The sequence below is a fragment of the Drosophila sechellia genome, chromosome 3R (assembly GCF_004382195.2).
Source record: "Drosophila sechellia strain sech25 chromosome 3R, ASM438219v1, whole genome shotgun sequence".
NCBI lineage: Eukaryota > Metazoa > Arthropoda > Insecta > Diptera > Drosophilidae > Drosophila > Drosophila sechellia.
Genome location: NC_045952.1, coordinates 19,941,676 through 20,481,021, shown reverse-complemented (window position 1 = coordinate 20,481,021; position 539,346 = coordinate 19,941,676). Strand labels below are relative to the sequence as shown.

At 44.0% G+C, this 539,346-nt stretch overlaps 91 protein-coding genes, 1 long non-coding RNA gene and 5 other non-coding genes across 143 annotated transcripts; 50 read left to right on the top strand and 47 right to left on the bottom strand.

The window, feature by feature from the left end:
• Positions 1–12,551: 12,551 nt before the first annotated feature.
• On the bottom strand, positions 12,552–16,662 carry LOC6607355 (RCC1 domain-containing protein 1). 2 transcript variants are annotated; one of them, XM_002032092.2, is made up of 5 exons: positions 16,407–16,662; positions 15,497–16,016; positions 15,333–15,408; positions 14,846–15,274; positions 12,552–13,528 (listed from the first exon to the last, which is right to left on the bottom strand). In XM_002032092.2, the coding sequence occupies exons 1-5, from the start codon at positions 16,489–16,491 to the stop codon at positions 13,439–13,441; spliced, it is 1,200 nt and encodes a 399-aa protein (XP_002032128.2). In that variant the 5' UTR covers positions 16,492–16,662; the 3' UTR covers positions 12,552–13,438. The 2 variants fall into 2 exon arrangements, with proteins under 2 accessions (XP_002032128.2, XP_032577677.1); XM_032721786.1 differs by lacking the exons at positions 12,552–13,528; positions 14,846–15,274 and having other exon boundaries at positions 15,330–15,408; positions 15,493–16,016.
• On the bottom strand, positions 13,535–14,834 carry LOC6607356. The gene is made up of 2 exons (XM_032721788.1): positions 14,525–14,834; positions 13,535–14,463 (listed from the first exon to the last, which is right to left on the bottom strand). Exons 1-2 carry the CDS (start codon positions 14,548–14,550, stop codon positions 14,214–14,216), a joined length of 276 nt encoding a protein of 91 aa, XP_032577679.1. The 5' UTR covers positions 14,551–14,834; the 3' UTR covers positions 13,535–14,213.
• LOC6607354 (ADP-ribosylation factor-like protein 3) lies at positions 16,649–18,336 on the top strand. The gene is made up of 4 exons (XM_002032091.2): positions 16,649–16,861; positions 17,598–17,726; positions 17,790–17,921; positions 17,980–18,336. The coding sequence occupies exons 1-4, from the start codon at positions 16,859–16,861 to the stop codon at positions 18,253–18,255; spliced, it is 540 nt and encodes a 179-aa protein (XP_002032127.1). The 5' UTR covers positions 16,649–16,858; the 3' UTR covers positions 18,256–18,336.
• Positions 18,337–18,437: 101 nt separating this feature from the next.
• LOC6607353 (ADP-ribosylation factor-like protein 3) lies at positions 18,438–19,303 on the top strand. Its single transcript, XM_002032090.2, has 4 exons — positions 18,438–18,632; positions 18,695–18,829; positions 18,885–19,121; positions 19,179–19,303. Exons 1-4 carry the CDS (start codon positions 18,492–18,494, stop codon positions 19,224–19,226), a joined length of 561 nt encoding a protein of 186 aa, XP_002032126.1. The 5' UTR covers positions 18,438–18,491; the 3' UTR covers positions 19,227–19,303.
• Positions 19,304–19,586: 283 nt separating this feature from the next.
• On the top strand, positions 19,587–20,102 carry LOC6607352. The gene has a single exon (XM_002032089.2). It carries the CDS (start codon positions 19,593–19,595, stop codon positions 19,956–19,958), a length of 366 nt encoding a protein of 121 aa, XP_002032125.2. The 5' UTR covers positions 19,587–19,592; the 3' UTR covers positions 19,959–20,102.
• Positions 20,083–23,286, bottom strand: LOC6607351. Of its 2 annotated transcripts, XM_002032088.2 has the most exons (3): positions 21,131–23,283; positions 20,845–21,072; positions 20,083–20,791 (listed from the first exon to the last, which is right to left on the bottom strand). In XM_002032088.2, exons 1-3 carry the CDS (start codon positions 23,178–23,180, stop codon positions 20,121–20,123), a joined length of 2,949 nt encoding a protein of 982 aa, XP_002032124.1. In that variant the 5' UTR covers positions 23,181–23,283; the 3' UTR covers positions 20,083–20,120. The 2 variants fall into 2 exon arrangements, with proteins under 2 accessions (XP_002032124.1, XP_032576466.1); XM_032720575.1 differs by lacking the exon at positions 20,083–20,791 and having other exon boundaries at positions 20,953–21,068; positions 21,131–23,286.
• A 37-nt stretch (positions 23,287–23,323) lies between these two features.
• On the bottom strand, positions 23,324–25,594 carry LOC6607350 (delta-1-pyrroline-5-carboxylate dehydrogenase, mitochondrial). 2 transcript variants are annotated; one of them, XM_002032087.2, is made up of 3 exons: positions 25,436–25,594; positions 24,641–25,224; positions 23,324–24,582 (listed from the first exon to the last, which is right to left on the bottom strand). In XM_002032087.2, exons 1-3 carry the CDS (start codon positions 25,513–25,515, stop codon positions 23,405–23,407), a joined length of 1,842 nt encoding a protein of 613 aa, XP_002032123.1. In that variant the 5' UTR covers positions 25,516–25,594; the 3' UTR covers positions 23,324–23,404. The 2 variants fall into 2 exon arrangements, with proteins under 2 accessions (XP_002032123.1, XP_032576467.1); XM_032720576.1 differs by having other exon boundaries at positions 24,641–25,209.
• A 5-nt stretch (positions 25,595–25,599) lies between these two features.
• On the top strand, positions 25,600–26,213 carry LOC6607349 (uncharacterized protein C15orf61 homolog). The gene is made up of 2 exons (XM_002032086.2): positions 25,600–25,780; positions 25,936–26,213. The coding sequence occupies exons 1-2, from the start codon at positions 25,624–25,626 to the stop codon at positions 26,064–26,066; spliced, it is 288 nt and encodes a 95-aa protein (XP_002032122.1). The 5' UTR covers positions 25,600–25,623; the 3' UTR covers positions 26,067–26,213.
• LOC6607348 (venom acid phosphatase Acph-1) lies at positions 26,167–28,477 on the bottom strand. The gene is made up of 7 exons (XM_002032085.2): positions 28,337–28,477; positions 28,153–28,248; positions 27,512–27,640; positions 27,302–27,415; positions 27,092–27,229; positions 26,593–26,997; positions 26,167–26,530 (listed from the first exon to the last, which is right to left on the bottom strand). Exons 1-7 carry the CDS (start codon positions 28,475–28,477, stop codon positions 26,366–26,368), a joined length of 1,188 nt encoding a protein of 395 aa, XP_002032121.1. The 3' UTR covers positions 26,167–26,365.
• A 568-nt stretch (positions 28,478–29,045) lies between these two features.
• Positions 29,046–29,841, bottom strand: LOC6607347. Its single transcript, XM_002032084.2, has one exon. It carries the CDS (start codon positions 29,824–29,826, stop codon positions 29,173–29,175), a length of 654 nt encoding a protein of 217 aa, XP_002032120.1. The 5' UTR covers positions 29,827–29,841; the 3' UTR covers positions 29,046–29,172.
• A 226-nt stretch (positions 29,842–30,067) lies between these two features.
• LOC6607346 (fibroblast growth factor receptor 4) lies at positions 30,068–33,257 on the bottom strand. Of its 3 annotated transcripts, XM_032720580.1 has the most exons (6): positions 32,954–33,257; positions 31,834–31,992; positions 31,447–31,562; positions 31,172–31,385; positions 30,483–31,104; positions 30,068–30,158 (listed from the first exon to the last, which is right to left on the bottom strand). In XM_032720580.1, the coding sequence occupies exons 2-6, from the start codon at positions 31,937–31,939 to the stop codon at positions 30,101–30,103; spliced, it is 1,116 nt and encodes a 371-aa protein (XP_032576471.1). In that variant the 5' UTR covers positions 31,940–31,992; positions 32,954–33,257; the 3' UTR covers positions 30,068–30,100. The 3 variants fall into 3 exon arrangements, with proteins under 3 accessions (XP_032576471.1, XP_032576472.1, XP_002032119.1); XM_032720581.1 differs by lacking the exon at positions 32,954–33,257 and having other exon boundaries at positions 31,834–32,404; XM_002032083.2 differs by lacking the exon at positions 30,068–30,158 and having other exon boundaries at positions 30,335–31,104; positions 32,954–33,256.
• Positions 33,258–34,348: 1,091 nt separating this feature from the next.
• Positions 34,349–35,333, top strand: LOC6607345. The gene is made up of 3 exons (XM_002032082.2): positions 34,349–34,777; positions 34,839–34,961; positions 35,018–35,333. Exons 1-3 carry the CDS (start codon positions 34,482–34,484, stop codon positions 35,208–35,210), a joined length of 612 nt encoding a protein of 203 aa, XP_002032118.1. The 5' UTR covers positions 34,349–34,481; the 3' UTR covers positions 35,211–35,333.
• On the bottom strand, positions 35,314–37,351 carry LOC6607344 (protein chibby homolog 1). Of its 2 annotated transcripts, none has more exons than XM_032720583.1 (2): positions 37,270–37,351; positions 35,314–35,686 (listed from the first exon to the last, which is right to left on the bottom strand). In XM_032720583.1, exons 1-2 carry the CDS (start codon positions 37,300–37,302, stop codon positions 35,351–35,353), a joined length of 369 nt encoding a protein of 122 aa, XP_032576474.1. In that variant the 5' UTR covers positions 37,303–37,351; the 3' UTR covers positions 35,314–35,350. The 2 variants fall into 2 exon arrangements, with proteins under 2 accessions (XP_032576474.1, XP_002032117.1); XM_002032081.2 differs by lacking the exon at positions 37,270–37,351 and adding an exon at positions 35,839–35,923.
• On the top strand, positions 36,097–37,812 carry LOC6607343 (paramyosin). Of its 4 annotated transcripts, none has more exons than XM_002032080.2 (5): positions 36,097–36,189; positions 36,254–36,593; positions 36,724–37,221; positions 37,279–37,478; positions 37,532–37,812. In XM_002032080.2, the coding sequence occupies exons 1-5, from the start codon at positions 36,155–36,157 to the stop codon at positions 37,737–37,739; spliced, it is 1,281 nt and encodes a 426-aa protein (XP_002032116.1). In that variant the 5' UTR covers positions 36,097–36,154; the 3' UTR covers positions 37,740–37,812. The 4 variants fall into 4 exon arrangements, with proteins under 4 accessions (XP_002032116.1, XP_032576468.1, XP_032576470.1 ...); XM_032720577.1 differs by having other exon boundaries at positions 37,548–37,640; XM_032720578.1 differs by lacking the exon at positions 36,097–36,189 and having other exon boundaries at positions 36,553–36,642.
• Positions 37,740–38,781, bottom strand: LOC6607342 (vacuolar-sorting protein SNF8). Its single transcript, XM_002032079.2, has 3 exons — positions 38,235–38,781; positions 38,021–38,167; positions 37,740–37,957 (listed from the first exon to the last, which is right to left on the bottom strand). The coding sequence occupies exons 1-3, from the start codon at positions 38,702–38,704 to the stop codon at positions 37,810–37,812; spliced, it is 765 nt and encodes a 254-aa protein (XP_002032115.1). The 5' UTR covers positions 38,705–38,781; the 3' UTR covers positions 37,740–37,809.
• Positions 38,782–47,420: 8,639 nt separating this feature from the next.
• Positions 47,421–52,871, top strand: LOC6607341 (gliolectin). Its single transcript, XM_002032078.2, has 2 exons — positions 47,421–48,289; positions 52,123–52,871. The coding sequence occupies exons 1-2, from the start codon at positions 47,770–47,772 to the stop codon at positions 52,272–52,274; spliced, it is 672 nt and encodes a 223-aa protein (XP_002032114.1). The 5' UTR covers positions 47,421–47,769; the 3' UTR covers positions 52,275–52,871.
• A 4,691-nt stretch (positions 52,872–57,562) lies between these two features.
• Positions 57,563–58,889, top strand: LOC6607340 (putative gustatory receptor 93c). Its single transcript, XM_002032077.2, has 2 exons — positions 57,563–58,627; positions 58,686–58,889. The coding sequence occupies exons 1-2, from the start codon at positions 57,593–57,595 to the stop codon at positions 58,842–58,844; spliced, it is 1,194 nt and encodes a 397-aa protein (XP_002032113.1). The 5' UTR covers positions 57,563–57,592; the 3' UTR covers positions 58,845–58,889.
• A 162-nt stretch (positions 58,890–59,051) lies between these two features.
• Positions 59,052–60,322, top strand: LOC6607339 (putative gustatory receptor 93b). The gene is made up of 2 exons (XM_002032076.2): positions 59,052–60,106; positions 60,164–60,322. Exons 1-2 carry the CDS (start codon positions 59,072–59,074, stop codon positions 60,320–60,322), a joined length of 1,194 nt encoding a protein of 397 aa, XP_002032112.1. The 5' UTR covers positions 59,052–59,071.
• An 8,454-nt stretch (positions 60,323–68,776) lies between these two features.
• On the bottom strand, positions 68,777–70,290 carry LOC6607338 (gustatory receptor for bitter taste 93a). The gene is made up of 2 exons (XM_002032075.2): positions 69,027–70,290; positions 68,777–68,965 (listed from the first exon to the last, which is right to left on the bottom strand). Exons 1-2 carry the CDS (start codon positions 70,095–70,097, stop codon positions 68,777–68,779), a joined length of 1,260 nt encoding a protein of 419 aa, XP_002032111.1. The 5' UTR covers positions 70,098–70,290.
• A 10,030-nt stretch (positions 70,291–80,320) lies between these two features.
• Positions 80,321–119,604, top strand: LOC6607335 (peripheral plasma membrane protein CASK). Of its 4 annotated transcripts, XM_032722663.1 has the most exons (19): positions 80,321–80,509; positions 81,999–82,382; positions 83,405–83,517; positions 84,043–84,148; positions 84,217–84,294; positions 84,656–85,013; positions 85,090–85,357; positions 85,678–86,027; positions 110,856–111,041; positions 111,109–111,273; positions 111,403–111,471; positions 112,257–112,286; positions 113,231–113,329; positions 113,404–113,542; positions 114,872–114,991; positions 115,066–115,188; positions 115,726–115,833; positions 115,901–116,076; positions 116,144–119,604. In XM_032722663.1, the coding sequence occupies exons 2-19, from the start codon at positions 82,324–82,326 to the stop codon at positions 116,321–116,323; spliced, it is 2,727 nt and encodes a 908-aa protein (XP_032578554.1). In that variant the 5' UTR covers positions 80,321–80,509; positions 81,999–82,323; the 3' UTR covers positions 116,324–119,604. The 4 variants fall into 4 exon arrangements, with proteins under 4 accessions (XP_032578554.1, XP_032578555.1, XP_032578556.1 ...); XM_032722664.1 differs by lacking the exon at positions 112,257–112,286; XM_002032072.2 differs by lacking the exons at positions 80,321–80,509; positions 81,999–82,382; positions 83,405–83,517; ... (3 more) ...; positions 85,090–85,357; positions 85,678–86,027 and adding exons at positions 94,380–94,400; positions 95,282–95,422; positions 97,894–99,374.
• Positions 119,605–120,444: 840 nt separating this feature from the next.
• On the top strand, positions 120,445–124,929 carry LOC6607334 (torso-like protein). The gene is made up of 3 exons (XM_002032071.2): positions 120,445–120,540; positions 123,244–123,475; positions 123,815–124,929. The coding sequence occupies exons 2-3, from the start codon at positions 123,266–123,268 to the stop codon at positions 124,664–124,666; spliced, it is 1,062 nt and encodes a 353-aa protein (XP_002032107.1). The 5' UTR covers positions 120,445–120,540; positions 123,244–123,265; the 3' UTR covers positions 124,667–124,929.
• A 236-nt stretch (positions 124,930–125,165) lies between these two features.
• Positions 125,166–125,812, top strand: LOC6607333 (DNA-directed RNA polymerase I subunit RPA12). Its single transcript, XM_002032070.2, has 3 exons — positions 125,166–125,356; positions 125,408–125,627; positions 125,692–125,812. The coding sequence occupies exons 1-3, from the start codon at positions 125,239–125,241 to the stop codon at positions 125,714–125,716; spliced, it is 363 nt and encodes a 120-aa protein (XP_002032106.1). The 5' UTR covers positions 125,166–125,238; the 3' UTR covers positions 125,717–125,812.
• Positions 125,684–126,869, bottom strand: LOC6607332 (cyclin-dependent kinase 20). Of its 2 annotated transcripts, XM_002032069.2 has the most exons (5): positions 126,669–126,846; positions 126,231–126,615; positions 126,018–126,168; positions 125,841–125,964; positions 125,684–125,776 (listed from the first exon to the last, which is right to left on the bottom strand). In XM_002032069.2, the coding sequence occupies exons 1-5, from the start codon at positions 126,837–126,839 to the stop codon at positions 125,750–125,752; spliced, it is 858 nt and encodes a 285-aa protein (XP_002032105.2). In that variant the 5' UTR covers positions 126,840–126,846; the 3' UTR covers positions 125,684–125,749. The 2 variants fall into 2 exon arrangements, with proteins under 2 accessions (XP_002032105.2, XP_032578557.1); XM_032722666.1 differs by lacking the exon at positions 125,684–125,776 and having other exon boundaries at positions 125,793–125,964; positions 126,669–126,869.
• Positions 126,870–127,141: 272 nt separating this feature from the next.
• Positions 127,142–132,692, top strand: LOC6607331 (gamma-aminobutyric acid type B receptor subunit 2). Of its 4 annotated transcripts, none has more exons than XM_032722659.1 (13): positions 127,142–127,266; positions 127,659–127,921; positions 128,102–128,583; positions 128,645–128,825; positions 128,881–129,099; positions 129,156–129,451; positions 129,511–129,874; positions 129,936–130,046; positions 130,109–130,345; positions 130,759–131,104; positions 131,167–131,272; positions 131,329–131,798; positions 131,871–132,692. In XM_032722659.1, exons 2-13 carry the CDS (start codon positions 127,673–127,675, stop codon positions 132,488–132,490), a joined length of 3,681 nt encoding a protein of 1,226 aa, XP_032578550.1. In that variant the 5' UTR covers positions 127,142–127,266; positions 127,659–127,672; the 3' UTR covers positions 132,491–132,692. The 4 variants fall into 4 exon arrangements, with proteins under 4 accessions (XP_032578550.1, XP_002032104.2, XP_032578551.1 ...); XM_002032068.2 differs by having other exon boundaries at positions 127,143–127,266; positions 130,109–130,333; XM_032722660.1 differs by having other exon boundaries at positions 127,143–127,266; positions 131,170–131,272.
• Positions 132,693–132,729: 37 nt separating this feature from the next.
• On the bottom strand, positions 132,730–133,555 carry LOC6607330 (bursicon). The gene is made up of 3 exons (XM_002032067.2): positions 133,338–133,555; positions 133,155–133,279; positions 132,730–133,094 (listed from the first exon to the last, which is right to left on the bottom strand). The coding sequence occupies exons 1-3, from the start codon at positions 133,465–133,467 to the stop codon at positions 132,828–132,830; spliced, it is 522 nt and encodes a 173-aa protein (XP_002032103.1). The 5' UTR covers positions 133,468–133,555; the 3' UTR covers positions 132,730–132,827.
• A 99-nt stretch (positions 133,556–133,654) lies between these two features.
• Positions 133,655–136,887, bottom strand: LOC6607329 (aminopeptidase Ey). 2 transcript variants are annotated; one of them, XM_002032066.2, is made up of 6 exons: positions 136,253–136,887; positions 135,889–136,185; positions 135,610–135,796; positions 135,318–135,565; positions 134,076–135,194; positions 133,655–134,017 (listed from the first exon to the last, which is right to left on the bottom strand). In XM_002032066.2, exons 1-6 carry the CDS (start codon positions 136,873–136,875, stop codon positions 133,717–133,719), a joined length of 2,775 nt encoding a protein of 924 aa, XP_002032102.1. In that variant the 5' UTR covers positions 136,876–136,887; the 3' UTR covers positions 133,655–133,716. The 2 variants fall into 2 exon arrangements, with proteins under 2 accessions (XP_002032102.1, XP_032578553.1); XM_032722662.1 differs by lacking the exons at positions 135,889–136,185; positions 136,253–136,887 and having other exon boundaries at positions 135,318–135,555; positions 135,610–135,698.
• A 943-nt stretch (positions 136,888–137,830) lies between these two features.
• On the bottom strand, positions 137,831–141,294 carry LOC6607328 (membrane alanyl aminopeptidase). Its single transcript, XM_002032065.2, has 5 exons — positions 141,195–141,294; positions 140,350–141,046; positions 139,477–140,193; positions 138,302–139,417; positions 137,831–138,243 (listed from the first exon to the last, which is right to left on the bottom strand). The coding sequence occupies exons 2-5, from the start codon at positions 141,036–141,038 to the stop codon at positions 137,943–137,945; spliced, it is 2,823 nt and encodes a 940-aa protein (XP_002032101.1). The 5' UTR covers positions 141,039–141,046; positions 141,195–141,294; the 3' UTR covers positions 137,831–137,942.
• Positions 141,295–142,406: 1,112 nt separating this feature from the next.
• Positions 142,407–145,708, bottom strand: LOC6607327 (aminopeptidase N). Its single transcript, XM_002032064.2, has 4 exons — positions 144,993–145,708; positions 144,276–144,753; positions 143,979–144,217; positions 142,407–143,918 (listed from the first exon to the last, which is right to left on the bottom strand). The coding sequence occupies exons 1-4, from the start codon at positions 145,685–145,687 to the stop codon at positions 142,472–142,474; spliced, it is 2,859 nt and encodes a 952-aa protein (XP_002032100.1). The 5' UTR covers positions 145,688–145,708; the 3' UTR covers positions 142,407–142,471.
• A 1,076-nt stretch (positions 145,709–146,784) lies between these two features.
• LOC6607326 (aminopeptidase N) lies at positions 146,785–150,436 on the bottom strand. Its single transcript, XM_002032063.2, has 5 exons — positions 149,856–150,436; positions 149,400–149,555; positions 148,547–149,260; positions 147,150–148,377; positions 146,785–147,083 (listed from the first exon to the last, which is right to left on the bottom strand). The coding sequence occupies exons 1-5, from the start codon at positions 150,419–150,421 to the stop codon at positions 146,847–146,849; spliced, it is 2,901 nt and encodes a 966-aa protein (XP_002032099.2). The 5' UTR covers positions 150,422–150,436; the 3' UTR covers positions 146,785–146,846.
• A 1,135-nt stretch (positions 150,437–151,571) lies between these two features.
• LOC116801556 (aminopeptidase N-like) lies at positions 151,572–155,224 on the bottom strand. The gene is made up of 5 exons (XM_032721927.1): positions 154,643–155,224; positions 154,187–154,342; positions 153,334–154,047; positions 151,937–153,164; positions 151,572–151,870 (listed from the first exon to the last, which is right to left on the bottom strand). Exons 1-5 carry the CDS (start codon positions 155,191–155,193, stop codon positions 151,634–151,636), a joined length of 2,886 nt encoding a protein of 961 aa, XP_032577818.1. The 5' UTR covers positions 155,194–155,224; the 3' UTR covers positions 151,572–151,633.
• Positions 155,225–156,061: 837 nt separating this feature from the next.
• On the bottom strand, positions 156,062–160,375 carry LOC6607325 (endoplasmic reticulum aminopeptidase 1). Its single transcript, XM_002032062.2, has 6 exons — positions 159,840–160,375; positions 158,670–158,828; positions 158,136–158,610; positions 157,831–158,069; positions 156,510–157,755; positions 156,062–156,451 (listed from the first exon to the last, which is right to left on the bottom strand). Exons 1-6 carry the CDS (start codon positions 160,316–160,318, stop codon positions 156,140–156,142), a joined length of 2,910 nt encoding a protein of 969 aa, XP_002032098.1. The 5' UTR covers positions 160,319–160,375; the 3' UTR covers positions 156,062–156,139.
• Positions 160,376–161,362: 987 nt separating this feature from the next.
• LOC6607324 lies at positions 161,363–162,133 on the top strand. Its single transcript, XM_032721427.1, has 3 exons — positions 161,363–161,505; positions 161,568–161,810; positions 161,882–162,133. The coding sequence occupies exons 1-3, from the start codon at positions 161,407–161,409 to the stop codon at positions 161,945–161,947; spliced, it is 408 nt and encodes a 135-aa protein (XP_032577318.1). The 5' UTR covers positions 161,363–161,406; the 3' UTR covers positions 161,948–162,133.
• Positions 162,134–163,316: 1,183 nt separating this feature from the next.
• Positions 163,317–163,717, top strand: LOC116801753. Its single transcript, XM_032723045.1, has 2 exons — positions 163,317–163,487; positions 163,552–163,717. The coding sequence occupies exons 1-2, from the start codon at positions 163,317–163,319 to the stop codon at positions 163,663–163,665; spliced, it is 285 nt and encodes a 94-aa protein (XP_032578936.1). The 3' UTR covers positions 163,666–163,717.
• Positions 163,718–163,833: 116 nt separating this feature from the next.
• Positions 163,834–164,246, top strand: LOC116801733. Its single transcript, XM_032722944.1, has 2 exons — positions 163,834–163,989; positions 164,044–164,246. The coding sequence occupies exons 1-2, from the start codon at positions 163,852–163,854 to the stop codon at positions 164,104–164,106; spliced, it is 201 nt and encodes a 66-aa protein (XP_032578835.1). The 5' UTR covers positions 163,834–163,851; the 3' UTR covers positions 164,107–164,246.
• A 96-nt stretch (positions 164,247–164,342) lies between these two features.
• Positions 164,343–164,781, top strand: LOC116801637. The gene is made up of 2 exons (XM_032722470.1): positions 164,343–164,468; positions 164,528–164,781. The coding sequence occupies exons 1-2, from the start codon at positions 164,391–164,393 to the stop codon at positions 164,609–164,611; spliced, it is 162 nt and encodes a 53-aa protein (XP_032578361.1). The 5' UTR covers positions 164,343–164,390; the 3' UTR covers positions 164,612–164,781.
• A 9,143-nt stretch (positions 164,782–173,924) lies between these two features.
• On the top strand, positions 173,925–201,784 carry LOC6607321 (5-hydroxytryptamine receptor). Of its 2 annotated transcripts, XM_032722028.1 has the most exons (5): positions 173,925–174,150; positions 196,921–197,226; positions 197,425–197,867; positions 197,933–198,856; positions 199,661–201,784. In XM_032722028.1, exons 2-5 carry the CDS (start codon positions 197,123–197,125, stop codon positions 200,455–200,457), a joined length of 2,268 nt encoding a protein of 755 aa, XP_032577919.1. In that variant the 5' UTR covers positions 173,925–174,150; positions 196,921–197,122; the 3' UTR covers positions 200,458–201,784. The 2 variants fall into 2 exon arrangements, with proteins under 2 accessions (XP_032577919.1, XP_002032095.2); XM_002032059.2 differs by having other exon boundaries at positions 197,933–201,784.
• Positions 201,785–202,072: 288 nt separating this feature from the next.
• Positions 202,073–204,291, top strand: LOC6607320 (fatty-acid amide hydrolase 2). Its single transcript, XM_002032058.2, has 6 exons — positions 202,073–202,443; positions 202,517–202,742; positions 202,809–203,320; positions 203,375–203,500; positions 203,552–203,824; positions 203,880–204,291. Exons 1-6 carry the CDS (start codon positions 202,273–202,275, stop codon positions 204,162–204,164), a joined length of 1,593 nt encoding a protein of 530 aa, XP_002032094.1. The 5' UTR covers positions 202,073–202,272; the 3' UTR covers positions 204,165–204,291.
• A 179-nt stretch (positions 204,292–204,470) lies between these two features.
• Positions 204,471–205,037, top strand: LOC116801690. Its single transcript, XM_032722766.1, has 3 exons — positions 204,471–204,584; positions 204,642–204,677; positions 204,732–205,037. The coding sequence occupies exons 1-3, from the start codon at positions 204,549–204,551 to the stop codon at positions 204,960–204,962; spliced, it is 303 nt and encodes a 100-aa protein (XP_032578657.1). The 5' UTR covers positions 204,471–204,548; the 3' UTR covers positions 204,963–205,037.
• A 365-nt stretch (positions 205,038–205,402) lies between these two features.
• On the top strand, positions 205,403–207,974 carry LOC6607319 (fatty-acid amide hydrolase 2-A). The gene is made up of 4 exons (XM_002032057.2): positions 205,403–205,582; positions 205,992–206,435; positions 206,494–207,189; positions 207,571–207,974. Exons 1-4 carry the CDS (start codon positions 205,403–205,405, stop codon positions 207,859–207,861), a joined length of 1,611 nt encoding a protein of 536 aa, XP_002032093.1. The 3' UTR covers positions 207,862–207,974.
• Positions 207,975–208,874: 900 nt separating this feature from the next.
• On the top strand, positions 208,875–225,023 carry LOC6607318 (tyrosine-protein phosphatase vhp-1). The gene is made up of 4 exons (XM_002032056.2): positions 208,875–209,109; positions 211,163–211,309; positions 213,948–214,172; positions 223,236–225,023. Exons 1-4 carry the CDS (start codon positions 208,875–208,877, stop codon positions 224,063–224,065), a joined length of 1,437 nt encoding a protein of 478 aa, XP_002032092.1. The 3' UTR covers positions 224,066–225,023.
• Positions 225,024–225,236: 213 nt separating this feature from the next.
• LOC6607317 (probable ATP-dependent RNA helicase DDX43) lies at positions 225,237–227,953 on the top strand. The gene is made up of 4 exons (XM_002032055.2): positions 225,237–226,194; positions 226,254–226,762; positions 226,823–227,458; positions 227,516–227,953. Exons 1-4 carry the CDS (start codon positions 225,571–225,573, stop codon positions 227,844–227,846), a joined length of 2,100 nt encoding a protein of 699 aa, XP_002032091.1. The 5' UTR covers positions 225,237–225,570; the 3' UTR covers positions 227,847–227,953.
• A 25-nt stretch (positions 227,954–227,978) lies between these two features.
• On the bottom strand, positions 227,979–229,104 carry LOC6607316 (pre-mRNA-splicing factor ISY1 homolog). The gene is made up of 4 exons (XM_002032054.2): positions 229,018–229,104; positions 228,935–228,957; positions 228,711–228,871; positions 227,979–228,649 (listed from the first exon to the last, which is right to left on the bottom strand). Exons 1-4 carry the CDS (start codon positions 229,018–229,020, stop codon positions 228,018–228,020), a joined length of 819 nt encoding a protein of 272 aa, XP_002032090.1. The 5' UTR covers positions 229,021–229,104; the 3' UTR covers positions 227,979–228,017.
• Positions 229,105–229,326: 222 nt separating this feature from the next.
• On the top strand, positions 229,327–231,903 carry LOC6607308 (ADP-ribosylation factor-like protein 8). Its single transcript, XM_032722765.1, has 4 exons — positions 229,327–229,580; positions 230,788–230,942; positions 231,009–231,170; positions 231,238–231,903. The coding sequence occupies exons 1-4, from the start codon at positions 229,458–229,460 to the stop codon at positions 231,356–231,358; spliced, it is 561 nt and encodes a 186-aa protein (XP_032578656.1). The 5' UTR covers positions 229,327–229,457; the 3' UTR covers positions 231,359–231,903.
• A 10,798-nt stretch (positions 231,904–242,701) lies between these two features.
• On the bottom strand, positions 242,702–242,775 carry Trnan-guu. The gene has a single exon. It is a non-coding gene; the product is annotated as a tRNA-Asn (tRNA).
• A 359-nt stretch (positions 242,776–243,134) lies between these two features.
• On the bottom strand, positions 243,135–243,207 carry Trnar-acg. Its single transcript has one exon. It is a non-coding gene; the product is annotated as a tRNA-Arg (tRNA).
• Positions 243,208–243,398: 191 nt separating this feature from the next.
• On the bottom strand, positions 243,399–243,471 carry Trnar-acg. The gene has a single exon. It is a non-coding gene; the product is annotated as a tRNA-Arg (tRNA).
• A 223-nt stretch (positions 243,472–243,694) lies between these two features.
• Positions 243,695–243,767, bottom strand: Trnar-acg. The gene has a single exon. It is a non-coding gene; the product is annotated as a tRNA-Arg (tRNA).
• Positions 243,768–243,919: 152 nt separating this feature from the next.
• Positions 243,920–243,992, bottom strand: Trnar-acg. The gene has a single exon. It is a non-coding gene; the product is annotated as a tRNA-Arg (tRNA).
• A 6,496-nt stretch (positions 243,993–250,488) lies between these two features.
• LOC6607310 (GATA-binding factor C) lies at positions 250,489–283,959 on the bottom strand. Of its 3 annotated transcripts, none has more exons than XM_002032053.2 (9): positions 283,723–283,959; positions 281,894–282,386; positions 270,601–270,887; positions 269,460–270,270; positions 263,767–263,912; positions 256,108–256,251; positions 252,532–252,718; positions 252,256–252,443; positions 250,489–251,924 (listed from the first exon to the last, which is right to left on the bottom strand). In XM_002032053.2, exons 2-9 carry the CDS (start codon positions 282,213–282,215, stop codon positions 251,898–251,900), a joined length of 2,112 nt encoding a protein of 703 aa, XP_002032089.1. In that variant the 5' UTR covers positions 282,216–282,386; positions 283,723–283,959; the 3' UTR covers positions 250,489–251,897. The 3 variants fall into 3 exon arrangements, with proteins under 3 accessions (XP_002032089.1, XP_032577807.1, XP_032577806.1); XM_032721916.1 differs by having other exon boundaries at positions 270,111–270,270; XM_032721915.1 differs by lacking the exon at positions 283,723–283,959 and adding an exon at positions 282,769–282,931.
• A 22,674-nt stretch (positions 283,960–306,633) lies between these two features.
• On the bottom strand, positions 306,634–307,289 carry LOC6607309. The gene is made up of 2 exons (XM_002032052.2): positions 307,227–307,289; positions 306,634–307,172 (listed from the first exon to the last, which is right to left on the bottom strand). The coding sequence occupies exons 1-2, from the start codon at positions 307,275–307,277 to the stop codon at positions 306,681–306,683; spliced, it is 543 nt and encodes a 180-aa protein (XP_002032088.1). The 5' UTR covers positions 307,278–307,289; the 3' UTR covers positions 306,634–306,680.
• Positions 307,290–319,560: 12,271 nt separating this feature from the next.
• Positions 319,561–320,690, top strand: LOC116801665. Its single transcript, XM_032722581.1, is given in 3 exon segments — positions 319,561–319,715; positions 319,717–319,839; positions 319,841–320,690. Coding segments are annotated over 3 exon segments (954 nt in total). The 5' UTR covers positions 319,561–319,650; the 3' UTR covers positions 320,607–320,690.
• Positions 320,691–321,158: 468 nt separating this feature from the next.
• LOC6607307 (insulin-like growth factor-binding protein complex acid labile subunit) lies at positions 321,159–323,151 on the top strand. Its single transcript, XM_002032050.2, has one exon. It carries the CDS (start codon positions 321,194–321,196, stop codon positions 322,859–322,861), a length of 1,668 nt encoding a protein of 555 aa, XP_002032086.1. The 5' UTR covers positions 321,159–321,193; the 3' UTR covers positions 322,862–323,151.
• A 7,157-nt stretch (positions 323,152–330,308) lies between these two features.
• On the bottom strand, positions 330,309–333,416 carry LOC116801585. Its single transcript, XR_004362110.1, has 2 exons — positions 331,529–333,416; positions 330,309–331,378 (listed from the first exon to the last, which is right to left on the bottom strand). It is a non-coding gene; the product is annotated as an uncharacterized LOC116801585 (long non-coding RNA).
• Positions 333,417–336,043: 2,627 nt separating this feature from the next.
• On the top strand, positions 336,044–338,969 carry LOC6607306 (DNA polymerase iota). Of its 3 annotated transcripts, none has more exons than XM_032720429.1 (3): positions 336,044–336,078; positions 336,616–337,587; positions 337,652–338,969. In XM_032720429.1, the coding sequence occupies exons 2-3, from the start codon at positions 336,631–336,633 to the stop codon at positions 338,900–338,902; spliced, it is 2,208 nt and encodes a 735-aa protein (XP_032576320.1). In that variant the 5' UTR covers positions 336,044–336,078; positions 336,616–336,630; the 3' UTR covers positions 338,903–338,969. The 3 variants fall into 3 exon arrangements, with proteins under 3 accessions (XP_032576320.1, XP_032576319.1, XP_002032085.1); XM_032720428.1 differs by lacking the exon at positions 336,044–336,078 and adding an exon at positions 336,084–336,161; XM_002032049.2 differs by lacking the exon at positions 336,044–336,078 and adding an exon at positions 336,084–336,558.
• Positions 338,970–339,464: 495 nt separating this feature from the next.
• Positions 339,465–342,893, bottom strand: LOC6607305 (transcriptional adapter 2B). 3 transcript variants are annotated; one of them, XM_032720431.1, is made up of 4 exons: positions 342,684–342,893; positions 341,054–341,935; positions 340,460–340,539; positions 339,465–340,393 (listed from the first exon to the last, which is right to left on the bottom strand). In XM_032720431.1, the coding sequence occupies exons 1-4, from the start codon at positions 342,795–342,797 to the stop codon at positions 339,796–339,798; spliced, it is 1,674 nt and encodes a 557-aa protein (XP_032576322.1). In that variant the 5' UTR covers positions 342,798–342,893; the 3' UTR covers positions 339,465–339,795. The 3 variants fall into 3 exon arrangements, with proteins under 3 accessions (XP_032576322.1, XP_002032084.1, XP_032576323.1); XM_002032048.2 differs by having other exon boundaries at positions 341,060–341,935; positions 342,684–342,892; XM_032720432.1 differs by having other exon boundaries at positions 340,183–340,393; positions 340,460–340,609; positions 341,060–341,935.
• Positions 342,894–343,133: 240 nt separating this feature from the next.
• On the bottom strand, positions 343,134–346,227 carry LOC6607304 (CUE domain-containing protein 2). The gene is made up of 4 exons (XM_032720433.1): positions 345,659–346,227; positions 345,349–345,595; positions 345,112–345,278; positions 343,134–344,981 (listed from the first exon to the last, which is right to left on the bottom strand). Exons 1-4 carry the CDS (start codon positions 345,970–345,972, stop codon positions 344,795–344,797), a joined length of 915 nt encoding a protein of 304 aa, XP_032576324.1. The 5' UTR covers positions 345,973–346,227; the 3' UTR covers positions 343,134–344,794.
• A 265-nt stretch (positions 346,228–346,492) lies between these two features.
• On the top strand, positions 346,493–348,163 carry LOC6607303 (tether containing UBX domain for GLUT4). Of its 2 annotated transcripts, none has more exons than XM_002032046.2 (2): positions 346,493–346,599; positions 346,660–348,163. In XM_002032046.2, exon 2 carries the CDS (start codon positions 346,671–346,673, stop codon positions 348,105–348,107), a length of 1,437 nt encoding a protein of 478 aa, XP_002032082.1. In that variant the 5' UTR covers positions 346,493–346,599; positions 346,660–346,670; the 3' UTR covers positions 348,108–348,163. The 2 variants fall into 2 exon arrangements, with proteins under 2 accessions (XP_002032082.1, XP_032579536.1); XM_032723645.1 differs by having other exon boundaries at positions 346,495–346,599; positions 346,656–348,163.
• A 99-nt stretch (positions 348,164–348,262) lies between these two features.
• On the top strand, positions 348,263–350,720 carry LOC6607302 (prolyl 4-hydroxylase subunit alpha-1). 5 transcript variants are annotated; one of them, XR_004362250.1, is made up of 8 exons: positions 348,263–348,632; positions 348,690–348,847; positions 348,902–349,055; positions 349,110–349,764; positions 349,822–349,866; positions 349,922–350,087; positions 350,145–350,333; positions 350,389–350,720. XR_004362250.1 is itself a non-coding variant. In XM_002032045.2 (7 exons), the coding sequence occupies exons 1-7, from the start codon at positions 348,388–348,390 to the stop codon at positions 350,231–350,233; spliced, it is 1,512 nt and encodes a 503-aa protein (XP_002032081.2). In that variant the 5' UTR covers positions 348,263–348,387; the 3' UTR covers positions 350,234–350,720. The 5 variants fall into 5 exon arrangements, 4 of the variants coding, with proteins under 4 accessions (XP_002032081.2, XP_032579531.1, XP_032579532.1 ...); XM_002032045.2 differs by having other exon boundaries at positions 350,145–350,720; XM_032723640.1 differs by lacking the exons at positions 350,145–350,333; positions 350,389–350,720 and having other exon boundaries at positions 349,110–349,717; positions 349,797–349,866; positions 349,922–350,013.
• Positions 350,721–350,811: 91 nt separating this feature from the next.
• LOC6607301 (prolyl 4-hydroxylase subunit alpha-2) lies at positions 350,812–352,883 on the top strand. Of its 2 annotated transcripts, XM_032723644.1 has the most exons (8): positions 350,812–351,109; positions 351,167–351,324; positions 351,379–351,532; positions 351,587–352,241; positions 352,302–352,346; positions 352,402–352,567; positions 352,625–352,717; positions 352,792–352,883. In XM_032723644.1, the coding sequence occupies exons 1-7, from the start codon at positions 350,904–350,906 to the stop codon at positions 352,711–352,713; spliced, it is 1,473 nt and encodes a 490-aa protein (XP_032579535.1). In that variant the 5' UTR covers positions 350,812–350,903; the 3' UTR covers positions 352,714–352,717; positions 352,792–352,883. The 2 variants fall into 2 exon arrangements, with proteins under 2 accessions (XP_032579535.1, XP_002032080.1); XM_002032044.2 differs by lacking the exon at positions 352,792–352,883 and having other exon boundaries at positions 352,625–352,772.
• A 1,661-nt stretch (positions 352,884–354,544) lies between these two features.
• On the top strand, positions 354,545–363,036 carry LOC6607300 (mediator of RNA polymerase II transcription subunit 15). Of its 2 annotated transcripts, XM_032723638.1 has the most exons (7): positions 354,545–354,627; positions 360,019–360,141; positions 361,012–361,145; positions 361,207–361,596; positions 361,668–362,078; positions 362,189–362,344; positions 362,418–363,036. In XM_032723638.1, exons 1-7 carry the CDS (start codon positions 354,585–354,587, stop codon positions 362,829–362,831), a joined length of 1,671 nt encoding a protein of 556 aa, XP_032579529.1. In that variant the 5' UTR covers positions 354,545–354,584; the 3' UTR covers positions 362,832–363,036. The 2 variants fall into 2 exon arrangements, with proteins under 2 accessions (XP_032579529.1, XP_032579530.1); XM_032723639.1 differs by lacking the exon at positions 360,019–360,141.
• A 330-nt stretch (positions 363,037–363,366) lies between these two features.
• LOC6607299 (replication protein A 70 kDa DNA-binding subunit) lies at positions 363,367–364,441 on the bottom strand. The gene is made up of 2 exons (XM_002032042.2): positions 364,311–364,441; positions 363,367–364,198 (listed from the first exon to the last, which is right to left on the bottom strand). Exons 1-2 carry the CDS (start codon positions 364,329–364,331, stop codon positions 363,512–363,514), a joined length of 708 nt encoding a protein of 235 aa, XP_002032078.2. The 5' UTR covers positions 364,332–364,441; the 3' UTR covers positions 363,367–363,511.
• Positions 364,442–364,708: 267 nt separating this feature from the next.
• Positions 364,709–366,954, bottom strand: LOC6607298 (replication protein A 70 kDa DNA-binding subunit). The gene is made up of 4 exons (XM_002032041.2): positions 366,836–366,954; positions 366,529–366,773; positions 365,253–366,471; positions 364,709–365,174 (listed from the first exon to the last, which is right to left on the bottom strand). Exons 1-4 carry the CDS (start codon positions 366,869–366,871, stop codon positions 364,863–364,865), a joined length of 1,812 nt encoding a protein of 603 aa, XP_002032077.1. The 5' UTR covers positions 366,872–366,954; the 3' UTR covers positions 364,709–364,862.
• A 532-nt stretch (positions 366,955–367,486) lies between these two features.
• Positions 367,487–370,429, top strand: LOC6607297 (DNA replication licensing factor Mcm2). The gene is made up of 2 exons (XM_002032040.2): positions 367,487–369,734; positions 369,792–370,429. Exons 1-2 carry the CDS (start codon positions 367,596–367,598, stop codon positions 370,314–370,316), a joined length of 2,664 nt encoding a protein of 887 aa, XP_002032076.1. The 5' UTR covers positions 367,487–367,595; the 3' UTR covers positions 370,317–370,429.
• A 6-nt stretch (positions 370,430–370,435) lies between these two features.
• On the bottom strand, positions 370,436–372,397 carry LOC6607296 (probable ATP-dependent RNA helicase DDX55 homolog). The gene has a single exon (XM_002032039.2). It carries the CDS (start codon positions 372,339–372,341, stop codon positions 370,500–370,502), a length of 1,842 nt encoding a protein of 613 aa, XP_002032075.1. The 5' UTR covers positions 372,342–372,397; the 3' UTR covers positions 370,436–370,499.
• An 8,132-nt stretch (positions 372,398–380,529) lies between these two features.
• Positions 380,530–381,710, top strand: LOC6607294 (protein atonal). The gene has a single exon (XM_002032037.2). It carries the CDS (start codon positions 380,579–380,581, stop codon positions 381,515–381,517), a length of 939 nt encoding a protein of 312 aa, XP_002032073.1. The 5' UTR covers positions 380,530–380,578; the 3' UTR covers positions 381,518–381,710.
• A 7,635-nt stretch (positions 381,711–389,345) lies between these two features.
• LOC116801588 lies at positions 389,346–389,964 on the top strand. The gene is made up of 3 exons (XM_032722131.1): positions 389,346–389,516; positions 389,585–389,635; positions 389,691–389,964. The coding sequence occupies exons 1-3, from the start codon at positions 389,399–389,401 to the stop codon at positions 389,903–389,905; spliced, it is 384 nt and encodes a 127-aa protein (XP_032578022.1). The 5' UTR covers positions 389,346–389,398; the 3' UTR covers positions 389,906–389,964.
• Positions 389,965–390,106: 142 nt separating this feature from the next.
• On the top strand, positions 390,107–390,807 carry LOC6607293 (protein C19orf12 homolog). The gene is made up of 2 exons (XM_002032036.2): positions 390,107–390,424; positions 390,483–390,807. The coding sequence occupies exons 1-2, from the start codon at positions 390,223–390,225 to the stop codon at positions 390,701–390,703; spliced, it is 423 nt and encodes a 140-aa protein (XP_002032072.1). The 5' UTR covers positions 390,107–390,222; the 3' UTR covers positions 390,704–390,807.
• A 773-nt stretch (positions 390,808–391,580) lies between these two features.
• On the bottom strand, positions 391,581–392,880 carry LOC6607292. 2 transcript variants are annotated; one of them, XM_032722130.1, is made up of 3 exons: positions 392,681–392,880; positions 391,937–392,618; positions 391,581–391,783 (listed from the first exon to the last, which is right to left on the bottom strand). In XM_032722130.1, the coding sequence occupies exons 1-2, from the start codon at positions 392,729–392,731 to the stop codon at positions 391,953–391,955; spliced, it is 717 nt and encodes a 238-aa protein (XP_032578021.1). In that variant the 5' UTR covers positions 392,732–392,880; the 3' UTR covers positions 391,581–391,783; positions 391,937–391,952. The 2 variants fall into 2 exon arrangements, with proteins under 2 accessions (XP_032578021.1, XP_002032071.1); XM_002032035.2 differs by having other exon boundaries at positions 391,581–392,618; positions 392,681–392,879.
• A 526-nt stretch (positions 392,881–393,406) lies between these two features.
• LOC6607291 lies at positions 393,407–394,234 on the top strand. Its single transcript, XM_032721281.1, has 2 exons — positions 393,407–393,496; positions 393,551–394,234. The coding sequence occupies exons 1-2, from the start codon at positions 393,449–393,451 to the stop codon at positions 394,199–394,201; spliced, it is 699 nt and encodes a 232-aa protein (XP_032577172.1). The 5' UTR covers positions 393,407–393,448; the 3' UTR covers positions 394,202–394,234.
• A 295-nt stretch (positions 394,235–394,529) lies between these two features.
• LOC6607290 lies at positions 394,530–395,861 on the top strand. Its single transcript, XM_002032033.2, has one exon. It carries the CDS (start codon positions 394,563–394,565, stop codon positions 395,712–395,714), a length of 1,152 nt encoding a protein of 383 aa, XP_002032069.1. The 5' UTR covers positions 394,530–394,562; the 3' UTR covers positions 395,715–395,861.
• Positions 395,862–395,968: 107 nt separating this feature from the next.
• Positions 395,969–403,110, bottom strand: LOC6607289. 4 transcript variants are annotated; one of them, XM_032721280.1, is made up of 14 exons: positions 402,959–403,109; positions 401,401–402,061; positions 401,085–401,342; positions 400,859–401,022; positions 400,391–400,804; positions 400,262–400,312; positions 400,136–400,192; positions 399,701–400,066; positions 399,493–399,640; positions 399,205–399,434; positions 398,836–399,151; positions 398,515–398,776; positions 398,328–398,448; positions 395,969–398,273 (listed from the first exon to the last, which is right to left on the bottom strand). In XM_032721280.1, exons 2-14 carry the CDS (start codon positions 402,009–402,011, stop codon positions 396,346–396,348), a joined length of 4,926 nt encoding a protein of 1,641 aa, XP_032577171.1. In that variant the 5' UTR covers positions 402,012–402,061; positions 402,959–403,109; the 3' UTR covers positions 395,969–396,345. The 4 variants fall into 4 exon arrangements, with proteins under 4 accessions (XP_032577171.1, XP_002032068.1, XP_032577170.1 ...); XM_002032032.2 differs by having other exon boundaries at positions 400,136–400,312; positions 402,959–403,110; XM_032721279.1 differs by having other exon boundaries at positions 400,136–400,312; positions 402,974–403,110.
• Positions 403,111–403,524: 414 nt separating this feature from the next.
• Positions 403,525–404,863, top strand: LOC6607288 (50S ribosomal protein L1). The gene is made up of 3 exons (XM_002032031.2): positions 403,525–403,796; positions 403,851–404,160; positions 404,218–404,863. The coding sequence occupies exons 1-3, from the start codon at positions 403,606–403,608 to the stop codon at positions 404,779–404,781; spliced, it is 1,065 nt and encodes a 354-aa protein (XP_002032067.1). The 5' UTR covers positions 403,525–403,605; the 3' UTR covers positions 404,782–404,863.
• On the bottom strand, positions 404,778–406,114 carry LOC6607287 (GDP-fucose transporter 1). Its single transcript, XM_002032030.2, has 3 exons — positions 405,934–406,114; positions 405,150–405,873; positions 404,778–405,096 (listed from the first exon to the last, which is right to left on the bottom strand). The coding sequence occupies exons 1-3, from the start codon at positions 406,008–406,010 to the stop codon at positions 404,884–404,886; spliced, it is 1,014 nt and encodes a 337-aa protein (XP_002032066.2). The 5' UTR covers positions 406,011–406,114; the 3' UTR covers positions 404,778–404,883.
• A 359-nt stretch (positions 406,115–406,473) lies between these two features.
• On the bottom strand, positions 406,474–407,398 carry LOC6607286 (protein SGT1 homolog). The gene has a single exon (XM_002032029.2). The coding sequence runs from the start codon at positions 407,248–407,250 to the stop codon at positions 406,714–406,716; it is 537 nt and encodes a 178-aa protein (XP_002032065.1). The 5' UTR covers positions 407,251–407,398; the 3' UTR covers positions 406,474–406,713.
• Positions 407,399–409,391: 1,993 nt separating this feature from the next.
• LOC6607285 (THO complex subunit 3) lies at positions 409,392–410,569 on the bottom strand. The gene is made up of 3 exons (XM_002032028.2): positions 410,414–410,569; positions 409,826–410,360; positions 409,392–409,762 (listed from the first exon to the last, which is right to left on the bottom strand). Exons 1-3 carry the CDS (start codon positions 410,501–410,503, stop codon positions 409,425–409,427), a joined length of 963 nt encoding a protein of 320 aa, XP_002032064.1. The 5' UTR covers positions 410,504–410,569; the 3' UTR covers positions 409,392–409,424.
• A 252-nt stretch (positions 410,570–410,821) lies between these two features.
• On the bottom strand, positions 410,822–412,653 carry LOC6607284 (colicin-E1). Its single transcript, XM_002032027.2, has 3 exons — positions 412,465–412,653; positions 411,878–412,015; positions 410,822–411,813 (listed from the first exon to the last, which is right to left on the bottom strand). Exons 2-3 carry the CDS (start codon positions 411,918–411,920, stop codon positions 410,882–410,884), a joined length of 975 nt encoding a protein of 324 aa, XP_002032063.1. The 5' UTR covers positions 411,921–412,015; positions 412,465–412,653; the 3' UTR covers positions 410,822–410,881.
• A 482-nt stretch (positions 412,654–413,135) lies between these two features.
• LOC6607283 lies at positions 413,136–414,036 on the bottom strand. The gene has a single exon (XM_002032026.2). The coding sequence runs from the start codon at positions 413,974–413,976 to the stop codon at positions 413,191–413,193; it is 786 nt and encodes a 261-aa protein (XP_002032062.1). The 5' UTR covers positions 413,977–414,036; the 3' UTR covers positions 413,136–413,190.
• A 15-nt stretch (positions 414,037–414,051) lies between these two features.
• LOC6607282 lies at positions 414,052–414,963 on the top strand. Its single transcript, XM_002032025.2, has one exon. The coding sequence runs from the start codon at positions 414,122–414,124 to the stop codon at positions 414,908–414,910; it is 789 nt and encodes a 262-aa protein (XP_002032061.1). The 5' UTR covers positions 414,052–414,121; the 3' UTR covers positions 414,911–414,963.
• Positions 414,964–415,116: 153 nt separating this feature from the next.
• LOC6607281 (eukaryotic initiation factor 4A-III) lies at positions 415,117–416,732 on the top strand. The gene is made up of 4 exons (XM_002032024.2): positions 415,117–415,381; positions 415,442–415,808; positions 415,864–416,055; positions 416,120–416,732. The coding sequence occupies exons 1-4, from the start codon at positions 415,249–415,251 to the stop codon at positions 416,625–416,627; spliced, it is 1,200 nt and encodes a 399-aa protein (XP_002032060.1). The 5' UTR covers positions 415,117–415,248; the 3' UTR covers positions 416,628–416,732.
• A 6-nt stretch (positions 416,733–416,738) lies between these two features.
• Positions 416,739–418,494, bottom strand: LOC6607280 (4-hydroxybenzoate polyprenyltransferase, mitochondrial). The gene is made up of 3 exons (XM_002032023.2): positions 418,387–418,494; positions 417,336–418,327; positions 416,739–417,273 (listed from the first exon to the last, which is right to left on the bottom strand). The coding sequence occupies exons 2-3, from the start codon at positions 418,302–418,304 to the stop codon at positions 417,064–417,066; spliced, it is 1,179 nt and encodes a 392-aa protein (XP_002032059.2). The 5' UTR covers positions 418,305–418,327; positions 418,387–418,494; the 3' UTR covers positions 416,739–417,063.
• A 739-nt stretch (positions 418,495–419,233) lies between these two features.
• On the top strand, positions 419,234–420,863 carry LOC6607279 (high affinity copper uptake protein 1). The gene is made up of 2 exons (XM_002032022.2): positions 419,234–419,673; positions 420,200–420,863. Exons 1-2 carry the CDS (start codon positions 419,602–419,604, stop codon positions 420,662–420,664), a joined length of 537 nt encoding a protein of 178 aa, XP_002032058.1. The 5' UTR covers positions 419,234–419,601; the 3' UTR covers positions 420,665–420,863.
• LOC6607278 (paired box pox-meso protein) lies at positions 420,777–435,691 on the bottom strand. Its single transcript, XM_032720459.1, has 2 exons — positions 435,029–435,691; positions 420,777–422,672 (listed from the first exon to the last, which is right to left on the bottom strand). Exons 1-2 carry the CDS (start codon positions 435,036–435,038, stop codon positions 421,570–421,572), a joined length of 1,113 nt encoding a protein of 370 aa, XP_032576350.1. The 5' UTR covers positions 435,039–435,691; the 3' UTR covers positions 420,777–421,569.
• LOC6607277 (odorant receptor 85a) lies at positions 423,584–425,047 on the top strand. Its single transcript, XM_002032020.2, has 3 exons — positions 423,584–424,401; positions 424,462–424,819; positions 424,874–425,047. The coding sequence occupies exons 1-3, from the start codon at positions 423,641–423,643 to the stop codon at positions 424,946–424,948; spliced, it is 1,194 nt and encodes a 397-aa protein (XP_002032056.1). The 5' UTR covers positions 423,584–423,640; the 3' UTR covers positions 424,949–425,047.
• On the top strand, positions 426,192–426,921 carry LOC6607276 (4-O-methyl-glucuronoyl methylesterase 1). Its single transcript, XM_002032019.2, has 3 exons — positions 426,192–426,329; positions 426,383–426,470; positions 426,524–426,921. Exons 1-3 carry the CDS (start codon positions 426,228–426,230, stop codon positions 426,787–426,789), a joined length of 456 nt encoding a protein of 151 aa, XP_002032055.1. The 5' UTR covers positions 426,192–426,227; the 3' UTR covers positions 426,790–426,921.
• Positions 435,692–441,884: 6,193 nt separating the features above from the next.
• On the bottom strand, positions 441,885–442,863 carry LOC6607275 (cytochrome c oxidase subunit 7A, mitochondrial). The gene is made up of 3 exons (XM_002032018.2): positions 442,752–442,863; positions 442,258–442,601; positions 441,885–442,037 (listed from the first exon to the last, which is right to left on the bottom strand). Exons 1-2 carry the CDS (start codon positions 442,767–442,769, stop codon positions 442,350–442,352), a joined length of 270 nt encoding a protein of 89 aa, XP_002032054.1. The 5' UTR covers positions 442,770–442,863; the 3' UTR covers positions 441,885–442,037; positions 442,258–442,349.
• Positions 442,864–442,916: 53 nt separating this feature from the next.
• Positions 442,917–443,711, top strand: LOC6607274 (ADP-ribosylation factor-like protein 2). Its single transcript, XM_002032017.2, has 3 exons — positions 442,917–443,082; positions 443,142–443,496; positions 443,554–443,711. The coding sequence occupies exons 1-3, from the start codon at positions 443,018–443,020 to the stop codon at positions 443,686–443,688; spliced, it is 555 nt and encodes a 184-aa protein (XP_002032053.1). The 5' UTR covers positions 442,917–443,017; the 3' UTR covers positions 443,689–443,711.
• Positions 443,508–445,369, bottom strand: LOC6607273 (uncharacterized protein F21D5.5). The gene has a single exon (XM_002032016.2). It carries the CDS (start codon positions 445,278–445,280, stop codon positions 443,709–443,711), a length of 1,572 nt encoding a protein of 523 aa, XP_002032052.1. The 5' UTR covers positions 445,281–445,369; the 3' UTR covers positions 443,508–443,708.
• A 136-nt stretch (positions 445,370–445,505) lies between these two features.
• On the top strand, positions 445,506–446,154 carry LOC6607272 (cytochrome c oxidase subunit 7A1, mitochondrial). Its single transcript, XM_002032015.2, has 2 exons — positions 445,506–445,643; positions 445,699–446,154. The coding sequence occupies exons 1-2, from the start codon at positions 445,617–445,619 to the stop codon at positions 445,990–445,992; spliced, it is 321 nt and encodes a 106-aa protein (XP_002032051.2). The 5' UTR covers positions 445,506–445,616; the 3' UTR covers positions 445,993–446,154.
• Positions 446,155–446,250: 96 nt separating this feature from the next.
• On the top strand, positions 446,251–449,294 carry LOC6607271 (dipeptidyl peptidase 3). Of its 2 annotated transcripts, XM_002032014.2 has the most exons (4): positions 446,269–446,330; positions 446,659–446,870; positions 446,940–447,246; positions 447,306–449,294. In XM_002032014.2, exons 2-4 carry the CDS (start codon positions 446,713–446,715, stop codon positions 449,199–449,201), a joined length of 2,361 nt encoding a protein of 786 aa, XP_002032050.1. In that variant the 5' UTR covers positions 446,269–446,330; positions 446,659–446,712; the 3' UTR covers positions 449,202–449,294. The 2 variants fall into 2 exon arrangements, with proteins under 2 accessions (XP_032577416.1, XP_002032050.1); XM_032721525.1 differs by lacking the exon at positions 446,659–446,870 and having other exon boundaries at positions 446,251–446,330.
• A 112-nt stretch (positions 449,295–449,406) lies between these two features.
• On the top strand, positions 449,407–451,161 carry LOC6607270 (trichohyalin). 2 transcript variants are annotated; one of them, XM_032722543.1, is made up of 3 exons: positions 449,407–449,509; positions 449,653–450,487; positions 450,542–451,161. In XM_032722543.1, the coding sequence occupies exons 2-3, from the start codon at positions 449,717–449,719 to the stop codon at positions 451,079–451,081; spliced, it is 1,311 nt and encodes a 436-aa protein (XP_032578434.1). In that variant the 5' UTR covers positions 449,407–449,509; positions 449,653–449,716; the 3' UTR covers positions 451,082–451,161. The 2 variants fall into 2 exon arrangements, with proteins under 2 accessions (XP_032578434.1, XP_002032049.1); XM_002032013.2 differs by lacking the exon at positions 449,407–449,509 and having other exon boundaries at positions 449,584–450,487.
• Positions 451,162–451,686: 525 nt separating this feature from the next.
• On the top strand, positions 451,687–454,693 carry LOC6607269 (autophagy-related protein 13 homolog). The gene has a single exon (XM_002032012.2). It carries the CDS (start codon positions 452,010–452,012, stop codon positions 453,579–453,581), a length of 1,572 nt encoding a protein of 523 aa, XP_002032048.1. The 5' UTR covers positions 451,687–452,009; the 3' UTR covers positions 453,582–454,693.
• Positions 454,694–458,946: 4,253 nt separating this feature from the next.
• LOC6607268 (LIM and senescent cell antigen-like-containing domain protein 1) lies at positions 458,947–461,954 on the top strand. 3 transcript variants are annotated; one of them, XM_032721520.1, is made up of 7 exons: positions 458,953–459,047; positions 459,289–459,407; positions 460,410–460,529; positions 460,588–460,893; positions 460,948–461,089; positions 461,150–461,408; positions 461,477–461,949. In XM_032721520.1, the coding sequence occupies exons 2-7, from the start codon at positions 459,394–459,396 to the stop codon at positions 461,671–461,673; spliced, it is 1,038 nt and encodes a 345-aa protein (XP_032577411.1). In that variant the 5' UTR covers positions 458,953–459,047; positions 459,289–459,393; the 3' UTR covers positions 461,674–461,949. The 3 variants fall into 3 exon arrangements, with proteins under 3 accessions (XP_032577412.1, XP_032577411.1, XP_002032047.1); XM_032721521.1 differs by lacking the exon at positions 459,289–459,407 and having other exon boundaries at positions 458,947–459,047; XM_002032011.2 differs by lacking the exons at positions 458,953–459,047; positions 459,289–459,407 and adding an exon at positions 460,199–460,343 and having other exon boundaries at positions 461,477–461,954.
• On the bottom strand, positions 461,903–464,351 carry LOC6607267. Its single transcript, XM_002032010.2, has 6 exons — positions 464,254–464,351; positions 463,741–464,196; positions 462,751–463,608; positions 462,515–462,693; positions 462,247–462,452; positions 461,903–462,192 (listed from the first exon to the last, which is right to left on the bottom strand). Exons 1-6 carry the CDS (start codon positions 464,287–464,289, stop codon positions 462,041–462,043), a joined length of 1,887 nt encoding a protein of 628 aa, XP_002032046.1. The 5' UTR covers positions 464,290–464,351; the 3' UTR covers positions 461,903–462,040.
• Positions 464,352–464,531: 180 nt separating this feature from the next.
• On the top strand, positions 464,532–466,116 carry LOC6607266 (gastrula zinc finger protein XlCGF7.1). 2 transcript variants are annotated; one of them, XM_002032009.2, is made up of 2 exons: positions 464,532–464,826; positions 464,896–466,116. In XM_002032009.2, the coding sequence occupies exons 1-2, from the start codon at positions 464,692–464,694 to the stop codon at positions 465,823–465,825; spliced, it is 1,065 nt and encodes a 354-aa protein (XP_002032045.1). In that variant the 5' UTR covers positions 464,532–464,691; the 3' UTR covers positions 465,826–466,116. The 2 variants fall into 2 exon arrangements, with proteins under 2 accessions (XP_002032045.1, XP_032577410.1); XM_032721519.1 differs by having other exon boundaries at positions 464,741–464,826; positions 464,900–466,116.
• Positions 466,117–466,126: 10 nt separating this feature from the next.
• LOC6607264 (kin of IRRE-like protein 1) lies at positions 466,127–536,429 on the bottom strand. Of its 7 annotated transcripts, none has more exons than XM_032721513.1 (16): positions 535,466–536,429; positions 504,281–504,408; positions 500,846–501,086; positions 500,582–500,725; positions 500,094–500,288; positions 499,493–499,641; positions 499,182–499,293; positions 498,984–499,104; positions 496,516–496,679; positions 494,979–495,137; positions 493,650–493,823; positions 492,922–493,035; positions 491,619–491,652; positions 490,201–490,429; positions 467,921–468,233; positions 466,127–466,781 (listed from the first exon to the last, which is right to left on the bottom strand). In XM_032721513.1, exons 1-16 carry the CDS (start codon positions 535,599–535,601, stop codon positions 466,765–466,767), a joined length of 2,430 nt encoding a protein of 809 aa, XP_032577404.1. In that variant the 5' UTR covers positions 535,602–536,429; the 3' UTR covers positions 466,127–466,764. The 7 variants fall into 7 exon arrangements, with proteins under 7 accessions (XP_032577404.1, XP_032577405.1, XP_032577403.1 ...); XM_032721514.1 differs by having other exon boundaries at positions 493,662–493,823; XM_032721512.1 differs by having other exon boundaries at positions 466,127–468,233.
• On the bottom strand, positions 469,401–470,174 carry LOC6607265 (putative cyclin-dependent serine/threonine-protein kinase DDB_G0272797/DDB_G0274007). The gene has a single exon (XM_032721522.1). The coding sequence runs from the start codon at positions 470,147–470,149 to the stop codon at positions 469,427–469,429; it is 723 nt and encodes a 240-aa protein (XP_032577413.1). The 5' UTR covers positions 470,150–470,174; the 3' UTR covers positions 469,401–469,426.
• LOC6607262 lies at positions 510,635–512,879 on the bottom strand. The gene is made up of 3 exons (XM_032722444.1): positions 512,847–512,879; positions 512,541–512,669; positions 510,635–512,483 (listed from the first exon to the last, which is right to left on the bottom strand). Exons 1-3 carry the CDS (start codon positions 512,877–512,879, stop codon positions 512,103–512,105), a joined length of 543 nt encoding a protein of 180 aa, XP_032578335.1. The 3' UTR covers positions 510,635–512,102.
• Positions 536,430–539,346: the final 2,917 nt, after the last annotated feature.

The following is a 539,346-nucleotide window of genomic DNA, read 5'->3' as shown; positions in this document are numbered from 1 at the left end:
TACCTTAAGCGGCCGATCATAAAAGCCAATCAAATTCCCTGACATTTCCTGAGTGTCAATCACTGGAGGTATCCACTCGATACAGAGCTGAGAATACGTCTATGTTCGCCCGTAAGGAATATTTCCTCGCCAAGTTCGAAAAACGACAAATCTCGAATGTACCAAGTGTAATCACTCTGCCTCCTGATGATGATGATGATGTTGCTGTTGTTGATTGGGACAGGGATGATGAAAAGCAGCTTTTTTCGCGGCTTTGGGCCCAACAACTCGTTCCGATCGATTCACTGACCATGGTCAAGAAAGAAGGAGCTGCCAGGAGAGTTGGCAAGTTTGCCAGTGGGCAATCAAAAAATGTGTGGCAAAATCAGCGCTGAAATACTTTTTTAATGAACCTCTTCCTTTGCAGCAAGCCACTCAACAATTTGGCGACACGAAATCAAAGTCATTGCATCAGCCAACTGCGATCGGATGGGCTGGGATGCGATGTGCTTAGCTGGGTTGGGCCACGAAATGGGTTGGAACCGATCCTCCAGGAAGGCCAGCAATGAAATGCGCTTTATAATTGCACACGCACTTTTTGTACTTTCGTAAAAATTAGAAGCAACTGCAGTGCCACAAGCCCAATTGGCAATGCACTGTAAGAAATATTTTCAAAGAATTCAATAAGAAATTAAGGTATATACTAAGCGATCTAGTTAGCGATCATTTATTAGGAAGATTTAAATACTTACAAAATGTTGCTATTAACTAAACTCTTAACTTAAATTGTTTGTACCTGTCTCTTAATAATTTATTATATTTTAGATTTTTTCAAATGATTAAATCAATATCTGTTATAATGATACTCGTAAGCAGTATAATTTATTTGCAGTGCAGCTAGTACCTAGAACTGAATGAACATTAATGCTCAAATCGCGCATCATGTTGCCATGTCATCGAACGGAGGCAGGCGACCAAGTTAATGACATTGCTGCAACTGGCCAGCGGAATAACAAAAAAAGAGCCTGGCGACAACTTTGGCCACAGACAAAGAAGTCAGAAAGCCAGAAAGGCAGCATTAACAACGGCAACAAGAACAACAGGCAGCGGCGTTGATGAGCAAAAAGTGGACATTTTGATTTTAGAAAAATATATAGAGAACCACTTTTTTTGTGTGTTGCGGTTTTGGTTTTATTTCATTTGCTGTCGCACACACACACACACACACTACCCTTCTCGTCGATTGCCTGCACCTAAGTTGGCCAATAGGAGCAGCAAGTGCAGCAGCAGCTGTTGCCCGTTGGCCAATACATATATAAATTGGAAAAACATTGGCTAAATAAATCCAATTCGACTAGCCAAAAGAACTCCACCAGCCTGTCAGTTTTTTATGCATTTTTGTGCAACAAGCACCAAAATCCAGGATACATATATTTGGTTGTGAGTTATGAATGCACTTGAAAGGATAATCTTAAGAATGTTTATTGAAATTCTTAATTTAAAGCTTTTGATATCGCTTGCTTAACTCGCATTGCCTGGCGAGTTTTTCTAGCCCATTTAGCATTTAACCTAATTACAAATTTAAGCCCAGATGCATACACAAAATTCGTGGATACCACCATGTTGTTTTAAACGCTTTGCGTGACAACGGACAACTGGCGAGGCGATGTCATGAAAAAGGCTGGCCATTAACAAATCGGCCGATGTCCATATATCTGTCCGGTGGCACATATGAATATTCGAAAAAGCCAAATGCAATTGACGGTAATCAGCATAAAGCGATGAGCGAAGGACTGAGACAAGCGCCTAATTAAAAATGCAATTGAATGTTTCCTTTTGGCGCTGCTGCCGCTGACGGTTTGTTTTTTTTTTTTAAAGGATGAAAAGAAGTTGAGCCACGTTTTGTATTCGAAATGCAGCCTTAATTAAATATAATTTACAATTCGCCGGCGGTTATAACTTTCCCACAAAAGGCCGTGACAGCAAAAGGCAGTTTTTGTTGGGCGGAAGGGGGCGATGGGCGGCAGGCGGAGCAGGATGAGAACAAGGAGGGGGCGTGGCGCCTACGGGCCATGAAAATGTTTTGACCAAAACAACAAAAGAGCATGTTTCGAGGCAATAATGGACGATGTACTAATGTCATTCTATGGTCTCGGCCAACGACGGCAACATCAGCGGAATTTTTTCGTTCGAAATTATCATAAATTTGTCGTTGGCCGTTTCGATGTTGTGGCTGCATAGAAAAGGTTAACATTGTTTTTCGCCTTTTTTGTTGATTTTTTTTTTTTTTTTTGTTGCATTTAGCCGCGGTTTAGATTAGCCTGGTTTAGCTCTTGTCAAATATGCACGGGTCCCAAAAGACGGGCCAACACGAAAAGCGCTGAAATTTACGGCACTAGCAAGCCGAAACAAATAATTCCAGAATTCGTCACACGCTAAAATTTCAAACAGCAAGCCGCCTTTTGGGTAAAAAATAAACAAAAAAAAGGATAAAAGGAAGAGCACATGAATAAATGGATTTCGGTTCTACTTATAATGAGATTCTTTTCAGGGAACTAACATAAAATGTTGATGTTTCTTCAATTTTTGTGGATATATTTTTTTTGCCAAGCGTTTGTACATACACATATTAAATGCTCTTTTCGTCCTACAGGCAGCATTAATCTCCAACCTTTGATAGTCATTTTGGTTAAATGACTTAACTTAATAGATTTGCTGTTCCCTTGACTAAATTATCTACCACTGAAAATCTTGATTGCCTCAGGCATCTGAAAGCTATTCAATGCTGCTGCCGTCCCTTATTTTTTTTGCTTAATTATAAATGCAAAGTTCTCTGTCTTTTTTCCAGATTTTTTTTCCGTTTTGCATTTTTCGGTTTGTTTTGGGCCAGAAACATTTTTCGTTTGGCCCTGAGTGACAGAGCTTTGTGCCGCGTTGGGGAAATGAATTTTACTTTTCGGCCGGCAGGAAGTGCCCCAAGGCGAGTGGCTCATAGAAAAAAAAGAGTAAGGAAGAAGGACTTCTTGGGAGTGGGAATGGAAATGGGAATCTTTTAAATGCAATTTAAGGCTGAGCAGCACGGTGCAGCAGTGCGGCAGAATGAGTCGCTAGAGTTATAAGCATTGTGCGGCAATGGGAATGGAAAATATGATTATAATTATAAATATTGCATAAGCAGCACAAACTCACGAACTCAGAAGGGGAAGAAGAAGAAGAAGCCAAACAGGAGCAGCGGGAGGACCTTCCTCACGCAGGACGTGTGACGCATGCGAGCACAAAAACAAAAACGCACAACGAAAAGTGCGTAAGTTGTGCCGTAGAATTGCATATAATGGCCGAAGTATATATACAAAACTCAAACCCCCCGCAACACACATTCGTACAAATGTATATACCACATTATATAAACCATGCATTCGTGAATCGAAGGGGGAAAAATTATACAGAAATGCGAACGCAATTTTCGAGGCCTGCAGCACTCTCGCTGTCTTAGCCAACTCCTTCTCACTGCGAAAAAAAAGTTTTGCGGCTGATGGTATGCCCCAACCAAAAACCCCCCAGCCCCACCCTCCAGAAAAAAACCCCAGGCTGATGCATAGCGGTCGCTTTGTTGGCTGGGGGCAGATCAATATCCTTTTATGCGTTTACACATGCATTATGCATGCAGACTGCAACCAACCCAAACTCAATCCCAATCCCAGCCCAAGCTGTCCCCCTTAACCCTCTGCTGCTTAGAAAAATTACAAAAACAGCAGCAGCAACAGCAGCAGGGCTAAAAAGAAATGGCCAAACAGAACATCATGCGTAAGTGCCGGGCGAACCGGGGGCGTATACGCAATATTTGCTTTCAATTGCAGCTGGTTGGCCAATGGTGAAAAAAGAGGCTCAAAAAAAGGAAAAAATACGTGGAAAACCTCATTGCAAATGGGCATCAAATTAGCCATCATCAATCGATGTTGCAAGGGGTGGTGGGGCACCGCATCGCACAGATATTTATTTTAGAATATATATTCATCGACATATCGAGTACTACGTCGAGTGCCTTCCGCCTGACTTTCAGCTGGAGTCCTATTTGATTTAGTTTTCCATTCGGCCGGATTGATGCGTTAGTTGCGAAACTTATTCGTGCGTTCATTTTGTGCGCAAAAGGCCTTTGAAGGACCTCAATCGCTTTTGAATCTGACGGTGGTCAGGGGTTATTATCCACTTACCAACTGCAGGCTTATGGAATTTGAAGGATGTATATTGAATTATTTTAATAGCAACGGATTTTATTGAGCTTTTTAAGCATCATTAAGCTGATCAACAGACAAACGATTGCATAATTTTACTAAGTGGAGCCAACAAAAGATGGATTATTGAATTTGTATCTTAGAATTCATTCTAAATTCCATAAGATAAAAATTCAAAAATATTAAATAAGATGCTGTAACTTAGCTGGCAGATGCTTGTGTTGAAAACGCAAAAACACTTCTCGCCACATATCCTGCATAATTAGCACCCTTTGCGACGCTCGAAAAAAAAAAACAATTCAAGCTCTAATTGTGCAAGCCATTTACACGCCGAAAGTTAATTTCGCATAAGCTGAAATGGCTCACCATCCCATGTCCCCTACGCTGGCCCTCACATTTGGCTCACATTTTGCGACCTACAACAACAGAAAGCTTGTTAACAATGAAAACAACTTGGCCAGCACACACTCCAGCAGGGCGAAATACTGTATGGCTTCCTGTGGCAGGCTGTCAGGCATTGAGGCAGGCTGAGGCAAGCAGTCCACAGTGCGCGGCAGCAGCAACATCGGCAACAACAAAAGCAACCGCCGCACTCTGTGAGAAAATATAATAATAAATAATATAAAGGTTAAATTATTTAATTAAACAGAATTAATGCTAATTTATTTTTCGAGCATTAGAAGTTTACCTCCTTTTAAATAAATATAAATTACTAAGTATAGTAAATTAAAAATATTTTTGTATGCCTATTACTCCAATATATATGCAAGGAAAAGTAATAAATAGTTTGGTTAATGGGGCTAAACCTATCTAAAAGCAAATTTACTACAGATCCACTACGATTTTCTCGCTGTGCAGCTACAGCCATACCTTTGACGCAATGTCAAACACCTGCTGCCAATGTTAACGCCAAACACGAAAAAAACACTCACTCATACAGACGCACACAAGGAAACTAAAAAGCCAAAGAGGAGCGCAACAACAACAATAAATGCAACAAAAACAATAACAGTACCAGCGGCGACAACAACAACAATACAAATTGTCCGCCTGTGCGTTTGTTCTTCGGCTGGTTAGGCAACAAATTCTGCGCAAAAAGTGCAATGAACTTTGGCCAAAGCGCTGAATTGGGGGAATCCCGGGGGAGAAAGGGTTTAGGGCGGGGGGGTGGCGGAAAAGTCACAGGCTTAGCCAATGTGTAAATAAATGCCTATATGCGATAGTGTGTGTGTGTCGTAAAAGAGAGTGAGTGACAGCGAGAGTGCCGATTGAAGAATGCATTTAATGAGTCCAGCCACAAAAGATATCAAATGCCCAAAATGGCGGAAAAAGGGATGACGAGAAAAGCAATGGTCAAAACAGGAACATGGCTATTAAAAAACGTTTGGCCAAAACATTTATTAGATCTATTGATCTTACAATTTAAACAACATATATCTAAACTAATGTAAAAAGTGCTTATATTATAAACCAATGCACTAGCAAGCAATTTTCAACTTTCTTCTTTTTTTCTGAACTTCTTATACCAAGTTAAATGGACTGAAAACTCTGGAAGGTAGTGAACCTACTTTACTTAGATCTTTACTGCAGTTTTTTTTAACATGCTCTAAAACAATGTCAAAGGGGATTAATTCCCAATTCATCAAGTTTCGGAGCCAAAGGAACTTACATCAAAAAAAATTACTAAAAAGAAATGCAAATAAAGAGAGTGCAAAGTAAAAACGCAAACCAAGGGGCCCAGCGGAACCGAAATGGCCAAAAGACGGACACCGGCCGAGTAGACGCTGAAAACAAAGTCAACTTGAAATGCGCCGCCAGTTGACGTTGTTGGTGTCTCCTACCCTTGGAAGCGCCTACTCCAAAACCTAAGCCTAAGCCACTCCACACTCTACCATGCCACATCAGTCCATGGCACACCATGGCACACCATGCCACACCATGCCATACCATACCATACCGTGCCACTTGGATCTGCTCGAGTCGACTCCATGGTCGCTGTCAGTTTTCGTCGGCGGAGCCAAGTAACCAGCCGAAAGCAGATGATGAAGCCCTCAAAGTCAGTTACAATAGCAGCAACAACCAACGACCAACTACCAACAACCAGCAACAAGGCGACATCGGTTTAGGCCTTTGAAAGCACTACACCATGGACATGGCAGCCGAGATATGTGACTACACTCAGCATCGACTAATGTGGACTTGTAAATCGAGCATAATTTTATTGTTTTTATTATTTATACCTTAAACTATTAGTCATAACACTCATCTCTTAATGGATGCCCTCTTGCACCTAGTGGCAATGTGACCTATCGAGGTCCCACTGTCGATATCCAGGCCAGGCCAAAGCAGGCGACACATGTGCACATATTTTTCTTGCTGGATCTCTTATTTTTTTACCGGCTGCACTCTTTCCTTTATTTTTGTTTTTCCCATGCAGTTAAAGCGCAAATGTTCTCAAATTACCCATATGCAAAATGAGTGCGGATGAAGGGACGGGGGGAGTAGGGAAGTCGGGAGCAGAGGCAGAAGATTGGTCTACTGGTTCCGACCCGGCTTCGTTTGCCATTTCGGTTGCGCCTCATATTTCGTCTATGAAAGCTTTGGGCCTCCGCCACTCCGGTCTTCTGACTTCGCCTCAAGACGCCACCAATCCGAGCCAGGCCTCCTGCTGCTGCCCCTTTCCCATTCCCAGCAGATTTTGTGGTAAGTTGGCGTTGACTTGTGCATCTTCGTCGGTGACAATTGAAAGGCAGCGGAATCAAAGCAGAGCAGAAGCCATCAAGGCGTACGATTTCATACAACGGAAAAGGGCTTATTTGGCTACAAGAACTAGCTGAAAAAACGCATTTTTTGGCAAAAGGACTAGCAGTCTATCTGAAAACCCCTTTGGGAAAGTACTTACATGGATATATGTTGTATAAGCCATACTGATGAATAAGTATCTAGATTTACTCAATGTTTTCCTAGCTGAGTAACATGAAAGTGCCTCACTATTGATATGGGTTCGAGATTTGATATGTCTATAAAGTACTTAAGAACGGATGGGTTCATTGCCCGTTTATCGATATCTAAGGGAATTGCAGCGCTGAGCCTCTGTTTGTTGTTTTACGTTTACGACGATTGCTGTTTATTTTGTGCCCTACGCGGGTCGTCCGGCCCCCCAAAATCCCCTTAACCCCCTCCAGCGCTTAGCCCACACTTGCCAAACATGCGACACATGGTAAAGGCTGCCCAAACGTCGCGTCGTTTCCTCAGTGCCATAAAGTGCTCACTTATTGCTTTTTATGCGCTTTTGATATGTGCATCTGTGTGTGTGAGTGCGAATGCATTTGCCATTGCACTTTTCGTCACAGTTTTCGTCAGTCAGTGAAGTCAGCTTGTCAACCAGCCGTACACATTCAGAGTTCGTCTTTTGTGCGTTCTCATAAATGTCATACAACACACGTGCGAGGGAGACAGCAACAGGCGGTGAAGAAAGAGGCGGACACATGGGCGCAGAAAGAGAGGGAGTGAGGGTGCTTAACTCGCCGCAACTTCATTTCGTGAATGCACAATGGGCGACTGACTGCCTAACTAACCTACGACAACCGAATATTCGCCATTCCATTTGGCCAAGTTCAATGAACCGAACCTTTGGTTGAATAAACTTCCCACACACACACACACATACAAACACACTGACACGCACACACACACGCATCGCGAATCGGTGACGCGTCGAAGCGCACAAAAAGAATAAACAGCATAAAAAACAAAACAGAAACAAAAGCCAAAAACAACCAAAACAGCGGAGATGGAATGTCTTTTAGTAGGGATGGTCAGCGCATACTTATCAACTAATTATCAAGATCTGGAAAATAAACATTTCTATAAAATCTTGGAAATTGAAATCATGTGTTCCGGAAGTATAACAACATAGAAAACGTTTATTTCGTTGCATAGTTCTCAACACCTCTATAAGTGTTTTTTTTTTGCTTACCCTAGTTAAAACAGGGTTACTCTTAAAAGTAGACTATGGTTAAGAGATTGACAAATATTTTATTTAATAATAAGTTTTTATTTATTACCGCGAAGATATGGTTTCTTCTCATTTTCATGAGTATTACTCGTAGTATAAGGAACAATCAATGAGTAGCAAATAACGTGCATCATAAACCCACATTTATGTTGATAATAAATAGCACATTTGGGCAAATGGAATACCCCTAGTGCCTTCACATTTGGGGGCACGATGTTTGCTACTTAAATGATATGCCATCGCAGTATTGGTGTGTGCAAATTGATTGTGCAGCTGTATGGGTCTGGCTCGCCAACTTCTTCACACTCAACGCAGACACACACACACGCACACTGACTCAGACACATTCTGGTGTTTATGGAATGGCTGATTTCCCCTCTCACATTATTTTTATATTTTTTTGCCATTTTGACTCTTCCAATTTGTCTAATTTTCAATGACGTCGCCGTCGTCATCGACGCTCCGTCGATGCAATGAAGTAAAAACAAATTAGTTGAACTCCGCACGCTGATGGGAATATGTGCATGGGTCACAGATACAGATACAGATACGAAACGCTGCGGAAGATACTCGAATCCGGAATACATATGCTGCAAGTGATATGGTGGCAGCCAGCGCGCAAATCGAATTTACCAGCTGCTGGCGAAATAATTCAATAATTCGCGCTGGCTAAGCCCCGGATCCCGGATCCCGATCCAGATCCAGAACCCCAACCGAAAAACCCCATCCATAGCCAGATGCAAAACCCAGAACCGCAATGCTCTTTTACCATCCTCTTCCGCATATATGTACTCCTCACTAAGCTGTGAAGACACAAATGAAATTTAATTTCAGCTTGCAGTTTGATGGGGCAAATGGAGCAAGAACCCAACTAACCCGTAGCCAACCAACGAAAATAACTGCAAGATATATTAATAAAGCAAAAATTCATATATGAAATTTTAATATGCAAACGAGCAAAAAGCAGAGGGTTAAGCTTACGGAAAAAAAAATAAAAATGTAGGGAAGACCAGCAGAAAAATACCCATAGAGATGAAGTTGCCAGAGTTGGAGAAGGAAACGGAGAATCGCAAAGTATCGAAGCATGTAAATCGAATGGTTGGCTAGGGTTCGAGGAAGTAAGCCGAAAGACAGACGGAAAATCGAAAAAAAAAATGAAAATAGACAAGACAGCCATGTGGACGTCGGTTTTTGGCCAGACATTGGAAAAAATTGTGCATATTATCGTAAGGAGGAGAGTGAGATTAAAAATGGGAATAGATTCGCATACGAGACCGAAGACAGCGTCGAGTGCCAAAGTTGTGGAGTGGCAAAGTTGAAATGCACAAGTCGCTAGTTCTAAGTATATTCAGTCTCGTTCCTAAACTTTTCAACTCGACTTGAAGGATGCAACTTAAACATAATGCCGTAATCTCCATTCATGCTGTTTCAATGGAATCATTTGATTTGAGCTCACGCGAAAATAGAGCACTGGCATTACGTATACGCAGTGTGCATTCGAATGGCATGCATTCGGCGGCATGCAACAAGCCTAAAATACAACCGTTGCGAAGTGTGCCTGCCTGATGCCACACTTTCGCCAACAATGTCAATGCCACCACCAGCATCGCCACCAGCATCACCACCACGACCACCGCCGCCACTCCATCGCCACCGCCGGAGGATGCAGTGCCACACAATCCGAGTCCAACTCCATTGCCCGGCATCGCCCCAATGCCACAGATATAAGTGCACAAGAAGAAATGATTCAAATGGCATATTTCAATAAAAGAAGTGTATATTTTAATCAATGGTGAATTTGAACTCGAATTTGTCCCTAGATCAAACAAATTATCCATTTCTACTTAATAAAATGTTGCTAAGAAGTACATTGCCCACTTATTTTTCCCAGTGTATCGCCAAATAGGCAACAGGCAGCTGGTGGCACGCGGCCAGACCAAGGAAATGCAGTCTGGCAGGCGGCACGTTTCGTTTCGTATCGTTACCATGCTGATGCTGCTGCTGCTGATGCCAAAAATAACGACGGAGAGAGAAGAGGCAGATGCCGCGCCAGACGCAGTGGGGCAGGCCAAGACAGCTTGGTCATGGCCATGGCCACGAATGGACGCCGTTTTGGGCGTTCTGTTTGGCCCAAAAAGTGCAGGGAAAATGGTGGAGTGCGGGCAGCCGGCAGTGAAGGTCGCCAACTGGCAACACAGAATTTCATTAGACCGGCAGACGCAGTGCAATGCAAATGGCCAGCAGCCAGCGGACGGAGGACAGAGAGCAGAAGATGCGCTAGGCCAGAAAACAAGCATCGAAAGCGAAAGCCCCATGGATTTCGGGCGGAACTCTGCGGGTCCCTTTGAAGCGCCACTTGCTGCACCATCCAGCGTAATCATGTAATCGGGTCTATCATTGCTGGTTATGTAAGTGGCTCTAACTGCAATTAGGGAGTGCCTGCCATGAACGGGACAATCAACTTGTCAGCGCAAATTACGGCGACAAATTAGACAGCTGTCATGGTATTTTCAGGAGGAGTGAGTGCCAAAACATGGAGTTTTCACTCCTGGCCGGCGGGTCAAGGGTTGATAGTTAAATGCCATTAATTGCAGTGACTATCTGGGAAGTTTCGTTGCCATGCTGGTTGGCTTCTACATATTTACTGTTGTGCGTAATGGAATTAAACCCATAATCGTGAACAAATTTTCGAGATTAGACTTTTGCGTTATTGCGGTTTAAGGGAAAACTCATAAAACAGCATGTTTTTCTTCCAAGAAAAAGCTTAATTCTACTCCCAGAGAAATATATTTCCAAATAACAAGATTGATTCAGGACATTTATGAGAATTGACTCAGTAATATTATGTGGTAAGAGTTTCTGTTAATATGAATGAAATCGATGTTCTATCTGTCAATAGCTCTGCCTTACCATTTACTCTATCCAAAAGAAATTTTTCCTACTTCCTGCCGTCTCAAGAACAATTCTGCTTCTTATTTCCAAAAGTGCAAACGTCAACTTTCGGATCTGTCAACTGCAGCTACTTATTCGTCCGAGTCGGAGGCTACTTAACCCTACGAGCACAACTGTACCCCAAAAAGAACAAAGCCAGCTAAATGAAGGGCATAGAAAAATGAAGCACAGTACACACAAAAAAATGGCAAAAATGGAGAAAAATGTGAGAAAAAAAAATATAATGGTGAAAAACGAAACATACACATTCATACGCTAAAAAGTTTGCCCACTCGACGACAGACGTCAGTGGCGAAAGAGACGGGGATAGCGGGTGTGAAAGAGAGCGAGAATGCAACTTGGGCACACGTAGTAGACATTTGTGGAAAGGTTTCGGAGGAGCTTCCATGGTGGTACACAAAAAACATGGGGAGACCCGGGGATCCGATGCAATGCGAAGTGATGTGATGTACATGGGAGCATAGAGCATGTAGACAACTGGCAACAATAACGGCATTTTCGATGCACAGAGGCGACGTTGACGAAAAGGACGCCCAGGAAAAGTGGGCGGTTGGAGGGGGTATGGTTTTTCCACTTTTTTTTTTTTTGGTTGGAAAGGTTGGGAAGTTTTGCTCGTCGACGACGAGTTGCCAACAGCCACTTGACACTTCCGTCGTCACATGAATGGAGCCGTAAAAATGCGACGCTTCTGCATTCGTTTCATTTTCGTACTCCCTTTTTTTTAGATTTTTACTTTTTTTCGGGGGGTGCGGCACTTTTATATTTGGTTAGAAAGTACAAAAAAAAAAAAAAACAAGTGCAGAAATGAAGCAAATACATTCATGCATAATTTTTATGGCACTTTGAGTGATAGGGGAGGAGCCGGAGCGCCCGACATCCATTTGGGATGCCAAAACGTTTTGGGAACACGCTCTCCAACACGACTTCCTTTTCCCTGTGTGGCATGCCTCTCAACATTTTGTGTTTTTTGGCGCATTCACTTAAATGGGTAGCTCCAAAGGGAGTTGGCGCTGGCAAATCCAAGGCGAGTCATTAACGCAGGAACAAAGTGATGATTAGTTGGGGGTGGCGCCGCGTTCTGGCCCCATTGCGGTTCAATGTACGCCCAAAAGCAAATAAGCGGTGGGCACACACAGATAGTCATCACGAACATGTGTTGGCCTGGCCAAAACAGCCTAGCGAAGATACGTAGGTCAGGAAATGGGAGTGGGAATGGGAATTGGCCAGCGATGAGGTATTCGCGCACTGCTCACAAAAATGGCCTATGCGAGTACAGTGGATACACATTAAAGCGATTAAAATGTAATACAATCACGGTGCTTCACAGTTAAATTATAAAATTATAATTTTATCAGCTCTAAGAAGCTTAATTCTCTAATCCATTTTGTCTTTATTATAATTTTAGTTTTTAGCAGATATATTAGTCTAATTAATTTCGAAAATAGAATAATTTATTTAACACTAAGCCGCTTTCGTGCGTTCCCTGCGGTTTTATCGAGTCGGGAGTTGATGGTTCGGCTTCTGGACTTGGACATGGATCTGACTGCGAATCGGCTACTGGTGGCCACTACTTGCTCAGCGTTGCATGCGGAGTGGCACGCACTTGGAGGAGGGATCTCCCCCTGGACAGAGGGCAAACATAAACACTCCCCAAACCGAAGGTGCAGACAACTTTCAGGCCAAAGAGGAGTGTTCTTGGGCACTTTTTGTTCCTGTTGTTTTTTTATTCGTTTTTGGTTATGATTGACTGAGTTCTGTTGAAACTTTGGCGTCTGCTGGCACGCATGAATTACAATTTTCGAGTAACGAAAAGAGAGCCCCTTTGAAAATGGGGGGCTTACAATTAGCACTTTTTCGTACTTGCTGCTTGGAGTGGTTCCAGTTGCCCTGATAAGCTGCAGACAGCAATTGCCTTGAGCAAGGCGCTTGAACTCCCCGGGCGATCCAGCCATCTCTTTCTGGACTCATCTGACCCTCTCTCTCTATCTCTCTTAGTCACCGTGCGGTGGCAATTTCTAGCAGCAAATAGTTTTGCGACCTAAAAGTGACAAGCCTCCCCACTTTATTGCTTATTTTGTACCGCGTGTTTTCTTTTTTCGATGATAACAATATTTGCCAAGTTAAAAAAGGAAAAATAAGCAATGAAGTGTAAGCCCCAAAAGCAAAGCCTGTTTACGCACCACATGTGTGCGTGTCGCCAGAACTGCACTGAACTGCCACCCAGTGCATTATAAGATAAACATTTGTTTTTACTTTTTCATTTGGCAAATAACATAAAAGCGTTGAACTCGATCGCGGACCATAGAGCGGAAAATTCGCCTATAGGATCGGGAACGGTAGATATTGACTATAACAAAAAAGAGAAAAAATTTTAAAAAAACATACTTCAATTTAGTATAAATATAACATATACGGCTGTGTAATCAGCTAAAAAACCAATCTCAGAAGCGAACAATTTTCATAAAAGTTCCTCTTTAAGAAGTCATGAGCAATCGAAATGAACATTTCCCAGTCGAATCGATTGAACTGTTATCGTAACGAATATAGCCTGTATTGAACTGTTATCGTAACGAATATAGCCTGTATACGACGCATGAAATTCCTATCAAACCTTCGCAAGTAACGCACTTCCACGAAATCGAAATAATCGCGCCGAGCTAAAGTTAAAACAAAGAAAAAAATTCCAACGTCAGTCGTTCCTGCGTTCGGCGAATCAGTCGGTCAGTCCGTCAGTCAGTCAGTCAGTCAATCAGTCATTTAGTCAGGCGAACGGCTCAAGTGCTGAAAAGTTTATTGCACTGCGAGCGTCGTACATTTTGCTATGGCAAATATTGTTTAATACCATTTTTAAAAATAAAATTTACTGATTAAATGTGCAGCGACGACAACGACAAAGTCGACGAACGTTGGCACAATGGCGGTCCTACACCAAGACGAAATTATTTGAGCACTCTTGTTTTGATGGGGCAATAAACGTACTGGAGCTATATAGCTTCTATAGTAATAAACGGGAACAGAGTTCAGATCCGAGACTATATTTCGGCGCCTATGTCTATCGGAAACGGAATATTGAACGTCAGCATCAGCTCTATCATTAGTACGAGCAGGAGTGAGGTTTGAATGGTGTCCCTTAATAGCATCATCTGATTTTCCCGGTGATCGCCCTTGTTCCATACCAGATACTCATTATCCAATGCGTCCTGCAGCGAACAGCCCATGTATCCGTATGGATACATTATTTGCAGGGTGATGCGCCATATCATAACAAAGAATATACTGGGACTGGGAATGAGGAAGTTTCTTACAGAACAACGGCTCTGATCCTGCATACTTCTTAACTTACGCCATGCTTAAGGGCAATCCGCTCATCCAGCCTGTCTTATTTTAATTGTATTCAAATAATGGATGAAACGCTAATTCCAATGCCTACTTATCTACATAAGTTCGTAATATATGCAATAGAATATATACTATATATGTATACTAGATTGGCGTCAAGTAAAATGTGTGAAAATACATTTTACATGACCTTCGCGACAAAAAGAAGGCAACCAAATTGGTTTGACATGTAAATTGGTTTGTGTCCAAGATGTGTTCAATATAGTAGATTTAACAATAGTCAGTCTCTTTAAAATGTATAAATGTGTCTTCAATCCAACGATACCTTCAATTGGAGCAGCGTTGACCATGGCCCACAGAGAACATCATCCGCAGTAGGGTTCATCTTTATACCTTCCAGGGCCTGAAAGGCATCCACATAGGACAGGTTTTGGAGTTGCCTGCCAAGTTGACCGTGCTTGCACCAACCACTGACCCATAGCCGCCCGCATCGGCGGATCAGCAGAGTGTGACGAGATCCAGCGAACACCCTCAGCGGCTCACAATCATTGTTGCTCTCCCCGCCTTGGGAGCAGTCACATTCGGGCAGATCTTGCAACTGAGGCAGCGGATATACAGTGGGCTCTTTGAGGACGCCGCCGGGTTTCATCACACGCATTCCCAGCTGACCGCTGCAGTTGAGGCCCCAGGTGTAGAGGTCTCCAAAGGCGGATATGGCCGCACTGTGCCAACCACCGGCAGCAATTCGCGTTATCTGCAAGACACTTGAATGTGTGACAGACAAGATAAGTGGACAAGTCAAATATATATACCTTGATCCCCGCCAGCGCCTCCAGCAATTGAGGCGTCTCTTCCACTCTCAGCACCGCCAGTCCCAACTGTCCGCGGCTGTTAATTATGACATAGAAATGCAGAAATTGTCGGGTATTAGGATAAGAAACTAACAACCAACGCATTTATCATAACCCTTACTTACAGTCCATTTCCCCAGGTGAACACGTCACCATTGGCATTGAGGAGCACGGCATGTTCATGGCCACATTGGAGCTGCTTCACCCGAAACTGGCGCTCGGAAAACTGATGCAGGCAGCTGGGAATGCTGTAGACACAATTTTCCGAGCTGATCGCTACGTTTATGTGCGATCCACATGCGATATGCTCTATGATCGGCGACGAAGGCGCCTTGGCAGCCCCAAAGATCGAGCGCTTTGTACCCGAATTGGATCTGGGAGCAGCTTCTAGCCTAACAGTCACCAGTTCCGCCTGCAGTTTGGGTTGCACCCTGTAAAGCTGACCGCTTTGGAGTAGCACAAGGCAGTGGGAATCGGCGGCAGCAATGGCCCTTATGTCCCCCGTTGCCTCCAGGGTCACGCACTCATTTGGGCCATCATCCAAGAGCCCACGCAGGCACAACTTCCGGCCAAAAGCGAGGGCCGCATACCGCCAGCCGATCGAAATCGTGCACTGGTTCTGGTTCGAGACTGGCGCATTTATTTCTGTAATAAAGGCAGGACTGAATTAGTACACATACATACATACGGTGGAAGCCCCCTAAAAAGATTTGGTCTAAGTTACTAGTTTATAAATTTCATTGCTCTGTAAATATATAAATAGGCAATCAAAAAATGAAATTGGCTCCAATTATCGATGTGTAATCAGAAACTTTATCATTATTAACTAAAATCCAATCTATATCCAATGCATGAAATCTTAAAAATTCATCTAGTTTAAATCGGATTCAGTTTTATAAGTTAGCGTAATATATTCAAAAATCAGGTGGTTAAAATTATAAAAACGATAAAAGCTGCATGCAGGCCAGTGAGTTCTATAGCGAGTGTCTACTGTAGCAACTAAGTGATCGGCGGCTTTTGTTGCCGGTTACAAACCGCTGAAGCCGGCTGCGCAGTCGACGTCGCCGCTTACACATTCATGCTGGCCAAATGCGTTGAAGCCCGTAAATAGCAGCGGCATCTTCTTCCCGTTCCCGTTCCAATTCGAATACCGCTCGACCCGCACCCCCACCACTTCCCCCCTCTATCAATCCTTTGCAGCGGTTGCTCGGCGACCGTTGGCGCTTTTGTTGTTGTTGCCGTTGGAATTTGTTGGAGCGTTGAGCGAATTTGTTTTCAGTAGTTGTGCAGCGACGAGCCAGTGATGTTGTGTTTGGTGGTTGAAGTTGATCCAATTCTCGAGTTTTCCGACTTTTCCTGAGTTGACCACCAGAAGACACCGTCCTTGAGCGGCCAGAGCGGATTGGCCAATCGGGGGGATACAGATACGGATATAGTGGTCGGAGATCGCACCGCCTCCTGGCTGTTATTCCCGCGTTAATTATACGATGGTAGGTTATCTCCCGGTTCCGTAACACCTAATTAAGTGCCTTGTTGTTCCGTAATTGCTCGATTTGTTTTCATTTTGCGATCGTCGCCATGGAAACCCGCCTCAAAAACTATACAACACTTTTTTGTTAGAGCAGAACTTTTTTCAGCACTGCTACGAAAGTTTTCGGCGCGCAATTATCGGTATTCAAAAAAACAAATTTGGTGGTTCGGAAAACAAAGAAACAGAAATCAGCTTTTTGTAGCCTCGTTAAATTAAAGACATCGATTCACAACAATAAGAAAAAGTGTTCATGACAAATTTTTACATATAATACCCAATACAACCAATAAACGTTTTATTTTCATTCAACCTTATTTTTGTTTCTTTTGGCGAGCCCTTATCTCAATTCAAACAATATGTTTGTATAGTTCACCAGTTGCTAAGCTTTTTGCATTCTATCACTAAGGGCACGTTTAATTGCAAGTGTTTTTTTTACAACTTTACATGGTCTATATTGATAACATGTGTGTTTACAAGCATATGTTGTATTTATAAAAACACATATGTATATTTATTAACAATTTTAATAAAATACCAAATGTAGATTGTTATTCCAAATTTCAAAGATATAACAGAGGATACTACCGAGTCTAGACTTATACTGGTAATCAGGTGCTGGAATAACACAGCTTCGAAAAACGAATTAGAATTTATTCCTTGCAAAAAAAAAACACTTAATAGCTTTCATATTTTAGGGTCTGCTATCGCTGTTGCGTAAACTGAGACCCAATCCGGAAAAGGAGGCTCGCATCCTGCTCCTGGGATTGGATAATGCGGGCAAGACTACGATACTGAAGCAGCTGGCATCGGAGGACATAACCACGGTGCGTATAAAGGCGGCGAACTTCTTCCGTTTTCCCCATAAAATACGGAGTGAAATCCCGCAGGTAACGCCCACGGCAGGATTTAACATCAAGTCCGTGGCAGCCGATGGTTTCAAACTGAATGTATGGGATATTGGTGGTCAATGGAAGATACGTCCATATTGGAAGAACTACTTTGCGAATACTGATGTGCTGGTAGGATTGTTATAGATCTAAACTCTATTCAGTTAGCTAATGGCTTTGATTATTTCAGATCTATGTAATTGACTGTACGGATCGGACTCGCCTGCCCGAGGCGGGTAGTGAACTATTCGAAATGCTCATGGACAATCGGTTGAAGCAAGTTCCCGTACTGATTTTCGCTAACAAACAGGATATGCCGGATGCCATGAGTGCCGCCGAGGTGGCCGAGAAGATGAGTTTGGTGCAACTGCAGGGACGAACCTGGGAGATCAAGGCCTGCACCGCTGTGGATGGCACTGGACTCAAGGAGGGAATGGACTGGGTCTGCAAGAACATGAAGAAGTAATCTAAATTATTGTAATCGTCGCCTGTTAAGTTGTCTCTAAGAACTAAATATACGTACCTACATTTCAACTCATTAAAAGTATCACAAGCTCTTATTCTTGGATGAATCCTTATTTTTTATATGTATCTTGAACCAGCTGAATATAAACTGAATATTAAGTTGAGAAGGCTGTGCTAGTTAAATCATTATTTTTACCTGAAATCTAAACTAAAGAGTCACATCAAATTTCGATCCCCATGTGTTTTTACGGACCTGTTTCGTTCATAAAAAAGATCCTGCCCACAGGCTCTCAGAAATCCTGTCTGCTCATTTTAGGATTAGACAATGCGGGAAAATCCACGTTGACAGACCGCTTGGCGGAAATTTTCAATGGAGATGTAAGGCCATATATGTGATGGTTCTATATCCATTTGATAATGTTACCATAAACTATTTGTAGTCCAAGGAATCTAACAATCAAGTCAGTGAATGGAGCTTCACCTTAAATAATTCCAGAGTGCAGTTGTGGGATATTAACGGAGAACTAAAGAATCGCCAGATCTGGCCAAAGTATTATAAGAAAGTGAAGGTTTTGGTGAGAGGAGTCTCATCTATAACTTATAGACTCGACTACAATCCCTGAACCGTAGATTTTTGTACTGGATAGCACGGATGCAGTGCGGCTAAGCGAGGCGCGATGTGTTTTATGCGATGTTCTGATGCACCAGGAACTGGATAATGTTCCTTTGCTGATCGTGTCCAACAAGAAGGACGCCTCGGGATCCCTGTCCATGTCCACAGTTATCGATTTGATGGGCCTGTATCGCCTAACTGGTCGAGATTGGACTTTTGAGGAATGTTCCATGCGGACAGGGTCTGGTGTTCAGGTATATGTTGAGCTATATATTCGGAATCTATTAATTTAACTTCTATTATCTGGGTAGGAGATCGTAAATTGGATTAACGAAAAGATCAAGAATAATAGAAGTTGATTTATCACATTTTTATATTTGCAAAAATCTGGCAATCTATCAACTAATATATAAAATATATATTTAATGTAATTTAGCAACAATAGTTTGTTACACTTGTATTATAGGAATTATTTACCTCAAATAATGATTCATTTAGTTTGCTGATCGGCAAACCCTCTTTTAATTAATACATTAATACAGCCATTTGCTAATCAGTGATTTTTGACATTGACCTCTGTCAATAATTGAAAAACTCGTGGCTGAGTAGCAACATTGTGAGGACAAAGCCCTTCTGCATTATCAGTTATTAGTTGTTGCTGCTTTTGGGCCTATAAAAGGGTTAGTTATAGAATTGATTGGCACAGTTTAACAGCGGTCGTTGCAATGAACTCAACTCTGGTGATTCTACTTCTTTCGACCCTGGCTTTGGTGCAGGCGAGGAATATTCGTTGGTCTGAGGAGGACAACTCGTCCCAAGATCCAAGTGTAAGCCATTCTCATCCGCACTCCGTCAACTGGCCCTGTGATGTGGGTCACTTCCCAGAGGCCTTCGTTCTAATGCACAAGGTGGATAAGCGACTAGAACGAATTGACAACGAGAGTACCAAGAAGCGGATCGAGAACTACGCCGTCAATCAGTTGAGGCAGTGCATCTTGGATGGCCAGATGGACGTGCACTGCGTGCGGCGTTCGATTGGATTCACCATGTCATTCATTCATCACCAAATGAGCCAGGCCTATGCAATGTAAGCTCACGACTTGGTGATCAGTTGATCAGTTGATATAATTTAAGGACATTCCTTTTTTGCAAAATCAGTTTTATTAATCAAATTCTCTCAAACCAACTAATTGCTTACAAATTATCAAAATAAATTAAGCTTAAATAATAATTAATTTAAATTCAACTTTGACTTATGGGCTTGGATTCCCATTCGTTTCGCGTGAAGCTTGAGGAGCAAGTTTGTGGCACTTTTCCTGCTCGGCCATCTGGCGCTCCTTTTCCATTTTGGCGAACTTGCTGCCCATATAGAGCTGCTCCTTGAATCGATTCTTTCGCCGCTCATCCATACTGTATCGTCGTAGCATATCCCGTCTGTCCACTATCGACATACAGATGTCCTGGCAATCCCGTGATGGCTGGCAGAAGCTCCATGAGCCAAAAATGGTGTCCACACAGCCGCAGGTGCGACAATAACCAACAAAGTGGCCGATCAGATTGGAATTCGCCTTGCGGAAGGATAGAGAAAGTGGCCCGCCCAGGATCATCATAGTTTGTCCCGAGAAATACCAATCGGTGAGATTATCCAGGAGATCGTGGGCCCTCGGCGGCACTGTCTCCTGCACACTAATGTTTAGTTTAATGCCATGGAAATTGGGAGTTTTCAATTCGGTCGCATCCTTTAACTGCGTCTTGTTCATCTTGACGCACTGTCGTCTCGTCCTGCGATAGGCACGACCTTTGTGTTGGCTACAGGTGGGCTTGTCCGCTTCTTCGCCAACTGAATGTGTTGGCGGGCTCTTGATGTTTATGCGAATGCCAAGGACCTGAGATTCCCAGGATCCGTTTAGATCGCAGGGGGCACCTGAAGTTTTAAACTTTATATACATGAATCTTAGCTCTACCACCTATTCTTACCATCGGCTGGATCCACGAAGCAGCAGGGCAGCTTCCTCTCCTCCTCCTCTTCCGACGATTGATTGGACTTGCTTGCCTGAATGCTCTCTAATCGTTCCAGGATCTTGTCTAGAACCGGGGAAATTCCCAGCTGGTCCTCTGGCTGTTGATGCGGCGACTGCGATGGTGGACTTGGGACTTGGCACATGATCTCGGATCCCTTTCGGGAGCTACTTCCGATCTGACTTGCTTTTACGCGATATTCATAATTTCAAATAGATTTACAGCGATATGCTCACTGACTTACCTGATGGTATGCGACTGGGTGCATACCTCAATCCACCATCGCCTGTATTTTGACCGGTACCCACAATCCTTTGAGCCACCTCCAAAGGTGATAGGTTCATTTGAGTGGCCATGGTATCAATGACATTACTGCCGCCCAGCTGTGATGGCTGATTGACTAGCACCTCGGGAAACGGTGCTTGCAAAAGGTGGCCAGCAGCTGGATTAGTCATGAGTATGTTCCTCTTCATGGGTGTCCTGGCTGGGTTTTGTCCCTTCTCCAAAACCTCCTTCCACCAACTTTGCTTTGTTTTCAACGCCTGATTGAGGTTTTCAATTTGCTTCTGATACTCATCCACCAAGTTAAAGAATGAAGATTGCTTGATGGCCTTCAGGCCACCTATTATCTGTTGAGGATCCAGTCCTGAGAAAACCGATTGTATTTTTGGCACAGACTCCATCACTTTAGTTTCGATTTTGGAACTAGGATTAGAGCTAGTTACTTTATCGGGCTTCTTTTCGGACACTATAATCTCTTGAACGGGCTTGCTAGATGGCTTACAATGCGGCTTACTCTCTGAAGTGTCCTTAGGTGATTCGTTGAGACCAGGCTTAATCAATGGAATGTCATTCCAAACCAGCTGACGATTTTTTGAGTTTGGCAGATAATAGGGCTTAAGGCCGCCGTTCTGATTACTTTCCTTGTTCATTTTGATAAATGTTTGCAGCGCCTTTAGATAGTTATTGCCTTGGCTCGGATTTTCAATCGAAGAACAGCTCTTAGTTGTGGGTTTACTCTGTGGTTCCTTACATTTTGGAGTTGTCGCTTTTGGTTTATCACACTGATTGCTCGGAGTTGGTTTTTCAATAGGAACACACATCTTGGTTGTGGCCTTACTTTCTGGTTCGTCACACGCAACAGTAGTCGTTTTTTGTTTATCACAGTGACTTGGAAGGTTGTCCTCACTGTTCATCCGGCGACTCGACTCGCTATCCGTAGGATAATCCGTTTCACTAATGATATGGGATTCTCTGGGAAATTTGTGATCACTGAATAACTGACAGAAGCCCTTCTTATACTCATCGTAAAGTCCACCAGCCTTAATGCTTGATCTCCTGAAGTTTATGTCATCTAACAATCTTTTGAAGGCATTGGCAGCACTTCCGGGCTCCATATTTTCAAAGATCCCGGATATATTGTTTTTCTTTATAGCTCTCAATGAGGCTCTACTATCTGTTACTAGTAGAGCATCCTGCTTGATTTGATTCTGCAAATTGGGTTCCATTTCTTCGTTTATCTTATCGGCCAATTCCTTGACCAAATCGCTTTTCTGAAGACGCTCAATCACATCCATTAAATCTGTTAATGCACTTATTTTCACAGACCCCGAGGAGCTTAGAGGCTTCGGCGGAACAGACTTGGAGGTCAGACTTGGTGTTGGCTTTTGCCAGACTTTCAATACCTCCTGGTATATGCGATTGAGCTCGGAAATTCGACGTTCTCCAGGATCCTTGATCTTTTCTGGTTTTTTTACTCGTAGCATATTTTCGGGGACATCCAGTTTTAGCAAAATCATACTTCCCACCAATTGGCTTTTATCTTCTACTCGTTCTTTAGTTTCGTCTATAGCCTTAACAGTTTCATTTTCTCTATTCCGATGTGGAAGACGAGCTAAACAGTTCCCCGATTCCAAGGGACGATCATCGGTGGCATCGAATTTGATATTGGAAAATTCTGTAGAATCTTTCTCTTTAGCCATTAGCTTTTCTTTCTGTTTTGTCTTTTTGGGTAACGAAGTGAGATCCCTTTGCGGTGGTACTGGATCTTTTGATTCCATCTTTGCCTCGACCTCGACCTTGGCATCTTCGGGTCCCTCCCCTTTTATTCGCTCCCGATAGGCATCATATAGTCTATTGTAATGCTTTGGGTCCAAGTCGTCCTGCTTTCTCAGCCAAGACGAGGCTTCCTTATGCGACACACTAAGTTTCTGATCCTTTGCCTCAGTGCAACTGATTGGAATCAGATTGGGTATTGCCAGTATGCAAAAAATATGAAGTAGATGTCTGGACATCTCATGTTTCGTTTGCAAATCTGTAATATATCATAAAAGCTGTTTTTTTTTTTTACTTGGTATGATTGTACAAAATTGGTGACGTTATTCCAAAAAGTGTATAGATGACTTTTCGCCATCTGTGCTCAGTAATCAAGGTCTTATTACACTATTCACTATTTTCATATTTATTGGCACAGAAATTTTGATCATAATACAAAGGTCTTCGATTTTCCTATATCACCTTATTGCCGTCCGTCACTGTTGAAGTGCCCAAAGGAGGATTCATCCAGGGAGACTATATCACTTTGTGCGAATTCCTGCTCCTGATCATTCATTTGCATATAGGGATAAAAGATGTTCCTGTGGGTCTTGTAAGACTCTTTAATCACCTGGGGCGATGTCCATCGCAGCAGGGAGTGAGGAGTGCCCAACTTATCACTGGTGCCGGTCATGTGGCCCGCTCCAAAAGGCTGCTGACCCACCATCAATCCGGTGGACTTGTCATTCACATTTAAGTTGCCCACATTGACTCTGAAGGCATCGTATGCTTCCTCGATGAAGCTCTGATCCTGGGCAAACACCGAACCTGTCAATCCATGATTTATCTGGGCCACCTTATACATAGTCTCCTTGAGCTTATGATCTGGATAGACATAGACACCGAGGATGGGAGCCAGCAGCTCTTCCCGACATATGATATTGTCCAGATCCTTGACCAGTACGACCGTTGGATCTACATAATAGCCACGTTGCTTGTCGCAGCTTCCTCCAACGAGGACCTGACAACTGGGACTCTGGTCGATGTACCTTAGCCACATATAGATGCGATCGTAGGCCCGTCGGTTGATCACCGCCGAGCAGAAGCTATCGCAGTATGTGGCATCTTGTCGCACGACCAGAGATGCAGTGATCCCTAGAAGAGGTTCTCGTATGTGATTCTGCCACAGGGATTCCGGAACGTACAACATCGAGCAGGAGGAGCACTTCTGACCGGCGTACTCAAAGGCAGCTCTTATCGTACAGGCCACCGCCGTTTCCGGTTCCGCCGAGGAGTGCACGAAGTGGAAGTTCTTGCCGCCTCCCTCGCCCACCAAACGGGGATAGTTCTGGTAGAAATTGATATTCTGGGCCACCAGTTGCCAGAGCACCTTGAGAACCGTTGAGGTACCAGTGAAGTTAATCCCCGCCAATTTCGGATGTTGCGTTACTACGGATGCAAACGTTGTCTCCTCGGCGGGCACAAAGTTCACCACACCATCGGGCACTCCAGCTTCCCGCAGGGCCTTGAAAACAAAATAATTGGACAGGATGGCCGAGTCGGAAGGCTTCCAGAGCACCGAGTTGCCCATCAAGGCGGGCGTATAGGCCAGATTGACGGCGATACCCGTAAAGTTAAACGGACTGATGGCAGCCACAAATCCTGCAAAAAAAAAAGTTATAAGTGGATAAAAAGTCATATTGATTGTATAGAGACCCACCTGAAAGTCCTCTTAACCGCATGGAATTCCTGCATTTTTGTTGGGTGTCTCCTCTAATGGGTTCATAGTTGGCCAGCTCACGCAGGAAGACTGGATTAATGCGCATAAAGTCCACCAGCTCGGCCACATCCATCTCTGCCTGTCGCAGCGTTTTCCCCTGGCCCAACATCGTGGCCGCAATGATGTTATAGCGGTATCTTCCGGCAATCAGCATCGCTGCCCGCTCCCAAATATCAATCCGATCACTAAGCCTGACCTTGTCCCACTTCACCTGCGCCTCCACGCTCTTATCGATGGCCATTTGGATGAGCACGCGGTGGGCATGACCGTAATGAGCAATGGGCTGTTGGATATCGTAGGGCAGAACCTGTTGGAAGTCCTCCTTGGCCTGGAACTCCTGTCCGTTAATAACGATGGGAACGTGCTCTACCCTATTGAGGACGCCCAGCAGGGCGGTTTCCAGTTCGGTGCGTTCCTTTGAGCCCTCGTCATACTGAAGCAGCTTCTCGTTGGCCACCATCTCATCCAGCGTAAAGTGCTCGGATAGCTCGGGTCTCTTGCTGGTACTTCTAACAGACACGAGGCTTAAAAGTTAGAGAATATGTTTTCAAAAAAGAATTTCAAATTACGCGCAATTATCGAGCTATCGCTACTGCTATCGATGTGATAACAATCGATTGCAGAACAGCTGTTGATTCGATAAGAGGGCAAAAATAATAACAAAACCCATGAAAACCAATTGTTATTATTTTGTGATGCAATAGTAGCAATATTTGGATACAAAATGCAGCTTACCCGCCTTTTACTGAAGCCCCGAGCCTCGGAAGTATTGACCGCATATTTGAAACAATGCCATGAGCCACCTTGGACATCATATTTCGTGAAGGTAGGACTCCCCTATTTCCGCACGAGTATTTTTACCAGATCTAATGAGGAATATGCTCCAAGTCTAGTTCCACGATGTGGCCAACGATCAGAGGGGAATGTCTCACTTTAATTGGACCCTGGAAAACGGAACCAACTATCACATTCTGCGCACCGCCTGCTATCCCTATATGAAGTACCACTGTAGCAAGAGGGAGGTGCAGGATCTTTGGTTGGAGGACAAGTTCTTTCGCTTCCTTAAGGTGATCAATTTGGGTAAGTGCAGTAAACGGATTATGCTACATAGGTCTGTGGTAGCTCGAAAAAGGTGTTTGCCCTGTCATGAATCGAAAAATTCATATGGGTAAGTCCTTTTACGAGTTTAAGCAAACTCCGTAAAGGCCGCATTTATATCTTTAAAATCTACACAGGCTTACCAATGCTCTTCTATGGACTGGCTGCCATCCGTCTAATTAGTCACACCGAGATCGTTCATGTCAGCGAGACGGTAAAAGTTCCCATATACTTTCTATATCCTGAGGACAAGGGCTCAAGCTTTTGATTTGATTTCCTAAACAGCAAAATGTGAAATGTGGATAAGAGCCTTCTTATCTAAATATATGCATATTCAGTTAAAGTAAATAGAAGAGAACACTGGAACATCTCATCCATATATGTATTTGTCTTTTTGAGATAACTACACCTTGCATTACTTAGTGTTTCTAATTGACTTAGTGTTATTTTAAAGCTATTAATTGAAACCAATTATTTAAAGTTATCCAAAATCACATCTGACTATTTCTTGGCAATGGGCAGACACTTAAACAACAACCCAGAACAACACACACTTTCAACAACATCTTATGTTTTGCAATCGGTCGGATGATTTTCACAAGTCTCATCATAGTTATCCAGGAGTAGGGCCTTCACAGAGGCCTCAAACTGGGTCAGTGAGCACGGTGCATCGCAATTGGGAATGGTCAGCTCCTTGGGGAATTTGTCTTCGCTGTTGTAGTAGTAAACCAACTGCAACCAAACACCCAAACTGGTAAGAATCCCATAGTTAATAGTAACAGCCTATTACCAACCTTCACTTCAAAGTCTCCATCACTGAAAGACTTGCTGTGATGAAGCTCGAAGGCCAGTGCCGATGCATATTCCGGAAGCTTGGTAGTCTGGTCCAGTATGCCCAAGGAATTCATCACGTTAACCAAAGTCACATCATGACCGGAGTACAGGAATATTTTGCGATCGGGGTTGAGGTTCCTCTTGCGCTTATTCTGCATTTTGTTGAGTATATCCGTAAGGAAGGCTCCACCCTTAATTCGCTTCATTAGATTTGTTTCGGTAAATAGCATATAGCTACGTTCAGCTAGTGGCCTAATCTCCTCGGGGTATATATTCTCAGTCCAATCGGGCAGCACCAGATTTGCCTCCTCTTCGGTTTTGAGTGTGCCATAAAGTAACTCCACATCCAGTACATTTGAAATGTTCTAAAGGATAATATGCAGTCAGAAGTGAAAAAGATAAATATATCGTATGGTAATAAAGGAATTAACAACACATATGGGTGCAACTCTCTCCCACCTTGCCAGTGTTCTTGGTTAGCAATTTGTACAGCTCCAGGTTGTCCTCGTTCAGTTTCTGGAGTTCAGGAGGCGGAGACTTGTAAAGCTTCTGCAGAATGTGGTCGTACTTCAAACACGGTTTCTTTTGGGCCAATAGCTAATAAAGATAGATAGCACTATGATGATGATGACTTGCACTTGCCTAATGGATATATACGATTGCACTCACGATATCTTCATTGCGAGATAGCGTATTGACGGCCACCGGCTGCCAGGGAATGGGCAGCACATTCTTGTTCTCCAGCGGCGGCATCATGCCGGCCAAGACGCTCTGGGCGCTCATCTAAAAGATAACACACGGCCAACTGATTAGGGCACCCCCATCTCGGACAGATAGCAAATGGTTATAGAGGGTTTCTTATCGGAACGATTGACGCACCACACAGCGCTCCGCCGCCGAGCTGAGCACATTCACCTGCTGCTGGGTGTACAGGCTGTTCGGAGGCAGCAGACGGTAGTAGCGCATGCGCAGATTCCTTCCCAGGTTGTACGCCTGCAGGCTGCCTTTCTGTCGAGGGGGATTAATAAATTTGTATAATATCAACAACTATTTTAAAATATTTAAAATAGTAATGTACATATTAAGTGCTTAGCATTATAGTTTTAGATATCACCAACTTGCACCTATAATTCACATTCATTGATACAAAATGATCATAATATTAAAAACAAATTGGAGTTCTATATGAAATGAAACCTACTGATTTACATTATTGACATTAATTATTTACTCGACCACCGTTGTATAAATACTTTTTAAAGTGTAAAAATTCGTACGATAAAATGTGTTAATTGGAAAATAAATAAACATTAACGGAAACGCTATAGTCTAGTTTCTCGACTATCAGATACCCGTTTCTCAGCTAGTGCAAGCGAGATATTGGCAAATAAAACCAAATTATAATTTGTTTGCTTTATTTCAATTTGTTTGTTGTGGGCGTGACAGTTTATATTAGCCCGATTGCAATTTGATGTTTTATCACTTATACGTTTTGAGTTAAGTGAAACAGGTATACTAACCGGCGTGAGGGCTCCCATCCCGCCCTGCCAGTCGTGGGCTGCGTGCGGATCCAGCGGATAGAAGCCACTCGGATTCTTGGCCCCATGTCGGAACAGCTGGTGGGGATTGGATTGGATTGATAAACACAGTGCTCACTCAGATCGCGTTGTTTACAACTTTATGCCAGAGGCGGCGGCAGCTTACTATGGATATCATGCGTAGATTCCGCAAACCCTGCTCGTCGTTGCTGTCGCCGAACACAAAGTATGCCATCATGACGAAACAGAGGGCACTTCCCAGGGCGATCACCGATATTTTGGTGCCGCGTCGCGATTTGCAGTCCATTTTTAGGGATGTGGTGGGGTGGCGGCTCTATGCTCCTGCTGCAGTTGATTGAGAAAATATATTTCAGATTTGCAGCCTAAAAATAGTTTTTTGTTTATTTTATAGCGAGTGTTTTCGATTTCGGTGCCCCGTCGACGAAACAAATAATAAATAAATACAAGTCACGTCTGATGGCAACAAAAGCCGTATAACAACTGAGCGGCTGTCGATGGAAGGTTGCCTCACAGCCAGAAAGAGAGGGGGCGCTAAGAAGCGAGAGAGAAGGCTATAGAAAACAGAAAGAGGCAGCTAGAGACAATCGGAGAGCCTGGGAGACAAGTTTTCCATGTGATTTTGGCATTGCGCGAGAGTGAAGTCTTTGAACATGTGCAAATAATTAAATTAGTCGCTCATTGGCAGTACCAATTGGGTCTCGACTAGGTGCTACTGTGTACTATATATTGGTCTATAAATTTGCACTTATGTGAAAAACATTATTGTTCAAGTTATTTGTCTTTCAACTTGTAACATGCCTTTATATCTTACCCCGCGACAGTGCAACCCAATTATCGATAATCATACACACATGTAAGTTCACCAAATAAATATTTATAAAATATATATATTTTGATCACTACAAATTCCAACGAAAAATCAAATAAGGTAACGTTTCTGGAAATCTGTCTATAGTCAAACGTAAATGCTGAACTGTATATCTATTTTCTGGATTTTGGTGGCAGTTCCTCGGCATCCTCCTCAGATGGTTCGCTGGTGGGTTCCTCAACCAGGTAACCCTGCTCGGCGGTATACTTGCGCTTCTGCGAGACTTTTCTTCGCCTCCTTGGAACCGATTCTAATTTAACGTATTCCCCCGATCTTGACTGCTCGCTGATCTCCACCGATGAATAACTCTTTGACGAACGCTGGGAATCACCAGATTCCTCAGCTGCGCCCGACTCTGAATTTGAACGGCTTAAGCAGAGAACAATCTCTGGAATCTCATAGACGTATCCCTCGTCGTCATCGGTGTGCTCATTCTCCATTTGAACATATTCTCGATGTGGCTCATGGAAACACGAGTTGGAATCAATGGTTGGACAAATAAGACCAGTTTCCAGATTTTGCCTAGTTGGCAGAGCCAAGTGCGTTTGCATATCCGATAGGTAGTTGATCACACCCATTGGTCCAGCTACATAGGAGGCATTTCCATTTGGAATTGACCAAGTTGATGAAGCACTGGTCAGTATGGGGTCAATACTATAGGAACGGATTTCACTGGCATCACATTGGATCACCGGATAGTCATAAATTCCGGGCATTATGTACTCGTAGTATTCCATAGCGGTACGGCGTCGCCTCGATCCAGACATTTGGTCCAGTTTGCTCCTGAACAAATGGACGTCTAGTTAACCCTGATCCTAGATGGAATTTGCTTGATATTATGAATAATTCTAGTAGGAGAAGTCCCCAATTGGCTCCAGTTGATTTACAATGGCCACTCTCATTCGCAAAAAATATATGCGGACATTCGACTTCCACATCAAGTGAAACTCCAGGCAAAGTTCGATGATCATCAGTTTGGGGAAAGTACCAGTTCTCTAGGGGATTAGGCAGGCTGCTTTAGCGTGTATGGGTTTGCTGCAATCAGATGCGGTGATGACGATGGCGGCGGTGTCCAAATGAGGACTTGGTCTGCCGAAAACTGAAGACGAAACAAATTTGGAATTTCATTCGACGAAAATTTTGAACTTAGCTTAGCTTGCCTTAGTTACATGGGAACACTACCTTCACAGACAACCAAGTGGCACAAAAGTATAGGTTTTCTAGATTTTAAAAAATGTCCTTATTGATGTAGGCATTATAGTTGACTCGATTAGCTCTAAAGTTTATATAAAACCTTATATTTATTTTTAGATTGTAAGTCTACTTTTCTTAACTCTATAGACAGTCTTTATCCATAATCTTAATAAGCGTAGTGAAGCTTCAAAAGTGTTTGGTTTAGTGCTTGTTTCCCCCGAGAACACACCTTTCCGTGTCCAGATCCTCGTCCGAATCTATTCGCTGGCAATCGCCGTGTCCCACAGAGTAGCGTTTGTACAACAGATAACTGAACCACACGGTCAATGGAAGAAGAGCCAATCCCAGAGGCATAAGGAAGAGCAGCAGGAACTCCCGTCGATCGCTAGTCGGAACTCCCTCATCTTCATTACCGTAGTCCGACCAGTACTCATTCTCCTGATCCGTATCCTCCACGTCGGCCAGCACATCCAGGAAGGCCTCCCGTATCTTATGGCCTCGATAGCTGATGGCCACGCAGGCGTAGTGTCCGGCATCTCTTAGCCTCACTCCGTCCAGAATCAATTTGCTGAGATATATCTGGGGTGCCATCATCTTTTCTGGATCGGTGGACAGTAGTTCATATGTTCGACCATTGTACCGGACTATATGGTTGCTAAAATTGGAGGTTGTGGGTGCCGAGGAGGTTTCTCCAGCTGACTGAGTTCCCACGTAGGTCTGCCGGCGAAACCACTTGATTGTGGGATGCTCCTCGCTGTGAACACGGCACTGGAACACCACCCTACTGCCCACCAACGTGGTCTTGTTGTTGGGATACGAGTCCACAAACTCAGGGGCTGCCAATGAGGTGTCTACAAATAGATTTAATACGTAATCTTCGATATGGTATAGATATTCCGTGATGAAAATTGTACATACTCTTAACATCCAGCTGATAGGTGCGAACCAGTTGAACATCCACAGCCTGGGCTTTATCCCAAATGTGTGGATTAATGCTGCACTTGTACAGTCCCGAATACCGCTCCGTCACATTCCGGAGCCAGAGTTCCGGACGACACAGACTCGGCTCACATGGCAGAGCAGTCCACTCATCCACAGATCCCAACTGATGGCAATTGTTTTCGCTGCATTGCTGAAATGGTTTAATACTTATCAATGGGTACCAACAATAATAGAAAAAAAAAAGTGCATACCTTAAAGTACCAATGTATCTTGATGTCATTCAGCATACTCTCATCGACCAGACCTTTGAGATTGCACTGCAGCTTGACATCGAATCCGGCTCTCTGTTGAATTAACTCCGTGTTCTCTGCACCGGCAAAAAAGATATAACAAAAATTCCGAACCATTCAATCAAGGCAATGGCAATGTTTACTTTTTTCTGTGTCAATGATAGCCAAATTGACAGTATCTTATCAAGCGTTGTGCTCCCCGAAATTGCGATTAACCTTCTGAATATTTTGACGAATGAAAGCGGAAACGTGTAGTTACAAAAAGAGCTTCTAAATGAAAATATCCATGTTCCTGTATCTATATACCCTCAAATTTAAAATGACCCTTATAGTAAAAACTAAACTCACCTGTATAGTCAACAAAAAAACCGCGGGACTGCTGAAAGCCCCAGAGGCAAATGAGAATCAATAGCCAGATGCGGCCAGACCACAGATCACAAATCATCGGATCCATTTCCACTTAGCATATCCGCGACATTGTCTTCCACTTGCTATCGCCGAAGGAACCTGTCGAACACTTTGATTAGTTACTTTGGGGCACACACAATGGTGTGGCATTTATTTATTTGAATTCCGCTGGCTGACTGGCCGGCCATTCGTTTATTTCCCAAATGATCGATTTTCATTTAATTTCTTAGCAAACAAACGAGGCTCTCCGAGTTTCTATTTATTTATTTGGTCTACGCGGTTGCATTTCCACTGGTTCTAGCACATTTTTCACACATTTTATTGTGCGCTGTCGGCAATGAGTGTAAAAATCCACTTTTGTTTATTTACTTGGCCATTCGAAGCGAACGGGTGCTCTACATTGGCTTACAGACACAAACACTGGGCCACAAATCCTTGGTGCGCTCATATATATAAATTATCAGAATTTCGCTTCCCATTTATTAATAAATAGTGAGTGCCATTTATGCAACAATAAATCATTGCCGCAGCGATAATGCCCGTTTATCAATTGATTGGCGGCTACCACAGAACTTTCGGGGGCACTCGATAGATTGAGAAGCGCGTAGAAGGGTTCTAACTGTACGAATCGTTTTTTGGTGCTATGAGATGCGAAAAGCTATGAATTAGTGGGAAACAAATATGATCTCCTAATACATAAACATTAGTTATTGACTTTTGCTTAATTGAGAGAAATTTAGAAAGATATTATTATTTAAAAGAATCAAACGATTATATTGTTTCAATATGTCACGAACAAATCATTTCTCGACCACAAAACACGAAGCTCATAAAAAACTTTTAATACCCAGGGACCTTTGTTTATGCATTTCGTTTTCCAAGATCTGCGATCTCTTCCCATTGTGATGGAGATTTATCTGTGTTGCCCCACTTGATTGGCATCGACTCAATTGATTTATACGATATCATTTATTAGGTGAAAAGTTGATTGTTTAATAGACAATTTGTTTACCGACCGGGCCCCGACCAGTGGAATCAAAATAGGAGCAAACACACTCACTGTGGCTAAGACCAGATGGACAACTGACACGAAGGCTTCATAATCGCCTGGCTTCCGCTGATACGGCGTATTATTTTTTCCACTAGTTGGAACTCCGGGTCTGCTTCTCCGGTTACTTAATGCCACACACAATTTGTCGATGCTCACTGAATTTTCGCGAATTTCGCAAAATTCTCGATTTTCCGCGTCTGGAGATCCAATTGCTGCTGCTATCCACCCGACAATTGGCTATTGAGGTCCGTAAATATTGTAGCCACATCGATCTTGCGATCGTTTTCTTCCGTATGCGTTCCGTTCGCGCGGCTGGCTATCAACAAACTACTGTAATACACGATTCGAACAAGTGTTACCCCTCGGAGGCGACGGCATCGGCCACCGTGGGCAGTGCACTGAGAGAAAATTCACGAAAACTGAAACAAACTTTGTATCCCAAAGATAAAATTACTAGGGGTATAAAATATGTATATCAGTTTATGGAAATTTAATTCTCAGGGTTAGTACTTATAGTATTTATAGTATACACATACACATCTACCTCCTATTTCTTCAAGTGTACCTTTGCTCTAAGTAGCTGGCATTGCTGGGGAACAACAAAATAAATGTGTTTTATAAGCAGTTTTGCTTATCGCATATCAATATCGGTGCGTAAATATACAGTAGTCGATGGAGTGGACCGATAGAGGCCTAGCCAGACACCTATGTACATATCCAGTGAAGGCACCCGCACGGCTATTGCCACTTCCACATCGACGCGAAGATTAGAGAGGCAATGCGGCTAACTGGGGCTGCTTAGCTTTATCGGGCAATCCGAACGCTATTCTAAACCATGGATGGCCAGATATCATGTAAATTCGAAGTGTTATTTATACAGCTCTTGTGCGAGTCACACAGTGGGTCTGGTTTTGGTGATAAGCCATGGGCTTCAAGCGAACCCATCGATAGCCGGGGCTTATCGGGTGGTTGTGGCTTATCAAGCGGCCCATAAATGGAGCAGGAGCCACCGGCTGCTCGACGCCGGAACTCCGCGATACCAATAAATGGCGTCTATAGATTGCTGCCAATGGCGACAACAATGCGACCAATTTGACCAGCAGCTCCAATGCTCGCCATGCTCGAAATGCGCAACAAATCCAAATTAATTCCCAATGGGCCGGTCAACAAAAGCCCCCCAGCCAGACCTCTTGAGAACTCCCCCGATGGGCATGTGAAACTGATTAATGTGGCATTATAAATAGGACTCAAGTATGTGGTTGGGTCTTAATCGAAATTAGCTAACTTTGGGTAAAAGTATATTTATGATATTTACGATAAATAAACAAGTGCGCTTATTTCTCGAACTGATTTACTTTGTGGTCTTATGATGACAGCTCTATAAACTTTATGCACATTGTAAACGAGAAATAAATGGAAACAAGTTCCCTTTGCATTTATTTTACTATCATCATTTAAGTCAGTATAAATTTATCGAGTTATTGGTTTTAAGGCCAAGGATATAAAGTTCTAGGTTTTGGTTCAGAATCAGGGCGATATGGACGACTTGCACGATGTTATCGCAAGTTTGAGCATTAAATCCAAGAACTTTATAGATGAGGCTGCTAAATCATTAACCCCAACAATGGTGGGATTCAGAAGTGAACCTCAGCGAAATCAAAACTGTACCTACTTTATGCAGAATACCTGCCAGATTTATCCAAAAATTTCTAAATCCAATACCAAGATCGAAAACATTGGTAAGTTCGATGAAGATTTTTGGATGCATAAGGAACCTGAAATCAAGGTGGAATGCTCTGTTAATGATCCCAATAAGGAAGTTCAAGTTTTGCTGTATGATTCTAAATTATTTACGTATTTATTATATTTTACATGAACATTTTTTCTTGCACAGAAAAAAGGATCTCTTGAAGCGGAAATACATGGAAGCTCTGAAGCTGGATGAAAACCTTGAAGCTAGAGTGAAACAATCTGCCATTGAATCCAATCCCGATATGGAGGAACAACAAGCTGAACTGTGAGACCATAACTTTATTTATAATAACATTTATTTAACTTTATTGGCATTTATAGAAGAAAACTTCACAAGGATCAAGTGGAAATGTACAAAGGTGTGCAGGAAGAAATTATGGTTTGCTTCAAGAGAGACATGGATGATCTAATCCAACAGTATGAAGCTGAGTACACGCGACTTAGTAAGGTCCACTCTAAGTGGCTAAATTCTGAGAATGTTCCCACCAATAACTCAAACACTCATAAGCCATAGTAATCGCTTAGGAATTTTTAAGATTTTAGCATTTTATAAGTGAAATTAAAACGTATTTATGTAGTTTGTTGGGTTTGAACATTTGAAAATAAAAAATATTCAGTGTTTTAAGTATTCCGTTTATTTTAAACAGCTTTTTATCACTTTTCCTTCGGCTTCAGCTCACTTAGTTCCGTCGCATGCTCCGCCAGCAGATCCAGCATCACCTCGATCTTGAGATTATTCATATTGTTCTCCTCCTCGAGGGCACGAAACTTCTTGTTCAGCCGGAGCATGTCATCCACGTCGCCCTTTCGGGTCGAATGCATCCAGATGCCGTCCGCAAACCGCAGCTCCTTGTTGCCTAGCGTCAGGGAAATCTGGCGGAAGTCATCCAAATCCTCGGTGGCCACCGGATGTCCTATATTGCAACGTCCCTGACGCACTGGAATCGGCTTCGACTCGAACTTCTTGTTGAAGAGCGGCATGGCAAACAACTGAAACGGAAAGTTGACCACATTTCGATTACATCCACATTTGTTTTCACGGCCCCGTTGCCCAGGACAACGGACACTTGTCGAGGGGTCAGCGTTCGCTGCAGGACTCGTGTCAGGTTTTTAATGGCTAGTAAGACCGTATCCATATGTACCTGCTTGAAGGGTGGCAGACCGTCAGAGATTGACGACGGGCAGCAAGAGTGTGCCAGTTGCATAAAATCGGTGAAATACAGAGAATTCTTTGCTGCACGCGGGGATACAAATGGATTTCTAATTTTTTCTTTGACCAGGATTTTAAATTCCTAATAATTTGAAAAAGATCAAAGACAAAGCTTGCTTCATTGCAGAAACTCGTCATGTCAAACATAAACATTTTGTTTAGTTCATTGATAAAAGTATACAAACACACATTAAACCGATACACAACTCTGCTGTGAAAAATAATATGATTCCAAACACACAACAAATATGACACAACACGAAAATCAGCAAGCCATTCTCAGGTAGGAGAGCAAAGGAAAATTTGTCAACTAAAGTTAGTCAACGCCAAGCCTATTCACCATTTAGCAACTTTGTGCGGGAAATGTCTGAAGGAGTGGATCGACTGATACGGGATCAGGCCGAACTGAAGGTCCACCTCAACGAAGTTCTAGATGAAAACCGCCGGCTGGACAGCGAGTTGGCCAAATGCAGGAGCATCCTGGCTGGCAGCGATTACCAGGAGCTCAAGCATCGCCTTCAACTGAGCAACAAGGCTTTGGACGCGTCCAAGAAGCAGGTGGATGAGCTTATCAAGGAACGGAACAGCCTGCAAACCATGCATAATCTCTCCAAACAGACCATCGAAACCATGGAGATGGATCTTAAGAATTATCGCGTCCAATTGAAAATGTCTGGAGATGACCAGGTACTATTGCCTTTCATCATTCCAATCACGTATTGATTGTCATATTATAGTAAGCTTTGACAAAATCGTATGTTTTAGGGACCAGAAAAATCCTAAAGTAAACTTCAACGTTTTCGGAATTCACTTTTAGGTCATACAGCGGTACTCGAAGATCGTCAAAGTGCTGGAGGCAAAAGTGGAGGACCAGCAGAAGGAGATACGCACGCAGGCGGAGACCATAAAGGCCCTGCACGATCACAAGCAGCACAGCGGGTTGCAACTGCAGCAGCTGCATGCTCAACTGAAGGATAGCCAGCAGAGTCAATCCAAGGTGTCCGTCCTGCAGAAGCAACTTAAGGAGTACGAAATGTCGCTGAGCCACACCCACAATTTGCTCATGGAGAGCACAAGACGGGAAACCGCCGCCATGCGCAAGGTCGAGGAGGCTATCATACTCAGCGAAGAGGCAAACAAGGAGAAAATAGACGCCACTAAGCTGGCCGAGACCTACAAGGAGGAGATGACCCATCTAGCCTCCAATATCGGTACCATAATGGATGAGGCCTCCACACGCGTGGACGTTGAAGTGGGCCATCTGAAGAATATGCTCAAGCAAAAGGACATTATAATTACCACGACTAAGGAGAAGGTAAATGTCTATAATCGTATAATGATTATCACTTATAGTTACACTTACAAATTTTAGCTGAAAAAACTGGCTGTCGATCATAAGTCGGTGGTCCACATGCTGGAGACCCGGAGCAATCGCCTGGAGCAAAAGTACAAGGAGGTGTTGAAGCAGAACGATAAGCTGGAGGCCGAGTTGGAGGCAACTTGCCGGCGACTTGGCGAGCTGGAGCGATCCGTTACTGAAGTTTACGGTGGAGATGCCGAAGATGCCAGGATGTGAGTATACAATATAGACTTAATGACATGATTATAAATCATAACGCTTTCAGAAAAATGTTCTATAAGTCTCAAATGGATCGCTGCATAATGGATCATAAGAAGATGAAGGAGAAATATCGCGAGGGCATGGAGGACATCACGCAGCGCTTCGAATCGGAAATTTACAAGTTAAGGGAGGAGAACTCCGTGCTGCTGGCGGAAAACGAACTGCTTAAGAGCGGGGCCGCAGGCGATAGCTCCAAGCAGAGTGGTCACTGATTTTACGGTTGTACAAAGATATATTTTATGATCACTCTCGTACATAATAAATTAGTTATACGAGATCACACTAGGTGGCGGCCGTTGTCTGAGCGTTTCGACCGGGAAACAAACTGGGAAACCAATAGGCTGGCTCATCGCCCGCCTGCTTGTCAATCCAACAGAGACCTTCGCCGAGCACCTTGTCCAGTGACTGTTGAGCACGGTAGTCGGTCCAGCTGAGTACGGATGACACAGAAATCAATGTTCTATTCAGTTGAAAGTACAAGTGAAATTCTTACCCCAAATCTTTGATCATCTGACTCTGCGTAACACAGCCTTGTTCGGTATTGGATGCGGCATTCAGTATGTTGGTCTCCTCCATGCTCAGCTCGCCGGGAATGGACTGAACTATGTACTTGCCCTTGCCCAGCTTGTGAACCACAAAGCTGAACGTACGTTATGGAAAACGAGAAACTTGTGAAATTTAATGCAAGCAGAGTTGATGACCCTTACCCGTTGCCAAAAATGCTGAGCTTTTTAGCGGCCATTAGGATGTCCTCCTTGGTGATCTCCTGGTGCACTGAACTCTGACCTCTGGCGGCGATAAGCCGTCGCCGCAGATCGTCCAGCTCCATGAGTCCACCTGTTTTGTGATTGGCAGCCAGACAAACCTCCACTACCTGGACACCCAGTTCGTAGTAGAAATCGCCCATTCCCAGCACGCTCCAGAATCCTTTCCCGGTGGCCAGCGGATCCACACCGATGGCAGCGCACATTTCCTGAAACTGTTTGCGGAACTTCGAGTTCTTGCGAATGTCCTCCTTGTGTTTCATCGCAAATTCTTCCAGTTTCACCCGGAAAACCTCCATTTGCTTGGTCATTTGTTCGAGTTGGTTTTCCTGCAGGTCGGTGCCCTTGTCCTTGTACTTCTCCGCGGCCAGCTTCTGCTGCTGAATGGCTCCCAGGCCCACACGTCGTCGCATATCTGTTCCTTCAGTTTATATTTGTTAGTAAACAACTAAATTTACTCAACAAAAATTAATCATAACAAATGTGAACAGCTGTTTTCCTTACGTTAGTGCGGAACGTTGCGATTAGTTACGTGACGTAAGGAAATTGTGCTGTTGAGCTGGTCGGGTGCTGTTATGCGCGATGTTAACTATTTGAATTTCATGGGGGGATGAAATTTATGTAAAAAATATTTATGAAAAACAAATTAAATATATACTTTTGCTTATCACAGTTAAAATAATCTCCAATATGATTAAATTAAATTAATTAAATTAAATTAAATTCTTTAAATTGCTGCTAAATATGCATACCTCTTCTTTAAGTTAATAACTTTGTAAGAAAAAGGATTAACGAAAAATAAACGAATATAAATTGTTTAAATTTTAAGATTTCTATATTCGAAGCAAACAACAAACATCTGCTATGCGATTAGCACTCATATAAAGTGCATTTGTCACAAGGTCCGCTCAATTAATGTTTAATGGACCTAACGCCCACATAGTTCAACGAACAATCCCATCGAATTCGGGGGTAAGTAAAAAGAAGAAACCGCTCGCAATATGACGAAAAACCATGACACGAGGGTTTCATCGATGAGCCCGCATAATTATGATTGAAAAACGTCATCGGATCGACTGCTAATATATATCCCATGAAAGTCACTCAATGTTTATAATGCCAGCGGATATCGAACCCGCTGATTTTATTTCAGATCACCACACACATCCCATCCGTGAATCATTCAACTTGCAAAATCAGCCGATTTCGTCAGAGCCACATATCTGTGCTGATTAATTATCCGAAAGGGAGCGAAATGGAATCCCAGCCCCGATCATTAATAAGCCACCGATTTGCCTCGGACTCCGTTTTCGTTGGCACTTAGCACCACTTAACGGTAGGAGAATCGCCCGATTAGCGAGGAACCCACTCGGAATGGGAGCCCAGATCCACAAAACAGATCCCCAGAGGCACTCGACACCATTACGCCCAGTAGTCTCGGCAGCACACGTTCCATCGGGGACCATCCAGCGAGATTTTACACCGCAGATTAAAGTTTAGCCTCAGCGATCGTAAGATATAGATAAATAGATACATATACTTACATGCAATTTTTGTGGTTTTCTATGACCTGAATTGGATCATTTGGCTATGAGCTTCATAATATTTATGAAATATAGCCTTTGCACCATTTTTTATTCTCAGTGCTTTGCGTTTATTGCCACACAAATTGATATTCACAAATATTCATATGCGTGGCCATATGTCCAGTAACTAGGGCAAACATCGAACTCGCGGATACAGATACAACTCAATGGATTGCATAATGGCTTTGTTAATTGAAAAATCTTGGCGTGTCTATTAATAAATTGCGGTCAATCTATAAGCAAGGGAATGTAACACGATATTACAAAGGGGCCTACATTATATAAATATTTTGCAATATAAATTAATGTAGAAGTATAATCAAATCTATTGTTACTAAACAAACTAGTCATAAACAATTGTCAAGTTGCAGATTGAAATCTAGAGGATATAGCCATGACTTCCTTGAGTGATATGTCGAGTTTAATTTAAATTTAACAAATAGCAGCTATAAATGTAATATTTTTACAAGTAAAAACTACTTTATTTCTGGATTTCATCGCCCTACGTGCATTTCCTTTCCCATCTGTTTGGCTGGCATTTGCTGGATGCGCAATTATTTGGACAGGAAGCCAGCCGTGATCGCTGGCACAGATGAAAATGCACGGATACAGATACAGATACGAGCACGGGTACGGATACGGGTGTGGTAAATATTTATTTGTGCTGCTCTTCACCGTAGCTGCGCCCTGACTTGCAAATGCAAGCCGAGCCAAGCCAAATAAAACACAAAAATTAATGGAAATGCAGGAGGAAAAGCGAACTGAAATAGCACCAGATAAAAATAAACAAAATGCCGCCGACAGACAAAGGGCCAAGATACAAGATACAAGGCACGAGCGAACGAGGGAGTCTAACTGCGATGACACACAAAGAAATTACTAACAACTATGGCACACGGAATTGTCGAATTATATTAAATTTCACAAATGAATAATAATATCTATGCCTAAAAGAGAAAGGTATGCATTACAATGATTCGGTTTCATTGTAAAAAAACCTCAATTCTCGCGGGGCAGTTGCTGATGCAATGCGGGATGTTTGACAGTCGAGGGCGAAATATTTGGGCAGCTGACAAGCACGCAGTCCGCTGCGATGGACCATCGCATGTAATCAGCCGCATTAAACGCGAAGTGCAATATGCCAGAAATAGTTTCGACCAGATGCCGTCAGCTTGGCATGCATATACATATGAGGGGATCCAGAGATACGGTTGCAGATACAGATACAGATACTGAGATACATCAACATCAGGCGTTACGACAGGCGGAGCAAAACGGCTGCCATTCGGACTGACCAACTCATTTGATTTTCCATGCGCCGCAGATCGCATTACACATTAATAGAGTCCATTCACATTTCAGTGGCCTGCCCCATCGAAATGCATATGAAATGAAGCCACAGAGGCACCACCAAGCAACCACCAAGAAGAGCCGAACAAGAAAAAGCCGGTCGGGGTCACCACTCCACGGGCTCATAATTCATCCAAAATGAAAACTTTCGTCTGGAAGCAGAAAACTCTTTTGTTCGCGGCGAGTGGAAAGTAATAATAAAAAAAAATTCAAAACGAAATGAGAGGAAATCTTAGACAATGCCCGCCCGACGAGGGCAATAAAAACTGGATAAAAATGTTGGGAAATTAGGGAAAATCAACGATAGTGCTTTGCGTTCGGATCAAAACCAGTTGGAAAGTTGCTCGCCGCAGCGATCAATTATTATGCTCGCTATTGTTTGAGCATTTTCCAAGTGACTGCACAGGGAAATAAAGTTTTTCCAGTTTAATATAAAAATTTTACAACAGGGTAACTTTATATTTCATATTCTTGATGATAACTTTGATACTCAGCAATCATAGTAACAACAGCCAAATTATATGGTACTGAAACTTTTCGTGCTGTTTCCTTAATTTTCCTCAGTGCAACACCCGCTGTTGCATTGGTGGCAGCGACAATTGTCGCTAGTTTTCGCATCGCCAACCAGTGTGGGTGTGAAAAGTAACGGATCGAGCTGGCTAACACACACCCAGGCAAATAAGAATACTCAAGTGGGTCAGCTGGCAACTTACAAATCGCGACTTACAACATACGACGCTGGCTGGCTGGCTGGCGTGTTGCATGCAACAAATGGCCGATAAAGCAGCGAGGCATAGCCAAGTGACCGACCCACTGATTTGATTTATGCCCACGACCCACTCTCCGTAAGACATTTACACATGCGATTTGTCTTGGGTTTCCTTTCCCCATGAATTATGATCTCGGTCAGTGGGGTGTGGTGGTCAAGACATTAGCTTTCCCGTTACCCAAGTCACACGATCGCCGACAGCTGGGCGAAAGCGATGGACAACCCAAGCCACCTCTCCAAGAACCCGAGATCTGTGTAGCCTCTATAACGCCTGCGGAATTATCTATTATGTCCAGCGCTTACAACTGGACACTCCTCTGAAATCTGAAATCGGACTCTCGTGAGATTTATGGGGCAACAAAATAAGTGCACAACTTAGCGACAGCGAACCAGATTGAGAATCAAAACTTGAACTCGAACCATCCCGTCCATCGCCGTCTGCTGGATGCAATTAGCCGCCCCAGAGTCACGTAGAGTAATTGCAGTGCATTTTGGGACCGGGACGCCGGGTGGAGGAAGGGCAAGTTCTCCGTCCGCAACCAGGAGAGATAAATGAGGCAAATTAGCACTCGGCGACCCGGTCAGGAAAAAAGAACACCGGATTGTGGGTAAGGGCAAATGGCAAGCTATTCATTCACAGGGGAAAACGGTCAGGTTATGGACTATCATCACTTCTCAATGTATTTGAAAAATGCAATGCAAAGCTAATCAAAATATATATAGAAAGTGATTCTAAAGATTGCACAAAATCTTATGTATATAGAAAGTAAAATGAAGCAAACCTCTGTGTATCTCAACAGTTAACCTCATGCGCATGCGACAGTTCCATTGATCGGTTGCGTTGGGTTCGGATTCATTCATTTCATTATCATTCACTGGCTTCTGACCTTTTGAGCCGGGGTTACATGGTACGTGGGCCACAAACTAATTTCTGCCAGCCAGTCGGGGAAAAACAGCTTGAGTTTTCCGCAGACAAGCTGCGTGCGGCGGAAGTGACGGCGGAAAAGTAGCCCACCAGTAGACCCAGACACGTACCCAGAAAACATCTGAAAGATAAAAATATACACGCCGATATGCATTCAAATAATGCCCAGTGAAAAATCAGCGCAGCTACGAGATATCAAAATATAAGCAAAGCTGAAACGCATTTTACGTGGAAATGGCGCAGCAAATGTGTGCAAATGGGGTGGTAGATTTCAGGGAAAATCAAACAGAGGGGTTCGAAATCTCTTTTTTGCTGCTTTCACACTGTTGCAGTTGTCTATATATTATAATCGAGCACTAATTTGGTGTGCATTCTATGTAAGTATATAGTGGTTCTTAAAATCTTAATCCTAAAATATACTGTACATATAACATAAATTTCAAAATATCTCCTTATCTATCTTTGCTTGCAACTCGTCTGTTGATCCGCACAAAGGGAAAATAAAAACAAACGCCATCTTTCCGAAAACTTTCTTTTTTATTTCTTCTGAAACCGCGCTGAATTCGGGAAATTACAATCGCGAACAATGGGAGCAATCAAGAGCTGGCCTTAATTACAAACCTCGGCGAAATGGGAACGTGTAATTCTATCTCTCGAGTGTCCAATTGATACGCGTTTATCGCCCCTGTGGAAGTTCCTGATTTGATCCCGATTCCCCTGCATAAAACCGCAAGCCTCAACCCTTTTCCCCGCTCCATTTAATGTTTTGTTTTGGGCAAGGCCCAATAATAAAAGCCAAGAAACAAAAATAAAAAAGTAAAATAAAACTTGAAAATAAAAAGAATGAAACCCTAAGCGGACAACGACAATTCCTGAGCTGTCTATGCTTTTTGGGGAGCAGATGTTACTTTTGGCGGCTCAAAACGAGAATTCTTTGAGCCAACCTCGTCTCGCCTTCTCCGATTCCCCAATTCTCCGATTCTCCGGCTGCTGCTCAAAAAACCAAACCAAAAAAACGAAAATATATCGAAAAAAGCAAAGCACTTGTTCCAGCTTGAGCAGCTCAACGAGATATTCGTACACTGCGAGAAACGGGCAGCTGAAATGTTAAAAAATATATACATACTACAACATAGCTTCCATCGGAATAACACGGTTTAGAAATTCATGTACTTAAGTTTTTGTAACATTCAGCCTTAGGAATTGATTAATTATTCATTGTTCTGTAGTTAGTTCCTTATATATCCACAGTTTCTCTCAGTGCAAATGGGGATGTATTTCAAGTGCGGAAACGGGAAGAGAGAATACGATATATGGAGCAGTCGGTGCGGAGGAAGGAGAGAGGTAGATTGCACCGGGTGTGTCAGATTCAGGTTTTGGTTTTGGCGCAAAAAATGTGTGCTCAAAATTACCAGCAGCAGGTATTCGCACTCGTATGGGTATTCGCATCCGTGTGGCTCCGATGATGAGGGCAGCCGCATCCACATAGCCACATATCCACATCCACAGCAGCAGCCGCAGAAATTGGCGCAAAATTTACAGATGCCTCAAAAAATACAAAAAAAAAACAGAAAAAAAAGAATGGAAAATGGAAAGCAACTGCAGCGACACAGGTCCCCATTTGTATGAGTGCGGCGCCGAGTTTGTGAGGCATTTCAAAGACGAGGGAAATCGCATGCCCCAAACTTCCTTCATGCAACCCTATCTTATATATATATATATATATATCTCAGCCCCCCTAAATCACTTTCACGCACTATAAATAGCGGGCTTGCTCGACGATAAACGGAAAGAAATACATACATATACATAAATACTTACATATATCAATACTGCAAATAAATTTCTAATCACTAATTATGATTGCTATCAACCTAGCATAAGTCGACTAATTCTTAAACCCCATCTTCACTTCTTTATGTCTCACTAAACCCAACGCACTGATTTCAACATATGTAAATTTCAAGTTTGGTGGTAAATTGAATTCTTTAAATGCTGAAGTTCAAATACTGTAAACAATTATATCTCTGCCAATATTCCATTTAATAGTAGTTTTCAGGCGCCATACTATGTGCGCAATTTGTGGCAGTGCTAAGTATCTCCTAGATTCATTTCAAGCGACCGGATCTGCAGTTATTGTTGCTGCCACGTGCGCCCATATTGCACATTGCACACAGCAAGAACAAATTAAATGGAAAAGAAAACAGCTGGCGGGGGGAGAAGAAAGCAGAAATGAGGGAGCACAGCCCGGGCTTCTTAATGAGTTCATTTATTAATTAGACGAACGTGACGTCAGCGCGAACGGAAAACGAAGAAAACCTCTGTGTATCTCAAACTCCCTGCGTTACGTTCGGCACTAAAACAGCAGTTAACCTCATGCGCAGCGCGTGCGACAGTTCCATTGATTGGTTGCTTTGACTTTGGGTTCATTCATTTCATTATCATTCACTGGCTTCTGACCTTTTGAGCCGGGGTTACATGGTACGTGGGCCATAAACTAATTTCTGCCAGCCAGTCGGGGAAAAACAGCTTGAGTTTTCCGCAGACAAGCTGCTTGCGGCGGAAGTGACGGCGGAAAAGTAGCCCATCAGTAGACCCAGACACGTACCCAGAAAACATCTGAAAGATACAAATACTTGGCGACAAACGTTCAAATAATGCCCAGTGAAAATCAGCGCAGCTACGAGATATTAAAAGAAACCCAAAGCTGAATCGCAGTTGTTGAAATGTTGGAATCGAAATCTCTTTTGCAACTTTCACACATTTCCAACGGCATTGTTCCCCTCTCGAGTGCCACGTCATTATGTGGATTTTTTGGCGCGAGGGTTGGTTTTTGCACGACCTGTGCCACCGATCCACCCGATCCGATCCGATCCTATCCCATCCCATCTGATCCTCAACCCCTCGTTCACCTCGCACGCAGGTAGTTGCCAATCCGAATTGGACATCGCGCCAAAAAATATGAGGAAGTGAATCTTCTATACAGTGAACCCCGGAGAAGCGAAACTTTTAGTTAGAGTTGCTGAGATTTATTTGGTTTGTTAAATGAAAGTAAACGTTTCAGTATCTTCTTCAGTACTATATCTATGAATATATTCTATTTTTTGTTAAGCAGATACTACATATGAAGATGATGAGAAAGAAAAACATGTATTCATTCTGTCAGAAATTCTTATAAAAGCTTATAAAGCCAATGTATCCCTTTGCGAGGGCCCACTGTACGCCTGAAAACAATAACAAATCGCAATCCTTTGGGCGCGTCCCTTGTCTGGGGCACTCTTTAAAATGACTAATCGGTCAAAGAGCCAGACGAAATGGGCCTGAAGACTCCGATTCGTGGTAGCACCAGCTGCTCCTTCTAACCAGCCACCAGTGGAGTGGGGGCCAGTTTCTCGGCTCGGCTGACTCAGCATTATTGAAATTGAAATGACTTGTGGCCCACATTATTGACTACTACCACTACTACTACCTCTATTCCTATGCGGTTTTCACTTTCGTTTGTTCGAGATACGCTTGAATTGCCACCGCAGGCGCGAAAGTTGTTTAGTTTTTTTGTGATTGTAGCCAGAATTGTTAGTATTCCTGTCGCTGGCAATTTGTTCTAGCCACGTCTGGTCGCCAATTAGGCCGTTTAATGCCGCATGAAGCCCGGCTCGACCTTGAGTTAGGGCCCAAAACGCGCTAACATATCAGTTAGTTAGCGTTTAGCTCGGTATTTGTGCGAGGTAAATAGCAACGAGCCCGCAGTCTCTAGCATAACTAATTGTATTTACACGGCCTATAATTGGCACACAAAAAACAGATTCACTTTCCGTAATTGTTACATGTAAATATCGTAAGTATGGATGGGAAAACTACATTATTCTGAGCTAGGAATCTCTTTGTATGGGATACATTTGGTAGTAAAGGTACTACTTGTTGGCATCTCAAATTGGGCGTTATGATGTCATCGATATAATTTATAAACTACTTTGAATTCATCATATGTTTGCTTGCGATGCAATTCGGTTTGATGAGTTTCTGATTATAAAACTCAGTTTTTTTTCTATATTTTTGGAAATTAAAAATTTTAAATTAAGAAAATAATATTATGATCAATTCATTTAAACATCACGGAAGTAAATGTAATTTATGACTTCAGCTGATGTTCCCTACTTGCGCCACCTTTCAAAACTGCTGCAGTTAACAGTGCAAGAGAGCGGTGCTAGGAAACAATTTTTTATGTAAATAAACATATATCATAAGCATATTGAACGCTTATAACTTCGATGTATAATTTTTGAAATATTTTCTAGTTCACTTAAAGTAGAGTATGTTATCTCTGCATTTCACCCTAATGTTAATGTTACCCAAACGTAAGAGAGCGCAAAAGTGCTGAAGAGAGTCACGAAAGAGCGCAGAGTGACCGTTTCGGCGGGCTAAAAGCGAAAGTAAAGCATTATCGATGGGGGCGCAACTGGTCACACTGCACCGTGCGTATATAAGCTGATGAAGACTAGTCACCGCGCGATTCGGTCTCTGACTCTCCACCAATTCGGTCGCGTGCGTTTGCTCCAGCTGCGCTCTTTTCGCTCTCTTTGGCTCGCGTGAAAGTCGTAAAGTTCAGCTAGCTCTCCACGATACAGAAAAAGAAACGCATACAAAAAATTCGCCAGCGATAGAAAACCGATTCAAATTGCAATTGCAATGCCTAAAATGCGTATGTGAGTTTCGCGCAGTGATTGCTGTGAAAGTTCAAGTGAAAGCGGAAAGAAGAAACAAAGCGAGAATACTTGCAAAGCAATAAACCAAAAAGTGCAAAATACGTAAAGTTTAAACAAAGCAAACAAGTTATACAAAACCATAGCCATGTTGTGTCCGCCAATGGCCCTGGGCCCTTTACTCGCTGCCCCCGTGCCACGCCCACCGCCCAGCGCATCGGAGAAGAAGAGAATCTGTCGCAACCTATTCAATAACGCTCCCGGGGACTCGAATATCGATCAGCTGTTGGCCCAGGAGCAGCACAAGCAGAGATTATACGTTAAGGAACGCTACCGATTCGACATCCAGCTGGAATCTAATCGGGATGCGGATGCGAATACGGATGAGGATGCTGATACGGATGCCCATCATCAGGATCTGCGCGGAATGCGGTATCGGACCACAAGGACGATACCCAGCACCGATGCCGATGAGTGCAATCCAAAGGCAGTCAGCAAAGCGCCGAGGGGCATGGCCCTGACTCCCGCCCAGATCTCCGCCAGCGCACAGCTGATCCTACAGAAATGCCCGGAAAGCGATCGCAACAAAAGCAACGGCAGCGCGGATTTGGCCAACAGCACGAGACATGGCCAAAAGCCATATGCGAGGCAGCCACAAGGCCTCAAAGGTATGTTTTTTTTCCCATGATTTGCATGTTTTTAGTTTCACCTGAAACGCCGGGTGCTTGCTGAAAGACGAATAATGATTACTCTTTGGTTCCAAGTTATTTAGTTTAATATACTTTCAAGTTATTGTAAAAGAATCAGCAATATGCACACATAGAGCAAGAATATAATGAAACCTCTTAAATTAAAAAAACCTTCGAATTATCTCGGTTTTTGTATGTGTGCCATATGTGTGTGGACGAAAGGCTCTATGTACTAAAATTCCATGTACTTATATACATAGATGATCCAATAAGCAGACACCTGATTTTAGTTGCCTTTTCCGTTGTTCCTTCCTCTTGCAGTCCCTGTTTTGTGCTCGTCCTTCGCCACAGTCTTCACCCTTATAAAATTCCCTCCCTTAGTCGAAAAAAACCACCCTTGTTTTCTGATTTTCCTAATTTCGTTTTTCCCCTTCTGCGTTGATTCTTATTGTCACTTCTTTCCTACCCGTTTTTCCTCTCTTTCTTTTGGCTAGTTTTCCCGATTCTTTGTGCGTTTATTCACATGCGTAGGGATTTATCTCCTTGGTTACTCGAAAGTGAATCGGGATACATTTATCTGATGAATAACAGAAAACTCAGAAAACTACATAAATACGTATGTAAAATCGAATGAATTTGGATTTCTTTTTTTTTTTATTAATTGGAAACTATAAATAATAGTTGGAAAAGTATTAGCTTTTTACAATATTTACCCCAACCCACCACACACACACACAAAATCGCTGGGGAGTTTATTCGCACACTTCGCTTTCATTGCGCCTTATCAATTCCGATATCAAGGCCCCGATTTGTGGATTGACTTAAAAAAAAAAACACGAAAAGTATTATTGTTTGGTACAATTGCTACAGTTCTACTTGTTTAAGTCGAACTCGAATGAATGTCTCTAATTTCAAATAATGTGAAGTAAAAAATGCATTCGAAATCTTTGAATTATGAAATTTTAAAAATTCAGTACAAGTTTCTACCATTATTGCCATAAATTGAAGCAAAAAGACAAGAAAATATTAAAGCGTCCCATTGCTATCTAATAATACATATAAGATCAACTTACCAGTTTGTTAAGCATCACTTATGGACGTTCGACTGTACCTTTAATTTTTGGCTTATTATCATTGCTTTATTTTGCGCTGATATTTCGCCGATAGCGTGGCATTTAGTGAGAGAGGGAGAGCAGGGGAGAAAGAGAGAGTTGGTCTCCAGTTTGTCTTTGGTTTGGCAGTGTGTCAAAGCAAAAAAGCTAAACATCAAAATAAAAACTGTTGAATAACAATCGCGCGCCAAAAATCTTTCCATCTTTTGCGAAAAGAGATTGCAGCGGAAAAGTGAACAGGAGATGAGTAAAATGCAAAGGCAATTAATTGAGAGGCCTCAATTAAATTTAAATCAACGCCTTCTGGTTTTCGCGATTGTTGTTTTTGTTCCTGCTGCAGTTTCGACAAAGAAAAAAAAAAACAAAAAATCAGTTACACAGACCTGCGACTGTACATGAGTTCACTGTAGTTGTGTTAGTTAGTTGAAAAGGCCGCACCCACAACGACAAACGCAATCTCAACCAGAGGAAAACCACAGCTCGCTCTTATACGACGACGTCAGCCCACTTCCACACAAACGCACGCACACTTATGCATTATCAAAGAAATCGAGAGAGTCAGAGTCGTCGCGCTCTCTCTCCCTCTCCCTCTCTCTGTTTGTCTGGTGATTTTTGGCGCGAACTTATTATTTTCGTGTTTATTTTTAGTCGTCTTCGCTGATAAGCTTTCTGCGTGTGCGAGTGTGTGTGTGCGTTATTATGCGTAGTAGTACTACGCACGCACGTTGATGATGTTTTTCAAAAACTTGTCGTGAAGGTCACGCACACCAACGAACGCAATTCGCGTAAGTACAGCAGCGCCAAATGTTGTGTTTTGTTGTACTGTGTACTTTTGCGGCAGGTCCGAAAAACGGAAAAAGCGAAGCGAACAAAAACAAATCAATTAGACAAAAGTTCTGTTATCTCGGCCTTTCTTCCTATCTTGTTTTTCTTTTTTTTTTTTTGCCATGTTTTGATCACCACTGTACTTTTACCACCCAGTTGGCGCGCAATAGGAAATACATATGTACATAAGTATGTACATATTCCTATGATATGATGATTCATATTTGGGTATTTTGCATATTTTACTAACAACTTACAGCATCTTTATTATCTTTTACATGTGAGGATTTTTTAACACGTAAATAAGTTTTCTAAGCGGTCTATTTGGCTTTCGTGATTATGTTTTGCTTGGCCTTCTTTGCCACGCCCCAAAAAGCATGATTATGTGTGTGATATTCCCCTAAATTTATGTTTTCTAATTATGCATTCAGAAACTCTCTTGTGGGCTCCCACATAAATATTTATAATGTGAATTCTTTGTTTTCATCGCCGCCTCTCTCTCTTCACACACATTTCGTAAACAAAACGCGTTTTTTTGTTGTGCAAGATGGAGCGAGACAGAGCTAGTTGGAGCTGCGTGCTCATAATGATAACGGTAAACGCACTACCGTCCCACCCTTCCCCTTTCTCTTTACAATGGACTTGATCGCTTCGCCGTTTTTCCTTCCTTACTGCTTCTTCTCCTCTGTTTCGCTTGACGTTCTTTGTCGCTGGCTTATAATTTTCTATAACTGTACATTTGATTATATCGCCAAAAGCAGCGCAACTCTTTGGCTGCCAGCGATTTCCATTCTCTTTCTCGGGGGCTTCGAGTTTTAGCAACACGTTTGTATCGTCCAGAAAGTAGGCTTATTTCACTTGTTGCACTTTTCGTTCCACTTTAGTGGATACATTTGGCATAGAATCTTAACTGTATGTATGTATCTATTTATCTTGACTTTGAAATGATAAGTTTGCTTCAAATAATAGCAAGATACTTTCGTTGGAATTCATAGTTCTATAATTCTAAAAGAAGCACCTATATGATTTTTTAATTATAATAGTCCAATTAACTGGCGAGTGTGCTTAGGTATTCGGTTTTCTAAGCTAGACTTGGGGCCTTCATGTTTTTGCTGTTGTTCAGCTTTCCAGCTTTTAGGTCACTGCGCAGTGTCTGCGGTTTGGTGAGCGTCTTTGCGCGATCGTGTAAGCTCTAGCGGTTTACGTGATGAGGCAACCGCAGCTGCCAGCGATAGAGGTTTGATAGAAGTACAGTCGCAGCTCTCTAACTGAAACTGACATTTAGCTTTCAAAGAGCCAGTTCTGACATTTGAAATGACGTTCTTTGTGACATTTTTTTTACATACTCGAGTATATTTTTATGTTCTTAATGGAGGATTTGTTTATTTTAAGAAACTTAAAAGACCCGCATTTTACTTTGACATAATGAAGCAAGCATAAGGCTCTACTTTAAAATGCAAGTCGATGACGATCGACTGTACTTGCAGCAAAACCAACAATTATGATGATGAGTGTAAATACATGTGTACCTCATCAAAGATTACGTATGTACACCCCAGACAATTGCATTCGGCCGTTAGCACTTATCGCTGTGGCCATGACATTTAGTATATCGGCCAGCCGATGATCAGGTATAGGTTTACTTTACTGTATTCCCATGGGGCTTGCACAAGTGTGCATAATTCCAGGGCGATAAGAAAGCTGTCCATGAAAAAGCGAAACACCCACTGACACGTATGCAGTAATAATGACGCTTGCACTTTTATTTTTATTTTCCCATTTCCCTTTTGCTGCCTGATTAGTCACAGTATTTTATTTAGCTAATTTACAATGCCAAATACTAAACAGCTTACCCCTTTTTTCTTATCTCTGCAGGCATGTACAATGTTCGCAAGGCCGTGAATGGTATTTCGAAAGCCAACGTCAAGAATGGTTACAACAACACCAATAACAACAACAGCAGCAGCAACAACAACAGCAGCGTGAATAATAATAATACTAGCGAATTGGCAGATCAGAAGCAGTAACTTTGGATCACGATGACGATGACGAATAGCCCCTGGCGGAGCAATAATTGCAATATATGATATTAATTGTAAATGTAATTTTAAATTCTAAAATAATTTGTTTATTTTTTTGTACCCCAGCCATACACAGAGAGTATTGTGTATGGATTGTACGTTTGTTTTAAACCAAGACTTAACGGTCCCAAAATGTTGTTGCATAACAAATGATTAAGTGAATGGAAAAAAAGCCAACCAGAAACAACAACAAAAGCAACCCCAGAAAAGATCGGCGCGCGTGCACGGCCAAAAACAGGCAAAAAAAAATATGATTAATAATTAATAATAGTAATATATCCGGATGCATGGCGATATCGGTCTTATAATGGAAATTATTAAGTTATGTTTACGTGCTAATGTTAGACAAGCGATCGACGGTGCCATGCATCCACTATATATAGACTAAACCCCAACCCAAACCAATTCAAGCGTTCTCAGCGTGTTTTCGGGTCTAGATGCACGCGTGTGCCAAAAGTATTTACAATTTACTTTGTGTCATGATCTCAATTATTAAAAACAATTTTATTATTTTGTTTATCTAAATATAATTATAATTGAAATTATTTAAAAATTCTTCTTAGCCCACAAACAAACACACACACACACCTTCTCCCCTCTCATTCACACCCCACCCACACACACTTTTACACACACACACCCACACACACTGTACTCATATTTATTGTATATACATTATCGATGTGACATTTTAAATTGTATGTACTGTCTATGTATAAAAACTTCGTATCTATGGCAAAATTATTTCCCCCTTAAGAGACCCCCATTTTCGAAATTCTATTTTGAACCAAACTGTGTATATTGTACGGAGTATTAACAAACTCCAAGCAGCTAAATGAGAAAAACCACAACAACAAATACTGTGCATATTTCCTTAAAAACTTTGTACGAAAGCAAGATGAAAAAAAACTATTCTACTGTAACTCTCAAGCGGAGAGTAGCAGAAAAAAAAACCAAAACAAAAAAACTCTTAAAAATACAAATGTAAAACAAAAAAACATTTAAAAGCTTTTTATTTGCCTACATTGGCTGGGTTTCGTTTGTTGTGGAGAGGGGGGAGGGGTGCCTTTTGGGCCGAGATGGCGTGATAATTCTCAAGGGTAAAGAAAAGCGGAGAAAGATGGAAAGATGCATAAATGGATGGAATGAGTCAGCATTTGAGCCTCGAGCTGCGGATGCAACAGTTTCTCCATTAGACAAGGGCCGCTCTATTGTTTCCCGCACAGTGAACCCTCGATAATAGGGGAATTTTCGTAGAAGTGGCGCCAATGTGCCTTAGATGGCATGATGACTCAGCATTTATAAAATGGAAAAATAAAGTCATAATTTTGAAGTGCAGCTATATGATGGCTATTTATCTAAGCTACGAGTATGTATGATAACGTTTTTTGGCCGAGTCCGCACTTTTCTAATTACATTCGATGCAGAGGTTTCATATGCTTTCAGAAAGTGAAGTGGATAGGAAAGTAAGTGGAAGACCCTTTCCAATTAGTGTGCATTCCCATGTTCGCTCTCATCGCTAATCATCCGCAGCAATTTGAGAGGCTTCACTGTGGGCACTCGTCGGTCTCTCAATGGGCACACATGTGCATATCGCCCGCGGCGGACATTTCGGAACATGCTTTCTAGTCGTAATTTGTGTGCTATTCGCCGTACTAGTGATTGTTGTATCTACAATGTGCAGCTGTTGGAGTGGAGTGGGCACTTAACATTAGATTGGCTGCGACTTCCGGCGAGCGAAACGATCGTTGGGCGTTTGATGATGATTGATGCTGGCCACCGTTCGCATTTACCCCACATTCATGCTCCTAATCAAACGGATGTGGATTTACAGAAACAATTTGTTGATGTCTTAGAGCCTAAAACAACTATTTCATCTTAAGCAAGATCATAGCAAATGCAGTAGATGTTACTATTTAAGTTAGTTGGTTAGCTTAGCACTAGTTACAAGCCCGATAGATTGGTTTTAGATATTAGCCAGTTGTTGCAATCATTGCCATTTCAAGCATTTGGTACTGCTCTCTTGAGCGAATCAAGAATACAATATTCTATAATAATGGCACTGCTGGCAGAATGGAAAATTACATGCCCTGCATTTAGTAACAAGCATGTACAACATATTTGCCCACTTAACTAGCGGTCTGGTACGGTTATTAGCATGCAATTTCAAGATTTTAATGGCTCTGCACTCGCATTGCAATCACACACACACACACGCACTCGCATTCACGTAACGCAACAGAGCTCAGGCGTACAATCCAGGATACAGTAATAGCACACAATTAAATTTAGATTTATAAATTTTTTTTTTTTGAAATTTGCAAGAGAAGTACAGCTTTAAAGTTTTTTTGTTTATATCTATAGTCATAAATCTCCGCAATCAACATAAATTGAAAGCACCAATTAAAGCACACGATTATAATAATTGGAGGTCCTCCTAAGCGCTCGTATTAAAAGTGAAAAGATTCTGTAGAGTACCAGGACTTTTTCGGTCATTAGCTTTTAAATTGGTTGCTTTAGTTCTTAAGCCCTATTAATTTGCCCGCCATTGTGTACTACGAGTATGTGTGCGGGAAAGAGAGAGTTAAAGGTGTTTGTACTCTCGCGCTTTGGCCGCAATTCCCGTATTTTTTTTCATTCGCTACGCAATAAATTATGACGTCGATTTGAGCTTGCCATCTCTTTCTGTCATAACGGCATAGTTGAACCAGTAGTCCCATTAAAAAAAAAAACCGAATACAGGGTTTTCGTATATTGTCGTAAGAATTGCATCTCTATTTTTTCTTTGAATTCACTTTTTATTTGGCTTTGTACACTGCGAAATCACAATAATTTATGGCACGACCAAACGGCGGAATTTAATTGCATTCCGTTTTCGCATTAATCACCATTAATGTCAGCGGCTGCATTCGAGTGGGGTGCAATGTCTGGAAAAGCGTGAAAAGCGAGCCAAGGCCATCCTGACAGCCTGTAAGTACATGCATATGTATGATAGATAGATAGGTACATAGATACGTGTACGCATGTGTATGAAATTGAAATCAATCAGCCCTGAAGTGAGTGCCCCTACTCCCTATTGCCATCTCGCTCCCACCTCGCCAATACCGCATGACGTGAGGTCAGCAAAGGCGAAAAAAAGAGGAGTACAGTGGAGCTGACTCCATCGGGCAATGCTCTAATCTCCTGACCAACTTGTGGCTTCGCATCTTCTCCTTGGCCCCACTCGACTCGGATCATTGGCTATACACTTCCATTTAAATGGATTATCGGTTATCTGATGTCTGTTGATTTGTAGATCGTCTATATAAAATAAAGTTTTCTAAAGACTATCTGGATATCTCAATTACATAACGATTTAACAATTCAATGAAAAAGTCATTTTACAACACAGCATATGATCGTTATATGATCCTATGTAAGTGTTACAGCGTTGAATGCTTACATACATATATTAAATAATCGTAACATTTATTTCGAAATTAGGAGATTGGTCTCAGTTATTTAAGGTATTCCCGTCTTCGACCTGATAAGATAGCCCTGTTTTGCGACTGCTGTTGATGCTGCTGTTGCCATAGCAATTTCAGATGGCCAAGTTCGAGCAATTTGCTGGGCAAATCAACGACATGCAAAGCACTTTTGTTTATTTCGTTGATTGTTCCCACAATTTTCGTACAATGCCGGAAAATGTACGTGCCCAATCGTTGTTACTGTAATTGCCCTCAAAAACAAAAAAAAAAAAAAAAGAGAAAAAAGAAAAAAAAAGAGACCAAAGCGAACAGAAAATAAAGAAGATGAGGGAAAATATAAATCATACAACGTGAAAATTCTTTTCAAATGCCAAACAAAGGCGAAGTCCCAGAGGGGAAGCGTGGGTGGGGGCCACTCGAGGGGGATTCCCCCTGCTTGACAGACTCGAAAGATCTCTCAGATGCGCGCTGTAATCGTTCCCAGTTTTCGGATAGGACAGCGAAGATGTTGCTCAGAAGATACGGTAGGGGAAGATCACGTACAGCATGAAATGGGGGCGTCATTTACATTGGCTTGTGGAGGAGCGAGCTTAGAGCCAGGATCTCTTCCCATCGCCACGGATCGTGAGCGTGTGAATCAAAAGCAAAAGTGTGAGATGAGCTGGCCAACTTGGTCGTGGGATGGGGCAGCCTAATACATAAGTACTCGTAGATCTCTGAAACGTGATCTTAAAATGGAAACGTGTTGCCTTGTTATTGAGATGTCGAGACCCTTGCTTGAATGAGAGGCTTAATAACCGTTTCAAGGAACCAAATGAAACTTTTCAACACCATTGCGAGTTCATAGGTAAATTGAACAGGATTGCAAGACCCCAAGGGAACAACTCTAGCTTCATCCTTCTGACAGCTCAGTAGTGAGAAATTTCACTCTCACTTGTCATTGTCAAAGCAAAGATTGTTTCAAAAGTTAAGTTGCCAGCAAGTGTGCGTGTTTCATGTCCATTCGAATCGAGGCTTTAAGTCAACCAGTCAAGTTCTGTGTAGGAAAAATGAATATTGGCCATATAAACGCCAATATTCTGAGCATTTGGTTTGTCTTAGCCAGATATATGGGCTTGGTTTTCGTACGATTCAAAAGCTCGAAGGATAATACTATAGCCTTTGAGGATAGCAGCTCGAATCGACAGTGTTGGAAGTGGTTTGCAGTGATCCTGCGACTTGCGCCGCCTTGTTTTTGCGTCTATCGGTTCAACCAGTGTATTAGAAATGAAGTGATGCTGCTCCAGGTGGTTCATTTCTTACACGTTTTCGTTTTGATAACGACCTGCTTATCCATGAGTCACCTGCATATTTACCATGGCCACGAACTGATTAAGTTGCTTAACCGTTACCTTTACCTCTACCGTCAAGTAAAATCAGGCAGTAGAAGTGCCTCATTGGGATTTGGAAGTGGTCGGGAGCTACTGATGATTGCCATCTTTTTCAGTTGCCAATGTGATGAAACTTGTTAGGCCTGTTTAATGTTTCCAACGAACTATTTCTAGTAATTGTATCTGAAATGTTTTGCTTTCTGGTTTTTGTAACACAATGTGTAAATTTATTTGATAATTTAGGATTTATTTTAACGTATAATAACCAATTTCAAGCTTACTAAGCGCCCTAATCCAATTATAATTATTGATATAAGGCAAATCATAACATTTATAGAGTTGCTCAAGTAAATAAACAAATCAAACTTATAAGGAAAATAAAGTATATTGGGAAATCACTGACTTGTCCGAAGGGACAACTTTAGTCATGATTGAACGTCTGAAGAAGGTGAGCCTTCCAGCTCTCTCGGCATTTATCCTTTTTTGCAGTTACCACTATGGCAGGATCCTGGGAGTGATTTGCTTTGACATAGGCCAAAGGACCTCGGACAATTGCCTGGTGGTCCGCAATAGGCATCAATTTAAGTGGTTGTGTCTGAGTTGCCGGATCGTCAGTGTCACAGCCGTTTGCTGTTTCTGTGCACCCTATGTGGCGGAAATCGAGGATCCCTACGAGTGGTTGCTCCAATGTTTCCGTCTTTCGGCCAGTCTCATATGCGGCACCTGCATAATAGTGGTCCAGATCTGCTATGAAAAGGAGCTGCTCCGCATGATCAACAGTTTCCTGCGGCTGTTTCGACGAGTCAGACGATTGTCGTCCTTGAAACGGATTGGATTTGGAGGTAAACGGGAGTTTTTCTTGCTCCTTTTTAAATTCATCTGCCTGGTCTACGAACTGTACTGCGAAGTATGCCAGCTATGGAATCTACCCGATTTGCTATCCTGGTTTAGTACGCTATGTGAAATATTCCTGGAAATTGGCTCTCTTATGATCATACATATTGGATTCTTTGGGTACCTCAGTGTAGCCGCTCTTTATTCCGAGGTGAATAGATTCGCCCGTACCGAGCTACGTCGGCAATTGAGATCCTTGGAACGTCCTGCCGGATGTCCTGTGGGTCGCAGGCAACTGAGGATAGTGGAATATCGTGTGGATGAATGTATATCGGTATACGACGAAATCGAACGCGTAGGCCGCACATTTCATCGCCTCTTGGAACTGCCCGTTCTTGTTATATTACTCGGAAAGATATTTGCCACCACAATTCTATCGTACGAGGTAATAATCCGGGCGGAGTTGTACCCCAGTAAAATTGGAATGTGGGGTCTGGTGGTGAAGAGCTTTGCAGATGTGATACTCCTCACCTTGGCGGTCCACGAAGCGGTCAGTAGTTCACGAATGATGCGCCGCCTGAGTCTGGAGAACTTTCCGATCACTGATCACAAGGAGTGGCATGTGAAGGTTAGTTACCTCGTGGTATCCGTAACCAATAAAATTGATGTTCTTCTCTCGTTTGCAGTGGGAAATGTTCTTGAGCCGCCTGAACTTCTTCGAGTTTCGCGTTAGACCCTTGGGATTATTCGAAGTGTCCAACGAGGTCATCTTGCTGTTTCTGTCAAGTATGATCACCTACTTTACCTATGTGGTTCAGTACGGCATTCAAACCAATCGATTGTAAGATTAGACAGATGTAATTGAAATATTCACTTAATGTCAGTGTTGGTCCGGCACTTTAATATATCTAAAAGTGAAATAAATACAGTAACCATTTCGTAACAATTAATATACGATGTCATTAGCCAAATTGAAAACCAAATCCAGATAGGGGAAGAAGTGCTCGACTAACTGACTGGCTGCTCAAACAATCGGCAAACTAATTACTTAATGGGTAAATAAAGTGTATGGATGGCTTTAGGATGGTCGGGTTTGTTAGTCATGCCGCGAATACTGCGCTGCTTGAACGTTTCCAGGATATCTGCGATGCTCCTTCGCAGTTGTTTCCTGTACGGAACGGTCTTTGGAGTGATCACCTTTCGAATTGAGAGAAAGAACTCGCAGTTGGTGGCCATCAATCGAAGGGGTTACCTGTGGATCTGCCTGGTTATTAGACTTTTGGCAAGCTGTTCCTATGGCTACAGTTACTATGCCTGGTCTGGCCAATACAATGATTTGTACCTTCGGTCTTTCTTCGGTTTCCGATTGATCGGCTTTCTGATCTGCAGCGTCATTATCCTGGTGATGCAGTTTTGGTTCGGCGAGGAGCTCCTTAACCTGGTCAACCGTTTCCTTCAGCTCTTTCGGCGAATGCAAAGTTTGACAAATTTTCAGAAAAATAGATTTGGTGACAGGTCTGAATTTCTCTTGTTGTTCTCCAAAGTATTCTCCTTACTTTTCGTATTCATGGCCTTTCGATTAATGCTCTCACCCTGGTTCCTGCTAACTTTACTGTGCGATTTATACACGTCTGTCGGGACGGGAATGATAACACATTTGTGTTTCGTTGGCTATCTCAGCATTGGTGTCCTTTACAGGGACCTGAACAACTATGTTGATTGCCAACTGAGGGCCCAGTTAAGATCACTGAATGGGCAGAATAGTTCGCTGAATCCGCAACCAACACGACAGGCCATCGCGAATTTGGACAAGTGTTTGTTTCTCTATGACGAGATACACCAGGTGTCACGCAGTTTCCAGCGACTCTTCGATCTACCACTTTTTCTCAGCCTCGCACAAAGTCTGTTGGCCATGTCCATGGTTTCCTACCACGCCATTCTGCGAAGACAATACAGTTTCAACCTATGGGGCTTGGTCATCAAACTACTCATCGATGTGGTGCTGCTGACCATGTCCGTGCATTCAGCTGTTAATGGTTCTCGATTGATAAGGCGTCTGAGCTTTGAGAATTTCTATGTGACTGACAGCCAGAGTTACCACCAAATGGTGAGTCCAGGTGCTATAATCTTAAGGATTAAATATAATACTTTTCCAATCTTGTAGCTGGAGCTTTTCCTGGGCCGCCTTCACCACCAGGAGCTGCGCGTGTTTTTTTTGGGCCTCTATGAGGTCTCCAACGAACTGACCCTATTCTTCCTGTCGGCAATGCTGACCTATCTGGTCTTTCTAGTACAGTACGGTATGCAGTCGCAGCAAATTTGATTCAACGTCACGCATTGCTTGCGGCATTGCACCCTCCCAAAAACCTCGCGATACGATACACCTGCCAGGCCCACTTGCCCACCTGTCCTGCGGTTGCACGCAAATAAAACAATGAATAAAGAACGGAATTTCACAAGACAAAACTAGAAAAAAACAAAAAACAAAAACAACAAGCTCAAATCGGCAGTTGCAGGACCCAATTCCCAATTTCCGGTTAACCGTTTGTTCCGCTGCAATTTTTCCCATGAAACTTGGTCGCGGCATTAATTAAACATTCATGCTAACGTCAAGCGGAAAATTTATGCGGCACTCGGATGGTGGAGGGAGCGAGGGGGGCGCATTATCAGCGCACAGTTCACGCTAAAAGGCGCATAAAAACAAGGCCGAGGCCGTCGCTCTAATTAGCATAGGTTAGGGTACAAAGCCGGTCCTCAGAAAGACACAAAAGCCATAAAGGTGCACTTGCCACTGCACTTGTTCTTTGGCTGGCAGGTTCAGGCTCAGAAAAAAAAAAAAATAAAAAACAGAAAAAAAATAAACTGGGGACAAAGGGCCGACCAACGGCGGCGATAATAAAAAATCAAATTGCAGAGACCCAAGATGAGATGAGCACTATTATCTCGGTAGTGGAACTGGGCTCAGAATAATGACCCAATCGGTTCTGCTCCTGCTCCTGCTGAGATTTGCCTCTTTAAAGTGGAATGCTGGGGTGCCCTAAGTACCCTGTAATTCGTAGGGCTTGATGGGTTTGTAAGTCGCTTAAGATCTAAAGGATTTTAGCGAACTATTAAGTTATTTAAATTATTTGTTCTTGGCTAGAAGAGAATTTTTTTAAGTCGTGCACATGACCTTAACAAAGTTATTTTTTGGGTATCTCCCAGTCGTAGAAGAGAAGGGTGACTTAATTTTTTTGTGCGTGTTGTGTAAACGGCAAGATAATCATAAAACATGGCATTGCTCAAATAATTGTACTTCATAAGAGACATAACCGAGAATCGTAGAAAGGGCAGGGGGCGGGGGTGGAGAACGGGTGGCGGTGGTATGGGAGCGAGCCAAGTTTTCAGTCAGTTTTCCCATGATTGTTCTGCTGCCTGGGTAATTATGGGTCACTTTTTTTCATTGGATCTTTCTCTCTCCTTTCATTCGGCAATTATCATACTTACCTGCAACTATGTGCCAGGCAAAACTAAAGCTAAAGGCATAAAGCCGGAATCAAGGGAGACGAAAAAAGGAAAAAACCAAATTAATGATGCTTTCAACATTTCACTAGACAAAAGAACCAGCCGGAGCTGAAACTTGGGAGCTTGAGTGCCTGAGTGCAGGTAGTAGCGGTGCTTACTTTTGGCCAACAACCCATACAGTCCATAGCCATTCTGGGTAAAAAGTACAGCTACAGCAAGAGCGGATGGAAATCTCATCATCATTACGATGTGATTATGCCGATGAAAGCCTCGATTTCAATCAAGAGTCCAAGATTCAGAGCGGCAACCGGTAGCAACTTGCCAATCAGCAGGGAACGAAGACCCATTAGCCCTAAAAGCTTTCGGGGAGCCCGGAAACCCATCGGGAATTGCTAAAATGTAACTGGTGGTCAGTTGATTGCTATAATTCCGCCCAAATTGAGTGGCGAAATGAGAAAACACCCGCGAATGCTAAACAAAAAACCCTTCTTTTTCACCGATCGACAATGGGCGTTAAAAAGTTCTAATTTATTTATGGCTCAATTAGGCAAAGGGCTTCGAGTTGGCAGCTCGATGATGATATAAGCCTTTTTCGGCTTGATGATATAACAGCTTAAGGTAGCCGCCGGCCTGTTATCTAATCTCATCTACATGGGGCAACATCTGGTCATGAATGTTTCAACGGAAAAAAGTCAAATTTGTGGGTATCTCAATTTGAAGAATTGCCCGTGCGATGTTCAGTAATACAATTGAATTTATAAGGAAGCGAAAATATATAAATATATATATATGTATATTATTATTTTATAGAATCTTAGATCAATCCCCTGACTTACCGTCTTTGTAGCTCAATTTGATTGAATTTTGAAAATTGAACAACCAACTTTAAAGACAATAATGAGTTGTAAAAGTTTATCGTACCTTATCAACGTATCGCTTTGGTAAATTTATCACACCAATTTGTAGTTGCTCCTCAAAATTACCCCCACTAGACGCTGGGCAACCAACCAATCAAGTCAATCAATTTAGGTCATATTCAATCAAGGTATTCCAAAAAAGGTTCCGTCACGAAATGCAATGGAATTTTCTATCTTCGGAATGCACTGCTAAAATGGACTTGATTGCGTTCCGAACTGAAAAATCACGTAGATCGCTGCTGATTCCTCGATTTTATTCATGGAGCTAGTTAAAAAAAAAATGGCACATAACGGCAATTGCAGCCCAACCGATTTTAGACTACTTGCCATCTAAGTACACACACACACGTACAACTCTAGTTTTCTGCATTAAGGTGGTTCGTTTTGAGTAAATGTATAAAATGTAAATTTTTATATGAATAATAATGTATAATTTTTTTTAAGTTGTTTAAGTAATTAATTTTAATTTTAATTATTAAAGATCCAATTTTACTGGCTCTGATATATAATATGTGTTAGGTACTTTTATGAAAATACTTTGTATATCTCAAATGTACTTTGAGTAAATGGCTTACTAAGATTACAACCAAAGTCAATCGTTTAGCTTTAAAATAAGCTTCCATTTACTAGACAAATTTAGCATAGGATATAATCACATTGACCCACCCTACTGTAGCTATATACCTTGTTTATTTGTATGTGAATATTCGTATTTATATGCAGAAACCAAGTAAAGACAAAACGACTGTAAAAGTTGGAGGCAAAGAAATTGGCACGAGCGGAGCACACGTCCCGATTTTGGAGCTGGAGTTGAAGTTGGGAATGGAGCTGGAGTTGGGATGGGGATGGGAATGGGAATGGGATCTTGGGACGGAGTTTGGGGTTGGGGGCATGGCCTGAGATCTGGTTGAGTTGGCGTACAGTTTCTGGCTCAGCATTTTACGAGCGCACATATGGCGAATCCGAATACGAATCCGAATTCGAATCGCAAGTCGGGAATTGCGAGGGGGAACCCGTTTTGGGGGCGCGTAGGCGCTCGACACACGCCCAGTTGGAGGTTGAAAGTTGGATGCTGCAGGCAGAGCGCGTGTGCAACGTGCCATCTGGAGACGGAGACGGAGCCAGTTTGCAGGCAGCCGACGCAGATCAAGAACCTGGGCAAAATCTATAGCTCAAGCACTGCACAGTAGCCACGGGCCAGGCTGGATCTCTGGGATCCAACCAGGTTGGGTACCCGGGCGCAAGATAATCGATGTATACTAATTATTTGCTTTGCCTGCAACTGTTTGTCATGCTCCGCTCGGTGGCTGTACAGCTGGTCATCAGTGCCGTGGCGGTACAGCAAAAACAAAAAGCTCCAACCGATCCGACGGTAGCCAACACCCCAAAGAAAACAGAGAGAATCTGTGGCGGTGCACTGCAAAAAATATAACTACTATTGCTATTTGTTTACTCTCTAATTGGATTGCAAAAATGGAACCATGCCAGCTTAATTTATTTGATTTGCATTCCCCATTTCGCAGTTAACTCAACTGACAAATGATTTCCATTTAAGTGACAATTAGCCTTGTTCTCGATTCTTAATCTCATAAAATACATGTGTCTTTGAGACTTAGTTAGTGCACGAGGCAAATGTTTCGTTTGATGCGGATTTGAGATGGGATTCCGAGGTCGATGAATGCATACTAGTCATCATCAGATATCTGTGATTAAATATTGCCAACTTTTAAGGTTCGAATGCCACACATTTGGCTATATCGCATCATATCATACTTGTGCGAGATTTCTTCGAGTGTAGCGACTTGGACAGACGCACTTGGACAGATGCCACTGCGCCTGTGCGAGTTGATATGCTGAGCAAATATATCGCCGTCAGCTAAAATAATGGTCATCGACAGCAGCACACAGCAACAAGAGGAGCCAGCGGAGTTGTTGTCTTGGGCAAGGTTGCGGATGATTTGGAGTTTTGGAATGGGCTGGATATATGTATGTAGGTATAGACGCAGGTGTGGGGCACAGGGGACAGGGAGCAGACCACTCCACACGGTAGTCAAGTTTAGACACCTTAAGTACACAGGAAAGCGTCATTTATGCGCTCGTTCTCCAAAACGACAAGCACTGGGCGTGGCAAAAGGGGCAGCTTGCCGCAGGCAAAGAGGGTGGGGGGTGTGTGGTTGTGCTAGCCGATTAATTACACGGCCAGGAGATCAGTTTAAAGCACAGCCAAATTATGGATATCCGCAGCTGCAACAGATTGCTGCCGTTGCACTGCAGCAAGGTCAAATCGGAGCTAGTTGGCTGGACCAAACGGCTAATGCTGCATGTTGCACGCTGCACATGGCATGTTGCATGTTGCCCTGCAACACAGATCGATTTCAATCAACACTGCCCCCTGCGCATCAGCAACTTAGTTTCAAGCCTGGCAAACACAAACAACAAAAAGTACAGTCCACAAAGATCAACAACAACAGCAGCAGCAGCAGCAACATCTACAGCAAACACAGCAGCAACGTCATGGGGGCAGAGAGAGAGGGGGCGATGTTTCGTTTGGCTTTGGCCAGCTTTTTGATTTGGCCGAGACGTGTGGCAAACCCAGCGCTCAAGCTCAAAACTGGTTTGTGATTTCAGATTTGGGAGCTGCAAAATGAAAAAGCAAAAAGTTCAACAACTGCGAGCCGAGCGGCGCTGCTGCAGATGTTGTTGATCTCGTGCTGCCGCTGCTGCTGTGTTGTTGTTGTTGCTGCTGCTGAGTTGTTGTTGCTGCTGCTGTGTTGTTGTTGCTCTCGAGTCAATGCAAAGACAAGTAGCCGAGAGACACGACAAACGAGCGAATGTTGCGTAAATTACACGAAAGAATAAGAGAAACACGAAGCTTGAAAAAGCACTAAACAACGACAACAAATGGGAAAGCACACTGAGAAAATAAATTCACCAAATAAATTATAATTCTTTTGTGAATTTGCAATATGCGCTGCTAAGTATATTTCATACAATTTTTAAATAAAAAATCAGTAAATTAAAATATTTCCTGTCTTAAACATTAAATACATATATTTAATTTGAGAAGTTAAGGGCGTTTCTTCTGTGCAGGCGCAAAAAAAGAGATACAGCTGCTAAAAATAAAAATAAAATACATTAACTTCCGAAGCCCACAAATCAATATTCTTTTACGATCGACTGTAGACGACCTCAATTATTAAATGGCCAAGTTTGCCAACAGATCGCTCAGCCATTTCAAATATAACCGTCTCTTTCTAAATGGCATCTCCCTCTCTTTCTGCCGTCTATGGTCTTTCTAACACTATTGTGTGGATTCCATTTGCCATTAAGTGCGTAAATTGTGGGAAAGTGGGTCAGACACACACCGAATTTCGATTTTCGAATTTCGGTTCATCGAAAACACAAATAACGTGATGTCAGAATGTGTGCGTGTTGGAATCAGAAATCAGAAATGACGCAGTGTACCGCGTATACCGATTCGAATACGCCACCGATCGTGTGTAGGGTATTATTTTGGGAACTCCTTGTGGTCGGGGTCGCGGGGAATTTATTTGATCTGTGTGTCGCAACGTTTGCAACTGCGGTTAATGCAGGCGATAGATAAGATAGCGAAACATCGATTCCGTTGGCGGGTTCTTGACCTCATTCAATGTGCCCACTTTTGAAATATTCAAATTGTTTTCAGAACAATTTGAAAGATAAATACTTGAGTGTGGCTCGATAGTGCAATCGGTCTTTAAGTTACCAGATTACATTTAAGTACTTTTGTAAATAAAAAACGGACACCGTAATTATGGATAATAATATATGGATTGTAAAGTTCAAATATTTTTTACCATTTTTTTTAATTCTTGTAAGTCAGCAATAAAACTTTTTGTAATGAGCCAAGAATAAACAAGACCAGTTTTAGTTTATGTGACAGTTTATATAACCATCTGCGTAGGGCATTCACGAATTCGGAGAAGTTTATGCTCTGCGGTTGAGCAACTTGTTGTTTGTTGGCTTTGTAGGTTTTTAGGCCAAAAACGGGTATTTGGAATTTGCTTTTTTTTGGTGCCAGTCGGGGTCACTCCCCCGCAACTCTGCCCCGATATATCTCTATCTTCGAGATACAAACACAACCTACAGATGTATTTTCTTCTTCGCGTATCTGTCGCCCACTTAATTTACTATGCATTCTGATCGCATGTACGTAGTTGAGCATAGTGAAAACATTCCGACAATCGTTCTGTGTTGAAAAGTCGCAATGTCTAGACCCCATTGGTTGCTCCACAAACGAAGTTCAAACAACGCATTGGGGAACGCTTGTTTGCCGATCTCCCCATTTAACACACTAGCCCCCTGCTTTTTTTTGGGGCCCCCCTCCTCCTCACAAATGAAGTTGTTATTTTGTGTTTATGTCACGTTTATGGACACACGATCTCTTTCTATTGCCCCCCCTCCACGCGATCACGTTTCGTTTGTTGATTGCGATTGTGGTTTCTATTTTGTTTCTGTCGATTCGTAAGTGAAAGTGTGTGGAACACGACGTAGCTGTCGTTCGGCTTCTGTGGATTCTACAAAGGTCAAAGTGTTTGCCGCCGCCGTGTTTGCTCACCAGCCCACTTGATAAGACCCCCAGGCAGCCCAACGTCTGTCAGTGAGAAGAATGCTAGAAGTTATACCCTAATGGCATACCCATTACTTGATTTACTAGGATATCAACGATCATACAATCTTTTGAAAGGAACACAATCAAATACGTATTAGTTAAGATTATTAGTATATTAACCTTAGTTTTTGATTGCTATAGATTTTGAGTATACAAAGCATAGTCAATGAACATAAAGCATAATCATGTTAGTTTGATGGGTATCGGTTAGTGCTTACTTGCTCTCTGTGTTGACTGCGTTGCTAGTTACATGTGTACAAATGCTCAAAGACAACAAAATGGGTGGCAGAAATGGGGGTAAATTGGGTGGTACATGCAACCGCGACTCATTGGCGGCGGCATCTTTCAACTGTCGGCGGCATCCCGACAATGCCGCAGCTCTGGCTCCCAGCTCCCAGCTCCCATCACCCAGCTGGGTCTCCAAGGTGCCAGTCGGTGCACCATTCCAATAGACATTCTCGACTGAATCGCTGTGGCGGTGCTGGAGCTTCCGAACTAATTACATTGCAAAATACCTGAAATGTTGCGAACGGCAGGAAATCAGCGAAACGGGAACGCTGCTCCTCACTTTTCTGGAATAAATGGGTGTGTGGTGGGATCCGGTGATCAGATCAGCGCTCCGCTGGCCGGAAATATGCATGGCTTGGCCGGAGCTTTTGGCCAGGTTCGGTTGCGCGCGAAAAAAAGCGAAAAATTTGAATGTGCTCTCGTCAGTGTCAGGGATTGAAAGATCCCCTCCTCCAAGCCGGCACATACATATTGTATCTCTTCTCGGACCCTTCCCTCCGCCCCCCCAAAAAAACAAAAACCCAGGGCGTGTGCAGCGGAGCGGAGAGCTCGGAAATTAATTCAGTTGCAGGCGAAGGCGCGTACTTCTGCCGTTGTGTTTGCTTTGTTTCCATTTCGCCACCGTCGAACCACGGGTCAGTTGGGATCGAAATCCCGGGTTCAGATGCCTCATCCTATAACCCCTCCGCGCACACAAACATATACACATATATTCATATATATGTTCCGAGCATATATAATAGGCGTGACAAGCGCGTTACGCTCCGTTGAGGCCAAAAATAATCAAAGACTTGAGTCGAGACGATTGCGATGACGATCAAGTGATGGGCTGATGATCGGGGGTGGCAGGGGGTGTACACTGATGGGAATGTGATTCATATAGAAATATATATATATTTTATATATTCATACATGATAAATCCATATACATTTAAAGTTGCTAAGAAAATTTAATTCCAAATTAAAATTTTCTTTATTAAAGATTTTTGATATGCTTTTCGGTTGTGGTTTCGGTTTTTTTCCAGTGTAGTGGGAGTAATAGACGTAAGACTTAAGTAGCGGGAGTACGGGAGTTGGGGAAGTTATGATAATTACACCGTGTCAGACGTGAAATTTCAATTTTTTGCTGCTCATTCCCATTTCTTTAATTTTTTGTTGGCCGTTTAACGAGCTCATCTCGGAGGCACTCTGAAAATTGTATCAGAATGTCTTGTGGCATGGGACATAATGAACGATAATGAACTCAGGGCGGTTCAGGTGAACTTCTCTGCTGGAGGTTGAGGTTAAGATACAGATACAGATACAGATACAGATACCGAGTCCATACAGCGAGGTTGTCGCGAAAACTTAGAAAAATACTTAACATATCTATTGATAATTCACATTCAAAGTTAAACAGAAGTGTAAGTACAATAGCTTAATCAAAACGAGTTTTAATGTCCTCGGACGCCTCAAAGCCACCTGTAAAGCCGAACTGAATAAGGATAAAGAGGTACGATATTATGGCAGACAGAATGAGAAGAATGAACTCATTATTGAGATGGAAAAATCCCAATACTTTGATCTCCAGTCGTTGTGTTTGCAGCTGACCGAGAAAGGTTTCAACCTGGCCAAGTTAATATGATTAAAATATGTAATTAGTGAATAGCAATCAATAGCAAACTCACACTCTTATCCCATCGCTCATCCAAATCGCTGCAAACGATATCCAAAGGCAATTTCTTTGGCACTTCTGACTGCCTCACCGTATAATCCGCACACATATTGAGCATTACTAGATTAGCAAATTTAACAAATGCCATGACAATGGACACCAAGAGCACCTCGTCGTCGTTCAGAAAATGCAGAATATATTGGTACAGCATTAGGCAGATATTTATGAAGTTTAGGTAGATATAGAAGAGGATCTGCCATTGCAGACTCCGACGAAAGGAGTTGGTGACTTGGTACAGTTCACTGTAGATAGCGGCACACTCGTCCAACTCATCGGCAAAATCGCACAGGAGTCGCATCCTGCGATACTTAGTCATACGATATCTTTCGTCCTGCGACTCTATGGGCTCCATTCGCTTCAGAATGGCAATGATATTGGTGGCCATATGTTCGTACAGTATTCCGGACACCAAAAATCCCAGGAAGCAGGCATCGAGGACACAGAGCGTTCCAAGCCACATGTAGATGCCAAAACCAGTGGCCACCTTTTGACTGATATCATCGAAGTGCTGGGTTTCAAACAGAGGTATTACTTCGTGGAAACAACCGCACAAGGTGAAGAACAACTTTAGCAAGAAGAAAACCACAAATTTCGTTGGGAACAGGTGCCGCAGCCGCGTAGTCAAGCATATCCTTTGGTAGAGCGCCAAATATCTATTTAACACCTCTCGGAATTGGTTCTCGGACCTTGCCTGGATCACAAAGGATATGACTGCCAAAATGGACACCGACATAGACTGGGCCAGAGCAAAGACATCCGCATAGCTCTCCAATCGTTTGCCTATTACGGCTGAGGTCAACATTGGCCATACTCCCGCGTATATCATAACCACAATGCAGCGCCACAGGATGTGCAGGAAGCGATTTCTGCTGCCCTGTTTGGGCGCCTTCAGCTGCAGCTTATCCCGGTCCAAGCTGGAGGAGAGCACCAGAAGACCACGGGCACAACGATATAGCCACAAGAGCAGCAAACGCGACCAGCTTTCCGCTCGTTTCCCGGCCATAGCCGAGCTGGAACTGAACATGCAGCCTGGCTAATGACATGTCCATGTCCTGGCGTCCAGGGGATTGCGATAAGGAGCTGAAGCTATCGGCCCTGCTGTTGATTTTATTAATTGAATGTGTGGATATCGGCAATTGCCATTCACGCTCCGCTGAGTGCCTCGCTGACTGATTGGCCCCAAGAACTGGACTCGACTCGACTCTCTGGTCTCGGAACTCGGCAATCGATGATGATGGACAGGCCAGCCCCTGGACTCATACCCATGTCCATGCCCAGGCCCAGATCCACTTGGGAACTTGGGCCCTGTTCTCGCTTGCCCTTCAGGCACACTGGCACCCAGCAGATGGTGCTCGAGAAATAAAACCATCATCGGCACAACAAAAAATGGGCGTAAATTGATATTTATGCCCGTGTCAATAAAGTTGTTTTGGGTTGATGGACATCTGAAATCGGCCGACATTCTCATTGGACTTTTGTAACGAGGTGAATGGTCGAATGAGTGGGAAAACCTATTCCTAGGAAACTACTCACACAGTTTCTGGAAAGAAACTTCCATCGAAGTAGTTTAAATAATTCCAATGAAAACTAAAACTATTTCATTTAATAAATATTCTTAAATTCTGTCGATTTATTGAACGTTGTTATTATAATTGCTCGAATTTATTTTACTCTGTACATTTATTCAATATTGTTATATTGTACTAATTGCTCGTATTTATCAACCAAAAAACGAGTGGACAATCGATCAGTTTTAGGCTTTATCTAAGTTATTTGTTATTTGTTATTTAGAGCAATTAGTTAATTTTACGCATTATCTTCGAGTGTTAACACCTAGTTACCTGAGTACACAACCTAAATGTTGATTAGCCAACAAAGTTATATTTATTCTACAATTAATTTGCAAACATATTTAATAATCTAAACAGAGCAGCATTATATTACCGAGTAAATATTTAAAAGTCTTTTTATGAGTTTGTGTATGTAAACAAGTATCGCCATATCGACATATGTCAAATATTCTTATCATTGGAATCCAGTTTACTGCTTATCAATGTGTTCAATGTTCATTTGATTTTCCCGGAACGCTTCAATGCAAACTTCATTTCAATTTCAATTCACTCGTGGGCAATTAGTAAGGCGATGACTTCTCGGCGCAAGTCCCTTTCATTTAATGTGTTTTGCTGCTTAAATGGAAATGGGATGAGTGGGAGTAGTAGTGGATGGAGCAGTGCTCCCACTTCCATTCCCATTCCCACTGCTATTTTCCATTTTCGCGCCCCTCCACACACCCAATTGTATTGCAAGTTGCCAAACACGTTTGCCGGGCATTAGAATAGCTCCACTCGAAGTCAACGAACTCGCAGCTGTACGAGTTGTTTTCCAATATCCCAGCCAGTCAGCCAGCCAGCCAGCCAGCTAGCTAGCCAGAAGAACCCAAGAAGGAAGTCGTGAGCCTCGGGAGCCTCTGTGCTGGCAACTGGCAATAGAAAAACAACGGAGTCAACAGCCTTCGGCAAATCCAGTTGCAAGTTGCGAGTGGGGCTAGATGTTGCATACAGCAAAGCACCGGCAACATCGGCGATCAGCAACTAGCAACTGGCAACGGGCAACGGGCAACTGGCGACGGGCAACAGGTCTAGTCCTGGTCGGATCGACAGCCACCATAGCAGGCAGGCACATTAACTTTAACAACCGGCGAGGAGCTGCCGCAGCAACTCTCGGCTCGAAATGGGCGTGCAACAAGCCTGGGCCCCCAATAACTGGTTTTCCTAGATAGATATAGACAGATAACACCGGCTAGAAAGTCGCTGCACAAGCCGCGGCTCCAAGTCCCCAGGTCGCCAAGCTGCAGAAGCAACATCAGCGGGAGCAGCATCCTTCAACCAGTTTACGTACAGTTCGCGTCCGTGTTATTACAGTCCCCAAGTACATGGAGTAATTGCATGGACCATGGAGCAGGCCTGACCCCAGCTTAAGTCTCCAGCCTAGTCAGTCTTCAGTCTTCGGTCTTCGGTCGACAGTACCCAGTTCCCGTGATGACCGAGCTGGTGATGTGGATCGCTTTTGGGATGGGGCTGCACCGGAACAAATCCAAATTGATTTACTGGCTGTAAAACTGTAAAACTAAAAGCTAAATGAATTAGCCACAGCACGTAATAAAAGATCTTGTTAGGTGTTTAGGATCCCGAATTTTCGAAAATAATGCATTCGAGGTGTATTACAGGAAATTGAAGTTGTAATTTACTGTATATAGAGAGAAAAGATTGGATATATATAGTTGAGGAATATATTATTAAAATATTATTATATAATATAAGATATACATCAAAGTACCTTCACCTAAGGAGAATACATAGTGGCGAAATGTAGCTGGAGCACAGTTAAATCAAAGCTAGATTGCTTTGCTTTTCTTATATTTATGTCCAATTTAATTCGATTTTTTTTCAGTGTGATTTTATAGCATGATGCTAGAGCTGCTGCATCTGTGCATCGGGCAATGAACCGATGGAAAGACAATAGGAGCAGGTCCAGAGCCAAGCCCAGATCTCGGACAGAGGCCAATCTATAGCTTTGGATGCCTATGCTCCAGCTTCAGCTTCAGCTCCAAGCTGCTCCTCTTGTGTTGTTTTGCTAAATTGGAAATAATTGCCTCGAGGCAGGCAGCGGCAGAATTGCACGTGTGCACTTTCCAGGGGCGATGGCAGTTTTAAGGGATTTTGTTTTAAACAATCCATTTATTATATATAAAGAAATTGCAAGTTTGTTATCATCTTTATTTTTGGTAAATTCTCAAACCTTAGGATCACGGTAATAAGTAGGCTTTAATATTTGAGGAGAGTCCTTACCCCCAAAACATTCTCTGTCCCCTTTTAACCACTGCCGTCCTTGTCAGTTGTTATAGCATTCGCTGCTGTTATCATTGTCATCGGTAGTTGTTGCTGTTGTTGTCGTATGCTATGACATAAAGTAATCGAAAAGAGCGCAAAAAAAAGGAAGGCAAGCGAGCGAGTCTGCAAAAGCAAACACAGTAAGCGATGTGTAGAAAATAAAGCGGAGAGGAGAGTCGCGAAAAATAATAATAACAATAAAGTCGAGTACGGCAAAATAAAAAAGTACAGGGGAAAGGTTCAACGACATTGCGAGATTAGAGAGCATTCACATGCGACTACGCAACAGCAGCAACAACTCCAGCGACAACAACAACCACAGGGCGGAGAGAGTGGATACCATATGCACATTTAAATATTTAAGTGACGGAGAGAGCAGAAGAGAGGAGAACGAATAAATAACGAAACAACGACAACGCATAGAGCACGAAAACAACAAAAAAAAAGAGCATCACATGGATTTTTATGTTGATGTTCGATGGGCGGCGGCTGGCGGCTTAAGCTTGGGCAAGGGGTGCGGCGGGGGAGCAAGGACAGGGGGCGGGCGGGCAGAAAGGGACGGGGCGAGTCAGGGACAGGGACATCAACAACAACAAGGGACTCCAAAACAGAGACAGCGACAGGAAAATGTTTTCCATTGTCTATGCCCGTTGGAGAAAAACTAAATGCAGCCAGATGGAGCCTAAGTTGGATCGTGCAATGCACTGGAAAAAACTGTGCGAGAATCTAGGTATTTCAATGCTTAAAACCAATCTGAAAGTAGAAAAGGTTATTACTTTTCTGTCGTTTAAAGTTAAACAAGCGGTAGGGCAATAAATTTCCGTAAAGATAGCTTAAAGATGTAAATACATTTAGCATGCATAATTCAATTTAATTATAGCTTAATAAATTTATTGATTTATTTGCTTTCTTATTTTTTAATTACATTTCTTAGCGCTTCCCAATATTTGTTCAATTGGAATGATGTAAGGCCCCTTAAAATGTCTTGAAAATGATTTTATTTATATGAAGATCGTTGAACTGCGTTTGTTAATTGGAAATAAAATACCTGGATGATGAGTTGCAGTGCAGGAGTTGGAGTCACTGCAGTTGCGGGAGACATGCCCCATGCGTTCGCATAAGCAGCAGCAACAAATACAGAAATAGGAAAGCGCTGTGAGTGGGGGAGTGGCTGAAGTGCGGGGGGGTGGGGAGTCGGAAGGGGTGCATAAAGGCCCATGCAAATGCAGTTCCTGTACCCCTCCCCCACCATCACAGAACGCTACCCCCTTTAACAACCAAACATTTTGGCGTGTGTTGCACAAAATGCCTCACTTGGATGCGTTGCTATTTCAAGCCACAAACAGACACAGCTCCACATAAAGATCCCGATCTCGATCCCGATCCAGATGCAACCCCTGCATAGTTGACAGAAGGAAGGGCTAGAAGTCGGCGGCATTTGCTTACACTCAATTTGGATATTTAATTACGAGTGCGGATGGGGAATCTTTGGGGCCCATCACCCGCCTGGTGGTCGTCAATAAAAAATGTTGGAAGTCAGATGGGGCACACTCGTAGAACCGACTAATGCATACCTTATATACAGCGAGCATTGATGGAACTAGTTAATTCTAATACCTATTTGCATATCCGCTCTATCTTTAAAACCCAATTGACCAAGCAGTAGGATTTTATTACCTTACAAGCATATTACTACTAGCACAAATCCGCCCAACTATAGCATACCTCTTGCCCATAACCAAGATACCCTCTCAATCGAAACGAGAAAGGGGTTAGAGAACCCAACGGGGGACAGAGAGGATGTTCGATTTGATTAGGTTTTCAAAATTCGATTCTCCAACGGCAACGGAATTTATTTGTTTTGCCGCCTGTGTGAGAAAATAAACATGAAGCATCCCCGGTATCAGACGAGTCTTGGCCATAAACTCCGGAAAAATAGTGGTGGTAAGGGGGTGGGCAAAGGGTTCGAAGTGGGGAACCTGATCCCTGGGACTTTCTTTCTTTCCAACCATCCATGCGTTTGTCTCGCCTTTGTTTGTTATCACTTGAAGTTTGAGCAGTTTTTAGGAATTGATTAAGGCGGCATTTGTTTACGAGCAACAGGTAAACAGTGAGAGAAATGGGGAAGACAAAGAGAGAATCGGCTAAGGAAAGGGAAGGAGAAAAGAAGGGGTTCCGGAGTTGACCAGACAGGGGAGGGAAGTCGACAAACTTTCCGTTTAAATGCTTTTACAGTTGAATTGCAAGCATGTTCTGAACGGCAGTTTTCGTACCTGGTACTTGCACATTTCAAGGGGTATATTGTATTTCAGCAGACTGACATCTGGTTTGCTTTTTTCTATATGTAATGTACTTGTATGGTATATGTAGATGCGTTCTACCTTGATTAATTATCTTAAAGGTTGGATATAATTATATATAAATTATGAGCTGTTACCAACTTTTCAGACAGAAACTATCCACTATCTGCAATGAGTATCTTATAGTCTTATAATGGTACAGTTTGGATCTTTCGGATTGTTTTGTGAAATGTTCTGTATGTTACATGACGACTTCGGAATCGTCTACTTCTCCGCTCCAGCTGGATTCAGATCGTTTGGGTTCTGTGCTGATCAACCAAACCATGACGGATAACTGACGCGGCCAGCACACCTGACAATTTCTTAATGAGAGCAACATCAACAGGGCTCAAAGGCGGCAGGAAGCCAAGCGATAAAACCAAACCAAACCAAGTCAAAAAAGAAGCGAGAACGATCCCAAAAACAAGCAGGAAAGCAAAGCAAGCGCAACGGATGACGGATGTCCTGCAGCGGAGTAATGGCCAAAACGAGTCAGAACAAAACGGAGCGCAGCACATAACTAACTGCAGTAAAAATGTAAATAATGCAAAACATTTTCTCACCGCGTTTCGCTGCGCCGCACTTTTCAGGCTTCCCCACAATTCCCTATATCTTTTTTCATTCGATTTTTATAACTTGACAAACCCCTCGTTTTCCACCGGAAGGGAACTTGTTCCATGGGAAATTAAATGCAAGTGCTAGGCGGGCAGAACAGCAAAAATCTCAAATCACGTGAGAGAGACCAGCAGAGCTTTCTAATTGCGATGACAGTCAGAACGAGCAGCAGCAGCAGCTGTGAGATACAAGATACGCGACGATACCAGATACAAAATGCATAGACGGATGGATGGATGGATGGATAGCTGTCCAGGTCGCAACATATGGACGCAGAAACTGAGATGACCTTTTTTCCAATAATAAATGGATATGCATATATATATCCCTATAGCGTCTGCTGGTGTGTGCACTTCCCCCCGCCCAACCCATTTGTAAGGAAATTTAATCAAGCGTTTAATGCCGCGGTGGAACGTCCAGGGAACATAATACACAGGCCATGAGCAGTGATCGTAGGGGAGGGGTGGATACACTCAGAGAAAGGGTCCTTTTCGATAATGGGGATTTGAATTTCATGCTTGTGAGCCCATCAAAATGTCTCAATTAATATATGCACTCTATTATAAGCTGATAAAAGTATACACTGCTTTATGGTTGTAACATTTCATAACTAGTTTATTTTAATATTGAATTTTTGTCGTTTGATACCATCTATTAACTATCATTGTAAATATTTAGCCAGCCAATTACGAAGCTGACGTGACTAATATTTGTTTGCTAATAAAGTGTTAACAACTTGGTAAAACATATCGGAATTGAAGAGTGATGATCTTGTCATTGTATTTCAAATAAACATCTGCATTTACTAACGGATTTTAATATATCCATTAGGATAGCACTATGGTACATAGTACTGGCACTACTTTTTGCAGTGCATTTAGGGTGGATGAGGGGCTTGGCCCGAGCGAGGGCGTTTTTAGTGATGCTGAACAGGGTTCTACTGGGTTGGGTTGGGTTGGGTTTGGGTTCGGGTTCGGTTCGGTTCGGGTCGGGTTCGGGTTCGGGTTTTCTGAGTGCTTGATGTGCCTGTCATATGTCAGTTCGTCTCCTCTTCTTCTTCTTTTTGTCCTCTCACCTACGACGCTGGTTAATGACATTTTGCAGTTAATTGCTGCCGCTGTTGCTGCTTTTGCTGCCATATGGGCCATGGTCATGGCTTGGGCCCTGCTCGGGATCGAATCCAAGAGATCGGGAGCCCGGCGTTTAGGTCTGGTAAACGAATATGCGTCTGTGCGATGCATTTCCAGGCAATGTAATTTGACTACATTAACTGAATATGCCATAACATGATCAGGCGAAAAGAGAAAGGCCCAAAGGGGCTGCGGACTACTCCCTCGCAGGGAGTGAGGGAGGGTCTCGACCTCTAATGATGCTGTGTCAGTGCCCAATCCATCCATCAGACCCAGTGCCAAGTACAGTTTCAGTCGGGCAAACGCATGAATGATAGTTTAGATACAAATGTCTTAAAAATTGGTTAAAACCTACCTATTTCAATCAATATTACAAACAAATCTTATAGAAGAGAATAATGCAAATACGTGCTTGTTATCGGTTATTTATTTATCATTTACAATAATGTGTACATTTATTAAAGGACATAGCAATAAATTCCTTCTAAGAAGTAAATATACCATAGCTTCTCCATAAAGTGTGGCTATCTTTTGATTGTCCCACAATATATCCACACTGTCAATATTTAATCACAATTCCATGTTTACTTCTTTACAAGTCAAATAAAAGATATGCATTTAATTGCGCCCATTTCTTATTTTATATTTCAATCGCCGTTGATGAAATTAGTCACAATTGAATGCAATATAATCGTTGGGAATTTAACATGCTCAAATCTGACAGTTTCGATGGGTTCGCCCACATATCAACTGTCATTATCGGATCATTTGGATGTCAGGCTACCATTGTTGAGGATCCCCTTCCCCCGCCTTTCTCATCTTTTTGGCGCGCACCTTTCCCCGTCGGCCAGCAGGTATGTAATATCCTAGAGAGACAACAGCGAACAGGAATCAGATCCAAGTAGGCAGGTACAACGAGCCTTAGCCGAGCTGGCTTGGGGAGTGGGGGGAAGTCCACGGCGAGGGACGTAGGCGTAGGACGCGGAACGTAGGAGGTAGCGTAACCGGCAATATATATATTGGCAGCAAACCCGTTTTTATAATGTCAATTCGAATCCTACACGTTCATGTCCATCCACACGCATTAAGCGCGACAGTCGCAAGTCCAAATGATGACGATCACCGGCGACAGAGAACGAGAGAGAACGAGAATCGGCGACGGGAAAGAGACGGGGCTATCGCCACAGAAAGAGACGGCGAATGGAGCGGGGCAAGGAACAAGGAACTGGCAACTGGGAAAGGTACCAGGGAATGGGGATGAGTCGCTCGTTGGCGTTGAATTTGATTTTGATTTCACCTGAGTGGCTGAGCCTGCCCCTGCCCTTTTGTTGTTCTCCTTTTATCGAGTCGAGTATTTTTGTTTTCTGATTTTCTCCTTCTGCTCTGCTTACCGTGTTCCTTTTAGTGTTTTTGTTTTTGATTGTCAACCAACGCAGCAAACAAATGCAAAGCAACGACCTACGACTTCTCACCGTGAGTTGTGTATTGTTCCTGCGCTTTGTCCTTTTTTTATTAGGGTACAGTGGTAATTGGATAATATTTTCATGCATGCTTTAAGATTTGGTTTTAAGATGGCAAACAAAAAATGTGTTTTCTTTTCTTTATATTTTAGTTGGCTGATACAAGTAGGTAAAATCACTTAAGGTTGAGAAAGGTTTGTAGTTCATACTGTAGTTTTTTACTTGTCTCACAAATTATGAAAAAAGTTGTAAAAATTAAAAAAAAAATTGATTACAATCTATAAATTTTGATATTTCTAATTATTTCATAGTGCATATATTTTAATGGGCTGCTATTCCACAATCGAGAGGTGGACATTTTCGGGTGACCACTGTTGTTATTGCTGATCATTAACACTTGTTGTTTTTGCTGCTCATCTCGAAATTGTTGTTGGTGCTTATCCTTTTCGCGTTGGCTGTAGTAATATGGCCATATTGAGTTCATTTTCATCAGCTCTTTCTTCATCTGGCTGATGGTTCTGTGTTTGTTGCTCCCTTATTGGCTTGTTGTTTCTGTTGCACCTTATCTGTGTGTTGTTGTCGTTGGGCGTTTGGCGGTGATTGTTGTTGTTGTTGCTGTTCGAGGTTTTGTAATTGATGATGTTTATGTTTGAGTATTGGCCCCCGTCACCAGCCCCTTCCAACTGATTTAAAGATTACGCACCTACGGGTTTCTTTATTTTCGAGGAGTGCGTGTGGGTTTTCCTCGTCTTCGCTTGAGGGACTCCTGTGTGTGCCTGGCATATTAATGCCAAGATCTTAATTTATTCTAATGGGCTTATCAAATGCTGTGGGGTAATAATAATAATAATAGATAAAGTTGAATGGCGCGCAAAGAGAAGTAATGTAAATAATATGGTAATGTTCAATGGGCTGTGAACGAGCCTGGCGATAAAGAAAGTTGATAAAGGTTCTGTAGTGGAAATCCCTGTATTAACAGACTGGTGGCTTAGCCCAGATAAGTAAATCGTGAATCATTTTCGAAGGGATAATGTTTACTTTCAAGTTGATGAATGGTAATTGGCATCGTATTGCCGATAAAACTGGAAAGTGTTCGAAATTCGCTTGTGCAATATCATACAATAGCTTTATGCAATTGCTTGTGTTCCTCGTAAATATTTACCTTCATTTGACTTCACTCAAGCGGAAACAATTCAGTGTGCAATGAATTATCTTACTTTCGAGTAAATTTATTAAGCATGCAGTGGATATTTATCAAAGGAAAACAAACTGCTCATTGCAGATAAGTCAGGCAAATAAAAGCATATGCAAAATGCTACCGAAGAGAAAGGTGCAGTTAAATATAAGTGATTTTTTATTTAACAAAACTATGAAACATTAGCCTAAAATGTTAATATTATTTATTTCCAATCTCGATAAGAGATACTATACTTTTAGTCAGACTATATTCATAACAATATTCCAACATGATACTTTCTCTACCTCAAAACTTTTTTCAAAAACTCCCGCGCAAGTTTGCGGACCAAATAAAGTTAATTAGAAAATGACAGCGAAGCTTAGATACCAATGGGCTTCTGGTATTTTTCCAGTATAACCAGTTGCTTGATTCAAACTAACTTTCTTGAATAAAAATTGGGATTAAAACAGTAAGCTGCTGCGTGGTAATGCTTAAATTAAACTTTCAAACAATCTCTTTAATGAACACAGGTTGAATAATCAATTTTTAATTGGAGCGCCGCGAACCGACTCCAAGTTCCGAACCAATCCAGCAGTGCACCTGCAGCCCTGGAGTTCTAGTTCCCGGCGAACCGGTTCAGTTGCAACCAGTTCTTCGCCAATCAATTCCTCACGGGCCGTGTTTGTTTTAAGTTAAAATTAGTAAATTACCCAATGCAATCAGCTTGCCAGGCGATTCCGTGGTGCGCACCTAGACAATCGAGTGCTAATGCGATTCGTTGAAATGCCAAAAACCAGCGGCCGTTGAAAAATCGCTGCCAAATCGGTGGGTTTTCGTACATAAAACTATATGCGAATTGTTCGTGCCAGTGTGTGTGCGTGTGTGTGTGTGGTGTGAGTGTGGCGCCCTCTATGTGTGACTGATGAAGGGGGCGGTGTCGTTGATAAGGGGGCGTGGAACATGAGCAATGCAAATCCTTTAGACAAAGAATCAATTTGCCAATTGTGCGACACTCGAGAGTCTCAAAAGTCCTAAAAGCAGGGCCAAATGCACACACATAGTCAGTGAGTGAGTGTATGTGGGTGTGGGTGGGTGTGTTAGTGCGGGGTGCGGTGTTGGTGGGCGGTAAGGTCGTGTGGAAAGTGTCAAGGCATTTTACAACAGCGGCACACGAGCAAGGTAAAACCCTCGAGCCCGAATACTAAAACCGAGCCAAAAACACCGCGCCCCATGCGCAGCTCTGCATTAAACATGACTCCCAGAAAGTCCTTCGCGGGGATTCCCCGCAAATGCTCCGTCCCGCTCTCGCAGCCGCAACTCAGGTCTCCACTTTTCGTGTGTGCATCGTAAATTGTTGCACATTTAAATATTCATGCAGCCCGGGCAGAAAGCATAGCTTATATTTTTTACGATTACAATTTTGGTGCTTTACACGAATTTCGCACGGCGCCGGCGCACTTTACATCCATGCTCGCCATCTCTCTTGCACTCCTTCGCTCTCTTTCGCACTCTCTCGCTCTCTGGCTTTCTCCTTTCGGATTTTTGGAGTGCCATCAAAGTTTTGAAAAGTGTGTTCAAGTGCTGGACCAAAAGGCATAATAATAGTATGGCCAAGACAAAGGTAGTGCCTCTCCCCCCTCCCCTACCCCCACCGTCGCACTTTCCCCGCGAACATCCTTGGAATGAGACCCTCGAAAAGGACACATTCTGCAGGTCCTGCTGGCTTGTTTACCTTTTCAGCTGGCCATCATTTCCGTTGCAAAATTCACAACGCCCACTGTGCGGGATACTTCCTTCCTACCATTGGCACTTTCGACAGCATTTTGTGCATTTGTGGTGTGCGCTGCCTGTAATTGATTGGGGTTTACACCTGATACGAGTGTGATTGACATATCAAACAAGTTTCGGCTGGCCAATCTCATTTCCGTTGCGACACCGCAAACAGTGGACCCTCGAAAAGTGTTCCCATCACACAAGTGTCAACACACCCGCCCAACTTCACATTTTCATATTGATTGATTCAGATAGCATTATAAACTTAATTATGCTTTTAGTTTGTGAGTAAGATTCAAATGGATCAGTTACAAAATATTTAGGAATTTATTAGTTATTTGTTGCTTATTTTATTATAGTTCTATACAAATCGAAACAAATTTTTTGTATATATCTATAGAGCAGGTGCGTCATCTGCTTGACAGAATTCTCTGAAAGCTTCTTGACAGTTTCTTAATTAGACGCCAAATAAATCTGATTAGCGCCCTTCAACTAATGGAAAAACTCACCTCCACCATTTCCACTTGTTATATATTTCCAGCGCAAAATGCATTTTTAACATCAGCAGCTACGAAAACAGCAACAGCATTAGCGGCAACAACGAATCAACGATTACAGCAACAATACCATTAACAACAAATCATCAGAAGAAACCGAAGGAAAACGCTCAAAGTCTTGGAGTTGCTCACTGGCCGCTTAGTTTTTTGTTTATTTTTTATGTTCGTTTTTGGAGGGCAGTAGGCGACGGGCAAAAGGAGAAGGGAGAAGGGGGAAAAGGAAAAGCGCCGGACACGAAAAACAGGACACAACTCATCTATATTCGAAAAAGCAATTGAGTCGAGGCATCAATTCATCAATTATTCAAAATGACCGAAGACGAAATTCTCTTTGACGACGTCTACGAGCTGTGCGAGGTCATTGGCAAGTAAGTTTCGCCCCACCGGCTATATCTTTAGCCGATTCTGCTGCTGACAGCTGGCATCCATGGCCATTATCTCATTATGTATTATGTATCCGCCCCGTATGCCCATCCCAGCCACCCACAAGCCGTAAATCATGCAACTATTGGCCTGGGACGAAGCCAGCTCCCATCCATAAAAAACTTTCCCAAACGCCAAACTTTTGCATTATTCAAAAATGTTTGACCAAACATTTTCTGTGCTAGTTACTTTTGCTGTGATCATCATAGTTTAGCCAGAAGTTCATTCACAAAGCTGTCAATGTTATTAAGTTGAACTTTGTTTAACTTAGTTTCGTTGGAAAAATATTTTTCACTGATGTTGAAAATGTCCCATTAACATAGTTCAGAGGAGATCAAAATTGATTTACTATTCGGTATGGTTATCATGGTACTTCTCCAGGAACGGATGGGGTCTAAAGGCCGTCAGCTCCATGTCGCATACAGTGACAGTCGACAACTGTATGTTCTTTAACGACATTATTATTTGAATATAGCTTAGAAATAGTAGTACTGGTTCTAAAATAGTTCAAAAGTATATTCAATGAAGTGCGAGTCACTAAAGATGAAATTTTTTAATTTTTTCAATTTCTAATCTATAAACTATAAGCAAAATGACAACCTTGAATCGACATTGTTTTCCAAAATAATCTTGGTGACATAGTTCAATAAAAAATAATCACGCTCATAAAACAAGAAATCGTAGCTTTAAATTGACTAGGAATTTGTAAGAAAATTAAAATTTATTTGTAAAGTAATCATCAGTAATATTATGGCAAGCTTTTTTATTAAACCCCACGTTTGCAACTACAAAGAGAATAGTTTATTGAATTTCCTCTTTCTTAAGAATCTTGTTTGCTTTTAGACGCTCGGAAAATATAAATATTTTGCTTTTGTCGAAGCAAGATAAAATTTTATTCGCTCCCATTTAGACACAATCAACTTTCAATTGAAGTTTAATCCGAATTTATTTTCCCCCCTTCTTACAGAGGACCTTTCTCCATCGTAAGGCGATGCATACACAGGGAGTCCAATCAGCAGTTCGCCGTCAAAATCGTTGATGTGGCCAAGTTCACAGCGAGTCCTGGACTGAGCACAGCGGGTGAGCATTATATACACAATACACCTATATAGATGTATACACTCCACTTTTATTTTTGACGGCACAATGAGACGACCTTGTTCGATTTGGTCCCGGGCTACCGATTCCTGACTCCTCAAGAGCGCTCTGTGAATAAATTATAATTAAGCTGCTCAATTATTCAAAATTATGCCGCTACCACACGTGTAGCACGCCCCCAGGGCTGCCCGTTAGCCATCCCAAGACGCCAATTAAAAAGAAATGGCTCAAGTGCAAGGGCGCCAGGACCTGAGCCTGAATCAGGACATGGACACGAAATTGGACGTGGATGTGAATGTGGACGAGGAGCAGCCATCCGGCCATTGACTAAATGATACATGGCAGGCACATAAGTCAGCGCTAAGTCCATTAGTGCCACTGCCAGGTGGTGTAGAGGGTGGTGCTCCCCACGTGCCCCATTCCAATGTCAACTAATTGCCGCTATTTGCCCCAACCTCTCTCAATCTGAACTCACGCCCCCATTCTCTGCATATTTTTTTCTTGCAGATCTGAAGCGCGAGGCCACAATATGTCACATGTTAAAGCATCCGCACATTGTGGAGCTGCTGGAGACGTACAGTTCCGAGGGAATGCTTTACATGGTCTTCGAGTTGTAAGTTGTCAGATTCGGTGGTGTCCTTGTGCCCATCGCTAATGTCCTTTCGCTTTGCACTCTTGCAGCATGGAGGGCTCCGACTTGTGCTTCGAGGTTGTGCGGCGTGCTGTTGCCGGTTTTGTCTACAGCGAGGCGGTTGCTTGGTGAGAATAGAGCGGCATTGCCACAATGCCACAATCTGCGTTTGTTTTGGGCCAAAAGGGAGTAAATTATTAATTATAATTAATTAAAGGACGTGCCCGGCAGTAATTTGATTTGAACAAACCCAATTTAGTTGTCTATTCGAGAGATTAACATCCAAGATAATTTATAAGAGTAATTAAACGTGTGCTATTTAAACACAAGTAACAAGTAATGGAATAAATCAAATTAAGCGAGGCTACTTCTATTTTATACTTATATATGGCTTCTGTATATAAGTATTCCCAATTAAGTAGATGCCCAAAACAAGCGCAAATGAAATCAAATGAGGAACACTAAATATTAACCCATCCTCTCTTCTAGTCACTATATGCGGCAAATCCTGGAGGCACTGCGCTATTGTCACGAGAACGACATACTGCACAGGGATGTGCGTCCCGCCTGCGCTCTCCTCGCCACCGTCGACAACTCGGCGCCGGTGAAACTTGGCGGCTTCGGATCGGCCATTCAGTTGCCCGGCACCCGGGAAACCATAGAAACACACGGACGGGTAGGATGTCCGCATTATATGGCGCCAGAGGTGGTGACCAGGCGGCTTTACGGCAAAGGCTGCGATGTTTGGGGTGCCGGAGTGATGCTGCACGTCCTGCTTTCGGGCAGATTGCCCTTCCTGGGATCCGGAGTGAGGTTGCAACAGTCAATAGCTCGCGGTCGGTTATCGGTAGGTGGAGTCTCGAATGCTAGACTATTCTCAGCTTTTAAAGATAACATTTAATTGATAAACAATTTCTTTTTAGTTTGAAGCACCGGAGTGGAAATCAATCTCGGCGAACGCCAAGGACTTAGTCATGAAAATGCTGGCCGCCAATCCACATCACAGACTCTCCATCACCGAGGTGCTGGATCATCCATGGATACGGGACCGTGACAAACTACAGCGCACTCACCTGGCGGACACGGTGGAGGAATTGAAGCGCTACAATGCTCGGCGCAAGCTAAAGGGTGCTGTGCAGGCCATTGCAGGAGGCACCAACATGGATCCGCTATACGCCACCGATGCGGACAGTTAGTATTTATTTGCAAAGTCCGATATTTCTTTCAAACCAATCGGAAAGTACTCATTTTACTTCGGTTACTGAATCGTACAGTAGTACATATAGAAATTCTATAATACATTAAATTCCTTAACGCATTGGTTTCTCCTTTGCTCTTGTGAAATTATTCGAAGTTTAACTGAACAACATAATCACATCAATTTATTTAATGTCTGAAGCTGAAAATTTAATTTGGTTATAACACTGCAGACGTCATCATGCAATAAGCCTATAGATTATACACATTCAATTATGTCGGAATCTGTTCATATGTTATTCCTTTCATTGCAGTGCCCATAACCGGCGCCACGGACGAGTGGGCCGACGAGGAGGCGGGCATTGAGGCAGTGCAGCGCATCTTGGACTGTCTGGACGACATATACTCGCTGCAGGACGCACACGTTGACGCCGATGTGCTGCGGGACATGCTGCGCGACAACAGGCTGCACCAGTTTCTCCAGCTATTCGACAGGATCGCAGCGACAGTGGTGACCAGCAACGGCAGAGCACCGGCTGCCGAGGCCGTAGGCCGATGTCGCGATGTCCTGGAGCTGCTCTCATCGACGTCCGGTGGCAACTCACTGGGCGGCAAGTATGCCAAGGACGAGCTGTTGCAGCTACTGGCCGCCCCCCACATGCAGGTGAGTGGCAAGCTGGGATGACAAGGAGCGCCCTGCCTTTCTTGTTTACTCTTACTCTGTTGGGCATTTTGTGGCAAGCTGTATTTTGCAATTTTCTGGCAATCACCGGGCTTTCTGGTTCTCTTTGTTCGCCTCTGTGGTCATATCAATCTGTGGTCCACTCGAGCCGCCCAATTCGCTTTGGCTTAAGCTTAAACAAATTTGAAATGTATTTAGTGCGGGCAAACACGGCGGCGATGAAGTAAGAGCCTGGATCTCAGCCATCACTCGCAGGACTCGCTCGCAGACAGAGTCACTAATCCTTTGCTTAAACAGAGACTCATGCCAACGGCGTTCAGTGCTGTACATGCACATAAATACACTTCGGCAAATAATTGTATATAAGTAAGAGGAAATAATGAATGTATTCAACAGATCATTTATCAGGCACAGCAAGGTTGATAAAACTACGAGTTTAAAGCCTTCAATTCCAAGCTGCTGTAGAGAATGTTTTATTATGAACTTGTGTCTGCACAAGGAATTGTCTGATTGTTATTTTGAAATATATATTTTTTAAGTGTAAGCACATATAGCAGCTAATGCAACCAAATACAAACAGTTTAATCAGAATAAACCGAAATGAATTTCGGACGTAGTCAGGCCACAACAACAGCTAAAGCAACATCAGCAGCAGAAGCAGAATCAGCATCAGAAACGCCAGCAGCATCAAAAGGAGCAAGGGAAACAGGAGCTGGGGCAACAACATCCGCACCCTGCTGGCTCCCGGGCTCAGTTACCATTTTCCCGCCCGAGGGCTTTCTGCGCTGAAAAGTATGCTACGAGTACACGGCTCAAGTGCCATCGTTGTTCCGACTACGTCGGCATATGGCCATCCGCCTTCACTCCTTCAATCCCTCACTGATCCACTCTCCCACTTCACTCGGCAGCTGCGAAAAGGGCACAAAAACATTTAACGATAGCGAAACAAAAAATAAATAAGCAAAAAACGGACAGGGGCTTACTTTTTGTTTCGACGAAACCTTAAATATCCTTACGTCCCGATATAGGACCATAAAAGATTATTAAAATTTCTGTGGGGACCTTGGCTGGAATTCAATTGCTGCGTTATTGGATACTAGTAATATTGCTAATGGATGCTATAATGCCTGAAAAACTGGTTGCATAAGCAGAGCTTGGGGAATACTTTGCAACTAAAGATGTGTTTAAACGAAACAAAAAAATATGGAACACGAGATTCCTGAATTGACTGGGTAACCCGAAGGGTTTCATTAGAATTTACGATCATTGAGAAAGTCCTGTAAGGAAATAAGCTGCTTTTAACCATTTAAGAATGCCCATTTTAGTTCAGTTCCAGTACAAACAAGCAGATACAATCTCTGAAAGCAGTGAAATAACAATGATTAGTCAGACAAACATAACTATGTATTTCCCATTCAAATGCAGGTATTTCCTGGATGAAACCCTCTGTACCAACTTAGTCCGCAGATGAACTGCACCCATCAAAGTGAGCTTTAATGTGGCCCAGTCAAAGAACTTGAAAAGGACAACTCTGAGGAGTGTTTATGTGCGCAAGGATTCATCCTGCCGAGTATCCAATTATTTGCCAGACTCGGCCTAAGCTCCTCATTGGTTTACCCCCGTCATGTTAGCCGTGTCTTCCTGTTCCAGGGCATAAGGACTACCTCCCATCCAGGAATCGTTGGACGGGTTGGATGGTTAGCTGGTCTGGTTCGTTGGGCGTCTGGGTTTCTGTGGGCGAGCGGCACTGCTTGTGTGTGATACGGACGCAATGCTATAACATAACTCTGTGCCATCCACTGTCGTTAATTGCTCCTTGAAGCAGACTACACTTTTTGCGCCGACTGCTGTGTGCTGCTCCTACTGATTTTCCTCCTTTTATTTATTTTGCGCCTCTCGTGCCTCGGACTCGGCTATATCCGTCCGTCCGTCTGTCTGTCTGTCCTTCCGCCTGTTTGTCTGTCTTTTTTGTGTGTGACGCAAGCCCAGTCTCATTTTCATAAATCCGAGCAATCTGCAAAAAAAAAGGAAAAAACGAGCCCAAAGAATGAAAGAATAGTGGGCATTAAAAAAATATGAACAACTGCAGGAAAACGCAGGCCAACGATGAAAGCAATGAACGAATGTGTTAATGCTATATACACAGCTCAGCGGGCGGCGTCGAAGGGGGTGGTTAGTTGTAGGGTGGAGGGGGAGGGGTGATGCCCCAAGGGGATGGGGGTAGCTGGGATGCTGTCCAGGGCTGCAGTGCCACCAACAATGCCAATGTCCAAGTGAAAGCTGCAAAAGCTGAGGCTCTCTCTTTCATCTCTCCGTCTCTCTCACCATCTGCAAATTGCAGCAAACTGCAGTTCTGGCCTCTCTCTTTCTTCGAATCTCGCCATCTCTTTCGTCTTGACCCAGTGGATGGTGGCAGTAATGGCAAAGGTACATTCGTTACTTTGACATTTGTAACCATATATCGTCGGGATCAAAGTGGTTCGAAAGGCTTCACTTTGACCTTTTATAGTTGCATATTTGTAATATATACACTATTTTAAATGAAGAAGTATGTGCAATCAAAACAAAAATTTATTTAATATAAACTAAATTGCTTTCTAGCTGAAAATATAACCAATTAAATGAGATATGAGGTTGATAGATGCTTTATGATTAGTACCTATACCTGGTACTATATGGATAGGTGTTAGGTTCTATACTGCGGTACTGGAAAATGCAGGCCCAGTACCTAACCGCAGTGGCAGTTGAAAAATTCCACGGCCATATGCCAACACTGTTGGCCAAGTTGCAACAACGGAGCACTCGTGATTGACTTAAACAAAAAGCGCGCACCCGAGATTTTAGTTTAGTTTGCGGCGCAGTCGCCGCTGGGGAACGTCGGCGGATTTATTCGACTCGGATTTATTTGCCACTTGCCCGCTGATGTGTGAAAATGGCGCCTAACGAGGCGCCACACCCCACACCCACTCTCCGGAGAATTGTGGCCGAAAACCTTCGTCAAGTTGTGCCGCTCAGTTGAGAGTTGGAGTTGTGGCGTTTCGCGGCGATTGAGTTTGAGTTCTAGTTCAAGCCGTGAGTCTATTTCTCAAGAGGATGCACCCCCCGTCATCCCGCTTGACCCAATTAACAGGACGCTTACCCGGACCCGGCTGAAAGCCCCGGAGTGTGTGTTTGTCTGTGTGTGTGTGTGTGAGCGTTCGTGAGTGTGCCAATTACGCGCGCGAGTTTCCGCCGTAACCTCCGTCACGAAAAAAGCCAAATAAACAAAAAAAAAAAACCAAGAAAATAATAGAAGGAAAGGAGGCAGAAGCAGCAGGCGACAGCCCACGTGTTTGCCGGCAAAATCCACATGGGAGCAATTGACAAAATGGCAACCGCCAGCCGGATGCGGATGCGGATACGGATAGGGATACGGATCCGGGATCCCAGGGACTGGGCTGCTCCCTGGCGCTGGGGACGCGCTCATAAATTGGCAGCACAAGAAAATACTGCAGCCCCGCCTGTCAGCCGCCCATAACTCAATTTAAATTCAAATGTATTGTGCCAGCCAGCAGCAACCAAAAATAAAAAAAAATAGAGAAGAAGAAACTTCAATGTCTTGTCAAGGCACACAAATAATCAAATTATAAATTGATAAAAGCCACCAAGTTTTCGGTGGCGGTCGGTGCCTTCATCATCCGAATGGAGCCGGGCGAGGATGTGTGCTGCTGTTGCCGCTGCTGCGAAAATCTGTCCGCGGCAACGGACACCACCTGCCTGGAGCACCAGTATCCGCTGCAGCCCAACCAGGAGCACCTCGAGATTTTCCAGTGGATCGGACTGGAGACCGCCGAACTGCTGCCCGCATATATAACGCGCTACTACAACAATCTGCATCATCAGGTAAATCGGCTTGTTAAGCGAAAGGCAATGGCGATATCATCGCAGGGGATTATGAATATATATATATATACATATATGTATGTAGAGTAATGGTTATGGTTATGCATGTGGCAGGAGTGGGTGGTGGGCAATGCACAGTGGAGTTGGCCTTTCATTTAAGTTGCGGCCAAAGTTTGATTAAATTTTGTTTACTGTTTTTGTGCGGTCTGCAAGTGAAAATGCCCGCTGAAGTGGGTGGGGGGAAAACTAGGAGAGCTCCACCCGCATGATGCGTTGGAAAACTGACGATTATGTGGGAGATGGGCTGCTAGACCACTTAATTACTTTTCAATTTAAATCAAATTAATGTAATGTGGCAATTTGGGCGTATATGTGTAGTTAGAGTGTGGATATGTTTGGTAACTATTACGCCATCGTTTGACCAATCATCAACAATTAACTAGAAAAGTCTGCTAATTAATTTGAAATTAAAAGAAAGCAGGCTAGGATTAATCACAATACATGCCGATGGAAAGATGTTTGTTAAACTATAAATTATCGTGGCACCCTTGAATATTTCGATTTAAATTTATTGACAATGCTTGGATAACTAAACACCAAACTAATTAAATCCAAGTGCATTAATTAACGTCAATGATTTATGCCGGATGTTATAATTACATATTTCAAATTACCTTTGGCGTGTATACGTGTAAACAAATAAATTTAATAACGACAATGACTAATTCCAGCAAAACGTTATTTCCGAATAAAAAAACGGATTCAATAAAAAATTGATTAGAGCTGATTATGAATTCAAATCGAAAATGTTGTTTTCACTTTTTTTTTGTACGTTTCAATAAACTTACGCGTTTCACTTAAGCGATGAAAGCAACAATGTGAGTGCTAATCCCATTGGGTGCAAAGTTTCTAGTCTAGCAACAGCATTAAACTTGCCACATTGCGATCTAGCAACTCTCATCCTTAAGTAAGACTTCATGGAACATAAAACGCTTCGTTTCGCCAGCCTTTGTTTATTGTCCTTTCCCCAGTGGACACTCATTTAATATTGGCCAATTGCAGTGGCAAAATCAATTTGCCAAATGGCAAGCGAATTTGCATTTTTGTGTGCCACACACACATCCTATCCCATTTTGGCTCGATTTCTGGTATGCCATCAGCATTATTACAACGGTCGTTTTACCTTTGACTTGATTCTGATTTGCACGGAATGCGGATACGGATATACACAGAAGGCACTACTACGGATGTCTGTCTGTATGTGTGCGGTGTTTGTGCACGTGTTCATCTTTCCCCCAGTGTGTTAGTGTCCTAGTACGTGTGCGATGGTGTGTGTGTGTGTGTGGGTTAGTTGACAACTAAACGTGTCAACGAGGCTAAGCAAGCAAACTGTCAGGAGCAGTAGTTACAGGACCAGATGCAGGGAGGATGTCCTGCCCTCCACTTTACCTGGCCCACTGACACATTAGGGTTACTCTTTTGGCTGCACAACACACATAAATGTCGCCAGCCACGCCCCCAAGCCCCCCGATGGTAGCCCCCAAAATTGCAGCTCTGTAACTGCCATCATCCTTGTTATTGTTATTGCCATTGTTGCTGCTGTGTTGCAGCCAAATTTGTTGCCACTTCGATGAGATGACAAATTCGTGCCAAATTGCTTTCACTCTTTTCATCCACTGAAACAAAAAGTCAGCAAATTTTAGATCGATTTTTTAAAAATATATACTTAATACTTATTATTTTTCAACTTTCATTCAAAGTGCATTCGATTCTTAAGCAGTATTTCAAATGCTGAATCAGAAATGTGTTTTGTGTGTGCTAAATGCTGCTAGTAGGAGTGTCCAGTGCACCTGGTACCCTTTTGGACGCTTTCAGCCCCCGGCGCTTCCATTTTCCATTGGCGTGTTGCTGGCAGCGCAACACAAAACGTTGGCGACAGCAGCAAGTTAATAGTTTATGGCCAGGATGCGATTACACGGGCTCCATTTTTCGAATGGGCCTTGACCTACACTGCCTGTGGTGGAACCTTGGGCCCAAATGAATTCGGACCGAAAATCACTCGACATAACATAACGCTGGGCGATGGGTGGGTGGTGGCTTTTCCGAGGTGCAATCTGTCGGATAGTCAGAGATAGTGGGTTGGTGCTTTATTTTGCATTAATTAAAAGCCCGTTATGCAGCGCGTTAAGCTCGCATGATGGCTGCTGTGCGTTCTTGTCCTTGCGAATCAATCGATTGTCTGAATTGCATTCTTTGCACTGCGAGGCTGAAAAGATGCCGCTGCAGCACTCGAATGCCCTGCAAAAAGAAACGTATTCTGATTTTCATCGTTGGTTTGTAGTGCAGGCAAAAGCTGACATAATTAATTTTTAAGAACATCGTGTTGCCCTTTTAAGTTCGCTTCCAATGATCCCAGCGGCGTTTAGTTAAGTGGACAAATATTTCAAGACTATCAAATGTCTTATTAAAACTGAAATGACTTTCGGGAAACTTATGGTAGGAGCTGGCAGTACAGTCAATGTATTTAGCTGCCATGGAAACAATTGTCCTGGCAGGGTATTCCCATTTTCAATCTGCAAGCACAGGTCTCCGTCTCCGTTCTTGTCCTTTCCCCCACATTCTGCCCCCCCTTCTTCGACCCCGCACAGTCGGTTGGCCTGCTATTCACAACAAGCGCTCCATAAATATTTGCTGTGCCTCAGCACAGATTCATAACTCATAAAGGGGCTGTCTCTCCGACTGTCTGTCCATTTGTCCCCCGCTGCTGCCCCACTCGTCCTGCCATTCTGCGTCCTTTCTCTGTGTTTGCCTGGCCCCAATGGATAGCTGGGGCCTTACCACATGTAATTAGGTTGCGGTTTTCCACCTTCTGCCGCTTCTGCCACTGCTGCGTCTTCCTCTTTTGGCAATGGATCCTTTTGCCACACGCCCGCATCCTCTTTGGCAAGTGTCTGAGTGTCTTGGTGATTGTGTGCCAGGATTCTAGGGTGAGCCGCTATCGGAGGTAATTAGGAACACTGTACACATTGCTCTTCCTATGCGCCACCGAAATATAGTCGAATATTACCCACCATTTTCGTACGCATCACGTTTTAATACACGGTAAAATCAGAATTCACCATGTCATGTCTAAAAACTTTAATTAAAGAAAGCTCGGCAAGTTTTCAAACCAGCAAAATTTCATTAAAACTTTATATTTTAAAATTACTAGAGACTTTCAGAAGAATTTCCGCCATTTTTATTTCCGTCACAAAACCGCAAAAAAAGAAAAATTTCGGCATTCTTATATTCATTAAAATCAATTTGAACCTGAAAAAATATTACGCATACGACACGTAAGTCAGGTTTTTACATACAAAAAAGGACAACACTGCGTATGAGTGATAAACTTTGAAAGCAAGTGCTGTTATGAGTTTTTTATGACTTACTTACACCAAAAGTGCTGTTTTTATAACCTTAAATTACACACGAAAGCCCGGGTCCACCCTGCTGTTCACAATACACCTATTTTGGCCAAGTTTTTTGGCCACCGCTCACCAATCTGCAGCTGCAGCGTGCTGATGAAACGCTGATGTTGCTCTTGCTGCTGATGATGATGATCATCATCATGATGCAGAAACGGATGAAGTTGATGCTGATGATGACGCCAGCGTTGACGTTGGCAATGATTGGGTTAACGACTACGTGGCGCAGACATTGTGCCATAAATTACGAATATTTGCACGCTCGCCACGTTGTGCGTTAGCCGAAAAGGCGGTGGCAGAGCACACTGGCCTAGCTGGCCAATTAGTGTGCTCTAAAACGATGGATACCATTTTAGATAGGCTTTTAATTAAGATTTGAAGCATGTTATGACCATTCGATGAACCACGTTGCTTATTAATAATATTTTCAATGCATCGGAAATGTTTTTAAACATGTAGAAGTGAACAATAAACTATAACTGAAATATTTATACTTAGAGAAATTACCTCTGAAGTAGTTTCCAATTTAAATTTAAATCAAAACGATACATAAATGGCTTTAGACCACTGTGCAGCAGCAAATTCGTCTGCGATTGCCAATGAGTGAGGAATGTGGCTGCCAGACAGAGACGACTACTGCGCATGTCTGCAGCTGCAGTTGGCGTCGCGGTCGGCTTCGCTGCCAGCATCCTGCATCCCACAACAGATTCAGCAAGAAGCACAGAAGTCAGGCCACCAAGTCAGCGAACACTAGTTGTCGCGCTCGCACACAGGAAATTGATTGGGGGCAGCGGACTGCATTCAGCTGAAAGCCAAAAAGAGAGAGCGAGAGCAAGGCCAGGCCAGGAGAGCAAGGACAAGCAGTGCGGAGCAAAAGAGAGCGAGAGCAAGGACAGGACAGAGAGCTTCAACTGGATGCTGACAGGACTCGAGGATTCAGTCTATAATTGTGCACCTTGCTGACTGGTTCTGTGCCAGTTTAACGCGAGCCCTTGCCTGGACAGCACGGGTATACAGTAGCAGCAGCATCCGCAGCAGCAGTAGCCGCAGCAGCAGCATCAGCAAGCAGCGCCCGCAGCAGCACACACACGCACAACGGCTGCACACGAAAAAAACGCACACACGCACACACTCCAGTGAGTTGCCATACGGCGCAGCGAAATGCAAAAACTAGGAAAATAGCAAAAGAAAAAGTCGAGAAAAACGTAAGACAGCGAGCAAACTAAAGTTTTGGATAGCCGAAAAAAAGCGATAGAAACTTTTTAATTGCAAGCAGTGCACACTTTCGTTACCCAACAAAGTTGCGCGCAAAAAAATGTAGGCAACATAAAAAGTGTAAAGGCAAAAGCATTGATTTTCACAAGGAAAATTCTCACACAGATTTTCACCAGAGTGGAAAAAAAAATAAGTGTGCGTGGTCGTTTTGGCGACTTTTTTTCGCAGCCTCTCTGGTTTCCTGCGAATTTTTTTCATACTGTCCGATCCGGTCAGCTTCTGGCCTTCTTTGGCCCCCGCTCCCTCTCTCCGCTCTTGGTGTGTATGTGTGGGAGTTTCTGATTTCTCTCTTTCGAGAGAGGCTGGTCCCGCTGACGCTCTCTTGGAGAAGCAACAACCGCAACAAGGATAAGGCAGCGACGCCAGCAGAGAAACCATTTCGACCGCATTGCCAAATCGATTTGCTAGAAACGATTATCAATGATTTCACGAACGCGCCACCAAAATTCACTCCTCAATTGAATTAAATGAATCGCATTTCGCCTACGTTTATCTGTGTGCGTGATTTCGCCTGTCTATGTGTGTGTGTGTGCTGATGTATGCGTTGTAAATCAAATCAAATCGGTGCAGAACAAAAACTAATTTAAATTAATTTATCCCGAAAAAAAACTACAGCCAGTGCAAGCAAAAAGCTAAATAAATTAAAACAATAAAAAACCAAAAATATGTACTCCTTAATTCATTAAAGCAGAAGAACCCCTGAAAACACAGACTACACAACGAGTTAGATACGCACAACAACAACATTTCGTTGCAGTAAGTACTAACATAAAAAAGAGCGTAGAACACCTGAACGAAAATCCACCCGCCACCCACCCACCTGCAAACTTGGAATTCCTCAACAAACTGAAGTTCGCTTCACTTCACTTTGCCACTCAGCACAGCCCCGCCCCCGTTTCATCATCCCCTCGCCATCCTATGCCATTTCCGTTTGCCTTATCAAAAATGTGTATATATACACAAAGACTGGGAAAAGCGGGGAAAAAGGGGAGAAGCCAAAGAGAAGCTGCAAGAGAATTCAAACTACAGTGGTCGCGTGGAAATTAGAATTTTCATTTACTCCAGTTCAGTACTTCTGCTCGAGTCGAAGATCCTAGATTTGAATATTTACCTGCGAAGGCAGGTTGGTTTATTTTGATTGAAAACAGAGTTTAAGATGGGCCAATATTGTCATACAAAACATATGCTATGAGCTTAATGCTGTTGAGAGGATGAAGCGAAATCGCTGCTTGTTTGCTCTTGAATACTGAAATGACTTCATCCGGCTAAACATTGATTTTAGCCATAAATAAGCCAAGAAATACTTGATTTGCGGTCTTAATTGAATTGATTGGTAAATCAAAATATTCAAGGAGCACTCGAATCACTGCCAATTAAAGCTAAACGTATGAAGCGACCACTGTGCTTGAAAATTCGTGCGATTTTTATTTGCCCTGTTTTTCCTATTCATTTTTCCCTGTTTCCACTTGGAAATTCATCAGCACCGCATCTCTTTGCCAGCGAGTAGCAAGTGCAGCTCAGTGGTTTAGACGAAGTCCTCCATTTCCCCACAGGTCCTTGGTCCTCAGGATCCAGATAGACTGGCAAAACTCACTTTACCTCAACTTAGTTTTTATTTTGTCTTGTTTTTTTGTTTTTCTGGGCTGGCTGCGGTTCCTCGTTTTGCTTTCTTTCATACTTTGCTGCTTTCTCTGTCAGTGTTTCTGCCATACTTTCTTTGTTGGTTTTTGAATCTTTTATGAATTGAATTTGGTTGTTTTGAACGCGTATGTTCCGCTGCAAAGTTCCAGCTTCCACGGCAACGCGGCTTCCACGTCCTTGGCTGACTTCCTGCCCCGCAGGATAAAGAGAAAAACAAAGCCAAAGCCAAAAGCCAGAAGAAAAGCAGGACCAGAAGCCAGGACGAGACTGGCACGTTCCCATTCAATTATGGGCGGCATGTGGCACATTAGCATTCAGCGGAAGCTGCGCCAAAAGCAAACATTTCAACGCCTCCCGGTTTCTTGGGGTCCTTCTTTTATTATGCGAATATTATTTAAGCATTCACAATTCCGTTTTAATTTAATTCGATGCCAGCGATGGCAGACTTTCGGCAGTCAGTGTGTTTGGAATTTGTTGAAAACTATTTAGCATAAATAGTCTCCGCCTGCGGTCCCGATAGTCGCCTGGGAATTGCCTGGCAATGGAGTCCTTGGGAGTCCTCTTTATCTCCTCAGCCCTCCTCTCCCGTCTTTATTAGCGCATATAATTTCCCGAGTTCCATGTTTTCTTCACTCTCCACTCCTCTCGATTTTTTTTTTGTATTTTAGCTTTTTTGTTTCACAGTCTTGTTTTCCTCCCCTGCCGCCGTTTTTATTTTTATTTTTAAGACTTTTTCCCCAAACGATTGCCTTTTGGAACCGTTTAGATAAAAAGCCCTGCTCCGCCTTCGCCTGCCAGCCCACCAAGTTCTGTTTCGCTCTTCCCCTGGGACTACACAGGTTTTTATATTGTAAATTTTTATTTTTATCTCTGAGGCATATAAAATACACATTTTCAGTTGCCTAGACAGTGAGTTTAATTAAAACGAGGCGCGGAATAGAAAACTGTCTACACAGAAACAATGCATAGTTATAGGGCCAAAAAACACAAAGGGTACAATTGATTAAATCTTGAAAATAGGCCATACCTTCGATATAATCAGTGCTATCTGAAGATAGTAACAGATTTAGCAAGTAAAAATGTAAAATGTAAATGGTAGTAGTAGACTTTCCAGAAGTATCTGTACCTTGGCTATTGCGAAACGATTTTCCAGGCCTTTTCATTTCCAAATCGATTTTCCCCCAGTGCATATTACGCTCCATTTGGTTCCCATCTGTTTCGTTGATTGCTTTCGGGGTTGGAGAGATTTCGAGGGAAGTTGGATGCGAGGTTGCCTATCGTTTCACTAATTTCAATTGTACAGGTGTGTGTCTAAGGGATTAAATATTTAATTTATTTGTATTAAATGCGAAAACAAGCGTTTCTGGAAAGGCTCTCAGCGGCGTGCAACATTAAATTAAAATTCCTTAAGCCCGAAATTCCTTTTCCGGCTGTGCTGAGCTTGTATATAGTCGACACCCCTTGAATCCCACACACACACACAACCACCCACACACCCACTTTCCCACCCACGCACACACGCCCACACTTCGCAAGTCGAATAAATTTCGTTAAATTTTGAGCTTTTCAACGATTTTCCTTTGCAGAAATCGCATGCTAGAAAATTTGAAAATATAAAAGCTAAACCAAAAAAAAAACAAAACAAAATCAATTCAAAATTAAATTCAAAAAGTTGCATCAAATTAAAACACACACATCTATATAGAGAACTCAATAATAAAGCAAGATTAAAAACAAGTTAAACCCCAAATACAACAAATTAATTACAATTGTGATGAACAAGTTAATTGCATCAATTGCAGCACATAAAAACTCAAGCATTTAAAATAGCTTAAACCGAACAAAAGTATATATTTGCTGCCCAGGCAGGCTCAATTAAAAAGGATACAATAATTTATTGCCACATCAACTCAGCGTCGTGGGATGCAGATGCGGATGCAGATGCAGATTGGATATTGGACGAATCGGACACATTATATTACCAGTGATAGCAACAGAATTTACATAACCATTAATGAATAATAGACGACAGTAATAAGCAAACCCCAACAAAACCCCGACAAACCAAATTGTTGTAGACTTTAAAGCATCGCCCAGTTTCTTGTTGTTGATTAATCATAATTAAATAGAAGTTGTTGTTGGAAAAGCTGTGATCGCAGAAGGGAGTCCACGCGGATGCCACACATGACAAAGCAAAAACCATTGTTAACAAAACTGAAACAATAGAGAGAGATAAAACCATAAACCTGTAAGCAATGCTTGTTGGCCCAAACGCTGCACAGAGTGAGAACAGCATTAGCCACATCAGCACACTGGCACTGGCACTGGCAGCTCCTGGCCTAAACCACATATCAAGAGGCTAGAAGGTGCTGCGTAGCGCAGGGGGGAGCAATCCAAGAAATCCCCGAAAGGACACAACATTTACCCGCGCCACTCGTCGTCACCGCCCCCGCATCGCCTGCAATGCTCTGGTAGCCAAGACAGTTTTACGGTGGATCACTACTGCGCCGGCGGCGACCCACAAGCAGCGTCGGCATCTGGACGTGGAGCGGATGGATCTGGAGCGGGCGGCGGGCCATCGCAGCAGGCGGGTCAATGGTCCAATGCGGCGATCGGCGGCGGCGTGACCTCTTGCGGCGGCGGCGTCGGTGACGGAATAGTGCCCCAACCCCACCATCCCATTGGCATGTGCCAGCATCATGGGCTGACATCACAGTCGTTGATGTCCGGTGGCTCGCACATGTCCCTGCTGGGCAGCAGCGGCAGCAGCGGTATGAGCGGCAGCGGTGTCGGCAGCAGCGGTCAGAGTGTGCCCCAATGTCCCGCCGCTGTGGCAGCCGCGGATGCCGCCATGCTTGGCACCAATGCCGGCGGCCATTGCCGCAGCCTGAGCGGCCTGAGCTCGATCAGCATACCGCCGCCGCCGCCGGCGCTCTTCAATCCGTGCAGCTCGGCGCTGTCGCTGCAGCAGGCGGCGGTAACCAGATGGGGACCGCGCACCTCCTGCCCGGTCCACAGTCCGTTTCGTGTGCGCGTGCCGAACGGCTCCATCTGCTCCGGACACCAGGTGAGATGAGGCGTCTCTGATCGTGATGTAAATGTACATGTATTTTATGCGAGGGCTGGTCATATGCCGGCCATATTAAACCCCCAATCAGTCGCTAAAATCCGTTGACTAATTCAGCTTGCCACAATATGTTTATTGCGCTTTTCAGTTTGCCATCTAGAAATTGTACATATTAATTGTATGTGATAAGTAGCTTTAGTTGCCCAACTAATCGCATCTTGACTTATGTCTCTTTGTTTCTTCTCTTTTCTCTTCCCAAAATGGCTTGCTCACTCACTTTTCTCGGCCCGTCAGGTAAGCAACTCTAAGCGGAAACCCAGCATTTTGGCAGTACTGCGAAATGTGTCAACGACATGTAAGATTATTTTCATTTGGCCAAAAAAAACCAAAAAACAAAAAAAAAAAAAAACGCTCACAAAGATCAGGAAAATACGCATACCGCATATGCACACTTACACGAAACAGACCGCACAGGACAACGAGGGGGGTTTCATGGGTTGTTTAAATGGAAAACACATTAAGGTCATTGAGAGCTATCATCATTGAGATGATGAATCCTATTTTTGTGAATTAATTTAGGCTTTTTTCTCACTAAATCAACTTACTTCTTCATAAATAGGTGCCCTGAATCCTCTTAAAATTATATATCCCGTACACTGCAAGGATACTTTGCACAAATCCTATTAAGTGCATTAGTAGATCGCTTTACTGAAGTAAATACAAATAAATGGATTTCCTTGAATCCTAGACGACTGACACATATTTAAATAAATTGAAATTTAAGTCAAAGTGATGTCAAAGCTATTAGATAAGTTATCAGTAAGCATGCATGCCCAAGATATTTTTAGGAGAAAAACAAGTTGTTTGGAAAGCAATATGTATTTTATACAAGGAGCTTTAAGTTGAATGGCGCAGTAAGCCCATAGAAGCTGGCCACTTAAAAGCTTCGTACAGTATCATAAAATAGGCACCTCGCTTTATGTTACAATTCCTGGTAAGAGATAATCCGAACACAAAAGGAACATCCATAGCAACTCTCGCTGGGCCCTCGGCTCCCATAGTTTCGCAAATTATAAAGAGCTCGATTCACATGATTGCCCAAGCGGTGACCCGGTTACCTTTTTTTCTGCGCCTGGGTTAGGGTCCTGCCAGGTCCTTTTGCGCTGGGCTTGGGGTTTTTGGGCCTTGGTTTTGGCTTTGGCTTTGGGTCGCTTTTCCTAAATCAGCGACAGGCGCAGGTTTTTGCTTGACTGCGCCGGGCATAAAACAGGGCCAGGAATAAACTATGATGTGGCAACAGGAACTAGAACAGCGACAGGGGATCGACTATCACAAATCCCGGCCTTTTGTGACAATTGCCATTTAACGTTGTTTTCCTTTGGTTCGCTTTTCTTTTTGGCCCTTTCGCTGCCCGCTTTTCTCCTACGCTTTACTTTTCCCGCCCCCCGGTATCAAATTGAATGTCACTAATGCAATTAGTTCACACAAAATAATTCTCTTCCACTCGATTATAGAGCATAATATGCTCGTTGTCATTTATTATGAGAAGCCAAGCGAAACACGCACAAGGAGCAAAGTTACGGAGCGAATCATATGCAAAGTGGGTTGGTTGCCTGAATGAATGTCGAGGGGCGGGCTTTTCCAAAGGTTCCACTGGCTCCTGGCTCCGCAGGTTCCGAAGGTCGCTGCGACACAGGACCATTACGCCTTTCAATTTTTGCGCTAGGGCGAAATTTACATAAATATTACACAAGAACAGGCCACTGAATGTGAGTTGGCTGGCTGGTTGGCTGCCGGAGAAGGGCGGTTTCACAAAAGGGCATGAGGCATAGCAAATAGGCTCGTTACGCTGCCGGCAGGCTGACGGTTCTGAAAGATCATCCCGCCAAGGGCGACCAGCAAAAGGTGTGGTCACCAACGCCTCAAATTGAGTTTTAACTTTTTTTTTTAAAAAGGAATTTTACAGCGCACTAACTATAAAGGGAACGAACTCGGCACTGCATAAAGCTTAGGCTGAGTCTTAAACTCTGGCAATGGAGTTGGCCAAAAGTTGTGCACTCTGAAAAAAACAAAGCCTTAAGACCTTCAAAAAGTTTTCCTGCGTGGGTGAACCGAACAAGAATCTTTGATAATTTTGCTCATTTAATTTGGGTAGTTCACTTCACATTGTCCTGACAACCTATCAAAGGTAAATGGCGCTCAAAAATACTCAAAGTTTCGAACTTTTTAAAAGATTTCGGCAAAAGTTGTGATTAATCAAGTTGATTACGAATTTAAGTTTGTGGTCTTTAAAAATGTTATATTCTCTTTTTCCACTTTCCAAAACCTTAACAACACAACTAAAATTTCACGACCTATATCTATGGAAATATATCTTTCTCATTAGCCGCCAGAAGGCCCTTAAGTCAGAGCCATTTCATTTGATTAACTCCCTTGAGGTGTGCCCGTAAACATATTGCTGCTGTTTTATCTAAAGTATCCGACAAATGATTCCAAAAATTTCTCTCATCGCGAACATTAGCCGCGTAAGTACCTCAAATTTGATGCCACAATGCATGAGAGAATTTGTAATTTTCATGGCAAGCGAGAGAGAGAGGAAGAGGGGGCTGATTGTGGAGATTCGAGACTAACTAACTTACACCTGCCTGATGGTGGCCGTCACAGCGTGTGGCACATGCCACATGCCGCACATACCACCCACCCACCACACGCACACATTCACGAAAGTGTTGTCGTACATTTAGCATTCCCTCTGGCAAGCATACAAAAACTTTTATCTTGATAGAAGGACTTGAGCAACGCTTTTTTCGGGCTACCGGCCCCAAAAAAGCTGCCAAAGAAGAATAGAATGCGAAGACAGGGCAAGGAAATGGAAAGGAAAATGGAAGGACGAAAACTGCCTAACTGACAAAGTGACTGGTGGACTGGTGGACCGAAGGACCAGCCAGCCCACTGACTGACTGAAGCCTTGACACTCTTCATTTGTGAATGCGTTAATTGCGCCCGAGGATGTTCGTATGCGAGCATTAGAGTGGATCTTAAGTGCGTGTCCAATTTTCGGCACACTTTTCGGCCTTCTATAAGTTGGGTAAAAAAGTTTTGAACCGAACCGGGTAGGTCTCCAAATTCTAAAATTTTTTTTATCGACAGGCTAACGAGAAGTTTAAATTTCTTGCACGCTAAAACCATAATATATGTACATAAATTTTAAAATGTTATTCAATTCCAAAAGCCTCATTACAAGACGATCCAAGTTTTTAAATGGATTACGTGTCGTATAAGTAATTTTTTGAAAATTCGTTTTTCAAAGTCCCGAAATTTGAAATTAAATTTGGTTAGAAAATGTTAATTGCCAGTGGAAAGCGCAAGTCCTTGTAGGTAATGCGAGTTAAATTGTCAAGCTCTGCCATATGTTGGTCCACCCTACAAAGGACGTGTGTGTTGTTTGCCCATGATGAGCATGCTGATGATGGTGACGATGATGATGAACAAGCACAATGGCCTGAAACAAGCAGTTAGAGCCTGTAAGAACAACAACAACGGCGATTACAAGCAGCAAGTGTGTACATTATTTTGCAATTTAACAATCCCCACCCCGCGCAGGACTACCCTCCCCCTGTTTTCAAGGCAAGCATAAAACAACAACTTGAGAAAAAGAAAACAAAGAAAAAGTTATAGGGAAAGGTGGAGGGGGAGGGGGGAGAAAGGAAAAAAAGGAGAGGGGATAAAGAAAGTATGAAAAAAAGTGAAGAAATAATTAGTTTACTTGTTACGAAAGTGAGTTATCGCCCTTTGTGCCGCTGCAGCCGTTGCGGCGTTGTTTGCCTAGTTGAAATTGAATAAACAAATTTTACATTCCGCACACACACACGCGCACGCATAAGCGCATGATGTACAAACACGCACACATAGACAATCTGTCGAGTGTGCAAAAATAATAATGTGTGTTCGCACACACTCACACTTACGCCCTTAAAACAGCTCAGCAAAGAAAGAGGAGACAAGGCGGCTATAAAATTACATTTCCATATGCAGATCTGCATGTGAGTGTCCTGTTGCGTGGGTGTGCCTGTGTGTGTGTGTGGGCGTGCTAAGAAGAAAGTGTTGCCTACCTAACGGCGTCATTAGTCACACGAACACAATGTAAGCGAGTGAGAAATGACACACTTACAAAAACGTATTTCCTCAATGGCATAGGTAAATGGAGATGTCTTAAATCGGCATAATTTCATGCTCACAACAAAATGCATTGTCTGATTTACATAGCATATACATATATTTCGCAAAAGCACGCACAAAATGTTTTTGAGTCCAAGGACATTTTCCATTTCGTTCATATCGCCTGTAGTTAAGCTTCTTACTTTTGATTGCAAGGCATTATCATTTTTAAAATGTACAAGAGTAAGAGTATCTTTAATTCCTTTTCACAAAAACCAGAAACAAATGGAAATCGAATGCAACCCGTAGCGTACGCAGTACCATATTTTTAAAAGTGATTAAAAGCGTTTGAATTCGCTTGGTATTCCAATTTTTCAATTCAATACCATTACATACAGATTTATTAAGGTGGAAAAACCTTTCTGCAAAATTAAAACAGATGGGGGGAAAAATCGAAAGCTGACCCGCTGAAAACATACGGCACTCAGACAGGAAAAAGCCCATATTTAATATGCAGAAGCCATATTTTTTTTTGGAGTGTGCGGCAGAAATGATGGAGAAAGACAGATGGGAGGGAAAATTGGGAGGTGGCAAGGTGAAAGCGATGACAATATGTTTCGCCCACGGGAAGGAGCCCCGTTTTCCTTTCGCACCGCTGATAGATGTCGACGATAAATGCATAATATGCACGCACACACACCGGAAATTTGTGGTTGTTTGCCGCTGCCTCAGTTGCTGGCAGTTGGCAAAAACCAAAACACGACACCAAAAACCGACAACGAAAAACCTTTTGTTGCGAAAATATCAATAAATATATATATATATATATATATATATGTTTTTATATGGATTTTTCGGCGTGGCGGTAAATTGAATGATGAGTGGGAGGATGTCGCAGCCATTGTTTGGTTGATAAGGAAGCCTGGCGCACTATTACCTGGCTCTCTGAAACGAGAGCCCACCTGTCAATCAATACCACCCCGCCGAAGCGACATCATCGCCTTTGCCATCGTCATCGACGCCATCATCCTCATTATTATCGTCATAGTCATCGTCAAACATCACCGTCTGCTCGGGTAAAGGACATTGTCTGTCAATAATAATGCCAGCTAATAGGCAGGAAGTGTTAGCCGCCGCCGCCGCCGCCGCCACTGTAGTCGATGAACGGAGAAGAAAGGATGCCGCTCAATTACCCCGACATAGTCATACGGTGAATGTTGTGTATTGGAGACCAATGTTAACTGTAAGACTGTGTCTCGGTGGTTGCCAGCCCAGCCACACAGCCCAGTATCAACTATACGGATCGCTTCCCTTCGCATCGCATCGCTTTGAATCCTATCGCATCGCAGCCAAAAACCGGATGTATATGGTATGTGGAAGTGAAGACGGCCGGACCGCAACAATAAGTTCGGCCAGGTGATAAGTTACCGATAGCACCACTCGGCTGGCAAGTTTCATGGACTAACTCCACGGAAAGCTGGGAAGCTGCTGCTTATCGTTGAATGCGCGACACGCAACAGACAGGCCAGCCCGCAAATGTGCTGGGTCCTTTGAGATGGAAGTTCCGTAGCTCGGGGAATCCTGGGAGTTCTGGGAGCTCACTTGAGCCCCGGGATGTGAGATGTGAGCCAGACCTGACAGCTTGACAGCCGACTGGTGCACGCACACACACACACAGCCATCAGCTCCAACTTTAAACAGCTTTTATTCCGAGCTCTCACACATACCGAGTACTCTTCAAGTTCAAGGGTGTATAGGTTTTTGAGTGGAGAACATAATAGGCCCACTTCACGGCATTTCGCCTAAAATCATTGATCAAATAGTTGCATCATTTGCAAATAGTTGTTTTATTTTCCCTTATTTATTAGCAAACAGCACTTATCTTGCTGATTGGATAGCTTTATTTTCCAAATTCACTGTGACAGCAGGTCGTTTTAATTTTTGAAAAACAAACACGAACACACAATGTCGCCTGTTTTTTTGTATATTCACATTATTTGTTTGGTCACATAGCAATTTTTTTAGATATTCACTTTTTATTGCAGTATTTTATTTTAGTACCAAAAAGCAAATTTCGGGTGTTGCGTTTTATATTATTTCTGGGCAATTAGCTTGATACAAAATTTAATTTATTTTTGTTGAGTATATATTTGTTTTTCGTCTTTATTTGTTGAGCACTCAAAAAATGCATTTCCAAAGTGTTTTTTAAAAGGTATCGTTAATTCGAGAAGTGAACGCGCACCTGGTTTAAAATGGAGAGGTGGCAATGAGCTGGGATTAATTAAGCCGGAGAAGATTCATTTGGCGGTCGGCTCACATATGGGGTGCACTTAATCTTTGCCACGACCTCGGGCGTTGTTGTCGCTGCTCCAAACCCGATAAGGTGCCAAATGTGGGGAACTATCCTAGCGGGCCTCGCCACAAAATGGGATTAACAACTGAAGCTTGTACGGAAACCTGGTAGCTGGGGGCTAGGAGCTGGGGTTTCAATGCTCGGTAGGTTGGGTATCTGCCACTGGCGAGTGCCCATGGTACTAATTAAAATTCGGCATTAATCCAGATGATTCAGTTGTCAACGGCTGCTGCCCACCTCTGGCTGCTCCGCGTGCTCCGTGCTGTCTGTTTTTTCTGCCCACCTCCAAAATCCCGAAATGGATGCGGAAGCCATTCGCAGTCGCGCGTACTTGTGTAATTGACGTGTGGCCTGGAATATTAAAGAGAGAAGAATCCGAGAGTACCGCCTCCCCTCGTTCGGATGGAAAAAAAATGTTATATATACCCGGCTTTCTCGCATTCCCCAAACCATACTTCCTCTGGCCATGCTGTGTAATTATTAAAACCAACAAATAACGTTCGTGTGGTCGGTCTTTGGCTCACCCACAGTTGTTGGATGGGTGGTTTTCGGTCGGTGGTTGTGGATCGGTGGTTGCTGGTCCGTTGGTTAGTGGCTTAGCATAAAGCTGGAAAAATGACCAGCTCCCTGGATGGACTGACCCCCCAACAATGGACCTGACTCAGCTGCAGCTGATGGATAATTGGCGGAAAAATAGCTAAAAGTGTAAAACAAAACTGAGAAATATGATTACTCAAAGCTTTAAGTATTTTTTATATCATACCTTTTCACTTGTTACCTTTAGTTGTCTTTTGCAAAGTTTGTTTTGAACAGTCACTTGAATGTCTGGTTAATTTTCCTTTAAAATATTAAATAGAAAAGGATATGCCAGAATTAGTGTTTGCTTCATTATAAATCCTAAGTGTCATGAACTACAATTAGTACGCTGAAGTTGCGAGTCAATTACACTTTTTCGCTTAAAATAGCTTCTGTATTTACAACTCGAACCTTTGAGATTACTTATTCAGAGCTCAAGATTTCGTTTGCCAAAGTTAGTTTTATGTCAAAGACTTGTTCAAAATTTATGGACAACTTTGCCGTTTGAATTATTGAAAAGCCAGTGCTCCGCACTCAGGTTCTTAGTCGAAAATAGCGCGAAGTGAGAGTGAAACCTAGTTGTTTGCGACTAATAAAAGTTGTCGTTGCTTTTGGCTATGGCTGGAGATTTTTTTATATCCCAGCTGCCGTCCAGTTTCCGGTGGAGTTCACCTCTGATGTGGCTGCTGCCTCAGCAGCAAACAAATAAAGCTCTGGGCTTTTCCCAGCACGGGATGGGGTTATACTGATTGTTTAGGGCAGGACCTCGGCAAACAACAGGCATCTGCATACTCATGATCGGCGAAGAGGGCAAGTGGGGAAATGGGGAAACTCGGGACCTCGGCAAAACTTTAACAAGCACTTAAGTATTAATCATGGAAATCAGAGGCAGCTGTGGGCCACTCCCCATGCCACCTCCCACTGCCTTGTGGGTGGTGTGGTTAGTGTGTGTGGGCCAAAAGTTTGCCACGTTGGCTATCAATGTCACAGAAACGGAGCGCCTAATGAGGCATTAAACTTAACTGCTCAACTTTGCGCCTGTCAAGCGCTTATTAAATTTACCGTTTTATTGGTCCACCAACTTGGTGTTAAATATGGACCAACCAACCCAGCCCCCACACGCCTCCATTTTCAGTGGTCAGTGGGCGTGGCCATGGTCGATGTAGTGGAGGGAGGGGGGAGGAGGCTATGCTGGGCCTTAAGTGAAATCAGATTACGTTGTTTATCGTTCAGCGCCGACTTGGTTTTTAGCTAACCTTCTCGGGATTTCCTCCATTTCCCAAGGAAACATGCCTCGTCCTTCTGCCAGCTGCCAACTGCCGCATTTAAATAGTTGCCAAGTTCAGCAAATTTTATTCGATGTAGTTAATTTTTCTGCTTGGCAAAAGGAAATTGTATTACCCATTCATTTAGTCAAATTCCGTTGCGGCTGCTGATGGTTTGGTAGGCGTTGCTGTCTTTCAGGGTGTTTCTAATTCCCATTAATGGGTAGTTGGAAGTTCTGGCGTAATTGGATTGCAAACTTCTGCCAAAACGAGCAAATACAATAAATTGCAGACAGACAAGTACGGAATGAGATTTGATTCTGCTTGGAAAATAACATCTAAGCGAATCTTAAAGGGCTCGTTCCATTGAACATGGGGAATTTTATGGTATTCTGCTCGAAGACTTTATGAAAGCAACGATTGTATTTGCATTTTCAAAGATTTTATCTGATTGTGGGTATAAATAAAGTGTTCAAAAAATTATTTAAAGGATTCTAAAAATGGAAATTCAACTCTTATTCTCGTAATTTGTTTTGGCATTCGGTAAACATCTTTTATTTTCCCATTCAAAGCTTTGTACAATCCTGTAACTCAAAAGCATTCATTCCAACCCCATCGAATAGGGTTACTTATACCCATTCGAAACAGTTCGAAATTGAATGAAATCGGTTGGCATGTTTACGGCGGGATCAAAAGACCATCTGAAGGATGCTCGATGGAGGTATTTCCATTTCCCAATCGCAAATCAAGGCGCACTAAATTTGATATCCTACCCCCCGGAAAATGATTCGTTCGAATCCAACACGTCGAAATTATTGAATTGATGTTTCCCGATAAGCCCAAACTCGATTACCACCTGTCAATCCCCGAACCATCAGCCCCCACACTTACCCCAAAAGAGTAACCCCCACCCCGATGAATCCCCCCAATCATCCTTGTATCCTTGTTTACACAGCTAACTGAGTTTTTGGGGATTCCCCTGCTGCGCGATGGGTTCCCAAGTATTATGAAATATTTATGCACACGCCATTGCGGATATTCACTCAAAAGTGCTGAGTGCCAAGTCCTCAGTGTAGACTCCTCCAATAGTGCACTACGCTGGAAAAGCGGAAAAGCAACCGAAATAGAGAGAGATGGATATATGTGTGTATTTTCCATGCAGCATTCGCAACAAGAGCACGATATCCTTCGCAAGAGAGGAGCTGCTCAGTTAAGTTTTGCGGTCGATGTCGGGAGCGATGTCTGTGGCGGAAATGAAACGTGCTTTCTGTCTAAGTATGTGTATTTGTGTGGGTCTGGGGGCTTAGATGTGTGGGTGAACTGCTGTAGGTGTATTTGAATGCGTGTGTATATATGTGTGTTTGTGTGCGTGGGTCTGCTACGTGCCCGTGTTTGTGGCATTGAGTAATCATCAGCGTTGAAAATTGCGTTTTTTATGGGGCCAGTGCCAGTTCCAGTGGATTGGGGATGAATGGTTCTAGGGGATGAACCTGATGGGGTAGTTAAAGGGGGGCTAAGATACGATGGGCAGGTGGTTGGGGGGTGGCAAGGTGTCGGGGCAGCGGGAAAAAGTGCTGGCGGTGCGTTAAATGTACTTAGCATATATATGTAAATGTACACTCGCATAAAGATGGCAAACATTAACTTAGGCTTTTCTCAAGCTTACCGTTCAGACATAAATATTCCTCAAACAACAAGAGTTAATCCCTTTAAGGATTTGATTTAAATTAGGCTAATCGTACCTAATACAAGTCGTAAGACCCTGATTAAATAATTCCCTTTTTTAGCTACTTAAGCTTTACACATGGAAGCACTTAAGATACATAAATGGTAATATTGATTAATACATCGTGTAACCAATTTAAGCGATATCAACTTATAAAACAATAAACCAATCTGAAATTGAGATCTGGTTACAAACGTTTACTGCTCGCATAATATTCAAATATTCCCTTCGCTGCTAGATGCTGTTTTGATCAGTGTAAATTTGAGTACCGAGCACATCGTCCTTTTCGCTGTGCGTGCGTCCCTGCTGTGCGTCTGTGTGCGTGTGAGTGGCACAAGTGTCACGGCATGGCATCGCAGTCAAATCCTTTTTTATGGCCTAGCCCAATGCCTCAGATTCTGATTCAGCTTCAGCACCAGCCTCAGCTTCAGGACCTGGTCTGCTCCTCTTTCTGACATTCCTCCGCCAGGATATGGAGCAGGATAGAGGGCAAGGGCAGGAAAAATTAATTTCGCAACATATTCAAAGCGTTATTAAACATAATTTATTAAAACCGAAATTGTATCAAGTCGGACCGAGTCGAGCTATGCGACGGTTGCGGCGGAGTAGCTTGCCATAAATTGTTGAGATTTTTGTCGTTGCCCGGTTATCCCTGGTTATCCATGGGGTCACGAGGTTATGTGCGTGCCCTCGTTTGTGGCTGTCGCCGCTTTTAACGGCTTTTCGGAAATGGGCGTTTCATCCTCTAGATGCCATGTGTTTTTTATCCAGCTCGTTTGTGTTGTTTACCACGCTCCTTCCCCCCAAACTGTGCGGCTGAGCAACAATTGTCGCACAGTTAATGTTGTAAACAAGTTGTGCCGTGCGGTCGGAAGTCCCCCATTTGGGCGTTATGATGTATGGTGAGGCAGGCGTGGCAAATCGGAAATTTAATTTCCCAGCCAAACGAGCCCTTCTACATGGCCAGGACGAAGCTCATAACGGCCAGCTTAATTGCCAGCCATAATTTAGGCTAACCCTAAACCGAAGCTTGCTCCACGAGGAGCGGGTTTCAAATGCCTAGCATGTGTTTAAATCAAAATTATTTCCCTTTCAACCCATTCACTTCCGGGCCCAAAAAGGACAAAGCAGGCCATAATGCAATATCCATGCAAAAACGTTTGAATTTTCTTATCCCTAATAGTTTTATTATCCAATAAATAATGGCAATAAGAAACCACATTATCTAAACATTCCATTCCTTTAAATGGAAAAACGTGTCGCCATTAAAGCTCATTAAAAAGCATTTTAATCCCGGCTTTATTAAGTGGAAAAGAGAATAATTTTCCGTTTAGTTGTGCAACTGCACTACCCCAAACTACCAAGTGCCATATAACCTGGTTACCTGTGTTTGCTTTTTGCAGGCTCTGCTCCATAGCCACGATGTGGTGGCCCGGGATGTCTACGGGGAGGAGGCGCTGCGCGTCACCCCGCCCCCGATGGTGCCCTACCTCAATGGCGACGAGCTGGACAACGTCGAGGGTGGCGAACTGCAGCATGTGACCCGGGTGCGACTGGTGCAGTTCCAAAAGAACACGGACGAGCCCATGGTAAGCTGGATGTGCCTACGGGGAGTTGCGCTGGCCATGGGACTGACCGAATCTAATCCCTTTGCAGGGCATCACACTGAAGATGACCGAGGATGGGCGGTGCATTGTGGCCAGGATTATGCACGGCGGGATGATTCATCGCCAGGCCACGCTGCACGTGGGCGACGAGATACGAGAGATCAACGGCCAGCCGGTGCAGCACCAGTCGGTTGGCCAATTGCAACGAATGCTGGTGAGCCCGCCAATCAATCGTCCACTTTCCACTTTCACTAGCTCTCCCTCATCCCATTACGCCCAAATCCTGTCCTGGCTTTGTCCACGCCCTAATTGAATGTGTCCCATTTTAATCCGTCTATTGCAGCGCGAGGCACGCGGTTCTGTTACCTTCAAGATAGTTCCTTCGTACCGCAGCGCTCCGCCCCCCTGCGAGGTAAGTCAACGAGTTGGAGTACAGCCCACACTTAGTATATATATGAAGTGTGGTTTAAGGCTGAATAATCATCGTACAAATCATACAAAAAACTATAAACAAGTCATGGCAATACCTTCTCATTGCGTTTGAGTTACTTGTTTCATTTGCCATTTGTACTTTGTTACTACTATATTTAGACTACAGAAAATATCTAAAAACAATAACGAGTTATTTAAATGTTATGCAAAGATAGGTATAAGTAGCGATTTAGCCGCTTAATTTGATTCGCATTGTATGAAAGTCTCACAATTTCCCCATCGAATAAGAGAGACTATATGGTTGCGTATTAACTTCGCATAATTTAATAATTATCCTTTATGAAAAGCTCCTTCGGCTTGGGCATTAAGTTCTTAGATGCGATGAAGCGGAATGCACATATTGTTTGCCAATTTGGAGAAGTCAAAATATCAAAAGGGATTAATTAGAGAATTGCAATGGGCGCCCCGCTTCTCTTCCCAAAAACAAAGCAACGCGGCCCCGAAAACACAACCAAGTCAGTCGAGTGCATTATGCACATTATAATGTATAGAGGTAGTAATGTAAATCGTATACAATACAGTATGTTTGAGGTAGCCTGAGTAAACGAACCGTTCGCGGTGCGTTTGTAATTGTAGCTATAATCCATTATGCAATTATTTCGCAGTGCATTAACACAACTCCACACTTCTCTATCTCTCAATCTGCTCCTTTCCACCGACCTTTCTCCCACCCCATTCTCTGTTCCCACTCATGCCACCATGCAGCTTTTCAGGATCAGACCCGCTCCGGTGCTTGTAAGTATCACGCTCCCCACAATAGACACGAAATCACGCACACACCACACACACCCCACACACCACCTACAAAACATAAAGCACAGCCCACGCACAGGGCACCACCCACCCACTCGAGATTACTTTTACTTGAAAACACCCATTGATCCCCCCTTCCCGTCACCGAGGCAACCCGGTAGATGTGCATATTCATTAACCCACAGACAAGTCAAAAGGCACAACTCACACAAGAGCCGTAAATTTGTCTAATTTATGTTCATCACTTAGTCAACAACAACGATACGGCAAGCGGGTTTTGGATGCCCTGTTCGGGGATATGTATGTGCTGGGATTATGATGAACCGAAGATTTGTTCTAAACAGTTGCCACTTGACGGCATTTTAGTTTGCAAGAAGTTACATGTTGGCACTTGATTTCAATTCAAATATTTTCGCAGACCATTATTTCATAAACTGTTTCGTACAATCAAGTAGTTTAAAATTTGTGTGTAACCATTTAAATTGCAACATTCTAAATGAACGTAACTTAGCCAACTAAAAAGCCAGTTTATATGCCATCAACATAATCTGCCCGAGCCTTCTTGTATGTATAGAGTTTCCCATTATAATTTCCAATCCGTAAGGGCATCTAACATTGTGAGCCATCTGCTTGCCAGTTTGTTGTTTGTGTCTTTGTTGCTACCGATTTTGTTGCTGTGGCTGTTTTGCTGCTTTTGACATGCAAATGAGTTTTGCATGTAATTCGCAAACCGAAAGCCAAAGCCATTTCGCTGAGGCAGCCGCAACTCAGTTGCATTTGCTGAGTAAAAGTAGCTGAAATGTCAGAAAACAGTGAGCAGAAATGGTAATGGAAAACCGAATCATCGACCTGCAAGCAACTATTTGCAAATTTGAACTCGCCTCGTGCTCATCTGGTACATTTTCTATCTCCTTTTGCACTCGCAGATATTCGTGCGCGCCCAATTCGATTATAATCCGCTGGATGATGAGCTTATACCCTGCGCCCAGGCGGGCATATCGTTCCAAGTGGGCGACATACTGCAGGTAGGAAGGCTGGCACTCACTACTTCAAAGTACTTTCCGATAATAATCGCGTAATTACTGCGATCTTGTTGCAGATCATTAGCAAGGACGATCATCACTGGTGGCAGGCGCGATTGGACACGGTGGGCGGATCGGCCGGACTGATACCGTCGCCAGAACTGCAGGAGTGGCGGATCGCCTGCCAGACGGTCGACAAGACCAAGCAGGAGCAGGGTGAGTGACCGCGAAGATCCTGGCTAGCGGCAGGCGTCTCAAAACCAAACTATCCGTGTTCTCTATGTGTAATTGGATGCTCGATATAATCAAACAATCGAATGCTATATGAATAATTGTACCTATATTGGAAGTGTATGACGAACTCGTAGTTAACCGAAAGGGAAAGCGCTCTCTCTTTATGTATCTCTCTATCACACACATGTACCCACCCAGAAACACACACGCGCCACCCACAGAACACAGCCGCATCTGTACACTAACACCTACAGAGAGTTGCATGCCCCAAAAAGTAGTCGAAGGAAAACCTTTTCAAATTAACCAATCAAAATGGGGAAAGCCCCCCGCTGCCAAATTTCCAGCTGAAAACTCAGACCAAATATCCAAAGACCCAAAGACACCGATATATGCACACCTGTACAAAACTCTAATACCTAGTTTGCTAACCATGAATCTCGCATCTCGAACCAAGCCAAAGAATTTCTATAAACTATGTATGTATGATAATATAATGCAGGAGAACCGGGTGCTGGATGTTCCGCTCACGCAGATGGGTGTGATGGATCAGCAGGTAGTTACCATATAACCAAAAACCACCAACCACCACACACCACCACACCACAAAAATCAAACGAATCTCCGAATGGAGAGCTGCCAAGACTCGTTTTGTTATGCCACAAAAACCAGATAACACAAACCAACTACTACTCGTTCTATACAACAACAGAATTTCTATCGGTAGCCATTTTGTATAAAGAATTAACCCACACCCACACCCCGTTACCAGTCACCCACCCAACCACCCGACTGCCCGAAAGTTGTAGCTTATGTAGACGGCACCACCGAACCACCCAGTTCCAGATCCAAGGAATCGCGTAGAAGCGCCCCTCATGCTCACGACAGCCATCTGAAACAGTAGATGCACCTCAGTCATCGTTGTTTATGAACCCCACAGTATTGAACTCCCCGCTTATAATCCCCAAAAGTAATGCCCCACCAAACAACTTTAATGATCCGAAAATACATCAACACATGTTCACAACACTGCACGTTAGGCTGGCTGAAAGAACACCGCATATCTAATTTGAAGAAGTTCTAGGTCAGGAAGGGTGAAAAGTACCAAGGGATGAAATTAATATAAACTTAGTATATCATCCAAAAGGATATCATGATCTCATATATCATAACTAAGCAAAATCGTGCTTGCTTCATGCTCGAACTGCATGTTTTGTGCCTGCTCTATAAGCATGCTGCTCTCAACTTACCCAGCTCTATTGTCCATCTAATGAAACAATTCAATAACATTTGATTCTCCATTATAACCAACAGTTAACTGCTCCATCTTCGGGCGCAAGAAGAAGCAATGCCGGGACAAATATCTGGCCAAGCACAATGCCATCTTCGACACGCTCGATGTGGTCACGTACGAGGAGGTTGTCAAGGTGCCAGGTGGGTTTGATTGAGCTTCCTGCTCCCGGCCACAGGTGTACTTTTGTTTATCAACGCCCTTCCTGTGCTTTTAGTTGGCGACCCGAACTTTCAGCGCAAAACGTTGGTGCTCTTGGGTGCTCATGGGGTGGGCAGGCGACACATCAAGAACACCTTGATATCGAAGTACCCCGACAAGTACGCCTATCCCATACCACGTAAGTTTCTACATCATATTAGTATCTAAGTTTTTATTTTAGGTGGAAATAAATTCACATTCAACAGGCTCTCTTAAACACAAAGTTGGTTTACGCATTTACTAATATTATTATGATTTATCAAGCCATTTTCCACGCATAAATGATACGGCTCCATTGGTCGACTTAATGGAGCAGAAATCGATGTATTCATCTCCATTCTATGCCATAAAATAGAATCACCATAAATTTCTAGCTTTGGATCGAACCTTACTGGTTTTTCCAACAAAAATTGAAATTTGAATAGGTGCTATTATTTCCTGCTCACTCCGATTTTAAAACATAAAGATGTTTATGCAATTGTAATTTAGTTAATGGGTTGATAATAATACAAATTTATTTCCACATCACTAGCAATTTGTAGTTTATGCCGAATTAGCTTTTAAATTATTAAAAATGTAGCTTGCCAAATGCAAAAGCTAATAGTTTCTCGCAGTCACAAAGTGGGAGATGCGTTCAGTGCGAGTATTATAACTATAACTCTACTATTTCTTTCAGATACAACGAGACCTGCCAAACCCGAGGAGGAGAACGGACGCAGCTATTACTTTGTCTCGCACGATGAAATGATGGCGGACATCGGTGCGAATGAGTACTTGGAATACGGTAACGAACTCAGTCACATGCCACATCGCCATGAAATTCACATAAACATCCGCTTAACTTCTTGCAGGCACCCACGAGGATGCCATGTATGGTACCAAGTTGGACACCATCCGACGGATTCACACCGAGGGCAAGATGGCCATATTGGATGTGGAGCCGCAGGCACTGAAGATACTCCGCACCGCCGAGTTCACGCCCTATGTCGTGTTTATAGCGGCGCCCTCACTGCAGAACATAGCAGATGTGAGTAGAACCTTATAGATAGACCAAAGTCGAAGCCATCTAATTGCTTTCCTTTGACCCGCGGCAGTACGACGGCAGCCTGGAGCGACTGGCCAAGGAGTCGGAGATGCTGCGCCAGCTATACGGTCACTTCTTCGATCTGACGATTGTGAACAACGACATTAGCGAGACGATTGCCACGCTGGAGACGGCCATCGACCGGGTGCACACCACCCCGCAGTGGGTGCCCGTATCCTGGCTGTACTGACAAGACAGCGAACTGGAATGCCCCGACTGCCTCGAGGGCTGTGAATGCGAGTGGGAAGCCTACACACAGGCCTCCAACGTAGCCCTATACTGAGGCACAGATGCAGATGCGCACGACGATGCAGATACACGCCACATCACCACACCACCACACCATTAAAGTATTACCAAGGCACAAGCAACAGCAACTGAAGAAGCAACACAGCAACCACTACGAGAGATGACAGTCAGGACTGGAGGATAGAAGGCGCCTGGCGCCGAGCTATATAATTTAAGAATAAATGGGTATTATGGGAACTGCGGTCGCAACGCAATGACAAAAGTGTATGTTAAACGACAAACAACCATTTGTATTTGCCTCCTATTTGTTTTCTGTTTTAACAGTATGTTTAATTTGTATTAATTTTAATCGATTGTATTTGCCATTCCATGCTCAATGTGTTACATTTTACGATTATTGTTTTGTTGTATTTGTTTTATTCAGCATTTAGTCAAAACAGCATTAAACGCTTATGTAAATCTTGCACTTGTTAGTGTCTAAGTTAACTGGAGTTAGACAAATCGAAACCGAAGCACTCCAAATTGTTTTTACCTAATGATTATTTCCGGTAAGAGTCTTGTGTGCAGGTAGGGCGTCGAACGAGTTAGTAAATTATAGAAAAACTACGTAATTAAATATAATTAAACATAGACACAAGGAGACACAACAGCAAAAAGAACACGAAGAACAGAAAAAAATAAACAAATTACGATGTGAGCAATTTCAAGTGTTTCAAGCCAAGTAAGAACTAATTAATAACATATGGAACATCAACTGAAGACAGTGGTGAAGCAAAGTGCACGTTTTAAATGCAATAAAAAGAAAGGTAACAGAAAAACAAAAAATATAATTAATTCAGATCACAACACTTACACACGGAGGAAAAAGGAAAAAAAAAACATATAAAACCAAAATACCAAATTGTTGACGTTTAATTGAATTCCATGAGAAACGAGTAAACCACAAAAAAAATGCAATCAAACATAATAAAACAAAAAATGCATAATAATAATTGCAGCCGCGTTTAATTCAAGCAAAAGCAAAGTAAACAAATGGAAAAAACATAGAGTGAGCACAAAACACACATACTAATTGCAATTACGAATTAAAATAATTAGCGAAAGGATGAGGAGATTGCAGTTCAACGCAAAACAGGCAGATAAACGTATAAATATATATGACAAAAACAAGATGAACGTAGGAAATTGAGAAAATATGTATACAAAACACATATATATATTTTTCGAACAACTCAAACTCAGGTTGGATACATTGAAAATCAGTCAAGTTCAATAAGAATAATATAGCGGAGCGCTTCCTTTTAACCCACAGCCAAAAACGAGAACTCAACAAGGAGACCCAAAATCGAATCGAATCGAATAAGATCCTAAGTCGCTTTGCATTGAATTGAATTGAATTGAATTAATCGTGAACCCACTGGCCCAGTAACCACCCAAGCAAGCAGCAGCTTCAAATTTTCGAGATACTTTACAATGACACCGACAAACTGTCTTAGCAATGAAGAAACCTGGCATTTTTTTTAGTGCAGCTTCATGATCAGCAACCAGCGCTCAGTATTTCCGCTTTTTCCCTCACCGTAGTCCTCACATGGGAGAGATTCAGTTCCGAATGAATATTTGTAATTTTGAATTAGCTTCCCTAATAACATAGAGCTTCTGAGATGGACGAAACAGAAACAGAATTTAGACTACGACTACGGAGTGCACAAGCAATCACATACTACATGTAGTTGATGAGCCCCAAGAACACGTAGTTACTTTGGGTTAGGATCGAATCGAAGATATGTCACACACACTGGAGATCGAACTTAGTAGTTAACCAACACACATTTGTATACACGTGCCACACAATTCTCTAGCTGTCCCTCAAAACAATTTAAGCCTGAGCTTATATTCGAGCCCAACCACACGACCCACTTGAATTTCCCAACCGCACACCACACAAGTTGAAGAACATACTTATATCCAGAACAATTCTATGGTTTCAAAATGGTTGAACAATTTTGCATAGAGTATTATCGTTAGACGCTGGGCTATAACTTTTCGGTTCTGAGCGTGGATGAAGATGAGATGAAGATAGCAGCGATGAAGTTAAGGAGAGGCAATGCAAATCATAGAAGTATCCCAAGAAAAGAAGAACAACCGAACCTACCCGAAAAACTGAAGAACTAACTACCTACCCACAACCACAAATGCAGCCAAGTGGCCAAATTAACTAAGTATTATACCTTAAAGCGAACGATAGATTGAACGAACGGACGAGACGAGGTGAGATGAGATAGGAGGAGGAACCTTATAGAAGACACGGCTTGAGATGGATGTATGTACATTTTGAAGCTCCCCCAACCAGGCTAAGGTGCCAGAAAACACCAAAATCAAATCGATGAAATGATTAGGAAAAGAATGCTCAAATCAAAATCTTATAGTTTACGGTATTACAATGATTAGGAACGATTGAAATGAATTGGAAATGGGGGGTAAAAAAAAAACGATACCGACAGAGTGTATCCCGAGATTGAGCTAGGATTTCGAAGGATTCGTTTCGTACTTTTACTTGATCCTTTTTTCTTAGCCGATGCGAGCAGATTGTAGCTGTACTCTAAGAATAATTTCACACTAAGATTAAGTAAAAATTTATTGTTGATATTACATAAAAAAAAGGAAAAGGAAGACGCAGAAGTGAGATGAACACGGTCGCGTAAACCACGTGAATTAGAATTTTTCTCTAATTTCATAAGTCAATGATCATTATGATGATGATATGATACCGAGGGTAACGATGGTGAAGATGAGTTGAAAATGCTTATGATCTCCAATGTCAATATGTGTAGATTGACGCGATTTGAGCTAATTGAGTGAATTGTTATTATAATAATAAATGAAGTGAAATGAATGGATCGGCAGATCGATCGATCGTTTGGGGCGCAGAAGGACGCGGTGTTAGTAAATATCATTTAAAATAAATGATAAAAATGTCATTATATATACATAGTTTAAACATGGGATTAATAATAATAAATTAAAATGAGAAAGAACCGACGAAACTGGAATGAGAATTAAATAAAAACGAGTAAACACTGAAATGCCGAATTTTAAATACATAAGTTTTGAATCATGCATGCTGCAAAGACAAAGCAAAACCCACACAGAAACCGAAACAAAAGTAATAAAATGAACTTCTATATATGAAAAGAGAAAAATATACGAGAGATACAATTTCAACCAGCTTTTGCAATACTTTTCGGAAGCCCTTCCCCAACGCCTCTTCCAAAAAACAAAAAGACCCCCCATATCCGCAGCAAAAAAAAGACTCCAAATCAGAATCTTTTCATTTCTTAGAAGCCAGCAGCGAATTTTGCAGAATTACCCAATGGCCAGTGGAAGTCAAGGCAAATGCGACAAAGCGGATGCCCTGCAGCCATGGCTCTTTGAGCAGCAGATACAGATACAGATACATTTGTATCTTGAGCTTCTAATTGAAACATTACACTCGAACTTCAAACGTTGTCGCCCAACACTTTGAGTTGACCCAAATTTGTTAGCATGTTTTCAAGGTAATGCGAATTTGATACTTTCGTTTTCGTTTTTATTTTTCGGCTTACTTTTGGTCTCATTATTAGTTTTTTGTGTTTTTCTTTTTTTGCACAAGCAGTACCAAAAGTTTTTGATTACTGGCCGCCCAGTTCTATGGGAATCTTGCGCAAGTCTGGCCCGGGTAAACTGCAATCATTTCAATCTGCCTCGGTTCGGCAGCCCTCCGACTCCTCCCGCCATTGTAGAAAACTGGAAGTTGAACGACGTGCTCGGAAATATTAATAAGCGGAAAAGCTGTCCCCCCAAACGGCAGATGTCAACAATAGATATTTGTGCCAGGCCATTAGCATTAGCCATAGCCACTACCGTTGGAGGAGTAGAACTTCTGCTGGCCGCCAGTCATTGAACTGCAACTGCTGCCAGTTGCTCGGTTGGATCAGACGACACGACGCACAGCAGCAACATGTTGCTGTCGTAGCGCAACATATATTGCTATTGCTGTTGCTGTTGCTGCTGCTGCTTGAACGGATCGGTTTGTTCTCTCCGGCGATCGAGTTTTTGGTAGCCAGTTTCAGTTTGGTTTTGAGTCTTCGCGCTGGAAGGTGTGCTGCTCGCGTTTTGAGTGTAAGTGCAGCCGCAAATTCCGGCTTATAATTGCAATTGAAGGCACGTCGTCGCTCGTTTTAGTGTGTTTTAAGTCTGTTTTAGTGCTTGCCGTTCAGGGTACTTGACTGCCTATGTGTGTGTGTATGTTGTTGGTTGTTGAAATCCGCGCAAACGCATGTAATTCGAACCACAGCGATCTATTCATAGATCCGTCTTATCACTTGAGGGCGCCAACCAAGCCACCGACCTCTGACCCACAAAGCGTAAAAAATCGGAGTCTTAACGATGCTAATGCCAGCCAGCCAGCCTTGTGCAATGGCCCCCGGTATCAGAGCGATAAGGCTAACCAGTGGCGAGCCACAACTCGAGACCTGCGGATTAGTCTCGACTGGCATATAGAATTAGCCGGAGCTTCAAGCTTCTGCCGAAAATAAAACAAGCCGCTTCTGGCCGATGGTTACGTCAATTTCGATTCGCGTTCGAGTTCTCGTGCAGGTAGATAATACTACTACAAAAGTGGCAAAAGCAGCAGCACCAGCAGCACCTCACCAGCATTCAAGACAACTTTTGTTTAACACCGCTCAAGGAAACAACGCACACGGACCAAGCATAAAATTAAGCGCTATATAAACTGCAGACCCTATGCCCCACGTCTGTGCCCTTCATCCGGCGTTTACTCCAGACCACCACCACCTCAAAAGAGCTCATGAAATGCGCATAAAGAATCTCCAATTGACTGGGCCGCGGACTACCACGGTGGGGAGCACTGGGAGAAATGTGTGGAGGTTTTTAAGGATGTTCAAGAAAAATACACATTATAAAATCTTATTAGATAAATATAGAATTTTTAAAGAGCTTGGACCAAATTAAAAATTTAATAACGATTTCAATCTGATAAAAGCATAAACAATAAACAATTTAGATTCTAGATAGCTCGAAAAAGGAGTTAAGAGCTGACTGATTCTTCTCTCATTCAGTTCTAGTACTAGAAAGCCACAAGTTTTTCTCCCAGTGCACAGGGAGTCACAGTTGAACGAGTTGATTTTTAGTTGCCTTTGCTTTGGAGTCCGAGTGCGCGCATTGAATTTTTGATTTAATTCGTCTTCTTCATCTCGAACTCCGGTTCGCGGCTTCTTTTTTTTTGGGTCTTTTGCACAAGGTTATGCGTCCGCTATTGTCAATACCCACACCGCCAAAACTAACAATCATTAAGTCACATAACACATGCCTTTCAAGCGGGACGCGGATTTTGAACCTCAAGTTTGGCAATTGTGCGACAGTTTGATTTTCTGGGTCTCGCGATGGAGAACTAAGCTCATTAGGGCATTAGATGTTTGCCAGAATTTGAAAGCCTTCGAAATCGGATTCTACGCCGAGTCGGATTGTTTCAATCCGTAGAGCGATTGCAATCTGTGAGGTTCATCTGTAAGGTCAAGACAGCTGATTGCAGCATTTATCAAATATTCATGTGCTTATGAAATGTGCAAACAAATATTTCCTGGAATCGCCCATGGGCAGTAATATATGTACTATAGGCACATAACAAGATGCAGTAGTCAGACAAATGTATATTTTTCTTTGTTCCATTCAGGGCTAGTTTCATTACGGCCAATTTTCATTTAGTCACTCTTCCTGCTGTTTTTTGTTTGGTTGCTGCTGGACAAGCTTAGCGTCGCCTACATTTTATGGTTCACGTAAATTGTTAACAATTTGAGTCTCATCATGGCTGCGTTTGTGTTTCTTTTTTTTGTCTGGTGCTGCGCTTCAGTGCGTCGGGTCGACAGGTGTGACTCACGAACGTGGCTAACACCCGGCTAACCTCTGTGTTTTTGGCCCATCAAACACGTCGCTCGTTCTGTGATAACGGCTCGAATTAAATGCTGCCTCGCCAAACTGTTAGAATGTGTGTGTATGTCTGGCTTGGGCCAATTTGTTTGGCTTCCTCGCCGGCCAAAATGGTTGGACAGAGAAAAAAAACAAAAACGGCATAACCGGTCCTCCGAAGTGTAGTGGGCCAACTATAGGAAAACGGTTACGAGGCATGCAAAATGTTTTTAGGAAATAATTTGCAAGTCAAAGCGACAGCCGAACCAATTTTGATGGCTATACTTTGTAGCTGTTTTTACGGCCACAGAGCCTGCGGCTAATTGCATCCACTTAAGGTTATCGGAGTGGAGCTTTGCAGAGCTCCAGCTCATCATCACCACCAGCTGGTGGCCTCTACGGAACTCGACTCAACTCAACTTGGTCGGTTCAAGTTCAGCGCCACTGAAGGTTCATGGCCAATTAGAGCGCACTTATATTATCGCCAGTTTATAGAGTGGAAAACAAACACGGCGGCCCTGCAATTATTGCTGTTTAGTTAACCCCTCTGTATCGCAACTACTGCACTGGCTATAAAATATAAACAAACCACTGAAGTAACATGCTGAAAAACTTTCCGGTTTTAGTCTATGTGACTAATGAGTTCGGATGGTATAGTGCAGTATAGGCAAAATTGTTTGTACTTGCTTATCATCAATATGCACATTGCAATCAAGAGTTATCTAGTCACTTGAATAAATTATCTGCCTTATTACCAAGACGTATATATTGGATTCCATTTATAGATAAATTGCGAATTTTATAAGAGGTCGGAATAGGTTGTGTTAGTTTCAATCAAAAAATGTAATCGATTTAAAGTTTCAATATATATTATATTTCTATTATAATCCTCCATAGATCTAACCTTGAATGCTGAGCGATGAGGTCGTGGCCTGGCCTTTTCTGGCTGCTGACCCTGGCGCTCCTGGCGGATGGAGGTCGTCGCGAGTCCCAGCTCCGGATCGGCAAGGCCATCAATATATTCCTGCGCTACGGCTACCTGGGCATCTCCATGCGAGTGATACCGCTCAATGACAACTCGGAGCCGGATCGCTGGGTGTTTAAGGAGCCCACTAAAAACATCTATAGGGTAAGGGACTTAAGGCAGCGTTAAGCTTAAATTTAATCGTTTAAATGGGGTTGACGAACTTTGAATGGTTTGTATTAACCTTTAACCACAATCACCATAATTATTTTGAGTATAATCAAAATTTTAAAGTAGGGTTCAAAGTGGTTATCACTCAAAACTATGTAATTATATTGTTCACTTCCGCCACGTTTGTCATTAGAATGGACGCTTATTATATTTATTTGATCAGATTTAGGAAAACGATCATTACAAACGATTATTCAAGTATGTCACTTGATATTTATTACCTGATAATTGAGCGGACCAGACAACCAGATAATTTAAGATTTTTTCTTTCAGAACCTAAGTGGCCTGGCGGAGAGTCATGAAGACACCACACCAGGGATATTTCATGGAGACTTTCACATGGAGTTCTGCGAAAACCGGAGGCAGCTGTTTCAGGCCTACTTCCGTGACTTTTCCATCGAGCGAATGGACAAACCGTGGGAGGCGTTTACGGGCGGATGGTTTCCGGATAATGCAGCAAAAAAGCTGGGCATCAATACATCTTTCATCCAAGGCGATTACTCGTATGTTTTGGTGAGGGTGGTGCGCTTCAGGGAAACGGGTCGTCTTAACGCTGAGATTCCGGTGCACCAACCATTGGAGCCGGATGTGCGATCGAGAATGGATAAACTGCAAATCGGAAATATAACTTCCGCAGTGCGATTTATGGAGGATGTTGGCACCCACTACGTAAACTCATACACCACCGGCAATTCGCTGTACCAGGTGTTTGTGTACAGCAGGAAGAACTACAGCATGATCAAGGAGCGAATCAAGAGTAAGGGTCTGAACGGACTGTCCAAGTTGGATCTTTACAACTACTTTGCGCCCTGGTTTGCCGAACATCTGGGCCAGATTCGATCGGCTAGTGCCAATGCCACAGTAGAAAGATGGGCGAGAAGGAAGCTGCAGTACGAGTACTATGTGGTCAAGTACGTGACCCTGCTAAAGCTGCACGGTAATAGTACTCTGCTGCGATCCCTGGACTCGCTACTGGGCAACGATGCCATACTGCAGTTGGAACTCAAGTCGCTGAAGCCCATCTTCCGGGAGGAGCCGGACAAGGAGAGCTGGTACCACGAGGTTCTCGACAACAATGTGAAGCTCTGGGAGCTCAACATGCCGCAGAGTCATCCCACCCGATAGCTGCATTTTCAATATATATACTGTGCGATATGTGGCAGCCAAGGATCAATAGTTCCTAGATGCTTAGTTGTAGTTAGGAACCTCTAGTGCGTAGTTAATGTTCTGCCTGTGATAGTTTTAGGTAGTATAATTGAAACACAGTACACATCTGACTTGCATTTCAGCTAACTAGCCCATAAGATCGCCTTATTGATGTAATAGTTTTTTAAACATTTATACAAAATGAAGATAAAAGTAAAAATCTTACTGTTTTCATAAATTAATATTGGCTATTAAAATCTAACTGTTTTCATTACGTTATATTGGCTATTAATATCAAATACTATTTTGAAAATGATTTTTTATAAAAACCGGTTATCGAAACGGGTAAATGGCTGCCACCCGTTTCATTAATGTTTTCAACCAGTCCTATCCTAGTTTTCCACCCTTATGAATTTGGTATATGAATCTAGTATATTTTTCGTACCCTGTGGTATAGTTCAAACGGTTCAGTTACGTTCATACTGAAATCCGAAATAGCACGTGCGGTTTTTTGTATTTTGATTTTGATTTAAGCTTGTATATTTGGTGGCATGGATATATTTTCCAACTGTCCCGGCTTTTGTCCCTCCTGCGGCTCCATTCTGCCCGAGCTGCAAGTCAAGGGCAATGTGATTTGCTGCAACTGCAAGCAGGAGTTTCAGCCAGATGGTAAATCCAGAAGTTACACCTTTGTTTAATTTATTTAACACTTAAAAATAGTTTACAGCGGCGAGAAGTCCGAGTTTACCATACACTTTAACACCTACGACCCCAGTAAGGTGTTTAACAGGACGAAAAGGGAGTCGGAATCGGACGCGGATGGGCCCGTCGTGGAGAGGAAGTGTCCCAAGTGCAACCACGACAAGATGTCCTATGCGACCCTGCAGCTTCGATCGGCGGACGAGGGCCAGACGGTGTTCTTCACATGCCTCAAGTGCAAGTAGGTGTCCTGATGATCATAATCCTTCACTACCTCAATTAATCACACTCATTCTCCCTTGTAGATTCAAAGAATCGGAAAACTCTTAGTTGCTAGCAATGTCCGTGTAAATAGTCTTATAATTAGTGAAAATAGTCATGCTCGACGGCCTGAGAAATATAGAATTTACCAATTATAGTACCTAACCGGTCTCAATCTTGAAGCAGAACCCACCTCGCTGGCCTTGAGTCGGTTTCTAGGATTGTAGACCACCAGATTCGAGACCAGATTGATTTCCACCGCATGTGTGCAGCTGGGAAACAAGTTGTCCCAGTGAATGCCCACGGAGTTGGGAAATCTACTTGAAGCTATAGAATATTACTGATAATCATAGACGGGAAGAGTACCTACCGTATTTTGCTGTAATCCGGCAGGGAAGTCAGCTCCGGCCACTGATTCAGACGTGGGCTGCCCAAAGTGCGAATGATGATGGCCAATTGCTCGATGTCGGTGGTTCCCGCAAACAGAGGCACACCGCGTAGCATCTCCGCTACTACACAGCCTGAATAACAATAATATTAGCCATAAGGATATATGTAAGTCCATCAAAGTGTCAGCGCTCACCTGCCGCCCACATATCCACTCCGGTTCCATACTTCTGGCTGCCAAAGAGAATCTCTGGAGCCCGATACCATCGGGTTGAGACCTGAGGCGAATAAAGGCGCGACTCCTCTTCAGGGAAGTACAGACGTGCCAGTCCGAAATCGGCAATCTTGAGCATATCTGTATCGCTGATCAGCAGGTTGGCGGGCTTAATATCCCGGTGCATCAGACCCGCGTCATGCAGATAGGCAATCCCCTTGAACATTTGGTGTGCAAACTTGCGCACCTGCTGGCGGCTCAGGGGATTCACCTCGCTCTTAAGGCGGTTGTACAGAGTGTCCGGCTGGTACTCTAGCACCAAGGAGAGACCAGTTAGGTCGGGATATATGTCAATGATGTCCAGAATCTGCAATTAGTTACATAATCAACAAATGGCAAATATATGTATAATATACTCACATATTCAGACTTGCAGAGCTGCAGGGTCTTGATTTCCCTCAACGTATTTAGGGCTATGTTTCCGAACTTGTTCTTAAGGGCCACCTTCTTGATGGCCACCTCCTTGTTGCGCTGCAGATCGATGGCCTTAAACACGCAGCCATGGACGCCCTCGCCGATTTTCTCGAGCATTTTATAGCGGCTGGGCGCATAGTCCTCCATTATGGTTACTCACAATTTTCAATTTGGTAATTTTCCGAGCAGTTATCTGCTTCGTTTTTCGCCCCCAGTAGTCCATGGCAACGGGCACAACAATTGCCGGAGGACCAGCTGACGGGACCACCTGTTGCAGGATGTTTACAAACGCAGTGGGTTTGTGGTAATTACGGGGGTTGGAAAGCCTAGGCCAAGGCGGAGCAGTGACAGCTTTCGGTTTAAGGACATGCGCACTTCCTGCCTCGAATTCCTCCTGTCAGCCAAGTGTCAAGTCAGGGGGATACATAATTTTTCGGACCCTCGCACTGCAAAAGTTCTTCGTTGGCTGAGATTCTATGTAAAATAAGTGTTTCAAATGGCATCGGTAGTGAAATAAAAGCCATTTCTTGGACTAAACAAGCTGGTAGGTTCCTAAAAACATGTACATCTAAAATTTAAGAGGATGCAACACCTGGGAGATACTTCTTTGAGTTAACGAGCATACTAAATAATGCATGACTCCTTTAGATCATTAAATTGCTTTATAATTACAAAACGTGCCAGCATTGCTTCAGCAATTTGAAGCAATTTTGTTGGCCTGGACTGGCCTTAGCCTTGCCCCACCTGTCCTGCAAAATTGCATGCGAGTGGCAACAAACACAGGTAGAATGTAGAAAATACACACCCCACTGGGCGCAGCCTTGCCTCGGCAGCCTTGGCTCACCCGAAACCACCCACTGCCATTCACCACCCACCAACTTGGCTCCAAGTTCACGTCCTCGATATGCGCTATTCACATTTAGAATCGTTTTGCAGCCCACGCGGTCAACATGTTCCGGCCAAGTTGGTACCCATTCGCCAGCCTGCTGTTCCTACTCCTTTGGAGCACCGCCTGGGGCAGGACAGCCAAGAGATCGGACGTCTACATAGCGGGATTCTTCCCGTACGGGGATGGCGTGGAGAACTCATACACCGGACGGGGCGTTATGCCCAGCGTAAAGCTCGCCTTGGGCCACGTTAATGAGCATGGAAAGATACTGGCCAACTACAGGCTGCACATGTGGTGGAACGACACTCAGGTGAGTTGGTGTTTAGCTTGAGTGAAAATCGAAACAATCGAATCTCTGATGGACCAGTGGATTTTAAAGTTTAATTACGTATTTTATTTAATGCTCATTGGTTATCGTATTGTAATATCACAACCTTTACTTTGGAATTTTTCCTTATAATCTGCAATGTAATTTTGATTTCCTTTCCAGTGCAATGCTGCTGTGGGCGTAAAGTCCTTCTTCGATATGATGCACTCGGGTCCCAATAAAGTAATGCTCTTCGGCGCTGCGTGCACCCATGTGACCGATCCCATTGCCAAGGCCAGCAAGCACTGGCACCTCACCCAGCTCAGCTACGCGGACACGCATCCCATGTTTACCAAGGATGCGTTTCCCAATTTCTTTCGGGTGGTACCCTCGGAGAATGCCTTTAATGCGCCGCGACTGGCCCTGCTGAAGGAGTTCAATTGGACCAGAGTAGGCACTGTCTACCAAAATGAGCCACGCTATTCGCTGCCCCACAATCACATGGTCGCTGACCTGGATGCCATGGAGGTCGAGGTGGTGGAGACGCAGAGCTTCGTCAATGATGTGGCTGAATCCTTGAAGAAATTGCGCGAGAAGGATGTGAGGATCATTCTGGGCAACTTCAACGAGCACTTTGCACGCAAGGCATTCTGTGAGGCTTATAAGTAAGTGGAATGTACTAACTTAAGTCACAATTTAAAATAATTGAAATAAACTTCCTTCCAGATTGGACATGTATGGCAGAGCCTATCAATGGCTGATTATGGCCACCTATTCCACGGATTGGTGGAATGTCACGCAGGACAGCGAGTGCAGTGTGGAGGAGATCGCCATAGCCTTAGAAGGTGCCATTCTAGTGGATCTTCTGCCCTTGTCCACCAGTGGCGACATCACAGTAGCTGGCATTGTAAGTACCAGTGAAGTCAATTAAAATTCTTGTAATAAATTTCATATTTTACTAGACTGCTGATGAGTATCTTGTGGAGTACGACCGACTGCGAGGCACTGAATATTCCCGCTTTCATGGCTATACCTATGATGGTATATGGGCAGCTGCCTTGGCCATTCAGTATGTGGCCGAAAAGCGAGAGGATCTGCTAACACATTTTGATTATCGCGTGAAGGACTGGGAGAGTGTCTTCCTCGAGGCTCTACGAAATACATCCTTCGAGGGTGTGACGGTAGATAGATAAACAAATCTGTTTTGCATTATTTAAACCTATGTTACATTCTCAAGGGACCCGTACGTTTCTACAACAACGAACGCAAGGCCAACATCCTGATCAATCAGTTTCAGCTGGGACAAATGGAAAAGATCGGGGAATACCACTCACAGAAGTCACACTTGGACTTAAGCTTGGGAAAACCAGTCAGATGGGTGGGGAAAACTCCTCCCAAGGATCGCACCTTGATCTACATCGAGCACAGTCAGGTCAATCCAACCATATACATCGTATCGGCTAGTGCTTCGGTCATTGGAGTGATTATTGCCACAGTTTTTCTGGCCTTTAACATTAAGTATCGCAATCAAAGGTGAGTGTTCAACGATATATTTAACTATTTCATTAAATAAAATATTCAAATTTTTATAGATACATCAAGATGTCCAGTCCCCATTTGAACAATTTGATCATTGTGGGCTGTATGATGACCTATCTGAGCATCATTTTCCTGGGTCTGGATACCACATTAAGTAGTGTGGCAGCATTTCCCTATATCTGCACAGCTCGAGCCTGGATTTTGATGGCTGGATTCAGTCTCAGTTTTGGAGCCATGTTCTCGAAAACGTGGCGGGTGCATTCGATATTCACCGATCTGAAGCTCAATAAGAAGGTGATCAAGGACTATCAGTTGTTTATGGTTGTAGGCGTGCTTTTGGCCATTGATATAGCCATTATAACCACCTGGCAGATTGCTGATCCCTTTTACCGCGAAACAAAACAGTTGGAACCCTTGGTGAGTGCATTTATAGAACATATTAGAAGTGAAAATCGAAAATGATTATAATTAATCACAGCATCACGAGAATATTGATGATGTCTTGGTAGTCCCCGAAAACGAGTACTGCCAGTCTGAGCACATGACCATATTCGTTAGCATTATTTATGCCTACAAGGGACTGTTGTTGGTAAGTATACAATAAACTTAAGCTTATTAGATATCATTATAAAGTAATTATTTTTTCAATAGGTTTTTGGCGCCTTTTTGGCCTGGGAAACTCGACATGTTTCCATACCGGCCCTGAACGATTCCAAGCATATTGGTTTCTCCGTTTATAACGTGTTCATCACTTGTCTGGCCGGAGCGGCTATATCCCTGGTGCTATCGGATCGAAAGGATTTAGTTTTTGTCTTACTCTCGTTTTTTATCATTTTTTGTACGACAGCCACTTTGTGTTTGGTGTTCGTACCGAAAGTAAGACTGGTAGTAAGGAAGTTTTGTAGTTTTTGTAGCTGTTATATGTTACATAATAATAATCGCGTAATATGAATGTTGTTTGTCGGCGGTAATAGGCCGATCAGTTGTGGTTAGAGCTTTCCATCTGATCGTACGTTACCGCCAGCTGAGCTGATCTTTCGTCTAGCGTTGATACACCTTGATACAGAAACAACATGTACTCGAAAACAGATCCTAAAATGCTATATAACACTACAGACTAACTATAAACTTGAACTATATGGAACCCACTAAGAGCAGCAGCAAGGTTGTAGGCAAATCCCACTTCCTTGCTGTTGGAATATCTTTAACTATCATATTTCGCTGTCCGTAGAGTTGGTCCTTCCTAGATGTTGACCACGTAGTATATTCTTTGGTTAATATTCATGCGAATCGTTTTGCAGTTGGTGGAGCTGAAGCGGAATCCTCAGGGCGTAGTGGACAAACGCGTTAGGGCCACGTTGAGACCCATGTCCAAGAACGGACGCCGGGATTCCTCGGTGTGCGAACTGGAGCAACGATTGCGGGATGTGAAGAACACAAACTGCCGGTTCCGAAAGGCGCTGATGGAGAAGGAGAACGAGCTGCAGGCCTTAATCCGCAAGCTGGGACCCGAGGCACGCAAATGGATCGATGGGGTGACCTGCACAGGTGGCTCCAACGTCGGTAGCGAACTGGAGCCCATACTGAGCGATGACATTGTTAGGCTCTCAGCTCCACCGGTGCGCCGAGAGATGCCCAGCACCACAGGTGAGTGGTTGAGGTGGGGGATTTCGTAGATATGTTCATGCATTGCAACCCGTTTGTCATAGAAGTTACCGAGATGACGTCCGTGGATAGTGTGACCTCGACTCATGTGGAGATGGATAACTCCTTTGTATCGGTGCAGTCCACAGTGATGGCGCCATCGCTTCCTCCGTAAGTTTTTCGATTTTGCTCTTAATCTAATCTAATCTTCGAAATTTATTCAACAGCAAAAAGAAAAAGCAATCCATTTTAGAGCACCACTCGCATGCCCCTGCTCCAACTATGATGCAGCCAATCCAGCAGCAACTGCAGCAGCACTTGCAGCAACATCAGCAGATGCAGCAGCAGCACCTGCAGCAGCAGCAACACCAGCAGATGCAACAGCAACAGCAGCAGCAGCAGCAGCATCATCATAGCCATCTGGAGAAGAGAAACTCGGTGTCCGCTCAGACCGATGACAATATAGGCAGTATCACCAGTACGGCGGGCAAGCGGAGCGGAGGAGACTGCTCCAGCATGCGGGAGAGGCGTCAATCGACCGCCTCCAGGCACTATGACAGTGGCAGCCAGACGCCCACTTGCCGGCCAAAGTACAGCAGCTCGCACCGGAACTCCTCCACCAACATCTCCACATCGCAATCGGAGTTGAGCAACATGTGTCCACACTCGAAGCCCAGTACTCCGGCTGTGATTAAGAGTAAGTTTCTTCGCGTCTCTTATAAAACTATATAAATTATAAAAATTAAATCGGTTTTCTAATTGAAAATAGCTCCCACTGCCTCCGACCATCGCCGCACCAGCATGGGCTCCGCCCTGAAGTCCAACTTCGTGGTTTCGCAGAGTGACCTATGGGACACGCACACGCTGTCGCACGCCAAGCAGCGCCAGTCGCCGCGGAACTACGCCAGTCCGCAGCGCTGTGCTGAGCATCATGGCGGCCACGGGATGTCCTATGACCCGAACGCCACCTCGCCCATCCAGCGGTCCGTCTCCGAGAAGAACCGCAATAAGCATCGGCCAAAACCGCAGAAGGGCACCGTTTGCCAGAGCGAGACGGACAGCGAACGGGAACGGGATCCGCCGCCCAATAGTCAGCCGTGCGTCCAGCCGCGCAAGGTCAGCCGGAACTCTAACATCCAGCACGCCGCCCACCACCACAGTTCGCCCAATGTGGCGCCCGATAAGCAGCGGAGCAGACAGCGCGGCAAGCAGGATAGCAGCATCTACGGCGCCAGCAGCGAGACGGAACTGCTCGAGGGCGAGACGGCCATTTTGCCCATCTTCCGGAAACTCCTCACCGAGAAGAGTCCCAACTATCGGGGCCGCAGTGCTGTGGGCCAGAGCTGTCCGAATATATCCATCAAATGCGATATCGTCGAGTACTTGTAGGCGGCGCGAGTCATATACTACGGCATAATGTAGTTATACTCCTATTGTTAGATCCAGTTGCAGTGTAAAGATTACCTTTGTTTTCTTTGGAGTTACGCATCTACATACATACCCTGTGAGGCAGGACACACACCATTTAGTGAACTAGTAGCAATGACATGAGATAGTTGGGAAATAAATTACAATTTAAAATAATCATATATCTGCTAATATTTTCCTTTCACTGGCAGGAGCTTTCAGAGGCACATTTTTCACTGTGTACAAGCAGAAACGGCAATTCTAATTTATTTGAATGAGCAAATGGGCATGGGTATGAGTGCTAAACTGATGGGGGGATCTATTGCAGAGCGATGCGCCGGAAGTGATTGTTGAGTGGACCCTCGTCCGAATAGCCGGCAATTTCCTGTGGTATGATGCCAGACTCCTCGATGGAAGTGCATGGCCGACACATACACTCCAATGGGGCCTTGGTCAGGACCTTCTTGAACTTCCGCTCCCCGGGCTTCACTTTGGGACAGAATAGCGAGACGGCTGCCTCCCGCTCACCAGACTCCTGGCAGCACATGCAGGAACGCTCCATTTGCCAGATCTTACTGCCCGAAACCTAAAGTTATCAAATTATTACCCAAAATTTAATTTATATTTGGAGTATATCAAACCCCACCTGGATATAACTGGCACAGCGACCCACACAGGCGAACGAGGGAATCGGCTTGGGCACACATCCAGGATACTGGAGGACATGGATGACGGGCGTCACCTGACAATCGTCGCCAAGATGCGTAATATCTGGATAGTAAATGGAATCCCTTAGAGCGAATAATATGATATTATCAAATGCCCGTACCATTATCGGTGGCGGCCACAGAGCTATCCGGCTGTGCCGTGCAGAGTTTCAGGATGCTGACCAGGACGCAGTAGAGCAGGATCAGGACGAAGACCTTGTTGTTCTCGTGGCGGAGCAGGTGGCGCAGCATCTCGTCGGCCCGACTGCAAGTGTCCTTTCGCGTGGAATGGAAAGCGCCACTTGCAGCCGGCGGGCTTTTATAGACCAACTTGGCCAGCGGATGCCGCTCTAATGGCCGCTCGACAGCGTAAATTATGGCCTAATAAAGCAAGGGCCGTCCAGACCTTTTTGCCTAGTAATTGCGTACACGAAAAGGGCATTTATCCCGCGGCGCATGACCACGGCAATCTCTTTATTTCCCTCACAACTTATTGGCTAATCAGGGCCAGGCCAACATGCTACCCACTGCTAACATCAGAACCACCACCAAGGAAGTGGCTCCCAGGCAGGAGCTACCATTTCTGTCCGCCAGATATTTTACCAAGCCTTCCAAATGGGTTTGCGCCCAGTTAAGGTTATTTTCCACAGTGACCAGGGACTTGGAGAGCAGCGCTTCCGATTCACCGAAGAACTGGTGATTGCTGTCGTAGAACACCTTGAGCAACTGCTGCTGCTCCCGGGTGGTGAAGTACTCCGCCATGTCATTGATCACCTCGGCCGTAGCTGACCAACTCTGGAAGCTGAAAAACGAGAAGGTTACCACACTCTCAGATGATCAAATGATGTAAAAGAACTCACTTATTTGCTAATTCCGTAATGTTTTCGGTAATCATTTCGAAAATTGCCTGAACCAAGTCAGGATTTTCCTCGTACATACGGGCGATACCAATTTTCTTTTGTTCAACACTTTCCGTACCAGAGATGATCATCTTGTGGTAATGGGTTTCGTAGTCTCTCGTGCAGCTGATTGCAGCCCAGAGCACATTCTTTTCGCTAGTCCGATTTTCCAAATAATACTGACCCCACACCATTGTGTATGAGTTGTAATCGGCACCGCTGGCGGCACAGTAGAAGGTTTCCCGGTAATCCGGCGATGGTACTTCATGACCTGTTACGAACTGTACGTTAACCTTAGGCCTGCAATTGCTGGCCTGGTATCTGCACAGCCATTTGATCAGTTTGTTGCGATTGGCCACATCCAGCGGAGTATCCTGGGCGCTCCAGGCAACTCCTAGTTTTTCAAAAACAGCTGTTGTGATGCTGGAAAGATATATCCGGAAGTCGGGCAGCTGTTCAGGTGTCAGTCGCTTTGCCACCGTGTTCAAGTTCTCATAGACGGCATACCAGGGCACATACTCCACCTCCTTCGCCAGGTACTCCAGGAACCTGAATACATCAGCATAATCCACATATTGAACTTGCGCGAAATTGAAGAGGTCATCAATAATTTGAGCCCGGTTCTCAACCGGTATTCCACTGTGATTCGTTGCCGTGATGGCCAACAGAAGACCTTCCCTTAAAGTGTCGTCATAGAACACTCGTTGGTAGTTCGACTGCCTCAGGTTAAATAAAATCCAATCAATTGGACTGGTAAAATCCAGCCACAGAACGTTAACTGTTTTGTGTAGGTATTTATATGGCGTAAGGTTGTAGAAATCGCGTTCCAGATTAGTGGTGAAAGTTATTGGCACTGTGTATTTCAGTGTAGCATTACTGCCATCGTCTTTGTTAAGCAGGAATCGCGACTGCTCCACAGTGACGACCTTGTTACCCTGTAAAGCCTTCACAATTAGCATGGGATAGCCAACCTGCTCTGTGTAATCGGTGAGAAAGTCAACCAGATCCACATCCTGATTCTTTGGCCAATGCTCGAAGAGATGGTAAAATAAGTTATATGGTACTGTATAGGTCAAGTGACTGGAAATAGAATGATAGTTGTATAATTCCCTTATCAAAATTAAAAACTTCTTCACTAAATATTGGTTATGACACGTTCAAGATAAAGGTTTTCGCCTCTAATCGAAAATAGACCTAACTTACTATTGCTGCAGGTAACTCCTGATGGCCGTGTCAAAGTTCTGGGCTCCCATTAGATTTCGCCACATCCTTACAATGCAAGCTCCTTTGGCATAGGCGATCCCGCTGAACTTGTAGGCAATCTGGGAGGGTGTTTGGATCTCCGATTCCGGACTTGTCATGGGCTGAGTGCCGTTCCGGGCATCCGTGCCAAAGATCAGCTGCATTTGGCGCACCACAAACTGCTCGTCCAAATGATACTCTGGATAGAGCTGAATCGATTATGTTAAAATATATATTCGAATCCGCATCCCACCTGATGAGCCATGAAGTACTCGTAGTAGCGGGCAAAGGCCTCATTGAGCCAAAAGTAGCTCCACCAGGAGAAGGTCACGCTATCCCCGAACCACATGTGTGAGGTCTCATGGGCGATGATGCGTATGGCGAACTCCTTATCCGACCAATCATCCGAGTATCCAGGTTCCTGAATCAGGACATCATCGCTTTAAAGTAACAACAAAATGCAACGAAATTATATTCTATATTTTACTTTCGTTTATACGTATATTTGGCAATACTTTTTGTAGCGACTCACCTGTAGATGATGAGGCCCCAGTTTTCCATGCCGTTGTGCGGAAACCTGGGCGAACTGGCATACTGCAGCACATCGTTGCCCAGTTCAGCATATGGACTCTGGAACAAATCCCCATAGGCTGAAACCACCTGCTGACCCACATGGTAGCTGAACTCTGTGTTATCATAAAACTCAGGACGAGTGAGCACTGCGAACTCACTCACATTTCCACGTGCCGAATAATTGGCCACCATGAAGGCCAGCAGATATGTGGACATGACAGGGGTCTCCTCGAAGTGATCGACAAAACGACCTTGCCTAAAATCAAGGAAAAACGGTGATTAGTTCAACTTATTTATTTTATATTATATAAAGTGTAATCTACCTTATAGCTGTCGTTTCTTTTAGCTTGGTGTTGGCAATCGACTGATACCCGTTGGGCCGGACAATCTGCAGTTGGAACTGGGCCTTCACGGCGGGCTCATCGAAGCAGGGCAGGACCAAGCGGGCGTTGATGCGCTGCATCTGGGTGAGGGCCAGCCATTTGGTCACATTGGTATTCCTCTCCACATAGTTGGCGGAGAAGAAGCCGGCCATATCCGTTCGTATGTGCCCGGTGTACTTGAACCCGAGCGTATAATTTCTGCCTGGCTGCGCGGCCTGCGTCAGCGGAACTCTCACCTGTTGGGTGGCGGCCTCATAAATCAACCGGCTGATATCGATGGCCTCCACCTGCGCACCTGCCGCATCCAAAAGCCAACATTCCGTAATGTCGAGCGTATCAGCATGTAGAATGATTTGTTGCACCTCCAAAGTTCCGACCACCCGCAAGGTAATGCTCACTTCGCCATCGAAAATAGTGGGCTCGGCTGAGTTCCGCAAAACACCGATGGTCAGGTTGTAGTGCGATGGTACGACGCTACCTTCCAGCCGATAATCACCGGCATTCGTGACGCAGATCAGCAGTAAACAAAGTAGCCAAAAGGCCCGAAATATCGAACTGCTCATGGCGACCGAAGCTCGAATACTGGGCGTTGGATTCGGACACACTCTTGTAGATCGCCGAAATCAGAAAATCAAATAAAAGTTCCCCCCCGCAAAACAGGTGTTGTCGCAGATGATTAGATAGCGGCATATTCAACAATAATTCGAGATGTCGTCACACTTCTCTCACTGAAATATTCTTATCAGCGTGCCATTGGGCACTTATTAAATGCTAAATGGAATGCCAATTATCATTTAAATTACCAACGACAGCTGCTTAATGAGTTTCAGTCAGGAAAGCTATTGGTGTTTTGAAAATTGTTTTTAAAAGATAAATTCTCTTTAAAATATCATACCATTATTAGTATTTTGTATAGATTAAACGCTAAAAAAGTCCCTCTACTATCCATTCACCATTATGGTGGAAAGTCCAATGTGGCACTGAATACTACAATTGATAAGATGCGATAAGGATTATGTTTTCAATTGGGTTCCACGAAAAGTGAATCAACTTAGTTAGCCAGAATAGGTGTTAAGATCGATATCTGCAAGACAACATTGTAAAAGAGCTAGCAATAAAGATAGTAATTTATTACTTATGTCGGTCAGTTTAAATTTCAGCGATTTTCTGTCTTTTTTTTAATTGCATTAAAATAAAAGATTATTGATTTATTAGGCGCCAGACTTCAATTGATGGCTAATAGAATGCAATAAAAAATAAAAAAAAAAACACTTTTTCGCCAGAAATTTCGATAAAACTTTAAAAAAGAAAAATAGTTTATTGCCCTTCAATAAATTTATGGCCAAATAGTGATCGATTGAACACTAGTTTAATAAAATTCCCTCAAGATCCCGAACTGAATCACCCGGCAATATTGGCGCTAATCAGATTGTAAATTAATTGTCGCCGTGGGTGTCATTTAAGCCTATTTCATGATCGATTTTGCTAGCACGAGTAATAATAAAATAAAACAGCGGCTTATCTACAAAATGGTGTTACTTTATTGGGTGCTCTTGCGTACAAATACTTTATGGCCTAAGGAGTACTTGTGACCCGATCGCACCTGCCTCCGGTAGGAGCTAATCCCTGCTTAGTTACGCAGCATGGTGACCAGGGCCACCATCAGAAGACTGAGGGCACTGAAAGCGTTGACCATGGCGCTTCCACTGCGATAGTTGGCCAGATAGCTGCGGAAAACGCCCAGCTTGGCCGTAGCCCACTGCAAGTTCTCCTTAACGGTTGCCTCGGCGGCGGTCAAAGTGGCCTGCGAGCTGCCGAACTTTGTGCCATTAGCCTTGTTGAAGTTCTCCAGATCGGTCAACTGCTGATTGGTGGTGAAACGGGCGGCGATGTTGGAAATCACAGTGGCCACAGCGGAATAGCCGCCCATGCTGCAGAAAGAAGTGAATTATAAAATGCAAGCCAAACCAAATAATAGGATATACTTACGCCTCAGCCAACGCCTCGTATTTCTGAGTGACCAGGGCAAACACCGGACTGACGTTCTCGTTGTTCTCCGTGTAGAGAGTGGACAGCACGGAGGACTTGTCCTGTCGGCGAATCTCATCGCTGATGATCAAATCGAACACCTTCTCGATCAGAGACTGGGTCTTGACGCAACCGAATGAGTTCTGCAGCAGGGTCTCCTCGGTGGCCACGGTCTCGTTTTTGAACTTGTTGTACAGAGCCTGGAACTCGGCCTCACCACCTTCACGCAGACCCACGCAGTAGACAGTGGAGCGGATGTTCTTGGGCACGGTGGCCAGCGATTGGAAGTAGCCCTTAGCCTGGCTGATGCAATCGGAGCTGCCATAGCGACAGGCCCAGGAGAGGATCTTGGTGCGCAGGTAAATGTCCAAGGCTGTATCGTTCGATGCCTCACTAAAGCCCAGCTGATTGTAGGCCTTGTTGGTCAGGGTCTGGATATAGTAATTGAAATCGGACGTGTCGTTTCCGAGGCGGATGGTCAAGTAGTTGAAGCCGTTGAAGGCGGATGTCCAGGGTATGTAGTTGATCTCCGTCTCCAAATACTCGATCACATCCAGGGTAAGGTTGTACGTAACATATCCAGCCCTGGCCAGATTGAACAGATCATCCACGATCTGGGCGCGATTGTTCTCGTGAATTCCTCCCCAGTTGGCTGTGATCAGAGCCTGGTGGATGGCATGCCAATTGGCGTCGGAGTAGGTGGCACGGTAATATCCGGTCCCTTGAACATTGACCACAATCCATTTTGGTGTTTCGTTGAATAGAACCGTCGTGGTTACGTCGGGTTTCAGGATAAACTTTGGCGTGGTGTTCAAAAAGTTATTTACCTCACTGGTAGTGTAGGAAATGGGCACAAAGTATTTCAAAGATGAGTCGGATCCATCGTTCTCCTTCAGCAGGAAACGCTTCTGCGTGAAGTTGACCTGACCGTTGCCAACAGTTACATTGATTAGTGGGTAGCCCACCTGCTCGGTGAAGCTTTTGAATATGTCCTCGGAGCTGGCATTGTAGCTGGAGTTGGGCCAATTTGCTTGCCAGGCTCCCAAAAGATATTCAGGCAAAGACGACTGATACTCGCTGTAAGCATTAGAAGCCCTTGGAATACGTGTCACACATAAAGTTTCCCCACTACTCACTATTTCTTCAGGTATTCCTGCAGGGCCTTCTGGAATTGTTGCTCGCCCATGGTGTGCTTGATCATACGGATGAAGGTGGCTCCCTTGTTGTAGGAGATGCTGTTAAACATGCGGCTCAGATGGGCGGGCGTGTAGGTGTTCTCATCGCTCAGCGGATTGGTGGCATTGGTCGAGTCCATGGCCATGACCGACTGCACCTGGTCAACCACAAACTGCTTCTCCAGCTCCCATTTGTCCTCGACCATGGCGGTGCCGAAGTATTGGAAGTAGCGAGCGAATCCCTCGTTCAGCCAGGTGTAGCTCCACCACTTGCAGGTGACCAGATCGCCAAACCACATGTGCGCCTGTTCGTGAGCCACCACGGCGGCAATGGACTGGCGGGAGGCCAAGGTAGTCGCAGACTCGTCCACCAGCAGGGAACGCTCCCTGTAGGTCAACAGACCCCAGTTCTCCATTGCTCCGGCCGAGAAATCCGGAATGGCGGCCATATCCATCTTCTCGTTGCCCATAGAGTAGTAGTCCTTGTCCAGGTACTTGCCCATCTCCTCCAAAATCTGGATACCCACATTGTAGGGGTACTGGGTCTGAGTATAGTACTCGGGACGTGCGTAAACTCCGAAATCGTCATCCTTACGCGGCACAAACTCGGAAATGATGAAAGCCAGCAGATAGGTGGACATTTTGGGCGTCGTCTTGTACACGTCCGTGAAAATTCCTCTAAAAATTGGGTAAAATAAAACGTAGTAATCAGATCAAGAATAACAAACTACTTCCTCGTTAACCGATTAATTGCTCACTAGATAGTTGAATTTCTTTACCAGATTAATTTCGGATTTCTTTTTAGATTAACAGTAATGTGGTGGAAGTTCTTACTCTTCAGTGCTGGGAATCGATGAAATCAGACGTGTGTTACTGGCCGAGTTGAAGGTCCTGTGTCGCTTCAGCGTGACATCGAAGGTGGCCTTGAACTGGGGCTCATCGAAGCTGGGGAAGGCGCGACGAGCGTGATGGGTCTGGAACTGGGTGGATCCCAGCCACTTGGTAACATTGTTATCGTCCACATAGGAACTGCGATAGAAACCGTGCATATCGTCCTCCATCAGACCGGTGTATACGAAATGCAGAATATATGCCGTATTAGCGGTCAAAGCAGTTGACGCCGTCAGCTTCACAATATCCGTATCATAGTTCGTTGTATTGGTGGCACCAAATTGGATGGCCGTAGGATTGGCCACTCCGGTGGTTGGCTTTTGCCAGTACTCCCTGACCGAATATGTAAGGTTTTTCGAGTGCAGATAGATGTCGTTGGTAGCCTGGTTGGAAATCACCTCGATAAAGACCTCGCCATCGAAGGTGAACCTCTTGTTTCGATCGGTCTCCAGCAAATAGGGACGCAGCGTAATGTTGTAGTTAACCGGTGTGATGTGCTCGGCCAGGCGGTATTCCTGTAGCTCGGTGGCGAGCGTCGCCGGCGGCTGGACATCCACAGACAGTTGCCGAGTTCCTGCCGAGGCCAAGGACACACAGGCCAGCAGGAGAACAGCCACTCGCGGGGCAAACATTCTTCGTACTAATCAAAATGAATTCAAATTAAAATCGCATCTCTTAAAATTTATATATAGTAAGGTTTTATCCCTAGTACGTGTCCAGTAATTTATAAGAATTGTTCCTATTTTACTAGAACAATCCCCACTTATATAAGCACTTATTAAACTCACTTTTCAAGGGTTCGATCGCGAACCTTGGACTAGAATTAGTATTTCGCACGCCACTCGGCCAGCGATTCGATTCGAAAACTAAGTGACTTTTGGCTTTGGGCCCGGTATATATGGTGAATGTAAAGCATTTGCCGACTTTGCCATTATCAGCGGCTTATCTGCAAACTTTAACGTTTTATTTCGGCCCAGATAAAGTTCGCCTAGTCTATAGATTAAGCTGCGATAGCGATAAGCAGTCGTAGCGGTGATTTACACACTCCGCCATTGGCTACCAATCCAAGCTGACATTATTTTTTGAAGATTGCCAGGCGATGGCATAACATTTGCTGTCCGTTGCACTGCTTCTTTGATACTTTATGGTGCATTGCACCCAATCTTATCGAGCGTGATTTGCAGTCTTTCAAGGGAAAAGCTTTTAACTGCCAAGTTGTTGCTAATGTGGGTTGAATACAAGATACTTCATAAATAATGAAGCAAAAATGAATAGGTTTGTCTGAATTTTTTAATGAGCACCTCAAGAACTGTCGGTGCGTACATTTTACCTTGTATTTGTCTGGATTAACTAACGCTATCGCAAAATGGCTTATCAACATATGAACCACATTATGTTAAGTATATTGTACTCTTTTAGCAACCTCTTCCTGCTATTAAGCATTTAATGATTATTATTGATTGATGAGTGTCCAAATGAAATCAAAAATTGACGGCATACTAGAGTATTAAAGCGAAGGCTATTAAGCTATTGAAAAAACACATTTGTCAATCATAAGAATGATAAACAACAAAATATATCTGCACACCGGCCCAAGTAGCGTGCTAAATTGGCAAATACCGCCGATTATAAAAGTGTATCCACCGAGTTATTAAAGTCATAAAAACTCCTCAAGGAATTTCAGTCTTTGTTTAAATCCTTTGCAACTGCAGTTAAAAACGCCATCTTTTCATTCAGCTAAATAATAAATTATATTCGACCATTTGTGAAACTAAAGTCTAAGATTTCGTGCACACTTATAGATTTAGTTGCCAAGGCTGATTACGCATGTATTTATGGCTCCATTGTGATCGTAAGAACAGAGTTTTTTTTACGTTTCAAAAGAGCAAATTTACCATGATATGAGAGCCTCACGCTTATCTGACCATTTCGATCTGGCAATTCACGACCATAAACCTATGAAGGGAATTGTAAATTCCCAGCAAAAGCAAACAATAGTATTAATTAATTAATGGAATTTATTGGGCGCACGATGTAAATCTATAACTAACTTAAGATCTACGTTTTAGAACAGCTTGGCGGCCAGAAGGCAGGCAAGGATTGCCAAAATGGAGGCGTTCAGGGCGGAGCTGCCGCTGCGGAATCCGGCGACCCAGGTCATCAGGGGATCCCTGTTGGAAGCCAGCCACGCGTAGTTTGCATTCACGTTGCTATCCACGCTAGCCTGCAGGGTGCTGGGCACATACTCTGAATTCTTGACAGTGTCCACCAACTCTTGCAGGGCTTCCTTCTGCTTGTCGTTGACCGTATAGACGGAAATACCCACAATGTCGATGTACAGAGGGTTAACGCCACCAAAGCCGGAATTCAGCTGACCATACTTCTCCCAGTTCTTCTGCAGGAACTCAATGGCGACCAGCAGACCCACCTCGCCGCGGGAGTAGACCGGACTCAGGACCGTGATCCTTTCCTGATCTCTCAAACCCTCTGGCTCAATGCTGCTGGACACGAACTTCTCCAGCTGGGCAGTGTTCTGGGAGCAGCCCAGGGCGGAGATCAGAAGACGACGCTCGGCCTGATCGGTGGAGTTCAGCAGCTTGTTGAACACAAAGTCAAAAGTTTTGTCATCGGCCTGCTTCAGGCCGTTGCAGTACACTTGCGACTGCAGATTCGGCTCGATCTTAGTTCCGTTCTCCACCAGAGCCGTCAACTTGGCCGTGGTCTCAGTCAGACAGTTCTCCAGACCCGCCAGACAAGCGAGGTTAATCAGCACATTGCGGGTAAATGGCACCAAATGGTGGTCACCTTTGTTATCATTCACTCCGAACTTGTCGAACTGCAGGCTCACCAGTTCACGGACGTAGAACTGGAAGTTGTCATAATCCGCATCTCCGCTCAGGTAGCGGTTGAGCAGGGTGATCACTGTGTTGGTAGCGGACCAGGGAGAGTACTGATTCTCCTGGGGCAAGTAGGTCAACAGCTCCAGCAAAGTGGCATAGGGCACACGGCCACTAGTGGCAAAGCGGTACAAATCGTTAATCAACTGGGCTCGGTTCCTGGGATCGATCTTGTGGGGACGGGTGGTCAATGCGCTGGTGATCAGTTGATAGTTTTGGGTATCATAGAGCACGCGGTAGTAACCAGTGGATTTCTTGTTCAGAATCAACCAGCTGGTCTGGTCCAAACCAGAATTGATGGTAATCTCGGATTGGTTCAGCAGATAGTGAGTAGCCTCGGTGTCGCGGAAGTCGGGATTATGCGATTCGGCGTAGTTAATGGGCACATACCACAACTTGTCATTCGTATAATCCTTATCGTTGGTGTACACCGACTGCTTAACTGTGAAGCTTCCGTTCTCGTAGTTACGAGTCACGGTCAGTAAGGGAACTCCTCCCTGGTTTGTCCAGCTACCCATCATATCGGCCACGGTTGCTTTCACTTCATAGTTCTCCTCCACGGCAGCTTTGGCAATGCCCTCGAAAAGCTTGCTGGGATTGGCAGCAGTGAATTGACTGCGTAGAATAAGAATTAGATATTAGATATTGTTGTAGACTCTAAAACTTGAAACCTACTTGTCGACCAGATAGTTGTGTAGGCCGCGCTGGAAAACGGTGTTAGTCAGGGCATGCCGCCACATGTCCAGAACGGATCCGGCCTTAGCATACGAAACGGAATCGTAGAGCAGGGCAATCTCCGAGGGCTTCTGGACGAAGTGGCTCATGGGACGGGCATTGGCGCTGGCATCATTCACCAGAGCGCTCTGGTACGATACAGCGTGGAAGGTCTGGAAAATGTCCCACTCGGGATAGGCCTGTAATCGAAAATACAAAGTAGATAAATAACCGACAGTTTTTTGAAAATAAACCTACCAAGTCCACAGCCAAGTTCTCGAAAAGGGTGGCGAAACCTTCCTTTAGCCAAAGGAAGCTCCACCACTCGATGGCCACCAGATCACCAAACCACATGTGGGCATCCTCGTGCGCCTCAATGGTAGCTATGTTGGTCTGCGTGCTGGTGGTTGAGTTTTCCGTGTTGTACAACAAGTACTCCTCACGGTACGTGGCCAGACCCCAGTTCTCCATGGCACCGGCGGCAAAGTCCGGGATACCAGCCTGATCTAGCTTGGGCAGGGCGAAGGGAACATCAAAGTAGCCGGAAAGACGCTTCTCCACCAGCATTCCGGTGGTCAGAGCCCACTCCTGCTCATGCTCAGTTCCCTTGCGGGAAAAGACGCGCTGTGGCAGGCCATTTAGCTCACCCTCCGAGAAGACAAACTCGGACACAATAAAGGCCACCAGGTAGGATGGCATATTCACAGTCTTTTGGAAGACGGTGACTCCAGAGGTGCTATGAAAAATAACAATTCATTTATGCATCCACTAAAGACCTTGTGATTGTAAAGCACTGATAACACCGTATCTTTGTCATACAATTATGACGACAAAGACACAGTGGCATACTTTTATAATTATAAAGATTTTAACTCTGTCATATTTCCCAATGAAATTTAACCAAATTGAGTAGCCAAAATGAATTAAAAATAATGCACTTGAATTGAACTATGTTATGGTAACGAAATCACCAACCTGCTCGTATCCACTGGCATGTTGCTGATGGCATTGTAGCTTGGATCGTGCTTAATGGTGATGGTGAACTCCGCCCTCTTCGAGGGTTCATCGTAGCAGGGGAAGGCGTGCCGTGCGTCAGTGGACTCGAACTGGGTGGTGGCCAGGTACTTGGTGTTGCCCTCCTCATCCGTGTATGTGGACAAGTAGAATCCTCCGTTGTCTGTTCGCAGATGTCCCTGGTAGTTGATTGTCAGAATCCATGTGGTGTCTTCGGGGAAAGTTAGTCCCGTCTTGCTGAAGGTAAGAAACTCGCGCTCTGCTTCATATTCGTGTGTCAATTCCTGGGCCACGGCTTCAGTGACTCCCTGCTGAATAATGGAGGCTGTAAAGTTCTCCAGCTGGCGGGCGTGGACCACAATTTTTGTGGTGGTGCTCAAAACGCTTAAGGTGATGGCCACGGTACCATTGAACACGGTGTCTCCCGTGTGCACATTTGTGCTCAAGGACACGGCATAATGACTCGGGATCGTATCGTTGGGCAGGCGGTAGTTATCCTCACCGGCGAAGGGAACCACCGATCGCTGCATGGGGTTCTCCAGATGTTGCAGGCTATCAAGGATCGGATATTGGCGAACCACAGCCGCCTGGGTGGCGGAAATGGCCAGCAAAAGGACCAAGAATACGGACATGCCGCCGTTCTGCACGCGACTCATGGCGAAAACGCGGAAAGACTAAACTGCCAAAGTCCGGGGAGCCACTTTTAAGCGAGGCAGTGCATCTTATCTGGGAGCAGGCATAAAGATTACCCCAATCTTGTTACCTAGAATGGTCGTTACCAGCAAAGAACTGTGGTATAAACTACATTGGGTAGTAAATCAAGTATGGTACTAGCCTTTGATGAATTTGTATTTTCTGCAGGGTTAGTAGCAATCACGTCTAAGATAATGTCGAATAAGTGTGGGCTTTTCAAGATAGTCTAAAAAGTCTCAAGTGCACTGACCTTGATCTGATATTGTTAGCTGATTATAAAAGAATGTTTTCTCTCATTTCTATATAATAATATATATTAATATATATTAATAATAATAATAATAATATAGTAATAGTGTTAAATAATTTTTAGAAGTGAGAGAAAACATTCTTTTATAATTATATTATTATTATTATATATATATTAATGAGAGGAATGGCAGCATATTATCTAATAATGAAAACAGCAATCATTTCTATACGAAACAAGATCTCGAACAATAATAATTGAAACTGAAGTTCTCGTGTACTTGTCATATGTGCTGATATGAAAGTGAAATATACACGCCTAGTTAAGTATTATGGTATAATAGACTGTTCAAGTTCGCTCTTGAGATAAGGAAAGGCCCTTTAATCCAAAGGGAATTACTAAGCAATATGTGCGATACTATGCAACAGGCAGACATCTTCTAATAAATGGTAAAACCATTGAAATTGATTAAGAAATTGAAAACCACAAAATGGCTTACTGTTCTTGAAAGTTGCCAATCACAATGTGATATGAGCACGTGATCTCCATAAACCATTCAGGCCATTGTAAATATCCACTTGATAATCGAATTTCGTACTAAGCTCAACTATCAGTGCTTTATCGATGCCAATGCCATTCCCAGAATCGCGATTAGATTGACCAATGCGAAGTGTGTCAACCAAGCCATAAACCGATCAATTCAGTTTCCCAACCGCCGAACTTTGAACTTCTCCCACCAGGGGACTCCATTCAGCCCGAAAATTCCCAGTATAATCAGTTCTATTTTCGATCTATGATGAACACACAATCTCTTATTTTGATTTACGTCACTTTACTGAATTTATGTTTAATACTTGACCACGTGAGTTATCTTAATATAGCCTGAACAGTAGCAGAGCCATCGCACTGACCAGGATTGTAGTGATGGATGAGGTCAGAGAGGGACTGCCGTTCTCCCTAAAGGAATCCTCGATCCAGTTGAGCACTGGATCACGATTAACTTCCAACCAAGCGAAGTTGAATGTGATTCTGGAGTCAATGGTGGTGCTCAGATCATCATTGATATAACTCGGTCCTTCAGCCTTCACAACATCCACCAAAGCGTTAAGCTGTCAAATAATTAATAAATTGTAAATTAAAAGTTTGCTTTGAATTATATATTTAAAAAAACATACCCTCGTCTTTTGCTTCTCACTGACCACATAGGTGGCAATGCCACGCAGGGCAGCATCCAGGGGCTTTGCAGAGTCCGAAAGCTTGGCATATGCCTCCCAGTTGGTCTCCAGGAAATCCAAGGTAGCGGTAAGACCGATTTCACTGCGGGAATAGGCCGAGTTCAGCAGGGAAGTGCGCTCCGAGTAGCTCAAACTATTGGCGGTGTCCAGGGAAAGTCTCAAGAAATCTAGCAGCTGGCTCGTACTTCCAGAGCAGCCCAACGAGGAGATGAACAGGCTGCGATCTGTGGAGTCTGAGGAACTAAGCAAATCTGACTGCACTCTGCTATAGATGTCATTGGTAGTCGATCGTAGACCCGCACAGTAGGCTTGAGTCTTTAGAGTGGCCTCAATGGCAGTGCCATTGTATAGGTACTCGGATAATTTCTTGGCCGACTGGTTATAGCAATCGTTGGATCCCACCTGGCAGGCCAAGCTGACCAGCACGATGCGCAGATAGTTGTTCAGATAGTGCTCGCCGGGAATCTCGTTTACACCGATTTGTTCGAAGATGGGATCGATCAGGAGCCTCACGAAATTTTGGAAGTGGTAGTACAAATCATCGCCACGCAAGTAACGATCGTAGACGGTCAGAATAGTGTTGGCAGTGGACCAAGGAGCATACTGCTGCTCATTCGTCAGGTAACCCAGCAGCTCCAGCAGGATGCTGTGGCTCAGGCGATCGGTGCTGACAAAAATGTACGTATCGTACAGCAGTTGTGCCCTGTTACGAGGATGGAACCTCCAGGGCTGGGACTTCAGAGCTGCCGTAATTAGACCATAGTTCTGCGTATCGTACAGGGTGCGATAGTAGCCGGAATTCTGGATATTCACAAGTATCCAGTCATCGCTGGAAGCCTCGACATCCGAGATCACGGTCTCCGTCACATTAAGCAAGTAATGTGTGGCACTCGTGTCACGGTAATCGTACTTGTTGGCAGTGGCAAAGTTCAGTGGCACATACCAGGTTGCGGTATTTGTATCAGTTTTGTTCGCCACGTAACGCTTCTGGGTGATCGTTATAGTGCCGGCATTGTAATTACGGGTCACTGTGAGAAGGGGATAACCAGCCTGGTGGGACCAGCTGCTGAAGATGTCGTCCACACTGGCGGGCAGCTTAAAGCCCAATTCGTCGGCCGACTCCTGGAAGGATGCAAATAGATCCCATTCGTCGCAGGAAGTATATTTGCTGAGTGAAAAAAGATAATAACAATGTGTTCAAATTAAAATGAGGGCTTCTAAGCCCAGTATGTACGAGTATATCATAATTCTTAAAATATTTCAGAACTTTTGATTACTCAAAATTCTATATTCATACATTTATACAAAAGGTCATTTAAGTAATGCTGGGTACTCACTTCTTAGTCAGGTATTTGTTCAATCCAGTGCGGAATACCTTGTCCGTCCAGGCGTTCTTGAACATGTACAGAACACTGGCGGGCTTGGCGTACGAGAAGGTGTTGTATCGGTTGGAGATCTCCGTTGGGGTCTGGACGTAGTGCGTCATGGGAACGGCCGAGGCCAGGGCGTCGTTAATCAGAGCGCTGTTGTAGTCGCTTACGTGGAAGATCTGATAGGTGTCCCACAGTGGGAAAGCGATATCGTTCGATTCGTACGAGAAGAGGGTAGCAAAGCCCTCCTTGAGCCACAGATAGGTCCACCATTTGACGGATACCAGATCGCCGAACCACATGTGCGCGTACTCGTGTCCAATGATATTGGCAATGTTCGTCTTCAGGTTGATCGTGGAGTTCTGCTTGTTCCACCACATGTACCGCTCACGGTAGGTGGCCAGACCCCAGTTCTCCATGGCTCCGGCAGAGAAGTCCGGTATGCCAGCTTGATCCAGCTTGGGCAGTGCGAAGGGAACACCAAAGTAGCTAGCCAGACTGGACTCCACAACCAATCCGGACCAAAGGGCCCATTCCTGCTGATCCTGCTTTCCCTTGCGCGAGAAAACCCGCTGGCGGATGCCATTCAGTTCCCCGGTGGTGGACTCAAAATCGGAGACGATGAAGGCCACCAGGTAGGTGGACATCTTAGGCGTCGTCTGGAAAGCAGTGACACCCGAGCTGGAAGGCGAAACCGTGAGTAAGTTAACATGTGTATCGACTTATATGAAATGTATCGATTGCAAATGTATCTAGCATTGTCAACACTGCGAATGAGTAATGTTTCCTCTATGCTTGTAGATATTTTCATATATCATACCTGCTGGCAGCGGTGTTTACCGGCATATTGCTGATGGCAGTGTAGGAAGGATCATGGTGGATGGTAATCGTAAAGTTGGCTCTACGGGCAGGCTCATCGTAACAGGGAAACGCGTGACGGGCGTTTGTGCTCTCGAATTGCGTGGTGGCCAGGAAGCTGAAAGAAATTGTAATATGCATTGCGTCTCAGTTAAACCGATAATTAATCTTTATTTGACAAGCGCGTATTATCGTACTAATAACAGATTATAAAGATAAGCTAAATTGTGTCCCTTGATAAGAAATGAAACTAGCCGCAAGTACTCAATCAGGTACATTTGTTATTAATAGCACGATAAGATTTTGTACTTTTGAAATTTATTCCCTAATCCATTAAAAGTCTAACCAAATATAATATTCTATTTGGGATAAAGCTTTGCTTGTAAATAATTATAATTTTCTTAAAAGCTCCACTTACTGCTGCTTGCCATCATCGTCTGTATAGCTGGAGATGTAGAAACCGCCCATATCAGATCGGTGGATGCCAGTGTAGTTGATCGTGATGGTCCAGTTGGTGTTGGCTCCAAATGCCTCACCAGCGGTGGTCCGCGTAAGGACGAGGAATTCGCGCTGCAACTCTGGGGTAACAGTGAGTGGAATTGCAGTGGGCGTGGCACCATCCCGGCTGATAATTGTGGCTTCAAAATTCGACGTCTGGCGGTAGTGAAGCGTAATATTCGATGTCTCGCTCAACACCCGGATATCGATATTGACGGTGCCAGTGAATTGGGTATCGCCATTATGGACATTGGTCCAAAGTTCCACATTGTAGGACTCCGGTTCCGTTGTATTCGGCAGTCGGTAATTGCCGGCACTATTATCATCCACGCGGGGAGCGGCAAAGAGGTCTGCTCCCTTGGTCTCCATCGTCCCTTGGTCCCTTGGTCCATCGTCCGGGGATAAGGGAAGGATCAGGCGCGCCTGCAGGCTGCCCACTGCTAGGAGCAGGATCAGCGAAAACGAGTTAAGCAGCCACCGTGCCATGTTGGCTGCCCGGTGAAAGACACTTTGTTATTGAGCGGCCGCCGCTTGGCCACGGCTTTTTTAGGAACTTGGTCATATCTAATCCTCAACATCGATCGCCATAAAGATTGTTGCGCAATTCTCGATAAAACCGGCAGTGCATCTTATGTGGGAGCAGGCATAAAGATTACCCCAATCTTGTTACCTAGAATGGCCGTTACCAGTAAAGAACTGTGGTATAAACTAGATTGGGTAGTAAATCAAGTATGGTACTAGCCTTTGATGAATTTGTATTTTCTGCAGGGTTAGTAGCAATCACGTCTAAGATAATGTCGAATAAGTGTGGGCTTTTCAAGATAGACACCCTGATAAAAGTCTCAAGTGCACTGACCTTGATCTGATATTGTTAGCTGATTATAAAAGAATGTTTTCTCTCACTTCTAAAAATTATTTAACACTATTACTATATTATTATTATTATTATTAATATATATTAATATATATTATTATATATATTATTATTATTATATATATATTAATGAGAGGAATGGCAGCATATTATCTAATAATGAAAACAGCAATCATTTCTATACGAAACAAGATCTCGAACAATAATAATTGAAACTGAAGTTCTCGTGTACTTGTCATATGTGCTGATATGAAAGTGAAATATACACGCCTAGTTAAGTATTATGGTATAATAGACTGTTCAAGTTCGCTCTTGAGATAAGGAAAGGCCCTTTAATCCAAAGGGAATTACTAAGCAATATGTGCGATACTATGCAACAGGCAGACATCTTCTAATAAATGGTAAAACCATTGAAATTGATTAAGAAATTGAAAACCACAAAATGGCTTACTGTTCTTGAAAGTTGCCAATCACAATGTGATATGAGCACGTGATCTCCATAAACCATTCAGGCCATTGTAAATATCCACTTGATAATCGAATTTCGTACTAAGCTCAACTATCAGTGCTTTATCGATGCCAATGCCATTCCCAGAATCGCGATTAGATTGACCAATGCGAAGTGTGTCAACCAAGCCATAAACCGATCAATTCAGTTTCCCAACCGCCGAACTTTGAACTTCTCCCACCAGGGGACTCCATTCAGCCCGAAAATTCCCAGTATAATCAGTTCTATTTTCGATCTATGATGAACACACAATCTCTTATTTTGATTTACGTCACTTTACTGAATTTATGTTTAATACTTGACCACGTGAGTTATCTTAATATAGCCTGAACAGTAGCAGAGCCATCGCACTGACCAGGATTGTAGTGATGGATGAGGTCAGAGAGGGACTGCCGTTCTCCCTAAAGGAATCCTCGATCCAGTTGAGCACTGGATCACGATTAACTTCCAACCAAGCGAAGTTGAATGTGATTCTGGAGTCAATGGTGGTGCTCAGATCATCATTGATATAACTCGGTCCTTCAGCCTTCACAACATCCACCAAAGCGTTAAGCTGTCAAATAATTAATAAATTGTAAATTAAAAGTTTGCTTTGAATTATATATTTAAAAAAACATACCCTCGTCTTTTGCTTCTCACTGACCACATAGGTGGCAATGCCACGCAGGGCAGCATCCAGGGGCTTTGCAGAGTCCGAAAGCTTGGCATATGCCTCCCAGTTGGTCTCCAGGAAATCCAAGGTAGCGGTAAGACCGATTTCACTGCGGGAATAGGCCGAGTTCAGCAGGGAAGTGCGCTCCGAGTAGCTCAAACTATTGGCGGTGTCCAGGGAAAGTCTCAAGAAATCTAGCAGCTGGCTCGTACTTCCAGAGCAGCCCAACGAGGAGATGAACAGGCTGCGATCTGTGGAGTCTGAGGAACTAAGCAAATCTGACTGCACTCTGCTATAGATGTCATTGGTAGTCGATCGTAGACCCGCACAGTAGGCTTGAGTCTTTAGAGTGGCCTCAATGGCAGTGCCATTGTATAGGTACTCGGATAATTTCTTGGCCGACTGGTTATAGCAATCGTTGGATCCCACCTGGCAGGCCAAGCTGACCAGCACGATGCGCAGATAGTTGTTCAGATAGTGCTCGCCGGGAATCTCGTTTACACCGATTTGTTCGAAGATGGGATCGATCAGGAGCCTCACGAAATTTTGGAAGTGGTAGTACAAATCATCGCCACGCAAGTAACGATCGTAGACGGTCAGAATAGTGTTGGCAGTGGACCAAGGAGCATACTGCTGCTCATTCGTCAGGTAACCCAGCAGCTCCAGCAGGATGCTGTGGCTCAGGCGATCGGTGCTGACAAAAATGTACGTATCGTACAGCAGTTGTGCCCTGTTACGAGGATGGAACCTCCAGGGCTGGGACTTCAGAGCTGCCGTAATTAGACCATAGTTCTGCGTATCGTACAGGGTGCGATAGTAGCCGGAATTCTGGATATTCACAAGTATCCAGTCATCGCTGGAAGCCTCGACATCCGAGATCACGGTCTCCGTCACATTAAGCAAGTAATGTGTGGCACTCGTGTCACGGTAATCGTACTTGTTGGCAGTGGCAAAGTTCAGTGGCACATACCAGGTTGCGGTATTTGTATCAGTTTTGTTCGCCACGTAACGCTTCTGGGTGATCGTTATAGTGCCGGCATTGTAATTACGGGTCACTGTGAGAAGGGGATAACCAGCCTGGTGGGACCAGCTGCTGAAGATGTCGTCCACACTGGCGGGCAGCTTAAAGCCCAATTCGTCGGCCGACTCCTGGAAGGATGCAAATAGATCCCATTCGTCGCAGGAAGTATATTTGCTGAGTGAAAAAAGATAATAACAATGTGTTCAAATTAAAATGAGGGCTTCTAAGCCCAGTATGTACGAGTATATCATAATTCTTAAAATATTTCAGAACTTTTGATTACTCAAAATTCTATATTCATACATTTATACAAAAGGTCATTTAAGTAATGCTGGGTACTCACTTCTTAGTCAGGTATTTGTTCAATCCAGTGCGGAATACCTTGTCCGTCCAGGCGTTCTTGAACATGTACAGAACACTGGCGGGCTTGGCGTACGAGAAGGTGTTGTATCGGTTGGAGATCTCCGTTGGGGTCTGGACGTAGTGCGTCATGGGAACGGCCGAGGCCAGGGCGTCGTTAATCAGAGCGCTGTTGTAGTCGCTTACGTGGAAGATCTGATAGGTGTCCCACAGTGGGAAAGCGATATCGTTCGATTCGTACGAGAAGAGGGTAGCAAAGCCCTCCTTGAGCCACAGATAGGTCCACCATTTGACGGATACCAGATCGCCGAACCACATGTGCGCGTACTCGTGTCCAATGATATTGGCAATGTTCGTCTTCAGGTTGATCGTGGAGTTCTGCTTGTTCCACCACATGTACCGCTCACGGTAGGTGGCCAGACCCCAGTTCTCCATGGCTCCGGCAGAGAAGTCCGGTATGCCAGCTTGATCCAGCTTGGGCAGTGCGAAGGGAACACCAAAGTAGCTAGCCAGACTGGACTCCACAACCAATCCGGACCAAAGGGCCCATTCCTGCTGATCCTGCTTTCCCTTGCGCGAGAAAACCCGCTGGCGGATGCCATTCAGTTCCCCGGTGGTGGACTCAAAATCGGAGACGATGAAGGCCACCAGGTAGGTGGACATCTTAGGCGTCGTCTGGAAAGCAGTGACACCCGAGCTGGAAGGCGAAACCGTGAGTAAGTTAACATGTGTATCGACTTATATGAAATGTATCGATTGCAAATGTATCTAGCATTGTCAACACTGCGAATGAGTAATGTTTCCTCTATGCTTGTAGATATTTTCATATATCATACCTGCTGGCAGCGGTGTTTACCGGCATATTGCTGATGGCAGTGTAGGAAGGATCATGGTGGATGGTAATCGTAAAGTTGGCTCTACGGGCAGGCTCATCGTAACAGGGAAACGCGTGACGGGCGTTTGTGCTCTCGAATTGCGTGGTGGCCAGGAAGCTGAAAGAAATTGTAATATGCATTGCGTCTCAGTTAAACCGATAATTAATCTTTATTTGACAAGCGCGTATTATCGTACTAATAACAGATTATAAAGATAAGCTAAATTGTGTCCCTTGATAAGAAATGAAACTAGCCGCAAGTACTCAATCAGGTACATTTGTTATTAATAGCACGATAAGATTTTGTACTTTTGAAATTTATTCCCTAATCCATTAAAAGTCTAACCAAATATAATATTCTATTTGGGATAAAGCTTTGCTTGTAAATAATTATAATTTTCTTAAAAGCTCCACTTACTGCTGCTTGCCATCATCGTCTGTATAGCTGGAGATGTAGAAACCGCCCATATCAGATCGGTGGATGCCAGTGTAGTTGATCGTGATGGTCCAGTTGGTGTTGGCTCCAAATGCCTCACCAGCGGTGGTCCGCGTAAGGACGAGGAATTCGCGCTGCAACTCTGGGGTAACAGTGAGTGGAATTGCAGTGGGCGTGGCACCATCCCGGCTGATAATTGTGGCTTCAAAATTCGACGTCTGGCGGTAGTGAAGCGTAATATTCGATGTCTCGCTCAAAACCCGGATATCGATATTGACGGTGCCAGTGAATTGGGTATCGCCATTATGGACATTGGTCCAGAGTTCCACGTTGTAGGACTCCGGTTCCGTTGTATTCGGCAGTCGGTAATTGCCGGCACTATTATCATCCACGCGGGGAGCGGCAAAGAGAGCTGCTCCCTTGGTCTCCAGCTGTCCATCGTCCGGGGATAAGGGAAGGATCAGGCGCGCCTGCAGGCTGCCCACTGCCAGGAGCAGGATCAGCGAAAACGAGTTAAGCAGCCACCGTGCCATGTTGGCTGCTCGGTAAAAAACACTTTGTTATTGAGCGGCCGCCGCTTGGCCACGGCTTTTTTATTGACTTGGTCATATCTAATCCTCAACATCGATCGCCATAAAGATTGTTGCGCAATTCTCGATAAAACCGGCAAAGCCACGGTTATTGGCCCAGAGTGCACTGGGACAAGTCAAATGTGAAGTATGATTGGGCTGTAAAACAATTAGTCTGCGAGAGTTTTGAAGATGGTACTCAATAGTGCAAAAAGTCCCCTCGCTAACATTTAAGTGATTCAGTAGCGTTACGATTGTCATAATAAAGCAGGATAACAATACTTTTTTGTTAATCAAATTCGTATTTTTAATTTCATCATTAGGAGCAGTAAATTTTTGAATTATGGCTTCGTCTGGGACGAGTAAGAATCTAAAAGTACGAAAAAGTGCAAGTTGTTATAGCTCTACAATCAAAACAGTCATAAATACTCGTGAAAAACGGTAATAAGTATCAATTAATTTTACGAGGTGCTAAATGTTAAATATTTCAATTTGTATGCTCAAATATTCAGTAATTATTGTACATAAGGCAGCAAACATAAGTAATTGCTCTATTCAGATTTTTATATTTTTATACGATTTATTGCCTATTCTTGAAAGTCCAAAATTGTTAATCATTTTTCAAATTGCTTTTAAAGTTCCAGAAATACCCATTACTAGTCTTTGCGTAAAAAAGTTATAGTCATTTGACGGGTTTTTTATTATCGATGACTTTTGTGTTTTATACTTGCTTATCAATTCCCCACGGAGGCGTTTTAGACAAATCGATTACGACCGTAGGTTCATTTAGTTCATGTTGAAAAGCTCTTGGCTGTTGAATGAATTGACTCGATTGCTTTGTTTTGGAAGAATTAATTTATTCGTAATTAAGCTTGTACTTAAGTGGTACCTAGTTAGACCAAAAGTCTGGTCACCTATACATATCTACTATTCGTAACGCACTGCGCAACACCCTAGTCGCCTCCTTTAGGACTCCTTGAGGACGACTTGACCCATTGGCCGCGCTGAGGGAGGCGGACAAAAGGGCATCACTCCTGCTGGACGCCTGAGGTAGCTCATTGAGCAGCCATTTGTGGATCTGCTGCTCGAACTTGTCCTGGAAATTTTCGGTGATCTTCATCTTTTTGCCCACTAGCGGAGAATTGACCTCGATCAGCGTTTGGTTCGAAATAAGACCCTCCTGCATCATGTGGCTCGCAATCGTCTGGCGTAGCCTCTCAAACTGAAAATAAATATATTTTAACAAAACGATTAGGATATAAAATAGACATTCTATTTACATGTGATCTCTGATGTCTGGGCACAAATCCAGCGAGCTGTTTAAAGTGCTCCATAAAGTTAGGTGCTCGACAGAGCACCTTGTAGTTGCGCTCGATATACTGCCAGATGATGGGACGAGAGGCCAGATTCGATTTGTATATGTAGAGGAGATACATCAAATCTTCGAATTCGGAAAGTACCATATGGGTGGAGTTTTCACCCATCAGACCTTCCAGATAGTATAACAGATGCCGATGACTCTGCGTGCATCGGAGGGCATATATAATGTCATCATAGTACACCGAACCGCGATCTATTTCCTGCATCATATCAATTATCCTTTGGAAGTCCTGATCGCTTAGATACCGCACTCCCATGCATAGCACGGAATCGATTATGGCATGGTAGTCCGATCCATCTTTAAAATAAATTTTATCGATTATATGCTCCTTAGCCAGGCGACGTGTGTATTCCAGGCACTCCGGGAGATCCGCAGAGCAGGCGATTTCTAGAATCCCATGGGACATCCCATCTTCAGCTAAATTTACACCGTGTTCCACGTAAACTCGCCGAAATGTCGGGCCAACCAGGCGGCGCACAAACTCATTGAAGAGGCTCTGGGAGGAGGTGCCATGCAAGTTTCGTGTTAGGCAATCTATCGTATCTTGCAACTGGTTCCAAGTCAGCACATCTTCCTCAAACTCAAGGTACTTTAGCAACTCGAACACCACTTCCACCTGCTCGATTTCATTATGCTCGATCAGGGGACCCAGATCTCGAAAGAGACCAAGTCGATTTATTGGATGGATGACCGAGTGATTCGTCTGCAGCTGTCTGGCAATGGCCATTAGATTATCTGTGTCGTAGCGGACGAGATAGAAGCCGGTGTGCTGCTTATTCACCATTATCCAATCCCTGCCGCTGACTTGGATCTTCAGATCCTCCAGTGATACTGTGTACTGTGGCTCGGGTGGCATAAACATATCCACTTGGGTGTCCTCGAAGTTGGGCGACTGTGTGGTGGCAAAATTGATTGGTATCCACCATAACTCATCCTTCATGTGAACTGATCGCTGGCTAAACGTGATGGTGTTGTTCTCGTAGTTCCGAGAGACCACCAAAATGGGCAACCATTCGCTATGCGTCCACGAGAGCATAATCTCAGTTATTCGGGACGCCCACGGCTGCTGCGAAAAGTACTCATCATCCTGGAGCTCCGATTGCAGGGCATCGAAGAGGTTCAGCTCATTGACCACGCTATAACGACTGGGCGAAAGAGCAGAGCACCTTGACCCATGAATTCCAATTGACCAGTTCGAGAGGTCATTTTGAAAAACTTACTATTTCTCCAGAAAGTGACTGATACCACGCACGAAGAGCTTCTGACGAAAGGCGTGATGAAACATCTTGATCACGCATGCAGCTCGCTTATAGGATATGATGTCGAAAACACCCATGATGTCCTTTTCACCCTCCACGTAATGGGACATTGGATGGACATCAAAGAAGCTGTTGTAGCTGTAGGCACTATCTGCCTCGTGGGTCATAAACATGTCCATCATTTTTTCATTGGGGTAGATCTGAAGGGAAGGGATATTTGTATGAAAAAGGAACGTAACCTATAATAATCATTATTCGTTACTCACCAAATCAGTTATCACATAGCTAAAATAAGTGGCGAATCCCTCATTCATCCAAGTGTATGTCCACCATTCCGGGGACACCAAGTTGCCGAACCACTGGTGTGCGATCTCGTGGTTCTGGGTGATCATGTCCAACTTTCGTTTATATCCATCCGACGAAATGTTTTTAAGCAAATTAAATTCCTTATAGGTAATTAAACCCCAGTTCTCCATGGCTGCTCCGTAGTTTTTCTTGAGCGCCACGTGATCCAATTTTGGCAAAGGATAGGAAACCCCGAAATAATCCTCAAGTGCAGCCACTGTTCGCACAGCATTTTTCAATGCAACTTGACCTTTTTCCTTGGAAGTTGGCGAGGTATATATGCTTTGAGTGATCCCACGATATGTCTCAGATATGCTCCCGAAATCGGAGATGACAAAAGCCACAAGGTATGTTGAAATCGGTGGGGTTGTGTGAAATGAGGTGGTTTTCAAGTCACTTCATATAATTACAAGAGGTTAATATTGAATAAAAAATATAAAAATATATAAACTTACCCGTGAGCTAGTACTTCCTTAACTGGCATATTGGATATGGCGGAATGACTGCTCCCGTGTGTTATCTTAATGCTAAAGTTTGACTTAAAGCCCGGCTCATCGTAGCAGGGAAAGATTAGACGACCATATGTTGGCTCGCATTGCGTGGCGGCTACGTATCTGTAAGATTAATATTGAATTAGGTCAATAGGTCTGCGAGTAAAATGAAATCAAAACATGAATAGAAATTATAGCATACGTCCAAGTACTATTGTACTTGTTGCCAAGAGCAATTAACGTCTGCTGTCTGCATAGAAATGATAATTAAAACCAAATCGCTTCAGTCCAAAATTCCCAATCCCATTTTCGGATCATTGAACGCTTAATAAAAAACCAGTCACAGCCTGCGGCTGCCGGAATGATCAATCACATGGAGAACCTGCTCTCACTTCCACGGAACAATCGCGTCTCGTTATTTTCAACCGAAAGTCATGGGTCATGCGAATATGTTGCCCAATCTGAATCAAAACAAATCGGGGACTTAGGCGCTCTAAAACAAATACTGGCGTATCAAATACTGTTCGTTTATGTTGTCGTTTTATTATCAACCGCGCACTGATAAGATGCGACTCCTTATTGCTGGCACAGTCATTCCCCTTTATAAAGAATCCCCCCATTGACAAACCCATTGCGTACATCGTCACCCAGGTGACGCGTCCGGATCAACCGACTTTGCCATATGTGCGATGAGCATCTACCATATAAATACATATATGTACGTCTGATAGCGATAAAGTCCCAGAGCGTTGTCTACGCCAGCAAAGTAATTAAAAAGCAATACCAAACAAATGAAAATAATAACAAATTAAAAGTGAGAGCGTAAGCAAATCGAAGTCCCCGGCACAAAATGCACGCCGGATCTATCTGCTGGTTATGTAAGATTGGCTCACTTATAATCGGAATAAGCGCGTGCTTACTACTGGGTCTTTCTTTCATTAGAATATATATAGTATTTAAAAAATTTAGAAGCGGATAAGATATCCTAAAGGTTATCGCACTTTATGATAAGCAGTAGCTAGTAGTTCTAAAAAAAGGCGGTAGCGACACAAAAGAAAAGATATTTTCTAAATTTAACAAAGTCAACTTGAGGATTTAGCTTTCTTTTGTTGCTACGAAAGATAAAAGACTTACACGGTGTGATTGTTCTCCTCATCCCGATAATCCATGTAGTAAAGTCCGGCGGGACGCGATGTCATAATAGCCGTGTAGAGAATCTCCAGACGATATTGTTTCCCCTCCTCGAAGGTCTGGTGATTTACAGTCGGGTGAATGATGAGCAAGGCAGCAGTGGGATGCAGTGTATGTGTTAGATCGTCCACGATCACGGATCCTTCGGCCGCCAACCGGTGAACAGTAATCTGAATATCGGTTAAGTTTTTGGCGTGCAGCACTATCTCGTTCGTCGACTGCCGGATGGCTACGTCAATGGTGGCATTTCCGCTGAAGAGCAGTTGTCCCTTGTGAATATCACTGGATATGTGCAGTTGGTAGAATAGCGGATAGGTGGCGTTGGGCAGTCGCAAGGATCGCTCTCTTTCACCCATGGATCCGCTGGCCAGAAGGGCCAGGGTCACCAACACTCCCGCCACTCCCGACGGCGGCGTAATCATGGTGATACGAAAATCGTGGATCGGATCGAAAACTGTATCTGTTCGCGCCCTGGCAACCGCAACTCAACTGAGCGACGGCGACGAGCATACCGGCGGTTATAGCTAAAGCCTCACCATACCCGATTAGATAAGCGGGAAGACTGATCGATCGAAGGGAACCTTGTATAAGAGAATACTCACATATACTCATACTCGTAAGTGGGCAAACAACTCGATTCGCTTGGAGTGAGTCGCGAACACTCGAGGGAGCGGCATTGAGCAGGTCACGGTGCGGTCCTTGGCACACAAACAGCACACACCCCGAATGCGGGCTTTCCACCAAAACGCACTCTTTCGCTACAGCAGGTGGTAGAGGTATATATACCCCAGGGGTATACTAGTACCATCCTTGGAGGACACCCCCAAATCAACCCCTAAGTGTGTTTAGTGCACGATCACCAGTTTTCGGCAGATCTGCAGTATTTTAATAAACTACTTTTGTTTTCAACAAAGCCATTATTATATTGAAATAAAAATGGTTTAGAAATCTTAATTAGTTTTTTATTTTTAGAGAGCGGTTTTAAATATATTGATGATTAAAACCGACATATTTCTGCAACCCCCTAGGGTGTTTAGATAACGATCACCAGTTTCTTGCAGTGCAAAAGTGTTTCATTACATTACTTTCATTTTCAATGCAGCTATTTTTAATAATTGTTAGAAAAATGCACAGAAAAATGTTTAATTTTTTCTGAGAATTGTTCTGTGTGCTACTGATTTAGACCGACCTATTACTCATATCCCAAATGATTTACCCACTATCAAGAGTACCCCTAATATAAACGGAAGACTAAGCACCTTTTATAGTAAATATTGATTTATATTTTCACCTCCGTGCTTACGCATATTTCGAACTGTCATTAGTATTGGACTCATAAAAAATAAACTGGAATGCATATTAGACGGTATCTGGTAGTCACAATACCTCTGTACTATTACTCACTGTTTTCATTGTCTCTTCGTTTCGTTCTCGTAAAATCGAGATCCCTTATATGTGGCGGTCTAAAAGCAGATTGAGTCAGTTGAGGCTTCACTTTGCCAGCGAGAAGATGTCGTCGATTTCTACGATCATTGGATTGTGTCTTTTGTTCTTTATCCTGAGCAATGTGGATGTTAATGGCCAAAAATGTAGTCCAGTCGACGGAGTTGTAAGTTTTGTTTATAGATCCTAGATCCTAGATACCAATTAATGGTATTTTCTAAATTCCAGTGCTATATGCATTCAGATTGCTGCAGCAGAAGATGTTTAACCTACGGCTCACGTTGTGGCTATCCGGCGCACCGTCTTAAAAAAACTTATTTGAGTGCCGATGAATTTCAAAGTATCAAAAGACAATCAGCAAGTTCGTTCAATGATGAGGTGAAAGTTATTGGTCTACCTAGTGAGTCAGAACCATCTAATGTTGTTTTTAAGATTGATTCGCCCGCAAAATGCCACAATGTTGGTGAACCCGTAAGTTTACCTCCTTATCAATTTGAGAAACTTTCACCGCCAATATTGATTCGTATGTACTTGTTTTTCAGTGCTCCCGAGGTGAAGATTGCTGTAATTTACGATGTCACTCATATATGCACAGATGTGTCACCTGAAGTAATTCATAGCAATGAGCCAACGTGACAGACAGCTAATTACCAAAATAATTCAGATTCACTCTCAAATAAATGGGTCACAACAGCTGTTCATTCCGTTCAGTAATTAAAAGAAAAAAGGATTTAACCATGCTGAAAACTTGTATATAGTTTGGTCACAATTTCAAAATAAATAAATAAACCACACTTACTCATTGTTTTGCTTAATCTTAAACTGTCAGTAAGCGGCTTACAATTGATAGCTACATTGCAAAAATTCCCAGTACTGAACTGATAAATGGGTTTATTTCCATAATCCCTAAGGCTATGTTGTGGATCAATTTGATGTCAAGGCTGTTCATATCTTGGGGAATCTGGGTTTTTATAATAAAAAGATGCACTATATATTCTATAGTTAAGGAAGAATAATTATGCTTATGCTTTTTATAGTCAGTTTTTTATCTGCTTATCTATTCAAAGTAATAAATATTTCTTTAACAATAAGAACAGAAGGAGAACATATATGGCAAACACTTTAAATAACCTTAACCTACTTAAGTCCAGAACAAATAATTCAGAGGGCACACCTCAACGGTATTTAAACGCTGATTGCAACATAGGTCATGTTATTCTACCCATATCTCGTTCTATGGTATATCTGCTATGTGTATCGTTTCTGATGCGTTGACATTAAATATTGACATCGGCAATTCCCAATTATCTCGAACGTCTTGACCCAAATGTAACCCGACTTCTTGACTTGGGCAAACAGAGGAGCATGTCCAACAATTCCAATTGATAATTGCGTCTGGGTCGAAGGGGCAATAATTGTGGAGTTTAAAAGCCATGCTCCTGCCAACTTTGATACTTAGTTCACTTTCAGTTAGAAGTCGATTTGAAGTGATGATGTTAGCCATATTGTTGGTCCTCTTAGTGTTTGCTGTAAGTGCATTTCAAGTTAAGAAATACCTTTTTCCATTCCTTTATTTATTTAGTCCCAAATAGAGGCTTTGCCCGCTGGCAAGGACTCATCTGGAAAGGATGCTAAGTTGCCACTGATATCCAAGCCACCGCTGCAGCAGCAGCATAATCCTCTCAACCAGGACGAGGTTACCATGTTCACCAACATGTTTCTCAGCCTGTTCCGCGGAGTAGCCGACTATCGAAACATGGTGGCTGCCGAATCCGTGCAGAGTGTGTGGCTGAGTCCGCCAGTTGTTGACTTTAGCCACCGACTCTTTGCCAGCTAGAAACTTTGTTATTCAATCCGAAACTGTTTTGGCCAAACAAACTGTAATTACATTGCCGATAACGACGTTCTGTTTTTTAATTATTGACGGTGGAATGGTATAAAAGAGTTCTGCAACACCAAGAGAATTAGAAATAGAAAATGAAGCTTAGTGCTGCATTCAATATTGTTATTCCGATGCTTTTGGGCATGGCCATCGCTTTTCCCACTCATCAGATCGTGCAACACATACCCTATGGCATGGATGACTTTTACCCGTTTCTCTCCAGAAATTCCACCGATGTGCTGCCGTTGTCTACAAATCTAACGCAAGTAATAAACAGAACTTTAATAAAATTTACCTATTCCTTGTATAATTAAGTATCTATGCCACTAGATTCAACGACTTGGCTGGGCCGATAAATGCGTGCAGTTTAGAAATAAGTGCACGTTAGCAGAGCATTGTTGCAGCCTAAGATGCCTAAAACGTATTTATCGATGCATTACCTAAGTTGTATTCCAATGATTGTCCCCTAAAAGTATTTTATAATAAAAATATGTTATTTACATTTAAAATCTTTTACTTGATGAGCACTGCTGACTTGGCTAATCAAAATTAAACCGTAGCACGTTCCATATTAATAGCTAAACTGCCAGTTAAAAACGACACTTAACTTTAAACTTTGCCAGCACGAAGATGTTGATTGTCCGACTGGCGTTTTTAATCTCTATTCTGGGCTTTGTGGTTGGGCTCCAGAAACCGGACTCCACTTCCAGTTCCACGACTATCAGGACTATGAGGTCTGGCCGTTATTGTCAGCGAAGTGGAGGATATGTAAGTCCACCAATATTTAATAAGTCATTTAAATTAAATATATTTTATCCATAGTGTCGGATGCATGGGGATTGCTGCTCGCGAATGTGCATTCAAGTGTCAGCAGAGTGTCGTTAGAATAAATTGGCTACCTTATGCTTTGATTTTGATATATTGAAAACGATTTAATAGAGTGGTAATATTAATTTTTGAGTATTCATAAAAATGTAAAGTGTGTATACCTAAATAAAAAGTGTTAGAGCTCTGCCAAGATTTAATGAGCACTTCGTCTGCTTATTCATAACGTCGCCTAGCAATAGTACCCATTTTTCTATTGCCTGCCCTTTGCTGACACCGTTCATACATATGCTAAATACAAATGGCAAAAGCATCAGTTTAATTTTAACTTTGGAAACGTAAAGATGTTGATTGCCCGACTTGGAGTCTTGTTGTGCTCATTGGGCCTTGCAACTGCCATATGTCATCCGAATGGGGAAAGTGTAAGCTCCCAAAATACTAGATACCTATGCCATTTCTTTAATGATGTTTTAACTACCAGTGTAAGTCGCATGCGGATTGCTGCTCGACGATGTGCCTGGCCCAACTGGGTCAGTGTTCACCCAAAAGGGGAGATCAGTGGTAATTACTTGCCGTTTGTCTTGGGCCACTAATCAGAAACTTTTGTTGCATTACCTCATATTGCCAGCTCACACCCTTTCATCTGTTTACACATTCATTCGACTGGCAATAATAATAAAGCAGTGCCGCATCAACCGACAGAGTGAAGTGAAGTGTTTGGCTGCTCACAATCGACTTATGTACGGCTGCTTGTGTTTGCCAGCGTTTACGTTTGCCAGCAAACAATATTTCCGCCCACAAACACAGCGAGACATCTGAGCATTGAGCATTGAGCATAGAGCAGACAATGCGATAAAGCGGCATCAATGCGATTTTTTCTGCTCATAGACATTTGCATTGACACACGATGGCGATGGGTTGTTATAGTATAGGTCCGTATGGTGTGGGATTGATGGTGAATGGTGGAAGCGAGTGTCTCCGAGTGATCCTTTTTCCCCTTTCAGTGCACACAAAGCGCACACAATGAGTTTAGACAGCGATTGTTTGGCTTTCTTGGCGCGTGTTTAGCCGCTTCCTTTGTTGTTGTCACGCCCCGACTTTCCATACACATAAATATATACATATGTACGAGTACTGCAGTTGGATCAACAATGGCCGAAAAGACCCATTAAAATATGGCCAACTGAAGCAGGCGTATATTTTTTATGGCCGTCCCCCCAAGAGTATGCCACATAAAACTGCAGTATAGGTGACCCTTTTCACGCGATCTTAAACGACCATTAACCGCAATCTGCCGATTTTATGTGTTGTTTTGTCCCCGTCAAAAATTGATTATTTTTTCGCAAATTTATTGTATAGTTTGTTTGGCGCACGTGCCAAAGCAGCCAGGATCTACATGGAAATCGCATTCATAGTTGAGTGTTTCTGGCTGCATCGAATATTTATACAAGGAATTTCTTCGGCTTTTTCCAATTTTGCATTTGAAATTCCTTGTTTCCCAAGATGAGGTTATTATTTGGCACTTACTGGCGCTGCCGTTTGCTGTTTTTCTTACCCATCCAAAAAGGAAGACATCAAGAACTGCGGAACCGGAAGATATTCGGGGCATGCAGCCCCCCAAAGTGGGGTCGATTCCACCAGCACCCCTTCTCCAGCGATAAGAGATGCCAGCTTGATGAAGTTTTTGGCGGCAATTCCTGGCAGGAAATCACTTTCGGTCCCGCAAAAAGAACCGATGTAAGATGAAAATCGATTGCTTTTGGCCATCAGCGAATTCCATATGCAGATTCATTGGCCTAAAAGTATGCAGCTCCCAAGAAAAGCAGCCAATTCATCACACACTTTTCATTTCCAGCGTCGAGCGTCTTTAAGGCCAACTTTCCTTTAACTGCTTATTCCATTGGATTGTGTAATGTATGCAGCTGTGTTAAACTTTTACATTGCACGTGTCGGCAGACACTTAAATGTCGAATGAATAATTCTGCCTGCCACCATCAGTCGGCAAAGTTTTATTGCTCTTGGCACACGAGCGACTGGCAGGCACTGAGTGCTAAGAAAAACACAGAGCAGGTGCCGCAGGATTGCCAAATAACTTAAAGCAATTCGCATTCTGCCAGCTGCTTAATTGGAGTTCACAGCAAACTAAATGATGCCCAAATCCGTCTTACCGGAAGTTTCTTGCGTGGAGTGCATTGCACTGATTCGCCATGAAGACCGATACGTGGCGTATACGTGATGCGGACAATGGCCAACTGACTGACTAAGCAGAAAGACCGACTTATCAGTAACGACCTTTCTGCGGGCTTTCAAACATAAATACCTACTCGCTGGGAGTGGAGGGTTTATCAAAACGAAATATAAAATATTCAAAAAGTTTGGATTTCAAGTACGTGGCTAAATACCCTTAATGTACATAAATATATTAGACCACGACCTGTAAGATTTATATATGCTTTATAAAATCAGTACAATGAACATTTTCTTATTATTAGAAAGTACACAAAATAGTAATTAATAAGAAATGAACTTATGGTGTCAACGTCTCATTTCCAAACGACAGCATCCAGTGGCTTGACTTCTCCCCATTAGGGAAGTATTTACAGCTTGAAAAGGATTTCTTTTTTGTAGGCATCACATATGTTTATATTTGCATTTGTGGCTGAGGCACAAAAAACAGGGATTTCCAACGCGATGGTGTGTGTTTTGCGAGTCTGACCGGGGCCATGAAATTGATTTTAAATGCGGAGCTGACTGAAGAGCGAGAGACAGGATGGGCACGGTATACAGTGTGTCAAAGGACAGGGCAAACAGTCGGCAGCGATGATGATGATGATACCCCCGCCGTTCAGCCACCAATGTCGTTGTCCTCGGATGAAACCGCACGTATGACAAGTCGTTAGTGCCGACTTAACTGGCAAAAGGAAAAGCCACATGAGCAGCAGAAGCCGCAGTAGCAGCAGCAAATCAAAGCGAGTGTCCATCAACATTATGAGACTCTCGCCAGAATCCGCAGACTGGGCGGGAAAATGGAAAAGTGGAAAAGCGGAGAAGTGTCAACGCTTGTCAGGACGGCCATGACCAAACGGAGTCTGTTTGTGAGCAGCGGGCAAAACTCATTATATTTCTGCATGCCGTTCTCCTTTGCTCGTTCATTTTGTATATCATATTTTTTATTTTTTCCAATTGAAAGCGCCGGCCCTTTAATGTTTGTTTCAGTTTCAGTTGCTGCTACTCTTTTAATCGCAAACACGCATACTTATATAATGCAAAAAGAACTGTATGAGCAGAGTGTGCCACTGTCAGGCGAACGCTTTGATGTGTCAAGCGTTCGATATGAAGGCGGAGAGCGAAACCCGTAAACTCGGCACGAAATTAATAACACAGGATGCGAAATTTGCATTCAAAGGCGGTCCACTGACAATGTTATCGGAGTATCGTGGACCTGACCCCCCCGGTTTTAAGGCGACCTTTGGACGACTTTGGAGACGGAGTGCGAGCACCCGCACCCCCCCACCGGCAAAATTTGCATTTATCGACAGGAGGTGAGCGGCGGTAAAGTCTCATTAAAATGTAATTGCCCATTAAAAGAGCGACCAGGCTGCTTGACTCCCTGATTTGTCCACTTTGCTGTTTTCGAGTATCGGATTTTTGTTTCAGTATCCGGCCCATCATTGCTGCGAGTTGTTGCCACGTTAATTGAATCGGCGAAATGACAAGCAAAACGATTCCTTTTGTATACCCACGGGCAGCTGGCGTTGTCCACTTGGGCACTCGTTACGCATACGCTCCGTGTGCCACACAAAACATGCCCCGTGGCAGTGACCGCACATCGAAACAAAGCAGCCACTCAACGGGCACATGGAGAAAAATATCCCCGGAAATGGACATTAATGCATATTTATTTCGGAAACAAATAAAATCTCCTACAAAGATGTTGAATATAATGTTAATAGGAAATCAAGTCCAATTGGTAAATCGATTGTTTTACATAGACTAATTTAATGCACTACAACACAAACTAATTAAACACATTTTGAAAGTACAATTAGTTCTCGGTGCACTTTCACACTTGATGCTGTTTGACATGCCCACTTTCTGTCCATTCAAATTGTTATCGTCAGCAGTTTCATTATCATCGAGAAGTTTGCTCTTCGATGTCAACGTTCCTTTTTTTTTTTTTTGGTTTTTATTTTAGTTTTGTGTTTTTGCCTTCTGGGAGTCGGTAAGGCGTGACCCCACAAGCAAAACAAAAAATGCCAAACACAAGTTTCCTTTTTAGTAGTAGTAGTTTCATTCTCTCGTTTCCATTTCACTTCGATGGTCTGATTCGATGTCTACCGGCTTGACAGTTTGTTTGGCCCACTTTCGGTTGCTAATTGTCCGGAGAATGACAACTGAAAGTGGCAAAAAAAAGTTTTATGGAAGAATTGATATCCCAAACTAGTAAGAACTACAAGTACTCAACCAAAAGTTTCTTTAAGGTGCAGTTAAGCACAGTTTCAACAATTAGCTCGAAAACTTACCTCTCTTCAGATGCTAACTCTTGACACTGACTGTATTGACACTGGAAATATAAATATTTAAACCTAATTACATACGCAGAGCGCCTAAATCATTTTTCTATGTTGTTCGAGGAGATGCCACAAACGGCGGCAACAGCGGAACTCAATATGGTGTAAAAGGATTTCCTTGTACAAAACATAAGCCTAGCCATTCGCATTCACAAAGTGCCACAAAGGCCAAGTTAAGTCCGTTAGAGAACCATTGCGCATACGCAATGTGGGCATTCGGAGTGCGGGCTGCTGACTTTTTAATGAAATTATCTGTTACACATTGGCCCAGAAAACCCATTCTGTTTTTACTTATTAATTCAATTTTTCCCAGCAGCAACTCAATTTTGGGTACCACTTTTGCGGCTTCAGTTTCCGTAGACAAAGTTAGCTAAAAAAGTTATCCGTTTCCCGAAAAGCTCTTACATCCTATCTATGCGATTTAGCCGTGCTGCTATGTCGGCGATTTGTTCGCAATCCGCTGCCAGCACTTATCGCAGATGCAGTTGCAACTCCGGGTTGCCACGCAACGGCAGCCAATAAACTACAAATCCCGGACAGAAAAGCAACTCAGCCGAGGTTCTGACCGCGTGTGTGCTTTTGGCTGGCTGCCAGTTCTAATTACCCTTCCGAGTTGTCTGATTTCCAAGTGATTTTTTAATTAACTAAGCTGCAACCGCTGCCAAAGGTGTGCAAACACACGGAGCGAGGACACAGCTCGATTTCACCCGCAAATTGAGAGTGACATTTGCCTAAACCTAATCCCAGTCAGGCAGGGCTTTCGACATGGTTAAGAAATGGATGTTGCAAGTCCCTTAAGGGGTCACACTTTCCATTACTCTGAATTACGGAGCTCTTTTTAAACAATCATACGAATACTAGCATATGTATGCAACTATTAAGATAGCAACCAATCAAAATAACCAACAATTTCTAATATACCATTTTGACCATATTTCTGACGGATATTTTTTGGGCCCCAACTAGAGTTCACTAAACATCCCACTATCATTTGAATGCAACCACAACCGCACTGAACGCTATGAAAATGCAAATTGCTTGCACTCACGTGCGGAATTCGAAATGATGCGAAACATTTGAGGGGAAATGATTTTAGGCCCGTTGCTGCTCTGCGGTTGGCCATTTTCGAAGTGATTATCATAATCAACCATAAATGATCAAGTAATTCAATTCATGTGGGTATTGGTATTGGGTCAGTGCCAGCCCCATTGCAAATTTAATTCTATTTCATTTTTCCGCTTTCCAAAGCGACATCATTAATCACGCTGCGAACAGACGTTCATTCATTGTTGGCCAGAGATAACTGTCAAAAACTTTAATTATATTTTCAGCATGACAAGGACAAGGACGACGACGAGTAGGATGTGCCTGCCTTAGGCAGACATGTTGGCCAACAGCAAATTACGAGTACGTGCCGCAGGCGCCAATGAGAAGGAATAAAAAACTGGGCATCCCAGAGGCGAAAACTGGAAATCCAATACATGTACATATTTGCTCTGATTTGGCTTGGCTTTTCTTCGGCTGCCTGGTCAGCTGAAATATTATACTCGGATCCTGCATTGACAGGCCCAACCAGTTGCTGCACTTCAATAAAATCAAATTGCCATTCAATTTGGACTGTCAGTGGCGACCACCTATGCTCATGGGCGAGTGCCCATTGTTATTTTTATTTCAGCAAATTGAAAGCACTCCGCTTAATCCCGACACCTCGAAAGGCAGCTGGAAAACCAATCACCACTGAACATCAATTAAAAAAAATAATAAAAAGAATTGGTTGTGAAAATAAAAAGCGTACCGAGAGCTTACAATCTACCGGGACTTACTTCAGGCAATCGCTTTCCTCTCGAAGGGAAAACGTTCCTGTAGCTCCTAACTGCCTTAAAGTGATCCAATTTGCAGGAATTTATGTTTGCACGGTGAAGTATTGTGTAGAGAACTTCTCCTTACTCAGAAGAGTACATACCCCGTCCGTATCCTGAAAAAAAAGATAAGTGTGATTAAAGTGGCTAGTGATACTGGTCGAAAATACCTATACAAAGATTCTCCTTAATCATTTCACCATTTTGTTATTGATCTTTTACTCCGCGGTGCATTATAACATATATGTATATATACCGTAGTGCTAAGTGAGTACCACTTCTGGGAACATATCAATAAAAATCAATTTAATCGAGATTAAGTCTGCACGAGGGAGCCAAGCTGGCATTGATTGCATTTTAAGTTGCCGGGCGTGTTTATCGCGGAAATCGCGTTCGGCTAACGAGCCTAACGAAGTTTTCAATGTAATTCAATTGCAGAGGGAAACAATGGCGATGCCATCATCGCCATAATTGGCCCGTCAATCTCGTGAGCTTCATTAGCCGTTACGGCTTAATGCGCACCAACCGGGCGTATGCGTAATTTTTGACACTGCCGCTGGAAGAGGCGGCAAACAGGGCAATTCAATTAGCAGAGTGAACTACAAACGATGGCCAAAATTCGAGCAGGCAGACAGGCAAGACATGTCCCTATGGTCGATGCTCCAATGTCCGATTCTCGATGCTCAATGGTCAGGTTCATGGTCAAAGAAATCAGGTGAGATGAGATGAGGTGTGTTAGGCAGAAGCAGCTGGCACGTTGATTGAATTGCCAAGTTTGTTCGATGCGCGACAAATTCAATTCGTTGGCACTAACACACACACACACTGCCATTGGCAGGATCTAGCAACAGGCTGCAGGCATTTGGGAGGTCCTTCCATTCGGCTTTCACGGGGGCATAGGATGTTGCATCAGGCAGGTGCGAGTGTGCCGGTTAATTGCTTTGGAAATTGCATGTGACGAAACATATGGTTTATGTAAGAAGGATGTGGCCGTGACACGACGCTATCTGCCTGGCTAATTGGATTATGGATAAGCCAATTTGAGCATGGGCTCGACCCTGCCACAGCATCGAATCCAAAAGTACATCATACAAATTTAGAATTTTCAGCAGAGCCATAGGTATTTCTAGGACATTTTCGAAAATTGTATAACTAAAGTAGTTGTAGAACAGATACTTAATAACAAATATATTGAAAAAAGCTTGCTGCAAATTATTTGATATTTAATTATTTCGTTATCTGCAATTATAATTAAATTTTTAAATCAAATAAACGCACATTTGCAATAACCCAATTAGTAGCTAATATCAAATGTCTGGGCATGCGAATCAGAGAAACATTTATTGAATTAATTACGATCCTAACGTATAATTATAAATGCATCTCAATTTCATGAAATTCTCAGAAGCAGCCGGCTACATTCAAACAAATATTATTTATCCAATATTGATTCTGAGCAAAGAACCTTTGGCATTTTATAAACAATAGTCGTTTGAACTCCCAAATACTTGCCTTTGGGTATGCAACCCAAAATAATTGATTGGACATTTAATTTAAATCGAATTCATAAATCTGTGAAAGAAAAATATAACCTAATTCCTCGACATATATTGTAAGATTTTAATCCAGCTTCCGGGAGATTCAAGTAAAAATGTCTATTCCTGGCCAGACCATATATCATCTGGCCAACTTTCATTCATTCAGTGTTCAGCAGTGGACCAACGGCAATAGCCCTATGTTTGTTTATGCCTCGTTAAACTTTTCAGCCACACGCATAAAACATAAAGCGCTTTGCTAGGGCAGATCAATGCCTTATGTGCATAGCCGGGGAGGTTGATGGTGTTAGGGGTGGGTATGGGTGGTTGTGGGTGGTCATAGGTGGTTATGGTGGATGGGCTTACTCTGAAATTGAATTATGGAACACACACAGCACAGCATGTACGTATAGAGGCGACATATCGAGCGAGACGCCATGAAATACAATATCTGACTCTGAAGTCAGAAGAACTGCATGGCGCGATTTCGATGGCTTCGTCGTTTTAGACTGCTAACGGTGGCATTGCTATCGGTTCTCTCGAGCTACCAGCTCCCTCCCTCCCCCCGTGGAATCAAGCTCACCACCCCTCATCATCCCCTTCTATATTCATCCATCGAATGCAAAACGGCAGCCTCACAAGCCGGGACCAGCCACATTGTTCGACTCTTTCATTTTCAGCTTCACATTTCTCTATCTGCCTACCCAACCTACCACACCGCCCACCGGTGCTGCCACGCCCCCTCGAGCCACCTTCGCCCCTATCTGGGTTTGTTGTTATTGTAAATTATGGCCGCAGCCGCAGAAAAATAACAGCAAATAAAAAAGAAGCGGAGACTAGGGAAATACGAAGGGATGTGCCTAAACAGAGAAAAATATCAAGAGTGGAGCTTCTCTATAAACTACTTTATGGTTATACTTAATAGTTAATTAGTTATTCGCTTGTAAAAATATGTAAGTCTTAACATGAGATTGAAAACCTTTTAGAAAATTGTGACAACAATAACTTGATTTTGGTTGGCTTCAACATTAAAATTTAAAACTATCTTTGCAAACTTTATATTGACCTTTAAACAGGTTTAGCATTCTAGATCTTCATTATAGTGGTAGCTTCAGCGTGTTTCTAATCCCATCTTAATATTTTCTCAGTGTATAATAGAGATGAAAATGGCGGTCGAACGCGAGGGGAAATGGGACCAACAACCTGTGTAGGAATCCTGGGCCTGGCATCCATCGGTTTATTGTTTCTGTTTCATTCCATTTTATTGTCGTATGTCATACAATGGCGTAACATTTACATTTCCCATTAAACTTTCCGCTATCAGTTGCCGCTGATGCTATTTTTGTTGCCACGCTGGTAATGCTGAATGTTGTGCAATAAATTTAAACAAAAATATAAATGTCTGCCCCAAGAAATTGCGAAAGTTCCTGCTGCATATTTCCGCTCACCAAGCCGGTGAAAAGTAAGCAATTCGCTAAAAAAAAAGCGAGAAACATAAGGTCTAAGCACTCGAAACAATATTTTTGTCGCTTGACAAAGGGCCTGAGAAATGGAATATTGATTCAAATGCCAGAAGCACAGGTGAGAATGAAAGGGGGGTTGGGTAGTGGTATTTCTGAGATGCAACAATTTGTCATTGAAATGCAAGCGCAGCGAAAAACTAACCGAAAAATAGTTAAACAGCTGCCGACGACACAGGAAGAAAAATAAGGACGAAGGACGAAGTACGAAGTGCGATGGCTAAAAACCCGAAGCTGGCAAGCCGAAGTGCGAATATCGTATGCGGGATTCGCACGACCAACAGTTGCTCCGCCTTGGCCGCGTGTCTGTGGGGTTCCTGGCCATGTTGCTCCTGCTTTTGGCCTCCATAATAGACACCGTCAGCCGCCGCAGTGTCACAGTCCATGCTCGTCCTTTGGGCTGCCAAGTCGCGTTCTCAGTCGCTCGCTGGCCGCTAGCAAATCGGTGACAAAACGCTGTTTCGAGTGCAGTACCACAAAAAAAACAATAAATAAAAATCAAACTTATTGCAGAAAGTATTTTCGAGAAATTACCAAGTTAAAGTTCAAGCTTAATGCAGGTGCTCAGGGTCAACTGTTGCTGTTGCAGCTAGCTGAAAGTTGGGGAAATTCAGTGCATGTAAGTCGATTGCAATTGAGATTTATTGTCCATTGAGCAAGCACACCACACACACACGCACTCAGAAAAACTCAGGTGACAGCAGACACTCCGGCGCACACCTGCCGAGATTGCGCCATCAATCTTGGCTATCAATTAGATCAATCATACGCCTCGTGCGCCCTGCAGCCATGTGAAGTGCCGTGTATCGATTGGGAGTATGTGGAATATTGATTGGCGAAAATAAACACTCACCTGCCTACCCAGACAGTTGGTCCGCGTGGAGGCAAATACACACAATGGGCTAAAAATAATTGCCAACCACCGACCAGCTGACTGACTGGCAGAGAACCACAATGAACAGCGATGAACCCCTTCTAATCGAGCTTAAGGTCCCGGGGATTAGGGCCTGTAAACGAGCTGGAAAATCATCCTAACCTGGCGGAAACTAAATCCACTTACAGATCAAGGACATTCGAGAAAGAAACTTCCAATGAATTTTGGTTACCTGACTGGCCAATCATTATTTAATCCCCCATATATACGGTGCAATTCCAGGAATTACTGGCCTATTTGCGGGAGTTCCTTCACCTTTTTCAAGGAAGCAAAAGGCTTCCGGTTCAATTATTCAAACGGCAATCACTATGCCTGCTTGGAAAAAGAACACAATGGAGAAAAGTTTCAAAGTCTCCATTATGCAATCAAGAAATTATTTGAAAATTTCTAAATTTGATTGCAACGTTATGAGCGGGCAGCATTTTCTTTTGTGGTAATACGCTCATCCTCAAAATGTTCGATTTTCTAACGTTCTTATGTATCCTTCTAAAACTTCATGTTGTGGCAAAGAATTTAAGGTAATACTGATGTTCTGAATTTTTTATCATTTTAAAACTCCGAAAGGACTTTGCTTATCTTTCTGGTAGACTTAACAAATTTTCTAAGCCAGAGTTTCTTTTTCTCAATTCCGTATTAAAAATATAAAATATTTATAGTTCGTTTTAAGTAAGTGGACAAGAATGGCTCTCGTTTTATTTTTCCAACCTCTACAACAAAATACTTTTGGCAAAATGGTTTCATAAATTATTAAACCATTTGAAGGAAACCAAACCTAAGACACACATGCAGCTGACGAAAAAAAAACCAATAAATGTATGCAATGTGGTGCGGAAAATGTTGGTCCAAAGCTGAACTGAAAACTTTTCACCAACTATCGGAGTGGCCAGGAAACCGGAGGACCCTCTCCCACCTGTGAACCATCCTGCAGCAGCCAATGATTTCCGCTCCCCCCAGACTTCCACTTCCGATTTGGCCACTCGATGTCCAGCTGCGTCCACGCTTAAGCCAAATCAGGACGGACCGGCTGTGTGGCGGACATGTGCCTGACACTCGTCAATGTCAGCCGGGATATGGGATGGCATTCAACGGAGGAGGAGGAGGAGGAGTAGGAGGCGGAGGCGGCTTTGGCCATATAACGAACGCCCCCTTTTTGCCAACTAATCCCGATGAAATCAAAAGCGAAAATCAAGACGCAACTGAAACTGGTTGCTGTGCATAGCTGGAATTTGCTTTAAAGGCATGTCGAGCGGCCAAATGGAGAGAGAGGAAAATCAATGTACCCTCCGGCGGCATTTGAAGGCGGCCTTTAATGGGCGGTGGGCGTGTTAGTGGCCCCACCCCCACACACACACTTAAATTACAACTTCACACACTTGTAACGAATAATAAAAGCGCAGAAAAAAAAGGGAGAGTGCAAAAGGAAAAATCAAATAGCGACGAGGGCAAGTCCCCCTAACATTTTCCTTTTGGCGGTCGGACCTCGTCATCGCCATCGTCATCATTTAAGGAGCAACATTTGCACACAGCAAAAAATTTCATAGATATTGGCAAACAAAATATAATAAGTGTAGCTAAAATATATCTCACATCATATAGCTCGCGTATCACTTGCGAAATCTAGAGTGTTAGTTTCACAAGTAAATATTTTTGTTATAGTTTTTGAAAATGTTATACAAGTTATTCTCTGTGTTTTCCGTTCCTGTTAATTTTTTTCGTTATTTTTTGTGAGCTGTTTCTGGGTAGCGCCTACATTTCTGTGCAAGCAGCGGGCGGCGGCGCTTTACAGTCCCCAGCGGCCTGATTAAATTCCCATCCCCCCACCGGACCGCCGACCGACCACTGAGCTTGGGAAATACTCCTGCCCATACAGGACACCCAACGCAGGACGAGAAGCGGCAGGATAAGGCGCTGCATGCATTTGGTGAGACGCGCAAATGATGAAATAAATGAAACTAATCCAAGAGAAAGCCCAAATGGCAAAATATTTACATTGCCAACCGCACTTGCCACAGCACAGTGCGTCAGGACATACTCAAAAATGTGTAAGCAATGCAGAACTCTTTGTGAGATGTTAACAAGAAAAACGTAATGATAATTTACTATTATAAAAGAACTACCAGTACTCTACTCTATATCACAATATTAAAATGCAGAGTATCCCGTTTTATTTCCGAAACTGCCATTTAACCCATTAGCCCAATGTGCAGAGTTTGGGCTAAAGTCCTTACTGGACTTACCCACATTTTTGTATCCAGCCACCCGACGGTGTGATAAACATCTTTGCCAAGTAAGCAACAATTTTTATGCCCCAAATTGGGTTCCTTTGGCCCGCTTTTGCTTTCCCGATGCCCAGGAGCTAGATGGCTAGCGGTCGTGGTGCCGATTTTGGTCCTGGTGCTGTCGGCGGTGGTGGTGGTGGTGCTGCCATGTCGATGGTTGATTGGATGACGAGGCGGCTCAGCGCGTGCACGTAAATATTTTTAATGATTTTCTCTTGGGCTGGCAAAGGCTTCACTTCGCTCCGGTTCAGTTCGATTCGATCTGGGGGCGTTCCGTTCTGTTATGTGTCTGAGTTTCGTTTTACGCCCCAGTTAGTGCAAAACTAATTATACTTAGGACGCAGGACGACGGTGAAAGATGGCTTACTTACCAAGGTCAGTCATTTTTAGCTCGCTTGAATACAATCTTGAAGATGTTTTCATATTTTTAGAAGACACGCGGAACCATCTTATTAACGGACTGTGTTTAAATATAATTATTGGATAAATTTATCCTTAGGCGACTGTAATTGTGTCATTCTGTTAAAGTGTAAAACACGCACTGACAACTAACCATTTTCATCAATAAATTATTAAGTGTATCCTTACAATTGCAAATGAATATTTGATGATGGAATTCGACATTACCAAAAATGTTGCAACTAATTCCCTAATTTACCATTTCTCTCAATTTCCAAGTCTTATTGGATGAGTGAGTTGCGAACGTTGTTGAACATATTTAATACCTCTATGCGCGTGTTTTCACCTGTGAATTCTTATCACGTGCACTCACATGTGACTGAACTCCATTCTGTTATCTGTCAATGTTTGTAGCTCCGGCGGCTGTTTCAGTTGATGTTTCTGTTACCTCTCGTTGTCCCTTTGCTTTTTCGGTAGCAGCTAATGCAAAATTATGGGCTTCAGCTCAAACACGCTCCTGCGTTTCCGTTTCCGGCGGAGCTATTGCTGATTCACATGAATGTTTTGGCGTTGGTCCTTGACTAAAACTGGGCGTTACCCTTTTGAAACGGCCACATTTCAGCTCAGACTGATGGATGGATGGATGGATGGGTTTTTCGAGCACGCATAGTGTTGCTTTCGGATTTTAGTTGGTTTGGTGTTGCAGATAAGGCTGTTGTGCCACGCCCCCTTCACACTAATGGAGTCTGCTTGAAGGCGAAGCTAATCACAAAGCACGCTTCTTAAGAAGCATGAATCTCAAATGCTTAAAGACGCCTGAAATGAATTACCTAAGCAATTCTAATTTCCTTGAATAAATTTTTTTATATTTTATTTAATTTGTTTTACCCTCTACATGCTCTGATGCCCATTCCCTAGGCATAAAGAAACTACTAAATAAAATGAACTCTAGAACTTGTTGCCCAGTAAGTGGAAACCGCATTCAGAAAGCTTGGGGTTCGAGCTCCAAAATAACCAACACTTGGCCAGCCAATTAGGCCAACTCAAGTGGTCAGTTCATGTGGACTCTGGGCCCGTGCTCGTACTTTTCTCCACAATCCTCTTAAGCCGGAGCAACAGCTGCGGCCTACTACGAGTATATGCCCCCACCTCTTGAAAACCCCTTTCGCAGGCAATTAAGAAACAGTTTTCCCTTATTTTTGCCCCTTCATATTCTGTTGCTTAGCAGTGAGTGGGGGGAAAAGCATAACTTATTAATTAAGAACATTGAAGGAATTCCAATGCAAATGCAGGCATAATTAAATTTTTGAACGCAAAATGATTAGACGGACATATTAAATTCCCAGCTAATTCTTAATGAAAATCCAATAAAGTGCTGGAGTCCAAGAGTTGCGAGTCTGGGCAATGCAGCCTTTTAATTAGCTTATTAAATCCACCGACACACGCACCACATTTTACTGCTGACAGTTTCAATTCACAAATTACAACCTCAAAGAGCAATTACCAACACGCGTCCAAACATCCATAAATGTATATGTATATATGCACACATGTATATCTACAAATGCGGAGGAAACCCAACTGGGAGACAACAACGAAATCCAATTTGAGGTCTGGCCCCAGCTCCAGGTCCTCATATCCCCAGCTCCCAGCCGCAGAAACCCAAAGCGCGCCTCAAAACCTGCTACGATGCCGCAACTCAGGCGCAGGCGGAGGATCCGAGGCGCAGGATGCCGACGTGGATGTAGACGAGGACGTTGCTAGTACTGAGGTTGCAAAGGGGGCAGCAACCACAAAACTGCCCATGACTATGTCCAAGGTCCTGGATCCCATATCCCTTAGCCTGTGCCGCATCCTGTGGCTGGCCGGCGGACAAGGGCAAGCCGATTATCTTTTCATGCAACATTTGTAAATCTAAAAAGTTAAATGACACTAATCTAAATTCCACAACAACGAAACCAACGACTTATGCACCGAAAAATGTTTCGACGAGTCATGTACGTATGTATATGTATATGTATATGGGTCCAGGACGAGCCCTCTAAAATATTGCAGCCTAAGCGCAAATATCCGTGTGTGTGTGCGTGTGTATTTGGGAGCTGCAAACATTAATATGGTATCTTATGATGTTGTCCTTTTGGGCCCGGCATTCAACAGAGTTCGTCGACTTTGGTAGTCAATTGGATGAAATTTGCATAAAACGATTCAAATCAATTTGCATTTGTTGCGAAAAGAATTGATCGCTTTTGCGGATACAAAGAGATGATTGCGATTTAAAAATTCTACAAATATTCACGAACACTTAGGACTTGAAACGTAGAAAAATAACAACAAACATGCTACTTTATTTCACTTGTTGAGATCTCTTGAACACGTGACGTATGAGTAATTTTTAAAATTTTAAATTTTTTGTATTGTAAGGTATATAAAAAGTCTCTTTTCACCTCAGATAAAATGCTAAGAGCATTTCCAAATCGTTTTGATCTCTACAGGACCTGCGCCTTGTTTAGCATTTTGCGTGTTTCCCGTTTTTAAAAACATTTTCCCATTGTGGCTGCTGCTCCTGTTGTTGCTCCTGCCTTGGATGGCAGGCACACACACACCCAAATACACGTATATATATATTTGAAGCCGAGTTTATCTCAAGAATGTAGATTGCCTGTAAAATATTTAATTACACTCTACGGCACGGCCACACACAGCTAGCACGTATACGCCATGTGTGACACTAAATGAGTGAGCAAGTGTGCGTGTGTGTAGCCCTTTTGGCCGCCTGCTGTGGTTGTGCGTGTGTGGAAACATGGCAATTTCCAAGTGCTGACGTTGAGTGCGCTACACACGAGTGACACTTGTATACATCTCTGCAAGTGTTGATGTGTCTATGCCATACCTTTTACATGTGTATATAGTGGACTGTAAGTGTGTGTTTGTGGTTGTTTGTGGCCTTTGCTCAGTTTACTCTGTTATTTATTTGCCCCACAGATGGCGCCATGCCTGTCAAATAGTTGAGCTCTACCCGAATTTTTAATCAACTTCTTTGCCACTTTTTGCATATGAAATAGGTACAATCTGGGCTGCTTCCCCAACTGCCTTGTTTTCCTCTCACTTGCCTTGTTATTTTCTTGTCGGCCGTTTCCCTTTTGGCCTAGTCATTCATTAGTGACTGTGCCACGTAAAGTGGCAAAATGCTAATTATGTTTATTGAGCAACGCGCGAAGGCAAATAATTCTAAAGAGGCCTCAAAAAACACCGAAAAATTATATAAATATTTACACAGGGAAAAATATCCGAGCAATGCCGGAAATGCATATTAATTATATTGAAAATGATGCCAAATAATTACAATATATAGGCTGTACTACAATTGTACAAATTCTTTTAACTCTTATTTTTTGGCAATAAATGCCCGATTTTTGTGCTTCTTTTTTTTCCTTGCGTAGATATTTGTGTGTTTGTTTTGAATATATTTTTGTTTGTGTTGGTTTCGTCGCAATTCCCCTTACAAAGGACCTAGGACCGAACACTCCTTGGGGAGACAGGACAACAACAAAAGCAAATCGGCTTTGACCTTTAATGAGCAGGCAGGCGAATGCGGACGCGTGTCGCTGGCCGCATAAAAGTTTTGCATTTGATTTGCGCCAAGGTCGTTTTATAAATAAGCTCCCGACCGCAGCCCTCGAACACTTCCCATAACCACAACCCATCGCACCACCACGACACACCGGCAGACATCCTGTCGATCAGAGCATGTCATCTAGCTCAACGCGGTTCGGCTCTACTCGGCTTGGTCAGCGGTTGGCTAGCCATTTGGCCATAACCTTGAGCACACCCAGCAGTTGGACCTGCACTGCCCCAACCGCGCTCCGCTTTTCCAACCCACAGCCCAACTCCAACCACGGATATCCTTGGGTGTGCCCAGTGGCGTGCCTTGAGGTGCTAAATGTAAGCCCAACACACTGAGCACAAAATTGTACGAAAAATGTATCTAAATCTCACAAAATAGAATTTTTACGAAGAAGATTGGAAACTAAAATACTGGACTGAATACTTGAAGTGTGTGAAACAGATAGGCCACCAATATATGCATTCCTTTCCAAGCAGGCTCCAAAATGGTAAATTCAGAACTCTTTTTCTCAGTGCACTTCCGACAAATCCTAAGAAAGCCCATAATTAAAAGCAACATTTGTTTTTGTCTTTTGCGGCATTAGAAAGCTGTTGCGATTACCAAACTTAAATGGGTCGCATTGTGTATTCACGCACCTATAAAAAAGCAACCTTAGGCCGCATTCGATGTGTTTAATTAATGATTAGCCGCGACTTAATTAGAATGCCAGCGATTCTGACTGACAACTGAGCGATGCTGGTGGCGCCGCCTGATGAGTTGGCAAGTCGAGCTTGAAATTGCCTGCGGCTGGCTGAGTTAAGATGAGGGCGAGATTAATTTAACAAGTACAGGCAATTTCACTTCGCAAATTGCATTTTATTTCCAGAGCGGTGCCACGTGGCGGATGAGTTATATGGCCAGCTAATTGCAGGCCCCACTCAAGCAGTCAGTGAGTGACGGCCTGTGTAATTACACAGCATTTGCTCAGGTGTTTTCAACTGCAACTGGCCAGCCATCCACTCGAAACTGTGGAAGTCCGGTTAAGGGCTTTTGTTATCTGCCTCTCACTATCTCACGGGCTGCACCTGCTCGCAATGACCTCAGCCAAATATTAACTGCCCTTTCGAAGGGTATATTTAGATTTCGGGACAAAGAAGGTGCCATTAGGTAGCTTAAGTTTGGGACATTTCAAGCAAAATTAGATTATTCATTATATTTGTTTGGGTTACAGGACAAAGAAAGCCTTCTTAAATCGCATGAGATGCATTTTTGTATTCGGAACGAAGTTATAGTTTCGTTTTTCTCCCGGGGATTGATCAGATCTCGCTTCGATTCTATTACCAAATACTAGTGAAATGGCCAAATAAATACTCAAATTGTTGCTAGCTTTAAATTGGAATCACATAAACTCCCACAGTTTCAACATGGTTAAACATTCACGAGGAGACTTAAAAAAAACATATCAGATATGGAATACATCAGGGTATTCGAAACTGCGTTTTTTCTATATTTTGTTATTCTATTCCCTTGCTTGCGTGCTACAAACAATTTTCATGTTGGCCAGACAAACAATAGCGCCTGGAATTGATTATATACTCTCCATAATTTATGCTTATTAAAGCCCTTTATGCCAATCAACGCCACTCCTCTTTCTAGCCGGCTGATGTTGTTTCCGATTGATAATTTTAATTAAGTTTTATGTGTGATTCATTTTCCTCTGCAACGAAAAGAAAAAAAAACTAATAGGAAAATATAGGAAAAAGAGTGAGTGTGATAAAAAAAAGAGGAAAAGTCAAAGGCAAATGAACTGAGTGTAAAACTGTGGCCAAAGCTGCGGCCTGGCTTTCGGTCTTTCATTCTACTAATTAAGTGGTAGAGCATCCGACAGTGTCCTTCAACCACAACGTCAACAGCTTACCAATAATTTATTAATTCAATTCTCCATTTGGGCACTCGATGTGCCGGCTCTGCATTTGGCAGGCTATGCTCAAACAGCTGTAAATCGAGAAATTGAAATGCAATTAAACGCACATTCGGATGCGGTCATACGCACTGTTGCCCCGCAGAGGAAGCCCGGCTTGATGTAACATTTAAATGGAAATGAATCCAAATGCCTGCCGCATTAAGTCAGCCCAGTCGTGCATGATTTCATTCAGCCAGTCGAGCAGTCGAACAGTCTAGCATCCATTTGCACAGCCAGATTCCCATTGACATCTGTCCGAGTGTGGCTAAGTAAATGGCTTAAAGCCTTCAGGCTGGATGCAAAACTACGGCTAACACCGAGAGTGTTGCCGTGGCTAAAGCAGAACGTGTCAATGAGTAAGCCCGCATCTCGCATCTCGTTGTCTCGGTCTTAGCCCTTTTGTTATTATTACTTTGGCAACAACTCGACTCGACATGTTGCAGGCTCATCAGCATCGCAGGCAAACAGTCGGGCAAACAGACAAAGGATTTTAGCCAGGATAAGAGCCGTGTGGCTCGCAAGGAAAACACAAGCATACACACAAGCATTCAAACATCCAAACGGCAAAACAGCAAAACCGAGCACGGAGCACACAGAACGGATTATTTGTTTTCGGCAGCTTTTGTTTGTCTCATGTAACATCTCTTTCGACTGCTTTCATTTCACTCACTGCCGTGCACACAGATGGGGAGAAAGTAATATGGGTTATTCGAGCTGTAAAATTCATACATATCTGGAAGAAGTTAACTTTAAAAAGGTAGAACAATTTTAAAGTTCTAAATTAATCTGTGAATATCTATTGGAAATTCAAGCCTTTTTCAGAGGTTCTAGGGTCTACTGTTTATACAAGAAGTACTAATTTTTCGACAGCAGCTGTATGCCGTCATGTATCTTTTTTTTGTGTATCTGCAGTCAGGTTGTGGCACTTCATTCGACTGCCTGGCTGTGAATTCATTCAGTGGTATCCTTTGTCCGCTGCCTCAAGAGCCAAAATGGCCAGCCAGAAGTCAAGCGATATTAACTCATTTCATGCGCACAGGCAAAGGCCGTAATAAATATCTGCCTTCGCACAGCTGGCCTAGTTCGAGAGGCAATAAATCCTGCAACTGGCCATGTAAATTAACCGCCATCGAAACTTATGAAATGTGCGGCATTCGGCATAAGCCATCACCATTACCATCATCATTGTAATCATCATCGCCATCATTATCATAGCTGGCAAATGTCAGGCTGAAATTAGTTGGCTTGTGTTGTACGGCTCATAAACCAAAAAAAAAAGGATCGACCCAATGATGAGGCGTTGGAGTGGCCGGGCCAACAAAACATAGCCAATATGAGCATGTTGGCCGGCCGAAAAGAGCAGCAACAGCAGGCGTTAAGCCAACATCGCCGGTGCTATTGGCAACTGGCAACCGGAACCTGCAACAAAAACACAACCCGAACAAACAAAAAACGTCCAACACTTTCGGGAGCGTATGTGTTAGCCTGACCCTTGATGGTCAGAGGCAGGATAAGTGGGGGTTACGCCAGCTGCGGGGCAGTGGAGGTCGAGTGATAATCACAGCCAGGGTCGGTAGCTGCGCACATGTTGACGCCATTTCTGTGTCACCCTGACAATGTTATTAAAAATCCATTCAAAGTCCCTACACGTCAGTGTGAAAAATGTCAAAAGAAAAAAAAAACAAAAAAAAAGGAGGAAAAATCTTCTGGGACCCGAGTGAAATGATTTGCCATTTGGTTTTGCTACCATTCTTCCCATCCCAGTGCATCCCAATAATTAGGGGTCTACGAAAAATATCAATCATTTTCCATCTATTCAGGGTTTTTCATTTTGAGAACCATGGGGCAAATGACAAAAAGGCAGGTTTTAATAACCAACATCCATTCATCAACTTACTTAAATGAATGAAAATTATGAATCCCGAAATTTTTGTACTTTCTAGCCAATCCATACCAATTAATCAAATTTGTTAATCATACAAAACTCGATATCCTGCTGATATCTTAGCCAAGCCAATTTGCAAATAATAAAGCCATACCCAAAAGTAGAACATCATTCGTTTTGTTTGCAGCTCATCAAATAAGCCAGTCGGCAATCTACGATTATATAGAAATTTTGATGGTGATTGGGAAATGTGTTCTGTTCATTTCGATAATGGGCAATAATTAGACAGGCATTAGCATAATATCGATTCCGGGACCGATGATGAAGTGACTGTGGCGAGAGGAAATGAAAACATTGCCAGATGGCTTTTAATTTCCTGCCGGCAGAATGCGGCTAATAAAACCAAAAACTAAAGCCAACTCATTTTGTGTCAATAGGCGGCAGCATGTAAGCCCGCAGAGGAAAAACCGAAGGAAAGAACGGAAAAAATAAATAAACTTGAAGCCCCAAAGGGTGTTGAAATAAACACAAGACAGAAATCCTTTTGGTGAGCGGGATTTGCTGCGGCCAGGAGGCGATGAACTGATTAAATTGTTGACGAAATCGTTCCCAGGGATTCCCCGCAGGAAACTAAATCCGCCGGCCAACTGAGCAAGTTGCCCCTGAAGCTGCCATTGAACTTTATCGATAAGCATCGGGGTGCAGGGAGAAGCCGAAGGAAAAGCGGGAAAATCGAGGAAATACCAACTGCTGGGGGAGATCCTTGGCTGGGCTAAAGGGAAATACATTTTTATGGACAATTTGGTTTTTATGTCAATTTACTGCTGTTTCCCCACTGAAAACGCAAGGAAATTCATGGAGTTACCAGACCAGACCAGACCCAATATCACTTCCATACCCACGGTACACCGATATATATTCCTTTATATATATATGCGTTTTCCCCCCAGGAGAAGTCGTGTGCACATTAAAATGGGCGTTGAGGGGCGCATCCCGCTGTTGTTCGTCTGATTGGTTGTATTTGCAGCATTTGACTTCATCTTCGGACTGGGTGTTATTATGGCCGCCACTGCGACACGATGTGATAATTGCCAGCAGCAACAGCAGTATCCAAACACCCGATACCACCAGCCTCTTGTAAAGAAGAATCCATGGGGGAACCGGCATCTGCCTTTAAGATTTCATCGGGATTTAAGTTTTGCGCCGCCAGCTGACGACTTTGTTCGGGATTAGCCATTGAGCTGCTCATAAAGCAGCGACTAAACTGCGAAAAGCCCTTGTCTAGATACAACTTAAATTGAAAATGTTTATTGGAGTATTTGTAACAGAAGTTCAGATAAGGATAGGTTAATAAAAGTTGCTGGGTGTGCTATAAACTAAAACCATCACTGTACATAGCAGGTACTGAATTATATAACGCTGTGTAATTTACACTATTGTGTACAAACTCTTAAGGAAAAATGTTATATAACGAAAAAAAATGGAAAAGTGTAGGTCCAAAAATACCCCGTATCACAAATCACTTTTAGCATGAATATAGTACTTCAAAAACAGTCAAATATTTTGAAAAAAAACAAATAGCTTTATTCTTACATCCACATTTGTAATGTATCCTTGACGAAGACCCATCCAATCTACTGAGGAATCACTGGGTACTGTGAACTTTTGCTTCTTTATTTAATGCAATTTCAGTGGACAAGGCTTTCCAGCACTTCCGCTACCCCTTGTTCCAGATCCCATCCGCTTTTCTTTTCTGCTTTGCACTCTGCTTGTTCAGCATCTGTTTTTGATGCTGCACATAAAGCGGCGGAAGAACATTCAACATTTTTACTGTTTACATCAGTGGAGAGTTGCGGCTGCTTCTTCACTCTGCCACTTCCTCGGACCTCTCTTTCGCTCCGTTGGGGCTTTCGCCACTTAGCCGCTGTCTTCTTCACTCGTTATGGAGCTAATGTTTGCTGGGCGCGCTTTGTGCTTTAGCTTTTTATTAGGGCAGCATTTATAATTCATTTTGCGCTAATTTCGACTATATTGTTGATGGCAATTGTTGTTCGCCTCTCTCTCACCCATTCATTGGGCCCTCTTGCTCGCTCCTGGTAGCTCTTAGGCGTCATGTGTGTCGGCCATTTCTCATTTTTATGTGTGGCCATGTTGTAAAACCGAATTAATGCGATGTAGTCTCTTCCACAGCAACGCAGCACAAACAACAACTGACAACAGTGTTGCATGTGGCTCTATCTCACGCTTCATCACCCGTCCCTATCTCTCTATCGCCCCCTCCCTTTCACTCTGCTTGGCCATTCGTGTATCTCGTTTGTCTAAGCTGAAATATGACTTCCTGGCAACACGTTTTTACATTTCCGTTTCCGCTGATTTAATGCCACAACTGAAATTATTACCATAAAAGTATGCTATGCTGACCGTGCAAAGGGAAAGAGACGGTGACATGGAGATAGAAAGAGAGAAGCAGCCACTACATATATGGACAATTACACGCTACGGTTTACAGTGCCCGCTGGAAATTCTAAATAAATCTTTAACGATGCACTGGGACTAAAGTCAAGGGAAAGAGACTCACGTGTCAGCCCTGGGAAAGATTCTCGAGTTACAGTTACCCAGTTTACCAAGTACACTGGGCAAAGAAGTGGGTAACAAAAAATATAATAATTGTATACTTTTAAGACGCATTTAAAACACTGAAAGTAAATGATTTCTCATGCCTTAAAATTCATTAATGACTCTAGTTAATAGTGAGTTAACTAGTTTCCTTGAAAATGTATTCCTTTTTCTTCAGTGTATCTATTCCGCCCCCGTCTCATCCAAGCTTGTTGGTTGTCACGGCGGGGTCCGCGTTTCTGTTGTCTCTCTGTGGCATTTTCCCCATCTATTTGTACGTCTGCTGTTTACTGAAGCGTTTTTGTCACATAATTCGCTGCGGCGAAGGACGCCAGCACCGCGACAGCCATAAAATGTTGCCACAACACGTAATTTGGCGAATACCGAGCACATTTTTCATAATTTGATACATCCATAATTACGTAATGCGTTGACAGCTTTTTGTCAAAGCACAAACAAGTTCTTGGATGCTGGGAAAACAATTTATGGCCAATGCTCTTTAAGAAATTCGCTGGGCAATTGTTTGCGAGGGCATTCATTGTTCGTATTGAGCCAGTTTTTTGGCCTGTTTTGACAGCTGTTGGTGGCTAAAAGTTTTTTTAATTAAAAACCATTCTCAGTGTTTCCGAATATTTTTTGCTTCTTTTCTTTGCTTAAGTTATGCATTTGTGTGCCACAAAAACAGTATGCATTGAAATGCAAAATCATAAGAATGCGCGGACATGATTGCATATTTTAACGCTTTTACCATAAACAAATAAAAGCTAGTTTTCATAGAAAAAATACTTATAGTTAAATTTTTGAAATACATTGAAAATTCAATTAAAGCAATATAAATTCCTTAATCATATCAATGCCAGAAAAATCCACTATCGATGCACATTCCTCAGAAAAAAGGTGTATCCCATAGCGAAAGGCAACCATATGTTTTCCGCTAGGAGCTGGAAACATATCCCATGAAAATCGCAGATAGCTTGGCCTGGCTGAAACTAAAAAGTCAAACAAAAAACAATCCGTGGAGTTGAAAAACCGAATAAAAATTGCAGCAATGTAGCGCACAGCAGAAACATGAAAAACAACTTACCCGGAAAATAGCGAAAGCGCAAGGAAGCGATCCAAATATCCTCCAGCTATAAATTGCGCATTAAATATTTAAAAGCGGATTTAGCATTTGCTATTTGCCATGGGAAATCTTTTAGCAGATTTGCATTAATCCGAGGGCAATTACAGCCACTCGACAGCTGTTAATTGTAAATAATTCAGTTGAAAGCATTACAATTGTAATTAAACCAATTGCATTGCCAATTATCAGCCAATAAACAAATATGGGCCGTGTCAAAGCAAACAATGGAGGTATTATTAACACAACGGCGAAGTTTTCTAGGATCTGCAGGGATTGGAAAAACGTGGAAAACTGCACAGGAGGCGGTGGCAACACATTTGTCATGACTGTGCCATTTAGGAGGAGGCAACAGCTGCTGCAAACAATTAAGATTCAGCCGAATGAATGAGTTATGTCTGCCACAGAGGCAGCAGATTGGGCTGCACTTAATTAACAAAGGCACAACTTTCCAACCCAAGATGACCCACGGACTCCAGGACACTAGGACTCTGGCAATGGAGGTGGACAGACAACAGTTAGTTGGCTAATGAAGTTGACAATTAGAAGGAAACTTTCCGTCATCCAGAAACCGAGCTTGCCAGTGCTGGAGATTTTTATATTCATGAGCCAAGAAACGATTATTCTTCTACACTCCAAAAATTCAGACATAAATATGTTAATATATATAATTATTTTTACAAGTAAGAATACAATTCTACATACTTTTATAGATCACTGGCTTACTTATCAATTAAAATAGTTTTTTTTAATAATAATATATACAATATACAGGGTAACTAGCTAGCGAAGAATATAGCAAAATGTTCTATGCAATTTTAATCCCTTGGCTTCCCAACTTTATAACATTCTTGAGTGTATCTTATTATCTCGCGAATTCCCGCCAGCCAAGGAACCAGTGTTCCATGGTCTGGGAAAGCCCTCAGCTGCCTAATTCAGCCACGTAGCTGGGCATTCATAAATCTGTTGCATAAACTTTGGCGCACAGGCCACGTTGGGAGGTAAAATCATAGCCAGGCAGCCCTGGAGCTGGGTCTGGACCAGCACATTAACATGACCCCATGAAAGATGCATGAGCCGCACAAAAATGGAGCAGCCAGTCAGGAGGGTCGGGGTGTTGAAGGCTCGGGAAAGTCCCCATGCTCGTTTCCAGCGCCCCGGCACGTCACAATATTTTATGCGATTATAATAAACTAAACTCTATAAAGTTGTCATATTCAATTCCCGACCCATGCAACGGCATAAATTAGGCTTACTGAATGGAAAATGTTGGGGGTATAGCTTAGGCCAACTAAAGCTGCAGTTGCGTGCCATGCAAACACATTCACATCGATTGATCGATCGCTGCCACATGAAAATGTCAGCACAATTAAGCTCACTGAATCAATTTACGCCCCAGCTGTTTGCCACTGAAGAGTGTGCTTTTGTGGCTGGGAAAACAGGGGGCGTGGTGGTTGGTCGGAAAATTCGAGGGGGCGTAGAAGCGGACTGCCAGCTACACGCAAAATTTGGTTTTCCGCGTAAGCCTTTAAGACCTGTTAATTGAGTGCTTATCGATTAACAAAGACCCAGTGTTAATTCGTAAAAGCCACAAAAGAAATATAGACCCACAGCTAAGGGCTATATTAAGCCCACACTTAAAGTGTATAATTAAATGTGAGTGAAATTATAGTCATTTTGTTGGGGATATTTCTATGTTCCGTTACGTACAAACATTTGTTACCGATGACAAATAAAATTAAATAGAGTGTTAGTTTCCATTTATGAGATTTTACAATAAACAAGTTGATAAAAAACACCTACTCTAAGTTTGTAAATCCAAGCTTACTCTGTTGATGATGATTGCAACATAAAATAGACAAATTATGTGTCGTTGTGATTAAAAGGATGCTTTCTGGAACCTACTCCCTTTCCTTATATGAGATGAAAAAGGTTGCCCAACTTCATTTGAACGCTCTAGCTTTTAATTGTCCTTCCGCACAATACACCCTTCAGGTCCAAGTGGCTGGGGCACCGACACAAATACTGCTTATAAAGGCATAAAATATGAGCACGTCTCGGCCAGGATGCTGTCCCAGCAGGACATCGGCAGCCTCAGCATAATTAAAGCCGCCGACATGCCATGAAAGACTGTGTTCGGGACAAAGAGGTTACCTCTACGCTCTACATTCTGGGCAGCATGATAAATGGCATTAATAAATTCGACACCGTAATTGTGTATTCCGAAAACGACTCATAAAAGTCAAATTTCAACTGGCTAGGCTGCACATTGCGCATACGCAGCGATGGCCAAGAGGTAAAACATTCAATTAGTGCGACAGGCAGCCACCAGCAGCAGCAGCAGCAGCAGGATCCAACAGCATCATCAAAAACGCATCAAGCTCATTAGGGGAATGAAAAAGGGCGATGGGAGGAAGCACGTAAGAGGGTATGCACTGGAAAAAATATTCAAAATCTTAACAGAATATCAAATCAGTTCCTGAAATCGCAATCTTTGCAATATGATGTATTATAATGGAGAATTTTCATATTAGGTCCAGCGTATAACAAATATCGAATTTCTAAATTTTCAAGAGTGTAGAAGGAGGCAGTTGCTCTGTCATTTTATGGTTGCTGCGACACGGAAGTGGCTGCGTCCTTTTGCCGCCCTGCTGCCACAGTTGCCACTGCCTTTTGTTTACATTCCGTTTCGTTTTTCGCCTGAAATGAGCTCTAAATGACAAGGCGGGCAGGCGGCAATAGCAGCCAGGACGGACTGGCAGGAGTAAAAACAGCAGCAGCAGCAGGCACAAGGACGAAAAATGCGACAAACTGTGCCAAGCAATTTTCAGCTTGAATCGCTTGTGCTCATAGTTCTTGTGTGTGCGTGGGGCAATTTGCTGCAAGTGTCATCGCCCAAACGCATTTTGCAGTTGTTGCATTAAGCCAGAAGGCGGCAACAGCGATTACGGTATTATCATTGTCATAATCATAAAAACATATTGCAATGACAGAAGCATGAGGACGTTTAGTCGGAAGGAAGCGCAAATTGAGAGGGGTATTGTGTAGGGATTTCAGGCTCGTATGGAAACCTCAGTGTTAGTTTCATTCCTTAAGTGCTTATCTCTTGCTTATCAAAGGTATCTTCAAGGTAATTGTATTTTATAAGTGAAGAAATATTAGGGTAAATCATTACAAGAGTCTTAAGAGCGATTGCAAACGTCGTCACCTCTGCTGTGAGCCCTTCTCTGCGCTTCTTACTTCAAGCACATAAGCGAACAATTCGATTTGTTTACCCTGCTTAATCGATCAGCGGCCTGCATCTTGAAAATCCAACCGGTCTAAGCCGCAGATTTTACGCTGCGACATCTCCTGGCTGCCTGCAGCATCATTTAAGCACTTCAGCGAGCTTGTAGCAAGTGTCGCTTACCATTTTGTTATGGTGCCCCGGGGGTTTATTTATGCCTTCGCTATCTGGCTGCCGGATATAAAAGCAACAACAGATTGCATAGCAGTAAACGAGGATGTCGACATGTATGAATATATGCCAGCGCATGTGTATGTATGTTCCATGCCACAAAAGACAACGCTAAGTGGCCTGGGGCGCAATTTTAGCCATTGGCGCTCGTTAAATTTGCATGTGCATGCCCTTACGTGTATGCGATGGTATGTATGCGTGTGTGTGTGTGAGTGTGGCATGTAGATGAGGACGTGTAACAGTGTCCCTCTGTGCAAGTGTGTGTGCTAGCGAGCAAAGTAAACGCGCAACAGTCTCCGAAAACGATTTGCGGTCTTTGGCTGTCTTCGAAAGCGTTCTTTTTTGCCACTTGCGGCAAGGAAGCGAGCCAACCTTCATTTGGCATGCAGCAAACGTGTCAAGGACAAGTCGGATGCAGCCACCGACTCGACACACAAACACCAACCCACTCGCTCAACCACCACCCTGTGAATTTTTTAACAGCACAGGTGGAAAAATATAAACAAAAAGTGCCGCACATTTCAGTTTCAATCGATTTCCAGTTATGTCAATATTTAGTAACTATTTACTGATTACAATTTTCATAGTCAGGTGGATTTAGCTGGATTTTGAATGGTTAAAATTCCTAATGATATTATTAAGATTCAATGAATAAGAGCAAGTTATTTAGATATTGAAATAAAACCAAAAATACGTTGACATATTGACAAGTTTTTCTTACCGTGCACACCGCAATTCTCCGGCTGACGTAGCTGAAATTGAAATTGCCCATGCGAGGCAGACAATTGACAGGGCGGCAGCGCGAAATTATTCATCACGTTGTGCGTCTCTAATATTTATTTAAAATTTTACTTTGATTAAAATGCGCGTGCCAAGTAGTTCCCAGGGAGTCAACAAAAGGCGAGCGGAAGGATAAAAAAAGTGAAGAATGTTAATTTAGAAGCTAGATGAATTAAACAGCAGCGGGAAAAGTGCTTGAAATGAAAGTGGCAGTGGAAGTAAGTTGAGTAAAGGCCCAGAACGTTTTGTAATTAAAACTTGCCGGGCGCAGTTGCACAAGTTGATTATGCGGCACAAAGAGCGTTATCCCCACTCCCACGTTTCCCATTACCACCCACTTTTTTCCATTCCGGCAAGAGAATGCTGTCAAAATCATAATCTGCGGCCAGGGTTTTTGGGGGCACAAAAGAACGGCACGACCGTTGACAGTTTTTGACGCTCCAGAATGCCAAACCAGCATCATCATACCTTTGGCTGGCCGGGATTATGGATGCAGCTTTCAAAGCTCTTGGTGATGCGGATATTAGCGCATGATTGGAAGCCGCTAACCGACATTGCAGGGGCTTTGTGCAGGCAATTAACACAAGCCCACAATGAGTCCCGATTGGAGGCCCACATGCCTGGTAAAATCCGAGGGGGGGAGGGGGATGCGAAACCAAGAGCCGGTTCAAGTGCCAATCAAATTTGGGACTTCCATTATCTTTCCTGATGAATTTCGTAGCCCTTTTGTTGCCTTGATTAAATTACTTTTCGTTATTTGCCAAATAAGAGGCGAAAAGGGATGAGGAACGGCAATGGCAGGGACAACGGCTGGCTTACACATTTAATAAGTTTATTAAAAGGCAAAAAAAAATATATAAAAATCAAGCACAGAATGGCAAAAGGCAAAAGCGGGTTATTATGGCAACAAGAGTGAGCAAAATCTTATCTAACAAGGAGTATCCTGCGACTCAGATCTCAATCCCTTTTTTATTGCTCTCCCTTTTGCACCTGCCGCCTGGCCAAAGTTGCGCGACATAATTGCTGATTTAAGGTGCTGCCTTACCGGTTGCTTTTCCCTGATTTCACTCCGCCCTCCCCCGCATCCTTTTGGGTCCTGTCAGGCATTCAGGCAAACACATTGCTTACATATTTCATTTTCTGAGCGCACGCCAAGAATGCCAACAACTTTGAGTTGTGCAAACAAAGCCAACGGCTTGGCCATAGTCACCGCTGAAAGCCCCGCTGAAAACCCACTACTTTCCACGAACTACCACCCCGTTTCCAGACCGTGTGTCATTCGTGCGGTAACCTCGATTCTGTTTAAAGCCCAAGCTACTTCCGTTGCAGGGAGATGCGAGATATGAAAGGCCAGAATGCAACAGAATCCCCACGACTGCCTCGCTCCAATGCACTGGCAAAATATTGTATATAGATCCGTAATTTCAGCAAAAAATATACATGTTTGTATTTTCATTTTATTTTATCATAATAATAATATAATAACTTAAAATAACAAATTGGAATTACAGTTTGTATCGTAGCTCGTAAGGAATGCACATCGTTTTTCTTCCGAGTGCATTTAGCTTTAAGTTTCCATGGAAGCCGGAAACTGTGACCGCGACACCCCCTCCAGATCAACGCTTTGATCTTACAGCTTCTGCTGCCTTCTGTGTTTGTTGTGCGGTCAACTTGGAGCCCCGGGGCTTCCAGGAAAAGGAGCAGGAGCAGGAAAAGCGCCGTTCAACTCGGTGGTCAACTAGACAAAGGCTTAAGGTCCTTAAGCGGGATTATTACTTCACGTGTTGTGTGGCGAGAATGCTTCTGTCCTGCTGGGAGTTAGTAAAAGGTTATTACGACATAGTTAGGAAAAACCACGGAGGTAGGGAAGTGCACTTGAAGCTTTGTTTGCCAACAGGGACTAGGGGACATAACAGAACACTTATCGAATATACGTCAATAAAGCACTTCTTGGTAATGGAATGCCAATATAGTCAAGAAAAAAGAGATCTGGATAAAAACAAGCAAAATCAGGTTAATACAAGCTATACGACAATTTCTAGTGGCAATCACTATAAGACGCAATAAACCACTCTCGACAGCTAATAATAACTACTAGTAATATTTTAATCCACTTAAATCCCCACCATTATCAACCTGCTAATTGTAATACCTTTTCGTAACCTTTGTGTGGGGCCCAACCCATTTCAAGATTTAAGCACTTCTCGTGAAAATTTCACGCAATCAAAGCGCTTAGCCCGCACACTCTTCTTCAAAATAGCCCTCAATTAGCATAGAAATTGGGACTGCTCCTTGATTTGGGTTTGGCCAAGGTCCTTTACCGGTTTTCGATGGCAAAAAACGGGGTGACAGCTGTCGACCGGGATTGTCGCATGTGTTGACGGATTAAGGAAGCAGCCTGTCTTCCAGCTAATTTGGTTAGGCGGATATCTTAGCTGTGGCAATGTTTTGGGAATTAAGTGAAAACAAATTGTGCCAACTAATTCAATTTCCACTCAATCAAAGTGCCGGCGGACGTGCCGAGCTGCAAGGATGCAACACTTGCAAGGATGCAACAGCGGATAACTCAATTGTCCCTTGTGGAATTTGCCTGCCAAAGAGGCCGCTCCACAAGTTTGTCCTATCGATTTGTTTAAAATTATATTTGAAAAGTTGAAAACTCAATTTCGCCCTGCCGCTTTATGCTTCCACCGTGTTCCTGTAAGCAGTCTCGCACTCGAAAAATAACAAACAACGAGGACAACTTTGGCGGATTCCTTGGGCCAAATGCAACAGCCAAGAAGTTGAGAAGTCCCTGGCCTCCGAGTGACCTCAGTGAAAGAAACTTTGCCCTGCCAGTGAATGTGAGCATTTAGTTTAAATAACATCAAGTTAACTTTGAGCATCGGGTGCAAGACGGTTGCATACTCTGGGAAATTTTGTGTTAATTTAAAAATATATAAATTCAATATCTAGGCCAAGATAAGTTATGTGTATGCCTGTTATTAATAATATTACAATGGGTTCCACATTCCAACCCAAAAGACTATCTCCAAAATGATTTCGAATAATGTATCAAGCAAGTTTCAGCTTACCAAATGTCAGTCAAATTAAAATACCCGCAGTCGAGGTAGAAAAAGGTCAAGAAAATCACTGAATAGGGAGTACAAAAAGCCAAGAGATGGAAATATAGAAAAGGCGACGGCGAGCGAAGGCCGCTCGAAGTTCAAGTGGCAGAGCCATAAGCAAATCATGCCGTAACATAATGAGGCAACATAACAGAGTGGAACAGGACAAAGGAAGGACATCGGACACCGGCAGGAGCATCGGGCAGGAAGCAACTGCCACAAGCAAATTGCATCGCCAGTCGCCGGTTGCCAGTTAACGGTTGCAAAATTAGTTTAAACTTGGCGGAAGCGAAGACGTCCACGAAGACTACACGGAAAGAAAGTGTCTTTATTTAGTAAATACTTTATTTTCATTACTAATTTTGTACATATAGTAAATATAATTTTCATTATTCCCACAGTTTTCCAACAACTACATTACCAAAAATGATCGCACAACTAAAACAATAACTGTTTTGAATAGCTAATTAGCAATGCTAACGAATCCTATAATTTTTTGAGGGTTTAGGAAAAATTATTTTTTTTGTCAATTTTCGAATTTTTAGAAAGGGGTAACATCGTCAAATTTTGCAAAAAATCGCAAAAAAATAAATTCGTCCAAGTCAAACACACATCTATTTGAAATTTAATTACGAACTCAGCGAGGTATAACATTCCATATTCGAATTATTATTACCAATGATACGGTTAAAAAATGAACTACTTTTGGACGAAAATCGGAAAACTGGTTTCGGCCAAAACTTTGATATTCAAATAGCGTATTTTCTTCATTACATGGCTAAAAATGATCGCGCAACTAAAACAATAACTGTTTTGAATAGCTAACTAGCAATGCTAACTAATCCTATCATTTTTTGTGGGTTTAGGAAAAATTATTTTTTTGTCAATTTTCGAATTTTCAGAAAGGGGTAACATCGTCAAATTTTGCAAAAAATCGCAAAAAAATGAATTCGTCCAAGTCAAACACACATCTATTTGAAATTTAATTACGAACTCAGCGAGGTATGACATTCCATATTCGGATTATTATTACCAATGATTCGGTCAAAAAACAATTAATTATTGGATGGAAAATCGGAAAACGACATTTGTCAGAATTCTAAAATTTAGGAGTCTTTTTATCATATTATAAAAAATTTTTTAAAAAGTTTAGTTATTATTGAAAGTAGTTTAGCGTACTTTAATAACCTCTTTATTTTTGCAAGTGCTAACCAAGACTGTGGCTGCTTTTGTTGCCTCTTGCAGATGCTGCACCTGACCGGAGACAAGTCCTGGCATTCCGTGGAGGCAATGTAAGCACTCCGGGGCAAACGCCGTCGACAGCACATTAAGGAGGAACAACTTGAAATTACCATAAAAACCGCAGAGGTTGTGGAGCGCAGAGGCGGAGTGAAGGGAGCAGGGAGCGGGACGAGGCCAGAGCGGGAAGAGGGCGGAGCGGTTAAGCATGCGGTCGCTTAACAAGTCGGCGGGCGAGGAGGAGCTGACTGGCCTGAATGGCAACTCCAGCGACTCCATCTATACCATCAAGAACAAGTGGATCACCGACTGGTGAGTTGTCTTAATAGAATAAAGGCGCCTTTAAGAATAGTAATTTCAGTGGCAAAGCTTTTAGAAAATTGAGATCTTAAAAAGATTCATTGTTAGAATTGCTAGTAAAATATACAATTTTTTTTAAAGGAGTTTGAAAGGATAGAGATAGTTTTATGTCAACCCTAATTAAGCATTTATTAACTTTTGCACTTCCAGGAGCCTTAGAAGGGAGCGGGATAAGCTGTGCAGCTTCATTTTCAAGCGAGTCCTGACCCACACGGAGTGCAAACGCCTGTTGGAGGCGGCCAAGATCTATGGCGAGAGCAGTGACTTCAATTCCTGGCCGGTTAATGAACAGCTGCAATGGTACAGGAACTTCGATGTGAACAATACGAACCTTCTGTTGGCTGTTAGAAATCAATCCTCTGATGGCGGTTCCACCATGTCGGGATCCAGTTCCGACTCGGAGATTCTTGGTCCTGTTCTGCCACCATTTGCCCTGTGGCAGACGATCCTGATAGCCATATGCCTGGCCATTTGCATCATTCTGACGGTGGGCGGTAATATCCTGGTGCTACTGGCCTTCATCGTGGACAGGAATATTCGGCAGCCCAGCAACTACTTTATTGCCTCCCTAGCAGCCACGGATATGCTGATAGGTAGTAACTAATTTACCTTAAATTCACAAAATAATTATTAATTATACTATAAACCCATATTTCAGGAACCGTTTCGATGCCCTTCTACACGATATACGTGCTCAAGGGTTACTGGGACCTGGGTCCGATGCTCTGCGATCTGTGGCTTTCCGTGGACTATACGGTCTGTCTGGTGTCCCAATACACAGTGCTATTGATTACGATAGATCGCTACTGCTCCGTGAAAATTGCCGCCAAGTACCGGAGTTGGAGGACAAGAACCAGAGTGATATATATGGTCACAATAACCTGGATCATTCCCGCTCTGCTCTTCTTCATTTCGATTTTTGGATGGGAGCACTTCACCGGCAAGCGGGATCTACTTCCTGGCCAGTGCGCCGTTCAGTTTCTCAAGGATCCGATCTTTAATACGGCCCTGATCATTGGGTACTATTGGACCACTCTAATTGTGCTTTTTGTCTTATATGCCGGGATCTACAAAACAGCTTATGATATGCAAAAGCGCAGTGAGGCGAAGCAACGCAAAATGCAATCCATGGTGGCCCTGAGTGCTGGAGCGATGTCCGGAATGGCAGGGCATGCAGCTGGCATTGGTGTGATTGAGGAGAAAATCCTGAAGACCAAAGTGGAACTGGCGGGAGATCAAACCGATTTGGATAGTGCCTGCACCACAGTGATCAAGAGATTAAGTGGTTCGGGTCAGGCAAATCCACTGGCCGTAGCCACGGAGGAAGTGGAGAAGATGACACCGGAACAGAGGAGAGCGTCGGCAGCCAAAATACAGGAGGAGGCGAAAAAACGGGAGGCAGCCGTGGATGCGGAAAAGAGCGAGAGATCCAGCAGTCCTGCCTTCGATTCCGATGAGGAATCCTCCGTCAACCAGGCCCAGCAGTTGATCACACAGCAGAAATTAAACAACATGAGGAAGCGGTCATCGATTGGTCTGGTCTTTGGGGCACAGGCCGCCCTACTGGCCACTCGTGGCAAAGGTAACTTGCAGAAGAGCACCACCAACTCCAAGTCCATCGAGGCCATGCACCAGTACCACCATCACCAACAGCACCACCACAACCAGAGTCCGTTGCAGCGGGCGCAGAGCAAGGAAGAGGTGCGCTCCCTGCACCACCACCAGAACCAGCAGCAACCGCACCACCAGCACCACCAAAACCAGCCGAACCCACCGCTGGACAGGCCCAAGCGCACATCCTGCTCCACCCTGTCCCAGATAGCCGAGCATGATCGTTTGGTCGACCTGTCCGCTCCTCCAACACTACTCAACACCAGTGATCCCCTGTCCCCCGTGTACTTGGCACCCATCGAGGTGCCTAGTGATCAAGTGCATCAGGGTCTGGTGCAGACCATATTGCCACCTCCCGACGCATTTCAGTGCCCCACCCCGCTCTCCGATGACTATTCGGATCGCCCCTTTGGTAATAGTTCGGGTAACAGCGAGCTGGCCCTGACCTATGACCTAATGACGAACTCGGAGCTGCGTTACATGGACGAGAGCTCCGCCATGCTGGCCAGTGTGACGGCCAACTCCACGACCTCTCCGAATGACAGCGTCCAGGGAAAACCTCCAGTCCTGCCTCCACCACCGCCCGCACGCCGAAATCCACCAAAATCGAACCTGAACCAGAGCCTCAGTCAAACTCCCAGCCAAAACCAGAGTCCCAGCCAAAGCCTGAGCCTCAACCTGAATCCGAATCACAACCAGAGTCAGAGTCAAAGCCAGAGTCAGAGTATCGAGGAGGCGGTGGCCATTGAAAAACGTCTTCTCGTCTCGTACACAGGAATCGAGGACTTTGCCAAGGTGAGGCGGGAGAGCTGCATCGAGGCCATCTGCCTGTTGGATGTGCCCGGAAAGCTAACTGCGGACTGCCCCCATCGCCGGGCCTCCAGTCCTATGGAGACCAGCAGCAAGGATGCCATACTCTATTCCCCGATGCCACCAATGCCACTCTCACCAAAGGTCAAGACTTCAACGCCACAAACGGGAACGCCCCAGTCGGCGGCGGTAGCACCACCTGCGGTGCCACTGGAACGGATTGAGGAGCGAGAAACATCAGACAGTAATACCAACAAGATGCCCTCCACCTCGGGCACCACCAGCAGTACGGGCGGTGTAGGCGGAGGCGGGGAACAAGATGGTGGCGGTGCCACCAAAAAGAACGCGGAGGATGACGATGCCAACAGGGAGGAGAAGGGTTTGGCGGCCAGCCGAAACTCCAGCAAAAGGGCATTCATCCATTCGATTGGAAAGCACTTCAAGAGCAAGAAGGCTATACCCCTGATCCTTGGAGTGGGTGGTCGACAGAAGTCCAAGTCGGAGAATCGTGCTCGCAAAGCGTTTCGCACGATCTCGTTCATTTTGGGCTGCTTTGTGGCCTGCTGGACGCCCTATCATGTGTTGGCCCTGGTCGAGGGATTCTGCCGGCATCCGCCCTGCATCAATGAGCACCTCTACATGTTCTCGTACTTCCTCTGCTACGCCAACAGCCCGATGAATCCTTTTTGCTACGCTCTGGCCAATCAGCAGTTCAAGAAGACCTTTACGCGGATCCTCAAGGGGGATCTGCACATGACCTAAGCTGGTTTGGGGATCTGAAGTGGTTCAGTTGCTGGTGGTTGAGCTGAATCCCTTACAGATTTCTATTTGGCACTGCACTTGCGCAAAGGACCAGACACTTCTGAGCCCCGAGAGTCTGGCGCCTTGCAAACTTTTCCATTCCCAAACCCTTTAAACCTCCTTAGGCCCATAAGTTTTCTATACTTAACGTACAAAAGTGCTCCGCTTAATGGAATATCTGCGGGATTTTGACCATCAGCAAAGTATTAGAATCAAACACTTATTAAATTCAAAATTTAATCGGTGGACAGGGAAGAGTTATCTGTAAGTAGCCAAAGGTGTGTGCTATAGTTAGAATCGTTGGGGGGGAAAACAAGCTATCCGATTTGGGATACACATAGGTCTAGAGTGGCACTAAGCGGGGCGAAATGTTTTAGACAATAAATATTTTAATGTTAATAACCAATCTATGATAACCATGCAAAGTATATGATATGATAGCTAATAAAATAAATTAAGCATAAGATATACACATTTACCAAGACTAGAAAAGCATACAAACCAAAACTCTAAAGCATATCCCAATATAGAATAATACTTCTTTTGTTGTTCCGCAAATGTATCAATACAAATCAAACATATGAATGGGGTAGGCCATAAGAAAACCAAAGAAAAGCATGTTAACTAACCCTTTGAAGGATATGCCAGTCGAAGCCCTTTTGACGGTGACTCTTTGTCTAAAACTAAACAAAAACAGACCTAATTTCGATTTCGAACGTTCATAGAAACTTTCTTTTACAGTTATTTTGGTAGGTTATAGAACTTAGAATATTGCAAAAATATAAACTGTGTTCAAACTTTTTCGACGAATGGTTGCCGTCGTGGGGTTAAACAGTTCGATGTCAATCCTGCAGCAGATATACGATTTTAAAAACACAAAACCCAGCATACACACCGGCGTAATTGTCTATGGATATATGCCAGACAAGTTCAAGAGTTTTGTTTGAATATTCATGAGTGTAGAGCATACGAAGATACATACATATAGCTACATAGATGTCAATTTTTGCGCAAGCCAGCAACTATACTTATACGGATATATAGACGTCTCCTTAGCGCCTTTGCCAAGTTGCCTAACTGAGTTCACTCTCACTCTGATAATCTCTGTCCTCGGTTGAAGTACTTTGTTATTTGTTAACCGTTTCGTTAGCCGATTCGTTAACCGATTCGATTCGTTTTCCAGTGAGTAATGTGCTAAACAAGTTTTTGCCTTTGTTGAACGTTTCCTTTTAGCACGTAAGTGATAAGTGTAACAATAACTAAAATTATTACTAAATAAATAAATGAATGAATAATTGCATTTTTTATGATACGTAGGATGAAGCTATATTTAGGTAAGTTATGATTTTATTTTTAGATAGCGCCTTACTTTCAATTGGGTTTAAAATATTGCCCATTAAATTCTTTGAATTAATTTGAGTTAAAAGCCAGAGCTCTTTTACTTTAAAAAGACTTTTTCAAAATAATTTTCGAAAACGAGAACATCCAAAGTTTTATATAGTGTTGGTTAATGCCAACCCGAGCTAACTTTGAAATTAAATTCAAATTGAAATGGAAAACAAGGGACGATAAGTGCGAGTGTCAATCGCCACGCGTAGTCCATGATCCGCAGTCGAAGTGTTCGGTGGTGTTCCAGGTGCAGCAGCAGTTCCCGATCCCCATACCACCTCCGAGGAAAACCTACGTCAGCTGTAGTTAACCCACTTACGCTGAGGTCCGATCAAAGTCCAGTGATTTAAATACCCCAACCTTTTGTGACCCGAACGCCTGCTCGATATGGAGATCATTCTACGACTGCTGGCCTTCATTCTGAATGCCTTTGGCATGCTGGTGAACAAGATTCTAGATATTGTATTGCCCCGTCAGAAACCAAAATTTTCGGGCATTCGTAATCCCCTGCTCAAGAAGTCCGTCGTTGAACTGGTCACCCAATTGCGACGCGGCGAGGTGAGTCTCCAAGTCCAATCGCGTCATTCGTGTGGGACATTTGCAAGTCATATATGTTGGGGTTCGATTCCAGATCACCTCGGTGGAGTTGGTTAGCGCCTATATAGCACGTGTGCAGGAAGTGAATCCTTCTCTGAATGCCGTTGTCGAGGATCGATTCGAGGCTGCCCTCCAGGATGCCAAATTGGCAGATCAGTTCATCGAGAAGGCGAGCTCTGAGTTCGATCGTGTGGCGCTGTACACCAAGTATCCCATACTGGGTGTACCCTTTACTGTCAAGGAGTCGTGTGGTCTTAAAGGTAACTTTCATATACTCAAAATCACTGAAAATTTAGCAGAAACTTATATTTTCCACTGCTTAACAGGATTATCCTTTGCCGTGGGCAGTCTTGCTCGCAGAAATATGAAAGCCCCCCAAGATGGCGATGTGGTTGAACTGGTCCGTGCTGCTGGTGGCATACCCCTCTTGGTGTCTGCCAATCCAGAGTTTTGCATGAGTTTCGAAACCAGCAATAATATCCAAGGACGTTGCTTGAATCCGTACGATCTGCAACGAACTTCCGCCGGATCTTCGGGCGGCGAGGCATCGTTGAATGGCTGTGGGGCCACCACTTTTGGTGTGGGCTCCGATATCAGCGGTTCCATACGCCTGCCGGCCCTGTTCTGCGGTGTTTTTGGCCACAAGCCCACTGGCGGACTCACGTCGGTCAAGGGTCACTTCCCCTACTCGCTGACGGACAAGAAGTTCCCCGAGATGCTGCAGATCGGTCCCATCACAAGATTCGCTAGGGATTTGCCCTTGCTGTTGGAAATAATGGCGGGCGATAAAAAACACAAGCTGAAAATGTCTGAACCAGTTGCTCTGAAGGACATGAAGGTGGGATTTCTCTAACTAAGAAAATTATAATAGTCAAATCTTACTTTCGCTTAGGTATACTATGCCTTTGGATACTCCGGCTTTAATTGCCTCACCCATCCCGTGGTGGACTTTGACATAAAACTAGCCATCACCAAAGCTGTCACGTGCTTGGAAAGAGGAGGTGTGCAGTCCAAGAAGGTAGGTACACCTTTCTAAAGTTTCTCGGCCTAATGTTACTTTGCCAATCAGCTGGATCTTAAATTCCTGAGCAACTCTCTCGAGATTGCCCTGGTTTCCCTGGTGGACTTGAAGGGTCTGCCCAGTATCGTAACACAGCGGGCGGATCGGGATCCTTCGATGCGTTTGCTGATGGTGGAACTCTTCAACAGCATCATAGGTCACTCAATTTTCACCAAAGAGGCCATGGTTCTGGAGGTGATGAAGCGATTCAACGGCCTTATGGCCACTGGAAACATGGAGGAATACCGAGTTGAGGCCCAGAAAATCAAGAGCCATCTGAATGTAAGCGAATTAAATAATTCTTGAAGCTATACTGACCATTTGAAATGCATCCCAGCAACTGCTTGGCACCCAAGGAGTCCTCATTCTGCCCACCTTCCACACGAGCGCCCTATGTTTCCACACCTCGCTGTTGAACGTGACGGGGATCGACAATCTGTTGCTCTTCAACATGCTTGGTCTGCCCGCCACCCATGTGCCCATGGGCACAAATCAGCGGGGGATGCCCATAGGGTTGCAGGTGGTGGCCGCCCAATACCAGGACAAACTCTGCCTGAAGGTCGCCGCCGAACTGGAGGCCGTTTTTCACGGCTGGGTGCCACCGGTGCCACATGACACATGAAACTCCAAGCGAGGATCGGGGATACCTGGTCAGTTTTCCATTTAAGGTTCAAGGTTAAATTTTGTTTAAAGTGCTAATATAGTTGTGAAGATTAAAGTGAACTACGTTTAATACGTGACCACCAATATTTGTTTATATTGGAGTGTTTTTTTTATTTACATAAAATTTCTCGATAGATCTACATAGCTTTTTATTTTTGTGTACAGTCTCACAAAAATTGACCTGCAACAACGATTTATTGATGTTATCTTGACTCAAAATCGATATCTAAGGCAAATGGGCACTCTGCGAATCGATAGAATCTCCTACGTCTATCGGCATTTTAGCTGAAAGCGTCTGAAATCTTCACATTTTTTCAAACTTCATTGCAATTAAACCATAGAAATGGGTAATATTTTTGGGCTTCGAAGACAAGATAGCGTGAGTACAAAAAGAATACATTAGTGCTGCGCTTTGTCAATTACATTTTCATCGTAGACTGACAATCCTATGGAGAACCATAATGAAATTTACGTAAGTGCTTAAAATGTTGATTTGTCCTTGCTTTAATGTATGGTTGCCCTCAAGTACGAGTTAGAAAACTACAGCTTAAGAAGGACAATACCCGATGAAAATGGGAACATTTTTGTGCGTCATGAGATAATCCATGCTGCTTGGAGAAACCGAGCCCCAATTCGAAATGAGAGCCATCACAGGTCAACTAGACCTGGTTTTGGTGGCCATTATTCATCGGTGCAACCAGTATATGAGGATTGGGACCCAGATGAGGGTGTCGAGGACTTCAACTCTGTATCTTAAAGGGAGAACTTCGAAGAAGCCGAGTAAAGCTAAAAATATGGAATATTAAATCAAAATACAAATATAAATATATATATTCGTACAATTATACATTTATTTTCTTCAATATTAAACGCCATCGCCGAAAGATCTAAGGTCCACCGGAGTGAAATCCCGAATAACTAGTGTTTGGGTACCGCGAGTGCGGAGAATTAGTTATACCCCCTCTTAGTCAATCATTCATTCCACTCTCACTGCGAAATTGATTACGTTTCGTAAAAACTCTCCACCTTTCCCTTCCACCTTATCAACACCACCTTCTCTACCGTGTATACATACTTACATACGTAGGTAAATTTAACTCTCTGCTCTCCAATTCACAGACTTGATCAGGTGGTCAGTTCGTTCTCAGTTTATTTCATTCTCGCCACGGACGCCCGCTCATTCGGTTCTTGTGCGCAATGGAAATATTTCTGAGGCTCATCGTGATCTTCGTAAAAGTGGTCGCTTTGATCATATCTCCGCTTCTGGAGGCATTTGTGTATCCTTCCAAACCAAGGAGGACGCTCATACCACCAATTAGAAGTCGCCTGCTCACCCTCAGCGTTCAGGAACTGCGCAGACGCCTTCAATCCCGCCAGGTAAAAATAAAGTAACCACAATAAAGTTGTAAAGTTTCTGAAGTCTGAAGTTTTAAAGTCCAGCGTATCAAACTAATATTATTCTGCCAGTTCTCCAGAATACTATCTAATTTCACAGGTTTACACATTTCATATAAGAAATAAATATGAATCACGCATTTAAAAAGATATTACCATAATATGAAAAATTCCTGCAGACTGCAAAAAAGTACGCAAGATTATAATGCTTAAAGGTTAATTGTATACTGAAAGTTTTAATTTATTCAATCGGCGTTATCAGGAAAAACGAAAAGCAAAGTTCGTGGCGATAAGTCAAGTCCGGCGTCTGAATACGATAACAAATAATATCTCCAGCTAATATTCGGTTATATATGGGAAACTATTGACATTTTATGCTTTCCGATTTCAGCTGACATCGGTGGAGTTGGTGCGCACATATATCGAACGTATCGAAGCAGTTAATAAGCATTTGAATGCTCTGGTCGAATCTCGGTTTACGTCTGCTCTGGAAGAGGCCACTGAAACTGATGACCTCATAGCCAGTTGCCAAACTGCAGCAGATGTGGAGAAGCTCTTTGAAGAACGACCTTTGCTGGGACTTCCCGTGACCATTAAAGAGTCATGTGCCCTCGAGGGCATGACCTTTGCTGTGGGCAGTCTGTCCAGAAAGAATACCAAAGCCCAAGCCGATGGCGAAGCAGTGAAGCGCTTGAAATCAGCTGGAGCTATTCCTCTCCTGGTTTCGGCCACTCCGGAATATTGCTTCAGCATCGAGACGGACACCTTATTGAATGGAAGATGCCTGAATCCCTACGATTCTGAACGGACCCCCGGCGGAAGTTCTGGTGGAGAGGTTAGAAGGCTGTTTTTAAGGTTTCTAAATATGAATAAGTAATTTGAAATATTTCCAGGGTTCTTTGAATGGAGCAGGCGCCTCCCTATTCGGCATTGGCTCAGATATTGGAGGTTCTATTCGCATTCCCAGCCTGAACTGCGGCATCTTTGGGCACAAACCAAGTGGAGGCGTGGTCTCTGTCAAAGGACACTTTCCCAACTCATTAGATCCCAATATCGGACACTATCTTGTGGAGGGACCTATAACCCGATTCGCTGAGGATCTGTCCGAGTTACTTCAAGTAATGGCGGGCAAGGAAAATTCATCCAAACTGCGATTGACTGAACCCGTCCAACTGAATCAGATTAAAGTGCAATATGCTCTTGGTTTCGAAGGTATCAATGGATGGATGCATTCGGCGGTGGATAAGGATATCAGAGGTGCTATTTGCAAAGCCACAACTCATTTGAAGACCCTCGGCTTGGACGTGAAGAAAGCGAGACTGCCCAATCTGGAGAATTCAATGGAAATGGCTTTATCTGGGATCGCCGGACAGGATTTAATGGATTATCTATTGACGGATGAAACTCCAGAGGGTTCAGGCAAAGTGCGAGAGACTGTCTGGGAGATTGTTAAAAGTGTACGAGGTCACTCGAAATACACAACCAACGCCCTGATCTTTGAACTAATGCGACGCACAGGGGCCTTTATGTCGCAATCGAAGATTAATCAATATATGAACGAAACACGCGAATTGATCGGAGAGTTCGAGGTAAGTGGTCCACTACTTAACACGCAAACTTAGCTGTTCTTATATAAAACAAGTATTTTTTCATTGCAAAAATCAGTGTTTCACTTTTAACTACAATAATAGCTTTAATTACATCGATAATAATCTTCATAATCATTTGCATATTCACATTGACCTTTGTAGCCATCCGCTACAAAGTAATATATAGTCGTTAGACAATTATAAATTATAAACCCATTTCTTTGTTAACACACCCTTGCTAATTGCTTACTATATATAAACAAATATATAATATATATATATAAATATATAAACAAATCCCCCCCATCAAGTCATTTATAATTATGTTATTATTATTGATAAATATTTAATTTTTAATTTAATTGTGATTTCTCTGTTTAGAATTTACTTAGCGATGACGGCGTGCTTCTGTTTCCCACTTTGAATTTACCTGCTCCGAGACACAAGTGGTCCCTCCTATCACTCTGGGGCGTGGACTATACCCTGATGTTTAATGTTCTTGGACTGCCCGTGACCCATGTGCCAATGGGTCTAAATGAACGGGGACTTCCCATCGGGCTTTCTGTGATCGGTGCGCCAAATCAGGATCGGTTGTGCATCCGAGTGGCCGTGGAGTTGGAAAGAGCCTTCGGGGGCTGGAAGCCACCAGTGCCGCACGACCTGGATGACTAGCTGTAGTGACAAATTAAATGTCTTGACATCGAAGTACCTAAGGAAGTTTTTAAGGAACATTGCATATTATTAAAAAGAATAATGAAGAAAACTAACAAAAGGTTTGAGCCCGAGATATAAGAGAATTTGTTTATATACACCATGTCAAAAGCAATTTGACACAGTGAAGTGTCAACATGTTTCGAAAATAATTACCCATAGCGGGTCATAAATAAAAATTTTTATTATGATCATAGCTCAAGGTGTCTAATAGCTTATTTAAAATTAATTAGTCAGCAATGGTGGCTTTGTATATACCTCAATTTCAAAATCAACCGCGGAGTTTTCAGTGTTGATAAATTACTTGCTGAGCGTAGAGTCAAGTTTCAGCAGGTCAGCCGTTTTTAAGTGTGGTACCCTTTGGTCACACTAATCGCGTCTTTATCAAATTCGGTTATCAAATTTGTTTTGCGCCCGTTCATTCGCCGTGCGCTCATTCATTCGTTCATTCATTCGCCTTTTGAATACCGCTTCGAACGGTTGTGTCTACACCTTTGCACAACGAGTTCGAAAAAAAAAACTAAGCTCCGCGCGAAAACAGTAGGAAATTAAAACTAGAATATTTCTGGTAAAAACATTTATCATTGGATACAATAATAATAATTTCAACACGAATCGTGAGAAGAGGAAGCAAACAATTTATACAAAAATAAAGTAGAGCATAAACGAAAAAACGAGATCTACAAACCCGCGCGTTTTCCGATTAATGAATTAAAAATAAGTGTGCGTGCTACAAGTGGAAATAAAACTCGATTTCTGGGCCCCCGACTTTTGGTTGCAACACACTTTATAACGGGAAGTGGCTCAACAAGTGGCTCGGGGATTATCTAATAAAGCCCTCCTACCGAAAATCATACTTAAATAATATAGATTATTATAGGGGCAGCAAGCAACAAATAAAATATACATATATCAATTTTAAAACAACCAAAGGCCCCCATGTGTATGTATGTGTGTAGTGTGAGCGCGTGCATATGTGTGTGAATCGAGAAACGCAGAGCAGCAGCAACAATAATAGCAACAACGCTACAACGGCAACGTCAACAGCACGCAACAACAACAGCCACAACGGGCGCTGTGAGTGCGACGGAGACGGCGACAACGTGAGTCATATACAAAGTGAAATGAAAATGCGGATAAAGCGAGAAGCGCCGTGTCTTCTGTTATTTATGCCAATCCAAAATACCAACAACAACAATCGCATTGGTGGTAAGTACAAAAAGCTAAAAAAAAGAATCAAATCAACAGAAATAAGCAATAAGAAAAATCGTACAATTTAAGATTACACTTAAACCAATCAAAAGAACGGGACAGGGAGAACGTATTAATCCCTCTCTCTTGCTCTCTTGATTTTTACCGCTTGGCGTGCTGTTTACTTTTGCAGGGGCGCGAAAGAGAGGGGGAGCACACGTAAGCGTCTCCATTTCATTTCTACAAAAGCAAAAACAAGCAAAAAGAAACGAACTCGAGAGAGATCAGAGACTCAGAGTCAGTTACTTTTTTTCGCTCCATACGTGACTCACAATTCGCGTGTCTTTCAAAAATAAAAGCAAAAGAAGCGTTTCGATTCGTTTCTGTTGGCTGGTTAAATGAAAAAAAATCAGTCAGTACAAATAAAAAAAATAAAACAACAGAAAAAATGTAAAGCAAAGCAGGTTTCTCAAGCGGCCTGGCAACGCTGAAAAACCCGCTTTGAAACGACCTTTCGAGTACGAATTCATCGGCACAACAACAACAGAAGAAGGGAGAAGCGTGCGAAGGAGGAGGCCAAAAGGGGAGCAGAAGGAGAAAAAGCAACAGCCGCGGCAACAACTCGAAACTGAAGTTGGGAGTCGGTGAGAAAGAGCGGTAGAGCAGGAAGGGTAGTTGCAGGGGGCCAGGGGCGAAACGAAAAAGGGGTACCCTCGTTGAGTGGCCTAAGTTAAAGTTCCAAATAGTCACAATCTCTTTATGAATCTCCTAAAATTATATCATCTTAAAGTGACAGTAAGCACACATTTACTGCCTTGTTGCAAAGTTTTCTAGACAATAAACAGCGAATTACTAATAACAGTAAACATAATGGGGTGATTCGCCAACCCAAAAGTTGATCAAAATAGTTAACAGAAACCTGATGCATAGCTAATTTCCAAAAGTAAACAAGCCACTGTATACTAATTAGCACTTTCCTATTTTCTACTCTACTTCACACCACTCCACCCTTTCCCACACCATAGGCCCCCTTTGAAACCCACACACTTCAGACGCAGACGCCCCTGGAGGTTTGCAATGCACTATTGGCATGCGATTTTACTTGTTTTACTAGCCGCAAACAACAACAACGAAAAAAAAAACAGAACCAACGTTTCCTGCCGCGGTGAAAAGTTGGTTGTATTTTTTTTTGAGACTTGCTTTTTTCTGTTGTTTTTTTGGCTTTTGAGGTCGCTTGGCTGATAACAGCAATTTTGTACCCCAGTAGTTTACTCGAAGTTGTTTTGTTTTTCAGCATAAAAGAGATTATACTTTCTGGCAAGGCTGATAAAGTCGACTTGATCTAGTCAGCACAGTCCGAACTCCTAAGACCACTTTGAAAACATAATACAAACTGTAGCATTATCTTATCAAGTTCTTTTCTTTTGACGGAAGGCTGAAATGATACCCTTCAATCAAAAAATCTGGCTTAAAATAAAAGTTTAGTGTAGGAGAAAAATCGTACTTGAAGTTTTTAAAAGCGAATATTTACTGCAAGATTAATTTTAATAATATTCGAAGAGATCAGAACATAAATATCCCAGCATTAAAAACCCAAGATTTCCGTATTAAAAAAGTTTTCAACCATTTGTTATTGACAGCTTTTGTTCACAAGACTTATAAATGAATGATTTTGCTCGTGTTTTACTATACTGTACTATCAAATTGGTATCGGACAAGCGTTCTCTAATTATGCCTGCTCACTGTGATAAGCGACTTGAGAGCTGCGAGCGAATGTGGAAAACTTTGGCTTTGCATTCGCTCGTAATCAGGCAAAAAAGAAAAAAAACTCTAGAGCCGAAATAAATGTCTTACGTCAGTTTTGGCAGGCGGCAATCGAAACGAAATATTTTTGCGGTTTATTTGAACGGGGAACCTGGCGCGACAAGTTTTTCGCACTGTGGTCCATACACGGGCCGTGCTGACATCATGGGTTATAAAATTAAGCAAATCGCTAACCGCCAATTAAAATCAGTTTTTAAATCACCGCATTAATGCGTATTTTCTGGTCTTCGTCTCCTTCCCTCTGCAGCCAATCAGAAGGACTATCCCAACAAGCGGTCCAGGGAGAATCTGGCATGTGACGAAGTGACATCGACGACGTCATCATCCACGGCAATGAACGGCGGCGGACGGACGCCGGCGCTAACCCGCAGCTGCTCCAGTCCGGCGGTCTACGGTAAGTGAAAGTCGGCGAAATGGGGAACCCAGCGCAAAGGTATGCGACCCGAAGACGGGTTTCAAGCCACACTCTCTGTGAGTCAGTTAGAAATTTTTCGCAAATCTTGGCTGTGAATCGTCATGAATTTTGGTATGCAATAAGTTACAAACCTAATATTGCCACATGCTAACTTGGAGCATTGCATATTGAAAACTAGCAGAGATATGATAAGACAATCAATGATTCACTCATAGTAGATGGCATAGATTGCACACCAAAGCAGCTGATCGCAATAACTGTGCTAGTAAGGAAGTTACAAAGCATTGCGATCAAGAACGGAACTCAAGGGGCACCATATCGCAACCCGATCGAGCAATCTCTCGATTGTTCTGCTGTTGCATATTTGCATGTTTGTATAGTGCTGCTTGTGCTTATCATTGCATTTCATTTCCTACTTGGCCCAAGTTCCGCACCCCCCCTCCAAACTGACCGTTCTGATAAGTACAACATGGCGATAAATTGTCTCAGATTGTCATACAATCTTTCCGTCATTTCGCCCCATCTCTTTCTCGCACTGGTGAGCTCTGCTTTAACATTAAAAACAAACTGTTTTGTTTTTGCTTTGGCACGTGCTGTGAGATAAATCGCTCGCTCTGTGGCGCCCTCTCGCTCGCACCTTTAACTCGTATTTTTGCACGTTACGAAATGTGGTGTACGTATATGTACATACATGTGTATGAAAAGTATGCGAAAGCAGCAAAACACATGCAAAACAATAATAACAAAGCTAGCAACAACAACGGCTGTCATGCAGAGAAATTTTCAATGTCAAACTTTTGCATATTACTCAGTTACTCACGTTGGGCATCGTACTAAATCTCGGCTTTGAGTGGGGTAACCCTCAACTTATACATGCATATGAATGTACATATGTACATATATACCGTTTTTCCACCTGACAAAGGTGTGATCGCATCGTGATGCTTCCTTGGGCTTCAGTACTTCCATATACTATAGGATTAGTAATGCATTATTATACTATAGATGAAAAAGTAAAAATACTTTTTAGTTCAATCATAATCTCAGGCCTATACTAAAGTTAAAAATCATTTGATTTCAATATACATTATCGGTCAATATATTTCCAATGCAACATTTGGAGATAAGTGTTTCTAAAGCTCTGAGCTCTAGAAGCAGTTATTCCAAATTATTTCACATATTTGTATAAAATAAATGAATAAGCAATGACTCACAATAGGTCACAGTTATAATCAGTCGTAGTTCACCACCAAAACAAAGGAAACTCCCAAAATGTAATCATATTTTTTTTATGAAATTGGCAATTCCCTGGGCTTACAAATTACCGATTGATTGCTGTTTTGGGGATCTATAGACCACCTCCATCACAATGTTTGTTAGTAAAACACTAGCGATTCCTGTTTATCGAATCGACAGCTGAGTCACTGTGGAATTATTTATGAAATCTGTTAATTGCATTCTTTATACATTACTGTGTACTTTGTGTATATGTATGTATATGTAGTACTATCAGAAGGGGCTTGCTGGCGTAAATGCCGCAATGACAATCATCTTTACGTGTAAAGTAAAGTTCCAACGTGCTGCCGATGACTAATGCAAGTGATTTCCGTGTGACCCACAAAGTGCAGCCAGCCCAAATAAATAAATATAAATGAAAAACACGAAGTTGCGTTGCCATGGCTCTCAGTGCTATCAATTAACACGCAAGCCAATGACAAATAATCGATGGAAGGAGTCGATGGGTGGACGGGGAGGGGTGTCTATGGCCAAAACCGCAGGGCATATGCTGGTCCCTGGGACAGCACTTTTATCTAAACATTACACTGCCAAAAAAAGAGTGTAATTTCAATTCAAAAATATATCTTTCAAACAAGAAGTTTCATTTTTGAGTAGGGGAGTTGTACGAAAAAGCCCTAGGCCATCGAAAGAAGTTCCAGGGTAGTTTTTCTTTCAAAGGTGAACTTTGGTTTTTCGGAGTGTAGTTAGACGGTGCACAATTATAGATACACATAGAGAGGGAAGGAAAAACAATTGCGCGGCTCATTGAGAGTGCTACGAACTCGGGGACGGCCATGAGGCAATGTGAAGCCACCCCTCGGCCCGCTGACCGCCCCTGCCGCCTTCCCCTTGCCCTCCCCCACCTTCGGCTTCGCCCACTGCCAATAAAACTGAACCCAACTGAACTGAGACTATGCCTCTGTGTGTGGCATGACTCATGCAACAGCAACAGAGGCCCCAGCAGACGAATCCAATCGAAACGAAAACGCTCCGCGGTGGTGGAGTAGGTGAAGGAGGAGGGGAGGGGTAGAGGTAGGGGTTGGGGTTGGGGTGAACAAAAAATAAACAATTTGTTGTAGCAAAATTTAGACGTTGTGTACAACAATAGATACAGAAAACAGGGCATGCCCATCCCCATCCCCATCGCAATGATCATTGGCCCAGACTCTTTTGTTGCATGACATCGCGAATTGGCAAACTTCCATCGCTTTATAGAGAGCGAAAGAGATAGAGATCCCCGACAAAGGCCACTTTTTGTACGGCGTTTGGGGGCAAGAACTTTTCCATTATTTACTCATAAAAACTAATGATCCGATCCGATCCGCATGTATCTTTGCAGATATAGAAACACACCCCGCCTCGCCCGTTTTCCCGCATCTATTGCTGGGCAATGGCCGCGACGCCGACGATCCCAGCAGCGTGGGCGCCAACTGTGTGCTGAACGTTACCTGCCAAAGTCCCAATGAGAGCCATCTGCAGGGCCTCAAGTACATGCAAATACCTGCCAGCGATACGCCACATCAGAACATCAAGCAGTACTTCCAGGAGGCCTACGACTTTATCGGTGAGTTTCCATTACCATGTCATACCACCAGCATAAGAACTATTTATATATTTAAGATGCGTATTCAAAAGATACAAGAAATATGAACGCTGAAAGCTACGTTTTGAAGAATTACTTAAGGCTGTAAGCCTAGAAACAGTATTTTCCATAGAAAAGTTCTAGGAAGATGACAAATACTTTCAACTCATTAAAAGAAACAAAAAAAAATCCTGCATGGTCGTGAAAGATTTCAAATATTTGACAGAGATTAGGCGGCTTGTCAGTCTAATCTTGGAAAAATAATGTAAAATTCTGAGGAAGCTAGAGCTCCCCGAATTCAGTCTGAGAATCCGTGTTACGCTTAGTCATCATCTTGGCGATTTGCGATTGGCAATTGCCAAACGTGACTTGTTATTGGATGCCTGGCGGGCTTTTTCCGCGGTCAGCGGGCTCATTTGTGGATTTTGCATAACGGTTTTCGTCTGGCTTCCAGTCGCCTTTCTTCTTTGGGTCTGCTTGGAAAATTCGTTATTGACTTTTTTGTTTGCCCCCCTTTTTTTGGCTTATTGTATTGTGTGCTTTTGGCATTTCGTGCTGCCCTCAGCGCTTTTCCCACACAACCAAGCGCACTATACAAATTGTTAATTTTAAATGAAAATAATAATATGTAGCCTGCTCCACTGAGACGCAAAAAAGGGGTGGTGGGGCACGAGGTGGGAACGAGGAGAGAACTTTAGCCGTGGAATATAATGCTGACGTCAATCGCATTTTTCCATTTCCATTTTCTATGTCCAAAGCTGTTCATCAAGTATTTTTGTTTTGCTTTTTTTATACACATATATAATTTTTTTTTTTCATCCAAGCTAATGTCTTGGCACGTGTGCACGAGCTTTGTCGTTCTTATTGCTGCTTTTGTTTCTCGGTATTATTAATGTTTTTTGTAGCGTCTGTGGTTTAAGTAGTGCAAATATTTCATTTAAAACAAGCGCGAGAAAAAAAGTGTGGGCGGGTACGAGCGACCGACGACCTCCAAACTAGGTGTCTCTGAAAAGTGATAAGATTGTTCTACACATCAACGGATTGTATCGTACTCGGTTTTCAAAGCATATGCTTAATTTTAAATGCCTTTGACCCTATTTTAAGTAAGTATGGGTATTTGTTGGATTATATTTCAGTACCCTGAATAAACAGGCCAAATTCGTAAAAGAAATCATATGAAATCGATCCTAGACCTTATTCATATTTTAAATTGAATTATAGGAATTAGCAGTAGTAATTACTACTCTTCATATTATTAACATATAAAAAGTTAAAAGGCTCAATGTGCAATTTTAATATTTGCTCTAATCTTCCATTTATAGCTAATTAAGAGTCAATCGTAAAAGATTTCAAAGCTCGAATCAAAGTAATTTTCAACATGGAATGCATGTATCTATCCAACTCCCTCGCTCCCACGAAGACAATTGGGGTGTGTTGATAAGGAGCAATGCTCCTTCCACCTCAAAAAGTTTTTGTTGTGACTGCTCCTACGCTTATCCATTCGCCTCTCTTCGTCGCCTCCTTCGCTCCTTCCGTCCTCTTTTCTCCTTCTCTCTCCTCCTTTGGCCGTCGCATTGTTGTTGCTGTTGCGTGTTGGCGTTGGCAGACAGCATGGCGGCAGCGGCGTCGTCGTCGCATTGTTGTTGCTGCCGTAACTGTGTTGCGACTTTGGCCACACTGAAAAACATAACTGATAGAAAAGGATTAAAAAAAAATTGATCTTTTAGTTCACTTTTTGTAAGTGTTACCAAGTGAGTTTTAAAACTACACCCGAGATTTGGTGCTTCAATATTTTTTAAACTGAAGATGGTTTAATATTCAGTCTAACCTTAACGAAATGCCAGATAGAAGTTACTTGAAAGTTATGGCCTTGCGAAGGTCGATCTTTGTAGATAAAGGTTTATCATAGAGTAAACTCGGTAGAATTTGATAATAGGAGCCACAAGTATAGCCGTTTTTTGTCGGTGCAGACCAGTTTGCACGGGCAATGGAAACTTTATGCAGATTGCAGCAGCAACAACAAGGCTAGCTAACCCAACCAGCCAACCGCAAACGTCCTTTCTGATAAGGGTTGTGTCCTCGACGCGCTTCCTGCGCTGCCCGAGTGTTAATGTATTTTTGGCCACCACTGTGCCCTGGCACGATGATGACTCATCGCCATTACGTTTCGTTGTTCGTTCACAATGCAATGTGGAACACAGAGAGCGAGATGGCGAGAGAGTGGGTGGGCGATAGGTTGTGGTGGGTGGTGGTGGGTGGGTGAACGGTACAGCCGCATCGATTTTTCTGTTGGCTTCTTATTGTTGCTATTTATCGCGCCGCCAACGGCACTTCTCACCCCTCTCTTTTCCTCCGGCGCTGTTTCGTTTTGGCATATGTTCTATTTTTGTAAACATTTCGGTTCCTGTTCATGAGTCATGGATTCGGTTTTTCTTCTTTTAGTGGGTTATCCTTGTGCGTGCGGCCTCGACTGTTGGACTGTGGATTTCAGGTGCGGTGCGCAGCAACAGCTGGTTAATATCGCTTCCTCTCTCTTGCTCGCCTGCGCTCTTTATTTCATTTGCATCTGTCGGTTCGGATCAGAATCCTTGATTCAGACTTCTTTTGAACGCTACACAGAAAGAAATATAAATACTAAATGATTTATGTTTAAAATATGATTAAAGCTTTAAAATATAAAAATGAAAATGTGCTCCTATTAATTGTTTCTCCTTAACTTCGCCGCTTTTATAAATGCTTAAGTATTATTTTTATAAATGCTCTACCTCTCTCGCTCACTCACACCCGCGCAGCAACACATTAGTACTCAGGCACGAAGTATCGGTGGATGGGGAGACGGACAAGAGAAAGAGGAAGCAAAAGGAGGTGGCAGCGGCGGCGGTAAGAAGAAGAAGCAGGGAAAAGTATACGTACAATTTTGTACTGAGTGCATGAGTCATGATTTCGCTTCTCTGTTTGTGTTTGTGAGTTTGTGTGTGTTTGCCCCGGCCTTTTGCGCATTCGTTTTTGGTTTGCCGTCGTCACCTTATGCCTATTATTATTGTTTTATTTCGCCTGAATATATGCTGATCCCCTTCTTCGTGTGCTTCCTCTTCTACCGTACAACTTATGATTTCTCATTGTTGCGCTGCTTTTCGTTTTCCATTCATTATAACAGCACTTTGTGTGCGCGGGGGTGGCGGGGTGTTGGGGTATGTAGGAAAAGAGGAAGCACCGCTATTTTGAAGCAGAGCTTGAAATGAGCTCAACGCCGGCAGAGGCAGCGGCAGTGGCAGTGGCAGCGGCAGAGGCTCATTAGGCGACGGCAGAGTTCGAGGCCCCAATTGTTGTTGTAGTTGTAGTCGGATAATGCTAATGTCATTATGCTGTGTCATTAACATGAACGATAAACCAAACCGAGCCACTTGGCCTAGAAAGCAATCAAAGCCTCAATTGTCAGGAAATTGAACGGTATTGCAATCGGTAGTATTCGCTCTATTGCACTTGTAATGTACTTGTAATGGAGATTTGGACATTACAAGGACTTTTCAGATGACCCAAAAAGTTAGGAACTAAAAACATATGACATTTGCATCTATTTATGTATGTATGCAAGGTTTTGTTTCATAACCCAAGAAAAGATCTTTAAACATTAAGAAGTAAAATCTTACTTCCCTCAAGGTATCTGACATTTTCAAACACAAGGCCATAATTATAAAAAAACGTTCCGCCTAAATAGGCCAAGAATACCAGATGCTGAGGTATATAAACGGAATAGCAAGGTTTAAATTCGAAATAGAGATCTCTCACAGCAATGCTCGATCTATCTATGTATCTATTATCTTGGTGCTTTCTAGCCGATTCCTTCCTCACGATCACCATCCAATTTGTCAAGTTATCGCCGCAATGTCTGTACTGACTGTACCCATATTATTTGTGCGCCAAGCTATCAAGTTATCAAGCCGTCAACTTTTATCTGCCAACGACGGAGAGGCCTCTTTGGCGAACTAACCTAATCTACAACGGAGCATGCAAACATACATACATATATAGATTTTTATATATACGGTTACGGGTTACGTTTACGGGACATTCGAGGTACAATTACGGGTTGTTGTGGACACACGGTCGTAGAAGCAGCTAAGTAAACTGAAAGCGGAGGCCCCTCGAGAACATTTGGTGATAGCCACATTCTATACACATACATACATAGAATTGGACAGCTGATTAGATAAAACTATGAATTCATATGTTCACATATATACCGACAGTTTAGAAAATAGATGGTTGTAATATAAAAACCCAATATTGTTGTCCCAAGTAACTCAGCTACAAAGTACTGAGTATGAAATGAGAGAACCCAAAAAAATCAAAATCCTTCGACTAATGAGTAATCGAGAATCCGTCTGCCAACAACAAACAAAAAAGAATTAACCGAAACAACAACCAAAAACCCGAGGTGACATTTTTGTTGGCCCCCGTGCGCATAATTTCAATATTCGTCAGCAGGCTATTTTTAAAATGCAAAAATCGACGAAGCGAAACTGAAAATCTTCGCACAGGAATTTCGAATTTGAAATTTTCGTTGCGGCTTCGTTCTTTTTATTGTTGTATCGAAATTGTAAGGCTCTTAATCATTTTACAGGGAACCCAAGGCCCACACTTCCTCGTTTTTCTCTACACGGAAAAAAAATATGATTAATATACACATGAATTATTTAGAATATCACTTTTAAGATCGTAAGATGGGATCGTTGTTACTTCAACGAAAAAGGAGGGACAACAAAAACAACTCATTGTGTACTTATTCATCAATACCTCCCTTTTGAGACTTTTGCGCCCGCGCACTCTGTATTTCCCAAGTGTTTGATTTGCGCGCAATTTGTTTATGAAACATTCCGTTTGTTGTTATTGCCGTCGCGCATGCTCTTCGTGAATCACCCGAGGAGAGCCCTGATCCATCTACCTCCCTTACTCACTCACCCACTCACTCACTCACTCACTACCCACTATTCACCCCGACCCGACCCGCTTGAGTTGAAGGCGACTTCAAAGTGCAGGCTGTCTTGTTAGGGGGCTTTGTTGTTTCCGTATGACTCGACACGTCAAAGTCGAGATTCGCCAAGTTGAAGGTCAAGTCGAGATCCCCACTCTCTTTGTTTTGGATGATTCAGCGGCGTCTTATCGCCATTTAAGTGTCCTGGCACCTGCCGCACTCAGACTCGCACTACGTCTGTCTCTTTCGGTCGACATGCGGCCGTCTCTTTCTGGCTGAATCAGAAACCTGTATGAGTAAGCGGGTATTCTTAATGATAAACGGTCGACGAAAGTAATTAAATATTTTGAACATAAACAAAACTACTTGTTGCTTGACAACGTGCTCTGGTTAAAACAGTCAGCAGCATAAAAATAACATCGACATATAGAAGTTAATAAAAATAACGAAGGCTTGAAAAATGGTTACTTCATTAAGTAAGAAATGTTAAATGCAATTCATTCCTAAAAATACTCCTATTACTTTAATTGATTTATTATGATCCTGAACATCCTTTGCTCTTGTGCTATTTCCCTGAACATTGCTGTAAAACATAAAACAACTCATTCATATATCATGTTCCCCCTGCTCAAAGGTTGTTTCTGTTTTCGATTCTGATTCCGATTCTGTTGCCGTTTCTGTTTCTGTTTCTGGCCATGACTCAGAGGGAGTTGCGAGAGTTTCGCGCCCTCGGACACATTTGGTTGACCCTTGGGTCCGAGATCCGGGACTTAATCATCACAAGAAAAAGTGAAATGATGCATTGGGCAAGCGGACATTGAGACCAAGAACCGAAAACGACGCGACAAGTCGTCATCGTCGTTGGCTGTCGAGACGGCGATTCCATCCACTATATAGCCCCATTTGATCCCATACCATCGGCCAGGCATCCCAGCTGTCAGACAGTCGTCTGCCACTTGGCCCACTTCTGAGCCGAAATCACCAGATGACGCACCCGGGGGCCGGACACTAAAAAAAAAGAGAAGAAACATCGCTACTGTTGCACTTAATCATACATTCATTGGTGTAAGAATTCGGTGACGACGACTACCCAAATTACGCATCGCCCCCCAAATGGAGTCACGACTCTCAGCCCTTTGGAATGGTGGCAACGTGTACTGCCCCATTATAGGCACGACACGCCGGGATCCATCAGTCATTCACAGTCATCGGCGGAATATGTGCTCCGGTGAACTAAGTCGGTTTAGTCATACGCATGCAAGGCTCTATTGGCGATTAGTAATTCCCCACAGCATATATGGTCGCATGTTTGTCACAATAAACAATTACCAAAGCCCGGCTTCCCAATAATCGATCAAAGCGTCCGCTTCGAGTTCCGTTCTCAGGGATCGAAACTTACACGGAAAAATGCAAAATGACTTAAAAGATAAACAAACAGATAATTGTTATCTTTCTTGAAACATGATGAATAGTTTCAAGAAAACAGTTATAGGATGCTATAAATAATACAGCATTGAAATCGTTTTACAAAACTGTAAACTAGTTTTTCCCAAAAATGAACTTCATTTGATTTCTCAACACTGCTAGTTCTCAGTTCTTAAATTGAACCCCAGTCCAATTAGGCAGAACAACTTCATAGTGACTAAAACTAGACTTTTGCGAAATTCATTCATCATCAACAGCTACGTGTGGCTAGTTTTTGCGAAACTCCTTAGAATTAGCCCCTTTCCCCCTGTCATTCTGCATTATAATAGCTTGGACCGTTCTAGCCCACATATGATGTGAGTCATGTGGCAGGCGCGTTTACGGCGCGTTTTATGCGCGATTTTAACTGTCTGAGCGACGGGGTCATTAACTAAGAGGATTTATGAGCGCCGTGCGAATGGAACTCAACTGAGAACCATGGAACAGAACGGAACTGGACGGAACGGAACGGGGACGGTGACCAATTGTCTGCCATTGTACGCTTAATGGCCATCTCTCTTTATCTATGCGTCTGTCTTTTGGCCTCCTCCTCCACCCCTTGATTCGATCCGATCGGTGGGTCTATTTTTGGCCAGCCTATAGGTTGGTCATCTCTTTATTTGCCAATTTTGATTCTGCCACTGTATACTCACAGAATGATGGTCAATGATTCAAATATCATCATATCATCATTTAACAAACTATCTAGCTTAAGAAAATCTTTTATGGATTTCAGTATGATAGTATTTATTGTAAACCCCCTTTCTAAGTCGAAACCATGACAAATTGCTCATTTTTGTTGCTTCATCTCTATTTACTGTAGTTTCTGAGGCAAGAATACATTTTGGGGACTCTGACGTCCGTACTTTGGGTACTTGAGCACCCAGAACCTCCATTTTCCAGGGTTATCTTTGAATGGTATTTGATTATTTATTTATGATGGATTTTCCCCGGGCACGGTTATTGTTGCTATATCATCACAATCGTCCCGATAACACGGTTAACTCGATTTAATGTCACTTGACTGGTTGGTTGGTGTGTAAACTGCAATTCATAGTTGTAGTCGAAATTTGTGAAATCGAAGTTGTGCAGTAGGGAAGGTCTCCTTATCGGAGTCCACTTTGTGCCCCCACTGTTCATTGATAAATCAAAAACACACTGCTATCTCACCACTTCAGCTAGAATAGGGAAAAAGGGGTGGGTCTCGGGTGGTTATTGTATATTAAATAAATGGTGAGGGCTGACAATATGGCTGCAATTTCTAGTGAGTTACACGCGCCTTTCAGATTTATCGCTGATATCACCTCCTGGCTGCATGACAAGCAGAGGGGTTTATTTTATAATGGTGGTGTGCAGAGTGCACTGCGCTAATAGGGGGTGCGGTTGGGGGAGGTAGGCGCCTGCCTGGTGACTAACAAGGCTTCTGCCCGACTGGCTGGTTATCAGCTGTTTGGAAATCAGACAAGTGTGTTGCCTTGTTTGCATTATGAGTAAGCATCGATTAGGAAAGGCTGTCCCATTCCCCCCCTGAAAACCCCTCTCGGAAGCCACCCATTTTTTGTGCTCATCACCAAACCCAAAATCACACCACAACCAATTCCTGTGCGATAAGATATAAAGCTTATTTTTCGATGGTGACTTTATATGGTTACAGTCATACTTCTGTAATAAAAAACCAATGTTTCCACCCAAGCTGATAAGTTGTATAGTTTATTTCATTTATTTAAGTTTATTTATATAATAAGAAGCGTATTCAAGTTATATTCTGTGGTATTACAACACATCCACTTTAGTGAGTCGATACTGTACGTTAAGTATGGTGAGCCTTGGAAAAAAGTGCGCCGTATGCTGCGGATTCTTCTGAGCTCTCTTCCTCTTCCTTCTGCCGCTTATCTTTGGCCAAAAATAACAACGTAAATTATGAGTTAATGTGCCCACGTGTGTGTGTGTGTGTGTGCTTGCGTCTGTGCAAGTGTGCGAGTGTGCGCGCGTGAGGGTATAAAAATGTTCTGTCAATAAGCCTCGCCGCTTTGTTGTTGTTGCTATTGCTGTTGCCTCTGGCGATGATGATGACTCATATCAGCAAAATTCTCACAGTTGAGTTGCCGAGCGGGAGAGTGGGAGAGCGAACTCGAAGAGCGAGAGGCGAGCAGCCCACAACACAGACACAAATACACTGAAAGTATCGACAGGGAGATATCAACACAGCGGCAACATCATCGAAGCTTCCACGTCCGACAGTCAAAATTCGAAAAGTTTCTCCGTCGCCACAGATGCAATACAAGGGCTAAAAAGAGCTAAAAGAAGAAGCTAAAAAAAGTCAATTCTAAAGCTAAAGAACTGATCTTAACCATCGAGTTGACTCAAACGTGATAAGGAGAAATTATAATACTTGTCTTTTATTATTAAATTTCATATATCACAATATCTAGCTCAAATCTAAAACCCATAGAAAAAATTCATCAGTCAAGGGTGTTCTATGATAAGATAGTAGCTCATAATCATTAAGAGCCCCCAATTGTATTGTAGCATATTTTTTGATCAATAAACTTTTTACCGTCTTATCAGCCTACTAAAACGCACCTTTTCTACTTGATATTTTGCAGAAGATGCACGGAAAACGGGTTCCCGAGTGCTGCTGCACTGCCACGCGGGGATTTCGCGGAGCGCCACCATCGCCATCGCCTACGTCATGCGGTACAAGTCGCTCTCCCTGCTGGAGGCCTACAAGCTGGTGAAAGTGGCCCGGCCGATCATCTCGCCCAATCTGAACTTCATGGGCCAGCTGCTGGAGCTGGAGCAGAATTTGCGCAAGAGCGGAGTCTTGGCGCCCGCAACCCCGCACCTGAATAGTCCTAGCAATCCTTCGGCATCTTCTGTGGGATTAAGCACCCAATCTAGTCAACTGGTGGAGCAGCCGGAGGAGGAGGAGATAGAGGAGAAGCGGGAACAACGGGAACGGGGCAAATCCAAGTCGGATAGCGAGGCTATGGACGAGGATGGGTTCGATTACGATGATGTGGACAGCGGCGCCGGCAGCCTGGCGGGCAGTAACTGCTCATCCAGGTTGACCTCGCCGCCGATTACCCCAGATGACGATGCGCCCAGCACTTCGGCGGCAGCGTCAACGGTTTCGGAACTAGATTCACCCAGCTCCACAAGCAGCAGCAGTGGCATCTGCTCACTGCTGCAGTCCACCAGCTCATCCGTATCACCCTGCGCAATCAGCAAGCCGAATCTGCTGTCGCCCACGCGGCAGTTGGCTCTGTTCAAGCGGAATTCGCCCGCCAAACTGCGATTGGATCTGGAGTCCAGCTATACGCCTGCGTCACCCATGCCAAACACCATGCCCTGGCTTTCGGTGCCATCGCCCGTCTGCGAGGAGGCACCGGATAGCCGGATTAACCATTTGGCCAGCAACTTGACGAGGGACTGAGATAAGGTGCCCGCGAAAAGCCGCCGTCAACGAGCAGCAGTGAAAAGAAAGAAAATGTGCACCCAATTGCCGCATTCTTTATGATCAAAACTATAATTGATAAAGCTGTACGTTTTTCGAGGACAAGTAGAAAATAACCAAGTTTTGATGTATTTTATAACTACTCATTTACTGAAACTAAGGAATTTTTTACCTGGCTGAAAAAATATAGATTTTATTAAGTCAGAAACGGCGAGAGGGCTGCTACTTCCTATTAAACAAGGTGATGCTAAATGGTTTCTCAAGCCACCTCTGCAACGTGTAAATAAAAACGTTCAATATCTGTACATACAAACGTACCTAAAACAAAACACAAGGGAAAGAAATACCAATTGCAGCTTAAACTATGTACTTGCAATACCTTTTAAGAGCTTTTGTAATGTATTTCCTCTTCGCCCCTGAAGCAACCACAAAGCGAAACCCACTAATATAATCCAAAACAAGCAACTGGAGAAATTGTTTAAGAGAAATAAAACCTCGTAAATGTTAATTTAGTTTAAATTTAGTTGTAAGCGATTCTTAACTATACCTACCTACATATACATACACACGTAAACTATATTAAACTTCATATAGAACAATGAAATCCAAAATGCACTGCAACTATTTCTGCTGACTTGCCACACAAATCGAACCCAACCCAATTCCCCCAAAAATATTATAAACCCCGCCATATACACGCAAATATCTTATCAAAACTGTTCTAAGTTTTATCAATCCGCTATAGCCACTCTAATAGTTTAGTTACTTCTTGAAAGTGAAAAAAGTTTGTGTTTTCTAGTTTTAATTATTTATATGAAGCGAGTGTGTGAGAGGATTATGATTCATTTCGTATTAGATCGTAAGTCTATTAAGCTAAGCTACACCTGAGCAGTGTAACGCGAGTGCTAAGTAAAAGGAAATTATAATAGTAACCAAACCAACTGCTGTTTTCTTTTGCATTTTTTAAACAGGACCGCCAAAATGTTGAAAAGTGTTATACATTTCGAAGTTATGGAACCTAAAAGCACTGCTTTGTAGCCCTGAAGCGCGCCAGCCCTGCCGGTGAAACTTGGAAATATCGATAACAAAGTAACTGGGTATATCGAAATGTGATTAGTAATTGATTTTTTTGGAAAATCCACAGCTTTTATTTGCTTATCATGAATTTTATAATATCATCTAATGCTAAAGGCTACATTGGAACTAATAAACTTTTATTCTATTTATGATAAGCTACCCTTGATAAGAAGCAAATATGGCAGGCACAGGTTTAAATTTAAGTTTGTTTTTATGATTTCTAGGACGATTAACTAAATGCTCAAAATTAATCGATAATCTTCCCTGTCTTCTAAAAGCGTGGGCAGAAGCGTTAGCTCATAGAACACACACAAATGCACGCGGTGTTTACCGTTTAAAAGTGCACAAGCGAATTGCAAAGTCAGCAATTTTTTCCAACGAATCTCATCGAAATAAAGGGTTCCAATATGTCGGAGCTCGATTGGGACGATCCAAACTATGTTGAGAAACCGGCGGTGCCTCAGGAGTACTCCAAGCTAAATGATAAGTACGAAAGGAGTATCCGGCGAGATGGTAACTCACGTGGATACAAAGGCGAGCGAAATGACTGCGGTGGACGTCGCGACTATCGTGATAATTACGGAGCGGGCTGTCGTGATAGTCGCGACAGCGGTAGTGGAGGAGGAGGAGGAGAAGGCTTTAGCGAATCCTTGAGCATCGCTTCCGAGATGGTCGGAAAAGTTATTGGAAGAGGCGGCTCCAATGTATCCCGGATCCAGAACGACTTCAATGTTCGCGTCAAAGTGGACAAGTACAACTTAATTGTCAAGATAACTGGTAGCATCCAGAGCAACGTCCTCGATGCTATAGATCACGTTCGCAAGCAGTTCACTAATTCGGGTGATAGGGGACGGGATCGCGATAGTAGGGACCACATGTCCAATGAAAGACATGATGGAGGCGGTGGCGGTGGCGGATACGACAAATCCAAGGGGAGTAGCTACGAGTTCAATCCCCCTTCTTCTGAGTCCAATAACGACAATGGGGATCTTACGGGCACCATCGATTGGGCAGCCCTGAATAAAGCTTCGGTGAGTATAAAAATAACATTTTTTAGATTCCAAAAGATGTGACCCATTGATCCTTACAGATAGCAGCTACTGCGGCACGGTGGTCCAAGTGTCCACCGCTAACAAAGAACTTTTACAAGGAGGCTCCTGAAGTGGCCAATCTGACAAAATCGGAGATCGAACGTATTCGCGAGGAGAACAACAAGATAACAGTTTCTTATGTTTTCGAGCCCAAGGAGGGGGAAACGGCGCCGCCTATCCCAAATCCAGTTTGGACCTTCGAGCAATGCTTTGCCGAATATCCAGATATGCTTGGGGAGATTACCAAAATGGGCTTCCCCAAACCCTCGCCCATACAATCGCAGGCGTGGCCCATTCTCCTCCAAGGTCATGACATGATCGGTATCGCCCAAACAGGCACTGGCAAAACACTAGCCTTTCTTCTGCCCGGAATGATTCACACTGAGTACCAGAGTACGCCCCGGGGCACGAGGGGCGGAGCTAACGTTCTGGTGCTGGCACCCACTCGGGAGTTGGCTCTGCAAATCGAAATGGAGGTCAACAAGTACTCCTTCCGCGGCATGAAAGCGTAAGTATTCTAATCGAGCTTTAAGTGAGTTCCGTTTCACCAAAACAACACAATTTGCAGAGTTTGTGTGTACGGCGGTGGCGATCGCAACATGCAGATATCCGACTTGGAGCGCGGTGCGGAGATCATTATCTGCACCCCGGGTCGCCTGAACGATCTGATAATGGCCAATGTCATTGATGTGAGCACCATCACTTATCTGGTGCTTGACGAGGCAGATCGCATGCTGGACATGGGGTTCGAGCCGCAGATCCGGAAGGTGATTCTAGACATCCGTCCGGACCGTCAGACCATAATGACGTCGGCCACTTGGCCACCAGGAGTACGTCGTTTAGCGCAGAGCTACATGAAGAATCCCATCCAGGTGTGTGTCGGATCGCTCGATCTGGCGGCCACGCACTCGGTGAAACAAGTGATTAAATTGATGGAGGATGACATGGCCAAATTCAACACCATTACATCTTTCGTTAAGAATATGAGCAGTACGGACAAGATCATCATATTTTGTGGACGCAAGGTTCGTGCTGATGACCTATCCAGTGAACTTACGCTGGATGGTTTCATGACCCAGTGCATTCATGGTAACCGCGATCAGATGGATCGTGAGCAGGCTATAGCCGATATTAAGTCCGGCGTCGTGCGCATTCTGGTTGCTACCGATGTGGCATCACGTGGCCTGGATATTGAGGATATCACGTAAGCAAATTTTTCGACTCGAGGTACCCATTAGTTATTATTTTTCCATCCACAAAGGCATGTCATCAACTATGATTTTCCGCGCAACATCGAGGAGTATGTGCACCGTGTTGGTCGCACCGGACGTGCTGGCCGACAGGGCACCTCAATAAGCTTTTTTACCCGCGAGGATTGGGGTATGGCCAAGGAACTAATTGACATTCTGCAGGAGGCGGAGCAGGAAGTGCCCGACGAACTGCACAACATGGCTAGACGATTTAAAGCCATGAAGGACAAGCGCGCTGCTGAAGGCGGCGGTTTTGGAGGAAGAGGTGGTCGCTTTGGTGGCGGGCGTGGCGGCGGTGTACGTGGCGGCGGACGCCGAAATTTCGATCAATTTCAATACTGATTCATTCTACATTTTCTAGTTATTAGAGACCAAAGCGCATTGAAGTGCCTTGCCAAAAATTGTTTAACTATTTATCTATTTCAATTATAGATGATCTTAACCAAAAACATGCCGTGTTAAAAGAACATGCGATTTGAATGTATCCAACTATGTGTAGAATGTTTATTGAGCTTAGTTAGCGCCACCGGTGTATTTCTCCAGCAGTTCCTTTTTACGCTGGCGGAGCAGAGCTTCCTGTACATCCTGTTGCGTCGGCACGGGAACGTGGGCGGTGAACTTGGGTGCCAAAAGGCCGTGAGGATCCTCCACGGCGGCTCGAGCCTTGGCATCCTCGATGGCTTCGCGTGCTGGTCCCGAAAGAGGATATATTTCGTCCTCCTCTTCGTCATCGATTATGCGACCATCTCTGGCCATTTTCTCGCGCCATTCCTGCACGGCCTTCTGAATGGCCGCTCGTTCGATGCGTTCCTCCAGAGGGATTAGGACACCATCTTCGTCGTCCCGATAGCCGTAGTATTCGGCATCTATGTCCTTCATTAGTTCAGCGCGGGATTTTCTGGGTGGCGGCGGAGGATCCTGCTCAAAGAGCTCGCGAACGCCCGGCAAATCCTTGGCGGCTCCAAAGTATTTGTAGCCTCGATTGCCGGGAACTTCGCGACCCTCCGCATCGAACATCTTGGGACCATAGCGTCTATAGTGGGGGCCACCCAATGCGGATATCTGATTTTCCCAATGCCGTTTCTCACGTAGCAACTTGTTGATTTCATCGTTCAGATCGCGAATGCGGAATTCTCCCAAGCCAGCTATAAGTGGTCAGTATTAGTGGATATCTTAAGAGCGAAATAAATAAACCCAAATAGGTACCATTCTGTATCTGGGCCACCTTCTTCGATACGTCGCGTATAATCTCCAGGCGGAACTTCTCGCATCTGGGCAAATCGTGGCACTCGGAGGCCAAATAGGGCCGGCGTTCCTTTTCACCAGATTCCACTTCTTTTGCGGCCCGCCAACGTGCCAAAGTTGTCCTGCCGAAAATACGCGGGTGAGTGTTGGAAATCATATGTTAAACGTATTTTCGGGTTACTTACATTGCCTTCTCTGCATTGCGCGCCTGAAAATATACATTTATTACTCATTTAAATAAAATTTATAAAATTATCGCTTAGCTTACCATTTTGTTTACTATCTTCTTCTGCCTTGACTGCCAGTCACAGCGAACTTCACCGATTTCGATTGCACGTTATCGATGGCAAGTACAGTAAATATTGTACAGTAGCGATGTAACATGTATCTTTAATTAAATATATTATTAATATTTACGCTGAAACCCAAAGACATTATATTATTTTTTTTTTACTTGAATCCATGTTTTCTATATACCATATATATTTTATTTTCTTTTAAGTGGATACTTGCTGGAATAAACGATTACCATTCACTACGAATACTACGCAGTGTTGGTCAAAGTGTTGGCCATTCTTCACAACCGCGCACTTGGCCACACTGACCTGCCCAGTTGTTTTTTCACGCCAAGATTTACGCTTTTTGGAAAAGGAAACCTTTTTTCGCGAATTTCAAGCAGATCCCGACCAGAAACACACCTGCCCCAGGATGTTGGCCCTCATCAACAGGATCCTCGAGTGGTTCAAGAGCATCTTCTGGAAAGAGGAGATGGAACTCACGCTGGTGGGGCTGCAGTTCTCCGGGAAGACGACGTTCGTCAATGTTATTGCAGTGAGTATTTTCGCAGTGGGTGTGTGCGAATTCGTGTGGGTGTATGGGTGAGAGGGTGGTTTTTTTTTTGTGTGCGGTCGTCTGTTGAGGAGCGGGGAGGGGGTTCGGGGAAAGCCGGGAGATCAGCTACTACTTAAAGAGCATTACAAACCCCCAGTGACAAAGGAATTGGCATTAGCTCAAGTCCGCCACTCTAACATTGTTTATTCCTTATCTTTTCGTACTCCCAGTTTCTTTCACTGCATCCGTAATTAACGCTGTGCTGTGGTAAAGTTTACCGTTCCTGCCGCCGTAATCAATAAACCTACATATACCCCATATATACGCATGTTTCTCCGCACAATGACGCCATTATCAGCACTTCGACCCCTGACCCCGCATTCCCGTACCGCCTGCCTGATTTTTGTCACACATTTCTGCACGTTGATAATGCGACGATCTGAAGTTACCAGTTACTGGAAATCGTAGATAGTTGCACTTGCCAGGCGTTCCGGGAGGTGGAGTAACTACTGCCTTTGTGACCGCCTGACTTGTTATGAGTCATGTGAATTCGATTCAAATGTCTGCCCGCATCTACGGAAAATTTATTTGTTCAAGTGCTCCCGAAATGGAAATATTCCTCTGCTTATCACTGCTATTAGACTCCAATTACAGAATTCAGATTCCTGCATTAGTGGTATGTTCAGGTTCGGAATGCAAGCAAACTTGTGGGTGGCGGCAATTAGTCACTTTCCCTATTTCACTAGCAATTACTAACAAAACGTTCTACGAGATAAGCTTTTTATATACCTTTAGTACACGTTTTTAATTTAAACTAAGGCACAGAATTAACATGTTGTCATTTTAGGAGTTTTCGATTATCTTATTCAGTGTATAGAATATACAGTGTAGAAAGTATATGGTTAGAGTCATTCAACAATTTAACTGTTGTAGCTTGAATTATTTGTAGTACTAAAAGACATTGTTTAATCAATACTAAAAGTTTTTACACTAGTTATTTATTTAAGCGCATTTTTAAAAAGAATACTAAATTTGTAAAGATTTGGATGCTGTCGTGTGTAAGAATACAATTTTTTACATGAGTCTTACATTATGTTTGATTGCATACTTTTAGGCTTTGTTCTTTGCAGACTAAGTTCTAAGCTGATATAAAAGTTGTAGTTTATTTAAAATATGATTACTTACTAATTATTTTTGTTTCCTTTAGTCCGGCCAATTCGCTGAGGACATGATACCCACAGTTGGATTCAACATGCGCAAGATCACCAGAGGCAATGTGACCATCAAGGTGTGGGACATCGGAGGCCAGCCTCGATTCCGATCCATGTGGGAGCGCTATTGTCGCGGCGTTAATGCGATTGTGTAAGCAATATTGCTACTTAAGCAACAATGGGTAGTCAGTTAACACTGTAATGTATTAATCAACAGCTACATGGTGGACGCAGCCGATCTGGACAAATTGGAGGCCTCTAGGAACGAGCTGCACTCACTGTTGGACAAACCGCAGCTCGCCGGCATTCCAGTGCTCGTGCTGGGCAACAAACGAGATCTTCCAGGCGCCCTCGATGAAACCGGACTCATCGAACGCATGTGAGTGCCTTAAAATTATTAAAACTATTTTAAAAATTGTAAACTAACCATTAAAAATATATTGCAGGAATCTATCGAGCATACAGGACCGTGAAATCTGCTGTTATAGTATTTCCTGCAAGGAGAAGGACAACATTGACATAACGCTGCAGTGGTTAATTCAACATTCGAAAAGCCAAAGTCGTTAGATAACGAACACCGACATACACACAACTCCCTACCCTCTACACTCACACACTTAGGCACTATATCTCACACAGAACAACTATCTATACATATATACACTAATAATAATTTGCAGAGTTATGAACAATGAGCAAAGCCAGCAGTAAGCCAACTATTTGGGGTACAAGATTGATAAACAAAACTAAAACACAGCGAGTAATAACTATGCCTTGAAAAATCTGTTTTTACGTATGGTAATAATGTCTGCATGTATGTTGTATGTGATTTCGCAGTGCAGGGTTCGGGGGCTCGACATTCTCGAATTTGTAGACTCACAAAGGGAAGATGCTTAAACAAATTCTGTGTACTTTGTAAGTTTTGTTAGTTAATCTATGCCGAAGCACACTCAAGAGTATACAACCAGTTAGTATTCCGTTCTAACTTGATCGACCCTATATATATATATAGATATGTGTGTCGCCTCTACAAATTTCGTTGGTCGTCTCCACGTTTAGTTAGGCTTATGTTTAGTGTTTATTGGTGTGATTATATACATATTATTTTTATTGTTTTTGTATTCAATATATATTTTACATTTCGCTTATATGCTTCGATGCGGATTATTTTAAACTGGAATTTTTGCTTAGCGAAAACTGGAATGCGAAAGCAGCGAAAAAGCATAAATTTAAAGACGTTTTAAACTATAAATATATATTAAAACAATATGAATGTAAATTCAATTAAGCAAGTGAAAGCCATAGTTAAAGAAATTCCATGATTGATTGTAAAATACGCAAAAAAAATTGTTGAGATTTTCTAGCTGCAGCCCAAAAACCGAATTGCGATCCTTAAGCCTTGTCACGCTTTTCCTATACTCATTAACATTCAACTAGTTAATTATAATAATTTATATGAAACAGCAATGCATATTATAAACTACAATAACCAAATTTTGAAAACTGAAAACGAGCAAGGCATACAAACAACAGCGAGAAAACGAAACAAATGAAAAACCAATAAAGACAAATTATAAAAACATTACAAAACCCCAAGTGAGTCTCATAAATTACAAATAACTGAGATTGCGGCGATTGCGAGCATCAAATATTCCAAACACTTGTTCGAATGTAATTTATAGAGTCAAGACGACCAGCATTAGTCGGCCACCCAAATGCATACGTTGCAGGCTAACAATTGATAGATGCAGACAGCCCTATGAACGCATAAATATCGGGAAACGAGGAGCTGCGAGTGCCATGGCCCTTGGCTAATTAGAAATTCTGTGTGCAGAATCAAGGCACTGCTACCGGAGGATCGGCACGGAGGAGGGGAGCTGGTGGACAAGGGCTCCGACTTCCAGGAATACGCGTCAAGCACGAGCCGTGCGGTTGAGTGAGTCATGCTCAAATACTTGCATGCCCCATGTCTCTGTAGCTTCCTGCTTCCTTTGGAAGTACGAATAATACGCAGCAATCTTCCTGCCGCACACGTTGCGCGTTCGTTTCCTAAGTCTTTCGTTTTGTCGCTCGCCTCATTTTTGAAATTGCGTTAATTACACTTTTAAATGCGGGGTATTAACAGGGCCAGCGATAAGCATCTCGCTGCGCAGCCATTTGCCACAAGCCAAACATTCGGCCATAACTCGATGCGAATCTCCGACGAAAAAAAAATATACCGCTAACGATGTGCTCGTAAATTTTCATACCAAAACTATAAACGAGCATCAACAAGCCGAAAACATTTGCGAACATTACGCATATGCCCTGTGCTTAGATGTCGTATAAAATCGTAAAGACAAGTGAACAGTGCGGTTCATAGCTTTAAAACAACTAATTGATATACTAGACATAGAAGTGATGAAAAAGATTGTTGGTTGTTTGTCATTGAATCGACGTATTCATTAACTGATTAGTTGACTGGTCTTTAATTGCAATTGGTTTTATCTGATCTAAAGTTGTCAGCGATAGCAAATTGAATGGACTTTTTTATGTTGATTAATTATTGCAGAATCAATTGGTTAGACAAGTGGAAATCTTTCGAATAAAAGGCTTGTTGACTTTAACTTTATGAACCCCACTGTATTCGACGTGTAAAATAAAAATGATATTCTTGCTGCTGCCACAAAGGCAGACGGTGCTAAGTTCTTTCTGCTTAATTTTCAGCGATTTGTGCGACTTGTGCTGATTATATAATGACAAATAAAACATGCCCAAACAACATTTAAATTTGTTGTAGCTGTTTTTTATATTTTCGCAGACCCCATCGAGCCAGATCCATTCATTTGTATGCGCCACAGTTGCCATCATCGTGACTCCTTTGATGAAAAGCCGTCAAGTCAACAAATGCAAAAAAAAAAAAATAATAATGATGAAAATGAAATCAAAAAAAATGATGAAAAGAATGAGCAAATCACATTAACAAAAAATAAACTAGGCGGGGTGTTGACCATAAATTTACGCAGAAATACCTAATTTATATATTCAAGATAATTTATTAATATGTGGATTACAATCTCTTGGGGTTCCTGAGAGTCGGTGGAGATTTATGGATTTCTGAGATGATAGCTTTTCACTAGAAAAAGGTAGCTCAATATGTATTACCTCATACACAAAATATTTTAGCTGAGTGTCATTAAAGTAAGTCAACCTTCGATCGATCGCCATTTTCTAACCAAATTGTTCTTAAATATATTTTAATTGAAGACCCCCACAATGGTTGCTGCACGAGGCCACCAAAAGTGTGTCTGGCCCGAACATGCTGTGCCACCTGAAAAGTTCCTGGAACTGTGGCATTGGACCCCTGCCCAGAAACAATAACCCGAAGCTGGCATAAAGTTCAGGCCTTAACAAGATGGAACAAAAGGCTGTCTGGCTGGATTGGATTGGATTGGGAGCTGATGCTGATGGTGATGGTGAGGCTCTACCGCGTACTCGCCAGACTCGTGGGCAACAGTTTTCATGTTTGGCTCTTATTTTGCTTTATTTTCTTGCAGACTGTCAGTAGCCGAGTCGGGAGATGGTAAGTTTCCGCGGAGGTGGCCAGGGTAAGAAGGCCAAAACGCGACGACAACTTGGCTGACAAGCGGGCGAATGCAAATAAGTCTCGTAGCCGGCTCATTTCTGCTGAATTCACTAAACTCCGGACTGCTGATTTCCACCTTTTGGCTTGATTTATCTGGCATTTTATTGGCCAGCGCCATTTACCTTCGCCTCGACGGCCTAGACCATAATTTACGCATCCTCCTGCCCATGTATGCGTTTGCTGTTTTTCTTGCCATTCTTTTTAGGCCCGGCCTAATAAAGTTCTCTCAGGTGTGAAAAGGCCTCCACTTGCATACGAGGCAGCTTAATTGATGACAACATCTTGGAATTTTCGTTGGTATTCCAATCCGAAGTTGTCGCCAGTCCGCCAGTTCTTCTTCGATTGCCTTTTGCTCTTGGGCCCAGCTGTTAGCGCTGACTTGGCTCTTTGGCTGCTTGGCCGCTGGGCTGCTTGGCTGCTTGGCTGGCCAACTGAAATCAGTTAAATAATGAAACATTTGCACGATACTGGCGAATCGGAATCGAAATCGTATCGCGCGCCAGCTCGAGCCAGGCTTTTTGGCCAAGGATAGGGAACTGAAAACTGGCTAAAACGGCCAGCTCAACGGCAGCGAGCAGCAACAATCAGCACAATCCGCAGTTGTATGGTGCTACATATCGTACAAGATTTCCGGGAATTGAAAACTGCTAAAAATCGTGTTTGATTTTATACGTTGCTGTTGTTGTCCCGCTCCTTATGCATGCAATTTGGGGGGGATTTCGTTCGGTGGAGAAAGAAGGGACCTGCAGCATCTACGATACGCGTCGTGGTTCAACATGCAATCGCAACAAACGAAAGCAGCTTGTTAACTAATTAAAACCAAAATATATGCAAATCAAAGGCCCCAAAAAGAACCCAAAAGGAGTCCTCATCGTCCTCTGCCTTTTTACCATCCTTATTTTTTTCTCTCTCTGGATCTGAGCTCAGCTACTGTTTTGCGTTGGAGTGGAAGTTCTGCCTGTTTTCCTCGCCTTTTTGTCTGCGATCTGTTTCTTTTTTTTCGGGGGCAATTAAGCGGAGACAACGAAGAGTCGCTGCCATAATGCTGCAAAATCGAGAACTAAATAGCACAAAGAGCATTGTGCAAAAATTAATTGCAACATTTTGAGCAGGGACCACCGCCACCGCGCCCCCTTTTTTCTCTCTCGTGGATCCTGCTCCAAATGCAATCAATTCAGTATGGATTTCTGGCGAAGCAATCGATGCGGATTTACGATTCGCCTGCATTTTGCCTTTTCCAGCCAGCTATTTGGCCCATTGTCGAGTGTCCCCCAGAGGGCTCCAAGATGAACCTGCACGGGGAGAAAAAACTACTGCAGTTGGGCATCAATTTCGAAAGTAAGCTCACTTTTTATTATGATACAAAGCAACTTGTGGTTTTTTTTTGTAAATAGTACTTTCTATAATCGAAACATTTTGCTATCAGTGTAATGATATGGTGGTGGGTGAGCAGCTCCATCCGCCGTCGTGGTCTTGTGTCTCTGGCTTAGGTGCGGACATATGTAAAACAAGCCATGAAACAACCGGCTGGGAGCAGGACACTCCGCGTTCGCATTCTCATTCGGATTGAGATTCAGTTTCGGAAGTGAAATTTATTTTGCATACGAGCCTTCGCCCCACAGAGGAGCCATTGTCTTTTGTTTGGCCACAACGATGCGGACGGTGGAGCGAGCACGCTGTGGGGTCACCGGCAAGTGCTCCTGGGAAACTTTTCGCTCGGCGCATATATCAGGAATGGGTTGCAGGAGCCAGGAGCAGCCGTTCGATTGTCACTGGGAAATTATCCAATTTTGTGGTTTGCATTCAAATTGAGCACCACCGGCTGTCAATTTACCAAAGGTCCAGCAACCAAGGAGCATACCTTCGTTCTGCACAAGGGGCATTGGAAAGGAAGAGGACTCCGTCGCGGTCGCGGATTCGGACGAGTAGCTGTCATGTTGATGAATGCAATTGGCAATTGCCCCCGGAGCGCTGGTGGTCCCAATTCGCTTCGGTTTAGTTGGGTTTTTAGCTGCGCTCGGGGTTCAGCCCAAAATCATAATCGCGATCTGGCCGCGATCCCGATTTCGAACCCTTTATTGCCTGCTTCCGGATATCCAAGACCATAAAATGCATGGCCAACGCCGTTTATTAATTGCATCAAGATCAACTCGCAAACGCCGTAAGCATTAAGCCCAAAAGAAAAGCATAAACAAAAACCTAAAACGAAACAACATTTTGATAAGAAATTGCACTAATGAGTATTTACCTTTTGGGAAAGGGCTGCGGCTTTGGCCACGGCTTATTTGGGGTTGGGTTATAACTTATAAGCGCACGTTAACGTTAACGGGGCGTATGCTTAATGCTAGATTAGTATCGCGAATTTCATGTGCGCTGAACTTAACGGCTGATCGCTCATAAAATTAATCAAGCTGCTTTAGGCTACTTTAATGTTTTCAGCATTTTACATTCTCCGCACTCTAACAATTTTCGGGGTATTGGCAATTTATTGTGTGGCTTTGATGGGAAATTGATGGTAACGAAATAAATGTAGAACTTTCGAAACGAAATGTAAATGCATCATAAATTACTCAATTGTATTTCAAACGATGTTGGAGATAATAAATTAAGTTGATCGTCATGTTTATCATGAGTATAATGCATATAAGAATAAAATCTACTAAATTTTAATCTCTGAATGTACATTCCCTTCACCAAAGACAGAGTAACCAGTTCTCGTTGACTGTCCACTATCTTCGACTTGTTTCAAAACGTTGTTAATATTTTCACATACTTTGGTGGGATTTCCTTTCCCTTTGCTGGCTGGCGGTTAACAAATTGCTTTCGTTATCGCCGATTTCGATGCAGAGCAAGTTGAATGCACTTTGGGCTTTCGAACTCCACTCCGGCTATTCGATTCGATTGCAGTTGGATGGATACTCCTTGGCCGGGACTCACGTACGAGTGCGAGGACCGATCGGGTGGTCGAACCATTTGTTACATTATAATATATATAATAAATTTCAGCTAGCTGGCGAGCGGAGGAGCAGCTAGATAAATAATGCATTTGCCCATAAATATCCTGCTGCTGCCGCCGCCTGATTGACGCCTGACGTTTGTCATGGGCCGGCAATTTGCATTGGGTTCATTGGAAAATGTCAACTTTAATTGAATTTGCACTGACGAAAGGCTCCGATTTATGTCTCCCCGTCGTTTCGTAATAAACATGTCAGCCGCAGTATTCGATCTTTGCCCGCGTCTCGGCCAAAAGATTCAGATTCAGCATTTGGCTTTGGGCCAACTAATTTGAACGCCAGCTGGGAACAGTTTTTCCCTCCCAAACAGGATGGAACGACAAAACCTGCTTGGACTGGAGGCTGCGAAGGCTGCGGCTCTGGTGCAACTGGATTCCGGAATCGCCTGCCCCTTGCACCAATCCCAGACGCTAGCTTAATGCCATAATTTATGCGCACAACTCGCTTTCGATGCCGCGGCACTGGCTCCGCCTTTTGGCCAATCAGCGGGCGCGTTTCTGGCCATGTCTAGGGCTGGCTCAAAACATCCGCTCGCCTGCGGAGCATCCGCCATCTACACGTGTCTGAGGAATTGTGCCACAGGGTTCCTGAAAATAACGAGATTTATTTTTTAAAAATATGAATAAGATATGTATAATAATGATTATAATAAATACACTCACAACTTCGCTTAATGATTCAATGTTGAGCACAGAACTAAGCTAATGAGAACATCAAATGTTTGAAATATATAAAAATGTCTTTGAATTATTAAAAAGATCAATGTAAAAGTAATATCTTGTTGATATTAATAGAAGATTTCGAACCTTTCCACTACCTTATTGTTAACCCTGTCATCGTATGAAGTAAATATAAAAGAAGGGAATTCCTTGTTGAATTACTATATTCGAGTCCTTTTTTGGGGCTGTTTTCTAAATTTATACCCAACATAAACACACAATTAAAATCCTCATCGAATGTATCCTGGTGCTCCCCTTTGTCCTCAGCGGAAACATGAATTACACATTTCTTAGGTGCTCAAAATTCGACTCGCAGGGAATTGCACCTGCCTGGATAACCTGTGGCCAGGATGAAGCAGTAAAAATGCAGCGCGTGCCGAGTATTCCTAAAAAAAAAAGAAAAAAAAAACAACACAGTAGAAACACACAAAAACCGCCAAAAAGCAGAAGAACCAGGAAACATTAAACCCAGAAACCGAAAGTGCAAGGTGCAAGGCTCAAATGTGGCAATAGCCATGGGAATGGGAAAGCGATCGGCGCGGGATAATTGAATTAAACCCAGACATTGAACTACAATGGATCTAAGCCGAAAGGCAAGCCCTAAATGAAAAACCCTCGGCAAACTCAGAAAAACAAATAGTATCTGAAAACTCCACAATCCTAGGCGGATTAATGAATTTCTCGTTATGCGCTTGAATGGCGAAAACCGCAACACATTTGAAATTTGTACAGAGATTTAATGGCCCAGTGGACATGTACACACACTTTTCACTCGAATGCAACCCGAAGTGGGATGAATTGATCTAATCGGATCTCGACTCAGCGATCGCTTTGTCAATTGCCAATTGATCTTTTGGGCAATTGATCCGCTTTCGATTTCGTTTCCCTGGGTGGTTTCTATCATTTTTTTTTTTGGGTTCGTGCTATGGAACGGGAATGCCAGTAAAAAGTATATAACCAATAATAACAAACAATTGTGTGCTCATCAATAAATTTTGCAAATATTGCACAATTATTCACGGCGATTGTCATCTAAATGTGGTTTTAATTGCCGGCATTAATTAGTGAACGGGCGATTCGGAATAGAGATGAGTGTTTGCCATGCGATAACCACTTGACTTACATTACCCACATGCACACTTAATTGTGGCTTAAATCCGGTTTGGTCATAAACAACGCTCGCCTCGTCCAAAATTGATTCTTGGCGTTGTCAAACTTTATGGACGGGCATAAAAAATAGAATCAAATCAGCTCAAATATAAGGGGTTAAGCCGCAGGAATGCTCGCAGCCAGGGCACGTGTAAATAAATTGCTTTCCATTGGCTTCTCGCTGCAAGTCGAACCCTTCCACTTGACCTGACCGCTGGCCTTTATCAGTGACCAGGCCAGTAGCGAAAGGGTTGCGTCTAATCCCTGGCAATAAAATACAATTTTGTCCAGGCGCAGAATGCATAGCAAATACAGTAGAGCATCTCTAGCACGGATCATTAGATGGGAAACACTCATTTTAAAGCAAAATTCAAATTATCTTATCTCAAATTTAGTTACTAAGCTTCGCTAATGATTAGAACTAAGTGATTAAGATGCTCTGCGGGGTTTTAAAATTAAAAATGTAAGTATAATTATTTTTCAATTCCAGTTGAAGTCTTGAAACAGATTTAATATAACGACGTGTTCTTGAATATAAATAAAAATTCCAAACTAATTATATCTCAATTTTGAGAGCGGGTGTACATTATGGAAGCTTCACTGTATATCTCAGCGGGATATATCTTTTCTTGTGCTATTGCTTCTCCTCTAGTTGTTGTTGTGCAAATAGGAATTGAACTGTGAAGAAGCGATGCGAATGACGCTTACTTTTTATGTTTGTTTATCGCTGAAACCGAAAGCTGGACACTCGCCTCGAGATTCCATCCTGACCACCCACACCACCCACCAACACACACACATCAATTTCAGGGATTTTGTTGTATTTTTTCGGATTTATGCTGCCGGACTTTTGGCAATTGGATTTTTTTCTCAGCCCATTCAGCTGTGTAATTGACTTGGCCAGGAGATCAGAATACGGCCGGGAAACTATAAACTTGAAAAGTTATAAACCTAGAAGTACGGGCCACGTATAATGACGGCCATCGCGTGATGATCTGAGGAGGAGGTGTTTTTATGAGGCAAGAAGAGGGAGGGGGAGCGGGGGTGCTTTTATGGCTTATTACCGGCCTAATTGAGGCCATTGTCATTGTGGGCTCTTTGCAGATCTGGCTGCAACTCGCATGTCGCCTTTGGGTTCGGGTTCACTCGCCCACTTAATTGACATGTGCGGAGTTTGTGTGTTTGGCGAATGACAGCTTTTTGGGTGCTGAAACCCTGAAATGCTTTAATATTATTATAAAAAAAAACTGAAATGCCCGAGTTGCACGTGAGGCGACAATTATGCAGTCCCATTTGCCTGCAACATGTTGCCAAGTGCTTCGGATGTGGGAGAGATGCCTCTTCCGGGCATTACACATATTTTAGATGGTAGCTATGATTAAGTAACACGCTAATACTTGTTATTAATACCAGAAGGGGTTGGAATGCGAAATTTGTTTGCATCTGCAACATGTCTTCAATAACTAAATAGCATTAGTTATATTAAGATTAATATTATGCCATTTACTTATCATAAACAATCATGCAACGTTCAAATTTATTCCCGCTCATAATTAAATACTTTTTCCACGAAGCATTCTATTGGAATGCAGTAGCAAGCTGCTAAACAAATTTCTATGTGGTCAAGGTCTTTTGGGTCGGCTTAAGGACCTCCCTATTAGTTTTTACCCAATTTCCCCGCGTTAGATGTGCATATTGTAAATGGTTCGCCTCGTAACTCGACGCAAAGTGGCATAATTACATGTTTCGATGACAAATGTCCGGCCTCCAGCCACTGGACGGATCGAATGAAAACTCAGGGAACCTTCTTCATTAGGGATGGATTTTTGGTAAGAGGGGAAGTCCCGAACCAAAGGAATGCTGCACGAATGCGCGCGATTAACTAGCCATAGGAATGACCAAAAAACTAAAAAACAAAAAGAACGCAGAAGGAAACGTGGCAGTCCCGGTTTCCTACCACAATTGCATTTTTGGTTACATTTCGCTCACGTTTCAGCTGCAATTAAAAACGAACGAAAGGGAACCAAAAAGAAAAAAACACCAAGAGGGGGCGGAAAGGTGAGGGGGAGGGTTGTGCCGCGCTTAGCCAACTATGAAGATTTAGATAAGCGTCTCATTTTCCTAGCAGCTTGCCCAGGGTCCAGTTCTCTGGTCAGTTCTCGTTTTTGGCCTCTCCGCGTTTTCCATTTCATTTTCAGTTTCGTGTGGCACAGGGGCGTGTTTTTCCACACACACACACACACCAAAAATTGTCGCCTAAAGTGGTGGACTATGGGAAATGAGGGGGAGGGGTGGTAGAGAGGGTTAGTGGGTGTTTAAGAGACCTTGAATGTCCTAGGCTTGCATTTAAATGACATGTACAGGCCAACTTTTAGATTGGGTTGAATTATAACTTTAAAATCGCCAACTGTTTATGTGCGAACCAAATTTAAGTTTCAAGTGCTTGCCAGTGCCCTTGGTCTTGCAGAGTCTGCTAATTAAAGACTAAGTTTGATTAGAGTGGGGCAAATAAATAGGGACAGTAAGTAGGGTGCCCTTAACAAATTGCTCGAACTGTGCACCGACCAATCAAAACTGATCCGCTTTCTTGGTCGTGGTCGTTCGTAATGATTGCAAACACAATCGGACCATGTTGATCTCGCCAGCCTGCGGTTCGCTCCCTTGGCAAAGAAAAGAAAGAAAATGCTTTTCCACAGAATTTCCCTCAGTTGCCCTCAGATCATGACTCCGGGGGCCTGCGGACGGCGGACTGCGAAAAAAGTGCATAGAATTTCAACCATAATCGCGGCGAGCGACTAACAAACCAGCAAACAAGGCGAAAACAACACAAGTAACAACAAACGGCACAAGCAAACAAAGAGCGGCAAAAGGTATCATCATAATCATAATGCGCATAAGCCGCCATCCCAAATGGGCGGGGGGCAAAGGGAATTCATTCCAGTGAATTCGCAATTCTGCGAAATCAAATTGCACAAATATTTCGCTTATGCAATGCACCAAGGGGATACAGCTGGCTGGAGGTGGCGGGAGCGGCAGAATAGCTAGCCAGAGATCCCCCACCTGGATCACTAACTAAGTAACTAAGCCCCAGACTCGGAGTTGGCTTAGGCGCGCTGCAGTGTGGCCATTGTTAGACGCAGACGCAGATGCAGACGCAGATGCAGACGCAGACTCGCAGACACCAAAGTCGCAGATCTTGAGCATCAGCAACTTGGGGGTTTACACGTCGAAGAAGTTGAAGAAACCATGTAAAAATGAAACCAGGTAAAAATAGTTTAAAAATGCTTATTTACTTCGTTGTTATTACTAAATACGGTTTTAAAAATATGTGTTCCACTTTCATAAATACTTTTGTTTTTTAATTAACCAAGAAAAATATTGTATTCAAAATAAGTATTTAAGTCGCCCCCGGGTGGACTCGAACCACCAACCTTTCGGTTAACAGCCGAACGCGCTAACCAATTGCGCCACGGAGGCATTGATCGACAAGAGACAAAATAGCTATTTGAACTTACGGCGAAACGGTGACAGACTCCGATATTTAAGAAAGCTATAAATAAACAATAAAGAGCAGTGTCGTTGAGATTATGGAATTTTAACGTATTTAACATATTTGGTATTATGTTTGTTTAAGACAAACTAAAAAGATAAATGTAAATGTACAATTGTTTTTGTTAGCTTGAAAAGTAGGTACAATAATGTAAGAGCGAGGAATTATATATCATTTCATGAATTATATATCATTTATTATATTTCATTTTTCCAAAATAAATATTCAGTTTTTGTATTTTTCTAAATAGTCTGTTGATTTTAATAAAAGAAAAAAAATCTATCTCCGATCCTGCCAGGAGTCGAACCTGGAATCTTCTGATCCGTAGTCAGACGCGTTATCCATTGCGCCACAGGACCGATAGAAGTTTGCGTGCCAAACACCTGTTGTTAATTAGGTATTATGAATGGTATCATAAAAATAAAATTAGTCTAATGCTATTAAAATATATGCAAATATCTATATAAAATACAAGTGCTAAGTTAAAAAGTTATAAGTTATACGATAACGTGTTGTGTGACTTAAAACCGCAAAAAAGACAAAAAAGACTCGATCCTGCCAGGAGTCGAACCTGGAATCTTCTGATCCGTAGTCAGACGCGTTATCCATTGCGCCACAGGACCGTTGAATTCTAACGGAAAAAACTACTTTTTATTAATTAAAGTAGATAACAAAAGATCTATATGAAAGAAAAACGAAATCAAATCTGGAATAAATAAAATGGATAACTAACGATTAGCTGCAGCTAAAGGAAACGATATATAAAAAATCAAGGCATAAAGCAATAAATTCCTAAATATGAATTTCAAAAATTCAAAATTATAAAACAAAAATAAACAATTAACCCGATCCTGCCAGGAGTCGAACCTGGAATCTTCTGATCCGTAGTCAGACGCGTTATCCATTGCGCCACAGGACCGCTGAAATCTAACGGAAATTACTTTTTTGCATTAATTAACAGAAGATTATTTATGGATTAAAATAGGAGGAAATATATTACGAGCCAAAGTTTATAAAAAATAAAATCCTTAATATCTATTACTATCTTATTCACAAAAAGATAACTTATCCCGATCCTGCCAGGAGTCGAACCTGGAATCTTCTGATCCGTAGTCAGACGCGTTATCCATTGCGCCACAGGACCGATGAAATTACAAAAGCTTTCATACATCATGTAGCCGGAAAACTAGTTTCTATAAATAGATCCAAAATATTCATTGATCTTGCTATCGTCTGTTTTGGGCACTCTGAATCTCATTATGTAAATTACCATACTTAATTTCTTGATGGACGGCTCAAAGATTGAATTTCGGTAATCGTAAAAAACTATTATTGAAATGAGCTTGCGGATTCATCGGGTGAACGTCAAAGTTTTTAATAAGGTGTTTTCGTTTTGAGACGGAGATATAAGATGATCGGGTTATTGAATGAAATCGTTTTAGTGTTTGATATCGGATTACAAAAAAGTAAATTATAACTTTTCAGTGTTAAATGGTTGTTTTGTTGCCAATAAATCTTCTCATAATAAAAACATAATTTTATTTGACGAGAAAAGAAAAGCTACTCAAGAAGTCAAATTTTTCAAATCCCCTCTTAATTTTTTTGCAATCTATACTTTGCAGTTTTTCGTGGATATCCCAACTTCCAGGTTCGTGTAAACCTGTGGAGCGTCTTCCAGTCTCCCGTGAACGTGATAAGCCCAAATCAGCCGCATCATCATCATCTTCGCCGTCGTCGTGGTGGCTGGTGTTGGCGTTGTTGGAGCTGTTGCCATCGTAGATGCTGGAGCTGCAGTTGCCCCCAGCCCAGAAACGAGTAAGCCAGGCCAATCGGCATCGCAGACCATGGAATTACAGCATCTCTAATCTCTCGACAATTGTGGGCGCGCACACCGAGAAATCATGCGAAAAGGAAATGGAATCGCGAAATGCAACTGCATTGGAGGAGGAGGAATACTCGTCTAAGGTGGAGGAGGAGGCGTCGGGTTAGGTGGTGGCAGACCCCAAGCAGTCTGCTAAGGTCTGTTAATGCTCGGTTGTATCTTTTTGTTTTTGGCCATGACCGTGGTCCCCGATTCCCGATTCTTGATTCCTGATCCCTGCCCCTGATCGTGTCTCGTACTTCTAACTCGAGAGAATTCCTTTAAATGGTTCTCGTAACAATTTTTCCCTGCCATCCTCCTTTGGATCTGTGTTTCCCTGCACTGGCTTCTTATTATTTCTCTTCGTTTTTCTTTTTTGTTGAGAATTTTTCTGTGGCCAGCAAATGAATCATCCCAGCTGGAGCATGGAGCTCCTCCCTGCTGTGGCGTCGAGTGCCGGGCACTGTGACCAGTCCTTTGATAAACTGCGAGAAATATAAAAACCCCTGTTTCAATATATTTTTCATTACTTATGGAGTGTATATGAACAATCGTGTGATTTCAGGAGTCTCAAATGTTCTGAGTTTCTAGAATGCTTAACTCTATACTTTAATGCTAGACGTTGCAAATTAAAGTTGAGTAAAGTTAAACATTTTTGCTGAGTGCAGAGAGGGGTATCCAGATAGACGGGGTACGGGGGAGGTGGACCTGCACAAGATGTGTGAATTTTTTCGGCTTTCGGTTTTTGTACTAAGACTGGAACTCGGACTGCGAATAAACTCAAGTTGGAGCTGTGGCGAAAAGAGTGAAAATTTATTGAGCTGTGGGCGCGCATTATTCATGCACTGCATTCAGCTAAGTCGGGCCATCGTCCAAACGTCCGGCGATCCGGGACCTGGTCCCAAAAGTAGGCGACACCAGGCCGAGCTCAGGATCCCGGGACTTCGCTTGGGGACTTGGCCCGTCGCCGTCAGTTTGGGTTAACAGGTTAATGTTGTCCACGGTCCGAATAAACCAAAAAAAAAGTAACAAAAAAACAAAAATGAAGCAAGGAGAGAACTATGCATTGTTTTGGCCGGTCCTCCAGGGTTGGAGTTGCGATCGGTATTGGAGACCGTGACCAGATCGAACCACTTATCGCCTGTCAGAGCCACACGATGATGTTGTTTGGCCCCTAATGATGACGAAAGTTAAGCCACAAAAATCGAAGTCAGCCAACTTTACCCGCAATTGGCTATGAAGTGTTGCCAGGTTATCACCTTGCCCGGAGTAATTACACAAGATATTATGTCGGGAACAATAATTCGTTGTGGCATAATTCTCGGGAAATGGAAATTTATGCCTCCGTGTTCGCTGGACAGCTTCTTGGCCATGCTCAAAGCGCATTTATCGTGCAGCATCAATAAATTCTCCCGAGGCAGAAGCCTGGCCAGAAGAACAGAAGACCAGCAATCGCAGGTATCAACATTTCATAATATTTACAATAAACATGCAACTGTGTGGAGCTGCAGCCAGAAGGGGCAAAGGGATTGCCAAGGAGTTGCTAACAGAGGAGCCAGTTTCAGGCCACATTTAGCGCATCATGTTGCGTGAAATTTGACACTTTTGGCCGGGATGACGACACAAATTTTCACCGCATCTTGGCCAGACAGACGGGCAACATGTTGCATGTTTTTCCCTCGGTTTTCGTGTTCATCTTATTTATAGAATCCCTGCCACTCGCAGAGCTTCCGAATTTATGTGCCTTTGTCATATTTGCCAGGCTCTTCTTAGCATCGCGTCGCATTGCCTCGTTTGGCTTTTTGTGCGTTTCGTGGGCTTTTGTGTTTTGTGCGTTTGCTTAACAATAATACACAAATATGGCCACTGGCTGGTTGTCAACAACTAACCCAAAGGCCAGTTAACCTCTCCACAGCCTCCATCGTCATCTCCTACTCCATCTGGCGGACCAACTGCAAGCACTGGCCAAGACTTTGGATTTTAGCCGGGCTAAAAAGGCAAGGCTCATTGCATGTGCCATGCAAAACGCACACAATCAAGCGACAAATTGATCGCACTCCCAGATAGCGCCGGTTCTGGACAGTGGTGCAAAAGGTTCTCAAACCAAAGGATCTATACAACCTATTCCTTCCTAATGAGTTCGGATTAATCATCAACGGCACCTACTTTCCGTTCTACCATTCTTTGATCCTGTTTCTTGCTTTTCTAATATTTATAATATTCTATATAGTTATAGAATGAAATTCATAAGGATTTACAAGGTTTACAGGTTAACAACTAAAAATGTAAATATTAAATGTTCATCTCGACTTGCATCCACTGTGGCAACCGCTGAGTCTGTAGCCTGTATTGCGATTCCGTGGCACTCATAGGCCTACCTACACAGTCTAGCAATATCCTGCCTGCCCTGATCCTCCCATTGAAGGCAACGAGGTAACTAATATCTGTTGCAATTGCCAATGCCAATTTTCCTATTTAATATGCCACGAATTGACATGGGCCGTTGCCATTAAGCATTTGATATGACCAGGCTCAGAGCCACAGCACCATTGGACCATTGGCCATGTTTGGAGTTGGGTTCTGGACATGTGATGACATTGCATGGGCCAAAACGAGATGCAGTTACGGTTGCAGTTGCAGTTTCTGTTCCAGTGGCATCCGTGCCTAATTTAATCAAATTAGCTGAGAAATGCAGTGGAATGAAATTGTTCGTTCGGCCAGCGAGAGGCAGAAACTCATTACGTTAATCAGTTGATTGTGCGAATGTAAAACAAATTATGACAGAGCTGCATATGGCCGGGCATATGGCAATTTATATAATTAATTCCCACCCCGCACCGCACCGCTCCGCGCTCGAGCAAATGCAATTTGTGCAATTTAATTTCATTAGAATAATTCTAATTAGGGCAATGAGTTGTAGGTGCTATCACAGCCGAACAATCGTTTGACTAAGCGCCAGCTCTGCCAATGGGATGCAACTGTTTGTGAGCGTGTGATAACGGAAATTTAATTGAAACTGTGGCAGCTTTTGTAAAATTATTGGAATGGCCAGAAAGCCAGAAGGCCAGAAGCCCAGAATGCCAGGAGCAGCCAACCAGCGCGAGAACCAATTACATTTAACAGCCGACTTGACCGAGCACCCAATTCCCAAAACCCAAAACCCAAAGCCCAACCCAAACCAAAACCGAATCCCCATTGATGCGCTGGTGTCCAATGATAAATACGGCTAATGGAAGTCGCCCTCACAGATTATAATGTTTGTTACCATCTAAATTGAATTGCAATCGAGGCTCGCTCCTCTTGGATCGGTATTAAAATTCATTTAAATCGAATCGAATGGTTGAAGCCATAACCTGGCTATCGCAGCTAATCATCTAAAGAAGTGTTTTGTGTGTGTTTTGTGTGTCGCCATTGTTGGGTGCACATTTCCAATCAGATAAACAGGCAGCCGAAACGCACGAACTGAAACTGAAACACAAACGGAATTACGAAATCCACAGAAGGGAGGAGGAGGACCACCGACTGCCAGGACAATGAGGAAGTGGTCGAGGACGTGGTCGGAGGAGCATTGTTCCCTGGCTCCTCTGCCTCGTTGTCACTAATTAGTTAATGCATGACCAAATATTTGCTGCTGTCTTGAGTGTGAGGAGTCCGCTGGCAGCCAGCAGCACTCAGGCAAATTCGATTTCCATTCAATTACTGATTTGCTGGAATTAATGCAGTCTAATTGATAGTTCAGAGGAGACTAAACAAGTAGAGAGGTTAAGCTAAAATTTAAAAGCTTTTGATTATGCATGGAATGAAATAGCCACCATTTTACAATAGGACAAGAGCGAATGGATCATCTTCCCAGTTTTTTAGACATACCCTCCTCTTCAAAACTAAAGTAAGCTATCCCAGCATTTAATCATAAATTCAAATTGCTGTTGTTTGACTTTTACTAATTAGTTAATGCAGGGGTCCCCAGAAATATTTAATGGGACCAGCAGAGAGAAGAGCTTACCCTAATAGACCTACCCCATCCACATTCAAAGCCCCAACAGCAACCCAACAACCCAATCCCTATATCAGTCCGCAGCCCAAACCCATAGACAGACCCATTGATTTACGTTCATATTTAGTGCGGTTTATTTATGTCGTTTGTTGCATGTTCCACAACTGGTTTCAGGTGGCGTGCCCCATTATCATCCCGTGGCGAGTGTGTATCGGTGTGTGAATTGGTTTCCCATTGGCTGAACATATGCCCACTGCCACGCTTATCAGCGATGCTGATTAACTGATTTATATGGCTGGTCATTGCTTATGCATTGATCACCGTATTTTTTCGTCTGATGGACTCGCTCGAAATTGGTATTGGAATTAGACTAACAGTTTCGGTTACCATTACAATTGACCCGTGACATGTGCGACACTTTTGCATGTGTCTGTTGTCCATTTGGGTTGGGGTAATTTCCAAGGCACCGGCTCGAATGACTTATTTTGTTTCAATTATTTTGTAATTATATAGCAATTAGGTTTACCTTTTTTTATTTTACTTTGTTTTCGGTTAACTTTGTTATAATGACAGAGGACAGGGCCTAGCACGTTAAGCTCATGTGATGCTGACGAATCAGGTCCATATAAGTACAGTGCGTTTCGATTTTGTAAGGCAGCAAGGCGTTATTAAACTTCATTTTTATTGGGTTGCTTCTTTGATGATCTAGATTAAAACACAATCGTTAAAATCGCATATTACACTATCTGACATAGTTCTAAATTATTTACAGATTATGTTTAAGTAGCTAAAGGTAGTTGAAATGGAAGTCTCCATATATGTTTTATTTTCAAATGTAAGGCGTATTCCAAGTGCTAAACACGCTCTACCATTACTTACACTCCATTCACGGACTGTCCCGCCATGGATATATATTTCAATAACTGAACGGATCGGACCTGCTTGACTGCGTGGCCGTGCCGTGCACCTAATTGCTGTCCCAATTATTGTAATGTCCATATATATACTCAGTCGATAGCTTCGCATTTATTTTATTGTTTGCAATCGGGAAAACTGATAACGAAATAAGTCGAAACAAAAACCTTGGCAAGGTGCAGCGGAAGCGGATGCCGAGCGACAAAGACCCAAATGGGGTCATCATTGCATTTTGCTCGAATGGATTCCGGATTAATGGCTGGCTAACACGCGTCGGCTTGTGAGTTTTCCTGGCCCATCATTCTGGCCTGGTCATCGGTGTAAAACAAAAGACTTAGGCAACGAACTGGGTTCTTATGGCTCATAACCAAAACAGCAACAACTGCGCTACGAACATGCCATTTCACGCCTCAAAACAACTCATAATTCATGCGTTCAATGGCCAGCAACAAATGCTGCATAACAAATGACCAACATAGGCCAAGAGTATCAAAAATTGAGGAATCCAAGGCACGTTTCTTGTGTAGCAAAGGCGCATCGAAATTTAAAGAGCAATTCATAAGCATAAATGGCCATTATAGAGACATCATTGCGGGCCGGGTCTCGATGGCTGCTTATTGGATTTATTACCAAACCAATTTCGATTTTCTGTCCACTCATCTGAAAGCAATTAATCATCGGCGGAGCCTTCAGTTACCGTTCCTCAATTAGAATCGTTTTTGTGTTTTTTTCTGTATTTTTATATATATTTTTTTCTTCATAAATTATTTTTATTTATTTTTGTGATTTTTTTTTGTGGGTTTTTCTGGTGATTGCCATTAAATTTAATACAATTTTCCATTTTTTGTTTCGATTTTAAATAAACATTAGTTTTGCTTTGATTTATATATATTCAACTATCAATATGGCCAAATTACAATACATTTATCGTTTACACTTAGCACATAATACATCATATTTATATATATAGTTTTACATATCGTATTCTGTTTATAAACATACATAAATTAGGTTAGGACTAATCTGGCTTTATACACACAACTTAGTGGATTACGTTTATATTTAGTTGTATCTTCTTTTTTTTTGAGCTTTTTTTCTTCTCTGCTTTTTACTATAATTATAGAAAAATTGCTAACAACTGTATTTTACAAATTGCCTTTAACATTTAATTTAATTAAATTTATTACATTACGCTTAGGTCTATGTACGGCTTTCAAATGTTTATGTGTGTATAGTTTTAAGACTTAGGCATTAACATTGAACATTTAAGTGTGTGTTTTTAGTTTAAAAAGTTGACGGCGGCCTTTGCTTTCAATTAAAAAGATCTTTCTTCTTCTTAACTGTTTTATTTTTGTTAAATTTATTTTACAATTGCTAATGGCGCGCTCTAGTGAAATTTGTTATGTTAATGTTTATATATAGATTTTACTTTTTGTTTATCACGTCTGGTTTGTTTAGAGTCTAAGAATTTAACTAGTTTACAGTAGGCATACGCTCTAAAGTATTTGTGCAATTTTCAATTGCATTTTGCGAATTAGGACAAGCAACTTAACTTACTTCCACGATCTCTTCTTTTTTCTTTTAATTTATACAAAAATGTTTACTTTTGGACGTGCATTGTAACTGTTTTTGTTTATTGTATATAATAATTTTAGTTCTCTGTGTGCTTGATTCTCGTTTTCTGTTATATGTACACAATAAATATTTATGAAAATTCCCCTCATAGTCCCTCATTCTGTTTTTATGGCAGTTCATAAAGCACAATTAAATACGCTGAATTTGCGGCGAGAAATTAAATTAATTAAGCGAAATATGAAACATAAGGAAACACTATACAAACACTCACAGAAAAGCCATAAAGGAAAAATAAAATAAAAGTAATGTGCAGCCCTTTAATTAATTTTAATGGGGCTTTTGTTATTGCTGCCGGCTCTCGCCTTTTGGCTCTTGCCTCGCCAGCAACAACAGCGACAAAGCTTAAATAATTAAAAATTGCACGCAATGTTTACAATTAGGAATAGCCAGCGTTCGTCCAGTTGGCACACCACCCACACTCCATCGGATTATTATTTATTTTCGCTGGGATGTCAAGGGCTCGGTGCCACTGTCAATTGCTGGCCAAGGAGTCCTCAGTTTGGCATTGTGTTTTGTCAGTTTACTTCTTGTTGTCTTGCTTAGTTTTGTCCCGATCTATTTGCCACTCGAAAAAGTCGATTCAAGCGTGGGGCAAGTTTGCGGCTCTAACTGAACAGATTGTTGTTCAGGTTGTTCCCGCTCCATCACGTGTAGTCAGTGCGCCAGGTGCCCTGAGGGAGAAAGGAGGAGAAAGGTCCAGGTGGAACGTTAGTAAAACTCAGCAGTTAGAATTCACACAAAAATTTGCACAGAGAAAAAGTCTTTTTAATTATGAAAAAGCTAGTCTGAATGGCATCTAGTGTCTAAGTATTCATTATAGAATATAAGCTAGTTTGAATTTGAATAATAACTACTTTGAATTTGAATGTCACAATATACTTATTATAAGCATTTTGAATAGTTCACTTGTTGCATAGCCCTTTATTAGTTCCTTCATTTTTCTCTGTGCGAAAAGCTTTCCCCACAAAGCTGCCACTCATATAAGAATTCTCTTCTACTCACCATCGAACTGAGACCCAAGTGGTAGGGCTGCGAGTGGGGCACCACCGCTCCGCTGAGAGAGCCGGCGGTGGAGAAGCCGCCCTGCAGTCCGCTCGAGGCTCCCAAAGCGCCCATGCCGCCGGTGTACCAGCTGCCGTGCATGTGCGCATGTGCCGGATGCAGTCCGCTCGAGAGGTGTCCATGTTGTGCTAAAATGAGCGAAGAAAATGGGGGAAAAACCAAAGTTAGTTACTCCAACTCCAAGGGCACTGAGTGCGGCTCTTTAAAGATGCTTACCCATGGAGGCCGAGAAACCACCGCCGAATCCCTTCGAGGGATCCAGCGGCTTGAAGTCGCCCATGCCCAGGTGGCCACCGATTGGCAGGCAGCCACCACCGAGACCCTTCTTCTTTTTGGACTTGGAGCTCAGCTTGCGATTACGAGTCTGAATGCCCTCCTTTTTCATGGTGAGTGGACGATTGACCTGGAAAAATTACGGAAAATTTTTAATTTAGATTGGGTTGCAATTATATAAAGAATAAGACTCCTCAGCACTTTAATGGTTTGATTTTTAAATTACAATCGTTATGATTAAGTTTTCTTAGCCTTTTAATTTTTCTGCGTGCTGGTGGAAAATCAATAAAGTAAAAACGAGCCGAAAAGAGGGCGAAAATAGTCAGCGGCTGACCACTAAAATGGGTCAAATTTATGCAAATTCATGGACCGGAAATGCCGCTAGCTGCACACGCTGTCTGTGTGAGACAGGGGTGGTTGTATGTGTGTGTGTGTGTCTCCCCTATGCTTTTGTGTGAGTGAGTGCAACCGGGAAGTGAAAATGAAGTATTACAAGCATTTCTACACGATCAGATAAGCGACATTTGCGAATGCGATTAGTTGGCGCTGATAGCGCTCCCAACGGCACCCGGGTAATGTTTTTTCCCTTTTTTTTTCTCTGCTTAGTATATTTTTACTTGAAGCGTTTGTTGCTGCTGCTGTGCTGCTGCAGCACAGCGATTCCCTTGGCCATTGTTGGGCTCTCTTCATATGCAACTCCTTATCACTTGCGAACATCTAAGCGGCAGCATGCGCTTCATTGCGCTACAATTACAATATTGGGTTACCCATTCCCAGCAGTGGCAGCAGCAACATTAGCAACAAAAGCCGAAGGGGAAGCCACCATCCAAAAAAAGAAAAAAAAATATAGTAACATTACAAAGGACCAAGGGCTACCTGGGCGTGAATTACGACATTGTTGGTGCCTCTTTTTTGATTGTGCCCTCGAAAAAGTAAATACTGAAATTGTTAAATTGCCGAGCGAGCACTTTGAAGAGCCGAGATTCGGCGGAGGGTTGATTCGACGACAAAAACATATCACTTACAGTACAATATGTACCATATATACAAAACTAAAGAAACCCCGTGGTATTTAGAGGAGATGGGAGGATCTCAGGGCAGCCCACGTAATTGATAGTCTCTCTAGCGTTTAGCGCAAATTGCGGCAATTAGCAACTCGACGGCAGCTGCGAATCTCTTGAGCTTTAATTGATATGCAGCAACAAAGCATAAAGTTGTTAATGCCCAGGCCTAGCTCATTAAGGAATTCAGAGGAAAGCCCCCAAAGGGGAGCACATCACATCGCAGCAGCAGCATCATCAGCATCAGCTCAGCAGATTAACTTTTTTATGCATAAAATCTAAATCGAGCGTGGAACGAACACGCGCCGCTGCAGCTGACTGGCAACTTGACAGCCGCCGGGAGGAAGGAGCCAGTGCATCAGCCCACCCACAGACCACACCCATGTGGGGGAGATGCACCCGAGATCCGATCCGGAGGATAACAAGAGAGAGCTAGAAATCCGGAGACAGGCGACAGCAGAGCGGCGCCAGTCACCGTTAGGTCACCTTTATGATTTCAAACATATTTTCTTCATTGTCACTTCGCCGCAGGACATTGCCCAGCAGGTCACAAAGGACTTGGACTATTTGACCTGCCCAACAATTGCCTCATTTGCCGTTAATTAACATGCTGATTCCCAAAGATATACCACTTCGATTTCAAGGAAATCCCAAGCAGACACGCGCAGATGGAAGATAACAAATCAAGATCCGTGCATATCCAGAAATGAGGAAAATGCTGATACAGATACGAGTGCTTTCTAGATTACAGTGGTTGTGGATTTTAAAGAGCAGCATTTACCTTCTATAATTTATAATAACTAGTGGAAACTAGTGTATTTAGTTAACCAGGTCAATAAAATGGTAGATGTACTTTTAATCCAATGGATGATGACATGAGTCGGGGGCTTAATTTTGCTCTGGCTATTTTCTAATCCCCTTAGTCAAGCCCCACTGTACTAGTGCTATGCCAAGTGCCTGCAACATTTCCATAAAATGTGCCAATCACTTTGGTTAGAGGCCCACACAGGCGGCACAGCTCGAAATGACAAACGAATTGAATTGAAATGAACTGAAAGCCAGAAAAGCAACCAAAGCCACTAGCATAAAAAACCAGTGAAAGAGACAGCGAATGAGGTGGGGAAAGAGAGAGAGAGCTATACGCTGGGGCAGACAGAGATGGCAGAATGGCAATGGCAAAAATGCGAGCTGATTGGCATCTTATCGAGATGGGCCACTGTCCAATTGAAGGAAAATTTTTGCAAAAATAAATTTCGCTTTTTCAGCCACCCAAAGTGCATTTTCTCGTATGTCGGAAAAGTTTTTACTTTGTGTAAATCAGATTACGGAAAATAGAGCAAATGTGCGAGTGTGTGCCATGCTCGCTCTTTGATATTTGCCTTTTATGGACGGGCTCAATTAAAAATATTTCGCCTTTGCCGATTGCCATCGAAATGCAGCCGCTTTGCTTGCAAGTGGCCACAAGTTGCGGCCGCAACTTAATTAATTTGCCACACAGCCACTGTGCGACATACAGTGGGCCAGACAGGTGGCCCATCACTTAAGGGCCACTGACATGTAAATGTGCCAAAAGTTCAACCGCAAAACTCATTAAAACTTGACTGCAGGCCACGAAACAAAAAAAGAAGGAAAATAAAAAACAAACCCCAAAAAACGACACCAACGAAAAAAAAAGGAAGGAAAACCTTGAGGTGGGGGAAAACTTGAGCTTATCCCCTGAAAAGCGTGGCTAATGAATATTTAATAAGAGATTCTGAGGGGGGATGGCTGGTCTAAACATGATTCAATTGAATGCAGTTAGCCGGGTAGTCGATTACATAAATTAACTCGCTAAGGGGAGATCTTCTAGCATCCTGCCACACGTTGCCCATAACTGGGAAATCGGGTGAAAGCTTATCGCATTTTCACAGCCAAACACCAGACGCTTATCGCGCGATACCAAGATGCTGGGCGGTGTGTGGGTGGTGGCTAACTGGCATCTTTAAATAATCATCGGGCATTCATCATCATGAGGGTAACAATACAGCAACCTGCTGCGGCAACAAATGTGGAAGCTAAACGGCAGTCAACCCCCCGGGGTGGCCGGAAAACGGAAAAGGGGGCGGCCCTTTTTCCAGACACTTCATTTTAGTCACATTTAATCCCCGGGTGCGTGCGCTTCCTGTCCACCAAACACTCGCGGAGAGAGATTGTCCGACTTCGATGTTAAATGTGGCGTTAAATCGCACAGATCGAAAATCAATATATAGTGGGGTGCGAGTTGAGATGCTTTCGCAGGCTAATAGAACTGATATACACTGATAAATCTGCTATATATCAAATCAAATCTTTATGTTAGAAACAAAATAGTAAATTTATTGCTTTGATTTTATCTGTACACTAACGGAAATCTCTAATTTCTTTTCCCTAACCATGCTTTGTATGTTATATACATATATGTATAATTTTTCATACTTACATTGTGAAGCTTATAGTACAATCCGCAGGCGTTGCACACGGGTTCGCCGCTGGCATTGCGTCGCCAAAGGGTTGTGGTTGTGGTCTTGCAGTTGGCGCAGGATGTGCCCGCCCTTTTGGCCGCACTCTGCAGCGATTGCAGGGTCTGTAAATAGAGAAAGAATTATACAAGGAAGGGTTAGATAGTGGCCGAACTATGGTTATTTTTATGTATTTTTCATATCCTTAAGAAGTATTATGCTAATGCTGCGGCAACAACGACGGCTAATTGAACAGCGCCAAAACTAACGCACAAAAGTCAGCCACACGAACAAGAATCTGTGGCCCCTCCCCATGATTCTACCTCCTTCCAAAACAAAGTTGCTTAACACACTGGCCAACAACATTTTTTAGATGGCATACCAAAAACAAAACAACAACAAAAAATAAATAAAAAAAAGGAAAGAGTCTTGAGCCCAAAGAAGTCTGAAACTCCGGAGACACTGAATTGTGGCTGCCTTGCGTTCGACTTGGGTTAACAGCAGCATCAATTCATTAAAATGACAATTTTTACAAAACTGCCCAAAAACAACAGCAGCAACAACAGCAACAACAAGCTGGGATCATGTCTGTGCCACGCTTAAATTTCCACGAATTGGCTACAAGAACCGAGAATCGAGCAACGAGCCCAGAGAATCAAGAATCGAGAATCGAGCACCAAGAGCCAAGAATCGAGAGCCCCCAAACCCCAGCCTCTGTTCCTGATCCCTCCCCCCATTTCTGTAGTACAGACTTTGTCTGCGTTTTGGTCTTCGTTATGGCATGGCCCCCTCTATAAATGCACTGGAAAGTTTCTTAAGTATAAGGAATTATTTAAAAAGTCATATAAACTATATTTAAAATAAAGTTAAATATATATATCGCTTGGGTAAAAATTTGATTGAAATTCTACATATATTTTATAGATTTTCTGAAGAACCCTGGCTATTTCGCCCGGTGCAGCCTTCCAGTTTGGCTGGATGCTGCTGGTACAACACATGGCTACGAGGCCTTAAACTGGCGTTGATCATGTTTGACTTTGATTTTTAATTGTTGCCTCTGCCACAAGGGAATCGCCTTCGTCTCCGCAGAGTTTGAATTCGACTTCGATCTGCAGCTTGATCTCGATTTCGATCAGTTTTGTTTGGCTGTGCTCTGCTCTGCTCCGCTCTGATCTGTGTGTCTCACCTGTTCCCGATTTGGCGATTAACATAAATCAGAGGTCATATGGCAAGGGAGCCGAGCTGAGCCGACTTGAGCAGTGCTGTGGTGTGCTGAACTGGTGGTGTCTGCATTTTTTTTGGTGGCACTGTCTTGTGTTAACGAGCTTGTAACAATTTCTGCAGACAGCGCACGCGGTCCGAAATGCCGGGCCAAAATGCGAAAAGTGAGAGATTCAAAATTAATTTCAACGCCTACGAGGGGAGCGATGGGCGAAGATAAACTGGAAGTTTTGTGGTAATTATGCGGCAGTCTCTCTCGCAGCCGGGACGACAACTTGGACGAAATGCTTAAGCGTATATAAATTAAGTTGTTAACATGACAATGCAACAAAACAGTTCGAGGAGCAGCAAAAACAGGATCACACCTTCGCATTCCATTCCCATTCGGTTTAAACGTTTAAACTTTACCAACTTCTGTTGGCCAACAGTGTCACTTTGATTCTGTGCACTGACGTAATGCAATGCAACGTAACACAACATAAGGTACAGTAAGTACAACAATCACGGACCCAACAATCGACCGGCAAATCGCATAAATCAATGTCACTTCGCCTGCATGCAAAGTGCGAGCGAGACGGGCATAATTGACTTCTCGGGGGCGGGGGTTTTGATGGGAAAATTGACAAACTGTCAGACATTGACAGGCGTTTGGGGTTTAATTGAAATGCAAAAAGCGCAAGCGCCAAAACAACAACAGCAACAGCGACAGCAAACACCCAAAACAAGATGGCGCTTCCGATTAATAAACAAAAGCAAGAGGCACACAAGGAATGTTTTATGTGCCGCAACATAAAAATATTGAAATAATGCACAAGAAAAATGATCCAAATAATACCTAATAAACGAGAAAAGGATATATCGATAAAGTAAATGAATATGATACCATACGTTTTCTAGCTTGAAATTGTCCTTATTTCAGAATAATTAAAAAAGCTCATACAAACATGTTTAAATGTATAAAACGCATTTTCAATTTAATAAATTACAATAGTATTAAAAAACATTAAAATGCTACAACTGTGACCTCTGTTGTTTTTCCGTTGGCATTGTGGTTTTCAGTGTTGTGGCCATAAATTGTGATTTATCAATGCATGACAAAATGCGTTTGCATTGTTATACTCCCCGGCATTCGCTGTCTCTTTCTTAGCTTTAATATTGCTCCCTGTCGCTCTTCTGGCGTCCGCACATTTGACACCTTTTGCTGCGCTTTGTGTGATTTATATTTTTTGAAAATAAAGCTCACAAAATGGTCGACTCGTCTTCTTATCGCTGAGATTTTTCTTTGCTTTTGTGATGTTATGCAAATTTCGTTTTCGTTTCACACAAAAAAAAAAGACCCACACAAGCACAGGCATTTAAATATTTAATTGTAAGTGAAACACAGGGCTAAAGATTTCAGAGGATTTCAGGGGGAACACGGGTGGCTAAGGCTAAGTAAATATGTACCGAGTAAATAGATTCTCCCCCTCTACACTGCTATTTATTGCGCAGCTTTTGTGCGCTCTCTTTTTGAGTCGCCGTTCAGTGGCAATGCCCTTTGCCATCTGAGATACGAAACGGGACACAGTCAAGATGCTGGTGAAAAAGTGGGGAAACGTGGGGGCTTTGGGGTGTTAAGGCGGAGGAAGGACGAGCTTCTGCCCAGTGGATGTTATATCCGTATCTCAGTGTAACATCTTTAACTTGGGGCATCTCTGCAGCTCGCTTTTCAGTATCTTCTGCCCCACCACTTGGATGTATCTGTATCTGTGTTATCTAACAAAACATTCATTAAATTTTTCCCAGTCGCTTTTCAGTCTACCCTTAACTTGGCTCACAGCGCATGGCTGCCCCCTCAATCTGGGGGTTGTTTTGGAGCCACCCACTCACATTTACACATATATACGTATGTATAGTATATATCAAGGGAAGATAACTAAAGATAGCGGGGCAGAAAATTTCTATATCTGATGCTGTACATCGGGTGGGGCGGCAGAAAAAAATGGGGAGGACAAAATGGGGTTTGTTGAGTTTGCGTCTGGCACATGGCAGTTACATTCAGAACGGTGAGCGCATATCTCTGACTGTGAAATTTAATTTAAAAATTCAAATTTTATGGTCTCCTTTTTCCTTTTCAGCTACATTTCTACGTATTTATACTACGACTATATGGTTCCTGTGTGAGGGGCGGCAAGTGGGCGTGACTCAGTTCGGTTTGTGGCTTTCCCTGCAGCTAATTTGACTAATTAAAACATCAGCTTAACTCATTTCCATGCTCAAGCTGCGACCTGGCACGAAACTGTTGCTAAAAATCACACCTGCCCCTGCAGAGAGGAGTTGGTTATAAAAAATCAATAAAATGTTATATGGCCAGCAAACAGAACAGGCCATTAATGTCGCTCATTAATGCTGCTCAATGAATTTTACGATCCAGACTGAGGCTTTTACTGGGGAGGTTTACAAACAAACGGACGAACATTCGGTTTTTGTCCCATGCAAATGCTAAAATGTCAACGGGCCTTTGTTGTGAATTTTAAGCAGCAACAGTGGCTACCAGAGTTTGACCCTAAACACGTAGAAATTGGCGGGTATTTCTAGTAAAAAGTAGGAGGCTTTAAACTAACTGGTAACTAAAATATGTTACACAGAATATATGATATGATAGATACTTAAATGCTTAGAAAAAGCTTGTAAAGGAACTTGTTTTATTTGTTAACAATACAATGAATTTTCTTTAGTGCAGTGACTTGCATTCAAAGCGAACTAAAGTTGCAATAGACAACCCCCTATCTCGCCTTCAGTAACCTTAACTCCCATTGGAAGGCATGAAAATCGTCATTAATATTTGTCACTGGCCATTGAATGGGGGCAGCGCGAACTAAAATAAATTATGGAGCCGGCCAAGAGGCAAGGTGGAGCCTCGTGGTCAGTGGCTGACCAAAATGAATGTGCGCTAGACACGCGCACCACCCTCTCGCCCTGTTGCCCCTTTACCGCTCAACCCACCTAACTGCGTGTTCATTGTCTGTAAATAAAAGAGAAAAGGGTTAGAAAATGCACAAGCAACCCTTTTCTGGTGGGGGTGCTGTTGGGTTGTGCTGTAACCTGTGCAGAATTATGCATTTGCATATTAAACAGTCACCATAAATTTTCTCGATGGAAAGAGAGGGCGAGCAAAAGCGAAAGCAGTTCAAAAGCTGCTGAATTCCCGCTTAACAAGCTTAATAAAATATAAAAAAAAGCATAATATATAAAAAGAGCTGATACAAAATGAGAGGTAAAAAGACAAGACAAAGGACTGGCTTGGCCTTAATCATCGGAGGGCAACCCTTTGGCTGGGCTGCAGCAACATTTGAGCCCTGGTTTGAGCCTCTTTCATTATTATTATTGGCACGCCCCGTTTTTGCGTTGCGCTGCGCTTCGTATCGTTAATTTTTAATTGATCTGCGCGCCTGCATTCCCTTTTTTTTCGCCGATCAGGTTCGTCAGCTCGCTTTTGTGGCCCCAAGTGCATTTTAATAACATTAGTCCCCCACTTAACAAGATCTCCTAGCGCCCCAAATAAGAATAACCACAAAAAAAAAAACAAAAATCGCCGAGCAAAACAAGCTTAATACCCGCGATTGCGTATACGCCCCGTTGGCTGCGTTCGATGATCATCATGATGAAGAGGCCAAAAGGAGTAACGTACATTGAACTTTTTTTAGCCAGCTTGCCTCCTTTTTCGTGATTTTATTTTGTGCCCTTCGATCTGCTTTAGTTTTGATTTGTCTGACGTTCGATTATCGATCGTCTGCCCTTGTGCATTTAATTTTTGAGCGTCACAGCCTACAATCGATTCGATTTTCCCACGGGGAACCCGAGATGCCACAGCTGGCCCCAAAATGTGTTAATTAGTTTTCCCCCTCTCTCTATACGTCTCTTTCGTTTTCACTGTGGCTCTCTCTTTCTCAGTTTCTCAGTGGGTTGGCCACCAAATCCGTTGGCCCGCTGCGATCGTTTAAGCCTGGTTTATGGCTTTAACCGCTGGCTGTTGAGCTGTTAGCGTTGATATACGCCCGCGGATTAATAATTAATTAAGCTCTATTCTCCAAATGCATTCATAAACGATTGTGTCAAGTGTTGATGGGTTTATTGTTGCTAACTATTTCCAAATGGCAATCGACAGCGCTTTTCTTGGTAACGCTCAAAGCAGCGACATGCAAATGTGACATAAGCCAATGTAATAAGCGTAAGAATAAATAATTTTTAACTTTGTTGTTACTTTGGTTTTGTTTCCATTTTTTTTGCCATGACGTGGCCGTCGTTTTGTTCAATTTACTGTGTGAAAATTCGCATAAATTAAGCTGGCAGCAACTGAGGCATAAATATTATGCAAAATGCAAGCGCCGAGTCTCGCCCCTTTTCGGCCCCCCTCGGAGCCCACATGATTATATAAGTCACGATCGGCGAGATGAGCAGCTGCCTGACTGCGATTGACCCCAGCTAAAGTTTAGTGTTCTTTGCGGATTTGCGGCTCTTAAACATGGATTGGAAATTAGCTATAGACACTGAGTGTTTTTGAGGTGTAGTAATCGGAAACGATGGTAGGAAACTAAGGTAGGTGATCATATTTATGTTCGACCGACATCTGTTGATATTTGTAAAATAATATATATTTTTCCTACCATTTCGATCTGCAATATCTGACAAATGTGACAAATGCCACTCAAGGCTGCAAATGTAAAGGCTTGGCTACTATTGAATGGCAGCAGAGTAAGGGCAGGGGCAGCCTGGCGGCTAAAAGCGAAAACAAAACGAAACTTTAACGCTTATAAAAGTTTTCGGGCCTTATAATTAAATGCAATTATTGCGACGCCAGCGGGCTGCTTAGCCAGAGTTCAGAAACAACAAAGGAGCAGCAGAACAACGGCGGAACAACTGGAAAAACATATGTAAGCGAACGGGGCCGGCAACTGAAAGCAGAAAACTGAAACCGAAACTGAAACTGAGTTGCGGGCTAAAATACATAAATTAAAAATTTGCATTGTTCTGTTTCCAAGCGCTCGGGGTTCGAAGAGCTACATATATAAAACCAAACACAATTCAACACAGCACAGAAAAAGAGAATTTTGCAGTGTTTTGCGCTCGAAGAGTAACGACTTGTTGACTGTTTTCATACAATTCGGAAATTTAATTAAAGGCGGCCCCAAAGCAGACAATGAGGACCGGTTCCCCGCCCCCTTTTAGCTGCAGGTGCAGCAGCGCATCAGCGCATCGTATGCAAAAATCGCCAGCAAAAGCAAAAGCCAAGCGAAATCCCAGCACAACTTGACCCTCGCCTCTCGTCCGAAGATCAATACAATTGCCACCCAAAGAGTTTCGGGGCCAATTCACTGTGATTTCAATGGTCAGCCCTCGGCGAAGGCCGGCAAACACAATTGAATTGCATTTCAAGCAGCTAAGGACATTTGAAGTTGATGGGCCGCATCCTGTGCGACCGGAGTGAAAGGAGTGAGTGGAGCGATATTCGGTCCATAAGTCAGCTGAGTGCCACATAAATTTTAATTTGTTGCATATTTTGTCAACGAAAAAGTCCAATGGCCAAACACTCGTCGATCTGCGAGTGGAGCTGGTCGGATGGCTGCGATTCAGATGGGATCCAGCTGTGAATTTCTTGGGAATTCCCTACGTCAGCGGGGATCAGCGGGGATAATAATGGTTTATTTATGTTAATGTTATGCAATCAAAACGCATACGATTTAAATGCCAATAAAAAATCAACGCCGAGCCACGCGAAGGCAGTGTTTAACAGTTTGTTTGTTTGTGGCCGTGTTGTTATGGTTGTTGCCTGCCTTTTTACGCATCTTTAATAGAACAATTTTTCGTGTGGTTAGCCTGTTCGCGTTCGTTGCCTAAGTCTTTCGTTTCGTTGCGTACTGGCGCCAACGAAATAAAATGACAAGAAAACGAAGAACGAACCTGACCGCGCGACAAGGTTACATATATTTTCATAGTTTCTTGATGATCCAGCTCGATAAAAAACCGTAGCCCCTAACCCACACACAAACTCCGGCTGCTGTCTGATTATGTTTTTAGTGCGCTAAGTGATAATGATGATGCACCTCGATCGTTATCAGCCAGCATCCAAATCGAAAGCATTTTTCCCATACCCATGCCCCTGCAACCGCTCCAAAACAGCTCCAATCAGGGAAACGTAAAGAGTTTCTGGTTCCCGGAATCGTATTATGACATTTGAGAACTTTCACGCTGCTTTTTATGGCCTTTGGCGACAGAAACGTGGCCAGAGATTGATGCTCATGTGCAGCGATTTCCCAGGAACTGCGCCCCATTCCCCAATACAGTTGCTGAATTTATTAGTTAATTTGATCGAATGTGTGGATGCTTGGCCCAGCGGGTCGCATATATCCGTTTATCTACTATTTAACTATTTAACTTACCAGTCTTCGCTTTGGCTTGATCAGGGGTCGGTTCTGGCCGTTCATTTTGTAGTACAGGCCACAGGCGTTGCACAGATAGTGTCCCGTTCCATCGCGTCGCCACAGTGGCGTCGATGTGGCGCCACAATTCACACACTCGCGTCCCTCTGCAAAAAGTACACAGAATATCCAATTAGTTAATGGCGTTCGCCAGACTAAATTTGCTCTTATGTTATTAATGATTTGTTACAATAAATACAGTCTAAATGGAGAATTACACATATTACTTTGCAGCAAATATTAGTTGCGTACATTAATGGTGTGTACAATGTGACCTGAAAATATGGCTTTAATGGGATATTATTTTTCTCCGTGTCGCATTCTTGGGCGATTGTGTTGGCGAACTTTCTTGGGGGACTGTCCTCCACACATTTGTATGGGTTAATGTTAACCCAAAGCGCGCGACAACGACATGATGCACAGCAGCGGCAGCAACAACAACAACAGTATTAGTAGTGGTAGTAGAGGGCAACATTTTTCAGCTGTTTCTCAGTCATTTTGATGTCTTTTGTTTTTTGTGTGTATGTTGCTTGGTTGTGCTGTATTTTTCCTTAGTTTTTTCTTGGTTTTACCCATTCCTTCTTTTTTTTTGGGTAGCTGGGCAAACGCATGGAAGCGGAAATGATGGATTCGCTGGGGTCGGCTGTGTAGCCCCGTCTCTTTCGCGGGGCCTGCTTCCGTCTCTTTCCCGCATTGCCTCTGCTGACTTTACACATTTTAATTAAGCAGCGACAGCGGCTCCGTTCTAGTGACTGCAGTTCGGTGCGACTCCCTCTCTTTCTAACCGGCTCTAGCCCTCTCGTTTGCGCCCTAGGGCTAACTGTAAGTCAGCCTCATTTGAATAAGTTTAGTCATAATTTGTAAGCAGAGTTGATTTGACCCGAGGGAGCGAGATGAAGTTGCAAATGTAACGCGTTATTAACGTTCCATATTACAGTTGTCTTCTTTGGGGCCAGAGTTTTCTCTTTGGAACACCCCCAACTTTTCCCCTATTCACTCATTTAATGACGCCACTAAATGGGCTTCATTATTTCGGTTTGTTTTTGCGTTTAATGCTTCGTGTCTTTGTTGTTTATGCGCTTGTTTTGAAATTGAAATTTAGTCATAAAGTCACTCCCCCGAAAACCCCCCATTAGCAATGCCAAAAAGAAAACTGAAAGATTTAACGCTACTTTTTGGTAGCTCTGGCGTAATTAATTAAGCCAACCTTTTTACATGGCCACATGAGCATAACTTTTTATTGAATATTAGCCACTGGCCAAAGGCGCGCCCAAAACCAACAAGAAAAAAACCAGAAAACTCAAAAGGTTAGGATCTCATTAAGTGCGTTTGTCAACCGGTCGCCTGCTGAAATGCCATTAGGGGAATTCCAGTTGCGTTTTGATGACAGAGCCGGGCTTTAATTTCATTTTTCGGGCGGTTTGCCCCACGTGATTTAGTTCACGCAGCTATTGTCACACGTGTCCTGCGGAGTCCTGTGGCGTCCTGTCTCTTTGGCATGCCAGGCATTTTGTTTCCGAGCTTTCAAAGAAATTAAATAAAGCGCTCTGCGTGTTTTCCCCCAACTCCACGACAGCATGTGGTAAAGTAATCTCTTTGGTCTGTTTTTTTTTTTCGTGAACTGCTCCCGGCGCGTTAAATAAACAGTTCATTTGTTTTCATTTAATCGCAAGTTTGTGCTGCCTTGGTTTATTTTTCGTGGATTTTTGTTTGGTTTTTATGGCACTTTTTAATTGCCGCAGGGCGTGTTTTCCTTTTTCGTTTTTTTTTCTTTAACGGCACAAAAGTGCCGCCAATCAGTGGAGCAACACCCACTGAATTAAAATTGCATAAATTATGGCAGGGAGAAGAAAAGTTCAGGCGTTTGTCTTTCGAGAAGCGAGAAATTGCGAATTTCTGTGCGTTTCCTATGCATTTTTTTATCATTCACTAGCCATAAATTTTCACCTGCCCCAGTCATGCATATTTATGCCAACATCTGTCTTCGGTTTGCGCCTCGAACAGGAGCAGTTGAAAATTGAAAACTTTATGCATTTATTAGTTTGTCATAAAGCAGAACAACGGAAGGTTAGCGCATTTAGCATAAAAGGAGAACTCCCCCATGCAAGTTGCATATTAAGCCATAAAGTGTGGCTGGCTAGCCATTGTTGGAGGTTTTCTATGGGGTTTCGAGCTTCCCGGAAAGTTGCGGGGCTCCGCAGCCAATCGGAATAACCACTCGGCAGTTAATAAATCAAACGTGTTAATGATGTTTTTACCCTATGTGCCCACTTTTGACAACACAAAAAGGCAGCAGCAGCAGCAGAAGTAGCCAAGTTGGCCGAAATTGAAAGGGAATAATGTCCCGAAACGAAGTTGGCTGCTGTGCACGCGCACTGGGAATTCTTGGTTTTAACTACATTTTGATTCGATTCCTATTTATAGCGATTCTGGGTCCTCAACTGTGCTGTGTGTGACTGTGTTTTATGGCCAACAGGCATTTGTTTTGGATTTTCCCTCGCCTTTGTTTTGGTTTCAATTTGCCTCCACTCTTGTGGCTTGTCCCTCCTTGGTTTTTTTATTTATATACTTTTTTTTATTCATTTTCATTTTCCAGTGAGACACGTAGCAGGTTGGCCTATGATTTAGTAGCCTGCTTATAACTGTTTTCCACCTATACTCGTAATATACCCCCACCACTTACATCATCTTCTGTGGTCCATGGGCCCAGTCATCTGACTGTAATTTCCTGGAAATTTGTGCACACTTTGGTATTTCTTCGTCTGCGTTTGTTTTTTACGGTGTGACATTGTCTGGGTCCCAAAAATAAGAGGAAAAAAAGTGACTCGAACCCAATCCCAGTCCCGAATCCGAACCCAAACTGAAACTGAAACCGAAACTGAACCTGTTTTTAGGGCCTGATTTGGCAGCCTTCTTCTCTTGGCCGTCGTAGTCCGAGGTCTAAAGGTCCAACTAACTGTTGCTGCTTGATTTGACATTTGGCGTCAGTGGGCCATAATTGTCTAGAATTTATGTGTTGTACCTTTTTCTCGTTAATTTGTTGGACTTTTCATGCATGTGGGCAGCAGAACAGAGCACAGATAGAGAGAGATCCTGAGAATCTCCCTTTTAATTAGTTGTTTGGATTAATATACAGGTTTATGGGCTGGTTAGGATAGTTAAGATAGAGACAATTACTGGTGAGCAAGACAAAAGACACATGGATGTGTGAGTAAATAGTTGTTGTTGCTGCTGTTGTTTATTTTGAAAATTTTCAAAAATTTCAAAATGAAAATGCATAAAATACTCGAAAAGAAGAACGAATTAATGAAATTAATTAAATTTAACAAAAGTGGCAGGGCAAAATGAAAAGTATGCGCCTAGTATGAATAATTGGCACGCTGCCCGAATCGAAAAGGGGGGTTATAAATTGCGTTGGCTTAGTGGTTAGGGGGGTTAGGGGCTTATAGGGTTTGCAGGGGGTTGGGGGTGCATGCCGCAAATAAATGGCAAGCGCCTCATTTTGAGGCCACAGCTGTCAAAGCGCGGACAAAGGAACAATGCTCGCTGTGCGGGGCTTAAAGCCCCCTGATTGAGTGAAGTGAGGTATGCAAGAGGATCTGGGGATCTGCGGATCGGGGGATTCCATATCCCATAACCCACAATCGAAAGATGAAGGTCCCAGGTTGCGAGCAGTGAGCAGCGAGCAGCGAGCAGCGAGCTGCGAGTGTCCAGTGTCCGTACCCATATCAATTACTTAAAGCTCATTCACAACATTTTTTATTTTCACCTGACAAAAGCCCAAATGGCATCCAATCAATTCCCTGGCCAAGTTGCAGTGGCAACGAGCCACAAAAGCCACAACACATGTTCTTGCGCCCGAAAAACTTATCGCCAGCGATGCGATAAACGATAAATAAATACAGGCAACAAGATGCTGCCGGGACTAACGAAGGCAGACAATGTTTTTTCTCATTTTTTTTTTTAGCCCGTTTCATCTCTCTTGGTTAGTTAAGGCCAGGCTAAAGGGAAAATACAAAAAAAAACATACTGTCGCCGAGCCAAGAGAATGAAATAAAATAAAATCTGCAAGCGTTTTGTCAGGCGTCTTCTGCCTGTTCAGGTATTTCTGTTTTTTGTTTTTGTACCTTCGGCTTCCTCATTTGCGGCTGTTATACAGTCATGATTATATGGCTCATATGGCTACGGATCTATTTGCATTTGGTGGGTGCAGCTGGAAAGCAAGGAGTGCTCTTTGTGTTGTAACAAACGAACAATTGGTGCGAAAAGTGTGCGGCAAGTGCCTAACAATTTGCCCTTAACAGAGGTTAGACGGCGTCAACAGTTGGTGTTGCTGCTGCACGATTGCTATGTTGCACTTGTGGCAAAGGCTGTCGTTTGCTATTTAGCTGGTTTCATAATTCTTTGCCCACTGCATCATCAGATAATTGTCATTTGCTGTTGCAAGCCAATTAACATGCTTTCTCCATATCAACGTTAATTTTCAGTCCAAAAGTGGCTACTCGCATACTTCTTACTAAACAGAAGTTGGTAACAGAGTTGTTGCTGCGGCTTATATTGCTAGTATGGCTAAGATCGCTGCTGTGACTAATGTTGCTGCTGTGTGTGCCTTTGCCAGCTGGTTTTCCTTAGCTGGTTTTACTGCTTGTTTTTGGGGGTTGGCTGTGGCAGCAGCGGACCGACCCTCACGCACGGCCCAAGTGCCAGCTATAAAGATGTCGTTGTTGTTGCCGCTGTCGGGCCATGCAAAAACGCAACGCTAAAGCAGGTGCAGCAGCCTGCAACTTCCGCAGCGAATGCGAATGAATGTGTGTGCTTGTTTGTGTGGTGGGTCTTTTCAAACAGCAGCAGCAGCAGAGGCAGCAGAGGCAACAGAGGCAGCAGCAACATGAAGTAATTAACAACCACAACAGCAGCAGCAACATCATGAGCCAGTGGAGCCGAGCAAAGCGTTGACAATAGCATTGAAGTTGTTGCCGCAGTTGCAGCTATTGTTGTTGTCGTTGTTGTCATTGTAATGTGCTGATTTCATGGCAAGCGAATACACCGCGTATACGCAACGGCTGAGGAGGAAGGGCCCTTGCCCTGGGATCTTTCTGCATATTTTTACGCGGCCAGCGAAGGCAGGAAACATGCTCAAGTGGCGGGAATGTGGCCAGCATGCTGCTCCCGAGCACATGTCAAGTGGGGAATGGGTTGGCAAATGGGGGGTACGGGGAATGGGTTGGGGGCTTCCCCCTCTGTTTTTAGAGCAGGAGTTAAGTGGTGAAGAGTTCGGACGCGGATTCACATTCGGGCTTCCCACGTGAGCGTGTGAAAGAGCAATGGCAATCAAAGTAAGCGGAGGTGGTGGTGGTGGCAGGAATGGAGGGGTTATTCAAAATGATAACTAAAACTAAAGTGAAAACTAAACAATAAGTGGTTCACTTTGAGACTGCATACAAAGGGCTTATCTTATGCTTAATCAATGCATTTTGTTTCACAAACTGAATAGATTGTAATTTTAATAAATATGATGCATATTTGTAGGCAGCCTCAGTGCACACAACACTGACGTAATAATAATTGAATGGTTAAACAATCGATGGCGAGTAACAATGATTATTCACCCACACCGAGATCGCATAATGTCTATAAGCTTTTGTCTTGCTTACCAGCACTGGTCCGCGGTTTGGTCCGCACGGGCTTGACGTCAAGGCAATTGCTGCCCGCATTGCTCCCGGCGCCACTGTGCCCGCTCAGCGATCCCGCTCCGCCACTATTGCCGCTCATGCTGCCCATGCCGGCGGTACCGCCCACCGAGCCACCCAGTCCGTGCAATCCGGACGAGCTGCCACTGTGATGGTGTCCACTGTGATGGTGATGATGGTGGTGGTGCGCCTGCGCTGCGGCCATACTGTGACGCACTGCAGCCGCGGCCACCGAGGAACTTTGGAACATGTTCGCCGCCGCCACCGCGGCCGCTTGATGATGCGCCGCCGCATGGTGATAGGAGGCATAGCTGCTGGTGTCGTAGCCACCGCTGCCGCTGCCACCGCCGCCTCCGCCGCCACTTCCCCCGCTGCTGTACGCCTGCGCCGTTCCGTCGAACAGTCCGTTCGAGGATGTGGCTGCGGAGGCGGCTACGGCGGCGGACAGGGAAGCTGCTGCGGCGGAGGACGAGGCGGATGTGTTGCTGCTGGCGGTGGTGTTGCTGCTACTTTGCTGCTGCTGTTGCTGCTGCTGCTGCTGTTGCTGCTGTTGTTGCTGCTGCTGCTGCTGACTGCTGCTAGAGTTGGAGCTGGAATTAGTGGTGCTGGCTGTACCTTCGCGCTGCTTAGGCGTCGACGTGTGGGTGGTGCCGCTGCCGGAGGATCCGCTCGCACTGCCGTTCTGGATCGACGGCTTGATGTCCAACGCACAGCTGGCGTCCGTTAGTGAGGTAGAGCCCGTGGCCTGCTGGTGCATAAACGCGTTCATCACGGCCTGCAAGAGATCGGAATTGCTTTTAAGTATACAAAGTTGAGGTTTCATTAAACCTAAGTGATCGTTAAGCTCAAATCTTTGATGCACTCTTATCAACAGCAAAATATTTCATGCCTCTGTTGATGTTCAAAAATAATTTAATGTTAATATATATTCAAATTTAATGATGACGATAAAAGATGTTAATATTGCAATATTTAAACGTTAAGTTCATCAATATAATTCGTCCATATCTGCTGTATTCCCATTAAGGAGCTTTTGTAATCGAAATAACCGCCGATCGCTCGATTGTGCCGCTAGGCGTATCGATAAAACGTCGGTTCCACTCACCTGGTACTCGGATGGACCGGTTTGCACGGAGTCGGGCGTGGAGTCCTTTGGCGGCGTCGGCGGGAAGGGGAACGAGTGCTGGCCGGCGGCCGTCGTCTGGTGGCTCTGGCCCATCTGCCCAAGCTTGTGCTCCACCTGCGGCTCCTGCGGGCAGGCAAACTGACCCATGCTCCAGGCGCTGGCGGGGGCGAAGGACTTGTGCTCGCTGGTCAGCCAGGGACTCAGCGGGGTGTGGAAGTGCGGCCGGCACACTTGGGGCGAGGCATGGGTGGAGGGCATGCGGGATGCTGAAAAGAAAAGGAAAAGGGGTTAAGAATTTAATAAACTCTCGCTGCGAGTCGCATCAAGTTAAATGCAGCATTAAATCAATTATGGCCCAAATTTATAACGAAGATTAACCGACTAAGCCGCGACCAGAAGCGATCAAAATTCGTAATAAATGACGTTGTTTTTGAGGTGTTTTTCTTTTTTATTTTCTCCTTTTTTCATCCTCTGTGGCTGCCGCGCAAATTTGCGGAAAAGCTGCGTTATAATTTATGAAACACCAGCCAGCGAAGAGAGCGAAGGAGCCGCCTCAGAACCTCTGACCACCACTGCAACGCTCAGCCAAGGAACCACCATTCATTGCTCGCGGCCTTCGGGCCAACTTTGCATATGGCCAAGACCAAAGAGCTGGCCAAAATGGTGGGGCAAAGGGTGCTGCGGGGCTGCGACTGCAACTGCGACTGGGACTTCTGCATTGTCATAAATTGTTTAATTTGTATCATAAACAATCGCGTTAAACTTTTGTCCCAGAGCTAAAAAGATCGATCAACGGCTCGGGCCGGCTCACCTCGGCTTTTGTCCGGGCTAAAAGTGTAGCCTAAATGTCTGGCAGTGTATAATTTAGCAGACACCAAGTGAGATTTATGTGCGCCAATGCTGCCGGTTACTCCATCGATCCGATCCGATCCTATCCCAGTCGTCCAACCGATCGCTTGGGATCGACGGATCCGACAGATCCCCATATCCTCGCAGCGGGTGTTTTTTGTAGTTTGCAGTGGTGGAGGGGGGGAGGCATGGGGCACTACCCAAAGGGGGCAGACACGTTGCAATTGTTTGGGGCGCACTTATTCTTATTATTATCATTAATATTGGCTGCAGCTCCCCAAAGAGTCGCAAGTCGCTGGACCTCGGGGCTTGTTTGTATGTGAAATTATTTTTGATTATGCAGCAGCCGCAGCAGCGGCAGCAACATCTACGGCAGCAACATCACCGGTCCAGGCTGGTTGGCCAACAGTAGGTCAGTTCATTGCACGCCAAGATGGATTAGACCAAATCAAGACGAGAGTCGAAAGGAACAGCGTGAGGGAAACTTTAAATAACGATGGGTCGGAAGAATAGGCAATGCTCTGAAATCAAAAAAATCATAACTAAGTGATTTGATCATTGCATTTTCCGTATTGCAATCAAAGATCAAGATCAGCATAATTAGTTGCTTAGACCCAGTTATTATGCAACTCTATGTCTGGAATTATCCCGCAAAGTGGTAGCTGCCACCTCAAGGGAGGGTATTTAGTGATCGGTGAATGGCGAACATAACCAAACCCGATCGATGGATCGCTGCTTTGGCCGGATCGCTGGCTGCGATAATATCCATTTGATTATCCTAATAACAGTGCTTTAGTGGCGATATTATATGTACGTGTGTCTGATTATAGAAATTAGCAGGAGCAGCAGCATCAGAAGCAGACGCATCACCAGCGGAACGACCGCAACATGTTTGGCATCTTGGCCAGACTTTTCCCAGTGCAATGCCTCAATCAAATGTGGTTATTGCTTTTCCCGATCTGCTGTGCCCAGTTCACACTTTTGCACCAACGACACAAAGATCCCCCATATATGAAGTCGTCATCGGATCGATTCGGTTCGAATCGCTTGTATGTAATTTGCCAAGATCGAGGGAAATAATACCATTGGTCATGCCAAATTATATAGTCGGAGGATGGTTGCATCTTTCAGCCCGTTGCCAAATCAATGTCCGATGCGCACTTTAATTGGCATGACGAAACTTTCAATTTGCCAGCCGATGGTGTTGGCGATATCAGTATGCTGTTAATGTTAATCCCAAGTTATATATACGAGTATATATGACTCACAGATTACTCGTTTCTTACTCTTCTTTTTTGTGTTTACTGTTGCTGTTGGTCGTATAAAACAATTCGCTAATAAATCAAGCTGAGTACACAGCAATTAAAGTTGCAAACTTGAAACAAAAAGAACGACATTTTTTTGCTGCCAATGTTATTGTTGTTGTTGCCCTGACGGTATGCAAAGCTCGTGCTGGTGGAAAACGCTGCCCTTGGTCGTCTCCAGGCAAAAAAAAAAAAAAAAACAAAAAACAGGCTGACACGTTCTACACAGCAACAAAAACAGCAAGAGCCACGAAAGCGGTTAAAAAACAACATTTTGAAGCTTTTGGCCTGCGCTTGATTTCTTCAAACTGACAGATCAAAGCCTTAAAAGCCGCCGCTCTCTTTTGGCCCGTTCTCCTCTCTCACTCCCTCTCTCTTGGACATTTCTATGGCGTTTTAAAAGCGTTTGACAGCGCTCAACGCTCTCAGCGCCTGTCCATCTAAGCCAGATCCGAAAACCGTATTCCGAAACCGAAATACCCGGCTTAAAGCGCCTTTTAATTGCAATCGAAGCTGACGCTTGACGACGACGTGAATGACATAATTAATGTATCTGAGTGTACATATATACGGATATATATATAATACGTAGGCTGGTTCGTGTGCACTTAGCCGGACGTGTTGGACATTTGAAGATGACAGCCAAACAGGTGAAGCCTGCAGACGAGAAACCCGAAGAGAAAACCAGAGAGATGAAATGGCTTCAATTAGTAAAATGCATCAGCTGCTGGCCAAGTTATCATTTCGGCCATCGCATCATTTAAATTTCAATGTGAAAGGACAACAAAGCAGAGCAGGGTGGTGGTGCTGGCGGCCCATCTAGATAAGGCCAAAAAAGGATTTTCCATTCTCTGTCTCTTTGGTAAATTAAATTCACACCAATGCCGGCAGAAAAGGATTGGTTGGGATCCTGGGCGTTCTTATCAATCGATGGAAATCAAATCCGCAAATGAGTGAAACGAGACTCTTTAACCGTTTGCCGAGCAACTTGTGTGACTTGTCAGTGGATTTCACTCGATTACTCTTACGATTCTGACGATTCAGCTGATTCAGCTGCTTCCTGCCAGCAAGGACCAGGAACAATCAATCATGCGAACGGTCAGGACGAGGCAATCCTGCCGCTCAGAAGGAGCCCTCCTGCGTGACCCCTCGATGGCACAATGTCTGCAGGCGGTGGCTTAATTTATAGCCAGAGCTACCCTCGAGAAACAAGGACTTTTCTTTTCACCTGCTCAACGGGCGATTTGATGTTGCTGTTGTAGGCGCGTGGCTCCAAAATGCGGTCAAGTGTCTCTCGGCGGCGCTGTTACACCTGCTCCAAAATTGGAAATTGTTTAAGCATGCAGCGTTGGCAGCAACAACTAAGCAGCAACCAACAACGGGCCATAAACTATAACGGATTCCAGTTTCAGCCACCACCGCCAGCGAGATCGAGAGCTCGGCAGGTAGGTCAGTTTTGGCTGCTCGAAGACACCTTGATAGTTATAGATGTGCACAGGAAAAAGAAATGGTATCTGCGGACCATGCTACTTAAAGAAAAATGATCTCACCAAGTATTCATTATTTAAAGTGTGAAAATACGTTTTATGAGCGAGTTTAGGACCAACGAAGCTGTTTGAAATTTTCTTGCCAGTAAGGTAACCATTCTGTTTTTCCAGTGCACCTCCAACAGTAGCCGAAGTTGAAGCTCGAAATTGAAGCTGAAACTTGGGTCTCTCGACTGCTTAGCATTTTGCGCGCTTGTTTGTTTTAATTATTTCTTTGCTTTCTGCAGTTGCGTGACTCCGACTGACTGACTGCGAGATTGCCCGCAGGACTGGCTGACTGCCTGATAGACTGACGGACTGACGGACTGACTGACGGAATGGCCCAGTGAGTGAGTGAGTGACTGACAGAGGCAGGCTGCATTATTAAGCGCAAACTGCACCGCCGCTGCCATCTATATTATTAACACTTTATTTGCAGCCCCCGGATCAGCGTTGCATGCCAGCTTATCATTAGTCATAAGTTGTCAATTGTATTTATGATAATGCGTTTAATAACTCAAGTAGCTGGAGCAGCAGCAGCGACTTGTAAGTTATGCCGTTGCACAACGAACCGCCCTGGAAAATATATGTTTTTTTATTACACATCTTTTTTGTTTTTGAGGAATTCTCTGCCTTATTAATTGCTTTATAATTGACGTATTACCAGGCTCGAGCTGCTGCGATGGGACGGGAATTTCTCTCCAAAATAAAAAAAAAGGACTACCAAAGAGGAAAAACAATGAGAGCTAACCAGTTAACCAGCTCGTTTGGGCCAACGTGTGAATTACGTGGCCTGGCCCAGCTTTTGCATACGTGCCACAATGTGGTTGCCACAAAAAAAAAGTACAACAAAATAAAGGCATGGAAATGGGAAAACACGTTGACAACAACAAGCGCGGCAATGGGAGTTGCAAGTTGGGATGGGTCTGAAGTGCGCCATTTTTGTGGCCATTTGCAGTTGCTGGTGGTGGGTGAGCGACAAAAATAATAAAAAAAATATACAAAAATGCTAATAATGCGGCTGCAGCGGCACAAAAAGGCGCGTGCATTGAACTGGAATCCTGGCCACGCAATGCCAACTTTAACTTTAATTTCAACTTCAACTCCAACTGCAACTGCAACTTATGCAAATGCAACGGCAGCCTGTCAGCCAGTCAGTCAAACCGCTTGACAGTTTGGCTTTTTCGACGACGTTGGGCTAATGAGCGAACACCCCATTTACACATAGCCAGCCAAAAAGGATGCGCGAATCCTGTCCAGAAATGCCTGCGAGCGCACTTATGACAGTTCGAAGCGTCAGCGAAATCATTAAAATTGACAAGTTTTTATATGACAAACCCAAATTTGGTCACTCAAAGGCAGCGTTTGGAGTGATTGCGCGAAGTGTTTTGCAGTTCTTCGCTGACAAGTTGCTTTTGCTGTTTGCCGTTGGCTCCAACTTTTTTCCGGTGAGTTTTGCTGCTTCTGCTGCTGGGATTGGACCACCGGCGGGCGCTGCTTCACATGTCATAAATAAGAACGCGTTGACATTTATCACAACAAAGGGCCAGTGAGCCAAAGCCAGCGAGCCACACAAAGACAATGGGTCAGAAAAGTGAAAAAAGCGCAACTGAAGCGGGCAAAACGTTGCATAAATTCATAAGTCTCGCAAGCTCGAGAAATTCAATTGATGCGACCTCGAGTCTGGGACTCTTGTATCCAAGTTGCTGCTGCTGTTGTGTCCACTACTGCAGGCATATTCGCATATTAATAAAATATTTTATTAAACACACGCGCCGCCAACAAAAGATGATCGCCATCGCCAATGAGAGGATGCCCCGGCTAAAAATTATGCTAAACAGTTTTTGGGCCCCCCAAAAAAGGCTGCAAACGAATCGAGAATCGTGATGTTGCTCCTTCGGATCTTGAATGCTGCACGCGCATTGCCAACAAATTTTTGGCGGCGTCTCTTGCGACACATATTTCTGTGATCCGGCCAAGGGAATCAGTTGTTTTCTTTTTTTTCACATTATTGCTCTTATGGTTTATTTTTCGATTCTCTGAAACTGGTTTGCCGCACCAATTTCGACTGCTCTGCGAACAGGGCAAACATTGACAAATGTTAATTAGAGCGACGTCATTTGTTAGAGCCCATTACAGGTGGTCCGATATCGGAGTTCTCGGTAAGATTGTTCTATTTCGATAGGTAAACCTTGCCTTTCTAGGAAGCAATTTGCCGGGGAGTACAATGACTCTGTCTGATTAATACGACCAGAATGCCAGTTCGAGTTTGATTTGCTTATCCCGGCGAGATCAGCGCTAAAGATCGGCACAGGCAACTGTCGCAAAGTCATTTGTAAACTTGACACTGCAATGGGACCACCACAAGCCAAACACGGCTGCACAAATGTATTAGCCACAATTTATCAGCAGCAGCACACAAATGTTGCCGCCGTTGCTCCTACTGCTGCTGCTGCATTGACAGCGGGGGCAGCAACAATGCGCTAATATTCAATATTGTAATTGCATTCACAAATCGTGCCGAGGGTGCTCGAAAAGCCCCAAACAGGCAACATGTTGCTGCCGTTGCTGATGCTGTTGCATCTGCGACTCCTGTTGCTGCTGGTGCTGCAAAATTAATGAATGCCGCTGTCCGGGACTCTTTGTATGGCCAACTGACCGCTCGCTGTGTTAGACAAATCACAACAACAGCAGCAACAGCAACATGTTGCTGCCGTGCGTAAGCTTTTGTCTCGCCTCCTGATATAAATCGCAGTGGAGCTTTTTTTGATTTAACAAATTAATAACGAGGCCCGGTAGCCGTCTTATTGATGATGCCACATCAGAAGGCATACAAAACCATATTCGTATTCATCGTTATATTTATATGTGTCTATATATGTATATGTGTCGCGTTCCTGGAAATCGCGGCTGACAAATGACAGGCCCTGGATTCTCGGCAGGCAAGACTTCCGGCCCAGTTCGCCAGAAGCAGGCGGCGAGCTTTAAAGGAGCACAACTGGCAGTCGCCATCTTGGCCAGATTGATGCAGCAGCAACACGGCAACGGCAACATTGCAACATCAGGCGACATTGATAGTGATTGAAGGACAGCTGTTCACACTAGGCAAACTAGCCGCAGTCCGGCGAACGTCAAATTAGAATGCGAAACGTGTTGCCAATGGGAATGCTGTTGCTGCTGCTGCAGCGGACAATGCACATTGTGGCGGCACCTTTGGCTCTGCGGCATGCAGCCAAGAGCAACATCCACAGCAACAGCAAGAACTGTTGTTGCAGTGCAAATTAATTGAAGCATCGCAAGGCAATGTCAACGACAGCAACATCACGTGTTGCATGTGGCATTTTGGCGTAGGCTGGGCTCCGCCGTTCTCCCCCCCCGGCACATTCTTATAATTATGTCATTTAATTAAGCAAAGACAGTTCGCTGTGCCACGACTAATTAAAACATCGCACCAGCAGCAGTAGTAGCAGCAGAATCAGCATCAGCAGCAGCAACATGTGCGGTGGAATGAATGACCGGCCACTGTCAATGCAACGAGCAATATGTATAACACAAAACAGCAATTCAACTTTGCCGCTCAATGGATCGTACGATGTACCACTTGTAGTGGCTGCACTGGACAAGGAGGAATGCTTCCAGGAATTTGGGTCATAATTAATGTGGCATGATTTGGCAAGACACTTTAATCAAGGCGAATTAAATGTCGAGAAGAAGGGCTGCCCCAGTGAGCCACCCAAAAAGTGCACATCAATCATACGCAGCGGTGGCCCAGCTGTTCAATTGCAATACCATAACACACTTTTATAGGCCATCCACTCGCACACAATTCGCTGAAAACCTGCGCACCGGGATTAAGATTTGCCGCCGAGATTCTGTCCAGGCACGCTATATCGCCATATCGCTATATGCCTAGCTATATTCGCTATATAACCCATAAGCCGTGTGCTTGCAGTCGGTAAATTACAACAACTATTACGGCCCAGCCCCACCAAAAGCCCATGCCAAAGCCATGGCAATTTCTTGGAAAACTCTGTTTTGTGCGCTTTCGGGCCTGGCCACATGAAAATTTATGAGTGGACAGCGCTTCAAGTGCAACACCTGGTAGCCAGCCTAGCCAGGCTAGTTTCGAGCTGAGCTGCGTCGAGTGGGGCTATTCAGCTGAACTGCAGGCAAGGAAAGGAAAGGAACGAAAAGGAACGGAACAAAAGTCGGGCTCAATGGGCCCGCATCGCATTTGATATCCTTTGTAACGGCAGCCCACTGTGCGTGACATTTGCGTTAAGTGGCTGTGGGAACTTTCGAGCTGACGTTGAACCTGAATACTGAATCTGAATCCGTAGCCAAAGCTAAAGCTAAAAATTATGAACAGAAGCCCCAACAAACGGGCGGCCAGCAAAAACTTTTCATTTGCCCGATTTTGCCCGGCCGATAAGCCAAAAAAGTTGCCAACAACAAATGAAAATGCACGACACACACAAATATTGTCAAAAACTTGGACCGCAGATATCGCTATCTCTATCGGGGCTTCTATATACCTATATCCCTCACTCACTCAGTGCGAGTGCAATGGCTATATATTCGGGCAGTTCGAATTGCAGGCAAAAATATTCAAACGCTCGACTGGGGTAATTAAAAATAAATTTTATGCTCGAGCTTTAACAGCCGTCGGATTTACGAGACATATAAGAGATAGCGAAAATGACACAACGAACTGTGGATGCTCTAATTTCGGTTAGTTATTTTAATGGCTTAATTGAAACCTCATAAATTCGGTGAAATGTCTTCAAAATTAAAGTCTTCACGTTTAGAATTAGAAAAATAGCTCATAATGTATACAAAATAACAATGTATTTCACGGCTGGTGTTTAAGTTCTAATCGAAAGCTGATTATCTTAATGGCTGCTCACAGTATTTAATATTTAAATTATATAGCAAATTCCTTCTTTATTTGCATCACACAAATACCGCTTTGTCCCCAGTGTATAATCATGGCTAAGACAAATAGTGAAATACCAAAACGAAAAAGAGCTACCAAAACAAGAGTTTGTGTGAGTGTGTATATATTTATCATCGCAAATGTTTGTGAAAAAAGCGAGTCAAGATGAAAAAATGTAGAAAAATAAAACAAAAGCGCAGATAAACACAAAACCACATACACACACTGGAGTCACAAGACAAAAGTTATTGCCAAAATTTTCGGCATGTTTGCTTTTGAAATTTAAATTTCACATTTGTTGTCGTTGGTTTTTATGGCCTGGGCTATCATAAAAATTTCCAACTCACGAGCATGTGAGCTCCTAAGTATGTGTTTTGTTTTGGGCCATTAAAACTGCATTGGCCTCATCGTTTAAGCCAAAAAACTAATGCGCCGCCCTAGTTGCTTAATTTGCCACTAATGACAGCCAGTAAAGTTCCAGCCCCTCATAATTGACAACTAAATTGGCCGACTGACAAGGGGGCTTTTGGTGCGGCTTCAACCCCTTGGCTCCCCCATCTTCAGCCGCCCCTGAGATGTGACATATGCAGACTAATGAATTTTAAAATCAACGCTCGCCACAGGTGCCCGTTCGTTATGGATGCGAACATGCCACTCCACTCCCCACACAAACTGTCTGTCAAGCGATTTGAATCCCCAATCCGAAATCCGCAATCCCAGAATCCCACAATCCCACAGACGCGGAGTGCATGAATGAATTACAGCGGCAACTGGGGGATCGCTGGATGGATCAAATCAAGCATCAATAAAGTCGGCATATGAATAACATGAATTAAACATAAATGCAAAAGGATCGCATCGCATCGCATCGGATCGGGTCGGTTCGAGGATCGAATCATCGTTCAGCTCCTTCAACCGATCTGATTGATCACTTTGCAGTTGCACAGCCTCACTTAGCCAGACATTCCAGGGGCACTACTACCGACTGCACACGGGATTTTAAATTAAAATTTTGCACACTCCAAGAGCAGGAAATAAATTCAGCGACCATGCCGCATTGATGCATGTCACGTTTGGGTGTTCGCTGCGTTTACGTGGAACTGTCAAAATGCAAAGCGCAATAAAACCGAAATAAAAAAAAACCACAAAAAAAAAATCCAAAATATATATAAAACCAAAGCCCGAAAGCTGCAACAACAATGGGCTTGGGCCAGGCTAAGTGCCAAGTGAAAATGGTTTGGGGCATCAACTGTCAAAAGTGACAGCACAGTCACAGTCGTCGCCGCAGCCCAGAAAACTGAAAACTGAGCGCCGAACACTGAAAACAGAAAGCAGAGCCAACGGTGGCTCAAATTGAAAATTAACTTAGCGGAACTGGAATTTTTTTTGAAGGCGTGTGAACTTCACACACACACAGACAGACACCTGAGCTTTGGTAAAAAAAGAAAAATAATAATAATAATGTCGTCTTCTTAGTTTTTCGGGGGCCTAATGAGCGCAGATCATTTCTTCTTTTGGGCCGAGGAACAAATTTCAGGCAATTAGGAGAAAATGTATAGCTTATATTCTCAGTTGCCGCGCAGAAACTTTAAAATGGAACACTAATAGAGTTATAAAGAATGCCGGGGAAAAGATGACCAATTTTTAAAACTTTCGTTTTGTTATGTTAAATTTTAAGAATTGCGGGGAGGCACATAAATTGTAAATACTTTTTAATATCAGTCTGTGATCTATGTGTCATTTTTCTAGTTCCATTGTTTTGTTTGCCTCCCACCAATTTTTTGAGTCCTTATCTGGACGCCTAATTTCATGTTCCAGGGATACAATCTAGCTGCAGGACAACGGCGATTTCCATCGAGCCATTTCGATGGCGGCCCACAGGAAACGCTCACTCGACAACACAAAAAAGGCGCGAAGCAATCGATTTGTGGGCGGTGGGCCACTCGTGGTGGGTGGTAATGCACGCCCACGCACTCCGTAAAATACCAACCAGAGCGGGAACTATCAGAGGGGCACACCCCCGCCAAAATACATTCATTAAAAACGCATTAGAAATGACATTAGAACAAATGTTCAAGGGGTAACGAAACCAAAAAAAATGGAAGAAATTACTTAAACACGAAATGGTGGTTAAGGTCTGCGGCATTTCCCCCAACTATTGTTAAAATATATATTTGGAAAACTTTCATTGATTTCTTAACAGTTCAGTTGGTTTCTGCTTAAACAATCATTTTTATGTGTGAGTCAGGAAAAAATAAATAGATTTTACATATGACATTGATATTAATTGCGAAGTATTATAAGAACCGGATTGGTTAAAGGAAAATAATATCCAATATCTGAATATTGAATATTCTTATAGAGAGTATTTACAGCTTGAACTTAATTCATGACACCAACAACGTCTCATTTTCGTAGTTTGGAGTGGTAGCGGATGTGTAGTATAAATTTTACTGTGTAATCAGCTCATTTAAATTGGGATTCCAGCTTCGATATTCGAAATGCTCTATTTCCTTCGTATGAGATCACCATTACTTTTAAGAGTTTCGTTTCAATGGAATTCCATTTGTTAACAGATCCCAACTGAACCGTCCAGCTGCCCCAATGAAATTCCCATCCCAAGCCTGTCAACTACTTTTTTGGAGTTTTACACTTACTGTGCTGATGATAGCTGGGATAGTAGCGCCGGTGGTGTCCGTTGCTCTCCAGCGCGTAGAAGGCGCTCATATCGCTGGTGTCCAATCCGGATCCACCGCCGCCGCCGAGGGCAGAGCCCACGGCCACGCTGCTGCCCGCCGAGCTGGCGCCGCTGGAGAGGCTGTGGTGGCTGTGGGCCAGGCTGCTACCGGCGCTGCCAAGGCCGTTCGTTTGGGGCGAGACGCCGCCCCCATTGCCGCCGCCCGAGGAGCCGCCGCCGCCTAAACGCGGACTATCGTACCAGCTGCGAGCGGCAGCCTCCGCTGTTGAGGTCATATCCATTTCGAGTATAATCTTGAATGTTTTTCTGTTCTACCGGGGGGCAGGAATCGGGCGGTTCTGTATCCCTCTGCGGTCGGGTGGTCTTCGCTTTTTATTTAGCTCTTCGTTTAGTGATAGCTATGCATTTTTCATATACAAAGAACACTCAACTCAATAACTCTCTTTCTCTATCTGTGAAAGTCAAGAAAATGTTGAACAACTTTAGCAACTGAAGTTGGGTGTCTGCTGTTGATAAGATTTTAACGGTAGCCGGCGTTATCACTCACTCTCCCTTATCGCGAGCTTTACATTTTTTGTTCAATTGTTTTTATGGCTTTATGGTTGCGGTACAGTTATACAGGATAACCACGAGTTGATTTACGATTGGACTTTTGAATTCCACGTTCTGTGTAGTGCAGTGTGGGAAATAAGGTGGCTAAAACTACGAAAAGGCAACCGTATAGTATAGTATAGTATTTTCGCATTCATCGGATTGATTGATGACCAAGATCCCGCCCAGGGGACCTAATAAACATGTAGTCCCAACAATTGCATTGTCACAATGTTTACACACCGAAGAACAATAGATCCTGGGGATTTCGGATCTGCTGGCTGTCAAAAGAGGGCGCCGGAAAAGCAGGTGTCTTTGTATTCCCAGATCTTTTCCAGACTTCTGTGTGTGGGCCCAATTAGACGCGATTTAGAGGTTTATCGAAGAGCTTCAATTGCTAACTGGCATCTGTCGGGGGTTTCTTGCAGACAGGCGAAAGAGTCATATCGCAGAGACAACGACAACACTTCTATATTGATTTAGACAGGTAGCCGAATTTTTGGGGAATTTTGGGCTTATCAGCAATAGATAGCATATATGTTTGTATAGCGAGCTGTGTGCATTGCACTCGTTGATTTCTTTTCCAAACGATTATTATCAACGGGAGTTCTGTATTTTTTGTTTTCTATTTGCCTTCATTGTTTGCTTTTGGCTTCGAGAAATTATTAATAATACAAGCCAAGTTGGACCCGAGTTTTTTCGGTTGACTGTATCTTTAAGGGGCCCAGATGCCTATCGTTCAATTGACAATTGCGCTACGAAAAGAACGGCGATAAGGCAACATAATTTGTTACCTCCCGAAGGTGGAAGAAAAGCAAATAACCAGGGCCTTTTGACTTGAAAACTCAATCAATTTATCTATCTATCGGCAGCAGAAGCAGCGATAATGAAGTGAAAAAATACGACAAAAAAATGAAAAAAATGAGAAGCAGAACTTTTCATTAAATGTCTTCTTGTATTTTTGTTTTCCTCTACCGCGCGCTTTAGTTGATAGCAATAAATTGATAAGCGCAAGTGCCAGATTTTTGTTATGCGTGTGTCAGCAATTTTTTATTATATTTATACGATAGGTTGCAAAGGCTGATCGCTCGATAAGGATAATGAATTTTGCGCGCGGCTAGCGTTAAAAACTTTTGATTATCATAGATCTCAATTTGTTTTTGAATGATCACTGATATCACAAATTTTTGATCTTACATTTTAAGCACACTGTTTCAATCACTCTGCTTGTTTTTACTGGGTTTTTTTTTAAATAATTTGATTTGTTGTTAATTTTTGGTACACTTTGATTGCTTTCTGTGTATTTTTGCCGACGCGTTTTTCGAGCTTTCTTTGTTGTTGTCGCGGCGAGACGAGAATCGATAGCAAAATACGAACGAAACGAGCGGACGCACGCCGATAACACGCTTGCAAACACGTCAACAGTTGAAATCGAACTGAACGTACACGAGCGTAAAACAGGAAAGACTGGCGCTGCTTGCTCTCGCACTACCAATACATGCGCAGCGCACCGCAGAAACCCGTTTGCGTGAGGCCCAGCCTACGTGTGTGCGTGTGTGTGTGAGTTGCGTGCGCTAGTGTGCTGGCACATACAAGATGGTCGCGCTGTCAAGCAGTGCTCGCTGCGGGTGAGAGGGAGGCAGCTATACACCGTTGCTTGGCCTAGCAATATGCCTGTCACACTTTCTCTCACCGAACGCGAGAGGGGCGTGTTTTTTTGTGTGTGCAGGGCAGGTAACCGGTTGTTGTTGTTGTGGCGGACTGCAGTCCGCTATTTTTGTTGTTCCTGTTTTTGTTTGCTCCGCTCGAGTGCATCGTTCAATAATCTCTCTGTGGCACGCCTCTCTGCACTTGACGCACACACATAGCCAGACAATTCAGCGTTTTGCTTGTCTGTTCGCTGCGCTCTCAGCTCCCTCCCATACCCATCCCCCTCTCACTCTGGCTGCCACTCGTCCTCCCTATCCCCGTCCCTTTCCCACGCCCGCTGTCAAACAGTGACAACAATCATCGATCGTTCCGTTTGCGATTATGTGCTTTATTTATGGGCCTTAACATGTGTGCAGATTTGTCTGGCGATTTTTGAGTTATATACGCCTGCTGCCAGCCGTCTTGTGCGTGTGCGAGTGGGATGGCACTAGGACTAGAGCCAAATTTGCATAAATTAGCAGCTGGAAATTAAGAGAAGTACACGAACTATGCGAACTGCGAAAGATAGTTTGCTCGTATCTAGATGCAAATTATTAATATGGAGCTCATATATTTTCGCGGCAAGTTGGCTCCTTCGGGGCCGCCCTTGTATTGTACATCTGCTGCGCATAAACAGCTCGCACAAATGCAGACAACTCACACAAACTAGCGAACAAGAAGGAAGTCTCAAATACGTGAGCCCGTTTTTGCCACAGTCATACTTTCATAACTCGTACTTTAAAGTGTTGAATTTGTGCAACTTGAATCATTTTAGATTTTTTAATGTTGTTCTGCCTACAAGCTTTGGATATTTACCTTACATAAATAAATATATAAAATTAGTATATCTTTTTGGTTTGAAATATCAATAAATAAGGAATACAATGTTTTAAAATATTATTAATGAGATCATAAATATCAATATCCATCCATGTTGACTGACATACTGACTTCAACTGCTTCGTCTTTTTGTGGTCAAAACGAATTCAGTTAAGGACTTAATACTGTTTACTGCCCCGCATTGATTTTCGCATTAAAATGAATCGTTTTTGGCGCAAAGGGTTAAAAGTGGGGCTGCACCTGTGAACTAGCAAAAAGGATGCTGATTCGTGGGTTTCCAGCGGGGAAGTGTTTAAAAAGTGTTCGAGAAAGACAGCTGGTAACTTGAAAGTTTCCCAGGCCGACTTAATTCCACATGAATATTTTTGAATATATTTTTTTGTGATCGCTGGGCGAGAGGCATTTCATAAATTCATATTGCCGCGATATGAATCTAAACAGATCTGGCCGAGCTTATGGCTAAAATAAACCGTTTGTCAAAGCCCCTGGGCTGACTACCTAAGCAGCAGTATATGTATGTAAATACCTGTGGTCATAAGATAGCGCTGTTGATAGTTACAGATACATAATTTGAGATAAAGATACAAATCCAACCCGAGACCCAGAAGACAACGAGCGGCTGCCAAAATAAGAAACCTGTAACCAAAATCAGATCAACCAACGGTGCGAACACCAAACACGAGCGACGAACCACAGAACAACCAAAACAAAAAAAAAAACAACAAAACCAAAACACAGAAAAGGAAAACAAACAAGAAACATTGGTGCTGGTGTCACCGACTGAACAACACAAACAATCTGCCAAGCAATCTATGGTGCAAAGGATACGGATACCAACAACCATGGATAGGAAAATAAGTCGTCGCTTTCGTGAGATCTTCGATTAGATGGAATTGGCACTGCATCTGGATCTGTATCTTCAGATTAAACAAACGCACTTGATCCATCACATTTCGAGAGAAGGGTAATTTCTTTCCAAAAGTGAGTGTCAACATTTTGGTTCATTATCAAATTAAACAGATTTCTTTTTTAGATGGACAGATGTTAGAAATTCAGCACTAATGTTAATCAACAAATGCATACTGATCTATATTCACAAGCGCATACATAAGCCATCTTAGGCCATAGGAGTATAAGAGTATAAGTTCACTTTTGGGCTAATTAAAACTACGATTTATATTTAAACTGATATAAATCACCTGAGATCCCTCAGCAATTGGAGCACTTTGGGGACAGCGTGGAATGCTAGGGAAATCTCAATGGGTTTTTGGGCTTCACGATAAGATTCCCTCAGTCATGTCTACTTATGGGCCTTAAAAATGGATGGATTGTCACGTCTGCCTGTCAAGTACTGTGAACTCAACTGTTAATCGCCAGATGATAAGGAGGAAGTTATAGCAGATACAGGTGGCACCTTTCTATAAGGATTTAAGTATTTTCGAATAGATGATATACCGCTGAAGAGCGCAGTTAAGTGATATATGATTGTGAAATAAATATACTTATAATTTATCAAACAGGGCAATAAATTATATAGCTCTTGCAAAAGTAGTTGCTTCTGTTTTTTAAATGCGATCTTACAGTTGTGTATTTAAAGTGAAAATATTCAGACATTATACCTTTGCCGCTTAATCGCTTTTTTATGGGTGGAAGATTTGGACTTACCTATACCAGGTAGCCCCGCAACACCTTGGTACATATAAACCGCGTATTATTGTGCGTTGCGTTTTAGAATTTTCCCTGGGATGCAGACTTTTCCAGCACGTGCGCAGCTTTTCCGGCACTGAAGCCTCCAGTGGAACGCCGTCAATCAGACAAAAGGGGTATTATGTACATGAATCGGGAGGTATATATTCATATATATGCATACATATATACAGATGGAGAGGCAGACGAGCAGACATGGCCAACGTCATGCCCGAACTATAGACCATGTCTGCCCCCCTCCCACGTAGACCCCTTTTTAAAGGCTGACGCACGTTGCGTGTAATTCCGATTTTAATCGCATAAAAATGTTTTGTTTATATGTATAATTTAGTTTTAACAATTTACGTTAACCTTTTGTTACCATTTTTAATTTAGCCGGCGCTCAGGTTGTTAAGCTTGTACGTCTATTGCTGTGGTTTCGGCTATTTGCTGTTCGGGTTAGTTCATAAGCAGCAACAATTAAATGCTCCATAAAATTGGTTTAAATACGCGCACAGTCTCTATCTGTGTAGATATATGCATATGTATGCGTTTATATGAATGCCTCGGTTTCGTATAGACAGTTATTATTACTGAGCTCGGTTGTTGTTATAATTATTGTCATGCGATAGAAATCAGCGACATTTTTACAGCATTTAAACAAAGCATAAATTCTGATTTAGTTCCAAAACTGTCGCTGGATTCTGTCAAAATCTGTACTAGTACTAGTACGAGTGTACGCGACTGACTGCATGTTGCATAAACAGACTGAAATAGAGCAGCCGCATCATCAGTATAGTCCGAACCAGAATCAGTATCAGTGGCAGACACACTTTTAGATACAATAAAAATTCTATTTAAATCGCCAGTTGTAATTATATGGCCCTCGTTAACGCGCTGTGCGAATTATTCCGCATATTGTGCAAATTATTGGGGGCAAATATATATGTAGTTTTAAGCACGAGTCGGCACAATTAACTAGAAAACGATAGCCATGTTTGCTCGGACCACTTGAAAGGCTATAATTCAAGTTTTTAATATCTACTATGGCCAGAAGAATTTGATTAAAGTGTGTATTTATAGCTGCAAGACATATCATGTCATTTTAAGAGTTATTTAATGTTTAAAGGGGCTTTGGTACAATTGATACACCGCCAATTTAAAAATTTTATTATTTGTATGACTTCTTTATCCGCAACAAAACCATGTGTTTGTTGTCAATTTCCGCAATTTGTGTACGTTCATCTCCCTTGGCAATAATCGCCAAACATTTTCGCCACTGCACATAGCCCCCTCCCCGCCCTTGTGTTTCCCCCTCTAAGTCTTGCAATGCTGTTGATTTTGTTATAGGCTGAGTATATAATTTAATAACTATAACAACAAAGCGACAACATAACAGCAACAATGTCGGAACTGAGTTCATATGTCATGTGCCAGTTTTTGACTGCAATGCAGCCACAGCCTGTTTGGGCCCTATAGCCCCCACTCATTTGCCAACTACAACACCCCGCCCCCCATGGAAAGACCCTCCTAGGACGCCGCTCACTCCACCCCTTTTGGCCAATCCCGACCGTGCGTTCTAATTTCATAATAAACTTGGCTGCCAGCAACGAAACACGACGGCTAAAATTGGCTGGATGCAAAACCGCAACGGGTGTAAATTTCACGAGCCCCCTTGGGTTACTCCGCCCCTGGATCTGCCAACCCCCCCTAGCCCCCTTCGGCCAACAACTGTTACCAACTGCAGTACACACCGCCAATGGCGGCACATCCTGTGCAGCTCGTAAGCACCTCATGCGCCAGACTATAAATGTAAATTGCCTAAATGGGCAAAAGCTCGAGCATACGTTGGCCAGGACATGGACATGGATACGTAGCTGGAGGTGTAGAGAGAGGGGTGGAAGGATCAAGGGGCAAGGATACAGCTTGGGCACTTGCATCGTAAATGAAATCAGTTGGTGCGCGAATCCTGCATGGGTCAATTATGCAAATGTCCTGCACTCGACTTTGCTGGTACATATATCTTCTGCCCGCTGGCCACTCGTGTGCATTTTGTATCCTGGCCAGGACATTCGGCCATGGCAGCTGCGGAACGAAAGTGATTTGTGGCCTGGCAGTGTAAATCTGTTTTCCCATTAAGTGTTTTAGCGGAAAATTTAGCTGGGGGGGCACGAGACATAATTGCATTTCAATTCATGCGAACTGTTATGGAAAAGTAACTTATAAACTATTTTCCCCGGCGAAATGCAATGACGAGATTTTCAACTTTCACTCGGAGCAGAGCTTTCCATTTCGGCTAGGGCAACCCTCAAAAAGCAGCCCAACAAATGCCCGGGCACGTATGCAAAAAGTGGTGGTGGGGTGATCGGGGAAAGGGGGGGAGCGGCAGGACGCAGTGCCACAAACAATGGATCTGTCTAGGCCTGGCCTAAGGTCCCTGCAACTGCCCAAGTGTGCTGTCTCATACGATTCAAGCACGTTCGAAAAGGGAGCGGAATGGAAGCAGTTCCTTTTTGGGCCAAAAACAGCTACTGAGCAAGAAATCCTGGATTTAAACATATTTATTAAACTTTTATATAATGTGTTAAGCATTATAGAAAATATTCAAGGACTTCATTTAAATCCTCCAGAATTATAGAACTATTTCGGAACATCTCTCACTCTTTTTTCTTGGCCCGGCCCATTTCTGTTGACCATGAGTTCGCTCCTGAAGCGCCTCCATTGTTTGTCCATCGTCTGGGCAGGGGGCTTTCGTCCTTTCGTTCATTTTTTGCCAATTCATGGAGCTTTGTCTGCCTCCGTCCTGCGTCCATCGACCATCGTCCTTCGTCCATTTGGCTGGCTTTGTCCTGGCCAATACGCTTGGCAAATAGCTGGGCAGGGCCGACGCTCGTCGACTCCTCAGATTCATACATATGCATGCGAGTTTTCCGCTTTTCCACGGCGGGCACGAGCACGATGTCTGGCCGTCAGGATGTCGGCTTCCGCCGCACGTTCGCCCATGTGTTTGTGTGTCCTGTTGGAGCTAGGGCTCCTGCTCCTGCTAACGAAAGCTTGGCTAAGCACCTGTGCAAACTTATTGTTAGCCTGCGCATTGTGTTCGATCCAAGCGGAGCGTCAAGGTTAACATGACCGATTCCCTGGTCGAAATTACGACGTGTCTGCCAGGATAATTTTACGATTTCCCAGCCAGCCAGGCAGGGAGCAGGATATATGGGGTATGGGTATCCTCTATCCTCAATCCTCAATCCTCTATCCTCTATCCTCTGGGCCATTAAGCAATCAGCCTGTTCGTAGCAGCTATCTTTTCAACACCTACAAACGAACCGAAAGCCGAAAGCCGTTGAGTTCAGATGAGACACCATCTTTATGATGAACACTGCGATGTCGCAGATAGAGATACGTATCCGAGATCCCCGCTTGCAAATTACTTAAAAAAATACGTGCACCAGGGGCGGGGAGGAGTGCTGAAAAAATCTCAACTGATGGCCGTCCACTCGAGCTGATGAGACGATGGCGATAAGGACGATAAGCGCTTACGCATTTCGCCATCCAGATCCCAGGCCAAGAGGCTGGACGAGCAGCGGGACGGGTAGAGGAAAGGAAAGGGGCACAGACCACGTAGGGCCGGAACAACAATAGCATAGTGTACACTCAGCGAATAGAAGAGATCGAAAGGAATGTTTATAGTACCTGGGTCTAACATGGAAATGGAAAAATCATCACACTGAAATGCTGGGAAATGCATTAAACTATTTTTCTGGCTGTGCACCAGAACAAGAGAGCTTACGTTTGTCTCGCTCTGCCTTCCGTTTTTGCGATTGCTGCGATCAGATAGGCGATCGTGTGCGACGGGGCGTGCGGGAAACGAACGGTAAAGGGGATGGTCATGCGAAGGGTGGGGAGGAATGTTCTGAGGGGTAGGGGTACGGGGTTCGGATCTGCAAGCGGCAAGTAATTTGATGTCATATTGTGTCACACACACACTCTGCTTGAAAGAGCCAGAGATAGATGCTCGCTGATAAAATCGGGCCAAGTGGAAAGGGACGGCACTTCGCATATATGTATAACCCTGATTGCAGGACCGATTATCTGATCTTGCCCCGACTCCTTGGCTTTGTCGGGGATATCTGTAGATTCGAGATGATCAGAAGACGAGTCCTTGTTGGCCGCCATCTGTTGGTTTTGCTCCTGTTGTTGTTTATATCATAATTGTGGGCGTTTATATGGTCTGCGTTTTCGGTAGATCTGAGCATCCTTTGGAAAACACTCGGCTGATACACTCGTTGGAAATCCGAAATTCGAGACGGCTAATGAGTGGGATAACAACGGAAACACACAAATCTTCAGCGACTTATGTCAGTCTTTTGATGGACCGAAACATTCCGACAGTTGCGAGTTTTTGCTGCAGATATAAATAAGTTGAATATTTGAAAGATTTTGCAATTTAAACTGAACAACATATGCATTTTAAATAACATTTATAATCTTGTAGATGGAATTCAAGTTTAAAACGTGCTTAAATTTCATTTAACGATTTTTATATTCCTGTTTCCATTTAATTAGGAAGCCGGATGAATGTTAACTAACTCATAAATCGCAATTCAGTTTGAAGAAGGAGCATAAAATACTTTGACTGCTTATTTTAATGTGCATTTAATTAAAAATGTATATATTTAAAATGTAATAAATATATAGAAGGACTACGACCATTATTTCAAATTGACTAATTCGTGTATTCATTAAGTACTGAGCACTTATTCGCTCCAATTATTCGTTTAATTCAACCGATTTGGCCATCTTCCTCGTAATTCCTACTTTGAGTTGGAATTACGGGATTACTTTTACGGATTTGTTTTTTTATAGATTTTTTTCCATCGCACGCGTTCATTTTCATGGCCTTTGTTACTGTGTTGTTTTTTGGGCACTTTTCGGAGCGTCTGCGGCGCTTCTTTAATGCTTAATGGTCAGTCTCGATGTCTTGGGGTTCGGTCTTCCAGTCCAGTCTCCTGCTCTCAACGTTTACGAGGCCGTCACTTTACGATTATTTGCTGGTTGTCCCAGGTTTTTTTTCCTCACTTTTCGTATGAGTGTTTTGGTCTTGCGTGGCGCATACAAATGATTTGATTTGGCTGAGATTTTCGGTGAACGAAATGCGAGTATCGCATGAGCCACACTCCGCTCTGCTTTCGAGCATGATTTTGGAGTTACTTCATTTGTCACTCTGGATTGTTTATTTTTTTTAATTTTATGGCTTTTCCCGAGAATTTGCCACAGCAGCCAGGCAGCCAGCCAGCCAAAGAGTTGACGCGTCGTCGGCTATTGACTTTGATTTTAATGGCCCTCGCTTGACTTTGCCTAATTTCACTTGGCCAGCGGCGGCCACTGACCAACAGTTAACAGCTAACAGCCGCCCCCTCTTTTTTTTGCCCCCGATTAGCACACTGAAAGAAATTAATTAAGGGTTTATTATACAATAAATTGGGTTTAATATTCCATTTAATAATTTGAAAATCATAATATCACTTTAACATCTTAATCTAATTTTGTTAATAAACTTCTTTAAGTTTTTTAATAGATGGTAAAATATTATTCTCAGTGCCCTAAAGACTTTCTTTTATTTGCCGCTATCTGACGAATTGTTGTACTTGCTAATGAGTTCATTTTAAGTAGTTCGCCGCATTCCAATTGCGGTTCGATTTGTATCTGAAAGTGCCTCTTAGACTGTGATTAGTTTTAATGGCTGGTTTTAGTTTTTACTGCCTGCACTAAATCGAATCGAATCAACACTCCATCGACAAAATTAAATTGCTATTTTAATGAGCCCCAAACCGTCGATAAATGCTTAGATTTCATCGAGGCATGGTCACAAAAATAAATGGAAAACTATTGACACCTAATAAGAGGCGAATAGTTTTCTCAACTTTTTCGCAAATGAAGCAATTAACACGGTTACCGAAAAGGGAAAACCAAAAAAACATAACCAAAGGCTGTGAAAAATGAATTGATACAAATATTTTTCAAAAGGCCATCAAAATGTAAACACAGCAATTCTGTCCGTGTGTGTGTGTCAGTATGAGTGTGTGTTTTAGTCCCAAAAAGTCCACAGCCCGCATAAAAACCCGCACAAAAATTTATCAGAGATGAAAATATGTTGCGGGCTTCAGGTTTAAAGAGAAGGGTTCAAATTTGTGGCAATAACCTCAAGACAAAATGTAAAGACAAAAATGAGAATATTTATATTATAAAGAATATAATTTCCAAAAAGGTTAATAATTTTTGCTTTGAGATTGCAGCTTTTTGAAGTTATTTTTTAAAATTTTTAATTTGAATGATATGAATTTAATTGAACATAAATGCATAAAAAAAATTTGACAAGAAATTAAGTAACAAAATTTCTCAAAAACCTTATTTAATGATTCAAAACAGCACCAAAAACTTATGCTTAAATCATTTTCTTATTTCAAGTATTTCCATAAAGTTAATCTTTAACTTTCTCAAGCTCAAGAAAATGTAAGAAAAATCTTTGTCCAAAAAAGGTGTCACACATACACGGCTTAAGATGTGTGTGCCTGTGTTGGTGCAATGCAAATATTTTTGACGTTCACTGAACTTTTGCAAAAGAGAAAATTATGCAAGCTTCCCGCAGTCTGTGCGCATATGTGTGCGTGTGCGCTTGTGAGTTTGCGTGTGACAGCTGTGTGACAAAAAATTATGGCAAACAACAAAAGCCAGGCCAAGTTTTCTCGCAAAATGCGAAAATCAAAAGGATAGACAGCGGAGCGGGGTGAATAACTATTTTCGCGACAACAACGAACATCTGCAACAAGAGAGAGAGAAAGAGAGAGAGAGAACTGCGCATGGCCAATGAGAGAGTCAATGATGTGTCAAACGAAACGCCGCCCAAATCAAAAATGGCGAGCCGTAGAGAGTGATGGCATGCTAGCCAGCACTGTGTTGGTCTCGCTCTAGCGACAGCCAGAGCAGCTAGCAAGCAGTGCAAGCAGTGCTGGTCATTCAGAGAAATTATCCTGCAGGAGATGTTGCTGCTGTTTTGCTGTTGTTGTTTCTGCTATTGCTGCTGCTGCTGGCAGTGCAATCCTTTCTTTGGCTTATTTGATTTCAATTTCAATTGCGGCGCATCCTTTTGACGTCCTTTATCAGCTGGCTAGGTGAACCTGTCGCCTTTGTTTGCCATGATAATTGCATTTGTGCGATATGTCCTCCCATCCCTGCCCCCCGAACCCCCTCGCTTGTACTCACCAATCAACACACTCCTTTGTCATTTATCAAACTTTTTTCTTCAATTTCTTTTTGGCTCAACTTTGGCCGACAAAGCGTGCAGCGCATGCAGATTAACATTTCACCTGTTCAATCTGCACAGGTGGGTGGTGAAATGGCGGTAAAGAGGTGGCTTTATAGGGGGTTAAGTAATGGGGGGAGCTGCTAGCAATCAGCCAGAGTTGTCATTGAGTTTGCTGCTGATTGAAATGCCGTTTGTTTCATAAGCTCGCCTTTTTCATTATTATTGCTCGCTCATTCACACAAGCCACAAAAAGCGAAACAATGCGAAAATTTTAATGAAAATTGTCGCTTGACTTCATTTTAACTGCTTCTGTGTTGGTTTCATTGATAACAAAATGGGGAGAACCAGGCAACATCAACAATATGCTGATGTCCCAACAGCAATCAGTCCATTTTGTGTCAAAATGTGCAATTTGAATAAACTTAAATCAATTGATTCAGCGAATTGTAACAGTGAATAATTTTGTATTGTATAAAATAAACTTACAGTTAAGCAACTAAACATTTTATTGAATCTGAAAACATAAATATATCAATTCAACAAATACCAATTTTACCGAATGCCATAAATATTAAAAATGTATTTATTGAAGCTACCTAAAAATAATAAATAGTTCTTTAAAATCGATTAAAATCCAAATAAAAGCTATCAATAACATTTATAAATTATAAGGCAATAACAGCTAAAATATGCCGATAACCACACATAATTTTGCGACAAAAAGCACAATCAAATCAAATGATTTGCCAGATTTAAAGAGCACAGAGAAAATCACATCTGCATTTCCCCTATTTAGCGTTAATTCCGGCAACAAAAAGAGCAAATAATAATTTAATAATTGTGTTAAAATATTAAACTGACAACAATTGGCAGGCAGCGAACGCAAAAGCCGCAAAAAGTGGCCGTCGAGATTTTATTCCACCGATAAACACGGAAATCTCAGAGAAATCCGAGTCCGAAAACCGAAAATCCCACCAACAACCCTCGCCTGCAGCAGCAACCCCCCAGCAAAAAGGATATTTTACTATGTATCTGGAAAAGGGGGAGGATGACTGGTATTAAGGCCTGACAAATCCTGCGAAGGCTCGGGCTCGGGCTCGTTCTGAATCCTATTTTTCCTTCCCCGCCCCACAAAAAATTCCCCCGGCAATCTGGGATTCTCATTCTCGTATCGGCGATTGCATCGTTCTATTAAATTACCAAAAGGCAAACGACAAACGGCAAACGTGTGCTGGGCTTCCAAGCTTCCTATGCTTCCAGCTTCCAAAAGTGGGTGGTGGCTTAAGCGGTGGCGCTGGGGGAATCGCCTGGTCCACAATTGAGATAAGATTGCCAGCGCCGAGATACAAGATATGTCATGTATCTCGCACACAAGAGAGAGACGGCCAACGAATCAAAACCAAATTACATCAAATTCTCATCCTCGGCTGGCTGGCAAATAATTATAAAAGTCACAGCAGACAGGCAGCCGATCGAAGATAGAACATGCATTGAATGACGGTTTCCAAGGGGCCACAGAGGATGCGATTTACACGTGCACTACAATGAAAATACGTTTCTTTTAAGTCCGATATTATACGAAATCCCAATGAAAATATAGTTCTAAATTTAAGTTTCCACACATGTGATATCTTACTGACTAACGTATCTTATACATTTATAATGGGATGAAATTGTTAAGAAACACTTCGTATTTCCATATTTTGTGCAGTGTAAAATCCATAAATGGATGTAGGTTCCACACACAAAATGCGGAGGCCACGTGTGACTAATAGAAATTTGCATGCGCAATTATTTGAACAAACCGCAGCAATTTCACGGCAGCAACGCGCAGCAGCAGCAGTAGCAGCAGCAACACCAATCGACGGACAAGCTAATTAGAAAAGAAGTACCCGCGGCTGGAAGGGGAAGTCGGGAATCGGAAGAGGATATATTGTAGTAGCTACCGCAACGAATCGATTTGGGCCTTTTATTGTCCATAAAGGACGCAGGTCCTGCGAGCAATTTGTGCATCGTTAAGGGTTACTGCAGCACCACACTATATCCTGTGGCATACGTACACCCCCAAACTGCGTTTGTTGTGATTTGTTGTGACACTTTGGGCTCGGAATGTTGTTATGCAAAAATTAGGCGCATAATTTTATTGCAATTTTTATGATCGAGCAGCGGTCGAAAGACTGTGAGAAAGTTTTCCTCCAACGTGATGCGATTTTAATTGTGAGAAACTTGGCTGGCCAAAATTTAAATTATGAGCCATTACTTTAGTGTCTTCCTGGGAGCGCGCATTTCCATGAAAATTATGATAATCCTGTTTATTGGGAAAATCCTTTCTGTGCCTTATTTATGCGACCGCAACCGAACAATGGCGCAAAATGTCTGCACCTGACAAAGGGGGAAAATCGTGAAAAGTGCCTTTCATGTTTGACAAAATGCAGCGACAACAAAAAGCATTTCTTGCACTGATTTCGGGCACTTAAACATCCACGACATCCATGAACAACAAACAAAAAAAAAAAACAATTTCGCTTCGAGCTCTACATATTTTCTTTATTTTCCATTTGTGAGGTGAGGTGAATTGATGAAAAACTGTCACATCATCGGGTCTCCTTGTGGTGCAGTTGCGCGGCTTTGATGTTGCGTATCCCTTTGTCCTTGGGGATCCTGTCAAAGGGATTCCCCTCCGGAGCATTGAGTTTCACGGTCCTGCAGTCCCCTAACATTTTGACATACCTGTTTTGATGTCTTCTTGTTATTGTTGATTGTTGGTTCAAAACACTCGACACAGTTTTCAAAAATAAACGATGTGAAATATTTGTATTTCACAAAAGATTGCTTTTTATTACCCGCATTTAAGCTAAGCTATACATTTCAAATCTAAATATCATAACTTACATAACCTACCAAATGCATAAGATTTACTTAATATTCAAGATCAATCTTTCTTGTTTTAATATGAACGAATGGTGTAAAAGGTTTTGTATTTTATTTCCTGATAAACATCTTAAATCTCAATAATCTTTTTTATTCTTTTTGACTTTATAGTTAATGTGGAGCTCCCAATCTATATGATAGTCAACACCTGAAACATGAGAATTGTTGGTCTTAAAGTATAGTACTTTGTGGCACAGAAAATCTTTCGATATGCCACCATTTCTTAGCCGTATTCCCTTGCCACACATACATAGATACATCTCTGAAAGCCATAAATTCTTCAAACATTAGAGCGGAGCAGTAGATCCTAAGCCACCCACTTCGCATTCGAGGCAATACAACAAAAACAATAAAACGTGGCAGGCGCATCCTGCCACCCATTTTTGGCCCCCACTTCCATTTTATCCTTGCAACCCCAACGAGCAAAAAAAAATAATGTTGCCTTTAACCTGGCCCACAAGTCACGGCCCAAAAGGTTTGTTGGTGTTTTTGTTGTTTTCAGCTGCGGCGTTTTCTTTCGGATTTTTCCTTTTGCCAGGACGAAAAGGCAGAGGGGGGATGGGGAGGAGGAGAATGGAACAGAAGCAGAAGCACACTGTACGCGCCATTTTCCGTGCGATTGCCAATGTTAAACGCAGCTCCCAAGAGCCAGCCAGAAACCACCCGCAACCACCAACTACCCACCCACTGTCCGTTGCCCACCGCCCCCTTCTTCCTTTGTCGTGGGTGTCCTCGCTGTTGTTTTTGTTGCTATTGGTGTTGTTGTTGCCGCTGCTGCTCCCTCTGGACCAGAAAAAGAAATGTTTCGCATAAAATGTTATCGCAAAGATTTACGACCCGACTTTTGCGCATCACACGCCACCCCCTTCTTCCCACAAACCAACAATCGCCCACCCCTGTCTTCTCATCCCCCTCCCTCGGCGAACCCTCACCCCGCCCATGGCATCCAGCAACTTGTTTTATGATAATATACGAGCTTTCTCCGCTGAAATATAAATGTTGTGTGTATGAGCAGCGCCTCTGTTCTTCTGCTTTTCGGACCCCCCTTTTCATGGACGGCTGCTGGAGGGACTTTATCCCCACCAAGAAAGTACAAAATTAGCATGAATAACATTTTTAGAATTATTTGTGAGAAGCAAAAGACAATTGTTACTTCTTTTACATTTATATTTAAACGTACTTTTTATTTCATTTTATTTTTATTTTATTTCCAATTTTACCATATATTGCACTAGATTCTACCAAGTTACACATGTTTTACTTTTATTGAGCAACTTAAGCGAAAAGTCAAGCTTTGGATTTCTTATCTGGCATATCTTAATTATCTAACCCCACCCCTAGAAGCATTTTTACTACGCCCATGGCCCAGTTGCCTGGAGTTTCTCCTTTTGCGCCATTTTGGCTGTCATCCTTTGCAGGAGTCACATCACTTGGCGGGCGTATCTATTTATCTAAGCATTTGTACATATTTATTTTAATGTTGAGGCAACCCCAGCGACTACAATTGTGCCCACCTCAGAGGCCGTGGCCGAGGCTGAAGGCAGCTCCATCTTCATTCTGGCCCACTCCCCCGAAGTGAATCCACAATAAAAATGGCTGCTGTATCCATAAGATACATGCCACTGATTTCTATGCCAACGTTTTATCTAGGCAGGCGTAGGAAAGCTTTGGCTTTCTTCCTTGATATGTGTGTTTGGCTTTCTGCTTCCTTCTCCGCCTCCGTCTCCACCTCCATCTCCTTCTCCACCTTCTCCTCGTGCGCCAAAAATCGTAAAATGAAGATTTTTCATGAGGATTGTAGTGGTTCCTTTTTGGCAAGGAGAAGGGGCTGTGGCATCCTTGGGCGCATCCTTGCCGCTGCGGAAGTAATTTATGACTTTTCGTTTTGCAAATGTTTAAATCTAAACATAAATATTCTGCCCTCTTCGCCGGTTGAAACATATGAGCAGCGTTTGTATTTATTTCATTTGCCTTTATTTCGCCCCTGATAAATTGTGCAATTTATGGCTTCGGTCATAAACATAACAACGCGCCGAAATTGGCTTAAACCGGCGGCCGCAGGCTTAAATACGCCAATCGAAATCAATGACAAAATAATTACACTCATACGCGTACATGGATTTTATTAATCGAATTATAAGATATGGCGTCAAAACAAACACATTGAGCTCCATAAGCCGACCCACAAACTGGAACAAGTCGCATGAGTCAGAGAAAAATTAATGGTGATGTTAATGATATTAAAGGCAAATGTGGAACGATTGTACAGTGAGCACTTGACGGTACTAACGCCGAGTTACTGCACCGACCAGTTTCACTTTTAGCCAATTTCCACTGTGTGAGCCACACGCGTTGCCTTGGAAATTAATGAATTGCCAGCGATTATCCTGACCGCCTCATCATCGACATCATCAGTGCCAGCATAAATAAGCACAAATTCAATTACTTATGCCAAATAAGTAGAAATGATTCAATAACGAAACCGAGATACTCGTACAAAACGAAACTAGGGCCATAACACACACAGGCATCTCAGATAAGGAGATGGAGATGGAGGCTGGCAATCGAAGGAGTCCAAGGAACCGAACTCCGCTACCATTTACCATTACCAGAGTGCCCCGATAAGCGCGGACACATACAGATACTGCGGACCATGGCGAGCAAACTGATCAAATATGCTTAATTATAATTTGATTTGATTTATGATGCCTTCTGATTTCATGTGACATTTGTAATTATTCTTGTCGCGCCCCGAACTGCAGTCGCGATCAACGAAATCATGGCAGAGGCAATAGCAGGCATATATGCACTGCAAGAAATGCAAGTGCCAGTTGCAATTAAATGAGTGCAGAATAAGTAAAGCAAGTGAATAATAAGGCTTCTTGGCATTTTTTATGTATGCTAAAATCTGGCTAGCTTTTTAAAGTGTCACACCTATTTGTTTCAGTGCAAGAACCGACTGTTCGAAGGAACAACATCATCATCATCATCAGCATTGACAATTGGTGCCGCTGTTCCTGTTGGTGATTTTACCTTTGTTGTTCCTGTGGTCTTCACCTCTTCCCTGGCCCATTGGCAATGATCAACGATGTCGACAGTGACAGCGACGAGGAGCAAGCGACAATCCTGAGCTGCATACGAAACTAGCTGCGCCTGATGAATACGTGTTGAAGAGGGTGTTGGAATAATGTAATGCCCAGGATGCCATAATATTTACTTATCAAGGCGCTACACTGTCGAAATAAGTCATTCAGAGTGAGTTATGGCGAGTTCAAGGAGGAATTTTCAATTGCTTCTCGAAGTTAGCTAAACACAGTGAGAAGCGCAGAGAAAGAAAGTTCTCTAATGAAAATAGTAAATTGGTCTTTAAATAAACTAAGCATTCTATGGTTTAATGTTTACCTCTTTCTCTAGAATGGTAGTTAACAAACATATATTTCTTAGTAATTCTTGGAAGTGAAACCCAAACTTTCCAGCATTCAATACATCCATAAGGGCATTTATCATTCGCTTTTAAGTCATTCCACTTTATAATCGTCATCCTGGTGTGGTTTATTATTTGTTCTACGCCAAAGAGCCATCATATGCTAGGAGCATATACATAAGACACACTATATACACCCATATAAGTATGTAGTTCGTCAGCTCAGTTACCGCGTCTATGTCTGTGGGGAATAAATCAACACGCTGTGTGGCTTCGTCAACGATCCATCTTGGCCCGGCAACTCGGCTCTTGACTCTCGATTCTCGACTTTCGACTTACCTGTGCGAGTCGCCTGGTTAAGGGGTCTAAGTTTGGCTTGCTGCCGTCGATCAAAATCAGGGGCCGCACCGCCGCCTGTTGATCGGGCCGCACCGCCGCCTGTTGATCGGAAACTCTCGCCTACGATCGAGTGACAATCGACGGTGCGCCGGGCAAACAAAAACAAAGCCAGATCAAATTTAAAGGTAGGTTGGCCAGCCCCTCAATGGAGATCAATAAGCTCGAGCTGGAGCTGGAGCTGGAGCTCTGCCGCTCTCCCCCGCTTAGATTATCGCGCAGCGATCACCGAAATCGATCAGTTAAGCATAAGGCGCGCGCCTTCTCCTTGGATAATAAGCTGAATAGGCCTATGACAATAAGCTATGTAATTATATGGCATATCATATCGGTCCGGTCGGCAATGAGAGAGCGCAACTGGAGCGGATTACCGAGAAGTGCGTGGGCTAGGGCTCCCCTAGAGATGGCCTCAAAGAAGGGAAATACGAGTCACAATTCCCCACTGGGTGAACGGGCTGGAGATGGGAGATCCAAATGATACCAGTCACGACAGCTTGAGCTTACTTTCATAAAAAAGTATTCAAAAAAGATTGTTATAAAGAATCTTTGTTGTTATAAATAATATATTATTAATACATTTATATCGAAGTATATCTACAAAATAAATTGCATAATTGGTACGGCACTACTTATGACACTGAAAAACCATCTTTGGTTTACTATTTATTTGCGAAAGTGTATAGATGACTTTCTTTCGCTGACCTTTGTAACTCACGATGTCATCGCGCAACTGCACTATAATTGCGGTTGACAAATTGCAGTCAGTGTGAGACGGATTAGGCTGGAAGTATCTCCGTTTACCTGTGCCCAATATCAAAACCCTTTTCCAGAAGCGGCTGTTCTGCTGCTGTCTTTTAATTAGCATGTCATGTGCACTTGAGCTGTCTCCTGCCACGCCCCCCTTTTCTTGGACGAAGGGCAGGGGTGGGGGAAGTGCATTTCGCTGGATGACTGGCACTAAATTCAATTTACTTTTTAAATATATATACGTTTCGTGGTTTTACGGTCGCTCGACTGCCACTCAGAGCCGCTCCTGCGATGATTGGCGTTTTTTTTTGGATTGGTGGTTACGCGGAATCGGGCTAATATCGATGACTTGGCCATTGAGTGGCTGCCTGGATGCTGGCATATGTATCTTACCCACCGACCAACCGACCGACTGACTGACTGTCTGACTGACAGGGGATATTTATTAGCCCACTACTCAAAGAGCGCCACTTGAGTTGGTCTCCTTTGCTCGTGTTTTTATTTGCTCTTGCCTGTTTTAATAAGCGGTTACCTTCTGGTTTTCATCTCCTGGCGCAGTTTTCAATTAGCCCATGGCTTCGCCAAGGGTTTTTTTTTGTTTTTGGCAGGGACCACGGGCCCTGCACTTTAATTAATCGCCGTGTCTAACAAAATATGACAAGCGCCATAAATTAAAGAGCTGCTCCCCCCGTAACCAGCCATTTCTCGCTGATCCGGGGACACAGTCTCCCCACCTCGGAAGCAGCTTCCCAGTTTGGCTGAAACCGCAGGTGTGCGCCTGGAAAATTTGCGTGTGCGGACAGCTAAACTGCTACCGCGCTTAGTTAAAGCCCGTTTCATGGGGCATATAAATGAGAGATGTTTAACTAAGAGACACACACAGGCTCCGCATAAAATGAACACAAATTATGGGAAAACACTAAAAAAAAAAAACGAGAGAGTGGCTGGCATGCAATGGCGGCAATGGGAGCGTGGGCCCAGATGAATCGCTGATTTGGACCCAGTTAGTTAGGTGTTGGGCCAACAAATGTAGGAGGTCGGGCAAACTGGCAGAGAATATGATTAATTCAAGTGGAGCACATCAAGTACGTTAAAAAATTTTAGTTTTAGTGTTAAAATATATAAGCTTTAATTACCTTTCAAAATCTAAAGGCGCATAAGATAAACACTCTCACATTCCGAATTACGAAATCCGAAATCTTAACTACCAAAGGGAGGATCTTACATAAAACAATAATGTAATATAGCCATAAATTCGTTCGCATTCATATATAAATTAAATCCGTGCAAAACAAAAGGGTTACGCTCCAGTCTTTTGTGGGCCAAAAAGAAGTGGCAGTGGCAATGGCCCATGGCACAAAGGATGGGAAATGGATTCGGGAATGGGATTTGGCTGAGGGCGCCACATAAGCCACAGTCGAGCTGCATAACTCAAGGCGTCTGTGACATTTTTATGGCATCAAATATATATTTTATTCGCCGCTTGCCCAGCAAGCATGGGCGTAGTGCGAAGGGGCTAGTTAAACAGAAATATGAAATATAATTATAATACAGTATGTACATAAATGTGATGAGAAATAATTATCAAGCATTATTCGATACTTTTAATCAATATAATCCCCCTATGTAATTCCCCACGCCTCTGCTAGTAATATATACATTTATTTTCCGTCGCTTTTAGGCATTTTACATTTCGTTTGGGCCCACTCCCCTGCCTTGGCCAAATCCCCTGCTCCCCTTAACCTCAAATGCAATTAAAACAAAGAGAGAAAAGGGGCCCATTAATCCTTTTTACACAATATCCTGTACGTATGACCGCCAATTGGATGGCGGGGGTGTTTGACTTTCAGAGGAGTGGGGGTGGAGGAAAATGGGGGCTTCACGGGGCGGCCATTTTCTTTTGCCAGCTGCCATTTTTATGCTCGTTTTGTGAGCCTTTTTTATTGTCTGCTCTTCTGGTTTCCTTTTTTTTTGTTTGTTTGCTACTCTTTGGCATTAAAAATGTTTTATGTTGTGTGCGATTTGAGCAACCTACTTTGCACATGCTTAGCGGCGTGGGAGGGTTAAGGGGGAGTAACCAGAGATCTCATCGGTGGCGCTTTATTTTGTTACATATTCTATATATATATATATATGCACGCTCGACAAGGATAAGGCGCCTCGTTTGTTTGCGTAGAAAGGCTTAATTTGTACAGGAGTCGGCACACACACACATGTCCGCTTTTAACGACTCCCAAATCGCATTTGTGTGTGCGACTTTTGTCTTGGCTTTAACTGTTTTTATGGCGCATTGCGACTTTTTATGGCCTTGTCTTCCGCTGCACTGCCAAAAGTTGAGTACTTCGGTTATCATATTAGCAATGTACTTTAAAACAGACTCAGGAAAGAAAACATTGTAATTTGATACAAATATTCAATAGAAATTTGTATAGAAAAGTAATGGGTAAATGTTTTGAAACACCATTTGGACAAAACTTTTCAATTTATTTTTAAATGGCTAACAAGGACTTGATTGATTAGAGAAAAAGGACAGTGCATTAAAATGTCCATGTAACGATATTATTTAAGCTGTCTTGTTTTGGCTTTGCCTATTCTAATGTGTGTTGCCCCCAGCTCAGGCCACGCCCCCAAAGGGGGAACGCCCAGACCTCCAAAGGACGAAAAAAAAGCACACGAAAAGCATAAAGGATAATAATAAAACGGAGCCTTATCGCTGATGCCGATGCTGCTTTGCTTTGCTCCCGATGATGGCGATGTTGAATGCCGCTCGCTGTTATAATAAAACAAATGGCAGCCCCATTTAATTGCTGGCCATAAATGTGCTTGGTCCTGCGTACAGGAGGGCATGGTGTATCCTTTTCGAGGATGCCACCGCCACCAAGGAAGGCGGCTATATGTGTGTATGTGTGAGTGTGGTGCGTGTATTACTTTTTATTATTATTAGTATTTAAATTTATTTGTTACTTTATGGCGTGCACGCTGATAAATCGGAGCAAGCTCGTTGGCCCTTTTAATGGCCGGCCATAAAAGGTAAGCCCAGAAGAGCGGGCCAAATTATACAATCAAAGCAAGTTAAAAGTCCATTTAGTATCGCCGATATGACATAATTGAGTGGACGCTATCTCTAACCACCAAAAAAAAAACCCAAAACCCAGAGCCCTCAGAGAAAAACCCCTACAAATCCCAGCATATGTACCAGCCATTTGAGGCGATGTCCTGTGGCTTTTGTTTTCATTCGACAATGCAATTAATGCAATTGCACAATTGTTTTCGGGCGCACTTACAAGCGAAGTTCTCGCCAAGGGAAAAGTTTGTGCACTCACAATTGGCACATTTGGTTTTATTACCCAATTGAGCAGCTAATTTGTGGGGAGTTGAGTTCAACCCGGCCAAACAAGTCAATTTGCGGTGTATCTCGACGAAAGTCAACCCCTCCATTGCAGATACACTCGCATATCTAATGGGCAGGACTATCCTGGCTCATTAATGCCTGTCTTCAGCATTTGTTATGATATTTTTATTATTTTCCATGTGCTGCCGTGATTTCAATTTGATTCGAGCGATGATTAATTCATGCTGGGCATAGGCCACACCTACCATCCTGGCGTGGTAGTTCCCATTCGGATGCCCCTTCCCCTTCCCCTTCCCCAATCTGTGCGATGATAAATGAACCTTATTTTCCCCTCCCCTTCCCCACATCTTCGGTGTGTTTGTATTGATGCTTATCCGCGACATTCCTGCCGCCCAAAGTGTCACTGTTGTCGATCATTTTTATGTTGTGTGCCTTCGCAGTTTGATTGACAAGCCGGAGTTCGGAGTCCCGAGTTCATTTTACATGCAGCGATCATCTCGGGACTCGCTGCTGCTTTTTACTTGTCTGCCTTTTATGATCGCTCGTCTTGCGGGGATCGCCGGGGCCAGGGAGTTTACCATAAAATGCCCATTAATCATTTGATAGAGCCGCGTAATGAACTCGAACTTCAGCCGGGCAGTTTGCCAAATACAAACTTTTCCGTGCTTCTCCTCCTTTCTATTTTTTTTTTTTTGTTGCACTTTGTCTGGCTTTGGCACCTAATCCTGGCGCACAACTATGCCGTTTGCATTGTTCCACGCACAAAGAACACAAAGGACATGTTTGCACTGATTATCAGATTAGGCCATTGTACGTACAAATTGATATTGTCATGTTTCAAGTGCCAGTTTGCCTGGCCGGCCATCCTCTCCTTTTCAGCCGGAGGCAGTGCAAAACTCATTGAATGCTGTCGCCAGTGCCGATTAAGAGATTTTTATTTTCGCACTCGCCACTCTGCCAACCACTCTACGATGAAAACCAGGCCAAAACAATGGCCCAGTCGCCCCGGCCAGATTTGCAATATTTAGGCTCGGCTTCCTCTTGTTTTCTGGTTTCGTTTTGACGAAACAATCGCCGGACAATGAGCCATGAGTGGTTTTAGCGCTGCGGTCCTTCTCATTTTGGTCTAGTTTCTGGCCCAGAACCGATCATTAGCATAAAGCCACAGCGGCGACGGCAATTCTCGATTCCGATTCCCATGTCTGTGCTGGGCGTTGGCCGAGGCAAAACGAAGCGAAAACGGGCAAGGATTAGACCAAAATGTGCACATCATCCTCGCCGGAGATCCTTTGAGGTTGATCTCCGTATCGGAGACAAGTAATCGCAATCGCAATCTTGGCCCGAAAAATCGCTCCAGCTCGTATCAGATTTCGCTGGAAATCACTGGGCAGGATTTCCCTATCAATGCAGCTGAATCGATCGATGGATTTAAGAGGTGTTGGCGGCTATTTTTGCTATGATCTTCACATTTCAATTCGAGCCAAATTGTCTACGAGCGCAGATGGATGCTATGAGATATGCTAATCTTTTGGCACTCTCAAAAGGGGGTTTCCAGAATCGTGGACCCATTGTGATAAGTGTTTTTGGCACTTGGCCATCTTGATAAAAGAAAATCCATCGGAAATATGTTTCATTTTCTTGGTTTTCCAAAGTATTGATATTAATCTTAAACTTTATATACGAAACATATACATACTAATTCAATGGAATTCCTCCCAATAATATAATAGCAATAGGTAGTAGTAGGTAGGTTCTATTATTACACTTTATCGTTTATTTCTTGGCTAAGACAAGTCGCTAATTTGTATAACAATTTCTAGACCGCCGCCATATTGGTCATTTTTGAAAAAAGTGCCAACGGCCTTCAGATATCCTCGCGGCATTATAACTGGCCAATTGTCGTTTTTGAGGACTACATCCTTTACGTAGTATATTCCCTTTGGTATGGGACATGGGTGCGTATGACCCGGAAAGTCCGTGTTAACTCCGTACTTTAAACTCGACTCAAAGTACGACCAATAGGCCTTCAATGCCGTGCAGATGGATTGTTTGGGAGCGGCAAACGGAAGCTGCTTGTACTCGCCATCGCCCACAGAATCGATGAAAGTTTCACCGACAAATGAAAGTGATTCATTATCCAGATCCTCCTTCAGTTCGAAAGTGCCATTTGCCATACGTTCTCGGCCTAAGAACCTAATTTGGCTCAAATCGAACAAGTTGGTGCCATTTGAGGTAATAGAAATGAAACGCGCTTCATAGGTTTTCGGAATCAATGCCTGAAAATCAAGTGTCAAATAGTATTGAAAGTGATTTTGGCTTTAATCTCTTACGCAAGTTTTGCCGATCAGCATTATTAGTATACAAAATAGAAACTGCTTCATTGTTTTACTCGGTTATTGTGGAATTCAAAACTGTATATGCGCGGAATTATTTCGGATATTTATAGGGCCCAGCTATCTTTAAATAGTACGTTGTGAATCTCTGCACAATGTTGTTCAAATAGTATAGTGTCATGCAATGTAATTCCGCCTACGTAAATTGTATCTTGCTTATGATATTTGATAATAAACTGTGCTAACAACCTATTTAAAATAACTCTTTCATTACAGTCAGTCTATAGACATATACTTTGTTTTTTCTGTATTTAAAAAATGGGTTAAAAAATATGGCTTTTAATGTGACCGACCTATGGCGAGAGTAAACCGCATCAAAATTGAACTGCTTGCGCCACTTGAAATGGAAGATTTTTAAGGAACGATCGCTACATGATATCATATGTACCAACCCATTCCATTTAGTACCATCCCGGGCGGCAAGTGCCTTTCACAGCCCATTGTTCGGGGGATGAGCTCCTAGGCGCCGGGTCATAACTCTTAGCGGCTGTAGCAGCTATTTGTTCGCCTCGAACATCGATACTATGTACATATATTTGGTACATGGGCAATAAAAATATTGGCCTGCCTTCGCCGGCATGACAAAGGAATTGCACCATAAAATGCATGCACAATTTCCACACAGCAGCCGAGGAGCTGAATCGGGAAACGGATGAGAAAACAAAGCCCTCCAGATCCCCGGTTCCCTTTGCCTCTCAGGTGAAATCCCTTCGAAACTAGTGCAACACTTTTGGCTTATAGACAAAGCCAAAAGCAGACTGCAAACCTCGATGGAGAGGGGGAAGTAGTTGGCCAGGACGCAGAAGGCCGGGTCCATTGTCTTCGCAGAAGTCGTTAGTGTGACAGGTTGGATTTGTTTTGTGTACGGTGCCTAAGTCTGTCATCATCATCAGCATAAGACTTGTCTGGCGCCAGCATTAGGGACAATATTTTCGACTAAATATTTCGTCACAGGCTCAGGTAAATTTCGGGATCTAAGGTAGAACATATACCGAGTTGGTCGGTGGAAGGGAGGGAAACGAGGGCGTAGGCCAGGAAAAATCGGACATCTCTGCGGGCGCCTATTTTGGTCGATTTCTATTTGGCCTGCTGCAGTTGCATTGATGATTTATGCGTCGGTATTACAGGTGCACGGATCTCCAGGTAGGCTAACCCAAAAATATGTTATTAAATCAAATAAATTCCAATAGGTACCACTTACCTTCCCTATTTGCATTGACAGTTTAGCATTTGATTAGTTATCATGCGTACATTTCAATCATAGACATCTAGTAGTAGTTATTAACAGCCAATGTACTTTTTCTACAACAAATAAAGTAATGAAAAATATTCAAAGGTGCACATGCGATGCGTGTGGTGGCATGTGCCCCTAATCGAAGCTGCAACATATTGGCACTCTTGAAGTTACTCTCCGTGCCCGGGCACGTGCTCCGTGGCCCACTTGAACCGGAGAACCTCGAGGACTGCATCCCGCTCCTTTGGTCCTGATTCAGTTACTGTTCCTGAATGAACTCCTACCGGCTGGCAAAGTTCGCTGACAACAATCGGGGGTTTTTTAATGCCGGCGAAGTCGCACGCTCTCTATTGGAATTTTCACAATGAGCACACTTGAGATACTTTTCTTTCTCCCCCTTTTTCCACCTCCCTTTTTTTCCTCTGGTCGAGACATGCAGAATAGGGGTAGCGGGCGGTGGTGGGTTGTGAACTTTTCGGTTGGCGAACAATGGTTCAAGTGCTGCTTGCAAAACAAAAAGCGTTTTAAGTTTTAATTACGCCAGACACAAAAGGCCGCAGGAATGAACAGGAGTTGCCACGACACATGGTGGTCCTTTTTGGTCGGAGGTGTGAGTCGGAAGTGTATGGCTTAAGGATATTGCACTGTCTTGGGGGCGAACAGAGGCGATATCGCAGTAACAATCCATCGGTAACTTTCCTACCTCGCACCTTGCATAAGCCGTATCGGCTGCCAAATCTCCAAATATTTCTCAACTCGGTCCGAATCAATTTGGATCCCCTCCCCCCTCACTATCCATCCCCTCAAGTGTGTGCCATCAGCAACTATCTATCGAATACAGGCAGCCATAGCTTGTCAGAGATTAGATTTCCAAACGCGCTCTTAACAATGCCACCAGAAGCAACAAAGAAAATTATAAGAAGCCCTTCGGCATGGATGGTGTTTTGAATGACTAGATGCTACCCTGGAATTGGGGAATGTCCTTAAGATATATTTTCAGATATAAAGCTTAAAGGTATATAGGACGTTGATGGTTGGTAAGTTTTAAACTATCAACATTTAAGAGTCTACTTAATTCTCCAAGCTAATATATAAATAAACAATCAAATATATAATAAACAATCTGTAGAGTTATTCCCATAAGTAGCATGGGCATTCGAAGTCGATGTCTTGGATCACCAATAATACCAGAACTACAGAACTACTCATACGTGTAACCCCCATTTAATCCGCTAAGTAAGGGGTATATAAAATTGCTCAATTGCTCAACTGATTAGACTTTGTTTTCAATTTGTCTTTCAGCCGTTCATTCACAGTCAGCGAAGAAGGTTCCCCACCAAAACCCAAAGAAAAAAACCAAGTTGAGACGACATGACAGGCGCGAAGACAGAGACAGCCACACGTTTTTAATCAAAATTTTACAGGAAATCAAAAATCAGTTTTTCAAAAAATAAAAATCACAGTTTCTTATCGCGATGTTGATTTGTGGCTGCCGTTTGTTGTTCTTCTCGTCTCAACTTATTTTGTTATTGTTTTTTTTTACCCCAATTGCTTGGCCCATCGGAAATTTTGGGTTGGCAGGGCCGTTGTGGCATGTAATTTGAGGAAAGCAGCGCCGAAAGCAAACGCAGTAGCTATGAAATCAATTATGCGATAAAGATTTGACAGCACAACGCACTGAGCTGCGCTGCTGCTGGCACTCGATAATTAATTTTAACGCTTTATCGCAATTGGAGGTGCGCCTTATGGAAGGGGCCTTAACTTTAAGGTGGGGATCGGGATCCGAAAGATAGTAGCTGCCGATAGCCGTCCGATTTGATTGAAGTCTGTCCAGCAGGGGCTGCGTCTCTAATCTGTGACACAATTGGTAAGAAGTTATGAGTGTGCCTATGAATTTATTAGAGGCCTTTCCTTAACATCATATCCCCTGTACATTGGGTAAATACATGGATTTTGGTGCGTTTGCTGGGGACGGTGAGCGATGCTTTCCCAAGATATGCAAACGAACTCAATTATTTATTTTATCACAAATGATTTTGCTTATCAAATCTAGCAATCGCGTCATCTTTGTCTCAGCCAGAAAACCACAATGACGAAGGGCAGCAGAAGACCTTTCTCAGGCCCAAAGAATCCACTCCACTCCACTCCACTCGTCTGCCCTTCTTGAGTTTTTCTTACAATTGCTTGGGTTCGGTCCTGATTGAGGCCGCCATTATTCAAGGAGCCCAGCCAAGCTCCTTGTCCCGCTCTCTCCATCTCTCTCGCTCTCTCTCCCTCTGTTTCGGTGGCATCTTTTTGGCGCTATCTTTGCATTGAAATCTCCACAGTTCATGTCAAATTTCTTGTGTTTTTATATATCATTCGACTGGCTGTGGCTTCCTTGTAAGTATGTAAATGCAGCCACGGCCGCTGGCTGCAGCTGCATTTTGCATGCCCCTCCACATCGAAATCCTCGGATCCTAACCCATGCCCCCCTCCATAGCCCCGTTTCAGCTTTGAGTGATTGTCAGGGGTTTATCTTTTGATGGGGCCTGGCTTCTGTTGCCAGAGATACAGTACATGTATCTGTATCTGCGGCGGAGGCTTGTTAATTAAGTTTCAAGCAGGTTTCGTCTGGGCGTTGCTCGAAAGTCAATTTTTAGCACCTATTGACATGCAAAGGACCCGCATGCCACACACCCAAACCGTTCCACAAATTCCGAGGGCTTCAGACACAAGCAGAGATAGTGATGGGAAAAGTACTGATTCTAAGTAGTAGGTAATACAAAATAATCATTTCATAAAATTTATGTTTTCATTATTTATCGAAATATGTGAATTCAAATATAATTACCACACTGAAGTGATAGGAAAACTAAAAAAAAAACTAGCAACTGTATTTCAAGGAACTACCGCACCAATACTTCTCATCACTAGATACAGATACAAATGAAAACTGCAGTTTGGATTTGGGCCCCAGGAAAGCAAATCAATCAATTCAACACGCAAAGTTGTTGCCGATAATTTCTCTATTTTGACTCGACCGAAGACGAGAAGAAGAGGGGCAATAAATAATAACTCAATACAAATCCCAATTACAGGACGATTGCCACCCGCCTTGCCGGAATCGAGGAGCCAGGACCAAGGACCAAGGACGAGGGTAACACAGACCAACCCTCTGAGCATGGGCCAAAGCAGAGCAAAGCAAGGCAAAGCGAATCCTGACCGCCTTCGATTGTCCTTTTTGCCACCCGTACATATATCTGTGTGTGTTCCCTTCATTTGATTCGATCAGCGGGGTTTCGCCTCCATCAACCACAAAAACAACCAAGGCCAAGGACTGACGGCATAGCCAGAAGGTTTCCCATTCCATACCCTCCAGTCGAGTCGATTTCGGGCTTATCCTGCAACCGGCACATAAATCGTCGGGCTGCTCCTGCTTCTCCTTTATTTAAATTTTCATTTAATTTGTTATTTGTTTACATGAAACACACCGATGTGCGACGACAGCGACGGAGGCGACATATGACAACATTCTCAGCCGGTCACAATTGCCATTGTCTGAGTGTAGGACTCGATCGAAGGGAGTGGGGTGAGCGTTTGGGTCAGGACCCCGGCGTGGTGTAGTGGTCAACGTCATCTATTGTGACCACACACCTGGCCGGTGAGCGGAGGAGGATGGGTCAGTCGTGGGCCACTGTTTGGCAACAGTTCCTAATTGCTGCATTCAAATGGTGACTCCATTGTGGAGGAGGGACGTAAATTCCTGGGCGGGAACAGAAGCTTGGCAAATTAATTCCTCGGAGACCGAAAACACATAGGTGGGTTCATCCAGAAACTAGTTTTATTTTTCCAAGAAAATATCTTGGATTTCCATCGTGCTGTATATTATTGATTACTATGAAAATGTACTTCATAAATTATTAACATTCTGATTGACTAGGTTTAAAAACATCAAGCTCATAAACTTCAAGCTCCACTTTCTGAAGAAAACAATGATTTTAACCATAACCAGCATTCTCGCAGCTCCACAGGGCAACAAACTATTTATGCAAATCAGCAGAGAAACCCCATTTTGTGGGCCCCACCCCGGAGCATTTAACGCAGTTTAAGCTCGCCCGAGCAAAGTAGTTCAGTTCAACGGAGGGCAGGCAAACGTGCCACATACCCATAGATGTATTCAAAAATCTTCCCAGCGATAAGCCGGAGACCATAAATACGACATCCGAGCGACGATCTTCGGCGAATTAGCGGCGCGGAGATCGGGCCTGGGGGTATCTGGACAGCATCTCTAACAAATTAAGTGGACAACCATAAATCAAATGGCTGACGACGAATTTCGAATGAAAAATCAATAAGCAGAAAACTCTATTCGCTGCGAGGGAGTGGGGCACCTAAATCAGAAACCGAATTCCGTATTGGAGTTCCAAATCGAATACGGATTCGGAATGGGAATGGGGCTCTGAGATCTGTGGCCAAGCAGCGAGCTGCGTGTTTAACAACAAACAATTAAGATGGCGTCCAATCGATAAGGGCCCTAAAACCAGAGACACAGAAAACGCAGCCAGGAAAGGGTACCAAATCGTCAGCAAACAGTTAACAGAAGTCGTGGCCAATGGGCGCTGATGAAACAAATGGGCCATAATGAAATAATTATGACTGCGCTTGGGCATCGAACATGGCCTATGATAGACCTGCCTTCGTTTCCATCCAAAAACGCATTCAAAACCAGCTCTCTGATTGAGGCTCCAAAACAATGCCAAGCACTTTATCCGCCAACCGATCGAATCGTGGCGACTCGCTCGCTGCCAAAGGATATGCTTGTGTTTTTGCTTATCGACGGCTTGGCATCTGCCAACGCGATGCCAGTTGATGGACTTTGATTGCCGCTTTTGGCCATGCGTGATATTTATTTGTTAGTTGACACAAAACGCTGATTGCTGGACCGGAGCACAGTGGTCGAGATATGGCAGAAATCGAATAAAAAAATTCCGATTATTTGTCTTTTGTTGGGACAACATTAATAGTTTCGTGCAACACCTTTAGCTGAATTCCCATTCAGGCTGCAGTTCCAGTAAATAAGTCTTCCTTTCACCAAGGTGCCCAGTTCATCCTTTTGGCATGTGGCCCGTGCACAATTGAGTGGCCAAGATGAAAAATGAGTCCCGAACCGGGCCAGCGAGTGGAAACATTTTTAATTTCGCCTGCCATTGTGAGCTGAAAAAAGAGAAATACAAAAAATGAGCAGCAAAATTGTAAACATTTTTGCGCGCTAGCATCAAGATAAAACCAATCGGCCAACCGACAACTGGAGGAGCTGAAACCAAGGCAAAAACCAGGCGAGCCACAATGGATTCTCTCCTGAGGACTATTTGGACAGCGAGAAATTAGACACGTGATGGGCGGATGGTCCTCGGAAGCGAGATGGTGGCGACAAAAACCCGGTTGATAACCCAGACAAAAAGAGACTCCACTTTTTGTTTCCTCTCCTCTATTTTTTTGTATGTGTGTGTTTTTGGTCGACAAGATACCCAGAGATTATAGTCAATCAGCTGCTCCTGTGGCTGATTTTTCTGCCGATTCGACCAGATCATTTGAATAGGTGAGAAGCAGAAGCGATCGCAGCGATAAGATTCAGAAGCAGGAAGTTGAGGCCACGAATTATGACTATATATATGGGCAGGCTATAGGGGTCGCACTTCCAGCAATTCTGCGGCATCCAATTAAATTGAATTTCGAAACGATGCTACTGCGATAAATTGAGCAAACATTTTTCGGTGTGTTTGGTTTCCTTTTTACTTTATGGGCATTATGGTTTTGTGCCATAGTCCAGCAAACACCCAACGAATCGAAGACAAACAAGCAGGCCGAGGCGTTCAGGGCAAACACAAGAATCGGAGTCGATTATCTAAATTTGATAAGGCATACGTATGTATGCACTGGAAGCAATAAAGAGCCATAGATCTTATAAAAAAAAAACACTACAAAAATTTTAGCATAACTCCTTAAAATCTGCCTATGATGCACACTTACATTTTTAGCTTAAGGTCATATATGCAACATGTAGACTGTTTCTTTCAGTGCATTCAACAGGACAACCTCTGCGGTTTCGCTTCACTTACTCTACTCCCCCCATCCAAATGAATTTCTAACGTGCTCTACAAGTCTATTTGTGCGTAAACAAATATTTATTGGAACGGTAACACTTGCGAGGGGTTACAACTAGGTGTTAGGTGTTTTCATGTTTTGGTGTTCAGTTTTCGATTCCGAGGGGTTCGGCTGACGACGGACTGAGCCAACTCCGAACTGTCGCCCAATTGACCAATAAAATGTTTGATGATGTGTGGCGCACTGCCAGTCGATTTAAGCGGGCTTACCTGCCACTACCTGGGGCATGCAGCAATTATTTCTGGCTGGTTGGGTGCGAACGTAATTGATTGGCGGTAAGGGGCATTAGTGTACAAGCTATAAGGAGAGATTGGCTTCAGAACTCTCGCTTTTATATATAATAATGTTATAAAGTTTCTTAAGCCCGTATAGATAATCTATTCAAACATAAGTTTCTTTCCAGGCTGCACTCTTCAATTTCGTGGCAAACACAATACCACCAACTTTTTTCCAAATCGTTGGCAGCTTGCGATGACTGGCAGTTTGGTTGCCATTTTGGCCTAACAACTTTGTAATTTTTTGTTTACACGCTTAAATTGTAACGTAATTGCTTTGGGAAGTGACAATTGTCCGGCATCCCTTCTCGGTGTGTAAATATGAGTGGTGTTTGTCAATTGCCCGGCGCTGTGAAAGTGGCCACATGCTCGACCCGAGTTCTTGGCTTAGTCGGCGTGGCCCAGTCCACTCCACAGTCCACACTCCAGCTGGCCCGGCTGCCATGGACATCGCCTTGGGGACCGGGACGTGAACCCACAATAGAGCCCATCGGCAGCGAAACGCACTTGGCCCTGTCAACGCCAGGCAACTGAGGCAGCTAGATGAAAGGCAGATGCTGACGGTCAGATAAACACGGCGACTGCGTCGTAATTCGTGTAATTATATTCTCAATTACCAAAACCCAACTGCCCAGCAGCTTGGAGATGCGGTCGCTGTGATTAGAACAAACGAAAGCGTTTTCTGATTTTCTTTTCAAAAATTATTGAAAGTTTCCTATGAAGTTGTTAGTCCTGCTAGCAGTCAAATATGTAACCTGACTTGAGTATTTCTTTGTTGGGCTTGTTGACGTTTCGACCAGGTTCTGTTTGAAAAACTTGGACAGGAAAGCACCTCAGGATGGTCAGATTAGCGCCTTCCAGCTGAGAAGTCAAAAGCAGGCCAGCAGCACGGGCAAATAAAGCAATGAAAGGCAGATAGCTTCTAAATGCTGCTCATTCCTGCTGCCGAGCAAACAAGCCACAGGGGGCGTGGCAAGGGGCCAAAAGACATATGCAAATGGCCAGAATCATGCTCATCCTCATCCTCGTTCACGTCCTGGGCCAACTTAAGTGGTTCCAGCTCGGCAGCGATGTGATGCCTACTACGATATGATATGATTATGTTAAATGCCCGTTTTGTTTGCTCACTCACTCGCACAGGACGAGTGCGGGGAGTTGGTTGGATAGCTGGATGGTTGCTTGGTTGGTTGGTTGGTTGGTCATTGGGCAGCTGCTACCCGTCGTCGTAGTTGTAGTTGTCGTCGTCGTCATGCTCCCTTAACTGATTCCCCGGCTTTCATGGACAAAAAGGAGCAGCCTCCGTGGGCTTTCGGTTGCATTCAGTTCGGTTTCAAGTTGACGATTTCATAATTCAATTTACAAGATAAGGGCCCACAACCCGGCGACTGAATAACCAGAACCAGATCCCAGATTTCGAATCGGCATCGGAATCAGCCAACCAACAAGCGGCCACCGTTTTTGGGGCGTGTTGTCAAAAGAAGGCAGCGAGTAAAAAGTAAACAAAACATTCACGGCGGAAAAAAATCACATTGAAAAGCCTTTTAATTAATTATGCATCAGCGATTGTGTTTAAATAAAGCGAAACTCAGTCAAATCGGATTCAGAGGTTTTTGTTCGTGTTCGTGTTTGCGGGGGAAAAACGAAGGGCAGATCATCATCATCATCAGCTGCCAGAGACAAACACGCATTACGCATACGCCAGGATGAACCCGTGTAGATGACGCCGATTAGATAATGCAGATAGCACTCCTCTGTCCTCCCCAACTTTACTATTAACTCTACTATTTCGTACTTTGCTTGGGATAATCTCTTTTCATTAACATTCTGAATAATAATAATGATTAAATCAATGCTTAATCCATGCCAACCCAAAATATTTTAAACTAATTTAATAAATATGTGTCAGGTTAATGAAAATACTTTTCTGGTTGTCCACCAGAATGTACTGATCTTTTCGAAATAAGACAAATACTATCAGTTTCAAACTAATAATTTTACTTATAATTGACGGTGAAGGAAATGTGTGTACACTGTTCAAAACTGCATAAATAGATGTATTTTCGCATTTGTGTGTTTAAACTCTTTTGTTCCACTTAAGATTTAATCTATGATCCACCCTGGCAGACCAGAGCATTCCTTCGAATTCACCCTTTACCATTTGCTAAACTTCTTGGTGAGCCATTGGCAATTGTTCATCGGCTGAAAGATCGAGTCCTCAATCAGTGCATTTGTCAATGGGTCGTCAGCCATGTCAGCAGCATGACTTCTGACACGATCGGAGGAGCAGGGCGGGTAGGGTAACCCATATGCCCACATTCGATTTGACGGATGGTCGGTCGGGGGATGGGGCGCAAGCTAGAAGCCATCATAATTTAAACATGAGTGTTGGCTGCCACTGCGCACTGGGCTAACAATGATGCGGCTGTGGCTTATGGTGGGTTTCGTGGCTGGGCTCAGCCACGGTTCTGAAGAGGATTCAGGCTGCGAGGAGCTGCGGTCTGGTCTGGAGGGTCGTCCATTTGGCGGCCTTATCAGCGACAGCGATGGCAGATTAATCGGCCGCGATAAGAATACGAACCCTGGGATGTGGACACGATGACGGGCACGATGACGAGTGCGTATGATCGACCAGAAGAATGGAGTGCTGGCGATGATGATGACGGTAGCATGGCTCCTCACCACTCTGCCCTTCGCAACGGAGTGCCTCTTCCTATGGATGTACAATACCACTATACCACTCGTCTGTATGTTCTTTGTTGTTCGATTCGATTTCTGTTTTATATTCTCATTTTTCGGGGCTATCCCCTACTCCTCTGCGTGGCATTTTTGGCTGGACTCGGGACTTGGGTGAAAAGGTGTGCCTGGGTTATGAGAAATATGCGTGGCGTTGTCGATCGGATCGGCTCGAGGGATCGGGATCGGGATCTGCACTGCCATGGCCCAAAGTGGCTTAGATTAAAGGGTTTAGTTCTCTGTGCCTTGTGTTATTTCATTTTGGGGCGTTATTTGCTCAGCGAGACGTGCGACTGCTTTTGACTCTGGCTTCGGGCTTTATACTCTGCAGGAAGATCGATCTGGACGATCGGTCGGTGCACCTCATTGACCTCTCTTCATCTTCCAGTTCCCTGGCCCCTTAGTCCCTTCTGCATCCCAATCCCCGTCACCTCGGCATTTCTGTTGTTGTGCCCGTTGAACATCTGTCGATCTTGTTTGGCGATAATTTGAATTGAGTTTTCTCTCCAAGTTGGCCAGCCTTCTCACATGTGTAAAAAGTCCAGAGCATTGTGCCAGTTTGGCGAGGAGGCTTCCAAGGGGTAATGCCGGTAGGCGTGTTAATAACAGAGCCCTCATCGTCGTCAAACGAAGGCACACATGTGAAATGACACCAGATCTAGGCGAAGTGCAAAGCTTTCCCACAGCACTCAGAAAAAAATCCAAAACAAGACAGTAGTTCATTCGGGAATCGCCGAATGAAATATCATCAAGTTAATAAGTTTTAGTATTATTTTTAAATAGTTTACCATGATTTAGGCTTAAGCTTGAGTTGCAAGAAACTCTTTTCTGGGTGTACCTGTCCCAGTATTACTTCCCCAGAACGTGTCACCTGAAATGGGGAAGGGAAAAGAGGAGTAAGTGGAGTGGAGTGGAGAGAAGTGATGGTGGAAGCCAAAAGGAGGTTGGGGGAGGAACAGAGTCCCCAGAGCCTTGGCCAATCCGCCGAGCACGTTCAAGTCGTTTTCTCGCAATTAACGCGAAATTCTACGAATTGTTTAATTAGAACTCCAGTTTCAGTTCTCGGTTCTCGGTGTTCAGGTTGCATCCAAAGGTCTGCAAATCCCGCGTTGCCTGCAACCTCTGCACGTTTGTATCTTGTGGTTCTTGCTGCTTTTCCCTCGCTTGTTTGGGGCTGCATAATCTTTTCTGTAAACATGAAACTCGCGCCATTATATCGAGCCAACGTTGAGAATGGAATGGAATGGTATGGTTGAGGTATGGCTATGGGTATGGGTATGGGGCTCAGATCTTGGCCAGAACCTGGCTGCTTTTTACATGTTCGCCTGCTTTGCGCCGTGTGGCAGCGATTTGAAATTTAAAATCTGCGAATTTGAAGCAGTTTATCGAGACTCCTCGTCCTTTCCTTAGGTGTTGTCCCCGATTCGCTTGGCCGATTAAATCATTAAATATTCCGATTGTGTAGCGTTATAATGAAATGTTTTTAGCGCTTGTCTGACTTGGAATTATGCAGGGAATTAAAGGATCTACCACCTCCCCGCCTGGCTGTCTCTTATTTGCCAAGCGAAAACTTCTTTTTATGGGGAACATTTTGGACGGTTGTCCCCGATAAGCAAAGATGTTCCTGGCATTTGGCGTATTCACTGGCTATTGAAAGATAATACTGTAGACATTGAGGCTCCATATTTTCATCAAATAATTGTCCCTTAAATAATAAACTTTAAGGGACAATTATTAGAAGTCTAAAAAGTCTAATCTAATTTCAAATTCAACAGCCCGGCGATCAATCGATAATCTATCTCTTCGCTATTCTAATGCGTCTTCTGCGTAATCGATATGAATACATGTGGCGTGGCGAACAGCTGACTTGTTTCATCTCTAGCAAGAACAGGTACAACTTATATATCAACAGATTGTAAACGCGGCTAGTTTTCAAAAGTGATAGTAGTTGTAGCTGTTATGAAAAGCAGTTATGTACCTAATAATCATCGCCCTGCTTGCAAGTGTGTCCGCTTTTCTTTTTCCAAACTTGGAGGAACAAACTAACCGAGTTCCATATGGACTCCTGCGCAAAGAAGGTACTCCAACTTATGCCCAATCTGCGCACCCTGGAGCTGGAGAACTGCAACAGTCCGGACTTCACCATGAACGACCTGAATCAATTTACTGACCGCAACTGATATTCCCAAACTTCTAATGGGCATGTGGCGACTGCAACGACTGGATCTATCCAAGAATCTCATAGGGAAGTACGCAGCCGCCGGAAGCGACAATACGAGCGAGCTCTTTATACTCCCCAATCTTATGCATATGAACCTATCGGGAAATCGCCTGCCGTTCGATTCGCCAATTCCATGGGAAAGGCTTACTCATTTGGACGCTTCGTAGAATAGAATATATGCTCCCCCAAGGATCGGCATTAACGAAGCTTTCAATCTTGAAAATTTGCACCTGGAGGGAAATTATATTAATTATTTTCAATTCACAACCTGGAAACCTCATCCAAGTCTGAAAGAGGTTGCTCTATACGATAACAAATTCAAGCCTGAGGGCTATAAAAATATTACAAAGTTCTTCAATAAAATTGGAGTAAACGTCTTAGAGAAAACGCACTCCAACAACGCGAGTCCAACTTGTATGCCTTGTATACCAGATGCCAGAGATTTTCCTATTAGTATAAGATCCGACACAAACCAAGAAATCGACATAGATACCAAAGTTAATCCTTTAAGCAACGACACTTATCGAAAATGGAACGTTTGGCATGTACTGATGCTAGTTTCCCTGATTGTTTCCTTGTTCCTCAACTCTTTTCTAATCGTGCAACTCATTCGTTTGAGAGGAAGAAACCAGTTTACGCAATCATCATCGGAACCTGCCGTAATTAATATGCCTTCAAACTATTCTGATGATGTAATTATGCTGTAATATAGTAATTGTACTTAACATGTATATATGAAAACTGTTCCTCAAATAATAATAATGAATCTCTGGGATTTTTACTACAATGCGCATTTAAATAACCCGCTCCTCATTTGGATGTTCCTACAAGCTGAATGATATAAAGCTACTACTACTAACGGTGGGTGGGCGATATCAGTTATAACGAATAATTGAAATACAACAAATTTAAATATTAAGTGTACCGTTGAAGATATGATTTCATTTGAGTATCCGTAAGTATATAGTTGCGCAAGTCGGTTTTACATTTTATTCTCCAGGGCTACAGACATTTTCAACACAAACTTTTCCCAATGGTTTGTAAACGTAGGTCGAAATATGACAGAATGGTGATTCTGAATTGCCTTATAAACTAGCCGAACGGGGCGAGAGCTTTACTTTGTAAAGCAAAGCTCCCATGGGTATTTAAATTGCCCATTATCAGCAGTGAGCAAAGCTCCAACCGCTGGTCCACAAATCCAGATGATAAGAACATGATGCTGTTGCTGCTTCGATCGGGGTGCAGTGCATTATTTGCAGTCGAACAAAGCGCGAGCAAAGTGTTACGGAATAAAATGCATTTGTATATATATATTTTGCTCGGTACTTGCGGCTTAACGGTGAGCGATGCACTTGCCGTGTACGATGCCACCGGACGCTTGAATCTCAGTGCCAGTTGCCCGGATTCCTTCTGCAGCTTAAGTGATCGGCCGGTGGCATACTCCGCGACTCCGGCTCTTGAGCTCCGGGAATTGCACTTGACGAACTGCAGCCGGCAATCGATCACATGGCTGGTTCTGCAACTTACGCCCGGTCTCCGCACCTTGGTCATCCGCAACTGTGCCACATACCACATTAGCAAGGAGAGTCTGAGGCCAGTGGAAAATCTCACCTCGCTGCAGATGCAGGGCACGAGTCTTGGCGTCCTCCGGGATCAGATCTTCAACGCAGTGCCTCGTTTGGAGATCCTGCAGCTAAGTCAGAACTTCATCCACACGGTGCACGTAGCCGCATTCCAGGGCTTATCCAGACTGAGATTACTGGGTCTGGAAGGGAATGCGATAGCTGAAATCCTGGCTAGCACACTTGATCCTCTCGTGGAGCTAGTCCATCTGGACTTGAGCAGGAATGAGTTGACAACTTTGCCACAAGACATCTTTGCTAAAAATAAGAAGCTACAAACCCTTTTACTCAACGGCAACCCATTGAGAACTTTGATGCCAGATGTACTAGGCTCTTTACCCAATCTTCGGCTGCTCGATTTGGGACATGCTGCTGAATTGGAGGTGATGACGCTAGACATTCCCAATGTGGAGAATTTAGTTCTGGAGGGGAGTAGTCTTAGCAGTTTAGTCATCAACGGAGGCTTTATCAAGCTGCAGGCGGGGAACAATGAGCTGAATCATCTGCATGTGGGAAACAAGAGCGCTGTGATTGAGATGGATTTGCATGGTAATTTGCTAAATGGAAATGATACGGCCGCCTTTCTCAGGGGAATGTGGAATCTGCAAAGGCTGGATCTGTCCAAAAACATGATCGAAGCATTGCCACAGCATGGAAGCGGATTGGATGCTTCCGGCTCCCAGGAGCTCTTGCTTTTGCCCAGTTTGAAGTACCTGAATTTGGCCAACAATCGGTTGGTTCACTTGCCTCCGGAGTCGCCAATCCTCTCATCGCGTCTCAGCTATTTGGATTTGTCCCACAATCTGATGCTAACCCTCGATGTCGCGATACTGAGAGGTCTGCCGGTTCTGAAGAGCCTGTACGTGGAGGGCAACCGCCTGAATACCATTAACTACCAGAAGCTCCATGAAGAGCACCAAGATCTCTCAGAGCTGGGGCTTCATGACAACCCCTGGTCACCCGGCTTATACCGCAAGATGTTTCTCTACTTCACCGATCGAGGAGTTCATCTGCAGGAGAGGCCCCAAAACCGTGTCCTGAACAAGAGTAGCCGAGTGGATATTGACTGGCCACCGAATGAAGACCAAGCGGAGGCTCAAAAGCTGGACCCGCTGGGAGTGACTGGCATACACCCCTACTGGACTCTAAGAGATATCCTTGCATTTGTTACGCTCCTGGTGGTGATGCTTATTCTGCTGATGAATCTCTACCACATCCTTGAGGAAGAGGGCTGTCTGCGAAGGTTTCGCCATTGGAGGAGATCTCGTACCCTTGGGCAAAACACTTCAACGTCCAGGCACAGTGGTCGTCGCCTCGACGAGCAGGACTTCGAAGTATGAGCCTGGTCGACACTTTGGCTTACTCCGTTTTTCAAAACAGCAAAGCTCCAGTGAATAGACGTGCGATGCAGCCAAGCTGTTCCGTAAGCCAAATAAGCGCCAATTTGATGTCAATTTAGCGCTAGTCTTTGCTGTTGCTTACCCACTTGTTTGCAGCTATCATCTGCTACCCTGTACTTATCACTTGATGGGTGCGTGCCGAACTTAGATATAATTCGCGAATACAAAAAAAGTGATAGCAATATATTAAAATGTAAATCAATAAATCGCGCTTTTGGTTTCTACACCTACTTGATCGAAAAAGGCTAATCACTAATTATATTTACGTATATGATTTAGTTTACATATACTCTCTTTCCCCAGCGCTGATTAAAATACTGTATTTTTCACTATATTCAAGGGTATGGTCATTGTCGTATCATTTATAAATGTGCTATATATTTTGCATTTGACTTTTTAGCAGCGAAAGGATAGCAACAATTTACAGACCAGAGCTCCGAAAAGGTAGAGATGCGAAGTAATGCACTCAAAGAAAAAATTGACATTGCTTTAAAAATAGTGGGACACACAAATCGCAAACTGGGAGCGTGCTCGTATTATTTAAGTAAGTATTTCTCTCAGTGCAGAGTAGAGCTCACCGGACAAAGCGAACAAGATGCACTTACAAGATTCGGACAAAATACGAATTTAATTCAAAATAATTGCACGGCATGCACAGGAGGACATGTGGAGTGCTCTCTGGCTGTGGGGCTGCTGTTGGCCCAAGACTAGTTAGTACTCCGCCTGGAAGTTGGCCAAGAAGGTAGCGCGGAAGGGGAAGGGGGATGGTAGGAGGGAGTAGAGAGTGGCTAGACCTGGTTGAACATCGAATTTTCCGCCTTCCTTTGCTGGCACTTCTTGCATGTTTGCTTCGAGGCCTTGGATTTGTGGCGTTTGCATTTGCGTAGACCTTGCCACAAGCCTACATACTTACTTTGATTATATGCAGGCACTATAGCCCCGACTTGCCCCGCCCCCCACCAGAAGGATCGGTGCTATCTACATACATATGTACGTATCAACATGTTTCGGGTGGAAATTTTGCCCGTGTTTATGTTTGGGGGTCCTCTCCGCGCTGGCTTTTGATAGGGCATCGCAATTTCTGAGAAATTGTATTTTGATTTATTTATAATGTTGCAGCGACATGCACATGCATCACACAATGGCACCACGTTGTTGTTGCTCTTGTTGTTGTTCCCGCTGTTATTGTTGCATTTTGGGTATTTGTTATTGTTGTTCTTGTTATTACTGGGCATGCGAATCAAATCAGTTTGATTAAATTAGAAATATGCAAATTATGTGCAGCTCATTAATTATGCGCCAGCAGAAGATTTGGTCAAGGCGATAAGGCAGGCAAAGAGGCGGAGAGAGACAGGCAGATGCTGCGCGAGAGAGACAGCGAGATGGGGCAAGAAAGAGAGGGGGCGACAGAGCATCATCGATGAATGCGAGCGAAAACGCGTCACAAATCGCCCGCAAAACGCGCGCAAATCGTTTGGCAATTAAATAACTTCACACCGCGCGCTAAGTGGGCGTGGCAGCAAACGCCCACACACGCCCAAAAATTTCGCATTTGAAATGTAAAGCGCACGCGGCTTTTCTGTGAAAAATATTTCAACGATTTGTAAAAAATCGAAAGGCAATAAATGCATTTTTATCCCTCAATTCTCTCGTTTTCGAAAGGGTGTGAGCCAGGGTATGCTGGAGTCAACCGAATACAATCAACAAATACTCGCAGATGTGTAAAATTATTTATATTGTTACGAATTACAATGGACATAGCTGCTAATAGCTATAAGTCAGTTGACTTTTATTAAAAAACATGTGTCAATTTCATTTTAATGGTCTAAAATTGGATATTTTTGTAAACTGCCTTGCTTTGCTACCCCCTACGGTAGCAACTATTCGATACCTTCCCGAGCCTAGGAACCTACTGATTGCAATTGCCACAAACCATAACGTGGAGGACCCCTGAGAAGGCAATGCGAACCGATTCCCGATTCCGAATCGAGCCAGGCCAATCCTGACCACAACAATTTACCAATCGTTCATGCGTCCCATGGGCCGCCAGATTCTCCCTGCCATTGCGTGTATATCTCCGACCCTCCCCCTCCTCTCTGCACGCCACCGCCCCCTCGACGAGCATGCACCACCCCGCCACCCCCTATCAATGTGCATTCGGAATTCTCCCCCTTTTTTTTCGGGGTGGGCGTTGCCGCGGAGGCTGTGCAAAGTGTAAATTTATGATCATGCGATTTTTATCGAATGTGAATGTGAAAAAGAGTACAACGTTTTTTGCACTTTATAAACAACGGAGGCAGCAGCAGCAACTAAAGGATATAAAAAAATAAAAAGAGAAGGCCAAAAGCGGACTGGGCCGTCGGCCGAACGCATTATTATTAATACTCGCACGCCGTCTGTCATGTTTTGTATTTAGTCAATTTTTATGTGTGGTTTTATTGAGCGTTTTTTAGCACTTTATGCTGCCAAACCGCGGCCACACCCCCACCCTCGTCCGCCCCGTTCTGATTTCGGCTTAGAGCCAGGTTATGGGTTACGGGCTGTGGTCTGTGAATTGGATTGGATTGGATTGGGTCGGATTCGGGCTGGTTCTTCCTCCACACCGATGCCGATGCCGATCCATAAATCATGCGCCTTTTGGGGGTCGGCGTTTATCAAATTTTCGCACACTTGGCTCTCGACCCGACTGCGCCTGGCTGGAAAATGAGATTTTCCAAAAATGGCAAAACGCCTTTTGGCGGCGACACGTCCAAAGACAAAAGTGCAAGGAAAATCTCCAGATGCCACCCGCCGGCGTTTCCCAACCTTTTGAGCCACAGCACGACAATGACACTACGACCTGGCAGTCAGTCTGTCATCCAGCCAACCAGTCAGCCAGTCCACCAGTCATCCGGCCATTCAGTCATCCAGTCATCCAGTCAGTCACTCAGTTAGTCATTCAGCCGGTTAGCCAGCTCACACGTGGCTAACTAGGGGGTGTGGGGCTGGATCGGCGTTAATGCGATTATTTTGTGCACTTTTGGCAGAGTTAATAAAAATTACTTCCAAGCCAGTGAATGGCATACGTCGTGGAGCACTAAAGACACTTTAATGGCGATAGACAATGACGAACCCATACCCCGAATTCAGTCGAAAATGAAACCAAAGCAATAATTTTTCATTTTCCAGCCAACATTAGTGGAATGCTGCACTCAAAAAAAAACACTCATAAATTAGAAAATTTCAGGGATATTTCTTTCGAAACAAGTGAATAAAGACAAACTCATTAACTCGAAATTTGATTATGTGGTTTTTTTGCTAAGATATGAATACGATGCTTCTTGTTTGACTAATTATCAAGAACAACTTAGACACTTAACAGTCATATCGTTTCTCGCAGTGTACGTTTTCATATTTCACACCATGCTTAGGCGCGAATTTGTAGCACTAATCCGGGAAACTGTCGCTGGAGCGCAGTTCCTTCGGTGGCTCATTAACAAGGAGCTGGCCCAACCCACCCCCGGCGCCAAAAACAACGAAATCAGGATCAAGAGCTGGCTGCGTGATGCCGTTAATCGCATTATTTACAGCAAACAGGATCAGCGGCCTGACTCCGCTCAGAAGTCAAACGGCGCAAAACCCTCCCACGGGGATATCCGTGACATATGTAAAGTGTAAGCTCGTCCAAGGACCTGGGAGCAAGGACTGGCGGCAAGGACAAGAGGGTGCTAAAGCGTCCAAAGCGGTAACGCGTGCCGGCGTGCGGTTCGTGTAATGAATATCCGCTTAGCCCTCAGTTAGCCTCGGCCGCAGCTCCTTGGATGCTGCAATTGTAACTGGATTTGGGTGGTGGCAACTGCAGCCCGAAGGACACCACTGGGTGGTGGTGGTGGGTGTGGCCGTTGTGACGGGCGTGTGCGTATGGGAAATTGCCTAACTGACTGCCACAATATGCCCATCCGAGCAGTTTTCCTGCATTTCCCTTGACAGCCCATCGCTGGAAGGGGAGACGCCTTATAAATGAGCAATCAATTCATAGATGGATGGATGGGACAGTGTAAAAAATCAGGGCAGAAAAACGAGGCTTGGAAAAGATGCCAAATATTATAGGTTTTTAATAAGAAATTTGAATCTATCGTATTCAATTAACTATTAGTATTTCTATTTGTTTCTTTTTAGAAAAAAAAACAGTAGACCTTATTGAACCTTAGGGATTTGTGCAACAACTATGTACTCACCGCAAGCATTAAAAGATCATAAATCTCTATCAGATTTCAACTGGCATCATAATTCCCCCTCCTCGCCGGATAAACTTTCATGATTTCCACCCCTAATCCTTGGATGTATTCCCAAGCCTTTGGCAAGGACATGGGCACCGTGAATCACCTACTGTGAGAATGGAGATCATTAAAAAAAAGGTCAAAGGTTACACAGTCATTTCGATCGAGTGCGGAGAACTTTTCACGCGGCTTTTACCGGGAAATGCCATAAAAATAAAGTGTAAGCAGTGAGAAATCTCCGCGGCAGGTAATTAACGCGGGCATAAAACCGATAGAGATGCGGAGAAATGTGGCGGAGAAAGGCCAATCCAGGGGAGTAATTAGCTCCTGCTCCACAGATAAACCGTCTCCATCTCGTCCAGCGATAAGTGGACGCAGTTCTTATGGCCGTTTAAAGCCTTTCCCGTTGATTTTTATTCGATGCTCTCCGGCTGCTCGTTTCGTTGGCCATTAAGTGGACTCCGACTCCAATCGGATCAGGACAAATAATTTTTATGTCTGCTCAATAAAAACGCAAAGAAGCCTCCGATAGCTGCGTTGGAAAAATACTCCGAAAATGCTGAGATTTTCCTCTCAATTTTTTAATGATACCCTCTGCTAATGAACAGGCTAGCAGATAACAATGCAGTGGCTTGCGATCCAGGAGCAGGAGATCCAAGGTTAGGACATGGGGTGGGGACACCACCACTCGCCTTGGCACAGATTAACATATTAAACGAAATCGATAGCGCTGCCGATAAGGATAACGCTGGCAGCTCGGAGGACATTTGCGGCCCCGAAGACGCACGTGATGCGCTAATTTTTAGCCTGATACTTGCCCGCAGGATCTGGAGAGGATGGGGTCTCCACTTAGCCAGAGTATATATGGTACAGGGTTGGCAACGGCGCGTGTGGTCCGCCGGATATGTCAAAAGTGTCGTCGTCGATGGCACGTGACTGGCTTTAAAAAAATATCCAAAGCCCAGGCAGCAGAAACAAAGCACTGCCGGGTGGTCCATTGTCCTGGCCGAAGGAATCCCCGTTTCCCAACGTAACCTGATCTCTGATCCCTGGCGCACAATGAGCCGTAATTTGTTTCTCCAATGAGTAAGTTAGTTAGCCCATAAAGGGGATCAAACGGGGAATTCAGCTGATCCCGCAAACGAAAGCCAATCAGCAATCAAGTGTAATGTGAGCCGACGATTGACAAGACGCGATAAATACCTGCTGAACTAACACTCAAGATCCATCTACAATATTAAGTCCAGCTGCTGACATATCTCAGTTGTAGCATCAGCAATAGTTTACACAACACTTGACCCATTAAGATTGTAAGTAAAGCTTATCAGGTGTCATACTAATTCTGAATAAATTAAAGGAGCTAGTTGTTCATTCGAATATATCAAACAATGTGTTAAAAACACATTGTTCATATTTAATTCTTAATGATATTTTAATCGAATACTATTAGTGCTTAAACTTTCTAATAGGTTATGGGTTGAAAAATTTAGTTGTTTCTTATCGCGTGCAATCCCTAAAGTCCCTTAAGTAGCTTTGAAAATGAGAAATTTGTTTCGCTTATAATAAATATATAATTTGAGTGCAATGCTATAGTGATTAACGATTAATGGCAGCTGCAGGGGCGTATTTGTTTCTTCCTCTCTGGTTGGAGCTTATTTTTTTTTTGTTTTTTTTTCGCCCAGTCTCCAACCAAATGCAAAATATGCAGGGGAAAAAAACAGCGAACCAAAACCATAACAACTGCAATAACAACTGGCAGCTCATAGTGGCCACAAGTGGAGGTTGTTTCTTACTTATTTTTGTTGCCTTCGGTTTTTGCTCTCCAGCAACTGAAGCAAAAAGGCGCAACCTGATTGGATCTCTTCACTTGCAGCGGCCACGGAAGGAGTCGGTTTAAGCCAGCGAAGGAGCCCCAACCGCGTGGCATGCCCCATTGGGCCGAAACTCCGCCAAAAGCGAAGAGAGAGATGCAACGTGATGCTTGTTGGTAATAAAATTGGTGCTTAAACGAATCCACTCACAGCCATTTAGCAATATCAGACATGGCTGTAAAATTAACAGAGCAACACAGCGATCCGCCATGGAGCAACTGGCAAACAGCAACTGGCAACCAGCAACTTGCATCCAGCAACTTGCAACTTGCAACCAGGGAACGGCCTCGAGTTCCGTCCATGCAATTATTTCCCCACCACGCCCCGCCCCGTTGCAGTTGCAGTTGTTAATGATGCCGCGCTGTAAAATGGCAGACTGGTTCTCCAGCCATTGCGTCTGCTGCATCCACCATCCAGCATCCAGTATCCAGCATCCAACATTCAGGCCCCCAAAAAACACTTAGCAACACCCACTTTTTGGATCACGACCACAGAATCCGAGGGTGCAGTGTGCAACGCCAGTTTGGAGCATCAAACTCAAGGCACAGGAACATTTGCCAGCACAGTGGTATGCTATTTCTGAAAAACACTTTTTAAACTCTAAGAATAAGAAATCAGAAAATGATATCACTAAACTATATACGCTTAAAATATGTCCGGGTTGTATGTTTTTTGGAGCTCTATTAAAACATTTAATATTTTCACATTTTGTTCAAAATGATTACATTATTAGTCTATTAAATTTCTATATATTTTAAGGCTTTTTGAAACACTGTTGGCTTAAGAAAAGAGCTCAAAAATTTGTGATTACCGACGAATGAGCTGTTGTATTGAGATTTTGGAAATTCTGACAAGCCAAGTGGAGATCGAAGAATGGACAGGCAGGCGGCGGGGGAAATGTGAACTGGCAACTGGCCACATGATCGACTGTTGCACGATCGCATTAATTTATTAATTTAATGGCAAAAACGTTATGGCCAGAAATCGAGGAGGATCATGGAGAAGGAGGCAATTTACCCAGGGGCGCACACACACGGGGCGTTTCTAACAATTTTATGCCAGATGAGCGCCTAAGTGATCGCGATCGCAGACTTGCCCCACGGGGCCCCCTTCGTCGATTGGGGAAAGGACCTGCTTCCCATGGCCATCGCAGTACAGATTCAATACACTTGGAAAAATGTATAAAACCTAACTTTTAAGTGGTTTTTCTACTAGAATACTAAGCTTTAACTTCATGAAATATTTCCATAAATTGCATTATTTTATATTTTTATATTTTTATTTCTTTTTAAATCACGAATCGGCAATTTTTCTTAGTGTCCATCAACTGTGCCTGTCTTGCCATCCATCTGTGTAGTGCCCAGCTATCCAGCGGCTGAGCAACGTGCGTCCACTTAAGCCGGAGACAATCTTCATTATGGCCAAACTTTGGGGCGCACACAGCTGCAAAAGCTGGTGCTCCGCTCGCGATTGGGGAGATATGTATATAGCCCCCATACCGAGCCGTCGGATGCAGCTCGAGCAGCTCCAAGCCCACTCCCACTCTGCCGAGTTGCTCGCCAGGTGAGGTGTTTATTAAGGTGTAATGCAATTTTTCATATTTCATTCGGTTTGGTTTGGTTTCTTGCCTTTCCTTGAAACTGCGGCGTGGGCGGAACAACTGGAAAATTGCAATAATATGGCTTGTGTATCTTTCTTTCTCTTGGCCGAAACGGCAAATAAAATGGATGCACAATGCAGGCCAAAAAGGATCCTGAAGCGGCGGTGGAGGCAGGGGGCAAAAAGTGTGGCAACATGTTTGAGGTTTTCGCTTTTTCGACATAAATAATGGCCATAAATTGAGCATGGCCGGAGCTAAAAATTCAGTATTTATAGCCAAATGATAAAAATAAGATTTATTAACATTTTGCTGCCCCCTCGCCTTCTCGCTCACACACACACACACACACACATACATACACACACCCATCCTGGCAGGAAAAAGCGAGATTCACAATGACCTGGCTGGGTGGGTGTGGGAAAGCGGATGAACTGGGTGGGTGGGAAATCAGGACCGGAGCCAACGCTGCACGAGAACATCCGTTTCGCTTCGCCGTGTGGATGATCCTGGGGAAGACTCTTGGCTCTTTCCAGAAGGAAACCCCACCACGCGACCATTCATCTGAAGAGCCTCCTGTGTGCAGTCCAGGGGAAAAATTCAGCGCTCCAACGAAACTGCAGGAAAAGGACGATGGATTTCTCTGCGGCGAGCGGGCACGACTCCTGGCATCTAATTAGCTGTTAGCCTCATTTGAAATGCACAAGATTGCCAGTGAAAAAAACTGGCACTGCACAAAGACAAAAAAGAATATAAAATTATACTATTAAACTACTTTATAACAAAAAGAAGTACAACTTTTCTTCGCTCGTTTTGGACTCCATGCACTTCATTTACAATTTTAATGATTTTTAAAATTAATGTTAAATATTGAACTTACTTCTAGCCTGCTGTTTTTCTCAATGAGAATGTGCAGGAAAAGCGGCCCAATTGTCGCCCAGGCATCTGCAGCTCATTAGCAGCCACAGCAGCGCATAAAGAAATGCATTTTCCTGCCCCCAGAATGCCCCATCTTCCCAGCCCACTAATGATGGTTATGCATTGGAAGCCAAATTCAGCATGAGCTATTTTAAAGCGTCCATATATCCAGGGTGACTGGCGACTTTCCCAGGCCAAATTTGGCGATTCGCAATTAGTGGAACCACCGCAGCACCGCCTGCAGCCAGGTGGGGCAACAAAAGAGATGGTCATGAGTCGGTCTTAGTACTGCTACATGTGGCTGGGAGTGCTCCAATAACGACACAAGTCCGAGGCGGACGAAGCAACTGGAGGAGCTCGAGGAGCGGCCAAGTGGAGACGCACACGCTGGCTGATTTTAATCAAATTCACAGCATTGTTTGCCTGTCAGGCAGCCAGCGGGGCGATTATCACAGGCGCAGGACGAGGCAGGGATCTGCCAGGAGGCAGGAGATGGAAGGAGTTAGGAGGAGTGGACAACAAGCTCTGTCCGATATACATACGTATATATTTTCCTTATTTTTTGTTCACTTCTGCTGCTGGCGAATTCCGAGCGCATTTCATACGACACCACAGGCAATACTCGTACCATAAAGCCGAGCTGGCCCACATTCTTGGCGGGCATGAAAGCGCGTGACCACAACGCCAAGTCCACGCCCCAAGTCCCCCTTCTCCAGCTGGAGACCCACCCACCTGGGGTGGTGCTTTTATTTTATTATATTATTTTCCCTTTTTTTTTTTTTTTGTTACGCGCCTTTATCTTGCTGAAGACTACGCCAATATAAAACTCATGAATATCATTAAAAATCACGGCTGGGCACTCGTTAAATTATCGTAATGACCACAACTGCGCTGACATGCGATGTTGAGATTTCAAAGTTGCTAATTGCTCTTATTATGCCACCATTAAATGATTAAAACTTTCACATGTTGAACCCGAAATTAAAAGGGAATCCTTATTCTTTGATACACTTTTAACAATCTTTTCAGATTGTCTAAACTCCAACTTTATTCTTAAGACTTAAACTTCACTCTAAGGCCAATATTCGCAATTTCTGTTTCCCATTTCGAAATTATTTCGTCACAACTGGTTTAATCATTTTATTAGGCAGAATGTTTAAGACAATGCATATTAATCAAAACAGGTTAACAAACGTTGTTGTCGGTGCTAATTGGCATTTAGTAAATTCAACTTGTCTTCTAAGACTACACTTATTATTTCATTAAAAACAAGTTATAGTTTAAACAGCCAGTTCACTGGACAACTTTTATCGTCTTCGGGGTTAAAGGCTTGGGATTCGCCATTACGGCGACCACTGCCAGGAGTAAGAAGGAGCAGACCGCAAAGAACCTCATTTCGACTGTTTTTTTACTGAATGTGAATAATGCACTGCCTTTTATACCAAAAACGCACTTGGTAAACCGGACTGTTTTAAATATGTATAATAGATGACTTTTTACGTTCTCGATTAATACAAGTTGACCGGCAGGTAGTAATTAAAATTTTAGCTTCGAATCTTGCCCAGCATTTAGCTCAATAAAAATAGAAATTCACCTGGTAATTAGATATAAACACTTTTTTAATATGCCTGTGCTGATTATTTTATTTTCATTGTATAAAAAGACATTGATCGAAAAATCTCTAGTCGCTTGTGTCTCCAGTGAAGGTTTATTATTTTCCTTGGGCACTTTTGATTACTCTGGGTGAAATTGGCTTGGGCTCACCCTGGACGGATGCCAAGGCGAGGATCAAAAGAGCGCAGATAGCGAAGAACTTCATCGTAGTAGATTGTATTGCACTCTGCTATGGGATCCACCTTTTTATACCCCTAAAATAGAAACCGACTGGTTCCGAAGCATGTACTATGTACATTCCTGTTTCATATTCAAATCAATTTTAAGCTGTCATGATTTTTTTTGGTGCCATCGAGCGATGATTACGAATGCTTTAGAATGTTAATAATCAAACCAGCACTGTACTCGTGCTCCAAATTTGCTTAATTTGTGTTTTAATTAGCACACTTATCTAATAAACAAGATATTCCAGATATATTTGCGCAGACGCAAAATTGTTCATTGTTTAAAAATAACTTGTTTGTGTCGCATAAATCTGATCTTTCGAAACGTAAATAAGTAATTTTTTCAACATGTGTACCTTATTTTAAAACAATACTCTTGAAATGTTTAAAGTGATGTAATTTGAAGAATTTCTCATGGTCGAATTTGTTGCGAATTCTTCCAAATTATTGTGACATAGAATTTTAGACTTAAAAATGTTAGTTTGCGTTTTTTTCCCGTTTTTTTAGAACTGATTTCTTTTATGAAATCAAAAGTGTAAAAATATAATATTTAATAATTATAGTTCCCGATTCTGATCCACACTTTATATACTTTATATGGTCGGAAACAAATCCTTGGACCTGTGACATACCGCCCTTTTTTACAATATACTTCTTGTCATATATATATCTGAAACGTTCGGGTTTTCAATCAAAAAACACAATTTTAAATGCATCATCTTATTATTTTATTTATATTGTTTTTATGTTCAGAAGAGCGAAGTCCATTTTAACTGTATTTATATTCTGTAGAGCATTGTCCCAATAATTATACTTCTATTTTCCTTTAGCAGCCTTGAGGCCACCGGGAGAAAGTGGCTTGGGATCACCCTGGACGGATGCTAGGGCGAGGATCAAAAAAGCGCAGATAGCAAAGATCTTCATCGTAGTAGCTTGTGGTGCACTCTGGGATATGATCCGCCTTTATATACCCCACAAACCAACTGGTTGTTATCATTCGAAGAACCACTATACAGTACGAGTACTTCAAATTTGGTTAGTTTGTGATTAAATTAAAATCTAATTATCCAATAAACCAGATATTTTAGATATATTTTCGTAGATACACAAATGTTGTTTGTTTACTAAAAACTGCTTCAGTTTTGTTGCGGTTTAAAGATGATTTTCGTCGAGTGTTCTACCATGAACACTTTTTATACATAACTTTCAAAATAAATTTAAAAAATTTCTGGCGCGCAATTTTACCTTAATTATCAAAGTTTTTACACACTTTAATTTTGAATAATCAAAAATGCTGGTTGACACGTTTTTCTCATAACGTCTATAGATCTTTATTTCCAAATAAATTGTGTTAGAATAAACATTTGATGAACTTCTTAAGATCATCTTATCTTGTTTTGGCTCTCGATATTAACATTGATAAATGTCGCATTTTTATCAAAACAATATTAAAAAATAAATTAAAATAAAAGACTATCACATATCCGTAACTCAGCTAGGATATTTAGGGTATATTGATTGACGGCAAAATATTAAAGTCAAACCAAAACTGAATAATTTTTAAACGTGCGGACGTGAAAGTTTTGAAAGTTCTGTCTTGTGGGCGCTAGAATGGGCGTGGCAATAAGTTTCCACAGCGTTGGCGTCAGATCTACGACTTAATCTTGAACTTAAATCTTTATATTTCCCTAGATCTCGACTGGGAGAATAAATACACGGAAACGCTTCCTTCGATCTTTGACTTTTTATTAAATATGGCATTCCCACATACTCTACGAGAACTGGGTTTTAAAAGACATTAATCTAAAAGTATTTACTGCATCTCAAAAATAAATATAAATTATAAAAGTTGAGTTTTCTTTAAAACATACAAGTCAGAAAAAAAAACATTTTTGTATGCATGTGCTAATTTTTTTATTCCAATTAAATTTATTTCAGAAGAACATAGTTCCTTTCATTATAACTGTATTTTTATTATGAGGAAGCATTGTCCAAAAAATTAAACTTCTTTTGAAAGGGCGTGGTAACTTACATCCAGTGAATGTTTTTTATTTTCCTTTAGTACTCGCGATGGCTCCGCGAGAAATTGGCTTGCCAACTGGTTTTCTAAACTCATACATATCTGGTATTTATTCAAATACCAATTAGTAGCTCAGGCGATTTTATTTGATCTTTCGTTCGAAGATTGCGCATGTTTAGCAATGTTAATGATCAAACCAGTAAACAGTAGTAGTACTATAAGTGCAACTTATATGTATTTTGATTAGCACACTTAGCATTCATTAAGATATTCCAGATATATGCTCCCATATGGTCCCACAAATCTGAGCAATACGTGAAATGTGTGCTCTATATTTCAATGCAATAATCTATATTCATAAATGTTTTCATTCCATTAAAAGAATATTACAAGAAAATAAACGTTTTTCAAACATATTGTCTAAATCTATTTATTTCCTAGATCGTGATTTGAAAATAACGTACTTTCGTGGAAATGTCTGTTGTTAAGTTGCTTTCCAGATTTCTGCACAGCTTGGGAGTTGCCATTCTAATTTTTATACAAGTCCAGGGCTGCCATATTCTTTAACATCTTGAGAGTTGCCATCTTGATTTCAGCCAATTGCTTATCGATTCCAACCTTGCCATCGCTGTATTCCCATCTCTATATTTCAAGGTAAATATAAACCCAAATTAAAAGTAATATTTTACTACAGTCCCGTGCACTTGATCCTTAAATCGTCTTATTAAAATACACCGGTAAGTTAAGGGGAGCGATAAACCAGAAAAGGGTTAAGCTCACCGTGGCGTACGAAATTCGTTTTATTTTTTGACCACAAACTAATGCGTCATCGCCAAACAGACAACTATGTGCAATATTTTGTTGTGGTTCGTTGTAATTGTTTAGCCGGCACTCATTCCTGGGTTGTGTGTGTGCGCGTTGGCGTTTAGCTCGAATGTTTTTCGCAATGTTTGATTAGAAAGTCGGCGGCGCCAGTGGAAGAAGAAGAAACGACGAGCAACAGTGGCAGCAGCAAAGTAACAGATTTCACATCCAGATGCTCTCTCTCCCTCTCTCTCTCTCTTTTGTTTCGCCGCCAGCCATCCAACTTGCATCAGAATACCCTGTAAATGAGGGTTTGCTGGACTTATCCTAGTATTTGTCTTCTATTTAACCCTTACATTCCTATTTCATGGACTTTCGCATTTTCAGGCGATCAGAACCGTCATGGACTTCGCTAGCGTACTCGGTAAAAGCGAGGCGCATCAGCGCACCATTATCCACCTGGACATGGACTACTTCTACGCTCAGGTGGAGGAGATTCGGGATCCAACGCTGCGGTCGAAGGCCCTAGGCATTCAGCAGAAGAACATCGTGGTCACCTGCAACTATGTGGCGCGGGCCAAAGGAGTGACGAAATTGATGCTGATTGCAGAGGCACAGCGCATCTGTCCCGATTTGGTGCTTGTCAATGGAGAAGACCTCGCCCCTTATCGGCAGATGTCGCAAAGGATCTTTGACCTCCTGCTTAACTACACTCCCCTAGTGGAGAAGCTTGGCTTCGATGAGAACTTTATGGATGTGACTGCTCTGGTAGAACTGCGACAGGCTCATGTAGCTGAGGCCCTGTTGAGACCACCGGTGGGTCATACGTATCCGGCGGATGGTACTCCCTTGTCAACTTGCGATTGTGGCTGTGCCCAGCGGCTGGCCATCGGCACTCGGATCGCCCAGGAAATCAGGGAGGAACTCAAGCTCCGGCTGGGAATTACCTGCTGCGCTGGAATCGCCTATAACAAGCTGCTGGCCAAGCTGGTCGGCAGTAGTCATAAGCCTAATCAGCAGACCGTTCTTGTTTCCACCTATGCAGAGCAGTTTATGCGGGAACTGGGCGACCTAAAACGAATCACTGGGATTGGGCAGAAGACGCAGTGCCTTCTCCTGGAGGCGGGTATGTCATCCGTCGAGCAGCTGCAGCAGTGCGACATGGACGTAATGCGGAAGAAATTTGGATTTGAAACTGCCACCCGACTGCGAGATTTGGCCTTTGGCCGTGACACGAGCTCAGTCCGTCCCAGCGGAAAACCAAAGACCATTGGAATGGAAGATGCCTGTAAGCCAATATCGGTGCGTACCGATGTGGAGGAAAGGTTTCGCATGCTGCTCAAGCGGCTGGTGGAGCAAGTAAGTTGACAGTCATCTATAAGTTCGGTAACAGCCAACTTACGAACACATTTTGATATTCCAGGTTGCAGAGGATGGTCGCGTTCCCATCGCCATCAAGGTCGTGCTCCGCAAGTTCGACTCGCAAAAGAAGAGCAGCCATCGTGAAACCAAACAGGCTAACATTCTACCCTCCCTTTTTAAGACCTCCATGTGTCCAGGAGAAACTGGAGTGAGCAAGGTACAACTGGCAGATGGCGCCCAGGATAAACTCCTTAAGATTGTGATGCGACTTTTTGAGCGAATTGTTGATATGAGCAAGCCCTTCAACATCACTCTACTGGGCCTCGCATTCTCCAAGTTCCAGGAGCGCAAGGTTGGCTCCTCATCAATTGCTAATTTCCTGATCAAAAAGGCGGATCTGGAGGTGCAGTCTATCACCTCACTGACAAATACGAGTCTCACAAGTCCCACAGCGGAGAGTCCGACATCAGACGAATGCGCCTTCCGCTCCTCACCAACAACATTTAAACCCAGTGATCAGTTCTATAGGAGAAGAGCCACTACTGCATCACCTGTGCCCATGCTACTTGATAATGGTTCCGAATCAGCGGCAACCAATTCGGATTTCAGCGACTTCTCTGAGACTGAGGTGGAACCCTCGCCAAAAAAGAGTCGCATTGGCCGATTACTAGTTTCTAAGCGCAGCCGCTTGGCGGCGGATGTGGGAGATTCCGCCGCCGAAATAGCTTCGCCCAGCAAACTGCGCGTCTGTGATCTGCGTCTCAACTCGCGGGATAGCGAGAAAGACTTTCCCATGAGCACCACGCCGTCTACGTCCGCGCCTGCGCCTCGCTTCCGCACCGTCCAGCCACCAAACACGTTGCTGCAACGGATCGACGGAAGTCTACGCTTTGTTACGACGCGCACTGCCAGTCGCTTGAGCTCAAATGCTAGTTCTACGGCCTCCTCGCCGCTTCCTTCTCCCATGGACGACTCCATGGCAATGAGCGCACCCAGCACAACAACCTTGTCATTTCCCTCACCCACCACGACAGCGGAGGTCACCAGCAGCAGTAGTACGGTCACGTGTGATGCCCTAACGAATATAGCATGTCCAGCGGGTGTGGATGCCGAGGTGTTCAAAGAGCTACCCGTGGAGCTGCAAACCGAGTTGATCGCATCGTGGCGCAGCTCCCTGGTGGCGGCTGTCGAGCAAACGAATGGGACCGGTGCCACTACAAGCGCAGCGATCGCCAGTGGAGCCCCAGCAACTGCCACACCCGCCAGCGGTCAGAAGAACACTTTGTATCGCTACTTTCTTCGGAATAAGTGATGCAGTGTATCCGAGCATCACATCGTTTTAGTTATAAGGGCAAAGAGAATAAATTTGTTTAAATATATGATATATTTTTGTAGGTATACGGTTACAGAGTGCAAGCTTTAGGGTGCCGCCTTGGACGAACATAAGCTAGGATAAATAACTAGTAGGTTTTCTGAACTGAATGAGTGAATTGGTTAAGTTAATAATACCGAAGAAAGTCATTAGAAACCCGCATTTTCGTTTAACATGTTTTAATCTTCGCTAATTTATAAAACATTCCAAAAGTTTTAGCATATTAGTTATTATATATTTTTTCCAGCATTGTTTTCCATTCCTCAGCTTAGTACATTGAATATCATTCTCATGGCCTTTAATGAATTATTACGTTCAAATGCATTGTTCAGCGTCTTGCCTAGAAAACTAGCTAAGATAAGAAATAATATACAAATATAAATACTCAACGCGGTGGTATCGCTATCAGAGGCTTACTCAATACTTTACTTCTTACATATACTAGCGCCGTTCAGTCCGAAGCGGTCTCCCAGCTGTGAGATCCGAGAAACAAGTCGCGTCCTTGTTGTACATTCACTATTACATTTATTACTTCATTTACAATTCATATCATACATATTCAATTGGTTGGGTCACCTACTTAAGCTTAGTTAATACACAATATCTGGATCCCGACATCTCACAAAAAGGAACAACACTTAATGTAATTGAGCTTGACTTGATACAAGTAAATTGATTTTCAGTTTTGTAGTTTTTACCTTGATGAAAATGGCAACGACAGTTGAACAGTATAAAAATGTCTTTAACCTATTCTACATATTGCAAAAATAAAGTGAAGTCCTTGGAAATGCATGTGGCTCTTAATCGAAGGGGCGCGGAAAGTTGGAAGGTGTTCAGTGGCTCAGCCAGCCGCACTTTATAAAGAACTTGCGCAACGAAGTCTCCATTGGACTACCCAACGATGGTGCTCCGCTCAAGCAGACAGTCTTAACCGAGAGGTAGGTGGTGGGCGTAATATTATGCTTCTTGCACAGATCCAGCTCGTTGTGACTGAGCAGTTCACTGCCCGGCGGCTGGGGCAGATGTTTCAGTTCCTCCAGCTGGGTGCGCAATTTTAGGCTCATGCTGGGCAACTGATCACTGCCTCCGCCGGCGGCCTCGTTTTGCATTTTGTGCTGGTTGCCGCTTTGCAGGAGCTGAGGATGCTGCTGCAGCGGCTGTAGATGTTGTTGGCTTCCCTTCGCAGAGTTCGTTGGCAGATTCGCCATCGTCGTAGCCGTGGAAGTCACTCCCGTCGTCGCTCCCGATTCCACTGTTACCCCCATTACCATTCCCGTCGTCTGCAGCATCGTAGCTGCCGACGATCCCCGACAGCTATCCAAGTAGTTTTTGCTGGGCAATAATGCGCCGGAGCAGGTCGGGTCGGCGATGTGGAGCGTGTTTCTTGGTGCGATTGAATTTGAACTTGCCTCGGCGCCGCTTGACATTTCGCTAAACAAAGTAAGCCCGTATTATTTAAGTTCTAAGGTAATTGAAACTTTTTGCCAAACTACTTACACCTTTCTGAGATTCGGTTGTGGGGAGTGCAAGGAAGAGCTTGGCGGCCGATGACTTCCATTGGAGGGTTGCGTGTGGTCCTGTGGTTAAACATTGTCTTATAGAACCATTCGAACGCTCGTTGTTTGGCGCGTTTATTATGCAGTGGAGCTGAATATCGTGAGACAAGACGGAAAAGCGATTGTAAGAGTTTGGTCAGTTCAGGTGAGGACGGTTAAAGCACGGCAGAACACACGATATTCAACTCGTCATGCATTCTCAGTGGGAAAAAGCTTACTTTAAGGGGAATGAAATCGAAACTAGCCAATTTGACCACCTAATATTTTGTATTGAGTATACCAAATCCATTTATCCAAACTTTTATCCATACATAAAACTTAAATCATTTGGTTTCTTTCAATTTAAGTTAATCTGCTCATTGTGATAAAATGTCTGTCTTTTAACTTTTGTGAAACAATCGATAGGAAAAATGTAATATGTTTTGGAGTTTAATTTTAAAAAAAGTGTTAGCGATCCAAAAAGATCGGTTTTTCAAGTCCAAATTAAATATTTAATGGTTAGTTCGATTTCGGCACCCCTGTTGCGGAGCCTTACACTTACGGTCTTGCCGTGGCCATATGGTCCTGTAGAGCGGTGCGTCGCTGTTGCGGCATGCTGCTCGAAGTGTGTGCATTCCGCGATTTTGGTCAGGCCATTATACCGGTATCGGTACAGTTCTGACTGTCGAATGCGCAGTTCCTTTTCGCGCTCCAGTGACCCCAATAGCCGCTCATACTCGTTACACGTGTAAAACTGGGCGTAGACTCGAAATCTGTCCCGAAACTCGCGCTGCTCCTTGGTGAGTCCTTGTTGCTGAGCGTAATTTCTGTTGCGGAAGAAATTTGACACTAACTGATAGTCCCTGACCATTCGTTTCCTGCGAGCACGCTCTCTGAGTCGGCGGGTGTAGATGTCAACGTGGGCTAGCTTAAGCATCACATCCACCTCCGTATCCTCGGAGCTTAACGAGATGTTGGAGATCAGTTGCTCTGCCGTGGGATCGTACTCCCGCTCAAAGCTGTCCCTGTTGGGCATGTAGCCCAGCTGCATCGCCTCATCGGAGTTGATTTCCAATGGAGGCAAGGTAGAGAGAGCATTAGTGCCCAGAGGACCAGCGTCGTCGTCTCCAGTGTGATCGATAAGGCGGGGTCTCTGGCTCTGAGCCGGCGTCCAAGTGGCCCTTCCAATCGTGCCATTTACAAACTTATTCACGTACTCCTCCTTGGCATCCTCCGCTGACTTCGTCTCAATGTGCTTGCTAATGTCCTCCCAGTTCCCGAAGCCGTATTGCTCAATTGCATCCAACAGGCGGATCTCCTCTCGTGCCGTCCACGCCCCCTTTCCACGAAATACACTTAATATGGAGGTGCCGGTGTCCATGAACTGGTAGGGGTGGTTGTTTTGATGGGCGCCGATCTCAGCACCTGCGGCAAAACACTGCGCAAAAAATAAACAATAATACAACATAAATACAGAGTCAGCTGTTTTTTAATCAATATGGTGAAATTGCCGGTTGTGTGTATGTATTTGTATGTCTAGATGAGTCAGTTTTTTGGTTCCAAATTTGCGACGCATCTCTAGATTGTGCGAGTGTTGGTGTAACAGGGTGGATCGATTATGTTGACGAAGAAAAGGTGTGAATAATTCCTCGAAAAATAATTTGATAAGGAAATTAAAACAGAAACACATTTAATATTGGTTTTTTGTAGTGACAGAACGTATTTTAGTACAAGATTCAAACACTTATTTTCACTTTTTTCAATTTATGGCATTTAACTAAATAATAATGACACTCCTTATGTTGAAGGAAGTAATTTTTCTAAAATCAACAATAGAGTTATCCATATGTTTATATTACTTTATTTAACTACGATAGTCTACCTATTTACTAAAATTAACAATAAAAAATTTCCTTTAAATAAACAAAAAGTTACAAGGATATATAATTTTCTTGTCAAGATATGGGTGAGGTTAATTTTGAGGAATGAGGCCGAGAGGAGAATTCAGATTTTAGATTGACCATTCAAGAATTTGGTAAGGAAGTGGTTATATCATATTATAATCACTGATTTTTATTATTTATAAATCCATGTACAAGTTTCAAGAACCTTAAAAAGAGCGACCCACCCTACTGCACACATATATACGTGCGTCACTCGACGGCGTGTATGTGTGAGTTACTTACTTGTAAACACAAATCGAAGTTTTCGCACTCCGCGCAGTGCACTCGAATGCCCTGAATATCATCCTGGCAATTTGTACAATTATACTTTGTGAATAAATCCGCGATTGTGGTCATTTTGGGCCAAAACCTGGATTTTCACGACAATTATGAGTTGTGCGAAAAAAACCTATGCCAGTAATGTGACCAGACGCGAAGTCAACGCCATATTGCTCGACTGAGAATTCGTATATATACGGCCAACGAACCGAACCAGTTCATCGGAACAGTGCCGCTTATACACCTAGTCTTAAAGCTATTTCTAGCTAATTTTCATAATTGTTCAGAGAAGGATAACATCAAACCTGTTTAATTATATTTCATTTCTAAATTATAATACTTACCAAAAGTACCGTCACATTAGAATATAGAATACAAATTCACAATATTAGGTACACACTTAAGACTCCAATGTTTATGCGTTAAATATTGATAGTAGTTTATTTAATAATTTCAAAAGTTTAATTCGAGTGTTTTGCCTTTTTTAAGTTAATTTTTACGCGAATATCACAAAAATAATATTTAAAATTAAATTAAACTAAAATAAAAGAAGTGAATATCAAACCAAAACCATGTAAACATAAACACGAATATGTGATGGTTAAAACATTTTTAGCGTGGTGCTGAATAAAAATATAAAAAACCATGTGCTTAAAATGCAGTTCGATACGTAAATATAAAGCGGTGGTCAGGATTAAAAACTTAAGCTAAATTCTGAGATTTACAAGTAATGATAAAATGGGTTAATATCTTTTGTCTCAAACAAAAAGTGTAAAACTAATAACTGCCGAAAAATATTTCGGTTGCTTACATCTAACATGAATAGGGCGTGGGACAGTCGTGATATTGTAGGTTACAATCATTACAATCATTGGGAAGGATCATTGGGGTAGGCTACGCTGTATAAATAGTTGATTATTCGATTAGTTTATATGCTGAATACGTTTAGATTATTGTTAGTATTGCTGTCTTACACCGAGCAGTAGCCGAATTGTTATGGGTTCCAGATATCTCAGTGGGCGGTGAGGACTAGTTTGTGTTGCATGTGGCTTTGGTGGCATTGTTGCTAGTTTACTCTTGCTAGTTAGCTTGGACCAGAGAAAAACAAAACGAGTTACACGATACAAACTGGGTTAACAGATCTTAAACAGATATGGCAAGTTACTTGTGCAGCTGCGTTTCCAAAACACGCACACGGCCAACAAAATTTTTCAATTCGAGTACCTAAAAACGTCTAAATAAGTCTATTTGAGCGCCAAATTCGGTTTTGGTGTCGCACCTGCGTCTGATCCTAGGGACTGAAGTAGGTTTAACAATACTATTCGAGGACATGCAAGAGTTTGAGATACACGATTTTCACAGATACGGTTCGATTTGAATTCGCTTGCGTAAGGAACTAAGGAAAAGTCACAGCGCAGGCGCGACCCCAGTCGTCATAATTGACGACTGGCAACGGAAACAGATCCATGTCCAAATCCGTCTGACCCGCCTGCTCCCAGCAACAAGACTCATAAGCAGGCGGCCGCGATAGATGGGCTCTTAAAATTTGCATAAGCGAGTAGTCCTAAAGCATAACTATCAACTAATTTGGTATGTAAAGTCTTTGTGTCTTTGTCATGGGCATTAGCGCGATGAGGGCTCGAGGTCCAGTGGCAATGGCCAACTAGCAAAAGTATGACCAACATGCCGGCCGATGCCACAAACTCTGCACCATACTCACTCGGATATGGGAACCGATTCGCTGTGCTCGGTGGCTCGTCTTTATCTCTAAACTCTCGCTGCTCATCGTCATCGTCTTGGGAAGCATCTAAACATTGGCTAAGCTTGGCGGGGATCACTGGTATGGTGAAGCTGGAATAGGTGCTGACATGGCTTTTGGCGGCGCTCAGCCCAACAATATGCATATGATTGCACACACTGTGTTCGTTTTCGGGATGGCTGCTGTTGTTGATGCCGTCGGATCTGCAGCTACTGCTACTGGCGAAGATCGGTCTCGTGGGTGCGGATAAGTTACTGGGGTGTGGATTAATTTGCTTCTTGATAAAATACTTGAAGAGGGTTTTGTTCCTCTTTAGTTACGGTTGAATCTGCTTCTTGGGTTTTTTTAACTCAGCATCTTCGTCACGCTTAATCTCGGTGTACCGCTCGCCCTTAAGCGATACGATCTTATTGTCCCGATAGCGAACCAGCTTGCGAGGCTCCATCTTCGGTACCACCGGCTTGTACTCACGCTGGGTGGCGTTCTTGTCAACATAGGAGTACCTAGACGGGGTAAAAAAATAATATTTTATATTTGTAAGCTAAAGACTTACACATTCTGAAACTGCCTATTTCCAGTTGATATCTACTTTAATATACTGCTGTTTATTAGCTTTTTAAGGAGTACACTTACCTAGCGATAATACGATTCTTGAGTTCATTATCGTCGACGACTACATTCTTTTTAATGTAAGTGGTATGCGACTTGTCAGTAATACACTGGTTCGTCTCTTGACGATGCAAGAGGATCTGAGTGGCGCTATCGATGTCCCCCTTTGAAATTGCGATGCAGTGTTTGATCTATAAATGGATTTAAATTTATTCAACCGTATTACAAATTCTTTACATTTGACCACAAACTAATACTCACCTCGGCAATTGCCGAATCCGGAAACATTTCCTGGAGCACCTCAGTCTCGTCGAGGAAGTAGTCGCAAGTGGAGCTGGAGCTATCGGTTGAGCCTCCATCGCTAGTCTCCGAAAGATGTTGAGAACGCTTGTTGCCGCCACAGCCGCCGCTGCTGCTGCTGTTCGAAGAGAGCTCGTCTTTTTCGGAAGTTGACGAGTTGCGAGCACGCAGCTTGGACTCCGGAATAATGCTGGAGAGGCTCAGGGAACTGTAAATGTAATTTATATTAAATTTAAGAACTTCTGGCAAAAGAATGAGAATGAAAACATACTTCAGCGATAAGTTGACGGCGTCTGGGTTTTCCTGGGTTTTCTCCATATCGGTAAGCTCATTGGCCAGCTTGTAGATCCAGTCACAGATGATGCCCTGGTCAATGGTTGAAAACTCCTCGAAGTAGGCTCCCATCATCTCCACAAAGCCATCAACATCGAAGCACGGATCCTGGGATGCCTCCTCCAAAATCGAAATAATGTACGAAAGCACGATTTCGTCTACAACACTAAAGTCGGCCCCCGGAATGTGGCCGCTGATAAACTGCACCAGGCTACGCTTCACCATCTCGTGCTGCTTCTCCAGATTGGTCATAATGGCTATATAGTTTAGTTGGACTTCTAGAAGTGTCTTTTGCTGGATCGGCGGTATTCAAAAAGCTCTCCCACGCAGGTCGTCACTCAAGATGCTGAAACTCACTAGATGGGGACTTCCCCGTAACTTAGAGCATGTTCTCTGGCAGTCGTATTACTGAATTTTAATTTAGTTTTATAGCAAATTCCGTTTTAAATAGTTTTAATTCAGCTAGCTGCGCCTTTCTTTTGCTTCTTCCTGCTGCAATCAATAATACTCCGATACACAGGCTGCTCCTATCGATTGGGATAGAAGGAACAGAAGTCTATCGATAAGTGGCTTCGAATTTAATGAGTCTTATTGACGATCGGTAATTTATATATATATTTAATTTATTTACATAATATATTTCAAAATATTATACTGGGCGGTTATAAACTTAAATATTTAAATATTTAGAAATTCATAATTGGTAGAACTCCTGCTAACCGATATAAATCACGGGGCACATCTCTAATGAAAATGGGAAAAGCGAAAGTCACGCAACGCAGTAAACAAATTTAAGGTATATCGATAGACGTACACCCACAACCCCGATTCCAGCCGGCAAATTCCGGAACGTAGTCTCTTCTTTAAAAGTCTATATAGGTGAGTCTTTTTTGCCTCTACCTCGTAGCTGCCATACCGATCCGTATTCTTGTAAGGAAGTTGCCAACCCGATGGACAAGCGCGTCACAGTCCTGCTGCCCAATGGTCGGCGGCAGAATGTGAACGTGACGGCGAACATGACGTTGTTGGAGATTCTGGAGACGGCCTGCTCCAAGCACGGCTACGATGCGGAGGAGCACTGCCTCAAGTTTCACAACAAGGTGGTCGGATTGACGCAACAGTTCCGTTTTAGTGGCCTGCCTAACAACTGTGTCCTTGAGATGGAGCAAACAGAAAAGCGGCGCACACTGAGTAACGTTCTTGTTTGCGTCCAACTGAACGACGGATCCCGCCAGCAAGCGGACTTCTCGCCCAACGACACTATATGGCTGGTGGTCGAGAAACTCTGCGAGTCACATGTCAAGGCTTATGAAAGCCCCGTCATCATCTACATGCGCAGCGAGGTCATAGGACAGGAGCAGATGCGACAGACCACTCTTAAGTCCCTAGGGATCCTCGAGGGTCGTGCTATGATGCGTCTTATCGACAAAAAGCCCGAGGACCTTAAGACCCAGGCAAATGTGTACAAAGCTCCCGCTGTCAAGCCTCGTGTGGACAATGACGACCAGCCCAGTACCTCCCGCTCTGCAATGGCAGCTGGTGGCAGCGGAGGAGGCGGTGGATTTGCTCTTACCAGCAATATGATCAAGAATTTAAAACGCACGGCTCCTGAAGAAAAGGCCAGCGGTAGCGAAGCAGCCAAGCCCTTAGGGGAATCCAATCAAGAGCAGCAGCCTCAACCAGAAGCACCTAAATATGACTGGGGCAATGGTTCCGGATACTTAATGCACCACCCTCCTGAGCGAAAGCAGGCAGAAAACGAAGTCGAAGAGAATCCAGACAAGCCTCCACCAGTGGTGAAAATAATTGGGCCACGCCAGGCTGTACTATTTTCCTTGGACGAATCCAAGAAAAATGCGAATGACCTGCCGGACTCATTTTTCGACTTGACCGTCAACGATTTGAAGATGGTACTCCGTGATTTAAAGCGTACTTCGAGCGGAGATGACGACGCTCCCTTGCTGACAGCAAAGCTGAGGGAATTGGAGCGCCAAAAGGCTATGCTGGCTAAGCTTAACCAGTACAAGGACTGTGTGCTGCGCATTCAGTTTCCCGATCGCTTCGTGCTCCAGGGCATGTTTAAGCCGCACGAGCCCCTTTCCAAGGTGGAGGATTTTGTTCGGGAGTTTTTGGTTCAGTCAGGTGAGCAATTCCATCTCTTCACCATTCCACCGAAGAAGGTGTTGCCCTCCGGTGAAACGCTCCTGGAGCTGAATTTTGTTCCGAATGCCATCGTGCATTTTGGCTTTATCAAGGACTCGCTCAATGCGGCGAGCAATCGATTCGTGAAGGAGCAGTACGTGGATCAGTTGACCTCCGAGGAGGGAGCGCACTACGCGGTGCAAAAGTACCGCCTTACCCGTGCAACGGCCTCAGGATCTAGTTAATAGATACATACATACAGTCTGTGTGATATTAAATGAATCCGCATTATTTCTATATATTTTTTTATTTGACACATTTTATTTAAAATAAGGATTGTCGTTTTATTCTGGAAAACTTGCAGGGATGCGTTGAGTCTGGCTTAAGCATGGTCTTTTCTTCTACATATGTGTCAGACAGAACTCCACTATCGCATAACAATCATGAGCTGGCAGTGATAAAGCATTGCTAATTTTATTAGACCGCGACAAATTTCTTATTGTCAATGTTATCATTACCATTACCATGTTACCATCTCATTTGCCAATACATCTTAAAAGTGAAATGTACATCTTAAAAAATTTACCGTTTATTGGCTTTCTGAGTGCTTGTTTTACCAGCTGCCAAGGGTTTGTTAAATCGAATCCAGAGAAATCCTATGCTGCCTCAACAATGGAACTGATGAAGCTGCTAGAGGTGGAGGATGAACTGGTAGACAATTTAAATGGCTATGTGAAAACACTGAAAATGAAATTCAATTTAATGGAAAGGTAGGACTAAGATGCAATTCCTCCTTGAATAATTTCATAACTAAGAGTTTCTTCAAGATCCCTAATAGATATGAGTATAGAGCACAGGGAAATGAAAAGTGAGTATGAATCGTACTTAGGAAATCCATTGAACAGCTTTCGACTAATACATCGCCTACACACGAGTTGGAGAAAATGGTATCAATATGCCATTAGGATCGAGAATAATGCTTTAGGTAGTGCCAATATCTCGTTAAGTTTAAGAGTTAGCTTTAAATTATAGTTCGTAGTGCACATTGAGAATGCCCGACTGATGAGAAAGATGCTACCCACCTCGTCGGATTTGCAGCAGGCGTGTCGTGGAATCCATGACTTGATGTCCTTTTACGATCTGAAGCCAGAAGAACTGGCAGCTGGTAATTTAGCAGGGCACTCGCAGCCAGAGTAAGTTACTATTCTAAAGTATAACATGAGTATATCATGATTGCTGACTTCCAGAACAGGACTGACAGCTTACGATTGCTTAGCCCTTGGCGAGTTTGGCGTCCAAAATAGAAAGGATGATCTTGCCGAGGCTTGGTATAACCTCTCTTTGACTCGTTTTGAAGATATATTCGACAAATACCAAGTGCACAAGGCATGGGCACTTCTCCTGGCGAAGAATAAGCAACTTACCGAAGCCTTTCACCACTTCGAGAACAAGCCAGAGGAAATAGTCGCCAGCAATGAAGTCATACACTTTGAGGGTGTGTTGGCGACTAAGCAGAACTGCACTGCTGTGATCCAAAAACCAAGTCGACTCCACTGTCGGTACAACACCTCCACGACGCCCTTCACGCGGATTGCCCCTCTTAAGATGGAGGAGCTGAGCTTAGATCCGTACATGGTGGTCTTTCACGATGTGGTTTACGACACCGAAATTGATGGAATGCTAAACTCAAGTAATTTTGGAATTTCCGAGTCCGTTTCTGGTCTGAAGTCGGAGGTGAGAACGTCCAAGGACTCACATATAGTAGATTCTAAAACACTCAATGAGCGCGTAACCGATATGACCGGACTCAGTATGGAAATGAGCGATCCATTTTCGCTGATTAATTACGGCTTAGGTGGGCACTTCATATTGCACCATGACTTTCATGAATATACGAATACGGTATTATTTTTGGACTAAACTATTACTTTTAGAAGTATTATTGCCATTCATTTTCAGACCAGGCTTAAGCGAGGGGATCGTATAGCTACTGTTTTGTTCTACGTAAGTCAGTCCAGTTTGTCGCACACTCCTTGGTATTAGCTTAAAGCCTTTCCAGCTGGGAGAAGTTGACTCGGGTGGCGCCACAATCTTCCCGATGCTTAATATTACCGTTACGCCCAAGAAGGGATCAGCGGTCTTCTGGTACAATCTTCACAACTCCGGAGCTGTAAATTCGAAAACTTTGCACTCAGCGTGTCCAGTGATAAGCGGTTCCAAATACGGTGAGCTTTAGGGTGTAATGGTTTTGTAAAAAGTACCACCTGGATCTTTTTTTATAGTGCTAACGAAGTGGATAAACGAACTGCCGCAAATGTTTGTCACACCATGCATGAAAGACTCGAACCTACACCTATCCCAAATTGAATAATTCTGTAGTCCGAACTCAAATCCCTAAAATTAAATTTGTTTTCCCTTTTCCGGATGATACCCGTGTTCTATGGACAATGAACTGAAAAAACTTGTCTTTAGTGAGTTGTGCCATGGAGGCGTTGAAATCATTAATCTATTCTCCTATTTCTTAAGCTGAACTCGATGCGATGGAGAATAACAATCCTGAGCTGACAGTTCTGCTCTGGAAGTCTCTTCTTTCACTGATGCTATATTTCTTCATTAACTTACATTGGATTAAAGTATCCTTCCAAGATACCATATTAACCATATACCATATATCAGGCTATTAATTTTACGATAAGCGGCCAATGAGTTAAAGTTATCGGTTATGGTGTAACATAATTAGTCAAGCTTAATATAGCGCATACAACGGAAGTAGAAAAAAAACCCATTTACTATGAGCATCTTGTCAGATTAGCGCGTTCTAATAAAGTTTAAAATAAAGTTACCATTTTATTATATTATATTATATTATTATATTATATATTATTAGGGTGGTCCTTTAATAATTTAGCAGATTTATAGATTTTCTGAATGCGCAGAGAGATAAAGCATTGCTAATTTAATTATTCCGCGACAAATTTCTTATTGTCAATGTTATCTTTACCATGTTGTAAATTTATTTGCCAATACGTCCCACAAGTGAAATGTTCATCTTAAAACACTTAAAGTTTATTGGCTTTCTGAGTGCTTGTTTTATTTGCTGCCAAGGGTTTGTCAAATCGTATCCAAAGAAATCCTATGCTGCCTCAACAATGGAACTGATGAAGCTCCTAGAGGTGGAGGATGAACTGGTGGACAATTTAAATGGCTATGTGAAAACACTGAAAATTAAATTCAATTTAATGGAAAGGTAGGACTAAGATGCAATTCCTCCTTGAATAATTTCATAACTAAGAGTTTCTTCAAGATCCCTAATAGATATGAGTATAGAGCACAACGAAATGAAAAGTGAGTATGAATCCTACTTGGGAAATCCATTGAACAGCTTTCGACTAATACATCGCCTACACACGAGTTGGAGAAAATGGTATCAATATGCCATTAGGATCGAGAATAATGCTTTAGGTAGTGCCAATATCTCGTTAAGTTTAAGAGTTAGCTTTAAATTATAGTTCGTAGTGCACATTGAGAATGCCCGACTGATGAGAAAGATGCTACCCACCTCGTCGGATTTGCAGCAGGCGTGTCGTGGAATCCATGACTTGATGTCCTTTTACGATCTGAAGCCAGAAGAACTGGCAGCTGGTAATTTAGCAGGGCACTCGCAGCCAGAGTAAGTTACTATTCTAAAGTATAACATGAGTATATCATGATTGCTGACTTCCAGAACAGGACTGACAGCTTACGATTGCTTAGCGCTCGGGGAGTTTAGCGTTCAAAAACGAAAGGACGATCTTGCCGAGGCTTGGTATAACCTTTCTTTGAATCGTTTTGAAAATAAATTCGACAAATACCGAGTGCACAAGGCGTGGGCCATTCTTTTGGCGAAGAATAAGCAATTTACTGAAGCCTTTCACCACTTCGAGAACAAGCCAGAGGAAATAGTCGCCAGCAATGAAGTCATACACTTCGAGGAGGAGTTGGCGACTAAGCAGAACTGCACTGCTGTGGTCCAAAAACCAAGTCGACTCCACTGTCGGTACAACACCTCCACGACGCCCTTCACGCGGATTGCCCCTCTTAAGATGGAGGAGCTGAGCTTAGATCCGTACATGGTGGTCTTTCACGATGTGGTTTACGACACCGAAATTGATGGAATGCTAAACTCAAGTAATTTCGTATTATCACTTACTGATTCGGGCCAGAAGTCGGAGGTGAGAACGTCCAAGGACTCATATATAGTGGATGCTAAATCTCTAAATGAGCGCGTAACCGATATGACCGGATTCAGTATGGAGATGAGCGATCCATTTTCGCTGATTAATTACGGCTTAGGTGGGCACTACATGTTGCACTACGACTTTCATGAATATACGAATACGGTATGAGTTTTGGATAATTTAAAACTATGTTGTCGATGTAATATTGTCATTTGTTTTTAGACCAGGCCAAAGCAAGGGGATCGCATTGCTACTGTTTTGTTCTACGTAAGTCAGTCCAGTTTGTCGCACACTCCTTGGTATTAGCTTGAAGCCTTTCCAGCTGGGAGAAGTTGACTCGGGTGGCGCCACAATCTTCCCGAAGATTAATATTGCCGTTACGCCCAAGAAGGGCTCAGCGGTCTTCTGGTACAATCTGCACAATTCCGGAGCTATGAATTTGAAATCCCTGCACTCAGCGTGTCCTGTGATAAGCGGTTCCAAATACGGTGAGCTTTAGGGTGTAATGGTTTTGTAAAAAGTACCACCTGGATCTTTTTTTATAGTGCTAACGAAGTGGATAAACGAACTGCCGCAAATGTTTGTCACACCATGCATGAAAGACTCGAACCTACACCTACCCCAAAAAGAATAATCCTGTAATCTGAATTGAAATCCTTGTGATTAAATTAGTTTTCATTTTTCACAATGTTACCCGCCATATCTTTTACAGTTATCCGCCCATCCAGTGCTGCCAAGTAACTGAGTAACCGGAGAGAGCGAAAGAGAGGGCCAAAAGTTTGTTTGGCGTATCTTCGGCTTACCGCTATTGCAACTTCGAATCGGATTCGGATTGCGCTTATGTTTCGGTTTCTGATTCGGCTTTCAGTCGTTGGCCGCGCGCCAGAGCAACAAGTTAAGTTTCGCACCTGGCCAGGTGATCGCGATACTCGCAGGTTGTAAGTCGCTAACTTCGCTAGTTTTGCTTTGGCAACACAGTCCAAATATTTTGTGTAGCCAAGGCAATATTATCAGACCCGTCTCCATCTATTGGGCTGTGGTAAAAATTACAAAATTAAATCAGGAGGCTAATTCGCGTTAACATTGATTTGGCCAGCGCTAAGTGACTGTGATTGTGTGTGCGTGTAAATCGGTTTTGCGCTAATTTCGGGCGAAAAATTAACGCGACCAAAAGAGCTAACGAAATTAAAACGTATCGAAAACAACTTTTACCTATGCTGCCAGTTTCAAAACGAGGCAGAACTGTTGTTGTTTTAGTCGTTGCCGCCGAACGTGCGGTCGCAGTGTTGTTGTTATCGCGGTGTGTTTGCTTATGGGGGCGTGGCTGGTAGTTGGCATGTGCGCAGCCGCCTTAAGTTGGCAGTGACAAAAGACCAAAAAGACAGACACAGCCGAGGAAATTATGGAGCGCTGACCAACAAACCAAAACCAAAGCGCTGGCAATTGGAAAGTTGTTGTTATGCTCAAGAGAGCAGGGAAGGAGCCAAGTGCCGGACTGGAATATCGCTTCATGTGATGTAGTGAAATCTTGGCTTGATATTGAATAATATTAATAATGTTTCACTCAGATCGATAAAATATTTTATACCTTTGTATTATCTTACATAAAAATGTGTCTTCACTTAAATTCTTGCTGATCAATTTGGTATTAAATTGAAATATTACAGAAATAATTGCTTTTTACGGATATTGTTATAGCTGGAAATGTATGTGATTTTGCTATAATTTATAAAATTGCTTTAAATTCTGTATAATGCCTTTAATTAAAGTAATTTATCGAACTATATAGATCGGCTCCACATTGATCGTTAGATGAAAAAGAAAAACAAATGAAAAAAAAAAAGAAACCACATGTCATATATTTCACGTAAATAATAGTTGAAATAGGAATTAATGTTTGAAATAGCTGTTCACAGGTAGGGTAGGTTTTACTGCTAGTCGTGAAAATGAAATATTCCAGCCAGTCGCTGGCTCTGTCGCTGCCTCTGCCGCCGCTTCAGCCACCGTTACCGCCTCTGCCGGCGCCTACGCACGCGTAGCGCGATTATCGGCGCATCTCAGTCGCGTCACCGCCTCCGTCCGCCCATCTTCACTTTTACCGCCGAAAGAGAGAGTGAGAGTGTTTGCCCCGCTCATTTGCGTTTCTTGTGTCTACCGGTTTTATTTTGGTTTTTATACATTTTCTGTATTTTCGTTCAATTTACGCGCATTTCATTGCTTTCCTCCAGTCGCAATGCTGGAATAATTGATAAAAATAATAAGTTTATTAAATTTAATTAAATCAACTATCCGCTTCCGATCTGCAGCACGAGTCGCGAGCGCAACGATAATAAAAGTTTATTGTGTTTTCCTCATTTTGCGTTTGCCCCTCTCACAGTGAGTGTATGAGTGTACGTGGAAAATAGCAAAGAAAAATTACTTGCATCCGACGAAAATAACTAATCATCGTAATTTCCGAAGAAAGAAATTTTCAAGCAAAATTCGACAGAGAAAAAAGTGGCAAAAATGAACTTTTTTGTGATTGGCTTTCTGATCATGCAGGCGGCAAGTGAGTAAAATGCAGTTTTCATTTTTCCCGTTTCCATTTTACCAAATAATTGCTGTTTCTGTTGTTGCTGTGGCCGGGGCTTAATTGCTTTTCACGGGTGTCGGATAACAATTATTTAATTCGGGTTGGCAGCAGGCTAAAATTTAAATAACTTAGGCGACGAACTTTTTTCGCAGCCGAGTTTGTGTCCTTAAGTCATTAGACTCAAGACAGCAGTTATATTTTATGGGGAGTCTTATGACACATGGATATGCTGTAATACTAGACTGCAGACACAAAACTGGTTGTGGAGATTCTCTTGTTGCCCAATTTTAGTGGCCGATAATTAGCCAATTGGTCGAACAAATCCAACGAGAAACGCAAACAGAACCATAGTCTTTATTGATAAACATTTTACAGTAAGGCAGACAATTTGGCGTCAAAATTTGGACATCCACTTAAAGTCCAATCAACATAAGTCAAAGCAAAAAGTGCGCCATAATAGGCAAATAGCCATCGTAACAATCTTATCTGTACATTTGTTTATGCATATTTAGCCACCGATCCGCTGCTGAAGTTTATTGGCATCGCTTTTTTATGTGGATTCAGCTTGTGTTCATTGTCTGCGCTTCAATCGGCTCGCTTGATGCAAAAACCTTGCCGAGGAAACCGGATTGGTTTTAGGTTAGTCATGGTACCATGGAGCATTCTTGACCTGAAGTAATGCGCAGCTCATTAAGAACACATACACATGAATATATTTGGGTTGAAGGTGCCAGCATTTAGGGCAGCTTTGTACCCATTTATTGACCATTCGCCAATTAATCAATTTGCAAATTGCAAACATAAACTAACCTCGTGTAACCTTCGCACCACAATTCAACCTGTTTTATTTGATTGAGTGTAACGATGTTCCAATCTCACCTCAATATGGCTAGGACCGTCTTGGGCAAGAATATCGGTCAAGATCAAAGCAATAGTGGTCTAAAAACACGCATTGCTGGCTTTTGGTTCAGACAATTTTCGCTGTTCAATTTGCATAAAGTTTATGGTGTGTTTTCTGACCTTTGCTAGGCCAAAAAGAAACTATCCATGGGCAGGAGGAACTAATGCTTACACACATCGCTTAAATATGTACCGACATTGCCCTGCCCAAATCTTTTGATGTTCCCATTGATGGCTTTATAAAATTCAGTGAGCAGCGTCCAGCAATCGTGGACCATGAATCATCAATATAACGTTGATTTGTACCCGAACTTATTGAGATGCGTTGGCCGCAGATGTTTCTCTTTATTGTTTTCTTTTCTTTTCTTTCTCTCGTGTTTGGCTCAAACTCAATATTTGTTTTGTGGTCAATGACGCAGCGCTTTGGAGGCATCTTCAGTTGTTTCTGATGCTGTTGCTTTTTCTGTGTTTTTATATAACCCACATTCGGACCGATGTCTGAGAGCTTTATGCAATACTTCTGGGCCGAAACACTTGGCTTCGGTGTGAAGACCCTTCCTGGTCAAAACTGACAGCTAATAGCCAATACGTTAGTGAGTATACGCCCCGTGGGACAGGTAAACATAAAATATTATAAATGTTTTCTGGCAAAATGTACACACTTTCAACAGCAATTAGCCGTTGCAGTTAAATGTTTTTCTTAGCCAAACCTTTGGGCCTCTCTAAGATGCATTGTTGCAAATGCCACAGGGGCAAAAAGTACTAAAAAATAATAAGAAAAAGAAATTGCATTGTCATACCATTGGTCAATAAGTAAAAGGCTCTCCGGAGCTGGTACTTTGCAAAGTGAAAGGGGAACTGGCATCTGTGCACTTGCAAAAACATGCCCCATAAATTCTAAAGCACATTTTTTATATTAACTTTTTAGTGATAAATCATATCAATTTCAAGCGCTTTCTAGTTTTTTACATGTCGCGTAATTTTAGCTTCAAATAGCTAGGCAGTACCAAACACTTGGCTCGCAAACACTGTTGACTATATATGAGTTGAAAAATGTAATAATTTTAAGTGCAAGTCAAATATTACCAAGTATACCACGTGGGAATCATGTTGTGTTACCAAATCTTTTAAAATACCCATGATTTGAGCTTATTTAATAGTATTTGAATATTTTCTGACATATTTTCATAATGCATAAATGAGAACGAAAATATTTTTCAGACTTTTTCTTGGGCAGTGCACAACGAGACTTCCGTTTGGACATATTCCCACAAAAGGGACGCGTCCTTTCCCTTTTTCCACTTGCCCTCTGCAGACTTTTGTACGTTTTGTTCGCAATTAGGAATAAATTAAGGCATGATTATCGCTTCTATTGTCTGGGCCCATCTTCACATAACATAAACACTGTGTTTCTCGGCCCGTCAAGTGTGTTGGGGCCTTATTTCGGAGCACGCAACCCGCTCACGTAAGACCTTCCTCGGAGATGCTGCACCGATCTCTGGGCATCCAAAGTCTTGCATTCCATTCCACACCTTTGTGACTAGTTGATTGTTTGGCCCACACGCACACACGCTCAAATTGCAATTTAATTCGATGGCTTAAAGTGTCTTTGTCATCAGTTTTGACTGTCGGGGCTCTTTTTTCGTCGGCCTATCGCTCACTGTCAAGACCATCGTTCAATTAACATAATTAACCGGCAAAGGGGATTAGCAAGCCGTGTTTTGGGTCTGACACTTTGTCGAAGACCATTTGGACAATCCAAGCCAATCCGAAACAATCTCCCCCGAAGCGCGATAATGGTTTCATTCGTACGACTTATTCGAGTCACAGGGGCAAGGTCAGGGGCAGATCGTAAAGTTCCCGAAATCACATTTTGATTTTCCCTCCATGGCATAGAACAAGGTGTGAGAGCCAATCTATGATGCTAGACAATTCAAGACATTCTCCGCCATTTAAATTGGCTACTTCTAGCACCTCGGCAAGGTCATTGATAGCACTTAAACTAGCGATTTCCTGTCACTGACAATGAGAACAAAAGGTATGAAGCCAGTAAACTAAGTAAATTAAGGAGAAATGGAAAGTTGTGCCCAGTATGTCAGCGAAAAAAAAGCGAAAGGTGGTCGCCCAAAAGAGCCTTCGCGAAAAAATCATTGACGATGAGATAAAAAGATTGACCGTAAAACGTTTTGCCAACAATGGAATGTTAAAGCCTTTAAATATGAGTGCAGAATATTAAAAGGGAAACCACTTAGAGAGGCGTTGTCTGAAACCTCAAAGGTTTGGGTTAAGGTTCGGCCATAATGAATGGACAACCTAGGCGCAGATGTTTGATAATTTATACAAGATATTTGCATTTGCGTCTGCCAAGGGAGATCATCAAATTGAATTAACACTGAGCGCGGCCAGCCGGTTTATGGTTTTGTTTCAGTTTCAGTTTCGGTTTCTGTCTTGGCATCCGAGTGAGCAATTAATATCAATGTTTTTGAGACCAGATGACCCACTTTCGCGGTCCGAGGTGCTAACTAGATGGGCCTTACTGATCAGGGAGATGTGGAATGCGGGATGTGGACTTCGAGGAAAGTAACTAAACATTTGCTGCCGATGGTCAATGGCTGGTCTATGCCAACACTGCCCCACGTGCATATTCATGCCTCATTATTTGTTTAGTTTGGATTTCTATTTGGCCACTTGATGCCGGGCAGCCACGACAAGTCGTAAAGCAGCCGCAACTCGCATTTCATACCCGAGATGAGAGAAAGCGCTTGTCGATCGCCTGTGACTAACTGCAAATGTCGCTGGATGTCCCCCACTGACAATTCGAAATAAATTTCATATTTCATATTGCTCTCCGGTATGCCGGGCTATTTGCCTAGTTTTCCCTAGCTAATTGATGGTTTCCCTTCTCAAATTTGTCGTCGTGCAGGCCATTTGCAGGCGCAATTAAAATAACTGCTCGCCCACACGGCGAATACGTAATGCAAATTTGCGTGCAAAAAGTCTTTCCAGTTCCATTACGAACAACATTCGGGGGACAATCGATTGTGGCTTTGGAGTGGTAGAGTTGTATATCTGATGATGATGATAATGATGATAACGCTGACGGAGACGAGGAAGTGAGCACATCGAGTGCGCACTGTGATCCCGCGGAGATGGCCAAACATTGCCTTGCCATGCTGACACTCCATTAGGCGGGCGGTTATAAAACCAGCTCCATTTTCCTTGAACCCACAAGCCAAAGTGTTGGACCGGACTCTGATCCGACCCGTAGCGGCTCTACACTGAGAAAAAATGCTCAAATTGATGCTATCATACATTATAAACAGTCTGGTTGAATGTACTTTATAGCATTATACTCCAAATTCATTTTAATTTATGGATACGAGTTAACTCACACAAATTTTATATATTATATATATTATTACTCAAAATTAAATTAACTATAAGATATTTTTAGCCATAATTTCTGCCTGTGTATCATCTAAAACGATTACCACAATTGGCAACATGTGCCACTCGCACATAATGGCTTGCCATTAGCCGCCTTAGAATCGGTTTCAAATGCTGCTCCATGAATATGGATGGTCGACATGCCGAGTGGCGAGGGAATTTTGAAAGAATTCATTCGAAACACGTATTTCATGTCCCACTTGACATGCTAACAATTTAATTTGAACCCAAGACGCGCAATTTGGCTCACCAGCTCGGATTGAAGTCTCCAACTTGGTTCAGGTCATTGGGGGTGATCTCTTTATAACTTGGGTAACCCCAGCTAATGCGTAACCTATGGCACTTATGGGGCTCAATTGTATTGTGGACCCCAATCATAAGGAAGTGCCATTTGTCGGTCCATAATGGGTCTGCTTAGTTAATCGATTATGGCCACATTGAGATCGCTGTGAGAATGCTGGCGGCCTGGTTTTATTACTAGTATGTCTGCGGTTCGATTGGGCCATCTTCTCTGCTTCAATCTGGGTCATTCTGCGGTCACACCTTATGTTGGCAGATGGGAGACAATAAAAAACACACATACCTCAGATTCCACGCGCCGAATCGGATGTCTATGTGAGATATAATCAGTCAATCCGCACATCAATCAATGCGATTCGATACGGGATAACTTTAAAACTTTGCGCCGATTTTTATTTGAAGACTTCATGCTGGAAAGTGATAAAACTTTTATTAATTTATGGCGAATTTAATGCCACACCCTTTCTAACACAGCAATACTATTTTTAGTTATTAATCCAAAATATGTTTAGTTTTTGGTTGTGGTTTAATGTTGCATAGAGAAAACAACACAGAAGCTTTTCCGCCCTCTCCCGTATCCCCCCAATCACCAGATTACCTTACCCAAAACGATCTCAACATAATATTAATCCCTTGATGTACTAATTTGTAACATTACTATTGTATTATACCAAAGAACTATCCTATTCTGTGTTTGCTTTTTCTATTCTTTATTTATAGGATTGGCTTGCGGGACGTGTGTTTTATCGTCCGATTTCGGTTTCATTCTCGATTGTAACTTCAAAAAGTCTGGACTGTTTCGTGTACGAAATTTGGGTGGCCTTAAGGCCCATTTCGGTTTAGGTAAATCTCTCAACTGTTCTGTCAACCCATTCGCACCATCCCCATCATCGTCCACCCTCATTTTCTCAGTGTATATACGGCCCCGAAATAGTTGAAGGTGTAGACGTAGAGTACGTAGTGATTCCAAGGCTTTCAATCCTCCAATTTTCAAGTGCAGCTAATTGGTCAAGTAATCGAACTCGATCTGAACTCAAACGCACCGCGAATAGCGATTAAGTAAGTCATTATGCATTAATGCCAATGTCAGTGGCATGAACTCAATTCTGATAAAGTAGAGCGTTTGAGCGGAGTAGCCCAACAAGAAAACGGCTTGAAGATTGACCTGTAGTTCAATTGGCAGGGGAGTGGAAAGGGGGGTTGCTAGGATTCAAGTTTGATCGGACTTTAATGATTCCAAAGAGCACAAAAAGCATCGCACATAAATATGCACTTTTTGTAGTTTGTTGCAACTTTAAACGAAAAATGATTTATTTTATATCTTGTATTGAAACCAATTAAGTTCGGATGTTAATTATAGTTTAACGAGCAGCTGCGGCCTTCCACTTAATTATAGTTAATATATGAAATTATTAATTCAAATGATAGTTTGGCCATTTAGCAATGAGAGCATGTGAACAAGAAGTGTTTGATACGCTACTTTGGTCAGATGTTTATCATTCGCTGACCCCCCTTATAGATGAATCCTACTAGGCTCTGTGTACATAAAAGCCACATAGATGTAAGACTTTGATAAGACCCTTACACACAGCCACGTGAAGGGTAAAACAAAAGCCATTAATTAACACATCATTGCCCAACCCTCGGCCTCGATTGAAGTGATTGATGGGGCCGTCGTAGGCCCGACCTAACCCAAACCTTTGCTACTTACAGGTTTCAGTCTGGGGGACGAGCTGGGCTTTCCGGAATCGCTGGGCAACACGGAGAGTGACCGCCGACGGGCCATTAGCTACAAAAACGGAGCACCTCCCGACTTGGTGGGCGTACTTCCATCCAACCAGCAACAGGTCAGTTCAGACGGTCTGCTTGCATTTTAAAATATCTCATTACCTAACATCTCTACCGAAGGTCAATCCACCCGTGCAACATCCATTGCCAGAGAAACGGATAAGTTCACGGTCCACCGGAGCAGCGCCGTACAACCTGCAGCAAGTGCAACAGCAGCAGCAACTTCAACTCCAGCAGCAGAAACTGCAGCAACAGCAGTTGCAGCAGCAGTTAAAGCTGAAGCAGCTGCTGCTTTTGCAACAACAACAGCAACAGCAGCAACAGCTAATGACCGAGGCTCGTCCATTGCCATTGGGTGTTCCTGCCTTCCGACCCATTCCCCAGAAGCAACTGGCCGCCACACAGCCCTCTGCTCCGAGTTCGACGCCTGCGGAGAGACGGGTAGCAGTGGACACCCCGGAGCCCCGGGTCAGTGTCAACAACAAGCTAGTAAGCTCCATAGATCAGCCGGTAAGTTACTATCTATAAACCTAACCAATAAGAATTAAATATTTAATATTAATTCACCCCCATCTGGATAGCACTCGAATCGCACATTTCACGTGGCCAACCCGGTGGTGTCCCAACCAGTGGCCGTGCCGGTGTTCCAAGCGATGCCCCAATCCATCGCCAGGATCGCCAATGTTGGTAAGGAGCACCGAACGGTGTCCAGTCACCCGAATTACCTTCAGTTCGAGGAGCCCAAGTTCGACCTGAAGGATGTTACCGTTGAGGAACTGGCCGCCGCTGCTAACGTAACAGTGGACACCATCAAGCACGCCATTTACGTCCGGGAGCAGCAGCTAAAGGCCGAACACCGGGCCCAGTTGGCGGCCAAGCTGAGGGAAGAATTTATGCGCACCTCCACTGTAAGGACTACGACTACGACGACCACAACGACAACCACTACACCGCGCCCACAAAAGTCGCTGGCGGAGCACAAGGTGTCCAAGGTGCGTATTTCGTTGAGAGCAAGTGCCAAAGCGGCGTATACGTAATAATTTTCAAAACGTTTTGCAACTACTATTCAATATAAAAAATTTTTTTTTCTAATTTATATTAGGTAATGAATGCCCCCAAGGAGTACTATCCCGTGGGCTACGATAAGAACTTTGACGACAACTTCAAATCCAAGGTGGACCTGCCACCTACGAGCTTCTCCTGCGCTAAACAAAAACACTTTCCAGGTCTCTATGCTGACACCGATCTTGGCTGCATGGTAAGCTACACGCATTTGATGTGCTTGGATATGCTGTGAATCACGCCCACTTGATAAACACAATCCATGACAGGTATTCCACGTATGCGCCCTAACCGATGACGGCATGGTCCGGAAGTCGTTCCTTTGCCCGGAGAACACACTCTTCGACCAGACGATCCTAAAGTGCAACTGGTGGTTCTACGTGGACTGCAGCTCTAGCACCAGCGTCTACGACTCCAACATTCCCATCTCAAAGAGCTATCAGCTGATGAAGTCGCTCACCTATTTCTCCAAGTACGCTGGCGGCCAGAGGCACGAGCAGGATGGAGACAAGGACGAGAATGCGCTGGACATCGATTCGCTGCGGGAGTCGATGGAGGGCGTGGCACGGCGCCAGGAGCAGGCCAAGAAGGCGGAGCTGAGGGAGGAGGAGCAGCGCAGCCTGCCCAAGGAGGACCATGAGCACGTGGTGCCCGCGGAGGCAGAGCAGCAGCTATCCAACTAGGCTTCACTAGGCCCATCCCAACGCTATCTGAGATCTAGGTTAAGAGTTCACGATCGAGCGTCTCTGGTCGACTAGCCGTACGTAGTCAAGTCCTTTGCTGAAGTCAACGGTTTTCACACTCATCACTGAGAAAAACTATTCCCGTAACTGATTAACAATTCGGATCATATGTATACCGATTCAAGGACGCCTACTTGGGCGCTTCAACATATTGTATCACAGAGTCAAAATAGTTTTCTCCATATCTATTAGAGAAAATGGATAATAGATATGACTAAGATTATTTTGATCACAAAATAGAGGACACTAGGGAACTGATATTATTATGATTTTTTCTCTGTTAAGTATCATCACTTCCTGTGGGCAGCTCCTGTACTGCAGAGCGCCCCTTACACTTAGTCTCTTCCTAGCCATTAGGTGGTTAATCTCTAGTTAAGTCCCATCAGTAAGTACATTTTGATTTGGGAATTTATTTTTAGTACGTTTTACTATTTATTTATTGTACAAGTATTTCCCGAAAATTAAACGTCGTTTGTTTAAAAATGTTCAAAAACTTTGTTTTATATGGAAACATTTCATATATGGATAACGATACATTTCATAATGTAATAAAAGTTTTTTGATTCTTCTTAACATTTAAGAATATCAATTTATCGTAGGTCCCAGTAATATTGCAGAGTTCATTTTTGGTTATTGTACCATGCCAACAGGGCAGTGGCGTCAGGAATATCTGGATTGATCTGCACATTCGTGTACCAGCTGGCGTTGAGCTTCATTTTATTATTGTGAGGCTGGGCACGCGCCCCTTTGACTACGATAACGTCATTAGGTTGACCCACAAAGTTCACAGCTTCCTTTTGCCACAGATTTAACATGACAGGATGGTAAAAAGGATCCACAAGTAAGATTTCCCGAATAAAAAAACCTCTTCTTTCTTCCAGCCTTCCAACCGCCGTGCAGATTCCAATTGCGTCGACGGGGTCTTTGTCTGCTTTAGAAGAAACCTTTACCAACGGCAGGAAATTATACTTTTCTCGGGGAATCCGGCCACAAGCACTGAGTTCTAGGACAATATTGTGACGAAAAAATAATTGATAAGGGTTGTCTGAAACTTTATAGTCACTAATCGCCTCTTCCACATCAAACCCAGAGATAAGGTATACCAGGCCTGGTTGAATCTGGCCGTAAAATCCATTGTCATAGTCAGCAAACACAATTCCTGTTATTTCACCAGACTCATCCAATAAATGCATAATATAAACTATTCCACATTTTTGGCCTTTTCTCCATTGCGTTATCTCTGATTTCCATATCACACGGGCTTTTATGGATGAAATATAAAATCCGGTGGTCAAGCTGCAGATGGGCTGAATGAATAACGCAAAAAAAATGTGCCTCTCAAAATATTGCAAATAAAAATGTATCGATGTATTGTATAAATGTATTAATTTAATATAAATCCACGTAACGAATACTTACTATAATTGCGTTAGTGTTCATTTTAAGACGTTTATAATTTGAAGAATTTGTAATTTTGTTATTTTCAATCTTTATGGCCAGTACTCTGCACCTTGTTGTGAATGACTAACCACATTTCGTTCACTAATGCAACTAATTCTAGCATTCTCTATTATTTTGAAGCTCCAAACAGCAAAAAGCTTTATAAGTACATACATACATACTGCATGGGATATAATGTATGGAATACAAAATGGGATGATAGCATATGCATGATACAAAAGAAAAGAAACAATATTATCAAGACCAGGCGTTTATTTTATATTATTTACATGCACTCAGCTAATATTACATGTTTCAGAATCGATATGTTCGGTATCATTGAAACATTTAGAAGTAATAATACAAATTAACGACCATTTCCTCCAATGCTTTTAAGTTTATTTTAATTAAGGGAAGTGTAGCTAACAACCCATTCACAATATTTGGAAATAACGTATTTAATGTAATGAATAAATGTATAGCCTATTCCTAGTTTATGGGAAATGTGTTTGGGCGCACAGCGCATGGAACTCAGTTTGATGAGCCAATGCCGGTTAGCTCCTGCAGCTCCTTGAGCAAGTGCTTATTGTACTCCTTGTGATTGATAGGGGCTACAGACTGCACAGTGAGCTTGTTGCGAGTCATGTCCCCGTAAACCTCGTTCTTGCAGCGCAGCTTAAAGATGTGTGAAGTGAAGTTGAGCGCTGAGAAAATCTGCTCGGCTTTGGCAGGGTCGTTCTCAAGGGCCTCACCCACTTCCTGCGAAGTGTGCCCGAGAAGCTGTTCACCGACCTCGTTAAAGCTGCTGACCCAACGGTTGGAAGTCCAGTCCCCGATGCTCATCTAAAAAAAGGTATTGATGTCAGTTATTGAAATTGCATTTAAAGTAAGAAAGCTAAATGTTTCACAGCAAATACATACGTTGATCAGCAGTCGGTACTTGAAGTTGGGAAACAGTGCGTTACATTTCTCGCAGCGGAACTGGTCGTTGCCCTCATCGACAACCTTCTTGTTGCAGTCGCTCTGAGGGCAGGCTCGGTAGAAAGCATTTTCCTGTTTGACAATGTGCACCACTGCCTTGCACTGGAAGTAATCAGGCTTGTCGCCGCTGCCGAGATTGCGAGCCCGCGCATCCTTAAGCGTCATCCATTCAGTAGAGAAGCTTCCTCCGCCCGTTCGCGCCGAAACCATATTGGCGACACTGTCACCACCTCCATTGTCGAACCAGCCGCGCAGCTTATGTGCCTCGGGTATATCGGGGTTAATCTTCATGATTGAGCCACCGCCGAGGCTCAAGGACTTTCCGCCATTGAACTCGTTAATGCGCGTTCCCTTGACCAGGATCACAGGCTGCACATGACCGTCAAAGTTAACGGCATCATCCCCCCAAAGGGTCAAGCTGATGGCCGAGTTACTCATGTCCACTAGGGTTATGTCCCGTTTCTTGAATTCCTTGTTTGTGGTGCGAGCTACGAATGATTGCAGCTCGCCCACCTCCTTGCAAATTCCAATTGTGTCCACCGCTGCTTTGTTTTCCATACCCGACACATCGGAAATAGGAACAAGGTTGTACTTAATTTCCGGTATGGGATCATCGTCGGTATCCTCACAAAGCTGGACAACTGTTTCGCCGGAAAAAGTCATCTCATAGGCGTTGTTCAGCGAAGAGTACTGCTTGTTTGCCGGTTTCAATTGACACTTTGATATATAGTACACGCTGTCCACTTGAATGAGGTCGTAGAACTTATCGCACTGTTCCTTGAAGGCAGTGGCCCGAATTTCGCCCGATTCGTCCATTAAATCCATGCTGAACAACTTGCCCTCGCCGCGGGCATTGCTCCAGGTGCGAATACCGGATTTTGAGGTTACCCGAGCCTTAATCACCCACTTATTTTGGTAGGGACTCAGGCTGGAAATGGGATGTGTCATTCCACTATTAATAGACGAATTCATTACAACGTTATTATTGTTGTTGTGGATTGGTTCCTTTTTGGCAACTGGCTTGGAATTAGATGTTGCTGCTGGCTTAGGCGCCAGATCCTGCTTGGCTGCATTTTCATAAGTGACGGGTTCGCCAATTTTAGACTTAACCTCGGCGCCAGGATTCACCACTGTCAGTTCGGAAATGATAAGAACGCGTCTGAAAGTAAAGTTTATGGTACTATACTGTCGGAAGCCTGTTTTACCGCATACTTACTTGCCGGCTCCGTCCTTGCCCACCAGTGAGGTCACATATTTATCCAGCTGGACAATGGTGAACTCCTCTAGTTCTCCATTGTGCTGCATCACGTTCAGCTGACTGGCCAGCATCGCATAGCTGTTAAAGTACTTGCCGTCGGAGATCAGGATGCGATAGCGCTCTGAGTCCGCGGCGCTGTTAATCTTCTTGATTGCCAGGATCTGGAGAACCGGTGCATCCACAACCTCGCCATGCATAATGCGCTGTAGCCGGTAGTTCGATGTGTTACTACAGCCATCCATTAATTTTAAGTTGTCATACTTACAGCAATCACACCAGTGGACAAAGATGCCAAGACCATTTTGATTATTAACAATAAGTTGGGCAATTTCACAAACAAATATAATTCATGCGTCGAGGGCTGGGTACAAAGTGAAGCTAGAAGAGGCGGGAAGGGCTCCTCTGTATTTTTGAATCAGTTGTTGCGGAACTAGTTCAATTTGCTTTCCAGGCAGAGCTGCATTTCAGGGCAGTAAAATTGTGGTTGCTTAAGAGAGAACACAATTTATTTTAGTTGATTATTTCTATTTCCTACAGCAATTTATTGAGCATAAAAGTCTATAATTTTGACACATAGCTTTTAGCTTGAGATAGACTTTTTGTGTTAATGTCTAATTTATTGTATAGATTTCTATTCCAATGGTATACCAAATATTTTATTAGCTTTGTATTAAAGCTGTGTTAAGTTTCTTGTAAACTTTTTATTTAATAGTGTAATATATATATATTAAAATTTTTTTGTAAGTTCTTTTAATATTTTATTGGGACACGGAAACTTGTTACAGTATACTTAATTAAAAGACAAATATTTTCAATACTGTTCCTATATACATGTATGCAGAAGCGGGTTTTCACTGTATGGCCCAGCCGTTTACAGCACTGCTTATCGGAACTAGACTGCAGCCCTGAGTTGGCTAGATTTGCAAACATTTTCCCGCGCATTTTCGCACGCGTCGTCACAACAAGATCGGCGGTACAAAACAAAACATATTGCAGATAAACGCTAAGCACAACAGACGCACATTATGGACACTCCCAGTTCACCACCGCCAAATACGCCGAGCGATGCCGCGGAACGCCGCGAACTGCGGGCAGCGATGACGTCGCCGGTTGGCGACTTTGAGCCGTTCGAGAACGAGGACGAGATCCTGGGAGATCAGACCGTTCGCGATGAGGCCGAGGAGGAGGATGGCGAGGAGCTGTTCGGGGACAACATGGAGAACGATTACCGGCCCATGCCTGAGCTGGATCACTACGATCCGGCGCTGCTGGACGACGAGGATGACTTCTCTGAGATGTCCCAGGGGGATCGCTTTGCCGCCGAGTCGGAGATGCGTCGACGCGACCGGGCCGCCGGAATCCACCGCGACGATCGTGATCTGGGTTTCGATCAGTCCGATGATGAGGACGACGTGGGACCCCGGGCCAAGAGACGAGCTGGCGAGAAGGCAGCTGTTGGCGAGGTAGAGGACACCGAGATGGTGGAGTCTATCGAAAACCTGGAGGATACCAAGGGACACTCAACCAAAGAGTGGGTCAGTATGCTAGGACCACGCACGGAAATCGCCAATCGCTTTCAATCCTTTTTGAGAACTTTTGTGGATGAAAGGGGCGCTTACACCTATCGTGATCGCATACGTCGGATGTGCGAACAGAACATGTCTTCGTTCGTCGTCTCCTACACTGATCTGGCCAACAAGGAACACGTATTGGCCTACTTCCTGCCCGAGGCTCCCTTTCAAATGTTCGAGATTTTCGATAAAGTGGCCAAGGACATGGTGCTCTCCATTTTCCCCACCTACGAACGTGTCACCACCGAGATTCACGTCCGCATCTCGGAGCTGCCGCTGATCGAGGAGCTGCGCACATTCAGAAAACTGCATCTTAACCAGTTGGTTCGTACTTTGGGCGTGGTAACTGCCACCACAGGAGTTCTTCCCCAGCTATCCGTGATCAAGTACGACTGCGTTAAGTGCGGCTATGTGCTGGGTCCCTTCGTTCAGTCGCAAAATACGGAAATAAAGCCCGGTTCCTGTCCAGAGTGCCAGAGCACTGGACCCTTCTCAATCAACATGGAGCAGACGTTGTATCGAAATTATCAAAAGATCACGTTGCAGGAGTCGCCAGGTAGGATTCCAGCCGGACGCATTCCTCGCAGCAAGGATGTTATTTTGCTCGCTGATTTGTGTGATCAATGCAAACCTGGAGATGAACTTGAGGTCACAGGTATATATACCAATAACTACGATGGCTCCTTGAACACCGACCAAGGATTTCCCGTGTTTGCCACCGTGATTATTGCCAATCATGTGGTTGTAAAGGACTCCAAACAGGTAGTGCAGTCGCTTACCGACGAGGACATTGCCACCATTCAGAAGTTGAGCAAGGATCCGCGTATCGTAGAGCGTGTAGTAGCATCCATGGCGCCTTCTATATACGGACATGATTATATCAAGAGGGCGCTGGCCTTAGCTCTCTTCGGGGGTGAGTCAAAGAATCCCGGAGAGAAACACAAGGTCAGAGGTGATATAAACCTACTCATCTGCGGAGATCCCGGAACGGCAAAGTCGCAGTTCCTCAAGTACACCGAAAAGGTTGCGCCACGTGCGGTTTTCACGACTGGGCAGGGAGCCAGTGCCGTCGGTCTCACGGCTTATGTGCGCCGCAATCCAGTATCCCGGGAGTGGACATTGGAAGCGGGTGCTCTGGTTCTGGCTGATCAGGGAGTCTGTCTTATCGACGAGTTTGACAAAATGAACGACCAGGATCGTACCTCTATTCACGAGGCCATGGAGCAGCAGTCCATTTCGATTTCGAAGGCTGGTATTGTCACCTCTCTTCAAGCTCGTTGCACCGTGATTGCTGCTGCCAATCCCATTGGCGGTCGCTATGATCCGTCGATGACCTTCTCGGAGAACGTGAATCTCTCAGAGCCCATCTTGTCCCGTTTCGATGTGCTGTGCGTGGTGAAGGACGAATTTGACCCCATGCAGGATCAGCAGCTCGCCAAATTCGTGGTACACTCGCATATGAAGCATCACCCGAGTGAGGAGGAGCAGCCGGAGCTGGAGGAACCACAGCTGAAGACCGTTGATGAGATCCCGCAGGACTTGTTGCGACAATACATTGTATACGCTAAGGAGAACATTCGGCCCAAGTTAACAGTAAGCAAACTCATTGAAATCACAGAACAATTATAATAACATTTGCGTTTCATACAGAACATCGACGAGGACAAGATCGCCAAGATGTACGCCCAGCTGCGCCAGGAGTCATTTGCCACGGGCTCACTGCCCATTACGGTGCGTCACATTGAGAGCGTCATCCGAATGTCCGAAGCGCACGCACGCATGCATCTGCGCGAAAACGTGATGGAGGCAGATGTCAGCATGGCTATTCGCATGATGTTGGAGAGCTTTATCGAGGCGCAGAAGTTCAGCGTTATGAAGAAGATGCGCAGCACATTCCAGAAGTACCTGTCCTTCCAGAAGGACCATTCCGAGCTGCTGTTCTTTATTCTGCGACAGCTGACGCTCGACCAGCTCGCCTACATTCGCTGCAAGGACGGGCCTGGCGCCACGCACGTGGAGATTATGGAGCGGGATTTGATCGAACGGGCTAAGCAGCTGGACATTGTTAACCTGAAGCCGTTCTACGAATCAGATCTGTTCCGCACAAATGGCTTCTCTTACGATCCCAAGCGACGCATCATCCTTCAAATTGTGGTCGACGGCAACGCAGCTTAAGTTTCAGCCGTTTACTTCATCTCATTTAGTTATAGTATTCATGTCTATGTTTTGTTACCCCCATTTTCGGTCTAATAAAGTTTGATATACTTATGTATGTATTTATACTAAAATAGATATTTAATTTGAAATTATTGTATTTTTATTGTGCATACAAATCATACAAATCAGCCCAAGAGCATGTCAATCATTGTCCCCTTCGATGCCCATGGCCTTGTCGAAATCTTCCTCGCTGATCTTGTTCTTTTTCAGCCGCTTGAAGAGCCGAATATCGCTGGCCAGTTCATCGAGGTCCTCCTGGCTGAACTGCTGCCTCTTTTTTCCCTTCCCGGACCCGCCCGCCTCCGCCTCTGCCGCTTTCTTTCGCAGCTTCTTCGCCTTGCGCAGCTCCTTCTTAGACTTGGCATCCAGTTTTGCCTTCTTGGTCTGATCCCAGGACTCAACACGCTTTTTGTGCTGCTTTTGGCCCGGCCAGCTTCCCGTTTGCTCGTAAGTTTCCATTTTCTTTTGTCGGACTTGCTCTTTCTGGGCGTTTTTGTAGGTAAGCTTGGTCAGGTCCACTTCAAAAGTAGGCGCCACATAACCGCCTCCCTGGTAGTTCTTTAGCTCCGGCATGCGTGGCAGTTGCAGGAGACCGTAAGCAGTAGCCATCTTGCCCAGGTCCAGATCCTTTAGTCGCAGAATAGCGCTGCATTCGTGTTTGGTGTATGCTCTAACATGGGAAACAAAAGCGCGCATGCCTTTGTCATAGACGCCCTTGTCGGCCGCCTGCAGCCGATGGAGTTGATCTACGACGGCTGGTAGCTTCTTCTTTTCACGATCTGCATCCTCAGCCTCCTCGCTTAGCAGTTCAGTTAGCTCCACTTTCTGGTTGATCTTCAGGAAGTGCACATAGGCATCCTCGCTGGGCAGGAGAAACACAAGGGCGTTGCCTTCGTTCCCCTGCCGAGCAGTGCGTCCGACACGGTGTACAAAGCTGGAGGCAGTTGATGGTGGATCCCACTGCACTACCCACTCGATCTCAGGTACATCCAAACCGCGTGCGAGGACATCTGTGCAGAGGAGTACGGCCTGTGGAGTGTTCCGGAACTTCTCCACCACATTGGCTCTCTTGTTTTTCATCTTTCCGTGGATTCCTAGCACTGTGCGTTTGGGCAAAAGAGGCGGCAGGACCTCAGCCCAATACTCCACACAGGCGCAGGTGGGGAAAAAGACCATTACCTTTCCAATATCGGTGGTGGGTGAACTGAGGAATTCCAGCAGGGCCACAAACTTTAGTTCTGGCTCGACAATCCTGTAGAAGTTCTGCAGGCGGGCTGGAGTGTTTACGGATGCCTTCTCTTTGACTGATACGAGCACAGGATTTCTCAAGCCCGCACGGATTAAGTCCGTAACCTCGGTCGTCTGTGTGGCGGAAAAGAGCCCAGTTCGACGTTGACGGGGCAGATAGCCCAGTATGTTATTCACACTAGTTTTGAAGCCCAAGTCCAGCAGGCGGTCAGCTTCGTCTAGGACGAGAAACTCCAAACTTTTCACTCGAGCCGCCAGATTTAGATCATCTCCTTTGCGCTGAAATAGATCCTCCAGCCGACCGGGTGTGCACACCAGTATACAGGGCGTTTCCTTACGCAGCGTGGCAATGTCCTCTTCTATGCTGTTGCCACCTACAATCAACTGTTGATTCAGGTGCTCCAAGTCTTCGTGTTCCAGAAACTGGGCTAGGACCTCGGAAATTTGGCGCGCCAGTTCCCGGGTTGGTGAGATGATAAGCGCCCCTATTTCCTTGGGGCCCCACGGGGTCTCCTTGTGCCGTCTTTGCAGGATTTCTAGCATGGGCACAAGGAAGGCTAGTGTTTTACCACTACCAGTAACAGCCTCCGCCGAGACATCTTTCCGGGCCAGGAGCAGCGGAATGGCCGCCGTCTGGACGGGCGTCATCTGCTGGAAGCCGAAGCTCTGCACCACTTGCAGCACTGCATCCGAGAGGGGTGGTTTGTCCAGCGAAGACCACTTCTTTCGAGACATTTTGCGGTTTGGTTTGTCAACAAAAACATGTGCGCGATAGTGTGACCATTTCGTACTAACTACTAAAGGCTGACGGTAAGAATGGCAACGCCGGCAGCTAACTTTGAAATGCGCGCCGGATTGAAAGCATTGCCAGCACAAATGTTTACCAGAGCAGCCACTTATCGAAGCATACTCGATTTTTCCTGGCGCGAAATGGCAGAATTTCGAAATCCAAAACATAAAAAATTCTTGCCACAGCCTTGACACTTGCGTCTGCATCTCCAACACCAGCTGCCACGGCTTTCACTCGCAATTCTATTGCACCCACCCACGAGCGCATCCAAAAAAAGGAGCCACACACGCTGTTTGTTGTTCTGCTGCTTGTATGGATTCCAAATCGTCCGAAAAAAGCGTGTGCCATCTGTCGCCTGGCGCTGCATTTCCAAAATATCGATGCCTGCGAATAAAAGAAAAAATCGGAAGTAAAAAGCGTTCGTCGTTTTCGTTTCGTCTCGTCAACAAACTGGGATAGCGACAGCGAGGGGAATCGTGGGGAGGATTGCTGGACGAGGTGTTTAGACCGGACCAACAGGCTAAACGACCGACCGCCCGCCTTGGCTGAAAGAGGAGAGCACAACGTTTTTGGACGCGTGTGGCCAAAGTTAATGAAGCGTTTAAAAATTAACTTGTGGCCAAACGGAGGAAAAAAAGGCCCGAACAGTTAGGGCGAGAATGAGACTCAAGAAAAGGGATTATGGCTGCTTATTGGCGTCAAAAAATTTTGTATAAAAAAAGGATGGTCAGTGGTCAAGTGTTTCATAAAACAAAATGCCAGCACGTTCTAGAACTTTAAGTGTGGCGTATAAATAAAGTAAAGTTGCATACTCAAATACAAATGTATTTTATCCTTTAGTTATCCGACCTTATGGCAACCAAGACCATACGATTACTTAAAAAACCATTCTAACCATAACTCTGAACACGAAAGTGAAGGAGTCACTTAGAAGACGGAGATCGCATTGGCATTGATCTATTTTCCTCATAAATATGTATTAAATTAGAGGATTCCTTTCATATTTAATTTCTTTTGTACCCAAAGGAATAATCAATTCAAGCCCGCCTTCAAAACCTAGCTCATAAGCATGTCCTTGCTGGGCTCATTGTGTGTTTTTGTGTTTTTTTGTTTGTCCAACCCTTGAAGAGATTGATTATTGTTTATATTTGTGCCCCTGCATCGATGTGTACATATATCTGTATCAAATGTATGGGCATGTGAATGCAGTGCAAACAGGCGAAGGATTGTGGTCAACGCCAACGCATCCCCTTTTGAATTGGGGCAATTAAAGTTGTTCGCTCGACTCACTCCGCTGAATGGCTATGTATGCGGACACGTGATAGAACAGGGCCAGTGATATTATCCTGCTTTCCCCTGGAGACGAATCCAAGGCAATTAACCCCTTCTGGCCCTCATCTTCCACTCCTGCGAGGGCGTTAAGTCAGACACGAGTTTCGAGTCGATTTATCAAATAATTCCACGAATTCCTGGAATTCGAAATAGAGCGATCTTCGCGCTGAGATTTAGATATTAGGGAAATCGAAAGACGTCTGGGAATTTGTCCTGGCGTCGGCTCGATCGCTTGTAATTATGCTAATTATGAGTTTGATTTGTGATTTCGACTCACTTGGAGTCCATCTTGTTGGGCTTTTTGTTCTTTCCGAAAAAACATTGAGCTAATTGCGCTGCTCCTGGATTTTCACACATTTTGCTCTAGTTCCAATTAACCGAAACTCCTCTTCCTGCTGCAAATGGCAAATGCCGAAGGAATTTCTGCCAGGATCATTGATCATTCTGCTAATTTGCTGGGAATTTTCCCATTCTTAGGCAATGTCTCAGCTACCTGACCAGATTCTTCGTTTCAGCCTCTGTGTGGTCACTTCAGCTAACTATAAGTGACATTTGCGGTTGTAAATATCAATTTCCATAAAATGCAATTGTCACCTTAGCGCCGAGACCTCCCCCAATGATCAAGAAACTGTCAGCGCGCCAACTCGATCTCAGAATTAGATTTTCGAATTAGAAAACACTGACCAAATTACCTGTGCAGATCCCGGCAGACAGTAGTCACTTATCTGATGGTCAATTTTTCAATTTCACTGGCTGATGTTGAGAAATTACACCCCCGTCCAACGATATCAGTTACGATTTACATTTCACTCTTAACACTACCCGAAAACAAGGTAAGACATATCAATTACCCACGATCGGTGTTCGTTGACAGTCGCACTACTGCAATGGGATAGAAATTGAAATTGGGATTGGGTTTGGGCTCGTATTGCTGCTGGAGGATCCTTCTTAGAAAGTCATTTCTCACACTGACCGTTCTGGGATTTGTTTGTGTTTAATTTCGATTTTCTTTGTCCGGGCTACTTGACTGCGGCCCAAGTGGCTTCGCTTTTACACCAGACAGGCGACGGTCCCAGCGGTGAGGTGGAGGTGCCAAATGTGCCAATGGCACCTATGGGAAATGGGAATTATCATAAACTGACCTCCGCAGGAATGGCCTGCAACAAAACAAAAAAATAAAAAATAAAGAGAAGCAGACAAGAACGAAGACCGAAATCCTTGAAACCGTTTGAAAGTTTCGCTTTTTTTGGACTCGCAGCCCCATCGCTCGGTTGTTACCCTAATTTCGGCTCATCTTCATCCAGTCATCCAGACTCCGGGCCCTGATCATCGGCAGCTTATCTCATCTCTCTAGCCGGCGCACGCGTGTCATCCCGGGCAGCAATCAAAGTGATATGAAAATTGCATTTGGGTTCAACAGGTTCGCAGTTTTCGATTGCTGATCGCTGTGGCCAATGCACCTTAAAAAATATTGAATACCTGGCTAAAATAAATATCAAAATAAGGTCGATGGGATTACTCATAAGTAGTTCATAAAATACTTATATTTGAGGATACAATTATATTTATTAGTGTACGGTTTCTTTTATAGCCATTTTGAATTCCTGCACTCCACACCAGTGTTTTCGCTCAGTGCACCCTTGCTGTTCTTTGCTGTTCTGTTAATTTTGTTTGCCTAAAGGTTAAACGTGCGAATTTCACCCAAAGGCAGTCGCCAGTTTCGAGGGCTCCAGGGACTCGGATTTCGGTGGTAATCGGTCTGACTTCTGACTGACCATCCACTCCTGCTCCTGATCCCACTCCATTTATATCTGCGATTCGCGTACGGTACGCGAATTTCGCTGTTTCGCCTAATTAAATGTAATTTGGTACTTCCTTTTCAGCCGAAATAATGCATATAAATAGTATCTTTAGTTTACATTTTATATTCCCCCACCCGCCACCGGCTCTCATTATTATAAATTTTCGTTTTCTTTCAGCGATCGGCGAGTGGCCTCCGATCGGCCCAGGTCCTGATCCAGATCCAGATCCTCATTCCTCCTCCTGCTCCTACTCCTACTCCTCCTCCTCCCGGAGGTCAGTAGCGTCCCTTTCCGGGGGTTGAATTCAAAGGAATTCTCCGGGTCCTCCGGCACTCTCACCTTTTCCGCGGCCAACAAATCTTGAGTGCAACAATATGGCAATTGTTGTGTATTGCTACGAGAACTTGTTAATTGTTTCGCGCTCGAGTGGCCAAGAGCTCTGAATGGGCTGCGGCAGTCTCCATTCCACGGTGGTTCTAGGTGCTCCTTGGGTTTTTTCAGGAAAACACTTTCCAGACGGCCCATTGTGGCCAACTCCATTCATTCATGGAGTGCAACTAGAGCGGGATCGTGACCCGATTGCCGAGGGGCAATCCTGCAATTGCTGCTTTGCCGCCTGCCGCCGCAAATTAGATGCTCAATTACGCTACGAATTCCTGGGTAATTCGTGAACCATTCCGAGTTTCCAACGCGAATCACACTAGCAGAAAACATAGTTCCTTAAAGAACCTCCGGAATGGTAGTCATCCGAAAAATATTATAAACATGAAATTTATGCAAATCAAATTTGTAAGAGCTTGAAGAATTTGAAGAAGTGATCTAACAATCATTTTCAGTTCCAAGAAGTGATCTCATACCCATTTTCGAAAGTGTATGCATTAATTCCCTATGCAATCATGACAGTGAGTCACTCGCACACTTGAAAGTGAATCTTGACCACGTGGTGTTCCTGGTCTAGTCGTCTCTAGCCCTTTGCCAATCATTTTTCATCCCGGCCACTTCCTTCCGCAAAATGTTCTCACACTTGACCCGCTGATGGGAGACGCCCAAAGGATCGGGATACGGGTCGAGATCGGAAGTGGTTGAGCAACAGGAGGGGACAGCATCTCTCCTAGGCATCGCCAATGTTGTTTCAAATTTTTTTTTGAAAATCTTATTAAAAACTGTTGTTATTTCTGCCGCGACCTTTTCTTCGTCTTTTGTGTGTGAGTTTCGTTTTCGTTTCTTTTTTATTGCTTTAATCATTTTTATTTTGTGCGGCTTCCGTGCCACCTGTTATGGTTACTACCATGGATCCAAGGAGTCCAGAGGAGCGAGGAGCGAGGAGCGCAGCCGAGCTCCTTCAGAGCCTTTTTGATTTTTCTCAAGTGATTACGTAGTTTTCATCTGTTTTCTTTGTTCCAGCGAGCAGTGTTTCAAATTTGAATTGATCACTTGGCAGGGATCTGGGATAGGGTTTCGTGGGACCAGGATCCTCGCTCATAACAATACCAATCACAATTTGTCGATCGGTTATGATGCACTTCCGATTCGGAAACGAGGGTAGAGCCACCAAATAGGATCCAATATGCACCATGAAATTAATGTTTGATAGCCACATTAATATGCCAACGAAGACTTGGGCTCCCTTTCTATGCGCTTTAAAATCGAATCTTGTTTCAGGGCTGAGAAATCTGCTTTCAAAACATGACCCATATGTTTCTGATTAGAGTTCAATTTGTCAGTGCTTCATTTGTTGAATCGATTTGGTTCTTAGAAATTTGTTTTCAAAATAGATGCATTTGTTTTCAAGATAGCATGCATGGAATGGTAATCGGCCTGCATATGAACTACGTACTATAAAATTTGTGTAGCGAATTTGTCTTGTTTCGATGAAGGATAAAAGGATCACTGCTGGCGCCAGTCAGTTGCGAAGATCACCTCAGATACTGATCGGCAGCATTGTTGGCAAAACAACACCACCGAGCTCGAATTGCCGCATCAAAGTCGGCGACAAAAATCGCTCTGACATGCTCCGATCCAATCGGGGCAGATACGCTCATAAGGAGCACGGAGTGGATGTGCCATCCCTCAGCCGGATGATAACCATCAGTAGGCAATCTATGACAAAGCGCCGGCACAACAGGAGGTGAGGGCGTGCCCAAACAATGACACAGTGGGCGCTGCAAGGACTCGACTCCGAGGAGTACTCTGTGGACGTGTGTATAATCTAGTTTTAATTTTCATGGGAATTAACCCATGCCCGGCCCAATTTTCCGGCCATTCCGTACAATGTGCAATTTATGCGATATTTGTTTAAGCAATTTTGAACTGCTCCCAGCGATGATGGCCAGTTCCAACTGAATCCCGTCCAGTGTTTGCCTCCGCGCGAAGCCGTCGTATTTGCTTTGATTTCCACTTGACTTTTTATCCCCGTCGAGGAGCATATGTACATATGATATTTTCCATTTTTTCCACCGCCCCAATCGGTGGTCAATATTTGCAGAGCCAAGTCAAACAACGGCCTCACATAACGAGGGGAGCGCCTTCCTCCTCCTCGACTTGGGCCTTCTGCATTTGCATATTTAATTTGCCTTTAATGAATTTTCAATTTGACAATTGCCAAAATGCCACACAAGAGGCCAGGATTCGATTTGGGGCCAGGCCACCCACGTGGATGGATCTGGGGGAATGGGATCTACCCCAGTTGCGGAGATGGCATGCCACGCCGATTGCATGTCCATGTCCATTTCCGTGTCCAGACTCCTGCTCCTTTCGCTTTTCGCTCTCGTCTGCAAAATGGGACAGAGTGTTAAATGCTAATAAAATAAGTAACATACAAATTTTTCAATTTCAGCCATAAAAAATTAACTGGGCCGAAGACGTTTAAGTCGAGCAGGAGCTGGTGGACTGGGATTGGGTCTGGATCTGTATCTGTATCTGAATATGGATCTGGACAACACTTTCACGGCCCAGAGCGACTTGCTAATGGGAGTCGTTGACGTGCGCCTACTTTCCTCTTGTTGGCATCTTTTGCGCCTACACGTTCCTCATGTCGAAGAGAGTCCTTTGGAAAGGGTATACTGAATTAGTAGGCCCAACTAGTTAGCAACTTGGTTACTTAACAAAATAAATAACAAAATGAATTTTGTTACTGCGGTAATAGTTTCAAATTACCTTAATGGCCTTAAAAAGTAACGAATAAGTGATTTAAGATTTTAGTAAATAACCCAATATACACACTCCAAAATATACAGGATAATATAATAATATGACATGGATATGACTGCAAGAGTGTTTCATGTTTCACCCAAACAGATTCATACCCATTCAATTGGCATTGTCATGCGCTTTCTGGAAGCTGCTCCACATCAGTTGCATTCCCATCGACGGCCAAGTTGCATTTATGCATATTGACATGAAAGAAGTGGCCCGTTACCAGCGTAATGATGCCAATGAGCTGGAGCTGAGGTATTGGAGGTACTGGTTCAGGAGGTATGTGGGTCCGATGTGAGGGATCAGCCACTCGATAACTGACAGGCACGCAAGGCGCCCGATGCCGACCATTGGCTAAAAAAAGAACTCGACTTGACTTGGAATGACCCTTTTTGCCCCCTCGACTGGCAGCACGTGCATATTGCGATGCGGCAATGAAAATGTAAATTTCCCAATCGATATGCAGCGGATGCCTTGACATCGGCTAATGCCGATAAGCGTAAACTTTACAGCGGAGATGCAATCCGAGGGATACGATCTGCACAGGTACACATTGCAGGTGTAACAACTGTCGGTTGCGGCAAGTGGCTCGTAAATTGCACAGGAGGACATTCACGAGGGACGTTCAGGACATTCGAGGACTCTCAGGGGTGGACAAAAGGTCAAACATGCCTGTGTGCGTCCAATAAATTGGTGGTGCCGCTATTGGTGCGGTTTGTTGTGTGACATTTTTATCTAATTGACAGCGTTTTTATTGCCCGGCAAAAAGATCAGATCCTTTGGGGCGTGCTACTAGTTGTGCGAGTGGGTGGCCGCGCAACTTCAAAGATGCTAGGACACTCCCCCGCAAGTGGTTGATGTGGAATTCGTTGCATTATGATTTCCAGCGAATCATTAAGGATCGAGGGGCGTAGCGAAGGGATCTAAGGACCACCGTGGACGCTTCGTTTTGCTGTGTCATCCTGGGATCTACAACTAAATTCCCTGCTCACGATCAACCCACGGCCGTATTAATTGCAAGGCGCTAAAATGTTAGCCCAGCTCTTAGTTACTGCCTGCCACGCTTATTAGGCACGACGAGGGCTAAGGTGAAGGTCAGTCCTGGCACTCGGTCAAGCGTGTCCTTGGAGGGTCGGCGCTATCATCTACCCTCTTCATGGTACCGGCAACAAGCGTATCAATTGGAGAATTTGCCAAGTTGTAATAAACAAGATTCTTCATTGCGATATTCCGCCCCCGACTTTGGGTCAGCATGTCGAATGACCCGGCGGCGGTGGATTTGTAAGGATTTCCCTAGCCGGGATCAGGTAGATCGAACCCACTTGCAACCGATTCAGATTAGATAAACTCATAGGACCCGCTCTGCCATTTGGTGCTGACAAATCGCCGAGGGATTTTTGCAAATTTCGCCTCACTTTGCGGTCGACTTTAATCCCGTTTAGGGATTCAAATCGATTGTTTGTCCAAGTTCTGTTTGCATTTCCGCCCATATTCCTGTTCCGGTTGTGCCGGCCACCCTATAATCATCTTGTTAGCGGCTTTAGATGCCCAGATAGTCGGTTTTCTAGCGCCATTTTAAGCTCGCAACGAACTGAGGTAGAGCCGGGCTCTCTGGGACCGCTGCAACTCACCACCAACTGCCATTGGTCGTGCCACTCGGGCGGCACGTGCTGCCTTCTGTGGCAACTCGTTTACCTGTCCCCCTACCTGCCTTTCAGGCCCTTCTGGCCGTCGTGGTGGATTTGTGGGTATAAATAGGGCAGAAAGGACGAGAGACCAGTCAGAAACCCGCCAGCACTCGCAGCGTTCGTATCGTTTCATCCAGCCACATAGCACCACCATACAGCAGCATCATGTCGTCCAGTGAGATCTATCGCTACTACTACAAGACATCCGAGGACTTGCAGGGCTTCAAGACAGCCGCCACCGAGCCGTACTTCAATCCCATGGCCGCCTACAATCCCGGCGTGACCCACTACCAGTTCAATGGCAACACCCTGGCCAGCAGCAGCAACTACTTGTCGGCCAATGGCTTCATCAGCTTCGAGCAGGCCAGTTCCGATGGCTGGATCTCCTCCTCGCCGGCTAGCCACCGATCCGAGAGTCCCGAGTATGTGGATCTCAATACCATGTACAATGGAGGCTGCAACAACATGGCCCAGAACCAGCAATACGGAATGATTATGGAGCAGTCTGTCGTTTCCACAGTGCCTGCAATTCCAGTGGCCTCTCCTCCCGCAGTGGAGGTCATGGGCTCCTCCAACGTGGGTACTTGCAAAACGATTCCATCTCCAGCAGCCCCGAAACCGAAGCGCAGCTATACCAAGAAGAGCCAGTCCAGCATCACTGCCACCTCCACACCGACAGCAGCGGCGGAGTCATCTGCCTCAGTGAATCTCTACACGGAGGAGTTCCAGAACTTTGACTTTGACAACTCCGCCTTGTTCGATGACAGCGTCGAGGATGACGAGGACCTCATGCTCTTCAGTGGCGGTGAGGATTTCGATGGCAATGATGGATCCTTTGACTTGGCCGATGGTGAGAACCAAAATGACGCTGCCGGAGGCTCTGGAAAGAAGAGGCGCGGCAAGCAGATCACGCCCGTGGTGAAAAGGAAGCGTCGCCTGGCCGCCAATGCCCGTGAGCGTCGTCGGATGCAGAACCTCAACCAGGCCTTCGATCGTCTCCGCCAGTACCTTCCCTGCCTGGGAAACGATCGCCAGCTGTCCAAGCACGAGACGCTCCAAATGGCCCAGACCTACATATCCGCTCTCGGGGATCTGCTGCGCTGAATTCCCGAATCCCGGTCCCAGTCCCAAGTACTATTCTCAGTTATTGTTGGAGCTTGCCAAATGTTGTAGCTACTTTGTATATATTGCCTGGAGCCCAGTAGTGAATTACCGCTTAAGTATTATGCTGTTTATTGTTTAGTTAATTAGCCTAAATGGAAGACAATGATTAAGACTAAGGAAGACAAAATAAAAGCACTATAATTTAAAACATATGTTGGTTTTTTGTAACAGTTTTAGTAGCTATGCAACAATTCCTAGATGCAAAATGATAAATACAAAAATTGGAGAAACCAAGAATCCAAGAAGGGACAGCCCGTTAAATAAGCCATCCAAATCCTTTCATCTCTGAACAGTTCTCCTTCCCCAATCCTCGATATCCACACTTATCGGCGGGGCATCAATTCTCACACAGTTTTCGAGGGCTTTGCGACTCGCGCCCAGTGAATTGGACTTTATTATATGGGGGAAGGTGATCGATTTGGCGCTTCGCGATCAATTTGTAGACAGTTCGACAAAATTAGGGCTCCTCTTAATCGGGCTGGCCAAAACAAATACGCAGCGGACGATAATTACACGGCACTGCGAGCCGGAGTGTAGCTGCCAAATTAAGTTAAGTGTTGGGCTGATCTGCTTTCAGCAGTCGCAGGTCGCATGCAATGTCCGTATGTCCGTATGTCCGCTTGTCCGTCGCTGTCTCTGGAACCTCTGCAACTTCATATCCCAGTGGAAGTCCCAGTCGAGTCCCGAAAATCAAGCGCCACTCACAAATCGTTTAATGCGAAGTTCGATCCCCGATCGTTGTTGGCGGATAACCTCAGCGGCTTAAGACTTTAAGCCGAAACTGTACACTCAGCAAAACAAGGAGGTTTCAAAGAAGTTTGTTCAATAATTTAATGTAATACAATAATAATATTTATTTAAGGTAATAATATAAAATGTATATAGTACAAGATAGGATCAAAGCAAACATAAAGACCTTTAGTGTTCTACACACAATTCATTCACTTTAAAATATAATTAAATATATTTTGTGCTATTAGATGGATGATATTTTTGGATCTCATGTGAATCTTATGGCGATTTCTGGCAGTGCAGCATTTCATTCAGCTTAAAGCGGAGCAGAGATCCCTGGCCCAGTCAGTCATTCAGTCAGTCAGTCAATCATTCGTAAGATTCGAAGCCAATTTGTTGATAGCGACAGCAACTCCCGAGTGCCGGCGATTCGATCGACTCCCGCATGGGAATTGGAGCGCTCGAAGGCGGCCGGCGAGGGTGGGGGCGTGGCAGCGACCGGATTTCGTGGGCTGTTACTGTTTGTTTTGCAAAATCATTTTCGGGCGTCGCCGCAAAAGCTGCACGGATTTCGGGGCACATAATCAAAAGGAAATTCACATAATTAGTTAAGCGGCAGCGCGGCATCGACAGGGCTTCGTTAAATTGTTAATGACTTAATTTAGTGATCGCGAGGTGCGGGCGTCTCCCCCTTTCCAGCGGCCGAGGCAATTATATTTGTATGGGTGCGAATGCGAGGCATAAAGGCGATATCCTGCCGATATCCCTGGAGTGTCGCTCTTGTTAGCGACAATTTACGGCTTTGAACGCTTCCGCACAAAGCGCTGCCGTCAATTTGTCAATTACACAAATTGTTCGGCTCCGTTCGGTTCCCCCAACTCAAAAGCCACGCACAACAAAAGGGTGCGATCCGTCGTCCTGCGGGAAGAGAGGCCTTCCTGCCAATGCTACTCCAGCTACTCCAGCTACCACCTGCATGCAGCTGCACAGCACAGCAGAGATTCGGAGCCTCGAATTCAGATCCAGCTTCCAAAATGCAACTGCCTGCCAATACAATTAGTTAGAATTCATGAATGGCAACTGGACCCCAGTCGAGTTCTGGCATTCGGCTTTCAGCTTTCGGCCTTTGGCTTTTGGCAGTGCCGCCGACACAGCAGCAACATCACGCCGGAAAACAGGAGGAGCAGTAGTGGCAGAAGTGGCAGAAGCGGCAGCCACTTGCATGTCTTTGTCAATTTATAGACAGCTTGCCTGAGCATTATTAACACGTATTATTACGGGTATGCTGCATTCGATGTCCGTTGTGGGGCTGCATATTTTGTGGGTTTTTCTGGACGTTCGAACGGGGGGAAACGAATGCCCCGAAATTTGTCATGTCGATAATTGGCGAGCTTTATTTTGAGGTTTTTGAGGTTGCTTACTTTTTTGTGCCCCCGACGCTTTGGTAGTTAGTGCATCTGTATCTGTGAATGTATCTACATCTGCGTTAAGTAACTTAATGAGCTTTAACACCATCAATTTGTCACTTCTTGTTAGTGTCGCCATGGGGCAGTATCTGAATGGGTTATTGTACCGATCGACTTGCATCTTGTTAAGTGGTAAGGTGTTAAGATTCTTTATGTGCAGACTGTATTGGTCTTAGCTGAAGTTCAAGGACTTGTGCAGTTTGCTGAACAAATTGAAAGTATTTTACAGTGGAGCAAGTTTTTATAGTTTAAAACTATCTTCAAATAAAGCAACAGGTAGTTCTGGCAATACATTTGTGCCATGCAAGATTCAATTACCCCAATGCACATTTTTTAATTGCGGTTTTGGTATGTTTTGAAACAATTTTTAATGCTATTTCAATGAATGTATTTTGTTATCTCGCTCAATAGAAATTCTCATGCCTTTTTGGGCACTATTTCCCTCATTTTCGAAAGGTCTAACCACAAGCATTACTTTGTATCTTTTTTTTTTGTATCTCAAGTGCAGTTTCCGTTTCCGCCGATTTGTTTTGGCATTGTTGTGTGAACATTTTGCGCTGATCCTTTAATTGTTGCGCAACCTTCGCCGGCGAAATTGCAGGAACCCAGGTCGGAAGCCTACGGTCCCAAGGATTCGGTGATTAATGCCGGACCTTTCTCCCAAGTCGCGTGTGCAGCGAAATTAGTGGTATTTCGTATTGTGTGTGTGGGCATCGGCATCCGATCGGTTTAAGCCGAACTCAAAGTCCGGTCTAAATGAATGCAATTATTAAGTCATAAAACGGACAGCGTAAAATGCCAAAGTCTGTAATTAGCGACACCAAATCACGGCAGCCGCGCCCCCTTTTCTTAATACATCCTTTCTCAGCCCATTATCGGACATTGTGTGCGGTCCGCGGGGAAAGCAGAGAGATTACCTGGCATATGATGAAGCAGAGTCCTCTGGAGGTCACCGTTTGTTTTGGGAAGTCCTGGCCCACAAGGGCAGCGGCAATTAGTCAAACGATTCGCAACGCATCTACCATCAATCAACGTAGGGCCATGAGCTCCGGTTACCGATCCTGATCATCATTATCCTCGTCCTCCTCATCGGGAGCAGTAACAAACTTAACCGTTACCCATTTGACAAATAATTCGCACGGCCAACGGCCCAAAAATCTCTGGGTAACTCAATTAGCCACACAGACGATCGGCACGGCACACTTGACTGACTTTCGGTTTCCAGACCCAAGAGTCCAGATTCAGGACCCACCAAGTTGGTGGGCATCCCAGTTAGGTTGGCTGGCATCCCAAAGAACCAATGTTCTCAGTATCTCACGCTGCAGCCAACGGTGATCGAAGATCGACAGTGAAAGTGCATCAGAAATCAAAGTCGCTCTGGATTTTTTGACAACTTTTTGGCGAGGCATCAAATTAACACAAGAGGCAAAAACCTTAAGATGCTACCAAGACAAGGCACAGAGCAAACAAAAGGCAGCTGATTATTATTATATACTCTACTATTTGAAATTAAGAAATGCAATTAAGTCACAAGATAATCCTTGTTAATTGATATACTCATAGTCGTACTAAAATGGGATTCAATTTTGTATCTAGATTTGATTTTTGATTTTTAGCGGTAGAGTATTCCCAATTTGGCAACACAAAAATCTGTTGGCCAGCATTTTTAACTGAAATTGCCACACGCAAGCCATCGCCATCGCTTTGTCACGTTAAGAGGAGAGTCTGAAGATTTGGCCAGGTCTGCGTCTTCTGGCCGAACGGAGATTACTGGTGCGGGGCCTGTAATTTTGTATTGACATTGGGTCATTTGATACAGTTTTCCAGCTCATTTGCTTGTAATTGGGCACCAAAGTCTCGCCCAGACTCCGCATGGAATCTTCGGAGACTCCCCTCGCACATTCCCCGCACCAAAAGCCTGTGCTCGGGTTGACGACTTTTCAAATTATCAGTAATATTGTGGAACTTATATATTTATTAATCAGGATTTCGTGTGAAAAATGCGTCCAGAGTGCGTTCAAAGTGGCTGCTTGAGCTCGGCTCAGCAGACAGCAACAAGAACAACATTTTCGGCAGGACCCTTCAATTTAATGTCAACGACGTCGGTGGCGTTGGCATCACTTCATCTCTGGGCCAACTTGGTTGGCCTTTTTTTCTGGTTGGCAGTAGCTTTGGTTGAGAATGGGGATGAGGTTGCTTGCCACCTGCATTGACTGGCCTCCGACTCTGCGCTGTGCTTTTTTTTCGGTCGACTGTCGCGTCCCGAAGTGAGTGAGAACTTAATCCCTTGGCCCCAATTATTCAAGTAATTAAGTATTAATGTGCGAAATTTTATCACCTGCGGCTAGGGGTGAGCCCGATTTGTGCTGGTCAAGCCGTGATTTTCCAGCCGATTTGTGTTTAAACGGTCGTGAAAGTGGGGCTTCTTGAACCCGATATCGTGGATAAGTTGAGCAATGGGAATAATGGAATATCTCTAAGGAGATCTATATGAAGTTCTCCAGAAATTGATTGAACCAGCTTTTAATTACTTCAATTTAAATTAAATTCACATTCAACAAATAACAACCTAACAATTAATAGAAACTAGGCTTAGCCGCGCTAGGATCTTCTCGGAATAACCATAACTTTGATTGATTGCCTATAAAATATTTCGAACTGAACAAGGTGCGCCGCCTCTGGTCGCCCAAGATCTAAAGGATCGTTTCTCGTTCGAACGCAATTAGCAGATATAATCCGTGTGATTCCACCCAACTAAAATGTCAATAACAATAAATTCCTGGCAGCTAAGCGCCGACAAAACTGGCGATCAAGATAGCAATGTGATCAGCTCATAACTGTCAAGAGGAAATCAATTGATTTGCCCAAAGGACCGGCCCAGCGAAAAGGGATAGGGAAGCCAGAACCGGCAAGGATACTCCGCGGACCCCACAGGACTCTCTTCGCATAATATTTTAGGGGCGTGTTCCGCCTGTCAACATTTTATGTTGGTGGTCAGAGAGTCAAATTGTGGTCGCAACTGACACAGCAGCCCAAGAGAGGCAAACTCCTTGGATGCTGGGAACCGTGCGGGTGTTCCCAGGACAGGTCCTTGAGCGGACAATGGAACAATGGCGAGTCCTTTGTGAAACAAAGGCCCCTACTTACAACACATTATGACACGAAATCGACAACGAAAACGAAAACTACTCGGAATGCCAACGGGCATTCAATGGTCCTTCAACGAACTGATTCATTGCTATTGCTCTATTTCTGGGGCTCCTGGCGAGCAGCGGCATGTCCTTGCGACTCCTTTTGATGCTTTCAATTTGCGTGAACCACAACTAATTTTATTGCTTAATCTTTTTTGTGAGCCAGTGGCTTTGCGGCGATTTGTCTAATTGAATTGCGCGATCTGTAAAATTATACATTTGTCTCCTTGGCAAAGTTCATTATTTATTTCTGTATCTTCGATATTAGGGTTTAATGTAAATGAACTTTTTGTTATTTTTTGTTGCCCTTGATTTGCTTTTGTTTATGGTCGTTTTGTAAACGATTTGAGAATTTTCTACGCTCGACTTGGTGGATAATTTGCCCATCGAAGCGATTTATTATTCAAGATTTATTTGGACAATTTGTTTTTATTTTCGATCATTAAAAAATTTTAACGAGAGTATAAAATTTGTAATGATTCGAACTACTTATATTGTATTCTAAAACACTTATTCGAGAAGTGTAATCAATATTTTTTGTTTCCCGCTATAATGATTGTACTGAGATAGTTTGTGATCATCTCTCAACCCTTAAGATCATAAGATTTTTCTAGCATTTTCATAGACAAGCCAATTACCGTGGCGGGCAACTTTCGGAGTTGGCCAGCTGACGCATCGATATTTTAAAGTGATCCTGCGGCACACGTGTTCATTTGGCTGGCATACGCGCGATTTCGGGGCTCAATTCGGATTCGGTAAGTCGAGCCCCGAATGTCTGTGCATCCTTGTCGTCCTCACACCTTCCCCCCAACCCAATGCCCAATACGGATTGCCCGTTACTCTCTACCCATTCCCCCTTTCCAGTTCCTTTACTTTTTTTCTTGGGGGATCCGCTTGCCCGCTTGCCGAGTTTTTAAAGCCGCTTATCCTGCTGTCGCTGTTCGGGTTTCGGACTCGGCTCCCTGCCCGTTCTTCCTGCACTCGTGCTCCGATCGGAAGTCAGTAGTAACTGTTGGGCGAGTGCTCCTGCTTCCTTGAAATTGTCTGCCAGGTCAGAGGCAAGAAAGACCCAACCGTAAACGGAACAGCTACAAAAAGTATAATTTCAACTGAGCGGGGAAACGGACCACGCACTCGAAGAAACTAGATTGTTCTTAGAATTTATACGAAAATGAGATTGCAATTGATGTATTATAATATATTTAGATTATTATATTGGAACCCTCTTGAAATAACTGTCAAAATTCTGTAGACATGAGCAAATGTTTTGAAATTCGGCAAACTCGTTGAACTTGCTGAAAACTCAAAAGTCATTAGTTGTAGTTACAATATAGCAATCTGTTTATCAGAGATCTGGAATTATTTCAACGTTCTGTACTACAAAATGCCATTAATTGGTCGATATAAGAAATTTTGGAATCTCAAACTGCATGGAATATTTTTTTTGAGTGTTGGGGCGAAGGAGCGTGGGCAACCCAATTTCCAAAGTCAAAAGTGGCACCAGATGACGGCGTGCGCCGTCCGTTTGTTCGGTTACAAGGAGCGGGCTAGAAAGGGACGGGACGAGAGGTCCTGCTGGAGGAGGAGGAGGAAAAGATCGGCCAAAGATGGCATATGTTGCGCCTTGGCTCTATCTCGCTTTGGCCAATGCCCGCAGTGGGTCCTTTTCGCTGGCTTTCACTCGCACGCCACGCGGCTCGTCCTGCAGACAGCCAGCAACAATAACGATTATTCGGCATTGTGTGTGCAATACGCGCCAGTTGGTCGCAGGCGGAAACCTCGATCCTTCAACTTCAAGCATCCCATATATGAATGCACATAGTAGGCAACTGCCAGCTAGCTAGCTCCCGGCAGCTAGGAGCAATCCGCTCTTGGTTCAGTTACAGTTATACAAAAGTTCGGCAGTTGCACTTGGAAGCCCACGCAATTAAAGGTGCATCAATCAAAATTAAAGACAATCCGGCAGCGATTTTTAAACGCCATCTAGGCACGTCAGCCGAATTCTGAAAGACGACGGCCCTTTGATATGCGAATCTTCCGACATGTGTGCATGACAATATCACTTGTGCCAATATGTCTCAAGGTAAACTCCATTAAATTCGAATTAATGCTTAATTCCTGACAAATATAAACGAACCCCTCTGATTTGTGCTAAAACTCAAACAAAGTGGAATGTGTTCACATTATTATTTTGGTCTTAGAAATATACCTAACAATAATAATAGAAAAAAATTTATTTAAAATATTTTAAAAAAATAGATATCTTTAAAAATATAGTTTTAAGTTTATTAGTACAGTATTAGTATTATTAGTATATATGGTATTTTTAAAGTTCTGCCAAATGGATTTTTCCATTGATATATATGCGTTATCATATGATAACTCTGGTACGCGTTAGAACCCACAGTTCGCCAGACAGAAAACCTGTTAAAATGGTGAGACTTAACATAGAAATGACTTTGGAGACTCTACTGAAGGCGGCGAGAAGAAGGAGAAGGAATGAGGAAAGGGAATACCTTCAGGATTTTTCTGATACCAGCGGTAGAGAAGGCAAGTTCCGTTAAAAGTATATAAACATAAATGACTCAAAGTATCAATTTCTGGTTCATTTTCCACAGTTGTGGAAGTTCCCGCACAGGCTGAGCATTCTTACGGTCAACTTACAGAAGGCGAGTATAAAACACTAAACGATTAACTATTATATCAATTGTATTTAAAATGTAGGAGTTATCTACTGGGTGTATGAGAAGATTGCGGATTTGACCTTGAGAGTCTTGGAAGAATTGTTTGACTTTGTGGAGGCAGCTATTTTAAAAATAGTTGGTGTCGCTAAAAATGCTGTGGAGTGTTTTATGCGAGACTTTAAAGTGCAATGTGCCGCATTGGATGCATTTGTGGAATTTTTAACGACTCGTTTGGGATTTCAACTGGAAATGTAATTATTTCTGCGGCTCAATAAATTCCATTCCATGCTAAATCATGCTAAAAACTGCTTTAAGTTTATGGTTTTCTTTATACTTGGGAACTGATATCGGGTAATTCTAAAAAAGCTTTCAATCTATATATGCGAATCTTGATTGCAATGATAGATTAAAGTTGATTTCGATGATTTGGTTTCTATCGAGTAACTCCCCTCCACAGTGGCGGATGTACAAATATCGCACTACTGATAACGAAACAACAACGTGATTGTAATCAGTTGCTACAAAGATCCTCACCGGGAAAGAAGTAAAACTTTGTAATATAAATTGAAAATATGGATTCAGCCATTTCAGAGATACTCAATGCACTGGCTATTCTGGCCGACGATAAAAATATCCAGTTGACCATCAAGGAGGCCGGCAAGGGAGCTGCAATTTGTGCTGGCGCTGCGCTGATCGGAGGACTACTGCTGGGCCCCCGGGGACTGGCACTGGGCGGAGCCATCGGTGGTCTCACCGCCTACGGACTTACGGAGGGCAAGAGTCTCCAGCTTTGCGTGGTGACCACCATGTCTTATCAGTCTTTTAATTCCAGGAAAATTCAAGTCTCTGAGTGAAGTCATTTTGAACGATTTGACGGAGAGACAGCGTCGAGAACTGGAGCAGCACGTGATCAGGGCCATATCCGAAGTTAGAAATGTCCGCGTTCGAGATGTCGCAAGACTAATACTAAATAACCGGCATGTGCAAGAGGTTGCACTCGAAGCAGTCAAGTCCTATATCACAGATCGTATGGGAATGACCATCGTTGATTAAGCATCACTAGAAATATTTGTTCAAACTATATTTCTCGATGATTGTTGCTATAACAGAGTATTCTGGCTGCAAAATAAATATAGAGGAGATTAATTGTTAGCGCACTGGATGATTTTATTTTAAAATCTATAGTAAAAAGCATTTCAGCTTTTAATTTAATGGGCAGTGACTAGCCATGTCGCTGCGCTAGATGTAAAAAGATTGTTTCGCTCAGAGCTCGGCTTCCAATAGACAAGAGTCGCGCGCTCTACGTCATCAAAATCCGTCAGATGTCTGGAGGAGCTGAACAGATGTTGGAGTAGGCGGAATTTGTGCAGCTACACTACCAAGGCGATCATCAACGGGGCAACAACTGTTACAAGCAGTAAAAATAAGATAAAATTCAGAGACTCTTAGTGAAATTGCGGCAAGAGCCGAAATAAAGAGTCGTAGACATTTCGTTGCTGCACTGTGAACGACGAGAGAGATGTGTGATGAGATGCTTTGGTGTATCTCACGGATGCACAGATACTCGCTTCGGATATTCGCTCAGTGTGCGGAAGGCAGGTCAAAATAATTTGGCTTACTGCGGAAGCGAGAGGAAGAGGAAAATAACTGGCCGATCTCGAGCTCGATCTCCGTCTCTATCTCTTTCTAGGGCCAGCTGTCGCCCATTTGGATCGGATCCGTATGCTACTATATCTTATATAGTGTGGCTGCCACGTGTCGTGGGCAAGTCCATTGGGCAATTGGTCAGTTCAGCCGCACAACGGCCAATTAGTATGCATGCGACTTTGAAAAGTGAACTTGCGATTAGCCACAAAGTTGCCCAATATACATACATACAAATATGCAATTACAGGGCAACCTCTCTAAGTCGAATCAAGCTGAAGTGAGATCTCGATACTATGTAGTAATTTATTTCACTATTTATTGATCATTTTAAGATGTGTAAATTACTTGGTTTAACAAACGCCTCTTAGAGTTTTTTAAGAACATTGTGTTTTGAAATTGATTTTATTTTAATTCCAAGCCAGACTTTATAAAGGCTTCACTGTGCCTGCAAATATGCTGATAGCTGCACCAGATCGGCTGCAGCAGCTGTAAAATCAATCAAAAACTTGTCAAATAAATGTCATGCATAAGCAATAAGTGAACAGGATGTGGCGAGTCCTCGGCCCCTGTCATCCTGCGGGTGCATAAATTTGCCATTGGCTGTATTTGCCTGGCTTCTCTCTTAGGACTATTGCTTACGCGAAGGGTCGGTCCACTATGATTGCCGGCACTGATCCTGCTCCTCGCGCAGATAGTCGCCGATCTGCTGCACCACCATGGCACTGCACAGCTGAGCCTGCTCCACTTGATCCTCGGCGGTTTGGTGGGTCTGCACCAGGATTAGGGATGCATTGTGCATGGATTGGGCCATCCCCAGATTGATTTCCGCCATGGCGTTAATGAAACAGACACTTCCGCCAGCTGAAGCCAGAGGATTAAGCGGGGAAGCCCCCAGCATCTGGCACTTGGCCGGCAAGTGGGCAATCTGCTGGACGAATTCCTGTACTCTGACCAAAGCCAGTTGACTCTCCAGACGAAAGTCTTCCAAAAGGCTTCCCAAGTCTTCCGTACACCCACCCAGCTGACGGGTCACATTTTCGTTGAGCTCATCCAGGCTCCAGGCTGGGTTGCAATCGGGATTGGACACCACTAGCTGGTTGGTCTCATAGATCACATCACTCAGTTCGGCCATAGCATTGGCGGTCAGGACCTCAATGTTACCGACAATATTTTGCCGAGTGCGATTTATTTTCTCCTCCAACTGAATGGTGGTGTCGTCGCTGACACTTACGGCAATCTCCGCTAGATTGTCCACAACCATGGTAACAGGTCCATAGTTTGTAGTCTCTGTCTTGGTTTCATAGCGGACTTCTTGGCAGTCCTGAAATAAAGGAGCATATGCATTTGAAAAGCACTATAAATGGAAAGGTACTATTAACTCACTGCATAAGTCAGCAAAAGCAGTGCAAGTACTCCCAGGGTTTGACTCATCATCTTTCTGTTATATTTCCTAGTGCGACTGGCCCGCCACTTGACTTCTTATATATAGTCAAGAGATACAGTGTCACGATAAGAGTGTGTCTCATAGGAATCACCACGGAACACAATTTGAGCATTAACTTGATGAACTGAGATGATGTTTCAGTAGACGAACTTGGTGTACTATTCAAAGTATTCCATTTGGTCATCGTATTTTGATCATTTTGTATACTTCTCACCTTCGTTGAAGAAGGGGATCAATAATACTTTTATTTGTATAGGGGAGATATTAAATGTCCAAGTTTGCAGAAGTAACCTGAGGGTGATGACTAACTTGAAGCATTTATAACGACTATATGCTATATATGTATGTATGCACAGTCACCGTGCGATAACAATCTTTCTTGTAAACATTATAAGGCACAAATGGGCCATTTGTCTAATTCAGAACTTATTTTTAGCTTGGTTCGAATCTTGAATACCCTAAAGTTTCATATTGATCATATGGGTTAAATAAATAAATATTTAAATAAATATAAATATAAATATATAAATATTTTTATATAAACAATACCAATTATTTTTTATGTTATTTTATTTATGTTAAATCTCTTTTCCAAAAACGAATTTATTTCTTAGTCATTATAGTTAACTAAGGCAACCTTTGACGATCTATAAATAAACGGTACGGTATCTTGAATTTTTCGGGAATCAATTCGATTTAGTTTCAAGATGACAATAGTACGGGTGTCACTGCTTTTACTTCAGTCGCTTTTTTGTGTATGCAATATCATTATTTGTGTAAAGTATAATATTACAGCAAATACCTTACAGGTGCATGGCCGCTTCCAAAGAATTTGGGGACAAAATGGACCACTCTATGAATCCACAAAGCAGCTTATAGCCAGCCAAAGCTCCAGTGCAGCCAGGATCTGGAACATCACCCAACAGGCCCTCGATCACAAGTTGGAGTACCTTCAAGAAGCCAAGGACACACTGGATGGCCATCAGCAAGTGGTTAGTGGACGCTTGGAGATGTTTTTTGGAAGCCAGTACAGCGATGAGTGGCGGGCATGCTCAAAGAAATACGAACTCCAGGTGGCACACTTCAATCAAGAGCTGCTGGACAAGTACAGTATCTGCCGGAATTCTCTGGACCACATCATGGATCATTTTCAGGAGGAAATCGTGATGGAGGCTAATTTGCTGAGTAAGGCTTCGCCGGAGATCACTGAGTTGTCAAACACCTGCAGAATCTGGCAGCTTAAGCAGTCTGGTTTCAATCACGCCGGAGTTTTACTGTGCACTGTCGCTGGAATCGGGAGGATCAATCAGCGGATGGTCAGCAGTCTGGAGCTTTGCGATGCAATTCTGCTGGAGATGACCATGGAAGACTTGGACACACCAAGTTGCCTCTTCTACCATCATCTGAAGATGGATTTCGATGAGCTCTTTACGCAGATTGAGTCGTGTGCGATGAACTAGAAAGAATTTAATAAAGTCAAATGCATTATTAACTGTGGTCTGCTGACGACTTTAAAATATTAATTACTTACATCAACTTTTACCTAATAGGAGCACTGTTATCTTTAATCGTTATCAGTTCGACCATTCATAAAAAGCTATATCAAAATTTAAATTTTCTCTTGAAAAACATGGCCCCGTGGAGGTTTATATATAGCGTAATATATGCGATAAGCCGGATTATCGCACCCTAATCAACCTGCGCCACTTAAGAAAAACCAAGTGTGGTATCATGGATAGTGTTTTACGAGCCATACTTCTTCCGATAATGAAGCTGGTCAAAATCCCTCCTCAGTAGTACTGAAACAGTTGGCCGGGCAAAATGATTGGAAAAGCATTGCTTCTGCTGGGCTGTGTGCTGCTCTTCGCTTTTGGTGAAGCCCACCAGGAACTGGAGACTCTGCTGCAGAAGCAACAGGTGGACTTGCAGTTGTCTGGCGAGGAAGTGGCTGCTCTGCGTCCACTGTACCTAGAGTTCCAGGCGCAGTACAACTATCTGTACAGCTTGAGGCTCCAGAGCGGCGATGGAAGTGATCAGAATCCCACGGAGGAGCCTGAACTGGATACCACCTACGTACGGGCATTTGAAGACTTTCGCAACAAGTTCTCCATTTACTTGGATGAGAAGCCTCGAGTGGTGTATGACACAAAATTGCCCACTGTCGACGAGATCATGGGAAAGCCCAGTCCCGACTTCACTCCGGATCAGAGGGCTGAATTCGAGGATCTCAGGGAGATTATTCAGGATGTTATTGACAAGGCACAATTCGGCATTGACGACTTGGTGGAGAGGGCCATCCAACTGGAGGCGAATCTGCTGAAGCTGAACAAGCCAAAGATCGTGACCGCAGCCATTGCCGGATTGGGATACATGTGGAACTACTGGGGCCGCGGAAGTCAGGCCGCCTACTGCAGTTACTCGCTGGTCCCAGAGTTCCAGATAGGTCTGCAGGCCATTAACGATGGCGTTGATTGCTACTCTCGCACCATGGCCTTGGTAATGCGCATTCAGAATGAAACAGTGGCCGCTGTGAAGGAGGTTAAGAGCAATGTTAGTAGTCTTGTGAAGATTTACAAGAAGATTGCCGCCAAGCAGACCACCGTGGGCAAAATCCTGTCGGGTACAGTAAACGCTCTCAGTGCGATCCGCCGGGTGCACGACATCATCGCTGTCGGAATCGATGTCTACGGCAAAATCAACAACCAGTTGCCGGCGGAGGCCACCCACTCTGCGGAGTGTGGAGTGGTGTTCGTCAACAGCATTCCCCAAATGTTGGAAAATGCCCAGAATCTGACCACTTGCATTACCTACGTGAATACGGATAAGCGCGACTTCGAATTCACGCATACCGAAGAGGATCGCTACTGGAACACTGGCGCGGATCCTCCGGAAATACCCCATGAAAACGTGGTGGACGATGATGACGATGATACGGACTATCCGGAGTTGGACGACTATGAGGATCACAGATAAGCTTTGGAATTTTACACATTGATAAGGCACAGTTTGATAATCGGCACAATAATGTCCAAATAAGAATAAATTGATCGTTGTGATTAGAATACAATTATTGAAAGATTGTTAATAAAAATGATCTATTTCATAAACAAACAATATCAATTTAAAGGTGAGTTTTACCTAACTGTTTTCGTACCGAAGTTCTTATCTTAAAGTCGGTAATCAAAAATTTATATTAATTTGTTGCACCGAAGGAACAGCGTTTAATATATTTTTAAAATGTACATATATTTAAAATATATTTGGTTAGATATAAAAATAGGTAATTGAAAGTTTTGTAAACAAAAAATGTGGATTTAGTGACTACTAGATTTTGATTTTTGATTTTACGCAGATCAATCTGCTTCTGTTTCGCAAATAGCTCGTTGAGTATCTTAACTTCACTGCACACGGTTGCTGTTTATTAAAGTATAAAAAAGAAATATTGATGCGTTCTGAGAACCTGAAACATGTAAAGCGTTGACTTTTTGTGCCAACATCTAAATAATTAATTCGGGTTGACCCCAAAATGCACGCGGTTATCTCGTACAACGATTTAATAGATTGCTCCTATGACTAGATTCTGGACTGGAGACTGGGAATCTGACTAGACGTCGCTCTCCTTGAGCTGGCGGACATATTGTTCGCTCAGCGACTTGGGAATCCCTTCGAAATTGATGGTCGAAGGCCCAGCAGCTTGCGGCGTGCTCTGCGACTTTGAAACATTTCTTCCTGTGGGACTTGGTGGAGGCTTCTCCGTTCCGATAGTCTGTGGTATGGCTATGACATCGGCCATTAGGGTTTGCCGACACAGGGCGGACAAGGCGCTACCAGGACTAGGAGGTGGATTCTTGGGCTTCTTGTTGCCCCTTCGTAACTTTGAGGTTAGAGTGGCGAATCCCAGTTTACTGGAAATCTTGGCACTCCGGCTCACTGCTCTGGGCAAACTATCGTAGGCACTGGAGTGGCCCACACTCTCCTGATCCGTGGATGTGTCATGATAATGCTGTTGCTGTGCACCCTCATGGACAGCAGCTCCACCCCCTGCTCCACCCCTCATGCTGCCCGCACTGATGCTCTTTTGAAGCACCACAGATTCCGTTGCCTTAGTTGGAGTTTGGGGATCCTGGCGGGGGGTAACTGGAGCACTTTGAAGAAACTGCGCCTTGGCCAACTGGAGGCGTATGGCTCTCTCCGAAAGAGGAGTGACTGGACGTTCCGGCGCAAGAATCTGAGGTGGCGGAAACTCGAACTGCTTGGCCTTGGTTGGCGTATTGGGATGTTTACGCTGTATTCGTGGCAGGGTGTTATCCTGTTTATTGGGTAGAGTTAGCGGAACAGGCGACGGTGGCGGAGGATGCACCCGGGAGAAACTGGGTCCCGAGCTAGTCTTGGCTATTTTGTGCTCAATCTTGTTGCTCGCATTTGCACTGTGTGACTTGTACAGGGAGTTTTTCTTGTAAAGATGGGCTTTCCGAGGTGGAACTGGAGGATTGCTTAACTCCTGATGTTTCTTGGACAATCTCTCGATGCTATCACTAGCCAGTGGCGGTCGCACAAAGAGGATTTCCCGCCGGAAGTGTTCGCTACTTTGACATTTCCGGAGTTCTTCTTTGCAGGGCGCATGGGTTATACGGTCCAAACTAATGGACTTGTACAGATTAAGGGGCTTGAGACATCTTGACTTCTCAGGTTTGTCCAACTTTTCCGATTTCTCCTCCGTGGGACTGTCCAGCTCCTTTTCTATCACAGCTAGGCCTTCCGCGGCACTTGGTTGTGGGATGGTAGTGAAGAGTTTTCGTTTGGTCTTCACGAAGACATTGGCATTAGTGTTGTATGTCCGATTGTGTTCTGGCAGAGGAGGAGGAATAAAGGCTCCCAGCTTTGTGGGTGCGGTAACTATTGAGGAAGGAGTGGATGAAGTGAGAGGAGTGGTGGATGCGGAGGAAGATATGGATGGATCATGTAAAACGAGGTGCACTGGAGCAGGTGCCACGCACTGACTCTGCTCAATGAGTTCGCCCGGCTTAACCTTCAGTGACCCGTAGACTATGTCTTCTCTGGCAGTAGCCACATCATGTTCATTTGTCGTCGAGCTCAACCGGAAGTCATCATCCAAGGAGCGCTGCTTCAGCCGGAAATTCTTGCGGCGCAATCGGCGCGGTGTCTCCAAAACCGAGTGGGTATCCGCATCGCTGCTGTCGCTCTCTGTCTTGCTGTTCTGCCGGGAACCCATTTTTCGCAGTCGCAGCAGTTTTTTCTTAGCAGAGGCACTTGCACTGGTTACACCATTATTGGCAATCGGATTGGCATTCACGGTGGGCAAACTGGAGCGGCACAAAGTTCCCGTTGTGGTGCTGGTCTCCGTTTCATGCTCCATCGGGGAAGCTGCACTAGCACTGTTGTCATCCTGAGCCAATCGATCCCGGCTGTCGCAGGTGGCATAGGCCGAACTGGAGTCCAACTGCTGCCCATCCTCGCTGGTGATGTTTATATCTGGCACTATGTCTCGGGGATACCGGTTGCTTCCACCCTCTACAAGGTCATTAAGATTAGAATAAGGTACGCTTAAGTGGAAGAAATGCTTACGTATGCTTAACTTAAGGCACTGCAGGCATTCATACAGTCCTTGGAGTTCCTCCAGATACTCCAGCGTTCGCTCTTGCATGGTTTCCTGGCAGCAGGCTTCGTCCAAAGGCGATTTTTGGCTCTACAATGACAAGTATTTAGCAAACAAATTAGTAAACATATATTTTTAATTGCCAGTGCATCTCACCAGCTCGGTCAGTCGTCCCAGTTCGCTCTGGACATCGGATATGGCGTTGAGCACGCCCGCCTTCATCAGGTTGTTGGAGTAGTACGGATAAATGCTACGAATGCTCAGCAATGCGGCCTGACAGTCCCGCATGGACGGGTGTTCCAGCAGATCGGGCGAGGCATTCTTCAATTGGCCAAACAGCTCATCGGCACGTTTCAGTGCTCCCAGCAAGGGAGCCAGATTTGTGTGCGACTCGAAGCTCTGGACGCGACGCGAATTGCTGGAGGGAACGAGAAGCCATCAGTTTACGGAGGATCGGGTATTCCAAATGGCACCTACACATAGTCATTACACTGCACCTCCTCGTACTTATATATAGGCGTCTGCTGCTCCACCAGAGTGTGAGCGGTGACCAGTGGAGAGGCGGTGTCGTGAATGTGCTCCTCCACCTCCACCATCACAGCCTCCGGCTCGTCGTACTTTTTGAACTCGTGATCGGTGAGGGCGTCGGTGTCCTCGACTTCCTTCAGATCGTTGACGTCGTTTAGAGAGAGGGATGAAGCCTGCTGGGAGATGGCCTGGGCCAGGTTGCAGTTGGGTGACACGCTGTCCAGGGACAGTGAACGGCTGAGCGTCGGCGAGTGATCCGCTGCCACTATAGAAAAGATAAGAATTAACTTCACATCGATCAGATAGTTCCATACCCACCTTTATTGCACTCCTTGTTGATGCGCCTCACATCTATGGGACAGTAACCAGGATGCAGCAGAGCAAAGGTGGATGCTTCCGGCCCAATTCCCCTAGCTTTCTCCCACTCGTAAAGCTTCCTAGTGAACTTCCTCGAGATGCCCTCAAACTTCATCACCTCTCCATCCGAAGTCTTGACCTCAATATTCTTGGTATGATCCGGTACCACAATGGCCTTTAGGCGGGACAATCTATCCAAATATTCAAGGATTAGTCTTCTAAAGGGAAGGATTTTCGGCTGCTACAAACTTCTCTTTCTCGTGCGGCCTATGCTTGTACCATCGATCGTCATCGGATCCCCTTCTTGTGGACTGACTGTGCTTGGATCCTCGCTTCAGGGAGTCATTGTCCGAGGTAGTGCCACCACCAGGAGCGCACTTCAACCGATTCCACTGCTCTGTGGGCAAGGCATATTATTAAATATGACTATGAAGGGAAAACCTTGCCAAATACCAACCCAACTTCTTCTGAAACTTCTCGGGCAGATCCTTCTGATCAGGCAAAGCGCACAATCCTTGGCCCTCTAACTTCACTTGACCCATACTCCACAGGTTCCAGTCGATCTTGGGCTTAACATCCCCACTTTGGCTCTTGGCCGTGGGACTTGCTGCGGGTTCTGATGAGGTGATCGATCCTGCAGAGCAATTTTGCTGCTTGGCTCGCCACTTGGTTAGCTTCTTTTTGAACTGTGGGGTAAGATTCTGCTCCAGCTGGGCTGTGGACATGAGTTCGTTGTGCAACAGTTGGGTGGGCGAGTGCTCCTCGCTGCTGCGCTTTCCACTACCAGCTCCTCCTCCGGCTGCACCACTTCCCAGTTTGACACCTAAAATGGTGGGTTAGCATCGATGAGAGGTTTATTGGATATGTTTTCAATGTTTTTGAGGATCCATACTGCGGTTGCTGGCGCTGGAACGCTCTAACTCGAGTTGCTTGTCCTTAAACTCTGAATCTAGTTTGAGTACGAGAAGTTGATAATGTTGAAATATCTCGTCATCTGCGTTCTGTGGGAAATTCTTACAGTTTGGCGTAGTGGGTTCCGAGAAATCACCACTGGACAGATCCTCGCTCTCTGCAAAATACCATAAGGTTAAAGAAGTTTCGTAATGACAAAGGGATTGTGGGCTGAAACCATCCCCCTTGGACCCACCAAATTCACCAAAGAAATCAGATTGCCTGGAAGGACTGCTGGGCACGGAGGAGGTGCCCGGTGAATGGACTCGGCGCATGCGCGAATCCTTGGGACTCTTGAGCGGAGAGTGCAGCTGCGGCAGATCACTATACATCTGGTTCACCTGGTTGAGATTCAGTGGACTCGGTGGCATCTTTTGTCGACGACTGCTGGTGGCCTTAATCTCCGCCACATGATCCTCTGGCAGGACCTCAAAGTCGGAAAAGGCTTTCGACCTTCGCAACGACTTGCTGGATGATGATTTGGTTGGTAGTGCCGGAGCTGAGGATTTAATATTGTCCAGGCGTTCGTCAGTAGCGGATTTTCGTAACTCCACCTCATAGTTGGAGTCGCGGGATTCGCAGCGGGTATCACTTTTAGAGGAATCACGACCTGGAAAGGGTTGACATTAACGAGCTGTAAATTAATTATTATAAAGAGCATTACGGTAATTCTGGCGGGTGGTGGCCTCAAGATCATCCATGGAGCTGGCCGAACTGATTGTACCAGGTGTTCCACCCGTATCACTCATAATATGACCAGAGGAGGAGCTGATGATGCTGTCCGCGGAACTGCTGCCGGCAGCCGCGCTAATGGGCACCTTGAGGTATCTGAACAATAAATGAGCATTATATAGCTGGCGCCAATGGGAGTAATAATCCGCAATACAAACCTCTCCACCTCATGGTTGAGTGGCATCAAGACGTGGTTTTCCGGAGCACCTGGTCCCGAAGGCGGCACATTGGCCCGCTCCCACTTGAAGGCGGCCTTGACCTTGGTCCACTTGGACACCTTGGCCTTGTTGTCGCTGTAGGTGCTCTGACGCCTCAGGATATATGGTCGCGAGTAGCTCAGCTTTAGACTGGGACGATCGCCCTTCATGAACACGTTTATGTCCTCCTCCATCATGGACTTGCTACGCTCGCGAATACTGTATGAAAAAGTGTAATTTTGTTTTTGAATTACATTCGTACGCAGATAATCATTACCGTTTAAACTTTCCCTGCTTGAAGGGCGGCACCACCTCAGTACCCATCAGAGATTCTAGCCAGGTAAGGGAGTGCTCCAGATCGAACTGATGGTCAGTATTGTTGGAGCGAGGCGGCTTGGTGGGTGGATGCTGATTGGCGGATTGACTAGTGGAAGGAACATCATCATCATCAACAGCTGCCAGCTCAGCTTCCCGTTCACCCGCCTCGTTGTCGGCGATGGTGGCTAGTCGGTGCTCCAGAAATCCCTCCAGCAAAGCGTACGTGCGGGTCAGCTCGTCCATGGCTTCGATTGCGGAGTTGAGGCGAGTTTTCAGCGGTTCGATGGTGCCCCGATCCGCCCGATAAGGCTGGCACTTGGAGCAGGAGTGCTTGCCCAGTTCGCAGACGGGCAGATCCTTGGCCTCTTTCCTCTCGAATTTCGGGGAGGCGGAGAGATTGCGGGCACGGGAGGCCACCGCCGGAAACTGGAAGATGTTCTCCTCCGTGCGACCGCACATCGCCGGCGGAGCGGTGGGCAAGGACTCGTAGTGCAGGACATTCTGCCGGGATCGAGTTCGTCGGGGCTTCGGCGGTGGTTGCGGCGGCGGAGGTGGCTTGTCCCACTCCATCTCGATATCGCTCAATAGGAACTTGTTTGTTTACTCTGCCCGATTCGCCACTAAAAACGCACACAAGACAAGAATATCCGAGAATTATCAAAATCGAGAAATTGTTTATAGAAGAGGAAGACCAATGTGGAACGTCCGCCGCCAAGCACACACACAAACACACAGACACACACACGATCGAGTCCTAAAGTGTAACGATTAAATCCGCAAAATGTAAACAATATTTTCGAAAATCCCATTTCAGCACGTTTCCCCACATGTGCGAAAGTTTTGAATATTTCCCAAAAATATGCACGCGTGTGGTCACTTAACCGAAACGGAGAACCGATCCGGAATGCACTGTGTTATTGTGTTTTGGGTCTTGATTACGGTTTTGGCTCAACAACTGGATGCCATCGTGCGTCGGGAGGCCCGCCGAAGAACAAATAAAATCACGCCGCAAACCAAACTATTTATAAAACGCTGACACTCTTTTGTTTGCCTCCCCATGGCGATCGCACTACGCCACCACACGCCCAGTGTGCCGCTGGCCCTCTTCTCGATCGCCCCTCGCAAAGTGCGCAACACTTCCTTTATTCCACTTTTAGGTTACACGCAATTAATATTTCCAATTTATGCGAAAGTGCACGCACTCGCGGAGAAATGTGCTGGATGGATGGATGGATGGACGGACGTGGACCGGTGGATCAGTGGGTGGGTGGTTGAATGGGTGGATGGCTGGTGCTGCGAGCAGATCATGTGTATCTGAAGTCGGCGGCCCCCATTACTTTCGCCACTTTCCGAACGTTATATCGAAACTGTTGCCACACATTGAATACACACATTTTTCTTTTCTCCGCTCGACTTTTCTTCCTGGCTGCGCTTCTTTTGTTTAATGCGTTTATGCGCAAGGTTGTCGGTCTATTTTTGGTGTTTTGTTGAAAGGAAAAACAATAACAAATTATTACTTGCACTTTTCCTACTTGCACACTCGGTCGTCCGCCCCGCCGCGGAATTTTCATCGGTCACTCGCTCGCTCTCTCTGTCTCTCTCCCTCACGGATACTCGCGATTTTCCGCGGCTTGGAAATTCCGTATACGTCCGTTCCGCTCGTCGGTCGAAGCTATTCTGAGCGGTACGGCGCTTTTGAACACATCGGAAAAGTTGAAAATTTTGAGATTTATTTATAGAGAGTACGGGCAGTGTTTTGATCTCTTTGCTGATTTCCAAAGCTCTCTTAGAATATAGTTAATTAGTGGGTTAATCAGCCCTATAGTGGTTTTCTTAAAATAAAGAATATTTAAAATGCTGTAGAATATGTGGTTAAATGTTATTTTACAATTTATGAGTTAGAAATTGAGTATGAACCTGTGCATTATTCGAATAAACGCAATTCCCAATAGTTTTGGAAAAAGCCCGTTGAAAACAATGATTTCAAATACGTGCTCTAGCCGTATTATTAGCCAAGCTCACAACCATGGTTCGTGATCATGCTTTTTATCAGCTACAGTGTGGTAAACTTATGTTTTCCGACGAAGAGTTGGCAGTTCCGGCCGGCGAGGTTATGCAAAGCGAGAGGTTTGCATTCCGGTAAATAGTAATATTTCTGAAAGAAATGCAGTCCATTCTGTCCTCAATGAGGGCACTGGCCCTGCGCCAGAGCACGGTGGAGCCCCTCCGCCTGCTGCACCTTTCCGCCGTGAGCGAGGCGGCCCGTAAAGGAACTCGGGAGAAGGCCCGTAAGAAGAAAGTCAAGGTGGAAGTGAAGAAGGTTGGATTCATCCCGCACAACCAGCGCAACAAGAAGTAGGTTGACAGCTCGATGCCCATAAGACATTATTAACTATCGTTCTTCTCTAGAATCAATGTGAAACGGGCGGACAAACATGTGGATGACTCCTGGAAACAGGTGCCCAAAGATGACTGCTACGTGGGGCGCTACTACCGCTGGCCAGTGTACTCGGTGCAGGAAGCCATCCAGTGCCATCGGGAGACGCATCATCCCAGCATGTACAACGTGCCCAATGCTCCCCTCAATTTGAATATTGAACTCAACATGCAGGCGGAGAAGATCACACGTTTTGTGGATAACTTCCAGCGCATGGCCATGATTCCGCACAAGTTTGACCACGGCGAGGAGCGGAAGATCATAGTTTTCACAAAGGGAAATGTGAGTGCAGCTCCTTAGTACAAAAGCTTAAAATAACATCTTTAAATTCATTTCCAGAATGAAGTCCTGGAGGCCAGGGAAGCCGGCGCCTCGCTAGTCGGCGGCGTGGAGCTCATTAAGGACATTACCAGCGGCGAACTGCTGCTCTCCGACTACCAGTACGTCATTGCCCATCCGAATATACTGGCCGAGCTGGTGGCCCTGCGAGGCCTGATGAAACGCAAGTTCCCAAATCCCAAGAGCGAGACACTGGGCACCAACCTGGCCGAGATGATCGTCAAGTTCTCCAGCGGAATTAGCTACAGTGCAGTCAAGGATGAGTACCAGCAAAATTTTGGCCTGATCACCGCCAGTGTGGGCACTTTGGATATGGATGTCCAGAAGCTTGAGGAGAACATCAGGTTCCTACTGCAGGATGTGAACACTATGAGGCCCAAGCGCGAGGGACGTTTCATCACACGCGTCCTGCTAAAGAGCCCGCCCAGCAGTGAGCAGCTGAAAATCGATCCCTTTCTCTACGTTCCAGAGATGTGGGACAAGAGCACGGCGAAGGTGAAAAGGGATGGGGCCAAAAAGCAGACAGAGCCGGCGGAACCCCAAGAAGCAGTTGCCTCCAATTAGTTAATACAGAAGCCTATGTATTTTTGTTGATGGATTGTTTGTGCATACTTTAAACTTACATCTCCTAGAGTCCTAAACAGTCTACTTCGCTTTTAATTGCATTCAGGCCTTCTGGGTGGCGGTGCTGCGTTGTTGGTGCTGGCGCATCATCTCCAGCTGCTTGACGCGGGTGTAGGCGGCGCTGGCCACCAGGACCACCACATTGGAGGTCCACCAGAGAGCCGATCGAACGTCATGGTAGTACTGGGTGGCGATCACCGTTTGAGCGCAGGCCTTGGCCGTTCCCGAGATATTGTGCGTCAGGGCGGATGTGACCTGAAATATCGATCGGGCTAGATAAGCGATTAACACATGAATTGCTTGATTACCTTGATTTCCAGCGCTGTGACAAATCCAATGGCGAAGCCACAAAGACCACTAAGCGTCATTGCGGCCCAGAACCAAGAAGCCCACAGGTGCGGATACGTGATAATGCTCTCCAGCTCGCCATTGATGATGATCAGGGGCAGGAAGAGCAACGTGGAGTAGAGATTATTGTAGTAGCTAAGCAGCCACACCTCCTGGTTGACATAACCCAACGATTTCTTTGTCTGAATAGAGAACATGGCCAAGGCAAGCGAACTTAGCACTCCAAAGATGGTTCCCCGCCAGGAGAAGACCTCCGTCAGGCTTTCTTGGTCCACTCCCAGCCAGAATCCAACGACAATGGCGCCACAACACAGCAGGCACTTGAAGCTGGTTCGTTGGCGGAGAATCACGTAGGTGAGGACCACACTAAACACGGTGGTCAGGGAGCGACCGATGTAGTAGAAGGCCACTGTGACGTAGGACAGCGACAGGTTGTTGGCCCCAATCATCAGGGTATAGAGCACAGATAGAGGCAGGATCTTGCGGAAGGTGTCGATGTCCAGGGGATTTCCCTCGGGAAACGTAAATACCGAGGGGTACTTCCTGCTCAGCCGACTTGCCGCGAAACATATCACTGTGGAAACCACGCATTGGAACCAGGACATGAAGAGCGGAGCTCCCAGGTTCACTGTATCGCTGCTCAGCAGGTGCTTATTCACGAATACCGTCAATATCGAGGTACACCTGTGGAAGACATCGACCTGCAGGCGGCGCACAGATGAGTGGTTCTCATGCATTACTCACCAATAGAGCGACACGACGAAGAATATCTTCAGGTATTTGTTAACCAGCCGGTTGTGCTCCTCCAGATTCTTGTACATTTCGGAGTTTTTGGGAATTGCAGAACGATTTGAGCGAGCCAAATGTAATTGTGTGTTTATTTTTACACGTATCTGCTACCCGGTCTGCCGATCAGCTGTTTTCGCTGAGAACGTTTCGGTTGAGTGCGGGGGTGGATTCAGGAGTTCTTCGTTGTGAGATAAAAATGAATAATGAAATAAAAACCATCAAAACAAGCTCTTCGTTGTGAGATACAAATGAATAATAAAATAAAAACCATCAACGACAGTTTCTTGTGACATAAAAATGAATAATTAAATAAAAACCATCAACGACAGTTTCTTTCCAAACTTTACTGCGCTTTTTTATAATGCTCTTATTAAAAAAAGGCTGATGAAAACTGTTAATTCAAATTTATTCGTTACAGTTCGTTAAGTACACACTATAATTATCAGAAATAAAGTGCTATGACAACAGAATATTAATTTAAATACATTTATGTTATGAGGTGCTCGTAAGAGTGATTTTTAATTTACATTACATCCTAGTTCTTTTCTAGGAAATATAAACATGTTCGTGTTTCTGAAGTTCTTTTTATGCGTTTATTGCCACTGTTTTCCTCATGACTCTCTTCTGTACTTGGTAATTCAAGTCGACAATCCCCAAAATGTACACATTATAGTAATTATTCTCTGTTAATCTCTCTCGCTGACTCTATAATTACAAGGAGTAGGGCTATTTCGCCTACTTATCCCACTCGCGGAACTCGGTTCCATTTGGAGGCTTCACGGTGACTTTCTCTTTGCCCACCTCATTCCAGTTGGTGCTGAGCACGGTGCCTCCCGACTCCGAGAAGGACTTGTTCATGGCCTTTTGGACCTCGGGCGAGGATGAGCTGTAGATTTTCTTGAACAGGTTGGTGAGTGCCGCCTCGCCCTTGGCCTCCTTCTCGTCGATCTTCTCCTCCTCGCTGACCAGCTGGTCCCAGTTCTTGGGCTTCGGTTTCACCGGCGCAGCCACGATGGCCTCCTCCAGATTCTCCCACCGAATTCCCGTCTCCTTGGCCAGTGTGATTTCCACTTTGGTGGAGAAGGCCTTGTAGGAGGACCGCTCCACAACAATGGGATGAAGCAGCTTCAGGTCCAACTCGTAGCCATCCGCCGTCATGTGGACTCGGTTCTGGGTAATCTCCACAGCGTAGTTCTTCTCGACGGCGTTCTTCAGGAGCACGGTGATGACCACCTTGGTCTCCGACTGGTACCAGTCGTGGCGGACGGACATCTTGCTGCTTCACCGGTAGAGGAAATTGGGAATTATTGAGGATTCCCCTATAATTTCTTAAGCCCACTAAAAGGCGTTTTTTTGTACGGAATTATCTAGAATTCAATACAAATGAATGTGTTTTAAGGCAGTGCTACCAGATATAAAATGATTATCGACTATCGATTTCTTGTAACTTAAGTGGCAGCGCCTATTAAGTTTCAACTTTCAAACGTTGTCATCGATAAGTATCGACGAACCGGTTCAGAACATGGAATAAGGTGTAGCAACGACTCGAACCCTTATGGAACTGTTGGTGCGGCAAGTAATTTGCAGCACTGCAAGAATTTAAATTAAGGCGCCAATTTTCCTTTAGCAAATCTGAATATTATGTTTAAACTTTTCATCGCAACTGAAATAATTTCAACAGACTAGTTATAAGTTAGTTATAAGTTCTTTTTTGCAAGGATACAAATACAAGGATACAATACAAACCACAGGAAATTATTTGACATCAGCCCACACCAACTGCTCACTTCAACTGCAGCCAACTAAAAACAAAGTTCTGGCCAATTTACGGGCACTTGAATTTCGGTACTTCGCTCTGGGGAAAACAGCAGTCGAAAGCGCATAAGTCCCGACGACAGTCAACATAAATTCTAGTCGTCCGGCTCCACGCCCCCCAAAGAAATCCGCATCGTCAAAGTTTGTCCAAAGTGACAGCAGAATTGAAAAGTGTGCGAGGGGCAGGGCAAGTGGCCCAGAAAGTATTTGCTGCCCTAAGTTTTATGACTTTTTTTGTATGTTTGATAAATAAAACTAAAATATGAAATATAATGTTTTTTACATTACATGCGTGTTTTACTTGCAATTCCTGCACAGATTTGATAAAATGTCGAAAATAACATTTTATTGCATTCATTACATTCCAGTAACATTTGCATCAGAAGGGGAAATTTTAACAGAAGCGTTCTATTCCATTCTATATAGATAGAAATGTCGCATTTATCGCATGCGAGAAACCGAGCTATGTAAACTAACAGTCTGCAATCTGACTTTACAGCTGTGCTGAATAGAAAGGGGTAAGCTGGCTGTTAAAGTTTTACACGTTTGTACATGGTGTACATATAACGACGTAGAAATAATGTAGAAATGCTGTTTCGCTCTGATAAGAAAACCCATTGGAAATATCTAAGCCAAATTGGAACTTAATATAATAATATAAAATATAGTTAGCAAATGAAGATTGCATTATATGTGTATGGTAAATATAGGCAATGCAAGCAAGTGAAAACGATGGCTATTTAAAGTATTCATCACTTGGCCAAAAATGCTCTTTCAATCCACTGACAACAATTAACTGTAAATTATATTTACCAACGAATGCAATCCGCTCCCCTCCCCTCCCCCGACCCTCAAACGGCAGCTGGGAGCTCGAAACCGAAATTTATCGAAAACTTTTAGTAAAGCAAATATTGACGTGGCTTCGAGTGGATGGATGGCTGCGCGGGCGGAGGGGATTGGAGGGCGCTTCACTTGGCGGGTAATGCACTTGGACGGCATACAAATGGCGATGCTGCGATGCGAGTGATGATACACACGCCGTGTTAGTTAGCTCGCTTGTTTGTTTGCCACTTGCGCCGCGTGCAGAAAGTAAGAGCCACAACAATTGACACCACCCACCCACTCGGGACTTGGACAGCGCCTCAAAACTTGACCTCGTGCCTCTCCAGTTTGGCTGGCTAATGGTCGCCACTCATACAGCCAATTTCTTTCCGGGATTAAGCCCTCCAAAAGCTGACACTGATTAATAGCTTAAGGAGCAGGAAGCCATTGCCGTAAAACTAAATACATTGGGTCAGCACCCGCATCCGACAGCGTCGTTATTTGCATGATAAAAGCAAAGTGCTTGCAATCTTGTGCAGCTCCTGGACAGCAGGCCACATCAGCTGGGTCCGGCGAAGCCATAAAAGTGAGCCAAAGATGATAAAACCGAAATGGCTGCCACGAACACGTCCGCCGACGAAGCCCGGCAATTGATAATCCAGAATGTTAGCTCGGCCAGCAACGTGACCCAGTTAACTCCAAAGTGCATCATCGGCGGCCAGGTACATCGATAAAGTCACACTCGAAAAGGTAATTGGAAAGCAAACAGGGTGGTCTTTACCATCAGATGCGCCTTAAACTAGGTTGCTTTATTCCGAAAAGCCATATATCTTTACGTTGCCAGCGTCGCGTCGCCGATCGTTGTCCTTCTCATCGCAGGCGTAGGCCAGCAGGTACTGCTTCGGATGCCAGGCCACCGTGAACGTGGAGGCGTCCACGTGGATGTCGGTGACCCGCTCGCCCGTCTCCGTGAAGGCAATGTCGATGATGAGGTCCTCGCTGGCCAAGGCAATCATTCGCTCGTCGTGGCTAAACGATATGGTGCGGACGGGCCACTCCAGGCGGCTGATCATGCGCAGGCAGGCCAGCTCGTTGGCATCCCACAAGGAGACTTGCGCGTCCGCCGAGCCAGTGGCAAAGTATTTACCTGGCGACGAGAGAGGGAGAGATCATATTATATATATTTGATGGGATTGCCATGGCTGCCCACCCGTGGGTCCGAACTCGATGCAGATGCAGTTGGCGGGATGGGCCTTCAGGGTCATCTGGTGCTCCAGACTGGGGTAGCTGAGGATGTGCATGCAGCCGAGTCCGTTGGTTAGGAAGAACAGGTCGTTGGTGTTGTTCCACGAGATCTCGTTGACCTCGAAGCTGAACGGCTCCTCCACGCGAATCTTGTTCGTGCGTGTGTCGATGAAGGTGATCAGGTCCTCCTTGTTGCCCACGGCGATCGTTTTGCCATCGGGCGACCAGGCAATGTTGATATTCTCCCCCTTGGTGTTCGTCACCGATACGCATTTTCCGACCCGTATGTCCCAGATGCGCACGGTCTTGTCTCCGCTGGCGGTGGCAAACTGGTCGGGATTGGTGCGATGCCAACACAGCTGGTCCACGGACGCAGTGTGTCCCCGGTATGTGTTGCCCTTCAAGAAGCGGTCCCGCTCCAGCGAGTAGACCACCACCGTCTTGTCGAAGCTTCCGGAGGCCAGGTAGCGACCATCGGCGTTCCAGCAGACCGAGTGAACCTGTGGGCAGGAGGATTCATGGGTTGCCCAATAAATGTGGCCATCGTGCTCACCTTGGACATGTGCGACCGCTGCTCGCGGATTTTGCTGTGACTCCGCAAGTACGACTTCAGGTCTTCGAGTGTCTGCTCCGTGCGACTCATTGTTAAATGTTTATTTATATTTCAACCGGCTTTTTCTTAAAAGATCTAAACAACAATGTGACTGTAGTCCACTAACCAAATTATACTACCTGCTTGACTTGCATTAGCAAGGACTCGCACCAATATATCGATTGCTGGTTTGGCGGCTAATTCAAATATATTGTTACAATTTCTGAAGTTAATTTTTCAAACGAGTTTTTGCCAACATTCAAGCTCATAGCTTGTGTTGTTAATTACGTTAATTTGCACTCCAAACATTTAACAAAGCAGAGAGAGAGCTTAATGTCAACAAAACTTTATTGTATCGCTGCAGCAAAACAAACATTAAATGAGGAAAACAAATAAATAAGAATTACGAGCCTAGATTGTGGCAGTGCACTATTGAAGTCTGTGGTTTCGCGGCGGATCGCGAACATTCCGATCGCTCTTGTCGTGGATATGCACATTCTCCGCGAGCTCCACGTTGGCATGCAAGGCGGCGTCATTGGCATTCAAGTGCGCCTCCTGGGCGGACAAGGTGGCCTTCTCTGCCGCATCGCGCGTTTCCTCGTAGTCCAATCGAGCTGCATAAGCCTGCGATTCGGCGTGCTCCAGCTTGGTCTTGGCCTGCGCCACCATATCAATTTGGGAGGCCAGCTCGGCCGCCGCCTCGGATGCTGCCTTTTGTGCCAACTCCGAGGCGGATTGGGCATTGTTAAGTGCGGCAGTCAGGACACTGACATGGTTGATGGCCTGCTGGGCGGCATATTGGGCTGCCTTGGCGGATCGCTTGGCCTGCTGCAGCTGGGTCAGCTCGTTCTCCATGGCCTTGTGGGCCTCCACGCTCTGATCCTCCAGCCGATGGAGCAGCACCTCCTTGCCCTTGAGCACGGCCACAGCTGTGCCGGCTGCCTGAGCTGCCGCCTGAGCCAGAGTACTTTTGGCCACATAGGATGCTTGTTTGCCCGCCGCATTTTGGCTGGCCACTGCGGAGAGGGCCTGATCCGCTGAACCCTTCGCTATGCTGCGCAGTCCATTGTCGGCCAGGTAGCCACCGCCTCCACCGCCTCCACCGCCTCCGCTGTGGGAATGCACTATGTAATCGGAGGAGCCTTCGAAGTGGGAGAGTTTCACCTTGGCCGGCTCGAATTCGTCGTGGTTAATCGCCTCGTAGGTGTACGGCGGCACCTCGTGCTCGATCACCGCCGTTTGCTGGGGCACTGGACCCGGTCCATGGGAAGATGGCGGCGGTGGTGGCGGCGGCACATTGACGTGATGGTGATAGTGTGGCTCCTTCCGTTTGATCTTGCGACCCTGCGTCGGCATGGCCACTAAATCAAAGTACCAATTTAGCCACATTTGCATGAGGAAGTCATTTGAAGTCATGCGACTCACCCAAAAACAGCGCCAGGAGCAGCAGGTGCAGCAGCGATGGCATCTCTGGCGATTATGCAATGGAGCAGCTGGCGAAACCGGAAGACTCGTAATCACCGCAGGCGCAAGCTTTTGGGTTCCTCTGTCGCACACCGAGTGCTGAAAGAAAATAAATTTCCTTTTTTTTAATTGGGGAAAAGTTTCTGTTGTTAAGACAATGAATATCTCTTCATTGGTTTTCACGTATATGCTTTTTAGTTTAGTCAGCTAGTTAGTTGATGATTGCATCTCAGTTAACTGCAAGTATTTGGAATAAACTTGTTACGAAATGTATCACTATACATTCTGCTTTAAAAATATCTTCACATCTGAAGGACACCTTTTGCGAGTGCATAATCACTGGACAACCGGTTGCATAGCCGCTTTGCCTATTAGCTAATAATTTATGGTGCGCCACTTTCTTTGCTCTAGGATGGCCGGCAAGTCGTTAGTGGGTCACGGAATGATATGTTCCACGGGAGAACCTGTTTAGCCTGAAGGCCAGCCAAACTGGACACTGCAGACAAGGCACTCAACAAACCAATCACTCAGTTTTGACACCAACGCACCTCTCGATCTCGATTTCGACTTGGACTTGGACTTGACCGACACGAACGTCCTGTGCGGACCAGAGATGAAATGCTTATGACTGGAGTGGAGGATCGTCCGCCAAGCGGAGTCAATGTGGATGGACGAGTTCGGTGAAAAACGCTTTTACTTTCGCACTAGGAGAAGCACTAGGAGCGCGAAGCAGGGCGAGCTGGTGGCTGGTGGCTGGTGGCTGGGGGAGCGGCAAGTGGGCTCAGTAAATCCGGTGGAGACTCGACGACGATTGCCAGTTGGCCACCAGGGGCGCCATGTATTTATAAACGAACTGGTCGGGTCGCCGAAAGAAAGTGCAAACCCGTTGGTTGCTGTTGGTTTTCCTCGCGAGCTGGCCATGGCCACCATCAGCCAACAACGATGGTGCTGGGTCAATGCTACCAGGCTGCTCGATTGGATAATTTGTAGCCGCAATTATGGCAGAGCGTCTAATTGCCATGAGACGCTTTAAATGCCCGCTCCGGGTGAGATTGCATATGACGAAAGACCGATGGAGTCCGATGATTGTTCGCTTCCTCGCAGATCCGCGTGTGAACACGGAGGAGTGTTCGGAAGCTTAGCGAGGTGTGTTGAGTGCATGCCCCGTAATCCCTAATTGCATCATCATACACTTCTTGATTTCATAATTGTGATCTCACTTATGACCTTTTAAATACAATAAAATAAAATATAAGATATACAAGTTACTGGGTTCAGTGGGTGCGTCCCCTCTTCAGCCAGAGTAAGTGCCTTAGTTCCGCCCTCCTGCGCTCCCTGGTGGCCCTTTGCCTGGCCTCCTGGGCAGCACAGGCTGCCTTCTCGGCGGCGTTTTTGGTATTCTTGAAATCCACACGGGCCACCTCCAGCTGGCGGAGCAACAGCTCCACCCGCTTCTTGGCCGCCTCCACGAGCTGTTGCTTCTCGCCCAGCTCCTGCTGCGCGCCACTGGCCACGTGCTCCGAGTTGATCACATTATCCTGCGCATTCTTCACCGCCAGCGTGATGGTGTTCAGCTGATCTGCCGCCTGTTTGGCCGCTTGCCCGGCCGCAGCATAAGTGGTCTGGGTGGTCTGCAACAAGGTGCTCTCCTCCTGGACCACCAGCTCCCCCTCGCGCACCTCGGACTCCAGCTGCTCGACAATCTGTTGCTTGCCGGCCAGCGCAGCTTCTGCCGCCTTGGCGGCGGCCAGCGCCTTGTCGGCCAGTTGCTGCTTCACCTGGCGGGCAGCTGCCTCGCCAGCTTCTATCTGGGCATCGGAGGCCTCCTTGGCTTCCTTGGCCGCCTTCTGGGCAATGTTGGAGGCCTTTCCCCTACTCTTTCCACTCACCTTGAATTCGCACGGTGTACCGCCGGAGGATGACGACAGACTGTTGTCGCCATCACCATGATGATCCGAAATCAGGGCAGCTATCTCATTGGAGGACTGCGGCAACTTGTGGCCCGCAGAATGATATGAGAACAGGAAGAAAAGTAGAAATGCGATTCGTACTATCTCCATGCTTAACTTGAAATAGTTGGATTAAATAGATCAGACAGACAGGTAACTTGTTCAAATATTTCAAATATTAGTGCTTTGAACGGTGGAGCTGCTACATTCCCATAAATATCTCCACATTTCGATTTCCTGATGGGCCTTGAGATTTATGTACGATGCAAGATTCCCAATGCGTTGCGAGTCCCTGGTTACGATGTTGCTGCTTGGGAACATCCTGCTGTCGACAGCCGCGCATTCTGCCCAGCGAAACGATCCGCGCTTCAAGCCCGGCTCCATTTCCTGCAAGGCGAGCATGAAAGCCAGTCAGGTGGCCTCGAAGGCGGCCAAGGATGCGAAGGACGCCAAGGATGCGCAGCCGTGTGCCGCCGAGATGGCGGGCCACAGGGCACGGGCCTTGCTGGCGGACAAGGCGTTGCAGGCGGCCAAGGCTGCGGAGGCGGCTCTCAACGGGAAGAAGCAGCTCCTGGATGAATACAGAAAAAGTCTGGCAGAAACGAACAGGGTCATCGACGAAATCCAACGAGCCATTGCTACCAGCTCGTGCTCGGCGACGACGGCAAAGGGGATCCGCGACAAGCTCTGCACATCAGTGAACATTATGAAGAGTATGGTAAATGAAGTGGACGAAAATCTCGAAAACATTCGGAAGATGGCCCAAAGTGCCCAGAAAGAGGCCCTGGAAAAGCACAGCCTCCTGAAAGCGGCCAAGATGCGGGTGGAAGAGCTCCATAACTGCATGGGCGAGGCTCAGAAGGATCTGGAGCGAAATCGGCAGAGTGCTGCGAAGGCCAACGAAGCCGCCAAGGAGGCGCAGCAACGGATCGAAACTTTGCAGAAACTGGTGAGCAGGATTAAGATGCTGAAGCGAAAGGATCTTCAGTCGCTCGAGAACTTCCTGCGCAAAAGAAGAAGTAGCACTCCGGTTAAAACAAGTTGAGTTGATTGTTTGTTATGGCAATAAGCTGGTTTATATTTTGTAATAAAACACCGTAAAATACAATAAAAAAAAGAACATATATTTACTTTAAATAGTTGCCGCCCGATAACAGCGTTGCCATTTGTTGCAAAATAAGTCAAAATGTATCTATATCAAATTAAATCGACGACGATTCCATAATCGATTGTTGCTGAGCAATAGATAACTAGTCTTCTGCGATAGGCCACCTCTAGCAAGCGAACCGCATTTTTTTCTGTGAAAGTCGGAAAAATTAGCCGAAAAAGACTGTAAATATTTATTAAAATCAGCACGAAACCGCACGCGAACAAGCAGTGAACATGGCGCGCAAGAATGCACAGGCGGAGGACCTCTCGAACGTGGAGTTCGAGACGAGCGAGGATGTGGAGGTGATACCCACATTCAACGCCATGAATCTTAAGGAGGAGCTGCTACGCGGCATCTACGCGTACGGTGAGTGGTGTGTATACCTATGGCCGGTCTAGGGCTAATCCAGTTCTCTGCACTCCCAAGGCTTCGAGAAACCCTCGGCCATTCAGCAAAGGAGCATTACCCCTATCGTCAAGGGACGGGATGTGATTGCCCAGGCACAATCAGGCACGGGCAAAACCGCCACCTTCTCCATCTCCATTCTGCAGAGCCTGGACACCACGCTGCGGGAGACGCAGATTCTGTGCCTGTCGCCCACTCGCGAGTTGGCTGTGCAAATCCAGAAAGTCATTCTCGCCCTCGGCGACATGATGAATGTCCAGTGCCATGTGTGCATCGGTGGCACCAACCTGGGCGAGGATATCCGCAAACTGGACTACGGTCAGCACATTGTGAGCGGCACTCCCGGACGAGTGTTCGACATGATCAAGCGACGGGTGCTGCGAACAAGGTATGTTTAAATGTGACCGATCAAACAAAATTGTAATTATATGTGCATTTTATAGAGCCATCAAGATGCTTGTGCTGGACGAAGCTGACGAGATGCTTAATAAGGGGTTCAAGGAACAGATATACGATGTGTATCGCTACTTGCCACCAGCCACCCAGGTGGTGCTCATCTCGGCCACCTTGCCCCACGAGATACTCGAGATGACCTCCAAATTCATGACAGATCCCATTCGCATCTTGGTCAAGCGGTAAGCAACATGCTGTTCCCGCCCACACAGTGTGATTCATAAACTCCATTTCATTCCCTCACAGTGACGAATTGACGCTGGAAGGCATCAAGCAGTTCTTCGTCGCCGTGGAGCGCGAGGAATGGAAATTCGATACCCTGTGCGATCTGTACGATACTCTGACCATCACCCAGGCCGTCATCTTCTGCAACACGAAACGCAAGGTGGACTGGCTGACGGAGAAGATGCGCGAGGCTAACTTTACAGTCAGCTCGATGCACGGCGATATGCCGCAAAAGGAGCGTGACGAGATCATGAAGGAGTTCCGAGCCGGCCAGTCGCGAGTGCTCATCACCACCGATGTGTGGGCTCGTGGTATCGATGTGCAGCAGGTGTCGCTGGTCATCAACTACGATTTGCCCAACAACCGTGAGCTGTACATCCATCGTATCGGTCGTTCTGGTCGTTTCGGACGCAAGGGTGTTGCTATTAACTTTGTCAAATCGGACGATATCCGCATCCTGCGCGACATTGAGCAGTACTACTCCACACAAATCGACGAGATGCCCATGAACGTGGCTGACTTGATCTAAATATTCTATCATTACTTTTATGTAACGCACTTTTCCTAGCCGTAACAACAAACGAATGAAGTAAATACATTTGAAGAGTATTTGAATTTCAATAGACAACCAAAATCTGTATAATAATAATAAATAACACGTAAGAATTTAATACAGAAACCAGTTTGCTTCTCAAATGGGTTATGGGGGCTCAGGGGATGGGTGATTTACGTAAGTTCTTACGTCAAGGCGGGCACTTACAATTAAGAATTAATTGATGTTTAAGTGAGGTGTGCACTTAGCAATATTCTTTAAGACTTAACCTATTGCAAATGAGCTAAAAATTGTCATAAGCCTATTTACAAGATTCTATCTAATCAGATACCTAGAGGCTTTGGTTTTGGCGAATCAAAAAGCGCGCTATAAACATAAATTAACACTACAATCTCCGCTCGTCTGGCTCATCTCAGCTTATGACTTCTGGCTTTTGCGGCAGCGCTGGAACGTACGAACTGGCCGTCGATTTTGTTAGTGAGGATTGTCGCTGTTTCTTGCTTTCGTCTGATTTCAGAAGGGTGCCCAGAACAATGCCGAGAAAGAGAATGAGTCCTACTTGATGGTTCGATATGAACTTTTTGGCGCAGTCGCTGGGGTTGTCAATGTTGAGGGAATAGATCTGGAATGCCAAACGGACGAATAAGTAAATGACTTTCTGCATCGTAATATAACAAGAAATACCTGCTGCACCAGATGGGCACCCACAACTCCAACAGCCGCGTAGTACGGCAAAGTTTGATCGCAAGCCCAGCCGGCGGCGGAAAGACCCATCAGCATGGCTGCCGTGAATCCCGACAGCCAGACCTTGGTGTTCTCGCCAAACCTGAGTGCCGTGGACTTCACACCGATCTGCAGGTCATCCAGCTTGTCCTGGTGGGCGTATATCGTGTCGTAGACAATGGTCCAGCAGACGCCGGAGAGGTAGAGTGGCAGGCAGGCGGCCAGGTTGACACTGCCCTGGGTGGCACACCAGCCCAGTAGGGCGCCCCAGTTGAAGGCCATGCCCAGAACCAGCTGGGGCCAGTAGGTGACTCTTTTCATCAGCGGATACGTGATCACGAGGCCCAGCGAACTGGCGCCCAACAATATGGATTGCCAGTTGAGCTGGACTAGCACCAAAAGACCCAGACTGAGCTGCGCCGAGAGGAATACTATGGCATCGAACTGACTGATCTGCCCCGAGGCCAAGGGCCGCAATCTCGTGCGCTCCACCTTGGCATCGATGTCCTTGTCCCAGAGATCGTTGATGGTGCACCCGGCGCCGCGCATTATCAGTGCCCCGGTGCCGAACAGGCCCAGCATGGTGAGGTCCGGCCAGCAGCCCGCATCGGCGCTGAGCGCTATGCTCCAGGCGCAGGGCCAGAAGAGGAGGTAGGTGCCAATAGGCCGGTCGATTCGCATTAGTTGGGCATAGGGTTTGGCGGCCGACACGAGTTCCTGCAGAGGTGTTTGCGGCTTCACAGGCTCAGTGGCGGTACTCAAACTCCTGGAGTATACATCCTGCAGCCGGGACTTATCCCAAGTGCTCCAATCCCCAATCAGAACACGCGCTGGTTGCCGGGGCAGCATGTGTTTTGTTGTTGCCGCCGCTGCATAAGAGCTGCGGAAGTGCCTAGTGCTCTGAAGTCGCAGGTGTCGTAGCGCATACATTGCGATTTGCCTTGCACTAGCACCTTCAACGATTAAAGCATTAAGTCACACGATGTTAAGTTGTATTTGTTCGTAAACTCACAGTCAAAAAATGGCAAGATGTTTAATGGAACTTTGGTTGGGAATGTCAAAGGGTTGCCATCCGGGTAAACGCAGGCAAAGAGTTGCCGGACACATGAAAAAACAATCTGATCTGGTGGCATTTCTGCATTTGGCGCTAAACATTTGAATATAAGTTTCAAAGACTAATATTTAAGTGATAAGCAATTTAGGTAAATGTTTAACTTTTGAGTTGCCTTTTAAAAAAGTCATATTTAAATATCTAAGCACAGAAGTGCATATGTGTAATGAAATCCTTCGTTTTACCAATACCAATAACTAAAGCGTACCAACCTCTTTACCACCTAAGCAGTTTAGCAAAAGCTTTCGCTCTAAACTAATAACCCAACCACTTACCCCTCTGCAATATCGTTAATGTTTTGCGCACGTCGCCCATTTTTCGAAATTGGCACACGGCGCAGGAATGTCCGTAGAATTTTTGCACACGGCCGCAGAAGGTTTGCGCACGGCCATCAATTTCGGCGACATTCGATCCCAGTTAGAAATAGCACAGTAAGAAATAACACTCTTGGAAAGCCAAGTGGACTAAGGCAGACCTCCGGCGATCCGGCGACCGACGGTTGCTATCGCTTCCGTGCCGGAATATGGGCATATGAATGTACTCGACTAGAGCCATAAAACCGTGATCGAACCGAAGAAATAATGGAATAATGGAATAATTTCAACATCATGTATTAGCCCATGATTGATAATCTAAATTGCAATAAATTCTGCACGCGAATCGAATGTCGAACCTTTGCCATGAGTTCATAAATTAAACTGCAATCCGGAGAGAAGCCCACGACGGATCAATAATGGGTTTGATCTCTTGAGATAAAGATCTGCAGAAGATAATTTTTGATCTGACCTGAGATCTGCATGCATTTATGTTTATTTACATGACTGTATCTGGGCTGGCATTCTTAGTCAGGGGCGACTATCGTTGGAATCGCCGCTACTAGGTGATAACGCTCTTTCCCATTGCCCATAGATAAGCGCACTTGCCTATCGCCGCGTCGGGGGATTAGGGGCGATTTTCTTTAAAAAACCACTCGCGAGCACCGGGTTTCAAGCAGTCAACGCTCTGCTCTCAGCACCTCAGCAGGTCTAGCTCTTATCACTTATTGCTGTGCCAGTCGGATTTTCCACGCCTTCTGACCGTTCGACTATATCTGTTTTAAGACTATACCAGTCCAAGATGGATCACGATCATGACCACGGCTCGGATGACAGCTCCAGCACGGCCAAGTCCTGCCCCATGATCATGGTGGTGAGTACGCAATTACACAACTCCTATGCCCTACAATTCTGATACACAATCACTTACCACTGCGCTAAACGCTGTAATTTAAAAGTCACTCATCCAGTTTAGCTGAACGAGATTTGCACGGAGAGCAAACAAACATCTCGTCCGACTTGGAATTTGAATACTCTGGCTAGTCACTCCCTAGTATAAGTTCGTATAAGTATGTTTATGTGCCAGACACCACAACGAATTATTCGCTCTCTAGCGCTTTATTCGCTCTCAGCAAATACAAATAACACAAATTGAATATGCTCGAACAGGGTGTCTCATGAATAAACATTCATGGGTGTTTAACATTATACCGCTGTAGAGAAATTGTAAAAAAGATTTTGTAATTCAAAGTGATTGTTTAACTGACAAGTTTAAGCTTCATATTTTTTAAAACTAAAAGTCATATTATTCTTTAAAGTGACTAGAAAGTGGTATTTGAACCTCATCTTACTGATCTTATGGGATTATTAGTTAATCGTTCACTCTTGTATGCTTTCAGTTCCACGCTGGACACTGCGAGCGAATTTTGTGGCGCGGATGGGTGGCGTCCACTGTGACGGAGTTCGTGCTCTCCGCCCTGGCCATCTTCCTGGTGTCCTTCCTGTATGAGGCGCTCAAGTTCCTGCGCCAGCAACTGGCGCGCAGGGAAGCCCGCCGCGAGAGCGAGCAGCTGGCGGCGGAGCAGCGCAGGAAGAACGAGGCACCGGCAGCCGGAGGATGCTGTTCGGAGACTCCCCTGGCGGAGCCGAGGGAGCAGACCTACTGGCAGCGCCTGCTCGCCTCGTCGCACATCGTCCAGTCCCTGCTGAACCTGCTGCAGATCGTCATCTCGTACCTGCTGATGCTGATCTTCATGACCTTCAACTACTGGCTGTGCCTGGCAGTGATTCTGGGACTGGGTCTGGGCTACTTCTTCTTCGGCTGGAACAAGAAGAATCCCGACGAGAGCGAGTGCTGTCCTTAGATCAAGGATATCGCTCTTATTTGTTTATATTTCTTGCAATTGTTATAAACTAAGCTCTTATCAGTTCTTGGTTCACTCATCAAACAGTCCCGTCCCCACGTAATTATACAAATTGTTTAAAAATACAATTTTATTCGATAGTTACACTTGGTTTAATTGTAATTGATGTAATCGTAGCATAAATTAGTCAACTAGTTTACTTAATGAGCATATTGTACAAATAGTAGTCATGAGAACAAGAACCTATACAACGCGTATGCATCTAAAGCGATTGAAGTACCACTCAATACTTTTGACTTTACAATACATTTTTATAAGCAATACACTTTATTTTTGACCACCCCGAACTCAAAACGCAAACAATCCGATATGAAACAAAAAAGAACGCGAATTTAAATCTCCAGGATTACATGAAATTCGTTATGAAATGCGAACATTACCAGGTCTGAGTCCTGACGACAGCCCACAACTCACATTTGAAGGCCTAACCAACCATGACACTCACTTATCACACAATAGTACACATTTTAGTTTAGTTTAGATCTTGAAAAATCTTTTTAACAAATATTTTATCTGTGATACATCTGGGCAGTTAGTATAACTAAGCAAAACTTAAGATCAGGTGAATCATCTCGCACACATTGTTTTACGACACTTTATCTATTTGCACTTACCTAACCAAGCACCAATATTTGCAAGCTTTATAGTTAAAGTTTAAATTAGTTTAAAATTTCCGGGAAAATGATAAGTTCTTTTAGTACATTTGTTTTAAATTTTAGTGGCAAGTGAGCGCCATGATGAGCGCCATTCCCTAACTAGCGCTTAGACTAGAGTAACCTAGACTGAACAACCGCGATCGAAAGTAGCTAGACCCGCAACCAATCCGCTGATTATACACCACCCACTCATAAGCCCGTGGCTCCGGCGGCCATCATTCCGCCGTGATGATGGTGGTGATGCATCCCGCCGTTCTGGAAGTACATGTAGTAGTTGTACGGCGACTGCTGTCCCGCCCCACCCTCGCAGTCGAGCAGTGGCTGACCACCGGCAGTTCCCGCCACCGGCGAAGGAGTCATCGGCAGCGGGGACACAGTACTGCCCATGCCGCCCATTCCACCCACTCCGACGCCCACCTGGCAACTGGCGCGCAGGGCAACAGCCTGATGGTGGGCCAGGATATCGCTGACCGAGTGGGAGGAGGGCCAGTGGGCGGCAGCGGCTGCGGCGGCCACACTCCTCAGCTGGTGGGGATGGGGCACTGATCCCTGACCGCCCGCTCCCTGCGGCGGGGATGGACTTCCACAGGGCGTCTTCATGCTGTATGCCGCCGCAGCACTGTACGGCTGGTAGATGGAGTTGTACAGGTGGGCGTGGGCATGGGCGTGGGCGTGCACATGATGGGCACTTGCCGCCGCCGCCGCTGACTGGTGATGATGATGGTGGTGCGGATGGTGCGGTCCACCGCCGGGATTACCCAGATTGCCCAGATTGATATTATTGCTGGCACTCGTGCCATTGTTTTGGCCACCATTGCTGGACACACTGCCGCCACCGCTGCTGCTTCCGCTGCCCATCACCGTTCCCGGCGTGTGCTGATGCCCCAGGCTGCCCAACTTGTTGCGCAGGATTCTCGATATGGAGCTCACACTGGGCACATTCGTCTTGTCGCAAATGCCCTCGCTGAGCAAACGGTCACGGATTTCCCACGCAAAGATGCCGGGATCTCGCTGCTTCAGTTCCCTGATGTAGTTGACCACCTTGGGCGTGGTCACGCGCGGCTTGGATCCCCCAATGGCGCCGGGTAGTATGGAGCCCGTTTCGTGGTACCTGGCCAGGATCTTGGACACACAGCCGTGACTCACTCGCAGCTGGCGCGATATGTCGCAGGGTCGGATGCCCAGGCGGGCCAGCTCCACGATCCGCATCCTGGTCGCATTGGGCAGCGGACGGCCGTTGACAAAGACGCCGCCCAGCTGGTTCACCTCGCCATACTGCGGACACTGCGACTCTGTAAGAAGAAGGTTGCGGATTAGTCAGGTTGGTAACATAAAGGAATAATGGCAAATGGACACCGACAAGGAAGTACTCTAGGGCGAACTTAAAGTTAGTGAAATACTTCTCTTTGACGAAGTAACATAAATATTAAAAACAGTTTTCGGAAACTGATCTTGCTCAAAACGGCCATAAAGATTACATTCTGCCTGTCATAAGTGGCAAACAGTATCATCCGAAAGCGATTCCCGATTCCCAGTACAGAGTGCGAACAAAGAGCGTTGCCTGGGAATGGGAAGGCGAACAAAAGCACATTTGCGTCTAATTAGTTTCGGTGGCAAATGAGTGGCTAGGAGTGGGACCTGCAGGAGCGGTGGAGCGGAGGAGGATCGTCGAGCGGGAGCCCAAGATGAGTGAGTCGTGGTACCGCCGTTTGTTCGGCTGAAAATCGCTACCATTTGCTTCTCAGAACTGCGGATGTGGGTGCCCCGGTTGTGACTGGGAAAACACAATTTGAATGCCCAGAACGTGCGGAAATGCACTTTGAGCGATGACGCAAAGATTTCCCCTTGGCGCATAGAACACTACTTAAGGATAGGTGCACATGGGTCCATTCTATTCTTGAGCTGGCCAAGATTGGATCTAAGAATGATTACGGTTCAGCAGATAAGGTATTTTCACAGGACCATAAATAAAGCAATTAACCACCATTCCTGTGAAAGGGACAATGTGGCAACAATTATCAATTATTTAAGATATGCAGACACACCCCACAAAACAACCTGTGCAATTCGGCAGGCAAATAAAGGAGGTTCTTCTACATTTAATTCATTCTCTAATACCCTAATTGTAACGTTCGTGAATAACTAACTAGCATTGGACAATTAAACAACTCGTATAAATGCAACCAGTTTAGGTCCTGTCGTCAGTCTTCAGGTGACAAAGTTCAAGTTAAATCAAAACCTCTAAGGGAACTTTTCAAAAATGATTTTTAAGTACATCCAAGAGCCAGTCCTTGGATCCCTATTTCGATCCCGAGACTCGCTGATCTACTTAAACAGATCCATAGATCAAATGGGATGGAGACTTCCGCCACGAACTAAGCCATACTGGTGGCTCTACTACATTTGGACACTGGTGGTCTTAGTACTCGTCTTCATCTTCATACCCTACGGACTGATAATGACTGGAATAAAGGAGTTCAAGAACTTCACGACCACTGATCTGTTTACGTATGTCCAAGTGCCGGTTAACACCAATGCCTCCATCTTGAAGGGCATTATAGTGTTGTTTATGCGGCGGCGATTTTCAACGGCTCAAAAGATGATGGACGCCATGGACATTCGATGCACCAAGATGGAGGAGAAGGTCCAGGTGCACCGAGCAGCGGCCTTATGCAATCGTGTTGTTGTGATTTACCATTGCATCTACTTTGGGTATCTATCCATGGCCTTAACCGGAGCACTGGTGATTGGGAAGACTCCATTCTGTTTGTACAATCTGCTGGTTAACCCCGACGATCACTTCTATCTGGCCACTGCCATTGAATCGGTCACCATGGCTGGCATTATTCTGGCCAATCTCATTTTGGACGTATACCCCATCATATATGTGGTCGTTCTGCGGATCCACATGGAGCTCTTTAGTGAGCGAATCAAGCAGCTGCGCACTGATGTGGAAAAGGGCGACGACCAACATTTTGCCGAGCTGGTGGAGTGTGTAAAGGATCACAAGCTAATTGTCGAGTGAGGAAGAATGGAATACTCCTTGTAGAATGACATAATCCACTCCATTTTCCTTATTAGATATGGAAACACTCTGCGTCCCATGATATCGGCCACGATGTTCATCCAACTGCTATCCGTCGGATTACTTTTGGGTCTGGCAGCGGTGTCCATGCAGTTCTACAACACCGTAATGGAGCGCGTTGTCTCCGGGGTCTACACCATAGGCATTCTTTCCCAGACCTTTCCCTTTTGCTATGTCTGTGAGCTGCTGAGCAGCGATTGCGAATCCCTGACCAACACACTGTTCCATTCCCAGTGGATTGGAGCTGAGCGACGATACAGAACCACGATGTTGTACTTCATTCACAATGCGCAGCAGTCGATTTTGTTCACTGCGGGCGGAATTTTCCCCATATGTCTAAACACCAATATAAAGGTAAGATAATATCTTACAGAACTATTACATTTTATTGTTAACAAACTCTTTCAGATGGCCAAGTTCGCTTTCTCAGTGGTGACCATTGTAAATGAGATGGACTTGGCCGAGAAATTGAGAAGGGAGTAATACGGCTTATTGCCACAAATTTGATCAACTCAATTTAGGATAGTAGTTTCACATAGTGCACAATTAACAAGTAAATATATGTAGATTGATTATATAAAATTTAAATGTGTTGCAAACATTATGGCAACCTATTAGATATCTGGAAAATCTGTTTGTACCCTCATAATCATAACTTCTCTGGCAAACAAAGTCGAACTCAAACTTTACTATAATAGCTTGCCATTATACGGTGGCAAATGGGTAGCCCTCTTATCTGGAGACTGGAGGAGTCTCCTCCTCCTCCTCCTTCTCCTCTTGGCACCTGCCGCTGGAGCTCGCTGCCCGTCTGAAACTGCCGTCCGGTCCATTACCATTATGGGCAGTTGGAGGCACTGCTGCACATCTGCGCCGTCTTCTAATTTCGAATCGTGTTCCACAACAGCAACTCCAAGTGCAACACGTACTGGAGAGTGCAGCGCCATAAAAACCACAATAAAGCTCCCGGGTTACTCGTGGCGGCGATCTCAACAAATCAGGAAGGAACCGGACAAAGGAGCGATAATGAACCGGGAGACGGAGTATATCGACCTCGATGCTGCTCCATTCAGGAGGGCATTTCGCGACTTACAAGCTCGTTTTCCCGCTGCTCCGATATCGCATTACCATCCCACTTGTTGCCCGACATCATCCCGCAGTCCCCCACTTCCCGACTTCTCCACTCCCTCACTTCCAGCGATCCCCGGCTAATGATCCCCAACAGTGTCGAATTTCGTGTACATAGTTTATGGTTATGGATTTGCGCACTTGTCAATTGCAGTTCGATCATAGCTAGAGTACTTGCCTCGTTTCGGAGTCCCAGACAAAGCGAACGTGCAGCTGCATAAATATGGAAAACTGTTCGAAATCGACGGAATCTCCCCTCATTAAAGGTGGTTGTAATAGATGGGATATGACTAGAGATCGACTAGGGAATACTGTAAGCAACTGCATAGGAAACGGTTTGGAATGCTGATTATGCCAAGTTAAAAACTTATATTATTATTATTATAGATACTCTAATGATATTCAGCTGATTTTTAATTTTCTATTCATTTTCTGACGTGATTACAAAGTTTACCTACAATAAAGTTTGCAAGCTTTTGAAAATATGATGTATGTACGCGTCTAAGCCCCTGAATACCCACCATAAATTCGAAATAGTCCACTTTTCAGCACTAACAGCCATTAAATATTACAAAATATTGGCTTTAGGTTCTATATAAGTCGGTTTTCTAAGCAACTTTGTTCAGTTGGAGTCGGGATGTCGGCCAGAAGGGATATATTATTCGCAGTGGGCCTGTGCCTTTTGTTCAGTTTACTGAGCATTAATGCTAGGTCATTGGAGGAAATCTCTGTCAAGACGGTAAGTCGGTTGTACTTCTGAAACATATAATTATTTTCATCTTTTTTGCTTAGAAACGCGATACCGACTGGTGGACTATTCTCGAGGATATACTCTATGACAATGATAGTGATAGTGATGATGTCGATGATGAGCACGTTTGTAAGTTGAGAGACCCTCTTGAACTCAGTGACCTTTTGGTTTGTTTTTCTCAGTGATTTGTCATACCTGCACGGTAGTTGTGCAAGCTGCTCCAAATGCAACAGCGGATGGAAGCACTGCAGCTCCGCAGGCAGCTCCAGGGAGTTCACCAGGTGCGCCTGCAACTCCTCCTGGCTCGACTCCTGGAGCTCCAGCCCCAGTTGCCCCCGAAACGCCTGCTCCGTCGGCACCTGCGACATCGCCACAACCTGCAGTAACTGCCCCACCCACAGCTGCCCCACCCACATCTGCCCCACCTACAGCTGCCCCTGGTGGTTAGATTATCTTATCCCTACCTTATAACACCTCTCTAACACTAGCTATTAAATGGGATTTGGTATACGATAATGTTGCTCATGGGCTAACAACCCAGCTCGAATAAAACAGACGTTCATTCCGTTTGAGCCATAAATCTGTGCGGTTCTCATTCCCAGGCACTTTGAATCTTCAAAATATTGTAACGCAATTGTCTTGACATAAGTCACAACAGATCGGCTGGCACTCGCCACAGACCCACACGCATCGAGGATCGAGTCTGGTGGCTGGGGAGCCAAGTCGGTGGTTTTTGTTCACTCGGTCTTTTAAGATTTGTGGCGGCGAAAGGAGCAGCTCCGGTTCCCCCTCGACGAGCACGATGGCATCCCCAACTTGACATTCTGTTTGACATTTGTAATCTTGTGATCGTTAATTATTTACGAATTGAGTTACACGACGTGATGGTCTGTGTGCGGTTCCACAATATTCAGCGCCAGCCAGGAAGACACGAACTGGAGTCAAAGATCATGGAAGCGACAAATATAGTTGTATCTCCCAACAGATGTCACAGCTTCTTCCGTAGATTTGTTTCTTAAAGTATTGAAACAAGGAGTTCTGAATAAAACGAATCGGCATCTAATTCGTAAGCTTTAATTGAACGGAAATATATATATATATATATACTACTACCCTAAGCTTTCTTTAGTTCAGATGTTCAGATCTTTATTTGCTTCTTTTCTTGCGTTCAGTTTTCTTTTCCCAATCTTTGTGATCGTCGTGGAAAATATTCGAAATATGCCCAATGATGGCTGCAATTTGTTGGTCCCTTCAAGAACATTATCTCCGAGTGCTTGACTTTTGCGCTAAGCGTCCATAAATTTGTCTGAACAAATACTTTCTAGTTGTCGCTGACAAAGATCGACGCTCTTGGTTTCCTCCTCGTATTTTCCTGTTTGGATCTTTTGAAGATAGCTGCTTCGTTTTAATGGCTTTTCAAATACGCATGACATCAATTTTGGGCAATTACCAAAGATAAATGGCAGCCAAAGTTGAGCACTTGGGCCTCAATTATGATATGTGTGCTATGCTACCGATAAGAATCGTACCTCCGCCTAACCGAAAAATTGGAAAATTAATTGAATCTGCTATCGGTTGGTCAGCTGCCTGATTTTCAGAATTATCCCAGTGATAGTCGCTCGACTTGCCTCGCCCTCGAGTAGTCATCTTCAAAGATGTGAGTAAGTCGCCCACTTGTGATTTATGGCAGCCAATCGACATCCGGCGAGAATAAAATGCCCCCGCCACATGCAAATTAGTCACGTAATTCCTATTAGAGCAGCACATCGATTCCCCCTCAATTCCATCGATGAGCTGAGTCAAGAGCAAACATTTCGCAACGTGCCCAGTGTCCAGATCGAATTGGATTGATTTCCCATGTTGAACACGACAGTTATGAGGCATAACATCAAACATCAGTTTGTATCAGGAATTTCCAAGTCCGTGTATAAGAAATAAGAATTCATATCTACCAAATTAACTTTACGATTACCCATGGGTCAGTTCCCTTTCAACTTGGTTAGAACTTCGTGGCCCTTTTCGAGGGATCACAAGTGCAACATACATCGTTGACCCATCTGGATGGCCACTTGGGCGGTGCGTCGGCACTGATTGTTGGTCTTATTAAAGGTGCAAACATGCCACCGGTGTGGCAGTGGAGGTGGGCACACCTATACGTACACCCTTCGTGTGGATGGGTACATGGCTGGGTGTATGGATAGACGAATGCCCAGTGTCGGTCACGATCAGAGGAGCAGTGTGTTAGGTGTGCTACCCTGGTCGCCGTCGCGTTTCGAGTTTGTTTGGATTGTTTGTTTGCCTCCGGGAGAACCTTCGAATGCTAAGAGCCACATTCTGTTTGTTTAATTTTGAGTTACGCCTGCTGCTGGCGTGATCAAGCTGACTGGGCTACTTTGGCTCTAATAAGGATCCTTCCTGGCTCTCCGACTCCTTGACTTTCCGCTAGTCAGCGCTTAATCAAGGCAAACACACTGAAAACTGGGCCCCTTCCCAAGCCGATCCATCCGATCCAATCCGATCTGGGCAGCTTCTGTTAATGAAAGGCAAACAGCTATGGAATTGTGAAGAGGTCGGGCAAACAGCTTAAAAAATCATAAACTCTGCAGCGAAATGGAGACGGAGAAGGAGATTGCTTTTGTCTGATCGGTAAATATTTGCCCATGGATTTTCGTCTCCGGGACTCCGGGAGTCCTTTAGCATCCCCGACGGAAATTGGAAACGGATTCGGTAGCCGACGCTTCTGTATCTCTGTGTGTTTCGGTACAAATGGCTTACAAATGGCTGTGTTTGCTTTGAAATCGAACACTTTTACTGAGTTCATCACGCCTGGCTCGAGATTCCAAAAACCATGCACACACAGAAACATTTTGGGATATATGGATCGTTAGATCGTAAATCAGACCTTAGTATATCCGTTATTATACATAGTTTATAGATGAATATATCCAAATAAGAGCTATAATCAAAGTCGCATGGATAGAAGTATATTGATTTTAAACTCTTTATATCGATTTTGATCTGTGATTTAATTGTTCCTCGAGCGGACCCCCGTTTTTGAGAGCCCTTCCCCGCCTGCAGATTGCCATAAAAGGCTCAATTAAAATTGTCTATACGGCAAAATTATAATTCATAAATTCTGGGAAATTGCCGAATACAATGGCGACCACTGTTTCGACTGGGAACTCTGCCAGCGATCAGCAAATTACAAACGCAATCCAGAAAGAAATGTCGGCTTTAATGTATTTTTGTGAGAGTTTTTTCCCTTTTGTATTTCTGGTTCTTGTTCTTGGAAATTTTTGAACACTTGCCCTTTCGTTAAAGTTTCGCCGACGGCAATTAAAGTTGCACATATTGCAGCTTAAGTTTTTTATAATTTATTAAAATATCATTAAAGTATTCACAAAAGCCACTGATGCGCGTAAATCCAATTACAGGAGCAATTAACGAACGTTAACTAACTAGAACTAATTAAAAATAATATTTTGCTAAACAAAATGGACGAAAAGGCGGGAAAAAAATGATAGCGAGTATATTTATGTACATATGTATGTATGTACATAGTTGCAGTTTAGCTGCTGGCTAATCAAAAACTAGAAAAACTAACAAAAAGTAAATGCATTGGTAATTTAATGAGCAAATTTGAATTTTTATTCATCTGATCCAAAGGCTAAAACGATAAATAGTAAAGTGAAACAACACTTGCAAGTACTTAATTCAATCCTATACTTTGTTGCATGCTACATCTGTGGATTTATTATAAGACTGTCACATGAACACATATGTATGTACATAATTCATTCTTATCAGTTTCCTTACTGATGCATATACTATAATATATTTGTCTTGTCTGCCTGATAAGTTGCAACTAATATTGCAATAAAAAATACTTTGATTCAACTGCAGTCGATCGACTGTGGATTATTTCAGAAACTTGAACGCTGGGAACATGTCAAATGTCGAGAGGCAATGAACTTATTTTCTGCCTAATTGAATTTAACAAATTCAAACATTTCGAGCTGATAAGACATTTTGTTTATATGCTCGTAAAATACATTGTATGATTTATAACTTTTGATTCGAGTGCATAGGCGAAATTCTAGCTGGCTTCGATGATGACAATAATACTTATCACGCCCATGGCACTTTTGTTTGTAAAAATGCCATTTAAATTTCATTTTAATTAATAAGCGGGCCGTCAATTAACACGTTTTCACACTAAGCGATGCGTTCTGCGAAAATGGTCCACTAAATTGTATTAAATCGCAGAAAGCGTTGAGTAATTGTCTGAATATTCACAACATTAACTGCAAACAAATAAAATAAATAATGAAATACCAAAATGGCTGCCAATTTGGATACTTATATTTAGTTCGTTGGGCCCGAATTGACTATAAATTTGGCATGAAATGATGTTTTTGATATTCAGGGCAATACATTTTTCGGGCCTTCTGGTCTGGTGTTTGATTTGATCAAAAGACATCCCCAAATAAGTGATGAAATGTTGAAGCCAACTAAAAGATACCCTTCACTAGGAAATATAATAATATGTTATATAAAATAGTAAATATTTCTGCATTTCTATGTCAATCTACTAAGCTAAAAAATAATTGTTGGTTCCCGTTTCTGTTAGCATTTTAATACAGACTTTTCTTAAGCCGAAATTAACACATTTATGCGAAAAATGCAATTTATTGGCACATCAAATACATTCCATTGTGTAGTTCCAGGAAAAATCACATTTATCTCAAACAACTAAAACACTTCCTGAAAAGTCGAAGTTATGGGTTTTCAAGAGTACCTTGAATGTAATGCTTGTGAGATATCCTGGCAATTTTAAGAGTGTGTAGTTTAGATGCATGGCAAATTGGATTTCCCCTCTCATAACCATACAATATGTGCGAATGCATTTTCGGACTGCGTGTTGCTCCCATAAATCTTGGGTCTTGGCAAGCGGTTCCTTCTCCTTCGGAAAACCCAGAGCAGGTTGATTGACGGAGCGCCGTCGCGGTGGGGAGATGCCTTCATATGTTTATTTTCTTAATTCCCCCGCCGGTTGCTTGCAGCATATATAAATTTATATGCATTCGGCATGCAGAAAAAATTAATTTAACAACTCAGTTGACTTGAGCTGAGGCTCAGCCAACGCGTCGCGTATACGCCATGTGGCCCGCCCCTTTTCACTCTTTAGTTGGTTGCCCACATTGTTGCGGTCCTCAGCGTCTTATAAATAGTTGGGTTTTCATATAATTTTTTTTTTTTGGTTCTACACTAACTACACGAGAGCTTGTCGACAATTTTGCATTCGGAGCGTTGCACAATTTGCCACACAATCGCATTTATTTATCAGTGAATTTCACAGAATCGTCGCGCCAAGTGAAAGAGGAAGCCACTCTACGTCTGTCACTTTGATCCGCTGGCAATGCCATTTTACTTTTTAATCTGCTGCAGAGTTCAATCCCAAGTGTTATCAATGGAAAAGAGTCATGATTGGCATCGCTTTATGTTTACTTAACATCGATCGAATCTGCTTTCATCCAGACGAAGAAATGCAACTCATTACGACTACTTTCTCCAAAGAAGTCTAACAGCTAGTAACTGGCATTATAGAGATATTTTAAGTGTCTCAATCTAGCTTGCCATCTGCTCGCGTATTTCCGTATTCAGATCAAGTGCAAGCGCCTCGAATTATAAATGGAGCCCATAAGATAGGCGCCCCAGAAAGTGGGAATCAAAAGTACATAAAGCTAAATAGATTCCTGCGGCGTCAACAGCATTGTCTGTCAACAGAAATTAATGAGTCCATAAATCACGGCAGCCACCGCCAAGATAGCGACGCACTAGCTCCTTTCTTCCGCCCCCTTCGGAAAACGGGTAGATGGGGCCCAGTTGGAGGAGGCTAGCAAATATGACGACCCTAGCCAGCGAGCTCGAGGAACTCGAAAGGGGTGCGGCCCAGCCGAAAAAAAAAACAACCAAAGGAAAGATGCCGCAGCGACTTCAATTACGCGTACGAGGAATGCGCACAATGCGAGTGCGTAGCCGAAATGTGCTCGATGTCGATGCCAAACCCATGGCCAGAGTTCCGATCCCGTCCCACAGGCCCACAGGAGATCCAACGCATCCGACCAATCATTGGCAATGTACTAGAACCGACAACTCCGCTGCAGTTCGGGTTCGCCGGCACTCGAGCAATGTGCAACGCCCTTCGCTGACAGCGGCGAGATGCATATAAATCTAACCACATGTGCACCAGCTCACCCACTCCACAATCCCGCCCACTAGGGATTCGGAAAGTAGCTGAGGCACTGGCGTAAAATAGCTAACAATTTACATGGAATTGTTATTGTCTTTTAGCAGCAAACTATCTTTTAACAACAAAACCTTGAATTTGCTTTAGCTAAATAACTTAATTTCATATCATACAATTGCATTAAATGAACTTCTAGAGCCGCTGGAAAATAGCTAGACGCACAGCGCTGATCCCAGGATTCCAAATTCGAGACTGAGAAATGGAGTTTGGAATGCTTGCGACAGTTCCGGTTTTGGGTCGCCATCGCCCCCGTGGGACTTGACACAGGCCATCAAGGGGTTAGAGTTAGGGGTTAGGGGTTAAAACCAGATGTTAGCCGCCCGCTTATTGATGCGATCGCATTCATTATTCCAGAAGAATGAACTGGCTCAAACACGTGCCCCCTAACGATTAGAAACTCATTAAATTTATGGTAATGAGCTGAGTTTGCTCCCAAGAACATGAAGTACACTTGTCAGATGTCAGAGGTTGTGGATCCATGGGGAGATGTCCACGCCCAAAGGGAGCAAATGTCAACTAATCTATAGGGGGAACCTAGCATAATACTACAAAAAGTATATAATTCAAAGGATAAAATGCAAAGGGTTCTTAGTGCTAATTTTTTAAGCTCGCCGAGCAATGCCCAAAATGACTGCAAATGCGCTTAATGAAAGTTCCGCATCAGCGGGCGGGGATGTGATTTAATTAAAGAACTCAGGGGAAACGACGCCACACAATCAAGCCGAGGCAGTGAAGCGTTTTCAGAAACCCGGACCGCAATCATCGGTATCCACGGGAGGAAGCTGCTGGTCGGGCTTTCAGATCACTCCCCGCCGCATCCTCCTGCAGTCGCTGCTCCTGCGCACCTACTCCCATACCATACCATATAGACTCTTCCATTAAGGCGTGTACACATTGACGCGACGTTTTCCTCCTCGGATCTCAAGTGTTTGCCTGCCTTTCGTGGCCATCGTCTGCGCCTTTTGTTTTACTGCCCCCTTCTGTGATTTTAACATCTTGCACTTGCGGCCCGCGTCTGGTGGGCTTTTCATGTTTAGCTACCGAAGTAGATGGCTACCGGTGGCCGTTAGTCACGCATTTCTGCACCTCTGGTCCACAGTCTGGGTTTGGGTTTGGGTTCGGGCATGGGCATGGGCATGGGTCTGCATCGGCGTCTATATCTTTTTCGACGTCTCCTAGTGAGCAAACAATGCTGGCGTACAAATAGAATGTCAAAACATCGAAAGCAAGTCATTAATGGACCAAAAGTGCGGGACCTCCTAGCCGACTTATAACTTCTTTTCTGCCCGGCCAAGTAGAAAAATATATATTCGTGTATGTCCTTTTGATACTTTGCCATACAGAGGCTCAAGCAAACAAATAAATACTTGAAATTTAGAGGGAAATACCATTATAAGAGATTACCATTGGTCATACTTGTATGTCACTCATAGAAATTAAAAACTATTGGCAAATTATTTCAAAAGATGATCTAAGCAATTCGAAATTTGTAAAAGTAAATCGACGCATGCCAAATTATTCGATTGCGCACATGTTTGTCAATAACTGAGAGAACTGATCAAATCTTTACACACTGGTGTGGCGTAGTTTTCGGCCATAAGGCCATGTCTTGCACTCGCATTTTGTTTTTGGCTCAAAGCACATGGACAAACAGAGACACGGACACTTGGAGCCAAAAGTGAAGACCGCACGACAAAGGCACAAACATTACAACGATCATTAGTTAAATTAGGAGCCCTGGCTCCGGAGTGTGGGATTGGATTGGGGTTATGGGTTTTGAATTTTGGGTTTAGGGTTTTGGGTTTTGGGATCGGGTACGTGTGCGGATGTCGGCGACATCATCGAAAGCCAAACAAGTGCCGCGGCTACCGCGAGGCTGTCGATCATGCGCAAAGCGACGGCAGCCTTTTGAAACGAAAATCAAAAGCAAACACCTGCCTCTTGGCTTGACCCAAAAACAAAAAAAAAGAAGTTGGTCCAGCGAGCAATTGTGTTTACCCCAAGCAGTTAGGGGATCCGGATAAGGACTTGGCTGGAGGATCGGACAAGAGGGCTTTATTGGCAAAACACTCGAGTGGCGGATTTGAGTTAAGAGATTTAAGTGAAAATATAGTGCTACTTTTGAATTTGTCTTTTCGTTACCTTATATTTTAAGATAGAGAGCTTAATGTCATTTCAAAAGTATTATCAATATTTCCTGCCATATACATATGCTGGTTTTTCTGATTATGTTAATCCAAATAAATCAATAAAATAGCTACTAAGCTAAAAAAAACCAATGCCGTCGGCACCTCAAAAATGCCAATAGATCTAAAAATTTTGGTTTGGAAAGTAATTCTGGGTTCTAATACTTTGAGAGTTATGGATTGAGATGTACCTGGGTCCATTTCGGCCGATGGCAGTTGATTGAAGAACTCCAGAATTGCAATTGTGGGCACCCAAATCTGCTTTTCGCCAACTCTGCCGTGGAACTTTCCCCGTTTGGATTCGCTGGAATAGTTGGAGTCTGCTTTGCTGGGGATTGTCGGTGGTTACCTAAGTCGTTAACTTTTCGCACTTGGCTATAATGTGAGTTTCAATTAAGGCATGAAATTTGTATACAAATTGGCGCCAGTTGTGCGGGGCAGCATCGGGCTGCGATGCCTACTATGCCGTGAACCAAGACTGAGATCTGATTAGCACATTTTCGGGCCAAAACGATCGCTCTCGAGTAGGTTGGCTCGAAAATTATCACGCACTTATCACACCTTATTGGGGAAGCGGGAACTGCACACACTTAATGACACTACAATGGGTTTGTTATGCTTTGATTTTGGGGATTATGTCGGTTTACTTTGGACTTGGCTGGCGGACCTCCCGTGCGATCGATTGTTTGCAATTGAACCGATTTAAACCGCATTCACTGATCCGTGCGCGCGCCTTTTAATCTTCCGCTGGCCTTTTTGCTCTAGCGTATCGGGTCGTAGCGTATCGGTTGGGAACGGTTTGGATCGGGAAACCCTGGCGCGCTCTCCAAAAACGATCGTTGCTGCTCGTCACCCGTGTCTGCTGCGACTAACGCTGCCGCGGCGCTGCCGATCAAGATCGCCCACCATCCACGTCCACGCACACATCGAACATCACCACCACATCGACAGTCACAGTCACATCCACATCTACAGGCTCAAGTGGAAGTGGAAGCCACCGCGTCGTCGCAGCATCCCAAGATCTCTCTCTCTCTTTTTCCCACTCTCCGGATTCTCCTCCGCGCACACACACACACTCATTCGTGAGAGGAAGGGGCGGTCGGTTGAGCGTATATGTGGGTTTTAATGGCGATGATCGCGCAGTGGTGTGCGTATGTTGGTGGACCGCGGGCAAATAATAAAAATGAAGAATGTCTTTGGGCGATCAGGAGCGCAGGCAGTGAACTAAGGGTAAGCCCAGAAGATTTAAGGCGCCAGTAACTTTGGTATCTAAATATCTTTTAAATCTTTAAAGTAAATGGTTCATATAAATTCGATATTTTAATAAAGAGATCGAAATAATTCTTAAGTTTCCAATTCTGGAGCTTAGAAGAAGGTATTTAAGACTTTATTACATCAAGTTAAATACAATAATGTTTACATATATTTTAATATCCGTTTTCTTTCTTATTGATAATAAACTAAGCTAACTCGATCCATCTAGCCTCTTTCCCCCAGTTACCGCTCCTGTAGTCGCTCATCTGTGTGTTTGTGTGCCGGCGGATGTGTGGGTGTATCCATGGGTCGGAATTCGTACTCTCGCTCTCTCTCCGCTGCAATACCCACACAGACGAACCGCACCGAGTGAGTGAGCACACGCAACCGGGCGGAGTTAATTTCTGAATGCTTGAATGGCCAATCTGAAGCAAGTAAGCGTATCCGTAGCGTTACGCAGGGTGGGCGAGCGATGTCATGACTTCTTAGTGTCACACAGATGAGGAGCAGAAGAAAAAGGAAGCGAGGGAAGGATAGGAGAGAAGCGGAAGGAAAAGGAAAGGGGCGGGGCTGTGGGTATTCTCGGAGCGCGTGCATCTATTTTTGGTTCATTAAGAAAGCCATATCGCTAATAAAGCGGCACAGACAGCTAACCCCGTAGATCCCCAGGGATCCACCTCCTGGCCACTGCGGCGTATGCGTGATGCCAACTCTCGCTGAGGCGTTGCGTCTTGCTTGGTTAGAGTTAATTATAAGAAATGCCGTCTTCATCTGATTGTCACTAATTCTGAATATCGTCATTTAATGATAGATGCCAATTTTCGTTGTCATTCCCTCATTAAAATGGTCAAAACGCTGCTCTTGCGATTCAAATGTTGTGCTCGCTCTCTTCGCTGGCTGTTTAGCATGTGTGTGTGTGTGCACTTAGTGCGTGTGTGTGTGTGTGTGTTTTGGCCCACACACACAGTTGCGCGGTGGACACACCTCCTTGAGTTGGCTTACGCTTACCTGCTCATACCTTTTGTTGCAAATCCAATTGGCCCTATCCCTGTCACTTTCTGATTTCTGCTCATTGCCAACTGCATTTCCCTGCATTTTATGGTTTGACGAACGCCATTTCCCACATTGCCTTTGTTTTAAAACAAATATTTCTTATAGTTATTATGTACCTAAAAATATTTTAACAAAACCTTCTTAAAACAATTCATTATTGTTAAGTTAAATAACTTGTTTTTTTATGTGTTTTTATAAAAAGTTAACAAAGCAATTTTGAAGTATTTATTATATTGGCATTTTAATTTGGTAATAAACATAAATTTGAATTATATATGCATATTATTTAAATAAAAAAAAATATATTGTAAAAACAATGGATTTTCTTGGTTAGTTTTCTAATTATTAGGAATTTTGAAGATCGAAATGATTAAAGGGGAATACAAAAACATCATAAAGTAAACTATTATTTCTTTGTATTTAGTAATACCTCTTTCATTTTATCTAGTCGTTGATAACTAATCAAGTAAATCTTTTTAATAAAATGATCCAAACGCTAAAAAGTAATTCTCCAATACGAAATGGATCAACTTACAAAATAATTGGCCATATGCGAAAACCAAGAATTCTTCCCCGGCGGCCAAAGCTTCAGTTTGATGACTAAAGCATTGGGGCCAAAGAATTGGGGGAGCTGATGACAAAATTGTCTCCGCGTTTAACAAATTGGGTGACAGGCTTTGAAGTCGCCGGCATCCAGCGACAAATGACAAGCATAACAAATGAACACTGTGCGTTTTCCGCTTATTTTTTTCTGCTTCACAGATACTTCCCAGTTGTATCTTTCTGTGTTGTAAAACAACCGGGAGTGGAAGGAGTCGGTGTGGAATCTGCCAGGCACTTGAGCAAACAAAGGAGCTAACACCAGGGACTTTGGAAAAGGAGTCCGAGTACCAGGAGCAGAATCGTATGTCATAAAGTGGCAAATGCACTATTAAATTGACACATATAAGTCAGAGGCGAAGGACAAGTTACATAAGATTGCGCCAGATGGGCGGGGACTATGCACTGAGAAAAAAAACTCTGGAGTTGTAGATACAGAAGTTTATGAAGTACTCACCTTATTACTTATTAATCAATAATTTGTTTTCATATATCATTTATTAGTATACAATTATCATATTGCATAGTCCCTAAAAAATGGAAATTGCCAAATTGGAAGATAAATATTTCGCTGTTTTCAAAGTTACATAAAAATGTAGTACTTTTATATCTTTTTTTCTTTTGTTTCCTATCGAACCATATTTATTTTTCCAAGTGCCCAACTGCTGGAGTAGGCGGAAGCGTCAAATTGTCTACGGCAGCGGTACTCCCAAAAACGCGCATAAATCCCAAACGAAAAAGGCATCGACACGTGATTATGCGACCCACTTGAGTCCTGGAACCTAGTATCTGGGGAATCTGGAACCTACGACCATGGACCTTGGGCGCTACATAAAACGGATCGACGCAACTGCAGTTGAGGATGAATTATTGGTGTAAGCGAATACCCGGCTCACTTGAGAGGCAACATACCGCAACCGACCTTCGTGTCACCTGATACCACGCGTTCGCACTCAAGTTCCCTAACTAGATGAAGTCGTTCCCAGCTTGGTCAGTGCGCACAGTATATGCGGTCCGAATCCCATCCCCGAAGATCCTCAGAGTCCGGACATGTGTTTCTGGTTTGCCGGGGTGTCGGTTTTCCCGCGCATCTTTCACGGGGCCGGGCTTGTTACGGCCTATAAATCGCCGATGGCATTCCTTCGATTCTCCGGCAAGGCATGCAATATGCAATATGTTTTTGTTTGTTTACGCCAGCCGAATGCCTCTTTTTGGATGTAGCCATGGATGCGAAACTATATCAAAATAATATTATTGCCCCATTGTAGATACTTAACGATGGATAGCAGGTATTTCGAGTCGATATAATGGGCATTCCCCGTTCGCAAGTGGAACAACTTAAAATTTGGAATTTGCTTGTTTTTCGGTTGTTATTACGAAAGACAAAACTGTGTTGTTTGCAATGATCGGTCGTTTTGGGGAATCGCATCCATTAACGTCTGAAGAAATCCTCGGCTATTTGGTGATGGCTTTTTTGTGAATTATCCGGCGGGTGCTAATTAAAAACCTTCTACGGGCAACGAAAGGAGCGAGGCGAAGTCGAAGGCGAAGGCGACGGCGACCATAAAGAGCGGTGGCATGGCTTTGTGGTTTCCAACAATAATTAAAAGCAAATAAATAAACAGATTTGTTCAACGACTAATTGAAGCTCAAATAAATCAAAATCTAACTAATAGTGCGACGGGACCACCCAGAGTGCCGGGGTCCGTGTCCGTGCGTCCGGAGTGCTGACAAAAGTTGAGTTGTAATCGAAGTGTTAATAGGCCAAACGGGTTTCGTTGGGCAAACACCATCGAAGAGGCCCAAAATCGCCCGAGGGTCGGACTTGCCAGTTTTTTATTCCATTTTTATTTCATTCCATTTCTTCTGGGCATCAGCCGCAGCGACAATCTGACGAAATATCCATTTGAAAGTTGACCAGATTTGCCGACAACCTCAAACGGAGAAAGATGGAGCTAAGTTTGGGGGATTGGGCAAAACGACAGCCGTCGGAGAGGGAGAGGGGGGGGGGGCACTGAAGTTGGGGACGCAAATCGAGTTGGAGACGAAAGCGGCAGCGAGTTCGCTTCATGCTCGTTGCACTTGAACGCTTCAACGGCATTCTGATTTGTGGCTGCGGCTGCTGTGCTGTGCGGACTGCGACTGCTCCTAGTAGTGCTACTGCGAACCGGGATACCAAGCCGATCCGAACTGATCCGATGCGGACCAGGACGTGGCCATAACTCACGTGAGGAGCATCCAACGAGTGCGGGAGTTGTTTGAGGAGTCCCGCCTATGGGGTACCTCGTAATCCAATTTCGGTAGAACATAAAATTAATTAGGGGTCTTTCTTTAAATATACCCCAAATGAATATTATTTTTTACTAGATATAAAAAATATATAAGACGACAGACAAAAAACTGAAGCATACTTTATGGCGTCTTTAATGGTAAAGGCATCCTGAAATCATAATTTATCCAAAAATCTAAAACTTATATTAAATTGTATTTATTTAGTAGACTCACTACTATAATTTATCTAATTCCATTGTACCTTCATACCCCATAGGAGTCCTATTTGAAGTCAAGAACAAAATTGAAAATAAACCAGCACCAGGGGAAAGGTGAAAGTTGTTTCCCCCGTGGAGAATCGCATGGTAATCAGTTTGACCCTGCTGCACAACCCAGCCCTCCCCAAATCCCGCCCAGAATCAAAGCCCGCCGCCGTTGGGCTTCCAATATGGCGTCGCTGCCGTTTCCGCATCGCCTTGATGCCGCTGAGATGCAGCGCTGATAGACGCGCTTTAAATGCATAAAATTGCCGACTATAAATAAGATTTAATGAAACACATTTTTCGATTCCCGATTCTACACGCATCCGCATCCAATCCCCCCATATGGGGTTTACTTCGTTGTGCTCTACCATATTGTTTTGGCAAAGGATTGTGGTCGCTGGGAAGAGAAGGCGGAGCGTTTAGCCCGGCATCTTCTATGCTTCTTGAGTTATTATTGTAATTTGGCTGTGGCCAGTCGAGTGGAACGGTTGCAGTTGCAGATGCAGTTACTCCTAAAGATCCCGGCCGCGAGACACAGCGCAGAAGATGGAGAGCCGCCAGCGCTTTGGCATTTCGTGTTCATTTAAATTTTTCACAGTCTATGAAATATAATAAGTTTGCGACATGTGCGCCGCTACGTTCCCATCCCATAATTAGCCAAACGAACTTTAATTAAAAATCGGGCTCTTTTCCGTTTCGGGGGAATCTATATTTTCGGGATCACATATGGCCCACGAATGGGCTATACAATGTCTGCAGCAGATCACCACTTTCAGTTCCGTTCGGAACCACCTACGCAGAACTGCTGGCCATTCCCAATGTGTTTACGGTGGGCCAGTCCGCGTCCACTTTATGCTTTTTCGTTTCGCGCGCACATCCAAAAATTCAAATGGGCCGTATCGGAATAATGGCAAACCAACGCAACGCAACACAACAGCAGAGAAAAGACTACGCTTTTCTGGTTATTCCACTTCGATGGGTGTGCACTGTACAGTGCGTGGTGAAACTATAAGGATAATGGAGAATTTCTTACTAAGCTCACTGTACGACTTTTCTCTAAGGGAATATACTCGTAGACTTGAGAGCATTGCGAAAACTATCAGATAAATTTTATTATTGGTTTAATAACTAACTTATTTCTTAAATTTCACAACAGTTTTGTGACGCACTGCCCTACTGTGAGTGTGTGGAAAATGCCAGGGAAAATGCATAAAGCGGCGGATGTTTTCATAATTTTTAATGCTTTAGTTTTATTTAAGTGTTTATGGAGAATAACTAATGAAAAACGCCATGAATTGCATATTCCGCCGCACTCGGGTATTAATAAACGGGCGGCGTGCATGGGCCTGTGCTTGTGTTAAAGCGCAACATGATTCGCTCGATTTAAAATGCATTTCCATGCCAATGGCAACGCGCCGAGTTGCCGCCCTTTGATTTATAAAACAGGCCGTTTCCTTAGCCGATTCCCCAGTCTCGGCCGCATCCCAGATCTTCGCTCCAAGTCGCCGCTGTTTGTTTACTTAATGTCAATGCAATTAAGGGGAAATACTTTTGGGCAAATATCTCATTGCCAGCGACCGTGCGCTAAAACAAATAAGCAGTCTCGTTACTTTACAGCCAGATCTCTTATATTTCCACGCTTTAAATGCTCTTGCGAATGTTCAGTTTACACATCAAAACTTAGCTATTCTAACACAAAACAACAAGCCAGGTTGTGGGTTGGGGTGTTTCATGTTGTCCAGGTATCCAGGGCAAAGCTCTGCAAGATAAAGGGATTAAGGATTGAGATTAGTTACAAGCTTTTGGGATTAGTGTTGTATCTGAATGGCGGATCTCTTAGCTAAGATTTTGTTATTATTATTGAACAAAAAATGCAAACAAAGATCATTTAAGTGGTTTTCCGAATGTTGTCCTTGATTAAAGAACTTAGCAACACCTAGAACCTAGCATAAACACTTAAACCTAAAAAAGGAACTTACACAATCAAAACATTGAAATATAAGGCGACTACGCTGAATCACGGATCTTGCGCGGGGTTTAATGGCTTAGCTTAGGGTTCGCTACTCCGACTTCACTCCTTCTTGGGAACACTCAGCTCGTAGAAAAGCTTGCCCATGCCACCAATGCCGACAAGGGCGAGGGCGACGGTGACGCGGTAGAGCACGTTGTCCACGACGGATCCCTTGAGGAAGACGGGCTTGCCGTCCTTCTTCTGGAAGTGCTCCTGCACCTTGCGGATCTCGAAGTATCCCTTCTCGATCTGATCCTTGGGCACGGCGGCGGACCGGCGGCCAGCGGTGGTAGCGAAGCTACGGACAACAGCCTGCCGAGAGGTACGAAATGTGCGGTTAGTTCTGAGGCTCCGGTGAACTTACGTAATTGCATGTTTGTAATGGGATCTCCAGTGTTTCGAAACTCATGCTTTTCCTCCAGTAAGGTGTGTAGAGTAATGTAGCATCCATAAATTACTTACTCTCGACAGGTTCATCATTTTGCTTGGGTTTATTTTTAAGATTTAGCAAAAAGTGAGCTGTTTTCCTGGGCGAAAAATATCGGTCTCGAATATGACAGCTGACAACTGGAGATATATCGATGTCTTATCGATACATCGATGCCGATATTTCCAGCAGTTTGGCATTCACCCGGAAATTCCTATTTATTTTAATAAACAATTTAAGCAGCTGCCTATAAAAACATTTATTTATAATTCCATAGCGTTACTAAAATACGAACGTTGCCATGGGCTTCCTCACAGTATTAAAAAAGATGCGACAGAAGGAGAAGGAAATGCGCATACTGCTGCTGTGAGTTCCATGGTTTATACAAAAAATAAATAGTGATTCATGTATTGACTTTCTAATAGAGGTCTGGATAATGCCGGCAAGACGACAATCCTGAAGCGCTTTAATGGCGAACCGATAGACACTATCTCACCAACACTGGGATTTAACATAAAAACCTTGGAGCACAACGGCTACACCCTGAATATGTGGGATGTCGGTGGGCAGAAGTCCCTGCGATCCTACTGGAGGAACTACTTCGAGTGCACTGATGGTTTGGTCTGGGTGGTGGACAGTGCTGACAGGATGCGCCTAGAGTCCTGCGGCCAGGAGCTGCAAGTTCTGCTCAAGGAAGAGCGACTAGCTGGAGCCACACTCCTGGTTCTCTGCAACAAACAGGATCTACCGGGAGCCCTCTCATCCAATGAAATTAAAGAGGTTCAAGCTCATTGATTTTTAATTTAAACAACAGTTTAATATACTTTATACTTGAAGATACTACACCTAGATGATATCACCACACATCATTGGCTGGTGGCCGGGGTTAGTGCAGTGACTGGCGAGAAACTGCTTAGCTCCATGGACTGGTTGATCGCCGATATAGCTAAGCGTATATTCACTTTGGATTAAATACAACTTATTTTACTTCCTTATTTCTCGACCAAGTACATTTTGTATAGCTTCTCCTGCTTTTCGTCCGCAAAATTGGGCTTAAAGTTCACCTTGTGTATGGATATAAATCCCTCGTCTAGGGCGGGTTCCTGGTACTTTTTCTTCATCATGTTAAATACCATGTCCTTGATTTTGGGGCGCGCGGAGTCTGACAACTCTCGGAAAGCTATATTGTGCTTCACTTGAGCGACAGACACACTCATTACTAGGCAGCGACAAGGAATCATCTTATCGCTGGCCAACTGCAAGAATTTTTTCCGAGAAGCTACATCCACATTAGTGTTATCCACCACACATGATTGGCCCGAGTCCAGGAAGCGTTTACAGGCAGTCAGGCAGTTTTGAGTGCTACCTAATGTATCCGCATTGACGATTTTGTAGCCACGCGATTGAAAAAAGGAGGAACAAAAGTGGCTCTTTCCGGATCCAGGCAGACCTACCATGATGACCAGTTCACACGGATGGTCATCGAAGGTTAAGTCATCCGGATCAAGCAGAGACAATTGCTCCTGAACGCTAGTGGGATCAAAGTCCGGCTTATTCCACTGCTCCACTTGTTTGCCCAGGAAATGAACCTCTGGAGTGTAGAATGAAATTCCCACGTTGGCTGCAAAAAGTCTGTCCACTAAAGAGTGATCTTTGCGCTGCTTGGTGGCTCCCTTGCCCGTCTCCGGTCTTCCAGCTGCATCGCCGACGAAGAAACAGCGATCTTCCTGGATCTCAACGCCATCATTCAGTTCACTCTTTAAGTGCTGCCACATTCCCGTCAAGGGTTTGCGATAAAATCCATCACCTATGGCTATAAATACTTGAATTGGAACTCCCAGTTTAGCCACAATTTTCTTAATCTTGACCTTAAAATCATCTAGGTTGATTTTTCCGCGAGCAATGCCTCCTTGGTTTGTGAAGAGACAGATTTTAAACCCATCCTTGTGGAGATTCTTTAGTTTCTCCGGCACTTCGGGAAATATGATCTGCCAGTCTTCGGTGTTTTTGGGGAAAACCAGTCCCGATTTGGTTTTTATAATGGTGCCGTCCATGTCGTAGCCAGCTATCTTTTCAGAAGCTTTCACGCCGGCGCTGGTAAAGATCACCAGCTTACCATTACCAGCTGAGTCCCACCTCTCGGATTTCTCGGAAGGTGATAGTGTTGTGGACAAGGGCTCAGTTTTCTCCTTGTCATCCTCCGGTGGAGGGTTAAAGACCACCTCGAAGGGATGCCTGCCGTAAACAATCTCCACTAAGTCTCCGTGCTTCAGCTCACACTCCGAGTTCTGCATGACCATCAGACCATTGACGCCGCACGGATTAACTCCCAGGACTTTTAGTGAAACTACAGCCTTCTTTAGGTCCACTTGCAGTTGGATCTGTCGCTTCGAGCATTTGGAATCTCGGATGCCGGTCTCCCGGCTGCGTCCCACGAAATTCTCCCCAGCGGTCAGATGTATTGCGTGGTGTTCCGGCTCAGTGGGTTTAAGGGTGCATATCCTGGCGGCCACATCCTTGCCAGCTTTTCCAACGGATCGGTTTAGGTATTTAGCCATAGACATTTTGATTAATTAATAAATGAGAGTATTGCTTAATATTGGCACACAAATTTTCTAGGACGCGCGTAGTGTGACCTAATTTGGCATCAAACGAAGAAGAAATGGTCATTCACACAGCCATATGTACATTTAAATGCAAGTGGTTTTTATATATCTAAATTGAAAAATAAAATTACTCTATATAAAAATCGGAGCATAGGCTCTGGTGAAACCCTTCAAGTAATCTTATATCCATCAAAGATAGCTTATAGTAATAGTGTCACTTAAACATTATTATTCGATATTTAAACGCAGACAAAATTTTGTTCCGAATACTCCAGAAAGTTTCAGGAAACGTAAATGCAAAGAAACTGTTTCTCTTTGCGCGTAAGTTACCACCTTTACATACAAAACATTAATTAAAATTATTCCTTCCGATCAGCCCTTCCTTCGGGGAGTCGGTGATCTGTGTGCAGTGTGTAAACCCATTCGAGAATTTCGCAACTCGGCTGCTTTAAAATATGCTGCTGCTGCTGCTGCAGCTCCGAAAATACGTCCTGGAAAAGTTCCTCCAAAAATGGTCAAATTGAGGAAGCAATTTCAGGCGGACAACGATTTACCGATTTTTCTAAAAGGCGGCAGTATGGATAACATATTATACAGACTTACCTGGGTGCTTTGCTTCCTCGGCATAGGTGGCGATGTTTGGTTGTGGCTTGGCTATATCATCGCCTAAAATGAACAGAGATCATGCAAACAAGCCCATAAGACACAAATACTCAATACACGAATGCAAATACGAATTGTAACAACACATACAATAGTTAACTAGTATCGTTTCTGTGCATAGGTAGTTCAAATACGGAAAATCAATCAATACAATAATAATATTGTGCATTACTTCAAAGTGTTCATTGGAGTTTTTAAATTAAGCCGCCACTATTTTGACATTCACATATCAGCAAACTTAAACTTTTGGTGTTATATCGGCTCACAAAGCAGCTGGTCACACTGCTTGAACAACTTGCACTTTTGTCGGCATTTCTTAACTGCATATTTTTTCACTTTTAAAAGGTAAGTACGCACGAAATTCCTTACTAATTATGTTTTCCAGTTAAAACACGAATACCCGGTGGGTTTTTGTTTGTTTTGCGATTGACTAACCTCGTAGTTTTTAAACATTCACTTATTCCATGGGATCTGCCAGTTCTTCACGTTTTCGGGCTCCATATTAGCCATAGTTTTGTTTTCTATATTCTTTTGGTAAAACGCCGCTTAACTGCCACATCTGCAGTTTAGCCGGCTTGCTGGAGATAAAATTGCATCATCATTAAGTTTTCATGTGTTCCCCGAGTTATTTGGCTTTTCTTCCAAATTAAAGTAGCCTTTTCACATTTTCCAGTTGGGCGACAAGTAATGTAAAGACTTCAAATATAATACTCGAAAATTCCCAATAATGTTTTGGCTAAGAGGGCTACAGAGATCCCGGCAGCAACTGAACAGGCTGTGTCATTTCCGTAGTCGTCTAAATTACGGGACCAGTCCCAGTATTCGCTCAGTCCAAACGCCAATCTCCAGAAGTTTGGGATTTTGTAGCTCCCTCGTTCGTTACAGGTATTTGCCAGGTGTTATCTAAAGCCCATGTATCTAATCGGTCCTGTTCGCCATATGATATATTTGCAGCTGCAGTAGCAACCTTCCCCAACCCGCTGAGATGGCCAGTAAAACCGCCCACTTCGTCCTGCCCAACACGCAGCCCATTGCCGATTTGGACTGCAAGAGTGCCTTCGAGAATCTCACTGAGAAGGAGAAGCTCTACGCCCACCACTTCAGCCAGGCCTCCTGGGACGGCGGACTCATTGCCTTGATCCAGTCCAGTCCGGAGGCGCCGCTCATCTTCTCCTTGCTGCACCGCATTTTCCTAGCCGAAAAGATTCCGGTTCTTAGGGCGAAAGCCCTGGAGGCGGGAGTGTCTGCTGATGATTTTACGGTATGCCACAGGAGAGATTCTTATTCTCGAAAATAAATATTAATTTTGCTCACTTTCAGGCCTTCCTAGTGTACGCCTGCGGTGTGTTCGCCAACGCGGGCAACTACAAGGGTATGGGCGACAGCAAGATCGTTCCCAATCTCTCCGAGAAGCAATTTGAGACCATAGTAAAGGCATCCGCTGCTTACACCGATGAGCCGCGCGTTGGCAAGATCTTCGAGAAGGTCAAGAATCTGATTTATGCGCTCGAGTCGCGAAACGAGATCCTGGGCTTTGCTCCCGACGGAATCACCACCTACTGGTCGGACAACTGCACCAAGGAGGACTCCGAGATCGTGAACGCTTGGTTGACCTCAAAGCGTATCGAACCATACATGTGCCGCACCTTCAAGATAGTTGAAAATGGTCAAACCGTCTACGATGTAAAGCTGGGCTCCGTGGCGGAGTCCACGCAGGATGGGATCACACTTCCGCTGGAAGAGTACAATGGCAACAAGTTCAGGGTGACCCGCGGTGATTACCAGAAGCTACTGCAGCGCGTCAACCAGCATCTGCTGCAGGCCCAGAAGTACGCAGCCAACGAAAACGAGTCCAAGATGATCGAGCACTATGTCCGATCCTTTGAGCAGGGCTCGCTGGACGAGCACAAGAACGGATCGCGTTGGTGGATCAAGGACAAGGGACCTGTCATCGAGACCTACATTGGTTTCATTGAGACATACAGGGATCCTGCCGGAGGACGGGCTGAATTCGAGGGCTTCGTGGCCATGGTGAACAAGGAGAGTTCGGCGAAATTCTCCGAGCTGGTGAATCGCGCCGAGAAATTAATAGAGTACCTGCCCTGGACGGAGCCTTACGAGAAGAACTCTTACCTGAAGCCAGACTTCACTTCCCTAGATGTCCTCACATTTGCCGGCAGCGGAGTACCAGCGGGCATCAATATTCCCAACTACGACGAAATCCGCCAGGATGAAGGCTTCAAGAACGTCTCGCTGGGCAATGTGCTGGCCAACATCAACCGCAAGGATCCCATTCCCTTCCTCACCGAGGAGGATCAAACTCTGATGAAAGAATACAAGGTGAAGGCTTTCGAGGTGCAAGTGGGCCTCCATGAACTCCTAGGCCATGGTAGTGGCAAGCTGTTCCGTATCGACGAGAACGGCGTGTACAACTTTGACAAGGAGAACACTAAGAACCTGGTCACCGGTCAACCCATCGCCAAGTGGTATCTTCCCGGAGAAACTTACGACACCAAGTTCGGAGCAATTGGCTCCTCATACGAGGAATGCCGCGCCGAGGCCGTGGGCTTGTATCTCTCCCTGCAGCGTGACATCCTAGAGATCTTTGGCTTTAAGGATAAGGCCGAGCAGGACAACATTATCTATGTCAACTGGCTGAGTCTCATCTGGAACGGCATGGGTGTGGCTCTGGAGATGTTCAACCCGAAGTCCAAGCTGTGGCTCCAGGCGCACTCTCGCGCTCGCTTCGTGATCATGAAGGTGCTGCTGGAGGCAGGTGAAGGACTCGTTAAGGTCGAGGAAACCGAAAAGGGCAAGAACCTTTTGCTGACGGTGGATCGCAGCAAGATCGATACAGTGGGCAGGAAGGCGCTGGGCGATTTCCTGACCAAGCTGCAGGTGTACAAATCCACCGCCGACATCGAGGCAGCTTCCAAGATGTACGAACACTACTCGAAGGTCGACGAGAGCGGATCGCATCCGTGGGCCAAGTGGCGTGATATCTGCCTGGCGCACAAGAAGCCTCGTATGATCCTCGTCCAGGCCAACACGGCGATCGGCCAGGACCAAAAGGTCCAGCTGAAGACCTACGAGCCAACCCACGAGGGGTACATCCAGTCATGGGTGGAGCGGTACCCCAACACTGACATCGACGATCTTCTGGAGAGCATCGTGGAGAAGGACAAGAAGTATTTCCCGACCGCCTTCAACAACTGAGAACATTTCGCATTTAACATTTTCGCCTTCATTATCAATTCAATTTGTTAACTATGATTTTGAAAAAAATATATAAATATATAGTCATCTAAAGACCAACAAAAAAATTTACAAATTTTAAAGTGTTTTTATTGTAGAACGAAGTAGGTATTCTTTATTTCGTAGTGAATGGTAGTTAAAGATCGTTTTTGCCATTCACCGAAAACATTGACAAAGGACTTGAATTTAATTGGTTGTATATTTTTATTCGCGAATCCTGACGACCTACAAGATTGCTGGAATGTCATAATAGCTCCACAATTAAGATTGTAAATATAATTACAAATACTACAATTTGTTCATTGGATGTGTTCATAGTAGCCAATCAAAAAATATTTGTTTTATTTTATTTTGTTTATCGTTTCTATTCAATTTCTGTATTCATTGTTTTGACCACCATGGCAACCGGTAGAAATCGTGGTAACCACACTTTCAACATCGGACAGCCGCAATTCCAGGTGCCTCATTCGTTGTGCATGGAGCACGACTTTTTTAGCTCCCAGCTGTTCCGAAAAATGCAGCACGACCTGGAGAAGGTGAACCGCAGCAAGGAGCTCTCCAAAGTGAGTCCCTTAACCCGATACTTTATCGAGGAGGCAGCGATGACGCAGGAAATGCAAGATCTTAAGCGTGCGGAGTTTGTGGAGAAGAAACGTCGCCAGCAATTGCGGCGGGATTGCGAGGAACTGCGCAACCTAGCGGAGCAACTGCGCCTGGCAGCCATTTCCAGGGATATAGCCGAGAATTTGGAGGAGAGAAAACGTCGCCGACAGCTAGACATCAAATTGGAAGCCGAGGAGGTGTCCCAAGAGCGCTGTCTGCTGGAGGCCAAGGAATATGAGAAGGAAGTGGCTCTTAAGGAGGAACAACGCCGCCTTAGGGAGTCCTTGGCTGAACAAATGGAGGAGAACCGTCGGCGGCGCCAAAAAGAGCACGCTCAGGTGATGAACGACAGGGAGCTTAGCCTTCTGATGCAAAAGCAAATCCAGGAAGAGGATCGAGCCCAGGAGCTGGAGACGCAGAGAAAAAAGCTACAGAAGCGGCAGGACATGCTGCAGTCCATCAAGGAGAAACAGGAACTCAGAGAATGGCAGCGAGCTCAATACAACCAGGAGTTGGGTAACCTAGTCCAGAAGCAAAGTGAAATGGAGCGCAGGAAACTCCAGCTGGAGGCTGAACGCCAGGAGATTCAACGCAAAAATCAAGAAATCAGTATTCGTTTGGGCCAGCAAGTCCTAGAAATCGAAGTAAGTCTTGAAGTGTTTTTTTGATTAAATCAATAAAGCTAACTCTTATTGCAGAACAAAAAGCGCCATCGCGACAATCTGCTGCTGGATCTGTTGGAGGCGGAGTACACGGCCAAAAGTGACGAGCGTTATCGCCAACAAATACAGCAGGAGCAGATGTCTCGCCGGCGCACCAGAGAGGAATTGGATCGCTATCGCCAGGAGGTGGAGCATCGTAAGATGGCCGAAATGCAGATGAAGCGGGCGGAAATGGCTGCGCGGAAGGAGGAGGCGCCGGATACAATCAACCAGGGGTCCGAGAAGCAACTGGATGAATATCGCAGACGCCGGGCCCATGGAGCCTCCTTGCTGGCTATGATTGAGGATAATCACCGGAAGCGGGCGGAGGCCACCGCTGAAAATGTTCAGTACTTTGACATGAAGGCCAAGATCGATGCCGAGCAGGAGGAGCGCATCAAACAGGAGCGTTTGGCCATGTTAAGCCAGGTTCCTTCCTCCGTGCTTCGATATCTACCCAAGCATGTCCTTAACTCCACGGATAGAGAGCATTTCTGCCTAAATGACGCTCAGGCACGGGGCGGTGGCGATTCCTAGTCAGTGGCATAGTTCCAAAATGTAATTCTAAGATGGTCATGTTTATTTTTGGCTTCCAAAAATATATTATTTAAAATTAAGCGCCGTTGTGTCTACGTGACGTGTATCATTTAGGCTAGCGGAGATGCCAGACCGTCGCCTGTGCTGCCTGGCCGATATTTTGCTCGATTGCAAACCTCGATTAAAAGGCTATTCTCACTGATCGCGCATCTGTTGTTTTATATATATTTCATTTATGTTTTATTTCATTTTGAGAGCTCGGCTTAATAACCGCTTCATAAATGCTGAAAAAGTATTTTTGCAGCCCAATCAAATGTTATCTGTAAGTGACAGATTTTGTCGAATTGACTCTTAACTATTTCTTTACAGCATACTAATTGCATTAAAAAAAACTTAACTTAAAAAAAATATATAATAGAGATACGTTTATTTTGACTGGTATACCAATATATGTATTTTTATAAAAGATACAGCAAGTACTGCGGAAGTTTGTCGCTGGTGCAGAAGCTCGTTTGTGTGAATAGCTTCTTTTCCAAATCAGTGGTACCGTGCACTATCGAAACCAAAACATCTCTAACACGCCCAGAATCGGACTATCGATACTATCCCGAGTCTTAGCTGACGCTGGTCTGGTTTTATTTTATGTTAACGGGAGTGATCTTGCGTACAAACAATAACACGGAATCGCGGTGAAAGGGCGTTGCACAAATGACAGTGTTTTGGCAAAATGCCCGGGCTAGTTTTGACCACGTTTAGCAGTGCCTAGAAAGCAAAGTGCGCGACGCTAAAACAAGAGAACCGCGACAAAACAAAACGCAGAAACGCATAAAAGTGAAAAAAAAAAGCGAACGCAGACAGCGAACGCAGACAGCGAACTTTGGACACAGACAATCGCAAACACACGGGGAAAACAAAGAAAAACTAAGAAATGTCGGCGCAGCGTCTAAATGCAGCAGAGCGGGATTTGGAGAAGTTCATCAAGTTCCTGGTCTTGAAGTCCACCCAGGTGGTGGTGCAGTCCCGACTGGGCGAGAAGATGCAGACGCAGTGCAACCCACTGGCGGGCAGCGATTGGTTCAACATAGCCGTGCAGGATCATCCGGAGGTCCTGGACGAGACCAAGCGGGCTCTGAACCTAAAGACGGGAGAGAGCATTCTGCAGCGCCTGCCGTTGTGCGTTGAAATATCCCTGAAAACGACTGAGGGTGACCAGATGGTGTTGGAGGTGTGGTCCCTGGACCTGCTCCAGCCCCAGAATGGTTCCTCTCCGGCCACCAATGACCTGAACCCCGAGGGTCAGACCCTAAAGGCGGCCCACGCCATCTACAACCGCATGGGCATCATGCTCAAGTCCCTCATATCGTTGACCCGCACCACGCCCGCCTACAAATTATCCAGGCGCCAGTGCCCCGACTCGTATGGCATCTTCTACAGGATCTACGTGGACAGGCCGCAGGTCCACACCCTGGGCGAGGGTCACAAGCACGTAAAGATCGGACAACTCAGCACGATTGTTGGCTCGCTGGTTATGTCCGTGGCCTACCGCACAAAGCTGACCATTTCGCCCACGGCTGCCCAGTCAGAGAGCAACACCATCATGCTGAAGTCGGATCACTTTAGACCCGCCACGGATGCCAATACACCTGGCAACCAGCAGCAGACTCAAAATGGCACAGCCGTGGCCAAGAAATTGGGCTTGGGTGCCCTCAATCCTGCCCAGGGAACAGCCGATCGGCGGTTTATTGATATAGAGAAGCCGTTGCGACCGGGAGCCTTCACAGATATGGGCAAACTAAAGCAGTACACTGAAGATGACTTTGTGTTGCCGGAAACCCCGCCTTTCGAGTGGCTTTTGCGAGGACGCGGCTCCGTGGAGTCCCTCAATCGCCTGGATAACAATTCGGTCGCCAGTGTGAACAGCAGTAATAACAACAATAATACGCAGGATATTAAATTCAACCAGATCAGCAATCTCAACAACAACTCGGCGGGCTTCAAGAGCTTCGAGAAGAACTCGGAAAACTCAGTATCGCCAATAAAGAGCCTGCTGATCCCCGCCAGCGCCACATCCACATATCGTCACCATTCAGAGCCTTCGCTACAACCACCGCCTGATGATGATAATCTGCTAAAAGAGCTCCACTTCCCGTTCGCCTCGCCCACGTCGCACGTAAACGATCTGGCCAAGTTCTACAGGGAATGCTATCATGCGCCACCGCTGAAGGGCCTCAATGAACTGCAGGCAGAGATCTCTTCAATTTCCTCGACCCCGCCAGCATCCAGTGGCTCCGGCGGTGTAGCAGCATGCGGTCCGACGGCGGCGGCCACAGCGATCACCACCAGTGCCGCTGATGCCAGCGCCATGGACGATCTGTCCCGGCAACTGGAGCAATTCGAGACCTCGCTGGAGGATTACGACAAGCTGGTCTCGCAGTTCGGGCTAACGGGCTCCTCATCGACGGGTAGTCGCAGCAGTGGTGGGCTCCAAATGAGCAACTGAGTGAAATAATGCCTCTAGTTATGTCATTAGTTAGTTTTTATTTATAGAAGGGCGGTCAATATGCAGAGAGGCAAGGACAAACTAAAATATCAAGGACGACTTTAGAAAGATTGCTTGGAAAAGTAGAGGTCTAAAGTTTAGCATTTCTCTCAACCTTTTAAAATCAGTTTTCAGTTATGTATTTCGATAAGGGATGTAAGATCGATTTTACTGCATAATTTCCTGTTAAGAAAGCGGAATGTTTATATTTTTTTAAAAACCACCTACTTTCTTATCAGCCAAGCAACGTTGCATAATGATTAAATAATGTATCCGAAGAACTGGATTTCAGACCTATACTTTGGCGTGAGCCCTCGCATATAAATGTTCTAAGATTGTCAATAATGATTGTCAATGGCATATTTATATATGCCATTGTGTTAAGTAGAGTTGATAGGCTGCTATTTGATATTACCCACTATGTAAATACTATATATATAGGCTTTTGTAGGCTCTAGGACCGTATAAGATGTATATACATAGGAGTACAGAGCTCATGTCACGTTTCAAAGTTTCCGATGCAGCAGTTTAGACCCTAGACACAAATACATAAGTAAGTGACCCATGCAAATGCATATAGATGGCTATATAGCTTGTGCATATGGTAGTAAGTTGGGCGTACTCGTCGCTTGTTTGATTGTTTGTTTGTTTCTTTGTTCAAGTGCCTTTCGCCTGCTTGTGAGTGAAAAAATCGTGTATGTACATAAATAGCTATAGATTACAGCAATTAATCAGAAAGCCAAAAGGTTTATTTCTGCCGGAAGTCAGCAAGTAAGAACGGTTCGATCTATGCAAATGCATATCCACTAATAATCGAAAGACTTGAAGCATAACGAAATATAGCTATCCTAACTTTGTTGGCACTGTCAGGAAGTTGAAGAGAGCAGCTAGTGTTTTCTTTTATCTTAAATCGTTGGTCGCTGTTGCTTATTTATTTGGTTTACAATTGCAAAATTATGCCTATGAGAATCGAAATTCGAGTATACATTAAAAGAACACTAAACGATAAGAGTAAGAACCTTTATACATACATATAAACAATGAATAAAAGCAATTGTTAATCAAGACACTAATCAAAATGTTTACTTCTGTGCTTAGGGGCGTGTCACTTGTTGATTGTGCCACGTACTATATATAGTGTGTGCCCTAAAGTTACCCTAGCCAAACGCTAATGTACACATGCTTATATATCGAAGTACCTAGACCATGCCGGATCACACCTCCTGAAGCCCTGGGGTCATGTGACTAACCCACCCACTGGAGATGCGAGGCGAGCGGAGTTTATGAAACACTCCCCCGAAAGGGTTTTTCCATCGCCCTAAACTGGTTATGGTTTGTTTTCATTTTGCATACTCACTTTATCGCTCTGACTGGTATTCTATCACTCAATCGAAATCGCTTATTGTATAATGTACGTCAGAATCAAGAATGTTGCGCTGCACCTGCTTACCTGGCAGTTTGTTGTGGTCGTTATCAATTAACATGCGATTAGTATTCCCGATCTCCCCCAGCTGACGACCCTCCCAGCGATGGATCGTACTTACACATCTTTGGGCTAATCTCTGGCACTACGGGTATTTGCGCACTCCGCCCGGGGAGATTGCAGTCTCTTGTTTAGCATTTCTAGCAGCTGAATTCCCATTGCGAATTAACGTCACCATGGCAACGGCAACGACATCGTAGAGGCTAAATAGTTTTATTTTTAACTAAGCACATATACGAGCGTACATATATGTTTACTACTTTTCTGTTCTGTCGGCCGATCGGCGGCGACTATCTGCTGCTTGGCTTTGTGCCCGATTCCTTCTTTCGAGTGCTAATGACATTGTCATAGTGCAAAACAAATGGACAGCTGTGCACGCTTCGCGCTGCCTTCACGTGAGTGGGTGGGCCAAACAGTTCACCTGGGCTGGTTCAGGTGGGGTTTGGGAGTCATCTGTAGGAGTGATAAGTTAGCAAAGCAGTTCTCCAGTGGTTATCAGTCAAATAAACAAGTTATGTAAAGTTGGTGGTTGAGGGAAGCTAAAAATATCTAACTTGTAGACACTCTATCTTTATTAATAGAACGCGTGTTTTGATTGTCAGCTTTCATGCTATATATATATATAAATATTAATAATGATAGTTTTTGTGTGATAACAGAAATGAATACTTATAATTTAGCTGTTCGCCCAGCAGCAGTTTCAGTATTTGAAATATTTTTTTTTAAGGTTTTTTATAGACTTTTTGATAGAGAATGGAATGTGTCTGCTTTCTGAGGGGCATGGCGAAATGCTTTCAGTTTCTACGAACCACTTGGCTTGGGGATGCCGAGAATAGAACAACAGCATTTGCCCCGGTAATGAACTTTGTAATGGGTCCGAAAGATAAAACTTAACGATCGCACCTTGGCGACAACAGGTCGTCGGCACTGCATTTGTGTGCGGATGGCACTTGAGTATACACAGGCACACCACACAGACACACAGATTTTGAGTTGGCTTTCGGCTTTAATTGTCCAACATTTTCGCCGAATGCCTTTGTTTGCAGTTCGCTGTTGCCAGGCGCCAAAATGGTGACGCGCTGCCAACAATTGAATGTATTTATTTGCCTTTTGGCTTCGGACTGCATATGAAATGCAAAATTTGGCAGGCGGGAAAATTGCTTTCGAATGTCTCGTTTTTTACTCGCTTTTTATTCGCTCTTTCCCTTTCTCGCCTGCCGGTGCCAACGCTCCAAATTCACTGCCCACGGGAACCGGATTGCACACTCCGTCCCGGAAATCCCCGATTTCCCCCTTTTCCGGCGCCCACGCACCTCAAATTGAATTATTTACAGTCTGGCCTCGAAAAACCGGTGGCTGCTAAAAGAAAAATAACTTTTTTCTTGGGAAAAAGTTCATGTTCTAATAGCTTGTTAGTTGGTTTGCTAACATATATGTACTTACTATGTAGCAATATAAAAGTCTAGCAATTACATTACATATATTTACATCGTGATCTAATCTGAAATCGAATTATTTCGAAACAAGTTATCAATAAAACGTTATGTTTAGTTTCGTTAAGTGCGTCGGGTTGTAGAGGTCATACTGTATCTTCTGGGGGCAGCGGAATTTTTTGATGTATTCACGTGCCGAGGTAAACCGTTTCAGTTCAAGTAAAACCCCCCGTAAGGTGGATTTCAGTTTCGAAATTTCTTGATAAGCTCGCTCGAGCAATAACGATAAACAACGAATGGCGATAAGACAGGGCCAAAATGCAATGCGGACGCGGTCAGCGAGTATAATTGCGTTTTTTATGCAACGCGACCGCATATTTGGAATTTTTGATGTCGCGCCCAGAAACCGACCAAAAAGATGAATGGACGAGCTTGGAAGCTCAGATTTTAAGCTTTTCCCGCAGCTGCAATCGTTTCGAGCTCCAAGAGAAACCCACGTTTCACAGAGGCGTCTGAAAGTAATAAGAGCCGTGTAAAATATTTGTTCTAGCATACAGCGAGATCACAATGGTTTGGTTTTTCAAAAAACCACTTGGCTGGTAGCCAGGGGATCAAAGATCCAATTATTATTATATCTACTACATTAGTTCCAGTTGATAACACTATCGAAACATTGCTGCAATGCATTGGCATTACATTGGAAATGATTAAATGGAAAAACCCCCTTGAAAAAATTCCAACCTGCTCCTCTGCCAGCACCAGCACCAGTTGTCCATCTGGTTTGCCGGCTTTGGAACGCAGCTGCAATAATAGAGAGCATAATTGCATTTATTTTTAGACACCCACTGCAACTGCACTGCATCCGCTGGAAGTTTTCACATTCCACGCCGATTCCCATATGCCTCAGCATGTTGCTCATACGCCCGAGTCACCGCTTGAATGTGGATGGGGGGCTTGCCTTGGCGAATTTTTGGTAAACAACAGCATAAAATCATGCGTAATAAACTTACAGCTACGCGTTGCTACGTGCCGAAAGTCTCGCAGTTCCCCGACTTCCAGGTTCCACCACCTTTTTCCAAGCATGTGACAGTGAGCACTGAAAAAAATATATATGTATGTATCTACCAAATGGATGCCACACTGTGTCAGAGCAAACGTTTAAATAAACTAGGTTCAGGATGAGCGTTAAGAATATGCGTTAAAATATACAAATTTATTTCTCAACAGCATAGTTAAATAGTTAAGTAAGACATATGCTGTAATATGGGGTTACATATTTTTCAGTGCTAGATTGTGGATGGTATTGGATCTCGTTCTTATGGCGGTTGTTGTTCGTCCGTCTCGCTCGCACAACCGGCGGCCTTGTGGGACACCTTGTTTGTTTTTTGTTATGCTGGAAAAAAACTCATTTAATAATAATAAATAAAGGCGACTGACAAAAGAGTGAGATTGATAAACAAAGAGCGCCGCGCTGATCGATTCGCCTGGCAACCCGTTTTAACGGGACAACGCTCCATAAAACACCAAGCGATACAATACTATATATACTCAGATACAAATAAAGCAAATTCTGAAACTGCAGCTGCGGTTTTATCTCCTTTCACATTGCGGAAGTCGGCGAGGGGTGTTTCGAAAATATGACCCTCACACCCACATGGCGGAAGTTTGCCGCAAACAGACATTCGGGGAAACAATTAAAGCAAACAAATAATGCATTTACATGCAAGTATCGTGGGCAATTCAAAATGTTTGTTCTTTGTAGAAAATTTTAAATTATTGGCGATCAGGAATTATATGAACAAGTAATTACACTTGTAAGAAACTCATTTCATAATGATTGTGGGTTTCTCACCAACTTTACAAGCTCTTGATTCTCTTATCAATACATATTTTCTAATGATAAGTATCATCGAAACTGATATGACATTTGTGGCATTGGATTCTTTTGTAGTTTCCCTGTACATTTAAATATGTATTTCCCCAATTGGCGTGTCACATAACACCAAGAAAATCAATCAAATTCAATGCTAAAGGGGTTTCCTGGCTGCAGCCTAAATTAGCATGCGAACAGGTCTTGTTTACAAACAAATAGTACGTGAAATTATAAGTAAAAGGCAGTTAGCTGATAAGAGCGCGTTACGAAACTGCTTCCAAGAAGAACAGCAGTTGGCCAGCAGCTGATAAGAAGCTGAAACAAAGAAGCAAAAATGCTACGCTGCGATAAGGGAGTCGCCTTAAATCGTAAAGTTATTTTAACAAATGTATTTTGGTAACATAGGCTAATCGCGAATTTAAATTGGCGCTCAGTAGTAGTAGGTGGTTATCGATTGACTTTCAGGGCTACCTGCCACGAGAACAGATAGAGCTATCGATAGGCAGGTTGCACAGGGATTTTTTAGTGATAAAGTAGAGTGGTTTTTTCTGCGTCTTTTTCCACGGAGGCTGTTAATTAAATGAAGAGTAATTTAACTGCAGCAAGCTGTGGCTTTAATTAAAAAGGTTTCTCTGAAGGTAAATAGTACCTTTTCCGTTGAAAGCACTTCTTAAAATGTGAACAAGTTCAAGTGAAACGGGTGAAATTCCAGAGATTTGCCCATTTTGGCAATATAAATGTTGTTGTTTTTGTGCTGCGATAGAGCTGCGCAGATCGTCTTCTTGGCTGAAAATCAACCGGATCTGGCTAGAACGCCGCCAAGCGAGCAGAGCTTAAAGCCAGAAGACACAGATTGATCATTTCTATATGTTTTTGCAGTGTTTCACTCGCCGTGATCCGAAAACGTCGTACACCTGGTGCAACAGGTGCCGTTGTTCGCAAGTGAAAACCAGTTGAAAGCAACTAAAAAGAAAAGCCCACAGAATGCCGCCCGTGCAGTAAGCAGAATGTTCCGCCCCACTTTCTAAACGTCCTTGGCTTCGAAACGCCCACATATTGCATCATTTGGCAGCATAATAATCATCGTTATCCACTCGCACAAATAAGCATTTCGCTAATTAATAAACAAAAAAAAAATATAACTATTTAAGGCTAGCAGTGCCTATCATTCATGCCCTCATCCAGTCTTAACCCTCTGCCAGCGATGCGGGCACTTTGAACCCCCATTCAATGCAATTTTCCTGCCAGATGTTTACTCCAACGATGACGTCATGGCCACATTCAAATTTATTTTTAAACGCCGCCACTCGAGAGCGTGAGTGTGTGTGTGTGAGACTGTCTGTGTATTGTTTACTATTCGTATTTTTGTGTGTATTCGTCGGATTTGATTATGATGAGTGGGCCGCTGTTGTGTTGGCGGCAAACCCAATTCCAATTGGATGCTAGAACTTGTAACCCCTTTTGGATTCCAAGGAATGTTCAATGACTCAATCAGTAGTGGGGAGTTTGATAGTTATATCTTAATATATATGGTTTATATACAAACTTTTCAAATGGCGCTCCTGCTTGTAATGATTAGTTTAATTACCCAATATAGCCATTTAGCCAACCTAAAGCGAATATGATAATATTTTATATTTTATATATATATAACCTGTCCCGAAACGATATATCACCAAGTCATCACATCTGCAGCGTACCACGCTTGATATCCAACTGCCATGCGACACTCTCTGTAATGAAAGCTAAACGTCCACGGAATGCCAGAAAGCTTTTTTGCTGTGCATTCAAAGGAAATATGATTCAGACAGCGTCAACAGAGCCGGCAAGCGATAAGTCTCATTGTTTTGTCCAGTTTCTCACTTCGAGCCCTGCCCTAAAGTCGTTTTTCTGTGCGCTCAAGCTATAACCATGATGTACTCCAAGGCTGTAGTGTAATGGCCTCTGAAATGGTTAGTTACTTACCAACAACTAATCCTGATCTTCTCCTTAATTCACAGAGTCCAGGCAGCGAACATGTCGCTGGGTGCAATGCATTGTACGCGATGTGCCGACGGCTTTGAGCCGACTGAGAAGATTGTCAACTCCAATGGAGAACTCTGGCACACACAGTGCTTTGTGTAAGTAAACCTCAATGTAGTTGTTTCAATAATACCCTCACTAATAAACATTTTGCAGATGTGCCCAGTGCTTCCGACCCTTCCAGGATGGCATATTCTATGAGTTCGAGGGCCGCAAGTACTGCGAACGCGACTTTCACGTGCTTTTCGCTCCCTGCTGCAACAAGTGCGGCGAGTTCGTCATCGGACGGGTCATCAAGGCCATGTCAGCTAGCTGGCATCCACAGTGCTTCCGCTGCCAATTGTGCGCCAAGGAGCTGGCTGATTGCGGATTCATCAAGAACCAGAACCGCGCCTTGTGCCACGAGTGCAATGCCAAGGTGAAGGCGGAGATTACCGGCCGATATGTATGCCAAAAATGCCAGTAGGTTTCAAAGGCTTTAGGCAAAAACATGTTGCTAATTACTCTGCTTTTCAGCGGCCTCATCGACGATGAGCCTTTGCGATTCCGGGGCGAAGTGTACCACGGCTATCACTTCAGTTGCACGGCCTGCGGCACAGAGTTGGATTCCACTGCCCGGGAGGTCAAGAGCCGGCCAGGATTGGCTGCTAACGATATGGTGGGTTCTTTTTTTTTTAGCAAATAAGAAGCAAGTGAATATTGAATTATTTCATTACAGAACGAACTGTATTGTCTGCGTTGTCACGATAAAATGGGCATTCCCATATGTGGCGCCTGTCGTCGCCCGATTGAGGAGCGGGTGGTAACGGCGCTCGGAAAGCACTGGCATGTGGAACACTTCGTGTGCGCCAAGTGCGAGAAGCCCTTCCTGGGCCACCGACACTACGAGAAGCGGGGATTGGCCTACTGCGAGACGCACTATCATCAGCTCTTTGGCAACCTGTGCTTCGTCTGCAACCAAGTTATTGGAGGCGATGGTGAGTAACTTAATTGAACTATTTTCTGGGTTTATTTAATTAATGCACTCATTCCATAATGCCAACAGTTTTCACTGCCTTAAACAAGGCCTGGTGTGTGCACCACTTTGCGTGCTCCGTGTGCGACACGAAGATGACACAAAAATCGAAATTCTACGAGTACGACGAGAAGCCGGTGTGCAAAAAGTGCTATGACCGATTTCCGAACGAACTCAGACGACGCCTGCGCACGGCCCACGAGATGACAATGAAAAAGAACACCTAATGCCTTGGAGCGAGTCTTAGATCAACACCAAACAGTGCCTTTGTCGTTGTAGACCCGCTTTCACTACCGTTTTTAACATTTGAGAAACTAAAACCAAACAAACTAAAACCGCTTGTGCATGTCCTTTCCATCTGTTGTAATCCTGTTGTGTGTAATTTCAATTTTAAATCGAGAATCAACGGCATCAATAGCTAGGGAACATAACATTGTGTATTAACAGCCTTTAACGTTGTTATTTAATTGAATTTTATTTATATATAAATGTTTTTAAAATTATAAAACGTAATGCTTATTCGCAATAACTTCGTAATGAGTTTGACCCGATTTGTTGTGGTGTCAAGTAAAGGGCATTTGATGTACTCAAAATTTACAAGCTCAACAGCTTCTGAATAAGGCTTCCCGATTTAATTACGGCTATATGGTTGCGATATTTGACACTATCGATATGAACTAACTGGTGAACCTTCAAAACCTCCGCCAGATAGGAAACCTGAGCTGCATTCGGGTTGTGCGGAAATTCTATAAAGTGACTGTTCAAATGTTATGCTCAAGTCAAATATTTAATTAGCATACCGTCAATCACGCAAAGGTTTGTGGCACAGGGAGCGGTGAAGTCTGATGGATATCGACGGATATCCATTTCGGTTACGTCCCCTACGTTCGTGGAATCGAGGTCCATTACCCGGTACTTCGTCTGCTGCTGTGGAACAACTATAATCTGTTCCACTTTGCCGCGATGCCAGGAACCCTGAAATCTGGCAAGCACATATTCCCTGACACTGTCAAAAATGGTAATAATATATTAACCTAACATTGGTATGGTATGGTATAGTATAGTTACACTGGCTTATAAGGCTCGCAGTCTGTAATTTCCATTAACCGTGAATGCGGGGCATAAAATTCGGAGACGTATGTGCTGTCAAAGGCCCCAAAAATACCTCGATTTTTTTTTGAACTGTCCACAACAATGAGATCAATGCCTTCCTTAGATTCGATTGAAAATCTACGCATCTCAAAAGGCTAATATATAAATAAATAAAATTTGGCTCTCAATGAGAATTTATATTATCTACTCACAGGTTGTAGGACACGTTCGTTTTTCGGCATTACGATTCCATTTGTTTGGGCATTAGTTTTATGGATAGAGAGATGTTCCAAGTTTAACTTATGGCTCGAAAGCTGTAACGGATAATTAGCTTTTGGTGTTAAGCAATGTTTTACGTCTTCATCTTTAGGCTTTGGTGCAGTGTCGTGATCAGTTTTAGTTGCCTCATCAGCAAGCAAAGCTATAAAGCCAAGCGCCTTATTAGAGGCTCCTTCAGTAACCAGTAGTTTAGTTGATTTTGATTGATCAATTTGACCGGAGTCCTGTTGCTTAAGTATCTCCTCACACTCATTCTGTATCTCTGGTTTCGATTCGATTGCACGAGTTGTAATGCGTTCATCAACTTGTGAAGGTTGCGGACCTTCTAAGGAACATGACTTCTTATTCTCGGCCACAGATTTTGGGTTTCGTAGCAACTTCTTACTGTTGAAAAATGCTTTTAACTGTTCATTTACCGAAAAGTTCATCTCCGTGTTTACTAGTTCCACGAGGTGTATTCCAGGGCCCTTTTTAAAGGTTGCCATATATTTCTTGCCCACGAATTGCGAGTTGAAGGCAATGACATCATTGGAATAGTCACACTTCAATACATTCTCGAGCTGCACCAGTTGGCTGGAACAGGGCAGTGCTATTAACTCATCACTGATAGCCTTTAAATCGGAAAAAGGTCCAGGCTGTTTGATTCCAAGATCGACCAATAATAAGTCGGAAACACCACCGAGCTTCTTACAAACCTTCGCCCGCAAATACCTGCCATTAACGTTGGCTAGGCACCATCCATTTGGTGGTGGATTATTTATTCTGGGCAATATCGTAGCTGTGGTATTAACCTGTGAAGATACAACACTTTTTAATTCGAAATAGTCTCGTCAACATTAGATATTTCAGTAGAACTTGCTATCATAAACGCATTTTACTTATAATTTAGGATTTTTCTCGAATGTGTCTCCATGTGTACAAACCTTTTTGCAAACTTCGTCAAACGCATTTTCAGCAGATTTGCTGGCTTTGCGAATATTGCAACGATTACTGGAAATGAAGTTCATAATGTATACCATTACACCGCTTGGAGGAGAAACAGGAATATCATTTTTGGCTGCAATGATGCTGGAACTGCCGGCGTTATTGCACTGCAAATCCGGAAGAATGGGTAAACGGCTGAGGGGTGTTGGCGTCGTCTCAACTACTGATTTGTCAGCATTTAAAGAACATGCCTCCTCCAAAGTTGATTCCCCGTCGCTCTGGAACACGGAATATTCATTGGGAGAAACCAACGCGGGCAGCGGGATGCAGATGTAGCGATGACGTTGCCAATCCTGTCGCTGACAATGCTTGGAGCAGTAGAAGTCCCCGCAGCGCTGGCAGATCCTTTCCGCTGCGTTTGCGCAATGGACACATTTTCCTTTGGCTTGCGCAAGCTGAATTACAATACAATTTGTTGGTGTTCGGCTACATTTTTAAAAGTTTATTCTTACTTCTTCAGCACCGGCAACTGCCTTTTGTGCTAGCATTTTGTCGCACTTTATTTCCGATCGAAAAGGAAGAGATTTTCAACGTCAGTTCAGATGAAACCCCACGGTGTTACCAGATACGGAAATCCGATTAACGGAACTTAAAAATGCACATTAGCAAAGAAATGCCGTTTTCCCACTTATTTATTTATAACATGTTAAACTATTAAATATTTTTTGGCTGTTAGTATTAAATATATTCATATATGCATATTCATACTTAATTACTATCATATGGCTTAGAAATAGTTTGCTCTTAATATATGAGACATACTTTAAAGTGTAGTTCAGTGTAATCAGCTGTTTGGTTGCTATCGGTAAAAGTCTTATCGATAATTGTGTGTAGCTTGGCATTTGATTTGGCAGTTCAATTTTTAAATATTTGCAGGTTTATTACTGAAAATGTCGCCACCATCTGGTGAATTCCGTTGCCGAGTTTGCCTTAAACAGGATGAACTCCTGGTGGATATTTATGAGATCGTAGAAGAGATGCAGGTAGACCTGTGCACCTTGTTGGAAACGTGTGGCGGCATAAAGGTGAGCCTTAATGTTTATAGCAAGTTAATTTATAAGATTCAATAATATCTTTCCAATTATTCGCATCAGGTAGACCGCAGAAATGTACAGCCAATGTATTTATGCCAGGAGTGCACCAACGAGCTTCTCATCGCCGCAAAGTTTCGCAAAAAGTGCGAGGATTCGGAGAAGTTGCGCGATATGGCTCGCGAGATAAGCATGGACACGGCAGAACGCCTAGCTTCGGAGGAAATAATTATTATTGATCCCAGCGACTATATTGAACAGTTCTTCGCTGTGGAGGATCCCGAAAATGAACCTATTGGAGTTGCACGCTGGAACTGCCAGCATTGTGGCGCTGGTTTCCAGCAATCGGAAGCACTGCGTCGGCACATCCAAAAAGTCCATGCTTCAATAACTATTATTGACTGTAGGGATTGCAGGCGGATCTTTACGAAAGTGGGTTGCTACCAGGTCCACAATTGCTCTCATGCCAAGTCACTCAAACGTAAGCACAAGTGCCTGGAGTGCGGTAAGTGCCTTCAATCCGCCTCTAGTCTGGCAAGCCACATTCGCCTGCACACCGACGAAAGGGCCTTCACCTGCGATCAGTGCGCCAAGGCCTTCAGGACCAATGGAGCATTGCAGGCTCATCTGAGGCGCCACAAGCAGGTCATGCAGCACAAGTGTCCGCACTGCGGACGTGGATTTGTAGAATCCAGCAACCTGCGACGCCATATAGTTGCCAGGCACACGGAGGAACGTCCGCATCTTTGCAACTTCTGTCAGCGCAGTTTCTCCAGGGTCTACATGCTGGAGCTGCATCTTCGTACACACACTGGCGAAAGACCCTACGCCTGCCAGCATTGTGAAAAACGTTTTGCCCAGCTGGGAGTCCTCAAGAGTCACGAGCGGATCCATACCGGTGAACGCCTGCACCGCTGCCAAGTGTGCGAAAAAACTTTTACGCGGGCGGGACAGCTCCGAAAGCACGCGTTGCGTCATGAAACCGGACAGTGATAAGTTGCAGATCGCCGCTTTGGGCCAATGAACTCTGATCGCGGTCAAGGTAACAGATATCAGCAGCCCTATCAGTGACTTCGGCAGCTTCTTTCAATGCCAAGGTGAGGCTTACAGCCCACAGCGATTTGTTTTGCAAAGTCCAAGGCTCTTCTTACATCGGATAAAGATCAGGACAACGACTGCTACAGTGGCTATCACTAAGTTGCCTTCCTGCTTAAATGAAATTTCGCAGAGCAGCTGTATGAAAATCAGTTATGCTTAAGAAATCCTAAGCCCAGAAAGAAAGAACACTATTCAGTTTTGATTTTTTAAATTCTTTATTGCATGCAGGTAAGAGTTAGTAATGTTTCCTTTTGTAATTGGTTTACATTTGCTTTGACTTGCAATTATCCTAAAAGTTACAACAAGTGACGCAGGTATATGCTATAAATATCCGTATAATGTATAGATGTATATCGGGCTTGTATGGTATATTCTTTAGATGAATTTAAATTATAATTGAAGAGACAAACTTGTACTCGTAAATAACTAGGTTGAGAGCACGAATTGTCGTTTGATTTTCATTTCCATATCTAACCCGCTCTCGGGACATCTTCGATCCTATTTGTACAATATTGTTTATGTATATTTATATATGGTTGTATTTATAAATATGGTTAGTCATCTTTTGATTTGATTTTCATGCAGTTTCGAGTAATTGGCTTAATTTAACTATGCGTAAATTACGAAATTAGTTTAGTTCTTCGGGTGCTATTCCTCGTATGGCTCAATTCTCTTTGGGCTTGCTTCGGGTCGTATCTTTGTCTTCCATTATGGCGGCGGGATAGCTGCACTGTTCCACATCTACATCGGTTACGGGTTCGGTAAGAGGGTCTTGATCAGAATCGAAGGTAGGGGTCGGGTCGTTTTCGTATTGGTTTTGGGATCACACTTATTCTACAAAAGCGTCGCCTCTGGGGTAAACGGAAATGCGAAAGGAATCGATTTAATATCTAGGTGGGGCCAAATAACTGGTCAACAGGTGAGAAACAGGTGCATAACTGGGTGCCCATTGCTCCTGTCTACAGCGCTGATCCCTGCTCTATCCTTCGCTGATACTTACGCGCCTGCACGCTCAGATCGTCGAGGAGTAGTTCGCTGGACGACTTGGATCGCTTGGGGAAGATCAGGGCCTTGCGGAGGGGTGTCACATGGGCTATGGCCACCTGGGAGCGGGATTGCGGTTTCGGTGGTGGCCTTGGTGCTCGTTTCTGCTTGTGAGAGGGCTTCCTTAGCTGCTGCACAAAGGACTTACTAACGGTGGAGCCTCTATTGAAGTCCTCTGTCTTGTTGAGCGCCCCATCGGCGGCGTACTTCTGTAGCGTCTTGTCCTGCGACTTCAAGCGCTCGAAGAGATTGGTAAGAGTGCGGGAGCGAGGTGGCGATGGAGCCGCATACTTGTTGAGGTTCAACTGGGGCGTGCTGTGTTTGGGCGTTCGCCCAGCTCCCATTCCCGCACTGGCGGTGGGCGTGGTCGAGGCCGTTTGCGCTCGGCTGGCGAACACCTCGTCATCAAGTTCGCTCAGGCTGACCAGCATGTGCTCGTCCTCGAAGAGATCATCGGTATTGGTCTGCGTCTGCGTGCCCTTGTCATCCTCGTTCTCGTCATCGTAGCAGGAGAAGATCTCATCAAAAGCCGCATTCACTATGAACGACTCGTCTTGCAGCTCTTCGTTATCCTCAAGGCTGCCATGTCTTCGCAGGGTGCCGAACAAGTTCTTCCGATAGTCCTCGAAGGTGGACTGCTGCAGTTGCTCCCTGGAGCGATCCACTCGCTGGGACGGCTGGGATGGCCAAAAGCCGGTGGCCAGTGTTTGAGTGCTGCAACTGTTGGTCAAAACCCCCTCGTGCATGGTCGGCTGCTTTTGTGGCTGCGACTGTGTACGTGAGCGTGCGATTTGCAGGTGTGGCTCGTGTTGCTGCTGCAGTTGCTGCTGCTGCAAACGCTGGCGGTGCAATTGCTGCACCAGCCGCTGGCGCATCTCCTGCGAGCGGCGCTTCAGCTGGCTGTACTTGCTTTGGGCGGTGGTGCCGCCGTTCGTCTCATACTTACTCAGCTCCCGCTCCGGATGGCGATCCTCCTCCTCCGCCAGGCGACGTTGCAGGGCCAGCGTTTCGAACGTGTGCACCACACTGCCGACATGGGTGTTGATCTCGGGTATGCCCAGATCTCCGCTAAATAGATCGGCATTGCGTCTGGTCAGCGTCTTGGTGGCATGTCCATGTCCTGGGGCGTGGCAGTGACGCAGGGGCGGCACTGGGCAGCTGGAATCGGAGGGATAGTGCTCGAGGAACTCACAGGAATCCTGCTGCCAGAGCAGGTTGCCCAGTTCGTCGTGACCGCTGCTTCTGGCCTGGGAACTCGACTGGAGGTGTTGGAAGCAGTGTGGTTTTGTGGTGTGTCGATGTTGTTGTTGTTGTTGTTGATGATGATGTTGTTGTGTGGTTTGAGTTGAGTTGTTGGCAGATATTTCAAGCAATTCGTTAATGAAACAAATAAACAAAATCTAATTAGCCGAGTTGGGGGCAAAACACGGTCTGCATTTGGGTGCTAAGTTTGTGGCTGGTGAGCTTTTTTCGGGTTTATCGGTTTTTTCTTTTTTTTTTTTCATTTTTGGCTAGGGGTCAGGGGTCAGGAAGTGGTGGGCCTGGCTTAGGTCTACAATAGAAGTAACTAGTTTCATACGCTTATACATTCTATATACACATTTAACAATAAGCTGCATATGCCATCTCAATGGTCTTTCAATTGCCTTCAGACATCCGCTACGAACTAAATTAGTTTATAGAGACTATTATTCGAAAACAACAAGCTGCCCAAACAGTTGGCACTCAAAACACTTAGCTCCTCGTCCTCCCAAGCCTGTTGTGTATGCGACAGCTGTAAAAATGCCGGGAATCCACTTCCGGCAGCCGCAAATGCTAGTTTGCATTGCAATCGACAATGCGTCTTGTAGATCAAAATTCTGTCTTGCGAATTCGCTCAATCAAGTGAATACTTTCAACCATTTGGCAAACACACATGTATATGTATGAGTGAGTCTGTGGGTGTGTGCGTTCATGAAATGCAGGTATTTAGTGGGTGTCCCAAAAATGCTCCCGAATTCCACAATTGTTGCATGTTGCTGGTACTATTCAGATAAGTGAACTGAATGTGTATATCTTGTTTCAGGTCTATTAATTTAAAATTAAAAATTCAATTAAATCAATGTAATCAAAAACCTGGCCAATTAAGTGCACGCATAGGAATGTTAATGCATAATATTGGCTGTTATTTTCATTGACCTATGCCCTTATGCCAATTAATCACTCGTCGTGCAATATTTTGTGCTTAGTAATTAAATCATTAACTTATGGTAAAAATGGAAATATACATATTTTCACGAATAAACATCGAGAATAACCTGTATAAATCCCAAGTAAATGTTTTTTTTTTCTGATCTATTAAAGCAGCTACGCTAAAATATGAGTGATGTAGAGGATCTGACTGCTGCTTTTGGAACACCCTCAACCCTCAGTGTTTGTTAGTGTGTGCGTGTGTGTCTGCGTGTGCTGGTGTCTAATAGTAGTTATTATCGAATGGTAGGCTATCACTGGAGCTGGAGTAGTGCTGCTGCTGCGGCGGTGGCAGCGGCAACACCTGGTTGCCGCAACCGTTGCGCTTGGCTGACTTGCTGTTGCCGCTGCACTTTGGCGGCTGCAGCTGCTGTTGCTGCTTGAAGTCGTCCTGCGACTTGCTGCTGCTGCCCTTCGAGCCGTGCTTGCCGTTTTTGTGCCCCTTGCCGTGCTTGGTGTGCTTCAGGCTGTGGTGTTGCTGCTGCTGCAGCTGATGCTGCTGCTGTTGCTGCTGCTGATGTTGCTGATGTGGCTGCTGCACGTGCGGGTGGCTGTAGCGATCGCTGCCGTGCTGCGGATGGTAGTGGTGCTCGATGTGGGCTATGTTGCTGCTGCTGTGGTAGTGCTGGTGCTGCTGGTGCGGCAGATGCTGCTGGTTGTGGTTGCTGTTGTCGCTGGCGGTGCCGCTGCTGCCATAGCTGTAGATCTGCGACTTGGACTGGCTGCGCAGCGGCTGCTGCTGCATGGTGGCCACACTGTAGTGGTCCAAACTGTCGAAGGTCTGCAGATAGTGCGGATTGATCTGGGTGCAGTAGTCGCCGCCACTGTTGCTCGGCTGCTTGCGGTCCAGGGTGTTGCGTGCATTGCTGCCGGGATGCTGCTGGTAGGTCAAGTGTTGGTAGTGCGACTCCAGTTGCTGCTGCTGCTGTTTGGCGCCGTTTTTCATGGGCAGCGGGGGCGGTTGTGGGGACTTTCTGTGACCGCTCGACTTGAAGCTGTTGTTGCCGCTATGCAGGGTCAGGCTGTTGTTGCTGTTGTTGCTGTTGCTGTGGTTGCTGCTGCTGCAGTCCGACTTCGTCTTGATGGCCACGAACGTGTTGGGCAGCGGCGGCAGCAGGGGCGGCGTACCGGTGGGCGTGGCTATCGTGGTCGAGGGCGAGCTGGCCCCGCCCACTTCCCGTTCCCGCTCGCGCTACGCGATGTGATGACCGCCAAATGTTCGAAGTACCGGAACGCTCTGATTTTTGTGGTGTTTTTTTTCGGGGGGTTGTTGTGTTGTGGTTGTCGAGTGGTTGGTGTTTTGGTGGGTAGTTCACATTACAATTGTGGTGTGCGTGTGTTGGTTAAATGCGCATTTTGGTTGGTTGGTTGTTTGTTATCGGAAAATGAAATGTCAGAGCGTAAAAAGAGACGAAAAAGGAAAAGAGTAGACACTTATCATATAAGTTGTGTATGATATAAGTATTTAAATATTTTTGCTTAAGAAGAGTATACGTAGGTGTCGTGGTGTGAGTGTTGGTGTTCGGTATTTTTTTTGGGGGAATCGGGAAGTGCGTCCGTTGACATTTGTCTTAAGTGTGTTTGCTTGGTCACTAACCGATGGACGGTTCAGTTGGTAATTCATATATACATATAGCTAAGCTATATATATCACGTACAGGTGCTAGGAAAGGTATAAAATTAGGTGATATATTCGTGCATTCGCGGGCTACAATAATATTTACACAATCTAGGTGCACAGTCTTATCCAGATCTTGGCCAGCGCCCTGTGAGCTTCAAGACAATAAATGTGCAAATCGTTCCACTTAAATTAGGGATACTGCTGCAGGTGCTTTTCGGGGTGAACTCGTTGGGGATTTCATGCTAGGATGCAAGGATGCAGTTGCAGGCGAGCGGGAGAAATGGCTAATTGGCGAGCGAAAACTTATTAAATTTAGCTGCAAGTTAAGCGATGGCACACCCACACACAGTTACACATGCATATAACGCTAATTAACCAGGCTAATTTGAAAAAGGCGAGCGCAAAGTTTGCATTAAGTTAAGTTAAACGAAGTTATCGCATTTAAGGACTTTTCGTGACTTCTGTTTGAGGCGCCGTGGTAGGCAATTTATACATTAAATTAAAAAACTTTCCGCCCCGCGGCATCAGTAAGCGCAACTGTTCTTTTATATTCTTTTGACCCAGCAGCTTCCTTCTGTCTGAGGAGCACTGTAAATGCACTTTATGCATAGTCAATAACGCACTCTCATACGCACGCACGCACACACACAAACACACACACATGAAAGCGGTAGTGGAAAAGGGGCCAGGGGTGTGGGGGTTAAAGAAAACTTTCAGTCGCTCACTCAATGCACTCTCAAAGACACTACAGGGTGCACTTGTCGAGCAACTTGGCTCAGCGGAAAAGTTGACAGGCATTGACATAATTTTACGCGCCATGACGACTTGAAGGAGCCGCAGGATGTGTCTGAATGTCGAGTGCTCGAGTGCCACACCCGACTGGTGCTGCCATTGCATCAACATTTTCTGCATCATTTAGTTACTGGTACGCTCGCGAATTGATGGAAACTTAATAGACCTGCCACATAATTGTGGCTAATGATGGATGACTGCGAATCGAAGACCATCTGCTGCCCAGAAAGAGTCCACGAAAAATCGTAGAGCGGCGGAACAGCGGTGGCAACATCATCAACAGCAGACGGAAATGGGAAAATGGGTTGGGAATGGGAATGAGATCTGGAATGGGTGCGCTCGGCGGAAGTTCAACTCAGTGCCACAAAAATTTGAAAACTTTGTAAACAAAACTTTGAACTCGGCACTTTTGCTGCTGGCGCGAAACGAAACGAAAAACATCAGGCGACGATCCGCAGGACCTTTAGGATAAAAATGGCTGAGCATCCGCCCCACCCCTGCCCCTTCTCCCGGTTGTCAACTGCACAAAGTTTTCCACACGGCAAATGGTAACTGAACTTGCTCGAAACTTGGACGAGAACGACTACAGGCACTGGAGTTCAACTGGAATCCACTCTGCATACAACAACAAAGGCGTTCATCAATTGTCCGGCGGATGTTGAGTTCAGCCGGAGAGGAATCTGGTTTCCAGTGTTGAAAGGGGGTCCCGCCAACAGACGGACCAGAGATGCAGATAGAGGGAGAGCGGTGACAGCGACAAGGACAACGACAGTTGCAGCCAGGCTTCCGCTAAGCTCGGCTACATCCGTCCCCACCAATCTCAGACCCCACTATCCTCCAGTTTACACGCAATAAAAACCCAGCACAATTACCCATCAATAATAATAATAATTTAAGAAAAATTTCATTTTATGTATTTTAGCCTAAAATCATAAAAACTGACAATTTTCTTGAACATAATAATAATAATAAGATTATAAAAATTAACCTGTTCTTTTTGAGCGTTTTCTCTCAGTGCACTTCCACACGGATCAATGCTAACTGCACTTCAAAAATGGCTTCTATCTGCCATACACAACACTACGAAATCCAAATGGCGAAGAAAAAAAAGTAAATTCAAACGAATTTTCTTTTGTAAATATTACTTTGTGCTGCTCTCGGAGAAGGGGAAGATGGTCGCTCTGCATTTCATTTGAAGAAAATGATACAAGTTTTCCCCACAGCTGCAGCTGTCCAACGCCCACCACGCCCACCACACCCACTTTTCCCACCCCCTTCCGCCCACACGCACGGCTGTGTTGTTGCTGTGCTTTGTGCACCATTGTAATAACTATCTCGGCGAGTGTTTGAAATGCGTTTACCGAAAACTTTTACGGCTCTGGCGCTGCGAATGTGCAAGAATGTTTACGGGTTTCTTTCTTTCTTTTTTTTCGGAATTTCAGTGGGGGTGGGCTGTCACTTTCTTATTTCAGATTTAAATAAAATTGCACATTGGTGTAGTGCATAAAAGATTCCCAAAATAGTTGGCAACGCAAATAATATTGCACATACTTCTCGTTCCACAGCGTAATGGCTTTGTATTATGCAATTTTGCATATATGCAACCCTATTTATCGAGTATTTTTTATATTTTTTTAGTTATAGTTACTCAGTTAACATTGCCAATTTAGTTTGCATTTTCAAATATTAATGACACATTATATACCTACTAGGTTTCACAAAAATCCGATGCATAATTTAGCACATTGAATTTAAAATTATGCGCATTTTTTTGACTGTCAGTTTTAAATAAATCGCCATTTGTCGTGCTGCATAAGAGGTGCCCAAAAAAGTATGCAAAGTTTTATTCGCGCGGCGAAAATATCGCGCATACGCCGCGTTGTAAATACGCAGTAATGGCCCATAAAAGATAGCATATTGAAGTAGTAATTGTCGAAACCCAAATCACGCCATAAATTACCGAAATGTATGCCCGAAAAATATGCACGGCGAGCGCAGTTTAATTAAATGATTAACACAGATATTTACAGCAAGGGACTGCCAAAAAAAAAAAAAACAAACGGGCGCTTCGCACCTGCGGGAACTTCCGCTTTCACGTCGAACACGAACACGGGTCAACAGGAAATACATGTTGTGGCCATGTCGCTCTCATCACCCCCCTTCCGCCCATAACCTGCTTTGGCCGCTATCCCCTTTTATGCGAGTATGTATGTATCTTCTGTACATACCGGTATCCCAGTGTCCTGGGCAACGGTCAATTGCTTTGCTTAAACAGTCGACAGTCGGCGGTTTGGCCTGCGTTTGTTTTGTTTGCTGATTGCGCAAATATTTGCGCAGGCATTAAACGCAGAATTGATGGCCAAAAGGGGCTGTGCCACTGCCGTGACCAGAGTCCGGCCGCAATATAAATTTAAATATTAACGCCCCGACTTAACGTCGATGAGTCGCCATCGCCATCGTTCTGAGTCCTGAATTGTGAGTCCTGAGCCTTGGCAGTGTCCCCCCTGTCTGTAGGTATTTTTGGTTCAGCCTCCGTCTGACTTCTTGACCAAAGGGAAAGGCAAACGTTTGCCTTAATGTTAACAGCCTCGTTACTTTTTATTGCACGCACCGCGCCAAGTTAGAGGTCGAGGAAAAGCCAAAAATTTTCTGTGCGGTCATTACCGCACGGGCAACCAAAGAAAAAAAAAGGTACCAAAATTGTGATTATGAACACAAATTTGCGCTTAAATTGCGGGCATTTCCTCTCGCTTCTGTTGGTTAAGGCGTTGGCGCTTTTTATTAAAAACCGCCAAGTCATTAAATTTTATTACACGTTTAATTTTTCAATAAGGCCGCATAAAGGGGCGCGACGGGAAATCCAAAAGAAGGTGAACGTTGCGGTTTTAGCAAAGTTAAAAGGGATTGAATGATTCTAGCCTTTTTGGCAAACAAGCTAATAATGTGATCTAGTTTATTATTATATTCAGTGCTTCGAAATTTCAGTTTCGACTAATGGTGCAATTTTAAACAGTTTATTGGTTGGGATGTCCATTAATTTGGCCCAGAACATTTAATCTATTTTCATTTAGTTTATTTAATAGAAAGTATAGGGTTTTTTGAAGGATCTATAACAAGTAATGTAAAAAATGTAACCGCAGTGCCACTTTCAAATTGTCAAGAAGACATGTCAACGTTTATGATTTAATCCCAGTCTGTTGCATTAGTAGTTGTGTCGCAAAGTGACTACATTAAGCGCAGTTTAAGCACACACACACATGCACAGCATCAACGCACAGGTGTGCAGATGCGATGATGCCGAAAGGTGAAAAAGTGGAGTCAAGGGGTCCGTGTTTGAGTTAGTTATACGGCCACTAGCTGTGTATATTTACTATTTTACTTGGCCAGCCGTCAGAAAGGAAGGCGCGCCCGTAAAATTCAAATTTCATGTGTTGTGTTTGCCCGAAGCATATTAAAAAATAAAATGCACCTGCAAACGCAGAGCCGTACACGCACACATAAATTACATTTATAGTGGTACAGCCGGCGGAAACTTTGCTTTTCCATGGAGCATGCCATTTATGACATCCGCGCTAAAGTGCCGAAAAAAAAATTGTGGCAAGGAGTAGAGAAGCTACGGCAACGCATAAAAAGCATATTAAATGCCTTTTGCCTTCGCCGTTGTTCGTCGCCTTTGTCTTGGAAGCCCTGCAAGGACTATGGACTATGGCTCGAACCGGAATTTGCGGCGCAGCCAGAGATTCCAGACTCCAGAAATCGTTGGGGGGGTAGAGAATGGAATAATCTGTAGTCTCTGGAGACCGGGGGATTTTGTTTGTCATCTTTTAATGGCGCAATTAGAGCGCACAGAATGCGTTTACTGAAATCTGAGCGGCGGCGGCTGCTGCTGCTGCTGCTGCCAGTGCCAGGCATCATAAAGGATTTTTAATAATAGCGCCAAATTACAATAGACAAGAAAAACCCTCACGCTCACACTTACACACACTCGCACACAATCGCAAACACATGGCAGCGTATACGGCGTGTGGCACTTTGAAACAAAAACCGAACCACGACAATGCAAAGTTCGCTCGATGGGCGTGGCAGTTGTCTGCCAAGGCGAGTTCGACTCGCTGTTTGTTGTTAGCTGTAATTTGATGCGCCATTGTTTTCCTTAATCCCACTGCACCAGCCATTTTCCTCTGTGAAAACACCCCCCCCCCCCCGCGCTTTTCCACGGCTTTTCCCTGTCAGTTGAGATTCTTTTTGCCCACTACGTTTAGTTTTCGCTTCCAAGCCATTGCTATGCAATTTCGGGCACCGCCTTGAGGATAATTTATGCGCGCATTGTTTCTTCATTTTGCGTGGCTTGTCATTAGTTTGCAGGGCAGGCGATGGGCTGTGGGCGGTGGTGTCAAAAGTGGCTGCAGTGCAGCAGCTGCAGGAATTTATGGTCTCCGAGTTGTTTTGTTCCCGTGGCCTGTGGCCCAGAATTAAACTTTCCTGCCGCGCCACGTCATCTCCGGTGGAGAATTCAAATTGTTTTCTGATTCTCGGACAGAACTCATTGCCAAATGGCTGAATTAAGCTCTTTAAGACGATGGGCATTCGACTCGACTCGATGAACTCAATGCGGAAATGCACACGCAATAATTTACGACTTCGGGGGCAGCAGGGAATGCTGAAGATAGGGCGGTAGTGCAACATAAATCCATTTTGGGAAATTTATGGAGCATTGAACTTATAACGCAATACAATAAAATCTGCATGCCGCTCGACAAATGCAGCGAAAGCTCGAGAATTCTCCGACGGAAACAACGGAGCAGAAAAATAATAAAACTTAATATAGTAATTCCGGAGCATTGAGCTGCCGTTACCTCTTTGACAATAAAAATGTTTCTCAAAGCGAAATTTTAAATTATTTTTTTTAAGATATATAAAATTTGTGCAATACTCGTCCAGTTTTTCAATTGTTCTTTGACTAATATTTACTTTAATATATTGGTATATAAAGAAACTCTTTGGCTTCGTTTTATTGCCTATATAGGGTACTACTGTACTGGCTCGTCTCCATTGAATTGGATAATAATTTTCCATGGCCTTTTCCGAGTTGCCTTCTCCCACGCTCGAGTAGCAGCAGGCCAAAGTCGTGGGAGGACGCAAAAGAAGTCCAGCAGAAGACATAATAAAATTAATGCCGGAGCATTATGTGTTCTTTCCCGGACTCGAGACCGTCCGCCTGTTTGTCCGTGTGTCTAGGTCCTGCAGACGTGTGTTTGTCAATGCAATGAGCCATTAAAGCGCCGTTGAATGGGGCAGGCTCACACATAACGAGGCCATAAGAAGGCAATGACGTAAGAGTCAACTATCGAGGGGAATAAATCATATTGGGCCTTATTCAGGTCGCTTCCCACTTAAGCCCTGTCTTGAGTTGAATGCATAACAGAATGCGATATTTATGGAATTCTTTTGGCAGCTTTCATCAGTACTTACGCTGTTTCGGCAACCGAAAGACGTTGCTAAATGCCAGAGGAGCTCACAGGGCGCTTTTCCATCTGGAAAATCTCTATTATGCCTATACTCTAAAAACACCAGATAGAATTTTCAATCAAAACGGTGCGGAGTGCAGCGAGCTTTATATAGTTTGTATTATTTGTGCAAGATTGGTGCAAAAACTGTGAGAGAGACAATCTGGTGAAATCATAATGCAAGTAGAAAACTAATAATAAATACTGATAATTAAAGCGAAACAAACTGGGCCAATGCAGAAAAAACAGCTTTAAACAAGGCACAACAACGAACGGGCGACAGACAGAGACAGATAGAGAGACACAGAGTGAGATGGAATCGATAATAATACAAAATTATAATTTCCATTTATGGCTGCAGGTGAAATACTTAATTCAATTTCAGTCAATTTATGTTTGTTGTTTTTTTTTTTTTGCTAGCTAAAATACTTGAAATTGCAATTAACTGAAACGCAAAAAGTATGTAGGTATAGTTTAAAAACTTTTTCTCTCTCCAACTAGTTGGCAACAGCACGAAAAAAAGGCTAAAACGAAGTCGGTTGTTGCCGTATGTAAATTACTTTTGGGTGTGCGAGGACGAGGTGGTGCACATCTGAAGCTCTAAGGGGCTAAGAGTGTTAAAATGCACGGGTAATTATGCTTGGCTTAGAGGCTATGACAACAAAAGTGTTGAAAAAATGTACAGTTGTGGGCGGGGGGAAGGTGGTAGTGGAGGGCTTGGGTCTCTGTGGGCGTGGCTAGGGTGGTTGTGTGGCTAGTTTGGGCTGTTTGTTGCTCTTGTCTCTTGTGGTGCTGGTGGTGTGCGGGGTGTGGGGAAACATTAATTCATTTACAAACTTAAATTGAACGTGAAATTATTAATTGCTTGCTTAATTAATTTATAATGAGTTTTTCAGTGGCATCTGTTTCGCGTCAGTGCAAGAGAGAGAGAGAGAGAGAGATAGCTAGTGAGCGGTGGTGCAGCTAGGCGATTTGTTAATATCAAGTATGCGCAGTGTGTGCCATGATCAGGGAGCTAAGGTTCGGAAAATGTCTGGAATGCCGTGTTCAGAATGTATTCAAGTGTACTGCAGTCTATTTCTTGGGGACTTGGGGTTTGTATCGTGTTAGATGAAGTTAGAGTTTCGGTTTTTGTGGGACTTAACTCTTTGGTTATCACAAGAAAGACATTCAGTTTAACATTACATTATGCACTGGATGAAGCGTACACTAGTGGCTAGATTGAAGGATAAATCATCGTTTTGGTTAATAATTATTTATATATATCGTATGTGTGTGTGTGTGTGTATGTGGATATATTGGACACAAGTATCGTAACGAAAATGAGTTGAAAGTAAAACTCCAATAAAACGTTCGTATGCCGCTTGCACCACATAACAAATCATGACTCAGCTCATCGAAATATCGAAATTTTGTAGAGTGTGTGGGGAGTATATAGTATATATAGGTAGTATTGCAAACCACGATCATCAATCATCAATCAGCGAGCGAACGAGCGAGCGAACGAACGAGGAATGAACGGCAGCAACTTCCGGCAGGATATATACGTATAGAGATATATTTGTATGTAAATGTGTTTTCGGGTGTGACTGTGTGTATGCTTGGAGGTATAAATATCAAAGTAAAAATTCAATTCAGTTCATTCGCTTATTATTACATCATTGAAAGTTCATCAAAAGAGAAAGTAAAATGTAATCCTTTACATAAATATTCATAGTCATTAATATAAGGTATACATGTCGTATAGGTGGATTTTATATATATATTCAAGGTCAGTCATCAATCAATCAATTCATATCAATTAAATAATTTACAAGTATGCGTATATATAATATATATATGTATATATATATTTAGGGAGAGAGACAAGAGACAGAGAGAGTGAGAGAGAGGAGCAAGACGGGGTTTTCTGGCTGGATTGGGGTTTGCTCACCAAGTCCACGTAATGAAAACTAAAACACATTTAAAACAAAATAGCTTCGAATGTTCTTTTTAAGCTTCGACTTGGCTTCAACTAAAAAATGGTTTATACTTCGACAGGACTTTTGCTTTACTGCTTCCACTCGCGGAAGAATTGCATTTCGATTATAATGTTCTCGATTCGGAAAGTCTTTCTCTAGCCAAATCCTCGTTTGTTTCCGGTGCCGTTCACTTGGTGTTTTGGAACCGCTTGAAAGAATCTCATACGTGGAAATTGGTGAATGGTTAGTACTAAGTTCGGTTAACACAAATCACAGACATTACTTAAAAAGGATTCGCATTCAAAGTCATATTCAAATTCATATTCAAATTGAAGCATATGCCAAGTGTGTCGGTGTGATTGGGTGGGTGTTTGTGGCTGGGTGGGCGGTGTGTGTCCCGTGAAGTGGGCGTGGCCAGTTGATGGGCTCCAAGACCGATGCCGATTTTTGTATCTACTAAGCTCGACGGTCAAGAATCTGCCGTCTGCGTGTGTAAAAAGTATTGCTTTCAATCAACTAACAATGGATGGATGGTAGGTGGTATTCTGCGCGCAGAGCATTAAAAAATTCATAACGATGGGGGGAGTGGGGAGAGGATTGCTGACGGGAAAACTGAGAGCTCTGCGCTCTCATGAATAAATCAGAACTCAAAAAAATATGGGGGGGAAAAACATGTTTTATTGTTCCATATCCATCCATACAAAGAGGAAATTATCCAAACGTTTGCACAAGGCATGGCACACACACATACTAACGCACGCACACACACAGCGACAAAGTGGAAATACAATGAACGAAATCAATATTAATAATAATGCCCAATGCAATATTAATGGGAAACTCAACTGCAAAAAGTATTAAGGCACACAAAACTGAATACATGTGAATACGAGTATGAATAAATATTAACACGCACACACGCATTCGCAATTAAATTGTTTTTATTCGTTATAAATTTGTTTCATTCATAATGTGTTACTTATGCTTTCTTTCCCCTCATCGGTATGTTTCTTTTTTTCTCATTTGTTTTTCGTATTTTCTATAAATTACTTGCTCTGCATTATTCATAATTATTGTATAAATCTTTATATTTGTTTGCCGGCGTTTTGTTTCAGTTGTCTTGCTTAAACAATTCCATGAAGATTGCTATAAATGAAATACAAACAAAATAGACAAAATGCCACAAACACGAGACAGAGCTAGAGCGAAAATTGGGAATTCAATAGATATTTAAAACTAAATAGTTACATACATATGCAAGTTGGTTGGTTTGGGAAATGGGAATAAAGGTTATAGAACTATTGGCTAGTAAACTAACTTTTTCGGCAAGGACGGTAATTCGTGATTCAATTCAATTCGCTACTACGCTAAAAATCAAGGAGATTCTGCATTATTTAAAGAAATAACTTACTGAATTATTTAATGCGTTTCGATTGGGATACGTATCAGGGGTAATTAACCTAAGCTTCAGATGAGTGTACGTGTCTAAGCTAATTATTATTTTTGCTAAGTCAGAACTGCCTCCTTTTATTAGTTGGCAGTCAATCTGAATTTCTCTTCTAGGTTTCAAAACATCAGCATTTATGTTTTATGTACGACCTGTGAATAATGTTACTTTCGACCATCCCAACAACGTAAAGGAAAATTGAAGGAACTTGGTGCAAGATATTGAACTCGACAAGGGGTGAGTATAACTTTGGTGTTGCATTAGTTAGTATAAGTAAATAAAAAACAAACAAATAATGAGATTACTAAAATCAGATTCATTTTATTTAAATAAGGTCGATTGATTGTTGCTAAAATAAGGACTAAGATTAATGTAAGATAAATTTATTGTACATAAAAATAAATTAATACAAGGTGCATACATTTATACATTGCATTTAATTGGGGGCCCAACGAAAATCGTTTCGATTTGGATCAAGAATCGTCCTCGTCTTCGGACCCAGCCAGATCTTGGCTCGACTTCGATATTTGAATTCTAATAGGCGTCTGCAAACGCTCGGTTTCGTATATTCTGACCTTCAACTAAACGGAAGGGGATAGATGTAGGTTTTCTTAATGCTTAGATTGGTTTATAAAAATATAACACACAAATTACAAAATGGTGTGGTGGTATATAATGAACATTTAACACACAAATCAAAACAAATAATCAAGCTCAGAGCCATTAAACCGAAAATTGGTTACACACAGATGATAAACTTGGATCATACCATAAAAATGAAATTGGCAAATAAACGAAATTAAATACTTTGCATTGTTACTCTTTGCCTCGCACGCAAGCAAATAAATGTCGTGAATTGAAACTGCATTGCGCACAAACAAAAAATGTATCTCAAACAACGTGCTGGGAAAAGATTCGATAATTTTAATATAAACGAGTCGCATTTGCTCTTTTCTCGATTTCCGTACTCTTCCCTTGTGATTATTAATTTTATTCATTAAATAAAAAGATTTTTCGCAACATTTTTTCCTTTTGACTTTAATTAATTTCTGTTGCGAATACATTTTAAAGAGAATTGCGTTTCGCAATACACGCATTTATTCATTGCTGGTCCATGAATGCAAACCAATTTTATGACTGACAGCGGAATGAAATTATTAAAATTGCGCATTATGATGATTGCCGTTGTGGTAATGGTGTTATTATTATTATTATTTGCACTGCTTTCTGATTTGTTTGCGCCTCGATGCGAATTACTCGGTCTATCGAGTGTTCGGTGGATAGATGGTTGGATGAATGGATCGAGAGCTCATGTCCGACCTTAATTGCTTGTAATTAACTGCGATAATTGCTTAAAAATTCGTTTGAATGCATTACGCGAGAAAGATACTCGTGAGTGGGAAGACTGAAGCTCACTTCCGAGAAAAATGCATAAGCTGTCGAACTAATTTAATCGGTACTTGGAAAATTCCCAGATAATTTAATTTTAAGATTCCTCTTGCTGAATCTTCAAACCATTTACTCGTGGGTGTGTGAATGGGTGCTTTTGCATTTGTGAAGGTGAGCATTTCGAGTGCATTCATGCGTGTGCCTGTGTTGGGGTGTTTTCGGTTGTTTGCGCGCGCGCGCGTGTGTGTGTGTGTGTGCATGTGTGTGTGCCGGCCAAAAAGATAGCTTGAAATACCTGCCAACCTTGAAGTGGATTTGTGGGATTTGGCCAACTCGTTAGTCAGTTACTCAATCATTAATTTGCCATTGCGTAACCAAGGGAAATTTTTGAAACTCTGTAAGTGCCTCTCAAGGATGGCACGTTGAGCTGCAGTGCAGCTGTGTTGTGGCCAGATTGGATTGGATTATGCGATTAGCACAAGTTCAAAAGCAGATTTTTCTTCTCCCGATTGGCTTTGCCAAACTGAAACTTGACTCGAACTTGCAGTGTTTGCTTTCGGCAAAAGGCGCGTAAAATTGTTAAATGGTGCGCTGGCAACGTTTAGTTGATTTGGCCAAATTGCGCTGCGCTTAACAAATTGCATGGAAATGTTTGCCCCAGCAGACGGATGGGCGAAAAGTTTTTGGCCAACTGGAGTCGGTTCGTTTCGACTCGGGCCATTTGTTGGCCAGAAGTTGCAAGTTGCTTGTGATTTATGCACTGACAGCTTGTGGTGCGTGTCTGGGCCTTTTATTTATGAGTTTTGTTTCGCCTTCGTTCGCATTGCGAGCGTAAACAAATGCAGAAGTATGCTACAGATAATGGTATTAATTCTGGGCTGTTGGCCGACTTCAATCCGTCTCTTAGCTTTCTCTGCTCTGTGGTTAATTAAAAAGCAAAGAAAACTTTTCGGATCAAATTGGTACACACAGACACACAATCACTGACACGGACACACGCACACGCACGCAAAAGGGCACGCATCCAGGATATTCAAAATGCAGAAAGCAACGAAATAACATAATCCTTGTGCGCGCACACACACACATTCAAAGTGTATATCGTAAGTAGTAAACAAGTAGTAAAATCTGATGTATGTACCTGAAGCAATAAAAATAATCACGAGTGGCAGGAGGCAAGTCAAAATCATAATAAAAACAACACGAATAAGGCTTTAGCGGGAGGCAAACAGAGATAGAGAGAGGGAAACTGAGATTTACATATATAGAGAGTTGGTAAAACACACAAAAATCTGGTTATAGCAATTCACATTCGTTGCGGTTACATTCTCAGTTTGGCTGCGTTCCAGCTAAGACAAGAGCCAAATAAAAAGACACGGAAAATGAAATGGAAACGGAGTGGCCGGAATGAAAAACCGAATCGGGTGGAGGGGGTGTGTTCAGGAAAAGATAAGGCCAAAACATGTTGCAGGTTGTTAATCAAACAAGCAGGCAGACAAACACACGACAAGCTAACGTTGCATGTTGGACAAAATGAAAGTGTAAATATTTTCGACACGCGCGCGCGCCCAAAAGCAGGCAATAAAAACTTGATTATGGAATTCGCATTGCTTTCTCGTATCGCATGACTCTTGTTGCTAAACACTGTCATATAAAAAAGTGTGTTGGACGGATACACAAACACAAATACAGATACAGATACAAATACAAATACGAACGGAAACGGAAATGGGAACAGAAACAAAAACAGAAATGGAAACCGAAATCGTAACCGTAAACAAAAAGTAAAACAAACCGAACCGAATATGTTTGGGAACGTACGAGTAACTGGAATTGTTTTGAGTTGCACAAAATGCATCGAGCACAGACAGTTGGTTACTGGATTACAGCATTACAGCATTACTGGAGTACTGGATTACTGATTACTGGATTATTTGCTTTGATTTAATGCTTTACATGGTTCTTTGAGGGGCGGGCAAGGAAAACATTCCGCTTGGTGTAGAGTATAGTACTTTTGGTATTTTGGTTTTTTTGTTGTTTTTTTTTGTTTGTTTCGAGTATTACAATATAGTTGTTGCACCTTCGGGAATCTCAATCTCATATCGAAAAGGAAAACTAATCGAATCGAATAAATTTTGGTAGTAGTATTTGTAGTAGTAGTAGTAACATCATTAACATAAGTTATACATACATATACATAATGTAAACTAAATGAGCATTAGCATGTTAACGTAAAACATAATGAATGCGTTCAAGATCACCTACACATACATACGCTGTATGTATCAATAGGTACTGGTATATATATATATGTGTGTGTGATGTAGAAAATGCTATATATATATATCGTACTTAAGTAAACTCGGCCGGGGGCCTCTCATTTTTTGTATCATTTTTTGGTTTCCATCTTCTTGCATTACTTAAACGTAAACAAACGTAAACACACGAACATAGGGCTTAGGCATTATAAGTATATATGTGTTTAGGTATATAGAAATATATAGAAAGGTGGAAAAAGTTCAAGTTGTACAAAATGCACGCTTGGCGGCAGTTCTAGTCCTGAACACAGGTTTTCAAATCGAGTGTGTCTGTATTGGTAGCAGTAATTGTTTGGTTCGGTCCTCAGTCGGTTAACTAAAATCTATCTAATTGCAACACACATAACCACATCAAATGAAACACAAGTTGGTGAAGTTCTCTGATCAGATATGGTTAATTCTTTTGCCTACTCAATTCAATAAAACATATCCTCAAACCCTGTATTACGATTGCACTTTAAACAACTAAGTTTCGAGTTCAGGCGACATAAAAGCTATCGAACATTTATAATTGTGCACTCGAGGTACAAATATACCAACAGAATTATTTATAGCCGAGCAAGCAGTTCATGTCAGCGATCGCTGATAATGATGAAATACATGTCGCCGTACCTTTATCCTCATTCCCATCTCAATCTCCAGCGCCGTTCCATTCCAATCGCAACCCTACGCTGTCATCAAAGTATGTAATTTTAATTTGACTTTTATTAATTTATATGTTTCACGAAGGGCGACAGATGCGATGGGAGAGGACTGTGCCGATAAGTTGATGGTCAGCCATAAAGCAGCCAATGAATTATTATTGTAGCGAACGGGCAAACAGCCATTGAGGCGGCATCAGGCATTAAGCCTGGCCGACACGGACGCAAACACACATACACACACTCACATTCGCAATGGGCGAAGGAGAATGGAGAATGGATAGAGGACAGAAACGTTGACAGGAGAACTTACACAGAGTCCTGGGCATGCATTATGCAGCAATTGCTGTTGTCAACTGACAATGCAGCGAAGGCAGCTGCCGCCTGCCAGTAAATTAAGCGGAAAAGTGTGTTGCGGCATATGAGGCGGGGGCTTCGATGGGGACATGGAGATTGGGGGACTTTTGGGTGCCAGTGGGTCCTGGAGCACAAAAAAGTAAGGCGGCACACACGGCGGCCGACCAATGCGATCTGGACCGTCGGCTGGCAGTATTATTTGCTGCAGTCGGAAATAACTCAACCGCAAATGAGATAAATTGCGCGCACACAGATAATTGCATGGAGGCCCCCAGACGGCGTTGTGGCATGGAAATGAAATACATTGCACATACGCCGCGTTGGTTTTTTCCTCTTCCAGCTCTTTGCAATTTTTATATATGCATGTGCGTCGTCGTCCCAAAGCAATCGTCATGTTTGTGACTCTCCAGCGTGTGCGTGAGTTTCCTTTTTCGGCCGCTGTACAAATATTTATGTGGTTACCAACACACCGACACTCAAACACTCGGGCGGGCGTGTAATGAGAAAATATTGCGCATACGCACTGTACGCTCTTTAAAGGCGATCGCTGATGGCACTCGCCAGACTTGCTCAATAATAGCTAGTTGTAGTTGTATTTACAATGCGAATAACAAAAAGGCTACCGCTTTAAATCAATTTCGGCTATCAAAATAGTTCGAAGCTTTTATTTTCGGTTCGCTTAATCGAGTACAAGTGCATTTGTATCTGAACCTTCATTTAACTATAAGCGTAAATAGTTATGCATATCATTCTAGTTATGTACCACTTTGCGGTACGTGTGTAGTAACTTTGCACGAGTTTGATTTGGTAAAATGAAAAACTGAACAAAAAAACTGGGCCGGCGATTGATAAAAGTTCAATTTGAAGTACGTTTGAAAAATTCGTTATTCCTCTAGGATGCAGTATACAGTATGGGTCGCTTACGTTAATATACACTTTACGGATATACATACACATACATTTAGGAGAACGCTTAACACTGATGTTTAATTGATTTAACTATAAATTTGATTTATGCTGCTTCAATGTATGTGACCTTCGCTAAGATTGTGACTAATAAATGTACGCTTTGCTCTATGCGTTATCGTTTATCCGTATCTTTACCAATTGTAATTGAATTGTTGCATTATTGTCGTAGTTTACGTTAATTTATCTCCTAGCACAATCAAGTGGATAAGCATCTTCCTATGCAAACGAGTAACTATCCCCCTATGCCCTATAATCTCCCTCTCTCTGATATGATACGAATAATTGGCTCCTTTTCCGAATCCCCTTCCTCTGCATATATTACATACTCCTTATCTGTACACACGAGTCCTAATCAGCGTAGAAGCGAATGTGCCAATTTGTAATTGTAATTTTTGGCCAGGCAAAGAAATAGCGAACGAGAAAGAAACAAATTGTCTCCATTCCCCCTCCATTCCGATTGGGGGCTAACACTCGTACTCGAGAATGAATCCCTCTCCCTTGGACGTGGACCTCGAATGTTGCTGATGCGGCAGCAGCAGTGGCACGGTTGTTGCTGCCGCAACGCTGGACGTCGCTGCTGCTGTCGGCTGTACGGTTGCTCGGCTTAAATTTACTTGTGACAACATTGCGGTGGCCGTTAGTTTGCCATTGTAGGCGAGGGCGGGATTCAGTGTGGGCGTGGCACCGTGTCCATAATAGTTCAGAGCGGAGGTAAGTGGCACGGACTGCTGTTGCTGCTGCTGCTGCTGCGTGCCGCGTCGATGTTGCTGCTGTTTGGCCATATAATCCGTGCTCGTATTTGCCGTGGCATTGCGCAACGTTATGAAGGTGTCGAAGTTGTCGGCGGTCGAGGAGGCGTTCGAAGTGCTCGAGTTTCGGCGGTTGCCCAAATGTTGTTGCTGCACTTTGGGCGCGGTGGGTTGCAGGTTCAGATTGAGCTTTAGGTGCTGCTGCTGCTGCTGGGACATTGATGAGTTCGACGAGGACGAGTTGGACAGCGAGGACGAGTTGACCGAGTGGGCGGGCGGGTGCTGCTGCTGATTCGCATAGTATTTGCGCAAATTCTCCAGCATATAGCGATTGTTTGCATTTCCGGCTGAGCTGACAGCGACCAATGTTTTTGCTCCTCCCGCTGGTGTTGCTGCAGTTGTTGTTCCAGCTGCTATTGCTGTTGCTGCCACTGCTCCTGCTGCAGCTAATGCCGCTGGCTCTGGCTTTGGCTGATGGAACTGTGTCCCTGCGGTTGGCGTCGGCATCGTTATCTGCTGTTTGCTGCTGGTGGCATAGAGTACATCGCTGCTTTGTCCCGGCAGCGCCAAATTGATGACACTGCCTGTTGCAGCTGGCATTGCGGTTGCTGCTGCAGTCGGGATTGCTGCGTGCTGTTGCTCCATCTCCAGTGCATGGGCTCTTGTCCTGCCCTTTGCCCTGCTCCCCGACTGATAGCTGCGGGCGTAGTGGGCCTCCATCAGGTCCGCCCGTCGCTGTCTGGCCACATCCGGCTGTTCGCCGCCTTCTCCGGCACTCCTGCCGAATCCGTAGAACTCGGCCCGCGGATATTGCGCAGAGTTCGTGGCCCTGTCGTAGTTTCTGCCCCGCTGTCGCTGGAAGTGCTCCAGGTAGCTCTCGCCAACTCCCCGTTCGCCCACGAGAAGATTCTGTTCCTCCAGCCCCACTTCATCGCCCACCTCCTGGCGCTGCAAATGCTGATTGAGGGACTGGTAGAATGTGCTTTCGGCCAGATTCTCATTATAGGATGTCGCACTCGCCGCTTGATGCCAATCAGCGTCTTCGCATTCGTTCACTTTGACGCGAATGCGTATGTCGCGGGCCATGTAATCCGGCCTTCCGCCAGCCGCCTCATCCTCGGCACTCAATCCATCAACCGCCAGCCCAGCCTCATCGTCATCGTCATCCTCCTCGTCGTCGTCGTAAAAGAATCTTGCTGATTTGGCGCTTTCCGCCAGCAGCAAGTCCTCGCTCTCCTCCAAAGCCAGGGCATAGCTCGTTAGGTTGTCAAAGTAGTATTCGCACATTTTGTCTGGGTGCTCGTAGCGTAGTTTAAAGTCCTTGGGATCTTCCTCTGGTTCCTGCCGGTTAGTAGTGGGTCCACTAAATACCGAGGCATAGTCGGAACTGCTCATCGAGTCCGAGTTGAGGGCAGTGTTCCTTACCTTCGACTTGGACGCAATGGGCAAAGTGCCGAGGTTCTCGTAGTTAGCACCATAGTTGGCTGCCTGCGATTGACTCCTTTTGTGCCTGTGAGGGCGTGGAGTCTCTGGGGCAGGATCATGCTGCTTGGCCAGGGCTTTCCTCTGGGCTCCACTTACACGACCCACTGAGTGGGCCGACTGCTTGGTGGTGCTCAGCTGGTGATCGAAGTTTTGCTCCAAGTAGGCATCCAAATAGTGGAGGTTCTTGCTGAGATCAATCTCAGACTTGTAGCTCTTGTAGATGGTCGCCTGTTTGCAGCGAGATTCGTAGCTGGAAATGTTTGCCCGATCACTGATAAAGCGGAAGCTCTCATCCTTGGCCAGGGTATGGAAGCCACTGAATTCTGAACCACCAAGGGATCCCCCGTCACCGGTGGTCGTCTTGAAGTTCCGGCACTTGTCGCGTATTTTCTGGATACCCTGCCGTGTCTTCGCCTGCAGTCGCTCAAAGTAATTCGCCTTGGTCACCGGCGATGTGGAGTGATTTAGTCTTGGATGATAGGCGGTGGTGTGCTGGATGTCATAGGCGCCACCGCCCGAAGACCGCATGCTCTGAATGCTGTGCGTCCTATTGGGATAGCTCAGTTTCAGTTTGGGCAGCGATGGCGGATCCTCAGCGGCGGCGCGGTTGTGCAGTTTTCTTAGGGAAAGTTGCTTGAAAATGGCCCTCGATCGCTTGGGCTTGCCACTCGAGGTGTTTGTCCTCCTGCCCAACAAATCACCCGAGTCATTGTCGAAGTCCTGCCGCTCGAAGCGCCGTACTGGCACTCCATGCAGATAGTGATGCTCGGAGGGGGGATTCTGGCTTCGATTGGACTCGAAAAGTCTTCGCAAGCCGCGACCCTGCCTCTGGGGTCGGGAACTCCTGGCGTTCGCCGCACTCCTCAGACGCGTATTAACGCTCAGCGTTAGGATCTCATCGTCGTGGAAAATGGAGAAGGGATTCGTGATCACCGTGGAACTGTCTCCCATCTGATTGGTGGAGGGGCTTAAACTGCTTACGGATCTAGTCTTAAGGCTAACGGTACTCCTAGGCCTACTAATGGCTACTTCCTTCTGCTTACTATCTAGTACAACTACAACTTTGGCTTCACTGTGCTGCTGGTGTGGCAATAACTGCTGTCCCCTAACTTGCCCCAGATCCGTTTCGGATCGCGAGCGGACTGATGGAGCATCCGAGCCCGCCTTGCGCCGCAGCTCCTTCAAGGAGTTGCTCTGCTTGCGGAAGCGGTAGAACGGATTGTTGATGCTCAGCTTCTGGAGCAGCACCTGCGTTTCCTCGGGCGTGAGTGGACCCACTGGCAAGGGATCCACTGGACCCGGCTGCTGCTGCTGCTCCACACTCGTCACATTCAGGTGGAGCAGCTTGGGCGCCGTCGCCGGCTTCATGTCCCTGTTCATATTGTTCTCGAGGTCACGCTTGCTGCTACTGGTCTTGCTGCTAGTCAGCGAACTACTGCCCTCGCTGTTGCTGCTGTCGCTGGTTTTGGCCACCTCTGAGGTGTTGTTATTATCGCTATTGGTCAGGACAGTAGTCGATGTGGAACTGATTTTGTGGTTGTTATTGTTGTTGTGGCTTACACTACTGTCATCAAGTCGCTGTTCGTTCGGTGTTGTGTGTTGGTCTGTCAGTTCGTTTTGGTGTTCGTTTTCGTTTTGGTTTTTGTTTTTGTTATCGTGTTGCTGTTGCTGTTGCGTTAGCTGTTCGTTGGATTCGCTAGTGGTATCAATTGCCTGCTAGACCCTAGTGGGCGGTTGTAATATCATTGCAGCCATGCGTACCTTCATTGCCTCCGGTGATCCGTGTCCCGGGTACTGTTGCTGCGGATGCTGGGATGCGGCATGTAGGGCAGCGGCTGCTGCTGCTGCTGCGTGCTGCTGCTGTTGCTGCTGCTGCTGTTGTTGCTGCTGCTGCTGCTGGTGATGATGGAAGCCCGCTGGCGTGGTGTAAATCGAATCACCTTGAGGGCCACTCGTGCTATCCGAGCGTGATTTCAAATCAGCTTTCTCGCTGCGGGCAACAAACAAAAAGGAAAAGAGATGAGAATGAGAATGAGATGGGTGGAGCAAATCGTTATCGAAAATTGTTTGCCCAAGTGACAATTGTGTGGGTGGTGGTTAAGTGGTTGGGTGGTGGCTCATCGGCTGCCATCGCTGATTGGCAAATTGTATCCCTCACGCATATCTGAATATCTATTTAGTTTTTGTCGCTGCCTCGCCTCGCCGCAGGCAATTGTTTACTTGGGGCTTAGGAAATTAGATATGCCCCTTGCTCCCTTGCATCCTTGCCACCATCAATTTACTCTCGAGATGGGCCCAGAAATTTAGCCTACAAAACGAATTTTGTGGAATTTTGTGGTCGGAGCGTGTGCTCGATACGGAAATTCTAAATCCATTTCCGTTCTGCTTTTAATATTGATCTGTTCAGTGTTACACTTTGAACTTGTGTGTATATAAACAGAATATATGTATTTATTCTAAACTCCTAAACAAGAGGAACAAAGGACGTTAGCGGTGAATGGCCAAATAACCTCTCATAACTCATATTTCAGGACTGGGGCTGCATGGCATGCAGCAACAATGAGCGATAGGTTGCCCCTGTTTTGAATTGCTGCTATTGGAAAACAAAATATTATTTACCCTTCTGGAGCTTTGAGTTATATCAAATGTTTATATTCTAACGAGTTAAGCGGGTTCAACTTATGATCCAAATGAAAATTATTGAGAAAGAAAAGTTTAAAGAAATAAAAGTTTCCCTTTCGCCCAAAATGTATTATAATTTACACTAGTTAAATTTCCTTAGCTATTCTACATAATAGTCTTAACGAACCACTTTCTCACCATGTGTGAGGGTATTTCTACTTTGTTCTGCGCCAAACAAAAATGTTTGCTCGCCGATGCATATATTGAATATATGAAAAATGTATAATATTTTGGGTGGCACACACACACACGTACGTGCAGTGGAAAACATTTTTCATTGTTCCAATGCTGTACGTGTGCATTTGTATTGGTGGGCGAGTTGCTCTATTCGGCCAGTAGGGGCGCATAAATTGGCACGCCAGCGCCACCTGTTGGGTGCAGGATGCGGCTGCATAAAAATATATCAAAATGGTCATTTATCTATGGCCCCCACCCTGTACATGTGTGTGAGTGTGTGTGTGTGTCTGTGGGTGTGTACGTATTACGCTTCAACTTACCTGTCTTTATCCGATGATTTATAGCCCGTGGAACCTGTGCCATGCGAGAGGAAAGAGAAAGGAAAGAGAAAGGGGAAGATTCATATTAGAGTGTGCAATATTCAGGAATATAAATTCCACCCATTATTCTTTGAAGGGTGTGGTTGTGTCCCGCTGCAAAATAGTAGAAATTAGCTGTGAAAATACCGCTGGCAATTTGCAAACAGACAGCTAGACAGAGGGCAATGTACATATGAATATATTTTTGAAATGTGCCCTTGGAGCGCCGTGATAAATGAGCCAAGTTCTTATTGATTGCGAGGGACGTGTAAATTCCCAACGAGGTGTTCGCAAATTTTGATGGATATGGAAGGGGTGAAGTGAAGGCTCCCCTCGGCCAGAGATATATGTGGCACAGTATCGGGTCGCACTTGAGAGATCTGTCAAACGGCATTTGACAACTGGAAGGCAGCTGCAGCAGTCAGTCAGCCAGTCAAATTGACAGCTTGATTGACAACTGAGAAATTGCGATTAGGTGCCTGGGACTCGGGACACAGCCTGAAAAGTGTTTACAGATCACGAGGATGTGGATGGGTAACTGTGTGCAGGAACGGCTCGGATGTCCTTCAGCAATTTCAAAGTTTCGCCCTTGCTCCTTTTGAAAATTGTTTTACAATTGAAAAAAGTTTCACCGCTTTTTGTCTGCGTTTTGATTTCTAATTAGGCAGCGAACTCTGGCTTCAAGCCATCTTCCTCCGCCGAAGGAGAAGAGATGAAAATGTTGGCGCAACTAACAAAAAGCCGGCTGGAAAACCCTTAACCCTTTTGTGTGCGCAGGGGGCAGGATTCAGCGGAGGAAACAGGAAAAGGAGACTGACCGCAGGCGTTGGACGCTAATGAATATTTTATGAGATTTATTTGAGTTTCGAGTTTCAAGCAGTGTGTAGGGAAAAAAAGAAAAAAATATAACAAAAAAATAAAATAAAATGAGCCAACACAACACACACAAAGCGGCAAAGAGACGCATCCATCCTGGCAGCCATTTTTTCCGCCATGACCGCGTCCTTCTCGCATTTCAATGCTTTGTGAGCTGGCAAGTTTTTGTGTTTTTGCAATTAGTGTGACAGCGGCCTTGGGGGACTGGTTTCCAGCTAGATTGGGGTGGTGGTGTTGGCTGCTTGGTGGTGAAACAGGCGCCATAATCAAGGAGGAAGTTTTAATTGTCGCGGCCTTGACGGCACTGGCGGTGCAATTAATACGGGCCCGATGATTGTTCGCCTTCTTGTTTTTTTTGGGTGTGCTTCTCCTCCTTCTTTCAACTTACCCTTGAAGCAGCATCTCTTGCTCTTGATCGCATAGATACAGAGGCAAACCAGCAAAAGGATGGCGGCCATGCAGCCCCCGGCCACGCCCATTAGATAGCTCATCTCGTAGGGTTCTGTCCGGAAATTCCATTCGATTCGATACACGGATTCGTATTTGTATTCGTATTCGATGTGGTGGAGGGTGGTGGGGTTGATTATGCAAGCATTAAGGGGAATTTTCATTTTCATATGCAAAATATATGTTATGCAATTCATGTATTGCACGTGCGATTGATTTTAATTAAAATCGTTGGGCAGCGATGCGATGATGGGTGGGGGGAATATGTTTAATGAGTTCTCAGTTCGTGTGTTCTTTCAACAATTTACACTATCTTGTGGTAATAAGCAGGGATTAATCACTATTCGGCTAATTAATATGAACTTTGAATGAAATATTAAGGATATTAAAGTTACTGAACTGAATTACTGAAATTGTTGTTTCTATGATTCAAAATTTGACTTATATCTTTGGATAAAGACTTAATAACAATATTGGTTTATGACTGTGACGATGCTAACATGAAATTGTTTTGCAGGAATGTTTGATATTTTATGCATTAATTTCTTGATTATTATGTGAATTGAATACATTTTAGTTAAACATGAGTGTAACTTAAATACGTGATGTATGTGATGGGGAGCAGTATGCGGGGAGGGGGTAAAGAAAATCAAAGAAAAGTCTATGCACCTGCAAACGTACCCTCCACAATCAGGTGTATGGCATGACGATCGGTGCCCCGCTCGTTCTCCACCACCAAGTAGTAGGGCCTGGAGTCGTGCTCGTCCGCGTGCAGGATGTGCAGGGTGGACAGGTAGCAGTCCTCCCGAGTGTCCGGCTGCATGTCATCGGCCCGGAAGCGATCTGTGGGGTATGAAATGGGAAATCAGGCAAGTCCTTGTCCTTGTTACTTGTTACCAAATGCGAATTGGCTTTCGTGGGCTAAGTAATTGCACTGGAATTGCACACAATTTGTCGGCGGCCGACATTAATCATTCGATTCGATGGGCTAACTAGCATCGCAAGCGAAAAAAAAAATGGCCGCGGAGCAAAGGAGAACGGATTGGACGGGAATGCGCTCCGTTTGATTTGTGTCAGTGGCAGTGAGAGCACGCAGGATTACACGCACGAAGGACGAGCAAGGATGGACACGGGCAGACAAGCTGAAAATGAAGAGTAATGCGACTTGCGGACCAAGGACCAGTGTTGCCAAGTCAGATGTTTTCTAGAATAAACGATACCAGATTTAATTCTCACCTGAACTAGTAATTTATTGAATTATATATTTATAGTTGGTTCTCTATCTGTGTCTGTGTTCTATATTTTAATTTGCTCAGAACTTTTTTAATATCCTAATACTTCATAAAAGAAATTATTGGATTTCTTTGAACTTTGAAATGCACTAACATGAGAAAATGCTCTTTTCTGGAGTAATTTAATTTAAATCTGCAATTTCAGGTAATCAATAGTTGCCAACAATGGCCAACACTGGCCAGCAAGGAAGCAGTTTAAGTTCATGGAGTAGCGAGGGTAGCGGAAGTTAAGGAGGGATGCAGCCGCATCTGGTTGCGGATGTTCATCCCGAAAGAGTTTCAGCTGGGTTGTGTGCGCTGGCTGTCTGTTGAAGCTCGGATTACCGGCGGCTGACAGGCGTGGGAAGTCTGCTCGAGGCGCCCCCATCTCGACCACCCATTCTTTGCACCACCCCCTTTGCAACAACGGACATGACACTGCCAGTTTCTTGTCCGACTCTGACTCCGCGTGGTCATGTAATTTGTCTTGATTTGCGGAACAATTCTGCGCGAATGCCCCCCGTCCGCAACCCTTTCTGCGAAGAGGCAGTTAATCTAATGAGCCCTCGAGCGGGCGGAGCCATCGTTCTGCATCCTGTAGAGCGGCGCTAATTGAATTCCGAGTAGGCAAAACTAAGTCCAGCGTCTAATTGCATTACAATTAGGTGACCAATGGGGCGGATGGTAAGCGCTGAGCGGTAACTGCCTATCAAACAAGTATACGCACCGATGCCCGAGCCGGCCTCCAGACGCAGTGATCCCCATTCCCAGGCGACGCGCTGTGGCCGCGGATCCGCACAGACGACCATTGTCAGGCTGGCCGCCTCTCCTCGCTTCACGGAGACGGTGTGCAGGGAAGGATGCAGTCGCAGGACCTGCGGGGCACCTGCAACGACAACGGAAACAATGGTGAAAAATGCATAAAAGAGGCGCGCTTAGTCCGGCCAGATGACTTTTTAATTGAGTTGGTGTGGCGCAACGCACTCGCCGAGCCGCACTGCCGAAGATAATTATGGTATATAGAGTGGTTAGAGGGTGGAGTTCAAGCAACCAACCACTTTGGGCGCTCCAATATGGCATTAGTGGTCTGGGGATCTCGGATAGGCAAGTAATTTGAGACCTTGAATATTTTTATATATACTGATGTGAATTTTAGTTAAATTATTAAAGTAATGTATATATATCAATATGAAAATGAAGTTTGTTTTAATCTTAAATGTACATATAGTATGTATCTATTTCTGAAATATTACTGTGAGAAACTAGGTCCTTTTTTTGACACTTTGGCACTCTGTCGCTGTTAGTTAGTTTGTTACACACACATAGATATGTATAAATGTGGTGAGGACTTTTTTCGTGCGCTTGTTTATTTTTGTGCATTTTTTTTTTTTGCTGGCTCTGCTAAATTGCTCGTGTCCTTGGTTGGTCATAAATTATGTACGTGCTGTGGTATTCGGCACTAAATTTAAATATTTCTTGCTGTTCTTTTTTTTAGAGTTTTCCTTTTTTTCCGAGTTTGCTGTCCAGTTTTTCGCCCTCGGCAGTTGCAGCTCCATTTTTTTTATTCCGCTGGCGCTGCGGTCATAAGTTCATTTTGATTTTGTGCTACGTTTTGGTTTAGTCCGTTGCCCAGTTGCTAGTCGCCGTCCACCGCGAAATTGTATGGTTGCAAGGAGGAGGGAAATGGCAAGGGGTAAAAATTTAGGGAAAGTGGAAAAGCGGGAAAGCGACGAGGAGGTGGCAACGCAAGCGCTTAAAATGTTTCGCAGGCGCTTTCCGGCTGCAGCTTTTAATGGAGTTTTGTTAGTTGTTTTAAGTGTGCATTAGTTGCACGGGAGCCCAGCGAGGGGAGGAATTAAATGAGTAGCCCGAGGAGGAATAGGTTTCGCCTTTTTTTCCCCGCTGCGTTGTCACCTTCTCTGTGGCTATGCTGGTCATTTCCATGACACTGGTTTCCATTCCAGTCCGGGTAAAAAAAAAGAACGGGGAAAAATGACATCGAAAAAAGCAAAGAGAGCTGGGATGCAGATTTATGACCGCAAACATGGTTCGTTCCTTAACCCGCAATACCCTTTCCGGTGGGTCGGTTGGCCATCCCTTCGGCAATGCCTCTCTGGATTCCAGATCCTCGAGGATTCGATGCGTGTCAGGTGGAAAACATGCAGGTTGCGGCACCAGCCGTGTTGTCGTCATATTTTGTGGCATTGCGGTTTTTATGGCCACACCACACACAGTAAATACAAGCAGTGCAGATAGCGACTTACCCACAACTTGCAACGACACCGGATCGGATATGGCCACCCGCTCCTGGCCATTGATGTAGCTGGTGGCCCGGCACTCGTACTCGCCCTGGTATTCGTAGGTGACGTTGTCGATGACCAATCTGGACTCGGAGCCTCGCTCCACGTACTTGGAACCATGGGCCATTCTGAAAGGAAAGTTGAGAGAGCAAGTATTAACTACTTTTAACAGTATCTAACTTGGCAACAGTTGGAATCCATAGGAAAACTAATTAATTTCCCCGATGTACCGATGCAAAAAGCCAGTTGTCCGTGCGGCAATTGATTATGATTATGCGCAACTAATATACGGATTCCATCTGGTCACGGACTTCGGCATGGAGCGCACTTTGCAGGCCGCTCTTTGAGCTGCTCGCAGTCGAGCAAAATGAAACTGATGCATGCAACGGAGGATGCCACATTCCTCCTCCAGACCCCGGCCTTTTCCCATGTGTCCTCATGCTGCTGCAATCCTTGCTTGGCAATATTGAAAATTGCGTATGCGTATGAGTTATTTTTTGGTGCAGACTGCCCGACTCCGACTAACAGACGGGTGGGCCAAAGAGCTGGCTCACAGAAATATTTGATACATTTTTAATATGAGAAATGCCTTTCAAGCTGCGAAATGCTCTGGGCTCTCAGATTCTTTTGAGGGAGCCGCATAAAGAATGGAAAAAAAGCAGCATTTCAGCCAATACATTCATTCGATGGTGATTTAAGTGGAAGCAAGGATCTTTAAGGCGGTCCCTGGCAACCGGCAATTAAAGGCATTAAATTAGAAAGCCATTCAATTGCAAATCTGCCAAGTCGAAAAAGTTTGGCAAGCGCTTTTCTTTTTTTCGACTCCAATTCTCGAAGGTCCAGCAAGTGAGAGAGAGCGGCGAAATCACGTAAATCAAAGTGACAGGATTTCGTGTCCTGTGTCGTGTCCTTGGGTACCTCATTTGCAAGCCGCCCGCCTAGCAGTTGCACTTGCAGCTCGGTCGAAGGCCACAAGGACACCACCTGGGAGGAGATTAAGGAGCTGCCGAGCATACGTCGCTCGGCCTGTCAGCGGCTCACTTCGTGGCATTGATTTATTACCCACTGGTTCCAAATGGGCGACTCCCGCTGTTTACCCAACACGGCACGCGCCATTTAATTCGGTGGGTGGCAGTGGGTGGCTGTGGGCGCTTGTGTTTGGAGAACATGCGTGGAAATTAGTTTTCAACAATTGACATTTAATTTCTGATAAACACGCGCGCATTCGCTTCATTAAGTCAACACGTCAATGTGTTGCATGTGGCATTCGTTATTAGATGACGACACCTTCGCATAACAACTTCCCATACTCCTATATCCTACATATATGTCTGTCCGATCACGATCTGGCGTAGCTATGTGTGTTTTATATGCTGCCCCGATTGTCTGGGGGCAAGTGCAAACAAATGGAATCGCAAAAATCACGTACTTACGCGGCAGCGTCAAGCCCTTGCCTCGGAAAGAGACGCAAATACGCAGCAGAAAGAGAGAGGACGGCCCATAGGCAGTCGGATGAGGAGTGCTCCGATTTTTTCCCATACAATCTGCCTGCTTTGCATACTAATGCACGACGGCATTAACCACGAAAGCAGAAACGGAAGGAGCCTAATCCTGCAGGCATTATAGATGGCTGCTTGCTACCCTAGCTCAATATGGCTATATACGAACGTTGTCTCTTTGCTATCAGCATAGTCTTTAATGAATATCAATTATCCTATAATGGTATTGCGATGTAAAAAGTTCTAAGTTCGAATCATGACTTTTTTTTTATTTTATCTATAGTAATATTGATGATTTCTATATAAAAAACGAGTACTTCGAATTACAGGGTAGAACCGCTACAGCGCAACCAAAAACAATCCGTGTTGCATGATGTTTTCCTTGTCTCAAACAATTTCCGCTGAGCAGGTAATTAAAATTACGCGAAATAGCATCCTAGTTGTTGAAAAGTGGACGAGGCTCCTCATATAAAGGAAATGTGCAACAGGAAATGTGCTTACGTAAGAAGGAAAGGCTGTTAATACAGGCTTATCTTGCTACATATACTGTTACTAAATTTAACTATTCATTCCATAAAGTGCAACCATTTCTACAACATATTTATTACAGGGGCAAGACAAATATGGCGCATACGCAGAGTGAGCCGCGCTTAATTAGCTCTACCATTCAGCCGGCTACAAAAACAGGTCCCAAGACGAGTTATCCGAACGGGAAAGTCACGTGTTTAAAGCCAGACCAGTAAAATTTTTAACGGAACCTAGAAGACCACCAAAACTATGCAACGCAAACTGCCAAAGAACTCCAGCGAGGCCAACCTTAAGTTATGCACACAGAGAAAAACTTAAGCCAACTTGACAATGGTATTGGTAACTAACTCCATCCTGAACCCAAGAATGTGTATTTTCAGTGTACTTATACGTCGATGGACTCACCTCTGTACCCATTTGAAGGATGGCAGGGGATTACCATCAGCCAGGCACTCAAAGGCTGCAGGACTAAAAAGCGGGGCGGTGGTAAGGCGATCCGGACCAGCTGAAATAATTTTGGGAGGATCTGAAAGGAAGGGGAGAGCGCGGAAGAAAGCAGAGCCAGGTGAAAACTTTGTCCAAGGTAAATAGTAAGATACGTACATTTCACATCCAACTGCACCGACAGCTGCTCAGAGGTGCCCACCGAGTTCTGTGCCTGGCAGGTGTACAATCCGGCATCGCGACGCCCGACGGGACGCAATTGCAGAGTTTCCTGTGGGCAAGAGATTGGAGGTGGAGAGGAGATTGGAGGTGGGTGGGATCAGCGGGCAATTTAATACAATTACAAATTTCTGCTACACTTCAGATAAATTCCCAGCGAGGGGGTGACTCTACCCGAAGCAATTTCGGAACAACATAAACAAGCTGGGCGGTAGTATCCGCATCCTTAGCTGCAACTAAGCTAAGCTCACCTGCAAGCTGGCTATCTCGGAGCGACCTGCCCGCCGCCAGACGATGCTGGCCGGCGGATTGGCATCGGCTACGCAGCGCAGGACCAGGGCATCCTTGTCCTCTTCCAAGTCGATTTCCGGTGAGCCAATTAGACGGATGCTCGGCGCGTCTGCGAGAAAAACAGAACACAGGAACACAAAATAGAAACAGAGAAACGGAGACGGAGGCGGAGACGGAGATGGAGACGTTCAACTTGGTTAGGCAAAACAAAAACAGCAATTGAAACTGCAGAAACAGCAATGGCAGCCGAGCAAACAGAGTCAACAAGCCGGGCAAGTCCTGCTCCTGCCAAGTCCTCTGGGACAAGTCAACTCTTGAATTGCTCAGCAAAACAGGAAATTACAGCAAATTGTTGTTAATTTAATTGTTACAGCTTTCTGTCTCCGATTCGGACTTGGATTGTGATTCCACTGCCACTTCTACTCGGTCTCCATGCCTCTTGCTTAGATTGCCTGGCCCTGACTTTAAGCCAAATCGAATGAAGCCACTTTAGTGGCCCGGCCCGCATTCAAGCTGCAGGTGCTGTATCAGAGTTTTGCATATCGTTATCGCAACACTCACATTTCACGTCCAGCCTGGCCTCCACCACCACCGATTTGGCCGTGTAGGACTCGTGGTAGGCGGCACACCGCAGTATATCTCCGTGGCGCTCCCGCATCGCCGACACCTGCACCACCGAGGTGGCCGACCAGGTGCGTGGATTATCCGGCTCGGTGGCATTCATTTGCGGGTGGATGGGCGAGATCTCCTGGTCGCCTGGGGGAGAGAGCAGCAGCAAATGGGAATTAATTAACATTAACAACTGCCGCTGGATAACAACAGCCACTGGGCTAATGCGGCATGCTGCACCCAAAAAAATGTACTATCAGTTGAATTGAAATAAATATAACAATGAATATTCATTTGGGTTGCTGAAAAAATAAACTATTAATCGTGGAAAAATATGCAATTGGTTTTGTGTGAAAGCAAACATTTATATTTCCCTTTTCCGTGTTTGCCACATTAACTGGCAACATTTCGTTGCGTGTGCTCCCAAGGAATGCACTTACCCAAAAACCATTTGAGGGTGGCCGGCGGATTGCCGTAATGCGAGATGCACTTGACCGTCGCCAGGGCGCCGGCGTCTGCGGTGATGTTGTGTCCCGGCGGCACGTGGACCGCCTCGTATTCGAGCCTCGGTCGCTGTGGCGCCACTGCAAACAGAAGTGAAGTGTCCTTGGCAATTAAGTCTCGAGGATAAACGGTGAATTAAGGGGCATTTTAGCATGTCCCTTCTCTCAATCGAACCGAGAATCCGGATGCGAGGCACTTACCACGTACGACAAGGCGCACAGGCTGGCTGGTGAGGGCATCCTGAGTGGTGAAGTCACTGGCCGTCACTTGGCACTCCCATAGTCCGTCGTCAAAGTCCAGTGTGGCGGAGCGGATCCAGAGGGAGCAGTCGCCACCGAGCTGCACCGGCGGCGGATGGAGATCCAGATGCAGGACATTTCCATTGTCGCTCGTCGGCATACGTGAGGCCCATTCGTATTTCTTTGTATAGATGCCAACGGGCTGGGGTGAGGAAATGGATCGGGTTAGTTCCACACTCGGAGAAAAAATTCAATTATACTAATTTTGAATATTATTATTATTTTCAAAGATTTTTGCGAATGCAGTACATTCGATATAGACAAGATTTTTCCGCTCCTATCAAACTTGGTATAATATAAACATTTTTCCACTAAGATATTTATCCCCGTGTCGATTGGTTAAGGATGGGGATAAAAACGATGATGGCGTTGAAATGAACTGGGCGTCGTCTACGACATGTTTAGCATGTTTAACTTTTCGATGCAGCCAGGCGTATAATTTGTTCTCCGATTTGCTCAAACATTCACAAACAAATCGGCGAGCCAATGGTGAGGAGGACACACGGAGGTATCCTCGCCCGGAATTCCAACCCCGAAATTCCACCGCCCAGTCCACCCACCCACTACTATCCACCCAACCACTACGTGTCATTTAACTCCATTTCGAGTCGTCGTTTCAGTCGCTTCTGTCTGTAAATTGGCATTAGTTTGTTTGCTAATTGGAAATTAAATTACAATTAGTGATCTCTGAGCATCGTTCGCATTTAAGTATTTATGGGAACGGACCGTGCCCCAAAAACACCCAGAACTGAGCGGCCTAATTGCATTTGGGCTTTTAGTGTTGTCTGACTTGTCCGTGGCATAATGGGTTAAATTAATTGCTACATTGAGCTGGTGCCATGGCATAACAATCGCTTAAAACGAGCATTCAAATGCAGTGAAAGAAAACGAAAGCACATGCAAGTGCATAATCTAATCTCGTCTGTCCTGCCATTTGATATTTAGTGCTCAAATTTGCGCAAATGGCCACAAATGCATTTTCTTTGTCCCATGCTGATAAAATAACGTGTGACATGCATTCGACCACCTTGAGTTGACTGGCCAGCCAGCATAAATACAGTATCTCTGGTTTATTAAACAGCTTGCGGCTGGCATGCATGTGAAATGTCTGCAGATACTATATGCCATTTGACTCCACTGACCTTAGGCCACAGGGAATAATCAATGGCCGGTCGCCGGGCACCAAAGGGTTAAGTTAAGTTTTGCGGGCTTTGCGGTAACAAAAGATATGAGCTCAATGGGCGACCGAACTGCCAAAACTGCCTGAAAAACAATTTCAGCATGGGAGATAAAAAAAATCGAACCGAACAAATATTTGGCTCTGGCCCATTGATGCTGCCATTGCTGCCAAAATATTCTCGAATCGATATTCGTATCGGCATAATTCTCTGCATATTCAAACTTCAAAATGGATACGGCTAGCAACAACTTGGAGGCGAAACTCCGGAGTTTTAGCCTGGGCATCCGCATCGTTGAGCTCGATTTGTTTGCCTGCGAAAAAATGTGCGATGGCCAAAAATTACTTTTATTCAAATGGCTGAGCCTGGTTGTTGATATCATACTCGACTATTCTCCATTTGTGCTTCGAAATTATCGGGAAGTGCACTGCAAGGAAAACACAGATGAGGCATGGATAGAATTGAAAAATGTTCGATAGACATCCTTTGGCTAAATTAGAATGCAGCTCGGCAATGGACATCCGCATCCCCATCTCCAATTTTTATTTGTATTTTTTTTTTTGGGACAGTCGATTTGGAATGTCGCTTCTTATGATAACTACACGTAGAATGTATGGCCAGAAGTATATACCCAAATGGAGGAAATTGGGAAACGTTAAGCACACATAGGAGAAAAGGAGGGAAGTGGAATAAGTATGCAAAAATAAGAAGAATTTTAAATGAAGCCCGAAACAGCAACATCAGCATGTTTGTGTGTGTGCGACGCTCGATGCATGCAAATGCTGTTTGCCTCGTCCTGCGTCCTTTCGGTTCCTTTAACTTGTTCGAGTGGAGACACAAAGCATGTAAACATTTAAGTATGTGATGCAGAGCGAGAGTTTGCGATGCGCAGCATATGAAAAAGGACATTTGAAATGCTTTCTGATTTTTGTCATACAATGGCGTCGGACTGCCGTCCAAAGTCCCAGTGTGCATTTGCATAAGCAACTACCACAACAAGTGGGGCACGGGAATGGCAGTCACTGCGGGGAGTGGCAAATAAAAGTTATGCTTCAAACGCACACAATTGCCCTCAATAACAAACGGCAACAACATATTCCCTTCGCCGGGAGCTGATCCATAATGAGGCCACTTTGGATTGGTATGCAAACGAAGTCGTTTGAGATCAACTCAACCCGCCCGCGATGGCCATAAAAAATGGTCAGAACACAAATATGAACTATGGGTCGGCAGACATTTTCGATTATATAGAATATTAAACACTCAAAACAAGACCTTCAACTTATTGACCATTAAAAATTATTAGGATTTAAATGCAATCATGCCGCTAAAGTCTTACAAAGTAATTTAATTAATTACTGAGTACAATAAGGCAGAGCTAACAGAGCCATTTGTAGAATTAGTTTAATAGTCTATGATGTTGAAAAACAACCAAAAATGCTGCACACATTTAGCTAAAACGTTGTTAAATTTCCAATGGCTTATAAAACTTAATTTGCATGTAACAAAAAAGTAAAGCCCTGAGCTGAAATAAATTGGGATCAGCGCGGAAATGCAGCCAAATGAAATGGCCGCCGTGACAGCATAAGCCAAATCAATTAAAACAAAAATGTTTTATTTGGCGGGGATCTACTGCCAAACAACCGACGAGGACGAAGCGATATTTTGCACTGTTTGCACTGGAATAAAGTCCAATGGGGCAAATATCGCCCCCTTAGTCCTTTGCTGTCACGCACTTTCGATTAAAAGTTGCGCCGGCCAGTGTTCTAATCAACGGTGAACAATGAAGGGCTGTCTGGGGTGCTGTTCCCATGTCGTGTGACTCCTGACCCTTGGCCCCTTGTCCGCGTCCACGGCCAACTTTCATTATTGACTCGTCCTGGCCAGGGTGTAAATTACATTCGCCACATGTGGAGGCCAAAAGAACAACACTTAATTGAACCGCAGGACGCGCCACGCATATGATATGAGCTTTCTAGCCAGGACACGTCGTTGAGCCTGTGTGTGTGTGTGTTTCTATGTGTCTCGGTGTGCTAGTGTGCGAGCAAAGTTCGGCTGTTTGCGCCTGGGCGAGACTTTTGGCCAAGTTATGAGTTTAATCAAAATGTTTATAAACTGTAGCCATCGATAGATGGGCTCATTGGGCTGATATAATTACCTTGTTATCCTTTTGCCAGGAGCACGTGCCGCGCTTGTCGATAACTTTGCATGTGAGCAGCGTGTCCTCGGCTGGATTCACCTCCGTGTACTTGGGCTGCTCCGAGAATCGCTGAAATCCCTCGATTCCTGCAAGCAAAAGAAAGGATGGCGAGGTGAGAAAATGGCGGATGGAGAATGGTAAATGGCAAATGGAAAAAGTGGAATGCTGGGTCTGCCATTTACACAAACTACTTCCGCCGAGGGTTCCGTTTCCGGTTCAGACCGCTGCGCATGTATGCTACCATTTCGTAACCCTTCTATAAAATCGCTGCCTGCATTTGTCACGCCCTCACACCAATGCAGTGTCCCTCTGCCTGCCCACACCCATACATCCTTACACTTATACACACCCATACCGACACGCGGGTAATTATGAACGCTTCACAGAATGGCGGCCATTTGCTTATCTTCACACCCCCCATCCCACAGATATGCATGTTTTTGTGTGTGTGCGCGCGTTTCTTTCATTATCATTTGGTCGCTTTCTCCGCACTTTTTTTATTTTATTTTTGTACGCGCTACGGAGAATTTATGTTAATTGCTGGCATGTTGAATATTTTCTCCGCACTTGCACTCAATTACACCAATTACAGGTTGAAAATTACACGCGCTGCTTGCTCAAGATAATGGATGTGGGCTCTGTGGGCCGTGGGGGCGTGAAGGACGCGTAGGGCGTGGTTGCCTAATGATAAGGGAGCTGTACGTCAGAGCCTGCTGAGAAATTCCACTTGCTTAAAAGCACCGACAATTACTCAAGAGCAAAAGGCTTATTAGATGAGAATGCTGTCCTTGAATTCATCCTTGAGAGCTTACGTTTTAATATCTTATATCTTTCCAGAACTTATCCAATAATCTTTGCTTTTAAAGAGCTTAAATCAAATTAAACACATAAAATCCGTTACATTTAACTAATAGAAATATCCTGCTCTCTGCGAGAAAATCAGTCACTTGGTCAGCAGGTCGATATCAAGAGGTCAAGGATTAATTGAAGCCTTTTGGCTCTTTAATTGCTGTTTGGGTAGCCAATCCGCACTTGTCATCGCTCACAATGGGCCAACGTCGCTTTTCAGCTTTTGTTTGGCTGTCAACTTGCGCTTTTCCTGCGTGTTTGGGGTGATTTCCCGCTAGGCGGCTGTGCATAGGTATGGGTATAAAAAATACGTTTGGTCTTATTGCGTGCGTTGGCCACACGTGACTGCCGTTAGTCCGCCGAGCTTCCGTCTCTTCCGACGGCTGTTTCACTCGCCAAATGCCACGCAAACTGGGCAAAAATATATATGTGTATATATATAAAATGGGTGCATGGAAACATTCGCTCACGCAATGATTTATTACGCGTGATTGGCGTGATTGCCACTTTGCTGCTTTATTTCTGGCTGCCCCGTCGGTGTCGCCGGTTCCGCTGTTTTATCGCGTTTCGTATAAATGGGCTTTGTATTTCAATTATACAGCGGAGTTATCCAACATGTGCACTGCCTGTTAGGGGTGGCTACTTTATGCGGGGACCTGACTTTTGAAACTTGTAGGGGAATTCCGGCTGGTCTGCTTAATTTCTGCGTGACCAAACAAAAGTCGGCCCACTTAATTGAAACGCATTGGAATGCAAAGATTTGCTCCGCCGGAAAACCACTGGCAAACAAAAATAAAGCTATGCCGCAACAGCAAAAGTAAATAAAACACAGTGAAACCGCCGGGAGGCTATTTGCAGGGCAAATAAAAATATTAAAAATAAATAAGCAGTAGCAACGAAATTTGAGCCTCGCCTGAGAGCCGTAAAGGAAAAGTGCCGCCCCAGCTGCGCTCGTCGTCGTCCTCTCAGGCAAGGCAAATAGACAAGGATCCGGATTCCGGAGCCAGCTGCGATTGCAGTTTTAGCTGCCCGGACTGTTCGCTCCACTTTTCCGGGTCCGGGTGTGGGTTTTGGGTCTGGGTTCGGGTAGGAGTACGAGCACGAGCTCTCGGATCCGGGGCTTCAAGTGCGTGCCGCTGAGTGCTGCTTATAGGATTGTTTCAGCTCCTGCTGCACGGCTCGTGCCGTGAAGTGCCGTTGTTGTTTAGCCTGTTCCCGTTCGTCCTGTTAGTCTTCTCTGTCGCTGTCTCTCTCCCTCTCCCTCCTACTCGGTCCATGTTTTAAGGGCTTTACGTGCCTGTGCACAGCCAGCAAGGATAACAATTACTATAGTGGCATGTCCACCATCTAGTGTCCTTCTAACTGCTGATGCTCAAAGATACCTTACATGGGCACCTGGAAAATGGCATAATTGGTAAAAGCAAAAGTTTTTAAATTAAATCATTGTACCTTTTTGTACCTCACTTAAAAGTGCTTTTAAACTACGAAAGAACCTATTTAAGTCTTTGAAAACAAACGAATCAACCATATTGCTTCACAGGGTATCCTTAACGCAGTGCAATTCGGTATTTATTAGCATCGCTTGTTTTCAATTGTGTAGCGGTTAAATAAAAGCCTGTTTAAATACTTTTTTGTGTTATTTTTTTCGCCTCCCTTGTGCGCTGCGTATGCCGGTCTGAATTTATAGTTTCACCCACTGCCCACCGTCCAGTTTCCACTTTTCCGGCTCTTGGCGCTCTGCAATATGTCAGACGCACATTTTGGTGAACCGCCCCATCTGAACCACCGTTCCCATCCCCATCCCCATCCCTCTTCCGCACCCCCACCAGCTGTCCGCATCCCCATCCCCATCCCTCAAGCTGTCTAGTGCCGAGCTGCTCTTGCTGTGCTGCTGCTGTTTACTTTTGATGATGCATTGCAGCGTAATAATTTCACGTAGACGTCCACGGCACGCAACAAACGGCAAATGGCCAGGGGAACACTACACTGGTAGAAAACTACTTTCTAGTTTTAGGGCACATTTCTTCAATCGATAATAAATGTATTTTCATATCTATTTTGGGCAAACTGGATGAGTTCTTGCAAAACATCTTCTAGTTCTCTAGAATTACAGTTCTCGGAACTCTAAACTTTATGGCTGACTTGGAAGTGTAGGAGCAAAAAAAAAATATCAAATGGGTCAACTGGTCGCGGCCCGGGCTCTTAGCATCTGGTCAGTTATAAAATGCTGTTTGGGCTCTTCAGCTGCCGGCCCACAGCAACATTACTCATACGCAACGTGGCGCAGGGATTTCTCTTCCCAGCAGTTTAACATGCCAAGAGCATAAGGAAACAGGCGGGAATTTAAAGAATATTCCCAGCGACAGTCAAGGTGCTTCGTGCCCCCACTCACACACTTACGCGCACCACACCCTCTCTCACACACACGGGACACCAAAGTCTCCATTCACCTCACACACTTCGGCTTTGTCGGCAATCAATGAAAGCAATTTGTGAATCTCTTGTGCAATTCGGCGACATACAAACGAGCTCAAGGACACCCACACACAAGCACAAACAGAAATACAAATACAAGCACCCGGGAGGATATCCCGGGAAAGGTATTGGCAGTTGCGATGAAAAATCTTGTATGCAAATCAAATATGCAAGATGATTTGTAAAATTTTTCCAAATGTATTATATATGAAACCCAGCAAAGGAGAAGAATCCCCCGCAGCAGCCGCAACAACAGGATTCTCCGGCTTAAACTTTTTAAACCTGTTCCGCATCATCGACCCATCCGCAGCTTCCTATCCCTCGTAGGTGCTAAGCAAACATGCAAGCTGTGAGGATTATAAAAGTAGCAAAGAAAGGCGACAGGATGAGGAGGCGAAAAAGGATAGCCCCGACAAACAGCCACCCAAAAAAAAAGGAAACAAAAAATGAGAAAAAAATAAAGGCAACAAACAAATCCCCCCATTCCACACACACACACATACACATACAGATCCCATTTCTTTGCCTCGCATGTTCGCATGTGCTAAGCTTTTTGTAGCTGCGTCAAAACTCCTGCCACCCACTTTCCGCTCCCCATCCGACCGCCTACTTAGGCATAATGATATATTTAGCTTGCCAAGTGATTGTTATTTGATATTCAACAGATTTCTGCTCTTTGCCAGACTTTGTGTCTGCCTTTCTGGATGGGCCACGCCCTGCAAAGGTTAAATCGATGCGTGCTTGTATTATTTCATGAGTTTGCAAGCATCTATAACAACGATTCAGGTTCCTCTCGGCCAACGTTGCGAATGCGTAATGTCAGGCGCCAATTGACCAGTCAGCTGCATACAAAAGGTGATTTGTAAACTGACAAAATAGCCAACTTACCCCGGAATTTCGGATAGACAATGGATGGCACGTTTTGTCGCTTATATTTTTCCATATTTTCATAGCTCATTGATTGCCGAGCGAAATGGCTTGGAACGGTTCAACCTGCTTACCCTTGTCCCATTTTTGCCACTTTCCCACTTCTCGCCCAGCTTTCATACTTTCCTTGTTGTTTGACACTCGAAGTTTATGCATTTATTTGTAGCAGGCCGTCGAGCTGTTGAGTTTGCCCGAGTCGTTGATTTATTGTATTGTACTCGCTGCCATTGTAATATTTGTGTCTGAGTGGACCACTTGAGTGGTGTGGGTATGGGTGTATGTGGGTGTGTTTATGTTGCGTGTGCGGATTCATATGACAGTCCAGTGGCCACTCGAGTTTATGTATGTAATTTTTATATAATTCCTACGACCGCCTTCAACTGCAGTCGCCGCAAAGTTTCATTTGCTTTTATGGCCCACTTAGCACCATTACTGTCTATGACCATCGATCACGAAACTATGGATTGCGTTTTAAATCCAGAAAGGGACCCAAAGCGAAATTGGTAGCCACATATTTTGCCAGGGCACAGCACTAAGCCCACTCGCTTGGCTCACTAAATATGCAAAAAGGGGTTTTCCACGGCAGGCTTTGGCTGTCGCATGCGAGGCAATTAGAAGCGGAAAGCCAAAACGAAGGGGTCAGCAGGCAAAGGAGGAGGACTGGACTGTGGGCCAGGATCAGGATCGGTTGATAAAACCCCAACGGAATTGTGACAAATACGCGGCAGTAACAATTCATTTAGATAAATCAGGCAGAGCCAGACAAATGAAGCCATTACCAGAGAGACGGCCCTGCCATTCGTGACCTGTTCGAGTGCCATAAATAAGTCATTTAAAAATAGGCCTAGGCCAAGTTCTGGTTTTGGCCAGGCCAACAACATTGGCCAACAGTATTGCAGCACCAGCAATCAGGACTGCCATTTAGCCAACAGTTTATGCCCGTGATAAACAATGCCACTCAATTTCCGGGCCTAGGCAACCCTTGTGCTGACAAACGATGTTGCTTATTAAACTGATTAAATTGCACGTTGCTTGCGGCTGGCACTTTCATTGATGGGCCACCGATCACATTTGGACAGGGAAAACTTCCTTGGCCAGAACCAGCACTTTGTCCCAATTAATAACGCCTGCCAAAGTTGGAGTGTTGATAATCACAGTGGTCGTAATAATAATAATAATCATAATCAAGCCAAAGGCAAGCGCAAATTGAATTATTTCATTAGGTGCCGAGTGTGGCTGATGTTTGACCTGACTGCTGATTGAGTGCCTGACTGACGGATTGACTGATTGATTGATTAGATTTAGACGCAGCAGTTTGGGCCAGCTGATCTCATGAGTATCCTCGTGCAGCAAGATGGCTCAGTTAGCTGGCTGCACTCTATTATACTAACTGGTTGCATAAAATGTGTCCCATCCGGAACAACCAACCATCCATTTTGCATTTTGCCAGGACTTGAGCACGTTGTTCCCATCTTTCAGCTACCCCATGGTGGAGTACGCCTGCTCCTCCTCCATCCCGCAGCTGTTCACTTTGTTGCTCGTCTTTTGCAGGCACTTAATGTGCTGCTCCACCCACCCAGCCCACTATCTCTGTTTCAGCGATGGAAAACAATGCAGTGGGTACATGGCACATGGAATGACAAGCAGACACAGGCGAATTTCAGCACGGAAGCGGAAGTCATTGTTGTCGCACAAAGGCGAACGCGTCGCAATTATAATAATTTTGATTGCACGCCGCCAGCCCGCCAGCTTGTTATGGTGGTTGCTGGTGCAGTGGTGCAGGATCCAGCCTGAATTATGCAGCACGCCAGGCGGGGGCGACGGGCAGGACCTCCCAGGGATGAGGGGCACACGTGCCTCACTTTTGTACTTCCGTCGCTTTTATGGTTCTTTTTTAATTACGAGTGCTGCTAGACAACGTCTGATGGGAGTGAAGAAAAAAATCAGGATCTGTGGTGTGAGGGGAATTGAGCTACTCTCGGAGGCACCATCACCATCATCAGCACCATCAGCAGCGAAGTCTTCTTCAGATGCCTGGCCATCTCCCGTTTGTTGGCAATACCCAACTAATTAGCTACACAAATAAGCAATTAACTGGAAGGGGGGCTGTTGGTGGTCACTTAATTACACAAATTATTTGCCACAAAAACCTCAAACTCAAAAGCTCCGACTCGAGTGCACTCAAGGACATGCAGCTAACAAAGCAGTCTAGCTGTAATAAGGAGCTATGAATGTGTGAGATCCTGCTTAAGTGGGCAGCAGCGGTGTGTATGTGTGTGCATGTACGGACGACTTGGTCCTTGGTCAGCAGTTTGACCATCAAAAAGAAAGGAAAACAATTTTCTTGAAAGCTTTGATTTGACTAAGTAAACTGGAAAATCCCGGAGAGCCACAGATAACGAAAGGAGCAAAGGCGGGAAAAGGATACAGCAAAGGGAAACAACTATCATTTGCTTTTAATTTGACTCGAGGGCGTAATTAAAGAAAAATGCCAAGCCAAGCCAAAGTCCTTTGATTGTCGGCCCGGGGCATCCAGTTGCCCCCCTGCCAGCTTCTTCTCGGCTGGAAATGCAAATCAGGACTGGATCCACTCCCTGCCAGAGGAACAAACACAGAACAGAGATGGATTTGGCAGGAGGGCGAGGCCAAAGGAGAGAGCCGTAATTCGTTAATTGTTTTAAGAAAACAGGCTGAGACTGCACGTCTTGAAGGACATAAATCCCGTTTAACCTGACGCTGCAAAGCCAGACACATTGGCACGCCGAGGACGAACGGGGCAGGATGGCAGGGGGTTAGGGCCAAGGACTTGCTGGCACAGTCATCCAGCTAACACATAAATTCTGCTCCTTTATTCCAGTTGCATAACATGTCCTGCGACACCGACAAAAAACACAGTGAAACCACCCGAAGACAGACCGACAGACGTGTTATATATAACGGCAACTTTTGCTGCTGACTTGGCTGGGCAAATGTTGCTTTAACAAGTGATCGAATAGGGATTACTCAACAAGAGTTATAATGTAGATTCCTAGGATTTTTTTGTTTTGAGATTCAAATATTATTGGATTGGAATACAATGAACGTTATACTCTTTTTAAATCAGCTTATGTTAATCCTGCCATTATCTCGCAACCAACTAATCCTTAAATTGGGCATACCCGTTCGCCTTGCAAGTAATGTGCATGTGTTAAAAAAAAGTGTCAAAAAACTAACAAGTTTAAATAGTGAAAGAGAAGCTTTTGGGGCATGGGGAGCTGGCAGCAGCAGACGAAGTTATGCAAAGTCAGCAGAGGACATTGACATGCGAGCAGGTCCTGTGTGTGTGTGTGAGTGTGAGTGCGATTCAATTTGCAGTTGTGACAGTGCAGCCAAGAGCAGAATAACCCACACCGAGGACTTCACAGTCAAATTGCCATATTTCATCTATGACTTTTACGACTTTTTCCTTTATTTTTCAACACATTTTAGCAGGTTCCAGTGTAAGTTTTCACAGGATACGTATGAACTTTCGCCGATTTCAGGTTGATGCTTAGGCAAGATTGGTTTCAATATCCCCGACGCACTGGGTGAAGTATTCCCTGGCCAATCGGCACTCCTCGCTGTCCACGTAAAATTCGCTGGGACACTTTTGCATGGCATGGATGCGGATGCATATGGTGATTTGTAGGGCAAAGGGATTGCAGGGTTCCTCGATGAATTCAATATCTGGCAGGTGGAGAGTGAATCGTCTTCCGTGCGAGGATCGGAATAACTCGCATTTCCGATACGCATCCTCCAGGAATGGAATCGATTCATTCTGTGGCTGGGGTGCAATCGTCTGCAGATTGGTGCGGATGTTGGCCAGATCCAGGCGAAAGGGTGGATCGATTTCGATGTAGCCACAGCCTATGAAGTTGCACTCCTCAATGCACTGTGTTCGTGGGATCAATTGAATATAGTTTGTATTGGCTATACCACCCGATCTCACCATATTAATCGTATATAGTTCGGCAAAGTTGAATTTCCGGTGCGCTGGCAATTTGAGGCCTTTTCTACATTCGGCATTGCCTTTATCTAAACTGGGACGTGTTAGCTGGCAGCATTTGATGGATAGGTCCTGGCAGGATATATAAAACTAGAGTCGCGTGTTTTTGATTTTGTTTTTTACATACTGCGGCTCTTTTTCTCTCCAATTTGCATTTAATTTCGCAGTTGAACAGGTAAAAGTACCTGAGCAGTAGCTAAACCAAACTAAATCAACAAATTTGCGATTTAAAACAACGGTCTAACTTACGAAAATGAAAAATACCACCGACCCAGGGGACATTTCAGAACTGACTGATGCATAAAACTAATTTATTTCCAAATGAGACGAAACATTTTACAATTAAAACATGCTTAATTGACCATGATGAAATTAATTATTTATATTAATCACCGTTTTTGACACCATCATCGATACCTGCGATGAAACAGTGCTCCCACCAACGCGACCTCATATAACATTCATATGTATCCTGACAAAAGTGCAATCTAATACGTCCGAGCCGCAGGGCTTCTTGATTAATTGGGTTGGCACGCCATCAGATTGCGTATACGTCACGTTGCCAGCCTCAAGGTCGAACGAGTTGGCCCGCTGTGAGTTAATAAATTGTTTGGCGTTGTTAACTAAATTTTGATTGCCCCAACGGCGAAGGACAGAGGCGTTGCCGCACCAACACCACTCATTTCTTGATTTATTGATATGCTAATTGAGTATTTGCACGTTGCTCGCCTTTTGGTCCTTTTTTAATGGCTCAAAGAGTGCGTCGGCGTGTGGGTTTCGGTGGCCATTGGAAGTTATGAGCCATGGCACGCCATTTGCATGGCAGCGTGTTGTTCAAATTAATTGTAAATGGTTGTAATTTGCTGTTGCCGCCGCTGCCATCGCTCGCCGGCGGACCGTTCGCTTTTACAGTTTAATTGCAGCTTAAAGAAGCGAAAGGGGCGGGGCCACGAACTTGGACCTGCGAGAGAGAAGCGGGTCGGCTTAATTAATTTATGGCCATGGCCGTGTGCCCGCCACCTCCCCCGCCACCCGACGCACCCCTTCGTTTAAATACACGTCATTTGAAGTTTGAGCGTGTTTAACGCGACGTATGAGTGATTTATGTTGATGGAGTGCACATTAAGCGATGTTGAGGCAGTTAAACTGCCAAAGGGTCATCAATTGAGTTGATGTGCAAGGACTTATGTCGAGGCCTTGGCCACGGTTCCCCTCGTATCTCCACTTTGAGCATTGTTGCGTGCCCACAATGTCCTTGTCGATTCCTGTTCACCAGTGTCTGCCAACCAAGCGGCTTACTTCGCTTTGTGAATCGCCGATGGCTGTATAAATAACATGTTTATGTGTAATGAAGATTTTTGTGTATTAATGGCAATACAAATACAAATATTTAAGTCTCCTGCTGACAGGCAAACGAACGCGAATCAGTTGTATTTTCCCGGGGGACACCTAGCATAATTACTTGAATACAAGAGGGAAATATTTAGCTCTCTCTTTGCGATTTTTGCTAGAAAGAGTCCTGATTCCTAATGAAATTATTATGCTTACATGCCATACTCTTCCTATGCGGTATACCTATTATTATGTAGAGCTATACATTTTAATATAATATGAGCTTATTATTAATAAGTTAAAAAAACAAGATGAAAAATCATATACAAATTATTTGAAACATCTATGCTTTGATTATATCTATAAGAGTATGCAGATTTCCCAGTAGTTTCTTGAAATATTTCCTACCCCAAAGTCCTGTTTAGTTTTGCACGCAATTTAATTATATCTGCAGGATTTTTCCCCCACCACCAAGCTTCCCTCGTTGTGTGTCGAAATTAGTAGGAAATTGTTAAGCGTCTTTTGGCCCGGTTGCCAGGAAGCTGTGCAAAAAGGGCCTAGCGGAATGTGTGGGTATTTTTATTGTGCCAAAGCAGATTTAAGGTAAGTTCGACTTTAAACAGTGCAGCAAGCTCGCTGCCTGGATGATGGTAGGTGGAGAAGGGGGTAGAGGGACGAATGCGAAACGCCAGAACATGGCACATAAATCGTTGGCAGCTCACGGGAAAGTAGAGCTCCGAGAGCTGAAAACACGTTAGCAAGTGAGAAATTTCATTGAAAATGCATTTGTGGCGAACGGCGTGGTTTGCAAAAAAGGGTGGAAGTGGTTGGATTTTGTTGGCAGCTAAATTAAAGACGCAACTCACGTGGTTGCTGGCCAAGAGGGGGCGGGAAACTGTCGCCCCCGTCCCGCACATAAATCAGTTTTAAATGCGTATAAATAAATTGGCCAGCAGGTGGGTGGTGGATGCCACACATGTGGGTGGTGCACTCCTAGCCACTGTGGCCGGGCGAGGTCATGGTCTCCTGCTAGCCGCAAGCACAACTCGCAGCTTAATCCAAACACTTCGTTCTGACAATTTATGCGCTCAGATTGCCAAGGGAGTGTAGAACACAAGGCAACACGACTGAATGTGTCGCCATGTTTGTCTTGTATCTTGGCTGCTTAGCAGCGACTTGGGGTTATTTACTCAAGCTTTGGATGCACAGCAAAAAACTGTGTTTACTTGGGCTACCTGCGAAATACTCTTGATCTTGAGGAGGATCAAAAATTGCAGGAATATTTTAAAGCTGAAACTTGATGGAACGCCCCACATCCTTTTTTCTGATGCAGCTGGGCATAAATAATATTTGCACTCGTCAAGATTTTCCTTTGAGCTTCCCATGCCACAGCTCCATCTCATCCACTTGGCTGCGTTTAATCAAAGGGATTTTCGTTGCAAAATTTAACTAATTTACTTTGTTACCATTTCGCTTTTTTCTTTTTTTTGGGCGGCACAATATTTGCCTTTTCACTGCCGAACATGAGAAGCGCCTTATTGAAATTTCATAGTCTAATTTTGGGCGCAAATTAAATTTTAATTACGCGCCGTTTCCACTTCCACATCCTCTTCCCCTTCCTCGTCCTTTTCCCGTTCCTGGTTGGCTTTTTGCAGCTCGATTGGCTTAATTGGAAACGCTCCCTGCACGTATCCTGTGAGTGTGGGTGGAAATGAGTGGGTGTGGGTGTGTGTGTGTGTGTGTGTGTGTGTGTGTGTGTGTGTGTGTGTGTGTGTGTGTGGGCAGGCACTTTGATGCCTTTGACAACATTTGTGTTGGGTCCCCGGAACGCGTCATTAATTTTTAACCCTTGCCCTGGCCATATTTCCACTCGTGGCAAACAAGATTAAACCATTTCATCCTGGCACGCAGACATTTGGGCGTCCCCCATATTCCAAATACATGTGCAGCGAAAATGTATTACTCCTATACGCAACCGAAAACCAGCAGCCAAAAAATAACAGAATTACACGCTTTGATGATAAGTAAAGCAGCACACACACATCATCCGAGGTATATAGTTTTTGCACATGTTTCGCTTGCAATTAATTTGGATTTCGTTGGGGAGAAGGATGAGTAAGTGGTTGCACTTCAAGGATTTGAAATTAAAATAAATTTCATTTGGTTGATATTGGTGTTTATTTTGCAGCAAGGATGTTAATTGCCAGCCGGGAACTTTCTGTTTGCATATGTCTCATTCGCCTGCATTGCTCTTAATCAACTTTCTTTTTTATCGAATTAAACAAATTTGTTTCTAATTTGGGACACAGAATCCGGAGCACAAGCATCGCCGAGCCCTCAGCTCAACCATTTCGGCAGTGGATCATATTTGCCAGCGCAGTGGCAGGTCCAACGTTTGGCTATTTGCATAGCCAGGAATCGGGGGAAGTAAACTGCAGTTGGAGGGACTGCAGATGCACGAACTTCATCAGCAAATTAAATCTTTGCTCCTCTAGTTTAGCAACTACATGTGGACAACAGGACTTTGAACTACATGTGTGCGTAGTAGTTTACCCCTATTTCGATTGGGATTTCCGGTGACAGTTGCACATTTTGCCCCACTGTGTGCCAGTCATAATTATATTCGAATGGAGACGGAGACACCAAGTGCCATGTCAGTTGCACTTCATTAAATTCGAAAAAAAATGACAGGAAATTATATGACAGGGCGGAAGTAAATATGCAAACTTTTTCAGTGCTCGACTAATGAATTTCAATAAAAGTTTTTCGCTTTTCCGCTGGCGCCATTGTTGAGCGATCTATCACGCATTTCCCGGCCTCGACGCTTTCCCAAACCGCCGATGCCCCGCTTTGCCACTATGTTGACATTGACAAGTTGGCAGGCGAAGCGAAATGCAATCAATATCCAATATTTACATGTATTTCGTACTCCAGTCCCCTCCCGCTTCTGGAAAATTGAAATGCAGCTGCAACATGAAATAGATGTCAATTTCGCTGGAACTGACAACAAAACAAATTGAAAAGAAAATAGCCAGAGGAGCATCGCGGAGGGGGCTAATGGGCAGATAAGCTCACATACACACACATACACACCTTCAGTTTTCCGCCCGCATAATTGTAATCAGTGTTTACAATCATTTGCGCCATTTCCCCCATCGAAACGCAGACCGAAAGTATGCAATACCCCGAAAAAAGGAGCCACTACCACATGCAGCTCATTTGTAGGCTGACCCCTGACCCCGTACATGTGTTTGTACTCGCAACCGAAAAATGGCAGAAAGGGTTAAAATAACGCGGAGAGTGTTGGAAAAAAAGAGGAGCCAGAACCAGTGCCAGTACTATGCAGCAGCTTCAACATAAAATTTTACGAGTCGTTTACACAAATAGCAACACTGTTGCCAATAAACGCCGCCCCCACTTCACCCTTGGCCCAACTGCCTTGTGGGGCTAGCACCTTTCCCCCCACCTCCACCACCCATTACCAACTACCACTGCAACCCCTTTGCATCCACCCCCTTGAATCCAAGAGCGCTCGTTTTTGCAATTTTTATATTGTTCCAAAATGTTTTCGTTTCAACGCTCTTATATTTATTTTGTGCAGAGAAAAAATTGCTTGTAGCTGCACACCAATGCATTGGAATTGTGAAGGGGTGGCGAGGGGGCAGCTGGAGTGGAGCCTGGGGTGTATGTGTGTGTGTGTGTGCGTGTTGTGTTTGATAAAATAATGGATTTTTATGCGCATTTGTTTGCACGATGTCGGCGACGGAAGTGGCGGAACAGGATGAAATCGGGGGCGAGGCTGGCTCGGATGGCTTTGTTCTCGGCGGCGCATTCGAAAATGATTGGGAAAATCAGTAAAGTGAAAAAGGACGAAACAGAAACAGCAGGCTACCGAAGTTTGAATACGCTTCGAAAAGAAATATATGCAAATTGTGACATATAAATTTAATTAAATTTTATTTAATTAACAAGCATAACTTTAGTAATATTAACAAAAGGCAGAAACCGAAAGCAGTATACTTTCTGCTTAAATATTGTTAGCACTTCAAATTTAGCAAACCAGTTGATGGAACGATTCCTCCACCAAGAGTATTCAAATTGTACGTGGCAGAGTCGTAAAAATTCATACTCATGAATCATGTGCTCGTGGATCCTTGAACGTGCGTGTGAGCGTTTACATGGCTGTGTGGATGCGGTGGCAAACAATTGAATGCTTATAGCATTGACTTTTGATTGGCATTATGGCCGGAACTGAGGAGTGGTTGTGAAAAACAAGGCAGCCAGACAATGATTGGAACAAGGCAATTAAATATTACGCATACGCACCGTTATCGCCACTAAATGGCACCAGTTGTGCTATGAAAAGGTTCAGGAAGTAGCTTCAACCCCGCGATGACACTTCAGGCGAATTGCAGAGAACGCAACGGAGATGCAGTGCAGCTGAAAGTGGAATGCAAGTGCACGAGTGCACCGACTAAGCGCAGTCCAGGCAAATATTTGCCGTTGAAAAACAAGAGAGCAGCAAATGAAAATGGCAAACAACAGGAGCAGGGAAAAAGGACGAGTGAGTGGGTGAGTGGGTATTACGAATGCACCCGCTGTTAACACTCAGTTCCAAAATGCGCTCACGTTGCGAAAGCATATAGAAATAAACTTCAGCTTCAGCTGCGCAGGATGGCGAGGAATGGGAAATTTACGTGTAAGCTCGGTTGACTTAAGCCGGGATCTTTATTTCGAGTACGCGAGGGTTGGGCTTGCGTTTGATATGGGTCAGATTTGTTAGCCCATTTTTGGTATATGCTATCCAACTTATTGCAACAATTTCGGAAACGAAAATCTCCTTGAAGGAGCAACGACCGCAGATCATAAAATAATATTTTATGGCCAACTCGACGGCTGCTGTTCATAGACAGCGCACAAAGTGATAACGGTACACACTCCCGTACACACACACACACACACAAAGCTAACAATAAACTACAAATGGCTTCCATGCACATAAAAGGCATCCCTCGAATGTGTGCGAGTATGTGTGTGGATGGGTGCTCACATGGATACACTTGTTCATAGCCTCACTTTTTGGCATTTTTAGCGTTACCTTTTTCCCGACCGTCCCCGTCCCCAGATGCCTTTGTCAACGAAGTCGTTTTGTGCGGCTTTCACCTAGTTTAACTCACCCTTCCTCCCCCGATTTCCCCGTCCCCCAAATCTTTCTCACTTTGGTGCTCTGTTAATAGTTTGCCTTGCAGAGGGGTGCAGGGGGAAACGAATCCTCGTGCCCCTTTTCTTTCATTTTTCCCAGTTTTTATGGGGAATTCGTTCGCGAACTGCTTTCCTTGGCTTTCCCAAATCCATCTCGCTCACACTCGCACTGGCTGACTTACTTTTTATTTGTGTGTCACAGTTTGCTGTTGCCATTACTTTTATTATTTTTATTTTCTCGACAGTCTTAGTGTAAGCCTTTCCCAACGAGCCAGTGCGTTTGTGTCATTTTGTCACATAGTTTTCATGTTTTATTTAGCCATGTCTGACAAGGAACCACGCACCACGATCCGATGTCCTTTCTAGCTACGTACTTTACGTTCTGCCCCCGTTGGCAACTTTATACTTTACAACTTTGTGGCTGTTCGACGCCAGAACGCACCTCACTCATATTTTTTATGGCCCCCGCCGCTCTGTCCAGGGATATCTACTAGTTGTCCGCTGGGGGGAGGGGCCTTGTCTAGTCCACGCCCAGTTTTAATTACTTATCAAGTTTTAAATGCCCGCTTTTCACAGCCAACTGGCTTTTATTGGTTGGACATTCGGCTCGCATTGTTTTTCTCGTTTTATGTCCTGGTCGGTTCCGCACTGCTGCGCACTCTGTCATAAAATTGTTAATGTCCTTTGGCATAAAATGGCTTTTGAATGGCTGGGGCGGGCGGGCAGCGGTCCGCGATTACGGCTGGAATTTCTCTGCCTAATTAAATGTTAATTTCAATTGATTGTCCTGATTTCGCAGATTCCGACCCGCACATAGGGCAGGAAACCAAGCCAACAAGCCCTCGAGTACATAAGTCCTTCAGAGTGCATGTCGTATTCTAGTTCTTGGCAAGGACTCATCGTCGTCGTCGTCGTAGTTGCAGTCAAGTTGTATTTAAAAGGATTATGCACTTGTGTGTGGCACTCAGACCGGCTCCGTGCCGGAAATGCATTGTAAGCAGTCGCCTTGCTTTTCTCTCCGCTGCGAAGATAAATTGCCCTTCAAGTGCAAAACAATTGAACTGACAGCTGAGCACGACACGGAGAAAAACCACACCAACTTAATGTAACATTTTTATAGTACGTATATCAAATATATTTCTATAATAAATTTAAATATATCCGCATAATATATATATAATATATAGCATTACTAAATACCAGAATACTGCATTTTCGGAATTTTAGAGTTGGAAGTCTTATCCTTTTTTAAGTGCAAGGAAGTGAGACTAGAGCTGCGACATCTTGTTGAAGGTGAAGTGGAGTCGCGAGGAAAATAAGAGCAGTGCGAGATGGCAAAAACAATTGCAGTACGAAAAAGTTTTATTGAAAAACATTTTAAATGTATAGAAGTTTGTTTGGCCCTTGTGCTACAGCCCTGACCCTTTTCGCAGGACTCTGAAACGCGCCCCGGAGGAGAAAGTTTTAGCGAGTACTCCACTCTCAGAAACGGGCGACATTATTCATCATATTGTCACACACATGCTGGGGGCGTCCTGATTGGACGGATCCCAGTTGGAGGAACTGGCCACATTTGTCGGTGCATTTGCCAGGATCATAGGAATGGCCATTACCATTTGAATTGGAAAGCTTTCGCCTGCAAACGTGAATTTGACATGGAATTTAATTTGATTTGATTTTCATTTTGATTGCTTATTTTTGCTGACTTTTAACAATTTCCGATTAAATTAATTTGTGCAACCAAGGCGAAATTTTCCTGTCTGCCAGGAAGCTTAATTTATGTCGTCCATTTGCAGGAATCCTGTTATTTTCGATGCTCATAAATTTTTCCGTCTAAACATCTGCATCATTATTTATGTGCATACTGGCATACGCATGTGTCGAGTGCCTCGAGAAATCATTGGGCTTAGATACATCTTACCAAGGGTCTATCTTATTCTACCGCTTGTCGGCAATTTGTAGGCCGTTCCAAATACCGATCAACATGAACTACTTTTCGATTTACATGCTGGACCCATTGCTAATCCTGCAACCAACTCAGTCTACGTCCTGGTTCAGTTCAGTTCAGTTCGGTTCGGTTCTGTTCTTGGCCACATTTGCATTGTGCCCCAGCCATTGTGTGTGTGTGTGTGCATGTGGTTGATACTCTTTCAGTTGGCAGTCACCAGTTACCAACTGGCGGTTGCGGCACTGGTTTCCATTTTTGTGTGTTTTCCTTGGCCTCCCCGTTGTTGGCATGGCATTTGGCCAATTGTGTGGCATCGGAACCTGCTGAGTGGGGACAAACAAGATGGAGCCCCAGCAAACGGCAAACAGACAGGACGTGGGCTTTCCTTTTTGGCTCTCGCAATGCCGTTATTGTTATTCCTTGTTGTCCAAGGCCGAGAAGTTTGTTTGTGTGCCGGAATACTCATTGAAATGCATATCGAAGGGTCAGAATCTGTTTCCCTTGCTTGTTATTCTTCCGCTGCCTCTTGCTCCTGCTCCGTAATCTTTTCCACTTCTCCTTGAAGACATTAATAAGGCAAAGATAAAATAACCGAAAAGAGCATTAAAATTTACTTACTGACTTAACCGACCATAAACACAACTCCACCCAGAGCGGCCAAAAACGAAAAAGGATAACATCTGACCTACTGTAGTACACTTTACGGCTGACATTTGGTGAAAAGGGGAAGACAGGTGGAGTGGACAGGACCACATGTTAAATAGACGCCGCGTTGGAGCATAAGCTCGCTTTTGGCCAGAAATCCCTTTTAATAGCAAGCGAAACGAAATGAAACGAACACGTAAATGAGCCAGCACATTACACATACGCACCGTGGACGGGGGAAGCATTATGCACTCGCTTTTGCCGGCCAGGAAAGTCCATTTGCTCCAGCGATAAATTAACAACAACAACACAGCAGAGGGGGAGTGGGGGGGGGGGAGTGCCAGTTGGCCAGTCGGACGGCGAGTCAATGAATGGAGTGAAATTACTTAATGGTACGAAATTGTACTTTGCTTAATTACTTGGCCACTGATACCACAAACACAGCCGCACACAAGGACTCATATATAGGACACAGCATATAGCACATAGCACACAGCGAAGCTTGTATGTCATTCATGCGACGCAACGTAGTCGTGGGTGCCGTAAAAACAACTTTACGAATTTCGACCGAGCTCGTAAACTTAAGCAAGTGTGGGCGCGTGTGTGTGTTGGCCTTGTTTACGATCCGCCTCCTTCAGGTTCGCCTTCCTGCTGCTGCTGGGGCTTAAATAATTCCTAACCTACTATTTAATTGGCACGCGTAAGCGATGGCGTTGCGCATACGCCACGTATGACATTTTAAATTGTTTATGAGCTGCCCGGGGCTAACTGAGCGTAAACTGCGGCCAGGGTGACAGTTAAAGGTTTTGCTCCAGCACACTAGAACACCACCCATTGGTTAATAGAATAAGGTCCTGCCTGACTGCCTGCCTGCCAGCCAGCCAGTTAATTGTTGGGAGAATTGGCGTTGCCAATGGAAATCGCGCTGGTACTTCCTGTCGCTGTAATGATTGGCTTGGGGCATTCGGGTTATCACTTTGGGTTAAGTGGTTCTGGTTTAATTGGCAAAGTTTTTGGCCAGCAGCAGCAGCAGTCGCCTCACAACCCGCTTGTTGCGCCCCACATCCGCTAGCGCTTAGCAGCGGTTTCCGGCCATTTTCCACCCTACAAAACCCTGTGTGTGCAAATATTTGTTCGCCAAACCGAACGGACGATGGGCCGAAGGGGGGGAGGAGTCGGGTCACAGGTCACGGGCGTTGAGGTGTTGCTGTGACATTGTTTGTACATGATTTGTTATGTGAAATGTACACACGAGAAGGACGCCGGCTGTCTGTGTTTGTCGAGGGGCTCGAAAATATTTTAATAATAATCATGCAGTGCATTAACTCTGGTCCGCCTTGTAATTGCATAATAACAATGTTCGTTTTCTTGTTTGCCCGGCGGCATCAAATCAATTTTGCGCTCGCTAAACCAACAATGAAATTACCTTCCACAATTTTGACTTTGTGTGTGTGCGTGTGTGTTGGTTGGGTAAATTATTAAGGCCTCATTGCGTGTCACTACTGTCCGTTCGATTGTACATTGTGCCATTTTATTAGTTTCGAAATTTGGGTTAATTAAAAATTTATTTCGTAGTATTGTGCGTTGCTCTGATTACACACACACTCGCAGAAACACGCATACATTAGAGCATCCTAATGACCATGTGTGCCTGCATTATGCTGTATGCTCATTGCATATGCCCATCCCTTGGCAAATGTTGCGAAATGCAATCGATTTTGAATTTCGACCAAATTTATGTCGTTTTCATATTGAAATGGCCTTCGAGGGCGGCTCGGTACGGGGTTGGGATGGCTGCGCTCTTATCGGGGTAATTAATATGAATTCATTGCAAATGTGTTGCATACTTAAGAGCCGGGTCGTTACAGGAATAGGACATGTCCATATTTATGCGATCAATTTGCCTTTGGGTCCGTTCCGTACAATGCTTAATACATTACCCACTACAATTGCAGCTGGAGCTGGAGCTCGAGCAGGAGAACATTTTCCACCAGATATCACAAATCAGCAATGGCAAAGTAAACGGCTAACAAATATTTATAGCGAACGGAAGCAGCGAGCCGAGGAAGTGGAAGTGGAGCGCCTGCAATATTTATTACAAGTTGCATTCAGTCAACAAGCACAATGGCTGCCAGGCGAAAACAAACAGCTGAAAGCAAGAGCACAGCAGTCTATTGCCATTCAAGGATCTGCCCCGGCAGTCGAACTTCCAACCTTCTAACCCCACCTAGCCCAATCCAATCCAGTCCAATCCGATCCGTTCCGTTCCGAGGCGAGCCGAGCCGAGGCGGCAGTGCAGTGGAGAGAAATCATTTAAATAAAAGTCAATGTCATGCCATGTAACGAAGACAGCGAATAAATAGTCGCAGTCGGAATATCAGGCACTGAACTGTTCCCAGACATGCAAAAGGGGCGCTTAGTTATGGTATGGGCTTCTTTGGGGGCTCTTGGCAAGTGGCTGGCACGAGCCGAGCCCAAGGAGAGGCCAACGACTGGAAGCCTGGAGACCGGGCCAAGAGACTTGGTAAACACGAGAGATATGGGGCGTATGTGTAATATGCGCGACAACGAAAATTGTATAAGAAATGGGATTGCAGAAGCGAAGCGAGACGGTCGTCGCTAAATAAATGTCCTCCCACACAGGAAACAAAGTTCATTAATATGTTTGGCAGTCAAGTAAGTTTTTTAACAAATGTCCTTCTCCTTTTGAATATAAATTTGTGGTTTCTTAAAGTAATAAATGTAAAATAATAATTGAATATACCTAAAATATTTCTCCCTGTGAAGATCCCTGTTCTAGGAAAAGGCAAAAATCTCGGTCGAGCTGAAAGACATTTAATTTGGCATAAAAATGAGCCACGCTGACAGATGGCCCACAGATGATGGGGGAGGTCGCCTGCTCGCAGGTAGTCCTTCCTTACAAGGATGCTAACGTAGCAACGAGAAGCGCCTGCACGACTGGGTTCACCCGGTCTAATGTATTTTCATTTTATAGGCTCATTAAATTACGCTTTATTGCCGTTAAAATAAAATATTATGTGATAAAATAACCGCTCTTGGGCAGCATGAGCGAAAGGTTGCCGCTTAAGAGCATGGCCATAAAGCGGCGAAATGAATAGAGGACATCTATGTGGCGGCTATATGGTCCGATGCATCCGATGCACTTCCTTTAATCTCACACAGCATGCGCAAAAATTGCCATCAAAATGTGCCCGTTTGTCTGGGCAAATCCAGTTGCCATGTCGACCCATTTCGGGAGAAATGTTTGCCGGGATAAATTTATTTCTCCGCTTTCACGCTTTTTCGTTGTTTTTAATTATTCCACTTTTGTTGTCTGGGACTTTTTCTTTTAGTTTTTTGGATTTTGTCGGCTTGTCACATTTGAATGAAATGAATGAATGAGCCGGAGTATCCTTTGGACCGAGACGGGGAACTGGGGGCTTCACTCTGCCGTCACAGGATGTCAAGCCAAACTAATCGGATTAGTGTGTCCTACTCCTCTTTTTTTTTTGAACCAACTTCAGCCCCCTGCAGATCCGTTTTGCACGTGTGACGGATGGGTCCTTGTTCACGGAGAAAGGATATTTTCAGGGAGTGCGACTGGCGCTCGTTAGCCCAAGTGACCTCCATTCGGGATTCGGCACGTTTTAGTGTAATTAAAAAGATATCCGGGCAGGCAGTCGGTTGATAGTGTTTCCCCAGTCAGTCAGGATGGATACACCTCCAACGCTTTTCAACTGAAAAGATTTTTCGCACCCGAGGACGAAGTGACGTGACACGACTGCGGGAGGAAATTGTTGTCATTTCAAATGGCGAAAGAACATAATTTCTGACGTATGCGATTACGGAAACTTGCACTGCGCAACGGCTCACGAAAACGGAACGGAGCAGGACGACGGGTTCCGGAATGGAGCAGGACAACTAAACCGTAGACAAAGGCCAAAACGAAATAAAAAGCGACAAGCAATAAAATGAGAAACCGCGCCACACTAAGGCTAGAGCCAGGCCAAAAGCACATCAATCAACGATGGTGCGGGGTCTCCACAGGATCGGGCAAAAACAACGAAAGGATAAGCGTATTGTGCGAGAACAAGTATGCGCCCTGTGTGCATTTGTGTGCTCTGTGCTCTATGCTGGTTCTGGTTCTGGTTGCTCCCCAAAGTGCTGTTTGTTGTTACATAGTTTCATGCCGCACCGACGACCACAAAATACCTACAAGTCACGGGATCCATGGCATCCATTGGCTACACTGGCTCCACTGGCGGGGGTGCCACAGAAAGGGTGCGGGTGGGGTGTCGCTTGCCAGTCAGTCAGTTAGAGAGACAGTCGGACAAACACGGGCATAAATATAAAATATGTACGTGCGTTTGTTGCGGTGCGCTGAACAAGATTAAAGTGTAGCCAGCTTGGGGCAGAAACAATAAAAAACTAAAGGGGATTCCACAAGCTGAGCAGGTCGGGGAATACCCTTAAAACACTGGCTGTAACCTCGGCACGTCCAAAAAAAACATTGTTACAAATGAAAGTGTCACCATACAAGTGACTTTCACTTACGATATTAGCTTTCTTAATACAATACAGTTTTAAATAATAATAAATAAGAATAACGTTAACTGACAAAAAATTATAATAATTTCTCACATAAAAAAAGTTCTAAATTCGTACCCCCTCCCCTTTTGAAGAAGTTATTAGAAGCAAAGAGCCATAAGATTGACACAAAGTTCAAAAGTCAAATGAAATGGTTACCTATATTTAAGTGTGTGTTTGTGTGTTTGTTGCCGCAACACAATTAAATGTGGCAATTTCATATTTAGTTTTCCGTGTGTGTGCTGATTAAGATGGCAGCCACACACGAAAAAAGAGGGGGCAAGGGGATTGACTGTCCCAATACCTCCACCAGTGGAGTCCACAATTAATCTCTACTGGGGGACATCACACACAGACACACACACATGCACACATGGATTGCTGATTCCTGTGGAAGATGCATGTGTGGGTATTATTTTATGGCTCATGGTAATTACAGGTGTCGCTATAATAAATTATCTTTGAATTTACTGTTTGTCGTTCTCATCGTTGTTCGTTGCTGGTTGCTGTTGTTGTCGCTGGCATTGTTAATGTGTTGTTGCTGCCAGTGCCGTTGCTCTTGTCACCGGAGGAGTCTTGTCACAGGATCCCTTGGCCAGGATAGTGCGAGCGTTTAAGTGTGAGTGTGCAAGTGTGAGAGTGTGAGTCGGGATAATTGGCTGGCCGACTGGTACTCCTCCTGCCGCCCCGATGGTGTTCCTGCTGCTGCTGTTGCTGGCAGCTCGCATGTCCTGGCATTGATAAGCTTTATTAAAAAGGATAATGAGCCTGTGGTTGTGAGCCTGCGCCATTGTTCGTGTGCCCGTGTGTAATGCGGTTTTGTAGTTTCATTCGTGAGTGTGTATGGTGTGTGTGCTGGCAACTGGCCCGTACATGTGTCCATTATAAGTTTCGCCGTTGTTTACGAGTTGTCGGTTGCTGTAGTTGTTAATAGTTATGAGTTAATGGAGTTTTTGCCGCTACCACTGTTTGTTTGCTGCCTTCCGTTTCCATTATTATTTTCGGATTATTATGATTACTTTTGTTTGGCCGCATAATCAAATTAACTGAATGCGAGCCCTGCCACTTCCGCAGCTGCTGCTGTCGCTGACAAACGAGTTTATTTTTATGTATACATATACACCAACACACACACACACACGCAGTGATTCTGCCCTGTGAACACCCCTATAATTGCATAATCAAGTGCCCTCTTTGCGGCGCTAAAAAAATAACTTTTCTCAAACGACTTTTTGATGTGGCTGATTCCTGTTTGATTGGGTTACGTAAAGTTGCACGGATATATCGATCGATGTTTGGCCCCAAAGTTATTGAAACGAACTACCATATTTCACAGCCAATAGCTTTTGAAACTCTATTTTAGCTTAAAGTTGGAAAACCTAAGGAGCAAGAAACTGTATATCCTAGATAGATTATGTAGCTTACTTTCACTTTTTACCAAATTAGACAATGGATTCCTGCTCTTCAGCAGGTATCCTCTTTGCCCTAATAGTCCTCAACACTTTTCCTTTCTTGTTAGATGGAAAATATTAGTTTGGTTCCTCATTTGGTGCCCCAGTTGGGTGCACCAGCTTTCTTTGCCATTGGGCTATTGATTTTCGGGTCTGCATGTTGTGTCTGCATTTCAACTGGAATTTAAATGGTTTTCGAACCCGAAATCCAGTCGAGAAGCACGTTTCGAATGCACTTCACATGCAGCGCATTTGCTTCCGCTTCTGGATTTTATGGACTTACGTCGCCATTCACCGTCTGAGTGCCGTTCGGGATTAAAGTGTCCAAGTCGGATGGCCGAGCACCACTGGGCGGTTCAGTTGGTTGGGATGGTTAAGTTGGTTTGGCTGCTTTCGGGTGGCATTCTCTGCAATGGGTGCTGCTTAGGTGCTTAGTGCGGTTTGGTCAGGAGTGACAAGTCTGTTCGGTCTGTTTATGCATGTGCTGAAACGGCAATTTAATGAGCGCGCCAGGCGTAATCCTCCACCGGCTTTTGCATTTTGCGGAGCGGTTCGCAGCGCGACGGGCAAGGATGTTCGCCTGCCACTCGAGGCGAGCAGGAAACGGAAATTACTTTGCAAACACTTTGCACCACCTTCGCTCCGTTCGCTTAACCCTCGAGATCCTCGCGTGGCGACTGTGGTGGTGGTGGTGATGGTGGTGGTGGTGCCTGGATTGCTAGTTGCTAGGAGTGCCAGGAGTCAAGTGAAGTCAGTAGGGTGTCAGAGGGCCAGGAGAAGGTCCTGCCTGGCGTCTTGCGTCATTTTCATTTTCTTCACGCTATTCCAGCCGTTTGCTCTTTTCAGCCCTTTTTATGGCCAACGGCAGTATGAAATATGAATTGCGGTTACTTCAAAAATCTCCTTCGCCTTGCCTGGCTATTTCGCCAGGAGCGCCACGGGCAACAAAAATCAACTGCATTTAACTTTGTTGTGCTTTTTCGCCGTAGTCGCTGCTGCTGCGGCACATTGCCATTTTATGGCTAAATCCACTTTGCCAACACACACACACTGGAGCGCCCTTTTCGGAGGAAGTGGAAGGAAGGAAACAGGACACAGCCAGGTGGCCGAAAAGGGCCTTCCACCTATGGCTTATTGAAACTTGTTGTAAGTTAAGTTATGGCCGAAATGCTGCTGGCTGCTGCTGTTTCAGTACTCACATGCCACATTGTGTGTGTGTGTGTGTGTGAGTTTGGGTTAAAATTACCTTTAAATTGAAAATTATTGTATGTGCGCGCGCTCGACTCGCACTCGAATCGCAGCTCCTCCAAACGCTCACCTGGCTAAAACATAAATTTCTGTGGTTTCTGCCGCAAATTGCGTTGGGTGTTGGATGTTGGGCGGCCGTGCCAGTGGCCCGAGAATTACTTTTTCAATTTAAGACTATAAAATGAATTAATGTGTGGGAGGAGGACATCTTAATTTATATTCATAAACATCAAGAGGCTGGCTCCAAGGCAGAGATTTAGAGTCCTGCCTAAGAGATTTGTAGAACAGACAGTGAGCAGAAGAGTGAGGGGAGAGCAAGCGGCAGTATTGGACACCAGTTGTCCTTTTGTCAATTTTCAATGGCTTTTAGAATGATTAAATTTCATTTTGTGAAATATGCTGCTGTGACAGGCGGACAATCAGTGAGTTTTAGAAGGCGGAGGAGCAGCATCTGGCCATTGGTTTCGGTTCGATTTGTTTGACAAGTTTATTAAAACAGCACGCTTAAAGTGTCCTTCTCCAGGAGCAAGTTGGCTATAATTCCTGGCTGACATCCGGGGTTCAAGAGTTTTGAACTTGCGGCGGAGCCTGTGACATTTTCCACACACTGGGTTTTTTCGGCAAATTGTCGTTTGCCTGTCCCCTTCCGCAAAATCTAGACTCCTCACGGGCTTGTTTGTTTGCCTGGCGGGCTCGTAAATAAATCATTTGATAACTTGACGCGCTGCCATCCGCCATCCGAACTGCCCCGAACTTCCCCGTCCACGCATCCCGTGTCCTGCGGTCAAGGACTCACCTCAAGCGACTGGCGACTTGGCCGCCGCCACAAGATATTGTGATTTATTTGCTTTCACTTGGCTGTGACGTGACGCGACGCAGGGCAATATCGATTGGTTTTAGCTTTACGAGCTACACGGACAAAATATGCGAACGAGGATTCATATTGCAGATGGGGAATATTATTGATACATTTTCTTAAATAACTAATCTTCATAAATTGGTTTTATCCGATTTCATGCTCTGAAACAAGGTTTTAAAAACGGAGTGGGTCTGATATTTTTTCAGGTGCATTCATCTGGCTTACCAATTTCCAGTTGCCACTTTGTTCTTCTGGCCTTATCTGTGCCAACTTTTGGAGCAACGCAACGGGGAAAGGCGGGAAAGCCTCGTTAATTTTTACTGATACTGCGGAGAACAGTTCGGTCGGACATTGCCGGGGCAACCTCGGGGCTCGCAGTTTCAATTATCTAAGTCCTTTCTTTCATGTGGCTGCCGACAACAATTTACACTGGTTTTTGGGCGGGCCGGCACGCCAAATAGTTTGAATTCCCCCAAATAGATTTCCACTGTCGTGGTCGAAAGACGCATGCGAGCTGGCTCGTTTGGGGAAATGCGAAAACTTTTAGCCAAAAACACCGAAAGGTAGAGCAGGCGGTTCGGAGAAAACTCTTTAAGCTTTTCCGGTGGAGCAACGACAAACAACAGGGTTTTCCACTTAGATTCGGGTAAGGTGGATCAGGTGGCACACGGCCGCTGTCATAACCGAATCAATATGACTGCCGGCAGTCGTCAGGTGCAGGTGGCCCGAACCCTGAGCCAATCAGCTATTAATAGAGCTGAGAATCAGCTTAGACGACAGACTTACGGTGAAACCGTTCAGGACTCGCCACACACGTTTGACCCCCAAGAAAGCGGACAATTTTCTATTTATAATCAGGTTGAAACGGATAGCTAAGCCTGTGCCTTGGCTCCTTCTCCTTGCCACCACCACTGGCATGGGGATTAGGTATTTGAAAAGTTTCTGACCCAAAAGGCTTTGGCATGCGAGTGGAGTGTGTTAATGGAGTAGGGGCAGGAGGCCCCCGGGCAGGAGTCCGGAGTCAATAGACAGAGATATATCTCCTCTCTCGGACCGGATTTTGTTTGCCTGACTTTGTTGCCACTTGCCAACAATGGCAACCTGTCTGGACCGTCGTTTTGGTCCCTGCTTTCATACGGATTTGCCTATTTGCCTGAATGCCCATTATCGTCATCTCCATCATCGCCATCAGACCGGGCTTGAGCCCTGGTCTGAGCCTCTAACCTAACCCCTTTTTGCGTTTTTGATCTATGCCCCAAAATCCTATGGCGCACATACAGACAAAAGTTTCCAGGCGCCACAAACTTTTCGGTGGCTCTGCCGCTCAACTTTCCCCCACTGCGCTCAGTTGTCATGGCAATTTTGAAAGGAGATATTCAATTTGGCTGGTTCCTCGTCTCCACATAATACTTTATAAGCAGTGAAGTTTTAGGGCCACTTTAAATGGCCACAAATTGTTGTCAGAATGCCGATCCTGCAACTAATTTAATCCAATTAGCTCAAGAGCTCGGTTCACTGCATGAAAATGATCAACTCATTAACAAATATAAGTTGGTCTTGTAATGACTAAAATTGTGTGGAAGTTTAACAAGATTAACCGGTGGAAAGTTTTGATTTATTTTGACCCTAGCTGCCCCAATTGAATTTGCCAGTATTATTCTTGGCAAATGCCAACGAAGGGATCCCAGGGGGAACAAGCGACTTAAGACACGATGCTCTAAGCCTCTGAGTTGGTAAAAATTCAAACAATATGGCCAAAAGCTCATCAAGCGCATCAGTGGGTCTTAGCCCGGTCCAAAGCTGACAGCATCTTAGCCGGAACGAGGAGCCGAAAAGCCGGAACAGGAGCTCTGCCTGTGGCTGCCACCAAATCCATTTGGCAGCCGGGCGGCAAAGAGGTTGCCTGAATGCAAGGTAGTGAAATTTACAATTTAAAATGCATGCATAATGAATGTTGTTTGCTGCCAAATGACTTTCGGGCAAGGGAATCGGGGGCATTACGACCATGACCCAGCACCCTGCCACCGGGCTTACCCCTCAGCGTCGGCTGCCCCTTGGCCATGCAACAAGCAGTGCGGAAAAAAGAACCCATAACAACAACTCAACTCGGTCGACTCGACTTCAACTGCAGCTGGAAAAATTCTTAATCTGTGCGAAAATTTAGAGGAGCGCAGTGAAATTGGGTAACGCAATGGGGACACTAGGAAAAATGCTCCAAGTCCTTAAAGCTTGTCTGATTTCAGGCAAACAAAAATAAATAGAATGGGAAAGAATAATACTTTAAATAGTAAAATTAATTTTTAAATATTTAAATCGACATAGATATGAAATAAACCCACTATAATTTCTGTGTGCATGAAAGTTTGACAAGTTGAGAGGGGTGGAGGACGCAGTAGTTGGATGAGACGATGACTGGCAGCTGGATAGATGCTTCCTTTGGCCTTTGCTGTGTTTTTTGGCTTATTTTGCATTAGAAAAGCATGAAGAGTTCTGGGCAGGGGGGTGGAACCACCACCCACAACTCCTGTGGGTGTGTATGCACATATTTGCCCGACTTTGTTTGCCAACACACATACACACACACTTGCACAGAAACGCACACAGAAGCAGCAGCTACGGTTGAAAAATTTGTGCATAATTTTGCCAGGCGAAAATATGCTTTGGGCCTTGAGTTGAGCAGGAACAGAAAACTGGGAAATCGATGACAGGACACATGGCAAGCCCCAAAACTCCCGCTGGGATCCCTCCTTACACTTGCTTTGTTTGCGGATTAAGCTGCCGGGGAGCTGTTGTCCTTGTTCTCCTGATGCCGTTCAGTTCTATTCCCCATTCTCATCTGCATCCGCAATTGAGCTCGAAATGTTGCGTTCTTTAATTTAATTAGGCGCGTGCCGCAACAGGAAGCTGTTTGCAATCAGGCGTCGCATACAAACGCACCGACCTCACGAGGATATATACATATATATACATATATATGAATGTGTGGGTATTTACATTGTTCGCAATATTTTCATTACGTGCTCGCTACCTTGACAACCTCTGGCGACAATTTTCACCATATTTTTCCCCATTTCCCCGCATTCTTCCGCACGTCGCGATTTTCCTTAATTGTAGCACACACGTGACAACGATTTATTTCTTTGCAGAGAATAGTTGTAACGATTTTCGTTTACTCGAGTCCTAACCACAGTATAATACTATACACATTAAAAGTTGTACCTTTGTTGTGCAAATACTTTTTGTCATTAAGCTGGCAGACATTTAACCCAGAATGTTTCCATTCATTATTCGTTTTATTTGATCTTTTTGAGTTGTAAAAACTATAACCTTTTATGTCGAAATTTCGATTTAACCAAACTGTTTTGATTAATCGTGGCTTGCATTATTTTAGTGGCTCATTAAAAGTGGCCAACCAAGTTGTATTGGAGCTTAACTTTTCCGATCTAAACTTTTCCGATTTCATCGGCTAAGAGTGATATGGCTTCAATTTCCATTAACAGTCAGCTGTTTGCAGGCACTCGCACATGTGATAGAATGATACGGAATACTCCGGACATCGGAGCCCATTAAACACATTCCAAAATTGAAAAGTCATGTTGAACTTTTTGCTCTGCTGGTTTTTTTTGGCCAGTTTGCATGATTTGTATTTATCTGGGCGAGTGGAAAGCTCTTATCGGCCACAGTTGAGATAGAGGAAAACTTTCAGTTTGATTACTTAAGAATTTGGTCAATGATTTCGAATAAAGTCGAATAGTTGTCCGAAGTTCAAGTGGCAGAATGGCAGAATGGTGCAAGGATTTTCGGATCCCCTCAGACACACACGCACACTCACTCATTCAGAGCGGTAATAAATTTCCGCCTACTTGAGTGCCACAAAAAGAGAGGGAAACAGACACAGACATACGTGTGAAGTTCGCAGCACCATGATGTCCTGGCCATTATCCTGCATATAAAGTCGTTCATTTCCTTGTTGTTTTTTGGTCATTCCTGCTTTGATTTGACCGTCGACAATTTCATTGCTCCCCTGCATCCCGCTGTGTGTTACGGCCATTGTATTGCATACATAATAAATTTTATGAAACGTAAATTTTTATTGAGACCAATTTTTGTCGCTGCCATAAAAGCGGAGAACATGAAAGGAAAAACTCGTTCCAATCAAAGCGAATGTTTTATTTATAGCCCCGCTTCAATTCGGAAATTAATTTCGCATTAACTATTTTCGGTGCCGTATTAGAGGCGAAAGCAAACAAACAGCAATATTAGAAATGTTCACTGGGTAAACAACAAATGTTGTGAGTGCTCCCAGTTTTCTCGTCAGGACCCCAAAAACCCGAAAACATTTCAAATAGTTCGAATTAGCAAAACAATACAAATGGAGAGCAAACAGAGAGCAAAGACAAAAAATAAACACAAATAGAGCCCCCAATTCGAATTTGCTGCCGTAAATGTGAAATCAAAATATTGCGAGTCAAAAGAGGCGAACTGAAACAAAGCCAAATGAAATGAAGGGGACTTCGAACCGTGCGACCGAAATCAAATGACAAACGTTGGTCCCATCTGCTAATTTGTGATGGCCAAATAAAAGAAAGAAATGCTCGCCGAAAAACAAGCCAAACAAAACTATCATTTACGTTGCCCCATTGTTTTGCATGTCCAAAATGCTTTTATGGGTGAGCTAACGCTGCGTATACGTAATCCCCATGTGAACTTGCCTTCAATTCGAAATTTGCAATGAATGGGGAGCAGGGTGGTGCGTTGGCACAAACCAATTGTTGGAGAAAAGTGATGGAATGCCCACTTACATTTAAAACCAATTGGTTTCAGTAATTGCCTCAAGCCCCTTTCCCTGATCCCATACGATTATGGGATTACACTTGTGAGAAAACAACATTCAGGATAATGGCGAATGCATATTAATAACAAGCCGTAATATTTATTAAAACGATGCCTGTTGTTGCGCTTGCCCGCATTTAAAATTCACCAGCGATGCTGTAAAGAGCTGAATTGTTAATGAAATAATGAATATATATGAGTTTAAAGGCTGAACGATTTAAGCTGCTTTCACGCGAGTAATTATATTTCAATTACATGCTGACTACCCGCTGACCTAGATCACCTCTGAACTCCTGCGGAAAATGTTCAAAAAGAGATTGAACTCATCGGCTTACGGCTCATTAGCACGTTTCTTCTCCAAAGGGGGGGAGACTTTGAGAAAAAGTGAGGGATTGCCAGACAACTTGATTGAACTTCAATGGGCTCTAAGATGGCTGCTCCTTGGAGCTCGAGATTAATGCTAATGTGACAACTTAATCGAAAGTCATTTACAAGTCATGTCAAGTGGAGAACGGCTCATGCTCCGTCTCCATGGCAGTGGAGCTCGTTATTATGACAGGACCTCGATGTGGGGACGTAGGTTGTGGGATGTAGGCTGTAGTCGGGTAGGGTAGTAAGGGACATGAGGGCATGACGACGACAAATCCATAAAAAAGGACGTTAAATATTTGCATTAATTCCGGGCGCTGGCTGATAAGTCCTGGATGCTAACAGACAACAGGAAACAGGAGACAAGGAGACAGGGACTGCTGTTGACACTTACCCGGCAAACAAGATGCGACTGCGATGCCGATAAGGAGCAATAGTTGGGCCATCTTCGTGCTGCTCCTGCTGCTGCTGCTGATGCTCCTCCTGCTCCTGCTGCTCCAGCTCCTTTTGCTCCTGGTTTGGCTGCTCATTTTGCCAGCAAGTCGTTTCGTCCTTATCACTAAATGCGTTACTTTGTCAACGACCCGAGTTCTCGGGGTGTTTTGTGTGGACGTTAGGTGGGGCTGACTGCTGACTGCTTACTGCTGACTTTGACTTTTACTGCACGACTCACTCGCACTTGAATTCAGTGTTCACGGCTCAATTTTGTGTAAGAGCTATCAGTTAGGTGTGTTTATGGCTGGGGGCACCGCAAGCGGCGATCTTGTTGTGCATAAACAATAAAAAATATAGCAGAATGTAGGCCCGAACTGTCATGACAAATGAAAGGTAACTCGAACTGCAAAGTGATTTGTTGCTCGATTAGAGAAGTTCTGCGATATTTGATATTTTATTTGATGCCAAAGTTGCGCTGAATCAAATTGAGTTAATTGGAATCCTTTCGGGGAATATTATTTTACGTTTCGCGCCGCACGTTTTTGTTGATGGTGTCTTGTTGCTTAATCAGAAATTTACACAATCCCGAATGGATGAAAGCACAGTGAAAATTTCAATCAAAACTTTACTCTTTTTGTCTTTCTGTGTGTTGGTGTGTCTGTCTTTTTGGTGGCTTTTGCTCGATTTTTGTTGTTTTTTTATGTATTGTTTTCTTTTTTCTTTTTTGCTTTTTAGCGCTCGTTAACTTCAGCGTTTCGTTTTGCGTCTTTGTTTGTTCCGTTTTTAGTCTTTTCGCCGCCTTTTGTTTTCGCAATTTTTTTGCTCAATTTTTAATGCAATTTCCACGCTTAACTGCACTTTTTGCCATTTCGCTTGTTATTCCTGTTTCTTCTGATGTTGCTGTTTCTGTTTTGCACTGCATTTATTTACACGAAATACACCCACACTCACACACACACAGGCACAAGCTCAAGCAAACGCACACAATGGCAGGCGACCGGAAACAGACAGAGACAAAATATGTACACAATTTGCAGCGCTCTCGTTCCCTCCGGTGCATGCCAAATTCAAATTACTGTTGCAGTTATTCCAGTTATGGTTATCGTTCGCCTTGTTCCAATCCTGCAAATCAGATCAGAGCGCTCCGGTCGCTCATCAAGTGGCCTTTGTCCTGCCCGAGGACTCGGATTTGCGGATTTGCGGATCTGCAGATCTGGACTGGGGATCTAGGTCTGGACTCTGTCAGGAGTCGAGCCCTCGCATCTTCTTCAAGTATCTGGAAAGGCAAGAACAAACCAATATCTGGTTAGTTTATATTTAACAAACATTATTAATTTATCCATAAACATAATTATATTATAATTTCCGCTAGAAGCTGGCCTATTTTTGAGCCTTATGCTACGTGTGTAAGCACAAGCCGTTCTTCATTTGTAATTTTCTTTGACACATTTTCGGCTTTTTCTCTACTCGCAGTGCCTCGCTTAAGATATATCTGTACTACATATGGGAAAGTTTTCAGGATGTCATTGCAGCAGACAGACGGATAATGCGTCACCTACGCATCTAACCATTTCTCCTTAACTTCCTAAATGACTGACGTGTGTCTGAATTGCGTACCCCCCCACCCGCACAGCCCAATGTTTTTAGCCTTTGTTCCCGGGCAGCCCATTATTATGCTTTATTTTCCGCTTGACACCTTTGGGCTGCGTTGCGCATTTCCCATCTGCACTCACTCTATAGATGTATGTGTGTGTGAGTGTGCGTGTCTGTGTGGGTGCTCAACCACGTGGCATTTATGCGCGACTTTTTCCCATTCACATTCAGCGTTTTTCCCCGGTTTTGCCGACCTGGCCGAAAGGCTTAGCCAAGGCTAAAGCGACCGCCCCGAGTTGCGTGCAGATAGGGGGAGTTTGTAGTGGGCAGGTTGGGGATGCTGGAAGGGTTGTACGCTTTCTTATCAACATGCACGTCGACGTGAGGCAGAGACGTCGTGTCGTCGTCTGAATTGAAATTTATTATTCTGCTTTGTCGTGCATGTGTGTGCGGGGGGTCCCGCTTTCCATTTTTCGCACACTCAGGAAAAATGCTCTGTGGGAAAACAAAAGTATTGCAAACATTTTCAATATTCAGCTGCATATTTTAAATAAATATTATATGGCTGCAGGCTATTTTTTCACGTTTCGATAATCTTTTTAAAATTTTAAGTTTTTGTTTTTCATTTTAATATTTAAAATTATTTTAAGTGCACTCTCTTCCCATTTGGCTCCCCTTTTGCCGCACTCCTTTTAAGCAGTTTTGTGAGTGCCAGGCACTTTTTTGAGGTCCATGTGTGTGTGCCCCCTCGAAAGTCCTCTTTTCAAGCATTTAATATTTTTCTTTTCTCCCGACTTTTATAATTCTTTTTTTTTTGCCGACCATACCGAGTCAGTGCTGTCTTGCTTTTACTTTTGTTAATTGCTTTTCATCAGGGGTAAGCTTGCAAAATGTCTGGGGGGCAGCTTTGATGTGCGACCTTTCATTGAGTTGAACATGTTGTTGGTGCTTTGGGGTCTCGCACTTAGGGATATTGTTCACATGTCTCAATTATCCTTTTGATTTTGCACACATGAAAGCGCCCCTCCGAAGTTTTGCGCTTTTGTTGGTCCAATTTCAAAGCAAAGTGCGGCCAGCGAGGGAGGCGATGGGGGGAGGAGGCTTATTGCTTTACAGGCCAGTTATTATTAAAACGTTGTAAACCGAAACTAACAGGTTTGAATTTCTCATTTCCTGTTCGCCATTTTGGGCCTCTGCCCCCCAAAGGCAGGCAATAAAATCTGCATAATTTAAGCATTTACATGGTATGTATTATGTGTGAGAGATATCGGACCCTCCCCGAGAAACAAATAGTCACAGACGTGTCCAACTTCTTTTTCTTTCGACCGGCGGACCGCAAAAAATGGGATGATATTGTATCTAGTTTGTTTTGCTGTTTCTGCTGACACTTGGCGTTTTTGTTGCTATGCACGTTGCAAAAAGTTAAGTAAAAATGGCGTAAACAAGGCGAAAGAAAAGCAGAGTTGGAAATTATGCAAAGATTATGTGGGCCGGTGGTGAGTGGGGGGATCCTCATTGCGGGATCCTTGGGTGCCAGATAGAATGAGCAAGTTAACTTGTCGCCGTGGTCATGACTGCCGGGTAGCTGGGGTGGGGTAAGGTGTGGTGAGGTGAGGTGAGGTGTCCCCGACCAGGAGGAGCTCTAAAACCGAGCACCAACTTAAGTCGAGTGACATGTAAATCTAGCCTCAGGTTGCGGCAACGGCAGCTGCTGCTGCTGCCGCTGCTGAAAAAGAGTTGCCGGCAAAAAACAGAGCCGAGATGATGATGATAATGCGGTCGTTCCAGACCCACTCTCAATCCGCATGCCGTGGCAATCTCACCGCCCATTACCAACCACCATGCCCAGGAGCCACGTTTTCCTTTCTGAAAATCAGTTAAATGAGTTTGTTTACATGTTACGCCGCTGTGGCATTTTTTTCCTTCCTGCCAACGACTTTCGAGCAGGGGCGGCAAAACGAAATAATAACAGGAAAACTTTACAGAACGAAAGGACGCATACCCTTGAAAAAGGTCCTTAAATGAATAGTTGATTTATTTATTAATGTATCCTGCTTATATTTATTGGTTGTCTTACACCTGCACGAACGAATAATGCAAGTTATTTTTAGGTCCTTACAATCAATTCATGTTAACTTAATTTTCAATGACATGTTTAAAACACATGTGGTTCTCAAGAAGTTCAAGGATTATACCCTCTGCCAGGGTATGCAAAGCGAAAATACTTTAAATGTATGCAAAGTGGCG

Excerpts from the sequence above, each read along its gene's own strand:
- LOC6607343 (XM_002032080.2), top strand. The coding sequence starts at position 36,155 with ATGACACAACACGAAAATCAGCAAGCCATTCTCAG. Across the intron at positions 36,190-36,253 it reads AATCAGCAAGCCATTCTCAG|CAACTTTGTGCGGGAAATGT; the intron begins GTAGGAGAGCAA and ends TTCACCATTTAG. Across the intron at positions 37,479-37,531 it reads GATGCCGAAGATGCCAGGAT|AAAAATGTTCTATAAGTCTC; the intron begins GTGAGTATACAA and ends TAACGCTTTCAG.
- LOC6607340 (XM_002032077.2), top strand. The coding sequence starts at position 57,593 with ATGATTGAACGTCTGAAGAAGGTGAGCCTTCCAGCTCTCTCGGCATTT. Across the intron at positions 58,628-58,685 it reads ACAAGGAGTGGCATGTGAAG|TGGGAAATGTTCTTGAGCCG; the intron begins GTTAGTTACCTC and ends TCTCGTTTGCAG.
- LOC6607292 (XM_032722130.1), bottom strand. The coding sequence starts at position 392,731 with ATGATGAGTCAAACCCTGGGAGTACTTGCACTGCTTTTGCTGACTTAT. Across the intron at positions 392,619-392,680 it reads TGCTTTTGCTGACTTATGCA|GACTGCCAAGAAGTCCGCTA; the intron begins GTGAGTTAATAG and ends CCTTTATTTCAG.
- LOC6607301 (XM_032723644.1), top strand. The coding sequence starts at position 350,904 with ATGTTCATCTTAAAACACTTAAAGTTTATTGGCTTTCTGAGTGCTTGT. Across the intron at positions 351,533-351,586 it reads GCAGGGCACTCGCAGCCAGA|AACAGGACTGACAGCTTACG; the intron begins GTAAGTTACTAT and ends GCTGACTTCCAG. Across the intron at positions 352,568-352,624 it reads GATAAGCGGTTCCAAATACG|TGCTAACGAAGTGGATAAAC; the intron begins GTGAGCTTTAGG and ends CTTTTTTTATAG.
- LOC6607324 (XM_032721427.1), top strand. The coding sequence starts at position 161,407 with ATGTCGTCGATTTCTACGATCATTGGATTGTGTCTTTTGTTCTTTATC. Across the intron at positions 161,506-161,567 it reads GTAGTCCAGTCGACGGAGTT|TGCTATATGCATTCAGATTG; the intron begins GTAAGTTTTGTT and ends TCTAAATTCCAG. Across the intron at positions 161,811-161,881 it reads GCCACAATGTTGGTGAACCC|TGCTCCCGAGGTGAAGATTG; the intron begins GTAAGTTTACCT and ends CTTGTTTTTCAG.
- LOC6607306 (XM_032720429.1), top strand. The coding sequence starts at position 336,631 with ATGGACTTCGCTAGCGTACTCGGTAAAAGCGAGGCGCATCAGCGCACC. Across the intron at positions 337,588-337,651 it reads TCAAGCGGCTGGTGGAGCAA|GTTGCAGAGGATGGTCGCGT; the intron begins GTAAGTTGACAG and ends TTGATATTCCAG.
- LOC6607274 (XM_002032017.2), top strand. The coding sequence starts at position 443,018 with ATGGGCTTCCTCACAGTATTAAAAAAGATGCGACAGAAGGAGAAGGAA. Across the intron at positions 443,083-443,141 it reads GAAATGCGCATACTGCTGCT|AGGTCTGGATAATGCCGGCA; the intron begins GTGAGTTCCATG and ends ACTTTCTAATAG. Across the intron at positions 443,497-443,553 it reads CATCCAATGAAATTAAAGAG|ATACTACACCTAGATGATAT; the intron begins GTTCAAGCTCAT and ends TTATACTTGAAG.
- LOC6607327 (XM_002032064.2), bottom strand. The coding sequence starts at position 145,687 with ATGAGTCGCGTGCAGAACGGCGGCATGTCCGTATTCTTGGTCCTTTTG. Across the intron at positions 144,218-144,275 it reads AGAACTTGGCTGTGGACTTG|GCCTATCCCGAGTGGGACAT; the intron begins GTAGGTTTATTT and ends TTTCGATTACAG. Across the intron at positions 143,919-143,978 it reads CACAACTATCTGGTCGACAA|TCAATTCACTGCTGCCAATC; the intron begins GTAGGTTTCAAG and ends TATTCTACGCAG.
- LOC6607333 (XM_002032070.2), top strand. The coding sequence starts at position 125,239 with ATGGATATATTTTCCAACTGTCCCGGCTTTTGTCCCTCCTGCGGCTCC. Across the intron at positions 125,357-125,407 it reads GCAGGAGTTTCAGCCAGATG|TTTACAGCGGCGAGAAGTCC; the intron begins GTAAATCCAGAA and ends ACTTAAAAATAG. Across the intron at positions 125,628-125,691 it reads TTCACATGCCTCAAGTGCAA|ATTCAAAGAATCGGAAAACT; the intron begins GTAGGTGTCCTG and ends TCTCCCTTGTAG.
- LOC6607265 (XM_032721522.1), bottom strand. The coding sequence starts at position 470,149 with ATGAAAAACGGCGCCAAACAGCAGCAGCAGCAACTGGAGTCGCACTAC.
- LOC6607266 (XM_002032009.2), top strand. The coding sequence starts at position 464,692 with ATGTCGCCACCATCTGGTGAATTCCGTTGCCGAGTTTGCCTTAAACAG. Across the intron at positions 464,827-464,895 it reads AAACGTGTGGCGGCATAAAG|GTAGACCGCAGAAATGTACA; the intron begins GTGAGCCTTAAT and ends TATTCGCATCAG.
- LOC6607331 (XM_032722659.1), top strand. The coding sequence starts at position 127,673 with ATGTTCCGGCCAAGTTGGTACCCATTCGCCAGCCTGCTGTTCCTACTC. Across the intron at positions 129,875-129,935 it reads CAAAACAGTTGGAACCCTTG|CATCACGAGAATATTGATGA; the intron begins GTGAGTGCATTT and ends AATTAATCACAG. Across the intron at positions 131,799-131,870 it reads TACTCCGGCTGTGATTAAGA|CTCCCACTGCCTCCGACCAT; the intron begins GTAAGTTTCTTC and ends AATTGAAAATAG.
- LOC6607326 (XM_002032063.2), bottom strand. The coding sequence starts at position 150,421 with ATGGCACGGTGGCTGCTTAACTCGTTTTCGCTGATCCTGCTCCTAGCA. Across the intron at positions 149,556-149,855 it reads GACGATGATGGCAAGCAGCA|CTTCCTGGCCACCACGCAAT; the intron begins GTAAGTGGAGCT and ends AATTTCTTTCAG. Across the intron at positions 149,261-149,399 it reads GTAAACACCGCTGCCAGCAG|CTCGGGTGTCACTGCTTTCC; the intron begins GTATGATATATG and ends TTCGCCTTCCAG.
- LOC6607317 (XM_002032055.2), top strand. The coding sequence starts at position 225,571 with ATGTCGGAGCTCGATTGGGACGATCCAAACTATGTTGAGAAACCGGCG. Across the intron at positions 226,763-226,822 it reads TCCTTCCGCGGCATGAAAGC|AGTTTGTGTGTACGGCGGTG; the intron begins GTAAGTATTCTA and ends CACAATTTGCAG. Across the intron at positions 227,459-227,515 it reads CTGGATATTGAGGATATCAC|GCATGTCATCAACTATGATT; the intron begins GTAAGCAAATTT and ends CCATCCACAAAG.
- LOC6607284 (XM_002032027.2), bottom strand. The coding sequence starts at position 411,920 with ATGCCATCGCTGCTGCACCTGCTGCTCCTGGCGCTGTTTTTGG. Across the intron at positions 411,814-411,877 it reads GCTCCTGGCGCTGTTTTTGG|TGGCCATGCCGACGCAGGGT; the intron begins GTGAGTCGCATG and ends ACTTTGATTTAG.
- LOC116801637 (XM_032722470.1), top strand. The coding sequence starts at position 164,391 with ATGTTGATTGCCCGACTTGGAGTCTTGTTGTGCTCATTGGGCCTTGCA. Across the intron at positions 164,469-164,527 it reads GTCATCCGAATGGGGAAAGT|TGTAAGTCGCATGCGGATTG; the intron begins GTAAGCTCCCAA and ends TTTAACTACCAG.
- LOC6607353 (XM_002032090.2), top strand. The coding sequence starts at position 18,492 with ATGTGTTTTTACGGACCTGTTTCGTTCATAAAAAAGATCCTGCCCACA. Across the intron at positions 18,633-18,694 it reads CGGAAATTTTCAATGGAGAT|TCCAAGGAATCTAACAATCA; the intron begins GTAAGGCCATAT and ends AACTATTTGTAG. Across the intron at positions 19,122-19,178 it reads GGACAGGGTCTGGTGTTCAG|GAGATCGTAAATTGGATTAA; the intron begins GTATATGTTGAG and ends TTATCTGGGTAG.
- LOC6607356 (XM_032721788.1), bottom strand. The coding sequence starts at position 14,550 with ATGAGCGGATTGCCCTTAAGCATGGC. Across the intron at positions 14,464-14,524 it reads GGATTGCCCTTAAGCATGGC|TCCCAGTATATTCTTTGTTA; the intron begins GTAAGTTAAGAA and ends CCTCATTCCCAG.
- LOC6607294 (XM_002032037.2), top strand. The coding sequence starts at position 380,579 with ATGTCGTCCAGTGAGATCTATCGCTACTACTACAAGACATCCGAGGAC.
- LOC6607342 (XM_002032079.2), bottom strand. The coding sequence starts at position 38,704 with ATGCGACGACGTGTGGGCCTGGGAGCCATTCAGCAGCAGAAGCTGGCC. Across the intron at positions 38,168-38,234 it reads CTCAGCATTTTTGGCAACGG|CTTTGTGGTTCACAAGCTGG; the intron begins GTAAGGGTCATC and ends ACGTACGTTCAG. Across the intron at positions 37,958-38,020 it reads CAGATGATCAAAGATTTGGG|CTGGACCGACTACCGTGCTC; the intron begins GTAAGAATTTCA and ends ATCCGTACTCAG.
- LOC6607330 (XM_002032067.2), bottom strand. The coding sequence starts at position 133,467 with ATGCTGCGCCACCTGCTCCGCCACGAGAACAACAAGGTCTTCGTCCTG. Across the intron at positions 133,280-133,337 it reads TGTGGCCGCCACCGATAATG|ATATTACGCATCTTGGCGAC; the intron begins GTACGGGCATTT and ends TTTACTATCCAG. Across the intron at positions 133,095-133,154 it reads GCTGTGCCAGTTATATCCAG|GTTTCGGGCAGTAAGATCTG; the intron begins GTGGGGTTTGAT and ends TGATAACTTTAG.
- LOC6607339 (XM_002032076.2), top strand. The coding sequence starts at position 59,072 with ATGGCTTTAGGATGGTCGGGTTTGTTAGTCATGCCGCGAATACTGCGC. Across the intron at positions 60,107-60,163 it reads GCCAGAGTTACCACCAAATG|CTGGAGCTTTTCCTGGGCCG; the intron begins GTGAGTCCAGGT and ends CCAATCTTGTAG.
- LOC6607293 (XM_002032036.2), top strand. The coding sequence starts at position 390,223 with ATGGATTCAGCCATTTCAGAGATACTCAATGCACTGGCTATTCTGGCC. Across the intron at positions 390,425-390,482 it reads CGCCTACGGACTTACGGAGG|GAAAATTCAAGTCTCTGAGT; the intron begins GCAAGAGTCTCC and ends TTTTAATTCCAG.
- LOC6607338 (XM_002032075.2), bottom strand. The coding sequence starts at position 70,097 with ATGTTCAGTTCCAGCTCGGCTATGGCCGGGAAACGAGCGGAAAGCTGG. Across the intron at positions 68,966-69,026 it reads ATGAGCGATGGGATAAGAGT|GTTGAAACCTTTCTCGGTCA; the intron begins GTGAGTTTGCTA and ends TAACTTGGCCAG.
- LOC6607321 (XM_002032059.2), top strand. The coding sequence starts at position 197,123 with ATGCGGTCGCTTAACAAGTCGGCGGGCGAGGAGGAGCTGACTGGCCTG. Across the intron at positions 197,227-197,424 it reads AACAAGTGGATCACCGACTG|GAGCCTTAGAAGGGAGCGGG; the intron begins GTGAGTTGTCTT and ends TTGCACTTCCAG. Across the intron at positions 197,868-197,932 it reads AGCCACGGATATGCTGATAG|GAACCGTTTCGATGCCCTTC; the intron begins GTAGTAACTAAT and ends CCCATATTTCAG.
- LOC6607279 (XM_002032022.2), top strand. The coding sequence starts at position 419,602 with ATGGATCACGATCATGACCACGGCTCGGATGACAGCTCCAGCACGGCC. Across the intron at positions 419,674-420,199 it reads CCTGCCCCATGATCATGGTG|TTCCACGCTGGACACTGCGA; the intron begins GTGAGTACGCAA and ends GTATGCTTTCAG.
- LOC6607287 (XM_002032030.2), bottom strand. The coding sequence starts at position 406,010 with ATGTACAAGAATCTGGAGGAGCACAACCGGCTGGTTAACAAATACCTG. Across the intron at positions 405,874-405,933 it reads TTCGTCGTGTCGCTCTATTG|GTGTACCTCGATATTGACGG; the intron begins GTGAGTAATGCA and ends TGTCTTCCACAG. Across the intron at positions 405,097-405,149 it reads TCACAGCGCTGGAAATCAAG|GTCACATCCGCCCTGACGCA; the intron begins GTAATCAAGCAA and ends TCGATATTTCAG.
- LOC6607280 (XM_002032023.2), bottom strand. The coding sequence starts at position 418,304 with ATGTATGCGCTACGACACCTGCGACTTCAGAGCACTAGGCACTTCCGC. Across the intron at positions 417,274-417,335 it reads GTGCCCATCTGGTGCAGCAG|ATCTATTCCCTCAACATTGA; the intron begins GTATTTCTTGTT and ends TTGGCATTCCAG.
- LOC6607277 (XM_002032020.2), top strand. The coding sequence starts at position 423,641 with ATGATTTTTAAGTACATCCAAGAGCCAGTCCTTGGATCCCTATTTCGA. Across the intron at positions 424,402-424,461 it reads GATCACAAGCTAATTGTCGA|ATATGGAAACACTCTGCGTC; the intron begins GTGAGGAAGAAT and ends TTTCCTTATTAG. Across the intron at positions 424,820-424,873 it reads GTCTAAACACCAATATAAAG|ATGGCCAAGTTCGCTTTCTC; the intron begins GTAAGATAATAT and ends AAACTCTTTCAG.
- LOC6607352 (XM_002032089.2), top strand. The coding sequence starts at position 19,593 with ATGAACTCAACTCTGGTGATTCTACTTCTTTCGACCCTGGCTTTGGTG.
- LOC6607318 (XM_002032056.2), top strand. The coding sequence starts at position 208,875 with ATGTGTGTGAATCGAGAAACGCAGAGCAGCAGCAACAATAATAGCAAC. Across the intron at positions 209,110-211,162 it reads CAACAACAATCGCATTGGTG|CCAATCAGAAGGACTATCCC; the intron begins GTAAGTACAAAA and ends TTCCCTCTGCAG. Across the intron at positions 214,173-223,235 it reads GGAGGCCTACGACTTTATCG|AAGATGCACGGAAAACGGGT; the intron begins GTGAGTTTCCAT and ends GATATTTTGCAG.
- LOC6607270 (XM_002032013.2), top strand. The coding sequence starts at position 449,639 with ATGGCAACCGGTAGAAATCGTGGTAACCACACTTTCAACATCGGACAG. Across the intron at positions 450,488-450,541 it reads AGCAAGTCCTAGAAATCGAA|AACAAAAAGCGCCATCGCGA; the intron begins GTAAGTCTTGAA and ends CTCTTATTGCAG.
- LOC6607296 (XM_002032039.2), bottom strand. The coding sequence starts at position 372,341 with ATGTCTCGAAAGAAGTGGTCTTCGCTGGACAAACCACCCCTCTCGGAT.
- LOC6607351 (XM_002032088.2), bottom strand. The coding sequence starts at position 23,180 with ATGTCCAGACATCTACTTCATATTTTTTGCATACTGGCAATACCCAAT. Across the intron at positions 21,073-21,130 it reads ACCCAGTCGCATACCATCAG|CAAGTCAGATCGGAAGTAGC; the intron begins GTAAGTCAGTGA and ends ATCGCGTAAAAG. Across the intron at positions 20,792-20,844 it reads CTTCGTGGATCCAGCCGATG|GTGCCCCCTGCGATCTAAAC; the intron begins GTAAGAATAGGT and ends TTAAAACTTCAG.
- LOC6607262 (XM_032722444.1), bottom strand. The coding sequence starts at position 512,879 with ATGTCCCCTGGGTCGGTGGTATTTTTCATTTTC. Across the intron at positions 512,670-512,846 it reads CGGTGGTATTTTTCATTTTC|GACCTATCCATCAAATGCTG; the intron begins GTAAGTTAGACC and ends ATATCCTGCCAG. Across the intron at positions 512,484-512,540 it reads AACTATATACGATTAATATG|TGCATTGAGGAGTGCAACTT; the intron begins GTGAGATCGGGT and ends CCACGAACACAG.
- LOC6607308 (XM_032722765.1), top strand. The coding sequence starts at position 229,458 with ATGTTGGCCCTCATCAACAGGATCCTCGAGTGGTTCAAGAGCATCTTC. Across the intron at positions 229,581-230,787 it reads CGTTCGTCAATGTTATTGCA|TCCGGCCAATTCGCTGAGGA; the intron begins GTGAGTATTTTC and ends TGTTTCCTTTAG. Across the intron at positions 230,943-231,008 it reads CGCGGCGTTAATGCGATTGT|CTACATGGTGGACGCAGCCG; the intron begins GTAAGCAATATT and ends ATTAATCAACAG.
- LOC6607267 (XM_002032010.2), bottom strand. The coding sequence starts at position 464,289 with ATGCTAGCACAAAAGGCAGTTGCCGGTGCTGAAGAA. Across the intron at positions 464,197-464,253 it reads CAGTTGCCGGTGCTGAAGAA|CTTGCGCAAGCCAAAGGAAA; the intron begins GTAAGAATAAAC and ends ATTGTAATTCAG. Across the intron at positions 462,453-462,514 it reads TGCGAGCCTTATAAGCCAGT|TGTCAGGGAATATGTGCTTG; the intron begins GTAACTATACTA and ends CATTTTTGACAG.
- LOC6607329 (XM_002032066.2), bottom strand. The coding sequence starts at position 136,875 with ATGAGCAGTTCGATATTTCGGGCCTTTTGGCTACTTTGTTTACTGCTG. Across the intron at positions 135,566-135,609 it reads AGTACTTCATGGCTCATCAG|CTCTATCCAGAGTATCATTT; the intron begins GTGGGATGCGGA and ends TAATCGATTCAG. Across the intron at positions 135,195-135,317 it reads AGGAGTTACCTGCAGCAATA|TCACTTGACCTATACAGTAC; the intron begins GTAAGTTAGGTC and ends TTCTATTTCCAG.
- LOC6607347 (XM_002032084.2), bottom strand. The coding sequence starts at position 29,826 with ATGTCTGGATCGAGGCGACGCCGTACCGCTATGGAATACTACGAGTAC.
- LOC6607281 (XM_002032024.2), top strand. The coding sequence starts at position 415,249 with ATGGCGCGCAAGAATGCACAGGCGGAGGACCTCTCGAACGTGGAGTTC. Across the intron at positions 415,382-415,441 it reads ACGCGGCATCTACGCGTACG|GCTTCGAGAAACCCTCGGCC; the intron begins GTGAGTGGTGTG and ends TGCACTCCCAAG. Across the intron at positions 416,056-416,119 it reads ATTCGCATCTTGGTCAAGCG|TGACGAATTGACGCTGGAAG; the intron begins GTAAGCAACATG and ends ATTCCCTCACAG.
- LOC6607264 (XM_032721512.1), bottom strand. The coding sequence starts at position 535,601 with ATGAGCAGCCAAACCAGGAGCAAAAGGAGCTGGAGCAGCAGGAGCAGG. Across the intron at positions 495,138-496,515 it reads GGTGTCGTTGCAAGTTGTGG|GTGCCCCGCAGGTCCTGCGA; the intron begins GTAAGTCGCTAT and ends TTGTCGTTGCAG. Across the intron at positions 491,653-492,921 it reads CAAGAGATGCTGCTTCAAGG|GTTCCACGGGCTATAAATCA; the intron begins GTAAGTTGAAAG and ends CGCATGGCACAG.
- LOC6607297 (XM_002032040.2), top strand. The coding sequence starts at position 367,596 with ATGGACACTCCCAGTTCACCACCGCCAAATACGCCGAGCGATGCCGCG. Across the intron at positions 369,735-369,791 it reads ACATTCGGCCCAAGTTAACA|AACATCGACGAGGACAAGAT; the intron begins GTAAGCAAACTC and ends CGTTTCATACAG.
- LOC6607300 (XM_032723638.1), top strand. The coding sequence starts at position 354,585 with ATGAACTTTTTTGTGATTGGCTTTCTGATCATGCAGGCGGCAA. Across the intron at positions 361,146-361,206 it reads TTCCATCCAACCAGCAACAG|GTCAATCCACCCGTGCAACA; the intron begins GTCAGTTCAGAC and ends TCTCTACCGAAG. Across the intron at positions 362,345-362,417 it reads ACACCGATCTTGGCTGCATG|GTATTCCACGTATGCGCCCT; the intron begins GTAAGCTACACG and ends AATCCATGACAG.
- LOC116801733 (XM_032722944.1), top strand. The coding sequence starts at position 163,852 with ATGTTGATTGTCCGACTGGCGTTTTTAATCTCTATTCTGGGCTTTGTG. Across the intron at positions 163,990-164,043 it reads GTCAGCGAAGTGGAGGATAT|TGTCGGATGCATGGGGATTG; the intron begins GTAAGTCCACCA and ends TTTTATCCATAG.
- LOC6607283 (XM_002032026.2), bottom strand. The coding sequence starts at position 413,976 with ATGGAGATAGTACGAATCGCATTTCTACTTTTCTTCCTGTTCTCATAT.
- LOC6607344 (XM_002032081.2), bottom strand. The coding sequence starts at position 35,901 with ATGCAACTGGCACACTCTTGCTGCCCGTCGTCAATCTCTGACGGTCTG. Across the intron at positions 35,687-35,838 it reads GTCTGCCACCCTTCAAGCAG|TTGTTTGCCATGCCGCTCTT; the intron begins GTACATATGGAT and ends TTTCCGTTTCAG.
- LOC6607291 (XM_032721281.1), top strand. The coding sequence starts at position 393,449 with ATGACAATAGTACGGGTGTCACTGCTTTTACTTCAGTCGCTTTTTTGT. Across the intron at positions 393,497-393,550 it reads TACTTCAGTCGCTTTTTTGT|GTGCATGGCCGCTTCCAAAG; the intron begins GTATGCAATATC and ends AATACCTTACAG.
- LOC6607304 (XM_032720433.1), bottom strand. The coding sequence starts at position 345,972 with ATGACCAATCTGGAGAAGCAGCACGAGATGGTGAAGCGTAGCCTGGTG. Across the intron at positions 345,279-345,348 it reads CGGATTCGGCAATTGCCGAG|ATCAAACACTGCATCGCAAT; the intron begins GTGAGTATTAGT and ends ATCCATTTATAG. Across the intron at positions 344,982-345,111 it reads AAGAATCGTATTATCGCTAG|GTACTCCTATGTTGACAAGA; the intron begins GTAAGTGTACTC and ends TACCCCGTCTAG.
- LOC6607299 (XM_002032042.2), bottom strand. The coding sequence starts at position 364,331 with ATGAACACTAACGCAATTATA. Across the intron at positions 364,199-364,310 it reads TGAACACTAACGCAATTATA|CCCATCTGCAGCTTGACCAC; the intron begins GTAAGTATTCGT and ends TTATTCATTCAG.
- LOC6607298 (XM_002032041.2), bottom strand. The coding sequence starts at position 366,871 with ATGGTCTTGGCATCTTTGTCCACTGGTGTGATTGCT. Across the intron at positions 366,774-366,835 it reads TGTCCACTGGTGTGATTGCT|CGCATTATGCATGGCGAGGT; the intron begins GTAAGTATGACA and ends TACCGGCTACAG. Across the intron at positions 366,472-366,528 it reads GGCAAGGACGGAGCCGGCAA|ACGCGTTCTTATCATTTCCG; the intron begins GTAAGTATGCGG and ends CTTTACTTTCAG.
- LOC6607328 (XM_002032065.2), bottom strand. The coding sequence starts at position 141,038 with ATGTTTGCCCCGCGAGTGGCTGTTCTCCTGCTGGCCTGTGTGTCCTTG. Across the intron at positions 140,194-140,349 it reads TCGATTCCCAGCACTGAAGA|AGGAATTTTCACGGACGTGT; the intron begins GTAAGAACTTCC and ends CCCAATTTTTAG. Across the intron at positions 138,244-138,301 it reads TACGAGGCGTTGGCTGAGGC|CATGGGCGGCTATTCCGCTG; the intron begins GTAAGTATATCC and ends TTCTTTCTGCAG.
- LOC6607268 (XM_002032011.2), top strand. The coding sequence starts at position 460,321 with ATGATGTACTCCAAGGCTGTAGT. Across the intron at positions 460,530-460,587 it reads TGGCACACACAGTGCTTTGT|ATGTGCCCAGTGCTTCCGAC; the intron begins GTAAGTAAACCT and ends AACATTTTGCAG. Across the intron at positions 460,894-460,947 it reads TATGTATGCCAAAAATGCCA|CGGCCTCATCGACGATGAGC; the intron begins GTAGGTTTCAAA and ends TCTGCTTTTCAG.
- LOC6607286 (XM_002032029.2), bottom strand. The coding sequence starts at position 407,250 with ATGTCCGTCCGCCACGACTGGTACCAGTCGGAGACCAAGGTGGTCATC.
- LOC6607320 (XM_002032058.2), top strand. The coding sequence starts at position 202,273 with ATGGAGATCATTCTACGACTGCTGGCCTTCATTCTGAATGCCTTTGGC. Across the intron at positions 202,743-202,808 it reads GGAGTCGTGTGGTCTTAAAG|GATTATCCTTTGCCGTGGGC; the intron begins GTAACTTTCATA and ends ACTGCTTAACAG. Across the intron at positions 203,501-203,551 it reads GAGGTGTGCAGTCCAAGAAG|CTGGATCTTAAATTCCTGAG; the intron begins GTAGGTACACCT and ends TTTGCCAATCAG.
- LOC6607276 (XM_002032019.2), top strand. The coding sequence starts at position 426,228 with ATGTCGGCCAGAAGGGATATATTATTCGCAGTGGGCCTGTGCCTTTTG. Across the intron at positions 426,330-426,382 it reads AGGAAATCTCTGTCAAGACG|AAACGCGATACCGACTGGTG; the intron begins GTAAGTCGGTTG and ends TTTTTTGCTTAG. Across the intron at positions 426,471-426,523 it reads TGTCGATGATGAGCACGTTT|TGATTTGTCATACCTGCACG; the intron begins GTAAGTTGAGAG and ends TGTTTTTCTCAG.
- LOC6607302 (XM_002032045.2), top strand. The coding sequence starts at position 348,388 with ATGTTACCATCTCATTTGCCAATACATCTTAAAAGTGAAATGTACATC. Across the intron at positions 349,056-349,109 it reads GCAGGGCACTCGCAGCCAGA|AACAGGACTGACAGCTTACG; the intron begins GTAAGTTACTAT and ends GCTGACTTCCAG. Across the intron at positions 349,867-349,921 it reads TAGCTACTGTTTTGTTCTAC|CTGGGAGAAGTTGACTCGGG; the intron begins GTAAGTCAGTCC and ends AAGCCTTTCCAG.
- LOC6607334 (XM_002032071.2), top strand. The coding sequence starts at position 123,266 with ATGAGGTCGTGGCCTGGCCTTTTCTGGCTGCTGACCCTGGCGCTCCTG. Across the intron at positions 123,476-123,814 it reads CCACTAAAAACATCTATAGG|AACCTAAGTGGCCTGGCGGA; the intron begins GTAAGGGACTTA and ends TTTTTCTTTCAG.
- LOC6607290 (XM_002032033.2), top strand. The coding sequence starts at position 394,563 with ATGATTGGAAAAGCATTGCTTCTGCTGGGCTGTGTGCTGCTCTTCGCT.
- LOC6607325 (XM_002032062.2), bottom strand. The coding sequence starts at position 160,318 with ATGATTACGCCGCCGTCGGGAGTGGCGGGAGTGTTGGTGACCCTGGCC. Across the intron at positions 158,829-159,839 it reads GAGGAGAACAATCACACCGT|ATACGTAGCCGCCACGCAAT; the intron begins GTAAGTCTTTTA and ends TTAATCTTACAG. Across the intron at positions 157,756-157,830 it reads AGTCACTTTCTGGAGAAATA|TCGTTATAGCGTGGTCAATG; the intron begins GTAAGTTTTTCA and ends TCTTTCGCCCAG.
- LOC6607354 (XM_002032091.2), top strand. Across the intron at positions 17,727-17,789 it reads CATCGGAGGACATAACCACG|GTAACGCCCACGGCAGGATT; the intron begins GTGCGTATAAAG and ends GAAATCCCGCAG. Across the intron at positions 17,922-17,979 it reads TTGCGAATACTGATGTGCTG|ATCTATGTAATTGACTGTAC; the intron begins GTAGGATTGTTA and ends TGATTATTTCAG.
- LOC6607350 (XM_002032087.2), bottom strand. The coding sequence starts at position 25,515 with ATGATGTCCAAGGTGGCTCATGGCATTGTTTCAAATATGCGGTCAATA. Across the intron at positions 25,225-25,435 it reads GGGGCTTCAGTAAAAGGCGG|CCTCGTGTCTGTTAGAAGTA; the intron begins GTAAGCTGCATT and ends CTAACTTTTAAG. Across the intron at positions 24,583-24,640 it reads GCGGTTAAGAGGACTTTCAG|GATTTGTGGCTGCCATCAGT; the intron begins GTGGGTCTCTAT and ends TTTTTTTTGCAG.
- LOC116801690 (XM_032722766.1), top strand. The coding sequence starts at position 204,549 with ATGGGTAATATTTTTGGGCTTCGAAGACAAGATAGC. Across the intron at positions 204,585-204,641 it reads GGCTTCGAAGACAAGATAGC|ACTGACAATCCTATGGAGAA; the intron begins GTGAGTACAAAA and ends TTTTCATCGTAG. Across the intron at positions 204,678-204,731 it reads AGAACCATAATGAAATTTAC|TACGAGTTAGAAAACTACAG; the intron begins GTAAGTGCTTAA and ends GTTGCCCTCAAG.
- LOC6607282 (XM_002032025.2), top strand. The coding sequence starts at position 414,122 with ATGTACGATGCAAGATTCCCAATGCGTTGCGAGTCCCTGGTTACGATG.
- LOC6607288 (XM_002032031.2), top strand. The coding sequence starts at position 403,606 with ATGCAGTCCATTCTGTCCTCAATGAGGGCACTGGCCCTGCGCCAGAGC. Across the intron at positions 403,797-403,850 it reads CACAACCAGCGCAACAAGAA|AATCAATGTGAAACGGGCGG; the intron begins GTAGGTTGACAG and ends GTTCTTCTCTAG. Across the intron at positions 404,161-404,217 it reads TAGTTTTCACAAAGGGAAAT|AATGAAGTCCTGGAGGCCAG; the intron begins GTGAGTGCAGCT and ends ATTCATTTCCAG.
- LOC6607332 (XM_032722666.1), bottom strand. The coding sequence starts at position 126,869 with ATGGAGGACTATGCGCCCAGCCGCTATAAAATGCTCGAGAAAATCGGC. Across the intron at positions 126,616-126,668 it reads AGCTCTGCAAGTCTGAATAT|ATTCTGGACATCATTGACAT; the intron begins GTGAGTATATTA and ends AACTAATTGCAG. Across the intron at positions 126,169-126,230 it reads AGTGGATATGTGGGCGGCAG|GCTGTGTAGTAGCGGAGATG; the intron begins GTGAGCGCTGAC and ends ATTGTTATTCAG.
- LOC6607345 (XM_002032082.2), top strand. The coding sequence starts at position 34,482 with ATGGACGACTTGCACGATGTTATCGCAAGTTTGAGCATTAAATCCAAG. Across the intron at positions 34,778-34,838 it reads AAGGAAGTTCAAGTTTTGCT|AAAAAAGGATCTCTTGAAGC; the intron begins GTATGATTCTAA and ends TTTCTTGCACAG. Across the intron at positions 34,962-35,017 it reads GAGGAACAACAAGCTGAACT|AAGAAAACTTCACAAGGATC; the intron begins GTGAGACCATAA and ends TGGCATTTATAG.
- LOC6607289 (XM_002032032.2), bottom strand. The coding sequence starts at position 402,011 with ATGGAGTGGGACAAGCCACCTCCGCCGCCGCAACCACCGCCGAAGCCC. Across the intron at positions 399,435-399,492 it reads AGGCCGCACGAGAAAGAGAA|ATTGTCCCGCCTAAAGGCCA; the intron begins GTTTGTAGCAGC and ends ATATTTGGATAG. Across the intron at positions 398,449-398,514 it reads TGGGACGACTGACCGAGCTG|AGCCAAAAATCGCCTTTGGA; the intron begins GTGAGATGCACT and ends TTGTCATTGTAG.
- LOC6607305 (XM_032720431.1), bottom strand. The coding sequence starts at position 342,797 with ATGACCACAATCGCGGATTTATTCACAAAGTATAATTGTACAAATTGC. Across the intron at positions 341,936-342,683 it reads ACTTCGATTTGTGTTTACAA|TGTTTTGCCGCAGGTGCTGA; the intron begins GTAAGTAACTCA and ends TTTTTTGCGCAG. Across the intron at positions 340,394-340,459 it reads CAACCGAATCTCAGAAAGGT|CGAAATGTCAAGCGGCGCCG; the intron begins GTAAGTAGTTTG and ends TACTTTGTTTAG.
- LOC6607303 (XM_002032046.2), top strand. The coding sequence starts at position 346,671 with ATGGACAAGCGCGTCACAGTCCTGCTGCCCAATGGTCGGCGGCAGAAT.
- LOC6607355 (XM_002032092.2), bottom strand. The coding sequence starts at position 16,491 with ATGCCGCTGCTATTTACGGGCTTCAACGCATTTGGCCAGCATGAATGT. Across the intron at positions 16,017-16,406 it reads CTGCGCAGCCGGCTTCAGCG|AAATAAATGCGCCAGTCTCG; the intron begins GTTTGTAACCGG and ends CCTTTATTACAG. Across the intron at positions 15,275-15,332 it reads AGGCGCTGGCGGGGATCAAG|ATAACGCGAATTGCTGCCGG; the intron begins GTATATATATTT and ends AGTGTCTTGCAG.
- LOC116801556 (XM_032721927.1), bottom strand. The coding sequence starts at position 155,193 with ATGGCACGGTGGCTGCTTAACTCGTTTTCGCTGATCCTGCTCCTGGCA. Across the intron at positions 154,343-154,642 it reads GACGATGATGGCAAGCAGCA|CTTCCTGGCCACCACGCAAT; the intron begins GTAAGTGGAGCT and ends AATTTCTTTCAG. Across the intron at positions 153,165-153,333 it reads AACAAATACCTGACTAAGAA|CAAATATACTTCCTGCGACG; the intron begins GTGAGTACCCAG and ends TTTTTCACTCAG.
- LOC6607341 (XM_002032078.2), top strand. The coding sequence starts at position 47,770 with ATGTTGTGTCCGCCAATGGCCCTGGGCCCTTTACTCGCTGCCCCCGTG. Across the intron at positions 48,290-52,122 it reads GCAGCCACAAGGCCTCAAAG|GCATGTACAATGTTCGCAAG; the intron begins GTATGTTTTTTT and ends TTATCTCTGCAG.
- LOC6607272 (XM_002032015.2), top strand. The coding sequence starts at position 445,617 with ATGCAAAGAAACTGTTTCTCTTTGCGC. Across the intron at positions 445,644-445,698 it reads GAAACTGTTTCTCTTTGCGC|CCCTTCCTTCGGGGAGTCGG; the intron begins GTAAGTTACCAC and ends CCTTCCGATCAG.
- LOC6607273 (XM_002032016.2), bottom strand. The coding sequence starts at position 445,280 with ATGTCTATGGCTAAATACCTAAACCGATCCGTTGGAAAAGCTGGCAAG.
- LOC6607310 (XM_002032053.2), bottom strand. The coding sequence starts at position 282,215 with ATGGATATGACCTCAACAGCGGAGGCTGCCGCTCGCAGCTGGTACGAT. Across the intron at positions 270,888-281,893 it reads TCCCAGCTATCATCAGCACA|CATCCCGCATGCCCTCCACC; the intron begins GTAAGTGTAAAA and ends TTTTCTTTTCAG. Across the intron at positions 252,444-252,531 it reads TGGTTTCTCGGCCTCCATGG|CACAACATGGACACCTCTCG; the intron begins GTAAGCATCTTT and ends CGCTCATTTTAG.
- LOC6607349 (XM_002032086.2), top strand. The coding sequence starts at position 25,624 with ATGTCTCACTTTAATTGGACCCTGGAAAACGGAACCAACTATCACATT. Across the intron at positions 25,781-25,935 it reads CCTTAAGGTGATCAATTTGG|GCTTACCAATGCTCTTCTAT; the intron begins GTAAGTGCAGTA and ends AAATCTACACAG.
- LOC6607335 (XM_032722663.1), top strand. The coding sequence starts at position 82,324 with ATGACCGAAGACGAAATTCTCTTTGACGACGTCTACGAGCTGTGCGAG. Across the intron at positions 111,042-111,108 it reads AGAACACGGACGAGCCCATG|GGCATCACACTGAAGATGAC; the intron begins GTAAGCTGGATG and ends ATCCCTTTGCAG. Across the intron at positions 113,543-114,871 it reads CAAGACCAAGCAGGAGCAGG|TTAACTGCTCCATCTTCGGG; the intron begins GTGAGTGACCGC and ends TATAACCAACAG.
- LOC6607348 (XM_002032085.2), bottom strand. The coding sequence starts at position 28,477 with ATGGACTGCAAATCGCGACGCGGCACCAAAATATCGGTGATCGCCCTG. Across the intron at positions 27,641-28,152 it reads GGATGGGAGCCCTCACGCCG|AAAGGCAGCCTGCAGGCGTA; the intron begins GTTAGTATACCT and ends CCCCCTCGACAG. Across the intron at positions 27,230-27,301 it reads TATCTCGCAATGAAGATATC|CTATTGGCCCAAAAGAAACC; the intron begins GTGAGTGCAATC and ends TATCTTTATTAG.
- LOC6607285 (XM_002032028.2), bottom strand. The coding sequence starts at position 410,503 with ATGAGTCGCACGGAGCAGACACTCGAAGACCTGAAGTCGTACTTGCGG. Across the intron at positions 410,361-410,413 it reads AGCGGTCGCACATGTCCAAG|GTTCACTCGGTCTGCTGGAA; the intron begins GTGAGCACGATG and ends TCCTGCCCACAG. Across the intron at positions 409,763-409,825 it reads CATCGAGTTCGGACCCACGG|GTAAATACTTTGCCACTGGC; the intron begins GTGGGCAGCCAT and ends TCTCGTCGCCAG.
- LOC6607309 (XM_002032052.2), bottom strand. The coding sequence starts at position 307,277 with ATGAAGCAGTTTCTATTTTGTATACTAATAATGCTGATCGGCAAAACT. Across the intron at positions 307,173-307,226 it reads TGCTGATCGGCAAAACTTGC|GCATTGATTCCGAAAACCTA; the intron begins GTAAGAGATTAA and ends CTTGATTTTCAG.
- LOC6607269 (XM_002032012.2), top strand. The coding sequence starts at position 452,010 with ATGTCGGCGCAGCGTCTAAATGCAGCAGAGCGGGATTTGGAGAAGTTC.
- LOC6607346 (XM_032720580.1), bottom strand. The coding sequence starts at position 31,939 with ATGGATCCGATGATTTGTGATCTGTGGTCTGGCCGCATCTGGCTATTG. Across the intron at positions 31,386-31,446 it reads AGATACATTGGTACTTTAAG|CAATGCAGCGAAAACAATTG; the intron begins GTATGCACTTTT and ends AAACCATTTCAG. Across the intron at positions 31,105-31,171 it reads CTATCAGCTGGATGTTAAGA|ACACCTCATTGGCAGCCCCT; the intron begins GTATGTACAATT and ends ATCTATTTGTAG.
- LOC6607316 (XM_002032054.2), bottom strand. Across the intron at positions 228,872-228,934 it reads CGCAATGCAGAGAAGGCAAT|GACAACTTTGGCACGTTGGC; the intron begins GTAAGTAACCCG and ends TATTTTCGGCAG. Across the intron at positions 228,650-228,710 it reads GGTGGCCCAGATACAGAATG|CTGGCTTGGGAGAATTCCGC; the intron begins GTACCTATTTGG and ends GACCACTTATAG.
- LOC6607307 (XM_002032050.2), top strand. The coding sequence starts at position 321,194 with ATGCATTTGTATATATATATTTTGCTCGGTACTTGCGGCTTAACGGTG.
- LOC116801588 (XM_032722131.1), top strand. The coding sequence starts at position 389,399 with ATGGTGAGACTTAACATAGAAATGACTTTGGAGACTCTACTGAAGGCG. Across the intron at positions 389,517-389,584 it reads TGATACCAGCGGTAGAGAAG|TTGTGGAAGTTCCCGCACAG; the intron begins GCAAGTTCCGTT and ends CATTTTCCACAG. Across the intron at positions 389,636-389,690 it reads TTACGGTCAACTTACAGAAG|GAGTTATCTACTGGGTGTAT; the intron begins GCGAGTATAAAA and ends TTTAAAATGTAG.
- LOC116801753 (XM_032723045.1), top strand. The coding sequence starts at position 163,317 with ATGAAGCTTAGTGCTGCATTCAATATTGTTATTCCGATGCTTTTGGGC. Across the intron at positions 163,488-163,551 it reads TGTCTACAAATCTAACGCAA|ATTCAACGACTTGGCTGGGC; the intron begins GTAATAAACAGA and ends CTATGCCACTAG.
- LOC6607319 (XM_002032057.2), top strand. The coding sequence starts at position 205,403 with ATGGAAATATTTCTGAGGCTCATCGTGATCTTCGTAAAAGTGGTCGCT. Across the intron at positions 205,583-205,991 it reads GACGCCTTCAATCCCGCCAG|CTGACATCGGTGGAGTTGGT; the intron begins GTAAAAATAAAG and ends TTCCGATTTCAG. Across the intron at positions 207,190-207,570 it reads AATTGATCGGAGAGTTCGAG|AATTTACTTAGCGATGACGG; the intron begins GTAAGTGGTCCA and ends TTCTCTGTTTAG.
- LOC6607271 (XM_002032014.2), top strand. The coding sequence starts at position 446,713 with ATGTTTTGGCTAAGAGGGCTACAGAGATCCCGGCAGCAACTGAACAGG. Across the intron at positions 446,871-446,939 it reads AGCTCCCTCGTTCGTTACAG|CTGCAGTAGCAACCTTCCCC; the intron begins GTATTTGCCAGG and ends ATATATTTGCAG. Across the intron at positions 447,247-447,305 it reads TGTCTGCTGATGATTTTACG|GCCTTCCTAGTGTACGCCTG; the intron begins GTATGCCACAGG and ends GCTCACTTTCAG.